The sequence below is a fragment of the Lemur catta genome, chromosome 11 (genome assembly GCF_020740605.2).
Source record: "Lemur catta isolate mLemCat1 chromosome 11, mLemCat1.pri, whole genome shotgun sequence".
NCBI classification, from domain to species: Eukaryota; Metazoa; Chordata; class Mammalia; order Primates; family Lemuridae; genus Lemur; species Lemur catta.
In genome coordinates this window covers 39,532,321-40,019,907 of record NC_059138.1, presented here as the reverse complement: position 1 = coordinate 40,019,907, position 487,587 = coordinate 39,532,321, and the positions used below count along the sequence as shown (strand labels likewise).

Genomic DNA, 487,587 nt, shown 5'->3' with positions numbered 1-487,587 from the left:
AAAGGGTCGTGCCCATGCTTTCCCCTTGCTCCTTCTGCCACCTGACCAACTTTGCTGCTCCTGTGTGGCCCTGAGTGGCGTGGCATAGCTTTCCTCTTGGGAGCTGTGAGTCACAGACTATCTTTTTTTTTTTTAAAAAAATGTGGGCTGTGTGTGTGTGTGTATGTGTGTATGCACACATACACCATGGACTATTACTCAGCCATAAAGAGAAATGAATTAATATCTTTTATCTTTTCAATGGCTATTGTCTCCTAACCTATTGGCCTCACCATAGCTGCATAATAATAAAACTTGCATTTTAAAACAAGGTTGCACCAATATAAATCTGCAGTGTATGAGAGTTCCTGTTAACAAATTAGAGTTCCTGTTTCCAACACCAATATGATCAGATTCTGATTTTTGCCACCCTGATTACATATGAAATCACTGTTGTTTAAAAAGATGTTTCCTTGATTGTGAATGAAGTTGAGCACCTTTAAATCTTTTGTTCTTCCAGTTTTCTCTTCTATGAATTTCCATTCTTATTCTTTACCCATTTTGAAAAAATTATATTATGTGCCTTCTATTTATTTGAATGAGTTCTTTGTATATTGTAGAGTCTATTCCTTTATTGATTATATATTGTGGTTTCATCTTCTCCCAGTCTGTGCCTTATTTTTTTAACTTTATGGTCTCTTATGTTATGCAGAAGTTTTAGAAATTAATCCATTCAAACTATAACTGATATTCCATCAGTTTTGCTTATGGTATGTGTGTTTTGTGTCATGTTTAAGTAATCCTTCCTTCCCGTGACCCCATTAAGATAATTTCTTCTAAAAGTTGTGAAGTTTTACTTCTGCCATTTATGTCTTTAATCCACCTGGAATTTATATTTGTGTAAAGGTATGTCCAGGGGTCTAGTTTTATTTTTTCATCTGAATTATAAACTTTCTTAGTATCATATATTAGCTAGTCCAGCCTTTTCTCACTTATTACAGATAAAGCGACCATGAGTACATGCTTTCATTTCTCTTAAGTAAATATTAATATCTGAGTGGACTAGCTGAATCGTGTAGTAGGTGTATATTTAGCTTTTTAAGAAACTACCAAACTGTTTTCCAAAATAGTTTGTATAATTTTACATTCTCATCAGAAGTGTAAGAAAGTTCTAATTCCTTTACATCTTTGCCAATACTTGGTATTTTTAGTCTCTTTAATTTTATCAGTTCTATTAGGTGTTTAGTAGTATCTCAATGTGGTTTTAGTTTACATTTTCCTCATGACTAACAATGTTAAGGATAATTTCATGTGCTTAGTTTCCTTCCATTTATCTTCTTTGGTGAAGCATCTGTTCAAATCTTTTGCCCATATTTTGTTTATTGGGTAATTTGCTTTCTTATTTTTAAGTTTTAAGAGTTCGTTATACATTATGGATATATGTTTTACAAATGTTTTCTCATAGTCTGTGGCTTATCTTTTAATTTTCTTGTGAAAAGTTTTTTTTTTTTTTTTTTTGAGACAAAGTCTCACTCTGTTGCCCAGGCTAGAGTGCTGTGGCATCAGCCTAGCTCACAGCAACCTCAAACTCCTGGGCTCAAGCGATCCTCCTGCCTCAGCCTCCCGAGGAGCTGGGACTACCGGCACACACCACAATGCCCGGCTAATTTTTTCTATATATATTTTTAGATGTCCAGCTAATTGGTTTCTTTTTTTTTTTTTTTTTTAGTAGAGATGGGGTCTCACTCTTGCTCAGGCTGGTCTCGAACTCCTGAGCTCAAACAGTCCACCCACCTCTGCCTCCCAGAGTGCTAGGATTACAGGCGTGAGCCACCACTCCTGGCCTCTTGTGAAAATTTTAATTTTGATGACATTTTAATTTGTTCCATAAAAGAAACAAATTATGTGTTTTTGGTATCATAGCTAAGATATCTTTGACCAACCCAAAGTCATCAGGCTTTCTGTTATGCTTTCTTGTAGATGTTTTACAGTTTTAGGTTATACATTTAGGTCTGTGATTCATTTTGAGTTAATTTTTGTATATGATGTAAGGTATAGGTGGAATTTCTTTCTTTTTTTTTTTTGGAATGTGAGTATCCAATTGTTCCAGCTCCATTTGTTAAAAAAAAAACAACAAATGATTCAATTCAGTTGAATCAACTGAATGATATGGAATGAACTTAATTCAGTTTCTCCAGTGAATTGCCTTTATACCTTTGAAAAATCAGTTGCCCACATATGTCTGTGTCTATTCTTGGACTCTTCATTCTGTTTCATTGATCTATTCCTCTATTTTGATAACAGTACCGCATTGTCTTGATTACTCTAGCTTTAAAATAGTAAGTTTTGAAAGAAAGCAGTGTTAGTCTTCTGATTTCCTTCTTTTTCAAAGTTGTTTTGGCTATTCTTGGTCTTTTGCATTTTCCTGTGAATTTTAGTATCAATTTGTCAACTTTTATAAATATGTCTGTGGAGATTTTGACTGAGATTGAATCTTTAGATCCATCTGGGGAGAGTTGATATCTTAACCATATTGAGACTTCTAACACATGAACGTTGTATATTTCTCTATTTATTTAGGTCTTTAATTTCTCTTAGTAACAATTTGTAGTTTTTAGTGTATAGGTCTTATGCAATTTTCCAGATTTATCTCTATTTCATATTTGTGATGCTATTATGAATTGTATTTAAAAAAATACCATCTCACTTATATGTGGAATCTAAAATAGTCAAACTCATAGAAGCAGAGAGTGGAGTGCTGATTGCCAGAGGCTCGGAGGGGGAAACAGATGCTGGTCACAGGGAACAAAATTTCAGTTATGCAAGATGAGTAAGTTGTAGAGATCTAATGGACAGCAATGTGACTATAGGTAATGATACTGTATTGTACACGTGAAATTTGCTTAAGAGATCTTAAGTTTTCTCATCACAAAAAAATAAAAGATTCTAGATGTTAATTAGCTTGATTGTAATTATTTCACAATGTACACCTATATCAAAAACGTCAAGTTGTATACCTTAAATGTGTACAATTTTTATTTGTCTATTATACCTCAATAAAGCTGAAAAAATTAAAAACTAACCAGTTTTCCAGCTGTAAAATATATGAAAATTATTGGTTTTTATTTAGTAATTTTGTGATCATCTACCTCAATGTATTATCTTATTTTTTGTAACAGTTCTCCAATTAATATCCTTGGATTTTGTTATAAAATCATATAGTCAGCAGATGATAATTTTTCTTCCTTTGCATTTTTGCCTTTATTATTGCTTGTCCTATTACATTCTCTCACATTTAACATAAGTTATTCTTTATGTTAAATCTTTAAGGGGAACTAAAAAACCATTTGTTAATTGCTGGTGTATAGAAATACAATTGATCTTTTAAAAATGTATTAATATTTTTGATTGATAAATCCTAATTGTATGCATTTATGGGGTACAATGTAATGTTTTGATACATGTATACAATGTGGCATGATTAAATCAAACTAATTAACATATCCATCACCTTACCTATCATTTTTTATGGCAATACATTTGAAATTTACATAGTTATTTAAAAATACATAATACATTCTTATTGATTATAGTCACTCTGCTGTACAACAGATCTCAAAACTTATTCCTCCTACCTGAAACTTTGTATCCTTGGATCAACAATTATTTATCCTCAACCCCTGCACCCTAGCCACTGGCAACCATTGCCCTCTACTTCTGAGTTCAACTTTATTAGATTTCACATGTAAGTGAGATCATAAGTGTTTGTCTTTCTGTACCTGGCTTATTTTTTCACTTAGCATAATGTCCTCCAGGTTCATCCATGTTGTTGCAAATGACAAGATTTCCCTCCTTTTTAAGTTTGAATAGTATTCAATTATGTATATATACCACATTTTCTTTATCCATTCATCCATTTATGGACATGTAGGTTGTTTTACCTTGGTTATTGTGAATAGTGCTGCAGTGAACATGGGAGTGTTGATATCCCTTTGATATGATTTTAGTTCCTTTTGATATATACCCAGAAGTGGGATTACTGGGTTGTATTGTAGTTCTATTTTCAGTTTTTTGTGGAATCTTCATACCATTTTTCACAATGGCTATACTAATTTACATTCCCATTAACAATGAGGAAATATGATTGGTCTTTGTATATTGATCTTGTATCTTGTAACCTTGCAAAACTCAATTATTAGTTCTAGTAGATTCTCATAGATTCTGTGGGATTTTCTATACACATGATCAGATTGTTTCCAAGTAAAGACATTTTATTTATTACTTTTGAATCTGGATGCCTTTTATTTCTTTTTCTAACCTTATTGCTCTGGCTAGAATCTTTAGTACAATGTTGAATAGAAATGGTGAGAGTAAACATTCCTGTTTTGTTCTTGAATTTAGGGGGAAAGCAGTAAGGTTTTTACCACTAAGTATGATTAAGGTTTCTCATAAACTATTCTCTTTCCTGTGCCCATTAGATCAAAAATGTACTTCTATATAGGCAGCACCTTTTTCATTATATTGTATGTATTAGATGGTATTTCTGAATTTCTGCCTACACTACAAATTGAGGAAGAGAACCATGTTTCATTTGTTATAGTTTCCCAAAGAATGTATCTTGGTATAGTAATAGATATTTAATAGGTGCTTATCAAAAGAATGTTTATTGCTTAATGAGGCATTTACACAGTTATAATTGTAAGTTTATTTGTGTGATTATTGGTAAATATGTTCCTCCTCCACTAAACTGTGAATTTCCTTAGGGCAGAGATAAAGTTTCCTTTTGTTCACCATTGCATCTCTAGTGCCCTTTCTCATTCGTGGCTCATGGTATTCCTTAATAGATATTCCATGAATGAATGCAAAAACAAAATGACTAACATGGGCCATGGTAGGAAATCCTCTGAAATCAAAGTTACTTCTCTTACATTTAACTGTTTAAAAAGGTACTATTCTCTAGTGGGTATATTCTTCCTTCAAAAGATTGCAGGTAGTAGGCCAGGCGAGGTGGCTCACGCCTGTAATCCTAGCACTCTGGGAGGCCGAGGCGGGTGGATTGCTTGAGCTCAGGAGTTCGAGACCAGCCTGAGCAACAGCGAGACCCCGTCTCTACTAAAAATAGAAAGAAATTATCTGGCCAACTAAAATATATATAGAAAAAATCAGCTGGGCATGGTGGCGCATGCCTGTAGTCCCAGCTACTCGGGAGGCTGAGGCAGTAGGATTGCTTAAGCCCAGGAGTTTGAGGTTGCTGTGAGCTAGGCTGACGCCATGGCACTCACTCTAGTCCGGGCAACAAAGCGAGACTTTATCTCAAAAAAAAAAAAAAAAAGATTGCAAGTATATTTAGGCTCAGCATTAGAGGTGTCAAAAAAGTATTGAGAAAGTTTGCCATTGCTGAAACCTCTAGATTTCAGATTTTTCCCTATTTTTTAATCCTTTTGAAAATCAATAAATTCAATAGTATCAACATAGTTTTTATTTTGTAGACATTAAAAGCAAGCAGGGAAAATGTCTCAGTCATCATTTTTATCCTCGACATTTAACACAGTGCCTGGCACATAGCAAGCACTCAAGAAATATTTGCTCAATGAACTCATGAGTACTTCTTATAAGCCAGGTTTTGGGTTAGCAGCTAACAAAATTCTCAGAAGTTAAGTCATTTTCAGAATTTTCTATTAACTTTTCTTAGTGTAGTTACAGAGTGATTAGTAGAAAAAGCTGAAAAATGACTAAATTGAAAGTGTGGCTTCATAATTGCTATTATCAATGATGAAACAAAAAACCAGTACATATATTTGACATTATCTTTTCAAAACCTGAACAGCTTATAAATCCTACATAAAATTTAATTAAAAATGAATGAAGACACAAACTTCAAATGGCTTTTGGACATAAGTTTTATTTAAGCATGGGCTTTTAGCTTGGTTCACCCTAGAGCGTAACCTTTCAGTTACACTAATAGAGAGTTCAGGGCTACAGGGCCATTATACTGTTGCTGGTGTTGGTACAACTTCTTTAGAAGGTATGAACATGACCCGCAGGAAAAAAATCCACGAAGAGAACACAATGAAAAAACATCCACTGTTTTACAAATCACTCTGTTACCACAAACACAAAATGGCAGTTACTGTTAGTAAATCAGCCACAGAACACTTAAAAAAAGTCTGTAGACAAGGAAATGGGAACTCCTGTGTGGGAGATAGGGTCTTCATCCACAATTTTAAGTAGAAAATATTTCAAGGTCAAGCATTTTTCTTATCCACAAAACAACGCTAAACCAACATACATTTTAAGGAGTATATTAAAGGAGATACAATATCTTTACAACTATCTTCTTGAATAGGTATTTCAATTAACTTTCTGCAGAATATAAGTAGCCCAAAATTCAGCAGCAAAATATTGCAACATAACAAGTAAATACAGTTTCAATGTGTTATATCATAGAAGAGAATACATAAAGGACAAACAATGATAATTTAATCATATAAAACATGATACATAGTTGAAATACAGTCCACTTAAATAGCTTTGTGACCAAGAGTGTTAAATACTGTGCTAAATGGCATTTTAAACATAAAATCTCTTAAATTTTTGTGCTTAAACTTTATTTTTTTGTTAAACTATCTCTTATTCTCAATACTGCCACTGTAACTGATATTACAACAGCATCACAATTTTCACTGACACATCAACATGAAGACATTTACTTATGAGCAAATAAGTCACTTGTCATTAGTTCACAGTGTGGGAAAGTGGTGTACACTTGGTCTTGAGAAGGGCTTTCAGTTAATCACCAAGTCCTTCACAGATATTTCCTGATATCAGATGCAGTGCGAGATTTAAAAGAATGGAGAGCAACACGTCATATGTTGGAAGAAAAAAATAAACTTTTTGACTCTTCATGGGTATCGCCTAAGTGACCTTCGTCTTCTGTTGTAGAAGTGCCTGAGCCCATGTTGTCGTGAAAAATTCATCATGTAATTTTGTTTTCGAGTGCTGTTAAAATCAAAAAGGATACAGGCAGGGAGGGAAAGGAGAAAGAGCATGTAAGTCCCATCATTGAACATGCAATCTATTGTAGGTCCTAAGTTACCCTGATAGTTATTTGAAAATTTTTGGGATTAATAGGTCATGCTGACACTACCACCCAGGGACAGAATAACTGAAGGCTGACACCTATACACACTGCCTTTGGCCTTGAAGAAATCCCTTTCTTTTCATGAGTGAGCTCTGAACCAGAAAAGATGGTAAATTCTCTTGATTCATAGAAAAAGTGGACTGAGACTGTTCTGGATTTTTAATTTTATTCTTGAACTTTTCATGAAAACATGTATCTGGATGGATTTCATTTTAATAGAAGTGTGCACTATACCCATTGCCTTATTTAAATACTTCTGTAACAGGTAGGAAGGATAATTTGGTTCCTTTAGCAAACATTCTCTTTTGCTTAAAAAGCAAAAATAAACAAAGAAAAAGCAAACTTGTTAGCTGAATCACTTTGACCTCCCTAGTTTATGCAGTCTCAGAGGCAAAACGAGGAAATAACTTTTTCTCAGAATGTTGGATTCCATTGTCTTCCTCAAATCGTAAGCATCTGGGGTCATATTCTATAAACATGGCCTTATGAAAGAGACTCTCCACTGAAAAGAGGTTAGAAAATACTAAGAAAGTGTAATTGAATATATACTTGTATGTATGTGTGTATATATTTTATACATACACACTACATGTGAAGCTGAAAAAAATACTGAAAATGGATTTTAGGAGTCTGTACAAAATTGCATAATAGTGGTAGTCATAGCTGCTAAAGTTTTGGCATGGCAAAGGATCATGATTTATAACATCACTGAAAAGAATCACATTCTCACACACTGACCCAAGTGACAATATATCTATATGTGGCATCAATATGTCATTTATGAGAATGAGCCTATCATTACTTTTCAGATTTATAAAGTCTCCTGAATATGGTCATGGTCCCAAAGCCTTTCCTCTTTAATTCCACGGAAACATAAAATGCATGAAGAGAGGGATAATGTCATGTGATGTGATTCCACCATAAAGGTCGATATGACATGAATTTGAGTTAGGGTAAAGGGGAGGAAAAGGGTAATTTTTCACTGAGCAGTGTGATCTTCTGGGTTATCAATCACCAATAGACTGGCAAGGTATAAAATGATGCTGTCTAGTATATTATACTAGGTATTATACAAGCCCTTGTAAAATATAGAAAACATTAAAAAAAGAAAACTTTATAGTTAAGTTTGGTCATTAGAAAACTTAAAATGTCTCAAAGGAAAATACATAAATTGAATTTCATCAGAGATGTATAATCAAAAAGTAATAGCATCTGGGCTTAAAACCTGATGAAAAGATAGACATCAATCAATATATATTTTATAAAATAAAGTGCTAATCCATTCTGGATTTCAGTAATATCAAAATGCTAGAAACTATAAGATGGAAATAAAGAATATACTATGAAGACATTCTAGAGAAAAAGATAAAAACAATCAGGTTTTGTCTTCTGGTAGCCTTACTATCCTTCTACCTCCATGTCACAACGTTACCTGTATCAATTGAGTTGATCAATTTCAGTTTCATAGTTGAAGTGTATGCATTATTTATTGGCTACTGTAAGTACTAATTGCTGCCTATGTAAAGTCTAGTTACAAAAAGGGACGATGACTTGATGTATTGGACTAATCAAGTATCAGAAGAAATGATCAGTTACTTCCTTATTCATAAAATCTTGGAACTGGCTCTTGCTGTCTTCCTGCCAACATGCTAAGTTACTTTATGGTCCTTTCCCTGAGCTATTATAATGGCCCCCTAAACTAGCTTCCTTAACTCAATTCTCTCCCCTTATGAAGAAAACTCCACTAAAAAGAAACCATGTAATGCTAAGAAAGTACAGCTGAATGCATAATTGTTTGAATGTGTGCGTATCTTCCTCTGCATACATAGAATTGTTTTTGCTCACCAGTTTCAGTAAACTTTCTCTCAAATATTGGCTTCACCTTGCTTAAAAACTAAGCACAATCCTCTTGCCTATGGAACAACACCTAAGCCAGCTTTACCAGAAATTTCAAGTCCTCCTCACGTTTAATCCTAGTCTGTCCTATCCTTTACTACTCTCCTGTATAGACTGCTCTGTTCAAACTTGCCTTGAGACTTTTCTACCTACTTCAATGGCTAATCCCAAACATCACTTCCTAAATTTCTACTTGTTCTAGTATCTATCACATTTTTTTTATTGCTCACCTCCTCCAGAAGAGATTTTTTTTCCTACTTTGAACTCTCATAGTGTAGTATCCTGCTTTAAATGGAGTTTATTTGTGTTCATATCTTGGCTTTGAATGGAGTTCATTTGTGTTCATATCTTGGCTCCCCATGACTAAACTTCCGTTGGTAAGGGGCCTGTCTCCCAACTCCCCCCACCCCGCCCCACCGCAGCACTGAGCCTCCTGCCTGACCTGTGGGTGGTCAAGGCATGTTTGTTGAACTTATGGTGACTTACTGATTGGATTCCTGTTGTAAATCATTACTCTTTAACTATAAGGAATAATTGCAAAGTTAAAGCAGTGAAAATTGTTCTGTTGAAAACACGTCTAAAGATAAAAGGTACTCAAAGAGAATTTAAAAGTTAAAATATTTTACATTAAAAAAGATAAACTTAGAACACTCAAGATATTTAGTTATCTCAATGCAACCTAGACTGATGTGACAGTTACCTTGATATATGAGAACAAAGGAACATTTACTTTTAACAAAGTTGATGTGCATGTTTAATGGCTTTAAGCAAATTCTCCACATAATTACTTTTTATGGAACTGATTTAAATGTGAGAAAATAAATATTAGCATGCTGCAGATCTTTAATACCCTAAAAATCAGTTCAAGGTGGAAGCTTACAACTAATTTAGGGGGCATTTTGATTCATTAGATGCTCTTTAATTTTGAATAAATTTATGTATCAGTATCATATCTTTGGATTCCTGAGAATGTTGGTATGCAGACTACTGTGCTCAATGTCTAATGTTTATATAGTCACATTAAAAATGGCCATACTTTCAAAGCACCCTTGAAACTAACTGGTAATTTGGTATGTGATACATACCAGTCAGTTAGGTTGGAATAAGTCTTTTAAAATCAAGCAATATGGGAAGCTATACCAAATGCTGTTTGCTTCTCACGTCGTTTAAGAATTGACATGGTTACTAAATAGTTATTATACCTTCTAAAATGTCTAACTTAACAGGATTGGGCATTAGGGGAATTTTTAACAAGTTTAAAGATCTTATATTTACTCATTTTTTGTGTGCAGCACATCTGTGAACCTGTTTTTGTTTTTGATACATGCAGATACATAGCTATAGATAAACTTTAACTGAAATAATAATAGGTACAATGGAATTAAGATTTATTTCTTCACTGTAATTTCAGGGGAGAGTAATTTTTATTTTAAGTTCAATAAAAGCAGGGTAATGTTCATCCTAAGGCACATCAACTATTCCACTTGACATATCAGTTTGCTTTGGCTGTGGATAGAACTAGGTCCATTTTAAAATTCTCCCATTATGAGTAAGTCATTGAAATGAGAAAGAATGAACATCAATGGCTTCTTGGAAATGCAGATATAAATTTCCATTATTGCTGAGGGAGTTTAGGGACTGACTTAGGTGGCATATGGAATTATAAAATGCTTTCCTGTTCCTGCATTGGAAGTATGGGTATTCCAAAGTCTTTGAAGAACTAGTGACTCTGTGCTCTATTGAACTGTTACTCTTCACTGGAGCCACAATCTTAGCTCATTTATTGTTATGAAAAATTCAATTGCCTTTTTTTTTTTTTTGAGACAGAGTCTCGCTTTGTTGCCCGGGCTAGAGTGCCGTGGCATCAAGCTTACAGCAACCTCAAACTCCTGGGCTTAAGCAATCCTTCTGCATCAGTCTCCCGAGTAGCTGGGACTACAGGCATGTGCCACCATGCCTGGCTAATTTTTTCTATATATATTTTTTTAGTTGTCCAGATCATTTCTTTCTATTTTTAGTAGAGATGGGGGGTCTCGCTCTTGCTGAGGCTGGTCTCGAACTCCTGACCTTGAGCGATTCTCCCGCCTTGGCCTCCCAGAGTGCTAGGATTACAGGCGTGAGCCACTACGCCCAGCCTCAATTGCTTTTTTAATGAATTCTAAAGGAAATGGAAGAGATAGAGAATTGGTAGAAGTACTTTAAGCTCATAGAAATTTAAGTATTTTTACTGATCAGTAATTTATAATCAAACGATATGGTACAGCCAATAATGATTTATAAGAATGTAGAAATAAGAATCTAGTGGAATCTCTTTTGGGGAAATATTGGCAAGTATAAGATGGAAGTTGCCATTCAAACTAATCAATGAAACTCCCCTGCATAAAGGATGCTACACAACTGACTTTCAAGGCCATGCATTCTCAGCATCCTCATGAATCTCCAGCACAGTAGGTCTTCTGAAAGACGTTACATTTAATCAGAGCCCCGAGATCTTTGCACACATTTCTATTTTCACTTTTTCCTCATAATGAAATGATAAACTGTGAGCACTTCAAGGGCACAGAATACAGTGCCAAGCACAAAGGAGAATCTAAGTGGAATCTATTGCCCAATGAGGGAATGCTGATTAGCAGTTTGGTCTATGCTGTTGTGACCAATATTGTGTATGTTAGAGACGTCTCAATTTGGCTGACTCTGAGTTTACATGGATATAGGTTTCAAATGTTCCAGTATATCCCAACGTCATTTATAACTGTTTTCATAGATTTTTTTTCAGTTGCAGAAGTCTTTACAAAAATTCTCAGTTAACTTTGGTGAAACTATGAATATTAGTAAACGGTTCCCCAGATTTAGTAAGAAGGACTTACCTTACTCTAGTGGAAAACCAATGACAGCAAATAATGAAATATAATACAAGTTAAAAAATGCCTTTCAATGCATGCAGCACTGTGATTAGTCATAAAAGTCTGATCAGGTTTAGACGCAATATAGGATTTTTCATCTCTTTTGAAAATAAAAATTAAAGAAGTTATTTCTTATTCTTCTATACCTAATATATACATATATTAAACTTTTCTATGTAATGCAACATGCAATATTTGCTCATAACCATATGTTAAGGTACATGTAGCTATAGTACTACATTTGGCATAAATGTTGTATATAATTATAAATATTAAATTAATAGTTTAATAACTACTATTTTATCATCTGATTTTTTGATTATTTACATTTTAGGAAATACTAATTCCTGAATATATTAAGGAATGGGCTTTTAAAAATGCAGAAGTCCTCTACATCAGATAACACAGTCAAATTTAATATGCTTTGCAACAAATGTAATACATTCATCACCATAAATCATTTGTGCCAAAAATGTGACAGTATCTTGATAATGAATAGCATGAAGGGATGGTCATGATGGAACTCATTACAATCTGATAAATGTGTTTAAGACCATAGTTAGCAACATATTGGTTTTCAGTTCTCAGTAAATATGGTAATGATTCACTTTTTAGTAAATCAATTCACAAAGGCTAACTTTTTACTGAGCAATTTGCTTTCAAGGTACACATGCAAAAATTGGCCCACTTCATTATACACATGACAAGTTGTGACTTAGACACATACACAGGAAATGTGATGTGTGAATGAAATATGCGTAGTTGGGTGAGGGAGATTCTTAGGATAGAAGTATCAGTGCCCAGCAAAAACGGTTAAGACAACAAATTCTCTTTTATCCTAAGAAGAACCCCACCAGCATGGATCTTGTGAGGGATCTGCCCAAATGTATTTATAAACATTTACTGAAAAGCAAATATTCTGCACTAGCAAATGAATTCAGAGAAATTAGGTTTCTGACACTTGATCGTCAATGATTGTATTATGGTATATTCTTCAGACTTTATGGCATGAGGACGTTTTGTAAGCTAGTGAGGCTGGAAAAATATGATCTGTCAATTTGGTTCATCTGTTAAATGGCAGATTAGCACAGGCTAATCATCATGAAGTGCTTTTCTTGTGCAGGTTTCATTGGAAAACATCATGAGAGTGAGAAGATTACACTCTCAAGCATAAGGGACTTTGCTTGTTAACTGCTAAAAGGGTGGTTTTTATCTTTATGGTGCAGGGCTAGTCATTCTGTATAGCCATATTTATGAAACTCAAATCCTTCCACATGCAGCATTTTAGAATTAAACCATTTAATTAAAAATATATTACCTACTCATCAATTTGTACCCTCTTAATATTTTGAAGTAAAAAAATATAGTCTGTATCTTGTTCATTTAGGATGTACTTCTAAACCTTGAAATATTTTCAAAAGTGCTAAATTTGTTCTCATCAAACTCATACGTCTCCTGGGTTAATATGGGCAGTACTGAGAGGTTAAACTCAATATAAGATACCATGCGTGACCACAGTTTTTCTTTCTAGGGGTTTTTAGCATGTGTCCTTGGTGCACATGCACAAAAGCAAACTATGGCAATAAAGTTAGATTAAGGCCAACCTTCACTTAAAAAACAAAATACATTTTGAAAATTCTTAAGTGAAATGTATGCCCCAACCATTAGTTGCAAAAACATATTAGGTGCCCTGTTTGCAGCATTCAATTAGGCGGGGCTTGCATCTCGTAGGATACCCGTCTCCGTCTGCTCCTCTCCCCTCCACGCTTGAGGAGTTCACATTACTAGTTTGTATAACGACATGTTCTGATACAAAAGTGTTTAATTAAGAGGATATTTTCAATTAATATGACTTTATGGGAGTATTCCACCTCTCTGTCTAAATATACATCCTACGTAGCAAGGCTATAATCAGCATTACTTGTGATTCATGACATGAACCTTGGCTAGCTTCTTTGTGCCTTATATAATTGAAAGACACTCTGGAAAATTATTTTTTATTTTTCTGAATTCTCTGAAACTTTCTATTTTTTGAAAGCTCATCAAATGAATGAATTGAAGTAATTATTTTGTAGAGTGCCAAATTAATGAATGCCTTAAAATTTTTTGTGACTCTTATGGAAAGGATCCTAAGACCAGAGCAAAACATCAAAATCATGGTTCTGAAAATGTAATTTCTTAGTATTGTATTTTTTAAACAACTCATTTACTGAACTCAGCTTTGTTAGGTATTTCTTCTCTTCAAAAAAGAAGGAAAATAAAATAATTCCTTTAAATTTTAACAAAGTTTTGAAATATCATTAAAGAGAATTTTCTTTTATGTATCTATGTTATACATATAATTTTAAAAGTATATGGTAGTATGTGTAAGGTTACAATTTTTAAAGTATTCACTGAAAGCTGACTTGGAATAAAACTCTTACCACTTAACACCATGCAGGTGTGGCAATGCTCTTTTCTTACCTAAAATGTTTTAGTGCCCTGAGAGTTTGAGACACTAATGCAAGGTAAAATCAGACAGGTGCCTGGTGAGTGATAAATTCTTCAAAGTATTAAAATTATGGAGACTGAATAAAGATAAAGTCTTTACAATACAGATTACAGCTCCAGAATACCAGAAACAATAGGTTTCTGGTATTTCACGTAATCTGAGCTTGATTCTTATAATAGTATCATGATGCTGGTAGTTGCTTATATACATGAACTCCAACACCAGGAATTCCAGGAGGTTGTCTTGGGGTCTGGGTGTGAGGCTTCCTGCTGGTGCTCCTGAGCCTCTGAGGCACCAGGGCAACAGGGAGTAGAAAATAAGAGTTCTGAGTTGTGAAGGGGCTACTTCCCATGGGTAGGGGAGTATATTTATACTTCTGACTCTACCTTCTCTTTTAGTCCAAGGGAGAAAATTATTAGTGATGATATGTCTCTGAAATCCAAAATAGATAACTGTAATTGCTTAACTGGGTGGGAGGCGAAGAGATACATACTCAAATGCATGGTATATTAGGAATTCTTGTCTACTCAAGGGCAGTATTAATATCCTGCCTTCTTTTGAGGACTATCAAGTTTTGAAAAGTTTCCATAGGAGTTGGTATGCTCTGTCAGGCACAGGAAGCCCCAGTAATGCAAATTGTCTTGGCAAGAGACATGAAAGCTAAGAAGTGGTTATTGACTCTAATTTGATTCTCAACCAGTTTATTAGAATCACCTGAGGTGCTTTTAAAAACGACTGATGCTCAGTTCCCATTGCAGATTAATTTAAATCCTCACCCAAAGGGATGGGCCCGGGGCACTGGGATATTTGTTGATGCTTTCAAAAGCCTCCCAAGTGATTCTGATATTCAATCAGACTGAGAAGCGCTGCTCTGAAAGGAAAGTAGCCAGGGCAAAATGGCTCTACCTATGGTTGGTTTTTGGTCTATGTGGACATCTCTCTATGGCCTTACCATACATGTATTCATTTTAGGGCCCAGGTTATTCTATTCTGTGGAATAATGTAGTCAGAGGAAATCAATATCTAAGTAAAACATCAGCCTCATATTTAGATTCAAATGAGTCTGGACTGTTGCTGTAAACTTCAACTTTGTCCTGTGGAGGCAGAGCCCAGCAAGTTGTCCAAAGCAGCAGAGCGCACGGGGGGCTAGTGTGGGGACCAGGTTGCTCTTGGATTTGGGGTTGATATGGATGCCATGCAAGCAGGTGCCTCAGTGAAAACTCAGACGAGGGCTAGCTCAAGACTGAAAAATTCAGCTCATGGCTATGATTGAAAGAAAACAAATCTGGTAGCTTTCCTACCAATAAATCATTTAAATTTGCTTTCAAAATGACCGAAATCAGCCACGGCACTGATTTCATTTTGGATTTGGTAAACAGAATGAACATTTGAACCTATCTACCGAGAAGATTCGCCTCTCCTTGCCAACCACTTGGAGCCATCAGTCCGAACCCGTCGAGACATAAGCATTCCAGTTCTACAGGAACTAGATCGTTAGAGAAAAAGCAAGTCATCTCTCTGTGAGGGAACAGTCAACCCGGCCAGGTGACAGCCTTACTATATAGGAGAAACCACGGGGGAAGACCTCTACCTTGTTAGGTGCTGGGATTGGTCAGGAGGAATCTAAAACCACGCATTCTTCATTCTAGTTGCAACCACATAGTTAAATGGAGAAGCCCTCAGGCATCTGGGGCTTAGACGGATGTTTGTAACTGGGCACATTAGCCACTGGCACTCTGGACACCACCCCGCACACATCCTTCCTCTTTAAGGACGTCATTCCATTTTATAAGGCAACCCAGATCTGGCATGAGACTTTGTTTCCCATTTGCCTGGAGACTTTTGTTTTATCCAATTTAACCAATATTGTCAATCCTTAAATAGATGTTTTACGTATTGAAGTTTTTCTAAGGTACATTAAATTACATTCGGGGCTTTGCTATTTTGCTGATGACTTGAGCTATAGCTTGCAGTTGCTGAAGAGTGTAAGACAAAGTGGTTCTGTGGGGGCTTCTCATCAAAAACAGCTCTTACTGAATTAAGGAGCATGCCATATCAAAGGAATTTCAAACCTTTTTGAAATGGACATGGGATGCTATGTATCAGATACTCACAGGACGACCTCCACATGGTCCAAAGCCCACTGATCATGACCTGTTCCATTGTGGCGTGGTTGCCACCAGCGCAATAAAACTCCTTTCATCCGTGCCTCCCTGGAGCACAGAAGGACAAAGCGATTATACACTAGGAAACAGAACTTTCTGGTATGGGACTTCTAGACTTCAAATATTATAATAAGCTGATCTAAATCAACAAAACTTTGGGCATAGAATTCAGATTTGCTTAGGTCATAGTTCTCATGTAAGCAGCATTAAATTTTATTGGCTACTCAAGAACTTGTAAAACTTCTCCATCTCTATTCCTCCTTCCCCTCACCCCAGTAGGGCCTGGAAGAGCACCATATTTGGTCACAAACATGAAGTGCTTTCTGTGTGACAGGCACTGTGCTAGAAGGTAGGCCTACATTGTGAAGCAAAACTGATATGACTGCTTATCCTCAGTCATTTTTCAAACTAGCATACCCAGCAGAAAATATACAATGTTTTCTTTTTCTTTTTGATACAGGGTCTCACTCTGTTGCCCTGGCTAGAGTGCCTTGGCGTCAGCGTAGCTCACAACAACCTCAAATTCCTGGGCACAAGCAATCCTGCCTCAGCCTCCCGAGTAGCTGAGACTACAGGTATGCGCCACCATGTCTGGCTAATTTTTCTGTTTTTTATAGAGACAGGGTCTTGCTCTTGCTGGTCTCAAACTCCTGATCTCAAGCAATCCTCCCCACCTCAGCCTCCCAAAGTGCTAGGATTACTGGCAGGAGCCACCATACCCGACCTAAAAAGGCTGTTTTCTAAAGGACTAGAAATACTGGTTAAAGGAAGGGACATATGCAAAGAGTGCTTTTCATTTTGTTGTTATTCTCCATTTCCTTTTTTCCGTATTCCTTGCTATAATATTTGCCTCTTGTCCTAATAGAAAACAGTAACACAACTTTGGAGATCTAGGTTAGTCTTTGTTTTGTGGTATTGGTCCAGTAACTTCACCCAACTTCTACCTCAAACTCTGTGATTCCCAGGGATTGTGCATGAGACCACGCCTTTCCAGTCAGGCCACTTACAGAGGGACATTATAAGACACTCTCTGAGCTTGTGTGAAGTCCTTTGGCTGGTGCTGAGCAATGACATGCCAGGTGATCCCGTTGTTGACGCTGTACTGCAGCAGCACGGCCTTGTCCACAGCATGGGGGCCACTCAGGTCACTGTTGCAGCTGTCCGTCTGGGCCGTGCTCCCAATTTGCAAAACAAACATGATTTTGCTGAAAAATACAGAGTAAGTCATCTTTCAGCAAAAGTCAGGAAGTATTAAAGGAGTTATACTTCCTTAATTTTTTCTTGTTCCTAAAGTCCACAATTTCCAAGTTCATCATATAGTAAAAATAGAAGCGAGTGTTACAGCTCTTTTAGAATTTATCTAGCATGTTTTCCAGTTTTCATCAGAAAATCTATAATCATAATAATAATGATAAACAAAAACCAGAAGCAACCAGCTTTATGGTTAAATCACATTAATAAATTTATATTATCGTTTACATTATACATATGAGAATAACATCAGAAGGCTGGTTTTTTACACAAAGAAAACAATTTTAACTTTCAAAGATGTGTCCTCTTTTCATGATGCTGGAAACCTTGTAAAGTATTTCATCTAAAACACCTTCTATTCTCTAAAAGGTAACATGGGCCAAACAGTTGAGGACATGAAGACAACAAGGAATACAGCCACAATATTTATGCTACATACTTTTTACAAATAGCTCTGAGCTGAATGCATCTGGACAAGGATAAATATCTATTTTAGAAAAGGCTGTCTGGAGATTGAGCTGAGGGGAAACTGAATTAGGACATGCAAGCCCTGGACCATGTCTGCTATTCACTTTGATATGCTCTCTTGCTTTTCACAGGCATCCTTGCCCTTAGGAGATACAGCTTTAGACAGAGGAAATATATCCTCATAAGATTCCTCGTGTTGACAGAGTGCCCCATTTAGAGTAGACAGTTGAATAAAGAACTGGACTTATAAATGCATAAATTAATTTAAAACAGTTACTTATACAACATGCTATGCAACTATTAACTAAGCACCTAGTTGAAGCTGTCAAGGACATTAGGTTGTCTCTAGATTAAGTATATGTTTTTGGTAGGGAAAAAATGGAGATGGGTAAATACTGCTTGTAGCATTCCATGGTTTCCATACAGGAATTAATTTTATTACATTTTCATTTTTTATCATATTAAGGGCCCCCAAAACTGCCTTTCTGCTTCTGAAAATATATTACTAATATTTTCCGCAGTGAAGAGCTTCCAGTAAACATCATATTCTCATTAGCCAAACATCTATTTCTCAAATGCCGTGAGAGCTACTGAACATTTTTCAGAATTCAGTGACTACTCTAGAATAGTACTTTGCAAGCTTTCTAAAGCCTTGTAATCTTTTCTTGACTTATGCAGAAAAAAAGCTGAGTTTGCTCTGGCTAAGGTGGCAGAGCTGGGAAGGGCAGGTGGGGAAGGAAATAAATCCTCCTTACGTTTCTCTGTCTCTTCCCTAGTCCATTTGCAGGGTCTCTGTCCACTCTACTCTGCATTACCCTCCACCTCCTGTAGCATGCGAATTTTTAAAGATTTTTATCCATTCATCCATCCATACTTCATTTCTATTATTGTATTTATTAATACATATGCTAAATACAGGCATATGGTTGCATTGCTATAAATCTACTTCACATACACATTCATATTTACATTCTTGCCTGTGGCCAATATTAAATTATCTATATGGATGATCCCTAGCCAATATTTTATATTTGGCCATTTTTCTGGGCTTATGCCTGTGTCATCACCACTCAGGCAGTGTGTGAAGAAATAGAAAGCAACTCTATAATAAATTTAAGCAAAGCATGATTCTGAGTTGTGAAAACACACAATGCTGCCTTGTACCAAATTCAAATGATGGTTATTTTTCCACTGCTTAGTGACATCTGTGCCGTGAGGTTCATGATCATATCCACAGATAGTGGACAATAACTGAGCTTGTGACCAATTCTACAACACAGAGGTTTGATTACCTTGCTCTAGTGAGATCCAGAGGCTTGGTAGCAGCTTGCCTGATCTGACAGCCGTTAAAATAGAGCGAGTCTCCATGGGCGTAGGGTGCCAGCTGCCCACAGCCGCTGCCTATTACTCCACCTTGAATGGTCTCCCAGTTTGCCTCAGTGACTCTTGCTGACTCAAAATTATCTTTAATATAACTAGGAAGATCATGATTGAAAACAGAACAATCATCGCCTAGAGGGAAAGAAATAATCACAGAAATTGAACTGGAACAAGCAGAATCATCAAAGATTAAGAACAGTATTCAAGTTCAGATTTTAGCCATTGTTATTACTGTAAGAGTGGCAAAATATCAAGCAGAGGTAGACTCCCAGAAATAAATGTTTCTCTTTTGTTTTGGCAATCATTGGCTGACATTGTTGAAAAAAATCCCATTATCTTTGAGTCAGTGTTTACTAAAATATGTAGGTGCTCATGTACTTATTGCTTGTGTAACTCTGTTGCTTAAATACCACAGCATCTGTCTGAGACTTGAATGTGTACCACTGATGGGTCTCAGTAAGGAGCTCTCACCCTGGCATGAGAGGCCACTCTAACTTGTGATTTCCTAGCATGATTTTTTAGTAGAAAATAAGATAAGTCATGTTCTTGTTCTTCTTCCAGCTCTACACTTGGTGATTGTTCAGAGCAGAGTCTATATCTTAATTCATTGTTGGATTTCAGCACCTAGCATGATAATTAGCATATATAAGATGTTCAGTACTGAAGCTGGGATAAATAAATGAATAATGAGTAGATTGGAAGTTTCTCTCAGAGACCACTGAGCTGCAATCCTGGCATTTAGGGAAGACACTCTATTAGCAAATGTGTATGTGCTTGCATTTCCCCTAGATTTAATCAGTACATCTTTTCTACATGTTCATAATAGTTTAAAATCAAAAGGCCATAGTTCTGTTGGATCAGGGGAGAGGGAAAATTCCAGGCATCTAGGATTCTTTGTGAGACATTTGATTTATTCATTTGCCTAAAGTTAAAATTCTCAAGCTGATATGCAGACAGACACAGCTGGTCTCAGTGGCAGTGATACCAGGGCAGAAAAGAGATGCTAAGTAATTTCTAATGCCAGAGATGTGCAGCAGTCTGCGTTAATCATATTCATTTCATTTGGAGGCAAGGAAATAGCATCAACTAAGAAGTCTGAATAGATCCCACTCCAGAATTCAAATATATGGACTCTTGAATTGTATACTTGGGGTAAGTTGTATAATTGTGTTCCTGTTTGGATAAAACTCTCAGCTATGAATGAGCCAAGCAAGGCTTCTTGGAAAGAACAACTTGAGTACTGGTCTTTCTGAAATTTACTATCTGTGTGACCTTAGGAAAGTCACTTAACCTCCCTGAATCTCAGTTTCTTTATCTGTAAAGTGGGAATGATTATATTAACCATAGATAAGTTATGGGGATATCATAAATACTAAAAGACTCTGAATTGAATGAATTGGTGTAAGTAGCAAAGCATAAGGCAATGTAAGGATTCATTCAAAGAAGATATAGTAGCATCGCTATATGCCAAGTATTAGGCTACGAGGATATAATGGTAATTATGTAAAGTGAACTTTGTAATGAAAGAGGCTGAAACCTGTTGGAAACATTGTATCAAAGAAAAGCAGGCCTGCAGGCCTTCTAACAGGCTGACAGAGCAATTTTCTATCATTTAAGGGGTTGAGTAGATACTGTCCCAAATATATACTGACACTCAAGCAGAAAGAGTATATTTTTTGAGTCATGAAGGTTGTCTTGTGTGTCAGAACCACCTGGGAAACAGAACATCTTTAGTAGTCTCAAGATATTCTGTGTCTTGGGAGAACAATGACAGTTACTGTTGGAAGAGGTGGAGGAAGGATGGATACTGGCAAAGTATTCAGGCATGGGCAGCTAGGTGAGGAGGGAGAGCACCCAGAAGCAGAAATAAGTGTTGGGGGTGTGGGTTGGGGCGGAGAGTTATATGGAAGATGCGGAATGTGAAGTACTATAGCATATCCTGAGTGGATTTATCTGGATTTATATTTACCTATAAATATAAATTTATATTAATAGAATATCCTGAATATATTTAAATCTGTGTTTTGTTTTGTTTTTTCCCTTTAAAGACAGGGCCCACTCTGTTGCCCAGGGTGGAGTGCAGTGGCACAATCACAGCTCACTGTAATGTGGAACTGGGCCCAGGTGATCCTCCTGCCTCATCCTCCCAAGTCGCTAAGACTATAGGTGCATACTACCACACCAGCTATTTTTTAAATTTTGTGTAGAGATGGGGACTTGCAATGTTGCCTAGGCTGGTCTCGACCTTCTGGCCTCCCTTAAGTGATCCTCTTGCCTTGGCCTCCCAAAGTGCTGAGATTAAAGGTGTGAGTCATTGCACCTGGTCTAAATCTGTTATTTTTAAAAATACTTTCAGGAACATAGCATTGAACTATGCTTTATAATTTGTTCCAGAGATAAATACGAAGTGATCAAGAAGTGTATTTTTCTCATAGCCCTCAGGGTGGAGTTTCTCTCCATCTCTGAGTGGACTTTTGTACACGTCTCCTGTATCAACACCAACAGCCAGGATTCAGACCTTGGAAACTCTCATCGCAGATGCAGATGGCGCCAGTGGTGCAGTATCCATGCCCACTGCAGAGCTTGGGGCAAGCTTCTCCGATGTACACGTGGTCAATTGCCCAGCTCTGCTTCTCAGTTTCTTCTCCCTTCTGGATCCAGCGGAACTGTGTTGCACTGAAAGCCCCACGGAGAGCAGAAGACATTCAGTAGGTTATTATTTCCTGCCTGCAGCCTCTGGGGATGGGGACTATTTCTGAGAAAAGGGCTTCCCAAACTTCTTCCTGAAGCACCCTGCTGGCAGAGGTTAGTGAACTTGTATCCTTCAGACTCTGGGAGTATAACCCAAAATGCCGATTTGGAAGCTTATATCGTCCCTGAAAATTTTATGTGGATTTTCTATTCTATTCCATAATAAATCTATGTCCATTCTTCCTATGGAGGTGTATCATTTTCCAAAGCTTTGAGTAAACTGGATGCTGCTCTAGGAAGATGGCTCTCCATTGTGTGAGCCCTGCTCACCACAGAGAGTATTTGTATCTGGATGAGAAGCGCAGCTGTTGGGAGAGCAGAACGCTGAGGGACAGCCAGTGCCAGCTCCAGGCTTTGGGTCTGTCTTTCAGGGCCTGTGACTGAGTTTGGCATATGCCATGGTATTTAGTCAAAAGAAAATCTGAGATCTATGAATTACTCACAGATAAACTCCTATTTCTTCTTGGGACATGCAATTACCATTTGGGGACATGGGTTGGTGAGAAGAGGGAGAGAAGGGAAGGGCACTCGGGCTGCATAAAGCTCTGGCTCACTTATCAGTGGTTTTCAGCTCACTGCACGAACTCTGGAGATACTGCCAGATAATCCCACAGTCGACCATAATGTGCAGCCTACCTGGAGGAGACATGGTCGGGCAGCTGGATGGTGATCCTCTTCCAGCTTGAGCTGTTGACAGCATTGTAGATGGTGGCTTCATGGAACTGGAAGGGGGAGCAGCCAATGCTGTTGGAGGAGGAAGGCAGGCACTGGGTCTGCACGAGCTGCCAGGAGTCGGACCTGCAGAAACCAAAAGGCTGTGCTGGACCAATCATACGCGGAACGTAGAGTCTTTCCAATGTCAAGGTAATGCCTTAGGGTTGGGTTAAATTAAGATCTTTTTATGGGAATTTCCTGTTTCCTATACATACTTATAATTATAGATTATAAAAGGAAAAATTAAAAATAATTTCTCATAAGACATATTTTGACTAAGCACACTGATATATTCACAGACAACAGAATAAAATAATGGCATGCATGGCGGTGAATTCCAGTGGCTTCCTCCTACTGAAATTGTTACTAGAAATATACCTGGAGTCAATTAACAAAATTGTCTGCCTACCCAAACTTAATATAATTAGTTTTTAAAAGTGGTGGTGGGAGATAGGGCTATCAAAACCCTAATAAGGTAACTGTACTTTGTCAGACTTCTAGCTAATAATGCTACTATGCTTTAGGAGATATGACTCTGGCTCAAGCATTATTCAGATCTTTCATTGATTACAATTTTTATTAGGGTTGGTTGAAAATAAGCAACATGAATAAAGAGAGTTCTACTTTGAGGACAAATGTGGTGCCTTATTTTAAAATACAAAGTTTCTTGGCTGCAGCCTTGTATGAAAATGGAATTTTCTTGGTTTGAAGGAAAAATTTGACAATATGACATATGTATAAATTTTACACAAATGAAATTTATCTAAAAATACACACAAACCTCCACTTCTAATATACAAAGTTACCTTTTGGATTGTGTGTTCAAGTTTGGAGAAAATGTAAAAAATTATTTCACGAACCTTGCATCCTTGGTGTATTCCAGCATTACGGAATGAAGGTCACCACAAGAAGTGGCTTCACAACCCACCACAATCTAGAAAAAACAAACAGTCAATACACAGGTAAGATAAAATGACATCTGATATCATTAGTTAGAAATCCTATCTCTTTCCATTATGACTCTGATTGGTAGTCAAGAAATATTTCGAGAAGTTTTTATAGAGCAGCCTGCTGGGACACTAAGAATGCATTGGTTTGAGTCCTGTGAAAGACATACAATTTTGCATGGAGATGAGAATTAAGGTTTTAAAAGGTACTATTTCTATTTACTCAATTAGTATAATATATTAATTCCAAATTTGGGTAAAACAAATTGGCCAAAGGAAAAAACAAGGTAATATGAGGAGAATTTATGGAAAGAAACTGAAAGTTGGCAGACCCTGAGCTGTAATCTGAGGTGTTTGTCCTTAATTTGGTAAGCAATGGAGAGCCATGAAAATTTAAGAGCAGTGGAAGTGTGAGCTCAGACTTGTACTTTGTAAAGATCAATCTGACTGTGATATCAAATTTTGGACAGACAGAAATGGGGAGAGACTAGGGTGAAAAGAGGAGTACTTAGTTGGCTATTGACTTAATTAGGGCCAGAATAGATGTGGTAATAACTGCAAACAGAAGATTCGATGGATACCAGGAACACTAGAAATTAGAATTAAAAGGGTACGATAATGTATTAGATGTAAAAAGTGAAAACTCAAAGACTAATTAAACATTTCCATCTAGTTACTAGGTGAAAGGTGGTGCCAGCCACAGAAATAGGAAAATCAGAAAGAGGCATTTGTTTGGAGAGGGAAGATACTAAGTTCACTGTTAGACCTATTGAGTTGAGGTGCCAGTGAACAAAGGTGTAGAAATGTGCAGAAGCTATTAACAATGCTGAATTAATTGTTAATGAGCCAGTCAAGGTTGGATTGCAGATTTGAGATTTGCTCTTCAAGGTATGACACTTGAAGTCAGAGAACTGGATAAAATGCCTGACGGTGAGAATGTCTACAGAAGGAAGAGAAAGTTGATATGTACTGAGAAATGCTGACACACAGAGAGTTGAGAGAAGAAAAGCCCCAAAAGAGAGATAGAAGTAGATATCAAAGAGGCAAGGGGAGAACCAGTGGAGAACCCAGAAGCCAAGGGGAAGAAGAATTTCACAGGCTGGAGAGGGCAAGGACAACAGCATCAAACGGTCCAGAGAGGAACCAAGTGATGAGCAATGGGCGGAAGCCACTGGGTGTGGTGTGTGGCAAGTCCATGGTGGCTTCCCAGAGCCCAGTTTTAGTGATACTTTAATTGGTAAATTTCTGAGGACAAACTTTTTTCTAAACAAATTGACGTGGTTAGAGAAGGAAATACCAGTTGCTTCAGATCTGGGTTGACAGAAGCAGCCAAAGAGAAGGCCCCAATCAACTCAATCAATCAAGTAGGATGCCTTTGATACAGGCCACAGTGTGGGCCTGGTAGAGGGAAAGAAAACTTTCACTCTTAAGGGACAGGGCATGGAAATAGGGGTGGAATAACAACACTGCACATGACCTTGTATGGCCTTCATGTCACTAAGTTAAGAATAGTCCCGAGGCAGTGGTAGCATTCGGGAGGAGCTTGCCTCACCCTCCAGTTTTGGAAGGAGAGTTTAACATACAGTCAAGGCAAAAAGCAAATTCATTTTTATTTCCGCTAATAAGGATTCTTACTATTAACCATCATTGTAGTACATTTTAAAAAACAAGGGCATTAGAATAAGTAATGTCTTTAAAATGACCTAGTAATAAACTGCATTTCTGTACGTAATGCCTTTTTTTAAAAAGTATATTTTGCAATAGAAAGATATCAGTTGACATGGCTTTATCTTCCTCTGAGTGTCTGACTGTTAATCACCTGTTATACCTTACCTTCCATCCTTCTATATGAATAAAATATACAGTTTAAAAGATTTGAGAGTCCCCTATAATTCTTTGAAGGTTTGGGAAATCCCAGCTGGGCTGATATACAGGTTTGTGAAGTTGAAGACAAAGGAAAAGAGAAAGATATACTGAAAAAGAACAGATGAAGAAGCAAATGGCTTGCTGCATGTAATAGGCTTAGAGTAAGAGACAGAGAAATAGGGGTAGGGTGGACAGACACAGAGAGAGATGGGGGGAAGGGAGAGAGAACTGTACAATATAAAAAAGGAGATAGAGTTACAGAGAGCTAGAAGTAGGCAGAGATTCCTAGTTGAGCTTTTAATTTACAGGGTTTGGGAAACCGAAATCAAGATTACAATATGAGATATAACAGTTACATTTCTTGCTATGTCCCAACATATTCAGAGATTTTTATCTATGCTCAAATATCGAATAAAGGCCTTTGCAAAAGATTACCTGTTTTATTCATAAGTCTCTTTTAATGAATGTAATCAATCATTTCCTTAGAGTTATTTCAATAAACATTCTCCCCCACCCTCCAAATGTAATGTCACATTCTGTTTTGAAGAGCCACTTCCCCTTACTTTAAACTGCATCATGTATCCTGGCTGTATGATGAGTTCTCGGGAGGACAGAGCATTGTGAGTCTTGTCCTTCTTTTTATTTGGCCAGTAGAGGTGGAAGGATGGATTGCCACAGAATCCTGCAGTCCTTACTGCATTAGGGTAAAAACTCCAGTTTTCTTCATGGGAAGTGCCTTCTGTTAAGATTAATTGGAAGCAATATGGCATGTTATTCTCTTGAACTGATTGGTTGAATTACTTAAATGTTTATGCTCTAGCTTTTTGCTTACTCTTTAGGATTGATTTTTATCTTATTTAACTGGTATAATGTATGCATCTAAGCTGAGAGATCAAATTTAGAAAAGATTATTAAATGCTAGTGTAATGATCACCCCACTTTTAAAATGTAATTGCTAGTCTGGGTAACTTACCATTACAAAGTGTACCATTTTGGCATACTTTGGAAGCCAGTGCATTGTGCATCTCTGTGACACAGAAATTACTAAGGAGACTAAAATTATTTTGGGGCATTCAAATTTCAAATTACATTTAAAGCTAGACATTTTGTCTTTAACAGGATTTATTCTCAGTTGACATTTTAACCAGCATCCAACTTTGAAGATTTATAAGCCACTGAACAAAATAATAGCTAACATGTGTTGAACAGGAGTATGTGCTGACACTCTTAAAAATGCTTTTGATATACTAACTCATCTGAAGACATAAGCAGACAAAAGGCTCACAGCAAAGAAAACTGTTCAATGTCTTGTTTCTTACCATCATCAAAAGTGTCCACCAATTGACTGGGATTGATTTCTGCTCCGCCAATCAAAATGTTGTCTAGTGCCCACTGAGCACGCTCCACCCCGGAGACGACAATTCCATTGCTGATCACAAAAGGCTGCCACCAGCGAAGTCGAGTTGTGTTGGTGAGGGCCTCCTCAGGAAGAAGTATGTAGTCGTGTCTAACAGAAATGTATTTCTGGTAATCCATTTCATGCAGCAAAGTCCAAGTAATTCCTAAAATAACAAACACAACAACACAGTAATATATCTGAGACAGCCCCTGCCCCAATAAACCACCAGTATACTGCAGATACTATAAGCTTCCCAAAGAAATTTACAGCCAGGAAATGAGAATGGATTTTGCTGACTTGACATTAGATATTCACCACTTACAAACAAGTTTCACTTTGAGGCTGATGCTATTTAGAAATACTTGGCCAAAATAAAAACACCAAAGTAAAAATGATATATTTTTTGCTTTTAAAATTTAGCTCTAGATTTTATATGCATAAATAATGAATACATCCATGTTTTGCATGTTTCTAGACAATAACTTCCAGTATTTAAAAAATATAGCTATTATAATTTTATGTAGTTTCTAATTAGTTGGACTAGTATGAGGGTTATCTCTTATTGTTTGATAATACTGCAGGTGGGATATTTAAATTACTTAAGAAAACATCTTCAAATACCTTAAAATACTTCAGGATCATCTATCTATCAACTAGTTATTAAGAATGATATCTATCTGCTAAAGCAGATATTCTAAAGACATCATGGCATTACGCGTCTGGTTTTTAGCTAGTCCAAAATAACAAAATAATTTTATTAAAGTACTCCATGACAGATTCATGAATTCAGATTATTTTCTTTCACAATTAATGAAATTTTTTATAGATTTTCTACAGCATTTATTAAATGCTTTCCCACACATAAGATTTTAAAAATGCTTTAAATGTTCTCAAAATGATCTTTTACTTGGAAAATCATACAAACTTTAATTCTTAATCATTCATAATCAAGCTTCAGTTAAACATAGAGGTTCTTTTCTTTTCTTTTTTTTTTAAGAGACAGAGTCTTGCTCTGTTGCCCAGGTAGGAGTAGTACAGTGGTGAAATCATAGCTCATTGTAACCTCCAACTCCTGGGCTCAAGTGATCCCCCGGCCGGCCACACCCTCCCAAAATGTTGGGATTACAGGTGTGAACTGCCATGCCCAGTCTATTTTCTTTAGTCACAAAGTCTGGAGTTTATTTCTTGTTCCCTTTTTAGGGTAGATTTTGCATAATGCAGAAGTCATATGTATGGAACATGTAATGCAAACACCATCTGTAGCTTTTTCTTTGTGACTTTTGTAATTCACATTACGAAGTCAGCAATGCTTTGCAGAATTTTCTGAGAGTGGGGGATGGAATTTGGGAATCTGCTCCCCAAGCATGGCTTTCACTCTTGCAACATGCCTCCATCAGTAGAATAGTCCAACAGCACGCCTTCCTTCCGGCAGATGGGACGATGGCAAGAGGTCATGTTGTTCTCACTACCGATGCGCCCCCAGTACTGCAGGAACCTGAACACAAGCACATATTATCCATTACAACAATTAATTGGAACAAATATTCTACTCTAGTCCTGGATAACTACTTCTTATACACATGTGTTCCTTGCTTTGGGGCCACTTTGCCACGTTGCAATAAAAATAACGAAAAATTGACTTACTTTGCACCTCTGAGATCCAAATCTTGAGTAATAGCTTGTCTCACCGTGGATCCCCCAAAATAGAGTGCAGTGTCCTCGGCAAGAATTCCACAGTCAGTGCAAGTACTTCCGCCTTCTAAGGACATCCATAAGTCAGGCTTGATTTCTTCACTGTCAAAGCGCTCCTTCAGGAAAGTCTGGAAAAAGTTAAGTGGGACGTGGTTGAAAATAACAATTTCAGATAACTGTGGAATATTTAAGGCAATATAGAGTTACATCTTGGACCTAAAAAAAATAGAGCTGATTTCAAATGCTTTCCCAAAGATGTTTAAAAAAAATATCAGGATATCTCCACAATATTCTTTTCCATCCTATATTGAAGATCATTTAAACTGCTAAAATAATGTTTAATAGTTGGAATTTAAAGTCTAGAGAAAAATCTTAAAAACAATTGTAAAGTCGAGCATAGTAACACTTCTATTTGTAAAAAGTTACTTAAGCATATACCCCCTAAATATGTATGTGTATATAGTATATAAAAGTACCATTGTAATTTATTATACTATGAAACATTCAGAAAAAATGAAAAGTTAAAGGAATAAGATAAAGTGTAAACAGATGATCGAGCACTTCCCCCCCCATCATTCCCCAGTGGATTGTCCTGGAGTGTGTGTCCCCAACTTTGGAGACTGCTTTAGGCAGCCAGGATCTTTCAGCTTCTAACACAAACACAAAGTGAACCTAGAACATCTGTATGGTTAGGCAGGGACATTTGAAACCAAAGATTTCTGTATAAAGACAAAATAAACCTTAGAAGGCAGTTTTAAGGACTTCACGTGTTCATCAGGGCCAAGTTGCAGGGTAGTGAAGAGAAGTACTCAAAGTCTGCAATAAAATATTTTCTGGGGTCTCCAGTTTATCCTTTTATTAATAACTAAGAATGATCAACAAATAGGAATAATCTATTTCCCAAAGAGAGTGGATAAAGTATTAAAGGTTTATGGCTACCTTTTATGTAAAATTAGCTTATCCTCTCATATAATAGTCAAGATCTTGATTTTTTTCTATTCATTCCGTTCATAGTACATTCATTTTGTTCATAATACAGTTTTGCATTGGGGAGAGATACAATGTTTTTTGTTTTTCTAATCAATGAAAATCTCTCATGAAAATAATTTGTTATAGTTGCAATTACAATAATTGTCTATAGAAAAACTATATTTTTTTCAGTTCTTTAGGACTGTTTTCTAGTTGTTATCTTATGGCGTAGTTGAAATGACTTAGACACTCTTTTTCTCAAACTTAGAGTATAATCAATTCTATGGTTAAAGATATGCAATTACATGTTAATCTTTCTTTACTTCACTAATGGTTAGCAAATGAATATAATTTTGTAAGTGAAGGTTTGTATATAAGAAAATAAGAGTCAGAAGAAATGTATGGTTAACCATGTAAACTCTTATTAGAAAGACTTGAATCAGACTTTATAAACTTGTACAATTCTTATCCAACTAAGGAAACCAGTAAAATTTGAATGTTCATGAAAGAAACTTGATTTTTTTTAGTTTATTAATTACCTCTGGCATATAAAGGTATATGTCTCATGTGATAACCTCGTTTGTTAACAACAGACTAACATCTTCAGATACAAGTGAGCACTGTTCCAATGTTATTTAAAATTTTTTCAATTCCAAAGTTGTTGAAGTATTGAAGAAAACAAAAATGACAGAACAGGTTTTGTTTATACTGTTTGCCTCTCATATGTTGGATATCAGTCACTTGTGCTTTTTTTTTTTTTTTAGCTCAGTCATTTTTCTGTTATAAAGATGAATGAATAGAATGCGTATATTGCAACTGTATTGGGCAACTGTATTTGCTTTGCATATTAAATAATGATGTAACAGCTAAAGCTTTCAAAAATAACCTCTCTATTAATACACAACCACATTTCAGCAGTCAACAAGTCAGAACACAGAATTTTCTGAACAAAAATTCAGGTACCGTTTAGGCCTTTTTGAAAATTTGGTCTTTGTGATAATGTATCTGTATTATTTGCTTTATTTCATAACAGCAGCAAGAGCAGTATTCTCCTTCAAATAGTGTTAATTGAAAGAGTGAAGTAAAAAAGGCTTAATATTGACTCTCAAGAATATTTTAATAGAAAAAGAGAAAACCAGTGTGTTTATAGTCTCTAGTCTATATAGCCTTAGCTTATTTTATGAATTGGATAAATTGTACTAATATGCTTGCATCTAAGAAACCTAAGACATACTTTTAAAATTTCTATTCAAAGGATTTATTTATTTCCCGGGGGACTTAAAGAGCACTGTTATAGATTATTAGTCTCACACATAAGTTGGTTCTTAAGCATGGCCTGCAACGTACTGCTTGTTTGGGGCTTTCACTTTACCTTCAGAGTGTGCGTCAAGTAGCAGTTTGGCCCGGAGTACCCTGGATCACAGATGCACTGCTCCTTTAAACAATCTCCATGGCCCCTGCAGTTGTCCAGGCATCCAGGGCCCAGGTAGAAATTATCGATTGCCCACTGCATATCCGAGTACTTCTGATAGAACCTGAACCTTACTGGACTATTGACAATGCAAAAGAAAAAATGTTAACTTTATTCAGGTCCATTTTCCTGCATGTGTATTCAGTATTCAGAGAAAAAACATTTAAGACACTCTTACTGGATGAACTGGGTTAATATTAAATAAAAAATGTTTTCTGACCACCATTATCTTCATATTTCTATTAATAGTAATGGAACTTTAAAGCTTTATATTTAAATTTTTATAATGTCTGAGCACACTTATACAACAAAATGAAAATCAGTGGAATCTTTGAGAAATAGAAATATTTTTAAATAAAAATCTGTAACTTTCATAAATCAAGTTTCGTAAGAACTAAAGTCTTGTGGTTGTGATGCAACTTAGATTCACTAATTGCATTTCTGAAATTGTACAGATGAGTGAAGCCTTTGGCAGAGCCTTGCGGGAACACACACAGCTCTCAGGTGGTTGGAAAACAGCAACTTCTGAGTTCCCTGAAGACAACCAATATTCTCAGAGTAACTATGCTAATGAGAAAACAATTTTGAAAGGATTATATTAAAGGCCAATTTTCCTGAGATCTTAATTTCATCATTGTTCTTCTCTGTCTCCTGGGGGAAAAAAGGCTCATAGTTAACCCTATATTAAAATATACCACACTATTTTGGTTTAAAGAGTTCAAAGTGTATGAAGGAACTTTCTGGACGGTGATATAAATGTTCTGTATCTTGTTATATGTGGCTGTTAACACGGGTTACACAATAATAAAAACTTATTGATCTGAATGATTAAGATATATACATTTTACTGAATGTAAATTATACCTCATTATTAAAAAAAAGAAAGAGAATGGCAGGGGGAAATAAGTCTATGACAGATGTTGTGATGGTTTTCCAGCATCCATTTTACCCCAGATAATTCATATGAAATAATCATTGTAATATAACTCCCCTAACTATTGAGTGGCTAACTTTTATCAATGGAATGAATGCATGAAGCTGCTTGTTCCGGTTCTCTTGGAAAGGAAAGGAACTCTCTTTCTCTCCCATTGGACATAGGTAAGGAAGCATTCTGCTCCACTTCTCTGGCTGCCATCTTATGTTCAATAATAGCAAAACCAGCCAGAGAGAGCTGAGGATGGTCCAGTGCTGTAGACAGCGCAGCAAAGAATAAGAGAGTAAGAAAGAACAGTGTTGTTGAAGACATCGTTGAACCTGCAAATCAACCAATCCTAGAGTCACTTATTTTTGGATTCTTTCATTATAGATATAATAAATTTTGAGCCAGTTTTAATTGAGTTTGCTATTACTGAGAGCATCCCGAGTTAGTTTTGTAGCATGTTTAGATTCATTCCAGAAAACTCTGAGTGGTCATATAGGAAATGATATCTACGGGACACTGGAAAAGCCACGTGTCAGTACCTTATTCAAAGGCTCTGTTATGTTCTAGTCATATATCAAATCTGTTTCATAAGAAGTTCTTCGTTTAGCCAGACTATATGATTAATACAGTAGAGATGCACCTGTCATTTAGACAGGTACATTCTTTAATGTATCTCTTTTCCTGATTTTACACTAGAAGAGAAATCTTTTGGAATTGCCTTACATTAGCATATCCATACACTTTCCAGAGCATGGTTTGATCACCTCTGCTCACCACTGCTCTAGGCTAATTACTTTTCACTGCAGGTACAAAACATAATTTTTTTTTTCAGACAGGGTCTCACTCTGTCACCTGGGCTACAGTGCAGTGGCATCATCATAGCTCACTGCAACCTCAAGCTCCTGGGCTCAAGTGATCCCCCTGCTGCAGCCTCCCAAGTAGCTGGGACTACAGGCACAAGCCACCACACCTGGGTAATTTTTCTATGTTTAGTAGGGATGAGGTATTGCTCTTGCTCAGGCTGTTCTTGAGCTCCTAACCTCAAGCAATCCTCCCTCCTCGGCCTCCCAAAGTGCTAGTATTACAGGTGTGAGCCACCGTGCCCGGCCCGTGCTTTGATAAGGGAAAAATGAACCCTACAAGCCACTCTTGTACAAATAGCATGAAGATTTAGGATTTGCTCCTGGCTCTGTCATGCACTGATAAAGAATGATGTGGAAAGTATGTGGTAGTCCACATCTACAAGGTTGATGAGGTCACATACACCTTTTCATCTGGCTCCAAGGCCATCACTATTAGGCTTTGTCCCTAACTGAAGACACTGAGGTGTGGAAAATGAAAGAGCCTGCCCAGGCCCACTTTGCCAAGTCTGAGGATTACTACTACTTGAGGTCTCCGGAAGTGAGCTCATCGTGGAAGTCATCATGGAAGTCACCAATTAGAGAACCTTTAGAATTAGGGAGGAAGAGAGCATTTTACATACAATTATACATAATTTCAGGCTTGACAATAGGGTCCCTAATCAACTTCTGCATGCCTGGAACTAGGCTTTATTTTAATTTTCCACTTACTTTCCCACTAAGCTTTCAGGAAGTGGGTAGGTGATCCTTTTCCACCCTTTAGTTGGAAAGAATACAGATGGCTGAGAAACACTTCCAGAGCATTTTGGGTCAGCAGGTAAGCACTGAGGGACCAGATAATTCCAGCTCACACCAAAGTCAGTAGAATACTGCACATGAATTTGATTCTGGGCGATTTTTTCAGATACTTTACATCCAACAGAGATCTAATAAACAGAAAAGCAAGATCATCAAGGTATTAAAATCACATTACATGTTTTTGCTGTAAGGACTTGGCAGCAAGAAAGCTGCTGATCACTTGCTATACACTGCACCACATTCGCCTTGTATTTCCAGATTCATTCTTTGTTCTGCTGATGGACAGGGGAAATCAACATGTTTGCCCCAGGTGACAAACTGTAGAAAGTGCCAAATAGATTGTACAGAGGGTTTGGAGAGAAGCTGAAACCTGTGCTTCTGCCATGCTGACTGATTGTCTTGGAAGGCCTGGGCCCACTCTTACAAATCGTTTGTTGTGTTAATGGTCTGGCACTTCTATCTGGCAGAACACTTAGCCAAGAAGAATTGCTAAAAGCTTTACCAATTATACTATTTTGTCCTACAATTTATGACTCTCAATAAATCACTTATAACTACAAGTAAGATGCAATGAAGTGGTAACAGAAGGTACTTTTAACAAAGTACAGCACCATTCATCGATTGAAGATAGCGATAATTGCGGCGTTTGTTGCTAATACAGTGGGATTTAGGTAGACAGAATAAATTGGGTGACAGAAAATTTTGGCCACAATATTGGGCAAAGTTGATGTTGGCACTAATGCTAATTATGCCTTTGTTTTCTATAATTCTCTTTCCCCAGAAACATCCAAATGCTCTTATGAAAAAAAAAAAAAAGTAGAAATGACCATTATAGCTTTAATCTTCTCTTAAAGAAACAATTTGCCTAAGTCATATGATGATTTAACTCTAGGAGCTGGAATCCATATCCTATGTTTTTATTATAAATATTTTGCTTTATTGGTTTTCTTTTTTTTTTTTCTTTTTTTTTTAGAGACAGGTTCTCACTCTACTGCCCAGGCTAGAGTGTACTGGCACAATCATAGCTCACTGTAACCTCAAACTTCTCAAGTGATCATCCTGCCTTAGGTACCTGAGTAGCTAGGACTACAGGTACGTACCACCATGCTCTGCTAATTTTTAAATTTTCTGTAGAGACAGGGTCTTGCTATGTTGCCCAGGCTGGTCTTGAACTCCTAGCCTCAAGTGATCCTCCCACCTCGGTCTCTGAAAGTGCTGGGATTACAGGCATGAACCACTGTGCCTGGCCTCTAACAGTGTTTAATTCTGAGCAGAAACACATTTACTCCTATAAAAGTTTCAGCTTGTAATAGTTCAGAAATAAAACAATTTTCACCATTAAGCAATATATAGTTGAGTTGTATATTACCTTAATGTTAAATTTTATTTTTCAAAGTATATACTAAGTTAATTAAATATTAGATGATCTTTGTCTCTACAATGTTTTTGATTTGTTATATTGCTAATGTTCAGTTATTTACAAAATCAAGACCGTAACATTTTCACCTTGAATTGCATAATCCAGCCCTCGGTGGGAGTCAGGTCATGGGTCACTGCATACACCTCTCGGCCATCATGACTGCCACAGATCATAACACCATCAGGGGAGTCACAGAATCTTTCTACTGTGCAATCGTCATGGAATAGCCAATGCTCATTCACTTAAAAAAAAAATCAAAAATCTTATGAAAATTTATGACAAAAATACCTGAAGCAAAGTTTCATTTTAAGCAAGAGCTTAGACTTATTTTAAGTAGAAATATCTCATAATATTTTATATACAATCCATAGACAAAACACTAATGTAAACATATTGTTTTAGGAACATGAGTCCTAGGAGAATTGAGATATACCTACTATCTGATATTAGTACATATGCAAATATAGATACTAGTCTACACTTACAAAAAAAGAGTGTGTTGTATGTATTGTAAGTGAAAATCAAAGGGAAATAGACATTTAATTTTTTTGACAGAGAGTTAACTTTTTAGGCAGCATCTAAAGGACAACGAATTATTAGTAACATGATGGGGGAAGAGAGAAAACGACTTCTACTCAAATTCTGGTGGTATTATCTGGGTAATGAATTTTTTATAGCTTTACCAAGGTATAATTGATATACAAAAATCACACACATTGTACAATGAACACTATTTGGATGATGGCACACTTACAGCCGTGACGCAGCATTACAGAAGCGATTTATGCAACCAAAAACATTTGTACCCCCTTAATACTTTGAAATAAAAAAATTCTAAAATAATAATATTTGACCTTGTATATTTTTAAAGTGAGGTATAATTATGCTGCAATGAACTGCACAAATCTTTGTTTCAATTAAGTTTTGAAAAAAATAAACATTTTCTGTCATCTGAGAAAAAAAGAAAGTAACATTAAGGGACAAAGAAAATATACCATTAATAATATCATAACAATAAAATTTAGATCAAACTTTCTGACAGTCAAAGCAACAGGAAAAACATAATGTTACTTGCATTATTTGATAGAAATATACCAGGTGTTTTTTGATGTGATTGTTCTTTCCAATAAAAACAAGCTTGTACTGACAAAAATAAAGAAATAAAAAATAATAAAATATACATCTTGATGAGTTTGGACATATTTATAACATCCATGATACCATCACCACAACCAAGGTAGATCCATCACCTCCCCAAATTTCCTTGTGTTCTTTTGTGTGTGGGTTTTTTTTTTTCGTTTGTTTTTTGGCAAGAATATCTACCATGAAACATATCTTCTTAACATATTTTAAAGTGCACAATACCATACTGTTAACTGTAGGTATGACATTGTACAGCAGATCTCTAGAACTTACTCATCTTGCATAACAGAAACTTTATACCCATTGAAAAATGATTCCCATTTTTCCATTTCCAGATCCTGGCAACCACCCTATTTAATTGATAAACTAATGATTTTTGAAGTTAAGAAATGACTCAAGAAAAATTAAGACTTTCCATTGTGCAATTTGTTATAAAGAATAGTTTTAAGCCCTGAAATGTGAAGCCATACTTAATTTGGCAAGAAGTAAAGTATCATAAAGAGATTACTTAAGAAAGTAGCCTTATCTCTAATATAATACTGTAATAAATTTATCTCAGTAATATTCTTAATATTTGATTATTTGGGTATGGATATTTAAATATTCTGGATGTATATTTCTTTTAATAAATCTTAACTCCTTTTCCAAACCAGATCAACAGTTATGCTTTGAGGTAGTGTACTCAATTAGCAAAAAATTACTGAAGGAATAGATTTGGAAGAATATAAAGAAAACTTAAGCAGCAAGACTAGGAATTGATTAGTGCAGAGAACATCCTATGTGTTGAGCCTCTCTCTGTTCCTCTATCACACCCGACCCCCGCCGCCCCACCACAATTCCTTTTCTCTTCTGGAAGAGGTGATTTTACATCATGATTTTATCCCAGAAAGGTCAGAAATTAAACATATTCATAATAGTTGTTGCTTCTAATTCATGATATAATTTGATTTTATATGTCTAACTTTTCTCCAAAAGTTTCCTGGTTAGCCCCAGTATGCATCTGGAGATGAACAGGTGCAATTGGAGGGTTGGGGCCAACGCACGAGCAGCGGAGTTGATGACCTTAGATGACCCAGAGAAGAGACCAAACAATTTAATTGTAATTCAGCCTTCACTTTTGATTTTGTCTGAGCATAACATGGGCCTGTAGAACAAGCAGCTTATCTCTGGGATTCAAATAGCTACTACAATACCATTATCTGTGTTTTCACTCTGAGGGATTTGGAGCCACATTTAATCCTACATCACAGATATAGGACTCAAGAGTCAAAGTGCACAGAAATTTGAATTCCAATAAGAATACTCTGAGTCATTTTATTCTGGGGTCCATATTTCATTTTATGTTAGAATGCTGCAATCCTGATGAAAGAGGGCTTACATTAATCAATTAACTCATCAGTCTCTTCTGCAATATCAAAAACTACTTCTGTAAGTAAGTGTTACAGTTTTTAGTCACACCATTTTTGCAGGACAGGAGCTAGAAAATTTGTTCCTTCAATTGTATATCACCAGTTAAGCCTAAAGTAAAAACCAGTATTTTAGTTACTTGAAAAACTAGTCTGTGTTTGCTTTTATTCTTATAGAAGCAATGTTTAAATTATTCTTTGACTGTAAACTCACTTATGTAAACCATTACACAGGGAAAAATAAATGAGTAATTTAGCAAAGTTCTGAATCAGATCTATGTAAGCAAAATTTTTTAAGAGAATAAGAGTACATAGTAGAGGTGAAGGACAGTTTAAGCTTTTTCTACTTACAAGGGTATTTTTTTTAAACAAGGGTGTTTTTTAATAAACATTTGCAGTTACACCACAGTGCCACATGATATACCAATAAGTTAATTAATGAAATTGACCTAAATATTCAGTAATATAAAATGTAAAATAAATTTTTATAGAATATTATATAGCCATTAAAATGTTATTTTCAAAGATACTTAATGACATGGGGGAATAAGAATTTAATTCTAAATGAAAAAAGCAGGCTACAAAAATATACAATTAAGGTTGTAATTTTGTTAAAAATATGTTTATGTAAATGCATACAGAAAAAGGGCTCTAAAAATATATGCCAAAATACTGACAATGGTTACCCTGAGTGATTTTTATTTTCATCTTTATGATTTTCTGTATTTTCTCCATTTCACACTTTGAACAAGTATTACTTTTACAACAAAAGCATTTTAAATTATTAAAATTCTTCAAATTTCAATTTTTTCCCCCTGGCACATGCCATTCCCCTGGAAGGTTTTTATCAGTCTTATTATTGTTAAATTATCCAGATTGTCTTTTCTGTGCAAGATGCTACAGCTGAGTTGGGTGCAACACATGGTCCTATTGTCTGAATCTATAGTGGTATAATATTATCTCTATTGGTCCTGTTCGGATACCATATTGGTATGAGATCCATAGTTGAATATCACTGTTTGATGTGAAGATACCATGTTTTATGTAGTATAATCAAGTATATGGCATAGCAAAGATACATACTAAATAAAAAACACCACTTTAAAAAAAAAAAGGTGACCAGAATAGTGTCACAAAATGAAATGACATTAACAATGAGAACAGTATAGAGAGGCTCCTTCCCAGTTCACCAGCATCGGTGAGTAGATACTAAAAGGAATGACCAGGAACGATGAGTAGATACTAAAAGGAATGACCAGGAAATATTGGCTTTCTACCCAAAGTACAAAACAAGATACACAGAAATGAAAGTTTTCTAAGAAAAGTGTCCTGTGAATAAAATTGTCGAATGCTATCTATGAAAACACACTAGTTGGCTTTAAAGAAAGACAAGACTTCGTTGTAAGGTCAACCAGGAAGGTTGCGAGGAACCAAAGGCTGATCCCCTTTCACGGTGTCTACACTATTTAAGCACCTGCAAAGGCTCCACGACTCACTCTTTTGAAAGGACTCCAGTCCAAACGAGTGCACGTCCACGGGATTTTTATTTGGCACGAGCCACGACTCACCTGCGGTCTTGTCCTCCATCAGCATGTCGAAAGCGATCCTCCCGACCGGGCCAGCATCCGCTGGGGAGCGCTCGTGCTGGGGCACCGGGGCGCTGCTGAACGTGTCCAGCATCACGGTCCTCTGGTCGGCAGAGCCCGAGATGAGGACGTTGTCGATGGCCCAGTCGTTCTGATCCAGGCCATCGTGTCTTGGCTGCCACCAGCGGAAGCGGGTAGCAATCTCTTTAGCATCAGGAGGGAGAAGGATATTCACGAATCTGTAAGAAAATGATGGGAGTCAGGGGTGGGGGAAAAAACCCTTGTCAAATATCTCACGTGAGGAAAAGATTTACAGCAATAAGATATTGTATGGCACGTGGTGGGGGAGGGGAGGATATTAGCTAAAATAATTTTTAAAAACCATGATTATCTGGCTTCATTTTATGAAATCTCAGTAGTCACTAAATTGGGGAAATGGAATGTGAACAAATTCAAGCATCCCGGAACTACCTACTTACTCTACCCGACCTTAGGTGGATCTTACAGGGACTCCATAGTTTTCTGGATACATGGGGTACTGGAAAGCCTAGGGTATATGCACTTTGGCAGACATCAGCCAATACTGACTTTTTTCCTGTCACCAGGGGTTGGTTTCATCTGTTCCCGGCCCCCACTCCCTGTCTCTGGATCTTGTTTTCACTCTAGTCCCATGAGTTCCAGGAATTGGCTTAGAATATGGACAGTGGATTGTAGCAAGATGTTTGGGCTCTCAGCCTGAGGATATCAGGTATGTTACCAATGTCTGTGGTGGGGACATTGACTTTGTTTATGTGCTTTGCTGAAAACATTATACTAAGAAATGCCAGCTGAGAACTATGGGCTCACAAGCCCAGCATGCTATCCCAGACTCAATCACCAAGGACAGACATGGAAAAAACATGGCTCCATGCTCCAACATGAACCCTAATAAACTAGAAATAATGTCTAAAATATTCCTTAATCACAATTATGCGTTAAAACTCCCAAATGTTATCAAGCCCTTTTGAATTTATATTCACAATTCAAAAAGCCTGTTGGAGAAAATAATTTTTTTACGTTTACTATCCTCTGCATAAAGTATCATCTTTTTTTTTTTTTTTAATCTATGCTACTCTACCTTCCTTTAATTTCAAGTCCTGCCTCTTAGTGTCTGTGCTCCAGGACGGGGCCAACAGTCAAAGTTCATCCCATGCAACCATGCAAAACCCTTAAACTGAGGGCTTCCATGACAGTGGCTTTAGTCACTATATTTCACATTAAAGAGGTTTCATTATGTTAGTTTTGTTTACATAGTATCTCCTTGTTGGTTTTACTTTTCCTTTCTCTTTTTTATGTCTTCCTTGACGTACGGTGGCCCAAATAGTGGGCAGTACTAAGTGGGCAGAGGGGGACTAACCAAGATTCATTCCAAGCTAGGATGCTTCTAGTTGGATTTCTAACATTTGGGTTTTAAATATAACACTTTTTTTGGCAATGCCCATCATTTTGTGCACCCTTTGGACCAAGATAGCATACTGGATCTTGGTTTAGGGAAGGAAAGTGTAGACTAGAACGTGTGAAGCCTAGACCCTCACCTGTGTGGCTATAGCAGCTAGGAGACCATCACCCTTTAGGCAGAGTCTTTTCCAAAGTTCATTTCCTCATGTATCTCAATTTTGAAGCTCAATGCACCTCCACCCTTTTTTTGTATGCTCACCTTGAGAGATCTTTGTAAAATTTACCTCCATTGATTTGGCATGTTTAACTAACATTTGAAAATGTATTACATAATATCAGAAATATACTAGTTTCTTGAGGGATGTACAATAACACTTCTTCACCCCATGCAATGATCTTTTATCTCTATTTTTTCTTTTTTCTTTCTAATTTAGCTTTTTTCTCTGATAAATCCTGGACCACATTTTAAAAACCTTTGGAGTGGAAATTTATCTAATGCTGCTTGAAAGTCTAAATAAATTATGACCACTGTTCCTACCTTAGTCAATTTGTTCTCCTTCAGAGAACTAAAGTAGAGAGTTCTGCTTTTACCCCACAGAGACACAACTCCCTTCTCCATGTATAACATGATGCTTAAGTGTTTAAGAACTTAAACCTGAGAGTCTCCCTCCGTAAAGACCAAGGAAACAGCTTACTTGGCTTGTCTGTTATCGCTTACTAATGGATGAGTACATTTTTTACACCAGAAACTGAGTACCACTTAGCTTCAAGATGGATTCCTTTAACAGTGTCCTGCATTTTAATGCAAGTGCAAGATTTAAAATTTTCGCTTGGGGCAGAGATGGCTGGTATTTCCTCCACTGTCATCTCCCTTACTTCCTTCATAACAGGAGCCCATCTTTTCTATCGAGGTGACTAGTTGCCCAGAATAAAGAAATGTCCAGCCTTCCTTGCATCTGGGTGTGGCTATGTGACCAGATGCTAGGTAATGGAATGTGAATGGAAGTATGTACAGCTGTCAGGAAGTGTCCTTAAGGAAAGACAGCACACCCTTCCTGGCCCATCCTCCTTCCTAATGCCAGAAATGGGGAGGGGCCAGCTGCCCTTTTGGACCTTGAGATGGAAGTCACATGCTGAGTGCAGCAGAACACTAAGTAGGAGGAAGCTGGGTCACTGGTGCTTGTGGAGCCACTGTGGCAGTGCTGGGCTACTTTTTTGAAGATCAATTTACATAAGAGAGAGAGAAAAACTTCTAAGTTATTTTGGGTTTTCTGTCATTTACAGTTGAACTTATTCTTAACTGAGATATTGAATGGAAATGATCATTTATCAGACTCTTTTTATTTGACTCAATTTTTAGCCTGCATCTGGCTAAGGGATTATCTGTGTTTCTTGATTGGGCTACATTTCTTTCCTCTTCTATTCTCTCCTCTTCTCTTCAGCCTCATATCCCTGCTGCCTCGCCTCCCCCTTTCTTTTCTCTTTGCTTTTCTTACCCTCCTCCCCCCTTCTCTTCCTTCTACTTTAATGAATATGCCCTTTTCCTTTTTTTAACAACCTCTTTGACATTTCCAGTTGGTCATATTAATTGCTTTTGGCCGTTCAAGAATATATATATTTTTAATGACTACATTTACTTTTAAAATAGTCTCTAGGCTTCTTAAGGATATTTACATTTCATTGTGTTTGTTTTTGACCCTAAAATTCTCTAAAATTGAGTGGATGCTGTATAAACAAATATTTATTTTTATTTCCGTTTTCCCAAAATGTTGTTGAAATTAACTATCATATAGTCATTAGTTTCTATGGATTTTTGCACTGGATTTATTCACTGTTAGCATTGTGGTAGCATATTTCATCTTATTTTGGCATATGAAAACTAGTTGTTAAAATAAAAATCCAAACCAGTTATTTACCCAGTTTAGAAAACTTTCTTCATGTCAGTCCCAGAAGAATCCTCTGCCAAGGAGTAATTTTAAGGTCTCCTTCAGTCCCCTATGACTGATTGCTAGCAGGCCTTACAAAGCATCTTTCCTTAACACACTAGCTATCAGAGATAAAATGGAATACAAACCCGGGTTTACTGTACTGGTCATAGAAAATTTCCATTAGCAAGTTCCAAGTAATGCCTCCATTGACAGAATATTCCAGGAGAACACCTTGATTACGGTTGTTTGGTGTAATCAGACATCCGTACATGAAGTAAAATTGGATAAACTCGGCATTAGTGAGGTTTAGATCCACAGTGACTAACAATCGACTACAACCCTAAGGAAAAGAAGCAGAATGAAAAAAAGAAACAGTGATAAGGAATCTTGCTTGCAGATTATAGATTTTTCTCTGGCTTCCATCCTTTTAAATTTCCTTTGTAATACAAGTCACACAGTATTGTAGCACTGATATCCTTAACATCCCCTTACTATGCTAGCTCCTAGCATGGTGCCCAATACACAGTAGTTACCTAGCAAATGTTTGCTGAACTTTGACATTTCAGTATTCAAGACTGACTTACAGTGGGCAATATATTCTAAGGACATTTTCTACTTTTTTTATAAGCAAGATGAGGGCTGGAATTAAAGTATCTGTTCTATGTTTTTATTTTATTTATTTATTTATTTTTTGAGACAGAGTCTCACTTTGTTGCCCAGGCTAGAGTGAGTGCCGTGGCGTCAGCCTAGCTCACAGCAACCTCAAACTCGTGGGCTCAAGCAATCCTCCTGCCTCAGCCTCCCCGAGTAGCTGGGACCACAGGTAGCTGGGACCACAGGCATGCACCACCATGCCCGGCTAATTTTTCTATATATATTTTTAGCTGTCCATATAATTTCTTTCTATTTTTAGTAGAGACGGGGTCTCACTCTTGCTCAGGCTGGTCTCAAACTCCTGACCTTGAGCGATCCTCCCGCTTTGGCCTCCCAGAGTGCTAGGATTATAGGCGTGAGCCACCTCGCCTAGCCTGTTCTATGTTTTTATTAAGCTATTTCTAGTTTTTCATAGGCATTTATTAGATTTTTTAAAAAGGCATCAACTATTAATAAAATAACATGCTGAAATGGCCATTTTAATATGAAATTTTAAAATGGCTCTATCCAAAAATTTCATATAATTTTATTATAATTAGAGATAATAGTTATAAGTTTTAAATTTAAACTCTTATGATAAATTTTAATGGCATCTATATTAACTTATTAATTAATGTCCATAGGTAGCTATTTCTTAGTTGAACACATGTGAAAAGCTAGGCTACTTATAGTTCTATCTAAGCTGGGAAGAGAATCCTGAACACTGGATTAGAGTTGATGATTATAAAAATCCTGTATGCTATATATCTACTTGTTGCTCTTAGACTAAAATACTTAATGTAAATAATACACTTCACTGGTACAAATGTAAACTCTAAGGTAGAGCATGCTAGGGAAATAAAGAGCTCCCAGTACATTGGTTATTTTAAAAAATTAATTTGCTTATCTAATCATGGCATCAGAGAAATTGTACTTTCAAACAAAGTCATCTTGGGCAGAAAAGTAGAGTAGCTATAAGAAAGTTTCCAACATTGCTCTTGTCATTTGCAAGATAATATGCTATAAATACAAGTATCTAGTAATTTCTGACAATTATTCTTTCTTGAATAATTTATAGAAAGGATTAATTGTTGTTAATACATTCAGGAATGCCTGAAGCTCATTTTCCAGATTTTTGGCTCCTTAAATCCCAAATCTGTTGCAGGCTCAAGAGTTTTCAATACAAGCTTCATTCAGATGGAAGACCTCACACATTGTGCAAGTACTGTCTTCCAGGATGGAAATTTGCTCAAGTCCTTTATAAATGTGAATTTAAATATGCCCTGTGCTGACACTACCGTGAATAATTAAGTTGTCTCAACTGATTTGTGGTAGAAAAATGCTGGAAACAATTAGTATTTTCTGATTTGTATAAAGTTGCAAGTTCAGATCAGGTTTGTGCATTTAGAGTAACTAACTCTGCATTTTGATTTGCCCATTAAACTTCCGAAAAGACTCGACTATTTGGGGAGAACTTAGAGGATGCAGAAATGAGTAACCGGTAGCCAAACCACTCACCCCACTGAAATGGAGAGCCATTCCCGAAGCCACAGCTCCACACACTGTACTCAATTTCCCTCCATTCACAGTCAGCCAGTTCTGGCTGGACGGAGCTCGATTGAAGTTGTCTTTGAGTTGCGTTGGAAGAGAGGTCTCAGGCTCATCGCAGTACAGGCCACCCCACTGCTCATCACAGCTGGGTGTAGAGCAAGAGAAAGGAAAAGTCAACATCAAACAAAGCCCATGTAAGTGTGTTCTCAAATTAGTGAAGCCAACTCTTTTTCCCAATCTAGGATGATGAAAAATTACTGATTTTCACAGAGCTGGCTATAATTCACCTGCTCTTAACAGTGCTTTAGATTAGAAATAAGCTGTGAATTAACTGCCCCTAGGATTTCCTAAAGTAGTGACTTAGGGTTATAGGTGGAGAGAAAGAAGCAACTTTAAAGAATTTACTAAAGCCCTGTCTCTACATGACACAGCTTTGAATGGCTGATAAACAGTTGCAGCTGCCAAAGTAAAGTGGTAGTTCCTCATAATTTATGAAATTGGTCTTTTTAATGGAGGCTTTGAGCCACTAAAGGATCCAAGAGGCCAAGTTCCAAACAGCAGAGAATACTTTGAATAGTAACTGTCATCTCTGATCAAAGGCTCAGGGGCTCAAGGGTCATCCTGAACATGGGCTAAAATCATTAATCAAAGGAAAGACTTCCCAGGTGTGTGAGATTAGTGGGAAGGGACTATGAATTCCCTAACAGCACCTTCATTCATACTACCCCATCAAACAGCATAAAAATAAAGCAGAGGTCTATAGTGCATGTTCATACACACACACTTTATTTAGATTTTTCCAAAGACACTAAGGTTCTCTAAAAGTAATATATTAATATTAGGCCTTTCCATCAAATAATCCTGGCAAATTGGCCAGACATTTACATACTTTCTTACACAAATAACACAGGAATAGCAACTAAACCACAACAAATGCATATCCTTACATATATTCAGACCTAAGTGAGAAAAATACGTATGATGCATTACTTTTGGTCAGAACATACTGAACTCTTGAACCTCTTCCAATGTCATTTTCAAGGCTCGAGTGTATCACAGACACACAGAAGGAAGTAAAATATAGTCAATTATAATTCAGCCTTCTCCTGACAAGACAGCTATTGTTCAGTTTCTAATCTCTAAGCAAGAATGAAGAGACAATATCCTTCAATTCCACAGTTAGCTCAATATAATATTTTAGGGAAAATGTATAACTTCAGGTAGCTTGGGAGTGATTCAAAAATCAGTTTCAGAAAAAAATCTCCTAGATGGAATATGAGTCAGGAGCTTTCAACAGAAGGAAGAAATCTACTTACACACAGTTTCCCTGGATGCACCTCCCATGGCCACTGCACATGTCTATGCAGCCATCCCCGATATAGACATTGTCTATTGCCCATGTCTGCTGCTTATCAAAAGGAGCTGGTTGATGCCAACGGAAACGAGTGGCTTGGGACCTTTGAAGAAGAAGAGAATTATAATGAAGGAGGCAGTAGAAAAAAGGATGTATTCTGGTCTGTTTGAACAAGTGTGTGGAGGAGAATAACAACAGCATGTACATTCCCACTCCTGTTCTGAAAAGAACATTCATTTTTGCAACACTCTATGCAAAACTTTGGTTAACAAACCAAACCAACCAAATTGCAATAGCTTGATCCTATATTTTGGCCCAGTGATGATCTTTCTGAGCCTTGTAAAAACAGACTAAATCAAAACCAAAAACTAATCCTGAAACTGGAAGCCTCAGGAGAACAGTGAGCCTTGAATTTCGTGTGGGAAGTTTTGTGGAGTGACACCAGAGCTGCAGCTAACTTCCATATGCAAATTAGGCAAAGAGGCCTGTCCTCCAACTGCTGCAACCCCTCTACATTCAGCTTGGAAACAGAATACAGGCTGGATTTCAGCTTCCCACTTAACTTCCTAAAGCCAGACACTTTTGTGCAGTGGGCACACTGGTCCACCTCACACAGCATTCCTGAGGCATTCCCCCAGGGAAAGCCTTAGAGCCAGTAAGGTGTAAAGCAGAGGGATCAATGAAACTCTAGATAACTAATCAGAGAAAAGCAAGAGCAAAATAAGACCAGACTTATTTTATGTTGATTTGGAAGTGATATAAGTAAAATCAAAACAGAGGTTCTCCTATTCTAGAAGCACAAATATATTTGCCTCATTCACACGGCTCTGGGGAGTGTCTTGTTCAGAAACACAAATACACATATGTTTTCAGAGGCACTAGATGGCAGTAAAATCCAAACAATGCCTGAGGCTCCAGTGAGTTGAACATTAAAAGACTGGGAGAGGAAATCATTTGTGTTTATTGATCCATATACATTTTATCATTGAGACACTGTTAATCATTTGACTGAGAAATATCTCTTTTAGGCAGGACAAAAGACCAAACAACGGCAAGGATTTTCCAATTGAAAGCATTTATATAAAGTTCAGAATATAGGAATGAAACAGATTAGAGCTAAAATCTTCACTCAAAGAGTTCCATCCAGTACACGTCTACTGAGCAGAATCTATGCACAAGCTGACTTCACCATCCTTCTCGCTCCCAAGTTCCCCCAGCAGAGTTATTTCTGCCTAACACCCTCCTATCACTTCCTGTTGCATTTAACTTGAACCTTAAGCCCTCTCTCCTTGGCCCACAAGGTTCTGCCTGAGCGGAGTGGCCCTCTCCTCTCCTGCTTCATCCCAGCCACTCACCTCCGGAGCACTTCTCTCAGTTCCCAAAGCACACCAAACTCTTCCCCACCTTTCTGCCTGCACACTCTCCTGTCTCTGTCTGGTAACTCCTGTGTATCCTTCAGGTCTCAGAGGAAAGATCCTCATAGAGCAATTTTCTTCCTGATCCCTTTTAAAATGATATTTCTTCTGTGTTCTTTTCCTTGTATAGCACTTGTCACAATTACAGTCAGACATTTATTTGCAAATGTATTTGATATGTGTCTGTCTCCTCTGAGGAACAGTAAGTTATAAGGGAGCAGGCAGGGCTGATCTGTTTATGCTCAACATTGTGCACCCCATGTACGGCACTTGGCGCTTAGTAGGGTGCTCTGTAGGTAAGGGGAGTCTGTGTCCAGGGGCCACCATTCTCACAGGGAGCAACGTGAAGCTGCCCCCTCTCCTGGAGTTGTGCAACTCAGTGGCTCTGCTGATGAGTTATTTTTAATGGCTAAATTTATTAACAGCTATATGTCTTTATGTGCAGTAACATCTTATAAATGACATAGTGGAACACCATATTTTCATAGCATATAATTACCTGGGTTCTGATAACTAGTCAACATTTATATATTTATTCTGCATTCCTTTTATATATTTATTCTGCATTTCTTTTAGACTATAAGCTTCTGAAGGGCAGGGAATATCTCTGTATCACTTCAGGGAATATTGTTTTGGATTCTCAGTGCTTATACATAGTAGATAAGTAATAAACTTTCCTTGTTCCCCTACTATCTTATATATACTTCACCAAAGCCCTGTCACCTTATATTAAAAGTGACTATTTATATGCAGCTTCCTCTGTTAGATTATTCTCCTTATTTACCATTTTAGTGTTGGTGGCATCTACAGATAGGGCTTCATAAACATTTGCTTAAAGAATATTAAGTTGATAGCAATAAAGGTGACCAGAGAGAGTCAAGTAAGAGATGTCTTGTAGGGTGGACGGGCAGTGACTGATGGCTGTTAAAGGGGGAGAGGTCCCAGCAGTTGAGAGGTGGCTGGGGCTGCCTCGCAGGTGGTGGCTTTCTGATCACAGGCTGTGTTTAATCACACTCTGGGCAACCACTTAGAGAGACTGCACAGATTTAAGAGCCAGATGCATTGTTGGGGTTGACAGCCTTTATGGGGACTTCCAACCCTGACATTTTCCATTTATACAACTCTCTGGCATTCCACAGAAAAGGACACAGTGGGACACCACGTGAAGAATGTACTATCCCTGAGTGGCCAACAGGAGTAAAGATAAGTGGGCACTCTCATTTGTACTCTGGCACTAGTAAGTTCTAAGTCCCTGGTGAGAAACTAAACATTAAAATGAGGGAGTTAAATGAGATGATTTCTAAGGCCTCTTCTCAAATGTGATGATTTTATATTCTTAGGAATAAGTGCACCTAGTAATTATGTGCCCATAAAACAAGGATGCATATACTAACCAATATTATTTTATAAGAAGAGGAAAAACTTTTACTAAGGGGAAGAACTGGAATATAAATTAAAAATGAGAGTCTGGAAGTTGAATTGCCGGGACTTCTTATTCCCAGCCCTGTCATAGCTTCACTATGTGAAGAGGCCAGATCACTTCTGTTTATGTGCTGACACGTCCCCGTCTGTAAAACTAGGGAAATGCTACATCCTGCCTCACAAGGGTGTTGTGAAAATTAATTAGGTCGTGTTTACCAAGACCTATGAGTGTCTTGGTGGAGTTCCTTGGCAGAGGGCCTCGTTTATCCTGAAGATTCCTTACACTGACGGCCACCACCAGCTGCTACTTCTTGGAGTTAGGGGAAAATGGCCTCAGAGCAGATCTTTCATTCTTCCATATCCTTGAAATCTTTCCCCTTGCTTCTTTTCTGCATTTATACCATTTCCTTCCCATCTACAGCACATAGTAAATGCGGCCTAAGTGTTGTGTAGTAGATATCCTTTGCTAAGTAGTTAAAATGCTATTGCCAGTGGTATGGTTCCTATCACTGGTACCTTTCCCCACACTGCCTCCACCCATTAATAGGTTCCAATACACTTTTCAGAGTCTTTATTTCTTCTCTTTTCTTCAGAATGACTCTATCTGCCTATGAAGTCCTCATTGTCACCATCATAATCATGAGAAAAAGCTCTTTGAAAGGAATCATGCATATTTTTTAACCTTTTCACTATTCCCTGACATTTCTTGTACTCCCCAAGAGATACATAAAATATGTTAGCCTAGAAAATCTACCCCAACCCTTCCACTCCACCAATGAAGAAGATGAGGCCCAGGGACCTAAGACACACACTGATTTACTAATAAAACCCAGACAAGTCACAGATCTCTGGTTCATTATTACTTTGTATTCCCATTAAGTAAATCTTCTAAAACTTGACCACAACTTCTACAAAATCATCCTACCCTTGCCATCACCCCTAAATATGAACAATTGTTTAGCTACAGAAGGCTGTGCGCATTGCTGCTGTATGTACACACAAGTCTATTAATCTTGACTTCTGTGTCAGTTTCATAGCTGAAGCCCTTGGCCCTCTGTGTTTGAGTAAGAGGCTCTGCAATGTCTGGCCCATTTGAAAATGTGTCCTGTACTTTCCTTGCTAGCCAAGACCTTTTCTTTATATTTGGCAGAAAATTTCCTCCCTTAGCCTATTTATTTTTATTAGACAAAAGTAGAAAATATTCCAAAGATATATAGATGGCCAATAAGCAAGCATACAATAAGATGCTTAACATCACCAGTCATTAGAGAGATGCAAATCAAAACCACAGTGAGATATAACCTCACATCCAAGAGGATAACTGTGGTCAAAAAGACAGACAATAACAAGTGTTGACAAGGATGTACATAAATTGGAACCCTTGTACATTGTTGGTAGGAATGTAAAGTGCTGCAACCACTGTGGAAAAAATTGTCAGTTTCTCAAACTGTTGATCATAGGTACCATATTACCCAGCAATTCCGCTTCTAGGTATATACCCCAAAGAAATGAAAACATAAGTTGACACAAAAACTTGCACACAAATGTTCATAGCAGCATAAAAGGCGGAAAGAACTTAAATGTCCATTAACTAATGAATGGATAAATAAAATGTAGCAAATCCATATGATGGAATATTATTCAGCCATAAGGAGGAATGAAGGACTGATACATGCTGCAACATAGATGACCCTCAATGCTAAGTGAAAGAAGCCATTCATAAAACAAACACAATTATACGATTCTATTCATAGGAAATGTTCAGAATAGGCAAATACGGAATGTAGGTCAGTGGTTGCCTGGGGCTGGGGTGAGGGATGGAGAGGGGGAGTGACTGCTAACAGGTACAGAATTTCTTTTATTTTTATTTTTATTTTTATTTCAGCTTATTATGGGGGTACAAAAGCTCAGGTTATATATATTGCCCATGTCCCGCCCATCCCCCTGAGTCAGAGCCTCAAGCATGTCCATTCCCCAGACAGTGCGCCTGGCACTCACCATGTAGTCATACCTCTATCCCCTCCCCCCACTCCCCACCTCCCCGAGTCAGCACCTTCAAACATGGCCATTCCAGAATTTCTTTTAAGGAGACAGAATGTTCTAAAATTAGATTGTGGTGCTGGTTTCACACTCTGTGGGTTTTTTAGTGGTGACTAAAAACCACTGAATTATACACTTTAAATGTGTGAATGGTATATGAATTATAGCTCAATAAAGCTTTTTTTTTTAAAGTGAAGAATTATTAGCTATAAGAGGCTATTGTTAAAAATGCAAGTTTTCCTTAGAAATCCTAATCACAAAAGCAGTTGGAATATTTACATAAATAAGTAGAAAAGGGATCTTCTGGGGCCATATTTGTTAGTGGAACTAAGTCCGGGTGAGCCTGCCCCTGTGCTGAGGGGCCTGAGAGGACCCAACTAGGAAGAAGAAACAGCCTCTGCGAAGCAATTGTCACAGGCTTGGCCTCACCTCTCACTGGCGTATGAGACAGTTAACATACCAAGGCAGTAATGGTACACTTTTATGTTCCAAAACCATGTTTTATTAAAGCAGAGTGCTCCTAGAATCCTGAGCATACTCTGTAACGGCTAAGGGATTAACAGCCTTTCCCAGGAACAGTCTTTCTAGTATAATATTCAGGGATACATTATAGAACTGTGTATTACTTCAAGGCTTATGGTATGTGATTATGAGAGAATCTGTATCACACAGAAAATATTTCCCTATAACTTTTATTTCGTACTCTCACATTTCCTGTTTGTATCAGTCCACAGTGGCTGTTAGAGATTCTGTTTCTGGTGTTCATGTTCTTAATCTCTAAGATGAGTCTTGGTGCTGCCAATAAGCAAATTGAGATGGTCTGGCCTGTGGCTCTTGGGGGAAAGGTCCTTTACCTTCCTCCAAGCAAGCTGTAGAGTCCCCAGCATTGGGAAAAAGCACATGTCAGCTCAACCGAACAGAGGGCCACGATCTGCAGACAACAACTAAAGTGAGCTCTAGGAGGCGCCAAGAACCAGGGTGCAAATGGATTACTCGTGGTGAAGGGCTCTAAAGGGGTGAGCCATCAGAGAGGGGGCACAAAGACCATGCCCTGGGGTAGACCCACATGGTCCTCTGAATTATGAACAATCACACTTGAGGGTGGAAATAAATGAAGGGGTAACTCTTAGCAAGTGTCTTGTTCAATTGGCTCATTTCACAGGTGTAGGGACTGCCAGCCAAGAAGGGGGACTTGTACAGCTTCTTAGCTTTAGAACTAAATCTAGAATCCACTATGTCCTGGCTTAGCATGTTATTGCTGGACTTGCTGTGTTGCTGGGAACCCTGGTTGTCATGGATGGCCAGCAAAGGCTGGAGGACCCTAAATCTGGCAGCTAGCCTTGGGAAGCTTAACCCGGGTATCCCAGATCTCAGGGTACAAAAATTCTCTCTTGGTGATTGTAATCAACACTATGAATTTGTAGGATGCTACAGGACTGAAATATTTTTGGATTTTTAGGTAGCATTAATCTGTCCACGAAAGAATGTATACTGCCACTTGATTTTCTTTTCTATTAAACTTTCTTATAACACATGGAGGTCTGAATACTTGTATGAGAGGAGAAGTGTTTGGCCTGTGGGTTCAGACTCCAAACAAATGGGGTAAAGCCCTCATAAGGTAACCCAGTATCTTCATGACGTCTCTCTGGAATTAGGGTGGAAAGCACATTACAAAGTCACAAATAAAAGAAATTAAATGAGCCACCACCCAGGGCCTTTCTTTATCCCTTGATAGAGAACAAATGGAGAACTTGGGAACAATCCTGGTCTAGCCACTGACTGTGTGACCCTTGGGAAAATCAAATAACCTCCCTGTGTCTCAGTCCCCATCTAAAAGAGGGAGGCAGAGGGACCTAGAGGTAAAAGGAGACCTAAGAGACTTTTTAACCAATTATATTGATTTGTATCCTGATTTAGAAAAAAACTATAACACATTTTGTGAGATAGGGAAATTTGAGTACTGAATGTTAAATATTGAATAAGAAATTATCATTAATTTTTAGGCATGATAATGATGTTGTAGATTTTTTATGTTTAAAAAATCCTTCTCTTTTAGTGATACATACTAAAATATTTACAGTTAAAACTATATGATGTCTGGGATTTGCTTCAAAATAATACGGGAGGGCAGGGGTGAGCAGGGCTATTGATGAAACAATGTTGGTCATGAATTGGTAATTGTCAAAGCTAGGTAATAAGTATATGAGGTTTAGTATACTATTCTCTTTAATTTTGTATATTTGGATTTCAAATAGATGAAAATATAAGCCCAAAATAATCTGTAGTCCCTTTAAAATCACAGTAAAATTTTTATTTGAGAATTACAAATGAAAGAGAATGGCTTTCCTTTTTAGGTAAAATAAGATTTTTACTGATATTTCTTGTTAGTAATGATAAAAACTACAGTGTTCTGAGTAAGCCCACTGAAGGCATAGAATACATTGGACCATCCTTCAAATACAAAGAATTTCCCATAATTTTAAAAATATCTTCTCAGTGGAGAATGACTTATACTTAACTGTTAAAACAATCCTAATTATCCATCTATACCAATATGTACAAAGTACAGCTAAATCTCACATTGTCTGATAAAACTTTGACAACACTGTTGGCAACTTATAAAGCATAGAGGGTATCTATCCTAAGTATGCACTTAAAAAAAAAGAAAAAAACAGAAAAAAAGAAAAAATAAAGCATAGAAGAATGCAGAATTTCTGGAAATAGTTTTAATTTCTGTTGTAGTGGAAATGGAAATAGATTTAATTTGTTTTAATGTAGCATCCAAAATATATTAGTATATTATGTAAATTCATATATTCAGTATGTGAAAATCAAGAGTGCCACACCACAGCTTGTATCAGACAAAATTATCTTATTATGTCTTGTAATCCCGAAAGACCAGCAAAAATTTGGTAAAGTAATAGCAATGATATTCAAAGTATCAAAATGATGCATGAGAAAATGGCTATGGTCCAACGCTGCTTTGGTTTGGTTGAAAAATTTTAACAAGATGTTCAGTAATGTGAATGTTCTCAAAAAGCCTTTCAAAGGATACTGTTACATTAGAAGTAATGGACAGAAATAGAGTACCAGAGGAAGTTTAAAGAATCTCTCCTTAAAAAAATGAACTTGTAACTCCTTTGAATATTGGAAGAACTCAGTAAATATTATGCCTGGTTATTTGGTTTTCTTAGAATAAGACCTTTTCTCTGCTTGAAGTGATAGTATGTGAGACTATCATTGAAAACCATGTCCCTCCCTAAATGTTTTTACCTTCAAAAAGCTATAGCCTCCTCTCCCTGTCCCATCACCCGTATCCTACAATCTTACTCTTTCTTGTGCTTAACCACCTTACCTTGGAACTTCCTGTAAACATTAAGTAGTTCCCATGCTGTGGCTAGAACCACCTGGCTTCCAAAGTGTTGTAGTTAATCTTTAAAGAAGATGGTATCAGCTAGGTCATAGGGCAAGTAGAAGGGAATGGATCATCTTCAAACTTAAAATAGCCAAGTCACACCTGAGCCTCCCAGTGGCCACTCCCTTCCTCCCTTTCTCAGTGGATTTGGGTTACCTGCCCTTCCATTGACTCACCTTGGGTCTCAGGTGACATTCAAGAACCCATGCCACTTGAGCCACCTCTTATTTTTAGGTCTGGAGTTAGTAACGAGGAGGAGGCAGGTTCAGAGTAGGACTATGCAATTGGTTTTGGCATCTTCCTATCTTCTTTTTCAGTCTCTCCCAAGAACCCCTGGCATTCCTCCCTTCCTATTTCTCCTATGGCCATATCTCTTAGGCAAGCAATAAAGATGTAGAACTAATAGAGTCGTTAAGCCCATCAGCTTTGGAGCCAAGACAAGCTGTATTTATTTCCAGTATCTTATTGAAACTGCTGTTTTGAAGGTCACTGATTATATCCTAATTGAAAAATCCAGCAAATTTGTTGTGAAACTTTTTTTCCCTACTCTCTGAAGCTTATGTCACTGATGGTCATCTCTTCCTGCACGATAATCTCTTCTCACTTGGCTTCTGGATACCATGTCATTTTGACTCTTCTACCTCCCTGACTGAATCCCCTCGATTCCTTTGCTAGCCATTTCCACTCATTCACTAATAAATTTAGGAATCCTTGATTTTCTTAACATTCTTTTATGGGGAGCAGAGGCAGTTTTACAGCTTTGCCTATCACCTCTATGCTCATGCCTCCAACGTTTATTATCTTCCCTTGGGCTCAGCTCTTCATGTCTCTGTCAAATGGATGTTTCTATTTGCATTTCCTGTCTTCACATTTAGTTCAGCATCATTTGACTATATTTTCCATATTTTCCCTCCTGGAATCAACTTCAGTTCTCTCCCTCCCTCTTCTCTCTACTCTCGCAAGCTTTAAACTTTAGAGTTATCTCTCAATGTCTGTAATGGAGAAGGAGAAGTTAGTGACTTGAGTTTTACCGGTTCTTTCTTTGAAATGTTCTGTAGTTATCTGCCTCATCCCCTCCATGTTAGCTTCAGCCCAGAGACTGCTTACTTCATTATAGGTTATTATCACAACACCTTTGCCACCTTCTCTCATTTGAGTCTCTCTGCTCTCCTCATTTTTCTCTTGGAAGAATATTCTCAGCTCAAAACCCACCACAGTTCGTTTTTTCTACAAGTCCAAACTCCTCTGTCTTGCTTCAATGCTTGCTACAAGTTAATCTAACTCTACTAACCAGCATCTTTCCACAGCTTCCAGATAGGGGCCCTCTGCTTTAATCAGCAACTCCTGTGCTTCTCCCAGGCTCATGTCCACATGTGTCCGCCCGGTTCATATTGTTCCCCTGATTTAGAATGTTCTCCCCCTTACCTGTCTAATTCCTAGCTATCAAGGCCAGGCCTCATCTCTTCCATGAAACTCTCTCTAACTCTGGTATTTAATACTATCTCCCAGTTCTCAACACCTAGGGCAATTCTAGCCCATTCCTCAGTGAAGCTCTAAATTATATACAACATGTATTATTTTTCAGTTGTTTCTTGGGTATACTTCTCATTTTCCTTAAATGGACTGTAATCTCTTCCAGGGCAAAAACTGAAGACACTGTCCTACCATTATCATGGGCTCACTTTGGCTAAGCTGCACTGTGCCTTAGGAATATTTCTTAGTCTGAAGTTGAAGTCTGATAATAAACTCGTGCTTTGGTTAATAAGTTATGTGGCTAACTCATAAAAGTAAAATAGTTTACATTTTTATAAACCTTTGCACTATTCCAAACACTTCCATGCACATTTATGAGATTTTCACGTGGTAAAAAGGATCTCCATTTTCTAGATGAAGAAACTGAAGTTTAGAGACAGGAAATGACTTGCTTAGAAGCTCCAAGAGATGAAGAGACAGAGCTCTCCATGATACTGCAATGCTTTTCATTTTCTTTCTTTCTTTTTTTTTTTTTTGTAGATCTTCTAACTTAACCAATGTGTACGGCAAGGAATAGAAACTATGAATCTACCCAATTATTTAGGTTTTAACACAGCAATGTCTGGAGCAGAGCGTGATGTACCTTGTGTTTAGTCTCAGCATTCCCTTCCCAGTGAGAAGCACCAGCATCCACTCAGTTTTGCAACTCAGAAACCAGGATTCATCTTCAGCACTGCCCTTTCCCTCAACCTCCCATATCCATTTCATCAGCAAGCTCGGTCAGTTTTGCTGCCTCCGTGTCTCTTGACTTTCTCCACTTCTCTTCATGTCTGCTCCAGCACCTGGTCCAACAACCTGCATTTCTGACCTCCTTAAGGGCCTCTTCATATCACCTCTTACCCTCTCCAGTGTGATTTCCAGCTAGAATAAGCATTTCTGAATACAAATCTGATCACGTCTCCCTATTCCTAAACACTTTAACAGGCTTTTAAGTGTCCCTATAATGAATTCCCAAATCCGCAATACAACTTACAGTGCTCTTCACAGTCCGACACCTTCTCTCACTGCTCTCTGCTCCTCTCTGATCTATACCTTCAGCATCCCAAATATCCCTGCTTCCTCATACTATAGACTATTTTCCTTGCCTGGAACACTCTTACCTGTATGTTTTACCTAGTTAGCTCCTATTCATCCTTCATATCTTACCTCAATTATCCTTTTTTCAAGAAAGCATTCCTTGGGCTTCTCAACCAAGTCAAAATTTCCCTATGACATATAATTTTAGAGCATCATGTACCTGTTCTCCGTCACTTATCACAGTTGAATTTTATATTTACTTCTGTGATTACTGGTGATTCTTTCTCCCACTGAACTGAAAGCTCCTTGAGGCAGGGATAAGTTCAGTTCCCACATAGACCCAGCACATAATTAAACAATTCAAAAATATTTGTTTAATGAATGACTGCATGAATGAATAATTGCTACTGATGACTACTGGCCATTTCAGTTTAGTGAATGGTTTGGTGTCTGTCTGTGGACAACCAGCCTCAGTTGTCTCATTTGCCAACAATACCGGGATCCAGGCCTTATGATCATATGATATGTGAGTAGAAGAAGCTGCAATTGTCACATGGTCATAGCCACTCCTAACCTCTACTTAGCACACATCTTTAAGTTATCAGCATCATGTTTGTTTACAGCAAAGAGCTAGAGACTGAAATCCTCAGTTCTGGCCTGGTGGACCATATAATCATTGACGTTTTGACACATTTCCAGACACTGAGGCAGTAAGTTCAACTTAAAACAAGGAAACATCATATGTACCAAGTAACTGGGTGTACAAGCAGACACAGTATAGATATGTTAACTCATGTTTGAGACAAAGTGCTCTGTGACTGGCATGTTGTGCTAATAATCTCTAGCATATGGCAGAGCACGGTAAGATGTGGGTCTGACTTGGGCTCCATCCAGGCACGTTTCCTTATGAATTACCCAGAGGGCCTTGTTATAAGGCAGTGTTGCCTTTTAGACCATTGCACATGAGCCTGGGGGGTAATAGAACAAACAAACCACATATTTTCAATATGGTAACAGGAGAAAAATAGAGGCTCATCAGATTTTTTCAAATATCATTTGAAAGGGTCAAAATTCTTGTGGGTATGTGCAAGAGACAATTAAAAGATAGATTAAAAGATGAGGAATAATTACTTTTCTTGAGCAAAAGACTCAAGGGCATAATGACTAACTGGAGTAAATCTTAGAATGTTGCTTATTTGCAAAATGCTACCAAGTAGCTGGGTAATAATTCATAGAATTCATAAAGACTTAAAAGACGGCTGCCTTAATGGAGTCTTTTCTATTTTACTTATTAAGATCGCCTTAATAATTCATGTGTGGCAACACCTTTAATGAGCAACAAAATCTCACGTATCTCATTTAAACTTGGCAACTCTGCTGACAGTTAATATAGTCTTGCACCTCTCAGCCAGCAACTGTAAAGGAGCCCTAGGCTGTTAGTAACTGAAACCATCCCATTTATGATAATCCCAAGAAAAGTTATGCCTTAGATGAATGGTTGAATTTTATGGTCATTTGCTAGGAAGATTTATTCATTCTTCACTTGTGGGGAGGTGGCAAAGCAATAATGAGCCCAGACTATAACTCCTGTTCTGCACCCTGCACTGGGTGCTTTGCTCCTTTCTTAATGGCAGCAACTGATCACCATTGTCTTGGAGGGAGTGCGAGCTTCTGTCAAGATTTCAAACTTTTCCTATAATCAGCACTGCCTTTAGATGGTGAAAGAAAGTCATATAACACTATTCCACTAGGCAAAGTTAATTTCTGCTTTACTCAAACAGGAGTGCAAATGCACAGATAGTTTAGATTTAACTTCTTGACACGCATTTACCAGGCAATTTTACTAAGCCACGATGGCCTCCCATAGGCACAATGAATGAAGCAGTTACAATTGTTTTTCACATAAAAGAATGCTTCAGGTGATAATTCTTAAGATACTCTTCAAAATAAAATTTCAAAATCAGATGCTAATTTTAATACACACTTATTTGCTACATTTATTTATATGACATCACTCACTTCTATATTTACAGCAATCTGACAGGCAGAAAATAGACTTTATTTAAATCTACTTCTTATCCAGTGGAGCTATTTTAAATGATTTGATCTTGGCAGCTCTGAATTAAGTTGGAAAAACCAGGGATGCAGCCACTGTTTTCTTGTGTAGGCCATTCTTTAAAAATATTAGTGTTAAAAGTCAGTAAAGGCCTGGATTTTAGGAAACCACAGAATAACGCCACCACAAAAACCGGTTTCTATTTTACCTATTAAGATAGCCTTAATATCATACATGGTAAGACCAAGAACAAGTAACAAAATCTCACATACTCATTTAAACATGCTGTGCTAAAATCTGACATGCTCAATTTTATCACATTTGGGTTCACTGCCTGCAGCAGCATCCATACCTGGTGTAAGGAGGGAGAGGCAGAGTGATTCTGGTCCACTTGTTGAAAGTATCTGACACCAGGATACGCTGCAGATGATAGCGACTGCATTCAACATTGGTAGGCAGACAGTCCCTTACCAATGGGTGCCATGACAATCCAAGATCTACTGAGTATTCCAATTCGATAGCTGAAACAGGAAGCAGTATTCTAGATAAAAACACATGTCTGCAGACCCAGAAACCATAATTACTTAGCATGTTTCTGTATATTTTAATTTCAAATGTCAATTTGATTTTTTCCTTATATTTATGTTTCCTACTTCGAAATGTTTCCTAGTTTTATTTTTCCCTCTGTATATTATTAGTTGTTATTTTTAAATTTTCATGTTGAAATAATTTTTCTTTTAAGGGGATATGGTCAAGTAAAATATTAAATTTTCCTGAATGACTTCTTATAATGAAAAACTTTCAAAATAATCATCATGGCAATATTATTGCTTCACATACAGTTATAGTATATGAATAACTATATATAACAGTTATAAATATAATTTACTGTAATGATGATTGTATATTACATAAGTGTATTATTTAAATGTTATATGATTTAATATAGTACAATAATTATAAATTAATGGATTATGCCCATTTAATGGTTAACATATAAATGGAGAACATATTAATTATATATTTAATAATTAGTTTTTAAATAGTTAAAAAAATTGAGCAGACTTCTCAAATTTTGACCATTCTATAGGAATCGGGACCAACTAATGTCAATTTTGTTCCTGGTATAGATGAAACTCCTTAAAAATTGTAAACTCTCTTTTGCTTATATACCCTGCTCTGCTGTGTTACGGGATATAGATGGAATATAGAGATCAGAGCGGTATAAGGAGATAGTTGGAGGCCATGGAATTTGTGCCAATGCCTGTAGTCACGTTGTGGGTCTATGGAAAGATACTTCTTTCTTTCCTTTTTCTTCTTCTGGAACATTCAACCTATACCCCCTGTCTTATACTTCTCTCTCCCTATTCACTTTATAAAATGCCTCAGCCCCCATCTCCCTCTGAAATTCCTTTCTTTGTGGCTGTGGTTCTCAGTCTTGGCTGTACACTGAAATCCCCTGGGTACCTTTAGAAACCACTGATGCCTGGGCCCCCCGACCAGGGGTTCTGATTGAACCCTTCTGGGGCAGGGCCAAGGTGTCAGGAGCTTTCAGGCTCCCCAGGTGACTCTCCTGAGCAGCCAGTGTGAGACCACGTACTGCTCTGAGGTTTCTAGGTAAATACAATGGCCTGGTTTCAGCCTTCATTTTACTTGTCCTCCTTACAACAGCACTGAACATTATTGATGACTCCCTGATTCCTGAAACTTTCTTTTATTTCGGGGACATTATTCTGAGTCTCTTGTCTCATTTGTATTCTCACTCCCTTGCTAACTTGCCCAGCTATGGGCGTTTTTCCAGACCTCGTTTCTGGCCATCTATTCTACAGGCACACTCGTAGGACTTCAACTGTTACCTCTGTGCCAGAATGTCCCAAACTCAAAATTGATTTTATTTATTCAACCAATGTTTACTGAGCCCAGCATTGTGCTGGATGCTGGGTGTATTGCGATGCACAGTGTAGACAAAGTTCCTGCTTTCCCTATTGTACATCCTCCTCACTAAAGGATATCATCACTTAGAATTACTTTCACCTGAACTAAGAAAAACTTATCATTTCCTGTCATAAACAAACATCTCTTCTTAACTACCAAATTTTATCAATGGCAACACTTTTACACTAGTTTTCTGGGTTCAAAATTTATAAGTTATTTGAGAAATTTTACTCTTCTCTCCCCTCTGTTCAACCTGTTACCTAGCCCTGAGATCTGCTGCGTCTTTACTTTTTGTTTGCATTGTCTCGTATCAATTTTATCCAGCCCAACTCTCTTCATGCCGCATAGTGCAGGTCTGCATCGCCTCCCACTGAGATGGCCACTGTGGCTTCTTTACTGGGATTCTTCTCTACCCACCTTCACCGGCTCCTGAGCTAATCTCCCTAAAACACACCACGCGCTTGTTCTGTGCTTGTTCTCTCCTGTTCATGACCTTGTCAAGCACAGATTCTGTGCCTGCCTTTTAAGGCCCTTCATAATTTGTTGCCAACTCCACTTAGCCACTTTCCTCTTTCATGTTATCTTTCATTTTAACTTCTCTTGGGAGGGTGCACCAGCCTATGGTAGAAAGTACACGTGGCTGGGCCCATGAGGGCAGAATGTCAGTCCTGGTGCTGCCGGAGGGCGACCACATGATAATTTACTTCTCTGGGCTCCCATCAACTTCCTGTGTTAATGGAGGAGTAAGAGTCTAGTCTGTTTTCAAAATCAACACACTCTGCTTTTCCCCATTAGATGTAAATATTGCCTGTTCAGGCTGATCTGCTCAGTCTCCCCCAAGCACCAGGAGAACCCCCACATCTACTTCTTTGCTTATGCTTCCAACCTAGTTTGGAGTGCCCTTTCTTCTCCATCCACTCTTAAAACCCACCACAACCCTGAAGGTCCACTTAAGACTTAGCTCCCTTGAGAAATGTTCCCTAACTCCACGGATTGGCCAACCATTGGCCATCTCTCCTGCCTTTAAGTTCTCATTACCTTTTGCGTCAGTACCACTCCATAGAGCACTTGACTGACTGGACCCCAACTGGACCCTCAACTAGTCTGTATCTTCTGAAGACACAGTGTGTCCCTTCTACTTTTCCATCTGCTCTCTTCAAAGTTCTACCCGTACTGACTACTCTGGTGTTCACTGATTGTGTCTGTGGTAGAAAGAGTACTTCTGGAATTCCTTCTGAGATATGTCCATTAAGTTCGAACTAATGGAAATATACAAAAATTTGGATCCTGTAGGACTTTGAAAGTAACCAAATTCCTCAAATTTCATCACCCGTCCCCCTGAATCTAAAACCAAACAAGGCCCTTGTGAACATCCTGGTTTGTATCCCTTGGAAGAAGAGTGGCATGGGATGCTGAAAGACTAGGAGACTCTAAGAATCCCGACAGGTCTGTAAGTTCAGGTGAAGGGTCCAAGAGTTCAATGATGTCAGTTTTAATTCCTTCTAAGATGGGTTTGTGTGTGTGTGTGTGTGTGTGTGTGTGCTGACACACATACCCAACCTTGGGGATGCAGATTGGTCACAGTGAGGGTGGCCCAGAATGTGTTATGACCCACGATGGCAAAAATATAAGGTAAAATGGGAACAGCAAAATTTCATCATTCCTGGGGATATGGAAAAGAGACAATAACTAGTCTAATCCAAAGCCCTGAGAATTAAAATCCATGAATATGCAAATATATGTATCAATCTTATTGCTTATTCCTGGCATTCTCTGTGTGAGAGAGTCCTGGAATGGAAAAACACCACAAGTGTATCCTTTATTCTACAAGTCTGATACAGAAAAAAATCTAGATTTACAAATTATTCTTATTTATTTACTTTATAAAATAAGTCTTCATGTACATATGCTTAAAAAATAAGCTCATATTCTATTGCCTTCAAAAATCAACTTTTAAAAGTCAATTTACATACAATATTTTCAAGAATACAGTATGGTTTGGCTCAAAGTGCACTTGTGTTTTCTTTCCAGACTTATCAGAGGTGCAAAATAGTCCTATGGTAGAGGCAGCCAAGGGTACGCACGCACAGATGTCTGTCCCTCTATCTAGAACATTCAACCATAGAGAGACTTACCATAACAAGAGTCTGTGACTGAGCAGGAGGCCGCGAAATCTATCTGTAGGCACGAATCCTCGTTCACGGCAATGTCTGTGGTGACGACGTAACGGGTGCTGGCCTTTTCGATGAAGACCAGGGCATCACCGGTAGAGCCACACACAGGCATCTTGGTGCCTCCTGGGTGAAGCAGCCATTTCCTACTATCCAGAGTTGTGAAATCATCTTCCAAGACTGTATTGCCAGAAATGTTTCCTCCAATAAGAATCTGAAACGTATTAAAAAAAAAAACAACCCAAATTTTCAATGTGGTTTTAAGATACGGGAAAGTTCAGTCTTTTTTGTTTGTTTGTTTTTATCTGTCAGCCTGCTCAGAACTGGCACCACACAGCTAGCATAATGTTAGGGGGCCTTTCAGAATGCTCTTGTTTATGTGGTCGCCTTGCCCATCTGGCAAGAAGCTACAGAAAACAAATCAAAGGATTGACAAAACCATTCACAGCCTTCATGGGCCAAATTGTGCCTTTGGAAACTACATGTACCCAAGCTAGCAAAGTAAAATTTGGCTTCTATGTAATTATTTTCCATGTAAAATTTCTATTTAAGGACAGTTGTATCCTAAGGCATTTCAGTTCCAATTCTTTGCATGAACTCCACAGTTCGTTAACAGGTTCTTTGAGTTCTATTTGATACACATTTTGTTACATATAAAGATCCTTTAGAGCAGTCTATAAGGATGTTGGGGAGATTTATTTATTTTTTTCTTCCAAGGCTAGGAAAGAGGATTTGGGAACTGCTGCATGTGGCACCAATGCTAATTTGCACATTTTCCTTTTCAGATAATTATAACCTTGTAGCACGCTTGATGAAGTCCCTCTATCCATGTGGCAGAATGCTCTATGAGCAGGACCCAGGCCTTCTGTTGTGCTGTTTATTTTTATAAGCTTAGGCAATCAAAGGACTAGAGAATGAAAGGACGCTAAATGCCGTATCTTACCTTGCTGTGTGCCCTTGGGTGAGTCATTCAACTGTCAGGCCTGGGTTTGTCTACTGAGCAAGGGGGTTGGACTGAATGCTTTCTACGGCTACATTCAGCTCAAGTAACAAAAATTAAAATAGTTAATCCTGAAGGGACTGACCTGGTCGATAACCCAGGGGCTGTAGAAGTGCCCATTCTCAGATGGTTGCCACCAGCGAAGACGAGTAGAACCAGAACGGGCTTTCAAAGGTATCTCCAGGGCAATGTACCTGCCCACGTTGCTGGAGTTGCTGAAGAGGAACTCCTGAAGAAGACTCCACGAGAGGCCACCATTGAGAGAGAACTGCAGAAGCACGGGCTGACTCCTGGGGTCTGGAACACCTTTCCCACAGCCCAGTCTCATGAAGAACTGCACAAATCTGACATCAGTAAATATTATGGTAGACTCTCACATCAAGGAGAAATCCACATTAAGAAAAGACAAGTAGATAGGACAATATAGGGGAATAAATGGCTTTAATGAATATGATGATTTAATGAATGTCCAAAGCAATCACTTCAAAGCCCGATTTTCTTTTTTAATGTGAAAGGGAGTTAATTAAATGTGAAGTCTGAAAAAAGGCAATTCTGTGCCCACATTTGTAGCTCACATCTCTCCCCAGGTGAGTCTGAGGGAAGTTAGCATTCATTGTGCCCTTCGGCTACTCTGTAAGAAGATGGGAGGGACCCAAAGGCTGTGCAGGTTTGGGAGTGTGTATTGTCATCCATTGAAGATAAATCTGAAGCCTTAGTGTTTGAAACTGGAAGAACATAATTAATGTAGTTTATGCCTCATCATTGGTAAAATCATCCATTCTCAGGTTCCACCAGGAGTTTTCCAGATGCCATATGATTGGTTTTGGGAGACACATTTAAATTCAGAGCTTGTAGCACCTCTTTGTGAAAGGCCAGGCATCTCTTGGAAGAGGTATGTCAAGCCTGGGCCTCTTTTCTCTCCTTTGTGCCAGGGGCAGGGGAGCAAGAGTGTGGGCTGGTGGTGGTGGAGGGCCGTGCCAGCTTCTGACTGTTGCTGGGGCTGGGGCTGGGTGATACTGGCCACTGAGAACAGTGGCAGCTAGCCAGGGGCAGCTTTCCCAGCTGGCAGGGAGGTGGACAGAGTGGCAGCGACCAGCTGGGGTGCCAATGAAAACCAGCTCACATGTTATGTTTGGCAGGCAAGCTGCTGGTGCCTGGTCTGGCCACTACGTTAGCTGGTAATGCAGAATAAATTTCACTGTAACCCAACACACATACCCAATACCATATGCATGCTAAACATAGGAAATATATTGGGACTTATAATAAAAATATTATCAGTACTATGTATAAAACCATTCATTCCTCATGAGATTTTCCCTCCCATTCACTTATCTCATGACCCTGAAAAAATTGGGATTTTACATGGAGCATTTTCAGGTCAATATATGCAAATCCTACACAGCATGATACTGAGATGAGTTAAATAATGGAGCTTTTAACATTGGATTAATGAAAACATACATGGTTAGTGCTTAGTGATGTTTACATTTATAAAAACAATAATCATTTACAGAGAAAAACTTATAGAATATTGTCTATTTGTACTGAGAAAATCTTTATATTAATTCGGGGATAGATAAACCATGTCAGAAGTACTTATTTGGGAAAACCTAATAATTCCTGAATTAGGTATCTCAGCTGTTAATAAAAATCTTAGATAAGCAACATCAAATTAGACTATATGCATTAAGATAAGATAAAGATAGTAAAATCTTATTTTACATAACTGTAAAATTATCTCACAGAACTGTATTTTCTATGATTGCATGGTCAAATTTATAATCGATAAATAAGGGATTTAGGACAAAGAGAGAATAAATATGTTAAGATATATTTTAAGATACTCTGAAGTATTTCAAAAAACAGAAACATGATTTCTTTCTTCACTTGCAAAAATAGGTCAAGGTTCCATTTTCCACATGTTAAACTGCCTTTCTTATTTTCCTTGTTAAATTTTTGGCTCATCAAATGATCAAGGGATACACATCATGACAGGATATAATCCTCTGAGCCAGTTTAAAATGTTTGTTTCTGAGTGACTGTGTTCAGTTTAGAAAATGACTGCTTAGAATGTGCGAGTGAATCATTGCAAAGATACTTTTAAAGAATAAGGCTGCACTTCACATGTTCTTAAATTGCTAACAGAGATAAAATTAATTGTGACTAATTTGAAGATGTATTTCGAGTAAACTTTCACTAAGCATGGTGTAATAAATGTAAATACTTTTGACATAGTCCAAGTGCTAATAAAAAGTGCTGTGTACAAGGTGGATAAAAAGAAGACACAATATTATTTTCTTAAAGTAAATTAAACATTGTTATCTTCTAGTCACAATCTTACAAAAAAAATACCAGATATTAACTTTTGTCTGTTTAGCTGTTTCCTTTCTGAAGTAGTTATTGAACAGATCTCTAATCTCTCTCAGTTTTAGAATGGAAATCGTATAAATTGCATCTTAATGGAGGCTTTGACAAGAGAAAAGTTCAGCATTTCTAATTGGGGGTCTTGTCTGGAGATCTCTCTGCTTTCTGATTTGATTATGTTCTACTATTGTATATTACAATGTGGTTTTTCAACAGCATCTAAAAATGATTACCTAGCATGTGACAAATCCAGGTCTCGTGTCATCAACATGCGCAAGCCATCTTCATTGAAAAAGAGGTTGTTTCCACTGGAAAGGATTCCACACTTGCGAGATGGTTTCCCGCCACTCATTAATAAGAATCTATCAGATTCTAGCTGACCTGAAAAAAGTGGAAAATGTGGTTTACCTAGGACCCCAAGTATAGTCAGTCATATGATATTTTTAAAATGAATATGGTAAATGCATTATATAGTTTTAAAACAAGAAGTCATAAATATTAAAGTCATATATTTTGGGATAAGACGCCTCTTCAACATTTTAGCTTGTTTGAATTGTTTATCCTTGGCTGGTATAATTAAAGGGTTCACATGACAGGGGAAGGGGGTCTTCTCTTGAGTATCTATGGTTCAGCCAGATGGGTCCCTGCTTTCTGCTCCTCCACACTGAAGAAAGGACACTTGTTAGTCAGAGAGTGGCGCGGGCCGAAAGTAAGGGCCTTTCCACCAGCCTCTTCACTGTGTCCTTTCTAATGTGAGGACAGTATCAGGCAGGTATAATATATTTTTAAAAAGGGAGAAACTTTAATGGGAGAAATTTTGGTAAAGGTTATTATTTCTTATTAAATAATGTCTTTTAAAACTAGCTCTCAAATCTGTGTAGATACTCAGATTTAGTTTTTGTTTTTTTTTTCATTGTGGAACAATATACATAACACAAGATTAACCATTTTAAAATGAACAATTCAGTGGCATTTAGCACATTCACAATGTGGTACAACTATCACTGATACCTAATTCCAGAACTTTCATCACCCCAAAAGGAAAACTCATACCCATTAAGCAGTCACTCCCTATACTCCCCTCCTTCAGCCCCTGGCAACCACTAATCTGCTTTCTGTCTGAATGGATTTGCCTGCTTTGAATATCTCATATAAATGGAGTCCCACGATATGTGGCCTTTTGTGTCTGGCTTCTTTCACTTAGCATAATGTTTTCAAGGTTCATCCATGTCATGGCATGTATCAGTATTTCATTCCTTTTTATGGCTGAATAATATTTCATTGTATGGCTATACCTAGATCTAGTTTTATTTTTTTATTTTTATTTTTTGGCACCCTAGATCTAGTTTTAAAAGGTATTATAAAATCATAACAATTTTGTAGGAAATCTGGCAAAAAGAAGATCTTTTAATCTTACTATCTTAATATAGCTATTATATTTAAGACTTTCTCTTATGAAGCTGTTTTTCTATAGTTTGATCATAGTGCATATACAAATTTTAAATGTTTTTCCAATTATTACATGACACATTTTTCTATGTTGTAACGTTATCTTTACACATAATGATGCTGGATTCTAGGTGTAACATAAAGTACACAAAGTGATGAAAGGCTGTTTAATGAGTTAGTGATAAAACAATGACAGGAACTTATATTTCTGGAAAATTCTTTCCTCCACATAAGATTAAACTTCTATAGACATTTTCTAAAACTATCACTAATTGTAAATTACATGTGGTAGAAAAACTGGTGAAAATAGCCTTAGTTTTTCTCAACAAGGTCTTGTTCTCTTTTACTGACCATCGTTTCAAAAATGGAACCCTATAAAATTCAAAATGAATTCTTGGGTATTCACAATTGTAATGATAATAATGAAATATTAGAGTGAACTTAATGATCACAATTTGTGTTTAACATATAAGCTCTTTCACAAAGCTACACAGAATTTAGGAGAAAAGATTACCTTCAAAATCATCCTTGAGAAAATCAGGATTTTTGGTGCTTATTTTACAGGTTGGACCTGAGTAGCCGGGATCGCATATACACTTGGTTGCATTGATACAGCTGCCATGTCCGTTACACATCTCCTCACACTGGGGACCAACGTAGACATTATCAATGGCCCATGTCACTGGCTGAGAGCCAGCAGGGTAAAATCCCTGGTACCATCTGAAACGCACAGATCTGGCAAAGAGATACAAGTCTTTCAAAAACCAATCAACAGGACAATATACCTTCAAAGTAAGCGCATCTGATCAATGAACAATGGACAGTTACTGCCTCGGTACCACACTCCAGAAGTAGAAAATATGACTCGCTATTTCAGGAACAGGCTTTTTAATTTTTCTCTTTCCCTCTCTTCCATAGTTTTGCTGGGATTTCCATTACTATAGTTACCACAGCTAGAGTTATTTAAAAGTGTGTCTATTCCCTCTCTTGGCCCTGAGTGCGTAGAGGTCAAGGTCTTTCTTTTTTGTACCTTTTTATGGTGGATGGCATGGAGTTTCACACACAGTAGATGCTCAGTAAATGTCTGTGGCATCTAATTTGTTGTGAAAGGCCTTATGAGCCAAACCGAGTTTTTTTTTGGATTTTATCTTACCAGAAACAGAAAGCCCCAGTGGATTACCTTTAAGAGAAAAGGTGACAAAATCAGATTTACTTTTAGTTACATGTCCCTTATTTCTTAATTTCTTTTTAAATTAAAGATAATTTTCCTTTTGTAAATGAATTGTCCTATCATATTGTTGATGATAAGTTAGCTCCTTGGCAATAATCTATATATTTAGGTCAGTCCAGAAACAGTTTAATGTATTATATCATGTATAAAACTCAGTTCAAGGAAGATGGATTTATTTTAGAGGAGCAAGCTATAGAGATGGCATATCCATTTATTTTTGTGCCCCGTGAATCTTCTCAATTTTCAATTGTCATAAAAACTAAATTCTGAATAGTTTTTTTAATAAGAGAAACAGAAATTAGAAGTCACACATTAGGGTTGGGGATGGATGGTGGGAGGGAAATGCATTTGTCAGGTTTCTAAAAGTCTAGTTGATAGGAAAGCTGGAGTCAAGTTCCCACATACGATTTTAAACCTAATTTCATTGTTTATATCAAGAATCCAACTACATCAAGCTGCCCCCAAAATGCCGGTTCATAATTAAACTTTATTTTCAAATACTTGTCAGAGTTTAGTTTTGGCAAGAAGGACTTTTTACCTTTTGAACTTTCAGACTGCTGAGCTGAGGGAAATGGCTGGAGTTTTCCTTTGAACAAAAGTCTACAAGGATTTTTTTTGAACTTCTTATTTATTCAAATGTTCTGAATACAAATGAACCACCTTGGGTGGATATTTATTATTGTTCACCTGCCTTGACACAGAAACTGCAAGCGCTGTGATAAATGGGCTTAAGGCTCTGGTCTCACTGTGGTTCCTTCCGCTGAAATCTTATTTTGAAAATTTCTCACTGTCACCCTCCTTGGCGAATGTCAGCATCTGTTCTCCTAAGCCAGTGGTATTCAAAAGGATCTGTTTTTTTAAACATAAATTTAAAATTTCAAGCACACAACACTGCTTTCATTAAATAGGGGTTTATGGTTGACTCGTTATGAAACTGCATAAAGCAAAAACAATTAGGAAGTTTTAAAGACAAAAAGACTCTATCTAGACTAAAAAAACACAAAGGTGATGTGAATAAAATTAGATGCAAGTTCAATACTTATGTTTTTGAATGTAAATTGACTATATGTAGAAGCAAAAAAAAAAAAGGCCATTTTGCACCTGAAAACATTTAATATACTTTTATTATGTATCTAGTGTCCAAAAAGTACACAGAAAAGGGCAATTTAAACATAGATTTTAAAGTTTTTTAGCATCTAGCACTTGTGCCATTATTATGTATCATGTTGACTACAAACCAAGGCATGATTCACTGAGTTGGAGAAAATTTAACTTTTGCCTTCCAGCAATTCACGCCTGCATGGGTTTTAAGAAGAGTGCTAATTCTTTTCCCCGAAACAAGGACTAGACAACACTATTAAGGCAAATTCTTCTCTTCACAGAAATGGTTGAAGGCAGTTTGAAAAGTATGTTTATACCATTCTGAGAATGGGCATGCCTTCTTAACACATTTACTTCCTTTTCATAGAAATAAAAATGACATGGAATACAAATAACATGACTGTCTAAGTTCTGTCCACTATTATAGGATTGTGTTTTATAAGTTGCTTTTCACCAGTGGGTGAAAATACGGACATATGCATTTCTCTTGTTCAAATTTCCAAATTATATTGTGGTGCCTTATATGTGAGCACAGCACACTGGACATCTCTAAATGTTAAGTGGGGTGGTCTCTAGGATGCTGGAGCACTCTCCTGGCATGGGCATCTCCACTCAGCGCCTCTCATGGCAGATCTTGTGACCTTATTTTATACTCCTTTAGATAGGGTTATTTTGATGTGGGAACTTGCTGAAGCAAGTCTCCATTGGACAAACAATCTAAAATCATGGCCTCCAACCTATCTTTAGGGTTGTTTTCTATTTAATCTAATTCTTAACTGGGCAATTGGAGGAAATTAGAGGTCCATTAAAGAGAAAACCTGGAGCTTCTCAGCAATACTATGATGGAGTTTGGTGGAATATTCTATTCATAACGTGACTGTCTTAGTCTGTTCAGGCTGCTATTACAAAATACTATAAACTGGGTAGCTTATAAACAACAGAAATTTATTTCTCACTGTTCTGGGCTGGGAAGTCAGAGATTAAGGAGCCAGCGCATTCAGTATCTGGTGGGGGCTCACTTTGTGGTTTACGGATGGGCACCTTCCTGCTGTGTCCTCACATGGTGGACTCGGCAAGGCAGCTCTATGGGGCCTCTTTTATAAGGGCACTAATGCTAATCATGAGGGCTCCACTCTCATGGCCTAATCACCCCCTAAAAGGCCCCACACCTCCCAATACCATCACCTTGGGGGGTAGAATTTCAACCTGAATTTTGGAAGGGACATGAACATTCAGAACACGAACACAGCAGGGCCTACTGGCTATCCAGGCCTTTTCCCCTGCCTGCCCCACCCACAGATAGGGTCTTCTCACAGCTGTGCTTCTGTTGGAACACCTGGCTTTCTGGCTATAGCTGAGAGGTTCCAATTTTCTTTGCTCAAAATTTAGAATTAAGAGGCCGGGCACGGTGGCTCACGCCTGTAATCCTAGCACTCTGGGAGGCCGAGGTGGGTGGATTGCTCGAGCAGGAGTTCGAGACCAGCCTGAGTGAGACCCCGTCTCTACTAAAAACAGAAATAAATTATCTGGACAACTAAAAATATATACAGAAAAAAAAAATTAGCTGGGCATGGTGGCGCTTGCCTGTAGTCCCAGCTACTCGGGAGGCTGAGGCAGGAGGATCGTTTAAGCCTGGGAGTTTGAGGTTGCTATGAGCTGGGCTGACGCCACGGCACTCACTCTAGCCCAGGCAACAAAGTGAGACTCTGTCTCAAAAAAAAAAAAAAAAAGAAAGAAATTTAGAATTAAGATTCCCAGAAAATAAAAGCTGTGGTTTGCTGAGTGATGTTAATGTCACCATGATAAAAACAACGATCACAAACTCCTATTGCTGAGGTCCTCACTCCTCCTGAGTGGAGTCCATGCAATTTCCCATTATCTTTCCAGTATATTCTTTCACTTTTCTTTTCTTTTTGAGACAGAGTCTCACTTTGTTGCCCGGGCTAGAGTGAGTGCCGTGGCATCAGCCTAGCTCACAGCAACCTCAGACTCCTGGGCTTAAGCGATCCTACTGCCTCAGCCTCCCGAGTAGCTGGGACTACAGGCATGAGCCACCATGCCCGGCTAATTTTTTTGTATATATATTTTTAGTTGGCCAGATAATTTCTTTCTATTTTTAGTAGAGACGGGGTCTCACTCTTGGTCAGGCTGGTCTCGAACTCCTGACCTCGAGCGATCCACCCGCCTCGGCCTCCCAGAGCTAGGATTACAGGCGTGAGCCACCGCGCCCGGCCTCTTTCACTTTTCTTTATAAGTCTCTTTATATTTCTTGTAACATATAATCTTAAAAGTGACTCTGGATACAAAGTTTTTCCTGAGCTATTTTCCCCTGCCCAATTATTCTACAGACAAACTCCCCTCAACCCATGGTAGCTTTCTGGCTGTGCTGGCTGAGGCATCAGCTCTGTGTGTTCCTAGGATCTCCAGATACTCTCCTCACCTCCTCTGGCTGTCGATTCTAAAGAACCTGGAGGGCGTTTTGCTTAGTAATGCTAATTTTTTGAAAGAGTTAGATTTCCTATTAGAATATTGTCCTGGTGTACTAGCAAGGATTAGGAAATGACACAGTTGACAACACAAAATATTAAAGCCCTTAGCAATCAAATTATAAAAATTATGCTGATGAGATAATGATGAGGGAATGGATTTAAGTTCAAAGAGAATGCAGACTTTTGAAAATCCACTTTCACCCTTTTGGAAAAGTACTAGGTATTAGCAGTTTTGCTTGAAGACCCAAGACCTCTAATTGTGCTTAGTTTCACATCAGGAATACAAATCTCTTTCCATCTTGAAAGTATGGTATTAGTACTTTCTTCTTTTTTTGACATACTCAGAAAGAACAAATTCTTTATTCTGAGACAAGGACAGAAATTCTGAGGCAGTCTGCTTTGTTGACTTTCTCTGTTTACTTATGAGTTTTATTTTTTGAAATATACTTTTTATTTCATTTCTATTAGGGTTGAAGTCCTTTATCTCCAAATTGCTTTTCAACAGAAGAGTCAAATATGTGTAACAAGAATGCTGAGAGAGGTTGAAAAAGTAGAAGTGCCTGTGGGAAATGTGCTAACAGTTTTTCTTATGAGATACCAGGAACATTCTGTGAGCTTCCATCCTTCCTACATGTCCTCTCCCTGAATAGGAGACATAGGTAGATGTTTGAAAGTCATAAAATTCTAACTGCATTTATATTGTGAGGTGGGGGTGAGCAGGAAGGGAGTCACAACCTGCGGGACAACTACATTTCTGCTGCTTCCTAATTGATCTAATAAGCACCCATGGGGACAGGAACCCCCCTACAGGGTACAGTCCACAGTGCGCTCTTAAAGTCTACCTTCACACTGTTAAGTTAGTAATTTTGTCACCTCAGCATCCTACATTTTAAATATCCATTGATCTGCATCACGTGAGAACTGAGGAAGAAACGTAAGGTGGAAATTTCCCACTGATAAAGTAGCAAGTCAACGATGACTTCAGGGACAACCTGTCAAATGAGAAACAAACATGGCGCCAAGCGGCAGGTCCTTACCCGCAAAGGTGCAGCTTCCCAAAGTGCACGACCTCCCTCCTCCAGCCCTGCGTGGTTCCCGCGTAGTAGGTGCTGCTCGGGTGGTGCTCGGTGGAGCACAGGGAGCTGACGTGGCTGCTGCTGTGGTAGCAGAGGGGGAGCAGCAGGTGCCAGGTGGCCCCAAAGTCCCTTGAAAATTCCAGTCTCACGGGATCTGCAGATGAGCTATCAGTCGAGCATCCAACATTGATCTCGGGGAAGAAGAAAGAAATGATACAAATTACCTCAGAGCAAGAAGCCTTGAAATGATTCACCACTTCATTATTTTCTAGAGCCCATTTTCCTGGGAACTGTCTTGCTGAAATATTTAACGATACAAAATTCTGTTTTGCCTAACAGGCTAATATTATACATTATCTTTAAATTATAATTTTTCATAAAGAACCTCAAAGGGCCTCATGAAAAATTTACTTCCCTCATTTTATAAAAAACCAGGAAATGTGTAAGGCAAAAGCTGGGACAATTCCAAATTTTACCTTTGACCCACTTTCCATAGCCAAGCAAATCATAATGAAAAGACTGTTTCCCTAATCCTATTAGCTTTTTTCCCAGTCTACTAGGTAGGGAATACCTTCTATTTTTCTTTTTTATGACACCTTCCAAATAATCCCAAAAGTTTTGCACATGAAGAATCTTCAACATGTATTCAATATCAAAACAGAATATAATCATTCTCATTACTTCCCTGGCACAGGGGAAGACCTTTTTTTTAAAAAAAGAAAACTGTATCTATTTAAGGTGTACAAATGCTGTTTTGATATAATATACATAGCGAAATAATTACTACAGCCAAGCAAAGTAACCTATCTATCACCTTCCATAGTCACGTGTGTGTGTGTGTGTGTGTGTGTTTGTGGGAGGGGGGGTAAGGAGCACCTAAAAATCTACTCTCTTAGCTAATTTTCAGCATGTACTACTATATTATTAACTATAGTCCTCATGCTTTACATTAGCTGTCTAGGCTTATTCATCCTACACAACTGCAGGTTTGTATCCTTTGACCCACTTTCCCCATTCCGCCGCCGCCCTCCCCCACCCGCCCCACCCCCCGCCCCTGGTAACCACTCTACCTGGTCTACTCTCTGTTTCTATGTAAGGATGTTTTTAACCATTAGGGAAACAACCACTCCATTCCTTTCCTCATGCTTTCAAGTGCATTAAACCAAAACTTCATTAAATAAATATATATGATTCTTTCTATGAAAAATTCCCCCCTTTGAATTGAGATTAACATTTTCTTACTATCATGCTATCATAGCATATAGTCATTGATATAAATCACTAAATATATATAATATCTATATAGTATACGTGTGTAAATTTACTTTTTACCTTCTGATAAGTAAATTATTGACATTTGATAAACTTTTCAACTATAGGCACTTGTTTCTAGCTTGATTATTTTGATAATAGAATTCTTTTTTTTTTTTTTAATTTCAGCTCTTCATGGGGGTACAAAAACTCAGGTTATATACATTGTCCGTGTCCCGCCCATCCCCCTGAGTCAGAGCCTCAAGCGTGTCCGTTCTCCAGACAGCGCACCTGGCACTCACCAGGTAGTCATACCTCCATCCCCTCCCCCCACCCCCCACCTCCCCAAGTCAGCACCTTCAAGCATGACCATTCCCCAGACGGTGCACAACGTACTCATCATGTAGGCATACACCCATCCTCTACCCCCACCCCCCCGTCTCAGGCTGATATCCAATTGGTATCCTTCCCTGATGTGCATTTAGGTGATGATCAGGGAAACCAATTTTCTGGTGAGTACATGTGGTGCTTGTTTTCCATTCTTTGGATACTTCACTTAATATAATGGGTTCCAACTCTCTCCAGGAGAACCAAAGAGATGTCGTATCACCGATTCTTTTTTTTTTTTTTTTGAGACAGAGTCTCACTTTGTTGCCCGGGCTAGAGTGAGTGCCGTGGCGTCAGCCCAGCTCACAGCGACCTCAAACTCCTGGGCTTAAGCGATTCTCCTGCCTCAGCCTCCCTAGTAGCTGGGACTACAGGCATGCGCCACCATGCCTGGCTAATTTTTTCTCTATATATTTTTAGTTGTCCAGATAATTTCTTTCCATTTTTAGTAGAGACGGGTCTCACTCAGGCTGGTCTCGAACTCCTGACCTTGAGTGATCCACCCGCCTCGGCTTCCCAGAGTGCTAGGATTACAGGCGTGAGCCACCTCGCCCGGCCTGCTAATAGAATTCTTAAAAGGCCCAAAGGCATTACCTTTTATTAGCATTTAAAGCATAAAATAAGATTAGAAAATAAAAGAGAAAGTTTAAAATAAATACAGAATAATTTCTCCACCAACGCATCATTTGGTCTCTGACTTTTGAGATCACTAGACAACTATAATTTAGACAACTGTAATTTAGGATGTAGACAATTAGTCAAAACCAAATATTCAAAATCGTGTTGATGCAATTAGGCACATTTCAAGTTGGTCTGCCAATTGGCTGGTATAGAACTCAGCTATGAAACAAGTACCTTTGAAAGTTAATACTCTTGAACACTGGCATGTTGCACCTTTGGTCCTGCTGATTCTACCTAAGTTTGTGAAATATGTAGAGGTTTTTACATTAATCATTAATTTGCTCTCTTGACAAATATAAGGAGGGTATGAATATTAATAAAATACATAGAGCAAATATATTTGAAATTATAAAAACAGTGTAGTATTGTTTTACCTGTAAAATTCATAACACCATAATAAATATTATATAAATGTGTGGCATGATACAGACTATAGTTACATTGAGATGGGTCTTAAAGAAATCTTAAGTTGAACATAAAATTGTGAAAATAATACTAGAATTGTATGATCCTTTTCATTCTTATAATGTTTAAAATAATTTATTGCAGTAACTTCCCATTGTAGTAGGTGGGGAAACTATGTCATAAATAAAGGACAAAAATTCAGAAATAAACCTAAGTATAACAATCAGTTCTGCTAATAAAAGTGAATTATGATGCCAAAACCTCTTCTGTCCTTGCACAAAAATGAAAGTCATAGTGCATGAAATTATCTGAGATTTTTTGCCTCTTTCCTAGGTTTTGTTCAAGATGAAAATTAAAGCATTTTTAATAGAACAAAGTCAGGTACCTCAAATTGTATGATGGTGTTCTCATTCACATCTAGGTCGCGGGTGGTAATGGAATGCTCACCGACTTCATTTGAAACAAACACCATAGCTGAATCTTCCTCACTGTTATGCAAGAAAACAAGGAATCCATTTAGGCACAAATTCATCATGATTTGTATAGAAGCAGTGGTTTTATTTTTAGCTTCTCAATTAAATACTTACGGTGCTCCTTTTGAAGAATATGGGCAATAAAGACCAATGTTACCACCAGGATAGAAAAACCAATTGTCTTCTCTGGGCCCAAAGTCAAAGGTATCCAGAAGCATCACAGGGTTGTTTAGATTATTTCCATCAATAATGAAGTCATCAACAATCCAGATTTCTTCTTTCTTACCTAAGGCATTTTTGGATAAAGCAAATTTTTCCAACAATGAAAATCAGATGGACATTTTTGCTCATTGAAAGAAAGTAAAGGACAAAAGGAACTCAGCAGCAACAGGTTAAACACATGCCTTCTAGGGAAAAAACACAAACCAAGTAACAGCATATTTACAGTGATTAAAGAGTGAAAAAATAAAGCTTGCAACCACATTAAATTGACATAGCATGGAACTGCCTCACTAATTTCAGAAAGCTGTGACAAACAGCTTGTGAAAGTATGCTGTCCTGCCCATCACAGTGGTGCTACGGACCCTGCACTGGCAAGAGGTGCACTAACTAGTCTACTCAGGGAGTGACTCATGACTTTTTTAGGGTCAACCCATGACTTCTCAGCACCATGCTTCAGTCAGACTGGAGGACTCTGGCCATTAAAACATTGCCCTGCCACATAACTGTATTTAATTGTTTTATTCATTTAACACAAAAGAAAAATATTTTGTGACATGCAATATTTCATTTTTTTCCTTAATGCTTTTCAAACCTTCTATGTTGATTTGAAGATATAGGGGAATACATAGAAAACTAGTGAAATCACTTCTTAGACTGGTATAGGATTTGATTCAGCAATTTAGGCTTGGTGTTTAAGGAAGATGTTATAGAGGTGATAAAAAGGGCCAAATCCAGGCTGCTTTTGCACAGCACTGTTTGGACTGAACTTGAAGCAAGATGATAAGAATATGCTAAGCAGGAATATCAAGATTCACCAAGGTCACATCTTCACTGATTTCTGCCTGTAGTACAATTCTTACAAAACATAAAGAAGGGTATATAAACAGCATCCTGTAGAAATAACCTGATGCTTTAAATGAAATCACATTTCTCTCTCCCCCTAATCCTATCAAACTGTTCTAGTAGCTTTCTTTCTTTTTTTAATTTCAGCATATTATGGGGGTACAAATGTTTAGGTTGCATGTATTGCCTCTGCCTCGCCCAAGTCAGAGCTTCAAGCATGTCCATTCCCCAGACGGTGTGCACCACACCCAGTAGGTGTGAATATCCCCATCCCTGCCTCCCTGGCGCCCAATGAATGTTACTACTATATGTGCATATGGTGAGTACACGTGGTGCTTGTTTTCCCATTCTTCTGATACTTCACTTAGTAGAAAATGGGCTCCAGCTCTATCCAGGATAAATCAAGAGGTGCTACATCACCATTGTTTTTTATGGCTGAGTAGAACTCCATGGTATACATATACCACATTTTATTAATCCACTCATGTATTGATGGGCACTTGGGTTGTTTCCACATCTTTGCAATTGTGAATTGTGCTGCTGTAAACATTCTAGTGCAGATGTCTTTTTTATAGAATGTCTAGTAGCTTTCTTTCCTCTTCTTGTTTAAAAGCAATTGGTGAAAACAATGAAAAAAATTAAGTAAGCATTCCAAACACAACATGGAGAGAACCTGGATTTAAATCCTCTGGACTGTAAAACTGGTTACAAGATATGTATATGCACAGACACATATATGTTATGTTCAAGCTAAGTCAAAATTTTTATTTTATTTTTACTTATTAGTTATAAAAGAAATAGGTTAAATCTTAGAGATGGAAGTACATTTTTCTTATCCATTTCTGTGTTACCTCTGTAAAGAACCTGGTTAATGTGGTATCTCTGTACTTGTTTAGTGATTAAATGCATGATTTGGTAAAGTCTGGTCCTTTATAGTCAACAGTTAACAGAAATAAAGGAAACAATAAAACATTACAAATTTATGGAATCATTTTCTGTAACCATTTAAAAATGCTATTAAATTATACATTCACTTTAACTTATCACTGAAGCAAGTGTATGTGATAAGAATATTTTATCTAAGGTACTATCTGTTTGGTTTAAGTCCCTCCCACTGTGTCATGGCATTTTGCTATAATGTTCTGTCTCACTAATGAAATGCCACACTCAGAAGAACTATGTATTCCCAAATAAATTCAACAAAAATGAACTTACAATTCATGAGTGCCTAATAGTAATGCTGGATTATTTTTTAAAAACCTTAGCTCTGTGACAGAATCCAGCTATCTTTACATCATCAAAAGAACTTACTAGTCAGGTATGAGGAGATGATAAAGATATATAAAGTTAAATATCTATTGAGACTTGCCAAAGTGAAGCATGTAAAATGTGTGTGCTATGGACAGCTAAACCACTCAGTTGACAAACATTTCCTCCACACTTTAGAAACAAATACATTAATATGCAGAAGAACACATGCATTTTTACCGTTGTTATAAGGTTGCCAGAGTCTGAATCTTGTCGCATTGGTTTGGGCAGTGTATGGCAAGGGAACATTAATGAAAAGTATACTGGTCGTTTGAGGGAAGTAAAATTCATCCATCAGGTGCCAAGTGATTCCTCCATTGACGGAGAATTGTAATAGAATAGAGTGAGACCTCTCTGGGGTGCCTAGGAAGAAGACAACACAAGCATAAAACATATTGTGATAAAATGGGGGAATGGTATGTTTTTAGCTGATTCTTTTGGTGGCAGTGCAAAAGCTGACTTATATTTACAAGAAGGCTTTACAGTCCAAATGCTTCAGAAGCAACTCAAGGTGAAGACAGGTTGGGTTTTCTGTATGAATATATCTCAAAACACACACCAAATCTTGGATTTGCACACAATATCTCCCTTTCTCTCTCAGATACACCTATACACCTTTCTGTATTTAGGAAACATTACATCAAAAAAATTTGATTCTACAGGCATCGCAATATTACAAAGGGTCAAACATTTAAATCTCAGGATACAAACAAAAAACCTACTTTAAAATTTATTGTATCCACAATAACATTTTCAAGAAAATTATTTAGTTGATATGAAAAGTCAGAATGATAAAGAGTAGGCTTTTTGTGAGTTCACATCTATAAAAATAGTCCAAATTTTTCATAAGTTAAAAATTTGTTAATTTAAAATTCTTATAGCTAGAAAGTAGTGGTACAGAGACTCAGGGACATAATGATAAATTTAGCTACCCCAGAACTGGCAGGATTACTAGAGCTGCATGAAATTATTTAAAATCAGTAGTTTTCTTATCCTTATATGAAGATAAACTCATATTAAAGAAAAACATTTGTGAACATTTATGTACACAAATCTATGTTAGCTCTTCCATATAACAAAGCTCAAGGGCCTTAAATCTGTTATTTTTGTGTGTGTGTGGAGGAGGAACTGTGCAGGGGAGAATTTTCTTGAGGGAAAATAGTGAATTCACACCCATAGAAATGGCTTACCTTTTGCTATAAATCTAAGTGAAAACTGGACATACATAGTATTGGTACAATCTAGATCTCTTGAAATAAGCATCCTTAGTCCTTCCTGAAAACAAAAACATCCATGTTAAGCAACCTTATTTCACTTGCAAAATTATATTCCTTTAATTCAATGCAATTAACTTGCACCAGCTAAATAATAGATACATGTAATGATCAAGAAGCAAATTTTGTCCAGTTTAAAAGGAAAAATGAAAGATCCTTGTTTCCTCTCTCTTAATGGCCTTCATTTCCTGTGCCTAAATAACACAATTGCATTGTCTCAACTCTAAGTCATACTTTGCTGTGACTTTTACAAAAAGCAGTGCACAAATGATAGCATTATATATCTACAGGCCTTTTTAAAACTAGCCTCCTTTGATCACAGCATGTTGAGAGAGGAGTAAGGAGGAAGCAGATGGAAAATGAGCCAAGTGCTCCTGCTGGAAGCCGGGGACTAATAGGTAACTTTTTCAGGGTTCCAAGGAGTCTTCCGAACTTACTACTCCTTTGCTCACTCTGACAGCCCCGGGAGCTCTCATTCAGGCTGACACAACACCCCCCAGTTGGTCAAGTTAAATAAGGCATAACGAAGGCAAGTCCCCATGCTTAGGCTGTAACCATTCATGCAGAGAAACCAACGAACGAGGAGAGAGATCACATTAGCTTTAGTAATTTTTTCTGCTAATTAACTATTTCTGGTTGCCTGGGATTGACAGCGCGAAAGGTTCGTTTCTTCATGTGTTCATATGATTGCAGTGACAGCCAGTAAAATACAATTTCACTGTGCAAATGTCCTCAGGTCCAAACAGGCCTTTAGTTTCTCAGCTGCAACTTCTGAATGAAGAGACCCTTGAGTGATGTATGGCTGTGTGATACTGAGTGGACATTGTCAACTGATTTCTTATCAAGTAACAATTGCCAAATGTAATTTTAGCTAGAAAGGGCAAAACCTTCCTCTTCTTAGCATTCATTATAGATCACATTCCTTAATAGCTGAAAAATTTTAAATAGAGCTAATTTCACAATAGCAACCATGCACTGGGTGCCTCCACACGCTGGGTCCTAAAATAGACACTTTGCTCATTTAAAGCACTAGCACTCCTAGAGAAAGACATTATTATTCTCATGATGCGGATAAGGAAACAGAAACTCAGAGAGGGCCTGGCTCAAGATTACATAGTTTATAATAAGTCATGGTAGGATTCAAATCCAGATATGTCAGATTCTGAATCTTATCCTCTATCCTTTATAAGATACTATTGTTTTGTTTATTAAACCATTTTGTTGGTCTGGGGAGAAAAAAAAATCCAGATAATGGTAAATTCAGAATTTGAGAATTATTTGATATTGTAGTGAAAAAGCAACTGCATTTATTCACATCTTGTAACTTCACAAAGCATAGCCTCATACTTCTAGGACAGAAGGTTGTCATGCAAAAGCTTCCCAGTCTTCATTTTTTTTTTATGCCTAACAATTTACTGCCCTGCTCAGTCCATGATACCTAATCAATGTGTCTTCTTCATGTCTCAACGTCTTTACCTTCTTTCTCTCTTAAACATTTACAAATATAAAGCCTTGGATTCTTTTATGACTTGGTGCTATGTGGAGGTTGAAGTTGAGAGGAAAGGTGGCTCCTCAGCTTGTAATTAAAAAGCTTTGAGGTGGATATTTGATAGATTCACCTAATAAATATCCCTTGCTAACATCAAGATAAAGGAATATGATTATTCTTGTCTTTTGATTATGGAATGCAAGTATAAAACTGTTCCCATGGGCAAATACAAGTCACCTGTAAAAGGATCCCTTGTACACTGCATTTTGATTAAAAAAAATTTTTTTTTTTTAGAGATAGGGTCTCACTACATTGCCCAGGCTAGTCTTGAACTCCTAGCTTCAAGCAATCCTCCCACCTCAGCCTCCCAAAGTACTAGGATTATAGGCGTGAGCCACTGTGCCCAGCCTTTTGTATTTTTAAAATTTCTCTTTTTTACACTGAATTTTGTAGGAGCAATTTTGTTGAAAGTGGGCATGATCTGTAATGTAAAAGTATCTTTCATATTTGCAATATTTGTTTATAGGTTAGCACATGATATTGATATTTATACAGAACTGTCAAGTCCTGTTGCCACATATATTCTAGTTCACACAGATATGTTTCTTTTCTCATCCTTTTTCCAGGTTCAGTGATACATTTGTGCTAAATGTGAGGAATTCTTTTGCAACCAACAAGCTATTTTAATAGCTGATAGTACTCCTGAATCTATAAACATTAAAAAGAGACTATCATTTCCTTTTTCACGAAAGAATGCCTTTCTAGGTCAAACTACAACCTATTGAATGGCACACGCTGAGCCCTCTCTACATCTTCCAGAGCTGATAGATACTATGTCTAACACATATAATGCTTGGCTGCTCTTGCATTTGGATGGCTAAAAGGAAAATATAAAAGACTATGCATCTTTCTCGTTTATACAATCTAAGGACCAGATTTTAATTCTACTGCTTAAAAATTCTACTGCTTTAAAAATTCTTTGAATCATGAAAAGTTACATGATTTCTGCCTTTTTGGTCTTGCCAACTGCTTCAAAACTATTAGAAGTGAGCTAGTGGTAATGAGAGCTAACATCTAAGACAAAACTAAAACAAAACACCAAAACAATAACAACAAAAAAACACATGAGTTTCCACTCTGAAAATTTTTACCTTAATTGATTTGGTCTCTTGAAACGCTCAGGGACTTGTAAATGTCTCAGGCCCTAATCATTTTTTTTTTCCTTTCTCATCCAAAACTTGAGAAGAATTTGGATTCAAACAAGGATGATAACTGGCATCTATTAACTATAACTAAAAAAGTTCCAGGGTATCTAATTTTCTAACTGTTAGGTATTAATCATTAAGGGTGTATAAAAACCCATGCAGATTTTTGTCACAGATTTCATTTGCACACCTAGATTAGTCAATTTCCCCATGCTGAGAGAGATGGGATGTAGCATGTATTCACATATGAAGATGTGCCAGCTTAGCACAGATTTTTTACATGCTTGCTTGACATTTCTCTAATCAGAAATCTAGGCTGAAATATAAAAATATACCAACAATGTTTGAGAATGCTATTTAACTTGACTTAAATTTTTGGTTTTCTTAAAGTCACCAAATGATTCTATTACCAGAAATTTTAAAAAAAGAACAAAAAAGTAAAGATCTTTCACAAAATCATTTAAAAATATTGCAAATTAAAAATTTAATAACATAAAATGCTAGCATCTAGAAATTGAGATTCTAAAAACATATGAATGTTTTTATATATAAATTTACATACATATAAATTTTTATACATATAAATTTGTATATAGATAATTCCAGCATAAAGTAAGGAAGGTCTGGTCACCAAAGCAGAGGAACAATTTATGCTCAAGTGATCATAAAAAGTGGTTTCACTGAATAGAAGAGGAAACATGATTTGGGCTAGACGTCAATAACTGTGTGTAAAGTAATACATCATCTAAACAGATTGAGAAAGGCATTTAGGTGGAACAGTGGGTGAAGAAGGGAGTGTTAAGAGTAATGTAGAGAAGTAGAATCTTATCTGACCCCTTTAAAAATGAGAGATGTTCCAGATTTGATGGTTTCACCATTCAGATTCCCTCTCTCTGCACCATACACTTCAGGCCAAAGGTCAGGATGTAAGTTGCTGTTGAAATCATCTTTAAGAATCGCGGGCAGAGGAACAACAGGAACACAGTAGGATCCACCAAAGCCCCGGTCACACCTAAGGAAAAGTATCAGTCAAGGCATTATTTGTCATGAGTTCAATAAGCCATTTTTATTTTTGCATTGTAAAGAAAGAAACTGCCAGTTTTATTAACTTACACACAGCGTCCAGCATCGCAAATCCCTCGTCCTGAGCACATCCAAGGGCACCCTGAGGCCAGTACAACATTATCAATAGCCCAGGAATCAGCTCCCACGGTGTAGTTGGCCTGAATCCATCTGAACCGGGTCCTGGGAGAACTAACCAAAGAAAACACACCATTGGTTTGACAAGCAACCTTGAAAGCATGAGGACATTTATTTTAATTCCCTTTTCCCTTTAAAGGAGTTTTCTCCAGAGCCCAGTTCCCTCTTCTTTGAGACACTTTATTTTCCTACTAAGTAATGGATGCTATTTTCTCTTGACCCATAAACAAGAGAGTAGAAAACATACTATTTAACTCTTTCACCATTTCTTTCATATAAGATTCTACAAACACATGTGTGAGATGGAAATCTTATTTTGAACTATAGATTTATTTTGTTTTTGAAATACAGGCAGAATTTCAATTTCAGGCTTTTACTGCTATATATTCAGTACTGGGAAAGATATATAAGATGATAAACATGAGGCAAAGTTAGAATCTTACAAAGTTCTGCTAGTGAGGTCCCTATTCTACTGTCCCTGAGTGGTTTCTGGGAGTACACGGAAGCCCTGCGATACCCCTGCCCTGTATTTTGGTTCTCGAGGGTCTGGCTCTCTAAGGCTGAGGACTAGAACGATGTGACACATTCCCGTATTTTCTACCATATTTGCAATCTGTTATTTGGAGTATACTGGGTCACAAGACTGCTTTACCCAGAAATAGAAGCAGCCTTACCAAACAACAAAAACAGCCCCTCATTAAGGAACAGATCGCATAGCAGAAGTCTGTTAGTTATTTGCAAAGTGGTACACGGTCTGCCTGAAGTAGAATTTCAGTAGTACCACTGCAAGTACTGCTGTTTCCCCTACACAAGTTCTCCTTCAAAGTAACACAGCTGTCAGCATGGTGGCTTTAAAACAGAAATCTAATCCCATCGCCGCTCTATTTAACACCCTTCAGTGGTTCCCTAATGTGCATGTACCGTCAAGGCCAAACTGCTTAAGATGACATACATGGCCCCTCCATCACCTGCCCTCTTCCCTGGCTCAAGCCTCTTTCCCTATTTCTTGCCTCATAATTATGTTCTGACAACACCGAATCCTTGAATTGCCCCATCAACTCATGCTTCTTCTGGCTTTTGGGATTTTGCTTTGGCTTACGACAGCACCGATGCTCTCTCACTCTCCTGTTCCCTCTGGTAAGCCCTCCTCACTTAGACTCAGCTGGGACATCAGCTCCTCCGGGGAGCTACCTCCAACTGCCCCAAACTGAGTTAGGGAGTATCCTCCTGTGTTTCAATGCTAGCCCTGAGTATTACCTCTGTTATTTTATATCATACGTAGCTGCTTAGAGATCTGCTGTCCTAAATGCAGTGATGTGCCACATAACGACACTTTGGCCTGCATATACGACAGCGGGCCCATAAGACTAAAATGGAACTTAAGAATTCTTGTCACCTAGTTACGTCTCCATGGTCCTGACCCTGTAGGTCAAGGCTAATGTGTGTTTTGGCACTTTAGTTTTTAATAAAGAAGTTTAAAAGGTAAAAAAAAAAAAAATAAAAAGCTTTATAAAAATTAAAAAAGCAAATAAAGATATAAAGAAAAAATTTTTTGTACAGCTATATAATGTGTTTGTGTTTTAAGCTGTGTTATCACAAAAAAGTTAAAAAAATTAAAAAGTTTATAAAGTAAAAAAGTTAAAGTCAGCTAAGGGTAATTTATTATTGAAGAGAGTTTCTTTTATAAATTTAGTGTCGCCTAAGTGTACAGTGTTTGTAAAGTCTATGGTAGTGTACAGTAACGTCCTAGCCTTCACACTCACTCACTGACTCACTTAGAGCACCTTACAGTCCTGCAAGCTCCATGCATGGCAAGTGCCCTATACAGGTGTGCCATTTTCAATCTTTTATACTGTATTTTTACTGTACCTTTTCTATGTTTAGATATATATATATAGATGCACAAATACTTGCCATGGTGTTACAATTGCCTACAGCATTCACTACAGTGACACACTGCACAGATTTGTAGCCTAGGAGCAACAGGCTGTACCCTACAGCCTAGGTGTGTAGTAGGCTGCACCATCCAGGTTTGTGAAAGTACACTCTGTGATGTTTGCATAACAACAAAATTGTCTAGTGACGCATTTCTCTGAATGTATCACCATCGTTAAGTGATGCATGACTTTAATATATTTGGATCCTGGCATCAGCTTATTCATTTAGTATCAGAGTGCTTACAATGCAATAGGTACTCAATAAATGTTTACTGAATAAGAAAAGGAATAAATGAGCTACAAACAAGCACTATGTAAAGCTCTGGCGGTCATAGGAAACTAGTTTAGCCTACATACTAAAACACTTTGGTTTTCTGCATTTTTTTCCCTGCCATTTGGTGTGCATCTCTGAATCAGAACTGAACCAGGAAAACAGAAACTACTATAAATATTTAACACAGAAAGGATTTAATGCAAGGGACTGGGTACGTAGTGCATAGTGGCAGAGCTGAGAAACCAATAGAGTCAGTGAGGAAACCTGAGCTTCACAGTCAGGAAGCCACTCACTACGAGTCCAAGGCTGGAGGGACACAGGAAGGAGGCACTGCTGCTGGTGTGTGGGGGCCAGGGCCCTCTGGGGGAGCTGGAGCCACAGAGGTCGGCCAAGCTGCACTTGAAGCAGAAAAGGAGGGAGAGGAATACCCTGGCTTATCCTTTATTTCCTCCCTCCAATCTCCTGCCAGTGTCCGGCACTGTCTAACCCTCTCAGGAAGCCAGCAGGTACAGGAGGCTGCGAAATGTAACCCCTAGAGGCCAATTTCCCCCGCATTTCCTGCCATTTAGAACAGAGCAAGGAGGGGAGAGGCAAGGATCTGCGGGGGAGAGGTCCCGGGCTGGCACCGTCTCTAATCAGTCATCATAGCACACGCTAGAAAGCGTCCTAGAGGGTCCTAGAAAGACCCTCAAATTGTCCAAATGCCTCCACCCCAACAGTGGGAGCCTCCTGTAGGTCAGCACAACTCCTGAATGTGATCTGAAATGCTGGGGAGGGGAAGGGGGGTGCAAAACGATTTGAACATGCCAAAGGAACCAACCTTTCATTCGCATTGTGGTATCGAGATGAAAAAACTAAGGGTGCTCTCCTGTATCCGGTAATCTCACATACTGCTTAACGTGAAGAAGTATCAGTCTGCTTTATGGGCAGAGACTTATTTTTACAACAGTGTAAAAACTGAATCTGGTGGGCAGCATTCGTGTTGCTAAAGAACATTAAAGTTCAGCCTTGTAAAACTTTTGGACCTCTCTAGCCTTATTTAAAAATTGCAACTCAAAGCACCTTGCACTTTTTTTTAATTCTTCCTGGCACATTCCTTGCATAATTATCATGAAGGAATAATAGAATCCCCAAGGGGAATCACAATTATTTTCAAATTAGGTGATAGAAACCCAACATTCTGACATGTAGTCAAATGACAATTCTCACATGGTGGAGAGTGGAAGGTAGACAGTGATCCGCTTCCAATTCTGGAATCTTTCCGAGGTGTAAATTGAACTTTCTGTGTAGTGCAGACAGCCTATGGTTGGAGGAACACACTCTTCGGTGACAAGATGCCAGTCCCTGCCATTGTTCAGAGAATACTGGAGCTGTACACTGTGGGAGGCGCTGAAGGGCTTGCTACAGCCCATGCTCATTTCAAACTGCAAGAAGGTAGACGCTGACACGTGAAAATCCCAGGTCTCAGCATAACGAGGTTTTCCTACAAAAGAAAGTGCAATGGTAGCATATAACTGTGCTCTTTCCTTCCTTGGCGTTTATGCTTATAACCAACACTTAGGATAACACACAAGAATCATGGCTTATCTGTCTCATATGTACTTTGACTTTTCTTCTCATATTTCCTGTTTTTATTTGGTTACCTACAGAACTCAGAAATATGGAAGGCTGCTAACTTGAAAAGCATTACCACATTGAAAACGGCTAATACAGAGTCTTTTTAAAACAGATATAGCACAGTTATACTATTTTTGAGGTACATGTGATATTTTGATACATGTATACATGTGTAATGATCACATCAGGGTAGTTACCACTTCAAACATTTATCTTTTCTTTAACAGAGTCTTAAGTCTGTAATTCTGCAAATTATAATATATATATATTTTTTGCTCTGCTTTTAAGAAATCTTATTCATATCATCCATATGTGAAAGACAGTTCCAACAAAAACCAAGTCACTGGGCTCACCAAGTTATACCAGGACAATACAATTGTTGTCCTGAGAGCCTCCCTCAGCACAGGTAGTTAGGCACATAGTTTTGCATTTGAAAATTTCCTCTTGAGTTTTAGTTAATTTAGTCCTATGCTTAATCAAATATTCTCCCTTTATCTGGTGATGATATATACCTATGTTTTCAGTAAATATCAGAGCAGTGTCCATAGAGAGACAGTCAATATCGACTTGACCTCCTTGGATTCGATACCAGTTGGCTTGTAAATCTATAGAGCCATCAAATTTGTCTTGAAACCCAGTTTGAGAGCTGTCATTCATTCCTATAAGAACATCATCCAAAGCCCACTGGGCCGAGTGCTTCCCTGCAATCAGATGAATAAAGGCAGTTAGAGAAGGTTCATTACATAGCAACGTGAGTAGCTTTATGACTGTGATTTTAAATCAAATTGTCTAGAAATTGACAGTAAATTAAGAAACACAGAATACAAGGTGAGTATGGACACTGCATGATCTCAAAGCTACCGGGATGTTGGAGTGAGCAACTCACCGTGTTGCGGTTGCCACCACCGAAATGCCGTTGCAGGTGTCTTTGCCTCCCGTGGCAGGTCAATGGAAATGATCTGTGGTTCCAGGAATGACATGAAGTCCAACTCTCGAAGCAAATGCCACAGTATTCCATTGTCATTTGAATACTGAACAACAAGCCCTGAGTTAAAAGACATAAATCCAGTCACTTGGACAGTTTCCTAGAGGCAAGGAACAGTATTTCTTACATGGTGAAACTGCAGCAACCTCAAATTGTGTCTCACAGAATGAGAGCACATTCGTCTAACTTTCAAGGAATGAATTAGTAGACTTGAAGGCTCATCAATTTCTTGACAGTTTCTAATGCACTGACTCCCAGGAAATGGAGAAAGAAAATACATAAGCTCTTTTAAAGACCACTCAGCTTTGAGTGATGAGTAGGTTGGTAAGGGGAACGTAAAAACCCACTCCAGATCATGTATTTGAATTTTAGATTCTGTCCTGAATGCTACAAAGTCTCATATCATTATTATATACTCAGAAGAAATATCTCAATCTCCCCCTGGCACAAAACTAAGTGGCTCTCTCTGCTGCCGAAGCACAAGGCAGTAAGCACTGCCCACAGTCTGAAATTCTGTTAAGCAGAAAGATCCTTTTACTAGCACTTCACACTTTGTCAGACCCTGGTCAGTGAAGCCTGAATGAAGCCCAATTATTAAATAGCAAACAGAAAAATTCACCCCTCTCCAGTGTTAGTTCGACCTTCCTTTCCCTATCATCCTTTCCCCCTTTACTTGCCCTGTCCACCCACACCCCTCCCCCGGCCACCAGGGCGGTAGGATCCAGGGACCTGCACACTACATGGTGGGGACCTGGTGTGGTACCAAGGGCACAGGGAAAGGGTCATGCTGAATGCAAAGGAACAAACTGCTAAGGATGAAACTGTGGGAATCAGTTTACATAGATATAATATATAACTGCGTATAAATCAGTGCCCATCTTAGGAACAAGACTGTGCCAGTCTTGGGAATAGTTATATATACAGTTACATATGTATAATTTTATTAATGTTATTATGAATATATATTTGTTCTGATGGGAGGGGGCAGAGGGATAGATGGCATTTATCTAACTGTCTATGCCATAATTATTCCTGAGACTGGCACTGTATATTCATAATTATGAATAGAGGGATACTGAGTTACTTTTTGAGTATTCATAGAAATTATGCTTGGTAAAGTTATATTTATTTGTTATTTTATTAATTTTCCTATTACTGGCTGACTGGAAGGTCTCAATCCCTTTATCATGTTGGATAACAAAGAGTTTACTAAAATAAAGTTTCAAGAAATATTACAATAAAATGTAGAGCTATAAGAAAGCTGTTCAAGGCTAATTAATAGCACATGGAATTACTGTCACCACATCTGACAAGGGACGATGCCAAGAACAAAAATGACAAATATGCTAAAAATTAGAAATCTTGGGAGAATTAAGCCTACCATATTTAAAGTTAAGGAACGCATTGAACTAATTGAGAGGATAAAAATAGTTCAAAGCACGGAACTCTCTGGGGAGACAGCAGGCTGCACACAGGTGTAGGGATGGGAGGTGGAGCCTCCGCTGACTGAGCTGAGACCCATGTGTTGGGAAAGGCACAGAGTCACACAGGAAAGCTCATGAGAAAAATTGAAGTGAGGCTGTTTCTAGTCTTTATTCTAGTCGAGGAGTGTCTGGCAAAAGCTGTATGTAGTCTCTAACCCCTGATGTTTGCTCAAAATATGTCCCATTGGCTTTTTAGTGTGATGTTGGACAGCTGAGGGTGCAGACGCTTCAAAATTTAGTTCTTGTAGCCATTAATTTGTGTTAATATGGTTTACACTTCATAAGATGAGAAAGAGGTAGAGAGAACTTATGTATATAGTTATTTGGGGGTGACCTATTCAGAAGGTAGATTATAGGACCAGAAATGAAGCATCATGAGAATATTAATAAAATTTCACCAGCTGGTCCTTTCTAGTGCCTTCCACTCAAAGTATGGTCCAAGACCAGCACCTATATCACCTTGGAACAGGTTTTTAAAAATACGTCCACAAATTCTTTGACACTCCTCCCTTTAAAAAGTGGAGTTTAATTCTCTTTCCTTTGAGTGTGGACAGTCTTAGTAACTTGCTTCCAATGAATAGAATATAATACAACGGATGGCGTGTGACTTCTGAGACCAGGTCATAAAAGGCATTGCCGTTTATTCCTTGCTGTCTCTCAGATCTCTTGCTCTGGGGAAAGCCCCCCACGTGTAGGAAGGATATTCAAGCAGCCTGTGGAATTAGAGGCTGAAGACCCTTGCCAACAGCCTGAGAAAAACTGAAGCCTTTTGCCAACAGCCATGTAAGTGAGCCGTCTTGGAAACACATCGCCCAGGCCTGGTTAAATCTTCTGATGACCATGTGCCTCCTGGCCTTTGTCTTGACTGCAACCTCATGAGAGATCCTAAGCTGGAACCATTCAGCTAAGTTGTTCCCAAATTCCTGATTCACAGAAACTGTGAGGTAACAAATATTTGCAGTTATAAGCCACTCAGTTTTGGGATAATCTGTTATGTAACATACCTCTCCAGTCCTACTGTATCTAAATGTGCATTTTAACAAGGCTCCCAAATGATTCAAGTGCACATTAAAATATGAGCAGCACAGCCCAGGAGGTGTGCACTTCACTTGGTTTCTGCTTCTTGCCCTTCTCCCTCATTAGCTTTTTTAGGAGTGTCACGTACACCTGCAGGCAGTAATGAGGTCTGCAGTGATGAGGGCTCCAATTCCAAAGAAAAATCCCAGGTAAGTATGAGAGAGTGGAGGAGTGCAAGAAAGGAAGACTGCAATGTACATATCTTATGTCAGTTGCTGAGCCTCATTAGCTGGGTTATCGAACATTGTACATCTGAATAAACCAAGCCCTTTAGCTCATCTACCGAGGGTTTAAGGCATGTATTAAAATAAAACATTTCTTTTTTTAAACTGCAATGCCATCTATGTTCTGTCCAGTCTTATTGAAAATAGCCTAATTTTGATTTTAATTCCAAATATGTAAATTGATGCTTCAGCTTGAGTAAGTAAAAAATCTTTACTTTCATCACTGGAAGAGATTTGTTCAAGGATTTAAGCAGATTTACATTTTAACAACCAGTTTTCAATAAAAGGCTGAGAAATGCCTGTGGGATGTGAATTACATGGCTAGCATTGAGTTTATAAAAGTGGCTCACGACTAGCTGAGAAAAAGTTTCTTGTTCCTAAAGGGATCCTAAGGGGCATTTGCCTCACAGGGCAGACAGCAGCCCTTGGAGTTGGAAGTTAAATATAGAGCAGAGACTCATATCTGTGATAAGCAGATGCTTCCTACTATACCATGCTCAGGGTTTTTTTCTTCTTCTTCTTTTTTTTTTTAGGTCATACACAAATAGGGGGGTATGGATTTGTCATTTTCAAAAGAGTTATGCACACAAATTTCCTTTATTTATTTTTTTTGAGACAGAGTCTTGTTCTTTTGCCCTGGCTAGAGTGAGTGCTGTGGTGTCAGCCTAGCTCACAGCAACCTCAAACTCCTGGGCTCAAGAGATCCTTCTGCCTCAGCCTCCCGAGTAGCTGGGACTATAGGCATGCACCACCATGCCTGGCTAATTTTTTCTATATATTTTTAGTTGTCCAGATAATTTGTTTCTATTTTTTAGTAGAGACGGGGTCTCGCTCTTGCTCAGGCTGGTCTCGAACTCCTGACCTCAAGGCATCCTCCCACTTCAGCCTCCCAAAGTGCTAGGATTACAGGCATGAGCCACTGTGCCCGGCCACAAATTTCCTTTAGATTTCGATTTATTAAATGTTACTTCCTCGGTGAGCCCCTACCCAGACTACTCTATCTAAATCAGCACCTTACTTTCCATCTCATCAGCGTATTTGTTTCTGTCCAGCCCTTATAGCCTAACATTTTCTGGCTTATTTATTTTCTTTATTGTTTATTATCTGACTCTTCTCACTAGAATGTAAATTCCCTTAAGGGCAGAGATCTACGCAGAAGGTGTTCATTAGTGCCACACTGGCTCCTCCCTCTCCAGCACATAGTATGTTTGTCCTTCTTATCCCCTTCACCAGGTTTCTCTTTGCCTCTGCCATATGGTTGGCAACATCCAGAATCTACCCGGCAGCTGCTTCATGATTCTGGGTGCTGGGATGAGGACCTCAGATGACCCATGAAGAAAATGTAGCACAAGAGAGAAATCCTTTTTATTTTAGCCCACTGATATTTAGAGGGTTCTTTGTTATTGCAGTACAACCTAGCTCATCATGACTGACACATCTGTCTTTTGGTCACATTGTCTCTGTAGCACCTAGAACAGTGTCTGGCTTAGAACAGATTCTTAATAAATATTTGTTGAAGAGGTTATGGAATGCAAAGTGGTCAATAAAAGCTTCTAGACTGCTGCTCCAATTAATGGATGATTTGGATAATCAGCCTAAAAGTACTGAGATATTCAGAAAAAAAATCATTAAAGCCTTCAGTTAGTGATGATATGGCCAAGGAAATGCAGAGCTGATGAACAGAGCCCGCCGCAGCTCCGATGACTAGTAGGCACTGTTTGAGCCAGTATGCTTTACACAGTCATATACAAGATAACAACAAACAGATAAGGTGCAAAACTCTTCACATGCTGCTCCAGAGACCAAGGTTTGGAGGATCCACCTGAGAAGCCCATGGATTTCGTGCTAGGACCCAACTCACATTCTGGGTTCCTTAATGAATCCCATCAGATCTGTAGCGCTCCCGGACCCTACCTATGCTTCAGGCCTTTTGCATTTCCTTCAGAACTGAATTATGTGAGGGAGAAGATGGTATGGGAGTCTGGGGCGGGTGGAGTTCTGGGCAAGGAGAGAGGCAGTATAGTCTGATGGCTAAGGCATAAATTCTGCTGCCAGCATGAGTGGTTCAATCTCCACTCATCACTTACTAACTGCATGATTGTGGGCAAGTTACTTGGCCTCTCTGTGCTCAGTTTCTGTAACTGTAAACTAGGACTAATACTAATACTTACAGCAAAGGGGTATGATGAAGATAAAATGAATTAACACTGATAAAACACTTGGAATAGCATCTTGCACATAGAAGGTCTCCCCAAAAGTTAACATTTATTATTAATATTACCAAGAACTGTTCCTCCTACACAAGGATTCTTGTCCACTCAGAATGTTTATGAGCAGGAGCAGAGTTTGATCTGCATTCAGTAATGCCCCATGCAAACAAGTTTCTAGCCCTCATGCTGATGTAAAAGTCTCTGCTATTGGGTTTTTTCCTCTTCCTGGCGAAAGAATAAAGAAATAGGGTTCCCTAAAACAAATGCCCCTGTGATCCTGTCTACGCCCATAGAAGACACAATTTTTCAGGCTTAAGGATCTGTATAGAACTCTTAGGGAACCTGGCTCCACACAGCCACCCAGTCTATGGAGGAGAAGAGAGTGATTCAGGGTAATGTATCAGTTTGCAGAATCCTGGCCAAACTTTGGGAGGAAAAAGGACTAATTTGCCAGTAGTAACTGTAATTTCTATGGAAGTATAGCAGCTTACCTTCATTTCTAGCTCTTGGTTTGATGCAAGTAATACCTGAAGTTTTGCTTCCAATTTGTATATAAAATTGAACAAGTCTGCGGAAAAAAAACTTCAGTTTACTTACAAATAGATGAGTTCAAAAGAGCATTAACCCTTTGTATTTTGATGCATTAGAAAAAACCCTCCAGTAATTATTAAGTACTACTTTGAAGCTCAGAAAGCATATGATAAGCAGAAACTATATACATTATAATAAATTAATTCTGTAACCATTTAGAAAAAGTTGATTAACAGGACCATTTATTTTATTCTGTAATAATGATCTAAACGAAAGCAAACAGTTTAACCCTAAGTCATTATCACAGTCTGATGTAATTTAATGGGATTACTAAAATGGAAATTCCTTAACTCCAGATAATACCATCCTTGGAAACTCAAGATGAGGAAAAATCTAACATTAAGAAGTCGAATACTATATTTGTTTAAGGCCAGACAATTACCTTTCTATTACTGATTTAGACTCAGTTGGCTAACTTTGTCTCAACTGACACCCAGTCAGTGTGATATAAATTATGCCCCAGTCCCCAGTAGCTGCCAGAGACTGCCCCCTTGACAAGCACATCTCTGAGAGAACAATGCAAGAGGAAAGGGAAAGAGACTGAAAGCAGAAAAAACATGACACAGAAACCAAAATTTTAGTGAGGAGAAGGTCTAAAAATTTCAAACATTTTTTATGTTTCCTTTCTTCCAATTCTCAAATAATTTAATTGATTAAAAAAAAAAGCACGGTTTCATTTTAGGTGTGCTACTATTTCATTTGACCTTAAAAACCAAACAGTTCTTTATTTTACCAGTAGGTGTCAGTGTAGGTATTTTAAATTTCTGGGGCAGTTTCAATAAGTGAACACAAAGTTAGGTAAATGAGGATGCATATTTTTGGACATAGAATTTAAAGTTAGAAAAATCTTTGATTCACATAGCATACGTCAAAAATAGTACCAAATAGTTTTCGTAGTAACATAAAACTTTAGAAAACGAAGCTGACATACACTAGACATGGAGGCCTTGGTGATGACTGTATACAGATTAAAGAATTTTGGTATGATTCTTGTAGAAACTACTTATTTTATTATAGAGCTAGAATCATCTTCATTTTTACACATCAGGGTCTATATGAGGGCTGGCCGGAAAGTATCAGCCATGTAACCACTCTCGCTATATCCACAATGGCTGGATACTTTCCGGACAGCCCTTGTATAGAAATTTTATTACATAAACTCTCTGTAACAGAACAGAATATTTTAGGCTAGACCACCTAGTGTGATAAATACTATGTTCGCAGAGAAGGGTACTAATTAACCGCTTACCTGATACTTCTGGTGTCCAGAGGAACAGTCCTCGCTTCCCTTTTCCCAGGGCCATTGAAGTAGAGAGATTTGCCATCGTTCAGTGTCCCACAGCCAGTTCCGACCTGGCCGCCAGTTATCTTGTACCACAGAGGGCTGAGCTTCCCCTCAAACCTATCGAACATCTCACTGTGATTAGGGACATTTGACACACAGGTTCCTTGTGCAGCTTCAGAAAAGAGAAACACACAGGAGAGATGCTTCATTGGAATCACTAAACATTAGAAGGTATATTCAACACAAGGAGCAAAGGGAGAATTTCCACAGGAATTAGGGGAAGGAAGCCACATGAAAATCTGTATCTCACAATTGTCTGCCTGGAAGACAGTCATCATTACCATAGTCAAAAACACTATTCTGTCTCTGTAGTTTCTTGTATTTGAATAAAGAGCCATTAGGACCCACGCACTTCCATAGTGCTTGCTACTGAAGATTTCTGTAAACTGAGAAATGGATTCTACACAAGAAAACTTGCTCATTTGTTGTTCTATTATAGGATCAATAAAGGGCGTCAGTCCCAGATTCAAAAAAAAAAAAAAACACCCTTGAAACTGTGAGTGACAGCACTCTCCACAGAAGCCTGCAACAGCATATGTTGGTCTTTGGTCACACGCCAAATGAAGGCCAGAGCGCTGAAAAGCTGTGAAGAAGCCTTTTGAAGTTGTCTCCAGGAAAAATCCAGAAAAAGATTTTGAAGCTTATAATATTTGCGCCAATTTTACCCTTTAATCTCAGCTCCCTTTTCATTTTTGCTTATAGCAACACTCTCCTTTGGCAGTCTTGGATTTATCGTTTCATAAGTTGCATTTTTCCTTTAAATGTATAAAGTTACATTTCTTATAAAAAGCAATGTAAAGAGTTCAGGGAGACCCTGCAGGCAAGTGGTTGAGAGCTTGAGTCTGGGTCCTGGAGAATGACCGCCAGGGTCTGACTCCCAGCTCCAGCGACGCCCAGCTGTGTGACCTTGGGAGAATTACTAAACCTCTGTGTGCCTCAGTTTCCTCAAATAGAAACAGGGTTTATAGTACTACCCCACAGGGTTATTGTTATAATTAAATGAGATGAAATAAAAAGCCTTACTTTAGTACCTGGCATGAAGTAGGGCCCCAAGCAATGTTAATTACTGTTGCTATTAATAATAAACAAATCCTGTTTAGGAAGTGAAATTTGTGTTATCATGGTTTCTCCCTTAGGTAGCTCAAAACTACAACATATCTTAGCACCTCATGTGCCTAGGTTGCAAATTCCTACAATTCTTAGAGAAAAACAAACTCTGAATCTATTTCTTTGGAAGGATAACATGAATTACAGTACTGGAGATGAATATTTTACAAATAAACCATGAGACACATGTATTAACATTCAGCTTACCGGTGTACCCCAGGTCACAGAAACACACTCCTGAAATGCAGTCCCCACGGCCACTGCAGTAACTGGGGCAAGGCTCGGATATGTACACTCCATCTAAACCAAACGGAGGCACGTTTTTCTGTGTGCTGCTCTCCTGGATCCATCGGAATCTGGTCTTGCTGTTGGGAAAAACAATACATCTGTTTCTTGCACCAAGATCTCTTACGAAGCACTAGAATATACAAAGGTTCAGAAAAACTCAAGGGAGATTTAGTATTTGTTTGCAAGTCATGCCTGCTTGATTGCATACCTAATCTTCATAAGGTGTCTGTCTCAGATCTTTCTCAAAATTTCTTGATTTCTTTTTCAGCATAAGTGTTTCAATGCTGGGAGGATATCAGGTACAGAACACTTTCGATGACCAGAATATATCATAGGTTTTACTTGCATATTTTCTTACCTTCTGTCCTTTTAGTAATAAATAAAACCCAGAAAGATATTCCTTTCCTTTACTCAATATTTCACCCTTCCATTGCACTAATTTTATGGATATTTTCAGAAGAGGCTACTTATGAATTTTTGAAGCCATCAAATAGAATGTTCTTTGTTAGGACATACAAGGGAACTCTGGCTATTTACCGTTGACCTGCTTTAGGTACAGAAGAATTAAGTGTGTACTGACAGCTCTATTCCCACCTGTGCCTTCCTTCCCTTCCTCTTCATCTTTCGTCTTCCAATTTCCAAGATGCTCATTCTATGAACTCTTAGCAACCAGCTAGGCTGCCAGTGAATACCCGTAACTGCCAGCGAACAAAAGAGGGACCTAGTTCCAGTACTTCAAAACCCTGGATCACCAGGGGCTGGGCGACTGCCCGGTCCTTCTTCCCCTAGAACAATAGTTCTGATGCCGCCAAACTAAAACTGTTCCCAATTGCTTTCCAATCTTTTCAACACATCTCTTTTCTTTTCAAACATATGAGCACATATGTACATCTATAATTTCATGTCAGGGAAATCCCTCTTCCTTCTTCTACTAAAATCAAAGGAGGAAGATGTATTAGTGTATCTAGATTCCAATATTTATAGACTTCTGAGTGAACCAGTTTCTTAGTAAACAAGGATAAAGAATCATAAAGATTAATGAAGACTGTTAAGGATAACTGCAGAGAAGGATGGCTACTTCTCCCTTCCATATTGTGAAAATAGCATGGCAGTATCAGAATGCATTTCTTTCTGGCTCTTCAGGGGACTTGGGACATTTGGCAACACCAAACCATAACCCTGGCTTGCTCTTCCCTTTCGTTATTTTGAGTTACCTATTCTTGGCAGATTTTCAAAATGTAACCAACGGTGTTGCTTGCTAGGTTTAAAAGTTTTTGGAGATTAATCATCTGTTAATGCAAGCCTCAGTTACGAGGAAGGTGAACATACAAAAGTATTTCCTTTGGAGCTAATTCAAAATATATTGGTCTTACAATGTGAATTAATCAAATCAGGGTAATGTTTAAGGCAAAAAAGAACTAAATTAAAGAAGATTATAAAAACAAAGCAAAAGCCAATATATAGATATAGATATACAGATATATATATAGCTGTCCTAGTGTCATGGACCTTGGGACGATTCCTTCCATTGGAGGTGTGACATTCTTCAGCCTGTGAAGGTATTTTACCTCTCAAAGGAAGTAAATGGAATTGATGAGTATCAGTATCTGCCAATAGCTCTTAAGGAAAATACTGAAAATGCTAAGGCCTCTTTGCTCCTACTAAGGGACAGACTGCATTATTTGTGATAAACAAGGGAAACATGCCAATTCCCTGAGACGAGTCCTCTTGGATTAGAAGTCATCCTTGTTGCTTCTTTTTCTGCTCTATAAAGAACCCAGAGAAACAGGGATCCGCAACTTCTGCCATATGGAAAGTAATAAAAGAGAAAGAACAACTTCTTTCCCCTACCCTACACTTTCCCACTTGGGCAAGGTGAGGGCATCTCTCCATCAACTGCTCCACTTCATGGAAGAAGCAGGCCGACTTGGGCCTAGAAGCATTCAGAGGGTTGAAGAATCCCACATTTTGGTAGAATCCTAGAAAAAGTTTTGGTGATTTGATAATGAATAAAGGACAGTGAAACACTTTAAACCTGTCTTTGTTTCTTGGAGTCTTGTGATTTTCATTGTAATATTAAAAGAACCAAGTTCTGGGCTGGTCAGAGAGAAGTGGCACCCTGTTTGCAGATCCTAAGGCTCCTACAGACCCAAGAAGCAAAATGCACTGTTAAATATTTGGAAAGGTAAAAGACCTTAGGAGTCCAGTATTAAGGAATCGATGCTTACATAAGGAGAAAAAAAGAAAAAAAAAGAAACAGAAGGACTAATTTTGGCTAATAGGGTGAGTCCAGGACAGTTGAGAGTCCTACATGGAAAACTGTATTTCAGTGAAAGGACAAGAAGAGATGGTTCCTCTTTTCTTTCTTTCAATCTCTGCTAGGTGGTTTTTAGTTGGAAGGTGCAAATCAAAGTAACAAAGGTCTCACTGGCCACGACCTAAGTTAAGTTTTGCTTCATTTCCATTTCTCCAGTCGTGCTTGGTCCCTGATGCCAGCTGCTACTCTGTTCTTTTCTCAGGGACCCAATCTTGGGATTGAACTCAAGAAATCTGGCAACCTTAGGGTTGCTGGAATAAGAAGAAAAACTGGTAAAGTTATAAAAACTAGTCAGATTATAAAGAAGAACTGGTGAAGTTATAAAAACCACTTAGTTATAAAAACTACTTTGTATATTTGTCCCCTCCAAATCTCATGTTGAAATTGATCCCCAGTGTTGGAGGTGGGGCCTGGTGAGAGGCGTCTGGGTCACGGGATGGATCCTTTATGAATGGCTTGGTGCCATCTTGCTGTAGTGAGTTTTCATTCTATTAGTTCTTGAGAGAACTGCTTGTTAAACAGAGCCAGGTACCTCCCTCCCTTTTCTCTTTTGTTTCCTTCCTCTTGCCATGCGGTGCCTGCTCCCTTTTCCCTTCCACCATGAGTGGAAGCAGTCGGAGACCCTCACCAGAAAAGTTGCTGGCTCCATGCTTCTTGTACAGCCTGGAGAACCATGAGCCAAATAAACCTCTTTTCTTTATAAATTACCCAGTGTCAGCTATTCTTTTATAGCAACACAAACTAAGACAGAGACCATTAGAAGAAGGAAGGAAATAAGCAGGCCAAAGTTAAGCTAATAAGTATGACTAGATTCCACACTTTTAAACTAGAGGAGACATAGCCTTGCAATTACTATTATTAATGTATTTGTGCACATATGCTATTCTTGCCTTTTCGAGGAAACAGTAGAATGCAGAACAATGATTTCTTGCTAAATAGCATTGAATTTATTTTGGAAAACACATGAAAAAGGAAGGTGTTTTCATTATGGTTAATAACCTTTTGCTGGCCTTTATTCCTTGTTCAACATCTCTTCATTCAACCAGCATTCAGCAGGCACCTGCAGCATGCCAGGACAGTGGTAGGTACTGCGGGGCGTGCTGCCGGGAGCAAAACCCAGACGTGGTTCCTGCCCTCACACAGTCCACAACTGAGTGAGGAGACACTTAATCAAGCACCCACACAAAGAAATGTACCTGTGCAACTCCAACAACCACCACTGAGAAGGACATGGAGCTAGGAGAGCATGCAATAGAGGTCTTTGACTTGATAGGGGGTCTAGGAAGGATTTGGAAGAAGAAATGATTGAGAAGAATGACAGAGTTTCATCTTATGTAATCTTACTAGAAATAAACCATAGTGTGGTCTGACTATTCAGATCATTCAACAAAACTGTCCCTTTTGTTTTGCATGTCCCAGATAAGGAAAAAAGGAGGAGAAGATAAGACTCTTTCTCTTTGTCCCTGTCCCCAACTTTCATCTTTGTTTAGAGGATGCCTGAGTGACCAGGAGAATTGGTTTCTACACCTTATACTTCTATCACCACACAATTTACAGAAATGTTGCATCTGCCTCTCAAACCAGGAAGTTCCTGCCCTGTGCAGAGAGGCACAGGTGATGGGTGGTGGTGGAGACATTCTGCAGAATACTAAGCAATTGTACTTCCAGCCTGCTTGGAGACACCCATTTTTTGCCCTCTGCACAGGGAACCTACAGCAGGCTGTGTGGTATGGTCTCTGGACAAGGATGCCTCTGGGAGTCGGGAGAGATGCAACAACATATAGTCACTGTCACTAATGTCTTTTCACTGTAGCTAAGAACCCAGTGAATTAATAAGAGCATAAACTGCTCCTTTGAGAAAACCAGCTTAGAGTTATTTCTGTAAGAGCAATGTTCTAGTAACTATTACAAGCATGTTGCCTTGTGGCAAAATAGCTCCAAATTTTAACGATTTTAACACTTAGAATTCTCAGCTTTCCAACATTGCATTTGGAGATATCTGAGTTTAACATATTGCAGAAGGAACAACAACAGCTCATTTACTTGGGGTAAAGTAGAAACATATTTACTACTCTTTAGTAGAGGGCTCTTCATCACAAACGCCATCCACCAGCAAGCTGGATGGTATCCAAATTAACCAGGAGGCTGAATTCTAATGGAGATTTCTTCTTCCAAAAGCTGAGGTCTAAGAAAATATTGATATATTAGGAGCCTCAAAATATTGGCTTACTTTGTGATGCTAAACACAACCTTCTCTTACTTCTAATATGTGGCTTTACCAATTTTGTTATTCCACCCAAATACCAAATGAACTGCAGTTTCAGAGTCAGCTGTGTATTACTGGGCTTTGAGGAAATCAAACCAGATTTGTGTTCCTTGGCTCCTGAACGTATTATTTACTTTTACAGTGATGTCTTCCAGCACCCCGATATTCTAATCATTTCAGCAAAGATGTACCACTTGATGTTCCCCAACTTCACGGCATGCTACACCTACCTATTTGGGAGAGCTGCGGTTGGGTCACAGTTTTGGAAAGTGTGTGTGGGGGGAAAGGCAGTGGTAGAGGTGAGGGGCACAAGGGCTGCACTGGTACATGCATAGCTCAAGGTGGGCAGGAAGCAGGATGAGACGGCTATTTAGCTGCAAACATAGACATGTTCTTATAGATAAGGAAAGATGTCTCAGGTCTAGCCTAGAGAGTAGGATCAAGAGCTGAGAAGAACAATGGATCAGGGGCTCACTCCCAGGGAATAGAACTGCCTTAATCCAGGAAACTTACTTGTCCTAGACATTGTTCTTGGAAGAGGGAGGAGGGAGCTTAGTAACAAGGCTCTTGCTGAATTTTAGAATTCCTGTGGGCCAGTGACTGCTGGGTGCTTTCCATCCCTTCCCTTTCTTGTTTCTTTTTTCTTTTGTCAACTCTTCCCCTTCCACATTAAATATCTAAAGCATTTGAGTCTCTCTTTGACAAACTACAGGGAACACTGACATGTGAAGACAACAAAATTACCTATAAATGGACCTGGATCTGCTGATTGACAAATTCTTTCTTGAAATAGCTGGTGTTTAAAGATTATGCTTCAAGGTTTAGCAGATTAGCACAGAAACTTGATTAATATCCTCAAACAAATAAGCTCCTTCTCTATCCAGGAAGTTTGCCTACCAAAGGCTGCGGTGTCATTATTAGACGTATGAACATCTAAGTGACAAGGGAAGCAGAGAACACAAGCAGCTTATCTAGCCAGACGATTGATTGATCACCAGTGAATTTGGTGATTAGGTGAAGTGTCAACACAGAATGGTCTCTAAGAACTTTATGAATAAGCCACTTCTATAGATTGCTAAGCTTTTACCATTATATATAAGTCAGAATGAGATGGGTTATGTTGTGGCTGACCCCCAATCTCAGTGGCTTAATGCAACAAGTTTATTTCTCGCATATTTATATGTCCAGTGTAGGTTGGCAAGGGAGTCTGCTTATTGTACTCGGGGACCCAGGTAGATGTCAATTCATCTCAATATGTGCTTCTGTGAAGCCGGGAACATGGTAATACGCACATGGGCTCTTAAAGTCACATGTTTCATTTCCATTCACCTTTCATTCAGCCATGCCAAACTTTAAAGGGTGACGGAATGTACAATCCTTCCGTGTTCTAGGCAGGAAGAAAGCTGAAAATATTGTTGAATGACACCAGTGAGTATCGCAACCATATGTAACACCATCAAGAAGCAGCGCAAATAGACTTCTTATGTCATTTCAGCTCTAAACAGAAATGCTTTGACTGGGTCACAATTAAGGGCATATTCTAGCATTCAATTAAGAAGTGAACTTTGCCGAGCGTGGGGGCTCACACCTGTAATCCTAGCACTTTGGGAGGCCAAGGTGGGAGGATTGCTTAAAACCAAGAGTTCAAGACCAGCCTGAGTAAGAATGAGACCTCGTCCTTACCAAAAATAGAAAAAAAATTAGCTGGGCATGGTGGCACACACCTGTAGTCCCAGCTACTCAGGAGGCTGAGGCTGAAGGATCGCTTGAACCCAGGAGTTCGAGGTTACAGTGAGCTATGAGTACCACTGTACTCTACCCGGGTGACAGAGCAAGACTCTGTCTCAAAGAAAAAAAAAAAAAGAACTTAAAACTTGAAAAAAGGCTCTTTATCTTTTGTGAAATGATATAGTTAGAAATACTGATCTCTGTGTTACCTACTCTATCTGGTCCAGGCATACATGCTATAAATTTACTCTAGAATAGCAAGCCTGGAAAAAAGTACATCTTTTTAAAAAATCAGAACATGTCTGCTTTCTTTCTTTTTACTCAGCAATGAGAATTAAATGATTCTATATTTTCCCCCTTTGTCTTAGCTGCCAAGATGCTAAGAGTTAAATTTGTTGCCCTATTATTGAAACTAATTCACTTCAAGTTCTTGGTCCACAGATTTCATTCCTCCATCAATTGATCTTTAATCTTTCTCTCTATTGTTTTATTAGTTATTTTAATAGGCATTGAAAGGAATCATTTATATTGCAAGGTACCTCAACTTGTCTATGTAAGGAGGCATTCAATCATTAAAAATCTACATATAGTGAAAGTCTGATACAACTAATGGACACGGTGAGCATTGCAGAGGGGAAGGGCATGCCTCTAAACCTTGCCTGGGTGAGGCAAAGACATAAAATGTAACCAAAAGATATTTGCACTTCTGTGTTTATTGCAGCATTATTCACAATGGCTAAAATGTGGAATCAGCTTAAGTGTTTATCAAGGAACAAATGGAAAAAGAAGACGTGGTATATGTACACAATGGAATATTATTTAGCCATGAAAAAGAAGGAAATTTTGTCATTTGCAGAAACATGGATAGATCTGGAGGACATTATTTTAAGTGAAATAAACCAGGAACAGAAAGACAAATATTGCATTTTCATACTCATATATGGGACCTAAAAAAATCAATCTCATGGAGATAGTGAATAGAATGGTGGCTACTAGAGGCTGGTAAGGGTGGTAGGAAGGGGTAATGAAGAGGTGTTGCTTAATGGGTAATACTGTTAAATAGAAAGAAAAAGTTCTAGTGTTCAATAGTGCAATACGGCAACTATAGTTAACAATAATTTATTATATTTCAAAATAGCTAGAAGTTTTCAAATGTTCCCAACATAAAGCAATGATGAATGTTTCAGGTGAATCATGTTCCAATTACCCTGATTTGATCATTATACGTGATACGCTTGTATCAAAATATAACATGTACTCCATGAATATGTACAATTATTATGTATCAATAAAAAATTAAAAAAATAATGCCTTATAACTCTTTTAGCTTTTAATACATTTTGTTTACTGCTATACCCAGTGCCCAGAACAGCAGCTTGCACAGGCAGAAGCTCAATAAATATTTGTTGAATATACTAAACATGTAAATTTATCTCACTCACAAGCTTTGTGTGTATTCATACATTTTTTTATGTGCATGCATACATTTTGGAAATTTTGTTCCAGGGCTCTTTTCCTCAAGAGTCTTTACTTGTATAAGTATAGCTAGACTGTATAAATTCTTATAGGTTATTGAGATAATTGAGAAAAATAAATGTTCTCAATAAATGGCAGCCATGGCACATAAGGATCTGGGCTGATTGCAGTCTCAAAAGACACAATCCTGAACACCATAATCCTGAATTTTGAAATCCCAAAAGATCAAAATCCCTAAAGTCTAAAATTTCTAATGTCTAAAATTCCCAAAATCACAATCCCCCTAAATTAAAACCCTAAATGTTGAAATCCTGAAAACTGAGTCCTAGGGAAGAGATTAGTGCATTTTTGGTTGGATGCAGGATAGTTGCATCATGTTAGTTGCATCACGTAGGGTAGAATTATTGTCATTATTTGGAAATTAAGTATGGTTTAAGGAGATGTGTATGGGTGCCAAGCTGACAAGAGGTGGACTTGTGGACTTAATTTTAGGTGTCAACTTGACTGGATTAAAGAATACCTAGAAACCTGGCAAAGCATTATTTTGGTGGTCTGTGAGGGTATTTCCACACAAGATTAGTGAGTGAGTCTGAGTGGACTAGATGGGGCAAGATCTGCCCGTAAGGTTGGAGGGCACCATGCAATCGGCTGGGGACCCAGAGAGAACAAACACAGAAGGCAAACTGGTCTCTGAGAGCTGGGACAGACTTTTCTTCTGCTGTCTCAGATATCAGAATTCTAGGTGTTCTGGCCTTTGGACTCCAGGACTTATACCAGTAGCCTTGTAGGTCCTGAGGCTTTCAGTTTTGGACTGAGAGTTATACCATCAGCTTCTGTGGTGTTGAGGCCTTCAGACTCGAACTGAGCCACGTTACTGGCATCCCAGGGTCTCCAGCGTGCAGACTGCCTGTCATGGGACTTCTCAGCCACCATAACTGTGTGAGCCAATTTCTCCTAATAAATCTCCTCTCATATGTCCATATACATATCCTATTGTTTCTATCGCTCTGGAGAACCCTGACTAATACAGATTTGGTATTGGGAAGACAAATAGCATTCCTTCTGACTGTATTGTATGCAACACAATAGAAGAAATCTATGGCACTGTTCCCTCGCAAGCAGTCTGTGATAAGTGTGTGAGGCTACTTAATGGTGAAAGAAAAAAGTTTAAAAGCTAATTATTATTTGTGCTGCAAAAGTAGAAAACTGCTTAATTGCAATGGCCAAGCACTGACCAGACTTTCAAATGGACAGTATACACTTACAAAATTTGTAGACCACAACCATTCTCTAAATATAAGTGCAGCAAGTATTTTGAAGATCATCAAAAAAGTAGAAATACAGGCAAAAAAAGATACAAGAAATCTCCCTTTCCAAATTACCCGGTCACATACAGCTTCTGCCCCTTCACAGAGAGCACCGATTTGCTATGCTATGTATTTCATCTTTGCATCATTTCCAAGACCAGAGGTATAAACCGTGTAAAAACTTTTAGAAAGTTCTAATTTGCTTTATGCATTTTTTTGCAAATCTGACTCTATGAAAGTGCATTATCACAATTTGACTGTGTGTTAAGCATCGTGCATGTATGTAAAAATGTCGAAAAACTTCCTCAATAAATGAAGAGATGTCCTTTTTTGCACATCTACATTTGTGAAAGATAAAATTTCTTGACATCTCTGTGCTTTGGGTGACTGCATATGTGGTGGTGACCCATCATGATTTTTGATCCGTGTCATCAAAGGACTTAGGTTGCCTGTCACGGTATTTGAGATGACCACAGTTATAAAGCTGGGTGCACACAATTATCAACCACAGTGATATGCACTTATGCATTGTGTTTTTTGACCCATTTCTTTATGAATGTGGTTTGTCTTCTCATAACTGGTATACCCACACAACTATTTTTAGTATATCTGAGTGTTTATGCTTGCAAAGATATGTATACTATTATTGCCTATTTCATTGTGTAAAGTGTCTTATGAAGTGTTCTGTCGTGTTTTTATGTGTTTCTCAAATAAACCCCCTTTTAAAAATGTAAACAAATGTCTTTTAAAGAATTTTTAAAATTACTTTTTCCAGAATTATATTTTTGGGATTTTGATCTTTCAGACTTTCAGCACTCAGGATTATGACATTTGGGATTGTGTTTTTCGATAGTATGGACCAAATTCAATGAGAATGATTACTTTACCTGGATGCAAGAGACCTTGGAATAACAATGGTGATTCTTGTCCATTCTTCAAAGTCCCCTGTGTGATATACGGTGGGCTCACTCAGTTCTCTGGAGTTCCCTTCACACCCTTTGCCTGCAGAAGCTGGGTAGCAGCCTTCTTTCACCAGAAACCAGGACATACCAGCATCATGAGAGTACTGAAGAAGAACTGGGGCAGTACTGCTGAACTGATTGGCACACGCTATGTTTAGCTGTTAAAAGGAAGCACAGAATTATACAAGGTTTTAGTTCCAAGTCATCATTCAACAAATGAGGTGCTATAGCAGCCAGGGTTCCTCCTAGCGAGTCTGCATTCAATCTACAATGGTAAGAACTGTGCAGCTCAATCCCAACCAAGACTCTTCCATAGATTCTAGAATTCTTTGTTTAGGCAAGCAATAGGTCTGTTTAAACAGAAAACTGGACCAGCTACTCATTTTGTGGATTTCTTGGGATTATAGAAGAGAAGAGAGAATCAGTATCTGTGGTTCCTGAGTCCCAGACAAAAGATAAGATGCCAAGAAACTACTTTCTTCTCCTTCCCCACAGGGTGTAAACAGAGGGGAGCAGAAGATGGAGGAACAGCAGTAGTCTTCAGACGAGGAAGGTTACCTGAAGAGAGGGCTGTCCTCTCTGCTTTCAGTGGAGTATCTTTATTCTGTTTTCTTGCCACAGCTTAGTAAGAAATCATTGTCAACTCAGATGAAAGAGGTAAGTTTTTGTCACAGCATCAAACAGGCAACATAATCCAGAAATAAAACTGTTACTGTTCTGTGCACTCATGTAGAAGACTGTCATCATAGTTTTAATAACATTTAAAAAGATTGTAAAAAAATGCAACCTAAACCCCATTGCCCTAGTATAACTTTTTATTTTTCTATGTTCTCTTCTGATCTTTATAGGGAAGTATATATTTTGGTCATCTAGTTAAAGTAATTATTATACTTCTAGAACTTTCCTCCTACTTCATATTTAACATCATATTTTATTATTATATGTAATATTCCAAGAAAATTTTTCCTCAGTTGATTTGTTATAACCAGATAAATTCCTAGGAGTAGGAATTACTGAGTCAAAATGTAGAAATACTCTAAATTTTCCAGTTATATGTGTTCATTTTGTAACAGTTGAGTCCAAATGAATCAGTTTTATCACAGTGCTGGGTATTATTACAGTTTAAGACAGTTTCTTTCTAAATTAATAAATATAGAAATGAATTTTATTACTGTTTTAGGTTACATTTCTTCATAATTGTAAATGTAAAACTTTTTTTATTATATATATTATAAATGATTTATTTAATTACATTCTGTCTTATATGAATGGTCTATTCATATCTTATTTCATTTGCTGGCTGGAGCCATTATACGATTTTGTTATATAAGACTTGATAAGCAAGAGTAGTCAAGTCAAATTTTATAGAAGGAAAATTGAAATAAGAATCAAAAGAGCATGATCATGACCAAGGAATAAAGGATGAAATAAAGGTAGAATCATAGGCTAGTAATATTGGGCCAGAGCTCAAGAGGTCAACCAGTGAATCCTTATGATTGCAAGGTAGCTTTGTCTAGTTTTTTATAAGACTAGTGCTCTAACTCCTGAGCTTTGGAGACCTTGCCTTAGTTTTTTAAAAGAAGATTTTATATCTTCCTTATTTCCACACTCAGAGCTAGTAAGTATCACTTAGAATGATTTACAATTTGGCTAGTAGAAATTATACTGTGACTCATTTATCCAAGTTTATATAGTAAAATATTAAGAATATAATTAAAGATTTGACCCTATCAGACATCTGATTAAACTCTTCTAACACAAATTGCTTTTACTATTGCGTTACTCATTAGTAAGGGTGGCCTTTGGCTGGCATGTGGTGAGGGCAGCCACACTGGGCACACATTTAGCTTTTCGTCTTAAATTTATCATGACTGCTGTTGTTTCTACAGCAGACAAGGTGTTGGAACTTTGAGTTCTTTGGCGAGTTTGTGCTTCAGAAATCAGGTAATGGGGTGGTATAGACATTCTCTCAGGTGTATTAAATATATAATTTATCCTTAACTTCCCATTTAAGATTTATTCATACCTCCAACAAATATTTACTTGGGTACCTTCTAAGCATCAGATACCTTTGATTAAGTTTGTCCTACCTTTAAAAAAAAAACAAAGGAAAATAAAAATTCTCCCTAGTTTTTGGTCTGCCTCTAACTATGCAGCTAACCATATTGAGAGGAAGGCCATATTCATTGGGTAGACTTCTTCATTCAACATTTGTTTAATCCATTGGGATCTGACTTTTGCTGCTACCACCCCAGTAAAATTGCCAGAGAAACCTCTAACTAAATCCAGTGGGAAAATTTAATCCTTATTTTACTCAATTCTTCTGTTGCTTCTAACATTATTAACAACTTCTCTTTTTTGGCCATCTAGGCTGCCTTTTAAGTGTTGGTGTTTCCTAGAATTAATTCTTGGCTTTCTCATCTTTTGACTGTATGCGTGCTCCCTAATCTCATTCACAATCATAACTTCAAGTTCCTTCTGAATACCTATGACTCCCAAACATGGCCTCTTTCTGCTCTCTGGACAAATGTACATCACCACTGCCTGTTCATTTCCACTTCAGCAGCCCATAGGCACCCCTGACTCCCACATGCCTAAGCAGTTCTTGTCATTCACCTCCCTAAAACAAATCCTCCTTTTCCTGTATTTCAGTGACTACAGCCAGAAATGTGAAAATCATTCTAGAATCCATTCTATTACCCAGTAGGTCATCAGAACCTGTAAACTGTATTTCTTTAACATCTCTCAGACCCATCAACTTATCTTTACAAGCCATGCTGTGGTTTTCCTGGGCCTTCTCATTTCTGACTTTGATTACAGTTCTAGCATCTTTACTTTACTCAAAATATATTTTAAAATCTGACCACTTCTCTGTGCCTCTCTGCTCTTATCATACACAGGTCCCACCATCTCATACTTGGGTCACTGCAACAGCTGCCCCACTGGTATCTCTGGTAGCTCTGTTTCTGCCTTTGACCTCGGTGGTCATCCCAACACAGTCACCACAGTGATTCTGTAAGAGCCCAGGCCAGAGCATGTCACCCCTCTGTTGGTCATTTTATTCAGAACAGAAGTCTCACCTTACTTTTTTCTACCTATTCGCTTTTTCACTTTCTCTGCTCTAGTCACAATGGCATCCTTGTGGTTTCTAAAACCTTTCCAAGAACACTCTCACCTCAAGATCTTGGTACTTTTTGTTGCTTGTGCCTGGGATAATCTCACCCAGACAGTTGCATGACTCACTCCTTCACTTTCTATATGTTGTGGCTTAAATGCTATTTTATTAGTGAGGCCAACCTGACAACCCATTATAAAATGGTAACCATCCTCCATCACCCTACTCCGTACACTCTATTTGTGTTTACTTTCATAGCCTAGAACAGTGCCTAAAGCATAGAGGCTTTATAAATATTTGCTGAATGAATGAAGGAATGTACTTGCTGATTCCAGTTACTTCTGTTAAGTCAACACCCATACTACTGCCAGAATGATACTTCTAAAACACAGGTCTGATTCTGACACTCAATGGATTAAAAACCTTCCATGACTCATTGCTCTTGGGATAACGACCAAGTTGATTTAACATAGAATATAATGCCAGTCAGGATAAGCCTTATATCTCACCTCTGCTGTGCATACTTGACACTCCTCAAAGTTAGAAACTTACACTTTCTCATTTGCACTTTTGTATATTTCCACGTGTTTTCTTATTTTGTTCCCTCTAATTGGAATTCCTCACCCTCCATTCTTCAGCTGGCTAAGTCTCTGTATTTCCAGAGACTTCCAATTTCAACTCATTCATTCATCCATCCATCCATCCATTCATTTATTCAACTAACATTTTTTGAGCACCTGCCCCATCAGGCACTATTGCAGGGTACTTTCATAGCACCTAAAACCTATTTCTACTACAGCATCCTGGGACTGCATTGTGAGTGTTCACTTTTTGGCCTCATTCAGTGGTTCCTGAACTCCTTGAGGGCCAGGGCCATATTTTTAATTTCTATATTCCTAGCACCTATGTTTGTCACACAGCAAGCAGTCACAAAAAATGTACCAGCACTGTGTATTTCTGTACATGTGATACCAACAATTCTTATACACAGATTTCAAATATACATTAATTATCAGTCCCTGAATGACCAATATTCCATACTTATTATGTAATAATAATAGAATTAAGAGAATAATAGAATTAATAATGAGAATTAAGGTTTTTTTCTTAAGTGTTATGCATTCTTGTTCACAGTTTAAGTACTTGAAGTATTTAACAATGTTTTCTTTATTTAGATTTTGTAGTCTTTGGAATACTACTTTGCAGACTTTAACACCTATGCTACCATGATTTTGTGACTAATTATATAGAAAAGGTGCCAGATGAGAAAAAGCATAGTGTTCTTAAAATATTTGCTATTAATATTTTTCACCATTTTAGGTGGTACCAACAAACTAATCTAGACTCATATACTGTTATTGATATGTTTTTCCATGGCAGTTTAGCATCAGAATCTAAACAAGGAAGGATAACATTTTTACTAATCATATTATTTATGACTAACTTTCTTGTTTACAGACCTGTGAAAATTATATTTGAAGAGCTGCCTACAAACATCTGATCTCTTTAATAATTCCATTTGTAAATTATTTAGCATCTGCATCCTGCCGTTACGTAAGGACCATGTAGTTGTGCTAGCTCATTAAAACTGCATTACTTTCGACCCCAGAATTCACCAATGGGATTTTATTATAAACACAATGAAATTTTGATTAGGGTTCTGAAACAAGAGCTTGTCAAAATAAATACTTGCTATACATGTTGATATGTTATCACAGAGCTGAAGAACAATATTCTAAGAGAACAATAATGATTAAAGGAAAAATGTATTGAATTTAAGGAAGAGAAATTGTTTGAAAATCCTACGGTAAAAGCATAAAATAACTTGTAAGTCCAAAACCCACTAGTAAGTTGAACAGAAGAATTTATCCATCATCATTCAGAAGCATGGGATTCAGTAAGTCGCAATAAAGTCAATTTTATTTTTAATTCTGGTAGAGTTCCACAAATACTTAAAGAAATACAATGCTATAACCACAACTTCTGGGATTCCTTAAAAATGAATAAGCTGTTTTTCTTTTGAGTAGAGCTGAAAAACTTTAAAATTATAAGATTATTGAACCTTCTTTCAACTAAGTCCCTTCTTACTTACTTAAGAATATGAAAATTTTGTGTTCTTTGTGAGTTTCACTTATAAATCTGGAAGACAGATTGCTCCTTGATCTGCTCTGGGAAGAAGTTTGTGCATAAATACCTTGAACTGTAGCACATATCCAGGTTTCAGAGTCAAATCCCGAGTTACTGCAAATCGATCTCCATCTGATTTTCCAAACACCATGGCGGAGGGTGTGGCAGCACAGAATGTTTCATTTGCAACCATTCCTTCATTAGCCAACATCAACCACACACTCATTTGATTCATAGGGTAATCAAAAGCTGGCTTCTCATAAAAGTTCTAATAGAAACAATACAAATAACACAGAAGGGCAATTTGATAGCTTTAAAAAACAAGAAAGGAATTTTCAACTCATGACATGCTGGGCCATGTACCACTTGCATTTCTAGGAAAATACAGAAGAATCCCTAAATTAACTGTTTTCCTTTACTGTCATTAACTTTTTCTCCTGCTGATTTAACAACTGAAAATGTTTTGCCACTGTGTATCTAATCATTTTATAAACACATTAACAATTTTGCTTGATGACTTAGACTTCAGTCTTTTTTTACATCTAAATAATCCATGAAATAGTAGCATAGAAAGGTATCAAAAAATTAAGTGCAAACACTTAAACTTACATTACATATTCAGTTTCAAGCACTAAATCCTTAAGAAAATGAATATTTATCCCATTTAATTTTACAATGCTCTGTCTTCTTGGAGTTCAGACATATGGGAAATACCTGGGGTAAAGTGGGGTTGATAACTGGGATGATCTGCTTCTGCTTTTCCGACAGAATGATGATGTCATCGACTGCCCACTGGTCATAGTCCTCCCCTGAGAACACAGGCTGCCACCAGCGGAACCTGGTACAAGGAGTCTTGGCAGCAGCTGGAAGCTCCAGATAGACAAATCTGCATAAAAGCAAATTATTTATGGTTGAGAAAGGAAAAGTCATATTTTTCGTAGCAGCTGTTAAAATAACATAGTAACAACAAGAGAAAGTTTAGTTTTGTTTCATCTCTTGATATTTTTGAAAAGTTGCTAAGTTTGGACAAATCAGACAAGAGGTTTAACCATGTAAGCAAGTTTAGGTGTGTTCATGTTTATTTCATTTGGAATTGTACCTTTTGGAGAAGGGGGGAAATGTTTTAACTGAGTTTGATTCATTGAATTATATCTTTTGACTACTATAAAAATGGTCATAACTTTTTAAAGAAATACCAAGAAAAAACTGTTTCTTTATATGCTATTATGTTAAAATAGCATTTAAAAAATTTTCAAAGCAATTCTTGCTTATTGTAGAAAAACATAAATATGCATTAAAAATGAAACATAATCACCCATAATATATTGCATGGGTTTGGCCTCTGTTAACATTTTAATCCATATCATCACAACTTGTTTTTTTTTATATAGATGAGGCATCACATGTATAATTAGTGTCCTACATTTTAAAACTTAACATTATATCGTAAGCACATTCTTATGTCAGTAAAATTACTTAAGGTCATCTTAATGTCTATATAATTTTTCATCACACAGACATGCTATAATTTATTCCAGCTTTCCCTATTATAAATAAATCTGTGATCAAAATCTGTATGCATAAAGCTTCATCTACACTTCAGTTTATTTTTTTTCTTTTTTTTGAGACAGAGTCTTGCTCCGTTGTCCCAGGTAGAGTGCAGTGGCGTCATCATAGCTCATTGCAACCTCAAACTTCTGGGCTCAAGCAATCCTCCTACCTCAGCCTCCCGAGTAGCTGGGACTACAGGCGCATGCCACCATGCCCAGCTAGTCTTTTATTTTTCTGTTTTAAGTAAAGATGGGGTCTTATTCTTGCTCAGGCTGGTCTTGAACTCCTGAGCTCAAGCCATCTTCCTGTTTCAGCCTACCAAAGTGCTAAGATTATAGGTGTGAGACACTGTGCTCGGCCTGTTTTTTTTAGGGAATATTCCTTAAAATGGAATTACTCAGTCAGATAAACTGGTCATGTTTAAGGCTCTTGATTTTTCCAAATTCCTCTCTGGAAGGGTCATAGCAATTTGCAGGATGATGTGAGAGCACCTGTCATGCTACTCCCATGTGGAGATAGCACTTGTTGTTGTCATTAAAAAATGATCATTTGTTTGAGAGGCCAAGGCAAGAAGATTGCTTGAGGCTGGGTGTTTGAGACCAGCCTAGGCAACACAGCATGATACTCTCTCTGCAAAAAAAAAAAAAAAAAAAAAAAGCAGCTGGGTATAGTGGTGAGCACCTATAGTCCCAACTACTTGGGAGGCTGAGGTGGAAGTATTGCTTGAGCCTAGAAGTTGGAGGCTGCAGTGAGCTATGATCTTACCACTGCACTCCAGCCTCGGTGATAGAGTGAGACCTATCTCAAAAAAAAAAAAATCATTTTGACTGATGAAAAATGGTATCTTTTTTATGCAACAGAGGTTGAATGTTATTCATGTTTTGTTAAACATCTGTGTTGCTTCTTTTGTAACATCTACTTATTCCTTTTACCTGTTTTTCGATTGGGATCTTAGTGCTTTTCTTGATAATTTGTGTAAGTTCTTTACAGAGACATTTGTCTTCTGTTTCTCATATTTGTTGCAAATATTTTTCTCAATTTATTTTCCTTCTTTTTCTTTGTTGTCTTTGACATACATGTGTTACATGTGTATGTAGTTTTATGTTTGCATGCAGTACTTTTCTATGCAAGCAGTCCTTTTCTTTGTGAATTCTTTTCAATATATTAAGGGGATACAAATGTTTCTGTTACATGGATGCTTTGTATAATGCTTAAGTCGGGACTCTTAGTGCATCTGTCGTCTGAATAAACCAATTTGCAAGCGGAAAAATGAGCTTGGAACATCCCTATGTTACAGAGTTTCTTTGAGTAAACAGTGGTCACTCAATTTGCTTTTTTTCTAGTCACAATTTTTTTCAAAATCTTTAAAGATTCAAACATGAATACAAATGCTTTCTGTCTAGTCACTTTATTCTTTTTTTTTTTTTTTTTGGTTTGGTTTTTTTTTTGAGACAGAAGTCTCACTCTGTTGCCAGGGCTAGAGTGCCGTGGCGTCAGCCTAGCTCACAGCAACCTCAAACTCCTGGGCTCAAGCAATCCTCCTGCCTCAGCCTCTGGGGTAGCTGGGACTACAGGCATGTGCCACCATGCCCGGCTAATTTTTTCTATATATATTTTTAGTTGGCCAGATAATTTCTTTCTATTTTTAGCAGAGACGGGGTCTGGCTCTTGCTCAGGCTGGTCTCGAACTCCTGACCTCAAGCGATCCACCCGCCTCGGCCTCCCAGAGTGCTAGGATTACAGGCGTGAGCCACCGCGCCCGGACTGTCTAGTCACTTTAAATGATTTTATATATTGGGCTTTCACATTAAATACTTATGAGTTTGTCTATTTTTGCCACAGTTAACATTTTAGAAACGCATCAACAGTTTAATCTTCCATAATAAGCTGAAATTAAAAAACCAAAAAACCAAAAAAACAAACAAAAAACCAAACAGTTTAATCTTTACCAGTCCTGGAAACCCACCAGGTGGGTGGTTACCTGGGTTTGCTGAAATCTGAGAAGTACATCTCTGCCAGCAGGTGCCACTGGATGCCCCCATTGTTGCTATACTGGAGGAGGACGCCCTCCTCTCTGCTGTCGGGCTTGTTGCATGCGGCACTCTCTCCTCCTATCTGGATGTAGAACTGGACAAAGTCCACCCAAGAAGTATCCAGATCCCAGCTCACCAATTGTCTTTTCCCAGCCTTTCAAAAAAAACAGAAGAATCACAGATTCAATCATCTGGAAGTTCTCTGGCATTTTGTTGTTTCAGTTTCAAATTCACACGAGCATGCTAGCACTATGTGGAGACGGTTTTGTTTCCATTTATTGTTGAGAGGAGCAAGTTATGCCATTTATCTGTCTCTACTCTGGCTATGGTAACTGTTCCTGGATACGTTTGCCAAATCTCCACATCACTGCTTCCCAGACTTGGTTATGAGACCCGTGGAAATTGCTAACTATACCAAAGAGTACTTGAAAGTTTTAAAAAAATAAAGCAAAATTAATTTTAATTAAAACTCTCCCAATCTTCACCTTGTAAATCTCCTCCAGGCAGAGTAATGGAGAAGAAAGACTATATACTTTGAAATCAGTTGGAGCTGGGTTTGAATCTCAGCCCATTATTCATACTGTTCACAGGTAGTGTGACCTTTCTGAGCTTTTATTTTCCTCAAAGGTACAATATGGACAATACTGCCTTCATCATAGGGTGTTAGGACAATTACATGAAATAACATGTTGCATGTAACTTGCCTGACACACCTCATGCCTTCCTGAGGGAACATCCTCTCCAGAGATATGCCCCTGACCCTAAAGGGAACCAGGCGAGACAGAAACTTTTCTTGACAAAAAGAGTACTTGAGGCCGGGCGCGGTGGCTCACGCCTATAATCCTAGCACTCTGGGAGGCCGAGGCGGGTGGATCGCTCGAGGTCAGGAGTTCGAGACCAGCCTGAGCAAGAGCGAGACCCCGTCTCTACTAAAAATAGAAAGAAATTATCTGGACAACTAAAAATATATATAGAAAAAATTATCTGGGCATGGTGGCGCATGCCTGTAGTCCCAGCTACTTGGGAGGCTGAGGCAGTAGGATCGCTTGAGCCCAGGAGTTTGAGGTTGCTGTGAGCTAGGCTGACGCCACAGCACTCACTCTAGCCCGGGCGACAGAGCGAGACTGTCTCAAAAAAAAAAAAAAAAAAGAGTACTTGAGTCTCTCAAGCTCCTAGTCTCTCTGTCTCAAATAGAGAGGTTGGGAAGAATCATTTAAATAAGTTTTTGCAACCACTAAACGGTCTCTTTGTGTCTTCAAAGTGTTAAAAATTTCCTCAAATCTAGTACCTTGCTTAGTATGTCCCCTGCAGGCCGCAGTCCTGTTGTGAGGTGTTAGATACAAAATACCCAAGGTTTGTCATTGCTCCTGTGGTGCCTACATGATTTCATGCCAATGGGACTAAAAAAGGGTTTATTTATGAGATTCTTCCACCCAAACAGCTTCTGCCAAAGCTAATCCATGGACTTCTCTGAGCTGGTCTTGGAGAGCTCCCAAGGAGTTCAATTAAAAATCAGGAACAAAAACTGAGATAGTATACACAGTATTAGAGAAAAACAGCCCTCACACTTATAATTTAAACTCTACTCTAATCCACTAAGTCAATTAAGAAAGGGTTTTAGTTATTAGAAGTCACAGGGGAAGTACTTGGAGCTAATTAAAAGAGTACACTGCTACTGATAGGTCTAAAGCCAATTAAGAGATTCCAATATAAATGAGGATGCTAGAAAAATGAGAACTGAAATTAATTCTGAGGCAGGAACTTAGATTCTTTGGAAATTTTAAGTATTTATTTGAGGACATCTTATAAGTAATATGCATTTTCAACTTGTTATATGTGCTTTTAGTTTTTCTTGTTGTTGATTTGAAATACTGTAAGTGAGAAACATCTCAGAGATCCTAGTATTTTCACGCCTCCAGATCATTACAGAAAGAATGATTTTTGGAAGAAAAACTACAAACCTAGCAGGTTAATTCCAATTCAGCAAACTGCTCTGAAAAACCTGGCATGTGGAAATGAGCCAGAAGGATAAAGCTCTAAGGTGAGAAGAATTATAAAAATCCAATTATCACAATTAGTTGGTTGGAATGATTTTCCTATTGTGAAATTCATAGAGTAGTGCTGTTTTTCCAGGAGACTATGGTGTTAGTCTACATAGGTTCTGAAAGATTGTTTGTGGGATTTTTGTAAATGGTCGGAAGTATCACACAAATGCTTAGTTTGGCATTGAAAGTGTTTTTTCCTAGAGAATAGCACGAATCATTTTCTTTTGTTCACTGACCTGAAATCCTGAACATGGTTTTAAAGAAAGAAAAAAAGAAAAGGGAAATGGCTCATGGCAAAGTTCTTATCAGAATTTAGAATTTAATGTAACATATGCTTCGAAGTTTTTCTATTACTTCAATGTGTTTGTGTGCGTATGTGTAGACATATATATACATGTAATGTGTGTATGTGTGTGTGTGTTGGAGTAATATGTTAAGCATGCTTTATTCCTGGAGTATGAAAAATACCCTCCGATTTTCCCCCAAAATTATAGGTTAAATGGTTCACTGCTTTGGGGGTACAGCTAAAATAAAACAAGTTTTAACAGGTAATACTTTCAGAATCTATAACCTTTATAACAAAACCCTTAAAATACTTCATGAATATTCACCTTTTGCTTTCTATTAAAGTCTTTTTAAATTAATCAAAATGCTACTAGAAAACAATTCTATTATATTTATTTGAAAATAACCATTTCTTTAGAATCTTTTTTAAAGATTGTTCTTTTCCAATTTTCTTTCTTAATTTCATTCACTCTTTCATTCCTTTCCTCAACAATTATACCAGGCACAACACCATGTGTTATAACCACAAACGTGGAAGGATTCACAGACTTGTGGCAGAGACAGTGACGCCAACTGAGGCCTGCAGACCAAGCCCGGATTCCTTGTGGAGCCCCATTTGGTCATATGATCACTTGTTCATTTTCCAATCTATACAGCTTCAGGAGTATTTATGGATTAGTAAATGCCTAGCACGTGGCATGCATTTCTGAGGTGAACACCTCATCTGGAGTTCATGGCAGCCAATGGGACTCTGCATTCTGCCAGGTACTGTGACGATAAAAATAAAAATATGAACTATTTATGTATAAATGAGAGAGGAAGTCTAAGAAAATGGAGACTAGTATAGTTTGCCATAGCTCCAGAAGCTTTACAGAAGCAGCAGGATTTGAACAGAACGCTGAAAGTTTTATGTGAATGCAGAGAAGACAGAAGGCACAATGGTAGGTAGTGGAGCCTGGGCCAAGGCAGGGAAATTGGCAAAACCTTGGATAGTGAGGAGAGCTTCTTGGCTGGACAGAAGACTCGTGCTTGGAAAATGAATGTAAGTTATGTAGTTAGGGCAGGAGTATTGGAGACCATCCTGAACATTTGTGACAAGAGAGGGAAAGGATGGAAAGACACATTTAGATAAATTAACCTACGATGATGTACAAATGGTCTAAGAAATCCTTCCTTTGGGTTACTGCCCCTTCTCCACTCCAATACACTTGCTGTACCATGAAAGAATATTTAAAAAAAAATAGATACCTACTAAACTGAACCCATCTGTCACAGACGAATATGTAAGATATTTCACAATACAATCTCTTACAATAAACCCATCAATGCTGGTGGGGCTGCCAAACCTTGCATCCCACCTGTCTGCCAAACCAATGAGTCCATGACTCTGGCTATGCCAATCATAGGGCACCATTTCCCCCGGGACACTGTGATTGGCCAGTCAGAAAACTTCCCAATTTTTTCTATGGAGCTGCTTGGAAAATTCTGTGGCTATCAGTAACAGCTGACCTGAAAATACAATCTACTCTTAAGTTCTGAGGGCATTTGAGTAACTGGCTCCAGATCTCTGAGCCCAGTTCCATCTAAGCCCTCCTTGTGTTTTCATCACATGAATCAAATTTCTCCCCCTTTTTTTTTGCTTAGGACAGTTTCTCCCATTTAGAATTCAAAACAGTTTTGATTGAATCAAGAGAAAAAAAGTAAAAAAATTAATCCTAGGAGAGTCTGCTAAAATTTTAAGGGGAAAGCTGGATTGTGCGGAAGAAAATAATTTTACTTTTGAAATGATGATTTTCAAGTTAGTAGGAGGGCATATATGTAGAAATATTCAATGATACCAATTTGAAATTTATTCTCCTAAATGTAAGTATGATAGCTAATACCTACTGAGCTCTATGTTCACAACACTACTCCTTATTCTTTATCCGCATTAGCTCACTTACACTCCTCGCAACATCCACGTAACAGTCAAGAAAATTGAGATATAGAGAGTTGTTATAACTTTGCAAAGAGAACCAATCAATGAGTTCTGGAGCCCAGATAGTCTGATTGCAGAGATCATCTTGAATTAAGTACAAGAAATACTGATATGTAACCCAACCCTTTATATATTTAAAATCTGTTCGTGTGTGTATGTGTGTGTCTGTATGTCCATGCACACACACGTTTACTGGGGTGTTTGATTCCATTTGGTGAAAGATTCATAATATTCTTTTAAAATTGATGCTTATCGGAAGCACAATCATCCCATTTCTGTACAATTATACAGTGTATCTAGATGTATGCAATGCATGTTGATCATGTATTCACTATATTATCTCTAATAATAGTCATCAGGGAACCTTCAGTGTCAATGGATAGGAAATATTGTTAAATGGACTCCATCCCTGATTTCTTATTATTCTCTACCTTGTTTACTTGCTGATTCTTTGTTCCGCACCTGCATTAAAACAAAACATGTACCTATTTTTGGATTTGCATAAATTAACTTGTCTTGGATTTCTGCCCAAACAGATTCTGCAACATATCAACACTATGGTATATCACCCACACCTGTCTACTTGTTATGGGACGTAAAGTGGGACACTTCCAATTGTTCCAGAATTGGTGGCTTTAGTCGCTGCTGGAAAGAAGTGGTATTAAGCACCCGACATTCTAAAGAGAGAGCTGCCAATAATTAGGGTTAGACATGTTGTTCAGGTTGGAGACTGGACCTTCTTCCCCCTTTAGTCCCTTTGAAGACTATATAAGGACATGAGTTGGAGGAGACAGAGAAAGAATATCCTGCCTAGACTGTGGCTAGGGAAGATTCTGGCTGGCACCTCAGTCCCTAGTTGGTATCCACCAATCTGCCTGCCTAATCTGGTGCTACCACTGGGGAACCTAAATATTGCAAGAAAAACATTTATGCAGAGTCCCACATCAGCAGATGCCACCAGGAGCCACCAAATTGAGCCAGAATGGAACCTGAGAGATGTCTGCTTACCACGGATGGCTGGTCAGCTCCCCCAGAACGGCTCTGTACACCCCTACCCCCACCTCCACCATCATCCCTCCTTCCTCCAATCATATTCCTGATATTAACAGATTGACAGATTTAATAAACACTTATGGAAGTGCTTTCTATACGTTAGGGACTGTTCTACATGATTTACAGATATTAACTGAATCTACGTAATAACCCTAATGAAGCAGATACTCTTTTCATCCCCACTTTACAGATGAGGAAGCTAAGTCACAAGGAGGTTAAGAAATATGCTCAAAGTCACCGGGCAAGGAAGTGGTAGGGTTGGATTGAAACAGGCAGTCTGGCCCCAGAGTCGCTGCCCTTAACCTCCAAGCTCCACCACTCCCACCCCTGCCCCCAGGCCTGCACACGACACACCCTCCAAAGGCCCGGCTGAGAGGAGACTGAGAAACTTCCCTGCTCAAAGACCCTCAAGACACAAGCCTGACTGGCACTGGAGGGAAGGAAAGCAATGGGATTTAGACCAGGTACAAGAAGGGTAGGAATTTTAACTTGACCTAACCTGGGTTTTTAGCAACCAAAACCAATCGTAAAACTCTAAGAGTTAAGGGATAGGAATTTGACAAAGCCCAGTCAAAAGTAGGGAACATGGAGAACAATAAAATCATTTCACATTTGTACCTTTGGGGTTCACACTGCCCCATAAACCGGTCCCATATTAAATTAGCCATTACCCTGATGACTTATCCCAGGTCTTGGTCATACCTTGCTGAAGTACAGAGAAGATCCAGAAGAGATAACACCACACCCTTGTTCTGGTTTTACAATTTCGCCCCCAATAACTTCTTGCCAGTCAGACTCCCAACCATTCTGGTTCTCGAAATCAGACATAATTGTGGAAGGAAGCGCAGCTTCTGGGTGGCATTCAGTGCCTTGGTATCCCTGGTCACACCTATGAGAGAGCAGGTAGAGAAGTCACAGGCCTACCTGCCAATGCAACGGCCATCTCACCTGAAACGTTTCCCATGTCTTACTTTTACTCAGGTCTTATTATTCATACTAGATTTTTCTTTGCAGTGTTACTCTGTATGCCAATCTGTGTATGTGGCAACTTTCAGTTTTGCACACTCCTCCCAAATGGATAGTCTTGTCCTTACTTTCTTTCTTCCTTTTTTTTTAGAGATGGAGTCTTGCTTGTTGCCCAGGCTGGAGTACAGTGGTGTGATGATAGCTTACTGTAGCCTCCAACTCCTAGGTTCACAATTATCCTCCCAGCTCAGCCTCCTGAGTAGCTGGGACTACAAGGCAGAATCCTTTCTTACAAGAAATAACATTACAAGGGTAGAATTTGGGCATCAAGTAGTAATGAAGGAGGACACGTGTGTGTGTGTGTGTGTGTGTGTGTGTGTGTGTGTGTGTTGGGGGACAAAGGAGAGTGTGATTTTCTGTAGCCTTAAAAAGCCACATATTAATGTCTGTCTGTTCAACCAACATGTAAGTCTGGCCATGTTTTATAGTTCCTCTTTCTAATTAAATTACATATCTTTTAGAGTCTAAGTATTCAAGTGTGTTCCTCTGCTCTCATTAGTGATAATCACCATCTCCTCATATACACAACCTTGAACTTCTGGAGAAGTGATGTGGGATAGTGTGCTGCAATGTTTGTTGCTTTAAGATAAGACTGTCAGGGGAAGAAAAGGGAAACAACAGTAAGGCTCTTTTAATAAACTCTGAAATTTAAACCCAGGAAGCCTTGTCTTGAGGTTAGATTTTGAAGTTTAGAATATATGGTATTATAATATTTTAAGGTAACAATGTCTTTTACATCTAAAATAAAAACAGAAAGGAGGATCGTTTTCTTTTGGCCACTTCATTATTTAATAGTCTATCCTTACAATTCTGATGACAACTGTTGTAGTCCCTTTACAGACACAAATCCTGAGAAGCAGGGAACTGACTGCACTTCTTGGTGCGGGTACCTGCACATGCCGTGGTCACAGGAGCCGTGCCCGCCGCACATGTTGGGACACTGCTGCCCGATGTAAATGCTGTCTAAAGCCCACTCATCTTGGGCCGTGTAATAGCTCTGACTCCAACGGAAGCGGGTGGCACTGGACCTAGAAACAAGGTTAGTGAAAAACAAAAAAGCAGTGTTTCAACCAATATGTGGTGGTATAAACAAAGAATGTCAGAGGCCAAAATCTTTCAGATAACTAACTTTCTGGGACTTGCATTTAGCTGCCCATCATTTTTCTTTAATTTCCACTCAATTCTAGTGCAATGCAACAATTCTATCAGGAAAGAAAGTTAAAAAGAAGTCTGTCTATTGAATACGTTTCACTCTTAATTTGAGACATTTTTTTAATTTTTAAAATTTGTTTATTTATTTTTTAATCAAACCCTGGTCTCCTGTGTGAGAGACATTTTAAAGGAAAACAAAATATCAAACTTTTTTTGGTAGTTGCACAGAGATCTGATGCTAGAAAAAGAAAAGTACCATGAAAGAATATTTAAAAAAAAATAGATACTAAACTGAACCCATCTGTCACAGACGAATATGTAAGATATTTCACAATACAATTTCTTACAATAAACACATCAATAGTTATTGGAAGACTTTCAGTTAGCTCTCAGTTTAAAACAAAAGTTTCATTTGGGGGTATTGTTTTGGGGTGGAAGGGACATACTATAATGTAGTCTTTTACAAATAAGAACATCTTTTACAAATAAGCTAAATTCTGCTTATTTCTGAAATACTAACTTGCTTGAGTTTCATGGACAAGCTGATCTTAAGTGGAGATGAAAAGTTAAACAGTCCATTACACAGAGAGAGACACTTGGGACCTTAATTCATTGAATCCAGACATAAAGTCTAAAGAAGCGGATATTTTGAGAGCAATGTCAACAATTCTTTTTAAAATTACAGCATATTTTTCACCTGTAGGAATTTTCAGGGGTCTTTTTGGCCTAAGGATTAAACAAAAACAAAAAAGACGTGCAGAATTATTGTGCATGCTCAGTTCCATTGCTTAAACCTTCCTCCCCAAGCACACTACTATATACAGATAGACTTGATCTTAATGGCTCTGAATGATCCATTAAAGTCTATTGCATCAATTACCCACATATTAAGTACTCCCTAAGTACATAACAGACTGTTAAAATTCAGACTAAGTCTTCATTGTTTATTTTATCAATGATCTGTGGCTAATAGGTTGCATTTTCATTCCTAGTAGGATAATTCCAGGACTCACTGAAGTGTATCCAGAAGACACAGGTTTGTTGCTTATTAACGCTCGTCAGGACATACAACGGGACCGATGCGCTGCCTCCTCTATGGTAACAGGTTTATATTTGTAATCAAATGGCCACTACAATTTTCAGAGTCCCATAGTAAGAAATGTTTTTTAGAAAAGCCTACTATAAAAGTAGATACATTGTCTTAGAGCATAGAGCCCGAAAGAATAGAAGTAAATAAGACTCATGTACCATTGTTACCAAGAAAAGCAGAGTTGATTTTATTCTTTTAAGATTGATTACAATATGAGTTAAGTTTAGGGCCACAGATGACAAGACTGTGAGCTCTTTGGGAAATGGGATATCTTTTGTCTCGATAGTTTGCACAGGAACAGAATAAAGTAGGTTCTTAAAAAAAGTTTGCTAAAAAATTAGTCAATGAGTAAATGAACAGGTGAAAGGGCAGCCTTGCTTCTAACTTGTGTAGGTAATGGAGTGAAGAATGTACTTGGATGTGGGGGACAAGACCCCCAGGACCCTGGTTATACAACTTATCAGCTGTGTGACCTTTAGTGGGAAATTTAAGCCTTCAAGGGCTTCTAGTTTTTCACCTCTCAAATAAAAGATTTGGGCAAACTGATCTCTAATATTCCTTCCAGATCTCAAATACGATGATTCTTCTGGTGTTGTGTTGACCAAGGTGACAATTTATTTTCTTTACAGTTGCATACCTATACAAAATCCATGGCCTACATTAATCTGACATTTTGTTACTTCAAACATTAAACTAGGGGTGGGGTGGATTCAGAAACCTGTCCTAGATTACCTAGTTTATTTATGCTTCTAAGCAGTCACATACAGGCACGTTCTAAATTCTTTTTTCTAAGTAAATTAGTCCTTACATGCATCTTAAGAACTTTTGGAAAAAAAATTTCCTTAAGATAAAAAGTTTAAAGTGAACTATTCCATTTACAACTACAACCCACAGTTTAATGTGCTGATGTTAATTAGGAGAAAAGGCAGGAAAAAGGTTGAATACTGGCTTCAGCTTTAGCGAGAAAAAAATTAGTCCTGTGAGCGATCTCCAGCTGGTCACACGTGAGAAGACAAGGTGTGATCTCGCTGATTTGCAGCTGCTTCACTGCTAAATACCGCCCTCAGTGCAAATATTTAATTTGCCTGTTCTCCTCCTTTCTCTCTTACAAATAAGTAATCTTGGGATGAAAATCTTGTACACTTTGGGCTGAGTCTGAAAGTGGGACTACTGCTGTGTGGGTCACGAAATGAAGTTGGCTTGTATTTAAAATCCAAACTCTATGGATTCCCAAAAGTAATGATGAAACTTGACTCTTTAATTCATTTTTTTTTTTGCCCATATAAAGTTGAAGACTAAAATGAAATAGCATTGAGTTCATCTCTTGATAGTTAGGTAACCTGAAGAATCAAGGTAAATGAAGGCTGACTAAATTGTATTTTCCACCTTCAGAGTTCCTGTAATTACATTTACCCAATTATTCTGAAACTCATTCAGTCATTAGGTGTTGATTTGTTTATGAAGTCAGCGACTGACAGCTGTTTGGGTCTCATTAGGACTTGTTCTTATGTAAATGTCTCCCATAAAAATGAAATTAATTTTCATTGGGTAACAAATGTTGGGTTCATATACAATATAATTTCTCTGAGCAGGTGTATACATTTGATATTCTCACTAGCACATTCCTATCTAGCACATTTTCCAAACTTCACAGATCTTTGATAATGCAGGAACCACATTTGCTTTTATGCATTCAATTTATATTATAGTTGCATATGTTTTAATCAAAAATGGAGTATAAAGGTTTGGCCAAAAAAGGAGTACTGCTTCAAACCAAAATGCACTCTCTTTCCCTAATGCTTGAGAAAAATATGCTATTCACAAAAGTTTGAGATACGCATAATAAATAAAGTTACCAAGAATGCCAAGAAGAGTGAATATACTTTATAGCAGAGTTTTCGAGCATTATAGATGCAACAACAATGACAATAACTAGTTGAATACTATTTTTTTTGAAATGTAGCAATAATGTTTTAGTTTATGTATTATTAGCCAGTCGGAATGCTAAAATAAATATCCTACTGGGTTGTTTTTAAAAAAATATTTTCACTTTCTTTTTCCAGGGCTTTGAAGGAAAGTTAGAAAAGCAGAATGAAATTATTTATCACATGTACTTAAAGACAAATTGTCAGGGGAATAACCTGGTGGAATTTTTCTGTTGTAAAAAGAGATACTTTATAATAAAACATCTCTTTAGTTCATTGAGGCACATCAAATTAAAATTCTATTTAATTCCCTAATATTTAATAAGTGCACCTACTATGTGGCAGGCACTGTGTTAGAACTAAAAAGTTTACGTGTCAATATATTTCCTTTCAGTGTCTAATTAACGCTGACGAGAGTTGGGGATGATACGAAAATTTTCAACTTGGTGGTGCTATCTTTTGAGCTAAGAAATAATAACGCAACATATTAATACAATTTGAGTGTAAAATAGCCTGCAAAGGTTTTTCTGACAAGGACAAAACTTTCTAGATGTTGCCTAAGCTACATTAAATAAGAATAATAGTTTACAATATCTCTGGGTATGAAAAGACATCTCTAAAACACTATCAATTTTATCTTTTCTTTTCTTTTCTTTTTTTTTTTGAGACAGAGTCTTACTCTGTTGCCCAGGCTGGAGTGCAGTGGGTCATCATAGCTAACTACAGCATCAAACTCCTGGGCTCAAGCGATCCTCCTGCCTCAGCCTCCTGAGTAGCTGGGACTACAGGCATGCACCACCATGCCCAGCTAATTTTTTCTATATATTTTTAATTGTCCAGCTAATTTCTTTATATTTTTAGTAGAGATGAGGTCTTGCTCTTGCTCAGGCTGGTCTTGAACTCCTGAGCTCAAACAATCCACCCACCTCAGCCTCCATATCAATTTTATCTTATCTAATTTTGAAATTGTACTTTACATGTCAAGGAAAAAAATTAACAATCTTCAAATAATGAGGGAATATACTTAATGGTGAAGTAATGGAAAAAATATAAACCTCAGTAGTTTTGTATCCAGTATGACAGTATTTCAATTGTTTGATGTGTTGTTTTGTATCAACTTGATATATATGCTTGGAATGTCATTGAAATTATATGAAAGTCTTGATTATATTCCCAGCAGTAGACATAAACAAGTAGAATGTTAGAGAAAGTAGCAACTTGTTATACAAAGCATTAATAGAGTATCCAGGAAATGGCTCACAGTTGGATATAAAAAGATCTGTGGAAATCAAATTTCAAGCATTTTATTCCAACTGACATAATAATGCATCCTTAAAAAATAATCAAGGAGGCATTTTTACATAATTCAGTAATTCAATTTTCAAATAAAGGTGGAAAAATAATTTTAGGTTGTTATCTAACCAGTTGTTTTTGTGTAGAGCCTGTTATATAAAATAATCTGAGAAGATTTATTTAGTTATTTTATCTTTAGAAAAGGGTTATGGGAAGGCATATACAACAGAAAACTAAAATAATACTTCTCTCTTTTATGTTTTTTCTTCTGCACAAATCACAGACTCTTAGGATTCCAGGACTGTGAAGGACCTTTAAGATGACCTAATTAAACCTTTTCATTATACTTATAAGAAACTGGCCTCGAGGAAGAGGTTGTGATAATGAAAAAAAATGAATACACATTTTGCTATTGAGCTTAACTTGTATTCATATTCAAGTCATGCTACTAGAGATAGCAAAAGTTAAAGCGACAGTCATGTTTAAAGATGTCATCTCTTACCAAGTTTTCTGGGGAAGAAGTACTATGACTCTTCTCCACTGTGTGAACTCACTGGCATGGTAAATACTTGCTGATGTAAATTCCTGACAACTCGGCATACTTGGAAGGCATTCCTAAAAGAGTCAGACAAAAAATCAAATATTTTCCCCAAAGGAAATATGTTTACTCACCCACCATATACAAAAAAGACCTTAGAGAAATGTAATTCATAACCTTAACTATTTGTGATATGGATACAATCCATGATTTTTCCTTCTGTGAAACTAAAACATTTTAAGAAATAATTTCAAATATGAGAAGCCATGATGAAATTGAATGTCTCTCAGTTCTCACATGTCCAAACAGAAATGGATTAGGAATCAATTTTTTTTTGCCTGTTATCATAACACTGGCATTTGGCAAAATTATTCTATTTGCTATGATGTTTACACATTTATTGCAATAGGAGATTATTGATATGTATATATAAAAAAGTAAATTTTATTACAAGATCTATATACTTCCTTTTTGTTTCTAAAGACAAGAGATACCACATTCTTAATATCATCTACCTGCAGGCAAAGGTACTTAGGAATGAAGTCAAATAACATGAAGACATGTTACAGGGAAAAAAGAAAGAGACACATTTATAAAGGAAGAGGGTTAGAGAAAATGATATTCAAAACACCACCTGAGAGTGTCCAGTTTTGAAGTTATTCACATTTCTTTTTTATTTCCAATTACCCTTTAGTATCTGACAGTGAAGAATGTGGGATCCCTGTAATTTCTTGCTGACTTTATGTCAATTCTAAGTTACAAATAACACGATTTCTTTTCAACCAAACCTAAGCTTCTAGAACTGTCATTTCTTTGCTTCCTATGTAAAAAGGAAAAGGTTACCTATCACAAGCTTTAGGGAAAATAGGCTTACTTCTTGGACAAGGTGCCAGGTAAGGCCGTGGTTGGTGGAGTACTCCAGCTTGACCTGGTTGTCCATGTGTGGAGTGTATTTCTGGCCACACCCCATTACCAAACTGAACTGAATCATGTAGGACGCTCCTATCTGCATCGATTGTGTTTCCACATAGCGCATACTTGAGGCGAGTTTAGAATCTCCTGTAAAACTAAAAGAGACAGAGATGGAAATCAGAAAATTCTAAAAGCAATATGTTAGAGAAAAATTAAGCTCTTCACTTCATAACATAGACCCAAACAGTTTCATTTTACTTAAGTCTTGCCAAGTTCTAGAATGGATTTCAATCTAATAAATGAGATTTAAAACAAGCTATCAAAGAAGCAACTTCTTTAAAAAAAGTTAATACCTTCAGTTGTCAAATGTATCTGAAATTGGTACTCACTCATATATTGCTCACAAGTATAAACCTTTTGACTCATTAATCTCACTTCTTTATAACTATCCTGAGGAAATAATTCTCAACTTAGAGACAATTTTATAAACTATGACAAATATTACAGGATTACTTATAGTAATTGGTAATAATCTCAATGTCAAACTATAGGAAAAACAGAAGCCTTAAATAAAATGGTATAGCTACTTGACAGATTATCCATATTTCAAGTATTTAGGAAGGTAATAGGTCACATTAAAATGTATATGATGAAATAAGTTCAAAAAATATCCACAAAATTATACATAAAGGAAATTCACCAGAATGTTTGTGGTAGCTATGTTTGGTGGTGGGAAATTTGTGATTTAAAAATTTTCATTTTATTTTTCTTATTTTTCAAACAGTCTTTAATGATCATTCATTAAATACTGAAAACATCATAATGGAGTTTTAGTTGCTGTGCCTCAGATCAGCAAAATTCACATTTTACTGGATCCCAGCTGAGTACTATGTAATTGTAAACTGTTTGAAGGCAAGCAAATTTTGTTTTTTGTAGAGAAAACTGCTCAGGAATTTGTAATCTATCAGAGAAGATTGAAATGTGGACATATTTTCACTGTAGTTACATAGGTCAGTGCAAACATCTCAGAGTCAACTGCACTAAAATTTGTCTATCACAGTACTTGTTTCTGCTATTCTGAAGCAGTTCCAGGATCACTTTTCAACGGTAACTCCTCTTAGTCAGACGGCTAATAGCTGATGTGGACCAAGGACCAAGGCACTCTGTGAAATCTTGGAGGCATTTAATATATTTTCTTAATTATCTTTTGCTGAATTGGCAGAATGAGTAATTATTCTGACTTGCTTCTTGCAGAAATTAAGATGTTATTTAACGATGGAACATTGTCTATATAGAGGATCACCATGAACTTAGACTAAGGTTATAAAATATAAGAAGCTTTTCTCAACAATGAGTAATTACCATTTAACAGTTTTTAAACCAAAGTTTTACACTTGGACAATGAATAGAGGAATAAAATGGAAAAGCCTTAATCCCTGCTTTAGTTGAACAGTTAATAAAAAGAAGGGAAAAGTCATATTCAGTACTGCTGGTCTTGCAAATATAATTAAAAAATAGAAAATGCCACAACTTATCATTATTAATACAGATGCCTATCATTTGTTGAGTCAAGGCCATGTACTAAGACTGTGCTAAGCACAATACTATCCACAATATCTTCTTTAGTTCCGTCTTTACAGTACCTCTGCATAGTAAGAACAATTATTTCTTTTTAACAGATGAGAAAATGGGTCTGGTAAACGGCAGAGACTCAGTGAGAAACCAGTTTTGCCTGACTCCAAAGCCTCTTAACCAAAACACTATTTCTCTGTCTTTCTATTACTCTAAGATTGGGAGAGAAAAACATTGCAATTTGGAATAAATTTTATAGTTAATTTACAAATCATTAACTCTCAGTTATTATGCAATGGTACTCTGATGTTAAAAATATAAAACCATGATTGCTGCTATGTGGTTGGGTATACACGATGCAATCTAGTAAATATAAAGCTGTAGAATATAATTTTTAGCAATATTGGAAAAATAAAAGAAATCAACACAGAACAAAAATAGTTGTCAGTCATATCGGCACAAAGTTGTCCATATTGCTTCCAGGGTCTTTCCAGTAGGCAAAAAAATAAAAAAATTCCAAATGCTTTTCCCCATGAGAAATAAGTGCTGCTTTTAGCTTCAAGGGCTCTTTCTAGTACCCTTTATGAGGAGGAAGGTAATTATAGGCAACCAAATAGGTTTCATTCAAATTGCTTGCTTTAAAGATACACCAGTCTCCTGGGCATCTGGAGAGAAACCCCATAGTGCATGTTAGCACATAGGCTGAAGGGTCTGCAAGTGACACAGAGCCACTAAAACTTTCTCACCTATGCCATGCATAGCATTTCCCCACCTGAGCATTGCTGGAATAACTTAAGATTATTTTCACAATCAGCTTCTTGTAAGTTTCTCCCTTGTGAGATGGTTTAATGCCCCCATAATTCTGTGCAGAAACAAAAGGAAATGCTGTGTTTTGCGAATATTGCCTACACCTAACCTTTGCACGATTACAAATGTAACTGTGAAATTGGCTGAAGAGAGGAAGCATTCAGACCTGAGCAGAGGTGCTTGCTCTGTGAGCTAGTCTGTGATAACAGATTTTAAAAGTACCAAGATACCAAGAAAGAAACAGGATAAAAATTATACAAAATAGGCTGGGCACAGTGGCTCACGCTTGCAAGCCTAGCACTTTGGGAGGCCAAGGCAGGAGGATCACTTGAAGCCAGCTGCTCGAGACCAGCCTCAGCAACATAGCGAGACCTCATTTCTACAGAAAATAGAAAAATTAGCTGGGAGTGGTGGTGTGTACTTGTAGTTCCAGCTACTCTGGAGCCTGAGGCAGGAGGATTGCTTGAGCCCAGGAGATTGAGGCTGCAGTGAGCTATGATGACGCCACTGCACTCTAGCCTGGGCGACACAGTGAGACCTTGTCTCAAAAAAAAGAAAATTATATAACAGATAAGCTAATAATAATACCAATACTAAGTAAAATGAAGGCAGTTAAACAATGATAACAAAATTCTTACTTAGCATCTATCTCTGCTCCACTGGTAGAATAGGAGCCCAGAGTGTATTTGGTGTTTCCTCTTGTGGGCAAATACTTTGGGGTGGGCTGATTCAGCTACTAGACATGGCCTCTTTTCTCTCTAGTCACCTTCCAGTGTTTGGTCCAGGGGTGGCCATGTGCACACCAATGAGTTCTCACCAATGAGGTGTCAGTGAAAGACGGTAGGTGGATTTACTCATTTGGCTTTCGTTGTAAGTTTTAAAAGGGACGGATGGAATTGGCTGCCATACTCGTCCACCTGTTGCTCCTATGGCTTTCCTTCCTCTCTAGAGGGCAACAACCGTCTTCTGACAATAATGGAACAGTAGGCAGATAGAAACCTTTCTGCTGAGATCGTGGAGAAGAGAGAGCCTGTATCCCCGACAGCCCTTGTTACGGTGCCTACCAGCCCGGGACTGCCTGCTCTAGGACTGCTTGTTACAATAGTAAGCCCCTTTACTTTTGTTTATGCCATGGCCAGTCTTCTCTTGTTGTTTGTGTTGTGACCTAGAGCTGAATGTATTTCTAAGTGACACATCTGTCATGCTTCGTGGTACTATGTGCCATCTATCCTAATGCCTTCATCTGAGGCAAAACAACACAAGGAAAGCACAGACATCTGTGTCTTAAATTCCAGACCATTCATAGTACAAGTTCACTTGATTGTTTCTGGTTTATTCAAGACTAGCTGAAACTCAATGATATTAAATCTGCTTTTTTTTTTTTCCCCCTGAATGTTCATACTCAGCTGGAGTTTTGGGGGCAGAGAATTTCACAGACTGTGATCCTTTAATTTACAAAACTGCTCCTCTTTGCTGCTTATCTAAGTCAAGATATGTTTATAAAGGCAGACATGAAGCAGAACTTCTTTTCTGTTACAATCATAGGAAAAGAAAAAATAGCCCACATCAGCATCACGGGGAGAAATTCTGGAGACAGAATGCACTGGGAATCGGGCGGCTTAGCTTTATTCATGTTGACTTGATAAAGTAACAATATAAAAAGTAACAATAAAAAAAGCTCCCACTTCTAATTATAAGATTTAATGAGAGAATGGGGATAACCCTTTCCACAAGGAAAATATTACCTCTCTGGTCCTCTTTATTTCTACCTCCAAGAAGGCTAGTAGGCTCCCTATTATGACAGTGGCCAAAGAGGTAACACCATAATGTAATCTGAGTCTCCAAAGTTCTATAATAAGTCCACAATACAGCCCCCTTCCCTCCCCCTCCCTTGCTTTATCTCACGTATTGCTGAGGATCTGTTTTTCTGACCAGGTTGGAAGCCTGTCCATAGGGAGAGATCATGTCTTACCCATCTCTGCAGCTCCTAAAGCACTCAGAACCTTGGCTGTACCTCAGAGAAGCACATTGTATCGGGCATCATAGTTTTCTAAAAGCTGGATTATTTTATCAGACCGTTGAGTCAAGACCATTTGGGAGACCATCAGGGATCCTTAACATCGTGTTATAGAGAAGGAAAACTGAGAGGCTGAGTTGCTGGCCCCAGGGGTCACAAAATTGCTAAAAAGCTAGAAACTAGGACTTCTGGTTGCTACTTTGAAGTCATTTCCACTATGCCATGCCTATTACAGGCTCTCAAAGAATGTCTGTTAAATAAAATGAGCACACGAGTGAGACTTTCAATTGGGGAGTAGGCAAGTTTTACACAACTATAGTTACTTAAATGCTGTAATGAACAGCAACAAGGTTTTGAGGTTATCTTGACTTAAATAAATCACTTTCTGCATTTCCCCAGAGACTATTTCCCTTTTACAGTAAAAAAAAAAAGAAAGCTTTTATATGAAAGGCAGATACACATAACCAAAGTAAGCGGAGAATACTTGAGCCACAAAGTTCCTGAAAAGCAAATTCATGTCAAACAGCTGAGTTAACTAGAGACTGAGCCATTTTTGACAACTGAGCCCATCTCTTTAAGAATAGTTTGGTCAGTCAGTCAAGATGGCCAAAATCTCACTATTAATGTGCCATAAGACATTGCGTCAATGTTTATATTTCTTAGAAGCCTAAGTAATATATTAACTTTAAGGGTTCCATAGAAAAGAACAGCTCTGCATAGCTAATTTCTAGAAAAACAGGAGAGCCACACAACGTTGTTTTTGTTTTGATACCATTCGGAAGTTATATGCATCTGTAGAAGGAGATGTGAATGAATTTAAACCTCTGTGATATCATCCTTTTTGGGGGTATGTTCTTGTAATCATCAAAGAAATGTTTATTAGATTTGACAGAAACACTTGTTGATATTGTGGGATTAAACGCAGCATTTTAAATCACTTGTTATTTCTACAATATATTTCAAAACAAAAATAACTGTATTATTTTAGTGGATTATATAAATTTTAAACTTACTGGAAAAAGCAATCTGATAACATAAAAGAAGCATTAAAAAAGGTAAAAATTTATAATTCTATTCTCTAGAGATGACTATTAACATTTTGGTATAAATACTTTCAGACTTTGGTTTCTAAGCTTACACACACACAAAAAAAAAAAACCACACACACACATACACATTATTTTTCTTTCTCTTTTAAAGAATTATGAAATAATAGTAAATCTGCTTTTTCTTTTTTACAAACTTTCATTGCCATCTTTCCATATTGGAAAAATATGGTGAGAAATTTTCATTTTTAGCAAATCAAATATGGAAATTTGGGGAGGTTGTTTCCATTTTTATTTATTTATTTATTATTTATTTATTTATTTATTTTATTTCAGCTCATCATGGGGGTACATAAGTTCAGGTTATATACAATGTCCATGTCCTGCCCATCTCCCCAAGTCAGAGCCTCAAGCGTGTCCATTCACCAGACAGTTCGCCTGGCACTCGCCATGTAGTCATACCTCCATCCCCTCCCTCCACCCGCCACCTCTCCGAATCTGCACAATTCTTCTATAATATGCATCCTTGTATATCTTTGTGCACTTGTCCAGGTATTTCGTGAGGATAAATTCCTAGAAGCAGAATTGCTTCATCAAAGCAAATGCACATTTCAAAAGTTGGCACTTACTGCCAAACTGCCCTCCAAAAAGATTGTACCAAGTTACACTTACCAAGAACATTAACAGTGACTGAGGTGCCAATTCTTACTATTTATCCATAGTGAACTTTGACAATATTTTTTATTTTAGCCCCTTTATGCCTATAGTCTCTTAATCTACATATTTTGATTACTAAAGTTTAAAATCTATTCATGTTTATTGGCTATTTATAATTTTTTTTGTGTAAGTAGTCTTTTCATGTGCTTTGCCATTTTAAAAGTGGGGTTTATCTTTTTCTTACTGACTTGTAAGAGTTCTTTACATATTGGGGATATATAGTTTGTTATATATGTTGGAAATATCCCCGTTTGTCTCCCTCAGTTCCTTTCTATTTCCTTGCACCTCATTTCCTTTCAGAAAGGAACACACTGATCCATGTAGTCAGGTCTGGCAGCCCTGGCTGGAAACATTTAGCATGGAAAGGAGAGAGAAAATACATATAAAATCTTTGTAATTCTCTCTTGCTTTCTCCTTTCAATTACATGCAACCATGTGCATTATTTAGAGCCTGTTTAAGCAGAGCCTTTGGTAGGACCTTGATACATTTAATTTTGGAAACTCCATCTCACATCATAGCAAGCATATTAAAATGCATTTATGCTCCACTTTAAATATAAATAGTTTTGGTTTCAAAAAATATTCAAATGGATTTTATAACTTTGCCTCTAAATTTTATTTGGCTAACTAGTAACGCATTTACTATACTTTTGGCTGTGATTTCTCAGCATATTCAGGAATCTGACCAAAAAATAATTTCCAATATCATGAAATTTTATGAATATTAAATTTAGCAATTAATGAAGTTAGTGTAGTGAGGTTTTTTTTGCAGATAATTAACATTTTATTAATTTCATTTTTGCAATTTTCTTGTATTTTTGAGACAATATACATTTTCTTAGCGTTGGACTTTTTCCAGTTCCCTGAAAAGCTTGGAGGCTCCAGCACTGTGCCCAAAATAAGTAATAAAAGAGCTTCCCAGGCAGTGGCAGAGCTAATGCAAAGGTGCTGGGAGAGGAAAGAGTGTGGCTTGTTGGATCAGAGAGAAGGAAGATCAGCATGGCTGGGATGGGCTGAGTAAAAGTCAGCAAGGCAGAAGAGGAAGACACAGAGGTGGACCCAGGATCTACCAAGAGGATTTTGTGAACCACTGTCCATAAAAAATAATTGTCTCAGACCACTGAATTTCCGTTTCAACAAACCAGACATACCCACAAATCTAGACCATCCAATGTAGATTTTTCTTGTTATTAATTGGCTTAGTGATTTGTTTCCTTACTTCTGAAACCTCACTTATCTACTTAGCCCAAAGGAAGATTTTTAGGGAAATATAACTTTGGAGAAATAAATAACTTAAAAATCAAGCCCCTGCACTTCAACAGGACATGAGTCTTAGAATATAGCCATTAAGCCCATTCTTTATGCGTCTTCAAGTGGCCCATTTCCCCACTGCCCCTGTTCCAAGCATATAACAGCACATGCAGATGATGCTATCAGCCTCCTTGCTGAGCTCCTGCTACTGCTTCTCCTATCACCCTCTCCACATAGCAACCACAATTATTATTATTATTATTTTTTTGAAACAGAGTCTCCCTCTGTTGCCTGGGCTACAGAGCCATGGTGTCAGCCTAGCTCACAGCAACCTCCAACTCCTGGGCTCAAGCGATCCTCCTGCCTCAGCCTCCCGAGTAGCTGGGACTACAGGTATGTGCCACCATGCCCGGCTAATTTTTTCTATATATTTTTAGTTGTCCAGATAATTTCTTTCTATTTTTAGTAGAGACGGAGTCTCGGTCTTGCTCAGGCTGGTCTCAAACTCCTGAGCTCAAATAATCCTCCCGCCTTGGCCTCCCAGAGTGCTAGGATTACAGGCGTGAGCCACCATGCCCGGCCCACAATTATTTTTTAAAACATAAGATCACATCACTCATCTGCTCCAAATTATTTACTGGATTCCCATAACACTTAGAATAAAACCCCAAATCTTTATATTGCTGTACAAGGCTCTAACACGATCCATTTCTTGCCTCCCTCAAGGCCTCTGCCCTTGCTGTTCTCTCTGCCTGCAAAGCTCTCACTCCACACCTTTACATCATTGTCTCTCTCATCATTCTGGACTTGACTCTAACGCCTCCCAGGAAGGCTTTCCTGATCCTCTGACCTAAAACAGCCCCACTCTCCACTTCTGCCACCTAAAACTCCATTTTCTTGCCTTCACAGCACTTACCACTGCCTGGAATATTTTATGAATTTGTTTACTTGTTCACTGTTGTTACTCCCCTCTAGAATATAAGCTCCACAAGCAAAGGGCTTTTGTATCTTTATCTCCAACACTAACTGCTATACTTCTAGTACAAATAATACCTGTAATGCAATCAATAAGCAGTTCAATATATAAATTAGTCTATCAATAAGTGAAAAACTTCATGTAATGTAATGCTCATAGTGAAAAAGCCTAATATATAGGCTCTATTTTAGAAAGTCACTTATAAATCTATTTAATCACATTAGCAATCTTATAGAGGCACTGAAAACTCTAGGTACTGGTAATACTCTTTTCACAGCTGTTGAGAATAATAGGAAGTGACTTTTCCATTTGTCACTCAATGTATTTACCTTATCTATCTGCTAAGCTTCCTAGAACAATCATTTACTGTGAAATGGTGGTTGAGGTGGCTCTTGGGAGCCATCTCACTTGGACTGACTTTCTTCAGCAGCACAATTTTAGCTGATTTACTGCTCTCTTTAATACTCTTTGCAAAAAAAAAAAAAAAAAATTCCAAGAATACTCTAAGCTAGCTAATAAACTATTTAAACTGACAGAAGTTCTATATAAGTTACAGGTTTACTTTTAATGAAAGAAAAATCAGAGTGCCTGGATAGCTTAGTCAGTAGAGCATGAAACTTTTAATGAAAGAAAACTCACTAAAAATTTACTTGGCTATTACTTTTATTCTATAGGTTGATTTGTTTTATAAAGGATTGTCAGTAATTTTTTTTTTTCTTATAACCCAAGGCATCACAGACGTCTAAAGTGTCAGCTGGGCACTAACCCAACTCCTCTTCTGCCCACGTGTACCAACGACACAATCCTTACATCAGTATCAGGCGACCTCCTTGCTTAGTCTCAGTATCAGGCTAAAGGAATAACAATCTGCGTGGAGTAAGGACTCTGACTGGTTCAAACCCCTTTAAACACATATTCCAATTTTTAAAAAATTAGCCAAAAGGTAGCAGAGAGATAGGTAGATTTCATTTAAAAATGTGTTGTCCAACGCTTGCTAACTGTGTGACAGATCCTCCTGTGGGCCTGAATGTCCCTACAGATGTATGCTTAGTGCAAACATGAGCTGTGACAGTGGGTCTCCAGGTCATTTTGGAAAACTTTTTGAGTTATCCATTACTACACATTATTGCTCATTACTGATGGTCCTTATAACCTAGAACTACCTTAACAACTACTTAATAGCCCCTCTTGTATATCTTAAAATTTCACCCATCATTCTGCTATATATTCTTTATAGAGCCATGGCACTATTTATCTAGCTCTTATGGCAAATGAACTGTATTTAATTTATATTATAAGATAAACAGGCTTTTAGAATCCTTTTTAGTCTGGGTTTTTTTCCTGGGGAACTCCTCCTTCTTATAAAATACACAACTTTTTCTTGTCTATGCTCATAGATATCCCATGAGATATGCACACATACTTTTTTTTTTTTTTTTTTTTTTGAGACAGAGTCTCACTTTGTTGCCCGGGCTAGAGTGAGTGCCGTGGCGTCAGCCTAGCTCACAGCAACCTCAGACTCCTGGGCTTAAGCGATCCTACTGCCTCAGCCTCCCGAGTAGCTGGGACTACAGGCATGAGCCACCATGCCCGGCTAATTTTTTTGTATATATATTTTTAGTTGGCCAGATAATTTCTTTCTATTTTTAGTAGAGACGGGGTCTCACTCTTGCTCAGGCTGGTCTTGAACTCCTGACCTCGAGCGATCCACCCGCCTCGGACTCCCAGAGTGCTAGGATTACAGGCGTGAGCCACCGCGCCCGGCCTCACACATACTTTTTAAATGTCCTAAACATGTCCTCATTTATCAATTCCCTCTGACTTGGGCCACCCACCCTGCAGCTGTTCTTTACATTTACACCTCTAGTTTCCTGCATCTAGGGCTGACCTTGCCACCTGGTGCTGGTGTGGAAAACTAGGCTTCAAAGATCCTCCCATCACTCATCACATACCACTCAATGTTACCTTTTTTTTTTCTCATGCCTTTTGTCATTCACAGTTAATTTCACTTCTTGCATGTTGCTCTTTTCTTTCTACTTTCACACTTACTTTAGGAAACTTCTCTTTCTAAAAAATGACCCACATATTACTAGTGCTAGTGATTTACTTATGTAAAGAAAAAAGAAGCTTTAATTAAAAAATAAAATAAAATTCTAGACAACAAGGAATAAATACCTTTTATCTTTAATGCCCATGAAAGTACTTAGTAGGCCCTTTTAACACTTCTGCAGGTCTCAGCTATCTCTAAATCTTCTTTTAATTAAATCTGCTTTCTCTCAAGTACCATTAATGATAAAAACTATAGCTTTTCTTAATCCATCTTAATTTTTGCTTTAATTATTAATAGGTCATAGTGCTTTTTTTCTACTTTTTATTGCAAATGAACTGTGTTTAAGTTATATTATGAGATAAACAGGCTTTTAGGATCCTTTATGGCTGAGATTTCCTAGTAACCTAACTACCCACTATTCACAAAATCTTTCCATGATAACATATTTAGTGTTGCTGGAATGTAATCCATCTGTATATAGATGATGATTGGTATTTAGATAGAACAATACTGACAAAAAGAAGTACGACTGCTATGAACATTCTCTTGCACAACTCTCCAAACTTTTCCCCCAACCAAATCTAGTTTATACAAGAAAAATTTTATTTAACATCTCTATTTTCATCTCTTTACATTTCAGAGACATGTTCTTCTGCATTACTGAAACAAAATAATGTTTATTACTCTCTAAAATTAAAAAAAGTTGCTCATACTGTGGACCTAAACCCAACCCTACAGATACCAATTTTCTTCCCTTCAACCAGTGAGGGGAATGGAAATGGCATACACATAGTAGGTACTTTGTATCTGTGATCTCACTTAATCTTTACAACAATCCTGGAACTATTGAGGTGTCATTGCTTCCATTTTACAGATGAAACACTCAGATTCAGAGAGGCTAAATAAGTTCCCCTGAATGCACAGCTTTTGATATGGGAACATGTTTGGGAATCTAAAAATGAAATCATTAAAGTGTCATCTTCTAGAAATTACAAGAGAATGCAAGACTGGTGTTCTCACTCTATGTCACTGCTGGCCCATTGTTAGGGGCTGGCAATGGAGTGAGGCTCAGATATAGGGCAGTGATTAGAGCTGGAACAAGGGTTAGAGATGGCACTAGGTCATGGATGGGATGAAAGACAAATATAGGGTGGGAGATCTGGGTGGAAGTGGAAGTTGTTTGTAACAAAACTCAGTTATTTCCTATTCTGATAGAGTTGCTTTGATGCAACCTTCATAAAACACTTACATCAAAGCACATTCCTCAAAATTGCTCATTAGTTAAAATTGTCCTGCTTTAAGTGGCAGTACTAGAACTTGAACTTGGGTCTCTGACCTCAAAGCTTATGTTTCTACCACACCATAATTACCAAAAACAATGGCCAATCCTAATATGCTATGACAACTATCTTTTTGCAGTTGTGTACATTTTAAAACCAAAATTCTACATAATATATGACAGCCATGTCCTTCCCATCTGTGGTGTCTAGTTAGGTTATTAGATAGGACAGAGGAATGTTAATGTCTTAATGTCCCTTGGTATTATCACTAATAGTATTAGTTAGATGCAATCTTTAATAAACCTCAATTAGAATTATTTCCTTAGTGATCCTAAAACATGTAAGAGGTTTTAAAGACTATTTTTAAAACCTAAAGCACGTAGAGGTTGTGATTTCAGATACTACGTATGGGAGAAAGAAAAGTATTACAAAGAATGAAAAGCAATCCATTTCTCCACTGAAAAAAAGTATTCTAAGATGACATACTGGAAAGTGATTTACAGCATATTGACTGTAGTTCTTCTAATGAAAAAGCAATTGTCCAAGTTTTCCCTGGAGAACACTCTCAGTAACAACAATCCATGCTCATGGAAAGTCATGAGTTAGAAAATGAGAACCAAATGAACTCACAGCTGGGAAAAACCAACAATAATTAATTTAACACCAGCCATTCGTACAGACCACGTATACATTTCAAAATTTCCCTTGAGAGAAACAAGGTCATTGAAGGGCAGAGGCCACATACTTAAATATATTTAAAGAATTTTTACTTAATAAGACAATATACTCCAAAAATTTTACCTTTAAAAAAATAGCTTGTTTTAGGAGTAGGAGGTTATAATAAATAGTTGGTCAGTATCATCACTTGAATTTCAATATTGAATAAATGTTTCTGAAAAACATCACTAAAGTGTTCACATTAAATCTTGGACAATATATTCCTCAACAGCAGCAGAGAGAAAACAGTGTCATTAAAGGGGTTTTATTCTGACTCACTGGCTAAGAAAATAGGAACAGTTTGAGATCTTCCATGTTGTTTCATTTTAATGAGCAGTGAGCATTTTTCATGTCCTTATTAAAGTGGTTAATGTGTTTCTGTAGTCTCATTATCACTGCCAGAGTATACTCTCTGTTGTTTCATAACCAGGACAACTCCTTTTCGTTTCAGAGAAGATCAGAAAGTCAAATCGATTGCTCACATGTGGTTGTTAATAAAACTCCTACGGTGCTGCTCAAGGTGCCCATGGGGATTGTACAATTATTTATATTTTCTTATGGTTTTTCTATAATTACTGTGATTGTACTTTCACAAAGTAAATGTATCTCCACCAATTAAAGCAGTGGTGGGTTAAGAATATTCATCAGACTTGTGTGAAAGGATATTGTTCTTAGGGTTTTGATCAAAGCACAGAAATTAAACTGCTGTTATCATGCATTCAACCCAAGTGTTAAATTAAAATGCTCAGCAACTTTGGAGTTTATTTGAGCAGATGTTAACTATTTATGAAAATAAACATGATACAGGACTTGCATTCGTGATATGACTCTTTGTTATATTAAGTGTTAGGGAAAAAAACCTACTACACAAACTTGAGGGATATAGTTTATGGTACATGACCAATTTGAATTACTGTTAATTCGGGGTCAATCTAAATTTTCAGAAGCATAAAATTCTAAAAAAATTCATGTTGGTTTATATCTTTATATCTTCTTAATGCTTTACCCCTTTATTTTCTTTGAAGGCTCCAGGACTAAGAACGAGCATCCATAGAAAGCAGCATCTGAGGCTATCAAATAGAAAACACACAACATAACCTTCCCTACTCTGTCGTATAGAAATTTCATTTTATCCAGTTTGACAGTGCTTGCTGCAAAAGTGACCAGCTGTACTTCCATTCCATTAGCTGTCATTTTGATGCTAGAATTTTAGCCTGCTGTGTGAGAGATGTGACCATACATGCACAGTTCCCATCAAAGGTAATTTTCTGTGCAATAGTGAGTAAAATTTACCTCTAATTATGATAAGGTCACTGATGGGTCATTTATGATATGCTCTCTGGAGGCAATGGCAGTGAATAGCTTTTGGCGAGATTCATCTGGAGGAATTAAATTGGTCTGACCATGTACCCAAGAGAAAATAAAAGTCTCTTAGAAAATTATTCCTCAATCATGTTTACTGTCCTAAAGGAACCTAGAGAGGGGCAGTATGCACCATGGTGAAGGGCTGTGGGTTTTGGAATCATGCATACCTAAGTTTTAATCCAGGATCTCTGGGCCTGGAAGACCCTACATGACCTGGCCTCTGCGCATCTCTTGGTTTGCATTCTTGACATTCCCTCCCTCACTACCTGGGTTCCAGAACTACTGGCCTCCTTCCTGGTCCTTGAACATGCCGTGGTCACTCTCACTTTGGGGTCTTTGCACCACAAACTTTCCAGTAGTTGGAATTCTCTTTCTCCACATCTTCATGTGGCTGGAACTTTCTTATTCTTCCACCTTCTAGTCAGCGAAATGTACTGTACCCACTGTCTGAACTGTCCAAAGGTAGCCTCTGAGAAGCCTCTTGGGAGTTCCCTGTGTAAAGCAACCACCTCCTGATCCCAGCTAATCACTGATGTATCATCCTGGTAGTGTTCATGAAATGCTAATCACAGTTAAAATTACTTATTGACTGTTTATCATATAATTAAATTCGTATATGACCACAGGGGGAAAATATCTAAAAATGAAGGGTACCTTAATTAGGCTATCCCACAACCTTGAAACCCCCACCAGCATTGACTATATGAAACATTGGTCCAATATAGCTGGATAAAATGGATCAAAAAGACCTTAGTTAAGAAATCAAGGCTGCCTGGGGATGGGTGTATACATACATAATGAGTGCGATGGGCACCGTCTAGGGGATGGACACGCCTGAAGCTCTGATTCGGGGGTGGGGGGGGAGGCAATATATGTAACCTAAACTTTTATACCCCCATAATATGCTGAAAAAAATAATAAAATAAAACAAATTTTTAAAATTAAAAAAAAAAGAAATCAAGGCTGATAAAACTTCTTGGATTTCACATAAGCATGAAAACAGAACTACTCATGAGAAATTTTATTAAAATAGTCACTAGAGTGATTTCATGCTTCATTTGGATTATCATGGGCGCCTAGGAAGGGAGCATGTGGTGGTCACTTTAATTATTAACACTTTTTGAAGGTTTTTATATGTAACTGTGGGAAATGAGAATCTGAGATTAATGAATATGGTGAAATTTTATGTTTATTTAAATCTATCCATATTTTGCTTTCAGTTCTCCTTCCCAAGACATCTTATTTGAAGATGTCATATTGACTTTTCAAGGGGTTCATGTTCAGTAAATACTTGTCAACAAATGGCCAAGCACTGAGTGGACTGGAAGATCATCCTCATGTTCCAATTCCTAAAGCAAATTGTAACAAAAACAATGATGAAATCCTTACCAAAGGGTCCAGTCGTGGCCACAGTATGGCTGAACATTTCCAAGGTAGAATCCCAGAGACTGAGTGACCTCCACAAGATTGGTAAAGTCAAGACTAATGCTGTTGAAAAGCACAGACGTCATGATAATCTCATCAATAGCCCATACGTCTTCTCCCTGGGATGAATGGTATGGTTGCCACCATCTGAACTGAATTCCAAACTGTCTTGCATCATCTGGTAATTCAACAGAGATTATTCTAAAGGAAAAAAATAAAAGGAAAATTCAAATTATTCTGGTATTGTAAAATACAAATATATTTGTGGGATAGTTTTTTTTTTCTAAAGTACAGGATTTAAAAATAAATAGTTCTCCCACGATTACATTCTTTTGAGATTTCCAATTTCCTGTCTGACTCCAACAAAGTCTTCTAAACATAACCAAAAATGTAATTATGTTTACACTCATTTCATCTGGAAAACGCTAACTCAATAAAACATAGTGGCAGCATTCACCATAGTTTGGTAAGGGATCTTAGGCAGTTTGTTATACATATCATGGTTTTGGGCTGGTTGGAACCATGGCACTTTCTCATTCCCATGAGTTCAGCATAGTGTGCGGCGAGGTCACTTGCTGTGTCATGGCAGCTATGACAGTAAACCTGTATCTGACAAATGGGGAAGAAAATTAAGAATAATATCTAACTTCCAGGAGCAATTATTGTACACAGCAGCAGGAACCATACATTAATTGCCAGGCAATGACATCTGCTTGAAAGCTCCATAAATCACAGTACCATGCTCCTCACATCCATATACGAGGTGAGATGTGAGGCAAATGGTAAATGGAACATTTGTCTCCATCAAGGTGCAATTAACCACCACAAGAGGTGCTTGCAGTAAATGCACACTGAAAGGACTGAATTTTTATTTTCCTAGTGAGCATAAAGAACTTTCTCAGCCGAGTGAGTAGCTAAATAACTTAGAAATAAATTATTTAAAAACTTCAATGTCTAAGGCTGGACTGCTGAGAAATTAGATGGATCATCATATCTTTATATCATATTATGTAAAGGAACATGTTAAACTACATCTTGGGAATGTGCTGCTTTACATAGTGCAAGTTATTCAGAAGTTATTTCCCCTCTACATAGTTTGTACATGGATATATGGGATAGAATAACATGACCATCACCACTGATGATACAAACAGTAAAAACTGGTAGGACTTTTTGCAATGTAAGGAAACATACCTTTTAAATAATGGAAAATCAACATGTGACTATAAAAATAAACACTTTTTAAAACTAAAAATAGCTATAATACATTTATGGTTTTTAAATACTTTTTCCATAATCTGCTGAATTTTTTACCAATGTGAATTTATTAGAAGAGTCAAGATTTTTACTTTACTTTTCCTAAATTTTTATGTTTATTAAATAAATACATATATTTATTTCTAGTAATATATAAACTAAATAACTGTATTAAAACTGGTTTAATAATAAAAACATCAGGCACTGATTTAATAATTTAATTAGCACTATGTTATTTGAAAATTAGTTTTTCTTTATGTTAATTTTAAAAGCAGTTAATATTGTTGATGAAAATAAATGCAACTTTTAAGGAAAATAGTGTATATGCATATGATAGCAGTAACTGAAGTGACCAATATTTTCACGGCAGAGATGTTAAGACTGCGGGTCTATAATTGGACTCTTGAGTTAGAGTTCCTGCTCTGACATCTAATGGTTAATGAGTTTGCAATCACAGAAAAAGTACTTAACTTCTACGTGCCTCAGCATCTTTATCTGTGAAACTGGAATGATGATATTCTTACAGCAAGGGTCAGAGACTTGTTTTTTATCTGTTGTTCACTACTGTGTCTTAGTATCTAGAACAGGACCTGGTATATAATAAGGACTCAACAAATTCTTTCTGAACAAAGCACATATTATCAGTATACCTATGACAGAGATGTGAATACAGAAGAACGAGGAGGTTAAATATTCTCTTTAGAGTTAAGCAGAGTCTACATGACAATGCCAGGATATGGACCCCGGCAGCTTGACTCTAGAACCTTGCTCTTAACCTCCACGCATATCTTTGGGTGTGGTGGGAGGAGCTGCTGATTTCACCACTCTTTGCATACTGTAGTGGCTAGTTAGAATAGCTATGCAACTGTCTGATAAAATTATTCCTAGAAGAGAACTCAGAGACTTAGGTCAACTTTCTGTTTCAGTCTTCCCTTTGTGGGTAGGTACTAAGCTCATGGATTTATTTTAAAAAATGTTTTATAACGATATGTACTATGGAATTGGGTGACGTGATAAGAAAGAAACAGGAGATCAAATACAATAATCAAGACATAAAAATAAACCAAGATTAGATTTCATAGTAATTTTGGAGCAAAAAACAAGCTCTATAATTAAGAGAAGAGCTAGGATAATTTTAGTCTCACAAGTGTATAAAATTTTACATTAATAAAAGTACCAATTAGTTCACAAGACATTCTAGTCAGTTTGAATTAAAAGACTAGCTTAGATATATTACCAGACTTTAAATTTTATAAATAACAAGCAGATAAGAGTTCTTTTATGTCTATGACTCATAGACAAGCAAATTATCTGAAATTGTCTAGGAGTAATAGTGGTTAGCCAACTAGCATATCTAATTTATGGCTCACACTTCATTTTTGAACAACCATGGCATAAAGGAACAATATGGAATTCACAGCAATTACAGGCGGCAATTTATACTGAAAGAAATACAGCAAATGGCTAAAGGCATCAAGATATATTTAACTCTCCTATGAAGAATTTGCACAGTTTGTATTATTTATCATATAAAATATAATTTAGTATCTAGAATATATCAAATTCCACTTCTGCCATGTCACCTTTTATTAATATTTGTAAGAGAGAGGGGAGTGAGGAAGCATCTCATGGACAGAGGTACATTTGGAGAAAATGAAAGCATTTTTGCTACCACTACAACATTCTGCTTTTTAAAAAATCTCCATTCTGATCTTAATCTTTCAAGCTATGCACATACTTAATACTGAAAAGCCATCTTGATTCTTAGAAGAAAAATGTTGCTGTCAAATGGCAGGCAAGATTAAACGCACCTTTGCAATAGCACATTAAATGTGTAATTATTTTTCATATCAACAAAGATTAATTAAATTTCATGATATAGATTGATTACTGAATTTTGCAGCTGTTCATCCTTGTTAGGAAAAATTGTGCTTTAGGCCAAGTTAACTTAGGATGGTGATATTTTCTTTATGCTTTTATCATTACCACTTGATTTTTGCTTAATTTTCTTTTAATGTTTACGATGGAAAGTCTATGAAACATTTCTTTCAGATTTACACGTCTCTGTTGAGTGAGGAAGTTGAGCTTGGCCTTACATTTTTACCTGTACAGGGAAAATATCCAAAACATCTGGTGCCCTTTAAAGTTTTATTATGTATAATATTTATACGTCATAATAGTTGTTAATCATGATCTCTGTTACATGCTACTTCATTCTGTATGAAAATAAAAGTTCTCCTCTATTTGCAAATACTTAAATGTAGGGATAGCTGTGGGCAAAACTGTAAAGTATACAAAGCTTATCATCAGTGTCCCTCTCTCCTACTTCCTGAACCCTGTTTTTTTCCAGGGTGCCAATGAGAACTTCATTGCCCAAAACCCTCTCTCTCATTACCACATGATTAAAATATACTTTCAGAAAGGGAAATGGTCTTAGTTCTTTATACATAACTGAATGTAAGCCACAGCGTCACCTCTAATGGGAAGTTTTAAGGTTTAACTTTAAACCTTAATTTTGAGATTTTTTCCAACCTCCTCCTCCTTGAATATTTTTAAAGGAATTTCAGTGAGTAGCTCAGTAAGTGTTCTAGAGGGCACACTTAAGCATTATAAAAGGTATCCATGTAAGAAAAACATTTGTAGCCCCTTAATATTTTGAAATAAAAAAATAATTGTTCTAGGAAGGGACAGGATCTTTTGGACACTTGCGAAGTTACACCACTTACGGTAGTTTTACTCTGCCACCTTTGAAGCACAGCCCAGCTTCAAGTAAAACTGAAGTCTAACAACTGTTATTATAGATGATGAAATCTACATGGTAAAGACAAATGGAAGTGGCCTGAAGAAAGGCCTTTAAATATACCCTTACGTTCCCCCTTTGCCAGGGATAATATACACGCTAGAAAAATTTCTTTGTACTCATTACTTAATTATATTACATGCAAAATTTTAAAATATATTGGTTGTCAGATTTTATGAGTTATTATGATAAAATTTATTATAACATTAAATATATTGCTAAGAAATATTTGTTAACAGCATTTATAATTTCATGCCACATTATTAATAAAATTCGATGTAATAGTTTACTTTCTAATTGAATATGGAAAACAGTGTAAACTATTTTTCTCTTTCCTAAGCATCAAAATATTTCACTTACATGCACATTTCAGAACATGATAATACATTTCTTCAAATTATCAGTGAGACAAATGGATTAGGAGAACATGGCTTGCTAGTTTTTCACGGCAAGATACATCAATCCTTGTCCTCTCTCTCAAAGGAAAAATATCTGGAATCTTATACCATTCAATTTATGATTTCCCCAGGAAGGAGATGTCACTCTAACCATTTTTCCAAATGCTTTCCAACATACCTGGGCTCATGATAGTTGAGATATGAATAGTGCTCCAGGAGTTTCCAAGTTATCCCATTATCATAAGAATAATGCAATAAAACTCCTTCGCCGGGCTGGTCAGGGGCTCTGCATGTGCTTAGAACAGATTTGCTCCCCAGTCTCAGTGTGAACTGGAGAAACCTAGACATAAATTGTCTATAATTAGTGTGTGTGTAAACATTTTTAACCATAATGTTCATTTTGGTCTTAAAGAATTTCAAACAAATTTAAATGAACTACCCCCAAACTGTATGTTTCTACTCATCTCTCTTTCATAAAATGTAAGTAATTTCACTGTGAGATGTATGAATTAAGTATAGAAGATGAGGTCAATGTGTGTATTTTATAAACAGATATAGCCATAAAAATATAACTGTACATTTATGCATATTTGTATACTATGTGCTTGTGTACATACACTTAAAATGCCAGTCACTCCTTTAATGCATTATTTATGAGGCACTGGGGGAAGGGAAGTTGTAGAGTAAATCTAATCAGCCTCTGCAAGCTGTCAAATAAATAAAACTACATAAATAATTAACTAGCCCCTGGCTTAAGAACACAGTTTTGATGCTAACACTTCATATTTTTAAAAATCTAGTCAGTTATAATATCTCAAAGTCATTGGTGAACCTTCTAATTTATTAAAAACTAGGGCAAATTAACCCTAAATAAACCATAAGCTCCCTCCCATCCTGGTTAAAAATTGGAAGAGGGGTGTGTGTGTGTGTGTGTGTGTGTGTATAAAAGAAAAAAGAAAAATTGAAAATATATCTAAATCCAACATTAGTACCTGGTTTCTGTGCGTATTCTATCCTGCCTTCACTCACCTGGATTGTGAGCTGTCAAGGAAGGATGTAATTAGCTGACGCCTCCCCTCTTTGTTGAAAACCAGGGCCTTACCGCTGGCCAAGACACCACAACCAAAGCTGACTTCAGCACCACGGATAGAGTAAAAGTTATGGTAAGAGGAGAGCCTGGAACTGCCAAAGCTTTCAGAAATAAACATTGGGAATGTCTGGGATGCCATCTCACAAGCTGGGCCAGAAAATCCAGGATCACACCTGAAAGAAATATGGTGAAATTAAATCTGAAACTGTCGGTCCTTTCAGAGATTCCTGAATCTACTTTGAGGAGGAGGAGGAAGTCCAGAGGCTAGGATTTGACTGAATGCTAAATGAGGCTCATTAGTCTTTAGAGAATACTAAATCTGAAGATTTGATAAAGGCTGATGGACTCTAAATATTCCAGATGAATACAGTCTTTGCACAGCCCTTCTGTAAAAATCTTATGATTAAAACAATATTTCGGGGCTCACCTTCAACCAATGCCAGCAGTTTATATAAAATGCATCTATGTTCATGCACATTTCCAACTTAAAATCTTTCTAAAAGGTATGTCATATGTACATAATTTTATTCATAATGATGTTCATTAACTATATAGAAGAAACAACACAAATAAAATACTTCTAACAAGATATCTAGAATAAATTTTCTCTAAGAACAAAAGTAAAAACACACATTATGTTTGTGATGGGATTTTAAATATTTGGAAACTACTGGAAAATAACTCTGTCTTTAACTATTTAAAACTTAGATTGGCATTATGAAGGGGATATGACACCCTTGACCTAGATAGAAGTCCTTAGCAGAACTGTGTTGCCTCTCAGTGGACTCCCGAATTAGTAGTGCTTCAAGAAAAATAAACCTACCCCCCTCCAACAACCTGCTTGCTCCCATGTGAGAATGTGCTGTATTTATGTTAGCTGACTAGAATATGTATGGAGCTCTCTGAGTCTTCTATCAGTGAGAAAATGCATTTTATCACAGATGAATCAATACTTGAAACTTCTTACATGTTAAGGAGTTTAATCAACAGGAATCAGTTTCAAATTCTTTGTTTTGACTGCACTATTTCTTTCTCACTACACTTACAATGTTGCCCATTATAAAATAAAATCGGTGTCTTATTGGGCAAGGATTCTCACATAAGCATTCAAAACTTGCCGAAGCCTAAAACAAGCCTTTTATAAAGCAAGTGTACCAATGAAGTGATGCTATGGCATGACTCAGAGGATATTTCTTTAGCAGCATTACCAAAACCCAGGTCTATGGAAGGTTGGCCTTATGGAAGGTCCAAGGAATGTATGAACATGTTGAAATCAAACGTCAAATTTTATATATATTGGATTTTCTGGAGGAGAAGGTCCATAGTTTTTATCATACTATCAAGGAAGTTGGACCCTGAAATGCTAAGAACTACTGTAGCGTGAAGTTTGAGGGTTGTCTTGGCATCTTAAACACCATCAGGGAAGGGGGAGGGAAAGAAAACCAATATTTACTGAATATGTTAATGAGCCTCAAACAGTTACCTTCTTTCACATGTTGTCTCATGGACTTAGACGGAATAGCCAAGTAGTTTCCAAAAAGGATAAAAAGATCAGCTAAATTGAACATATTTTAAAGTCAGGAAACTGTGGTTCACCATGGCCACAAATTGGAACTAGTGTTCCCCAACAAGACTATGCCAGAGTGCCTTTCAGGGCAAATGCATTTTTATGCATATTAAATGCATATTATTAGGACTAGTAATTGGGAGAAATTTGTGATCATTTAGATAGAGATGACTCACATTGGAGTCAGTTTCCATTTAGTGGTTTTGAAAGTCTACTTTTGATCAAAGTTTATTCAATGGGGATAGAATGCTAATAAGGAGTTTACTCATGTTTAAAAACAAGAAACAGCAAAAAAAAACCAAACCCTGTAGCCATTGTTTTCCAGCAAAACAGTAGGGTAGCACACACTGGTGATTTCAGGAATGCCATGAGGCTCTCTTGACTCCACGTATGTCCCTTACTGGTTCGTCTGCCCACCCTTAAATATATCATTACTGTTGGTCTGAATCTCAGGGAAACAGATTCCATTGTTCAGAAACATGGAGGACACTTGTGAAGGAAGCATTCTAACCCGCTCTCTCCTCCTCAGCATCTCTAACAGGGTTGGGCTTATCAGCTTAGAGACCCAGGCCTGGGACTGTGCATAGGCCAGGAAGTGTCAGGGAGCAGGAGAAGGTGCGATTCTGGCAGCAAATAGTGGTAGTAATGAGGGGAGCCAAGTGGAGAGAAAAACACAGAGCTGCAGACGTCCCAAATTCAAGGATCTGCTTAAAGGAAATAAGTGGTATTGAATATAAATTTCTTTTCCGCACAATTTCGCTCAAATTCAACAAGGCACATATTGCTGGAAAAGGAGGTAGTAGTCAAACTTTTAGCCCAGCTATATGTGAACAAATTCAATGAATATTGCACAAAACATTGTCAGAAATAGGGAAAAAACCCTAACGTTTCAAATTCGGGGAAATATTCTGTAAAAGCTCAGAAGGAGGAAAAGGCTATGACTATTTAGGATAATGTATGGTGTCAAAAGAGAACAATGTTCAAAAGCATAAGACTGCCATTTCGATTTCTGTTTGCACCCAGCATAGGTGACACAGATGGTTGCCTTAAAAAAAAAAACAACCACTTCCTGCTAAGAGGAATATTGTAATTGGCCTTGCAAAATGATCCCCTCCCCAAGTTATTTTTTTGTTCCCTCAGACTTTACCAGTCAAGCCTAACAACCAAACGTAACTAGCCTCCCCACAAGACCCACCATCCATAACCAACAGCTGATTCTTGAACCAGAGCACCTGAAGATCCTATGACTTCAAACCCCACAGCAACCCACTATAAAAGCCCTTGCCCTTGGCTGGTTGGGGAGATGGGTTTGACACTATTTCTCCCGACAGACGTCTTTCACATTAACATTCTTTTCTTCCTTGGCAATCCTTGTCGTCTCAATAGTTGGCTCATTGTGTGGTGAGTGATAGGACCTAGGCTGGACCCCTTTTTGGGTTCAGTAACAATACTGTACACATGAAATGAAGTACGAAGTATAACTATTGTAATTATAGATAAGTCTTTCAGAAATACCACCTTCTATTTTCTTTAATAAAAGAAGTTATTTTAGATAATTTGTTTTCAAAACTTTCAGGACAACTTCAGGAACTGTAAAAATGCCTGGCCTCCTCATGTTAATTTTATTTGAAACACCAAACAAAAGAATGGCCTGGTTATGGATAATGGATGAAGATAACAACTTGAGGAAAACATCAGCCAATGTTTCATAGATCTAATGAGTAAGTGTTTTGGGGCAGGAGTTGGTAGTTTTATTAAAAAGCACAGAGATACATATTCAATTTTGGAATAGACATAGAAACTTTTCATTTTTTAATTTACTTTATAAAATATTTTCATTGTGCAGATTTCTTTACTTGTTAACGAAATTCATTGAAATACAGTTAAAAAGTTAACTTGCCACTCTAATTTCAGTACCGACAAATCTTTGCCTCATGCATGTAATTTCTAAGTGATCAGGGTCAAAGACCTTTTATGAGTTCTCCATTCATTCATTAGCTAATTAATTGTTCTTTTTGTTGGGAGGACAAGAAGAGATTGACCAGATGATCAGCTATTGAAAGCTTATCAGTTGATATGGTTTGGATGTTTGATCCCTCCAAATCTCATGTTGAAATCTGATCCCCAATGTTGAATGTGGAGCCTGGTGGGAGGTGTTCAGGTCATGGGGGTGGATCCCTCATGAATGGCTTGGTGCCCTCCCGGTGATAATGAGTGAGTTCTCTCTTTATTAGTTGATGTGAGAGCTGGTTGTTTAAAAGAGCCTGGCATTTCTTCCTCCTGCTCTTGCTCCCCTTCTCTCCATGTGACACACCTGCTCCCCTTCACCGCTTTGACTGGAAGCTCCCCGAGGCCCTCGCCAGAAGCAGACGCTGGTGCCAGACTCCTTGTACAGTCTGCGGAACCACGAGCCAATAAGCCTGTTTTCTTTATAAACGACCCAGTCTCAGGTATCCTTTATAGCAGTGCAAACTGGACTAACATATCTGTATAACAAAGACTGCCCAGGGTTTCAGAAAATCCCAAGATATTTTATAATTAAATATTAACATGAGAATAACGTAATAAATGCGAATATCCATTTTTGGTATAAAACATAAAATAATTCACCAGTGGTGATTAGATATTACACTATTAATGTCTAATTTCAGATTTCATATTCAACATCATTGTTCTGTAAAATACTTTATAATCATTTTGAAGACCCAAATGATTTTCAAAAGTAAACAAGATTGTGAAGTTATATTTAAAGATGATAAATTTTCTTATCAAATCTGCTAAATTTGGCCCAGTCCAGTTTACTTTAGCATTGGGTCTATGGGTCATTACTGATTCTTATAATCATTTATGAAGCATGCCAGGAATGAAAATATGACTCACGGACACTAGAACAAGATTATGGAAAGGAATGTAATGACACATAGAGAGGGCAGCCATCAAGCTATGAGGAATTCAAATTTGTTCACAAATTACATGAGGAATGCTAATTTTATTCACAATTTAGCCTAACATAAAATTTATCAATTAACTTCCGCTTACAAAATACATTCAAATTACACTTGAATTGCATTAGGAGTATCCAATTTTTTTAATCTTAAAAAGACCTCAATTCCTTAAACAGGATATTTAAACAAAAGACTTGTGGCTTTAATATATAAAGTATTCCTCAGAAAGGAGAAGCATAAATATTATCTTAAAATGCTTACTTGCAACCATGTCGAGTGCACTGTCCTCTGCCAGAACAGAATTTGAGACATGAGGGACCAATATAAACTGCAGGGAAAAAGAGATCATGTAAAAGATGGTAACATAATTTAGAAACCAAGAACACCACCAGTAGAATTTTGTGAAGCAATACCCATGACATATGGCCCATTGTATGTGTGTTGCGTGCAGGAATCCAAGGTCACATAAGGTAAGTGTTTAGTTACACATCTGCTGGAACCGTTTTAACTTACGAAAATAACCCTTTCAAGATTTTAATATTTCATGTCAAAGAAGGTAGGATCATATGATTTGGAGTCCTTAACAGAGTCTCTTCTGCTAAGATGATTTTAGACAAAATGTTAGTGCTGCTGCCTTGAGTGTTTTACAAAGTTTATATTCTTTAGGTAGAACTAAAGAGTTTACAAAGGATTAATTTGATATATCACAAAGTGGAGAGGTCATAACTATAATTTTCATTCCTATGTTGGGAGTACCTATAACTCTGCACATGATTGTGTTCCAGGACTACCCTTCCTGGAAATGAGGAGTCAAGAATCTCTTGTTGAGCATAAAGTCTGCTTCATCATGTGGATTTTTTTCCCTCCATGCCAGGCTTGGCTGATAATGTGATGTTACAAACCTGAATTTTAATCTTCGGAATGCTGAGAAAAAGACTCATGATTGTTGAATGGTAGGTTCTAAAATACTCAGACTCCAAATACATTTAAAGGTATTATGTCTTTTGATAATCAGCACAATTATTAACATACCAAATGGTGTAAAAGTGGTACAAAACCAAGGAGAAGTTCAAGATGCAATGATTAGTAAGAACCTTATGTATTCAATTTTAGGCATAAACAAATTTACAATCCATTTTGTTTTCTTCTCTGTCTTGTAATCATGTCAAACTATTTAAATGATTTTATTATAAAATAAACTTTCCTGTAGCCCATGCTACTACGAACAAGCACTTAATCCTTGGAGCCAATTAAGAGTGTAGTAATTCAAACGCAATGCAAAACAGGTCAAGGAAAAAACTCTTGGTAAAGGACACTGCTGATTTGGGAAGAGATTACATAGCAGGCTGAATAGTTACAGGTATTGGTTTTAGGTGTCAGATAATCTTAAATTCAAATATTCTAGTTTCACCCAGGAAACTGTGGATAAGTGATTTACCCTGTCTAAGCCTCAGTGTTCCTAGTCTTTAAAATGGAACAATAATATTCCTTGGAGGGAAGAATAATTGAAACATGTCATGCTCAGTATGGTGCCTGGCACCGTATGGTCATAAACATCACCACCATACTGGGGTCAAATATTCCTCAACACTCTCCTGTCCTATTGCTTTGGTAGGCTCCACTGTGCACTGAGTGCTAAGGAAAAGAAAGGGCTGGCTCCATTCTTTTTCAGTCTGGAAAAGCATCTGGATTGTTTGCACACTTGATTCTATGGCTGCAGGAGATCTGCTCCAGGTCCTGTAAGTGGTCCACTGCCCTCTGCAGTGTCATTCTGGAAGCTGCTCGATCATGTACCCGTGTCATAGTTCAAAAAGCCTCCATTATAAAACAATTCAACATTAAGACATTCCAAATCAATGAAAAAAACTGCAATTACGAATTTTGTTGTCATCCTTCCTTACTAACTATGGAGTTACTAGGACTTACGTAGTATGAGTAAGTTTATAGGCTCTTTTTTCCTAAGGGCATGGAAAGGACAGATGAGACTTCTTCACTATTATCAGTAATGTAATCAAGTTAGAAAAATAAAAAAATGACAACAAACATACTTTGCTCTAGATTTTCCATTTTGCTAAGATTTTCAGGGTAATTTCCAACATACCTTCTTTACACACTGGCAGAAGCTGACTCTGCCATGAAGTAAGAGCATCCCTCACAGAATTATGACACTGACCTGGTTTTTTTTTTTTTTTTTTTTTCTGTGTTATTTTTCCCTCCTTGACATAATTCTGGAATTCCACAGTGAAATGGGAGAGAGTTCAGGGGTATTTTTGGGTAAGTTAACACACATTTCTCTTGGGAAGCTATGATTGTGTGTCCCCTTTTTTCCCTTGTAAAGAAGCCAAAAAGTGGGTCCTGTTTTTGTGAAAGCCTCACCTAGAATGATACAACGGAAGAGATTCTGCCCCAGGTTTTGCATTCAACTTACACTGTCAGCCATGTGCATTGTATATGTCTTTACCTTTTCCCATTCTATTGAAAGCATGATTGTAGGAACTCAGAGCATGTGTAGTAAACACTTCCTGAACTAAAACTGTGTTGTAATAACCGTCTTTAGGAAATTGAGATATTCTTTTCATAGGCTTCTATGTGCTTCATTGCACTCTTAATTTTCTCATATACTTTATTTCGTTATTGATTTATAAAATAATTTTATGATTATTGAAGTAAATAAAGGCCGTTATATGACCCTTAAAAAGTATGACAGCAATAAAAAGTCAAAAGTCACTCATATCCCACTATCTAGAGGCATATACATATTCTCTCAGGCCAATTAACAGGAGCAGTAATTAAAATGTTATGCACAATGTTCTGTTAATGGAGAAACTCCATTTCAACACTTCATCTTTAGATATTTTTGTAAATGTGCTATGTTTATGTCCATATAACTCACGAGGCCTTTGAAAGTGGGCCTTTTATTTGTCTTTTTTGAATATAGATTGCTTAAAGATTTCATATTGGTTTGCTGACAAATTATCCTGCCTAAAGTTATTCTCAAATTATAAGAATATATTTAATTAGTTGTGTTTCAATGTCTAAATTATTCAAAAATAACAAAAAGATGGTTAAGACATAGAAAATCAGTATTTAACAATGGTGTAGATCTTTCCCATTTTAAAAACTGACCACAAATCAAATTTAGCGGCTATGCTAAATCTACTTAATTATTGGCATTTTGTCCCTTCTCCTCTCTCTTCCTCCCTTTCTACTTCCTTGTAGTATAACCCTTTGATCAAATTTATATACTTTCCTGTGGCCTATACTTTTCCCTGAAAATAGGAAACCTATGAATCCACCTGTAGTTAAAATAAGAAACCAACAAAATGGAGTCAGCTGTTAATAACAAATATAAGAAATTTACAATCATGCAACCCAATAGCTTAAAATATCTTCTCTCACTGTTATAAGTGATAATGGCTTTAAATTAGTACAAAAATTTCAACAATTCGCTTAAAAATTAAAGATAGAAGACGTTTTCTGTATATCTAAATTTTCCTTTTATACTGTGTTTTGTAAAGGAGGTAGAAGTTTCACTAGTATTTTAGAGATGATGTTTCCTTCTGTGTGGTGTCTGCATCTAAAAGATAAGCCTTCCAGATGTTGTGGTAGTTACTAAGAGAAGAATGGATCTTATTTTAATACATGCAGTATGATAAGTATTTATGTTAATTTTGTGTAAAAAAATCAAAGAAAATGTTAGGATATCCCTTATCATCAACTGTGAATTTGAGTTTCAGGGTTTTATGCATTTTAAAATTATGTATGTTGAAACATTCTAGCATCTAATATTGCTGACTACACTGGCTTTTTTTTTTTTCTGATTGCTCATCCCTGGGCTTCTAACAGAATGCAAAGGAGAAAAAGAAGAAAGGGCGTTTAATGAATCACAAGACCATGACTTAGAAATGTGATTAAGTCTGTGCTGAGGAACAAAAGCACAGGAAGACTCTACATCAATGGCATGTGATTATGACAGGCATAAACACTAACCATTATCAATTGCCCACATGTTTCCAAGGATCGGTCCTGTTTGTCTCCAGCGAATCCTGGTGTTCCGGGTTAGTGCTGCGTTAGGAAGGGGAATCGTTATTCGGTTCCACCTGCAAGAAATTTAGCACAAAACCAACTTCACAACAATGTTCACATATTTTGAGTCTATTTTACATGCTTTTGATGTTCTAGGTTTCTGTGTGCTTGGAAAAGCACTAGAGTATGTCAATAAACTCTCCAAAACCTGTGGAGTTTGTTTATAGTTGTAAAGCAGACACATAACTTATAAAATCCATATCATGCTAAAGTAGTAGATTTGTTCTTAATAGAAAGCAATAATTATTTTGTTGTAAGACGTTCTTTTTAGAAAATTAAAAAAACTTTGACTTTCATTTTATTTTTTGTTTTCTTATGAATTTATTTATTATTTGTATAGATTCATGGGGTGCATATGCAGATTTGTTACATGAATATATTGTGTTGTGGTGAAGTCTGGGCTTTTGTGTAACCCTCACTTGATTAGTATCCATTAGGTAATTTCTCATCCCACTCCTCCTCCTACCCGCCTACTTTCGAGTCTCAAATGTATATTATTTCAGTAAGTGGACTCATTATGTGGCCACTTATAAATAAGAACACACAGTATTTGATTTCCTGTTTTTGAGTTATCTCACTTAAAAAACGGCCTTCAGTTCCATCCATGTTGCTGCAAAAGACATGATTTCAATCTTTTTTATGGCTGAGTAGTATTCCATATATACACCCACACCCCCACAAGAAATTTTTTCCATCAATACTCAGAACTTATATATCATCCTAGGGTAGGCATCTGAGCTGATTAGCATCAATTACTTTTTATTTTTTGCTATCCCCCAGCCCTTTGAACATTTAAAGAGAGGCTAAGAAAGAAAATAATTCCCAACTTAATTTTGCCATCTGTGGAAATATTTTTACTATTCACTTATTCTGTAAATGGCAAATACTTTACATAATCCTCTTTAATTGTCATAGTAGCCCCCAAAGGTGTGTACTATTCTTAATTATATGGGAAGAAGTGGAAAGTTAGAGAGAGTATATATCATTACACAGACAGTAGCAGGATTTGAATCCAGGTCCAATTCCAAAACTCAACTTTCCTCCACTTCTCTATACTGCATCTTCCTAAAAATGAGTAGTTTGGCAATAAGTCTTTTGGCAATAACCACAGGACCACCACATAGAACTTAAGTTCATGTAATCCCAAATATAAGTGAAATACATATAGAATGAGTCATCTTACAAATTGTAATCTTGCATCAGATTTGCCAAAGGCATCGCCTATTTTTTTTATAAGATTACTTTTAAAGAAAAGCCAGGTTCCTTACCCATTATGCCAAAAGTGCTAGCCTCAGGATTACTCAGTGATTGTCATTCTGCGACAGGGATTCAAGTCTTTCAGTATCTCAGGCAGAATTCACTCACCCGCTGTAGTTTTCCGAGGAGTAGATAGTGCTGTGGGGGAGGTGGGGGCCCGCACAGATCTCAGGTAGGCATTCCGTGTGGAGGAGGGACCAGGAACGCCCATGGTTGGTAGAGAACTCCAAGCTGACACTAATGACACCAGAACAAGCACAACAAAAAAGGGGCAAAGATAACAAACAAAATGAAGTTTTCATCTCTGGCTAAGCACATTAAATCTGGAGAACCAACGTAAAATTTTGTTAAGATGCTGTTTGCTAAATGATTGTTTTATCCTTCACTGAAGTCTGGCCAGCTCTCAAAGGGCAATCAGTTAAATTACTGCTATAAAAACAATGTTTTAAAGACAACAAATGGTAACCTGAGCTGTGCTCTGGAGTTTGATAGACGGAAAGGCAATTACCGTGTCTCACACTGTTACTTCATCCTGTGAATGTGAGACGACAGAACTCTTAGAAAGGGTAAGAGCAACACTTCGGCAAGTGAGACCAAGTGAAACCGAGAAGTCATAGCTCTTAAAGTGCTAATTGATTTCCGTGCTTATTATTAGGGGGTCACTAGCCAACATGAGGTCAAGCTTTTTTTCCCGTTATTTGTTTTTTTTCCTGCCTCAGCAATCTGTTGTAATGGAAGGCTGCCACAGCACGTGCAAACACCTCTGATACCTAAGCTCAAGCTCTTAGAATGACGGCATTCCCACTTACAATCTATCCAGTCATATTAAGTAAAGAACTTTTGGGAAAAGTGTGATTTCCTTAATGAATATTTGATTTAAAATCCAGCTAAAACCCTACTGAGAAACTGCCTCTGACTTAATAGCCAAGTCCGAGAGCTCTCTTTTAATTAGTTTAGTACACTTGCAAAACAAGGCTTCCTACCTGTTCCCAGGTTGATGCGTTCCACATCCCAGATTAATGGAAAACTGTATCATGTGCGACATTGTAGAAGGGAGAACAGGCAAGACGTGGAAAAAGTCTACAGCCCAGACGTTCCTATTATGTCCCTGATGGTTCTTTTGCCTGAGACAAAATTTGGTAGCAGGAGTCTGAAGTTCAGGATTGATGACCACAGAAACCAAAGATGGAACCTTTCAAATAAAGGAAACCAAAATCACTCATCATCCTTTGTATGTTAGTCCATGTAAATTCTTCTAGATTCTACTTAGTAATCACTAGGCACATAACTGCCTTTTATTAAGCACCAGGTAGAGTCCTTTGTGTTCCTATTTGTTGTTTCATGACAAAGATACTATCCTCAAGGAGCATTCGTTTTAGTGACTCAGAACTCCCCCTGTACAGACAGGTGGGGCTCTCTGGGTATGACTGATCAGGCTCTCTGCATGCAGATAAAAAGCTGTAAGGTCTTTTAAAGTTTTCAAAGCATGTGTATCCATTTTATCTAACTTAGCAAAAGACAAGGCAACTTGACATTTATACTTTATCATCAGCCCTCTTTTAAAGTGTATTTGTATAATACTAATGATTTTCCAAAGTAGTATTCTGAAAATAGGACTCTAAGCAGAAACAGCCAGAGCCAATGAGTTAACGCATGATAATTTACATAACTGATTGGATCTGAGGCCTGCAGAAGACCAGAGCAGGTGTAATCCTACCTTGCCACTGCTGGAAAAGTAGTCCATTATGAAATTCCAAAGGGTATAACTTGGATTACTCCTGCATGTGGAATGTGCTGGGCACTTATTCTGGTTGTTTTCCATTCTAACTTTGATTTTTATCTTGTCTTCCTAACTTAAACCCTGAGATGCTAGATGTTGGCTGTGCTTAAGCTCTTAAAAGTACCTAGGGTGCCATCAATGTGGAGAGAAGGCTAATGAATAATGAGTGTTTGGGTGTGGTTGTGGCATAAACAAATCTACCATTATAAAAAATAATTCTATACCTTATGACAGCATCTGACATAATTTTGAAGATGTGTGCAAATAACCAGAGGCAATACCTGTCTTACATCCAAAGTGCAAAGGAAAAAGGTAAACCTCAGTAGTTCTCATTAGCAAAGATAAAAACAAAGGTAATAATAATCTGTACTTTTACAATGTCCTCTACCTAGGAAAGCTCAAAATGCTAGATAAACACTCATTATGACTAATAGCAAGTCTGTGAGGCTGCATAATTACAGCTACTTTTAGGACTGTCTTGGGGACAAGAATCACTGTCAGTTATGAGTATGGGGTTCTGCCTTATTGTCTCTGATGGACTGTAATTCATTCTTCCTGGTAAAACTTCATTTTTCATTTGTATCAGAAAAAATTGAGTGAATGTTAAAATATCCATGTCACTCTTTAAGAAACCTGGCAACTTCCTGGGCTGCCAGAACAGAGATTTAGCCTCTGTATCTGGCATGGTCTTTGTGGGTTTGACCCTGGCTTGTCCAGGGAGGTCTGAGGTGGGCTGTGCGGGGATTGGCATGTGTACCTTATATGAGGAATAGGAAAGGGTGTCCAGTGCAATGTGCTCTTTCCTTCCTTCAAGCTTTGCATACAGGATGATATCATTTTCATGAGAATCTCCAGGGTCACAAATTCCTCCTGTACAAAACAAAAATTTTAAGTTGTTAGCACCAACTTGCATCCACAAACATATCAAATACATTGTTAAATTTCAGAATAAAAATAATTATAGTAACGAGATGTTGCTTGACAGTAACCCTAAACAAAGGCAACCAGACCCAAGGCAGTATTATTAATTTATTTAGTTCAGAGAGGCCATGCTAAAGATCAAAGACTTGATATTTGTAAGGCCAAAGTAACTATTTTCTTAATGAAATTACTCAAATAACAGTCTGCATTGAGCAGCAACTGCACATCATGTTATAACCCACATTAAAAAGATGTGTTCTGCTTTTTAATAAACCATTACTTCCTTATAGTTAAAGTTTTTATGACCAAAGTTCAGAACCTAATGATTATAGTTTTAAAGCAAGTGTAGTGACCCACTGCATCAAGGACTTCTGAAGTAGTGTTATTCAAACTATTGCATATCTTTAATATTTTAGCACATATATTTACATTTTAAATGTAGTTCATTTTTCATTTTTATATTTGGGACCTCATTTGATTATTGGAAGGTACACAGAGTAGTTCATTCCCTATCACTCTACTTTAGTCAGATGAAACACTATACCATTAAAACTGAAAGGTAATTAAGATCATCCTAATGATGAAACTGAATAACAGCAGGTACCTGAAGCCAAAGATCATTTAATTAACTGGTGGAAGAGCCAAGAGTAGATGCTACATCTTTTAACCTTTGACACTCTATTCTTTTCACTATTGCATTCTGTCAATAATTCTTGTTATTGCTGGTTTCTACCAATTGTGTAACCTGGGTTTCAAAGGATAACATGTCTAACTATTAACAAAAGCCTCTCCCTACTCACCACTATCCTTAATAACAGCACCACCCAGGACAGCAGGAGTGTGGGGATGTGCATGTATTTCACAGCAAATATTCTATCCCTAAGTTCCAAAATTTATAACACTAACTTTTTTATTTTATTATTATTTTCCTAAAAAATTCCTTCAGTTCTTAAATCAACCATCACCAATGTTAATTTTTATCTATAGCCAATTGCTGTTGCTGATATTCCATAGTGACAGTAATTGAAACCGCTGCCATTAAAATTACTGGGCAGTAGATATATCTGTTCTGATCCATAAACACTGACTATTCCTTCGTGTGTAGCAGTAAAATTTTCATAGCCTACTGATGAGAATTTTGCTTTGTACATAAGCCTCCTCTGAGCTTAGAGCATAAGCCAGTCCCCAAGATCCCAGACCTGGGGTGATTAAGAAAATAGTTTTTCTGAATCTATAAACTTGATATTTGCACAGTTGACTATAGTAGCCCCATTAAGGTCACCTAAGGGGCCAATTCTGATTGGCCAGCTGTCTCATTTATATCGCATTTCCATTTCATCTTCCTAAATGCAACAATTTGGCATATAATAAATATTTGCTGGATTAAGTAATTTGAACTGAGAATAGAGAACCAAGATATGGTTATAATGTAGTTCTCATCCTAATAGATATTTATGGTTCAAGGGCAATGACCTGTAGAGAAAAATCTTATATTTTTAACATCTATATCATACGATTTAGCATTATATTATGTACTTCAGTGTTATGATAAATATATTCTAAATGGTGGTCTGTAAGGGGAAAGATCCACATGAAAATTCAATTCCCTGTTTCCATACAAAGTGTATAATTATTTTTTCTAGACCCCGTATAGCAAAAGCAATCTTAAGCAATAAAAACAAAATGGGAGGTATTGATTTGCCAGACTTCAAACTATACTACAAAGCTGTGGTGCTTAAAACTGCTTGGTATTGGCACAAGGGCAGGGACACAGACCAGTGGAACAGAACAGAAAACCCAAATATAAAACCATCCTCATATAACCATCTAATCTTTGACAAAATAGACAAAAACATACTCTGGGGACAAGAATCCCCATTCAATAAATGGTGCTGGGAAAACTGGATAGCCACATGTAGAAGACTGAAACAGGACCCACAGATTTCACCTCTCACAAAAATCAAATCACGGTGGATAACAGATTTAAACCTTAAATGGGAAACGATTAGAATTCTAGAAGAAAATGTAGGAAAGACTCTCACAGACATTGGTCTAGGCAAAGAATTTATGAAGAAAACCCCTAAGGCAATCGCAGCAACAACAAAAATAAACGAATGGGACCTGATTAAATTAAAAAGCTTCTGCACAGCCAAAGAAACAGTCACGAAAATAAACAGACAGCCTACAGAATGGGAAAAAATTTTCGCATACTACACATCAGATAAAAGACTGATAACAAGAATCTATTTAGAACTCAGGAAAATCAGCAAGAAAAAATCAAACAATCCTATCAAAAAATGGGCAAAGGACATGAATAGAAATTTTTCAAAAGAAGACATAAGAATGGCCAAAAAACGTATCAAAAAATGCTCAACATCCCTAATCATCAGGGAAATGCAAATCAAAACCACAATGAGATACCACTTAACTCCGGTGAGAATGGCCTTTATCAAAAAATCCCAAAACAACACATGTTGGCGTGGATGCAGAGAGACAGGAACACTCATACACTGCTGGTGGGAATGCAAACTAGTGCAACCCCTATGGAAAGCAATATGGAGATACCTTAAACAGATTCAAGTAGACCTACCATTTGATCCAGCAATTCCATTATTGGGCATATACCCAGAAGAACAAAAGTCATTCTTTAACAAAGTAACCTGTACCCGAATGTTTATAGCAGCACAATTCACAATCGCAAAGATGTGGAAACAACCCAAGTGCCCATCAATCCACGAATGGATTAGTAAACTGTGGTATATGTATACCATGGAGTACTACTCAGCTATAAGAAATAACGATGATACGACATCTCTTTGGTTCTCCTGGAGAGAGCTGGAACCCATTATACTAAGTGAAGTATCCAAAGAATGGAAAAACAAGCATCACATGTACTCACCAGAAAACTGGTTTCCCTGATCATCACCTAAATGTACATCGGGGAAGGATACCAATTGGATATCAGACTGGGATGGGGGGTGGGGGGAGGGGATGGGTGTATGCCTACATGACGAGTGCGTTGCGCACCCTCTGGGGAATGGTCATGCTTGAAGGTGCAGACCCGGGGAGGTGGGGGGGGGGGAGGGGATGGAGGTATGACTACATGATGAGTGCCAGGCGCACTGTCTGGAGAATGAGAATGGACGCGCTTGGAACTCTGACTCGGGGGGATGGACGGGACATGGACAATGTATATGACCTGAACTTATGTACCCCCATGATGAGCTGAAATAAAAAAAAAAAGAAAATTCAATTCCCTTTTTTAAAATGCAACTTGTTTATTGCCCATTGAGCACATATTAAAGACTTACCAAAAAAGAACAAAAAAGGTGAAAGATCATAGGTAGGCTGTTTTAGTGCACCACACCTAATGACATAGGAATTGAACAATCAGCTCTCTGATTTTGTTAATTTGTTTCCTGTAACTCCTCTCTTGCTCTCTTGAGAACAGTTCGTGAACTGCATCTGCCCTTCTGAGAGAACTGAAACACACGTGGGAACCCAGCCCAGAATGGCAGAAGAAGAAAGTCCTCAAGGAGCCAAGACTTTACAAGATGACAGACTTTATCGGAAAGGTCCCTCTGGGGGCAATTTATCAGTTCTGTGAAGTTTCAGTGGCAGCAGCTCCTACAGGAAGATACGGATTCTTCTTCAGCTTCACAGCCTTTGATGCCTTGTGGAAAGTCATGACTCAGGGGCATCGTGTGGAGCAGCTAAGGTACAGAAGGATTTCAATAAAAACTAGGGGATGGTCAATTTAAAAATACTCTAAACATTGTTTTAAGTAGCTTTTAAGCTACTTATGTGTATCGGGAAAGTGATTTTGTTGATTTATTACTTGCAGGGCATTGGGCTAGAAGGGGAAATAAGCTCTGACCTCAAAAATTTTATAATTTGGTGAGAAAAGCAAGACTAATATATATTAAAGAATGATAATTAGCAGTAAACTGTTGTGCTGCCATAATTGCAGTAAACATTCAGAGAAAAAAGGCACAGTGTGAGCTAAAAGAGCTGGGCACAAAGCAGATGCCCAGTAAATATTTGTTGGAGTAATAATAAAGAAATGCACGAATGAATGATGTCAGGTTATTTTTGTCTTATTCACTGCATTCTGGCTCTAAGAACAGTGCTGGATGCTGGTACTCAATGAATGTATATTGGGTAAATGAATATATGAATTTAGGAAACAGACTTTGAACTGAACTTTGAAAGTTGAGCAAGTTTTCCAGAAATGTAGTCACATCAGATTGATATGAACCAATCATAGACAGGGCCTGAGAGGGAGCAAGTGTGATCTAGCCTTGTTTACAATCAGTCTGATTTTCCTAAGGCACCATATTTAGTGAGGGGCTACTTATAAACTGTCTCATCTTAAATCTCTTGACATGTTGCTTTCTTCCCCATCAGCTAACAAAGCTTTAAAGGCTTTTCCATAGGTCCAGTCCTATCTTACCCTATCCTATTCTATTCTATTCTATCCACCCTATCCTACTCTATCCATCTCATCCTATCCTATGTATCCTATCCTATCCATCCTACCCTATCCTATCCTAAAAACACCTTCTCTGACTGCTGTTGTATCCTTAAGATCCAGACCTATTTCTTTTCTCCTCTCTACTATAAAATTCTTGAAGCAGTCCTCTTTCAGACACACATTTTTTAAAATTATTATTATTATTTTAACCCCAAGTACTCTGGTTTTCCCAGCACCACATCATTGGGAATATTCTTTCTAAAGTCACTGGTGGCCTCTCTGCCCCTATCCTGGTTGACTCCTCTCTCTGTGCCATTCCCTACGCTGCTAATGTCATCCCATCCTGAACCACTCTCTTCCTTCCTCCTTTAGCGGCCAGTGACACCTTCCTTCCACCTCTCTTTATGCCCTTTCTCAGTCAGTCTCTTTTGTCTACTCTTTTCCCCTCTACCTACACTTAGATGAGCGTTCTCCCTGAGAATTTCTCGTCTCTGATGCTACCTTCTGCTTAGGAGAACACAGCAACTCCAGTTATCACCAGTATGCAGATCATTTTCAAATCTGATTCAAATCCTTCATATGGCATTCCACAAACCTTGATCTTAACATACCTAATATTAAAATCTTCTACTCCACACTTGCTCTTTTTAAAAATATATATTTCCTATTTTAGGAAATGGCACCACTCTTCCAACCACCTGGGAGAGAAATCTGTGTCCTCCCCAGTATTGTTCTCATAACCCCACAGTCAATTGGGTGCCAATTTCAGTTGGTTACATCTCTTCAGTTGTCCCATCTCTGCTCTCTCCTTACATTACAAATACACCTTGATACTTTTGTTGCATGGACGAGTGCAACAGCCTCTAAATTTAGGGTTGCCAGATAAAATACATTGCATGAAGAACATTTATACAAGAATATTTGTTGTTTATCTGAAATTCAAATTTAACTAGGCTATATTTTTTCTTCTTTTCTTATTTTGTCTTATTTTATTTTTTACTAAATCTGGCAACCCTACCCTAACTAGTCTTTTGTCCTTTAATTCGAGATTGTTTCAGTCTTTCCTTTACACTCCTGCTAGGATTATCTTTCTAAAACACAGGTGATAATGTATTACAGAATGACCTAACATGAATTCTCTGATGGCTCCACATTACCTCAAGAAAGAAAATCCAAACTCCTTTTTGAGAATCTATGTAGAACTCAGGAAAATCAGTAAGAAAAAAATCAAATAACTCCATTAAAAAGTGGGCAAAGGACATGAACAGAAACTTTTCAAAAGAAGACAGACTGACTAATGGCTAAGAAATACATGAAAAAATGCTCAACATCTCTAATCTTCAGAGAAATGCAAATCAAAACCACAATGAGATATCACTTTAACTTCAGTGAGAATGGCTTTTATCAAAAAGTCCCCAAACAACAAATGTTGGCATGGATACAGAGAGATAGGAACACTCATACACTGCTGGTGGGACTGCAAACTAGTACAGTTCTATGGAAAGTATTATGGAGATGCCTCAAAGAACTAAAAGTAGAATGAACTACCATTTGATCCAGCAATCCCACCACTCCTGGGTATGTACCCAAAGGAAAAAAAGTCATTCTATAATAAAGACATTTGCACACAAATGTTTATAGCAGCATAATTCACATTTGCAAAGATGTGGAAACAACCCAAGTGCCCATCAGTACATGAGCGGATTAACAAAATGTGGTATATGTATCATGGAGTTCTACTCAGCCACAAAAAACATTGATGAACTAACATCTCTTGTAAAATCCAAACTCCTTATTAGGGAACTAAAGAAAATCACTACTCTGGCTCCAAATTGCTTTTCCAGTTTTATCTTACTTGCTTCCATTCATCTATAGGGAAAATCACCCAGCTCCAAACATATCACATACCTTTATTCTTGTGCCTTTTTTCAAAAAAGCTTAGCTCGGAATTCTCTTCTTCCCTTAAATGTAAGTCTGCTCATCCTTCAGGGCCAAGTTCAAATGCCATTTCCTTCATGAAGCTTTACCCTAGTCCTTCCACTGCAATTACCCATAGCTTCCTCCACACTTTGACAGCATTTCCCTTCCATTACGGCATACTGCATTCTTTTATAGGTAGATGTTACTTGTGGGCAGGGACTCTAAGTAGTTGTTATATCCATAACAACAGAGATATATTGAGTCTAAATATTTATTCTGCACTTTTTTGAGTGCTTTACATGTATTAACTCATTTGACCAACAACTCTGTGATCTAGGTGCCATTATTCTCCCCAGCTGTATTCTCCATATATCCTAGCTCAGGGCTCTATATTCAATAGGCATTCCTTACTTTTCAAAATTGAATAAAGATGCTTTTATTTGGATAATGTACTTATTTGGGCTAATTCAAATGAATTTTTTCATCATAGTCAATTTTATTTTAATTCATTAATTAGTAATCTTTGAAAAAGAATTAAAGATGACTTAATCTCTTATATAAAGACAATTCCATAAAGGAACTTATGTAATGATGACTTAATCTCATATAAATGCACTGAGCATGGTTGATTTACTAAGAAAAAGATAAAAAAATCCAAACACATTATATAAAAATGGTAAAAAAGGAAAAAAACTTCAATTAGACTGACTGGTATGCTAAATGTTTATTGCAAATTTTCTTTGATTTAAAGTTTTCCAGGAATCATTTTTATTAAAATAAGAGCCAGTTTGAATTCTAATTATTTAAAGGAAATGAGCTCTGGGCCTTAAATATACAAACCATTTCAGAGTCAAGGTGAGGACACCCTTAAATATGAGATTAATTTGTTTTATTTTATATCCACAATTTCTCTGTTATCAAACACATCTTTATGGAAAGTGAGTTAGCATCACACAGGTAATATGTTTGAGAGCCTGATACAGTCAGGTTTACCATGCAACCTGAGCTGTGTGATTACCAGAGAGGTGAAGTGAGGAACATGAGAGAAATAAATAACCAGTGCTGATGCCTAGAGCGGGGAGATCTGTTTGTCCTGATGAACTGACATCTTTGCTAGTAAGTTCAAAGGTAAACAATGTTTATTTCCTGTTTTACTTCCAGATGTTGCCTGTGCTTTTCCAGTAACCCAACAAAGAAGGCATGTGACACCTACTCACATTTCTGGAATGACATCAGTAAAAGACTATGTAACAGTGGCTCTTGACTAAAAGGATAAATTTCAATCCCCTCATTCCTCTTTGGGTATTTTTCCAACTTTATGTATTTCCTCTACAACAATTAGAAGAAAAATACCTCTTATGAACACTTGTTTCTTAATGTGTTTGCAAACATTAGAAAATAGAGAGTACTCTGAAAAGTATTAATCTGTTTCTTTCTCAGCTTCCCACAACAACTGTTATGCAATGATGAGATACCAGTGAAAACAAATGACTCATCTTAATGATTGTGTTTTGGGGAAACCAGAGACTGTGGACAAAGGAGTTGCTTTGTTTTTAGCTTCTCTCCCACTGTCTTTTCAGCGGTAACCACGGGGGGGATAGGTGGGAGGGAGGTATTAGGGCTTTATGTCTTCAGGCCTTGTCATGGCCCAAGACCAGCTCTTTATAGGATGGTTCCAGCAGGGCTGGCCTGAAGCAGAGGTGAGCACCACAGGCTTTTGCTCTGCCTGCACAGCTCATATTTCATGAATTTTCATTTTATATGGTAGACAACAAACAACCTTACTTCCTCAGGAATAGGTGTTGGCCTAGGGTCTGCTCCAGGGTCAAGAAAGTTTGTTCAAAATGTACCTACCCATAACAAAGTAAAACCTCAGGTTCCCGTAACCGGTGGTGTCCATGTATGGAGTACATAATTTCCTCTCTCCATCTTTGAGGAAGACCATTGATAAACCTGATTCTACTGTTCCACATTCTGTACCAATGACAGCTCCCAAGATGTCCCATCTTAAAAAAACAATGAGAATCATTAATAAGAATTAGAATATTAAGTCAAAGCTTTATAAAGTACAACATTTTGTTTTTAATGAGGAACATTCACTTAGTAATGAATAATTCTGATAGAAAGATGTGGTACTACAGATTTTAGGTAATGAATAAACTTTAAATACATTCCATTCACACTGACAGTTTTCCTGTACAAAGACAAACTTAATCAATATCACGTATAGTGCATGTACTTCTGATCACAGCCGTGCTCCAGACTGAGATAGTCTTTAGTTTTAAAGTACTTACAGTTGAGTTGAGAAATCAAATTCAAACTAAGGAAACAGAGAACTAAAAAGACATTATCATAATATAAATACTTACATGGTATTTTACATATTAAAAATAATTATAGAATGAAAAGCCATAAGAGCTCGCAAAAGTCTAGCAAGTTTTCAAAAAGGAGATGAGATTTAAACTGGGTCTTGTCAAAGAGGTATTTGGATATATAAAAAAGAATAAAAATAGCTACGTTTCACTGAGTGCTGTGTGCCAGATCCTTTTCTAGGCCCTTTACACATTAAAGCCATTTAATTCTCATAGTAACTCTATGACATAGTCGCTATTACTATCCCAATTTTAGTTGAAGAATTTAAGATTCAGATAGGTTAGGAACAGCTAAGAAAGGATGGAGACAGTATTCAAATCTATGCTGCCTGACTCCAGAGCCTGCGCTCTTACTACGGTCATATACTATATTTGGGGTTGATGAATTCACATGCATATAGGCTGAGAAATTGGAATGACCATGAAACTATTAACAGTGCAGATATCAACAGACCTCAGTGGAGGGTATGTGTTGGGGAAGAGTAAAAAATACGTTTGAATAGTAAAGTGGGACCAATCCACGGAGAGTTTGGAAAGAGGGTTCAGATTCTATACAATAGACACTCAGAGTGATACTTTTCTTTCTTTCTTTTCTTTTTTTTTTTTTTTTTGAGACATGGTCTTGCTCTATCACCCAGGCTGGAGTACAGTGGCACAAACATAGCTCAGTGTAACCTCAAACTCTTCCTCAGATCTATCTTTAGTTCACTATACTAATTCTCTCTTCAGCTTTTTCTAAATTTTTTACCTTTATAGTAAATACTTCATTTCCAGGACTGTATTTTTCATTTTTGAAAGTTCTCTTTGGTGCTTTTAAACATGTGCTTGTTGTTTTCTCATAGAATCCTCTTTCAAAATGATTTAGAGTCCTTTACAACTATCTTTTAAATCATTAAATCATGTTTATTTCATCTCTCTCTCATGTTTCTCTTTTATCTCAGTTGGAATGCACTTATATCCGTGTTTGTCATATTTGCTGACTGTCCTTTTTAGTGAATCATAAAATCACATAGATCATAATTCTTGTTTTGAGCTCATCTTCAATGGACTTATTTCCAGTATGAACTCCACACACTTTGAATAGTAGAAATATTTTTACAGAGGGGTTTTGTATTTGTGTTTGTGAGCACCTTGGAGTTTCTCTGGTCCTGAATTCATTTTTATACTACTTTCTCAGTTTAGCATTTTCCCACTCAGGTGGAATGAATGTGAATTGTACATTTGTTTGGAGTTTCCATTCTCCTGGGAGATAGTTTTCCCCTTGAATCAATGAGAGGAGTTGTTATCCTACTTACTTCTTTATGGAGAAGGAGCTCTTCAGGGTCCCAAATTTACGCAAGAATATCAGTTCTAGCTGCCATCTGCCAAGAATCCTATGTGGGTATTTTCAACCTTAATCTTCAGCCTTAGATTATACATAAATCTGGTATACCATGAGCTATCTAAGTTTTAGCTAAAGGGCTTACAATCCAGGTTTTCAGTTTTCTTTTGCTTCTGGCATCTGCTCATTTCCTCCCCTATCGTAGGGCTATGCCTTAAAGAAAATTATCATACTTTATTCAACATTTCTATGGGTTTATAGAGGGGAAAGGATTGTATGAATTCAGACGGACTTGTCACAGCTTCAAATTTTCAGCTGGCTGGGCTGGTACTATTAACTATTAGGGAACTAAAAGAGATAAACTAATTAGTTCATTTCAGTCTCTCACGTAATTATGTCATCGGGGGTGTTAATATAACAAATAAAGGACTAAGTCATCTTTCCTGATCGAACTCTTCTTTTCAAGAAGGATCCAATATTTTTTTAATATTAAGCGATCAATTGTTAAACATAGAGTGGTTAATAACTTTTCTACTTGTCTTTAAGTATTCAAATTATATACTTTGTATCCTTGGTGACTTTATTATAAAAGAAGCAATTTTATACATAAAAAATTAACAATTGTTAGTTGCCAAATGAATACGAACAGTTTTCCTAAGGAATGGAGATACCTTGCCTCCCAAGAAAATAGATATAATGATCATTAGCCATAATTTCCCCATCCAAAGCTTATAAAATATTGAAAAGTGTGTCTAAACGATGTATTTAAGCCACAGGTTCAGTTCTCAACAGATGGACACTAGTTTCATTAAATTTCATTAAGCAGCCAAACTTGGCTGGATGATTAATGTATGTCAATAAAATTACAGTTATTTTAGGCAAGATGTTTAACATTCTAGTTTTAAAAAATGCTATATTTATCCTTCCCACAAAGTTTATTAACTATAGTTGACTACTTCATTGTACTTTTAAAGCAAAGATTATTCAGGGAAGTAATTTTTAGAAACACCAAATACTATACAACTACATATCACACACTTGACAACAGATATTGAAGGTGATATGTGAATTATTAAAAGATGTATTATATATAATAATGTATCTGTAACTTTATAATTTATAAAGTTTATGAGAGTTTAATATTTTAAATTTATGTTTAATATTTAAAATTTTAAATATTTAATATTTAAAAACTCTTATTTCTCCTTAGTATTTATTTCTGGTCATGTCTAATTTGGCCTTTGTTACTCACACAACTAACTTGCCTACATGTGGAGGAAACTGGGACACACAGAGGTGAGTGGCTTGCCTAAGGCCAACTGCCTATTTGGCTTTTAAAAAAATGAGACCTTCTGTTTCTCAGTTTGCTGTTATTTTGGTAGTTACAATTCTAAAGAGGGTACTATGCCAGGATGATTACCTAGAATCATCCCAGTTTATAATAGATTTGGGGACAAAGTCTTAGGACATACTTCTTTTTTTTTTTTTTTTGTATTTTAACAGGTTATATATCAATCATTCAAGGGGCACATGGAGTAATTTTTTGAAACAGTTCCTAATAGTATTGGATCATTCATAAATTAACCAGGAGCCTCTCTTGACATATACATGAAAATTTCACACTGGTTCATTGGTCTTTTACTTGCTCCATTTATCCCAATTAAACCACTCAGCCTACTGATCCACAAAGCAAGTTAAGGTTCTAAATGATGCAGATGATGACTCCTTTTAGACATCTATCTGCTTTAGAGCATTTTTAAAGTGAAAAATTAAATTGAAAAAGATAGAATTGTCATGGACTAGAAGAACCTCCTATTCAAGTGAGAAATGAGATTAGCAGACATTTTCTCTTAATTATTTGTTATAAATGAATAACTTTTCTAGATAATCTAGATTATTTTCATGATCTCTACCACACAGGAAGCTATGTGAGATGTGATTCAGACTTTATATTTATTTTTAATCTTTAAAGTCCAACATATCTCATTTTACTCTCAATTAGTCTTTATTCCTCCCAGTCTGTTGGAAGATAACAAAAGTGAAATTTTCTTTAGAAACCCAAATATTTATAATCAAGTGAAATGGAAAGTTTAGTCTACTTTGAAGAGAAAGAAGCAGAAGAAATCAGCTTTTCTTAATTTTTACAAAATTTGCCTTTTGTGAAAGTGTCATTGCTTTGAGTAAATTACCTTGCATTTATTAAAAATTCAGTAGTAGTCTATTATAGAACAAGTACGTTTTTTCGTAAATTTGTCCACACTGGCTCAAACGTGATTGGAGGCAAAGTTTCCTTAAGGAGATCTCGGAGCTCCACCAACTACTGGGGGGCTTCAGGGAGGGGTTTCTCAGACATCAGAGTCTCCATCTTTGAGGTTACAAAGTTGTGGTCATTCAAGTTACAAAAATGACAGTCCTTGACTCTCTACCAATGTAATAGGTAGAGGCAGTGAAATTATAACATAACCAAATCTTTGAGACCAATAGTGCTTATTTGTGCTCTATAGTTTTAGCAATATCTGGACGGCATGGCAATTCCCCTCAAAAGGACTGTTACTTCCCTGTGGTATAAATTATGCTCTCCCCAAGGAACTGCATTTGAAGGAATGTCCGCCTAAGGGAGAGGGCTCTCTACAACACAGCAATTTATATTCTTTTATGACTAATTCTAAAATACAAAAGTCCCTATCTTATTTATCATAAATACAGTGGTATTTATTATTTATTAGAAATAGAGTAAGGTGAAGTTGGAGCACAGAAAAGTTATCTAATCAATAAAATGCCTTTGGGCAACCTTGTTCCTTAGAGATAGCAGGGTCACAATAATATTTAATTGATGTTTTTTAAATAAGAATTATTTTGTCATAAAAGGAGCAATATTTTTGTAACCAAAAATAATTTAAAGAAATTTCTTAGCTGGAAAGCTGACAGTCTTCACTATTAGCTGTTCTGGAATGCTTTGTGAATAACATTAATTATGTTTTGATCAGCTCAAACTGCAATACTTTTAAGAATGACAAATTCTTTGAAGGGCAATTTAGCAGTAACTATCAAAACTGAAATTACATATATACATATATGTGTATATGTAAACATACATATCTGACTCTCTAATTTTCCTTTTTTCTTTGAGGAATTTATCTTTCAGAAATACTTTAACAAATACACAGGAATGTTTATTGTGGTATTTTTTGTCTATAAACAAGGGATCGGTTACACTGGTGCATTGTCTTTTTGAAATAATGAAGATCTATACTAACAAAAATGATGTTCATAATATGTTATGAAGTTAAAAAAATCAAGTTGAAGTATAATGTGTGAAATGTGATTCTAGGGTTTTTTTTTTGTATTGTCATAAAAATTTCTAAATGAATATATGCCAGGATACATGCCAACATTTTAACAGTGGGGAATGAGAATTAGCACGGGGTGACTTTTGACTTTTACTTTATACATTTGCATTGCAATAAGCAAATAATTTCCAGAAAAAAAAGGCATTCAGCTTATGCGTATTCCAATTCAGAATGGAAATTTAAATTATCTCATTATAGGTTGATGAAAACATTAAGAATATGAACATAGGAAACAGAGGTCTAATATTTTAATCAGATTTTCCCTACTAATATTGGCATAAAAGGCATTAAAGGTAATGGGATGCTTCATATTATCTATGAAATTCTTTTTATTATATTCTCCAGAAGATTTTAAACCACCTAAAGTTGGCAACTTTAGGTATGACCTAAGATATAGAATAAAACTTGGCTATAAAATCCTATATTTACCAAAGTCATAAGGTTTTTTTTTTTTTAAATCTCATATGAATTCTCTGAGGTTGAAGAAGTACATTATATTTATAAGGTCTCTATTTGGGATGTATTCTCTGATATTTAATAAGGGATGTGACATATGGAAAGACCCTTCCACATTCATTTATATTCATGAGGTTTATCTCCACTACGAGTACTCTGAAGTCTAGCAAGGTGTGTATTTTGACAGAAGGCTTCTCCACCTTCATTGCATTTATAGGTTTTTCCCTCTAGCGTGACAGCTTCAGGTGACGGTAAGGGATGAGCTTGACTGGAGGCTTCCCTGCATGCACTGCATTTGAAAGATTCTTCTCTTCAATTGGTTCGCCAGTATTTCACTCAAATTCAATTTTGTTTTAGGTTTTCATTACTTGAATCATGTTTATTTACACTCTTGTTGGAATAACACTAATAAAAAGATACTGGCTTCAGAATGGTTAAAAGGCACACAACTTTCTCATTGATAAGACAATAATATAACCTAGACAGGAGATTGTTTAAAGAAAATAATGTATTGCCTGGGGCATTACAGAGCCTCAATAGATGTTAGTTTCCTTTTCTCCCCCTATAAAATGTAGTGCTGTTTTTATTTTACAGTAAGTCAAAGTGGAAATTTGAATGAATTTCTAAATTATAATGAGTATTTTTATACTGGAATTAATTAAGCAACAATCTTAGATGAAGTTGCAGTACAGTATACAAAGTGTTATTGCTTAAACAATCCTCAAGCAAGGAGAAACTTAGCTGAAAGAAAACTGTGCTTCATCTAACCATGGGTCTTATGTACTGTTTAAGATTTTGGCTATCATCTATCTGGGCTCCTAAATTTATTATTTATGTTATTTAAATGGTCAAGTGAGTTTTTCTTTAAAAAAAGTCTGTTTAAAAAAACTCCATTTAATTTAATGTTAACTCAGACTCCCAATCTACCTTCAATTCACTTACCCTGAATTATAAATCTTAAATGAATGAAATCCATCTATAGCCTTACAAGCATTTTGTGAAAAGTATTCTAAAATCAGGAGTAACAATTCTTTTGGATAGAACAGAGGGAGTACTTTTTGAAAAATAACAAGAAGATGCTTAAACTGTTCTGAAAAATTTTAAATAATTTTAAAGCCTATTTTTAATCAAAGTATCAACTTACATTAAAGGGTCTATAATGGAGATTGTTCTTGTTTTATATATAAATTTGGATTTCACTGGTTATATGTAAGACTCATTGGTACTCATTCCCTGGAATAAGGACAGGGAGCCAGTTGCTGAACTCTGGATACTCACATGGAAGCTGATTTGGGCACGGGGAGCCTATTAACCAACTCAAGAATGGCAGTGCCAAGGGCAAAGACTGTGTGTGAATGTGCTATAAATTCAAGAAACGTTTAGAATTTCTATGAAGGAGTTCCAGAACAACTTTAGCATATAGAGGTTTTTTTTTTGTTATTTGAAAAATTATTGTTTTTATTTTAAAAGCATAAAAACAATTAGCTCAAAAAGAAAGCAATATTCGAACCTAGGTCAAAAGAAAATCAGAAATTAAAAAAAGAAAATCAGAACAAGGAAGAAGTAATATATACCTTTTAACAGCTTGCAATGACTTTACTCTGATCCATTTTAGCACTTGCATGGTTTTTAAACATATCCGATTATCACTTTAACTAATGTTTTTTCTTGATGACATATTTTACTTGTTTGTTTATAGAACAATTTTGGTTTCATTGGCCTGTTTAACTTTGTGTTTCTTTTCTATCTCATTAATTAATATTAGCATAATTTTCCTTGGAGTACCACTTTGGACATATCACATTACAAATAGTAATTATGGTTGGAATAACAACTAATTTTTAACTTGTTTAATTGCTTATTATGCACCATGCATCATGCAAAGTGCTCTACATATACTGATGCATGAAGTATCTCTTTGGCTCTTTTAATGCTTAAGCATAAATTCTATTTTATCTTATTTTTATACGTCTCCTTGATTCTTTTGTTGCATTTGCCTGGCCTATTATTTCCTCTTTGACTTTCAATTTCTTGTGTTATTCTAGGTTGAGTCTCTTATAAAGGGCAAATACACAGCCAATTTTTAAAAACTTACTGTGAGAATCTCATTTCACAAGTAAATATAACTCACTCAAATTTACTCACTCGGATAACTCAAACATATCATGTTACTGATGTGTTTAGATTGGCCCCTGACAAACTGTCTTCTGTTTTCTATTTACCCTGTTTTTTACTGTTTACTTTTAAAATTTTCCTGACATTTGCTGGATTGATTATGTCTTTGTTCTCTGTTAACCTAATACTTTAGAAGTTATGTTGCCTCTATCAGGCTTATCTAATTTTTTAACACACACATTTATATTTGTACTTAGAGTTTTCTATACACATTAAGATTTAACCTCTATACACTCATCCTAAGCAGGTTAAGAACTCTGGAAGTATTCTACTTTCTCATTCTGCTTCTCTTCTTGCCAACCACCTTCTATACTTGTCATGTTGAGGTCTTCTGAATTTTAACTTCAAATTTTTAGTAAGATTTTAAAATAATCAATGCTAAAAACCTATAGACTGAACTACAAGTTGTAATTTCTTACTTGTACACTACTCTTTTGTGATTATCTCATCTTCCTTTGGGATTAATTTCTAGGAATATATTAATATCTTATAGGAATTTTTTTCAGAGAGGGTTCAGGGGTAGTAAATTTTCTAAATCCTGTGTGTCTGAAAAGGTTTTTTATTTTTTCCCAATATTTGATGATACATGGCTGGAAAAAGAATTTTACACTCCATATAATTTTCTTGCAGAACTTTAAGATAACTATTTCCTTTTTTAAAAATTTAGCTTAATACTACCAAGGAAAGTACAATGAATCTCATGTAGAAGCTTTTAGAATTTCCTCTTTTATTGGTCTTCTGAAATATCTCCCTGACTGTCTAGAGTGGGTATTTTTCCATTCATCTTGCTAACATTTTCACTCATAGCAACTAGGTTGTTGTCGTCATCATCTTCTCCTTTTTAAATCTTGGGGACTTTTTCCAATTTTTTATTTGACTATTTCATTCCACATATTCTGAATTCTTCTGAAATTCTTATTATTTCTAAGGTTAGAAGTACCAATTTTCTCCCCATACCCAACATCTCTTTTTCTTATATCTAATGATACAAGATCTCAAGACCCAAATTTCTAGCTCACAAATTTGTTCTTTAGCTTTGTCTATACTGAAATCCAGGAAAAAAAAAATCCATTAAATTTTTTCACCAATCATATATTTTCATTTCTCACATCTCTAATTGTTTTTTCCTCATAAAATCTGTTCTAATTTCACAAATGCAGTATACTCTCGTATCCCCCTGAGGATATTAATTATACTTCTTGTACAATCTCCATTTGTTTATTCTGTTACTTTCATTTACTCAGTTCTTTAGTTTGATTTTTTTTTTTAAGTTGGAATTGGTTTTTCTCAGATTTGGTGATTCTAGATCATTTGCTGCAATCCGTGTCTGCTATTCTCTCTTAGTTTCAGTGTAAAAATGCCCACTGGACTAGGGGCAGATGTGCCCGTGGGTGAAGACTAGCGTGGGGCACATTGCCCTGCATCTTCATCCCAGTGTCCACATTCACTGTTTGCTCCTGGGGCAGAAGCCTCTGCTTGGGGATAAGGGTAGTGAGGGGCTCACCTGCTTAGCAGTCCGCCTAGCAGTAGCCTACAGCCCCATCCTGAGTCCTGCTTCCAGCATCCATGACCTGGGGCAATACTGAGACACCTTTTGTTATGTCTTCTTCAACATGCATTTTGGGTTCTCTCTCTCTCTCTCTCTCTCTGTGCAATCCTTCATAATTTATGGCCCAACTAGGGGACACTTTCTTATTTTATGGAGTCTTTATAGATTTCTTTGCTCATTTTCTGTCATTTCCAAGGATTTGGGGAAAGCAAGGAAGATTGGAGGATGCAGTCTTGATTCAATCTTTTTTTTTTTTTTTTTTTTTGAGACAGAGTCTCGCTGTGTTGCCCGGGCTAGAGTGAGTGCCGTGGCGTCAGCCTTGCTCACAGCAACCTCAAACTCCTGGGCTTAAGCGATCCTCCTGCCTCAGCCTCCCGAGTAGCTGGGACTACAGGCATGTGCCACCATGCCCGGCTAATTTTTTCTATATATATATTTTAGTTGGCCAGATAATTTGTTTCTATTTTTAGTAGAGACGGGGTCTCGCTCTTGCTGAGGCTGGTCTCGAACTCCTGACCTCGAGCAATCCACCCGCCTCGGCCTCCCAGAGTGCTAGGATTACAGGCGTGAGCCACCGCGCCTGGTCTTGATTCAATCTTTTAATATTAATCACATTTGTGGAGTTGCTCTTTAGCATGAATATTCTGGTAACAGCAATAAAACAGATTTTTAAAAAGGCACCTGAATAATAAAAACATGCGTGGTTTGCATTTGGGATGAAAGGCAAGTATACACATCCCATATTACAGCAATGTGCTGTTATACAAAGTCCCTTCCCACTTAAAGACAGCCTCAGCTAAGTGAGACATGGTAGTTGCTAATTAAATGATGTGTTTGTAAGGTTAAGCCAAAGTTCAGAAACATTTACATAAATTATCAGTGTATCTATTAAAGATTCTCCCTTGCTGAAGTAAAAGATGTGTTTTCTTTAGGAAAATAAAAAACCTTTAAAATATCACTTAAAAAACTAAACTTATTAACTTTGGATTTGGGACAGCTTAGTGATGTGAAAGGCAAACAGCTCTTACATCTTTGTGATCTAAGATCAAATACTTTGATTCAAATGGTAGGAAAATATGGATAATTGGGAAAATGGTTTCTAAAAAAAAAGCCATAATGGTTTAGTGGCTTTCTTTTCTTTCTTGCCTTTCCTATTAAGTATTTTGAAAAACATTAGAGAGAATGGCATATTCTTTTTTCTCTCTCATAATTCTTATGGGAGGAAAATATAGTTAAAGAGGATGAAAGTATTATATCCATATTAATAATTTATTTTTTAAAATTTAAAATGCCATTTGAAACTTTACTGTGAATGAAGTGAATTCAAAGCTGCAGAATTCAATGAATTCAGTTGGTCACTCTTGAACAAAGTGAGAGTTTACCATCTATGTTTTCTGTCTATTTTAGCAGATGAGCTTATAATGACAAATTGTTTGCATGGGTAGTGGTGGTTGAAGAGAAAAATGAGACAAATATTCAATAAACTGGGCAGAGAAAACAGAACACATCAAGAGTTTCACTACCAACTTCTTAATCTGTTTTTCTCTGTCAGCTCTTACCCCAGGTAAAAATGCTGTACATTTATTTGATTTGGTGACAGAATTTTTTTCCTCAACCTATGATTAAACATTGTTATATCAGCATTCTTTGATCAATAAAGAAACATTTGGGACTACGTGGGAATGGGGAAGACCCCCTCACTCCCCTGCCAAACAATATGGACTAAACCAGCATTTTTATCATCATCCAAAACACGAAAAATACTAAGCTTCTCATTATCCTCAAATACCTTGATAAAATAATGGCAACTTCATAACTGGGCCGCCAGACGACAGCATGAGGGACGTATTAATAATGCTGGTGGTGTGGCCTGGCATCCTGGGGCAAGAGTTACAAATAAACCTGAGGTGTGGTTGCTGGAATAATTATGCTATTTTTAGAGTTTAGAAGAGTTAATTGCAGAACAAGTTGAGTGGCACAGGTGCTTTTGCCAAGCACATTATCATCGGTATATGTTATTGGAACAGAAACCTGCTGACAGTGCCATGCCCTGAAAGGACCAGCTTCTTAACCGTGACCAGACCCTGGTAAATCTTCCGTCCTGAGAAATGTCCAGACAGCATAATTAAAGCCACCTGAGTCACTCAGGGAATGGCATTTCCTCTGATGTTCCTTGGTGTCTGTATTGACTTCAGCTCTTTTTTCAGGCATGAACGCTTTTAGTTCTTTTTTTGTTTTGGGGGATGACTGATTTGATTATAGCCCAAAATTCTCTTATATTGTTAGTGCTCTGTGGAAAAATAATGCCTGATCTGTTAATGGGAATATATATTTTTTGCCAGCTACAAATCTGGACTAGCACATTAATTTTCTAAAACATGTTTGGTTTCTTCTAAATATCAAGTCAATTCCTTTCTAAGCTTAATTCATGGAGGGGTTTTCCATGCTTTTCTACCAAGTCTCCACAAACGTTACTAACAGAGAGCTGGATGGACTGACTATTCGTCCTTCTATGAAAGCGTTTCTGTGTGCTTTTATAGACAACAAACAAAAAAGAGGCGGGCAATCTGGGAGAGGGAATATCTGGGTATGAAGGTCAAGGGTAAAAGTAAATTTTATCTTTCTCCAAAATAGTAAGAGTAAGTGACATTTAAAATGTCAAGTTTTACCGGAGGATGGAGGGAGAGAGAGGGAGAGAGATATTGGGATGTATATGGGTATCAGAATGGTACTCCTGGAGATGAAATTTGTCTTTTTAGCTCTGCTTTAGTGGGCTGGGGGATGGCGGCACGGGGGAGTCATCTGAGCGCTCAGGCCACATGGGACTCCCTGACGAGGATGACGCATCACTGATACATGGACGGTGTTAGCTTGGAGAGATGAAGGAGGAGGGCAAATGAGTCTCTTGTGCCTCAACATTTTGGATCCCCTCACAGGAGGTCAAGCTCCATAACCAGGAAAGGCAGGTGGATTGGTCTTTGTTTCAGGGGTTAGGAAGAAAGAACTGACATGCTGGTGATGTATCTTTTATCTCCAGAAGGTAGGTTAAAAGCCTTCTGTGCATTGTCAAAGGTCTGGAGTCCATCAAAGCTCTTTGATCTTGTGAGTGGCATGAGCCCTTATGGGGTCCCAAGGTTACAGAGGAGAACAGCCTGAGACTCGGGGAGATTACAGAGTCTAAAAAGAGGAACAGTGGTTGCTGGTCACTCAAGGAGACACTAGAGCTGCACTGGACATGGAGCCTAAAGAGTGACAGGAGTCTCAGAAGAGAAGGGCCGTGTGGATGAAGGGTCTGAGCATTGGTGCTGGGCCTGGAGAGGGCAATGGCAGGCCCTGGGAGGATGGAGTCACTCAGCGTCAGCCTCCTTCAGAGGCTCACCTGGCAGACCTGAGCTACTTCCTTGAGGCAAGGAGGAGCAGGGCTGGGTCTGGCACAGTAGAAACTCAGCATTCAACAGTGAGAAACCCCAGTGTGGCAGCAAAACGTCACAGCAGCAGTGGTGGCTCAGGCTGCTGGTCAGATTTCCCTGTCATTGGGTCTGACAGAGGTTCTTGGGCACTGCGCAGGAAGCAGGAGCCCAAATGAGCAATACTGGCCTTCTTGCCACTCCGGCACTTAGAAGTTTAATCAGTTGTATTTAATCTGTTGAGATCAGAGTGACATGACTATACTTTCAATGTTATAATCTGGAAAAGTTTCTCACAGTTAACAGTTAAATTATTGCTCTTTCATATTAATTCTGAAATTACATTTTATGTTAATTTCATTCATCCTTATCATAGTGTTAGAAAACATACCTTTGCCTCCAACTCACGCTACCGTATGGATTTTGATTCCCTGAACCTATTCATTTTATGCAATTTGGACTTCTGAAAGTGCTGCTCAATTAGTAAGAGATATCTTGGGGACCTAGGACCCAGAAAAACACACACAGCACAGCAAGAAAATGCTACCACCAAACCAGCCTCACTGCTTCAGGTCTCCTTTAGTTCAACCCCAGTCTCAAATTCCTCCTTTATAAATCTCTCAAAGATAAATTTCATCCCCTAAACAATTTTTATAGATCAAAACCACATTCCAATGAAGATCAGGTAGCAGCATCCATAAATCTCAGACCCCAGGAAGAAAAATGAACATTTCAATATAATAGTAGTGGAAGGATTTTGTGTTCTATAAACATTGAAAAAAACTCTCTGCCACTAAAAGCTGAATAAACTGAAATATAAGTGATTCAAGTGAATTTTAAAGGTATTTGCAATCAGAAAATTTTTAATATGCATAAAAATAGTTGATTAGTTAATAAAGATTCTTTAGGGTAAGTGTACCCCTTTTGGCTTGTCTATGATAAGAATCATCAGTGTTGATGCTTTTGCTATTTAAAACCTGTCCAGTGGAATAAAACTAAGTGCTGTACACAGCATGGGGGATAGCAATTACTTACCCTGTAGGCTGGCTCTCAAATTCTTCTGACCACTGCTCTTGAATATCTTCTGTGGAAAGATCTACGTCCCGGGTGGTGGCAAAATTGAACTCGCTGCCTTCATTTCCATGGAAATAAATGGAGTTCCCATCTGACTGACAGCTATGCTGTAGATAAAAAGAGAGCATGGGGTGGCTGTTGAATTGGTTTTGTGACTGTATCTGTCTTACTCATGTATAATTAGAGTTTTTAGAAAAGTCATTATATTATTCTCTCTACAGTGGACTCTCAAAAGAGCTTGTTACCTCCTTTTTCCGCCTTGTTTAATTCAATTACAATTTCTTTCTAACTTATTAAGCTATCACAAAAAAGGAGTCAAGAGGGCATTTGAGCTTTGCCATCTCAGCCTTCAGTACGAAATGAGAATATTTTAATTGGAATAATTTCCCATCTTTACCACAGTCCTTGTTGTGAGAATTAAGTCTGATAATGACTTGTCGCATATTTTGAATTCTGTGGTTATGGGCTAAATCGCACTGACCTTTTCAATATTCCATATATTTCTGACTTGCCATTCAAGTCTTTCACAATTTGTCTGTAAATGGGATATGAGTAGAATAGCCAGCTAATCAAAACATGGAATACAGAAAAGGTCAAAGTAAGCCCAGATATGATCATATATTCCCAGTCAGCTTTTGTGTAAAAGTTTCTGACCAGACCTAAGAAGTTGCACGATATCCCCACTGAAGAGCTGGGAAATCACAAGCTTTGTAATTCCCCAAAAGAACACTTAAAAAGAAGAAATAAAAATAATTTCTGGGATACTTTTTTTAACCTATAGTTTTTCACTTAAAGTGAATAGTCAAAGGCAAGCTCAAACTCTGGAACTGAGTAAACAGTATTTACTTTTAAAAATTATAAGTTTACATTAATATTTTTGGTAATAAGTCATATATAGAGAAGTGCTAATAAATGAAAGAGCAAACATTCTTTTAAGTTTTATATGCTCTTAAAAGGAAATAGAAATGAAGAAAAACAATTGGACAAGAAATATCAGTTAGGCCCAGTGACTGTGAGTTTAACAGGGCAAGGATCATGTCCCTTTTGTTCCCTGCTATATTCCAGGTCTTGGCACAGTGCCTGCATACAGTAGGCACAACACATTACTCATGTGTTTGTGGTGATGCTACTGTAAGCAAACCTACTGCTCTGCCAGACGTATAGAAGTACAGTGCATGTAATTATGAACAGTAATACTCGGTAATGATAAATGACTCTTACTGGTTTATGTATTTACTATACTATACTTGTTATCATTATTTTAGAGTATACTCCTACTTTTCAAAAAATAGTTAACTGTACAACAGCTTTAGGTGAGTTCTTCAGGAGGTATTCCAGAAGAAGGCACTGTTATCTTAGGAGATGACAGCTCCATGCCTGTTACTGCTCCTGAAATCCTTCCAATAGGACAAGATGTGGAGGTGGGAGACAGTATATTGATGATTCTGATCCTGGCCCTGTGAAGGCCTAGGCTAATGTGTGTGTGGTGTCTTAGTTTTTAACAAAAAAGCTTAAAAGGTAAAAAAAAAAAAAAAAAATTTAAATAGAAAATACCTTATAGATAAGGATATAAAGAAAGAATATTTTTTTACAGCTGTATACTGCATTTGTGTTTTAAGCTAAATGATAGCACCAAAGAGTCAAAAAGTTAAAAAAAAATTAAAAAGTTTATAAAGTAAAAAAGTTACAGTAAGCTAAAGTTAACTTATTTTTGAATAAAGAAAGAAAAACATTTTAAATAAATTTAGCATAGCCTAAGTGTACAGTGTTTATAAAGTCTACAGTAGTGTGCAGTAATGTCCTAGGCCCTCACACTCACTAACTCACTTAGAGCAACTTCCAGTCTGGGAAGCTCCATTCATAATAAGTGCCCTATACGTTATTTTATCTTTTATACCATGTTTTTACCTTTTCTTTGTTTAGACATTTAGATACACAAACACTTACCAGTGTGTTACAACTGCCTATGGTATTCAGCACAGTGACATGCCATGCAGGTTTGTATCCCAGGAGCAACAGTCTATACCATATAGCCTAGATGTGTAGGGGGCTGGACTGTTCAGGTACGTGTAAATACACTCTATGACATTCGCACGACAAAATCACCTAACGACCCATTTCTCAGGCTGTATCCCCATCATTAAGTGAGGCATGATGATATACAGCAAAATGGTTACTGTAGTGAAACAAATTAACATAACCACCATCTCACACAGTTACCCATTTTTCCTCCCTTGATAATAGCAGCTATGATCTATTCATTTAGCAAAAATCCTGAATACAATACACTATTATTAACTATAATCATGCTATACTCATTATGTAGAAGCCATTGAGTAAGGTACTGAGAGGGAGGTGTTTATAATGAAGTAAAACAATACAGAATCTTTGCTCTCAAAAACCCCTGTCTAGCTGAGACATATTAAAGACAAGGCCCAATGCCAGACAGCACGTGGTAGGTGCCAATGAGAGAGAGCAGGAATCGCTGTGTCCGGGACTGGTCTACACCAGCAGTCTTCATACATGAACAGGTCTTTAACTGACATTAGAAAGAAAGGACAGAAATCCAAATTGGATGACAAATGTGAATGAATTACAAAGGTGATAAACAGGCACAGTTTAGAATTAGCCTGGAGCCTGACTGTAAAGGATCTTAGATGGCAGTGTGAGGGATCTCTACACCGTCCTGTTGGTGGTGTTCCAGAACAGGGCAGGGATGTGTGCAAAGAAATGTTTTATGACAGTTAAACTGGTTATGACAGGTAAACTGGTAAAATCAGTTGGGGAGGAATCAGACTCTACTAGACTAGAAGAATGCAGAGTGTGTAAGTTTCCAGAAGTTTGAGAGAGTAGGAGCGTATGCTCTTGAGGGGGTCCTTTGACAGCACTGAGACGTAAGTCACATCCACTGGACCCTGTCTTCCTTTTAGATAACACTGTAGAACGTATCATGCATCAGCTGCTTGGGAATCTTCTTCACAGAATAATGAATACAGGTTATTCATAGACGTGAAACTGAACTCACTATACGCAATCCTTAACCCCCACACACCAATCAAAAGCTAGGATTTCATTTATTTAACAGTAAACAGAAACTGTCCAGTGATGACAAACCCAGTGCATGTTTGTCATCATCTCCTACTGTGCATGCTGTAAAGACAGCGAATACTAACTGGAATAACAAAGGTTCCTTTCCTAACAATAAATCCATTGAGCTCTAGATAGTGGGGTCTTCGCTGTTATCTTTCCATTCTGGAATCCTGATCAACTGTGGCCTCTGTTTATCTGGAATTAATATAAGGATGTAGACATCAGTGCAAATGACAATGTCCAAGGAAGTACCATACATGAAAATAACTATTCATGTGAAAAGAGAATAATTTTTATTAGAATTTAAATGATACATTTTCATAATGAAAAGAACAACTCACCTAACATGAAACTTTGGTCATTTTTGGCTAAACATCAATTTAATTATTTCAGTTTTGGTTCCATTTACCTCAGAATTGTTTGTGAATATTTTAAAACTCTGTTATACATAATTTTTGCTACCCTTCCAAGATTTATATTTTTATATTATTAAAAATTAATTATAAATAGTTTTATTAATATAAATTATATTTGAAGAGTATTTTAAATTTAGTTGAGAAAAAATTTATGTAAAAAATCCATTCATTATAAAACTGGGCAGCATATTGTTAAACTAGTTTCACAAAATTAACGTATTGATGTAGGAGAAAAGTGAAAGCATATTTTAAAGAAACTTTTCAGCCAGGAGCAGCTTATGCCTATAAATAATCCTAGCACTTTGGGAGGCCAAGGTGGGAGGACTGCTTGAGGCCAGGAGTTTGAGAGCAGCCTGAGCAACACAGAGAGACCCTATCTCTACAAAAAAAAAAAAAAAAAAATTAGCCAGGTGTGGTGGTAGCTACTTGAAAGGCTGAGCCCAGGAGTTTGAAGTTGCATTAAGCTATGATGACGCCATTACACTCTAGCCTGGGCAATAGAGTGACAGCTTGTATCAAAAAATCTTTTCATTTTTCATTAGCTATTTTGCTATTACCAAACACATTTGGCAGTTGAACAGACCATTTGCAACTGTACAACTATTGAAAATTAGTTATCACATATACATTTTTGTCCCTACAACCACAACAGTGCTAGCATATGAAAAACAAGTAATATTTACCATAACAAGTGTAAAGAAAGCAACGTGAAAAAAATTAACACTCACTTTAATTGAGTGTTAACCAATTTTCATATTAGTAGGATCTAAAAACTCGTGGGATCTGCCTTGACAAGTTTCCATGAAAGTGAGAATGGTATAGTTTTTGCCATAGTTTTGTAAGCTCTATGGAGCTGTTCTTTACCAATTTATAGTAAATGAACAATACTCAATACCAAAACTAAATCCAAACAAACAGGGCACTGGTTTATAACAGTCAGTTGTAGCCTTTGCACTGAAAACATCCTAATCCTGTCTGTCGAGTTTAAGGAGAGGGTCAGAGTTAGCTCTATTCATCCCTTACACGTAAGCCCAATGTCCTTTTGGGTGTAGAGGCAGGCTTTACATCGCCAAGGAAATGCTGTAACACACGCTAAGTAAGCAGCCACCACTCAGCGAGAGGAGAGTCAATGTTCCCTAATTCTTAGCATGATGGGGCTGTCACTGTCTGGGTGGCAGGACCTGGAGATGCACAGAACACACACACAGCTACGATGGCTTGCCCTGCTTCCCACCACGCTAAGGGATCAAGATATGATTTCTGCCTCTGCCATTCTGAGTAAAACCCGATGTTTTCAAGGTTTGGAGTGATGATAAGACACTCTTTTAAAGACATACAAGCCAGCAGTGTAATACTGGGCCTATAAAATCAGGGATAGTTTATGTGAAACCAGCAAATTCCCGAGCTATTTGAGAGCAATGGGCATACTGAGTCCCCCTTTCTAAGAAGTTGATTTTATACAGGCTTTGAACTTAGGTGAGTGCTAGGCAGGGTAGGGAGCCAGTTTAGGATTCTCATTCTGAGGAGCCCTAAATCGATTACAAGGCAAGTCAGAGTTTCATATTAATTCTATTTTAGGGTTGGTCACAGGGTGCTCAGTGTTTTAGAATTAGCCTGGTTTCCTAGATGCTCTCCAAACTAAGAATTTGTGCCTGGATGCCTTCAGATTGAGATAGAGTCCCTGGGCCTCTGCTTGTTTTTGATCTGCATCTCTGTCTCTGAATGGGAATCCATGACCTGCTTGGTTAGGTGTTGCTTGAACTTCCTCCTAAACTCTAATTAATTCAGCGCTTACATAAATTGAAGCAATTCAGGTTGGAAGAGAATGAAAATTGGAAACCAAAAACAATCAAGATGATAAGGACTGAAAATTCAGTTACTACCCATCCCTAGAGGGGTTTGGGGGTTAGAATCAGAAGACATGTTCAAATGTATTTTCTCTACTTAAAGGCTATGGATTTGCACAAGTCATTTAACCCCTCTAGGCCTTAGTTTCTTGGGTTGTAGAATGGAACCAATAATATCTATTCCCTAGAAATATTGTTAGAAGCACAAATAATACATAAGGAAGTATTTTATTCAAACTTCCAAGTGCTACAACATAATCATTATTTCTGAATATATACTTTTTCCAAAAATTTTTATATAATATATTCCATACCATTAGCAGTAGTTGACAGAAAAATAGAAGAGTATTTAAATCTATTTTTAACTGCTTCTCATCAGAATAATCATTAGAATTCATCAGATCAACTTAAAACCTTTAGCAAAATGCACAAGAGTGTGCCCCACAATACAATATGGTAAAAGTATTGAAAACATTCATTTATTTTCAGGGCAGATATAACTATCAATTAGAACTTCAAAAGACTTCTTTCAAATTTTGGCAGATTACCAAATAGTCTCCCAAAACAGGAAAACTTAATGCAAGATGCCTGATACCATTTTTCTTACAGATGAACTTGCATTGTATAACATTGCTCTACTGTGTTAAAAATCCACATGAAATGTGCATTGAAAGTATAAAAAGAATTTCAGGAAATTGCTCTCAATTTTAAAACCCAGCTATTTTTGTTCAGCATCTATTCAAGCTTATATCATTTATATGCAATAACAACTGAAATCTAAACAACTTCAAAAACAAATGTGTAACTTTGTGAGATGCATGAGCTCTTAATATGATAAAAACAAGAATATTTTTGAATTCAGGACTATTTTACTGTGAGCATCATGAAAATCCACCAGATATTCTTGAGCAAATGATTATAAATTACATGTGACTTCCTGAGTTATAGCTTCTGATTGACTTTTGGTAAGTATGTATCAGGTAACTAAGCATTTATTTTGGGTAAAATAAAGGTATAAATTCTGCACATGACTCTAAATTTACCTTTATATTTATAGCCCTCCTATCATAGATTATTAGCTTAATTATAATTTGTACTTGTTTCATTATTTTAGTACTGATCAATGACATACACTTTAGCCTTTGAAGTACTAGCAGAATTCCAATTTTTTAAATCCCTTAAGTATAATCCTTATGTTTTTCTCTTTGTCAATCAAAAATATTTTCCTAGTTTTCTGCTAAATGTATTTCCTTTATTTGACAAGCAGAACACAGTGTAACTAAGTGACAAGAATTTGTCATTCAGAAAATCATCAACAGGAAACATCAGTGCAAATTCCTCAATATAACAAGTCCTTGGCCACAATTCAGGATAGCGTTTTTCTAAGGTTGCTCCCTCTACTCTGCTGAAAATGTTAATGACTTCACCTCTGTACTTGTAAAAGTACTTACAATTGCCTCCACCATTGTTTTATTAGGTTTTCATCAGAGATGAACATTGAGGCACCTCTTTATATTATCTCCCTGGGGTCTAATGGCCCTGATGATTCTTTCAGGCATCTGTAGCCTTACAATTTACTTTTTGACGATATCCTTTTTTGTTGGAATGAGTATATGGGGCATTTGGGCAATGCCAGCTTGCAGAGAGCTGGTGGCAGATGGAATGAAATCTGCCTGGTATGCCTTCCCCTCCACACGAGCAGAGAGCCATCCATTTCCTCCATTAAGGAGTTGTCACTCAGCCCACCCAGCTGGAAGACCATTTTTGATAGCCAAGCTGGCTGGTGGCAGACAATTCAGATACAAAGTGCGCTTTAAAAGAAAGCTAAAACATCATTTGTAGGAAAATTGAAAATGCGTGGTTTCCACCACAGCCAATTTTTTAATGACTGTAATATTTTAAGTGATTATTTTTGCCACTTCAGATTGCTCCTTAGAGAGGAGAGGTTTTTTAATTAAAATCTAGGCAATGCAAACAGATGAGATATGAGGAACAGAGGAAAAAGAAATAAGATGAATAAAATTAATTAAAATGGCATTGTTGGCAGAGCCATAAATTAGCCACTGTCTGGCTGGAAACAAAATATATTGGGATAGGAATTTCTGGATTAAAGTGAGATGTGTGCTGTGTAGTTGGAAATGGACTTACAACCTACATATCATTGTGTCTCTTAAGTCTTTTACCGTGCTACAGAAATTACCATGTAGAAATATATATTACCTACATCCTGGGTCAATGGTCTTTAAAGGTATAAACTTTTATGTTGTTAAAAAAGAAAAATTAAAATAGGAAGAGAATAATTTCTCTCATGAGGCAAAATGAATTTTTATCATTTTGCACACATTCAATTTCCAGGTAATTTAATGCCAGTTAAAAAAATGGAAAATTTGGCTATGAACACAGTCCAGGTGCAGGAGGGCTAAAGTGCATTTTCTCTAGTCAACACAATAGATTCAACCATGGCAAGTGAATTTTTGGGGGCTTAAAGAATGTTTTTTCTCATTATTTTCTGGATCCATTAAGCATTCACATTTGAATCACTTTGTACTAAGATTTATAAAGATTCAATTTATGGTATATTTTGTGACAAGTGTATAATTACTTGGCAAAGGTTATGACAACTCTAAAATGGCAATACTGACAGATTTGAATTGGAGTAATGAGAGGAAGAATAACAATGTAAAATTCCATAGGGCAGTTGTTAACCTTGTCTTTGGGGATCAACTTGACTTTCACAGTGTCTGAGGTTTTCAGACTTGCCTCCTCAAATTAAGGCCAAAGATGCCAGATGTGGGAGCCTGCAAGATAACGTGGAGTGAAGGGGCTGGGTTTTATAGTACAACAGATTTGGCTTTGAAACTCAAAGCTGTTTGATCTTGGGAAAGCCATTTGGCAACTCTGAGCCTCTGTTTCTTTGTCTGTGAAATGGGGATAATTGCGAGGCTTAGATGAAATATTGTAGGGAACATGCCTACCCTAGGCACTGCTGAATCTTAAGAAATCTGTAAATGCTATTTCCATCCCCATTTTTTTGCCCCCAATCTTCATTTGTTCATTTAACAAACCTTACTTTAATGAACGTCACTATGCAAGTTATTGTGCTAGGTGCTGTGGTAGGTACAAAGAAGACAGAAAATGTTACTATGTTTTAAATGTTCATATGGAATAAAATAAAGTTCACCTACTGCATGTTGTATTAACCCCAATTGGTGATTAAATGTGGCAGCTTCAGACCAACAAAACAAAACAAAACAAAAGGTGCATTAATTAGGCAGGGAGGCTGTGGGTATTTGTTTAAATGATTATTTTCTGCATAATTTATCAAAATTAGTTGTTTCTGTGTTATTGCCACTCTTGTCAGGGTGATCTGGCTCATTTCCATGTTTCACTAATGCTATTCAACATTAATTACTGTACAAATAGGCCTCATTGGGGGAAATTGTGAAAAGCACACTACTTACATTTAACCCTTCATCCCCAAATTACTCTTATTAGCTTAACAAATTATATTCTGGCTCATTCTACAATATCATGTACCCACCTCTGGGGGAAACATGACAATAAGTGCAACACAATCTAAAGTGAAGAACACCCCAAGCAAAGGGAATTTAGGTAGACAGCATGCAATTAACCAAGCTGGAATCTGGCCAGGAAATCATAGTTAACGTTCCGATTCTTAATGGAAAAAGACATGGGAACATGGACTAGCCACAAGTCTGACTGAGCTCAGGTTTATCCTCATTAGAAAGCCAATACTCAAATCCATCCCTCAAGTTACAGACTATAGTTTCCAGTACAGTGATCTGTAAAGCACTTTTCTGGAAAGCAAATCTGATTTTCTCTTATTTGTCCTTTACTCTGAGGAAATAAAATCATCAAATGAATTGTTGAAACCCTTTTCTGAGGTGCCTAATGGAACACTGCATGGAAGACAAATTGAGCATTCTGGTAGGCAGGTATTGTTCTGCCAGGCGGTTATATTCCCAAAAAGTAGGTTTAAAAATGAGTGCGATCTTCTCTTTCACCATTTATCTTAGATTCTTTTTCATTAGCCTTAACTTGTGTTAAGACTTTAAAATTTTCAGACAAATTAATTTATATTTTTTCATTATTTGAACATAGTGACCTTTTTCTCCATTGATGATTCAGCAATCTGTGATAGTGATAATACTATTACTAATATTACTATTAGTAATAATAACACTAATTATTATTACTAATGTGGTAATAGTATTAGGTGTGACAGCAAAAGCCCAGAATGAAAGCTTCAATTCTTATTCAGGACTGAAGACTTGCCTAGTGTCTACTGGGACAAGAATATGGCAAATGCATTAATGTGCAAGAGCAATAAGAAAATTAATAGATTCCTGTTCTGACTTAATGCTTCTGCTTAGTGGGTTGTTGATTTACCAAATGGCTGTTGTCTTCATAGGGCCTTTTGGTGTTTGTTAAAGTAGTAAAATTGTCTTTATTATTGGATATTTATCAATAGTACATGTGGTAAAGGGGAAGCAGTCGAACTCAAAGTAGTAGTAGAGAAAAGATTAAGATATGATCCTTCTAAATTCTATAACTTAGTTACTCCAAATCCTTGGCATAAATTTGCAAAATTCAATAAATTACTTTTAAGGAAAGTTCTTTTAAATGCATGTGATCAAATCACAGCCTATTCTAAAGGACAAACCTTCATAACAGAATCTGTGACATTTAGCACTGATTTACTTCTCAACACAAGTTGATATAAATGTGTAGAAGAGGTAATCTGGGATTTTTTGCTATCCTCACAACAAACCAGGGCAATAAATAGAGAAAGATTAGCAGGTGCAGGCACAGCAATCAGAGTAGGAAGATTTCTTAAAAATAAAAAATATGTGGAGCAGGACCTATCTCACAGTGATCTGCATTTAATCTGTGGGTCAATTCCAGAGTTGACAGAAGCCAGTGATTTATGCCTTTGCAAGCTGAAGGTAACCAGCCTAGCTGGGCAGATATAAACATTTATTAATGGTGAGTGATCAAAGCTCACTCTCTCTCTCCTCTCTCTCTCTCATTTGCACACACTCATGCACACACAGAGATATCAAGTGGTCATGGATGATTCACGCTTTCAAAATAAAAATTTTGGCTGCCACCGAAGATGAGCATAAACAAGCAAGCAAAATGAATCAGCTGCCTGACAATATTCACCTCCATGGCATATTGATCCATTCAGAAAGTCTGTTTCACTACTAAAGGATGAGGAAAACAAAAAGTAACAACAAAAACCCCCGCCTCCCAGCTCTTTCCAAATCAATTTTCCCTGGGTTCTCCTGGAAGTGCTTCATTGACCTTTGCAGGGCTTCTCTTTGATGGTGGCTTGTGGAAAGCAGGCAGCTGCAGCAGCTCCAGGCTGACTCCCTGAAAACTTACATTTAATGTTTTTCTTCGAACTGGAAATTAAGAATATTCTCAGATTGCAGGACGCGTGTTTGAGAAGTTGGAAAGAGATGACTTTGATGGACTTGCCAGATGCTTCAAGAGTGACTAAGGAAAATTGAATACTGGGAACCCAGGGTTTTGCAGATACTCCATGTTCATTTACAATGGATATTATACAAAACCTGATGGCAAAGCCTTCCTTGTAATGCTGGCACCTACAAAGCATTCATGAAATACTATCAACACTAGTACTATCACTATTGTTATTGCTATTATTCATCACAACTGTGGTTAGTACTAATTATTCTTATTATCCAGTATCTATGCAGTGTTCATGCTACTGTAAATATCATTCCCGGATATGAGAATTCTACCCAAGGGGACATGCTACATCTTGATTCTTAAATGGAAGGAGCCAAAACCAAAGAATCAGTTCATATCATGTAATCCTTGATGGGAAAACCAAGACCATTCTCACAGAGTTGGTGCACCAGAAGTTTCTTAAGATTAATCATTCCCACACTTCAGGTAGGAAGAATGTGGCTCACACTATTTTTTTTTTTTTTTGAGATAGAGTCTTGCTCTGCCCCCCAGGCTGGAGTTCAGTGGCACACTCATAACTCACTGCAGCCCTAAACTCCTGGGTTAAGTGATCCTTCTGCCTCAGTCTCCCAAGTAGCTAGGACTACAGGCTATCTCTTTTTTTTATTATGTTTATTTTATTGTAGAGAGGGTATCTCACTATGGTGCCCAGGCTGGTCCTGAACTCCTGGCCACAAGCAGACCTCCTATCTCAGCCTCCCAACGTGCTGGGATCACAGGCATGAGCCGCCACACCTAGCCACTCTCACTCTTAAATGTGGTGCAAAAACACCCACCTGGTAGAGGCACTGCAGTGGCACCAACAGCTATTCTAGCAGCTGCAGAAGATGAACTGACACGCTACACCCCATATTTTGAGAATAAGAGCAACTAAAAAAATAATTATGTAGAAATCATACACAAAAGTACAAAAAAAGATACAATATTCTGTAAAAGGTGGCAAAATCATCATAACCAATAATTAAGACAGGTGATTTAATACTGAGTGAGTTTCAGGTTCCTTGCCTTGCTGCGTGCATGATCTGCTTACTCTGGGAGATTAGTAATGAGGGTGGTGCCCTGGGGAGCTTCTGGGCTTGCAGCACTATATTTATTGACATTTAAAGCCCCACCTACTTGGTGGTGAACAAATGGCTGCTTAGGGATTTGTGGGAAATAAAAAATTATGATAGTAACTAGAAGCACAATAAGAATATGGTGCACCTTTTCTTCCACATGGGCAAGGTCTCTGGAAAAAAACCTCAAAAGATGAATCATGTAAGGCCATGAACTTGGAAAGAGAAAGGAAGAGAAACAGAGATGGCTATACAGAAAGAATATGTTCATTCTGTGATCACATACTGTCTTCCTCAGCTTACCAACCGCAAATCAAAAAGCACAAGTAGTATAAGGCCAGGTTCCACATTAAAGGCTGAGCATGTGATACATCTATTTCATATTAATTACTAAGACGGCAACAGATGGTAATGGCCTTCTATCAACCCAGGGCAGATTTAAACTGGTGACCTATAATTGCAATTCTCCAGATCATATAAACTCCTTATGCTAATTACTGTATTTGGTCTTGTATCATTCTGCCCTGCTTGAGATAAAGAATAGGCTCAGGTGAAATGGATTAATATTCCCAACAAAATGGAAAGAAATATCTAAAGACAAGAGAAATATGTACTATGAATAACAATGATTCATTTTTATCATTCTTATTTGACCTACCACCCTCAAACATTATTTTCAAGATCAGCAGCTGGAAAGTTTACATAGTCACTACTCTATATTCCCTTGTTTTATTAAGAGTAACATTTAAAAAACCACTTGCAGGTAATAACAAAAACTACCAATAATATTACATGAATGGCACTGAAGCTTAATTCTAATGAAAAGTGTTTATTTTGATTGCCCATGGGTGATATTTGTATCCAACCTAATCAATTAATGCATTTCATTTTGATATTATTTTAATGACAAATAATGATAACATTATTTGTGAAGCCCATATTTTCCCTTCCTATTACTTTCCCCCTCTTCATAATTGGAGGTGTCAGCTCAATTCTCTGCCTTCTATTCATTTTCCTCTATATTTACTTCCTTGTGGAGTTTATTCTCAGTTTTCAATGAACAGGATACACATTTATTGAGCCTTTTCTATGTGCCAGGCACTGTTCTAAAGGTTTCACTTTAATTTTCTTATTTAATCATGACAACAAGAGGTGTATACTATCATTATTCCTGTTATAGGTGAAGACATTGAAAGGTTAAATAAATGTAAAGGCAAGATTTGAACCCAGGCAGTTTTAATAGCTGTGCTATATCCAGTCCCATTCACAACATTTTCAGTGCCTTTAAGTCATCACTGAATAGAAAATTCATCTTCTTTCCTTACAAACTAGATCTTCTTGATATTTTTCCAACTTTTCCTTCATTTAATTAACATGTATAACAATTTACCATGAGTTAAATACTTGGGATTCAAAAATGGTTGAAATAGTCCCTAAGATTAAGAAGCTAACATTCTAATCAGGGAGACAAAAACATAAATAACTATAAAGCATTTTATTATTTCTGCATATTACAGGGGTACAAATGTTTAGGTTACATATATTGCCTTTGCCCCGCCTGAGTCAGAGCTTCAAGTGTGTCCATCCCCCAGACGGTGTGCATTGTTGTAAATGCTGTCATAAAGGTATATGACCAGTACAGTAGAATGCTGAAATGGAACTAGTTTAGCCACGGTTTTGGTTAAGGACCCAAGGAAATAGATGGCAACTACTCTACCTCACTCCACAAGTGAGGTAGTAGACCATAAGGACCTAGCAAAAAAGGTGGTAAAATGGCTTAATCACTCACTCCCAATGAGGGTGTACAAGCTTGAAGTTGAAGTGGGAAGGAATTGGACGGCAGAAAGAAGATTTATTTTGAAAGTTTTTGGTGACCTATGAGGCCCACCTATGCTCATGTGAACAGGGAGGGCACCTCTCAAGCCCAGTGCTAGGGTTTGATTTGTTAAGCAAGAAGTTATTTGTGTCAGGATAGTTCCTGTATTGAGGGTTTGCCAAGTCATTTGCAATCTTTTTTCTGGTACTCAAATTATGAAAAGGAGTGAGCATTCTGGATTTTTATATTCTACTTGATACTCTTGCTGTGATCTCATCCCTATCCAGTCCAGGATGTTTTTCATATATAAAAAAATTCTTCAAGCTGTGTTTGTATTTTATTTACATATATTGGAAACTTGAGAGGGTCTGCCTGAGGGCCTAATAGCATTTTTTGTATTCCCTAACTGCAATTTCTTATTCTATGCGCTCCCTGGGCAGGCAAGACCATAATTTCAATTACCATTCATAAGGCTGATAATTGCCAAATTTGGCCCCTCCTCTGAGCTTCTGACCCATACGTCTAACTTCCCACCAAACAGTACTTGCTTGTCCCCAAGATCATCAAGGTCGGTATGTCCAAAGTGAATTCCCCAACTTCCTGAGTGCATGCTCCTCCTCCTAGGTTTCCTTTTTCAATGAATGGCACCACTGTCCACCTAGCTGACCAAAGCTTCATCTCCCTTCATCTTCCTTCATCTTCTCAAATAGTCCCCAACCTTCTCCATTACCTCTCCTAAAAATCTCTAAGTATATCCACAATTTCCCATACTTTTTCCCCTAATTCTGGCCAACATGATCTCCATTGAACTCCTCTGACTGGCCTCCTATTTGGTCTCTCTGCATGCCCTCTTTCTTCCTTCCATTTGGTCCTCTATCCTCAAAGGGATATTTCAAATCAAATGTGACTGGATCTTATTTAAAGCACTTCAGTGACTTTCTATCACCTTGCAGGATAAAGTCTGAACTCTACAGAAGCTTGCAAGACCTTTAAGGTCTTGTCACTGGCCATTTCTTCAGACTTTTCTATCACAAGTCACAACTTAAAACGTATTAGACAACTATTTCGAACTTTGTCCAAGACTTTTGCTTTGTGCTCTCACCTTCCAGCCTGTCTTAGTTTGTACTGCTATAATGGAATACCATAGACTAGGTGGCTTAAACAACAAACATTTATTTCTTGTAGTTCTGAAGGCTGGGAAGACCAAGAGTAAAGCGCTGGAAGAGTCAGTATCTGGTAAGGGCCCACTTACTTGTTCTTAATGTGCTCTGTGGGTCTCTTTTATAAGGGCACTAATCCCATTCATGAGGACACTACCCTTACCACTTAATTACCTCCCAAGGGCCCCACCTCCTGATACCATTTTATTGGGGTTAGTGTTTCCACATATTAATTTGGGGTGAGAGAACACAAACATTCAGCCCATAAAACAGCCTTAATATATGTGATTTCTAATTCTAGAAACATTATTCCTCCTACCTGGTCAACTCCAAATCACCCTTCAGTCTCTGCCTGGATTCCCTGTTCTCCTAGGTTGCCTTCCTGACCCCCCAAGTCTGTAATGGTGCTATTTATTATACTTCCTCAGCACTCTAAACTTTCCCAGCAAATCATAACAATTAGGCTGTTTTGTATTTGCATGTTGACCTGTCTAACTGTCCCCACTAAACTGACGTCCACATGATACAGCCCAGTGCAGCCCAGTACATGGCACAGTGGGTCTTCAAAAATATTTGTTAAATGAATGAATAAATGAATGTTTTTATACTAATGATTTTCCATCTTTAAAAGGTAGGGTAACGTGAACAAGAATATTATCTATTCCCTTAATGGTGGTTTTGGTAAAATAGTTACTTTTATATAATTTAGTTTATTAAGCTTTAGGTTTTAGAAGGGAGAAGGAACAAGAGAGAGTTCAAACCTTCACTGTAGCTCCTGGGAAGAAAAGCCAGTTGCCCGTGTCCACTGGGTCAAGACTATCCTCTAAAATGACTTGTCTGTGAGCTGAATTGATGACCAGAATGTTATCTAAGGCCCAGCAGGCTTCATACACTTCTCCTACAAGAAGATTCTCCTGCTTCCACCGAAACTGGACGTTCTCCCCTTTGGCGTCTTCAGGAAGGTAGAGGATGTGGATGATCGTGCTGACGTTGGAAGGGGCTCTGGAACACATGGTGAGATGGGGAGTTCAACAATGTCAATTTTTTCTTTCTTATAGAGGAATTTTGTTTTCTTAAGATTGTAGTTTCATGAACTAAAAAAAGTTATACTTATTATAGTTTAATAGTTACAATCCCATAGCCCTTAAGTCTTTTAATATCTGCTGATCAATAAGATTTTCATATTGAATGATGACAGTTTAAATACTGAACGCCTTCAAGAGGTTTATGTGTAACAAAAGGCAGGGGCTAAGTACATTGAAGTAAGCCAGTAAAGGAAAAATTGAAGATAAAATGGCATGCACTACCATGGCTTGTACAAAAAATCAAAGTTTATCCAGCACAGTTTTTGCATATGGTAGACATGCAATCAAAGAGAGTTCAGTTTACTTGATAATAAGGAAAAAAAGAGGAAAACTATAAAATTGTGATTTTGATTCTTACTTTGAAATTATGCACCCATTGGAGGCCACTCCAATATGTGTGCAATATGTTTAATTATCAGCCTTTATGCAATAATTATTTTATTTCTAGTAACCGGATATGTTTTTCGTATGTTTAGTCTATACGAAATATGAGATTTGCCATGAGAATGGAATGTTCTCATTTATAATTCTTTATAATTTCATGCAGATCAATCTTTAAAAACATGATATAATTTGACATGATTTTTATATTACATCTGTTAGAATCTAGGCCCTTCTGTTATATAATATTTTTATTAAACATTTTCTTCCACCAAAGCAGAAACTGCTATAGTAAAAATGAGTGCCTTTGCCAAGATTAAAAGGGTATTAAAATGCAAACTACTAGTACCCTAGGCTTGCTATAAATCAGTTTTGAAAGGACTAGAGAAAAGCCATATTTTTCACTCGCCAATGAAGTACATATATATCCGTAAAATTGTCAGTATAGGTTATAGATGGTGTACCTTACCTTTGGGGATAATCAATTCTCCTTTCTTTTAAAATATTTCATGATGACTATGCTTTTAGTTTCAAAAGAAATTTAAACTGATGAAAAGAATACATTTTGGTTTTAGGTAGTAATTGGAAACACTTTCGCTCTGGTCACCAATGGTAAGGGAAATTTGTATTAATGAGTATGATGGTTTGGTACATGCTCTAAAATTGAAAGCCCCATTTAGTGAAAAAATAAATGGAATCAACTGAACACGATCTTTATATATTATAATTAAATGTGTAGTTTCATTATTTATCATATCAAAAGCATGTAGTTGTTTTCTAGCAAGAAATATACACCATGATTTAAACTATGACATATAGCATACTAGAAAGGGAAAACAATGGAGATGTGGGTAAATTTTCTAATATTTATGCTGTATTGCTTAAAGTCATTTATATAAATATTTAATATTAATGCATTCTTATAACTACTAGAAATGAGAAAGAATAGCAAAATGTTCTGTTATAAAATTGGCACAGCATGTGAGAACTCAGCTTGTATCAGATGTCCATATATTATATTTTGTTCTGCCACAGAGGGAGATAATCCATTAAAATCCATGAGTTAGAAACACTTTTTTCAGTTTTTGGTTAGACTAGTGAGTGAGCTTCAGCTTATGAAGTTTTTATTTCTTTTTTTTTTTAAATACTACTACTGTAGAAACTTTGGACAAATTGGTTTAATATTATACAGAGCCTAATATTTATCCTGCTACCCTAAATAAATCACAGCTCTTTTAATGTAGAAATATAATAAGGAAAACAGATTGTGGAAGAAAAGAAAACTGTGACAAAACTGACAGAAAACATTTTACTTAAGTTATGCTAATTTAAGAACTAACCCAATCATAGTAATCACTTGATAAAAGTTCAAGGTATTTTTTCCTTTAAATATCTTACACTTGAAATTAAGCATCCAATTTGAATTTTCTTTTATAATTTAAACTCTGCAGAAGTGGTAAACATAATTTGAGTTTTGGGAATTTAACGAAATATTTTTAACATGAGTGAGTTTCTTCTTCCTCAAGCATACTACCTTATTTTCTTATTGAGCAATTTTTTTTTAATAAAGAAAATGTAATATAAGATTAAAAGTCATATTGCAATTATGATAATAGAATTTTAGAACTGGCCTTAAGGAAGTTAGAGGAGAAGTGAACTAGAGATTGGATGTCAAAGACTCAGTAGCTGTTAACTCAGTATTATCACAGATCGGAAGGGATTGAGCTGGTCATCGGATATATTCCCAGGCCTATAAACCAGGCCAGAGTCAGGTCATTTAGAGCAACATGTGGCAATGTTACTTTGTGGAAGATGGTATCATAAAGGTTATGATCCCAATGTGCTTTTACTAAAATAGTTTGTTATAAGTACCACTGACAATGGGAAGTTCTGAACAGAAAATGACACTTTTAACAGTATCTTCTTTAAGTAGGTAGGTCATAATATGTGTATGCATGTAATTCAACGTCGTTAACAACCAGAGTGCTTTTAACCATAAAGAAAAAGTCAGTGGTAGAATAAAGGAAAATGGAGAAGTAGAAATCCATCTATGACAGAACTTATGAAAATACTTTAAATTAACAACAAACCTAATTTTCTCGAGCCGAATCCAGTCTGCAGAATTATTCTTGGCATATGACACGATGATGCTGGGGTCTGAATAACTGAAGCGACATGAACCTGACCCTGTAAATGGCAATAACAATAAATTTCAAAGTTAAGAAGCAGATAATAATATATATTATCTTTCCAGATAAATATTTTAGATAATTTTAAACTATTTGGATATTTATCTGGTCATTTTCCCATTCTTCTAACTATGCTGAAATCTCCTGTGATCTGTTCTAACAAATAGCATTTGATAAATAATCTCAGGAATCAGAAAAAAAAGGTTAAAAAAGGTAAACCACAGATTCCTTTGGAGATATATTTAATTTACAACTACTAACTTAAACTGTAAAATAAACAGTTCTATGCCAAAAATACCAAGGTATTATAGAATGACTAATAATGCCATTATGGTTCTTGCAAGTTAATACCAATCATTAGTGATTACATTAAATGGTACATAAGTCATTAAATTGACGAATAAAAATACCATTCTTTTTCTGTGTATTATCTAAATGGTGAAACAGTATATGAGGAACTAAAATATTGTAACGAAAATTCAAGTACTAAATGAATGAGAACTGTTATGGATGTGATAGATACTACTCTACTATAGCCCAACATTAGAGTTTAAAATAGATATTATGCCCCATTGTGAATATTTGGTGATTATTTCTAGTTATCATTTTTAATATTGAAAATATGAACACCAAAGAAAGTTTAAAAATTGATAGGACTTTGTTTGTATATGTTCCATGAATTCATATAATAAAGTATAGTATGACTATAATTTCAAAGATCTTAGAATACCCAAAACAGCTAGGAAACACTTGCCAGAAGTTTACTGTAACTGATGTAGCAGTATTTTTTATACTACATTAAAAGCAAATGAACCAAAAGAAAGGAATAGTGCAATTTATGTTTAACTTCCACCCATCTGCTAGAGGAGCCTCAGTTTCAGCAAATGGCATCTGTTGATGGTTTTACATTTGTAGTGCTCAGGGGTTCCAAGCTTTAATCAGACTCATTTATTTCTGTGGTGTTTAGTACAAAACCAGTTAGTTTGCAATTGCCAAAGCTGGCAATGTACTAAAAGGCCAAATAGCAGTTTTCCTAGATTTATTCTCACAGCCAAAATGTAGGTGAAAAAGCATGAAAGAAAGAAGTATTCAAAGGAAAGCTACCCAGCAACCCTGAACTCAAATGGAAACCCACCTTATGCATTTAATCATTGCTAAATTCTACCTTTCAAGAGCAGCTGCTTAAAAGAAATATCACACTGTGTGGCTGGAAACGGAGATAGGCAGGATTATGTGGGACAAACTTCAACACAAACTGGAATGAGGTCTGGCAAAGAATCTGTTATTTCAAGGGAAAGTTGAAATTAGCCTAAAGAATTTAAATGTTATTTATGTGCTTCCTTTAGGTCTTATACACCCTAAGTACTTAAAAGCAAATGAAAAGGCATAGAACAAATGATAACCAAAATTGTTCCTTATAGGATGCAATTTCTTGCAAATTATTTACAAGTTGAGATGAGAGAAGGAAAAACGATACACAGCAAAATAAAAATGTGCCCAAATACAGCCTTGATGACAAATATGACTCCTATTTTCTTATGCCACCATCTCAATGTGATGAGATTAAATTTTTTATGCACCTATAAAATAAAAAGACACTTGGCAGGTGACTCTCTGTTCCTCAGCTGCCCAGCCATTAAGTTTCCTCACATCTAAAATATTAATATTTTTTTAATCCATCTCCTCCTCACCATTGCTAAGGGACCCTCCTCAGCTCTTGTCAGGTCTCTGCAATAGTGACTGGTTGGTCCCCCTGTCCCAGCCTCACTGTCCTCATCCAGCTACACTATTGTCAGTTCTCTTTCTGCAAGTGAATTGAATTGTGTTACCTCCCCGCATATAATCCTTCAACAATTCCTCAGTCCCTTTAGGAAAAAGCTGCAGTTCCACCCTCAGTGTGGGAAATGGGCACAGTTCCTAGAGATCAAATGGGTACCCTGAAAAACCACTAGGCAAGACACTGTGCTGGAGTCATCACCTCCCTCAAGGCACCTCTTATGGAACGAGGAGTTAGCAGGCACTACCTGTAACAAGCATCTCATCTCCCCTCTTAAATCAAAGATATTTAATTGCCAAAGCCAAAATATAAAACCAGAAAGGAAAGACAATCCCAAATGTCAAATGTAAAATATCCTCTCATTTGCCCATCCATTTTCCCTTCTTCAGAACACTTCCAATGTAATCCTTCACTCTGAGGTAGCAATTTTGCAAGGATTTAGAGTTGCTGAGGAAGGGAAGATAATTGAGAACCACGGTTATCAAAGTGTGGTCTGAGAGACCAGTTTAAGTCTAAAAATTCAAGCACTTTCTTTGGTTCCCACAGGCAAATGAGGAAAGTCTATATACTTCCATTTTTAACCTACAATAAGGGTACCAAGTGATTAAGGGTTTCTATAGTCATAAATAAAATTGGTGAACTTCTAGAATTTACTGAGCCTTCACACCATATAAGAAATTTGACTCCCATGTAGGTCTGCACACAGATTACTGCCATGCCCACAGTTTGAGGGAAGACAGGATATTCTGCGTGAAGAATCCCTCATCAGTGTTGTTTCCAGTTGGTCTTGGTTGTCAATTCTTGATTTTAAATCGACAAATAAATTTATAAATGATAAAGATAAGCCTCCATTCATTTAGAGCAACTGTCATTTACACTACAGGGTGCCCCAAAAGTTGCCATACATAGGGAAAATGGGAAATTCTAGCTAAGTAAGGTTGTTTGGTCAACCCCATAGTACATAATGATGAGTATTTTTATCTACAACATTTCTGTCCTATTATTGTCTTATAGTTTGCCCTACGGTTTAGGACATACATGCACTGCAATATTAATATTAGCCATTTCTACTCCTCTGCTAAAGCAAATGTCTACATAATGCCCTGAAATTATCTTGCAACAAAACACTTCATTTTTCACTGATGATGTCCTGATTTTGTGCTACTGGTTTTGTACTTACGAATTTGTGCTATTTTAATAACTTGCTTTGCAAGTATAAAAACACTAGGTTATTTAAAAATTTCTCAGCCTTTTAATGTAAAATCAGATGTGTAAGTTCATTCTTATTAGGTTAATAATGCAATGCATATAATTCAGAAAAATAGAAACAGTCAGATTATAATGCCCTCATCTATTCACCCACAAATCTACACGTACCATGTTCTCCATCCACTTGTGCCAGTGTTTTCTGCCCTCCTCCTGCTATGGTAGATGAAGTGTTTCCGTTTTAATCAAAAGTTAACCTCTTTGTCTGGTCAAGATCCCATCTCCCCTCGCTTAAGATTTCTCCTCTCTTTTTCCTGGATCATCAATTTCTCTCAACCAATTTCCTGGACAACTATCATTATACGAACATCATACAACTACACAAAGCATCTCCCATTTTAAACTAAACTTTCTTGGTGTCACACCCCCACCTTCTGCTCCCTCCCTTTCTATTTTTGCTCCCCTTTACAACAGGCCTGCTTGTCCAGTGATTGCCTCCACTTCCTCCCATCCTAGTCTCTTTCCCCTGTTCCATCCAGACTCCCACTCTCAAGCAGTCCATCAGAACTGCTCTTGGCTGGTCCCCAGGCTGCTGGGGAGTCCATGTTGCCAAATCAGAGGATCACTTTCCCACATTTGGGTTACTTGAGCTCTCAGCAGTTGTCCCAGCTGATCTGGTATTTTTTAGATTTTTTCTTCTCTTGACTTCCACCACCTTGCTGGTTATTCTCCTGCTTCACTGGCCACTGCTTGTCAGTCTCCTTTGTTGCCCTCTTCCTCTTGATCTCAAATTGTTTTTAATTAATTTTAATTGACAAATAATCGCATAGATTTATGGAGTACAAAGAAATGTGATGATATATGTATGGACTGTGGAATGATTAAATCAGGCTAATTAACATATCCATCACCTCACACACTTATTTCTTTGTGGTTAGGACATTTAAAATCTACTCTTTTAGCAATTTTGAGATATACAATTCATTATTATTAACTACAGTCACCATGCTGTGCAATAGATCACTAGAACTTATTCCTCCTAAGTGGACCTTTGTACCCCTTGACCAACATCCCCCCTTTTCCCATCCATCATTTCCCAGCCCCAGCCTCTGGTAACCACCATTCTACTCTCTCCTGGACTCAAATTGTTTTAATACCATTCTCATTTCTTACATACATTGCCCCCTTTGGTGATCTTACCCACTTTCAAGGCTTTCAATAACGTCTATGATGGATAATACTCAGGTTTATATCTCTTATGAGATTCACACTTAACAGATCCAACTGCTACTGACCATCTCTAATGAACAACCCAACCCTAATAAGTCAAAATGAGAAGTACTGGTTTTCCACCAACCAAATATTCTGCTGTGTCTTTTCATCTCAAATGATACCACCCCAAGTGCAAATAAACAAACAAAAAAACCCTAAGACACCTTTATGTTTAAGAAGAAACCTAATATAATTGTAACTTTATAGAAAAACTTGTCTAATTTTTAATGTTATGGATTAATGAGAAAATCTTTGATGGTATATGCATCTTATAATGTATCATATATCCTTAAACAGATCATATTTAATTTATTAGGGAAGTTTGTATGATAATGAAGTCAATGCTTCTTAGCAATACTGATAACTGAATGTAATTTTTTACTTTACTTTTTAAAGTGAAATTCCCTCTGATATAAGATATCTTGCAGAGAGAAAGTATGAACAGAGGTTAGGAAAGTGGACAGAGGAGACAGGCTGCCAGGGTTGCAATCTGAGCTTTGAAACTTCTTAGCTGTGTGACCCTGGACACTTTCTCTTTCTGTGTCCCAGTTTCCACAATTGTAAAATGTGAATAATAACAGCAACTACTTCATAGAACTGTTGAGAAGATTAAGGATTTAACACCTGAAAAGGGCCTAGAAAAATGTTCTCGATGTTCATGGGCTAAATATTAAATCAAATTACTGCTTCTCAAAGAACTTAATTACATCTTTTTCCCTACAGTTTCTTTTACTTTGGGCTATTGCCCTACGCTTCAGTGGAAATGCTATAAATTCAATAAGAAAATGAAAACTGAGACCCAAATGAGTAACCCACCTGTTTGGTAGCACCATTGGTAAACGTGGGGAAGGAGATGAGTCTCCTTGTAAAAAAAGATGCTCTGAGAGTAGGATAGAAAGACAAGTCAGGATAAAGAGACACCTTCCATAAGGTTTATACAATTGCCAGAGTGGAGTTAAAAATTTGATTGTACAGTTTCTAGCATCCAAAGAAAACAGAAAATCTGACTAATTAGAATTTTAATAGCACCCATCAAGAAGAAAGATTCTGGTAATGCAAGAGAACAATCACAGGTGTTATGAACAGGAAGGTATTACTGTATGCATTTCCACTTTACAAGTAAGGAAACTGAGGAAAAGAGGTTAACAAATTTATTCCAGGCCACACCTACGGACAGTGGGATTCAGAATTGGGCAGATCAGAACCTGTGCTTTTGACTACTTCATTATACTGCTTCTGGTGTACAAAGTACCCTTTCTTCTTTTTTTGCTTCTTCTTCTTTTTTAATAGTGCTGCATTTTTGTATGATCAGAACACATTGGGAAAGGTTTCTGTGCTGCTGCATCTACTTAGGCTCATGACTTAAGGCCATAATGGCCTTGTTCTTGACAAAGGGAGAAAAGCCTAAAGGACTGAACATCCTTTAAACACTCTGCTGGTCACCATCTCAGCTCTCTCAGATTTCACCATAGGAGAAGATCACGTACAACTGTACCAAGAAGAAATACCATGTTTACTTGGGCATCACTTTCTCTGCATGCTCCCCGCCCATTCCTCCCCCTTCCCTGCCCCTACAGTCACACGAACCTGTGAACTCTCCTTCTGCATATTTATTAAATCTACCTTTCCTTTACCTACTTTCACCCAGATCAATGTGATAACGTCCTAACTGGGCTCTCAAAAAAAAACACACAGAGGTCAACCTTCTAAAGAATTTATTAGTCATTTACTTTAAAAAAAAAAAAAAATCCATGGAGAGGCATTTTAAAGAGATTTTAAAAAAACAGTTGTATTCCAAAAAAGCAATATCCAGATATTTCACAACTCAGACAATTTTAATTATGTGAAAAGTGTTAACTGATATAATATTGCAATCATGATTAAGTTTAAGATACCAGTCTAATCCACATTGATATCCTAAATGACAAATTCCATAATGGCTTGCAAATCTATTCTTTTTAATTTGGCCTCCCACATAAGCAAAAAAAAAAAAAATCTATTTCTAAAATAACCATTTTACCATAAAGAAGCAATTAATATTTACAAGTGTAAAACAGTATCCAGTACTCGTTATTTAAAAATGAAGAAATTAAAAGATGGCAAAGATTATTTCTATATGGTCGCTCCTTTTACTGTTAGGGAGAATTATTACTATAATTCTAACAAATATTTTATTGCAAGCTTGGTCTGATCTGTGAACAATTTTACTCAATTTAAAATTACAACTCAAAAAGGTATCAACTTTTACCCCTGGTTCTGTTTAAATAGTACGGTCTCTAGTATAATTTGGAAAAAATAGGCAAGTACCTCTCCACTTTTGTCATGGTAAGCCAGGCCAAGATGATGAAACAACTAATCAGTTAATCAGTGTCAACCAACCATTAAAAGTATCTTATGTCAGAGGTGCATGTGAACTCAAAAGCCTAGTTACTTTCTTGTGATTCAGTCTCACATCTCTTGAGGTTGGTTGTCATTCAGAAAAAAACAGGTAACAGACCCTCTGAACAGCCCTTCTCACTAAAGAAGTAAAACATCTGTTAGTACTGACACTTGTGGCAACCCAAACATCCGTCTGTATGGCTCTTATGCCGGCTATTCCTTCTTGGGGGCTAACTCTTTTACACAATTCAGGCCTCTGTGCAAGAGTTACACCGTCAGAGGCCTTACCCTGGCCACCTTTAATAAAATGTTATTCTCTGATGCCTGATTTATTTTTTTCATTGCATTTATTACTCCCTGACATATTCATTTGTTTGATGGTTGCCTCCTCCCACCGGAATGTCAGCTCCACCAGAGCAAAGATTTTGTTTCTCAAATGCTGTATGTCCTAAGTGCCTTGAGAGCTGCTTCACATACAAGAGGAGCTCAATGAATACTTGTTGAATGAATGAATGCGATAAAGCCTTTCCTAGACTTAGCTAAACTCTAGGAAGAGAGCCTTTGGAAATACAATAATACTATTATTATTACTACTGGCTTTTTTGTAGCACCTCTTTTCAGCAGGATAGGGAGATGCGGGGATTTATAACTTCTGTTCAATAGCTTGGAGACTGACACTCTTCTAGGAAGAGCCAGAGGAACAGCATGTTCCCATCTCTCGGGCTGGCACCTAGGACTGTCTGGGTAACAACATCACACGGTTCTGCCAACGCTGCATTTATGTTCCTCTGTTTAATATCTTTCCGTGGTGACAAAATAAGCTACAAGTATAAATGAAATATAATTGGTTAAATAAGAAATGGCAACTACTTTGATATTTCTTGTGGGGGTTGCCTTAGCTAAAACAGATGACATAGTAACCATGTTTTCAAACAAAGTATTAACACATTTCTGGTTAGCTCATGTTTCCTTCTTGTCACCCAGTTCTAGGACCTAGCACCACAGTGGTAAGACATTTAAGAGATCATGGAGATGAACACACTGTATAAACGAGTTGCTAGGGGTGCAGATAGGCTTCACCACTTACCCAAGGTGATGTGCGGAATTCAATTGTCAGAGAAGGGACTATATGGCCCAACTCCCAACTCAGTGCTCTTTTCCCTGTGCCTACTTATACCTACAGTAAAAGTTGTTTATCAGTATATATGAGTCATGAAGTCATGTACACATGCTGTAGAAAACTCTTAACGTAAAAAAAAAAATACATGGCTTAAAATACCTATATTGAATACAAATATTATTTTGCATTAATGATTATTACTTATTGGGAATCAGAACACTAGCTGCAGCAGTATATAGAAATATCCATGGTTCCTATACAGGACAAGGCAAAAGCAATAGAACATTGAATCAAGAGAGGGTGACAGGATGTAATTGGAATTTGAAAGGGAAAGTTGAGGCAACCTGCAGGAGGATGTGAAAGAAGTAGGGAAGTGACACAAGTTTATTATCAGAATGGAAACATATATGTATCAATGCAACATATGTAAATGTAATGCTCAATTCTAATGCTGGTACAGACAGAAAAGGATTCACCATGATGCTGACGAAGCTTAAAAGCTTCATGGACCTCACTTGGATGTGCACTTTGAAGGCCCTGGGAGGACCTCGGGTAATGCTTCCATGGGACCATGGTTCATAACACTTGCAACTGGTTAAGATCCTGTCTCCATTTTTACTGCAACCCTCATTAAGTTCCCCCTACGTCAGGTGGTGCTGGGGTGGCCATGGCTGCTGTTTGGATTCAGCTCAGGAGAAGCTGAGTTGGAAATACATTCATTTTGGGTTAGTGTGATATGGTTACATAGTTCACTTCTGTTTTACAGTTTAGTCATTCTCAACATAAAAAGAGCTTCCGGAAACTCCTACCGCCCACTGTGCTGACTCATTCAGCATCATGACTCAAGGACAACGATGGCACTGTTCAGTGAGTGACGTCAATTCAAAGAGTAGTTAAGATTAGTCACTGCACAAAGAAAGTTAAAATGCCCTGAAATATAAATAAGATAGATGTTTTTCCAATTGTATAATGATCCTAAAAATCTAAATGACATTATCAATAAGAAGTTGTGAAGGTAAAATATTAAACATAAAAACAAACTCTGATCCACCAAACTAGAGGCAGAATTATCTTTCTATTCTCTCTAGAAAATGTTACAAAATTGTTGTCATATGAAGAGGACTTTAAGCATATACAGCCAAAAAAAAGATAAGGAAAAAGTATTATAGGACATTTTAGGCAGTTAAAAATGTTGTATTTCTTGATTTGGTGATGTCTGTGGTGTGTCAGCTTCTAAAAATTTGTAATTTGTTGTGGTTTCTTTTCTCATTCTAAATAAAAATTCACTTTTGTACCTAATTTTGAATGTGTAACTTTTTAATTTTTTCCTCAGGTCTCAACCCTCATGCCAATTGTATAAGCTTCAAAGGGGAATCCACAAAACCTGGGCCCTGTACAGAGCATGTGCTGCATATGTGCTCCTGCACCTCACTAATGCCTTAAATCACAGGTCCCAGAGCACAGGAATCCAGGCTACAAAGTTCATTTTCCACCTTGCTTATTAGCATGGCACAATCAAGCAATAATGTATTTTAATGACAGGAAAACAATAAAGAAAGAGAATTTATGATTTTTGAAATTCTTTTCTTCTCTATTACTTAAGGCAGGTTTAACTCAATTAAACTATTCATATAAGAAAATGAAGGCCGGGCATGGTGGCTCACGCCTGTAATCCTAGCACTCTGGGAGGCCGAGGCGGGCGGATTGTTTGAGCTCAGGAGTTCGAGACCAGCCTGAGCAAGAGCAAGACCCCGTCTCTACTAAAAATAGAAAGAAATTATATAGACAGCTAAAAAAAAAAAAAATATATATATATATATATATATATATATAAATTAGCCGGGCATGGTGGAGCATGCCTGTAGTCCCAGCTGCTCGGGAGGCTGAGGCAGTAGGATTCCTTGAGCCCAGGAGTTTGAGGTTGCTGTGAGCTAGGCTGATGCCATGGCTCTCTAGCCAGGGTGACAGAGCAGGACTCTGCCTCAAAAAAAAAAAAGAAAAAAAAAAGAAAACTAATCACATTGCAACTCAATTAGGATTGATGAAATGACTTTCAGGTAACTGTTTACACAAGAAACATGCCATTCATTTTTGACTGTGTTGGAAATGAACCTGAATGAAGTCAATTTGACTCTCATGAACCTTGAGGGATCGATAAAAGCTGGAAAGGACCTGTAACTTCCAGGACTTGCTGTGCCATGCCAGCTGGGAGAATCCTAAAGAGCTGTTAGCATTTATAATCTCAAGAATATACAAGCACATGCACAAGTAGCAATTATGTGCTAATCAAGTGAAATCCATATTAAGTACATCAAAAACCTGTTTACTGTGCAATAGACTGTTTACCATAACATACATGCACAGAGGAGATTGCAAATACACTCTTGATCCAGGAAGTTTCCATGATTCACAAATAAACTTCATCCTATCTTCCCAGCCCTCTTGGGTAGTTGGCATAAAAAAAAAACAGCTTAAAGAATAGCCCAATTTAACATCAAGGCTACTTAAAAATAGAAATATTAGTAACTTCTATTGAAAATTAAAGAGTTGCTTCCTTCCTTTGAATAATAGCCATACAGGTTCATAATCCTTTGAGGTTAGATGAATTCTAAAACTCAAATAACTTAATTAATTTATAGATTTCAAAAAGATAATATGTGTACATACCATATATTATGCACCATCCCTAGCAAAGTCTTGGCAGAACTCTATCATCAAACCTATTAATATTTCTGCAGTGAAAGGCATGAAGATTCATATAAGTAACAGAAATAAAGATTATAAATAGCTTTACATCATTTCAAGTCAGGTCTTACTGCCAAATGAATTCAGGTCATGTGAGGCTTTGCCACCACATAAATTTTCTTAAAAGTTGGTTTGTGGTTTCTTCCAAGTTTTTTTGTAAAATGAAATTACAGATTAGGGATTGTGAGCCTGTATCTCCAAGAGTCCCCTTTATTTCTCTTTAGTTTTATAGAAGAAAAAAAATCAATCAATCCGTGTTTAGTCCCTTGAGGCCTGGATAGTTATTTTATTTGGTTATGCCATTCTCTACCCATCCCAGGACTTTTCAAAGTAAATCAGAGTAGAACACAATAGAAGGAGCTACTGTCCTCTTGGGGACTGGCAGTGGTTGCTGAGAGCAGCCTCTTTCCCCAAAGCTCTGCTTTAAAAACGAGCTGCCTTTTCAAATGCAGCACAGGGCCACAGGAGGAGGAGAGAATTGCTCTCACAGAATTTATAGATGGGGAAATCACTGCCAGAAATCATGCCTCTAGATAGCACAGTGGGGCCCATAAATACTGAAGGCTAGAGGACTGTCTGGACGGAAACCTGTTCAGGATTCTTGCAGCACGAGTGCTGCCGCTGCCATTACTCAAAACTCAGACCTCAGAGACAAGCAGGGCTCCAGCAGCTGCATGTAAACAACAGCATTTGATATAGAAAGATCATAAAGTTATGGAGTGGATGCAATCTGGCTACTTAGAACACTCCGCTACAAACTGGAACAAATCTTCACAGGATCAACGTATCTCCTTTCATCTTTTCCAGATAGATGAACGGAGGACAGAACCATTAACTCAAGGTTGTAGTGAGTGGAAAGAGAGAAAGAGACGAATGGGGAACTCTTAGGGAGCTTTTAAAAGCCTAGACACTGTCACTCCCAAGGGATATTACACGTTACTCCAGGCCAGGGCCTTTGAGAAAGACACTTGTCTCATTCTACATTGAAATGTGAAAACTGTGATCACAAACATGAAGATACTGGTATAATAAACAGTTCTGGCAATTACTTTTCCTTTTTTTTTTTTTTTTAAAGCTTAAAGTGTTTTTTGAGGCCAACACTATTCACTGGGAAAAAAATATTCTTACTCTACCCCAAAGCATCAAGAAACATGGTAAAAACCTATTTGCTACTTTGCAATTCTTCTTCCTCAAAATAATTCTGCCCCAAACAAGACTGTTCTTATCCAGATTATAAATAGTTTGATAGTTCTACAAACTTCTGTTCAAATATTTCATTGGAGGCAGCTGTTCATGTTTATTCTTCCAGTAACAATGATGTAGAACAATGATTATATCACACTTAGCTTTTTATTTCCTTCTTTACTGTCAGGAAAATCCTAAAAGCATTAGCTCTCTTGGCCCATGGCATCAAAATAACTTACTGTAAGTACAACAACATCTTGATAATATGGCAAGTCTAAAAGTACGAACTCATGAACACTACCTAAAATATGACTACTAGTTTTAAGCATATAAATGCTGTCATTTCCAGGATGGATGGTTTAATGTGTTTCTTAGTTTTCATGCTGTTTTATTCTTCTCCTAGGATAAAAACCTACACATTATAGATTTTATGTATCTGGGCATTTTGCTTTATAAAGTGACATATCTATATAAACTTGTCCCATTAATTTGTAAAATTCTTTAAAAACCTAATTAACTTTGTTCTTTGGTAGTGAGCTAGCTTCTTGCCTGATATTGTTCACAGCAAATTGTTTCTATTACTATTATTACCTTACTGGACGTCAATTATCCACAGAGTACTTTGAAATGGAGATTCAAGGCAAGGGGGAAAAAATCTACCTTGGAAGAGAAGAATTTGGTCTTACATGTGCTATTTTAGCAATGCTCAGATCACAGGTAAAATGTGTGAGGAATAGCCACACAGGGAATGCTGTTGAGCCAACAGTCTCTCTCAGCCCTGGTAGGCGAACTCTTAGCTGTCATCCTCACATCTGACAGTGTGTACACATCCTAGCATGCAGGGCAGCTTCTGGCTCCCATGAAACACAGGCTTGATTTGCCCGTCCTGTGCCTGCATAGAGAGATGGTGGCTCATGCCTTGTTGAAGTCCAGGAGCCTTAGCCTAAGGGGCAGCAGTTTGATTCATGAGTAAAAAGCAGGGCAGGAAAAAATGGTTACTGTATCAGATAATGTTTTGTGGCAGCCCAGGCGGGAAGTGTCCTGGGGCTTCTCGGTCCCGAATGACAGGGATTGGAATTGTGACAGAATGGGGCCCACAGATATTACTTTAATTAAGAACAGTTCCATTCTGCACACGAGAAAATCCTCAAATTACTCTTGGGTCTGTCAAGAGCAAATGAATTCAATTTCGGTAAAATATGATGACCGAAGTTGAGATAGATCAATAGAAACTGTCAATTTAAAGAGATGAAGAGGTCCAAAATCTTTGGTCAGCCTGATTTATCAATTAAACAATTATTTGAATATGGAAATCTAGAGTTTATATCTATAACTCTGTTTTGCCCACCAAAAAATACCCCTGGGGAAATTTAGTATATTTTTAACTGATGAAACATATTTCAAGGACAGTGTCGTAGGAAGGAAAACTATACGGAACCAAAATTTCCATTTTAAGCATCTACTAAAAACTGATATATTAATGATTGAGAGGTCAAATAAAGTAGAATGAAAATCAATAAAAATTTTCAAAAATATCCTGTACTTGCACTCAAAACATGCTTCCTTTAAAAATGATAGACTTTTTCCATAAAATATAGAACCAAGTTTTAAAAGCAACTGTTCTCCACCTGTGTATTTGTTTATTTTTAAAATGAGGCTACTCGTAATAATTTCTGTTTTGACTGACTTTATTTGTGAACAGGCTATTGGACTTGCTAACCTTCCTTTCTGGAGAAATGTGACATTATGTGATTTATTGTACTTAATATTTTGTCCCTTAGTCACTTCCCTGGCTGAAATTCCCAAACCTCATTAGGGGACTTATTCAGTTCGTGGCAGATGGACAGTGACCACAGGATATAAAATGAACAGCTGTCCTCCTCCCCGTCTGTGCCTTCTCCCTTCCAGTCTCATCCCCATTCCCTCACTTCCAAAATATTCGTCTTTCTTCATTGTAACTGTCACTCCTATCATAAGGGAGAGAGGGATTGATACTCTCCCAATTTATGAATGCCATGGCAACTTCCAACCACATCCAGGTACCCATCCTTTGCAAGTTTTCTCCCAAACCCAGATTAGAGAACTTTCAGCTGAGCCTGTGTTGGGGAAAACACAAGGAAGAGAAATGCAAGATGTGCCAGGCTTTGCCAGGTTCCCTGCCAGGCAGTCCTCCTTTCCCCAGGGCCCACATAACCCACGCCTGAGTGCTCGCGCCTGGCCGATTTTCTAGGAGGACTAATCCCCACCTTGGGCAGCAAGTGTTAAGTACCTCCCCTCCTCCACCCACAGCAATCTGGAGGCTCAGCATTACTATCCTTGTTGCTGTCTGGCTCTGACCTTGGTCTCCAGTTCTCCGTAAGGCCTCCCTGCCTTGTTCTCCCTGCAGGGGGCCATCCCCTCAACTTCACTGTGACACTGATCCTCTGGACCCTCTGGGGTGGTACCAGCCCTGCTCTAAGTCAGTCTCCCTCCCAAATGATACAGTCCTGCCTCTGGACCTCCCTCTTTCCTGGATTCTCCAACAAGTTGCACTGTCACTCTCCTCTGTGGTCTGCATCCCAGAATTAGCAACCCAAGTGTACTGTCTTACTCATTTTCTTCTTACACATAAACTTCTCCCCACCTCCCTCCTATTTGATAATAAAATTCTTGAAGGCTGACGCAGTGTCTTAGGCTCTGCTTTGCCCACAGTGGATGTAGGCACATCGTGATATATGTAATACACGTCCTAAAGATCTTTCTGACAGAAGAGTCCTTGATTAATTGATAAGAAAGTAGAAACTGCAGGCTCAGATTAAATTTTAATATTGTCTGTGGATTTCATTCAGCATACTCCCTTGCTTCAGAAGCCAAGAATGGTATAGTATTGAGCACCAATGTGGAACAGCACTAAATCCTAATCTAACCTATGAATTCGATTTAGTTAACTTTTTGTTTTTTTAGTTCTAGTTGTGAGTGAAATTCTGTCCTAAGTATAGAAAGGGATCCTTATACATTCCTTAGCCCTCAAGGAATATCTAGGCTATAAAGGGTGAAAGTGAAATGGCCAGTGTATAAATCACAGCAGAATGAAGTTGGTATCATAAAATAAATTCAGAGGGAAGTAGGGGTTCAGAGATATCAGGCTGGGGCAATGGGATGAGTTTTCATGGAGGAATGGTGTTTGTTTGAGAGAGACTATTTGGTCTATAACAATGATCAATTTCTTCTCATCCTGTAGTTCACTGCTGTATCCCTTCTCCTAAAGCAACCCCGATAAATACTAACAGAACATTTTTATGAATGAATTACTGACATTTATTTTTTAGGCCTCATCAGATGAGTGACAAATTGAATATTTCAAAAAAGAGAGGGTGGAGTATCTATCTTCAAACTGTATATTTCAATTCACATAAAGTAATAGTTTATGTAGTTGTCAGTTCCATTCAAAAATACTTATAATTAATCTCAACAATTTTTGCCAGAAGTTTATGCTTAGTAGAATTTTATAGCATTTCAGAATATTTTCTTTTATTACTTAAAATAGGACTTCAGAGTTTAGAGTAAGGTGGATTTGAAATATACATATTGTTCATTTAAACTAGTTTCTTTAAATATACATTCCCTGAAAAGGAATAAGTCAACTTGGGGATGATGAAGCAGGATACCCTGAATCATCATCAGTTTACACTTTTAAAAATTAAGTTTACATAACATTGAAGTGTTCCATACATACTTCATTTTTTGAAGTTAATATAGATCTTTGAAGATCTGAAAATGAATTCTTAAACAAATCTTAGTTTAATATATTTTATATCCAAGAATCTTACATTCAGTATTTAACCTTATAAAGCATATGTATTAAGTTAATTTTGCTATTAACATTTTCTAAATGTCTGTTTTTGATTTATTTTTGTTTTGAGCTCAGGTCACTAGAGATTTTGTTAGTCTCATACTTACAGACTTCCATGATTCAGAAGAAGTTTTCACTATTTTATAATAAATTCCCCAAAGTCTTAAGCACTTACCAAGGAGAATTACTCTTGAAAAAAAAATGAGAATCTAATTTGAAATATATTTCAGGAAGTTCATGGTGGAAATGAGCAATAATTCACACCAAGGTATGAAGAGCTCAATTTCTCCTCCTCCTGAATTACCCATTCTAAAAGAGCTGAGAGAGAGAGTTTCTCTACTAAATCAAATTCTGTGTAATTAAGATGTTTATGAATTAGGCTCAAGGGAAAAACTGTTTCTCTTACACTGAATGAAATATAATACATCTTATGAGTGACTTTTTTTCCTTATATCTATTGAAGACAAAATAATAGATCTCTTTTCTTTTACAAAGTAATATTCCAATTCATCTATGAGTACATCTAACTTTTGTAATTTTCTAATTTTTATTTTTCAGAATACACTCCTATAAACTGAGTGGCTCTCATATGTCGCAGAGACTCCATAGCATGTAGAGTACAGGCCTAAGAACATGTTCATGTCTTAATATACAAATATAAAGCATTTATGATTTAATAACTTTACTCTGTCTTGAAATGATAAAAACAAAAAAGGAGGAAAAATATAAAACCCAAAATCTTTAGGATATCCGTAAGTAAAATGAAAGAAAAAAGGTACTAATCCTATAAATTATGAACAAATAATAGATTCTTGTTAGCTCCGTAATTACATACTGATAAACACATGGGTATATATTTCTGTCTACTTGCTTCACTAAAAATATAGTTTATTGGTGATTCTTAGCTTCTTTCTGGGTCATCTTTTCCATTGATTGAGGTTCTCAGATCACCTCCTTTAAATCCCCTCTTGGCATGAAATGTCTGCATGGCACCAATTTAGCACTTCGTTACATACTATTACAGATGTCTCTATAATGGCTACTTGTCACTCAGGCAAGAAATATTTATGAGCATTTACTTACTGTGAGTCCCTAGGCTAGGGGCTGAGGATATCATGATGGACAAGGCAGATTTGCCTCCCAAACCAACTATTTGTGCTTCATGGCCTTTCTAAAAACGCTTTACCTTTATTCCTCATTTGGCTAATGAATCCTATTAATCTGAAGAAAGAGCTGGGCTACACTGAACAAGCATATTACTTGGTAAATTCTTGTAGAATGACTCAATGCAGGTTTATATCAAGGAAGTGACGAGTCTATGCTTAACACAACTACCCAAATAATTTTTCTTAAGAATTAATTTCATTATATTTCTTTATTGCTCAAGAGATAGACTCTTTTGCAGACCTTTATTAAATAAGTCAAATAAACAAAATTACTTCAATTTAAATATGTTAAATGAGTTAAAACCCTTCATTTAATCCCCTATTAAATAAGTTAAAACCCCAAGCTGATATAGATCAGCTCTTCAGATAGACACGATTTTATCTGACATCGCTCACCTGGGCCAGTCCTTGTGCTCCAGGAGGGCACTCGTGTCTCCTCTGCCACAATACCTTGCTTGTGTTTACTCCGGTATCTTCCCGGAAACCCTTTCTCTGTCCTTTCAAGTGACTCACCTTATTTGCTTTCAGGGATTGTCCTTTCTAAGAAGGCTCCCTGAAGGACCTAGTTAGGCCCTGCCACCACGGGCACCTGTATACAGATCCACCCCTGTCTGTGCCTATCTGGCATTTTCTAGAGGTTTCATATTTGGTATGTATCTGGTGCCCTCTTCTACACCATTAAGTGCTATAAAAATGTTCTGCCTTCTCACTTTTTTGTCTTCATATGAAAGTTAGCTCAAGACAAAGCTGGGCACACAGCAACTATTTTGTTAATGGATGATGGATACAAAGTACTACCGGCATTTCCTTTGGACCCACAACCCTGCCTGGGAAAGCAGAGTTTGGAGATATCTGTAAGATAATGGTTTACAAGGGCCTCATTTCAAATTTTTCTTCCTATCCCAGAGGAAATCTGAAGGAAATGCATAAATACCTGTAAGGCTGCAACCATAAATTCCACAAGTTGAATCTAATGAATCAAGTGAGGATTGTAGCAAATCGATGCCTCAGCACAGAAATGGATACGAGATCTTTCATTGGAATGAAAAAATGAAAAGTTCTTCTACCAATATTTTAGGACACTTTTCAAGATGATTTAGCTGTTGATAACCTGATAAATTTCAGCTTGCAGAACTGCATTTTCAGGATGCTTTAACTTTAAAAATCATCTGGCTAAGATAGCCAAAGATACGTATATCTACTCATTATATATAATTATATATACACATTTATATATTTGTACATTATATATGTGTATATACATAATGTACATATTATCTACATACATAGAAGTGTATATATATGGGAGAGCATTGCTGCTAAACATTGGCATGATAGAGTTTATTTGAGACACCCCTAGTAATTCAAGCAATTTCTGTATAAGGTACTTGGAACTCTTGAATAACATCTGTCATGTAACCGAAAATGTTTACAAGAGCAATATGAAAATATCAATATAATAATTTCCCCAACTGTGGTATAGATGCCTAATTATGAATATAATTTACCACTGAGGCCATAAATAATGATAGAAAACTACCTGAATCACTGTGCTACCCAATGAACATTTAACATCCTAAAGGACTTCCTAAGGAGTGACACTAAAACTGTACATATTTAACCACAATATTAGCATAGATTTGGAGAATTCTACAATACCCAAAGAAACATAAATGTTGAAAAGTCAACTTATAGTTTATTTATAACACACTTGATATAATTTTTGAACTGAGTACAGATGAGATGGCTACTAAATTGCAGTTGCTATTTTGGTATGCGGTTATTATAGGCTTGTAAAGCCCAGGATGAATAGACACAATAATGACATCTCTAGAATTTGTGTGTACCTCAGTCTGGCCTTCACAACATCCATAGAAACAGATTGATGTTTCACCCTCATACCTCACAAACATCCATATAAACAAACGATAATGAGAGGCACAGAATCATTTCTGGAAAGTTCTGCCCACTATACCATATTCACCATGCAACACCATGCACCATACAACAAATGATTTTCCACTATATTGTTTCTCTGTCACCCCCCAAAGTTTTACTCTCAAAAAGAAGTAAATTACCCAATGAGGTTTCTAAACAATAAATTATAATTTCTTTTACTAAATATGTTGTTTCATTCCTAACGAATGTTAAAAATTTCACTTTTGATTCTAAAACTGTCACCCAAAAAGAAGATTTCTGAAACTATTTTTTAGTTATAAATGAGATTTCTCCCTCCCTCCTCCTCCTTTCCTTCCTTTCCTCCTTGCCATCTATCCATCTAATCTAATCTATCTATCTATCTATGTATCTATCATCTATCGGATCTTTCTAACTCCCCAGTTCTGTTACTCTTCCAGTCTTCTAACCCAGGACTCAAATCCATGGTTTAAATAACACAGACTGGCCTGGGGGCTGCAGCCTCTGGCTTATGGGGAATCAAGGGCTCTTGCTAAGTCACGTGTTTGGGTCTAGTTCCAAGACCCTTGGCCTGGTACTTGTTCTGGGTTTTGAGTCTCAGGTACTAACCCCTACATTCTCTGATTAACTCCTCTTACTGGTTCTTTTTCATCAGCTGTATTGCAACTGACATTGTAATTGGTGCAACTGAAGGGCAAGGAAATAAAGAATCTCTGCCAGATTAGCACTACTCTTACTATTCACAAAAAGACTTTTTTCCCCCTTTAATGAAGGATAATTTAATTGGTGCTGGATCTCTCCTCCCTTGAATGAAGTGCAAATACTAAGTAGTACTGTGACATACATATTTTAAAGTGGATTATCTTATGTTCCTTAATTGCTTAAAGATAATATCTGAAATTAATGATCAATGCTCTAACAAAAAGCAAGAATAAACACTCAGAATACTGATAAATTGGTAACCATTGAGCATTCTTTGAGCATTCTAAACCATTTTTTAGCTTACTTTTATATATTAATAATATAATATGTAGAACCTCTAAGTTACCTGTCATGCTACAATTTTAAAAATTTGTTTCTTTAGAACCACAACTTTAAGAAAATGAATTTAATTTTTTTCTGATTATAAAAGCATTACAGGCTCATTATACACGCTTGAAGCTCTAACTCGAGGGGATGGGCGGGACACAGGCAATATATAGAACCTGAACTTTTGTACCCCCATAATAAGCTGAAATAAAAAAAAAAGTTAGGATACACCTGCTAATAAATCAAAGAAAATTCATTAAAAAAACCCATTCTTTTTGTTTTTGCTAACACTTCTTATGACCACATATGGACTTATGAATTGTCTGTACATTGTTGTCAGTAATACTGTGAATTTGAGAAGAAAATAACCCAAAACATAACTGTGTGATTTCACATAATTCCTCCTACACAGACTGGAATGAGTCACACTGATGAAAAAGTGACAAAAGTATGACTTGGAGAAAACTGCTCTTCAGCACAACCAACCACAGTGGGCTCCTAGCTGTAGAATGATGATACGCAATTTAGAACAGAAAAGGCTACTAGGGACGCAATCCTTTCGCTGATGGTGGATCTCCTAAGAGGTGAAGGAGGCTGGTGGATGCTGTCCCAGGCACGGGTGCCAGACGCCAGCAACTCTCACACCACAGGGAGAGGCCAGAAAGAGGTTTCCCTGTTATGTGACCAATATCAATATACGTAGACCTCATCTAGAAGACAGAATCTTTCTTCCCAAAACATTTTCTTTATGAATTTTTACAAGTTATTTATAAATATATACCTTCGAAAATTAAGAGTAATAGAATAGACAGCAAAACTGCAAACAATCAAAAGGGACCTTATTATATTGAATGCTTTGGGTAGGGACTTTTGGCTCTAATACAAAAACACACAAAAGAAATAGTGCCGGATACAGTCAGTTTTTCATTATCTGTGTCTGAATTAAACATAGATTATTTATGTCAAACACGAAGACTTAATTGGTTTCTTTTAGCCACCAATAATTATCTCTCTTCACTACCAGTTAGTCTCAAAGCTCAGGATATTGAACAGATTTCAATCTTAATCTGAGAAAAACATAACTAGTAAGATAATTCCACTGTAACAGAATAACTCAATGCATTCAAAATCCATATGTAAATCATTTTAAGATGTTTTGGGTTATCTGTAGCATTTTTAATACCACTCACTGCTGGGGAGAAGTGAGAACAGATGTAACTTTTAAAAATATTTATTTCACTTTAAAAATGTTTTACATTATTTACTGCAAAGTTAAGACTTACTCTTCCTAAATCTAAAAGCATTTGGCATTGTAATCCTGATTGTACACTATGGTTAAAACAAACATTTCCAAGTTAAATTGCTATAATTGCTAAAAACACTTACCAATGGAAAATTGGAGGACAGAGGCTGTTGTTGTATTGAGGCCTGTGGTAATCTAGAACAAAAATATATACAAAAATAAGACAAGATAGAAAGAGAGGACGAGAAAAAAGGGAAAGAAAGGATCCATTAACAGAGGTTCTATTTATCCAGTTGTTAGTTCATTTTTATCAATGTGTCTGAACACAGATATATTAATATTTCCTGTTCCTCTATGAGGGACAAAGTGGTGAGATGTTGACTTAGGCATGGATAGTAAATTTCTCAGGGTCCTGTTGAAAACTGCTTCCAGTGGAAGGTCATCTTGTGAAGGCATTTAACATATGTCCTCTCCACCACCTCCCCTCCATCCTACCACGTCAACAGATCTGGGGCCCAAAGGGAATGTCATAAAAAAGCTATCAAACAAAAACTGGGAGGTAAACTAAAAGCAAATGAATAGAATAAGATTATTCTGAAAAGGAAATAGAACTACAACATCTAAAGGGTACAGGATTTCTTTGAGGGGGGTGTGATAAAATGGTTTAAAATTGGTTATAATAATGGTTATGTAACTTGATGAATAAACCAAAAACCCTGAACTGTGTACTTTAAATGAATGAATGTAGAATTTGTGGATTATTTCTTAATAAAATATCTCCCTCCCCCAAAAAGGAAAAACAGAATTATGGACATAGAAATAACCTTCCAACACAGTTCTGCTACTTTTCTTTAGTTTCATGAAGAAGTGTACTTAAACACATTTTTCCCCTTCCGAAAGAGAATGGTACCTTATTTATTTTATTTTTAAAATTTTATTTATTTATTCTTTGGATCAGTGGCTTTGACCCATAGCGGCTCAAATGAGAATTAAGGTTCTCATTTTGTTGGGTTCCCGAACCCTGTCTGCTAAAGCATGGGATGTTTCACATGACTCCACTGTATAAAATAGGAAGTGTATAACTGTGTTTCCACTGTGGCAGAAGAAGTGGGCTGTCTTACTTTTGCTTTTTCTAGGTCTTAATAACATCTTTAGACATATCCCTACACTTTGCAGGCCCCATGTGATAGAGTCCACAGCTGCAGAAAGGTCAAGTGCTAGACAGTTCATGAATAGCCTTAGGGAATGAGGGAGCAAGCCTCTTGCTCTCCCAGAATTCAGGTGAGATATAAATATCAAAAGATGGGATGTGTGTGAATATCAAAAGATCTACATCACGATTTGCAAAGATGACTGAACATGTGCTTTAACTAGATGACTTTAAAATTCAATGAGGAAGCAAGAAAGGTAATAGAGGGGAGGGCAAGAAAGACATCTTATAAAATGTCCAGCAAAAAGTATCAGTGTCAGCTTCTGATTTATTTTAACAAAAGCAAAAATCATTGGTGTCAGAATGATGGAGGAAATTCTCGCTGTATTTAATTTGAATCCCTCATTATTACTGATTATGATCTAAAAGACCACTGGCCCACCATGCCCATAACTCTGTTCCCCGTTTTCTTCCCCCACCAGAGTCCTCAGACAAAAATACACCAATAAAATTCCCTTTAAAAGAAATCTGTTTTCTTCAGAGCTTTTAATTGTCCTCATGGGTTTCCACCTGGAGAATTGGAACTTAAAATCCAAAGAGGCACAGCACCAATAGAGAAGTTTTTTAAAATTTGCACATAAATTGAATGAACATTCTTTTCCCCTCCAATTTTATGTAACTGTATGGATTCCCAGGTGAATTATGAAACACTTCTGGATATAGGTTATTTAAAACAATAGTATCTTGTAAGTTAAAAGCACTATGGTTATGTTTACTGCAGGTGCACTAAATATACTAAAGAGTCTTAGATTATTTATCCTGGTGGTGTAATACACTCAATGATGCTTGTATCACCTGTGCGATTAGCCATGACCTCTGCTAGTGAACAGCAAGTTGCATGAAATATTGTCAAATTTCAAATTATATGTGCTAACTGAGGGTGACCCTAGACGTTGATTAGTCATTGATTTTACTGTTTTTTTTTTTTTTGCTAGGGAGCCTAAGGACTGGTAGAATGGTTGACACTCATTTTTTCACCTTTACCCATTTATTTTATCAGTAAAATTGTCAGCTATATGAGAAAGACTGGAAAAGATGGAGAGAGAGAAAGAGAGAGAGAAAGAGAAAGAGAAAGAGAGAATCATTGCCTTTAAAATCTATTCACCTATATTTATAATTGGATATTATAAATTATTTATTAATCTTGAGTTCAAATATGTAATTTTAGTCTGTAAAGCTATTAAGCCTTTATATCTGACATTCTGAAAACAAAAGGGCTTCTTAAAGAGCCTTTGATAAATAATATAGCAGCTATGAATGCCTGATAGAGAACTTTTTCCTACCAAATCTCAGTGCTCTTAAATTATCAAATACACTCCAAACTATAGAAAATCTGAAGAATTCACTGTAGGTGGAGCTGTTCATTCTGCACTTCTTCTCTGCAAATTTTTACTGGGTTTGATACTATTTTATCCCAAACCCATCCTTGTAATTAAAATGCATTTCCAAATATGGGAAAATAATTTAGTAAATAATTTATTTTAAAAAGTGGAGGGTAACATAACTCATTTTATTTTAAATTCTGAGAGCACATTTTCCCTTAAAGGAGTGGGTAAATGAACTTCTTCTCTTTACCTTCATTTTACAGTAGCAAAATGAATAAAGTTCGGGGTCACCACTTGAAATATAGACTTCACTGGTTTAAATAAAATGTGTGAGGGCTGCATAGCACAGTAGCAGTAGAAATAGAGACTTGTGGTATGTTCAGGTGACAACACATGCCACCTCTTACTGACTTTGACTTCTATTGAAATGAAATGGTTATTTTACTAAATTCACAAAATGGAGATGCTCTTTTTGGCATTTTAAAAGATAAAGTCTTAGCCTAGTAAAGTTCTTTGTCTGAGGTTCTTTGTCTCACAACTTCAATAAAAATTGGATTTATGAAAAATAAAAAGGCATATTGTTTAAAAAGTGATGTTTGGGGGCTGATAACTTTCATCAGTTCTCATACATAACAATTTTGACTGGTTCAGTTTTGAAGTATCATGCAAACGTCTGGATTTTAGTAAATATAATGTTAACTGACAACTGAATTCCTCACTTTTCATTAGACTGATCTGTCTTCTATAAACACAACTTGGGTACATACATATATATATATATATATATATATATATATATTTGCTCTGGGACATTAACACAGTATAAAAATTATTGAATACTAGAGGTTGGTAGTGTAAAATGTGGACATCATCCCATCACTCTATCTCATTCTATTCCCTTTGGATCTATAATATGAATTACTCTTAGGGAAATACTTATGAGGGAAATATAAAACTGTACACTTTTTTATTTCTCAGATGAAGATAATTATTTTGAATATTTTCCTTTTTAGTTGAAAGGCTAATCTCACATTAATTATATAATACAATCCAAACTTAGCCCACTAGATGTATCAACTCTAATGCTAAATAAACTGGGATTTAGTAAAACAATCAGGATTAAATATACATGGGATCAAATAAACTAGATACTTCAGTTTTATGCTATGGAAATATAAATTTTGGCATTATATTCTTAGACATTATTATTTCCTATTAACCAGTATAAACAAAAAGAATTTGCCAAGCATTTCCAGAAATATTACTGAATGGGGGCACCTTCTAAAACAGGCATTTATTCTGAGCTCAATTAACTACGGTAAAAATTTAATTTTGTTTTAAGGTTTATAGATAATTAATTCAGTCACGGTACATTATTTAAAATGTGCTAGCAAACCTATTTTTTCAAGACAAACTTTACTACCAGAGTCACACTTGTCTGCAAGAATATTATAACACTTTGTGAGACTTGAATTATGAGCACCTATTATTTTAATTTGCATCCAATTAATTCTGTTTGTGTTCTAATTTCAACCCAAATCCCCTCAATTCATCAATGTTCTGAAGCTTGTATCTTTAATAAATTAAATGTATCTATTGCCATGAAAGGGGTATTGAAGCAGCATAAAGTAAGAACCATGTTACAAAAATTAATTGGCTTTCACATTTTGATAACTAAATCTTCTTTTAATTGCCTACCTAGGTCTTTTTCTCTCTTTACTTTGGAAGCTAGTCTTTTGGCAACTTTTAAAGTTAATGATTTTGAAATACAATGTGTGACACAGGGTGAAAAATACAACCTGTTTCTAAAAGCCCCCTGAAAAGGAAGATGGGTGAGAAAAAAGGAGAAGCAGCATCGAAGCCTAAGTTGAAAAGCAGAAAAGCAAAGCATAAGAGACGTTGTAAGAAGAGCATTAGGAGCACAGGACTTGAGCCAGGATATTTATATCCTTTTTCAAGAAGGGAAAATGAATGTAGTCTTCATGCCAGAAAGAAGTACCAAGTAACAACAAAAGGCTCATTAGCCACATGTTGGTGGCTAGTGGTTTCATTGCTTTCAATTTAGAATGCTCATGTAAAATGAAAATTTTACATGTGATTTGGCAAGCAAAGGCTAATAATCGGTCTAAATGAAAGGAAAATAACTTGCTCCTAAGTAATTTGGCATGAACCAAAATTTTTTAAAAACTGGTTTATTCAGTGTGCTCTTTCTTTCACTTAAAAAATCCCTCAAAGTTCTACTATTGTCAGGAACCAAAATTTAAAAGTAATGTGATAAAATTGAGCATCTAACATTTTTTTACTTGAAAGGAGAAAATAAGGACAATTTGAAGAGCATGGCTTTATACAAGAACTTAGAAAGTAAAAAATTATTTATTACAGATATTATATAAAATACCCATATTTTTAAAAAGCCATCAAATAATAGTGATGCACCCATGTTTAATGAGACCCACTGATGCTGCCAATTTTATTACTGCATTATTTATTTTTACCTCTGAAAATAGACCATAAAATCACCTCTCCCAATTTTGAGGTATTTGTGATAGGACTCATAATATAAACAATACTTCGAATTTTCTTCTGAACTATAAGAGTATAAAAGAAACTTCCGTACGAAAAAGCTCAGTAAACACTAGAAAGATGTACATAAATAGCATATATTTACCAGTTCTCGTGGACCATATGGCTCGCAGAAGGTGACAGCATTGCCATGCATAATTGCACCACACTGTTCCCCGGTCTCACAGTTGTTACATTCAACCCTGCGGGAACACAGAACACATTCCCAGTCTGAGAACTAAGCAGCACAAGGTGGTTCACTGCTCAGGTAAGAAAAGATGTAATAGTTATTGTTATTTAGTTCAAATCACCACTTTGAGGAAGGTAATAGTACTTTGCATTATGGCAGGGTTAAAGAGACCTGAAACCAGAAAGACTTAAATATAAATCCCAATTCCTTCAGTTACTCACTGTGGTAGGCAAGTTACTTAACCTCCCAAAGTTTCAGTTTCCTCACCTATAAAATGAGGATAATGATACCGACCTAAGTATCACTTAGTTATTGTGAGGATGAAATGAGAGACTGTATGTAAAACACAGAATACAGAACCAATCTCATACTGGGCAGTTAATAATGCAAGATGGTATTATTATCAATAATTACATATATGTATGACTGATACGAGGATGTTTGCAGGTATTAAAAATAAGCAAAGTAATATCCACTTACATAATGCACTAAAAACATATATCTCTGAAATCAAAAGATGTTTAACAAATTTTAAATCTTTTTCTTTTGAGCTATGGTCAGTGTAAATGTTTAAAATAACTGTCCTCAAACAAATTTCTATGTATACATTCCACCATGCTAAAAATAATAAGACTACATTATCCTAAGTGAAGTATCTAAAGAATGGAAAAACAAAAACTACCTGTATTTGCTATTAAATTGGAACTAAAAGATGAGCACACATGTGCACAGAGGGCAGTAAAACTCAGAGGAAATCAAGCAGGGGGCGGGGAGAGGAGGAATGGGCGAAAACCTACCTAATGGGTACAGTGAACACTATCCGGGTGATGGGCACACTTATAACCCTGACTCAAGCATAACAAAATTGATACATGTAACCAAAAACATTTGTACCCCGTAATATTTTGAAATAAAAAAAGAAAAAAAATAATCAAATACTTTAAAAAGTTTAATTATATGATAATAAAGTAAAAAACTTCAATGAAATGTATGATTTTTGATATTAGCATAATGCAATAATTAAGAAAACTATTCACCCTTTCCACCAAAGAAGGCAAATCCATTTTTAGTGATTTGCAAATTTGTTCAAACTTTTAACCACATGCTACTATCTGCTCATGTCATAGACAAAAAAGTGATAATCTGCCTAATTTGTTCGGTGAGAAAAATAGGATTACTTTTAAAAACGACTAAATGTATCTACAAATAAATAATGCTAATAGTAAAAAAAGGACTACTTTAATCTACATATTAGTATGAAATATATATACATTCTAATTCAAGCAAATTTTGGACACTGAGTTACTATGTTAACCTTGCAAATAATGTAAGGCTGCTGTCTTTACTACTATAAAATGAAGTGGTTAATAAAACCTTAGGACAGGATCTAAAAAATACATTTATGCATGTCTTTATCTAGTAGAAGATATGCATGGTCTGGATTTGACCTTGTATATTTCCAGTTACATTTACAATGCTCTGTGCTGTGACATTTCAACCTACAATCATTACATGCCCAACATGTAGAAAGAAAGAGCTATGTTTCCCCTGTCTGAACCTCAAACCACATGAGGGCTGTATTTCATGCAGAAAGAACATTTTCAAAGACTTCCACATTCCAGGTGCCAAACATTGTGGAAAGGGCACTATGCCCTTTGTTTCAGAGATTATTGTATTATGCTCTTTCAGCTGTTTGTTAATTTCAGAGAGGAGTAGGAACCCCCATCCAAGTAGGAAGATTACAAAAGTGTGAAAGGAGCCCATAAAGCCAAGAGGCAGAAGCACAATAAGTGAGTGAAAACTTGGCAAATAAATGTAAGTACTTCCTATGTTGAATGCATGGAGTAAATGATTGGTATTATTCTAATCTTTTGAGCTATGTTTCCACATGAGGAGATCAACAATGTTAAGGAACTTTAATTTTTTTTTACAGAAAAAACAAAAAAGAATTTTTGATATAGAATTTGAAATGTTAGTATCTAACAGCATCACAAATCTTAGTGGGAAATTTAACCCTTGATTACCGTGGAGCAAGATTATAATAAAAAGTCCTTGCCATTAGACGACAGACATAGTAGTAGCTTCATAAGGACAACAAACCTGTCTGTTGTTCACCATTTATGGCATGTTCCTTTATGGCACATTGTATTCCACAAGTATTTGTTGAATGAATAAATGAATATAAGGCAACTTCATAAATACAACTATTTTTAATGTCTGAAGTCTAAAGAACTTAGTGCCTGGTAGTATATAGTAAGCATGATGTGTTAGCTATTATTATTATTATTAATTTATCATGGATTTCTACCACTTTCATATACTCCAGAACTGGAATATTAGGTTTTTTCCCCCACAGAGAACCTACTGTTTCATGAGCAACTTGCTACTATTTTTCTATTAATAATTCTTTAAATTGATTTCGATTGTGATAAAAGTACAGAGAAGTAGCACAAAAATTATAGTGGGCTCCATTAGTGATAGATGAGGATTATTTGGCTTCCAAGTCATTATGAAATGGCTTGAGAGAAACATCAACTTTGACAAAGAAAGAAGTAAAGGAATGTACAAATATCACAATGGCTCTCTGTCAGTGACTCTAAATTAATAAAGTGTCACTGTTTATGTGAAATTTGGGGCCTGCTTTTTAAATTTCTATAGCCATCATTCTATCTATAAATATTGATCAGCAGTTTCCAAGTCAACCATATATCAAAAAATGTATATATAATGTATGTATTACAGGCCCCTTTTTCCATAGTTTTGATTAAACAGCATTCAGGTAGAACCTGTATAAGTGTATATTGTTTAAAGGTGATGGCCTACAGTCTGGAATTAGACAACCACTGAATAGATACAAAAGATTCTTGATGTGTTTGGAGAATCACTTCTATTTTGTAGAATAACAAACATTAAATGAATAATGAACAAGAAAAGAGCAAACATATACAGCTATTCTTCCCATTCAACTCAACAACTCCTCCAGATCTTTCTCTTCTTCATTGTGCTTCACCCAGAAATTTAAAATAAAATTTAAAAAGGCATTGGTACCCTATTGAAGAAACTAAAAGATTTGTAATTATCAGATATTATCCACTGGGGTTGTTGCTATTTGGAAAAACAATGGCTTCACCAAGGACTGATGGGACAAATCTGTCAGATCCCTGCCAAGGTCTTTTAAACGTCCTTTGCTCAAATTTCTCACAGTCTGGGTTTGTCAACATAATTTATTTTAATTTACCCTGAATGCCCATCCCTCTAGGTGGTCAAATCCAGTCCTCTCTTAGCTGCCAGTGGTGCCATTTATTCATTCATCATTTATTAATTCATTCTTGCATTTAGTAAACTTATGTTGAGAATTTGCAGGCCCTGTGCTAAGTTTTAGTGCAACAAAGACCAATAAAACACTGACATTTTCTTCCAGGAGCTTACACTCCAAATGGAAAGGCAGAGAAGCAGTAAACAAACAATTACAATAGAGGATGTCAATGCAATGTTAACTATTAATTGCATTCTATTATGTGCCAGATCCCGTAGGGGTGGGGAACCTGCAGCCTCAAGACCACATGTGGCCCTCTGGATCCTGGAATGCCGCCTCTCGACCAAATTAAAAGGATTTGTTCTGTAAAATTTGGATTCGGTCAAAAGGCCATACTCAAAGATCCAGAAGGCCACACGTGGCTCCAAGGCTGCAGATTCCCCACCCCTGGAACTTGAGCCTAGAGTTTGCAATTTGGACCTAGAGCTTGCTAACTCCAACACTCGCGCCACTTTTCATTGCTCCTTACTCCTTATAACAGGAGTATACACTGGTTGTGATGGTACCTAATCTAGACTGGGAAGAAAGGAAAAGCTTCCAAAGGAAGTGGCCCCAAAACTGGTCCTGAATGAGAAATAGGAGTTACTCAAACAAGAAAAAAAGGTGAGCGTGTGACAGGGCACAGGGAATGCAGAAATCATGACACACAAGCTGAACTGTTAGTTCAGTGGGTCAATATGGCTGGAATCACACTGTACATGTAAAAGGATCACAAAGGATGTGGCTAGAAAATAGAGACCAGTTCATGGAAGGCTTCACACACCATTTGCCAAGCAACAGGTACTGATAGGAGCTCCACAAACAATACCTCAATTAATTCATATAAAACCCTCTCCCTCTATTTTTTATCCTCAGTTAGTAAATTGCAGAACTGGGATTCAAATTTCCATTGTTTCCAAGGTCATGATGCAAATCCAACTTTTAGGAAAATTAGTAATACTATAGAAAATAATGGATTGGAGGTGGAAAAGACTGGGACTACAGATGTAACCCAAGTAAGATATACAATGCTTTGAAATAAGGTGGGGATGGAGCAAAGTGAAAAAGCCATTTCAAGTGTTCCACAGCCATATGTGGCTGGCACCTACAACATTAATATTATTCAGCATGACTCCACAGAATCACAGGACTGGGAAACTGCCTGCTTTCTGGTTCTGCTGACAGTTGGAGATGACCAGCCGAACTTTCACAACTTCAGTGAAAGGAGATTGGGACCAACATGACAGGTTAAGATATGGTTGAAATCATGGAAGTATATATTTTTAAGGGTTTGGGGAGAGGGGAGGGTATACAAAGTAAGAAGAAAAGAATGGATCCCTGGGAAGCAATCAGATTGCTCTTGGTCTGGTCTGGAAAACTCTAACCACCATCATGACCCCTCAGTGTGCATCAATCCAAGCCTATCTCCATTTACTCTTCCGTGATTATCAGCATGGAGGTTCACTTCTATACATGTTCCTAATCAACCTGTGCTGCCCATCAAAGTGAGCTTTCCAATATTTTTTCTATCATTAAAGTTAAGCATTGAACAACTACACATAGGGATGCCATTATCATAAAGGGAAAGATAAATCATGTGTTTATGATAAACACAATGATCCCAATGGAGACCAGACAAGACAATATAGACAGCAACTGGTGGTCATGGCTTCCCAGAAGAAAACAGTGATCCATGTCAGAAAAACAAGGTTAATGTTAAAAACCTACAGATGTAAGTAAACATCTAAATTCCAAGAAAAGTAATTCCCGGCTCACCCCAAAATTTGAAACAATACTTAAATGCCCAAGTGCTCTATCAGTCCTATCCTTCTCACTTTCTCAGAATGCATCTATGTCTAACAATTTAACTGGGTTGAGTAGAATTAGATATTTAACCCCAAAGGATGGTCTCTATGAAGACCATATGAATGGTCTGAAATTCTACTCTTCCATTTCAGAAAAGTTCTTTGAGTTCCTAAGAACTAGGGATTACTTTGCTGGATGATGAGTGATTCAATTTTCTTTAGGCTCAGAGCAAAAAAACAAAATGCTGATGTTTGTTGCTGGCATTTAAACCCATGGCCTCACACTGAATTCTTCCTGCTTTCTCATTCTCTCAGGAAAATGATGGGCTTTACGAAACTAGGTAACATATTCTTTCAAGATTTGTGGGAAGAAGGATGTTTTCAATAATCCCAGTTAAACAGACTTTTGTTTTTCAATTTTAAAAGGAATGTGACCTCCCAGGCTAAGGATTAGAAATAAATTGCTTCTCTGCCTAATAGTAAAAGTAATACTGAATGTTTCTCTAATCTAAGAAACATTTTCCCCTTTCTTTCTATTTCCCAATATGAAAAACAGAACATAAGAATCTAACAAATACGATGGCACACCATATGAATTGCCCACCTCAAAATATATTCTGCCATGAACAATATGATTAAAAGACATTTAAAGGGAAACGGTAGCAATCTTCAAAGACCACTGAAAACCTGAATTTATTAACCGCTCTCTGAACCTATTCATCACCTGCTTAGGTTCCACTTGAAGCTTATCTAGTACTCGAGTTCACAGATCATTTAGTTAGAGGGGACCTGAAATATCACTGCATCTCATCACCCCCTCATTTTACAAATGATGAAACAAGGCTAGAGTTCAGGTTCCCTGATTCTTTGTCTAATATTCTTCCCACTCCACCCTAATGCTTTAGTAAGAGAAAAAAATTCTAACTTTATAAAAACAATGTGCATTTCAAAGAATGTTTGTCATTTTTACTGTCAAAGTTTATTTTGGAAATTTACAGTGACTTCTTTTAAAAATTGTTTTTTTCATTTATAAGATAAAAGAATTTTGTTTTGCTAATGAAAATGTACAAAAATAAGAGAAATGACATAGACTTCACAGAAAACATAAAGAGTGAATTCACTGGAATGAAGTACATAATAATCAAATTCAGTACCCCTTTGGCTATACATGTCTCTAGATAATTCATCACAATCTATTTTAAATGTACACGATAGGTTTTTTTTTTTCTTTTTTACTAACAAAAACATAAAAGAATCAATAAATATAAAGGCTGGTACTTTGCTGACCAACAAAATTAGGATCAAACCATAAAAATAAAAGAAAAAGAAATGCTTTGAACCAGGGTTTTGTTTTTCACCATAACAAGCTCCTTGGCAGTTTGCAAGCTTGTTATTTTAGTGTTAGTTCTCTATTTTTTGTTTTTTATTATTCAGGTGGTTGTTCTTGTCTTGGGACAAAGAAGTATATGTGATGTGCATTTGAGCAGTAGAGAGCATGCTTCTGAAGGTATAATTGTGCTTTTTATTCTGACTTTACAATTATTAGACGTGAGAAAATATGTCCAACCAGCAGGCACTCTGAGGTGAAATGTGCCCGGAGTCTGGGGTCCCCACATACTGCAGTGACTAAGAAGGGCTTTCAGGATGCAGAAAAGAGGAGGAGGATTAATGAGAAAATTAAGCTCCTTTGCACAACTGGAGATTTATGAATGGTTGTTGCTAACATCATCCCAATAACAATAAATAAATAATCGAAATATTATTTTCTCAAGAGCAGTCTAATGACATGACTCATTCTTCTTTTTGGATCAGAGTGAAATCAGTCAGGCGTTAGGCACTCTGCTGAAACAAGTTAATCACCTAGAGACTCACAATCAGTTATCATCAAATTCTCATTTGAGATATATGCCATTTGTTCCCAAGACCGAGGACATCGTATTATCTATCCATAATTTATTGCCTTTGAAGGCAATAAATGCCTTTGAAAGCCTTTGAAGGCACTCAGCCCCACAAGAAGCAGTATGGCGTTCTATGAACCCACATTTCTGAGCCACATTCACCAGCATTTCTGAATGGAGCTATTAAAATAATTTAAAGAATGTTTGTTCTGATTATTAAAAAGTTCATTTGAACTACAAAAAGAAAAAGAAAAGAAAAATATCTTATAATTTCCTGACCCAAGGGTAACATGTCTCTGCCCCCGGGGTAACAGATCACACTGCCTGTGCTGACAAAATTCTGGCATGTGAGCTTGCAAAGTGAGGCCAGATCAGGGACTGGTGAATCCACCAGAGAAAATCGGACCTCGCAGGCCATTTGGTAGCTGGGCCGTCAGCTGACATCTTAGGAGACACCAGAGCTCCTTCTACCTTCCATTCAAACCTCAACAACCAATATACTCAACTTTTGACCATATTTTATAAGGGACACTGTTTTATAATTAAAAAGGTGTGACTATTTACTTGTAAGCTATTTACGTGACCATTTTCAAGAAGTGAAAGATCAAGCTTTAAAAAAATGTAAATTTCAGAATATCCTATTCTCTTTGTAAACGTGGAATATCTTTAGAAAACCAAGAAGGAAAAGTTCACTCTATAATACTGAGAATAATATTACCTTCAACTGTGTCATGCCTTTTTTTTTTTAAGGAGCTAACACCTGCTTTAAAAGTGAAAATGACAAACTCCATTTATAGCTCATTCTTTCTCATTACTTCTCACTGAGGAAGGTAAGAGAACTCTTCTTATTTCACTAGGGAGTTTAAAAATTTGATCTCTTCTTCGTTAACAGGTACAATGACAAATGTTATTTGGGTTAAAAATAACCCATCTAAAATCCTACTACTGCACACGATATTCTGACCTCCTACTATGGTGAATTCCATTACATGCTGCTTGAAGATATATTTTCTTACTTGTTTCATATGTACTTGACATTTAATTCCATTGAGTGAGCTCTTGTTTTTGTCATCTAAAACAGAAATTAAACAAGGCAGTAATAAGCTTCCAGCTTCACTCCTTATTTTTTTAGTAGGACACCTCCCGGTTAATCTTTCTATTGTAGATGAAGCTTTTCCCCAGAGCAATTACATCATGGCAGGAACAGAGGAGGAAGGAGGGGGATGAAGCTAGAGAGGAAAGTTAGAGGAGAGTTTTGTAAGAAGAGAAAAAGTTATTAACAAAAGAGAGTGAGAGAGAGTGGAAAGAGGTAAAGAAATCAAGAGGGAGGAAGAGAAAACCTAGAGAAAGATCCACAGACTGTTGAACTATTACACTCTCCAAATCAAATTATAATTCCACAACCTGAAAATACACTGATACATTAGAGGTTCTGGCAAGGGTAGGTCATCAGACAAAATATTTACTTTGCCTGATTTTTCATCTTTTCTGAATCTCCTGTAGTCACTTGCTCTTGGAAAAAATGTAGGGTTCATGCTCCTCTCCTACCAGCATGGTCTTCCAGGCTTACTGCCCTCAGGGACATTGAGCAAAGTGGAGATACTTTTATCCAATTTCTTTCTCAGTTGTCTGTCCATCAGTCTTACTTCTTCCTGATTACCTAGGCACTCCACTTACACTGTGGTTCTCACACTTGGCTACTAAATGGAGGCGTCCTCTTTGTTTTTGTTATTTATGGAGTGTGGGGGAGGCCAAGAAACTAATGAACTACAAAGTGGTTTTACTGCTTGCTTGGCTTCTTTTCCTTTATGGGATAAGCTGTCATTAAAAAAAGCTCCAGCCAGAATAACTCACCCCTCATCCTAAAATCTCAGTATTTTTTATATTCTTTGTTCAGACAATTATTTTTCTAAAAGGAAATGAATGTCAGTAAGCCAAATCACCAATCTTTTTGCTCCATTTCATGTTAGTTGTTCTAATAAATTAGTATTTCCAAGAGAATGCCAGATGCAGCAGTCTGTGGTCTCTATTTCCCTGGTCCTGTAATTTGACTGTTTAACACACAGAAAAATGGAAATGTTCTAGTCTTTTCTTGATTCTAGCAAGCCTATGCTATGCCAACCACAGCTTTAGCTTCCTTAGCTGTAAACTGTGAGGCTTTCTGTATCATATAACCCTATCGATGGAGGTCTTCGTGTACCAGAGGAGCCGAGACAACTTCATTTGTATCTTTCTTCTTGATGTCTGATATCCCCATTAGCATCATAACTCGCTCATCTAATATATTCTTTCTGAGGAGCAACTCCTGTTCTTTCCTCATCTCTGCTATTATTATTGTTCTATCATTGTGCTGGAGGGGAAACATCTGTTGTCATCTAGTTGCCATTTATCGTTGTGTTTTTTAATAGTTCGTTTCCAACTAGCACATCAGAGCCTAGTGTATTACAGCTCCGGATGCCTTCTGTGATCTTCAGCAAACAAGCATTAAAGGGATAATTTAAGCAAAACAAAGGGTAAAGACACTTTTTAAGAAGCCATTTACATTTTAGTTCCTTTAGCTCTTGTTCTCTCTTCAAGTTATGAATCAGAAATATCTCCTATTTCTTATTTTTCCTCATTGCTTTTCCTATTACTTTCTTATTGCTGAAATTTTTTGAGGTAGATTTATATGTAGATCTCAAAGTTTGCAAATGCACACATCTATGTAACCTCCCCTCCAGATATATAACATAATCATCACCCCAGAAAGGTGCTATGTGCCCTTTTCCAGTCAATCCTCTATCCCTGAAAAAATTACTGATCTAATTTATATCATTTTAGATAATTTTGCCTAAGTCTGGATTTCATGTAAGTGGAATGAATTCTTTTGGGTCTGGCTCCCTTCATACAACATTTTTGAGATTCATCCATGTTGCAACTATCAATAACTTGTTCCTTTTTATTGCCAAGTACTATCTGTTGTGTGAATGTATCACTGTTTATCCATCCTTCTGTTGATGAACACCTGAGATGGTTCCAGTTTTGGCTCTTAAGTATATTTCTCTTTTGAAAAACTCAAGATTTTTCTCCATTCACATGAAATATTGACAGTGTTAAAATAGTTCAATTCATAAAAAGGAACCATGAAAGTATAGTTGATGTATTAGCAGTAGCTGCTTAAAAAAAAGTTAATGAGGTAAAACATATTTGTGGTTCCTTACGTTCTTCTAAATTTAGTTACATGTTTTTCTTCCCATTTGGGGGGGAGTAGGTTAGAGGGTTGTTGCTATATGACTAAGACACCACTGACTACTCCATCCTCAGTGGCACATTCGTATTGGACATACCTGCCAATGGAGAATAAATCAGTGGTGTTCCATCTGCACTTGTTCTCATGCCTTTGGGTTCAATGGCATATTGGAATGAATGAGGTTAGTGTGTGTGGTCCAACATTACAGCAAAGGCAACGTGGAGAAACCTCACTCTCATCATACCTGAACTGCCACTATACTCACATGAAGGGGTGTTATTCTTCTCTTCACTTGTAACTTTACTTCTCATCTCTTATTTAAACAAGGCAAAAAGAAGCAGCTGGGTGAGTGGGGCAATAAAGGACCACTTCCCTAGCAGAGCCCTAGAGAGATCTGGGGGGCAAAGTGTAGAAGGAATCTACTGTCTGCATCTCAGGGAGGCAGAAGGACCCGAGTTGCACGATGACACACGAGTGGACAGCATCGCAAAGATGCCTATGGCTCAAACCCAGGACCAGCAGAACATTTTCTATGCCCTCAAGCCAGGTTCAAAACAGAGCTACTGTCCTGAAGGAGTGCTTAGGAAAGGGACAAAGGCTGTCTCTGTGGACTAGTCACCAAGGACCAGATGAGATAATGGAGGACTCAGTGAGCATCTGCAGGAACAGATTACTGGAGACCAGAGATGCATCCTCACCCTACCCTTGTTTTTGCACATATAAGCCCCCTGAAACTTAGCTAAACAATAAGAAAAATAGAAGAGGGCAAGCCAGAGTTGACCACAATTAAGTTTCCACTAACCTGGTAGAAGGGGAACAATAAAAAGAAATTAAGTTGTGTTATGAAGGAATAAAGAAAGTTTTATTTTTCTGATACCCAAGTTTATGGACAGAATTCTTTACTACCACACTTGCGTAAGCAGAAACAATTTCCAGAAGGACTCACAAAAACTGTTACCCCAGTTGTTGCTTCTGGAGAAAGAGAATAAAAGTCCAATGTGGGATGAAGGCTTATTTTTACTGTTCATAATTTTTGATGACTTGAACTTTTCACCAAGTAAATTTCTTAATTTTTAAATCAATTCAAATACTTAACTGAGTAGATAATACATTCAATACTGAGTTGATGTAAAAAAGTTTCTTGTTTCTATTCCAACAGCCACCAAACACTTGGAATTGTGACTTAGCTGATACCTTCATTCATAATAACAGTAATATTGTTTTATGTTCCTTGTTTTTTATGTACAGTCATTTGTACATGAGATAACAATCCTGGATATTAAAGAATTACATGCAATAGAAAAGAAAAGTCGATTTCACTGGTGAAGTTAATGGAAGCAAATAAGTCTTGAGTGATTTCACTTTTAAACTTATCTACTTCCCCAACATTGCACAGACATAACTTCAGTTTCTTAATTTCTCCTTTTGCTTATCCATAAAAATTACGAATTAAATAACGCATATGAAGCTTTTAGAACCCTCTGGGAGAAACATGCTCATATAAGTAACACATTTTTCTCCTGAGGCAAATTATCTGGTGATGTCTTGAGCCCTGAGAATTTGGCCCAAAGCAGCACACCCAGGTGCTTTGCTTCTATCTGGCAGTATGTGGCAGTGGGTAGAGACAGAGTTGGCAGCGAGGATTCTCTCTTCTACACTGCCACAAAGCTGCAGTGGGTTTCTGATTTTCCTCTAGGGTAAAGAGAATCAAAGACAATAGTATAAGGGACGGAACTCATGTGACAAAATGTGTACCAAGAAAGTAGAGACTTCAGGAGGGTGAAAACTGCCTATAAGTTTCCAGAACAAAGTGGAGCTTCGTTACTTTACTGAAAATATTTCGCTGGGCTATCTGATTTTACTGGGTGTTGGTTTCTGGCTTTAGGAAGCTTATGTTTATTTCTAAGGGGTTCAAGGTATCTAATATCCTCTTTATTTCCTCTTCTGTGATTCTGCTACAATGCTAGTTTCATTAATATGTGTTCCATAGGTTATATAATACATACCTATTTAATTTGGTATTTATTTATCACTCAAATAAATGCAATGAAGGAAAACTTAGGAACTCAGTTAAATAAATTAGCTTAAGACTATTTTAATATTAATGACTTTTAAAATCATATTTGGGCATAGAAGAGACAAACGGTCCAATGTATAATATATCACAGGAAAGAAGTAACTTGCATTGAGCACTTACAATACACCAGGCATAGTACCAGATCCTTTCATACTCATCAAACGTTGAAACAATGCTGTAAGGACAGTATTTGCTTCACTTTTATGGGAAGGAAATGGAGCTCAGAGAAGTGAAGCAGTTTTTTGCTTTTCTCTAGGTACTCAGTTGGCAAATGGCTTGCTCAAGAGTCAAACTGGACTGCCTGATCTCAGAGCCTCTGCCACCTCTTGTTCAACAAAGGAACAAGAGATGTCTCAAGTAATGACAGCTTCATAGAGTTTTTTTTTTTCTTTTCTCTCTCTCTCAATCTTAAAGCGGCTAAGTGAAGGAGATTGTGGGCAATAAGGGAGAAAGTAAAATTACACTGACATGTATTTGATAGAAGACAGAAGTACTTGACTTTTTAAGATAAAAAAGGATTTTTTTTTTAAAAGTAGGAAAACCCATAGCTTAAGTAAAAGGGACACAAAATCCATAACTTTGGTCAAGAAAGCACATACCAGATCAGTCATGAAAATGGGTGAAGCAAAATCAATCACATTTTATTGATTTTAAAAACAACAGAATTTGAACCACATAAAAGTCACATTTTATATTTGTCAAGAAAACTCACTGAAGGAAATGAATTAGCTTGACAGAAATGAACTCGCCTTGAAAGAAACAAATCATCTGATAACATCTACATTAATGGAATATAAAAATGCCAAATGTCAGGAGAAGTAGAAAATTTTTCCTGGGTAAAAGTAGTGCTTAGAAAGGTTTTTATTTGCCTTTTCCTAATAAAGATTTTCAATTTATTTTAGGAAATGTATATTTAGGACATATTCGTAAAGAAGTAGAGTTCTGTTGATAAATTCTTTCTTTAAATGGTATATAATTTATGAAACTTTATGACTAGACTTTCTGTCTAGTCTGATAATATCTTTTTCTATATTTGTAATATAGATATATATTTCCTTCTAGAAAAGATATAAAACTTCCTTGCCTAATATTAAAGCCCAACACTCTCTCCATCTCTATGTTATCTTCAGCTCCCAGGTCAAAGGCTGCTGTCTCCAAGAAACTCCCACTAGTGTCGTCTCTCCTTTTTGGAACTCCTACAGTACATGTTATTTGTTCCCCTCTAATCACATATAAAGATTTCTACCCTGGATTACAAGCTTTTAGAAAGTGTGTTTTTAGTGTCTCCTCTACTAAACTATGAGCTACTTATGAGAATCATATCTCTTTTTAATTTACATGGTGAGTGCCAGGCGCACTGTCTGGTGAATGGACACGCTTGAGGCTCTGACTCGGGGGGATGGGCAGGACATGGACATTGTATATAACCTGAACTTATGTACCCCCATGATGAGCTGAAATAAAAAAAAATTTACTATATAAATAAAAATAATTATTGCTAAATATTTGTTAAAACAGTGAAAATGAACAGAACAGGGACGAATATCATACACTGACATTCAAGGATGAAATAGTTATTCTCCTATTTAGTCTTGAGTATTGCTGTGATTTCAGTTATAACTTGAAAGTTTACATCCGAGTGTCTAATTTATCTTGAACTCTTCACTGTCCATGAAAAGGTTTAGTATCACAGAAAATCCAAATTGAGATATGGTTCCAAATTATGCAGACTGTACTGGGTCTGGGTCATCAGACTTATTCCTTCAAAGTCAGCAAAAATATAACAAATTGCCAACAAATTCGGCATCCATTTATGTATTCAACAAGTTTTTAATGAGTTATGGTTCATTATTTATTTGCCCTCGAAAATCCCATGCACTTAGCCTTTGAAGGAGAGACTAGAATATAAATAATGAGGTGACCCAATAACTTAGCAATTATTTGGAAGTCTGACTCAAATCAATTGTCATTTCAGATAAACCATTTCCCTTCTATCACTTGACATAAATGGAATTATTAGACACATGATAGCATAATGTTTTCTATGTAAAGATCTTGTAAAACTGGAAAAAGAATCCAACCACACCCATAGCTTTAGGGAGCACCTAGATTCAGTTCTTAAAGAAGTCAAGTAATAGTATTATGTGTAGTCTACATTAAGCCCAGTTCCATAGTTTAACAACTCTCACTGATACCTTAGCACTAAAGAGCAATTTAATTTTAAGTAACTGGTCCTTAAGGGAGCAGTCAGCATTATTCCTTGCATTAAACAAACCAAAGTGAGGCGTATTCCTGTAACTTACCATATATTTGGATTTAATTCCAGTTGGTGATAGGAGTCAAAGTCATCTCGTAGGATGATGCTGTCACTATGTATTTCAGCTAAAAGAAAAAGAAGGCATTTAGGAAGGAATTATATACTACAATAGTAAATTTAGCTAAACAAAAGTCTCAGCACGCTGCATTTATGAAGAATCACAGTATTTTAAACTAAAACTGAATTTTAAATGAGCAGTTGATTATATTTGTTTTGTCCCTAGACTACTAAGGGACAAGAGTAAAGGCTCTGCTGTCTAGATACCTAGAAGTGCAAAAACTAGAGCCTCTGAAGAGAGGCCTGCCGAACTGTCACCAGGCAGGAGAGGCAGGAAGGCCAAGGTCGGCACCAACCTACAAGTAGAGTCCACACAGGGCTTGTCCCTCACATTTCAGCACAGACTCATCCATGGCTTCCAACAGACCACCCAGATTCAGTGTCTAACTCCCTTTAAGTCATGGAAGTGTATAGAACATTTTGGCTATTTATTATTAGCTAAAATTGCTGTAATTTACTGATCCATTTTTTCTTCTCTTTCCTCCCATCCCTCTTGCCCTGGCTTGCTTTCTCTCATTCCCTGTATTCACTCATTTTTCATTTAATGTGTTTCAAATTGTTAACTTTTTTTTCTCTCAAAAGCACATAAAAGAAATTATATGAGTAACTAAAATTGCCAAATAAAGTCAATTTAGAAGTCAGGAGGAATGCCAGGGAACCATACATGGTTTTAAATATATTATCAATACACTTGAGATTATATGAAATACCTATTTTTAAGCACTAAAGGAACTTTGGGCATGTCAAGAGCAAAGAATATTTTCATAAACTGTATAGGACATATTTCCACTGAATAGAGGGTGAACAAGTAAAAACAATTTCATTGCAGCTCCAATGTGTGTGTGCTCATTTCTAAGGTTGTGTGAGAAATGGTAATTATTTCTACTCAAGTTGTAAAAGTTAATTTAGTACTTTGTGAACAACCCTCTAATCTTATTCCTGTAGTTTTCTTAGGAAGTTTGTTTCAGCTAATATAAATTCTTTGGACCTTTACAATTTTGTTTGAACTAGCTAACAGATGCCTTTTGGAAAAATTAAGATCATATTATCTGATTAACAACCAAAAAAAAAGCCAGAATGTTTTTTTAAAGGTGATATTTCATGTTTTGGGGGCTCACTGAAATATATTAATAATTCTCTGAACTCACTGGGCAATTAAAATCACTTCCAAATACGAGGAAGCATACTTTCAAATTCTCTTTGGTGACATCCTCACCTATGGCAGTCCTTGCCCCCTTTACACCAGGTATGCCAGCAGGCAGGCACATAATGAATCATGGAAACCAGTGAATCAGCATGTATTGAGGGGACTGGATGCTCAGACTCGAAGCCTGAGGCACGAGAACAGGGAGAATATGAATATACACTGGAGAGAACACTGTGATGTATTCTGTGCATGAGAGTGGTTTAATGATTCCTCTGAGCGATTAGACGCAGTGCCTGCAATGCCTACAGGGTATAGCTCTCTCGGTTACCCAATCTGGCTGAGACTTGGCCGGGCCACTGCGGGTCACCAGCCTGCCTTGGCTGCCAGAAGGCATGCTTCGAAGCACTTACATTCGTCTGCCAAATAAGAGGAGCCCCAAGCTGTAGCATTACATAAAAGTAGAGCTTCTCAAGGCAGATTTTCCAAAGAGAAAAATAAATTAATTGGGTTTATAGGCTGAAAGAAAAAGCCCAAGAGACAAATAGCTGACCTATCTGGAAGTCCCACAGCGAGAGACATGTGAAAAGACTGCAACCAGCTAGGATGGTTTCTTTTCAATCTCATTAAATAGTATAATGTAGAAAACTGCTTTCAAAATAGGTCTTCACTGACACAAATGAGAAACAACTCTTAGAGATCACTTGTTTTCTAGAGACTTTTTTTCTTAACAAAGGCACTGGGTAAGCCTCACTGGTTATTTGTTCATGTGTTTATTTCTTTCCAAAGACCACTGTATCATTTACTACACACTTTACAAATGCAAGTTCCTTTAATCCTCATATCAACCCTATGAGGTAGGTACTACTATTAATTCTATTTTACAAATGAGGAAACTGAGGCAGAGAGAGGTTAAGTAACTTGCTCAGTGTCATATAACTAGCAAGTGGTGAAGGTAAGATAAACCCAGGCAGTTTGGCTCCAGAATCTGTGCTCTTAACCACTACACAACCCTGTCTTAAGAACTGTGGACCACTAAGTACCTGACACTACGAAAAAATCATGGTGCCATTTTAAAAAGCAGATTTAAACAGTCTCATTCCAAGTTTTAAAGAGATAACCAAATTGTTTCTCTTTTTACAACTGAGTAATAATTTGAGCAGAAAATTCAAATCTGAAGTGACCACGGTTCTTCCACATTCATAGCTCCTTATCCAGTGCCTCTATGCACTAGTATTTATGATAGGTAGGAGCTCTGGGGAAAATTCAGCATTAGAACACAAAAGGTCCCACTCAACAGGATCCCAGGGATGAGGGTCCCAACAGGTGCAAAAGTCCCTGCATGGGCCCCCAGCTGGGCAGCATGATTACTCCCTCGGGAGGTTCTGTGTTCAAGCATAATCTGTGCCTTAATCTAATTTCAGTGAATGATCAACAAATCAGAGAGGACAGAGACTTTTCTCACCTCTATCACATCTGCTCACATAGCCAGAAGAGTGAAACAGGAGATCAAGTACTAAGGTTAATGATATCAGAGTCTTAAACACTTACCTAGATGTGGGTGCGTAGTGGCCTCTGTCGGAGCTGAACCAAGAGAGGAAAGGGGAAAGATGACTGATTAGTAACAAAAGCAAAGTCCAGTAATAAACAATCACAAATATAGTTACAAAACTTATGTCACACTAAACAAATAAAATGGCTAGAGATTTTTTTAGTCTTTCTAGGAGTAAGAAAAGAATGCTAATAAACATCCTAAAATACGACAGCCAACTTTCTATTTATTTAAAAGTAATGGATTTCTCCTAGGATGAAGAGTAGAACCACTTACACATGGGACAGCTATTTACTATACAACTTTAGTGACATATCCCTCGAAGCACATAATATAAATGTGATGAGATAGTTGATGGATATGCCAAAACCCTTTCTGAGCATCTATTACATGCCAGGGACTGAGCCTGGCATTAGGGAAATAGACAAAAAGCATGGTCCATGCTCTCGAGGAGCCGGTGCAGACAATTACAATATGGGGTAGTAAGTGTTATGATCATGTTCAGAGGGTGCTGGGGTGAGCTGAGGGCAAAGGAGGGATGCTAAATCCAGGTAGTCTGGAGGTGTCAAGAGAAGTTTCCAGAGAAGATGATTTCTTTGCTGAATTTTGAAAGAACAGTAGGAGGAAAACGGGTGGAGGTGGGGGAGGGGAGAGAGGCTTCTTTCTGGAGTAAAAGTGGAATGGCCTTTTGGGAGAGCCACAAGTTCAGCATGACTGGATGAAAGTTTAAGAGGAAATAGTAGAAAGAGTGAAGTTGAATATATAAGGAGGAGTTGAAATTGAACGCTAAGGCATTTGGACATTACCATAAAAGCATGATGATCTCCTGAACATGTATGAGCAAAGGAGTGGCATGTTCAAATATGCATTTTTTTTTTTTTTTTTTTTTTGAGACAGAGTCTCACTTTGTTGCCCGGGCTAGAGTGAGTGCCGTGGCATCAGCCTAGCTCACAGCAACCTCAAACTCCTGGGCTTAAGCAATCCTACTGCCTCAGCCTCCCAAGTAGCTGGGACTACAGGCATGCACCACCATGCCCGGCTAATTTTTTTTTCTATGTATATTTTTAGTTGTCCAAATAATTTATTTCTATTTTTAGTAGAGACGGGGTCTCGCCCAGGCTGGTCTCGAACTCCCGATCTCGAGCGATCTGCCCGCCTTGGCCTCCCAGAGGGCTGGGATTACAGGCGTGAGTCACTGCGCCCGGCCCAAATATGCATTTTTTTAAAGGGCACTCTGGAAGAGTATGGAGATCAGGGACACTGCCCAATTAAGACTGGTTAGGTTTTTTCCCCCAAAGGATTTCTAAATCTATGAAGAAATATCAACTCAATATCTAAAAACCAGAATTCAATACATATTTTAAGGCTTTTATATCTTTCAAAGAAGAATTTCAGCTAGATATGAAAAAAAATAGTTCTATCACAATGGGCAGTGCTTCAGCGATGTTAGATTAAAAATCTAGACTTAGCATTTTAAAAAAAGACTGATATTTGTCATTATTTCATATCAACATATTACACATTAAAATAGTTGTACACAGCTTTTTGAAGCTGACTCTATGGAACGTGTCATAGATACAGTGTGAAAATCTTTTAGTATGTGCACACAAATGCTCTGAATCATAATCAGTTTAAGGAACTCTTGAAAAAATAGAAGACAACAAATTAAATAATTTTATATTTTGTGCCAATGCTTATTGGTTAAATCATAGAAGAGTTTTACAAAGATTCACTGAACTGTTAACTCTAATTACAGATTTTCTTGACATAAAAGAAATACTTGCCAACTATCCAATAATAAATGACAAAAACCTGGTATGATGATGTATGTCCTCACACCAGTATCACAATGCATATGAATAAGCTAAATTTTAAGCATCAAGGAAAGCAAGAGTTTATTTGCAAACTAGCTGGAAAAGTAAGAGAATTTATGTTGAAATTAACACTTGCAAAACACAAATTAATAATGATTTTATACAATTTCCTAACATGACTCAATGTCCAGGAGATTTTAACTGTAATTCCCAACATTTTATAAATTGCAAAAAAACTACAAGAAAAATTTGAAGAATATCTTTTTGATATTAATATAATAATTTTAGAGTTGCTTTTCAATTTGTGCAATATTTTGAATTCCATGTTAATATTAATAATACTAGGTTGAAACAAGAATAACACTTGGACAGATATAGTTTGAAACTGGTATGTGTTGAATCAAAGTAAATCAGTTCTTCTAAATGAAATGGACAAATTCTGTCAAAGAGGACAGAGAATTAAGAGGAATGAACAAAGCCTACAAGAAATATTGGATTATGTAAAACAGCCAAATATAACCATAGGCATCCCTGAGAGTGAAAAAGAAAATGCACAAGGGCTGGAAAATCTATTTGAGGGAATAGTTCAGGAAAACTTCCTTGGTCTTCCTAGAGATTTAGACATCCAGGTACAAGAAGCTCAAAGAACACCAGGGAGATTCATCTCAAAGAGGCAATCACCAAGACACGTGTCATCAGACTGGCCAAAGTCAACAGGAAGGAGGAATTCCTGCAAACCATGAGACAAAAACATCAAGTAACTTACAAAAGAAAACCAATCAGGCTAACTACAGACTTCTCAACTGAGATTTTACAAGCCAAAGGGATTCAGGCCCCATCACCAGTCTTCTTAAACAGAACAACTGCCAGCCTAGAATTTTCTACGCTGAAAAACTAAGTTTCATATATGAAGGAGAAATAAAGACTTTTCCAGACAAGCAAACACTGAGGTAATTTCTCAAGATCAGACCTGCTCTGCAAGAAATATTCAGAGCTGCATTATACATGGATCAGCATAATAAACACACACCAGTGTAAATCCACCCACAATCAAAAGCTCAGAGCTCATATAAAACAACAGCACAAGAGGTAAAACAAAGCAGTAAGGTACTACCCAACAGGGTAAACAGAATGGCATCCCACATATCAATTCTATCAATCAACATGAACAGTTTAAATGTTCCACTCAAGAGACATAGGCTGGCCGAATGGATGAAAAAATATAAACCAAGTACCTGCTGTCTCCAGGAAACACATCTGATCCAAAAGGAAAACAGTATGGAGATTCCTCAAAGAACTAAAAGTAGACCTACGATTTAATCCAGCAACCCCACTACGGGGTATTTACTCAAAGGAAGTCATTTTATCAAAAAGACACCTGCACTCGAATATTTATTGCAACACAATTCACAATTGCAAAGATGTGGAATCAACCCAAGTGCCCATCAATTCATGAGTGGATTGTCAAAATGTGGTACATGGAATACTACTCAGCCATGAAGAAGGATGAATTAAGGCTTTTTGCAACAATTTGAATGGAACTGGAGACCATTATCCTAAGTAAAGTACCTAAATAATGGAAAAACACCATATGTACTCATTATTAAATGGGAACTAACCAATGAACACACATGTGCACAGAGGGAAGTAAAACTCAGTGGAAATCAAGCAGGGGGCAGGGGAAGGAGGGGATGGGTGAAAGCCTAGCTAACAGGTACAATGAACACTATCTGGGTGATGGGCATACTTATAACCCTGACTCAAGCATAACAAAAGTGATCCATGTAACCTAAAACATTTGTACCCCCATAATATTTTGAAATAATAAAAAAAAGTAAAAGCAAGCCAACAGAATGTAGGAATTATGATAGAATCTCACAAAAGCTATCATCTTTTTCAAAAGCCTGCTTCCAGCAAAAGTTTAAGAATAAAAGCATTTTCATCCCCTTCATATTTTCATATAAAAAATTAAAAAGAAATAATGAGAGCATGGCATACTTTGACTTCATTTTAGTTGAAAAAGCCAAACTCATTTACAACTTTAAAGCTATCAATACAAATTGGTAGCAATTTTTACTAGGAAAGTATTGATAAATGAAAATCTACTTAATTTCATTAGTCAAATCTCTCCTGAGAGCAGTTAAGTGAGAAAAAAATGGAAATTTAAAATTTCAAGCATAATTCTATTTCTTAATATTACACAGGTAAATAAATGTTCTTATGAATGTCTAAATTGTTCATAAATGTGTAACTTATTTGTTTTTCCAGACTCCTTTTAATGTTCATGGCAGTGTATCTTAAAAATTATTTGTCCTCAAAATTTTCTCTCCAGTGGGACCTACCCAGATTATTTGTTTTGGCAGAATACAGAGATTTAGATCAGTAATGAAATGCTTTAGTGACCTTCTAAGTCTTTTCTTAGCTGGGCATTTTCCTAGATGCTGGAGTACTATTAAGTAACCTGAAGATTAAGTATATGTTTTACTAAGATTTCATAGACTATGGAAAGAGGACAGGAATAGATTTTTAAAATTAATAAGCTAATATGTTGAGAATAAAAGAAACCTGAAATAGTGTTTTTAGAAGGTACTTTAAAATTTGTTTGAAAAAATATATTGCTTGTAGAACTTTCTTTCTATTCAGCTGTGCTATTCTTGAAATGATTTATTAATCACCGTCAACTAGCATGAACAAGAAACCAGAACTGCCTTGAACGAATACAAGAACTTTGTACTAATGTAGATTTGGTAAAGACAATTATGCAAAAAAATACTGGAGGTGAATGATTATTATATGAAATAGTCATGAAAAGACCCAATTCATATCATGACAAGCAATTCACATCACAAGGACTGAGCGGGCCTAACATGACAATTCAGTAAATTCAGTACCAAAAGTTTCAAAGGAATAACATGCTTCTTGGTCTCTTTAAACAAGATTACTATTTATTTGTTTAAAATCAAAGTAGAAAAAGTGCATAACAGCACATTTTTGAGTAAATGATGAAAAGGACTTAGCCCATATATGTTAACACATCTGTGTGCTGATGATGGTTCTAGCGTCACAGAGTAGGAGGTCTTTTCCTAAAAAAAAGTTTATTTTGTGGGATGGGATGGAAATTTTTCTTTAAAAGCTCACTATTTTCCACTCAGTGTGAATTAACCTGACCTTCCTTGTAATGTAAGAACCACTTATCGCTCCCTTCCCAAACTTTTAAGCATAACTAATGTACTGCTTGTCATTATATAGAGTTACTTTGTGAATATAACATTTCATTTACTAAATATATTTTCTTCATTATCTCCAATTATTTAGAGCATCTCATAGATTATAATGAGTAATTTATCCTTATGACACTGGCATTAGGCAAGAGAGCACTGGCTGAGCTCTGCAGATAGAAATGGAAGTTAGAACGTCTCTGTAAACTGAAATAGGAAGCAAACACCTCCAATTCCATATTAGCTTCTATGATTTCATTTGTATCTTGGTGCTCAGAGTCATAATTTTCTTAATCACATTTTAATAGCTTAAACTATTGAGCTTTTTAAAATAAATATTATAAACAGGGATCATTATATGGAATCTCAATATTAAATGGAAGCCTAAATCCTTCCCATCATCAATTTAATTTTTCCAGGAGACAAATTACATGCTAAGAATAAAGAAAAGCTTCATTTTTTAAAAAGCATTTCTGTGTTTATGCTCTTTCAAAAGTTGAGTCCACCAGAATCTCATAGATCACAGCAGCCTGGAATAGGCACATTAGAAAGAATGAGGTCGCGTTTAATTCCCCCAAAGGTTATTCTCTTGACAAATGTGTTTTTTCTTTCAACTGACTTATTTTGGAAAGAACCTTTTAAGTAATTATGTGACTTGAAAATATAGTACTACTAATACATTTCAGTCAACTTGTTGAACAAATTACTCAGTGTAAAGGATAGAGATTTCAATATTCAGGGCAGAAAAAGGAAAGGGTGTCTAAAAATGAATTGAAGGGATAGTAAATTAGCTTTGTGTTAATATTATTGATTGCTTTAAACAAGAAAAGGCTTTGAATCCATATATATAATAGTATCACTATATGTATATATATAGTGATAGTCAATTCTTACAAATACAAGTATTATGTTCCAGGAACTATATCTCCTGAATCATTTTGAAATTCAAAGGCTCTAGGTAGTTTTGCCTCAGGTATCTCTTTGCCTAATTTGAAATTCAAATGTATTAAACTTCCAAAGCTAAATATGACAAATTAGACATGGTCTGTGAAGTTAGCATTTAATGAGCTATGAACCTAGACTTTCATCTCCCCAGGAATAATTTCTTTATTACTTTTTGTATTTTATTGCAATAAAACACGATTTGACCTTCAAGTATGATAATTAAGCTTCCAAAAATGTTATAAATTTGGAGTGAAAATAGTTCTCCCTGTGTTCAGGAATATACTTATGATCAGTATAAAAAATTACTTAATATTTAAACACAGCTAAATTATACACTGAACCAGCAATATCAAGAATTATTTTTCTCTTCCCTCTCTCTCTCATTTTCCACCTCGATTTGTGTCTCATAACAACTTATCTTCTTTCATATTTTAAAATACATGGAAAAGGAGCAAAGTGAAAATATATCTTTATAACCTATGACTGGGGGACAGATACCTCTTTCAGATAAGATTTATTCTACCATGTGCTGTCAATTACGGGACATTAAACACTAGAACTTATGACTCATCATCTTACCATGCCCATGTCCTCACCTCTTCTGGAGGTGAGGTATCCATACATTTTCCAAAACTTTGCCTACGATATGAATAAAACTTTTAAGTGAAAAATCAGAATACAAAACAATACCGTGTGAATTGGTGAATTCCTAGACCTTTGAGAACTTAAAGAGATGAAGTTCATGAAGGAAGCCAATGAGAGGAAATACATGAAACCTGAGCACACATGGCTTCTAAATAACAGTCAGAGGTCAGAAGGAAAATCATTAGGCTCAAAAGAAAGAGGAGGAGGAAGAGGAGGAGGAGGAGGAGGAGGAAGAAAAAAACCTTTTTGCCCAAATTCCTAGAGATTTACCAATGTCTGCTCTCCCCTTCTTTATTTTAACTGAACTTGTAGCTCCCAGTTTGAGGTCTATTTCTCAGCTGCCCTTGCAGCTCCCTGTGACAAAGGAATTAAGTCCTGCCCATAGGAGGTGAACAGAGGTGACCTGGATCACATTGAGGGCTGTGTCATGCCCTAAAGGAACGGGCATGCCTCCCTGGCCCCTCCCTGCTGCTAGGAGATGGTGAGTGCTGGAGCAGCCGGCAGGGCCTGCCGTATGGAAGCTCTGTGCAGTGCACAGCAGACACCTACCAGCCCTGGACCACCTACTGCCACACTGGTTTATGACTAAGAAATAAACTTCTAGCCATTTAAGCCACCCATAGTTTGAGGTACTCTGCTTAGTACCTCAAGTACATAGAAGCTTAGTCAATCCTCTAACTAAATGAGTTAATTTCCCATGGGCGGGGAAAGGATCTCTTTCAGAGAAAGGTAGCCTGCCTTTATCTCAGTCGCAATCTTAAAAGCCAGAGTAGAAATCAGAGCTGATCAGATACGGAGTTCCTATGAGACTCTATCTTGTCTATCTCTGCACCCCTAAGGCCAAACACAGTGCTTGGCACTAAGTAGCTACAAAAATATTAGTTGAATGGATATTGATAACATCAAGGCATTACTGCTAAAACCACTGTTGTTATTAATAGAAAATTCTAACCATCTCCTCTGTTCTCTCCCTTCCTAGTCACTTGTACATATGTCATCTTCCTATCACTTTCCTTCATATTTCTTTTCACTTTCCTTTACATACCTAAGGATGAATCATACAATTTGCCTTGCTCTAAAATAGATTTAAGGCAGCTTACAAAAAAGGGCAGACAACTGAACAAGACAATAAAGTGGTGAAATCAAAGATGATGACAAATGAGGGTAGAAAAATAATACATCCCATGGTGAGAGTACAAGATGCATGCCCCCAGGTCTTCAGTTTGTTTCTCACGCCATAAAAGTTACAGAATTAAAAAGTTTGTAACAGATATTTCAGATACAAAGACTTGATAGAAGTTTCTCCTGTGGGTTCTTATAAAAAGGACACAGCGATGTAGCGAACATCATCTCAAATAACACCCATCCAGCTGTGCGTTTCCAGGGCTGCTCCTAATAAAGCCCGTCAATGGAGGAGGAGTGCATGATGCCCAAACACAGATGGAAAAACATTTCTGGGAGCGTGGGAGGTACAGACTGGCTGGCAATTAAAGAAAGAATAGTAATTAGACAATTTTGAAAAGGTATACGTGCTTTATAGGATCCATTCATTTCCTTAACTAATATTTGAGTGCCCGCTAAGTGTCAGGCACTATGCCAGGTTCTGGGAATACAAAAACAATCCAGTCTCTGCTGGACCACGGAGCCCAAAGTGCAGTAGAAGTCAATGCATTACAATGCAATTCGGAGAACTACATTCAGTTAGCAAGTATAAAGTGGAAGAGTGATAAAAAAATAATGATGACGGAGGAGGACAGGCTTGAGCTGGATCTTTAAGGAATAGCACAATTTCATCATTTAGACAGAGGAAGAAGTAATGAGGAGGATGTTCCAGGGAGAGGAATTGGCATATACCAGCCACAGTGATGGGAGTCAGGGTGGCATATTTGATGAAGGAAGTGCTTATTGCAGCTGAAATGGAGAGTTTGGTGTTAGGTGAGGGTGGGGAGTTTGCAGACAGCCTAAATGCAGAGATGAGGTTGAAGAGAGAGGTGAGGACAGATCAGAGAGGGCCTTGAAAACCAAGCTAAACTGAGCAAATGTGGGGGGACAGTTACAAGGTTTGAGGCTGGGAGTAACGAAACTAGATTTGTGTCTAGGAGCATTTTGATAGAAGTGTGGAAGGCCTGAATGAAAAAATCTTGCAGTAGGCCTGGAAAGGAAAGAGTTGGTTTAAGAGATATTAGGAAGACCGAGTAAACTGGTCTTAGACACAGTGGGTACAGGTACAGATGACAGAAAGGAATGAGCAAAGAAATATGTTACCTAGGTCTCTGTTTAGTGTCTGGATTGATTATGAACTCACTGACCAGAACTGCAGTAAAGGAATGCAGATACCAGAGAAAGTAAAGTTCAGTTTAGAATACATTGAGTTCAAGGTACCCAATGACATCCAATGTAGTGTCCAGTAACAGTAATGATAGTGTTTATAGAGTGCTTATGTGCTACATGCTTCATTATGGCATTTAATCCTCACAACTTCATTATGTTCCTTCTGGGCACAGAATATTGTGCCAGGCTCTTGGGAATGGTATGAGATGGCCCGAAAGGTCAGCACCAACATATTCCCTATTTTACAGACGAGGAAATTGGGACTCAGAAAGATTACATAGCTACAGAGTGTCAGGGCAGAAATTCAAACCCAGGGGTACATAGCTCCAAACTTCATGCTCTCAACCACTCTGCCTTATTGACTCTCTAAGCACCAAGAAAACGGAGAGTTACGATGAAAATCATAGGTGTGAGTCAGATCACCAGTGACAGTGTAAAAATATGAAAAGAAGCCCAAGGACAGAATCACTGCCAACCCCAGAATGTACAACGTGGGAAGAGGAGGAGCTCATTAAGGAAACTGAGAAAGGGCAGGGCAGTCACACAGGGTGAGGACGGAGCCCTTTAGATTGGTTGGCACCTTGGTAGTTAACTGGTGACTTCGAGGATGATGGTGGTTGGCGGTAGAGGCCAGATGCAGGGTTAGGAGGGAAGCCCTGGAGCACGCACTGCTCTTTCAGGAAGCTGGAGCACGAGGGATTATCATGGTCAGAGGGGTCACAGTCAAAGTAGTAGTGGCTTCGGCAGGTTTAAGCACCGAGGAAGAAGTGGCCACTGACAAGGAAGATGTTGAAAACTATGAGAAAATGAGAGCAAAATTGTTGGAACAAGGCCTCAGAGGAGATGGGAGGAATGCCATTCCACTGAGTTTATGTTTTTCTATAAATCTCTTTTTTCTCTTCTGGGTTTGTACTAGTATACCTACATAATATGCTCTTTAAGAACAGGATATGAGACTGCTGTATATTGCTACACACCTCTCATGGGTCCTGTACAATGTTTTATATATGTCCACTGGGGACACAGCACAATATGTGTTAATTAATATTAATGGCTTCCAACTCTTACAAACTCAATTGTGAAAATCTATATTAATTATTATATGAAACAACTGAATTTTCACATGTACATTAAAAATAAGGTCGGATTAGTAAATTGGATGAAGTAATATTTCACAAGCCAAAATAAAGTTGTGAGTTATGTATGTTTATGACAGCTTTGCTCCCCTTCCCCAAGTAATTATGTAGGTCCAAGTGCTCTGTCCTTCAAAATGTGGAGGAATCAAGCAGATTATATAGCAGCATGAGTAGAAAGAGTACTCATATGGGCATCCAAAAGAACTCAATGTAAAATTCTTCTCAGGCATAAATCTTGGTGTTTTGACTTTGGACTAGATAAAGCTGTCAGGTGGGAATGTATATAGCCCTCAGAACTGAAAAGAAGGCTGTTTAAATCTATGTTCAATCACCTTGGAATAAATAGCACCAGTCCAAAACACCATTCTTTAGGAAATTAAAAGAGTAATCAGACTCACCCAGAGCCAGGAGCAAGAAATTTTACCACGGCCATGTGAGTCAGCTCTTTGTCATTCCCCTAAATCTGTCTGTCTTCAGGACCACTTAGGGACACTTTTTGCCTGCCCTAGCCCCAGGAGGGCTTTAGTTCCTTCCTCTGTTCGGTAGTTTTCGAGACCTTGAAGCAAGTCTGGGGGTTCCTGGATGGTTTTCCCTGAGCCTCTTAATTCAGTTCTCTTTGTTTATAAGTTACAAAGCCTGAGGATGTCATGAACAGGAGTTGTTAACAGCTAAACTGAAATTGAAGCTACAAAATAGCCATGGGGAACACAGATGTCTTTGACTAGCAAATGTTTAACACTGGGCAAATTCAAGTGAAGCACATAATTATTTATTTTTCTTTTCAACAATTAAAGTAGGTATGGTAAAACCCAATTTTGACTATTAAGGGTATTCGAAAGACATTTAGTAATATAAGCTATTGAATAACCAAGAGAATAGCCAAGAGAAGATTTTGTTATGTCTGATCTACAGTTTCTATAATATTTGGGTATAAAAGTTACCCTTAAAGTGCCAGAAAACAACTAAGGAGGTTAAACACCCCATTCACTTTATGGCTTTGCTTATTAAACTTTCCCTTGCACTGCGCTCCATCTCAGACATTAAGAAAACTTTCACCAATCCTTAATATCAATGATTTAAAAATTTCAGAGTTTGGGGTCTGAATGAAGTCTATGCACTGCCTACCACCATGATCCAGCAGCTCTCAGAGAACATACCCACCCTTTCCACCACGGACTGCTCTGAGGGAGACGAACAGCAGAAAAACGGCTGCGTCTGGCAGAAAGCGGCCAAGGTTTTCTGCACCAGCTGTAAGCCTGACCTCTTTCCTCCTGACATGAAACATTTGCCTTTGGTCATAGCCACTTCCATCAACCCAACAACAGAGAATTCCAGGGTGGTTTCTAAATGGCATGCACCCTTTGGGGGCACTACAGGGCACGACTGCTGTTGGGCCAGGCCGCTAAGCCTGCCATCTGGCCTTGCTAAATAATCAATGTGTGTGTTTGAAGAAGGGATGCCAAGAAGCCCACAGGCCAGTGTGTATACACACACACACCTTTATTCTCCCTGCCCTTCCTCGGCCGTGGTTTGTGCACACTGCCAGACCCGCAGCTGCCACGCTAACACGCTCACATCACTTTTGCCTTAATCGTGTGGATTTATGAGGGTTCCAAAGAGACTGCATTCTCTCCTGGTCTTTTGGGGAACTTAGGCAGTAGTGATGACCTTGTTTATTGAGGTTGTGGTTCCTGAGGATTTTTAATGTTTAATTTTTTAATTTAAGAATCTACTGGGCATAAGGGAATCAACACCGGGCTATGAGTCCAGAGATTTGGATTCTAGGCCTGCAACTTGTGAGTAGTGTATGTTGCATCAAGTTAACTTTCTTGGCTTCTTCGCTAATCCATGGATAAGAAACCCACAGAATCATGATTATAGCATAAATTCAAATATTATTTCTTATTCTCAGTCTATATATGCCACACTCATATTAATATTTTCAGCAGTAATTTCTCTGTGATTCAGAGAAATATATATTAGGTGTGCAGCTCTCTTTAGATTGTTCAATAATAATTTCTCCAAAAAACTGACTTCTCCTAGTTCCTTTCAAGTTTCTAGTCTATCCTGAAATTGCCTCTATTAAAGAATAAAGAATCTCTAACAGTACCTCACCAAACACTATACCATGCTTAACCTTAAAATCACTTAGTGACATTTTGGACAATCTCCCAGATAGTTACTTAGCTAACTCCTTTACCAGACTCTTGATCTCTGCTCTGATGTCACCTTGTCAGTGAGGTCTACCTGACAGACCTGCCACCCCATTTAAACTTGCCATCTGCCTCTTCCCCCTCCACCCAACTGCATGCTCTTACCCAAGAGGTTTTTTTTTCCCCCATAACACTTGCCACCTGCCACCCTCTAAGGTGATACCACATTTACTCATTTATTATGTCTCGTATTTTTTGTCTGTCTTCTCTCCACTGGAATGTGGGCTCCATGACAGCAGGGATCTTTGCTCTGTTCATTGACATATCCCAAGACCTAGCCTAGAACAGAACCTGGCCCGTGATAGGCACTCAATAATCCCTGTTGAGTACTAACTGTTGAATAATTTCAGTTCTTTATTTCTTACTGCTAATGAATGAACCTAAGCATCTTCCACTTCAAGACAATTGAGAATATACAGCCTGGCACTCCTTCCCACCCCCTAGCCCTGGATCAGAGATGAAAAAACTCTGGCTCCTTGTCTGCCTTGTGACATGTCGGCAGAACTCATCTGGAGAGAAGTTTACACTTGCTTAGAACCCCAGAATTCAAGGTAGAGATGTAAAAATCCCTAAACCTGGTCTGTGTGTTCCAAGAGCATTAAGGGGACTCACTAGAGTTCAAATGGAAATCCATGAACAATTTTCACGTTTTTAATATGATGGTACATACATTTTGCAATGTACGTGAGGACACAGCATTCCCCCTCTTGGAAGCTGAAAGCAGCCCTCAACAGACAACCCAATCTGCCAGCACCTTGATCTTGAACTTCCCAGCCTCCAGGACAGTGAGAAAACAAATTTCTGTTCTTTATAAATTACTCAGTCTGCGGTAATCTGTTACAGCAGCACAAATAAGAGAATCCATTTCTCTGTGCTTTCAAGGCCCTTGTAAAGTCTAACATCCAAAAGTAAATCACTGCCCACCGGCATTCTTTCCTCAGCCTCAATTAAGAGAAAATTTGCCTCTGACATCCAGGAGCCGGCCTGGCAATCCCAGCTGGGCCTTGGTGTTGTCCTGTTGAACATAAACAATATCACAGAACACCACCCTCGACAAGGCTACTCTGTGATGGTGATAGATCAAGCTAAAAACACATCTATTTCTTAACCGTGTCTGAACACAGATGCAACTTTAACACTGGCCAAGTCACAAATGTTCCCCTCTCCTGGCTAGTAGGAGTGACTGCTGCTTCTTTACCAAAGCCTCACTCTAGTCCTTCCTACAGATGGATTTGAGATATAACCATAGAGCTGCCTGATTGTATCCAATCTGGAGCAAAGCCCTACTTCCGTAAACCTGAGCTCAAATTGCCAAATACAGCCCAAATCTTAGAGTAATTCCTTGTGTTACATCCTCTTATTGAGATGCCCATGGCTTTTCATGGTGTGCCTTCTCCTACACTGGAACAGGCACCAAACCCAACCTGTTCAACTATAGGTGTGTTCCTAGTGGTGTTGGGCTGCAAGGCATTGGACGCCTATGCTCTGAGAGAGAGAGAGAGAGAGAGAACCCATCCTTCCCCTGAGCCTGCTTTCCCCTCTGGTTGCCCTCTCTCTCTCCTTCCCTTTAATCCTAGATTTTTTCAAAGCCTCAACTTTAAACTCTGCCTCACATTTACTTCTCATCTCACAATCATCTGTCTTCCCTTGACTCCAAAGCTTGAGCAAGAAGCCTTCCCCACTGCAAGGCTGCCTCAGGTGGTCCGGCCTCTCTGAAAACCACCCTCATTTATAGCCAAATTGCCAACACCCTTCTAACTGCAAAATTCCAAGGCCCGTCTCCACATTTCATCCGCTCCATTCTCTTGGAAGCAGCTGTTCCTATTGAACTCCTCTACTGTGGCGACAGTTCTTCCCTGAGCTCCCCCCCCACTCTGAAGCTGCCTCTTCTCCAGAGTCCCCTCGTCTTCCCTTCCTGCTCAACCACTCTCTGGGCGAACACATGGCCTCCCCAGCACCAACATGCCGGGGGCTCTCAAATCGCCCTCACCACCCCCGTCTGTGGAGAGCCTCTTCCAAACACCTCTAACATTTCTTCATTTCTTCAAATGAATGAATGCATGCTCAAGTTACTCTCTCTGTTCTTGGCATCACCATCTGCTGGGTCACCCGGGGCAGAAACCAGAGTTGCCCTGGATCCCCTCCCTGCCCTCACTCCCCCTCCCCCTTCTTAGGTCTCTCTAACATACCTTTCTTTCCAGCCTCCAACCTACTGTAGGACCCCCTTAGCTTCCTAACCCCTGCAATGAATTCCACCCCCAAACCCCATTACATTTTCTTTCTCAAACATAAATTGTTCCCATCACTCACCTGTCTCCCACTGCCTACAGAATGATGTTTAAGTCCCTGAGCGTGTAACAGGGGCTTTATGATCTGCTCCACTTACCCTTCTGGGCCTCATGGCTTAGCTGTAATAAATTTCTGGGTAGCTTTCTCTTTGGCACCTCTATCAGACCATTGTATACTTCAACTGTTCACTTATTCATTCAATAAACACTGGTGCATACTGTGCTCCAGATATTGTGAGACGCTTTAGAGATTCTGCAGTAAGAAGCACTATCCCTACCCTCAACGAGCTTGTAACTAACAGCAGGCAAGGCATTGTGATAATGTTCTTATTATAATATGCGATAAATATTAACAGTTGTTGAATGAATGAATGCTCAAGTTACTCTCACTGTGCCTTTGTTTCCTCATCTTTAAAATGTAGATAATAATGTTTTTTTATTCCCAGAGTGTTGCTATAAAGATTAAATGAGTTAATGTTTGTAAAGTGCTTAGAGTGGTTTCTGGCAATGTAATAGTTGAGAGTTCCCATTTATATTATTACTGTGCCTTGAGCATTGTGTATGGAGAGTTATGTACGAGAGTTGCCTGACCAGCTTGCGGGGGAGGCAGAGGGGATCAGAGATGTTTTTTTCCTGGAGGAAGTAATACCCAAGCAGGATCTGAGAGTCTGAGTTAGAACCAAAAGATGTAAAAGGGTAGTCTAGGCAAAGAAAACTGGGTGCAGAGAACACTGGGGAGTCAGAGTGATATGCATTCAGGGAATTTGAAGGTGAAAATGAGAGGATGGCAAGAATTGAGGTGGGGGAGGCAGACTGAAGGCAGACTGCAAAGGATTTTCCTTGTATGTTGTGATAAACAGTATGGATTTTACTCTGAAGATAAACTTTTGCTTCCAATTGAGATACTGAAGGGTTTTAAGGAGGGAAATGATAGAATCATATTTCCATTTTAGAAAGCTCATTATTGCAGCTCTGTATAGGCACCATGAAAATGAGAGCAGAGAAACTACAAAGCAGGCTATTAAGCAATTCCCACAGGAGGTGATGGTGCCTGATCTAAGATGGGTCAGTGGGAATGGGAAGGAGATAGATGGAATCTCCTCTCCAGCTCCCTGAAATGCCCTTCCTAACACCCCCAGGCAAACTTAGCTACCTCTGTGATCCACTGATCTGTCACTTACATCCTAGCCTGTGAGTTCCTCAAGAACAGGAAATGGGTCCTTTCCACTTTCATATCAGTATTTAGCACAGTGAGCTAGCAGGGAGGTCTCCCAGGTGGTGGATACATGTTTGCAGAATAAAGTCTTGCAATGAATGTTTTGTAAGGAAAGGGATCAAGATCACAGACTAAGACATAATTAGTATATTTTCTAATCCTTTTACTTTTTCAATATGTTTCGCCAGCAATAGTCTTATGATAATAGCTGTTCCCAAACTCCACAAACAAAATTTTCTTTGTTTGAATTGTTTAATTTAATTAAAATCAACAAACCTATTGAATATGTTATAATTGAGGCACTGTGCTGTGATAGTGATTTAATTTTTTTCCTCTACTAAATATGTTAGATATTCCTCATCCAATACATAAAAACATTACATGTTAAAATTATTTTATTTGAGGAGATAATTAATGTTTTAATTAAAAGTAGAAAGGTACAAAATAAATATATAGTTTATAGCACCAATTATTTTCCTTATTATTTCCTAACAGCAGTAAGCCATCACTTTTGTTTGTATTCTTTTTCACCTTATCTTTGATGGACTGATACAATTTCAATGAATTAGGTACTGTTGAAAAGCTCATTGTTTTTCTTCTGGTCCTGGGCTGTACAGCATTTTTAATAACATCCACACCTACCATCATGTAAATCATATTCGCATGCAATACTACTACAGAAGGCATTTTTTTTTTCCACTGGTTGAAAATTTTTTCCCCACTGGTTTCTCTTGGCTTTTGCTTTTCATTTTAAATGAACTCAATGAGAATAATTCATTTAGAATAGAAAGACTCAAAAATTCAAGGCTTAAAAGAAATCAGTTTTTAGACAATTGGTAAACATTAATAAAATTAGACATATCTTTTTCTGACACTGTGCATTTTTCAGGATATTAATAGTCACTGATATATGGTGTTCTCCATTTTCAATAATATGAACGTTTTCATAGTCTGAGAAAAGATTTATATTATGATAGAATTTTCAAGCCTACCTACAAAGGCACGTTTTAATATTTGCATTCTCAAAAGCCACGGAATAAAAATCTGTTTAACCCAATAATACTGATAATATGTTTGAAATTATAATTAGAATGGAGTTTTCTGATTTAAGAATTATGTATGTAATCAATCAGAAGTTTGCCACTAATAATCATTAAACATCACATTAAAGCAATATTGTGATGTATATAATAATAAATGACACTTTCCTAGGCCTTTCAAAAACCAATATAATTTTTCCTATTTCTTTCTCTTAATCCCACTAGATTTTCATTAGCAAAGAGATAATTAGTATAAATTTCCTTTAAATAATGCAATTCTTAAGCTAACAAATTCCCCCAAAATATCATTCTAAACAAAAATTAATGATATGCCTATGATGACCACTGAAAATGGCACGACATTTACAAAGATTAACATCAAATGTTTTTTGTCAAGATGCTCAAATCAAGGAATGTATGCATGGGCAGGACAAACCTGTATTTCATCTACCAACATTTTTGGAAGGCTGTTATATACCAGGCGCTATGCCAGCTTCTGGGGAACCAAAGATCCTTAAGGCATAGTCCCTATACTTGAGCAGCTCAGTCTCTCAAGGGTAGCATCTACCATGCAGATACAAATTTGGGTGGAAATTCAAGGGGTAGGAGAAACAAATTTGCATGGGAGAAAGGATCCCGGTTTTTACCTTTTCGCTGTGGTGTGTTTATGTGTGCATGTGTGAGTGAGAGTCTGGTATGGATGAGTCTGGGTATGAATGTGGTAGCCAAAAACCAGAAATCACTTCAAGTTTCTTAAGACCCCATAATATATATCTATTATTGTGTAAAATTTAATCTAAACTGATACAATTTCTATCCAGAAGTCTGAAATTAATAGTGCACATAGTTGAAACGTGACCATAGACACTACGCAAATGATCGTGTAAAACATGATCAAATATTAAAAGCAATAATCAGAAACATTTTCAACAAAGTTGATGAAAAATTTAAGTGGTAAATTAAGCAGATGAATTTTTGTAGAATTTTAAAATCACTACTAAAATTTGTATTTCTAGGATAACTAAAGGTAATTTGCTAGAAAAAAATTATGAAAATAAGATAAATTCTTTTGGTTTGGTTTGCTCACAGTATTTTGAGAAGTCTATAGACCTTTATCAATAATTGCTAAATAAATAATTATTAAGATTATGAAGGGGTCAATATTTCAATTTTTAAACCATCATGAGCAAGTGACTATAATGAAATGCTTACTTTCTACATAGAACATAGGATCTACCATAAATAATTTGGACATACTCAACATGAACAAATCCAATATGACTCTTACCTCCTTGTTCACACAACTGCTGGGCTAAAGCATCCTTGAAAATAACCTGGCCCCTGTGTGTTGCTGTAGCCCTGGAAATAAATAGCAAGATGTTAATTCAAATCTTATAATATCTTTGGTGATAATGTACTTGTTAAACTTTTTTTTAAAAAAACCTTATTCTTAAACTTTATTGTATGGATATGATTTTTAAAAATGAGTACATCTGAACAGTGATATAAATGGACAATAGAGCAAAGGCTCAAGGCGCCTGGGTTGAGAATTGTCTTCTGGTTTTACTTTTTAAAGATACTGTAGTATTTGTGGGCTTATTCAGAAAATAGCAGATATGAATAAAGCCTGGATAGAAGAAAAAGTATGGAAAGGATGCTTATTAAAATTTCTTCCTCAGGAGACCTTGATATAAAATTTTTTGTGAAGCAATATTGATATTAGTACTAGAGAAAGATGCACTCAAGGTACTTTCCTCTGAAATCAATAGTCACCCATAACACACAGAGGGTTGAGACAGAGAGTTGTATTTTTAAAAAGTATTTTCAAGAAAAGAGGGCTATTCAAAGCTTTCATAATAACAAAATCTGTCATAATAAAATACATCCATCTGAAGGCAATTCAACATTTAAAGGAGATGTGCATCTTTTACCTCTTCTAATCAGAGCTGCGCACATGGATGGGAGAAAAAAATAACATTCTTGCAGCAGATGTGTTCGTCAATGGCTATAATAGGAAATGTTTTATTAAAGGAAGAATTATTTATGCTTTATACATGAAGTGTTCTCCCTTAAAAAGAATTTTTCTGGCACAAAATGTATTATTTAAACAAATTTAAAGCAGAAAATCATGTCTCTTTAAGAAACTTGATTTTAGAAAGTAAGCCATACAAAATCTTTTTAATAAAAAAAATTAATGTTAAATCTTGACTTGAGTTTTAGCCAAAACCACCCTAGGGCAGAAATAATTTGACTCAGCCATCATCTGCTGAAGACGGATGATGTACAAGGCACTGTGCTAGCTCACGAGAGGCCTCTGAATTTCCCCTCGATGTGTGCACCCTTCAGTCCACATCTTTTCCTTTGCCAGGCCCAGTAGGGCTTCCTGGCTCCCAGCATTCCTTGCTCTGGCCCCCATGTGGATGAACCTTCCCTCTCCCTGCTGCAGACCATCCTGAATTCCGTCCTGACGGAATTGTTACTACCCCCTAGTGACAGTCCCCCAGGACCCAATTCTTCGAAAGTAAACAGATAAACCAATCCATGCCAAAGTGTTAATGGATGATGCTGCTCCAAGCTAACATATTTTAGCAGTGAAACTGTGAAAGTATTATGCCTGAAAACACACACACACAATGGCACAATAGTGAGAGTTTTGAATAGTGGAAGGGAGTATATAATTGGAGAGAAAGATCATTGGGTGGCCTTCAACTCACACCATATGTGAAACCTATAAGGGAAGTCAGCTCTTGTTGCATGTGAATCGTTATCGGAATAACATATAACCAGATGCCAGCATTCTCTCTATATATTCACATATGTTTATAGATTTTCCTTGGCTTTCAGCAAGCCGAAAATGAGAAGGACTAAACACAGGGCCAGTCCAAGCCACAAGCGTGGCCTACAGAGTCACTAATCAGTGCAGGTTTCATGTCCCCAGGGAACACAGTAACAAATACATTGTTCAAATCAATCAAGCCAAGAGTGTCTGAGTTCACAGAAACTTCTAATAACAACACAGCAATCATAAATGTAGAATTTTAATCTGACATCTGCTTTGGAAGGGACATATTTTCTGAAATCACTAACCACCAAGAAAAGTCCTACAACATACAGTGTTTAAATAATTGTTCGGTTTGGTTGTCTTCTGGCGGTAAGTATGTAATATATTTTTGGTGGCCCACAAGCGTTGTTATCATTTTGCCAGCCTATACTCCCATGAACATGATGAGTCAAATTGTCAAACTAAGATTCATGTAACAGAGGTTCCCCCTTTTCTCTGGATATTAGAGATACTGAAATGCTTGGGCACTCCACAGTGCCTTGTGAATACCCACACTGTTTTTCCCTATCACTCAGATTCCTCATACTTAGTATTTGTTGCTGTCATTCATATTCTTACTTCTGCTACTTTGGTGCAATAAAGAAATTCTGTAAATTTCTGAGGAACAGTAGACTAACTGAAACCGATGATCTAGTCACAATGTCTTTAGCAGTGGTACTCATTCTTCAAACAAATATGAAATTCCAATATATAAAACAGAGGATCCCTGGCTTTTGAAGTTGTGGGGTTCCTTCTCCTCATCCAGCACGCTCCTCATCACCCCTTCTCCAAATTTGCCTGGTGCACTTCTCTGGAATTCCTAGGCTTGGAGGGAGCAGAGTTAGAAAACCACTGAACAATTATTAGTACTAGTCTAACTCTTACAGTATACAGATCAAGAACCTGAGGGCCCAGGGAGGATACTAAACAGGTGAAGGTCACACAGCCTGTAAGTGGCAGATAGGACCCCATTCCAGGTCTTTGATTCTGGGTCTTGGATCCTTTCCATTGCATCAGTAGTTTTCCAAATGTGCTCCACAGTGGTGGCCTAGGGATTTCCCCGGGAGTCAAGAGAGGAAGAGGACAGGGAGTGCTTCAGGCACCAATCAGTTCTACCAGAGCACCTGGGCTTTTTATGTTCTAATTCTTTAATTTTGTTTGAAGAAAGAGCTCAGCAACTAAAAGCTGGCTTGAGCAGCACTGCGCACCACATGCTCAATGCCATTGCCTGAAGTCCTCTGCTTAGGAAAATTAGGAAGAATGATGATAATGTGGCTGGTATATGTGATTATTATTATTATTATACCTGTCATGAATTGAAATTAACCCCTTGTTAGGCACTGTTGTAGGGTTATAAAACCTACATTGACTCAATTCATCCTGACAACAGCCCTATGAGGTAGGCACTATTTTCTCTATTTTCCTGGGACACACAGCTATTGCATGATTTACAAATGTCACCCAACTAGTGGTAAAGCCAGGATTCAAACCCAGGTAGTCTGAGTATAGAATCCTTGCTTTTAAGCATTACAGCAAAATTTCATTAGCCTAGTGCAAAGATAGGAGGGTAGCTTTCAATCTCTTTTCAGAGGGAGACCTGCTTTCAGGGCCTGATCTTTAAAGCCGTGTCTTCTCTGGCTTCTGCTCTCTACTCCAACCCTTCAGGCTACAGCTAAGCCCTTTTATTTAACCTCCTCTTGGACAAACAAACTTCTGTTTCTGCTGGAACCTTGGTCACTTGGCCAGCAATTCCTTGGGATCTGTCTCTTAAAATACCATTTTTCCAGACCCCTTCTCCCATGGAGCTCTGTGAGTCCCTCGACTTCTATCAGCTCACTGTAGTTCCATTTCAACTCTTTGTCACATTTGCTCCAAGAGCCCAGGAACCCTCACATCTCTCCTGTCCTCTACCAGACACGAGAGCACTGGAAGCCCTCCTTAGCCACACTGCTGCCCGGACCTTGTGCAATACCCAGGATCTAGAAACCTGTCAACAGACAATCAGCATGTGCACCATTTTCCTTCCTAACCTTTAAAACCCTCAGATAACATTTTAATATAAAAATGTCCCACCCTATAGTAGACGCATAGTTAGTAGTTTTAAAGTCTGCATACTGGCATCTTATTTTGGGGAGAAGAAAGAGCAGAAAGAAGCCCAAGTAACCAGCAAGAGCTTAGGCTTCATTGCATCATCCCATGAGACATCTGCTCTACTCTCCTTAGCATGTGGCTGATGTCAATAACCACAAGCCTCCTTTGAACATATTTAGAGCTATGAAATACTTCATGGTGGCTTACCTATAGAATCACAGCATTTATTTAAAATCTTTTATGGAAGTATATATTTCATTATAGGATATAAATATTATATATATAATTGCTAAAAGCACAGTAATAAAATTAAAAGACTCTGGAGGTCAGATCCTCCAATTTTTTTTAATTTTGTTTTTTTACATTGACAGATAAAATTGCATGTAATGCTGTGTATAAGATGATGTTTTGAAGTATATCTGCATTGTAGAGTAACTAAATCTGGCTAATTAACATGTGCATTACCTCACATAGTTATTGTTGTGGTGAAAACACTTTACATCTACTCTCTTAACACTTTCAAAGAATACAACATATTACTAACTATAGTTGCCATGTTGTACAATAGATCTCATGACTTCATTCCTCCTGTCTAACTGAGATTTTGTGTCTGTGGACCAACATCTCCTCACCCACCCCAGTCCCTGGTAACCATTATTCTACTTTCCACTTCTATGAGATCAACTTTCTTAGATTCCACCAAGTCCTCTAATTTGGTAACTCACAATGTATTTTTATAAGAACATACAGCTATGGTATATGGTGACAGGCCTTATTCATTTTCATAACCATTATTTTTTGTAATTTATAGCTCTCTTTTTGGGGAGGTCCATCAAATTTATGGTGCTAATAACTATGTCAGTACTATTTGCACTTAATTTCCTATAATTAGCAATAATTTTTCAGAAGAGTTCAGAAAATATCCTCATTGTTCACTGTTCTGGGGAGTAGACCAAATTTCTTAAACAAGTTTCTAATGAGTACTTATCATCTTCTGGGAGATGCACAGATCTCGAAAGCATGCTTGCCAACAAGAGACCCTATTAACTAAGTAATTCTAAAATTCTTTGGGCTGTTATAACCTATCATTTGAAAAGCTCTATAGTTTCTCCCAAATGAAGAAAGTTCATTACAATCTCCATAATTCAATGCTTGAATAGCCTTTGTTGTTACGATTTTAAAAGACCATATGATATTTTCATCTTAACTGAACATGCAGAGCAACTGTCTGCCCAAGGCATTTAAGAATTAAGTGTGCATCGTGCTGTAGCACAGTGCTGAAGTTCACAGTCTCTGCAATCAGAAAGACCAGCGCTAGGACGCAGTGAGGTGCCACTTACGAGTTATATGCCTTTGGACAAATTCTTTAATCACTCTAGGCCTTAGATTCCCTACCAGAGGGTAGGAATAACTTGAAATAATAACTATTACTTAAAGATATCAATATTCACTCTTAAGATACTTACAGTCTCTCAACCTAAATAGATTTCAGGCTCCTGGAATAGTAGGAATCATTAATTAAAAAGAAATTATCCCCCATAAGGCACCTGTCATAATGACTTGAACAAAACTGTTTATATTTTTCAGTTCATAATTTGCTTCCAGCGTGCAATATTGCCATCCAGTTTCCAAAGAACACAAAGGGCGTTAATATAGTCGTTACAAAGCATAAATTCTCAAGAGCATTCCTTATTGATTTCATGAATCAATTTGTTCACAGATTAACATAAAGAATCATATCTACTGTTTCATTTTTAAACCTAGGAGAATATATGCTTTACCCCTAGTGCTGGGTGACTTTTCTCATCTCTCTTTACTGCTTTACCAGTTAGGCCTGGTATGCTACAGTGTCTTGTCCATTCACATCTGGAAGGGCATTCATTAACCAGCAATCTGAAGTTAATCTAGTGTAATGCCAGCGTACCTGCGCCAAGCTGCCCTCCAGGAAATGTAATTAAATATATGGAACATGGGAAAAGAGAGACTTGGTCTGACTTTGGTAAATATGGTCTTCAAAGGAATCAATTCACTTGCAAGATTCTTGCCCCTTCCACAAGCAAATTACAGTATTTACTAATTTAGGAATACATATTGACATTTATTAAAACAAGAAAAAAACCCAAACGCTTCAAAACATATAAAAAGGAATAATGAATAACTTCAGGGAAAAATTATTTTTATGTTACACTCTCAACTTCAGCTATCTCAAGGCCATTGCAGAATGGGTAAAAGTTTGTGTATGTTCTCACAATGCTTTTGCTTTTCAAAGCTTTACTGCTCTCATCATTTTATAATTACATCTTTTATTCCTAAGCCATAGCATTTTTCCTTCTGTCCAATGTGCACACATTTTTCTCTTCTTGAAAGCAACAAATTTCAACATTGATATTCATTATTTACTAATCACGAAGTCTACATGTCCTTAAAGGTCACCAAATATATGGTTTAACCCTGTTTTCTGATCAAAGTATAATTTTTATTAGTAAGAGAGAACATATAGATAAAATAATTTAAGTAGGGCAATTAAATTAATGGTTAATAGTAACTTAACTTCCTTCCAAGCAATTTGGCAAAGTTAACTACTGAAATTGAGAGGCAGGGTTTATGTATATCTGATGGCATATATGTATCCAGTGTATTTTATGCATTCAGCCACAAGTAGTTGGAACTCTGACTTTCATTTAAAGTGTTTTCAGTAACATAACTAGGTGATGCTGTATTGAAATAAAGAGTAATAATTTTGGTGAAAAAGCACTTGATAGTTGCAAGATATATAACACTAAAGAGAAGCAAACATTTATCACTGGCAGAGTTTTATCCTTTGTAAACCAACAACAAAGTGGATCAAGGGAGGGAAGATACCCATGAGGAGATAATACCATATTTCATGTTGTCCATGTGCAAAAGGATGGATTTTCCTAGTAAAAGGAATCAGAAATGCCACATTTCTCAGGATTATCACAAAATGTTAAAGTAAGGGAAATAGATAGGACAGATTCATGAAGGACTAAGAATCAAGAAGGATCATCACTAAGGGGTCAAACACCTGTCAAAAGCTCTCAACTCACACCTAGGAGAAACTTTAATTACCAGGAATATATAATTTCTTTAAGGAAAACAAAGTCATGCGTTAAGCCAAGTGAGAATTGCAGATTAATAAACCACTCAGCTGCCCTCACCTACATCAGCAGTAGGTGTAGGTACAGGGCAGGCCATGTCGTCAGCCCTAGAGCAACCCAGCTAACCCAGCAACCCAGCTAACCCAGCGTCTGTCCCAGGCATGTGGAGTGCTGACTACCAAGAAGGAATGACTTTGCACTGTCTAAATTCTAAGTGGCTTTATATGGCTTTTATCAGGAATTTTTCTGGATTAGCAAACCATAGTAGCAGATCCTTGATTATGAACAACAGCAAGAAAGATACACAATTTTTGTTAATAAAAAGATGATATTCTCTCTGCCTCCACTAAATAATTATTCAACAGACCATAAAGGATTATGAATCTAATGGGGTTCTAAGTTATTAGTCTGCTATAGGGGCTCACATTTCTTAGTCTGGCCCTGTTGGCGTATGATTGGTTCTCAGCAAATATTTTTTGAATTAATTTGAATTCTGTCTTCTATACTAGGCTATGTGTACCCTAGGCACAGGGATTCTGTCTATTTCTTTTTTTATATTTTACCTGATGATTGACATATAGTAGCCATGCAGTAAATGTATGTGGAATAGGTGTTACACTTAATATAGAATGTTAAGTGCTTTAATAAATAACCAGCAAATACTGCATAAGAAACACTATGAAAAAGATGATTAGATGATAATAATAGATGGTTAAGATAAACATTGTTATATAAGTAGGATTTATCTTGGAAATCAGTTGACAGTAAGAACAATAAAAGTAATTAAGCTGATGTATTTGCTTTACTATTGCAACATGCTTTCATCATTTAATATCTTCAGAGTATTCCTAAACAAATTGCATTCCAGAAATGTTTTCCAAAACTTCAGAATAAAAATGCTTTTCATACCATCTTTTAAAATAATTAAAATTCATCAAAAAAAACTATCTGAGTGACTCTGCTGTTTTAAATGCCTTTTAACTAAGTAAATCTATGTCAGCTTGCCTCAGAGGCATCCTTAGGCAAGGCAAGGAAAAAACAGGTAAAATGGCATGTCCATTTCAAAGGAAACCTCATAAAAAATGATGTCATCCCCTGGACAGTGAATTAAGGAGTCTGTGTATTTGTCCAAACACCCATGCAAAATATTTAGGTCTCACCACTGAGTGGAGTAAAAGACTACTAGTTTCTGAGACGGAAGATTGAAGGTTTTGCTCTGAGTCCAGCATGCATCACCTCCATGATTTAGGCTGTGTCATTTAACTTCCATGCATCTCATTTTCTTCCTCTATAAAATAAACTGATTGGACTGGATAATTCCTTGACCAAATAGCAGATCTAGAATTAGAAGATGTGGGTTTGCACCATGGCTCACTGATTTATGTTGACCTTAGATGAGTATTTGTTTTTTGAGACAGGACTAGAAAACTTGGGCTACATATGTTCATTCAGGGCTGTGGTTAAAAATCTAATGAGATCAAGTCTGTGAAAACATAAAAAATGTAAGGAATTATGATGACAATGTTGTAGCTGGTCATTTCAGAAAGTATTGATGCAAAATTGAAAGGGAATTAGAGGAGCATATTCTATGGGATTTAAAGTCAAAAGCTACTTTTGAACTCAAAAGGGGAAAAAAAGGGAAGACTGTATACCCTAAAATGTTTTATGACTGTGCCAAAGCTGATGAAAGTTCCAATAAAGGGCAGGATTTCTAACCCAGTTAATCATAACAAATTAGGACAATATTGGTATATTCTTGCAAAAAAATCCTGCCAAAATACATACAACTGTCACTTTGGAGGAAATAAGTTATAAAGCAAACTTCTACTATAGAATATAATATTTAATATTTTTGTTACAAAAATAACTTATATTATAAAAACTTAAAATATAGAAAAGTATTAATGAGAAACTAAAAGTACTTATATTCATACCAAGGAGAGATAATCACTATTAACATATTAGTAAACTATATACACTTGTAGTTTTAAAAAATTAATCCATAAAGTTGTTCAGAAAATCCCTTGCCTAAGGTATTTTCTAAGTTTTCTACTCCTTTATATTTTGTATTAATTATAAATAGTTCCTATATCATTAAATATTTTAGAACAAGATTTTTAAAGGCTAATACATGACCAGCTATATCACAGTTTCTTTGACTATTCTAATATTGTTGGAATTTTAATTGTTTACAATATTTTACACAATGAAGTCTATAAATTTTGACCATATCTGTTGCATTTTAAAATGGATTTCCAGGACTGGGGTAACTGAATTAAGGGTACAGCCATTTAAAGCTTTTGTTACGGACTGAATGCTTGTGTCCCCTCCAAATTCATATATTGAATACTTAACCCCAAAATGTGATGGTATTTGGAAGTGGGGTCTTTGGGAAGTAATAAGGTTCAGATGAGGTCATGAGGGTGGAACCCCTGAAATAAGATTAGTGTCCTTATAAGAAGAGGAAGAGACACTAGAGCTCTTCCCAACCCCCGCCCCATATACACACAAAGAAGAGGTTGTGTGAGCAAAATGGTGATATGGCAGCTGTTTGCAAGCCAGGAAGAAGACCCTCACTAGGAACTGAACCTCACACTTTCTAGGCTCCAGAAATGGAGAAATACATTATTATTGTTTAAGCCTCTAAGTCTATAGTATTTTGTCATAGCAGCCTAAGCAGACTAAGACAGCTTTCATCCATAATTCCAAACAGCATTTTGGGAAAGGCATGCCAATTTCCCACTCTCTATCAGCATACTAGTATGCTCCTGGGGGCACCAAGCATTATCAGCCTATCAGTTTTCTTCCCAAGGGTGCTGTGTTACTTTTCATTTTCATCCCACTGATTATTAGTGGGGATATTTTGCATGTTTATTGTTTATTGGTTACATTTTTTAGCTTTGAGAGCTATCTATTCCTGTCCCTGACAATTTTGCTGTGGATCTTAATGTTTTTCTAATTGATTATAAGGACTCTTTAAATGTTAAGGCTATTTAACTCCCTGCTATACTTGAGGTCAATATTTTTAATGCAGTTTATAAGTGGTCTTATATTATCCTTATTGGTTCTTTATTTTAAAAAGTTCTAAATGTTCATATAATCACGTCTTTTACTCTATTCCCTTTTAATTTTTTTTTTTCAGGGCTTTCATGCTTAGAAGCTCTTTCCCATTCTAAACTCAACTAAATAGATATTTGTATGCATTTTCTTTTGGGAATTTTTTTCTATCCATCTGGAATTTATTTTGGTTTATAGGCACTCAGTGGGGATTTAAATATATTTTTCCCATTTATTAAGAAATGTTGTAGTATATTTTATTGAATAATCTTTTATTGACTTACTTATTATGGAACCTTTTCTATATTATATTTTAAATATCTATCAGAGTTATTTTCTGAAATATATATATAGTTCCATTGATGTGAAAGCCTTTGACAAATTTCCATACTAAAATTAATTATATGAACAGAGTGATTGTGGAATTGAGAATGTTTTCTCATGATTTCTAACTTGAAAGGAAATAAACAGTGCTTATGTTAGCCATAATTAAATTATAATCATGAAGTGAAAACACAGATGGAAACTATCAAATCTGGCATGGAAAGTGGGGCTGCCACACACTTCCTATTCTGTATACACATTCTCAAGAAATTGAAAACCAACAAGGATAAAGAGAAGATCCTGAAATTTTCCAGTAAAAAAAAAATAAAACAACTTTTAAATTAAAGAAAATGCCATAAGTCTTTCCAATTATAACACCTGATGCCTTGAAAATTTTCAGAGAATATTATTTTTAACATGGAATTCTCTCTAGCCAATCTACTATTTGAATGTACGGAATCAAACATTTTACTTGCCATGTACACTTTCTCAGGAAGTAATCAAGAAAGGGCCCTAAGAAAAATGAAGGTACAAATTAAAAAAAAAAAAGAAGCAATCATTAACTCCAGAAAAAATAAAAAGTTGTTCAAGAAATAAAAACAATACACTATTTGGTTCTGCAGTGAAAAATATTTATATAATTATTAATTGAAACACTGATGATTGGTTTTATAAAAATTTTGATATAATTATATTGGAAGGATATGGGGGTTGAAGTTATGGTACTAAGAGGGAGGAATGGTGTGAGTGAGGTATATCTTCTTCTACCTCAATATAAAGTAACTGATTTAAGCATATAATGTTTAAATGGAAATCAATACTAGAAGCAGCAGCTGACAGTGGACAGTGGCTTACTCTGGGAATGTTCCTGGGTGGGTGGAGAAGGAATGTTTTCCTTTTTATTATAAGCCTTTTTCTATTTTAGGATTTAAAAATTTTTTTGACGAAAATAAAAGTAATTTAAAAAGAAATGAATGCCAAAGCAAGCAAAGGGAAGGAGATAATAAAGATCGGAGAAGAAATGAATGAGATAGAGAATAAAAAACAGTAGAGAAAGTCAATGAAACAGAAGGTTGGTTCTTTAAAAGAACAAAATTGACCAACCTCTAGCTAAACTAACCAAGAAGAAAAAAGAGAGAGAGAGAGAGAAAGAGAGGGAGAAGATCAATTTACTAAAATCAGGAATGAAAGGAGGAACATTATTACTGACTTTACAGGAATAAAAAGGTTTATAAGTAAATACTATGAACAGCTATATGTCAACAAATTATATAGCCAAGATAAAATGGACAAATTCCCAGGGAGACATGAAGTACTGAAACTGACTTAAAAAGAAATTAAAAATCTCAATAGGCCTATAAGAGATTGAATGAATAACAAAAAAGCTTCCCACACAGAAAATCCCAGACTTAGATGTCTTCATTGGTCAATTCCACAAAATGTTTGAAGAAGAATTAATCCTTCACAATTAAGGACACCAACTGTTTATAAGCTTCCAGAAACAGAGGGGGAAGAGCACTTTCTAATGCATTCTATGAGGCCAGTATACAAAAACAAGACAAAAGCAGCAAAAGAAAACTATACAAATATTCTCTATGTATAGAGACATAAAAGTCATTAACAGAATATTAGCAAATTGAATCCAGTAGCAACATACCAAAAGGATCATATACTATGACCAAGTGGGATTCATCCCAGGAATGCAAAGTTGGCTCAATATACAAAAATTTATCAATGTAATACACCATGTTTATAGAATAAGGTCAAAAACATATGAGCATTTCACAATCCCTATCAAAATACCACCATCATTCTTTACAGATCTAGAAAAAATAATTCTACCCTTCATATGGAACCAGAGAAGACCCTGTATAGCCAATGCAATCTTAAGCAAAAAGAACAAATTGGGAGGCATCAGTCTACCAGACTTCAAGCTTTACTACAAGGCTATAGTGACCAAAACAGCATGGTACTGGCATAAGAACAGAGACACAGACCCAGAACAGGACTGAGAACCCAGATATAAAACCATCCTCATATAGCTATCTAATCTTTGACAAAGTAGACAAAAACATACACTGGGAAAAGAATCCTTATTCAATAAATGGTACTGAGAAAATTGTATAGCCACATGTAGAAGACGGAAACAGGATCTGCGCCTTTCACCTCTCACAAAAATCAACCCATGGTGGATAACAGACTTAAACCTAAGGCATGAAACTATAAGAATTATAGAAGAAAATGTTGAAAAAACTCTTATAAACATTGCTCTAGGCAAAGAATTTATGAACAAGGCCCCAAACACAATCACAGCAACAACAAAAATAAATAAATAGGACCTGATCAAATTACAAAGCTTCTGCACAGGCAAGGAAACTATCATTAGAGCGCATAGACAACCTACAGAATGGGAGAAAATATTTGCATGCTACACATCTGATAAAGGGCTAATAACAGGAATCTATACAGAACTTAAGAAAATTAATAAGAAAAAACCAAATAAGCCCATCAAAAAGTGGGCAAAGGACATGAACTGAAACTTTTCAAAAGAAGATAGAATATTGGCCAGCAAACATATAAAAAAGTGCTCAACATCTCTAATCATTAGGGAAATGCAAATCAAAACCACAATGAGATATCACCTAACTCCAGTGAGAATGGCTTATATCAAAAAGTCCCAAAACAACAAATACTGCCATGGATGTGGAGAGATAGGAACACTCTTACATTGCTGGTGGGACTGAAAATTAGTACAACCCCTCTGGAAAGTAATTTGGAGATATTTCAAAGAGCTAAAAATAGAAATACCATTTGATTCAGCAATCCCACTACTGGGCATCTACCCAAAGGAAAAAAAGACATTCTATAATAAAGACATCTGCACTCTAATGTTTATGGCAGCACAATTCACAATTGCAAAGATGTGGAAATAACCCAAGTGCCCATCAATACATGAGTGGATTAATAAAATGTGGTATATGTGTACCAGAGAATATTACTCAACTACAAAAACAATGGTGAACCAGCACCTCTTATGTTATCCTGGGTAGAGCTTGAGCCCATCCTTCAAAGTGAAGTATCACAAGAATGGAAAAACAAGCACCAAAAGCACTTGCCATCAAGTTGGTACTAACTGCTCACATGGAAGTAATATTCACTGGTTGGCAGTCAGGTGGGAGGGCAGTGGTGGGAGTGGGTAAACTCACAACTAATGGATGCAGTGCACACTGTATGGGGGAAGGGCAAGCTTGTAGCCCTGGCTTGGGCAAGGCAAAGGCATTATATGTAACCAAAATGTTTGTACCCCCATAATATTCTGAAATTAAAAAAAAGAAAAAAAGAAAAACATATGAGCATTTCAACAGATGCAGTTCAAGCATTTGACAACTTCCAATGCCCTTTCATAATAGAATCACTAAACAAACTAGGAATAAAAGTAAACATCTTCAACCTCATAAATACCATCTATTAATACCAAAAAAAAAAAAAAGATAACTAACATCACACTTACTGGTGACAGACTAAAATCTTTCCCTCTAAGATCATGGACAAGACAAGGATTCTGTTTTGCCACTTTTGTTCAACATTTTTTTGGATACAGCCAGGGTGGTCAGGCAAGAAAAGGAAATACAAGGCATCTAGATTGAAAAAGAGGAAGTAATAGTACATCTATTTGCAGATTGTATGACCTTGAATATTAAAAACATTAATGAATCCACAAGAAAATTATTAGAATTTATAAATAAGTCCAGCAACGCTGTAGAATACAAGATCAATATACAAGAATAAGTTGTTTTTCTACACACAATCGATGAATAACCCAGAAACAGAATTATGAAAACAATTATATTTACTATATAATAGCATCAAAAAGAGTAAAATACTTAGGAATAAATTTGCCAAAAGACATACAAACTTGTATATAACAAACTACAAAACACCGTTGAAAAAGATGAAAGATCTAAATAAATGGAAAAACATCTCATGTTCATGAATCAGAAGACTTAATATTGTTAAGATGGCAATACTACCCAAATGGATCTATAGATTCAGCACAATGCTTCTCAAAATCCCAGCTCAGCATTTTCCAGAAATTGAAAAGCTAATTCTGAAAGATAAATGGAAATGTAAGGGACTCAGAAAAGTCAAATTAATCTTGATATAGAAGAAAATTGGAGGACTTGCATTTCTTGATTTCAAAACTTACTATAAAGTTACAGTAATCAAAACAATGTGATATTGATCTGTAGACCAATGGAATAGAATTGAGAGTCCAGAAATAAACTTTTACATTTATGGTCAATTAATTTTTGACAAGGGAGCCAGGACAATTCCATGAGGAAAGAGGTCTTTTCAACAAATGGTGTTCAGTCAACTGGATATCCACGTGCAAAAGAACGAAGTTGGACTCCTACCTCACATCATATACAAAAATTAACTCAAAATAATCATAGATTTAAATGTAATAACTAAAACTATAAAACTCTCAAAAGAAAACATAGGGGTAAATATTCATGACCTGTGATTTGGCAATTGCTTCATAAATACAACATGAAAAACACAAGAAAATAAGAAAAGATAGATAGATAAACAGGCCTTTATCAAAATTAAAAACTTCTGTGCAACAAAAGTTTACTTTATAAGAAAGTAAAGAGATGATCAACAGAATGGGAAAAAATATTTGCAAATCATATATCTGATAAAGGACTTGTATACAGTATATATGAAGAACTTTTTACAACTGAATAAAAGACAAATAACACAACTTAAAAATGGGCAAAGAATCTGAATATCCACTTATCCCCCTTAAAAAATACAAATGGCCAATAAGCACACGAAGAGATGCACAATATCATTAGTCCTTAGGGAAATGCAAATTGAAACCACAATGAAATACCATTCCACCCCTACAAGGTGAAATAAAAAAGATAGACAATATTAAGTGTTGGTAAGGATGTGGAGAAACTGGAATCCTCATATATTGCTGGTAGGGTGTAAAACGGTAGAGCTACTTTGGAAAACCATTGGCAATGCCTCAAAATATTAAACACTGAGTTACTTTAGGACCCCCCAATTCTACTCAAGAAAATTGAAAAAATATGTATTCAAATGTTCTTAGGAGCATTATTCATAATACACAAAAGTGGAAACAACCGAAATGTTCATCAACCGATCAATGGCTAAATAAAATGTGGTATATCCATACAGTAGACTATTATTCAACTGTAAATAGGAATGCAATACTGTTCCTGTTATAACATGGATGAACCTTGAGAACATGCTAAGTGAAAAAAACCAGTCAGAAAAGGCTACAAATTGTATGATTCCATTTATAAGAAATGTCCAAAATAGGTAAATCCATAGAGGCAGAAAGTAGACTAGTGGTTTCCAGGGGATTAGGGGTATGGGGAAATGGAAAGTGACTGCTAATGGGGGCAAGGTGTGTTTTTAGGATGATAAAAATGTTCTGAAATTTTTTATAATAATTGCATAACTCTGTGTATATACTAAAAACCATTCAATTGTATATTTCAAAGGGGTAAATTTTAAGGTACATGAATTATATCTCAATAAAGCTGTTATTAAAAAATAAAAATTGAATTATATTCTGAAAGGCTGTATATAAGCTAATATAGATTATAATTAGCTTTATGCATAATATTACTAAGAACAGGCAGGTATGTTTTGAGGACATCTCCATTTCCTTGAGGCTGATGTTATAATGAACAAAAGAAGTGTTTTTGTTGCTTGAAACAACCAGAAAATGAAACTAAATTAGTATTTTTTTAATGCTGCCATCCTTCAATGCTTCATTAAAAAGAATGCAGTAGGTGGCCCAAGGAAACTATAAAGCCTCAAATTGCAACCAAATTTCAATTAAACCAAAGTTTAATTTCTACATATTATATGCAACTTTGAGCCCAGGGAGAGAATAATTTTTCTTTTGCAATGTATAAGTAGTTCTTCTTTTACCTGCCTCAGGACACATTTAGATGAAAGAAAACACATTAAATTATTGATGTAATGATTAATTGAAAGTACCCTTAAATTATCTAGCATATTTATAGCAAAACCCTTTGGCCCTGCTTAAGCAAAACTACAACTCTAACAAGTACATTCAATGGCAGTCATATTTACTATTTTTTGATAAATTACAGAATTAAAGTAACTAAAATGAGTGCTTAGAATATTGTCTGGATAAAGGCTGATTTTTTTTTCTGTATCCTCCTCACCTAAAAATATACACCCTTAGGTCTATACAGAACCAGAATTGGACTGAATTTCCTTAGTGTGTCATGCAAATTCCAGTGTTGCCATGTTGCTAAGTGTCCCGGTAGAATTCCTGGTGATATCACCAGTTCTGTCACTAGTCAGCCCAATTTTGTTAAGAGTACACATTCCATCACAAGCCTAATAACTGTCTAGTAGCCTAGTGAAAAACAGACAGTGGCCCCAGTGGGAAATATAAAATTCCTCTATGTGTAATGCTCAGGCCGGTGCATTTTCAGGGAAAGCAAAAGGAAAAGGAGATGGGAAGGGACAGTCACAGTGGCAGTGGTCATCAAGGGTAGGACAAGGACAAGTGAACATTTTGCTAGACAGAATAACTTTTTTCACAGATGGTATTTTTTATTTTAAATGAGTGTTTAAAGGGGTGACTCTAAACTATCAATACTAGTGATTCTAGAAATAGGACACTCTAAAAATACACACACACTGCCAGGCCCCATCCTTGGCCAATTAATTCAGAATCTCTGGGCTTGGGGCTCAGGCACATGTGATTCTAATTGTAGCCAGGCTTGAAAACTATTGGTCTGAAGAGGTAAACTGCTATACATTTTTCCCTATGAGTAGGAAATACTCCATGCTCCGTCTTAGTAACATCTTCCATTCTTGTAACAACCATCACTATCAGTAGGTTGTTTAATTCCTTCTTTCCCCAACCAAAGATCATTTAGTAAAGATTAAAATATCCTGTTGGCCATGGCAGGGGATTGCTCCCTATTCCCCTTTGATTTTTCACTTTCCTTGGTAGATGCAAATCACATGTATATCTAACTCACAACAACAGCCAATAAGCATAGTTTTTCAGTGAAATAGGATTCTCCTATGAGTCAAAAAGGACACTGTATCAAATGATACATTTGATACAGTATTGTCTCTGGTTAAGTCATTTACAAGCTGGTGTATAAGCAGGGTTTCTCAACCTCAGCTCTACTGGACATTTAAATGTATAATTCTTTGCTGTAGGGGGCTGTCCTGTGCCTTGTGGAATGTTTAGTGGTCTCTAACTACTAGATACTAGGAATGATAACAAAAAGTCTCCAGATACTGCCAAATGTCCCCTGAGAGCATAGGCAAAATCACACTTGGTTAAGAATTATTAGTGTATAGGTTTGTAAGAACTCAGCCCATATCAAAATTACAATATTTACAAGGATCCTACTGTTTACTACATTGAATACCATGCATTTTGACATTTATACTATGAGAAATATTTCAAATTTGGCTCATGTCTATGAGATTAATTATATATAATATCCCCTAATGCCTACTAGCATTTTTTATTGAAGTCAATCTGCATTGCTTTATGCAAAAGAGAAAAGTAAGATTTGACACACACACTCTACAGTAGACACCTGTGTAATGGTCTTCCCAGGCTCAAGCTAAGTATCAGCTTTAGAAAGTTGCCTTGCCTGACTCATTTTCTGTAAGTTCACTCTTTGACTAACACGACATTTAGGTTTGGGAAAGTCGAAGTGTGTAGTGTTTTGTTGAAAAGGCTTTTCCTGGAAGTTGATGTAAGTATAAGGTATAAATGTCAAAGATCAAAGTCAGGATCATAACACAAAAGCCCGGGATCCTAACAGAGAAAAAGAGATTGAGTCAATTAATCAGAAAATTAGGTATCTTAGAGTTCAATTATATCCTTCATGATTTTTTTCCCTCTGTTTGCTGGGAAGACATGAACAAATTATCCAATTTCAGAAACTTCTCTCCTTAGCCAAAAGAAAGCCTTTATTGCAAACAAGGGCAGGTTAAAGGTATAGTTAAAAGTGAAAAGTCATGGGAAATGAGTATTTTAAATTCCTTTGGAATTACAAAGCACAGCCCCTTACTAATAGCAGGAAAATGGTGGCCCATCATTATAATTTTGCCCCAGTAAACATACACTATTTGAATTACAATCTGGGTAAAGTAGCAACAAGGGAGATCATTTAGACACAGCTTGGGTTCTTATAATGTCATTCCTTGCCTTTCTGTAAATATTCTATTTTTGTATAATGCTAAAGAAATCACATTTTCATTTTTCTGTAGTTCATTATGGCTCATTGCTGTAGCAACTGCCAAACCAGTCAATTTGTATAAATAATAGAACAAGCTTCAATTGTCTCTTATCTGACACAGTGCCAACTAGTTGGTCTACCTATTTCAATAGGGAAATCATGTTTTTAAGCTCTTTACATAATTTTAATATTCCTAGAGTTATACACAGTAAATTCTTTTGGAACACTGAACTGAGTGTATGTACTCAAGCACTTAGCCCTTTAAATTAGGTCATATGAAGAATACTGATTTCCACGCTACCATCCGATAAAGAAGAAACCCTAAGTGAACATTTGAAAGCCCAAATGAGTTTCTTATTCTTCTGATATCAATATTTTAAGATAGTAGAAATTCAGTGACCTTGGTTCTTCTTCTAAATTACTCATCTCCCAGCAAATCAATTAATGTTCAGATTTCTGGAATCAATCACCCCTCCCTGAAGAGGAAACAACATTTGTAATTCTTGTTTTCCAATTTTAATTTGCAGTTTAGTTTTTGGCTTTCAGCATCATTTATTGTAGCGAGAAGAATAGATAACAATCTTCCTACCCTGGCTACAATTCATAGCATGCAAAATTTATGAAAGAAACAGTCACTGGTTAATTAAACTAAAGGGCTGTAGAAAGTAAATAGGTACATCGCTACAGAAACATCGTTACATATTTATGTGGTATGACATGCATGCCTGAAATTTCTTATTCTTTTGAATATTAATTGATCTCTCTATAAATTCCCTCTTACTACTTTAAACGTTTTATTTTGCAATGACTTTAGATTTATGGAAAAGTTGCCAAGATAGTACAAGAAAGTTCCCATGTACCTTTTACCCAACTTCCCCTAATATTAAATTTTTATATATCCATGGTTCATTTAATACTAAGAAATTAACATTTAGATGTTATCAGTTTTTCTGATAACGTCCTTTATCCCCCCCAGTATGCAATCCAAGATACCACATCACATTTAGCAAGATCTCTTTTGTAAATACAAAAATTTCCAGGCCATGCAATTTATTAAATTACCAGCCAACCCTATTATGAACTCGTTTATTACATCAATTTTCTTCTGGAAGGGAAAGATAAGGGCAGCATGAAAATCCTGGGCACGTGAGGGTATATAAAGGAATTGTGAAGGGAAGGAAATGCTGCCAAGAAAGGAGGTAACAAATCAAAGCCAAAAGACATTCAATTTTGCCTGGGGCAGGCCCTATGCAGCTATGTGTAATTAGCTTCCTCAATTACTATATCTGACAAACTAATTTTCATTTGAGAGAAAACAACAAATCATTAATTACGGTAATAAGTCAGGGATTAAAATCTTTGTAATGTGGATGCTACATGCACTGTGACTTCTGCCCTTGGTCAGCTATCATTTTGCTTCTTCAGCCTTTCCCAGCTCCTCACTCCTGGGAGTTGGTTCTGTGTGGAGACATCTGTGATTGCCCAGCCCCGGACAGCACTACTCACCGCCTTTGCAGAACACATTCTGAAGCAATTCTGTTATTGAGTGTGCCCTCCTTCTGAGCCCTTACTAGCTTTAGTCTTGTTCTGATAACAACATGAAGGCAAAGGTGTATTTTAAGAAGCAGTGAAGTATTGTGATTAAGAACATGAGCTCCGTAATCAAATCTGGGTTCAGATCTTAGCGGTAGCACTTCAGAATATTGAGATCTTGGGCCAATTATAATAAGTAATGTCCCTAAGCCTCAGTTTATTCATCTTTAAAATGGGGGTAATAATAGGACCCAACTGTTATTGCTGGGGGGACTAAATGAGCTGATCCCCTGAATATGTGCTTGGCACATATTCATCTCTGCTACTCAAAAGGTCAGTCTAAATCAATTCTCAAGGGAAAAAGGAAAAAAATAGTGCTTTAGTCCTGTCGTCCAATAAGGTTTAGAATTTATCTGCCTCTTCAGATGTAGGATCTTGGGGACTAGTCACAATTCCTGAAAGCCTGTGTTATTTTCTATGTATCTCCTTCTCTGCCAGGCAGATCCAGGACCTTTTCCCACAAGGACTTCCCTAGGACACTCCTTTTCCTCTTTCCATGCCATCTCAGTGCTTAGGGCCTCTACCTAGGCATCTGCTCCTAAGACCTCCTGGTTATGATGTCAGGCACTGTTCTAGGCACTGGGGATAAAGCAATGAATAGAAGATGTTCTGTGCTCTCAAGAGAAGTACACACCATGGTCACCCACAGCTAGAGCTTCAGGTGCAAAGCACCCTTCCTCTAGGTTCCCAGTGTTGTCTACTGGCATTTCTTGTTACAAGGTGCCAACCATGGGAAACTCCAACATCAGTGTCCCTTAGTCTGTGCAGTCCTCTGTCTGTCCCAGGGCCTCTAGCCATTCTCTGCAGTAGCATCAGTTTCCCAAGCGTTGGCATCACACTTATCCCTTCCTTTCTTCCTGCTTCCCACCTGCCACATGTTGCTATGAACACTATGCCTAGTAACAAAGATGCAATTTACAACAGCAATAAAAATATTCATGGACTTGCAACTTTGCTACTAATAATACATTGAAATGGTGCCAGAATTATCTACATTAAGTAGCTGGTTGATAGATTCAAGTACTTTGTACTTCAGGTCTCTTCAACCTTGAGTGGGAAACACTTAAGACATCACACAGCTATGTCATATCTAGTTTCAAATCATGCATTATCTACCAGTAGTTTGCATGTTTATATGAACATATCTGTTTACATAGGATGCTACTGTAATTAGAACATGGCAAAGTTGTATCGTTCAACAAATTGTGGCTCTGTAGGAAGAGACCAGTACTCCTGTAGTGCATGCTCCTTCTATTTGTCAGTATTCCTGCATCACCTGTCCCATGCACAGCCCAATGTGTGCTTTCAGTTCCTCCAACCACCTACCCATCTCCTGCCTCAGGACATTTGCATGTGCTGTGCAATTACATTTGGGGAAATCCTCTTCCCTGGCCAACTCCTAGTCATCCCTGGGGTCTCACCTTAAATGTTTTCTTCAGAGAGGCCTTCATTACCTCTCAGACTAAATCAAATCCCTTATTATAGCTACTTAGGGTACGTTTGACTCCTCCTTCATGGCATTTGTCACAATTATAATTAAATATTCTATTTGTGTAAAGTACAGTAGAGTGGTCAAGAGCATAGCCCTGGAATCTCAGTCTGAATCTGATTTTAGTACTTGTTGAGGTAAACCATGTGAATAAATGACTTAATTTTTCTGTGCCTCACCAACTATAGTATCCACCTCATGGGGTTATGGTAAAGATTTAAAGAAATTACCCACATAAAACACTTAGCCTGGCATATAGTAAGCTCCAAGTAAATGTTAGACATAATAATAATTATGATTTAACATAATGATAGTAGTATTAGTACTGATACAAGTTCTATAAGGGCAGAGGCTACTCCTATTTGTTTACTGGATACACTGCTGCATATTTCTAGGGCTTGGCATAATCTATGGCACATACTGAATAGTCAATTAATATTTCCTGAATTACTGAATGAATAAGAAACAAAATAAATACAAATCAGGTTCTTTCTTGGTCAGTGTCTACTCTTTAGATGGGGAAGGGAGTTGGTTTGTGCAGGAAAATAAGAAAACAAAAGAAAGAGCAACATGAAATATCAGTAAGTTTCACAAACTCAGGAGAAAAAAATAAACAATTTTATAATATTCAAAATTTAGTCACAGGTTTTTGAAAAACCCTTTGGAGAGAACAAAGAAAAATAATCAAAATTGATATTTGCTTCATATGATGCAATGCATATGTTCCTGAAAGGGTATATTAGGGCATTCAAATACTAAGCGCACAAGGGGAGATTGCTAGTTAAAAGGATTGCTACGTGGAAAACAAATCACAATCCTCTAACTGGCATTTTTCTGTGTACCTGGATTTTCACATATTGGATTTACTCTTAGACCAAGGTTTACCAAAATTTAAATTAATTTAAGTATAAAAGTACTGTAGAAGTCACATAAGTTCAAGATACCCAAATGTAAAATTTTGAGAAGCATTTTGTTTAGTAGCAAAGGATAATATTAGCACTGTGCATTAAATCCCTAAGAAAATAAACTAAACTTCTAACTACCAATATAATTGCAAGTCTCCTTATGAAATCACAGTACCAGTTTCATTTAAAGACTCAGATTGACTTCAGGGATAGGAATATAACTACATCTGAAATATCCAAGCAGGGATTTAAAAAGTGTACCCATCATATAAAATGCAGATACAAGAATTCCTGCAATGCTTGTTTTACCAACTGAAAAAACAAACAGAGCCTCCTAAGTAACCATGGTCACACTATAAAACTACATTAACAATGCTGCCATTCTTTAACAGGAAGTAAACCAACAATATTTGTTTCACAAAGTAATGTATTCTGTAATGTGTTATTTTCACATTTCCAATCCATACCTAGGATGCACATTCCCAGGCCCCTCTTCTAAGTGAATTTAAATTTGGGTCAAAATAGAATCACCCACACAGATACATGAAACCAGAGTGTTGAGTTTGCCTCATGGGCCAAAAATAAGCTCACTTTTCCCTAAAACTCTTTCCAGCTAGTGATTGCAACACTAGTACTCCATTCTTCATTCTCAAACTCACACTTTATAAAGGCATTTACAATGAATGGCTGCTTCTTCACCTGCCATTTCACTAAAGATATTTCTCTTTTGTTCATCCTATTGTACTCATCATGATGATGATTAAAGCATCTTAATATATCTAGTGCTTTTAAATATATTTTAACTCGTTACTTGCTTATTTAATTCACTGACTTCACTTACTGCTTCTTCATATGCTAGATGTCTTTAATATACTTAATATTCTTTCCTTACATGATAAACTCTTAAAGATCGAGATTCGTAATTAACACAGTATTAGACAAAAGACACCTGACTGGAGTGATGATAATTGAAAATTATGACACTAACTCTATGACTTTGCGTAGTGCTCCAATGGTTGATTCAATTAATACTCTTTGGCACCTTGTTAAGTATAAGGCTTTATGCTATTATGCTCTGTGGGGTGTAGACACTCAAACCTTGTTATCAAGTTGCTTAAAGATTGCAGTTAGAGGCCAGGCACGGTGGCTCACACCTGTAATCCTAGCACTTGGGAGGCCGAGGCGGGTGGATCGCTCGAGGTCAGGAGTTCAAGACCAGCCTGAGCAACAGTGAGACCCCGTCTCTACTAAAAATAGAAAGAAATTATTTGGCCAACTAAAATATATATAGAAAAAATTAGCCGGGCATGGTGGCGCATGCCTGTAGTCCCAGCTGCTCGGGAGGCTGAGGCAGTAGGATCGCTTAAGCCCAGGAGTTTGAGGTTGCTGTGAGCTAGGCTGATGACACGGCACTCACTCTAGCTGGGCAACAAAGCGACACTCTGTTTCAAAAAAAAAAAAAAAAAAAAGATTGCAGTTAGATATTCAGCTTCCAAGGCTGGAAGAAACTTAGAGACTTAAAAATTTTTTCCAGGGACTCCTGCAAATCATAATGAGCTAAGATCATTGTGAGACTTGATGACAACCTTGACTACTACACTTCCAGGACAACAGTGAATGGCAAGGTTATAGATCCTCGGATGCTGTCATTTTTCCTTCTGCTCCTCTCCTAGCAACAGATGCAGTTACAGGAAATGCTTTAGAAACTGGGGTTCACTCGATATTTTAAAAGATGGAAATTTTTATAAAGGGTGAAAAATGCACCCCAAAATATCTCAAGGCTATAAAACCACTAAGAATCTTTGAGTTCTGTGTTTTAAGATCTTCAAATGATGTGTCTTTGGAAAGGAGATCTCCATCGTGTAATTAGCTTCACCTTCACGACTTCTGAGAGAGACAGAGTCTTTATCACATCCATTCATTTCCTTGTCATGCAGGAGAAAAAAATTCCTACCATTGGTATATTTCTGAAGTATTTATATCTTTATATTTGAGACTTGTATTTGTTTATTGAAAATTTCACAAAAGTTGATTCAGTTTGGGGTTAAACCAAAGGTTATTTCAAATACATATAAGAATTTTTTTCTAAATTACGTTTAACTTACCTGCATGATTGATAACAAGCCAAAATATTAAGGAGGAGAAACCTCAAATTTTATCTGAAGTTGTCGGAAATTTTCAAATTTCAAATAGAATGGCACTAAATAGTGGTCTGAAAAGAAACCCATCATTTATGCTCTGGATGTCTGACAAATTAGGAATAATGCCTGTTTTACTATGCAGGTCATAGCCTGTCAGGTAAGCATTTCTTATTGTGTGGCAGCGACAATGCATATATTAGCTATGTAAATGTGAAATCTACACACAGCTTCTAGGTTAGAATATGTTTAAGGAACTATGGTCATAAATAATGTGTAGTAACACTTAATCTGATTTTACAGTGTCTGGGTATCCACAAATTATTTATAAGAAATAAGAAGCAAGATCTTTTAGACAGATCTAATAAACTAATGTATGTTATCACTAACAAATAAAGTAGAAAACAGTAATAGGTTATTTCTTCATAACAAATTAAACTCCTAAATCTTAAATATTAGCTGCAAAAATAAGTTAGAAAACAGTTTGCCCATGTTATTCAGTGCTTTTCATGATGTATTTTCTCTCCATTCATTGCTAAAAATCACATCCAGCCAAGATATTTTTAATGTGGGAAAGTGAACAAATTATCTTGAATGAATGATGAGCAATTGTTGCTGACTAGGAGGTATAGTAGGGACTTACCTTTCAGGAAAGAATTTATACCTAATCAGGCATCTAATACATATATAAATAAAAATATAAAACATATATGTGTAATATATATATATATATATATATATATACACACACACACACACACACACACACATAGAAACATCTTATATATAACCAGGTATCTAATATATATTCTAACAGGTTGGGTAAAAAATAGTCCCAGTTCTAAGAAGCAGTTCAAAAGAACTGCTTCAAGATTCTATTCTTGGTTTTGCCACTAAACATCTGGATTAGTAAACTTGGGCAAATAGTATAACCTATGCACCAGATTCTTCAACTGAAATATGGGAACAATAGCTGGCCTGCCAGTCTCACAGGTTGCTACTATGAGTATCAAATAAGTCAATAGATATGAAAGTGCTTTGTAAACAGTAAAAGATTCAAAAGATATGTGTTGCCAACTTTCAGATTTGTAAAACTGTCATCAACATTTGAACTTTGACCCTATTTTCAATGTTCTAGTACTTTAGCCTAAATATTTAAAACAATGTACTAGAAGAGTATGGAAAGAGAAAGGTGTGGGTTCACCCCAAAATCCTCCTGAATATTCCAGCCAACTTCTAGTTATTTGGATTTTATCTGAAGAGTTCTTGGCCAGGTGTGGTGGCTCACGCCTATAATCCTAGCACTCTGGGAGCCCAAGGCAGGAGGATCACTTGAACTCAGGAGTTCAAGACCAGCCTGAGCAAGAGTGAGACCCTGTCACTACTAAAAAAAAAAAAAAAAAAAAAAAATTAGCCAGACAACTAAAAATAGAAAAAATTAGCCAGGCATGGTGGTGCATGCCTGTATTCCCAGCTACTCTAGAAGCTGAGGCAGGAGGATCACTTGAGCCCGAGTCTGAGGTTGCTGGAGTTCTTTGCTTAGCCATTGGTCTGGTGCTCACTTAATCTTGGAGGTGTAGAGGATCATTCACATCTTCCTGGGTTACAGGCTCTTTTAACTTATCAAACTGTGCTATAATTGGTCACTTAGTCATTTTTAAAATGAAGTACAAGCCCAGTTGGTTGGCTTTTACATAAGGGACATGTAAAATATGGTCACAGAGTTAGCTAGAAAAATGCTGGATTAGGAAAGAGGGGCTAGAAGGGACACAGGATGGGGTTAAACCAGTGGTCTCCAACCTCTTTGGCACCAGGAGCTGGTTTCATGGAAGACAATTTTTTCCATGGACTGAAGGGCGGGGTAGGGATGGTTTGGGGATGATTCAAGTACATTATATTTATTGTGCAGTCGAACCTCTCTGCTAATGATAACCTGTATTTGCAACTCCTCCCCAGACTAGCATCACCACCTCAGCTCCACCTCAGATCATTAGGCATTAGATTCCCATAAGGAGCACACAACCTAGATCCCTCCCATACACAGTTTACAGTAAGGTTTGCGCTCCTATGAATCTAATGCCTCTGCTGATCTGACAGGAGGTGGAGCTTATGCAGTGATGTGAGCGATAAGGAGTGGCTGTAAATACAGACAAAGCTTTGAAGCTCACCCGCTGCTCATCTCCTGCTCTGCAGCCCAGTTCTTACCAGGCCATGGACAGGTACCAGTCTGTGGCCTGGGGGTTGGGGACCACAGGGTTAAATGAAAGGGCCTTTCTTCCTAGATATTCTATGGGGATGAACAATGTTCATTTTGACCCATGGTTTACAGAATGTTGTTTTTAGCTCAAAAGAGAAAATATGTGGACGGGAACATGTGGATTTTGAGTTGCTAAGTAAGGAGAAATCAAAGTTTCACAACTGTGGGGAGTTTTTATTCATCTTGGGAAAAAGTACTCTAAGGGTTGTTAAGGAAAATATAGTATGCATTCTTAGGGAAGTCTATATAAAGTCATGCTTAAATTTTCAGATGAGAAGGACATATTACCACAAAATATATTGAAGAAGAGAGAAAGAGGCAAACATTTCACTAACTTCTGAGGTAAGTGCCAGGTAACTGCTGTATATCTGTTTAGAATGATTGGGCAAAGGGAATTTCAGTCTAGTCCACTGGTTAAAGTAATTATTGTATTTGGCACTGAGGGAGAACAGAGCTCCCTGTAGGCATTTGCGTACAGAAAATCATAAAATATAATTTATCTCCCTCACATTCTCAAAAAGAAGGAAAACAGTGAACTGAGTAACCATTAAGAAAATCTGAAAAATGAATTGTAATCTCTTAAAAAATCAATTTACCTTCTTCTTGGCCTTAAAAATCAAGTACTACCGCAACTAAATCCATTGGAGTCAGTATAATCTTTTCAGGATAGATTAAGCAGAGAAAGTATCTTTTCCTTAGTATCCTAATATCCATACTTAATCATTCAACAAGTACTTCCTGGCACCTAGTGTGTTACAGGCTCCACAAAAGCACAAGAGAGGAAAAGACATAATACACAGCTTTTCAGTCAATGACTTTACAGACTAATGCAGAAAGAACACGAAATGACAATTATAATGGAATGTGATAAGTGCAATGGCTGCATGAAAAAACATTCCTAATCTGAATGGGGAGACTGAGAGGAGGTATCTGAGCTGAGAGTTTACCAGGGTTTAAAGATGTTGGATTTTATGCAAACATTAACTTCCACTCCCTCCTGAAACCTCACTACAATACAGAGTTTTTTCAAAGCAATAAACCAGTAAAAGCCAGTAAGAGAGGAGAGATGACAACAACATCAAAATTGGGGAAACTAGAAAGCAGATGAATTGCAACTAACTTAGCATACGCCAAACACTGAATCCTAAGCCCCAGTGGGGTAAGCTGAAAGAGACTCAGAAATTGGTGGCACTAGATATCTTCTGAAGTTAGGATGGAGATGAGACTGAAACAGAGACTATTTGTTGACAGTCTGTTTATGAAGCATTTTTAAAGAGCTATTCTCTGCAATTCTATGCAGCGCAGTAACAGACCTTCATCAAACCAGCAGGAGACACCGGGCATAATTAAGGGTGAGGCACCATTCTGAAAATAAGGATAAGTGAAAGTTTACATACTGAATGAGATCTCCAGCTTTCTTCCTCCTCTTGGATCTTTTAAGGCTGGAAACTAGGTGTACATCCTCCTCCAAGAAATTGGAAAGTCTGTTTTGGAGACTCTGACTGGCCTAAAGGAAAAACCTAAAGACACTATTATAAAATATGAGACTCTCCAGGGAATCAGCCAAGCCAGATCAGCCTATAATGAAGACAACCATCAACACCCACTTTCATCAAGCCCTGCACTCCCTGTCATAGAACTGCCAGGTGGTTTTGTCATGTTCTACAGCCAAGGATCATTATGACTTTTGAGAAAACTCTCTATTATGAAAGAAAGACCAATACAAACAGCAAGATAGAAAGTACAACCTAAAGAAAATAGAGGATACACAGAAAAATATTTTATAGAAATTAAATATTTATGTAAAAATAGGAATACTCAGAAAGAAAAAAGTCTATTGGAAATTTGAACTATTATAGCAGAGCTGAAAGACCAATAGAGGATTTGGAAAATACAGCTGAGGAAATGACTCAGAAAGTATATTAAAAAACAAAGATAGAAATAGAAGCAAAAGAAAACTAGAGGATCTGTCCAAAATGTCTAAGGTCATTCCAGAAAAACAGAAAATGGGGACAAAAATGCAGTAAATACTCAATGACATAACTCGATAAAACGTCCTGGTCCTGAAGAATGCGGGTTTGCAGATGGAGAGGCCCACTGAGTTTCTAGCACAGTGGATAAAAACAGAACCACAACAATGCACATCATTAGGGAATTCCAGGTTTCTGAGACCAAAGAGAAGGTCCTACACACTGGGAAAGAACAAATGTTTTCCTAGGAAGGGCCATAGGCCCTGGGATTCCAGGATGCTTTGATTTTTGTTTGTAAAAATACTGAGTCATGAGATCCACAATATCTAGATAGAGGCTTTGTCTACTTATGATTTCTAAATTGACCAGCTTTGAGGAGAATATGTCTAATCCACCTTATTAACTTGTTTGTAATCAATTGGAACTTTGAGACTGTTAGGTTGCTACCATAGCTGAACATAGCAGATCAGCTGATTTTCAATATTATGCTTTTAATTACATGGCATTACCAAGAAAACATGTTAATATTTCTGTTTTTGGAATGGGCAAAGCATTAACTCTATTGTAGGTCTCTGAAATCTCTTTGGTGAATGTGTTATAAACAAAATCACTATTGCAAAAATAATCAGGACAGCCTTTGTTTTCTCAAGATACAGTGGGAGCTAGAAGGCAGCAGAGCACTGCCTTCCAATTCCAACTTAGAATTCTATACACAGTCAACCTCTCCTTCAAGAGGGTAGAACTAAGACTTTTTTAGATGAACAAGGTCTTAAAACATTTTTTGTCTACTCAGGAAGGTACTAGAGGATGTTCTCCACATAACAATGATGACAAAAGCGGGGTGAGGGTGCAGGGTGCCTAGCAAGGAGGAAAAATATGTAAAACAAATGAGGATCTGAAGCAGGGGAGAGGGAGAGGGTGGAGGAGATCCCAGGGGACCATCTGGTGCCACAGGCCTAGAGAGCAGCCAGTTCACACTGGAACCAGCAAGAAGCCTCCAGGGAAGATTTCCTCAAGAGGTTTAAGCTGATGGAAACCCTAAAGGCTTTGAATGGGTTGGCAGAAAATTTACACAATTAGGGAAGGAACAAATAATTAGAAAACAAAGCAAGTGAAAAAGTAAGCCAATTATTAATTCCAGGGAAAACAAAAACTTGGGCTGGAAAGGAAAAGAAATTATAATGGAGTGTATGGCTCAGCTGTGAATGGTATTTATGTATTCGACATTGTGCACCGTTAATATTGGTCCAACTAAAATGATAAAATGGCAAGCTAACCGTCCATTGTGGAAAGCCAACAGATAATGCCTAAACCAGAAAAACCAAGACTTGGCCAAAAAAAAAAAATAATAATTATAATAATAATACACATGTTATTTAGTGATACAGAGGAAAATTCTGAAACAATCAGCTAAAAGGAGAGCCCTGTGGCAATCATGAGTGGCTTTTGCAACTTTAATGACTTCTCAAATGAACAAAAAGAGACTCAGGTTTTTTTTTTTTTTTTTTGGACTACTAAAAGTCAAATTTTCTTGTGTGTAATGGAACCTATTCCTATGATACAAATTCCAGGAAGTAGATTTTCTGGTTGATATGGTTTACAGAAATTCTCTACTTTTAATAAATTCCCTACTTATAATTAATCTCACATTCATACCAAAAGGAACTACTTCAGTTATGCTGCTGTTACCACTGCCATTCTGTAGTAATTTTTCCCCTCCAAGGCACCCTGTTCGCCAGTTCTTGTGTGCTTCCTCTCTGCCTTCTCCTGACATGCCTGGGGCATCCTCTGCACTCACACGTGCATTTACTCTGCCCCTTGCCCCAAGCGTTATGAAATCAATTACTTATTAAGCTACTAAGTAATGTCATTTCCTCTCATCCTTTTGTCACTGGGGCCTTGAAAGCAATAGCTCATCCATCTTCTTTTCAGTGCAAGGCCCAAATAACTGGGTCTTACAATCATCGCGACCTAAAGCTAGGTCTAATCAACTGGAACCAGAGGAAGGAGGAGAAGACATTTGTGTCAATTTCTTGCATATGCTGGAGTTATTTTCTTTGGCAGGAACATGTCACATTCTTTCTTTGTGACAGTCAGCAGAGCCGATCACAGGGCTACACAGCGGGCCAGTGACAAGGCACGACAACCCAGCAATCTTGCTATTATCTAAGCGCCCCTGGTCGCTGCACTGCTGGAGGCAGATTACCCTTCCTTCCAGGAAAAAAAAAAAAAAAACCTCACCTCTTCTGCATGGATTACAGTGCACTTGCACAGTGCTTGCTTCAAAGAATAAATACTGGTCATTGTAGCAATGATAACAATGCCAGAAAAATTCTCTTGATGCTAGAAGAGTTTATTTTTTTCTCTGCCTTTTTTAGGAAACTGGCATATGAATATATCTTCATTTCTTTTTCTGTATAGTTGTTTGCTTCCAAACAAGCAAAGAACTAACTTTCCTTGTTGCATATTAAGCTGTAATATTTTCCTTTTTTTTTTGACTGGACAAACAAGGAAAGATAACCAGGTCTGTTCTCCCATAGTTACTTAAGCACTTTAAAAGTTACTACTGAAAAGAAATTTTAAGGCTTAAAATAAAAATTATTTTGACTCAGCATTAATGTTCAATTACTCAATTTTTAAAAATCTTATGCAAAAAGTATTTTCCAAAATAGTCATTACTGATTCTTATTTAACTACTTAAAGAATAGATGAGAATTACAAATTTAACATAATTGTTCTTTCGTTATAGCTCTCTCAGGGTTACTTTCCAAAACACACCCCACTTGTGGGGCAAACTAGAAGCCAATCACATGTAAATAAAAATAAATTGCATGAATCTGAAAAATGGCATAGTGTAGAGAAACCTATTATTTTCATCTGGTGCATAAAGTCACACGGAAGGGCGTGGGTTTAATCACAAGAGCTACTGTAAAACACATTTGTGACATCCCCAACCTAACTCACGCCTACATGAGAGATTGGTACATCTTATGAATTAAACATAACTCCTGATTTATGTTCGGTTATCCCTCATATCAAAAACTACAGTAGCTGAGCTGTGTCACTGTGAATTCATTTAATGATATTGATGAGACAGCCTGCACAGAGACTGCAAAGTAACCGCCCGTGCGTAGCGGGGCCCTATAAATCACTTCTGCAGAGTGGCTAAGCAATAAATAACAAGTCATTAATTCACTGTAAGTTATGCTAAGAAGCTCAAACTACATATGTACCAGATTGGAAATAAATACCTGTGGTACAATATTAGAAACAGGCAATGTTTGGCATTAAAATAATTTTATAAGGGCAAAAATTCATTGAGCAGAATTAACTCATTATGAATTTCCCTTGGCAGCCATAAACCAATACAAGATTTTTTAAATCAACCCCCAAAACTTCTTTTCATCCAGAGGGAAACACATGTCAGGTATTGAGTCCAATGCAACTTTTTTTAGTGCCAAAATTATGAATCTATCCAGTGAGTGATATACTGGTCCTGACATAAAGCCCTTGGATAAGCTAATAGCATTTATGTGAGGAATAAGCTGCTGAGAATGAAGCTAGTTATTCATGTGGTTTTGCTTTGTTGCATCCATAGGACCTGTAGAAAATACGTGACTGGCCACAGTCATTTTGTTTTCTTATCTGAATCAGAAAACATTAATCACCTTCAGGTGATTCTCACTAACCTCCTCCTCCCTAATCACTTTCCTTCCAGTCCTGACTCTCCCAGGCACCCTTTCTCCCCAGGCCCTCAACTACGCTGCCCACGACTACACCATCCAGCCCGACCTAGCCCTTCTGACCTTGTGCAGCGTCCGTGCCACACACTCGGCTGTCCTGCCCCTCGACCCAGAGTCCTGCTTTCTGCCGCATGGCTGCTAACATTTTTCAAACAAATTCATTTCTCATTCTTATTCCCAGGTGATCAATGGGCAATTGAACGGGAATGTTGGAAAGGCAACCTAACTGAAAGTGGTGACTCTGAAGAACCTTGTGCTCTTCAGACAGGGAAGGTAGATATTTTGAGGGAAAGAGGCTTCTGCTATAGCTTGTAGCTGGCTAGCACTGGATCTCCCCGGGCTGTAGGGGTACTCGCACACATATGACTAAGACCAATCTTTTCCTTACTACTTTGGTTTATTTAGATTTATGTCTTCTCTGAATTAATCTGTAATCAAAAATGAGCTCTCATCGCAAAGAGTGCTTATCTGATCCTTTATGCAGAATCTGAATACAAGAGTCCTAAATACAGTAGCATTTTAACTATACTACATTTTGAACTTATATCTAATTTTCTGCTTAATATCACCTTAGGCCTCTTTTATTAATATTGCATTCTAATTCTAGCTTATCTAAAATCATTATTATTTAAAATTGCTCCTCTATATATATACATTTGCTTGGATTTTTAAGCTTAATTGTTTTTTGCTATTTCCAGTCTCTAACAATCTTTAGGGACCCCTTTGAATTTCATCTTATTCCTCATTGGTATTTTGTATCAAACACCTCTCCATTTAGCATCATCTCAGAATTTAATTAACTTGCTCTTTTCCCTCTGTTTCAGGTTAATGATGAGGATGTTAATGTAGCTGTGACATTAGTTTCCCTGGAAAATCACTGGAAACCCTTTCTCTTTCTACATACATGGCTCATTTTCTTTTATGATCCTCTGGCCAGTTTTTCCCCCCTGTGATGTGGTAATACCCACATTCTTGTCAATTTGAACTTTCTCAGTAAATGCATGGAAATAGAGAAAAGATATAGCCAAGTGATAATACTTTGTATCTTTATAATTCCTAACACCCAGGAGTAACAAGGTGGCATACACTTCAGCAATTCTTCTGGATTTTCTCTGAAATAAATTAGAAAAATGCCAAAGAAAAGTAACTTTATCTTCAGATGGAGAAACTGAGTAAGAAAAATCAATCAAGGCCGGGCGTGGTGGCTCACGCCTGTAATCCTAGCACTCTGGGAGGCCGAGGCAGGTGGATCGCTCGAGGTCAGGAGTTCGAGACCAGCCTGAGCAAGAGTGAGACCCTGTCTCTACCAAAAATAGAAAGAAATGATTTGGACAGCTAAAAATCTATATAGAAAAAATTAGCCGGGCATGGTGGCGCATGCCTGTAGTCCCAGCTACTCGGGAGGCTGAGGCAGTAGGATCGCTTCAGCCCAGGAGTCTGAGGTTGCTGTGAGCTAGGCTGACGCCACGGCACTCACTCTAGCCCAGGCAAAAAAGCGAGACTCTGTCTCAAAAAAAAAAAAAAAAAAAAAAAGAAAAATCAATCACATCAGAATTTTAACAAGTCAATATGGATACTTTTGCCTTATACTTATTTTAAGGGGATAATAATAAATAATAAATATACTTATATTTATTAATTCAGAGAGTATGTGTGTATATATATGTATATATGTATAATAATGCTCCATTTTTTGGACATAGCTGGAAAACTGGATTTTCCACATAAGCAAAATTTCCAGATGAGTCCAGAAAATGGGATCTTATGCCATGAGCACAGCAAGAAAATCTTAAACATGGGGTATAAGTAATATTGTATCAGGAAGAGGGTCTTTGAGAAAAGGAGGAAGGCTTGAAGATCTTTTTCTGTATTTTTGTCTTCTGTTTCTCTATTTTTCTAATGTAACATGCCATTTTTTTTTTTTTTTTGAGACAGAGTCTCGCTGTGTTGCCCGGGCTAGAATGAGTGCCGTGGCGTCAGCCTAGCTCACAGCAACCTCAAACTCCTGGGCTTAAGCGATCCTCCTGCCTCAGCCTCCCGAGCAGCTGGGACTACAGGCATGCGCCACCATGCCCGGCTCATTTTTTCTATATATATTTAGTTGTCCATATAATTTCTTTCTATTTTTAGTAGAGACGGGGTCTTGCTCTTGCTCAGGCTGGTCTCGAACTCCTGAGCTCAAACGATCCACCCGCCTCGGCCTCCCATGCGCTAGGATTACAAACGCGCCCTGCCTAACAAGACATTTTGACTCCTTCAATGGAACATAAGAGCATGTCTTCTTTCTCTTTTTAAAAAATTTTTCTTTTCTCAGATATCTGCACCCCTACGTTTATTGCAGCATTATTCACAATAGCCAAGATTTGGAATCAACCTAAGTGTCCACCAGCGGATGAATGGATAAAGAAATTGTGGTACATAAATGCATGATGGAATATTATTCACCGAAAAAGGAATGAAATATTGTTACTTGCAACAACATGGATGAAACTGGAGAACATTATGTTAAGTGAAATAAGCCAAGCACAGAAAGATAAATCTCACAAATTCTCACTCATATGTGGGAGCTAAATATTAAAACAATTGATTTCATGGAGACAGAGAGTAGAATGATAGTTACCAGAGGCTGGGAAGGGTAGTGGGGAGGTGGGGATAGAGTGAAATCATTAATGGGTACAAAAATATAGTTAGACAGAATGAACAATATTTGATAGCACAACAAAGTGACTACAGTCAGCAATAAGTTATGGTATACTTTAAAATAACTAAATGAGTGGAATTGAAATGTCCCTAACACAAAGAAATGACAAATGATTGAGGTGATGGATATCCCAATTACCCTGATTTGATTAATATACATTGTATGTCTGTATCAAAACATCACAGGTACCCTATATACAACTATAATGTATCCATAAAAACTAAAAATTAAATACATTTTTAAAAATAAAATACAAATTTTTCTTTTCTTTTTTTCTCCCAGTGGTTTTAACTCTCAGATACATACTTTATTAATCAATTTATTAACCATTTCCGTATATGTGGTCCCCACACCACAGTATTTTTAAGTAAGAGTTTCTTTTATTTTCTTGTTTTCTTTTTCTACCTTTATATATACTAACAATCAACTTTGGTCATTGGAAGAGTGTTGGTTAAGGGCTCAAATTGACCCAGGCTAAACCTGAGCTGCATCTTACTAGCTATGTAAACTAGCTGTGTGATGAGAAAGCCTTGTGAGCACTCCAAGCCTCTGATTCTCATCTGTAAAATGTGGATAGTAATACTGCTCATTTGATAGGATGGTTGTGAAGACTAAATGAGAAGAGAGCCTGGCACAAGTGGATGGCATGCAGAGAGAAGACATTTAGAAAGTCACATACGCTCATACAAAAATAAAGATGGATAACCTGACAGAAGATTTATTCTGATTTGGAAGTTTATTCCTATTCAGTTATAAATTAACAAATATTAAATTCTATTTATTTCTATATACTTAACAGATGACCATATTGGAAAGAATACAGTTACCTGAAATTGAGCCTGTTCCAGAAAACCCAGAATACAAAGTCATGGTTTATACAGATCAATAAATCCAAGTGAAACATCTCCGTTTTCATCAGTAATCACGGATCAGTTCAGTGTGATGCTTCACTGACTGCCATGTTGCTAATACGGGAAGGAAAGATGGAGGGCAGGAGGGAGCTCAGCCTGCAGTCCCCTCTGAGGGCCCCGGGAGTGAAGGAGCTGAAGGGCCAGTGCGGTGTGGGGAACAGGGAAGTGGAAGCCTCAGGTTCCACCGCAGGCTGTCACCCTTGCAGCTCTGTGACGCTGAGCTCACTTCTCTGGGCCTCCATTTCCTCATCTTTAAAATGAGAGTTTAGGTCCTTCTAGCTACCACTGTAACCTGAAGTTATGCCAGGCCAAGAGAACTTTGCTCTCATCAGCACACCTATTTAGCAATGTTTCCAAAAAGACAACATTATCCAAGTTAATTTATACGTCTTTAACTGTCCAGAGGAATGGACAGTAACAAAGTCAATTAGGGACAGAAGAAGGTACAAAAAGAAATATGGGCAATCTTTAAGATAATACAGACATATGATGGCATCTGTGCTGTGTGATTTTCCACTGTCAACTTTCAGCTGTCCATCACTCAAGCAACTTTATATACTGAAAATATTCATTCATGAAAGTGACTGAATTTGTAGAAAGGCAGATAAGTATTATAAGCTATTGTAGAACTATTTCTTGAGTTAATTTGGCTATGGAATTGTTTTCCATTTTCAAATATTTATTTAAGAAATTCAGCTCTCAGCCATATAATCATATGTTGGTCAATATTTGACTTTGTAAAGTTTTACACATAATGATTTATAAAAGCTTTATTCTTTCTAGGCAAATAAAATAAATCCTTACCCATGTGTTGAAGTTTCTAAGATAGACAGCTGGGTGGCTGTCTTTAAGATGTAATTTTCCTCAGATTTAATGTAAAGACATAAGTTTAACTTGATACATCAAGCAAAAGTTAATTTATCTATGAAAATTTAAATCTATGAGTATCATTACTATAATTATTAAAATATTATAATTTTATTAATTTAAAAATTTGATTTGCCAGTGATTCATACTCTTCAGCCAAATACTATTATTGGACACTGTGACAATGTCACACTTAAAGCTTCTACTTGTGGATTAGCATTATGAGTTATGGAAAGTCATTCTTGTTTACTGGCAGTGGTGTGCTAAAGTGCTATAATGATGGCTTTGGTGGTCTCTTTGTAACGCAAATGTTTACCCAGAAAGACCTTTTGAAATTGGCATACCAGGTAGGAGCGGTGGCTCACGCCTGTAATCCTAGCACTCTGGGAGGCTGAGGTGGGTGGATTGTTTGAACTCAGGAGTTCGAGACCAGCCTGAGCAAGAGCGAGACCCCATCTCTACTAAAAATAGAAAGAAATTATCTGGACAGCTAAAAATATGTATAGAAAAAATTAGCTGGGCATGGTGGCTCATGCTTGTAGTCACAGCTACTTGGGAGGCTGAGCCAGGAGGATCACTTAAGCCCAGGAGTCTAAGGTTGCTGTGAGCTAGGCTGATGCCACAGCACTCTAGCCGAGGCAACAGAGTGAGACTTTGTCTCAAAAAAAAAAAAAAAAAAGATTATTTATTGTGATCAAGTGGGATTCATCCCAGGGATGCAACGGTGGTTCAACATATGCAAATCTATCAATGTATACATCATATCAACAGAACAAATGAACAAAAACCACATGATCATTTTAATTGATGCTGGAAAAGCACTTGATAAAATTCAACATCCCCTTCATGATAAAAACTCTCAAAACCTGGGTACAGAAGGAACTTATGTCAACATCATAAAAGCCATATATGACTGACCCACAGTTAGTATCATACTGAAGGGGAAAAACTGAAAGCCTTTTCTCTAAGATCTGGAACAAGACAAGGACACCCACTTTCACCATGGTTATTCAACATAGAACTAGAAGTTCTAGGTAAAGCAATCAGATAAGAAAAAGAAATAAAAAGCATCCAAATTGGAAAGGAATAAGTCAAATTACCCTTGTTTGTAGATGATATGACCTTACGTTTAGAGAAACACAGACTCCACAACAAAACTATCAGAACTGATAAACAAATTCAGTACAGTTGCAAGACACAGAATCAATATACAAAAATCAGTAGCATTTCTATATGCCAACAGTAAACAATCTGAAAAAGAAACCAAGAAACAAATCCCATTTAAATAGCTACAAATAAAATAAAATACCTAGGAATAAACTTATCCAAAGAAGTGAAAGATCTCTATAATGAAAACTATAGAACAATGATGAAACAAGTTGAAGAGGACAGAAAAAAGTGGAAAGATATTCCATGCTCATGGATTAGAAGAATCAATATTATTGAAATGTCCATACTACCCAAAGCAATCTACAGATTCAATGCAATTTCCATCAAAATACCAATGACATTCTTCACAGAAAGAGAAAGGATCCTGAGCAAAAAGAAAAAAACTGGAAGAATCACATTACCTGTCTTCAAATTATACTACAGAGCTGTAGTAACCAAAACAGCATGGTACTGGCATAAAAACAGACACATGGACCAATGGAACTGACTAGAGAACCCAGAAATAAATCCATACATCTATGGTGAACTTATCTTTGAGAAAGGTGCCAAGAACATTCAGTGTGGGAAAGGATAATCTCTTCAATAAATGGTGCTGGGAAAACTGGATATCCATATGCAGAAGAATGAAACTAAACCCCTCTCTCCCAACATATACAAAAATCAAATCAAAATGGATTAAAGACTTAAATCTAAAACCCAAAGCTATGAAACTATTAAAAGAAAGCATTGGGGAAATGCTTCAGGACATTGTTCTGGGCAAGGACTTCTAGCGTAATACCCCAAAAGCACAGGCAACCAAAGCAAAATTGGACAAATTGGATCACATCAAACTAAAAAGCTTCTGCAAAGCAAAGGAAACAATTAACAAAGTGAAGAGACAACTCACAGAATGGCAAAAAATATTTGCAAACTACTCATCTGACAAGGAATTAATAACTAGAATTTATAAGGAGCTCCAACAACTCAATAGGAAAAAAAATCAGATAATCTGATTTAAAAATAGGCAAACAATCTACATAGACATTTCTCAAAAGAAGACATACAAATGGCCAACAGGTATGTAAAAAAATGCTTGACATCAAGTCATCAGAGAAATGCACATCAAAACTACAATGAGATATCACCTCACCCCAGTCAAAATGGCTTTTATCAAAAAGACAGGCAAAAAAGAATGCTGGTGAGAATGTGGATTAAGAGGAAACCTCGTCCACTGTTGGTGGGAATGTAAATTAGTGCAACCACTATGGAGCACAGTATGGAGGTTCCTCAAAAAATACAAAATAGAACTACTATATGACCCAGCAATCCCACTTACAGGTATATATCCAAAGGAGGGCAATTCAGTATATTGAAAAGACATCTGCACTCCCATGTTTATTGTACCACCATTCCCAATAACCAGGATCTGGAGTCAATCTTAGCATCCACCAATGGATGAGTGGATAAAGAAATTGTAGTATGAATACACATACTATGTGACTATTATGTAGCCACAAAAAGAATGAAATTCTGCCATTTGCAACAACATGGATGGAACTGGAGAACATTATGTTAAGTGAAATAAGCCAAGCATAGAAAGACAAATCTTGCATGTTCTCACTCGTATGTGGGAGCTAAATACTAAAATCAATTGTTCTCATGGAGACAGAAAGTAGAATGACGGTTACCAGAGGCTGGGAAAGGGTAGAGGGGAGTGGAGGATAAAGTGGGGATGGTAGGCATTAACCATATCCACTATACTGAAATTCAACAATGGAACAGAAAATATTGCAAAATGAAAGCTAATGCTTTCTTAATTAAAGTGATATCTAGGCAATTAGAATAGCAATAAGGAAACTGGCATTTATTTTAACCTATGAATAATTATCAGATATTATTATACAGAACTATTACTGTTAAAAGTTGAAAAGTTAACTACTATTACTCTTTGTGATGCTGTCCTCAGTACAAAAATGGTTTTATGCATATGTCTTAGCATTTCATTTTATCAGGCTGACCTCATAGTTAATTCTAATATCAAAATAATACACTTTCATAATTAGGAGTGTCCAAAGAGCATTAGCTCAAGGTTTTTCTAATCATAAAATTGTTTAACAGTGAACACTGGAAACAAACAAAATGTCCATAAACAAAAGATTGATTAAATACATTCTAGTACATCCACATAATAGAATATTAGATGATGTTATAGATGTATATTTATTTGGAAAACATTCATAATATAATTCTAGGTTTAAAAAAGCTACATACGAAAATAGAATGTATAGCAGAGCCCCAATTTTGTAAAAACTAAAATTGAACACATATACGTCTAGAGAAATATACCCCAAAATACTTACTGTTCTTATTTCTGGGATAATATAAATATGAATGTGTATGCATGCATGTGTCAGTGTGAAAGTGTGTATCTGTACATATACAGGATATTTTCTTAGCTACATTTTTAATATATAAGCATTGCTTTCATAATCAGAAAGTAAAATGATTTTAAAACTCATTTAAAAAGAAGTATTATTTACTGTCAAGTTTCAATATGAAAAAGTTTGTTTGAAGTATATATTGGTTTACTGTCATTCTTTAAAGTTATAATTCTAAATTTAGGCATTTTGCATTCTGACTCAAAGGTGAAATACAGAAACAAACAAAAAAATTAACTTGACACTTTCACACACACACACACACACACACACACACACACACACAAAAGTTAGAAAGACACAATGTCTGAAACAAACAGTTGGTAGGGGGGAAAAGTATATATTTCAGATACAACCCTTAAATTACAAGCATAATTTTAAAAAACTTGATTGGGAGTTACCAAAGTGCAATACAATGTTGAAATTACAGAATAAATACTCTGAGAGAAAATTCCAGTTCCCTTTGATCTTCAAAGAGGTCATCTCTTCATGCTCCAAATGAGCCATTCAGAAATCTTCCCTGGCTATTTACTTGTACAGAATATCTAATTGTACATCTGAGATCCATTGTATGAAATAAAGAAACCTGTGTTTTAAAGCAAAATATAAAATTTAAATATCAAGAATTGTTTTCCCTTCACTTAAAGACTTAGTGCAGTTAGTTATGTTCTTAGTTTCTTTTAATAAGTTTCTGTTTTTCTTTAAGTACATCAACATTGCTTTAACACCTAATATCCAAGATCCTTAAGCAGAAATGAACTCTAAACTCCTTCTCTTACTTATAAGTTCTGGTGTTATATTGATAATATCGATTTAACTGTCTATTTACAAGATACACAATACAAAAATCTGTAAAATTATCCATTTCAACATATTTTCAAAAAATTTCTCCAGCGTGGCATTTATTATAAATGAAAATGTTTAAGAAATGTCACATTTTTCATTTTAATGCTTTAGAGTTAAATACTACCATTTAAAATTCCCTAAGATATATTTATTTAGATTTCTTTGTCAAAGTATAAAAATGGTAATGGCAGTTCATTTTAACACCAGAAAAAAATGAATGCCATAGTTGGTATGATACTTAAAAGACTTCATATTTTCACCTAGTATGATTGTAGGTACACTTTTCTGTTCCATCTTTCCCTCCCACACATGAAATCATTCCATGGCAAATCCCTTAAATTCCTCTTTTGAAGTTAAAAATTAATTTCCATGGTTACTCTTCTATAATCCTCCATCTTTTAAAAATGCAAAATATGCTTATACTTTCTGAGAAATCAGATGAAATCCTAAATACCCTATGTATGTGCAATGTTTTTAAAAAGAAAAAAAAACACTCATTCTTTTAAAAAAAATCAAGGAGTCTGATTCTATAATTAATAAAAACAAGGTAACAATTTGCTTTTAAGTGTCCATTCATAATGTTAAATCAGTGTTAAATTATAAAGAATTTCCATGGAAATACACAAGACATCCACACTGATTCTAAATGAAATTCATTATGAGCAGCTCTATTATACTGAATGGCAAATGAATTCTTAATAATGAGGCACTTGATGTGTTATCCAGAATTGGGGTTGACAAGAAACCACTTAGCTTCACTTTCTAATAAAATTATAGCAAGTAACTGATAAAGCACATATATTTTTCAACTTGAAAGGAAAACTTTAAAGAAAAGAATGTTTAACAAACCTTTTTTATTATTATTAATTTTTTCTTAGAAATTAAAGTGGTTTTTTTTGTTTGTAAAAAAACTGCATCAAGAGTAGTTTGGACAATGCCAAACATTTTTAATATAGTATGTTTCCTGTAGAGATTTGTCTAAGGTTTTGCTCTTTTGTAAGCTCATCTTGCCCTTACCATCAGAAGTCTATTACAACAGATGCTAGAATAATTAAAAACCTATCACTATACACTCTTCCATCACACCACAGACTAGGAAATGAAGGTGGTTTACGGGTGTCCTTGTCTCACTTTATCCACCTCTTCGTTGTTGACGTGTAGGCTTTAATGTGCATCCTTGCACCTCTCCTTCGGCAGGAAGCCTGTCTCCGGGGATCACTTGCAGAAAATAGGACATTGAGTCCATAATTAAAGTAATCTCTTTCCAGGCAGATGCTGCAGTTGGCTCTGTTATCACATATTACAAAAGGCATCTTGAGGGTTATAAAATGTGCAGCAAATAGCTTTGGAGATGAGAAACAGCAATTTTTCATCTAATTTTGATCCATAGACATGTAAGTACTGTATTGCTACTTTTTGGTTCTAAGCCAAATAACTATTATGGTACCAAGATGAGCCAGGCAGTAACCAAAATTAAAGAATACTTTAGCTTTTATCCTCAAAGTGAGGAAAGCTCTTCTGTAACCATCTTTGCACTTAGCAAATAAGGATGCCATCTCAAATCTGAGCATTAATGCCTGCAGGCAGATTTAGAAGAAAGGCTTATGTAGCTTAGCTTTACAGCCATACTTTCAATATATTTGCTTAAGTTAAAACCAGGGGTTGATTAAGGGACCTAGCATCTTAGCTCCTTTGCAACTACAGTGTACATTTCTAATTAGAAGTCTTTTCACTGTTTATCTTTCCTGTAAAATTTAGGACATTGCTCTTTGAAATATATGTCATCCCAGATAACTGAAATGCTCGTGTTATTCATAATCTCTTCTATAAATACTAATAGTGGAAATAAATGGAGGAGATTTAACTAACACATTCTTGTTTCCGGCTTAGGACTTGTCAATGTGGGTAACCAAAATCTGACTTTAATAATGTGAGGTGCTAAAATGGAAATGGAAATAATTAATTTTGTTTATTTCTCAGTGCTAAAAAAGATGATTTATCAATATGTGCTGATTTAATTTTAAAGAGATTATCTTATAATTCCAGAAATATGTGGTTTCAATTTTTTTATTTCCTCAAATTTTTAAAACACTTTCTAACAATAAAGTCGGCCAATCGACTTGGCTTTTCAATTTAAAAATATTGTTAATAATATTTACCTTTAAATTTCATGTTGGTATAAATAGCATTCAAAACCAGGAAAATCTAAGTTAACAAACAATAGAAATATTTACATTCTAGCATATTTAAGCCTTCAGAGTTAATATTGAAGAGAAATTTATATAATGTTGCTTGAACTATTAGGGAAAAACTAACTGCAAATCAAAATTTTTAATTATTGATAAAGTTTTGGTAAATGACCAAATTGGTATTTCTAGAGCACCTAAGATATTAAAATATAAAGCCAGTGCTTGCCTGAGGTATAAATAGCAGAGTATAAACTCTAATGCTCTAACATAATCTTCTGGCATATACATGTATTCATGCATTTTTTTCATTGATGTATGTATTCATTCATCTATTCAACAAATAACTCTAAAAGAATGTCTTTGTCTAAACAATTTTATAATACTACCTGCAATTGAAATATTAATATTAGAAATAATACTCAGTATTCTGCCACTTCAAAGGCAGTTTTCAATTATACATGTTTCTTTCAGCTTTGTCTATATGCAAGTTATTTTGTTCTTAGGTAATTATAATTTTAACCTTAATATGATTAAGTTTTACTTATTTTGTCTGATATTAACATAGTGACACCAACTTACTTTTGGTTAGCACTTGCCTGGTATGTCTTTTCCCATCTGCTTACTTTCAACATTTTTATGCCATTATGTTTAAGTTTGTCTCTTGGAAGCAGTATATTTCTGGATTTTTGAAACTGCATTCTAAAAGTCAGTGTTTAAACTAGTGAATTTAATCTGTTTACATTTATTATAATCACTGATTTATTTAGATTACTAGTATTAATTTTATATTTCTATGATTTTAAAATTTGCTTTTTTCCTTTCTTCAGAGGGATTAATTTAATGTTCTTTAATCCTTTCCTCATCCCCTCCATAATTTGGAAGTTTTAATGTTATTTCTGTTCTTTACATTTATGTCTTTACCAATCATCCTTAACTAAGCTTACAACCTTCTTGCAAAAGAATTTGAAGACATTAGAAAACCTTAATACTGATTCTTCCTTCCCCCAACTTATATACAAATGTTCCTTAGAATTTTACTTATACAGTGCCTTTAAATTCTATCCTAAAATAGTTATTGGTGTATATTTTATATGTAAATTAATTTGCATATTCAATGCTTAGAGTTGCTAAGATACTAATTTCTTTGCTCACCATTAATTATTGCATGACACCATAATTTCTTGTATCCTACAACTTTTACCTTTCTTCTCAGTTTTTCTTTTTACTGAAGCACATCCTTTAAACATTTGCTTTAACATGGTCTGCATGCATTTTCATTTTGGTAAAAATATCAAACTTAATTTTTAAAAAAAATTTTTGTTTTCACACTTTGAGACGTGCTTTGGCCAAGGCAGCCAACAAGCAGCACTAAGCCCTCGGCACTGTAAGAGATGGTAACCAGAGGTATTTCTCACCTGTCATACTTAGCTTACCACTGCCCATAAAGTTAAAGACCATAGAAACTGCTGTAGTGGCAAATAAAACTAAAGCGAACAACGAGGTAACCAGCTCTTTACATAAAACTGTCTTACTTGTTGAGGTTGGAAGTTATGATTGTTCAAGTTCACATGATAATTTCAAAACCTTATTCTTGCTTTACTTTTTCTTTATGTCCTTTGAAGTACATGGTTACTTTCTGTAAATGTCAAGGTAACATTAGAAGAAAAGATAATTCAACAGATTCTTTAAATCCATGCTATATAACAAAACTTTCGGTAAGGATGGAAATGTTCTACATTTGTGCTGTCCAATATAATAGTCATTAGTCTTATATGACTATTGAGAACTTGAAATGTGGCTGGTACAACTGAGGGTCTGAATATTTATTTTATTTAATTTTAATTAATTTAAACATCAATAGCCACACATGGCTTGTAGCTACCATGTTAGAAAGAACAACCCTAAACAAATTTTATAATATATGAATATGTGTGTGTGTTTGTGTATGTGTCTGTGTATGCATATTTGTGTGCTGTGGTTTGAATGTGTCAAAGTTCATGTGTTGGAAACTTAATCCTCAGTGCAGCAGTGTTTAGAGATGGGACCTTTAAGAGGTGATTAGGTCATGAGGACTCTGCCCTCAAGAATGGATTAATGCCATTATTGCGCGAATGGGTTGGGTAACTTGGCAGTGGGTTCCTGAAAAGAGGATGAGTTTGGTCCCCTTCTACTCTTGGGCATGCATGTTCTGCCATATGATGTCTTCTGCCATGTTATAACACAATAAGAAGGCCCTCACTAGATGTGGCCCCTTGATCTTGGACTGCCCAGTCTCCAGAACCATGAGACAAATGAACTTCTATTGTTTATAAATTATCCAGTCTCAAGTATTTGGTAATAGCAGCACAAAAGGGACTAAGACAATGTGTATGTGTGTATATATGTATATACATACATGAGTGTGTGTGTGTATATATGTGTATACATATTATACGTATATCCAAATAAGTCATAGAGGACAAAATAAAGTTCCTTAAAAAATTCTTATCTGGAAGAAACAATCATGGAAGAAAATTTTATTTCATGCTTGTAATAATGCCTTAATATTCAAAGATTTACTAAAATCAGACCTTTATAATATGCTGCTGTTAGTATATATTATCCAAGTGACTATACTGGCAAACCATGGAGTTGTTGCTGCCATGGGAAAAACTTATTCACCTATTTCTCAGACATCTTTGTCATCACTATTTAACTGTGTGGGCAGTTTGGAAAAATGAAATTTCACACTTACAGCTTCTAAAAGTGGTTTAATCAATTCTAGTAATAGAAAAATAACCCAAATCTCTGCTCACACCTCACTTAGAAAATTTTGGTTGGATTTAGAGAACTTCTAATAATTGTAACACATAAAGCTTTTAAATTTATTGACTTTGGTCTTTTTGCTCTCACAAATGTTCCGTGTGGTTTTTCAAGTAAGAAGTGCCAAGTACAGTAGTAATCCCACCTAGACCACAAGGTCTTGTAATAATGAGCAAACTTCAGTCCATTTACTTGAGTGCCCTCCTCAAGTTCTCACACCATTACATGAAAGGAAAAGAAGAAGGTAAGAGGAGGTTTTGCCATAGGACTTTTTTTTTTCCTTCTAGAGTCAACATTAGGAAAAAACTAACATTTCTGTCTAAAAAGAAAAAAAAAAGCAGAGATTTAAAAAAAGAACAAATTCGCTAGCACAACTATTTGCTATTGGATAGAATTCCAGAGAAGCAGGTCCATCCTGGGAACCTGGTTAAAAATATTTTATTACTGTAATAGAAAATTTTTCCACCATGAAGCAGTTCAACTTCTCTGATGGCCTTATCATTTTGGTGCAAAGAAACCTCCTAGTGGAGACTCCAGCAGATTGCCCTAATATAACCGGTGCTGTTTACACTGTGACTTCCTAAAAGGAGGAGACACGGGAAGGGAGAAAAGAGAGAAGGAGAAATGAAGGGAGTAGTTTTGCCTTTTGAATATCTGTTAAATTAAAATATATATGTTGTTTAATAAAAATAATTTATTCAAGCCTTCTTGGAGATTTATGGACATATTATCTCAACCACACTCCCTAAAATTAAAAATAAATTCCCAGGAACCATTCTGACCTCATTTGCCAAAGTGTTGATATATAAGAACACACATTAGTCCCTGACCTTACACTGCCTCCTTGTCCAAGCCTAATTGGTTATTTAACTTTGATGAAAAGCAGGGACCTAAGAGGAAGTGACAACTATCAGTTAGGCTCCTAGCTATTTACCTTTAAGGATAGATAATATTTTTTGTCCTTTCATTCAGAGGTACATTTTTTAGCAGCCCTGAAATAATTGTCTCAAGTTGGGAAATGTTTGTGGAAAAAAAAAAAGGGACCATCAGAAAAAAAATAACAGACTTATTATTGAAGAGATAGATGAAATTCCACTTTTGGAAAATAGCACAACTGGTTTTACCTACCAGTACGGACACAATCATTTCAGGCTTATATGAGAAGTAATTTATTTTTGTAGTAAACTACATATAATCCAGAAAGTAAAATAACATTTGCATGTATCAGTTGTTAGCATCCTTACCTATAGGTGTGAATGCACCCCCAATAAACACACCCATGGGTGAGTCCCCAGTTTTACTTCACATATTGAAGTAAGGAGACAAATACCTCTGTGATGTTTCCTTCTGACAGACAGAAATAAGTGGGCAACCACGCTATCTTTTCCGAAGAATTCCCCAGATAGACTGGAATGGCTCTCATCAAAAATTAAAGGCATCTGAGATACACTCAACACAGCACTTCAAATCTCTGGCTCTGTATCATTTTGAGACTGAAGGTGTTCAGAAACTGCTTGTGTCTTCAATTTTTAAAATGATTTTTTCTTCTTCTTGTTTAGTGTACTTCAAGAAAACGATCCCTCTAGGAGACACTTCCTTTAAAACATCAAATGTTCAAACACAGTCCTCCTGTGTTCCTCTTTGCTAACCTGAGTTCATTCTTTGTCAATGCTCCCTATCTTAAATAGAATACTGCTTGGTTCATTCTGTTTGCAGTTTTGAGGAAATTCACATAAGGTTAAATAATCACTAATTTAGGCACAAATCTGATCCTCTTTAATGTTCCATTTTTACTCTAATATTATGACAGCATCTCTGTCCAGTTAAACCTAAATCTAACTGTGACGAATTTTGCCTCTAATTCACACATTCCCTATAGGAAGTACCCTTTATGACAAGGCATAGCATACAATCAGCATCCAAAGAATGGACCTACATCATACATATCAGGATCGAACTCATGTTTGACACATTAGTCCAGTGTGTTCTCCACATTTCAGAATTTTACACTGGTGCCTTTCAATATTCAAATCAATTAGACAGTATTATTATATCCCACATAGAGACAGATTTCAAAATGTAGACAGAAAACACATGTTGGCCACTTGAAAAAGTAGACAGATTCTTATACTACCCTGCAAATTCTATTTAATTTTCATTGTATCAATATTACGTGTATTTTACCACAACAAAATAGACAAGTCATCATTTTAAGGGAAACTGTAGTGAAGTGGCAAAAATCACCTGCTTTGAAACCAGACTGTGTTACTCACTAGGTAAGTTACCTTAAGCAAGTTATTTAATATCTCTGTCCTTCAATTCCCCATTTGTAAACTGAGATAATAACAGTACCTACTTTACAGAATCACTGTGAGAATTAAATAGATTAAAAGAGGTAAACTATTTAGAACAGTGGCTGGAGCAATGTAAATTTTCAAAAACATTGTTAATATTGTAGTTGCTACTTTACAACTCCCTTTCCCTGGTAGTTTTTCACTTTTAGAGTTAGATGGCTTAGAGAATTCCTTCCTTCTTTCGATCCTTCCTTCCTGTATTCCCTCCTTCACTCCTTCTTCCTTCCTTCCCCCTGTTCCTACCTTTGCCCCTCTCTCTTTCTTTTTCCCTCTCCCTCCCTTCCTTGGGATTTTTTAGGAGAAGGGGATTTATGTCCAAGAAGTTTGGATAATTAAGTACCTTTTTTAACTTGAGGTTTACTAGTCACTGAAGACTTAAATATAAGAGCAAAGACAAACTGTATTTCCATAAGATCTGGATACTAAGCAAATCTTAAAGCAAAATTATAACTTAAAATGTAAAAGTTACCAACAGGTGTCATAAAAATAATGATAAAAATAACTCTAGCCCATTTTCTACATCTGTACCAGAACAGCCAGCATTTTATCCTCATGGCATCCTCTCCTCTATGTCTCACACTTGATTATTTTTAACAAGGAAGTCAGTAAACAGACAGCCAAAATGACTATGTGGTTAAGTGGTTTACCAATAACACACGGTTTATTCAGACAGCATGCCACTTACTCTTCACTGGGAAAGGCACACACAACATATATATAATTGTCTTGAATTTCAGTTCAAATATGCCATAATTCTTGGTATAGGATATTTTTTTAAAAAGGAATTTTAAATAGGTAACTGGGTTCTAGAATCAGAGTTTGCATCATACGTTAACTTACTAACACGAGATTGTGTAATAGAATTGGGTGTAGCATCAATTCTATGGCCAGCTTTAGAAAGACCATGTACATGGGTAAATGACAAATGTTAGTTGCTTGATTTTTTTCAAATACAACACACCATCAACTGTAAGATACTAAGAAGTAAAGCAAATGCTGCCAATTATAATAACTGTAGTATGATATCAAATGTAAAATGTAACCCTACTTCTGAGGTCCCATAATGTAAAAAAGAAAATCTGCATCTTAGAATCAATGAAGTATATCATCATTAGCTATTAAAAATATTTACTGAGAGCCTTTTATTGTCTATATAGTTCAATGTTAGGAGCTGTTAGGTATATAAAAATACTACACACAGTCTCGGACCTTGGGGGATTTAAAATCCAATTAGAAAAAGAAAACAAGTATGTTAAAAATTCAGTAACAATATGAATTAACTAATGACACAAAAAAGTTATACAGAATATATCACAAAACCATATAAGCATGGCTGAAGTTTAATTTCTAAGAAATAATCCCTCCCCCCTTAAAAAGTGAACAAGTTAACTTAAGAGGTTAATAAGAAAAGAGAATCATGGTATATTTACCTTCAAATGCCATAGGTTTTTGTGTGATTTTGTTTTTCTTTAATACTTAAAATTAATGTTAAATATTAGCAATCCCCTTTAAATATTGCCGGGCACTTACTCAATACAAATACTAACTCTTAATGTAACTCTACTCAACACATAAAAAGTACTGAGTAGGAAAAAAGGTAGGAAATTGCAAGATTTTAATTGAGAATGTTTCAAATAAATTGTTTCAGTGGTCCACATTCAATCCTCACTTTTCCTGTACTTTCTCACAAACTGATTAGGAAAAGAGATCAACAAAAGCATTTTGCCCATGTAGGAAGCAGTTTAACATTCAACATTGTCATGGCTTACAATAAATAGACTTAAACCTATTTGTCAAGAATGTTAAAAAGTGCAAATTGTATCAGCAATATTTTACTGGGAAATACAAGTGAGGGTGTATAAACTTCTCTGCAGTCAGGAAAAATTACTTTTGACCAAACTGCATTTTTTCTGACCAACTGCTAAGAAAACTCTAGAGTTAAGACTTAAAATACCCAAGTTATTCCTGAGAAAAAAGAGTTTCATATCCCAGAAACAGTGAGATCATAAGCCATCAAATATCATTTTTAAACAGATTTAACTAAATACCTATCTCTATTTGGAAGGAGGCAATTCTATATTGCTGACATAGATTTAGTTCGTGCTTTATCTTTCAAAAAAGTCATTCTTATTTTAAATTAAGAAGTCATGTAGGGCAAGAATTTAAATTATCTTTGCAAGTGCCAACATGAGTAAAAGAAAACATGCCAAAAGAGTTGGGATCACTATTAAACAAAAGGAATGACAACACTGAACACCATATAATTCAGGGGACATTTTTCCTGATACCTATATATGAGACACTGTACCAAATATGGGAAATTCAAAAAGAAATAAGAATTTGTCCCTGTCTAATCTAACCTAATTGCAAAGGCCAGAAATTGACTCAAGTATATAGTAAAATACAATCAGCACGATAATAGAGTAACAAGCAAAATGTGACAATACACATCCCTTCTGCTGTTGATATCACGGCAGATTTTACAGAAGAGTTGGTATTTTAAACAGGTATTGAAGAATAGGTAAGACTTTAACAATTGGGATTGACATAAAAAAGCATTCCAGGCCAAGGGGAATGCATAGAGACAGAAAGTCGGTCACAGAATGTTTAGGGAACTGTGGGAAGTCCTGCAGTTTGTGCTTTATCAGGAGGTGTATGCCACAGGGGATAAGAGAGATGACAAACAGCAATATTGGGAAGGGCCTTCAAACCCATGCCAAAGGTCTGGTCTTCAAAAGGGAGTTTTAGGCTTAGCCAAATTTTGAGAATTTTCTGTACCTTCAGAAGATTAACTGGACAATAAATACATAAGATGGACTAGAGGAAACATAGGCTGGAGGCGAGCACATCAGTTAGAAAGCTACCGCAATCATCTTAGCAGGAGATATTGGGGGAAAAAAGATATAAAAAACTTTCTGAGGGAGAAAATGATGGGATTAAATGTCAACTAGCTATGTGGGATGAGTCTGATGTTGGCAGTCCGGGTAACCCAGAGGATGGGCAGAAAGAATATATAATCAGTGATGTGAGAGCCATAAAAATCTCTGGCACTGAACTGTGTGTTATCCAAAGGAAAGAAAAGGCAGTGGTAGATTTTGGAGTACACAGGCTATATAGGATTTTGTTGCCTGAGCAGGAGGTTGGAAGAGAAAATCATTCAGGATGTCTTCCAGCTCTATCTTGCTTGACTGCCCATAGAACAGTTGTTTCTGAACTGCCTTAGACATTCTACCATTGGCCTACCCATCCACTGAATGAATATTTAGTAAGTGCTTACTGTGTGCCAGGGACTGTTCTAGACAGTTGAAGCAAATCCGTGACAAAACAGAAAAAAGTCTTGACTTCAAGGAGCTTGCATTTTAATGAGAAGAGACAAATGATTAATGATGCATGTAATTAAATAAGTGAAGGATATCATGTGTTAAAAGTAAAAAAAAACATTATGAAAAAAGCTGAATAAGAAGGATGAGGAGTGGTGACTCTGGGGCAGGAGTAGGGTATAGTCTATATTGAGAGATGTCACAAGTCACAGTGATTGTCACAAGTCACTGCAGCCACAGTGCAGTGTTTCTCTAAGGATGCCGTTGGGGGCATCGCTCACTACATCCCCCAGTTTCCTTTTAATGAAGCACATGAGGCAGTCATTAGGTTTCCACCGAGCACCTGACTTCTGTATCTGCACCATTAATCTCTTAACCAATCACACTTCCCAGTTGGCACTAATGGCCGGAATGCTCAAAACTAAATTTGTGGCCTTCTTTCAAAAAGTGGATGGAGTCTTACAGCATTTTTTGTACCTGCTTTCATCTTATTTTCTGAACACTCATTTTCCAATTGCTCTGAATTATTTGTATCTTTTAAAATTGACAAATAATAATTATAGATATACATTTATGGAGTACAATGGGATGTTCTGATGTATGTTTACTTTGTGGAATGATTAAAACAAGAAAATTAACATATCCATCACTTCACATACTTACCATTTTTTTGTGATGAGAATGTTTAAATTTTGAAAAATATAATACATTATTATTAACTGTAGTTACCATGCTGTGTAATAGCTCTCCAAACTTCTCTCTCCTAACTGCAACTTGGCACCCTTTGAACAACTTCCCTCCATTCTCCACACCTACCCCCCCCCCCAATTCACTTACTTTTATCTTATGTTTTTGTCAACTAAAATCCAATTCAGAACTTTGGAGGTATAAATAAATATGCAAAAACAAGTTACTTTAAAAAAAAACAGTTTTGACCTTTTTTGACACCAAACTGAGTGGCTTTAATTAAGGTCAAACCTGTCAAAATAATACATTTAAGCAGTTACTCTATATGTAACCCATGAGAGGTTGTATTTGCCTTCTGTATGTGTCACAGCGGCCTGGGTACTTACATGAAATTCACACAGCCTGTGCCCGCAGGGGGAGCAATCCAGACGAAGCTGAGGTTGGTTGTGGGCAGGTGACTCACGTGAGAGGCCACCACGCTGCACATAAACTGGTTACCAAACTGGTGGTCTGACATGATCCCTGAGAGACAGAAAGGAAGGGAAATTGTTAGCAAGACAACAAAACAAAGTCCTTTCTATCATGGCATCACAATATTTTCTGGACATTTTTCTTTTGTGAGAAGATTCATTATGCTATTTGGCTTCCTCGTAAGTTATGTGATTTTTTTACTGTTTATTGCTAGAGGTAAATTAATCATTTACAACATTACTGTTAAGGAGTGACCTACTAAAATCATTTCCATAGTATTTGTTTTGCTTTGATTTTGTTGATTGATCTTTGCCCATCACCAAAGACCACCAGGACCAACCTGCAGTTAACCAAAGTTAGGTTTATTGGAACTGTCTGCAACAAGGGAGACCAAACGCCATGGGGTACTGGGAGGCAGATCACTAAGAGGGCATTGGGAGGGGCTGGTTAAAATATATAGGCTTATGTTATGTTATTTCAGAGAGCAGGGTAATCAGGTTTTCCCAGGAATTTCCCAATGTTAGTACTGACAGCTCTGCATTCTGGGAAACCCCCCACTACTGTTTGGGAGGTTTCAGAAAAAGGTGGCTTTGCTTCTGGATTTATCCAGGAGGCATTAGGAATGGAGCGACGCTAAATCTGCAATTGGTAAAAAAGCAACAGCAGTCATGTTTGCATGGAGAGGGGATGTCGGTCATTTTTGTAGTTTGTACCATGTTCTTGCTTTTGTCTGTGTTTAAGGATGATTACAGAGTAGGTTGTTTTTGCCTCATATCATTTCAGTCATAGAGTGGCCTTGTCTAATGTTCATGTTTGGTAAAATTGCTTATGTTCAATGTGAGAATACCAAGGCCCAGCTGCGAGCAGGTCAGCTCCCAGCTTCGCTATCAAGGGATGCTTTTTTCCTTTTCTAATAAGGTGATCCTCTTAGGTTTACCTCAGATATAAAATATGAACAAATAATTCAACAATAAGAAAACAAACAACCCAATTAAAAAATGGGCAAAACACCTGAACACACACCTCACAAAAAAAGATAAAACAGATGGCAAATAAGCATATGAAAAGATGTTTAGCACCGTATATCATCAGGGAATTGCAAATTAAAACAGTGAGATATCACTTAAATCTATTAATGACTGAAAACCAAAACACTGACAATACCAAATACTGGTAAGGATGTGCAAAAACAGGAACTTTCATTCACCGCTGGTGGGAATGCAAAATGGTATAGCCTCTTTGGAAGACAGTGTGGCAGTGGCAGTTTTTTACAAAACTAAACATAATCTAACTCTGCAGTCCCCAACTCCTGGGCCATGGTCTGGAACCAGTCTGTGGCCTGTTAGGAATTGGACCACAGAGCTCTACCTTCCCCCCATCCAGCTCCGCCTTCTCCCCTGCCCCTATCCATGGAAAAATTGTCTTCCATGAAACTTGGAGAGAAGTGGGAGGTACACAGCAGGAGGTGAGCGGTGAGCAAGGGAAGCTTCATCTGTATTTACAGCCACTCCCCATTGCTCACATCACTGCCTGAGCTCCACCTCTCCCTCCCACCCCACCATCAGTAGAAAAATTATCTTCCATGAAACCGGTCCTTGGTGCCTAAAAGGTTGGGGACCACTGCTCTAACATACGAATCCAGCAGTTGCACTCCTTGGTATTTACCCAAATGAACTGAAAACTTGCATCCACACAAAAACCTGCCCATGGACATTCATAGCAGCTTTGTTCATAATTGCCAAAACTTGGAATTAACCAAGATGTTCTTCAGTAGGTGAATGGATAAATAAGCTGTGGTATATCTAGACAATGGAATGCTATTCAGCACTAAAAATAAATGAACTATTTAATATCAAGCCATGAAAAGACACGAAGCAAACTTAAATATGCACATTACTTAGTGAAAGAAGCCAATCTGAAAGGCTACATATGATATGATTCCAACTATATGACATTCTGGAAAAGGCAAAACTATGGAGACAGTAAAAAGACGAGTCTTTTCCAGGGTGTGGGGGTGGGGAGGGATGAATAGGCAGAGCACAGAGGATTTTCAGGGCAGTGAAACTAACTATTCTGTATAATACTATTAATGATGTGGATACACGTCATTATACACATTTTTTAAACCCATAGAATTTACAGCACTAAGAGTAAACTTTGGGTGATAATGATATGTCACTGCAGGTTCATTGAATGTAACAAATGTGCCATGGTGGGACAGGATATTGAGAATAGGGGAGATTTTTCATGTGTGGGGACACAGGGCATATGGGAACTCTGTGTACTTTTCACTCAATTTTGCTGGGAACCTAAAAATTCCCTAAAAAATAAAATTTATTAATAAAAATGTACTAAAAACATTGCCAGGAATAGGAAGTTAAATTTAAAAATTCTCTCATTTACTGGCTTTGTGACCTTAGACAAATAACTTATTCTTTCTGAGTTTTCTTGTCTGTAAAATGGAAATACCATGTCCCCTATATCTTAAAGTTGTGAGAATTAAGTGACTCAATACATATGACAGCACCTAGTACAGTATCTAAAGCAGTGGGCTCTCGATAAATCTTGATTTTCTTCCTGCCTTTCTAAAATATGATTCTATTTATACTATTTCCCCACAAGGAAATTCACAATGACCTCATATTGTCTGCAGTTTCAATGTCCAATATGGTAGCCACTAGCCACAGTGGCTATTTAAATTTAATTAATATTAGATACAAATTAAAAATTCAGCTGTTCAGTTGTACTAGGTAGATTTCACATGCGCAATAGTGGCTGCCATATTGGACAGCACAGAACAGAGCATTTCCACCATCACAGAAAGCTCTACTGGATGACACTGGTCTATACGATAAAAGGATCCTTTGTATCTGCCTCTCATCTCCATCTTCAACCTCAACTTCAGCACTTCCTGCCCCTATGTCTTGCTCATCCCCTTGCACTTTACACACCAAAAATTCCAAATGAACCCTCTTCTGCCTTCGCACGAGCTGTGCCCTCTATCTAAAATGTTCTCTCTCTCCCCAAATGCTTCAACAAGCTGACAGATCCTACATCAAGATTTAGCTCATTTTCTGCCTTGCCAAGCCTCTCCTGTCTACTTCCAAGCAAACCCTGGCATTTCCTCCCTTAGGTTCCAGCTGAATCATTTCCTTAACTCCAACATAGCTCTTAGCCCAAGGCATTTGGAATATTTTGTTTCCTTATCTTTCTCTATATCTTAGGCTCTTAAAAGACAAATCAGGTCTACTAATCCACATTTCTCTAGCACCTATCCAAGTATGCACAAATACTTATTTTTGTTATATTTAGGTCTTTGATCTCATGCTTAAAAAGGTCTTCTCAAGTTCATGACTAGCCTGGGCAAAATATCAAGATCCCACCTCTACAAAAATTGTTTAAAAAAATTAGTTGGGCACCCATAGTCCCAGCTGCTAGGGAGGCTGAGGCAGGAGGATCTTTGGAGCCCAGGAGTTTGAGGCTGAAGGTAAGCTATAGTTGAGCCTCTGCACTCCAGCCTGGTGACAGAGTGAGATATTGTCTCAAAAAACAAAAAAACAAAAAAAAAAAAAAAGAAAAGAAATTTTTCTCAATCCCCAAGATATAAAAAAACAATTCTCCTATATTTCTCTCTACTGTTTTATTTTTACATTGACATCTTTAATGCTTCTAAATTTTATTTTGTTGTGCGGTACAAGGCAAGCATTTGAGTTTTTTTTTTTTTCCTAAATGGTTCTAGGTTCCTAGCATTCTTCCCCTGGGATGTCATGATCACTCCTTACAGGTTTCTCTGCCCCTCTCTCATTCCCCATCCTACCAAAACGATTTTTCTGAAAGGCATATATGATCCTATCAATTCCCTGCTAAATCCCCTCAAATGGCACCCCATCAGATTCCAGAGAAATGCAAACTCCTTAGCATCAGTTATAAAGTCCGGCACAATCTGACCCCTACCCTCTCTCTCTGCACTCCCTCGCCACCTCTGTGAACCAGCTCTGCAGTCATTCTCAAGCACTGGTGGTTGAGCCACCCTCACCCACGCCTCTAAGCATATGCTCTCCTTTACACACAGCCAGCCCCAGACTTCTGCTCTCCTCCCACCCATCCTTCTTCCCTGGGAGGCTAACTTCTATGTGCTTTCAAGGCAAGGCAAGGCTCAATGTAGCCTGTGTTTAACACCAAACATTAACAGAATTCACTTACTCTTCTGGGACTAATGATACAAAGACACATCACATATGGCCTGACCACATCTCAAAGACCTCCCTCTCCACTCACTGCCCCTGCCCCATGTTTGGATAGGTGTGCTCTCTACATGTCATCACAGCAGTTCACACATCCCTCCATCATAGCACTTGGTTCTTTCCCCAAGTAGTTTATGAGGGACTCTGTCTTTAAACTTCATATCCCAAGCACCTGTCACAATGTCTGACACATCACAGATGGTATTTTTCCAAATAAATACAAGAATAACTTTAAAAATATTTAATAAAAGACAACAGAAGTTATAACACATATATTGCATTAACTAGTGAAATTAAATCTTCTGCAATGGAAAGTGTTCAGCATAAATCATAACAGGTCTAAACAATAGAAAAACAAGTCTATATTTTGACATCCAAATGATTCTCTTTTTCTCGTTCATGACAAAATTCATCAAGCCAGAGAAACCACAAGGTTAGGGAGGATAGGAGGCTCCCGGGGAAATTACAGAGTGCCAAAGGACACTCAACAGCCATGACTCAGGCATTGCCACTTTCCTCTGGTCAGGCATAAAGCAGGGATCCAGTGTGCAGAAAATGACAAGTCTGCAGAAGTCTGCCTGGCCAAAAGGGAAAACACAGTAACAGCCAGGGTCTTGTGGGAAGGGAAACAAATCAAACAAAACAACATTTCAGTATTACAGAGCCTTGGTAACAGGATTCACAGGCAAACATCTCCCCATTCCTCAAAACCCCTCCTAGAAAGTGAGTCAATGTCTGGGCCACACATTACTAGACAGAATTTTATAAGGGAAGTAGCTCACGCCCTAGCCTGGGTGAACATGCCATAGAACAACATTCTTGCAATCCAACAGTCTAGCATAGTAATTCTCCAACTTGGCGACACAGAGGCACCACCAGAAGAGATATAATCTGTGGTACTCAGAGATTCTGAGTTAACTGGTCTGGAGGAGAGCGTGGGTATTGAGATTTTAAAAATTTCACCAAGCAATTCTTATGTGTAGCCAAGAGCTTGCATTAACATGTGCCTTAGTAAAATGTTGTCTAGAATCCAGAGGTTAGAGTAATACTATTCACATTACTGAAGTCTCAATAAAGACTTTGAAGGTATTCAACAATCTTTTATACAATGGCCTTGGTAGTAACACAAAATATCCTATTCTCTTACTCACTACTCCTAAAACCATCCTAAACATGTATTCTCTGGACCTTTTCAAACACTGAGTGTACATGGTCTTTGCTTTTCTAACACAGAGCACTGGCATATTAATTATACTGCTACCACATTGTAATTGGCTTTTCTTTGAGAACATCTAAAAGTCAGCCAGAGTTGTAACTATTAAAAATCTATTTATCTAAATATCAACCAGCAGGGAAAAAAAACCTCAGTATCCCTATTTTGCATCAAATATTGGGTAAGACCCTATGGAGGTATATAAAAGAAATATAGAAAATTTGCCCTGAAATGACTGGAGCTGGGAAGAGAAAATGGAAATAAACTAACATTCTAAACAAAGCAGCTAGGAAACAAGTAAGTGCTGAGTGATATTGATGAAAAATACAAAATAGGAGTGAAAAAGTAATTAATATGGACAATTATATTAATGACAACTATTGCTTACTGAACACTTACTATGACCTGGCATTATTCTAAGTGCTTCATCAATACTAACTTACTTAAGGCCCTTAACACTGTGAGGTAGGAGTAGTTACATGCTCTCCACTTCACTGATTAGGACGCTGAGAAAATGCAGACAAAAGAACTTGCTTGTGGCCACATGGCAAGGGGGCAGGGTAGCCCGGGTTGCTACACAGTCAGAAATGGCTCTGTTGGAGTCTGAAACCGGAACTGAGTACTGAAGGGAAAGCTAAGATTTCCCATATTTGTTTTCATTTACATGAAGCAGCAGGGCATCATCCAGAGACGGTCCCCTCTGCCACTCACTGCTGCGTGACTTCGTCAGGACGCTCCCCTCCAGCTTCGTTATGACATCTATAAAATGCCAAGACCCCTTTCAGCTCCATAGCTGAGTACAACATAAATGAATAGAAGAAAGATGGGAGGACATTCCACAAACATGGACATAATGAGCAGGGCTGCACATATAAAACGAGAACCAGGAGAATGAGAGAGTCAGAATCGGCTTCCAATGTTCTATGAGACACAATTTCCTGTATCCACCATGATGATCTTTTTAATGCCTTTGGTGTCCTGAAAGACATATGCCATCTAATTAATACCTATGATTTGGAAACCTATTCTTGGGATAACTGAAATTTGAATTTGATAATGAATTTAAGTTGATGTAGCTTTCCTTGCTGCACATTGGGTAATAGGATACATACTGAGTTTTATTAATATATATGTGTATAATGTAGTTATAATATTTTATTTTCATTGTTATAGTTATGCATAAACTGTCATACAAAAAATTTTTCACATGGAACTTCTTCCCCAAAGAGGCTATACTTTTCCAAAAGAATTGGGCTATGAGAGAAAGTAAAAACTTCAAATGTAGCTCTCCTGATACAGCTTCAAGCAAAGAAAGTAGAGTTTATCCTTCAAACCCTGAAGTTCTACAAAACCAGTAACTGTTTTGATTTTAGCAAGACTTAAAAGCATCTATGTTATGAAAACATTTTCCTTTTGAATATTGTGTACACACATCTGAAAAACAAAATATTCATAACCTTGCTGTAATTTCTATATTAACAGCCACCATAACTCCTTAAAGCCACTATTCCTTTGACAAAGTATGGGGTTTAAAATCCATTGTCATACAAATGGATATCTAATTTACAAATAGCCAATATTTGCCTTCTTTATCAAAGTATGGTTGAAAGATTGGAATAAACAGCAGAGTTTCCTTTATCCACATTCTACTTCAGCAAGATTCAACTCACAATGTCTTTAATTATTCTAAAGTTGCCTCCACACTCCCTTTTAAGACAGTGACACACATTTCTGTGCCTTCCGGGATGTCATTTTCCTTGACAAGTCTTCAGTTATTTTAAGTTTGTGACTAAACCTTGTGTGAACCCCATTTTCCCCCAGGAATACCTTTCTATGCTTTTAATGTGTGTACTTTGGGTCTTCAGAACTGTAACTAGAAGTTCTGTGATCCCCCATCTCTAAAACAAAATCTTCACACTCTCATAAAAAGGTAGGCTATTCACTTCTAAGAAACACACTGAAGATTGTGTTACCCAAAATAACCAACCTCGTGACAAAAATCAGATTTTTGTTATGTGAAAAATGTAACCTCCATACATAAAAATGTTACTCCATATATAAAACTGATGAAATCTTAAATGAAATATTATTTTATTATTTCAAATACTTTCATAAAGCTTGGTAGAATGTATTGTCAGGAAATCTAGTAAAACTATTACCTTATGCCTACACAAGAAGTGTTAAGATCAAAATGGCACAAATATTTAAGATAATTTCTACTTCCTTTTATTTTCATCATTTCTTCTTCCTTTAAAAGGAATATCTAAAGGCTCCCATCAGTTAATACAAAACAAGCTATTCTGAAAGTCTAGTTTGGAAAGTTAGTGTTAGATTGTAAATGAAAAAGAGAATGAATGATAGAGTTCCTTTTTGTCAGTCTTTAATCTGTTCATTTTGTCAGTCTATAACCTCTTAACTCAAATATGAATAACTGTCTACTTACAGAATTTGGCTTGTCTATTATTTGCCTTCTTTGCCAGGTCAATGTACTCAAACATTTCAACAAAGCCAAACATGATTTCATACTCTGAAAAGTAATCACAGAATTTCTGAAAACAGCCTTATTGCAGCTTATCTGTCAAGTACCAGCCTACTGAAAATGGGTATGAAAAGAATAGCTCTCAAGTAGTGCTACAAGATACTGAATAGTATGTGCACACACACTCACACATATACACAGTGTGTGCTTATTTTTTAAAGCATTGATTTGGAGGCATTTGGTTTCACACTTAAATCTAAGAAACCCAAAAGTACTAAAACCTTTTAAAAATCATTCTGGAATTATACACCTATGGACGTATAAGTTAGAAATGTATGAGGGCCTATGCTATTTCCATACTTCTCATCAGTTCTATAAACAGAGCCTATTCTAAGTCGCTCTGATTCCTTCCTCACTCATTGCATGAGAGTCCTCTTCATTCCTCTCCCAGCACCACCACTTAGCAAATGCCTTCTCTGTACCAGGCATCAGAGAGGCGGTAGAGCGCGAAGGTGGGAAGCACAGACTCTGGAGGCAGCCTGCCTGTTCAGACTCTTGCTCCCCTACCAAGGAGGTATGGAATCTTGCGCAGCTTATTCAATCACTCTGTTCCTCAATCAAAATTTTCCAGGAAAATGAGGATGATAATAATTGTGTGGCTGTGAAGATTAAATGAGTGCATGTCACATAATGTTATATGTGTTAGTTTTTATCACCATTCCCATTTTAGAGACAAAGGAACCAAGACTCAGTAAATTTAAGCGACTTGCCAAGGGTGTCAGAGCTAGTAAATGGCATTTGGACCAGATTCATGTATCTCACACTGTCTGCTGGCTTCCGCCCTATATAAATCGTAGTACCTCAGTTCTGGGATAGACACCTCTCCTGATCCAATAGAAATCTTATCTAAATCCAGCGATGGAGTGCAAACCATTTGAGAGTGAGCAGAGAGACAGCTAACCCTTCCTCTAAAGCACAAGCTCAGGTCTTCTTTTTCTTTAAATGCTTCAATTTTCATAAGTTATTGGATGCCCCTTGTCCTCTTGGCAGACACATCTCTGAATCAGATACAGACATGAATGAGACATCTTTAAGTCAACAGTTGTTCCTCTAAACGGCAAAGTCATCCAGTTACACTTGGGTCTATGTGGCCACTGCGTTTGACAGCGCAGCAGCCTTTCCAAAGAGCTATACAAAGTCTGCCCTGCCTGTCTAACTGAACCTTTCTGATCTGCTGTCCAAAGCTTATCTCTGCTGCCTTCTCTCCTAATCCTGCATACTGTCCCTCCCCCCTTAACAGCTGCTTGGTGGTAGATAATCACGACACATTGCCTTCCCCCAGCCTTTCCTGAAACTCACTGTACTATGCTGGCTGCCTGTCCAGAACTATATTCTGCCTCACCACCTGGTGTGTGCCCCTGTGACCTGCTCCAGTGTGTATTGAATTCACATCCCAACTTCCAGTTTAGGAATCAGATTTTACACATATGCTGGGCAGAGAAACTCAAAGGATAGGACTTTAGAGATATAAATCCAAGTCATGTGGGAGACGAAAGAGCCTCAGCAAGGCTTCCATTAAAACAAAAAAACAAAACAAAACAAAACCTGGATACTGTTGCCTTATTGGAATAACTCCAGGTCCTAAAAGCCAACTCCAACATGCTCAAGCCTGTCTCTTCTCCTCCCTTATCACTGTCAAAGAAATGCCCACTTGACCTCTCTGAGAAGTTTACTGCAATAAACTTACTATTGAGTATCCTGATTCAGACCTCTGCCTATCCTAATGTACTTATTTTAGAGGCAGAGTCTCACTCTGTGACCCAGGCTGGTGTGCAGTGAGTGATGTGATCATAGCTTGCTATAACCTCAAACTCCTGGGCTCAAGCAGTCCTCGTGTCTCAGCCTCCCAAGTAGCTAGGACTACATACAGGTGCAGGTCACTGCATCTGGCTAGTTTTTTCAAAAAAAAAAAAAAAATTTGTAGACATAGGGCCTTGCTATGTTGCCCAGGTTGGTCTTGAACCCCTGGCCTCAAGAAATCTTTCTGCCTGGGCCTCCCAAAGTTCTATGATTACAGGCATGAGCCACTGTGCCCAGCTGCCTATCTTAGTTTAAGAGAGAGACAGACAGACAGAGATATATGCTGGACAAAATAATAACACCCAACATTTGATGGGTTTTAATGATGCAGGCAAAGTTTTGAGTGTTTTACAAAGATTAACTCGCTTATTCATTAAAAACCTTGAGAAGTATTATTATTAAATATTATTCCAATTTTATAGAAGCTTAACAAGGTTAAGTTCCCCAAGTCACTAGTCACTTGAGTGACCATTAGTCACTTGGGATCCAGCCCTGTCACTTTTTAGTGGTGTGATCTTGAACAAGTACGTAAACTCTCCAAGTCTTAGGATCATTATTACATAATATATGGGTAATAATCTACTCAATAGAACTCTGAAAATGATTAAGTGAAATAATTCATGGCATGAAGATTAAATGCTAAATTGCATGTACAGTGACTAGGATAGTGTTCATTAAATGTTGCAATTTTATTTGCAGAATTAAAGAACAGATCTCAGTCCTTGTCTGTTTTTACTACACTTAAACAAAACTCCCCTTTAAATAGGTAACTGAATTGGAGATCACCTAGGCTGAGCATGAAGCCCAGGCCAGAGCAACAGGAGGCATGGTAACTCCTATCTAACTCCAGAAAGCCTCTCCATGTAAAAATGGGATTTGCGTATCTTAACTGTATCCAGATTGGCTGACCTAAAAGAATTATCCCTAGCAAGGTTATCTCTAAATAGCCTGTGACTGCTGCCTATAGAAACAGCTCCAGGTAAAACCGTTTTATCAAATACTCTTGTTTTATCAAATATTCTTGTTAAAATGAATAGTCCCATGGTCTTCAATCCCAGCATCTTAAGGGCACAGTGACTTCTCCGTTATCCCTGCCTTGACCATTAGAGACCACACTGCTGCTGTCATCTGTGAATTGACCTGTTGCCCATTTATTCTGTGACAGTATTTCTCAACCTTTTTTTTTCATTATTGTCCCTCTAAAAAGCCTTTGTAGACATTTTGTCTAACTGTTCCCATGAAGTTTTCTATAAGATATAATATTATGTAATTGAAGCCCTGGATATATCTATTGACACTTACAGTTGCAAACCACAGAATGCAATCTAACTAATTGAAGGGACTTTTAGAGATATTATCTAGCTTCTCGGGTAGGGCTAGAGAAGTAAACTTGAATGCTATGCAGCAAAGAGTGATGTCCACCACACCACGGGACTGGACCAACATAAACACAACAGCTGCCACTGCCCACTCCTTGACACCACCCATAGTTAAGCTGAAATAACAGGACCTTCATTTCAGCTATTCTCCCAAAATAAGAACCTTGCACTACTTTGCTTGATAGAATATTGACCTCTAAGAACCTTCCACTCCTGCATTTGATAGAACACTGACCTCCCCATACTGGGTGCCCAGCTCTTACTGCACTCTTCTACATACCAGTCTCATGAGAATGGGTCTGATAGGTGGAAAGTAGGTTACATGCCTTCACTCTAGAAAGGAAGGAAGTGTGGAAATTCTATTTTGAGAAAGCTGTACTCATAATGTGGGAAACTACATAAAAATATTGGGCAATAATGGATGGTATATGCTCATGACAGAGGGCAAGTTAAAAGTCTATAAAATTCTGGACTTCTTGATCCAAAAGTAGCTAAAATAACTGATGGTTTTAAAAGGCTATGGCCTTTTGGACTATTTTCATGAACCTATTTGAGTTCCTTACCCCTTACCTTGAATGAACATTCTGCCACAGGAAAGGTACTGCTCATCACAGTCAATCTACTTCAACAGTAGCAAAGTCTCCCCATACCCTTCCTGGACAGCCTAACAGACTTCCCGAGGAGTCACATCAGGTCAGAGGATGTGCCTATGCTCACACCCCAGACGGTGTGCTTCTGGAATAAATGGCAGAGGTCCTTTTAAAATCAGAGTTCCTGCTAAAGAATGAATGTTAATTAGTTAGAACAATATTTATAATCTCAGACAAAGCAATGCTATCTTGTCTGGGAGTCATTATTGACCACTTTCCCCACTCCAGTCAATCAGTCATCAAGCATTCCTGATATCACCCACAGATTTTTTCCACAGTGCCCCTCTTGCCTGCCTTTCCCACTACTGCCTTATTCTAGGCTTTCATTATCTCCATTATCTCTACAGCCCACAGCTCCCTAATTGGTCTAAGTCCAGTTTTGCCTCCTCAGGAAAATTCTCAACACTGTTGTCTTTCTAAAATGTAAATGTGATTATAGCACTTATTTAAATCCCTCACCAGCAACCCATACTTATAGAATTAGGTCTAAGTTCCTCAACGTGACATACTGTCCCCTAATTCTCTGGACTCATTTGTCATGACACTTCGTCAAACTTTATACTCCATCAAGACCACAGTATATGGTCATATGTCCACATCTCTGTTTTTGTTCTTGTTCTCTCTGCCTAGACCAGAGGTCAGCAAACCATGACTCACAGGTCAAATATGGACCACGACCTATATCTTACAACCCTTGAACCACATTTTGAAAAGTTGTAAAACACAAAGAAGAATATGCAACAGAGACCTACTATATATAACCTGAAAGGCCTTAAATATTTACAACCTGGCCATTTACAGGAAAAGTTTGTTGACCCCTGCCTGGCCCCAACTGTCCTTTCTCCTTCTGGCTGGGCTAAACCCGTACTTATCACTTAATATACATATGAGATCATAAATCACCCCCTCTAAGAAACTTTCCTACACAACTCCTTCTTGTACTCAAGATTAATGTTAGGCACATCTCCATGCTATTCACTAATACCTAGTGAATAGTTCTGTCATTGAACCTACTTACCCAATGCATTATAGAGAGTTGTCTTTCCATTTAGACTGTCAGGCATTTGTTATGGATTTTTCTATCCACAAAATCTATCATAGGCACATAACCTATGTTTATGGAATAAATTACTATTTTTAAAGGCATTACAATTTACATCACATGCTATCAAGCAAGTTAAATGACAGGAGCTCTCCATGGTACTGAAGAGTTCCTGCCATAGCTCCAGCTCCTTCCTGTGGGATGCCCAGAACCTTGTTTTGCATTCCTCAACTACATTCACCAACCTCCTTCAAGACTTTTTCTGCCACTCTTCAGTCAACTTCCTGTAGAATCCTAGCTAACTCTTGCCCAATCCCCTGCTCCAATTGGTAATACATATCTTTTGGTCAAGGCATTTATTGCTCACGAAATAGCCATATGCTCCCACACATTTTCTGGCCCCTTTGCAGTTCAAGTAGGCCATAAATCCATAGTATATGAGCAGAAATGAAGTATACTATTTCATAGTTGAAGCACATAATAGAGGATGGGAGTTCTCTATGTTCCTTTACTCGCTTCCCTTGATGATAATGGAGGCCACATGCTGAGATGGCATAGCCACAATATGATAATAACCTATACTGCTGAACATCATTTTTTTCCTTTGGGTAGATGCCCAGTAATGGGATTGCTGGATCAAATGGTAGATCTACTTGTATCTCTTTAAGATATCTCCATATTACTTTCCAAAGAGGTTGTACTAGTTTGCAGTCCCACCAGCAGTGTATGAGTGTTCCTATCTCTCTGCATCCATGCCAACATTTATTGCTTTGGGACTTTTTGAAAAAAGCCATTCTCACTGGAGTTAAGTGATATCTCATTGTGGCTTTGATTTGCATTTCCCTGATGATTAGAGATGTTGAGCATTTTTTCATATGTTTCTTGGCCATTAGTCTCTCTTCTTTTGAAAAGTTTCTGTTCATGTCCTTAGCCCACTTTTTAATGGGGTTGTTTGAAACAGGATCTGCACCTCTCACAAAAATCAGTTCATGGTGGATAAACATAAGGCATGAAACTATAAGAATTCTAGAAGAAAATGTTGGAAAAACTCTATAGACATTGGCCCAGGGGAAGAATTTATGAAAAAGACCCCAAAGGCAATCACAGGAAACAAAAATAAAAAAAAAATGGGACTTGATCAAATTAAAAAGCTTCTGCACAGCCTAGGAAACTAGCAAGAGAGCAAACAGACAATGTATAGAATGGGAGAACATATTTGCATGGTACACATCCCCTAAAGGGCTGATAACTAGAATCTATACAGAACTCAGGAAAATCAGCGAGAGAAACAAATTTAAATTTGGAATTATTCTGCCTACAGTTTCTAACTGAAAAGGCTATCACCCAAATATTTTTAAAAAACAATTTATTTGTATACCTCTATTTATAGCTGGGAATAAAATATTATAATGTTTATATTTTAATGTCAAATTTATATGTCCCTTAATATATAAAGTATGTTAGAACAGTAGTATGTTATATAATTTGTAAATTAAAAGTAAATAGACAAATATATAATTATAAATGCATGATAAAAAATTTTACTAATAGAGAAGCCCAATAAATAGTTTGGCTACTAGATACAAAGTTACAGCTAGATAGGAGGAATAACTATTCTGTAGCACTGTAGGGTGAATATGGTTAAAAATAATTTAGTGTATATTTTCAAAAAGCTAGATGATTTTGAATGTTCACAAAGAAATGATAAATCTTCAAGGCAATTGATATGCTAATTACCCTGATTTGATCATTCTACATTTCGTACATGTATCAAAATTATCACTCTGTATCCCATAAATGTGCACATTATGTGTCAACCAAAAAGAAAAGAAAAAAATCATTATTTGTGAAAGTTAATGCTCATGTAGATTCACCAACCTGTTTGCTATTGTTGAGTCATCCACCATATTCCTTGCTGAAACACATATTTTAGAGGTTGTTTTAGTCTTGGTCTGAAAATGCCTTTACTCGCCCTCATTCATTAGTAATAGTTCTGTTAGGTAAAGGACTCTAAGTTGATATTTATTTTCCCTGATATTTCAAAGTCATTATTGAATTATATTCTAGACTTTTTTTGTTTCTGACCAAAAGTGGGTTGCTAATCTAGCTGTCATCTCTTTGTAGTTAGTTTTTCTTTTTTTTTTCTAATTGCTTTTTAAAGAAAGTATTTTTATTGAGGTATGATATGCATATAATGAAGTGCACAAAATCTTGGGGAAAAAAGTTTGGCTACAATTCATTTAGAGACTTCACCAGGTCATGGATAAATTAGCGGATTGAGAGATTTAGTGTGAAAAATCATCTCCCTTGTGACTTTCTGAGATGAGGGAATCATCAGATTCTTTACTTATCCTCGCATGGTCAGAAAGGAGATATCAAATATAATAGTGATGGGAATAAGAAGAGAAAAGGCTTTGATTTGAGTCCACTGCTGTACCCTTCAAGGGAATGAAGGGGAACATGCCAGGAGGAACACCTCAGAAGCCTGAAATCAGCAGTGTACTTCTGGTTGGTCTGCTGTGGAATCATGATCTAGCCTGAGGATGCGTGAATTCTGGCAACAAGAGCCTTGAGGACTTAATACAATGAAGAACCAGTGTATAAATATTGATAATGCAAAGCAAATTACTATAAGTATCATAAAAGGAGTATAAATTATTTTGTGAGCCCAAAGAGAGAGAGCAATTGCATCTAGTTAAGAAAAAGAAATCAATAAACTATTATAGCAGCATCTGAGACAGGTCATGAAAGAGTAAAATTCTCTCAAGGGGGTATGTTGCAAAAGGAACGCTTGCTTGAGGTGGAAAAGTGCTGGTCACATCCAGAGAACTAAGAAGAAGTGTGATGTGGCTGAAATGCAGTGGTGTACAAAGGAGGCACAGTGTGGAAAAGGGCTGGAAAGGCAAGTGAGGCCAGAATGGGAGACCATCAAAAAGGTGTCTGTAAACAATGTATGCTGCTGCAGACACAATGGGGGAGGGGTGATCACTGGAAATTCGTGTTCACAGGAGAAAAATAACAAAATAGCAACAGTGTGTAAAATGGATGGGTGCAGACCAAAAGAGCATCAAGAGCCGTGCCTGGAATGTTACCACAAGAGACCAGGCAAGGCAAAAAGAAGGGTCAGAATTCTAGAGTTAGGAAGGGAGACAGAAAGGTTTTTGATCTGAATCCATTGCTTTATGCCTTGTATTAGTTTGCCATAATAAAATATCACAAAGTGGGTGGCTTAAAGCAACAGCAATTTATTGTCTTACAGTTCCAGAGACTAGAAGTCCAAAATCAAGGTGTCAACAGGGTTAGTTCCTTCTGACAGCTCTGAGGGAGAATCTGTTCCTCGCTTTCCTCCCAGCCCCCTGGTAGTCCCAGGCATTCCTTGGCTGAGAGGTACATCCCTCCTCTCCTCCATCTTCACGTGGCATTTTCCCTGGGTCTCTGCACCCAATATGCCGAGATGACACCAGTCATATCAGATGAGGAGCCCACACTACTCCAGTATGACCTCCTCTTCACTTACCTCTAATTATATCTGCAATGACCCTATATTCAAATAATTTTTCATTCTGAGATACTTGGGGTTAGGACTTCAACATATCCTTTTTTAGGGGGGACACAATTCAACCTACAAGGGAATAAAGAGGAGCACAAGGAGCTGCAGCCTTCACTCAAAAAAATATGTTTTCAGTAACGAAAGTCTGGATGCTGTTCTGTCAATCAGAGTTAGGTGGAAGGGCTACTCTTTATTAAGAAGCTATCAAATAAGAATAACTCACTTTCTAAATGTTGTTTCAATTGTAAAATACAAGGTATAGTAGAATTTAATCCCACATAAAATGGGGGATGGGGAGGCTAGTTAGAAGGATGAACAGCAGGAGGGAAATTTACATCAAAAAGGAAATATATTGACAAAATGTCTAGAGAAAATTCTAACTTTGCAACTGGAAATTGTACACATGAGTCAGCAAGACCTTTTGAAATTAATATGTTCCCTTAAAGAGAGACAACCCATTGTTACCCATAGTTTTTTTTTTTATATTGAAAATCACTAGCTAATGTAAATTGTGAAAGAACACATAAACATTCACGGTATGATGATCATTAAATTTGTCACTTAAAGACTTTTAAATAAGAGGAAGTAATATTACCTAGCAAAAGTTATTAATAAAAACTATCCAAGTTGGTTACTTTCCAACTCAATTAACTACACCTCCCAACCCCATACAACACGTTGTTGTCTGATGATATTGTCTTTTTATATGCCAAGCAGAATTAAGGCTTACATTATAATAATATGGATCCTTATAAAGATGTCACAGAAGATGATATGAAGATCTCTTTCTCAAGACTGACTACATAGTTAGGAGAGACCGTTATTTATGCTATCATAGAATGTAGATTTTATGAATTCTTTTAAGAAATAAAGAGCACTCCATTGAAAGATTGTAATTGCAATTACATTCCATGAAAGGCTGTGGTTGCAAAGAGCTCAACCATACTGTCCAGTTTTTAGAGAAAGTTAAATTGGCCTCTTTTAAACAGATTGTCTTTTCTTCCCCATCCCTCATACAGGGGTGTAATACAACCTCACCTGGGTGTATAGGGATTTGTGAACACAATTCCAATTACAAGGAACAGGATTTGCACACGTAAGGGCCTGCCCAGAGAGCTGCGAATTCACCTCCTAATTGGCAGTGTTGCCCCCAGAGGCTGAGCGTGATTCTGCTCGCATATGGCGAGTGTGTGGATGCTCATGCCCAGTGCAGCAGGTGGGAGGTACAGAGCTCACAGTCAGGGAGGCTGAGCAGATGATTTACAGCTGACGTCTAAGCACTCCTTAGAGAACTGCCAGGCACTGCACTAAACGCCGCCAATCAGGCAAATCCAGTCGTGGTAAACAGGCTTGGCATGAACAACAGAAATAAAATATGCTAATCAGTTGTTCTACTCCAGGAAAACAAGTCACCAGGGAAGGGGTTGGGGGAAAAAAGCCACATCCCTAAGGCTTTGCGAGGTTTTTGGTTAATTTTTTATATTTATCTCTAGCTATGTTGTCCCTGATATTTTTATCCCACTTACAATGTAATAATGTTTCATACAACCGCACTCTTCAGTAGTCTTTTTAGAAATCTTCAAATCCCTTTCTGTGCCACCTGAAGTTAACTATGGCATTTAAAAATATGTAGATCATGTCCAGCTTGTTTTCAGCATTCTCCATAGGATGCAGTACAGTGTAATGGGCGAGCACAACAGGGCCGGCACTAGGTAGCCTGGGCTCAAATCCTACCTCTGCCACTTAAGAGCTGTGTGGCCTTGGCCTAGTTACACTCTATACTCTCTAGGTTTCCACTATCTCAGCTACAAAATGGGATTATAATTGCATTATATATTAGTATTGTTGGCAGGATTAAATAAGATAAGCAAAACTCTCAAAATAGTACCTGGCACATAGTAAGTGCTCAGTAAATGTTAGCAGCTATAATTCAGTGTACTGTCTGTTCACCTTTGACATGGTAGTTGTATTCCTAATAAATATAACATTATAAAATTTGAGTAATTGAGCCAAATACTTTGATGGCTTGTAATAGGGGCTAGGAGTTAGAAATATTCAGAAATAAGATAATTTGCATGGATGTATTAGAGGGTTTGCTTGTTTTACTGCAGTTGTAAGTATATAATTACAAATCTTAAACATCACTGAAAAAATATAGTGTATGTTTATGTTACTTAGCTTATTCACATGAGCCTCTCTGACCCACACCAAGCCTGTCATTAGTCCCTACTATACCATTACTATACCTCCTTATTTCATTGCCTTGATCACTCATGCTTGAATACAAAAGACACTCCTACAATGTCGTCATGGTGCTCCATAGCTTGTATTGTTACAACAAACATTGACAATTGTTTGTTACAACAAACATTGACAACATGATGCAAATTTTATTTACTAATTAATTGATCCTATTATATCTAGCTGGCCTTAGGAATGAATGCTACACCTACAGAAAAAAATCCCTATACATTTTATTACCCATAATGATGATAAAAGCATGGCTTGCCTAGAGGACAGAGAAAGTAGAAGACTCAAGGTAAAAAACCTCAATTCCATATTTTCAACTCTTCATGACTATGGGCAGTCATTGGAGAATGTAGCAAATACTTGTTCCTTTTAGCTTTAAAACTGAAGGAGTAAAAATAAACTAGTCAGGTAAGTGAGGAGAAAGAAGTAGAGAAGATTACAGAAATTATCAAATTTGCTTTAATGGGAAAACAATGCATGTTTTGTGCACATTTCAAGCATGTGCATGACTCTGACATTAATACCACTCAAAGAATTACCACTTCAGTTTCACCATAATAATGTTTAGTACATTTGGTATCTTTAAAGGTTTCATGTTAATCTTACACGTTAGATTAAATACAATGTAAATAAAATATTAATTGGATTTTTAACAACATGGCATAAGGTGTATCCAATATCATTTCATTCCCCATGGTGAAATAATTTTATGGCATTTGAGCTTTTCTTCATAAGACCTAGAGATCTATGCCTAGCTTTGTTTTTGTATCAAATCTTTAGCAAGTTTCTAAAAACGTGAATAAATGGAGCACATAACATAGTGACAGGGGTTTTGGGATTTGTCTGATTGGCCATTACTGAGAAAGATTATACAGAGAAGAGAAGATATCCAATGTAAGACACCAACACTGCTTCAATTTTTTTAAATGTGCACAATGACAACAATTAACATTCCTCAAATCTTCATGCACAAAATGTCAATTCTATGTAAGTAAACCATTAAGCCCTATCCTCTAAAGGCATTAGTACAATTACTTGTTTTATTGGCTTTAACCATGCAGGCCTACCCACAATAAACCGAATCAGACATACGTTGTTCATTATATCATAACTATAAATGGAAATTTTTAATATTCCCCAGCTGTTTCTATCAATAGCAGTTGGTAATTAATGATGACAAGACTGAAAAAAAACCTTCCAAAATAACTTTATACTCAATTCTCAAAACACTTAATATTCATCATATCATGAATTCTGTGAGGCAAACACATTAACACTTCTTTACTATATTCCCTGAGGGATCAAGGTATTAAGTTTTTATTTTAATTATAATGTGTAGCAAGCCAATTATTACATGGAGTAAGGCAGTAAATGGGATCACATTGCTTTACGGGTCCTTTGATAGTACTGAAACACTGAATGGTTAGATGCAGGAAAACACATAATGAGGAAGAACTTGTTGAAGAACTCTCCCAAATGAGGAAGGAGTTTCATTAGGATAAAAATAATAATAAAAACAGTAAGATATACCATTTATCAATGCTTACTCTATAACATGAACTTCTCAAAAAATCTTCACTACACACTTGTGAACTAGCAGCAGTGGTACGGCAGACCAGGCTTATATTGGCTAGAGAAAGCTGATTGTACTCATCCCTTCCCAACTCTGAATTCAGTGGCACCACATTGGTAGCTTAAAATTGGCCATGGTGAGAGTATTTAACCACAGAAATTGGAAGACACTACAAATCAGGCCTCATTTTCCCCTGGAGAGCTGATTCTTAAACATTCACCAGCACAGTACTAGAAACAGTCTTGAGTATTCCCATGTTACGGAGAAGGCAACTCACACATAGCAAGATTAAGTGATTTGATCAAGACCACAAAATGCAAGGCTAAGATCTGCTTCGAAACAATCCAGTAGAGGAAGGGAAAGTGAGTGAGGATGCAGATAAAACAAAGTTGGCTCTGAGTTGATGACTGTCGAAATTAGGTGATGGACACAAGGGCTCCTTGCTATCATGTCACAATTCATGTGATTAAATTTTTCATGATAAGTTTAAATACACATACACACATTATTAACACTTGGACAAACAAATTGATTCAACATAATAATGTTGAATAAAAGATCCACTGAATCAGAAGTTGAGGAAGTAGGGGTCAGGAATCTGTCTTAATGTTAAAAGTTGATAACTAGTGCTTTACAGCAATATTTATTTACAGGAAAAAAAAACTTTAAAAAGCTAGAAACAACCCAAAAGAAAATTAATACAGCATTGGTGAATAAATGTAGTACACACCATGAAGTACTATGCAGCTGCAAAAAAGGAATGAGGAATATCTATATACATTATTATTGATCAGTTTCCTACCAATATTAAAGAACAAATACTGAATTAAATTTAACAGCTATGACATACCAGGAAGAGCAAGTAGAAAAAAAGGCTAACGGGCAATATATGGGAGGTATATATACAAAATCAAAATTTCTTTCCTTCATATTTCTTTTCTCTTTTTAAATAGCTCTATTGAAATATAATTTACATGCCATAAAATTTATCCATTTTAAGCATACAATTCTTAATAATTTTACAGAGTCATGCAACCATCACCACGACCCAATCTAAAAATATATCCATCACCCCCAAAAGTTCCCTCCTGCCCATCTTTCCTCTAATTTCTAAGCAAATTCCTTTCAAAAGTGAAAATGTAGAAAGTACCAACACTAGGCCTTGCCTCTTATATTGGTATCTATATTTTATTAAAAAACCTAAAATGTAGTGGTTATTTTAATTATTATTATTATTGGAAAGATAAACGGTTTATGACTTCTTGTCAACTTCTTCAAAGGAACCAACAGCATGACTTTGATATGAAAATTTCATAACACCCAAAGATAATTCTATTATGTGTTTAGCATTGTAAAAGACAATATCGAGAATACAGACATAAAATGTAAAGCTCATGATAAGAAAGATCTTATATCCTAATTGAGGAGACTTACAAATATTAAAGCATAAGACAGAAGATAAGGGCTAACTTACAAATGCTAAAGTAATGTAAGAGTACAAGATATTGTCTTCTCCTTTTACATAAAGTGAGGAGAGACTTCCTAAACAATAGTATATTTTTTCTGATGTACACATTTATGATGGAAGGTGCTATAAAGTTCCTACAAGTTGGTGTTAAAATATGCTTTCAGTTATCTGGGAACTCTTTCATCTCAAGCAACTGCAAATATTATCCAAGTTAAAAAAAAATTGTCTCAAATCCCTGGTCTGCTGACAGGCTTTTGGGGTTCACATTTCGGAAAGAATGCAACAAATTACAAATTACTGAATTATTTCCAGTCCAGGGATGGGGAGGGAAGGGATGAGACTTTAACAGAACTGGAGGGTGACAGAACCAGTGCCAAGAAACACAATATTTGGAAATAGATTATGTTTCAGATGTCTCAGCAACAGATATTTTTTAGTGAGTGGCACTCTGACTATATTTTAGGTAACATATAGTTGCTGTAGTAAGACTGACCATGTAGAATCACAGAAACTCCTACTCACCAACAGGAAAAACTTGTTTATGTTCCCAAGCAAAAAGCCCAGTTCCACATATAGAAAGTGGCCAACAGTGTCAAAAACTGCTAAGAGACCAGGAAAGATGAGGATTTAAAAACAGGTCATAGATTTGGCTAATAGAATGTCACTGCTGACTTTTATGAAAGTAAAATCAATAGTGCAGTGGGCAAAAGAAAGCTTTATATAATGTATTAAGTACTGAATTAGTAAAGAAGTAGAATTAGTAAGTGCAGTATTTTTACATGAAGTTTGGCAATAAAGGAAAGCTGGGAGGTATGATGATAGTTTGTGGGTGAGGTAAGATCAAGCACGGGGTTTATGTTTTGGTTTTAAATTTTTGAGCATGTTTATAAGCTGAAAAGAAACTGAGAAGAGGAAGAGATTAAAAATAAAAATACGGAGGTATGCAAAAATAAAGTTTAGACTCAGGAATTAATTCAGTGGCTGCCCATCAACTACAGCTCACTCTGGCCATAACTCCAGTCTCTCTTGGATAAGGTCAAGATGTAGGAAATCCAAAAAGCAGAGTGAAATAAAACAGCATAAATTTTCTAACTAAAGGAGGAAAAAGCTAAGATTATTTGGGTTGTACAGAATGGCTGACCTTTTGGCATATGGATCTGAAAGTGCTTGGTCTGTCAGTGAATTTGAAATATTGCAGCCTTATCTGAGTATTTGTATGTGATTGCAGTAGATACATGTTCATAGTCTTCAGGTATATAAAAGGCAGTGATAGCTGGAAATTAATTTTTTAGTTTGATATTGGCCATCCTCTTGTTGGTACTGGTCTCGTCCATTTGTTCCTTTATTCATCCATCTATCCATCTTCTGAGTATCTCTCCATGTCTGCCCCCAACCCCCATCTCTCTGTTCCCTTCACTCTCATGACTCTTTCTCTTATTTTCTCCCCTTTCCTCTTTAGTGTTTCTACCTTTCAAGATTCTCTAACTTATGGCACATTTTCATCCTCAGGGCATGCACATGTTGGGTCCTCACTACATGTCTACTGAAATAAAGAATTTAAATTTTACTCCACAAATTCTTCATCTAAAGTCAAACATAAGTTGAACATAAGTGATGAGAGTGGGCAAAAGAAATATATATTTTTTTAAAAAGTCAAACATATGTGATGATTCCTAAAAAAGAGTCTAAGGGTGAAAGGATCGGGCTGAAAGGCAGAAGAGGGCAGGAGCACTGAAACAGAAAAGGAAGAACAAACAGCAATCTAAACCTTGCACGTGCATCAGCAGCCAGGATGTTGTCTTCCAGCTGTGGGATATAGGAACAAATGGTTTAAAGGATGGTAAAAACACTCAATTTGTTCCAAAATAGGTAGGAAATCAGAGAATGGGCATGGCTTTTCTCCCAATAGGGGAATATAAGGATTTACTTAGGTAGAGTCACACATTCAAGAATGAACATCTCTTCCAGTTCATATCAATAGTTACTGGAGGTCGGAATGTCCAATAGGCTAGGCAGCTGGAGAGCTGAGATCAGGCCAAACACTCGGAGGGTACAAAGAAGGAAAGATTTAAGAACATAGTCATCTATTCAAATAATAAATCCCAGCAAAAGAGGCTGAAAAGTATGAATCCGAGAGGAAAAAACACAAAGCATCAAAGCAAAAGGAACAATTATGATCATTAGAATATCTACCCCAAAGACAATTTTGACACATGCACCAGATGAAAAAACCATAGAATGTTAGAGCTATAGAAGGGGCCCCTGGATGCATCTGACTTAATTTCCTCCTGTTATAGGTGAGAAAACCTGGACCCAGAAAGGTGAAGTGATGTGTTCAAAGGCACAGAAATCATTAGTGGGAGAGAGTGGGAACTGGAACCGAGGTCTCCAAGGCCCAGGCTGCTCTTCCAAAAATCCTGCTTCCTTGCAATGGGACTTCTTTCAATGGCCTCATATCACTGTTCTTAGTCACATCTTCATGGGCCACTAACCCTTGGGGTTTCGAGGAAGAGTTTTATTTTAAAAAGCTATGGAATGGGGCTTAAAGTAGGGGCATCCAGAGGACCCCAGTCACACTGTGGGAATACAGAGGGTGGCATTGACTTTGCCCAGTGGAATTAGACTAAATAGACCATTCAATACTTATATCCTATTATTTGTACAGTGATTTTTTTCAAGGTGCTGTCCTGTACATTCCTTCACTTGAATCTCCTCTGAGATTGGTGAAATGGACATTATGAGCCCCATTCTACAGATCAGAAAGTTTTACTCCAAGACTGTATGGCAGAATCACATCTTAAATCTCACATAAGGTAAAATCACTTGTAATCAGTATTTTTCTTTTAAAAATCCTTTAGGTTTCTCAGCGCTGGAAGAAATCACTGTTTTGTTGGCTGAGCACCAAATGAGGTAGCTGGCTTGCAGGAAGGTAACATGTTGTACAAAATATATGGATCTTTAAACAATAAACTTCCACTCATTGTAGGGGGGATGTTCACACTATTGGAGCCACCCAAGAACTCAGGGAAACTGAAGGAAAAGTAGATTCACCTCTTGATTTTTAAAACTTCACTCAGAGGTGTGTGCTCTTTGGATGGGAATGTGGGTGGAATCACTCATATCATTTACTTTTTATTCTTCTTTTCATGTAATATGAAAAATTATGAAAATTATTACTTTCTGGACAGCCCTTGTATATAGTACAATTCTAAGTGACTAGCCCAAGGTCACAAAGCTAGTGTCATCTCAGGCCCATATGTATGTGGTATCATGAAAAAGCTAATAAAAAGTGTCTTTTTTTATTGTGGTAAGAACATTTAACATGAGATTTACAGTCTTAAAGTTTTAAGGAATGGGGAATATAGTTAACTACAGGATGTACAATTCTGTATAGCAGAACTCTAGAACTTACTCATCTTGCATAACTGAAACTTTATATGCATTGAATAGCAACTCCCCTCTTTCCCTTTGTCCCCAGTCCCTGGCAACCACCATTCGATTCTCTGCTTCTATGAACGTGACTTTTTTAGATGCCTCATGTAAGTGGAATCATGCCGTATTTGTCTTTCTGTGACTGGCTTATTTCATTCAGCAACATGTCCTCCAGGTTCACCCCTGTCATCGCATATGATGGAATTTCTTTAAATAAACAACTTAACTTTGCACCTTAAGGAACTAGAAAAAGAAGGAACTCAGTCCAAAGTTAGCAGAAGGTAAGAAATAACAAAGATTAGAGCAGAAGTAGAGAATAAACAATAGGAAAAAAAAATCAACAAAAGAGTTTTGCTTTTTAAAAAATAAGTAAAATTGACAAACCCTTAGCTTGAAAAATAAGACTTAAATTACAAATGAAATAAAAGACATTACAACTGATGCCACAGAAATAAACAGGATAAGAGATTTTTACAAGCAATTATGCACCAACAAATTGGATAATCCACAAGAAATAAATTCCTAGAAACCTACAAGCTACCAAGAGTGAATCATGAGGAAATAGAAGACTTGAACAGACCAATAATTAATAAGGAAATTAAACCAGTAATCAAAAATCTCACAACAAAGAAAAGCCCAGGGCTGACCATATGGCTTCACTGTGAATTCTACCAGACATTTAAAAGAACTAATACCAATCCTTAAACTCTTCCCAAAAATTGAAGAAGAGGGAATACTTCCAGACTTATTTTATGAGGCCAGCATAACTCTGATACCAAAGCCAGTCAAAGGCACTACACTAATAGAAAACTACAGGCCAATATTTGTAATGAACACAGATGCAACAATTCTCAAGCAAAAACTAGCAAATGAAATGCAACTGCACATTAAAAGGATCATATACCTTGACCAAGTGGGATTTCTTCCCAGAATACAAGGATGGTTCAACAGACACAAATCAATTAATGTGATATACCACATTAACAGAAAGAAGGATAAAAATCATATGATCATTGCAATAGATTCAGAAAATATGCATATGAAAAAATTCAGCACTCTTTCATGATAAAAACTCTCAACAAACTAAGCATAGAAGCAATAAAGGCAATATATGAAAAGCCTACAGTTAACAACATCATACTCAACAATAAAAAACTGAAAGCTTTTCTTCTAAGATCAGGAACAAGGCACTGATACCCATTCTCACCACTTCTATTCAACATAGTACTGAGAAGTGTTTATTTTGAAAGGCAAAGTGTGGAAAACTCTGAACTCAGAGTCAAGACACTCTGATTTAGCACCTACATCTAATGTGTGAAAGCCATGGAACCTTGGTCAATGTAGCCAATTACTTGATTTCAGTGTCTTTACTTGCAAAATGAGGTTAGTATTACTAATCTTTTATTAACAGTATGTTATATGGATCAAATGGGATAACTCCAGTTAAAATATTTTGTAAACTAAAAACTCATAACAAATACAAGAATTATTATTTAAAAATATCAGTTTCCATCTTGGCGTTTGCCCTGGAAATGTGATTAACTCCTTAGCCTATTACTAGAAGCAAGCAATGAGTATTATTTCACCATATACAAAAAAGCACTATAGCTTTAAAACAACAACAAAAACCCAGATTAAAGTTAAGAAAAACATATCCAAACAGATTTGCTTTGCCTTTGTGATTGCTTTGCCAAAGCAAGTTCAAGTGCAGTTTTAGGACTTGCTTTAGGGCATGTTTGACAGCAAGTGTGAGCTGGCTTCTCTTTAGGGATGGAGATAGCTTTACTAACCCAATTTATTAATTATACAATTCTTTACATTTTTTACAAACTAGACATTTGTGATTGTACCCCTGAAATCAGTTAGACTCCAGTAAATCACTTAGGTAACCAAAATAAATAATTTACAAAGTAGTTATTTTTCTCTTATTTTCATAACTTAAGCCAAAAGGATAGGTGTTGTAACGAAGATCACCAATCAGGCATCCCTATCAGCAAAATATTTTTAAAACATGTACCCCAGTGTGTGTGTCTTTATTTTATAAAACAATGTACTCACTCCTGTGAGTGCATGTTGTAAAATATGGTCCAAATTAGAAATCATAAAAGGATAAAATAATGATAAAACTAACAACATATAAGTTGAAGTTCTAATATTTTCCTTACATTGTCCAGTGGATCATCTTGTCTGCCCTCCGTGATGTCTGCACAGCCTCCTCTACTCCTGACATACACACACGTTAGAGACACAGAACTAGATGGTGCTTTATTCATTCATTCATTCTTTCGAGAAAGAATCATTAGCTAAATATCTATTTACTGCCCTATATGGCTCACGTATTAAACAAAACCAGGAGATAAGTAAAATACAGTTGTATAGTTCAAAATTAAGCAACCCTAACCAAAAGTATAACTGGCAAGACTGAAATTAGATTGCTTCTAACCCACAACCATAACTGAATAGATGTTATGCAAGTTCTGCAACAGCTGAATAAATGACATTTAACGTTTACCTGAAGCAATGTAGCTAAACATTTTTGTGTAGATCTTGTTACAAAATAAAAATTATTTATGTACTCTATGCTGCACACAGTGCATTCAAACCAAGAGACAATACTTTCAATTAAAAAGAGAAACTCCATAAACTAGACAATTTATACTTCCCAGTTTGATAATAGTCCCCCAAAATATCTAACTTTAAGATAAAGATTAGTTCATTATATCACCTTACTAAAAAAATAAAAATACACACAGGTTTGTCATGTGACTTTTGGGCATAAAAATATTATGTGAAAGAAGATTCTGTGATACTTTTTATTTTGCAATATATATTAAAAACTATTTAAAATGTGCTAGATCAAAGTCACTAATCTCCTTATGTAACTACTAAACTTAAATAAGGATAAAAATTTAACTGGGAGTATCTGGAAATATTTTCTAAAAGAAAAATCAGTATTTCTTTAACTGAAGTATCTAATTTAATATTTGGGTCAGAATTCTTACCTTTGAATATGCTATTTAAAATATCGCTGGTGCTGGTCCTGATTTGGCTCATTTTCCTCTGTGCCATCCTGAAATTTAATCTCTCCTTGACTGCAGGAGGTTATAATGTTTAGTAATCATACAAGTGGATATACTCTTTATTTCATTTTACAGAATAGCAAGAGAGGAAAAAAACCTACCAATTTTCTTTTTGTGATAAAACAATGTGTACCAATCACAAACCGTCTAATTCATATTCCAAACCAGAGTAGACCCCAGGCAACGCTGTGAAGTCAGCCAAATCCGTCCACTCTGTCCTCCCACCTCGCTTTTCAAAGCCTTTCTTCCTCCTGGCGCCAAGTGCCCTCCTGCTCTGTCCAAGTGCTTGACAAAATTCAAAGCTCTATTTTGAGAAAAAATTTGGCCCTACCCAAAGGCACCCCTAAGGCCACCTCCATGCATAAGTGGGATGGTGCTCCACATGGACACAAACAGAGAGAGTGTGTCTGCATTTTTATCACGAAATGCCACCTGCATCTCTGTAACCTAGAACACATGGAGTTCTTTTCAGTCAGTAAAATAGGATATCAGGAACCAATTTGAAAATTCAGCCTCAAACTCACCAAGTTAAATGTTTGGTTGAACCATTGGATAGCGAAAGAAAGCTTCTAAGGGCCATGTTAAATATTTTTAGGCTTCCCAAACTCTATTTCTGTGTTGAGATAAATAGGCTTGCTTAAAAGGCAAAATAATGTTTTGAAAACCTACCTCCATATATAAATGAATTAAGTATATTTTGTTAAATTTTATTTTATAGAAAATGTAAAATAAGAAATTCCATTTCAAGATTTCTACATCATTTCAGAATCTTAATCTACTAAGAAATTTTCCTTTGCCATAAATGCCTCCCAGAATTTAGCGCTAGAGAAAGTCTATCCATCCAGATCACTCTTTACTAATCAGACAGAACTAAATAACAATAAAATTATGTTTATGTTTCTTTTTTTGCCTGGTATGCTATGGAACTCAGAGATAAATTTAAAATCTCCAGCTATGATTTTGGCTTTGTCTATTTCTCCCTAGTTCTTTCAGGTTTTACTTCATGAATTTTGAGACTGTTAAACGGCACATATATATGTTATTTAGGGTCATTGTAACTTCTTATTGAATTACACCTTTTATATTCAATAAATATTCCTCTTTATCTTTCATAATAATCTTTGTCTTGATATTTTGTCTCATATTAACATAACCACACCCACTTTTTATACATACTGTTTTCAATGGTATTATCTTTTTTCAACCTTTTACTTTCAACCTATTTGTATTTTTCTGTTTAAACTGCACTTCCTATGACAAGATTTTGTGGATCTTGATTTTTATATCCAGTCTGATAATAAATGCTTTTTTAGCTGGAGTGTTTAATGTCCTTATATTTAATGTAATTATTGATATGGTTGGATTTAAGCTCACCCCTTTTAAATTGTCCCTTCTGTGCTGAGGTTTGGGGGCAAGTATTAATAGTAACTTTAGAAATTTTGTGAAGTATAAAATTGTAAAGTAAGAAGCTGGAAGTGTGAAGAAGGATGTGTAAAGGGTCAGGTGTGAAGTGGTACAATAGATGGGCATTTTAAACCTCACATTTTAATGTCATTGTTTTTCCTTCTTTCTTTTCTTTTAGGAAATTGCAAGAAGAAAAAACCCACCATACTTTATATTCACCCCCTTTTACACAATTTTCAGTGCTCTTCTTTACTACATACACGTAGATCCAGGATTCTTCCTCCTCCTGTTTCCCTTTAACAGGAATAATGTCTTTTAGTAAAAGGCAAAAGATTTATACTACATGATCCGAAGAGAAACCAGAGTACAGGAATAATGTCTTTTAGAATCTCCTACAGTACAGATCTAGTGACAATGAATTTCTTCAGCTTTCATTTATCTGAAAATATCTTTTTAAATTTTATTTTGAGGATATTTTTGCTGGATATAGAATTCTGGGCTTACAGATTTTTTTTTTTCTTTCAGCAATTTAATGATGCCATTCAAGGCATCACTAATGTAATTCAACTTGTTATACATTGTTTCTGACAAGACATAAGCAGTCACTTTTACTTATGCAGAAGGTGTCTTTTTTCCTCTGTCTCCTTTAAATATTTTCTTTTTAGCTTTGATTTCTAGCTGACTACAGTGTACCTAGTTACAAATTTGTATTCATACTGTTTGAGATTTACTAAACTTCTTGAATCTGTAAATTAATGTATTTCATCAAATTTGGGGAATTTGGGGCCATTATTTTTTCAAATATTTTTCAAATATTGTTCACTCTCTTCTCCTTCTGGAAATCTGATTTTTCATATTTTAGACCATCTCATATTGTCCCACAGGAACCTGAAGTTTTTCTTCAAACTTTGTCCTATTTGGTCTGCATATTGGATAATTCCTATTGGTTTGTCTTCAACTTTACTGATTCTTCTGCCATCTCTAATATGTGCTCAAGCTTATCCAACGAATTGCCCATTTCAGTTATTATACTTTTCAGTTCTAGAATTTCAGATTGGTTCTTTTATTATTGTGTCTATTCTCTCAACGTTCTGTCTATATATGCTAAACTTACAAAGACCATGTTTTCATTTCATGCTTTGAACATATTTTGCTTTAGTTCTTAGTACATTTTTTAAATAGCTGCTTTAAAGTCTTTGTTAAATCCAGCATCTGGGCCATCTCAGGACTGGTTTCTACTGAATTCTTTTTTTCCCCTCCTTGATCATGGGTCCTGTTTTCCTTTTTATTTCCATATATACATTGTTGATGATGCAATGTAGAGAATCTGGTTTCTGTTATTTTCCTCTGAAGAGTTTTTTTAATTTCAAAATATTAAGGAGGTACAAATGTTTTTATTACATGGCTTGAGTCATAGCTATAAATGTGCCCATCACTCAAATAGTGTTCACTGTACCCGTTAGGAGGGTTTTTGCGCCTCCCCTCCTTCCTCTCTTTCCCACTGCTTGATTTCCAATGACTTTTACTTCCCTCTGTGTATTGTGTGCCCATCAGTTAGTTCCAATTTATTAGAGAGTACATGTGACTATTTTCTGGCAGGCAATTCAACTACCTGGCTGACCATCTTAAACCTGTGTAAACCTTGCTATATTAAAGCATTTCCAGGACAGATCTGTAGAATGCCTGGTGAATTTCCCAACTCCCTTTAACTTGGTAAGATTCAGTATCGAAATTCAGTCATTCTTGAGGATCTGTGTCAAGGATTGAGTGGTTTTACAGAAGGTCTTACTCTTGGTCATGTCCTTATTCCTAAGGCTTGACCTTTCTGGTCTGTTTGGTATCCCAGATGGGTGCTTAGACTGTTTTCAAGGTGTTGATGTGATCTCTTCACTCTGGCAAGGCCAGACCTTCAATATCCTCCAGCCCTGCTCACCCTCTAGTATCTCTATTCTCTTTGCAACCCTGTAGGAGCCACAGTCTGGAAACATCATGTGGTCTCTTCCTACGTGTGTACAGCTTAGCCCTCAACCAAACACTCATGAGAAATTTCCATAAAGACTTCTGCAGTCCTCCCTCTGAACAGCTCCCTCCTGGCTCCCCATCCCACAGACGGCCAGTGCACCTGGCTCAAACACTGGTCTCTGCCTCCTCATCTCAGCAGGACCACTGTGCTCTTCCTGGACCCCAGCTCACTTCTCTGCGGTTAGGAAACTGCCCCCAGGCAGAAAACTGGGGCATTCCTGAAGCTCGCCTTCCCTATTACACTGCCTGTAGTACAGCAAGTAAAAACAACAACCACGTGTATTTTGTCCAGTTTTAAGATTGATTATGGTGAGTTACCTAGTCAAGTGCCAGTACTCCCTTATGGCTAAAGTGGCAATGCCTCAGAGTTAAATTTAGTACTCAACTAAAGTAATTAACTTAAGTTGCACCTCTAGCTCTCTTTGTATTTTCTAAGTGGTTTCTTCTCATTCTTTAGTTTGTGAGTCCCCTTTTTAAATGATGTTAACATTGTAAGTAGTCTCAAATTGTTTTCATAAGCAAGGAGTTATAAATTACAAATAATAACCACTAAATATATCTTTTACTACTTAGCACACCAACTATTTTTAGTGATATACAGAACACATGCTCCACACAATCTTTAACCACCGAGAACTTATTTCCAAAGCAAAAGGCTCTACTTGTCACATTAATGTAGAATAATCATAGATATTTAGATCTATGGCTTTGGAGCAGTTTGTCTCAGTGACGTGCTTTGTTTATTGGCCCTCCAGAGACCGCAGAGGGAAGGAGAGGAGAGGTGGCAGGAAATGAGTTGGCCCATCAAGCTGACAACAGCAAAGGGTCACAAAGAACTCCTGTGGGAAATATTTTTATTTTATGCATCAAGTCTAAAGTAAGAATAGACTAGAACTGAGAGGAAGAGAAAAGAAGAGCAAAACCAGGTTTTAGCAACCAGTGTTTCACTAACATGGTATCATTTCATCTTTGAAAGAGAGGACAATCCCTGATCTGTAGTTTGATTTATTGATATGGTTCACCTTTCTGTATTTCTGGAGAGCTACCAGAGGCTTTAAATACTATTAATAGAGTTCATATTAGAAATACTGTATCCATTTTACTATTATTAGAAATTAAACCAATGAGATATAATGCTAATTATTCATATATTCATTTATTATTTACATCCTGACCACAGTGAATGAACATAATTTTGAGTTGAAAATTCCAAATTCCAGTTCTTAGCAGACCACATCTTGCAATATTTGTTCAAACAGTAAATATAGATTTTTACTATACTTAATAGAGAATTAATGCATTATCACCCCAAAAAGATGCTAGATATTAATCGCAATCTAAACAAACTTAAAATACCTCGTTAAAACTACAAAGTGGATGTAAACCTATGACTTACTTCTTAAATGACCACAGCAAAGGAAAATATATCCAAGACTTAGGAGTGTTTTCTCAGGCATAGTCTGGAAATGTCAAAGATTGCAACTAGTTAAAACTCAAAACCCTGGATCTCTCTTTCATAATTGATGAATGGAAATCACCTCGGGAACTGCTAAATGAAATTTCCTTTGAGTAAGATGATTCTGAAAAGATTCAAGAGAATGAAATTTCCTTGGAGTGAGATGACTCTGAAGAGATGCAAGAGACTCAGGGCATAATTCATATTTTAAGTACCTGTGAGAGACAACCCCCAAGAGTCAGTACAACATCACATAAAAGCCACTTTCCTGCAAGCATTCTTGAAGAAGCAATCTAAAGACAACATAACAACATGAATTCCCACAGTAGCCATAAATGTTCTTGTTGCAGGATCGCTATTTCTTTGTTTGATTATGTACTCCTAAAGGACTACTGATTCTAGTCTCTGTCTTTCACTTTCTCCAACAATTGGTCATTACTGATACTTTTTTTAGGATTAACTTGTACAACATATGGAATGAAAGGCATTTCATTAAGGGATTCAGTTAAGATGAAATGTCAGAATACATCGTTTGTATTCCCCCCGAATATATGTTTGCTTCATCCTCAGAATACATATGTCTGTAAAAGGTCGTACACAAGGGCAAGCTCACATAAGATAAAGATATGGAACATTAATTTTGGGATTTACTATATTGTTGAAAGCACTGAACAAAAAGAATGTAAATTATCTTTTTTCTTTAATCACAGTTACCTCGTGTCCCTCTGAGAGTACTTATTGGTCTATAAGCTTTTATTCATGCTTATATAGAGAGAAGTACAAACAAAATACCATCAAATATAAGCTATTAATATCATTTAGCTTTTATTGCTCTTGTACCTTCTATTGACATTAATAATACTTTACATTATAATTACAGTGAACATTAACGGGATAAAGCCTGATGAATGGTTGATTTCATCTTCACTGTATGAATATGTGACTTGCTAATCTCCATCTAAAAAGCTTAATAATGAGAGCTCTTTTCAGAAATCATCATGTGATGCTTAATGCTAACTGAAAAAGAAATTCTGATTCAAAATATGAAAAAATTATCAAATCACATGACAAAACTTCTGCTATTAAAAAAGAAAGACCTAGCTGGGTGCAGTGGCTCACGCCTGTAATCCCAACACTTTGGGAGGTTGGGCCGGGAGGACTGCTTGAGGCCAGGAGTTCAAGACCATCTTGGGCAACATAGTAAGACCCTGTCTCTACAAAAAATTTTTTAAACAATTAGCTGGACAGGGCAGCATGCACCTGTAGTCCCAGCTACTCAGGAGGCTGAGGCAGGAGGATTGCTTGGAGTTTGAAGCTGCAGTGAGCTATGATCTCTGCACTCTAGTCTGGGTGACAGAGCAAAACTCTGTCTCTTAAAAAAACAAAACAAAACAAAAAAACCACCTAGGTTAAAAACCACTACTTCATGCTTTAAAATAAATATCCAGATAGTGTTAGTTACTTTCACTTACTGCTTTCTAGATATAGAATATCTAATTCACGGTCACCAACAAACTCTATGCTGCTAAACCCTATGGACACTTTTCAGGCTTTACTTCACTTGATCTCTCCACACAGCTTTGACCTGCTGACTTCCTCACCCTTCTGGAAATGCTCTCTTCCTTGGCCTCTGGGACAGCCTCTCCTCAGGGTCTCCTGCCTCTTACCCGTCTCTTCTCAGAATCATTTGCAAATTCCTCTTCTGTCCCTCCTGCAAATACTGGTACACCTCAGGGTTTAATGCACACCTCTCTTCTCCCTTTCCCCTGCAGAGTGAGCTCATCTACTCCTGCGGATTCAGCTGTCATCTATGGAAAGCTACAAAGGTTCCCTGAGCTCCTTATTGTTGCATACTTGACACTTCCATTTGAATATCCCAACATGTCAGGCTCAATTTATTGCTCTTAAAGTGTTCTTTGTCAGAGTGAAGACGATCACTTTATACTCAGATCAGAAACCCGAGCAATCTTCGACCCACCACCTTCCCTCAACTCCAGCTTCCAAACTTGTAGATTTTATTTCTCCAATACTTCTGAAATATATGTGCTTCTCTCCGTTCCCTCCATCACCACCTTGCTCAGCACTTATTATTTTCCCCCTCGGACTACTGCCAAGAGTCTCCCTCCTCCATTCCCAACCTTCTCAATTCAATTCTCCATACCCTGTGCCCTGAGTGATCTTCCTAAAAGGCAAATTGGTCATGTGACTTCCCTGCTGCAATATCCTCAAGTCCCAACTCCCTGGTATGGTCCCTAAGACCCTTCAAAGTCTGACTCCAGCTTCCTTCTCAGGATCTCATCTTCCATCTCCTCTCCAGCCACACTAACCATCTTCCAGTGATTCAAAACTGCAGTGTCCTCTCCTGTCCTCCAGGCCTTGCCGCATGCTGGTGCCTCTTTCTGGAACACCTCTCTCTTTCCTGACCTCTCAATTTCATACCCACAATTAAGCATCTGTCGTGTCTTATTTAAGAAGAAACTTTGCCCCTCTTACATGCTCCCTTAGCGTCTGTTCTTACTCTGATCTTTGCAGTTTACCCTCAGTCTAGGTCTGTGACTGATTCAACATTGTATCTTTGGTGTCTACTTTGGTAAATACTTAACAACTTGTTAGATATTTACCAGTTGTTGGTGCTTATCCTCTTTTCGCAACTTCCAGGTACATATATCTCAGAACTGTTCCTGAAAAATGACTCATCCAGTAAAGCGACAGAGGAGTCACTGTCTACTCCAAAAGCAAGAGTGGGTGGAGTCCACTGGAGACTCCCGCCTGAGGCGCTGACTAGAGGCGTGTGAACGGGTCTCCTCCAACTGCAGGCTCTGGCGCTGATGGAAATGCAGGACAAAATGTCCTGCTTCAAAAATTGGAGCTCTAACAGGTATATCAAAATTACACAATGATTTGTGCCCAGGATGGGGGTATGATATTAAAACACTAAAATTCAGTAGAGAAATAGTATTGAATTTATTTTCCTGTCTCCAAGAAAAGTAGATGTCCAAGGTCCTTTTAAAAATATCTGTCCCAGTGTTTGTCTCCAGCAGAATCTATGCTTCTGACTGCAGACCAAACACAGATCAATTTTCTGTAAGTTACATCTTTCCTGACAGGCAGGTAGATGATCAGAGGTTGACTTTACTCTTGGTCAATTTTCAAACACTAACCCTGGAGTCAAGTCATAACTCGGGCTCTTACTAACACACTGAACCTTGGGCTGAGGCCCTAGTGTTCATCAAGGCAAGGACAATAGATGTGATTTGCAAAATACTATTAATCACATCCTCTTCAGATGTACAGAGGAGTGTAACTTCATAGTTAAGAGGTTGAGCTCTGCAGTTAGAGAGATCCAGATTCTAATCTCAGTTTGTCACCTATATGATTTTGGGTAAGTAACTCAAGCTTTCCTACTTTGAATTTCCACATGAATGATGACTCTTTCAAAGTATTTTAAATAGGATAAGTAACATGCACACAAATTCCTTAACACAATGTGTGAAACAAATAAGTATTAGCTACCTTAATTATATTGCTACTCTTCCTTCCCTCTTATGTTTTACAAGTCAGGCAAAGATCATTGGAGTTAGCACCGGTATAGAGAATATTTCGCAATTTTTTATGCTCTGATGTTTGTATTAAGTGCCACAGGCTTGCCCACCACAGTGAGGGAACCAAACCACACTTCCATATTCCACTGGAGGGAATATGCAGGCTTCCTGATGCCAAAACATTTGTTTCATTTTGGTTCAAAGAGAAGAGAATGACCTGCCAAAACACCAACAACTAGGCTTCCCACAACCCATGAATTTATCTGACAGGTGTCTCCATTCCCAACACTGACCAGGCCAGCAGTAGTTCTAACAGATGGCCCAGTTGGCAACATATGCATGATCCTCATTTTGCAGTTTCTCACAGGTGCTGGGAGTGGGTGGGATAACTCAGTGTTTTCTAATGTTTTGATAACCTTGACTGCTGTCTTTCCCACAGGCCAATTTTATTTTGGACATATTTCTATTTTTTAATATTTGACAACTGAAGACACCAGTAGGAAAAATAAAATCATTTTTCTAAAAACTGATCTTGTACACACATAATCATACAGCTGGCTTCTTCCCAGCCATCATTAATTTCCTTTCCCTTGAGCCATTTTTCTCACCTACATATCATTGCAGTGTTTATCAAAATATCACAAAAACTGCTTGTAAGCATTTTTCACAAGCTGGGTTTAATACCATAGTGTGTTTAAAAATAAGACATTTCCCCTTTTCTTAAATGAAAAACTCTCCATTCCCAACAGTAACCAAGGCTGAGCCCACTTGCTCTTCGTCTGTGTTGCTTCCAGACTAAAACAGATGGCTGATGTAAGACGCAGGTCATTTTAACATCCACCATCACAAGCAGAAAGGCGGCATACCACGTTTCAGGAGGAAAGCTTACACATGCTAGGCGTAATTTATTAGTAACTTTTACTTAGAACTTGAAAAAGGTTTAAAACACAGAATAGAATTTTATACACACAAAATACTTCACATCTTTTGAAAGATATTTTTAGCTAGTCCTTTATTTTTAGCTCATCTGTGATGCAGCTCATGAACCGTTACCATTATAAAGCTGCTCTTTCAAATGTGAGAAAACTGAGGCACCAGTAATTACAGGTTGTATATACCTAAGGTTCATTTCATTAGTCGGAATTCAGTGTAAGAGCCCCTCCCTTATCATCGTCATTACCACCCTGTACAGAGGTTAAGAGCACGAACTATGGTAAGTGGGATGTAGGTTCAAATTCCTCCTCCTTCCCTTCCTAGCTCTATGACCTGGAACAAACTGCTTAACTTCTCTGAGCTGCCATTTCTTCATCCAGGAATCTAACAAGCACTCCATAAATGTATTTATTATTTATCATTTGCATTTAACATAATATAAAAGTATGCCAAAGTCTTTCCCATCTTAAACAAACTAACTCTCTCCAGCCTCATCTAACTACTGTTTTCTTTTTCCTCCCTTCCATTTCCTCACTTCCTATTAAGTCCTCAATCCATTGTAGTCTGGTTTCTGCTTCTACTAAAACTGGTCTTACCAAAGCCGCCAACCACCATTTCTCATTGCTGAATCTAGTGGATACATCTCACTCCTCATCTTTCTTTCCCTCACTAGCACATTTGACCCTCTTGGTCATGTTGTCCTTCTTAAAACTCTCTTCTCCTATAATTTCTGTGATAACCCTTTCTCCTAATTTTCTTTCCCACCTTATTATGCCTGCTCCATCTCATTTCTATTTCCTACTACATATTTCCTCTTAAGTATGTCCCCCTCTGTTACCTCAAAGTGAACTTTTTACAAACCTCTACACCAGGGCCCTATTTGATCATTCTGGCTATATTACTATCATTGTTCATTCTTGAAATCTCAGTCATCTTTGACTTCTCCCCTTATCTCCCCACAAAGTTATCCTACCTTATTATTAGTACCCACCAATTTGGCTTGGTAAATTTTTTTGGTCATTCATGTCTTCCTTTAAACTCGTCCTGCCCCCATCCTAGTTTTGACTCTCATTACCCCATTTCTGTATTACTCTAATAGCTTTCCAAATGTCTTATAATTTTCAAATGCTTTACAATTAAAATGCTGTATTAAGAGTCTTACAGTTACATTTCCAAGTCATGATGTGTCCAACCTGAAGCTTTTTTATAGATGAAACATTTAAATTCAGGCTAAGTAGATCTTTTAAAAAAACAAGAAGAAGAAATGATGATTATTTCAATTGCCATATTCTCTTCCAAAAACAAATTACATTATTTGTAAGGGTGAAAGTAAATAGATTTTAAAAACAATTCCTGTGAAGCAACTAAATATTACAGCCTATTATTTAATGAGTTTTATTCATGAGCAGTGCCATAAGAATAGGTGATAGATGATGGCTGCAGTAAGCAAGCCATTTAAATTTGTTTTTATTATCCTTAAAGCCAAAATGAAGCAGGCAAAAGGAAAGGGAAAAAAAAAGTTGGAATCCCATCTCTTTTGTATACATGAGTTCAACCTCTGTTAATAGGATAGGGAATTCATTATTCATATCAAGAGGAAATGGACAAACATTTTATGCCTGATAAGATTTTTTCTTTATGCATCAAATTCTTTAAAGGATATCCAACTGAAAGATAGTCTTCATCATGGGAAGTTTGGAGCAGGGATTTATCCATATGCTAAATCTATCAAAGCTATTTCATGATTCTGTACTAACTGAAGCTAACCCCAATTAGCCTTTCTTCAATCAAGGGATTATCTTTCATGTACAAATTAATGCACATCTTGATTTTAAGCAATGGTGAATTATTTGTTTTGTGAGAACATGAAAGTCATCTTGATATTCAGAACAGGAAAAAAAAGTCATTCTAATTAAGTAAATCCCATAATGTTATAATCTTATCTAGGAAACAGCTATGAGATAAAAATAGCTGTATGTGAACTAACAATTGAGATAACAGTTAAGGTCACCTAAACTTATCAATCCCTAATAAAATGTCATATTTTTCAGTCATTGTAAGAATGTATCTCATCACCAATAATAATTGCTATCAAAAATGTACCTGTCTTCATAATAGATGCTATGAAGTATATACTTTTAGGGAGCTGCCATCCTTGAATTCATTTACTAGCAATCTAGTAGAGATATTAAGTGGACAAGAGGAAATTAAGAACAGGAACAAATGAATACATGTAGCACGATGACATACAAATAAAGACAAAACAATAAAAAAGACAATATGGGAACCAGTGCAAGGTGATTTTCTGCTTCACGCAAATGTTTATATCCAGATTACTAGTGGGAGGTCTTTATTAATTAACAGAATAGTTACTCCAAACCTCTGCTTGTTCCCATCCCTGAGTCAAAATTTTGGCAATTTAATTGCCAAAGACAGAGCATGTCTACCTTGACACAAGGTAGCTGCCAAAAAGCTGAAATGGAGTTTGGGGGAATTTAGAATCCACTTCTTCCAAAATCAATTATTTCGCACTCCACACAGCCTCATAATTTACACCAATCTTGGTGGTGGCTGATTAACAGTTACTCAGAACTGAGAATTAGTTGAATACTCTATGATGGATCTCAAGTGGGGCTAGGTTAACAGAAGAAAGTTGCCTAGCCATTGCACCTGACTGGGTGCAGAATGAAGATGCCTGCTCCTGGTACAGTAAACAAGACCAAAGCAAAAGATGAGTTGCAGGAGAGGAAAGCTTGAATGAATGGAAGGATACTAACTCAAATTTTGGCAACTGAAAGGGAAATTATGTAAGGGGCATCCAAAGTCCTGAGAGAGGACTAGGTCTTCTGTATAACAAAAAGTCAAAAAGAAAATGAATGGAGGGTGTAACATGATCATGCTTTGTGGTCAACTCTGGCTGTGGTGGATGGGATGGGAAGAAGGGATGGAGAGCTGAGAATTAGATGTTATATGAGTAAGAGGCTTCTGTGGTCAGACATGAGAACAACATAAGTCTAGACAAGAAGGGCATTCAAGGAATATCACATGGAGAGGTACTCTGTTTTTGCTCTAATTAAATTGTTTTGGTGTGTTCATGGGTGTCATTGGTAAAAAGAAAGAAGGACGGCTGGATTTAACAAAGAAGCACCGGAATTGGGAAAGTTCTTCCATTTCCTTACCTTTGCATTTGACATTTTCAGAGGCGTTCTAGGAAGAATATGCTCATCTCTCATTACACATAGACATAAAATGCCAACATAACCAGGACTGAACTAGCCCAGAGGGTTCAGGGGAAAACTCCAGTAACATGGATAAACTGTGCTTCTTTTGTGCCAGAAGTAAGTGAAAAAACAATAACTACCCTCAGACTGCCAGCATTTTCATTGCCTTATCCTACCCCATAGAGGTTCTCTATCGCTTTCAGACATCCCAGGACATCATGAGAGTTCTAACTTCATCTTCCAGTCTGTCCCAAAATCTTATACAAATCTTCTTGCCCCTAAATAAAATCCCCTGGCCTCCCAAACTGACATTTGGACCTGAGCTCTCCTATACTAGCTCTTTTAAGAAAAGATATAAAACCTGAGAATCTGGAATCCAGTAACTATTTTTGGGGTAAATGTATGAGTGTTGCTCTCCCCACCTCACCAAATATCTTCATTCGCTTCTTCCCTCAGATGGGGCTTGAACCAAGAATGTGAGATTGGCCACTGAAAGCCATAGAAAATCCCAAAAGCTGAATCAGAAACTGCTTTAGTGTTTATATTTCCCTGATGTTAGTATACTTATAACAGTATTTGCCAGTGTCTAATCCCATCTAATCATTTAACAAGTTTTCGAAGGACCATTTATTTAGCATCTTGCTAAAAAGATGGCCTCAAAGTATATACAGTAAAGAAGTCCCCCTGGCAGAGCATCTGTAGAAAGTAGAGAGATACCCCCTTCTCCATGGATGAAGCCACGTGATGCCACAGCTTGGTAATCCCGGCAGGCACAACATGAGCCAGATTTCAGCCCCCCTTGCCAAGAGGCTTTGCATAAAGCACTAACTGCACAACACTGCCCAACATCAGCTCTGGATGACTCCTACTGACCCTACCTTATCAGTCTGCTTTCTGGTTCTCAGGTCCCAGGAGTGTCTCTGCTGGCCACTGACCCCCAACCCATGACCTCAAGCATGCTGAGGACTGATGAGCTGCAGCTTCTTATTCTGACCTCTTGTCACCCAGTTCTGTTTCTGACAAAAGAGAATATACAGAGGCCAAAATAGCCAATTATGCAAACTTATACTTATCAAAGCTGATAGTGTCAGGAGCAGAGACACAGTTTACACCAACTTTTAACTGTTCCAAGCTCTGAGATCCCAGACGGCTTTAGAATGTGAAAACAATCTATACTTCATGTCATGTAAGTAAAACACTCTTGCTTTTCTGATGTCACACTTTTTAGGAGGTGATGAGGTTTGCTGGCAGCTCTTGAGCTCCACGGGAATGCTGGTAGCAAGAAAACAGCCAATTCCACCCATCAAGAGTGCTAACAACCGAGGACTGAAGGTCAGAACCCTCATTTCTCTTTTGAGAATGCTACCAAGCACTTAACGTGTAACTTACGAGCTAAAGCGCACAACTCATAGAAAGTGTGAAAAGCCATATAAAATTTTATACTTTTGAGAGTCAAGAGGGTTTAGTGAGCCTAGCCTAAGGCTGCTGAAGGACATCCTTTCACTTTTCAGTCACTGTTGATAGCACCAGGCTTAGATGGGGTTAGAGCCTCCTCTAAAAGACACTACATCCCTTCAGGGATTATCTTATTCCTGCCACCTGACAGAGACAGATTTTGAGAGAGAGAGAGGGAGAGGAGGAAAGGGAAAGAGAGAGAGAGAGAGAGAGAGAGAGAGAGGGCAGGTACACTGAAAAGACAAAGGGGAATGACGCTGTAAAGATCGGGAAACTTTCTGTCAAACAGTAAGTTTTCTGTAGTTATATACAAAGACTCAAATACTTCCTTACCGGAGAGAAATAAGAAGCACCAACCCTGAAATCCTTGTTTAAGACTAGGCTCTACAAACATTTTCCCAGCCTCGTCCAAGCAGGTAGCACAACACAGAATTTCTGCCAGCCAAAAGCATGACCTTTCCAATACTGATGTAGCTGGCACTTTTATGTGGACTTCTCTGGGCTCTGGCCAAATAGTTACCACCAATTCAATTCTTTTCTCGGTCCAGTGACCTTTTTGTTCATGTGCTCCTCTCTTCTCTCATGTTTCCTTGGCTTCATTCTGGCCCTTCCCATGGCACCCCTGGCAATAGATTTTGCAGTCTGCCTCTGGTTTCCTTCTATATTGTTTATGTCTTCACCATTGATATTGCAGCTATACTTATGCTTTGGATCTGCACAGGCACTCAGAACTTTTTTAAAAGAATTTTCCTTGTAGTTAAGCGAGACTGTCATTTTTTCCCATTGGAGCTATGGCATAATGTGTCCATCAAATGGTGGAAGATTTGTACTTGGCATTCACACTGTGACACTCTACTATGGGGAACACCAAGGCTTTTTGGCATTTGAGCAATCACACTTCCTACATAGAGAATTAAGCACTGCAGGACATGATGTGACCCTAGATATACAAGTAAGGAAACAAATCCTATTGTGTTAAGCCACTGAAATTTTGCACACATATATGACAGCATCTACTTATTTCCTAATAAATTTAAAGGGTGAAAGGGCAGATGAAATCATTTATTGAGAACACATGTTATATATTGGTAGTTTTTTTTCTTTGTGATTTCATCCAATTCTCACCACAGCCATAGGAAGATATATCTAGTTTCCGATGTGCATGAGGGAATTTGGGTAACTTTTTATAAGATCACAACCAATTCTGCTCAGGTTTGTTTTGGGGTCTTTAGTTTCAGAATTATATAGAAATGTAGAAATATTACATTTGTAATATTTTGTACTTTGGGATTACATATCACAAATATTTGAAAGAAAAATTATAAATGGGGGCACAAAAATCTAATACAATAACTTAAAATATAGTTTATAATGTACTTCTATAGCATAATTTTGATTTTAAAAATACAATATACTTTTATAGTACAATTTTTATTTTAAAATATAGTTTAAAATTTCTTTTTCCTACATGGTGACCAATAGCCTGAGGAGGCCTTACAATTGTAGTCTTTCACCCGGGGCTGCCACTTCTCTGGACACTTCCCAACATGCCTTTGTAAGTTCGCTCTGCTCCCCACATGCCATAAACATAGGCCTGCTCTCCTCAAGTATGTGAAATACACGAGGAACCCAAAGACTGTCACTCTGGACACTCCAGGTGAGCACACGCTGCTTCCATGGGGAAGGGAGGAGGGGACAAGAGCAGAAAGTGAGCAGAAGCCAGCAGAAAGGATGCTGAAGGGAGGGGGGAGAAGCGAGGGCAGGAGAAACAGAGAAGCGGAATAAAGGATTAAAGGAAGGGTAAAAAGGAACAGAGAATTGTAAGAAATGAGTATCCGAGGGAGAGAAAATAAGTAAAAGCAATCAAAAGGGACTTAAAAGAAAAGGAGTTTAAAAAGGAAGAGAGAAAAGTAAAGAAGTAGGAGAGGGCAGAAATGTGAAATGGAAGAAAAGAAGGAAATAAAAGGAAAAGTAAGAAGTCCAAAGACAAGACATCATCCCTCTCACAAGCCTGGTGTGATCCTTCCCCTGGCAGCTAAACACCCCCCCACCTTCCACGTGGCCAGGGCACCTCCCACACCTGTCCCTCCTGCCGACCGGCTCCCCTTCTCTTGCCTAGGAATCGGTTCCATGCCGAAGCCCTGGGGGGAAATGTCAACATATCCATCTCAGGGATAAGTCCTTTTTCCTACCCGATAAAGATACACAACTATTATATACCCATAATAATTAAAAATGAAAAAAATGTAAAACACTGTATGAGAGTATGTGTTTTGATTATTTACAAGGTAATTTAAGATTTGAATTTTTTAAATTCCTAGGACTACACCATTCTTTAAAAATTTAGGTTAGATAACATTTTCTTTTCACAAAAATGCCCTTTAGAAATTAACATATTCAGTTTTTTAAAAATGATTTCAGTTCGACAACTCAGTGTAGTCCTTTAAGACTATAATTCATTTCACTTATTTTTTTTCATACCCTAGCATATAAACTGAGTAGCGTCTAGTTTAAAACTAAAATTACTAGGTCTTCCCAGCATAATACTGCCTTTTCTAGTACAGAGTCATACTATTATTCTGAAACAGGGATCACTTTAGGAAATTCCTGTATGCCTGTAGGAATACCGTATCTCAGAATATACCTGTGATTAGTCATTATCATATGTTTAGATATATAACAGGAAAGCTGAGGGCTTAGCCAAAGGCGTCTTTAGCTCTGAGCCCAACATAGAAATTTTGAAATAGAAGAGAGTGGGCCTGGGATAGGTTTCTGTGGTTGACCATGTAGAAAGAGTCTTGAAGGGAGGCCAAAAGGAGCTCTCTGTATAGCCCAAGACCATGGGCAGAGGAGAAAAAGGCGTTGCACAGGGAGAAGAGAAAGAAATTAAGGTTTCTCTTTCCTGTTCCCAAAAGCTGTGTTCACAGGTTACTTTACGGGAGGATGGAATATAGGGATGCCAACACTCAGCTAGAGAGAGCCAGAACCCCCAGAAATTCCTACAGGGTACAGAGCCCTCAAGTGGGGCCCACAGGTTAGAAGCCCAGGAACATGAGTATCCAGGTTAAGACTCTTCTGTTTCCTTTCATATCCATCTCCAGTTTTAACAGTTGACCTTTTTAAGGTAATTTTCGTAAAGAAATAAAGTTCTTCTCACTTTCTTATTGCATGAGAACAATTAGAGAAACACAAAACTGCATTGAAATAGGAATACTGAGAGGACATTCACTAAGTCTTGAAACGTGCATCGTTCCAATCTGCACTTTAGCCAAATAGCAAGTTAGTATATGACCTTGTTCTTTGAAGAGGCTTACTAGTCATTGTAATTAAACGCTAATTCTTACATGCCAAAGATCCGATGTATATAGATATCTGAATGTAAATGCACACACACTTAAGCAACCACACAGTGTCGGAAAGACCTCTTAAGGCGGTGAGTGCTTGTCATACTTCTTTTTAATACCACAGTCCAGAGCAGAGAATATACTTTTTACTTTGCAACCAAGAACACACAAAAACTTTGCCACAATGTGCTTAAACATTAACTACAAATATTACGTAGCTCCCAAAGGCTGAAGATCAAGACAGAAGAACGTGTATGATGAATCAGTAAATTGGTTGATTCCTCATCATCAGAAGAGCAGACTAGTAAAATGAATTAAAACAATCACACAGCTCTGGTTCTCCTTTCTTTGTTCTTGGAAGAGAAACTACTCTCAGGTATAGCTGAGGACTGAATATAAGAGAATAAATTATAACGTATTAAAATTCCTACTTCAATAACTCTTCCAAAACTTTCAGTGTGTTAAATGTAAGTGTACATACAATTAAAATGTTCCTGCTACAAATTTGTCCTTAGGCATTTTATCTTATTTCAAGAGAAATTAGCAAAAATATTCTTCATTGCAACAATCTATGAAACCATAGTTTATCTGCCACCTTCCTATTTTTTGAACAATTCAGCATATTATTTATAAAACTTCTAAATTCTACAAGATTTTTTTTACCTACAGTATAATCTTTACTGCAGTAAAGATTTTTAAAAAAAGTTTTAATAAATAAAGTATGCATTCATAAAGAAATAATTGAAGTTTTAGTTTTTGCCCATGATTAAAAGACTCCCCAAATGCCATTTTAAAACACTTAAATCTTCAAGCAGTGTGTGTACTAAGTACTTGACAGTATCCACTCCCTCATTAGTCTAAATTTAAAAATTAAAAATGATTTAAAAGCATGCTATTCTTTAATAAAAATGTTAACTTTTAAAAATGGCTAATGTATGTGTTTTCTAATACTTTTGACGAATGACATAATGGTAACTTCTGCATGGGCAGTCAAGATCTTATTTTCTTCTTTGTGAATCTCCAGCTACCCATTTCATGCACTCTAGCCCTAACTCTAATAAGCAGAAAAACAAATGAGGCTGTGGCCCAATCTCATGAGAAAAATTTTAAGCCTAGGAAAGCCCACGCAATTATTAGGATCAAGAGGAAAGCAAATTAATAAAGCCTCAAATTTTGTGTGTAAGCAGCAGAGTAGCAACCAGCAGTTGGTGTGTTTAATACTTAGAGCAAAAGAAACACCATTTCTTTAATGTAATGACCTGACCCTCTGCTTCAAGCACTGTAATGCTAAGCCAAAAATCACACACGCTTACCCCACCCATGCTCTGCTCTGGCTCAACAATGTAATCTTTACATAGTGTGTACACTTATTTATTTATTTATTTGACAGAAGAACTTCATCTGTAAACTTTCTTGACTAACATCAACTTGGCACCAATTCATCAGTTAATTAACTGTTAACAGATTCTTCTAGATATGACTGCTACACAGATATTTTATCTTCCTGTTAATTAGTAATTATGCACTGGCAAGAAAAACAGTGTTTCTTTCCAATTATCCCAGAACTCAGTGATTATTTAAACTTGACTAATTAGCATTAGAGGGCTGTACATCTTCTGGGCAAATTGTGTTTGATAATCCTTATTAAAATATACATGGTGGTTGTTGACTTGTAACAGGGAAAAAAAAAGTGGTAGTTCAAAGGGTATTAGATATAGCACAAGGCAAATGGGGGCCCATTAAAATTTCCCCAACTGCTCTAATGAGAATGCCGAGGGTCATTTCTGCCTAGTTTACCATCTGTTTGGTTTCTGGCATGTGGCTCTGGTGAGAAGGGAGTGTCCCAAAGCCCATTTGGCTTATCACAGTGTAATGCAGGGGTCTGAAGCAATTTCGGTCATTAATAAAGTGGCACATTAAAGTCAGAAGCTTACACACGTGAATGAAAAACTTTTCAGTGTAAAAATGATGCTACAGGATGAAAAGCATCCTGATTTGGCAAGCAATGCTTAAAAAGAAACTTTTAGAAACATTGTGTATCCAATCCTATATCTGCTTTCCAATCACCCAAAGATTTTGATGATTTTGTGATGATTAAAAAATAGCTACTTTTCAATAGTTAGGCTCCATCACCCAGAGCACATGTTAAAAAAAAAAATTTGCATTGAATCAGGCTATGGCTTGCTAGACAGAACACAAGAAGCAATAGCCATAAAAGAGAAAAACTGATAAATCAGAATGTATCTAGTCATCATATGATATCATTGAGAAAAAAGAATAGGCAAGCCATGAATGGGAAAATATATTCACAAAACATATAACTGATAAAGGACTGGTAGCCAAGTCCTTTCATACAACTCAATGAAAATACAACTCAATTTTTTAAAATGGGCATAAGATTTGAACAGACCTTGACAAAAGTGGCCGATAAGCACATTATTAATGGTTCTGTTCATGTCTGTCAAATTGCTTTCCAGATAACCAATATACACTCAATATCAACAATACATACCAATATACACCCAATATCAACAATACATACCTATTTTCTCTCAATGGTACCAGTATTGAATATGTATAATTCTAAACATCTTTATCAAATTAAAAAAATGTATCTCATTCTGTTGTAATTATGTATGTTTATTAGTAAGTTGAATATTTTGCTCACGTATATTGAACATTTGTCTTACTTCTTTTGTAAATGGTCTGCATTTTTTTTTTTTTTATTTTTGAGACAGAGTCTCGCTTTGTTGCCCAGGCTAGAGTGAGTGCCATGGCGTCAGCCTAGCTCACAGCAACCTCAAACTCCTGGGCTTAAGTGATCCTACTGCCTCAGCCTCCTGAGTAGCAGGGACTACAGGCATGCGCCACCATGCCTAGCTAATTTTTTCTATATATATTTTAGTTGGCCAGCTAATTTGTTTCTTTTTTAGTAGAGATGGGGTCTCGCTCTTGCTCAGGCTGGTCTTGAACTCCTGACCTCGAGCGATCCACCCACCTCGGCCTCCCAGAGTGCTAGGATTACAGGCGTGAGCCACCGCTCCTGGCCTGGTCTGCATTTTTTATACTTTTGTATTAGGACATTGATTAGTCTTTTGTATCTAGAGCAAAATATTTGTTCATTTTTTAAATTTTTTAAAATTAGCATTTTTAAGTTATACAAGCAGTTCTTCTTCACTGTCAGAAAATTTTTTAAAAGAGAAGAAAAAGTATTAGATGTCCTAATATTAAGCCATCCTTACAGTCCAGAGATTTAAAAAATCAATTTAGTCATGATATATTATCTTTAAAACAGCACTTCCCAAACTGTCCCACACAAAACTAGTTCTGCAAGATGTAAACAGATGTTCTTTGGGGGAATTAAAAAGAACTTTATGCTAAACATAAATTTTTGAAAGAATGCTCATTATAGGCTATTCTTAAAAATTCATAATGTGCAAAGGTATATTGAACTTACAACTCAACAATAAAAAGACTGATAACCCAATTAAAAAATTGGAAAAGGACTTGAATAGGCATTTCTCCAGAGAAGATAGATAAATGGCCAAAAAGCACATGAAAAGATGTTCAGTGTCATTAGTCATTAGGGAAATGAAAATCAAACCACAATGAGATACCACTCCACATCTAACAAGATGACTATAATAAAACAAAATAAGAAACAGATCAATTAAACAGAAAATAACAAGTGCTGGCAAGGATGCAGAGAAATTGGAACTCTCATATATTTCTAGTGAGCATGTGAAATGGTGCAGCTGCTATGGAAAACAGTTTGGCAGCTCCTCAAAAAGTTAAGAAGAATTATCACATGACTTAGCAATTCTACTCCTAGGTACACACCCGAGAAATTTCAAACATATGTTCATACAAAAGACTGGTATGAAGATTCATAGGAACATTATTTACAATAGTCCACAGTGGAAACAACCCAAATGTCCATCAACATATTGGACAGATAAGTAAAATATGGAATATCCATATAATGGAATATTATTAAGCCATAAATAAGAATGAAGTACTAATACACGTTGCAATATGGATGGACCTTGAAAACATGTAAGTGAAAGAAGCCAGTCACAAAAGGCCACATTTTGTACGATTCCATTTCCTCATATGAAATGTCCAGAAGAGGCAGACTCAGAGACAGAAAGCAGATGAGTGGTTGCCAGGGGATGAGAGGCAGGGGGGAATTTGAAACACTAATAGGTAACAGGGTTTCTTTCTGGGGTAATGAACATGTTTTCAAAATTAGTGGTGATGGTTGCATAACAGTGAATGTACTAAGAACCACTGAATTGTACACAAAATGCTGACATTTATATTGCATGAATTGTGTCTGAAGAGAAAAACATATCAAAAAATCTAAGAAATACTGTTTAGCTTTGTTTAACCAGAATATTCCAAGCTTTTTTTAATACTGCAATACCCTTTTTCCATGTAATATTCATTAATATATCATGAGACACTAATGTTGGTTAGAGTGAAGTCTGGGATAAGCTGCTATTAACATGACACTTTAATATTCACTCCAAAATGTGGCTGATATGAGCTCCTTTCTAAAAAGGGGACAAGAATAAGAATGAAAGGAAAGCTAGGGATAAACTTCATCGGCCTCATAGTTATTCTAGAGCTGGCCATTTGTTCTATTCTCTAGAAACAGAAAGCCAAACCCCAATTGAGTTCTTCTCTTATTAGTAACAGATTTTTCTCCATTTTTGTTATTGTGTTAGAAATGCTATCAGATCATATAGGTTAAAAGTCAGGTTAAAAAGGGATCTTCTCATAATACAAATAATTATTTTTAAAAGAGAACCATTAAAGGATAAACAAAATATATTCCCAGACTATGATCTCTGAGAGCTACATTTATTGTGCTCTTAATTTGCTATTTACTAGAGTTCAAGTGGAGAGGAACTTTTCTGAAAGAGAACCAGAAATAACATAATTAACTAGATAATAACAACAATATGGTTCTGATGTATGAAAACATGCAGGAAGAAAAACAGGAGGGGAGCTCAATCCGAACTTTTACCAAAATATTAACAATTTTTGCTATTCTGTTTTCCAAAATGGCAACTCCCACACTAACAAGTATCTTTCCATTCAGACATTCAGAGTCCTGAAAACAGTAATTTAGTTGTATGCTTGCCTCAGAGAGCAGCCTACACGTCTATTAGGCTAAATGCAAAACTCTGCTTCAGAGGGCTGAATACAAACTACAAAACAGAAGACAAGAGTGGAAACAAAACCAGCATTTGGTGAAGTGCCTTTATTGGACTCCTACATCTACTTTCAAATTCATATGTTACATGCAGAACTATTTTCTAGGAGATGCCAAGAATTTACTTTCACTACTTTCACAATAATATCAGAATTATATCTAGGAAGCAATAACATTATAAAATTATTTTAAGTTTTTCTTAGATTTAACTGCCAGGAAAGAAGTCAACTTTATCCAAGAGTATTTATAAATCATTTACTGTGAACATGGAAGATAAACTCATTTGTCATTATCTAGAAACCAACAAAAGGACTGGAAAGCATCAAGAGTCAACCACGCTACAAGTAAAATGACTGCTAGGTCAGAGTCACCCTTTCAAGTTTATTCCCTGAAGCATATACTTCGATCCCATCTCCGGTTAAAATGAACAGTCTGGCGCATTCAGAGATGGGTCACTCTCCCCAAGAACAGACAGCAAAGACCCACCATTCCTAGATGCTTTTAAAAATTATTATTTAAGAAAGAGAGAGAAAAGTGTTCCTGATTCTGTTTTTATCTAGTGAAGGCTAGATAAGGTTTCATTTACAGAAACTTACTTTCCACAATTATTCTTAAAAATTTTGGCCCATGAGAAAGTACCCCATGTAATGACCTCCTGCTCTGTTCCTGTTTGGTCTCTGCTCAGTTATCAGGGCAAATGTCTTCTTTAATCACAGAAATAAGGTTACACTCTGCCAAGACAGTAGAAGCTCTTCACAAATTTTTAACACCAAACTGGCAAAATAACAAAATATTTTCAAAAATCATAACTTATAAAGCTTAGTGGCAACCTCTATCAGAACCTGCTCTAACATTTCTAACATTTCCTAATATTCTTATTTCAGTTTTCCACATAATTTTATATAATATATACATATCAGTTTTCTGTGTTTGTATGTTTATATAGGTTTTTTATATGATTTTTATGTATACATATATCAGTTTTCTACATGATTCTGAGCATATTCATTTGAACAGGAATAAGGAAGAGAAAGGAGCTAAAAGAATTGCTCTTCCTTAGGGATACATTTTTAAAGCATCTATAGTGGTTTCCGGGTACATATCTTATCAGGACTAAATTCCTCTATCTACAATCTGTAGAGTGTCCAGAGAAAACTGACAAGCAGATTACTAAGGAGCTAGGAAATAGATGAGTCTTATGTGAAGTGTGTGTTTTTGGTTTTTTTGTTTCCATAAAGGAAAGAAAACAAGTGACAATTACTGTTTAACAAACACTATTTTCAGTTATATGAAAAATTATATCAGAAAAGTGCTGAAGTTAAAGCAAGGAATTACACCTTTATACAAGGAAATCTTCCTTAATCATCTCACTTGACATAATCTTAGATTCTGTCCTAGGAAACTGCAGAGTTGTCATTTCTGGAAAGATATAAGAGATGAAATAAGAACTATGATGTATCATTAAGACACTAATCTGCCCTAAGATATGAGGCTGGACTGGACAATCTCTTGAAGTTCTTTCTATCTTCTTAATTCTATAGAAAACACTTAATCAATCACTCTCCTATCTGAGAGCATTGGTGCCCATCACCTCCAGGAAAGAAAGGGACAAAGTGGTAGCCAGAATGATCAAATTTCCCCAGGATGTCTGATAATAAGATTTACATATGTTTGTATAGTTTTAAATGCATGTATTGATGTAATATTCCCACACACACCCAGTCCATAACCATACACTTGCACATATACATGCATTCACTAAGGGCAGCTCTTGTAGTGAAATACCCTATGAATCCTCAAAGATTTTGTTTATTCATTCAGTATATATTTATTCAGCACTTGTTATGTGTCATGGGAGTGAAGATGATTAGATTATCTCCTTGTTCTCAAAAAGGTTAAAAGATATTTAAACGAGTAAATTCAATAGATTGTTAGAGGCGACTGGTGGAGGTCAGAGAAGAGAGTGAAGAAGAGAAGGGGGCAGAGAGTTCCATGGACGCAGGGCTCAGGGAAGGGCAGAGAGGAAGGGAGTCAGGAAGGAGGCCCTAAAAGACGGCAGGGTATTCGCCCAGCAGACAGAGCCAGAAGGAATTCCAAGGGCAGTAGAGGTTTTAAAGCAGCTGGGATTTTGGAACAATGCTTGGGTTATTTTGAATGGTGCGCGGGTATATATGTGTGTATGTGGTGGCAGTAGATGCCTGGAAAGGAGTGGGAGGAGGCTGGGAAGAGGTGGGGCTTAGGGACAGACAGGGCGAGATGGAGCAGAGAGGGCCTTTTCTTAGTCAAGGTTCTTTTGGTTGTAATAGAAACCAACTCAAGCTGGCTTGGGCTGCAAGGGAAGCTTAATGAGAGGCTATAAAGCCTGATTTGAATTATGGTTTTGCAACTCCCTAAGCAAGCATGACCTTAGGCAAGTTATTTACCCTCTCTGTGCCTTGGGCTCTTTATCTACAAAATAAGGGGAATTATAGTACAAATTTGTTTTTTAGGAGCAAAAGAGTTAATACTTGCAACACACCTGGCTTATAGCAAGTGCTTGATAATATTAGCTATGTTTATCATTTCTTAGAACCCAAAAATATCTGAGCCTGATGGAAAGCAATCCTAAAATAGGAGTCTGGAAATCTCTGGTATCTCAGTATTCTGTCTCTCTCTCCTTTCCCTGCCCAAGATTCCTCTGAGCCATCGTGGAGGATGGCTGCCCATAACTCCTAAATGTCTTCATGTTCCTTGGGTCCCCCTCATGAAGAGGTGGACTGGGATTGCTGAGTCTCGATTCCAAATTCCTGTGCTAGTAAATCTGATTGACTTAGCTTGGCAAGGGTTAGGGTAAAATGGCAGAACAGGAAGGCAGAGAAGAAATCTGTCTTGATTTCCAAGTTTGACAATTCTCGGGTCTGAGCCATAGAACAGGCTAAGCAATTTTAATCTTTAGAGGTTTTGAGCCACTGATGAGTATTTAAGGAATTTGGTGATCCTATTGCTTAGCATCTCCCTTAAACTGTTTTTTTTTCCCCCAATTTGCACAGCCCTAACTCCTTTAAAGAATCTGGTAACTGCCAAATATCCATTCACTAAACAAAGTGAGGTCTATCCATACAGTGGAAATTTTATTCAGCTGTAAAAAGGAATGATGTAGTGATAGATGCTATACCATGATAAATCTTGAAGACATTGTGATAAGTTAAAGAAAGGCCAGGCACAAAGGCTACAAGTTATGATTCCATTTATATGAAATGTCAAGAATAAGCAAATTCACAGAGACAGGGTAGATCAGTGGTTGCCTAGGGACTGAGGGGAGGAAAGAATGGAGAGTAACTGCTAATGAGTACCAGGTTTCTTTCGGAGGTGATGAAAACATCGTGGAATTAGACAGTCTTGTGAATATACAGGAAACCATGGAAATGTATCCTTTAAAATGGTCAATTTTATAGTATGTGAATTATATTTTTTAAAAATTATCTGAGAACTGGATATGATGCCAGAACACCTGGTTTTAGTCCTGACACTTACACCAGCTCACGTAATAGTCACCACTCACCTTCCCAAGTCTTGCTTCCTTACCTTGCATTGGGGGCAGGGGCTGAGCCAGGCTCTACTGAAGGTCCGGTTCCAGCTCTAAATTCTATGGGTTAGAAACTGAGTGCATCCCTCTCAAAGTAGAGTCAAACTCTCTTTTTAAACTTTCTGCCACTTGAACAATCCTCTCATTCTATTGCCCTTCTCAAATAAAGAGTTCTTGCTTCTTTCTGAGTCTTTAAACAATACCTATTTCGAGCATATAACATACTAGGCACTGGAATGGTAATTTCATTTAATCCATCCAATAATTCTGTCTACTGGACACCACTGTTATCCTCATTTTACAAATGCAGACACTAAGGCTTGCTTAGGCTGGCCTTGAACTCCTGGCCTCAAGCAATCCTCTTGCCTCAGCCTCCCAGAGTGCTAGGATTACAGGTGTGAACCACTGTGTCCGGCCAACCCTGTATTTTTATTTTTAGTTGCCCAAGTTAGCAAGAAGCAGGGCCGGGCGTGGAACCTGAACTGCCCAACTCCAGGGGTCACGTGATGAACCATTTGCAGTGAGCTACCCTTTTCTACCAATTCCTCCACCTTGGCCCAAATCTCATGGCCCTGAATATTAGCTTTAACAATTTGTTGATTGATTAACTGAACAGCTTTCTATGGATCATGCCCACTATTCTAGTAAGTGATTCAAGTTAGTTATTTAGAAGTTGGGAAATATCCCTAAATTCTTTGTCATATGTCAAATATAAACTAGATAAAACTATTTCTTAATGAAGGTAATGCTGGCATACCCAAATAGAATGAAGAAAGACCACATTTAGGTTAATACTCTGTAAACAGAAAAAATTAATGGCAATTTCACCTCTTGTCAGCTCTGCTCCTTTGACCACTGACCAGAGTAATTTGTTTAATTAATCGAGTCTTCTTGTTAATTATAGATCATTTACTATACCTAAAAAAAGGTCATGCCTTTGAGTCCCTTAAATATGTTTAAATTTCATTTATTTTTGTATTTCTTTGTAAAGAGACAGACAAGATAAATTTAGCCAGATGATTCTGAGTATAGTATTAGCTTAATTTAGGCTGGTAAATACTACCACTACTGTACAGGACCCTATTTAATGAAGTTGCTAGTGGCTGCCCCTCTTTACAGATATTAAGCGCTTAGTATGTTCACATATTCTTAACGTCTGTCTCATAGTCATACAAACAAGACACTTAAGATTGAATGGTAGCTAATGCCCCAGGGAGTAGGAGTCCTAATGATAATTAGCAAAGTTGTAAAAGATTCGACCTAGTCTTAATGTAATAGCCAAAAGTTAGCTTAAACAGACTCTGTATTTGTTTGTTTATTTTGTTTTTGAAACAGTCTTGCTCTGTTTCCCAGGCTAAAGGGCAGTGACATGATCATAGTTCACTGAAACCTTGAACTCCTGGGCTCAAGTGATCCGCCTGCCTCAGCCTCCCAAGTAGCTGGGACTATAGGCACATGCCACCACATCCCACTAATTTTTTCTATTTTTAGTAGAGACAGGGTCTCACTCTTGCTCAGGCTGGCCTTGAACTCCTGGCCTCAAGCAATCCTCTTGCCTCAGCCTCCCAGAGTGCTAGGATTACAGGTGTGAACCACTGTGTCCGGCCAACCCTGTATTTTTATTTTTAGTGAAAATAAAACAAAGTAGTAAAAGCTTGCATTCTGGCAATGAACCATAAACATACCATCTAAATCTACTCGTGAAGTACACATTGTTATTAACTAGTGAACAACATAATATTTACTAAAATTTGAAGTCTTTCTTAAAATATTTAACCTTTAATAATTTGTTGTATAAATATACCCATATCCACCTCAATTTAGAGTATAAAAATCACATTGAAAAAAATCAGATCATTAAGTTAAAAATTGTAATACTATTAATATGTTTTAAAGATAATGCTGAAAATTCTAATGTTTATGTTAATTGCTTAATCCCTATTAAAAATATAACATGAATATTTAAGAGAGAAAATTGAAAAAACCCTAGACCTGTTAACCACATCACCATACCTAAACTTGGATTCCATCAAGTCTTGCCATTTTAAGAATTTTTTAACTTAAATGATTGGATCTAGAATGCCTAATTATTATAAAATAAAGATATGAAATGTAGGAAATTACAAGAGTTTAAGTGAAAAATTGCTAAAATGGCTGATGTGTTAGCTGAGCAAGATTATCTAGGAATTGCAAAGGCCTTAATTTATGCAAGGTCTGACAATTGTGACTGCAAACCTGATTTTCAGGTTTTAGAGCCAGAATATAAAAAATTGAGTAAAATTTCTAGCGTTTAAAGCCAGAATACTAAATATTGAGTAAAATGCATTTCAGCCCTGGAAAAAGAACAATTTTGTATGAAAGGATATTCAAATAGCCCTTCATAGAGCCACCACAATGAGCCTTGAAGATTTACATGATTGAGCTGGAATTCAAAGCCAAAGACAAGAGAGAAGCATTTTTTTTTCTGGGATGCACAAAGAGATATCCATAATTAAACATCACACTTCCCTAGGGCAGCATGTTTTCTTATATTGACAAGCAAAATGAGGTATTTCAAATCAGGCATTGCTGGCTTACAGTCATCTTTTGCATAGCTATTGTTTTAATGTATTTCTGGCTATTAGGCATTTGTCTATTTTTGGTCAGTGAGGCATGCATTTTAAAGAATTCTGGTTTTGCATAAAAAGCTGTAGTTATGTTAGTGCAATTACATTTCTACAACAGTATCTTAAGAATAATTATGGACTTATTTTGGCTGGTCATATACACATTTTATATTCAAAGGAGAGTGGCTGTAACTTTAGTGTAATTAGTACAATTAAAACAACTCTAGGAAAAACTTTCAGAAGTATCCATTTAGACACAACTGTATGCTTTATTTTGCCTTATTTGTCACAGCTGGTTAAACATACCACACTGATCCTATGATATGTTGGGAAAATGCCAAGCAAACTTAACATTCCATCAAAAAAAGTCAGAGACTAATGATAGATTACGTATTCAATAACTCTTTTGTTCTAGGTCAAAGAATGCCACATTACTTCAGCTTGATCCTAACATAAATATTAAACTACCAAAAAGCCACCAATTCTTTTAAATTTTACCTTCTATAAGTTTCCTCTACTTTTCTACCTGTACCCTAACCAAATTAAATCTTTTTTATTTTGTTCTTATATTCTAAAGAATATGTTAAACTTAAATCACATACCAAAAAACTACATGGTTTTTTTTTCCAAAAGTGACCATTTTATCTAAAAAGACTTTTTACTTCCTGCTTTCCATTCTAAACATTATTTATGAAGATTAGCTCTATTATATAATATTCAGGCATGTAATTAAATTTCATTTTTAAAATTTACTGCTATCATATAAATACACATAAAATTATTAGGATATTACTGGAATTAAAAAAGATCTCACCTACCTATCCATCTATATAAAAATCATGTCCTATAAAAATGCAAAGTGTCCAGTGCAAGACCTGAACATTTGGCTATGGAAGTCAAACTATCATCCATGGACTCTGCCCACATCCAGAAGCCTCTTTGGACCATTAAACCAATGACAGAGGGTTGATAGTGATGGGAAGGCTAAGTGCAATATTAGCTAATCAAAATACATTCTAATTCAAGTAAAAATTGAGTTTTTACAGCTTTCAAAGTCACGGTAGGAAATGTCTTGATGTCTGGGTTTCTTAAATAATTTTTAACAATTTTATTATTAGCGTTTTGTTTGTCAGAGGCAATATAATACGTACATTTTACATGTTCCTTCAAAATGTGCTTACAACACACTTCTGAATGATCTTTAATGACTTTCCTTATTTAAAGATCCTAAATTAACAAATGATAGTTACTTAATTACTTAGTTACTTAATTCTGCCAAGTCCTCTCAAATTATCTCGACCTACATGGTCCAGATAAATTACACTTCAGAACTATGTTCTGCATCCACTCTTGGGCTCTACAGTTTGTTCTGAATACTGACCCCAGAGTGATCTCTTCAAAAGGAAAGGCTGGTCAAGTCACTCCTCACTGGCCTTCCTTTCTCTTGAGACAAAGATCCAAATCCTACAACATCCAGAAACGAATCTGTTCCTGGTCTCCTGTCAGCCATAAATTATCACTTTCCCTTTGGATTCTGGGTCCAGCCACGCCAATGTTTTCTTTCCATTTCTAGGACATGGCCAGCCTCTTCCCACTCTGAGGCCTCTGCACTGCCATTCCTTCCTTTGTGCATGCTGTGCCCCACTTTCCACAGGCCTTCAGCTGTGATTCCTACTCCTTCACATCTCCACTGAGATACCATTTCCTCAGGAAACACTTTCCAAAGTACACCCCACTTTACCCAAGACTAGACCAAGTTTCTCTGTCATAACCTTTCCCAGCACTCAGTATATTTCTTTGCCAGTCCCACTTACATGATCACTTAATCAATATCTGTCTTTCTACTAGACTAGAGTTACTTGCACATTAGCATGCAGTAGCATCACCTGGAGTATTCATTAAATGACCACTAGGTCCCACCCCCGGAGTTTCTGATTCACTATGTTGGCAGTGAAGCCTGGAACTCTGCAGTTACAACTTCCCAGGTGATGGTGATGCTGCTGGACTGGGAATGATCCAGTACAGTGGTTCTCCACCCTGGATAAATATTAGACAATCACCTGGAGAGCTTCAACAATTACCATTGCCCAGGCCCCACCCCAGAGGTTTTGATTTAATTGGGCTAGGGTGGAGTCCAGGAGGTCTTATTCCAAATATCTCATACTTATACCAAAAAAATTGTTTATCTAAAATTCAAATTTATTTTTATTTGCTAAATGTGACAACCCTACTTATGGGTCCTTCTATAACAAAACAGATAGTATGTAATATACTTCTGCACTTATACAGATGATGGTAAATCTGACCCTTCATCTCTGGAGAGTACAAAAAGGGTGGGTCTGAATAAGTGGAATTTTTAGACATAAGAGAAATTTTTTTTCTGAGGCTTAAACCTTAGAAGTCATTACCAACAAATTATAAAATCTTATCTATGACCTTTTTAAAATAGGACACATTCTCAAAGTCAAATAATTTAACATGATGACTGAATGACTTTGAGGTTCCTTTAAGCCCTGAGGCTATGGACCTCATTTGGGGCAAGCACAGTGACATTATTGTTCTGCCATCAGCCAGTGAGTCACCTGGGGCAGAGCTACTGCTGGGACTCTGTACAGAGGAGGTGCCCTTTCGTATATCAAAAATGGGTAAAAACTATTTATTTAATAAATATCACAGAAAAAATAAAACATTGAACATATGGCTACCTTTGATAATGCACTCCTATCCTTCTCACTCCTACGGAGGAAGTCCTGTGTAGTTTTCCAGTTTGACAGTAAGATAAGTAATTTCATGTCTTACATAAACTGATATATTACATTTGCATTTCTGATGCTGTAAAAGGTCTACTTAATCCCAGCTTGGCATGTTTATAGCATTATGGGTAAACCAGAGATTTCCAAACTGAGAATCATCTGGGATTAATGGCTACCATGTGGCCTTCTGCCTCTCCACGTAAGTAACCTGACAGGTCTCTGATTTAAAGACAAAGGTGCCAAATAAATGTCTTAAATATTAAATGGCATTCTTTTATGAATACTCCTAGAATTCAATCATTGATAAATATTGCTGTTTTCTGTTTTATACAATGATTATTTGCCAAACTTAACACATTTTCCACTTACCACAGGATTTTAAGAACTGTATATGAGAAGAGGTTACTGAATGATGGCATGGGCATCAGAGCAACTTCCAGCAGCCTAAGTGACACAACACGGAAACTTACATGAACCCCACAGGACCAAGTGTAACAGTGGCAGAAGGTGGAGAGAGAGAAAGATCATCACACCAAGATCAAAGCCGGCTGCACATTTACACGACCGACTTCAATCCACCCAACTTCAAGCAAACACACACAAATCACTTCAGATTATTTTCTCTGAAGTAATAAATCTCTATTACTTTTAAAAGAGATAATTTTAAAAAATAAGACCTATAACTGTATAAAATATCCACAATTACTGGTTTCTTTTGTCAGGACAGCTTACCAAATCCAAAGGCACTGGAACCTCCAATGCTCTGTGAAGCCTGAACACTTGTAGATGTGTACAGTCCTGTCACCAGCAAGCCGTCAAAGAAGGTGCTTGTTGAAATTGTCACTGAAATATAAAGAAAAAAAGAAACTTCAATTAACACAGTCAGAATAATACAATATATTTCTGAAATGTTAGACATTGTCAAAACAATCTTTACTCATTAACAAATTATTTTTATACTATCCGTACTGAGAATTTTTTAATATTAGAAATTACAGAGGAGCAAAAAGAAGCTCAGAACTCCAGGATCTGTAATTGCTGGTCCTAAATTTAGTACATCAGTCCTACCTTTCTGCATTCATTTACACATTTCCCGGGGAGGTGGAAAATCATCTGAAAATAATACAGTATTGAATAGACAGTTTCCCCACTTCCCTTACCACCCCTGAAGGCAGTCAAAGGCATCGCTGGAGTTTTGGCATTGTGATGAAACACTTTTTTTTTTTTTTTTAAGCATTCTATACTGTGGGAAACAATCTTACACTGGCTGAAAGGAGAACAGTAAGATGCACTGCATTTCTTATTGTGAGTCTCCATTTCATAGATAAGTTCCCTGAAGTTTTTCAACAAAAACAGACTAATTTGCATGAAGACAGCCCTTATCCTCTTGTGAACAAGAAAGGAATGCCACTGCATGCTTTAAGTCTTAGAACAAAGTCTACAAGAGGAGTCCAAATGGTTTCATAACCAAAAAATCAGGATGTTTCTGGGAAGAAAAGGGTCAAATTAAATATATCTGTATGCTACTCAGGCTTGGCTTCTTAAAATTTTTCTTGCTCACTATCTTAAAAATTGATCATAATTTCCTGCTTGACATAAGAAGATATTCTCCAGCATAGGTTTTGTTTGTTTGTTTGTTTTCCATTGAGACATACTCTCACTCCATTGCCCTGGGTAGAGTGCAGTGGCGTCATCATAGCTCACTATAACGTCAAACTCCTGGGCTCAAGCGATCCTCTGGTCTCAGCCTCCCAAGTAGCTGGGACTACAGGTGTGAGGCACAATGCCCAGCTAGCTTTTCTAGTTCTAGTAGAGACAGGGTCTCGCTCTTGCTGGTCTTAAACTCCTGAGCTCAACAGATCCTCTTGCCTGGGGCTCCCAGAGTGCTAGGAATACAAGCACTCCTGCATAGGTTTTGTAAGACTGAGATGATGCCATTTGTAGGAAGTAATGACATCATTTTGGTAGTGCACAGTACAAGGCTATCATCATGCTTAGTGGCTGTATGGAGAATGGCCAGAGTCACATTAACTTTGATAAGAATGTTTAAACTCCAGGAAATCCAGTGAGTAGAGCTGAAAGGTCTGAAGCATCCATGTTATAAACCATAAAACAGGACATGAGTATCAATAGAATAGCCTGATAACATGCTACCCCCAAAATGGCATTTGATGTTGGAACAAATTACCTTCCCATTCTTTAATAAGAAATAATAGCTAATATTTTTGAGTACTGGCATGAAATCCACATGTAAACCACTCAGCTGGGCACTGAGCTAAGTAGTTTACGTGTATCATCTCCTCTAACTGTCAAAACGTAGCAGGGGTACTATTATTACTTCTAGCACACAAATGAGGAATTTATAGCACAGAGCCATTAAGAACCTTGCCCAGCACCATCCAATATCACCTAAAAATTTTTTGCTGCTGTTTACATGGATTCTCTCCTGTTTCTTCCTCTGCTCCCTCCAGATCCCAAAGTGGCAAAGTGGCCATGGCCAAACCCTTGCTTAATAGCTCCTTTCCCAGATTATTCAAGTGCAGGAAGAATATTTAAAGAAAAAGAAAGGGAAAGCCTCAGGAGTTGATATCACTGTTATTAGAAGGAGAGGAAAGGCTGCGGGGAGTTGTCCCTTGGGCGTGGCAGATGAGCCCTAGGGTAGGCAGGGATGATATCCACCCCAGGGTGTTCTTGGGAAAACAACCTCATCTCTCTCAGTCTAGATTTCCACATGTACAGAATAATTCTCTAATCATCAGTCCCCCACCCCTTTTTGCTGGACCCAGATTCCCACAATTGGTTCTGCTGATGTTTCCCTTCGAGTCGTGAGTTCAAGTTAACTAAGATTATTAAGTGTTTCAATTGCTTTTGTGCCTCCGGTGGAGTTTAGAATTAATTTCATTCCTATTACATCGACCATAGTGACCATCAGACTTTAATGTGTCGCAGATCATCCTTCCCAGCAAATCACACCCGATCTGCAGAGCCTCACTGGGACGCACGAGGCCCTGCCTTCCCCACTTCCCCTCTGCCCACACCACTCCAACCCAGGGAAACGGCAGCAATGCTGTACTGGGGCACAGCCAAGCGCCCTGGGGGCCCCTCTCTGTTCCTTTATGCTTCTGCTTTGGCTTCTATTTCCCAGATAAATGAAAACAAGTAAGAGTTTTGTGGGTCCAGAAGTGGGGCAGACCTGAATTTGAATCTCACCTATTTCTCCACCTCTGATCACTATGACCTTGGGGGAGTCTCAGATTCTTCATTCACAGAAGGGAATAATACTGTTGGGTTTACCATAAGAATTAATCTCTCTCTCTCCTCCCCACCCTCTCTTTCTCCTTCTCTCTCTCTCTCCCTCTTTCCCTGCCCTCTCTCAGACCCTGAAGTCCTATCTTGTCCTTCCCTTCCTGAGAGCAGGAGTCCTACACAAACCCCCTGGCATCCCCCTGGCAGGGCCTCGGCACGTCAGATCACTGCACTGCCCACGTCTGAGTCCTGCAGCCTGGCAGGGTTTGGCATCTGCCCTCTCCCCCCGCTGCTGCTCCTCCGATCACGGTCCCCACCGAGTCTGAGCTGTGATCTCAGTGTGCCCAAAACAAGTACCTCCAGCTTGTTATTAGTTTGCTTTCTCTTCCAAAAGACATTCTTTAAGTAACTGCTCAGGGTTTGTTTAAAACAGAAGCCCAACACTGTTCGAGAAAGGGCTGAGAATGAGAAGAATCAAGGTGGCAGCTCTCAGCCTTTCCTCTCCTGCCCTCAGAAATTCAGCTCCGGTTCCAAATGGATACGCTCCACCCAGCAAAACAAAACCCCTGCCAGGTCTAGCGTGACAACTGACAAATTCAATTCATAGGTAGCCTGTACACATCCAGTGATGGTTGAATCTCCTAAAGATGTGCATCTAGGAAGCTGCCTCTGGAAGGCCGGTGACTCATTTGGGTACTGAGATGACCCAGGTCACCTGTGCCCCTTACACATCCAGCCAGGCTGTTAACCCCTCGCCAGACCTCTCTCTCACCTGCCACCTAGTCTCTCTCTTGCCCCAGAGCAAATTCTAATTTTTACTCCACCACATTCCAAAATGCCTGTTTCAGATCAGTTCTTTTCTGTACATAGATTCTTCAGTGCTAAAGCAGCAAGGTCTAGTGAAAACAGCCCAGAAGTAAGAGGACTAGATTTTATTCCCAACATAAATATTAATTTGCCATGTTAGATTGGGCAAATATTTCTGTTTCGTTCTATTCCTAGTAGTGATGCAAATACCTATTATACTGTAAGCTCACTACTAGGTGTATTTAAATATGGGGGAAATAATTTCTAAACATTGAATGTCTTACAATACAAAATAGAAATACTATGAAAAACACTTATTACTCTTAGAGTCTCCCGGCTTTAAATACCATCCGTAAGCTGACTACTCCCAAATTTCCATCTCTAGTCCAAACCTCTTTCCAAGCTCCAGATATATGTCAAGCTGCCATTCAACACCCCCACTTAGATGTCCAAGAGACGTCTCAACCTCGACATGACCAATACTGAACACCCATCCCACCCCCACCCCAAAACCTGCTTCTCCTGCAGCCTTCCTGTTGCTCAGGCAAAAACCTCTGAGCCAACCGTGGAGTCACCTTTCTCCCCAGGCCCCAGGGAATCCTGCTGGCTCTGCCTTCAGGGCATACCCAGAATATGGCCACTTGCCTAGTCTGAGGTACTATCCTCCCTCCCACACGGATTATCTATTTCCTTAGACATCAATCTGGTCTTCCCGGTCCTACCCTCACCTCTCTACAATCTATTTTCAGTATGAGTCAGAGGAATTCTTTTAAAACACATCCGATCGATCATGTCACTCCTCTCCTTACAACTTTCAAATGGCTCCTCATTTTGCTCAAAGACAGAGTCTTCACTGTGGCCTACGAGGTCCTGCATGACCTGCCTCCACTCCCTCTCTGTTCTTGCCTCCTCCTGGCTCACTCCACTGCAGCACACTGGTCTCCTTGCCATGGTGCAGATGTATCAGGCCTTTGCACCAGCCATTTCCTCTGCCTTAGACTCTCTTCCTCCGGATACTGAAGGGCCAAGTCCCTCACCTCCTTCAAGTCTCACCTCATATGTCACCCCCTCCATGACATCTGCCTTGACCACACCATTTAAAATTGCAGACAGCCCCCTGCCCACCTGCTCCCACTGCCCCTACATTCCCAGTTCCCCTTGACTCTACTCCCTCCCCCTTTTTAGAAGTGATTATCACCTTCTAACACATTATGGTGACATATCTACTTATGATGTTTTTGTTTGTTACATTTGTTGTCAGTCTCATCCTGTAGAATGTAATCTCCATAAAGGCAGGTATCTTGAGTATTTTGTTCAGTGATATATCTCCAATGTCTAGAAAAATTCCTGATACCTTTAAGTGCTCAATAAATATTTAGCAAATTATTAATAACTCATTCATACAAAAATAGTGCCAGGTTGTCTAATCTTCAGCTTGTTTCCAAAGAAGTGTGTTATGAATCCTAGACTTACACATCAGATGAATTCCAATTGGAAAAGCCACAAGGAATAAAAGGAAGACAGAGAAAACTTGGCTATTTAAATATGCAAAATGTTTTCCAGAGCACAAGACAGATCAATGCAGAGAGAAACTGATTAAAGGACCAGCCAAAGACACTTATAAAAAAAGGCATGAGTACACATAAGTTCTCACATGCCATACGTTTACACAAGTCATATAAAGAAAAATTTTCTCATTTGAAACAAAGTGATTATAGTCTATTTCTCTGCTTGCTAGAGTTGGAAATTTACAGTATTTTTTAGGAAGAGAATATTTGCCTTTGGAAAAATGCTACTCTTTTGACACTGTGGAATAAGCATGCCTTTTCCTCCTTTAAACAGATGTAATGAATAATCAATATGCTAACTGGTAACTGGTCTCTTTATTTGAGAAAGAGGAAATGCTGTCCAGACTCTTACGGGACTTAAGACATATCTTTCTGATTACCAGGCTCTCTTTTATTCAAGAAGATAATGAGTCTAATTTCTGTATTTCAAAAACATCAGACACAGTTTCCATTCCCTGTTGCTAGGTAGGAAATTTCAGAGTGTCTGCAGTCCCCATGTTTTTACTGACTAGAGCCCTGGTAGTGAACATATGAGCAGTCCACACAAGCATGCTGAAAACTTTACACCAGGGCACTTTGACTTTGAAACTTCATCAGGAACACCCTTCTCTCTGCCCCCTTCTTTCCCTTTCACTCAAATGCTTCCTTTTGTCTCTACTTGCAGCCCTTGGTTAATCTGTCAGAGTAAACAAGCACGGAAACTAACAGTTGTGTCGGGCATCATGCTCTGGCTACTGGACTCCTACCACCATAGCTGTTCGTACCTGCATAGTTCTGGGTCTTCAGCCTCTGCAGGTTTCAGTTTCACATGGGGCCTCTCCCCTCATCTTGCCCTCTCATGTCTTCTCGGCTCCTTTCTATCAAAATGCATCTGACTCCCACACGCATGGGTTCCTGTTCTTCCTAAGTGCCCTGACTTGACTTTTTTTCCTCTAATTTCACTGGATTCACCCTTCAAGCCCTATTTTATTAAATAGCTTCTCTAGTCTTAGCTCATGGCTTACACCCCCAACCTGCTGCCCTCTAGGCAATTGGAATAATCTTGAAAGCAGAAGAGTGATTTATGATAAATTAAAGGAAAAGCTTACTATATGTAATACTAACAAGCCTCATGATTAAAAAATTGAGGTTCACATTTGTGAATGTTAAATTATTTTAATATGTATATGAACTAAAAGGAAAACTTCCAACTTTCATGGTTTCTACAATATTTGGCCCACTGATGAAGCTGATTAACTAATGACAGATAACTGTTGTATGCTATTTAAAATAAATGAACTATCCATGAATCATAGGATTATATCTGTGTATAGATCTAGATATACTCATTTGCAGAATGTAAAATACACAGTCCTAATTCCCACTATAGATATGTTTGTAATTTTCTGATACTCTGATTCAGAATGTTATATAGTCCCGAACTGCAGTTTAAATTTTTCCATAGCTACTGTCATTTTAAAATGTTTCCTTTAAAAATACTTGTTTATGAAATATCTTTGCATAAGTTGAAGTTACAGTTAAAAGATATAAATTTGGGTACATTAGGATAGGGAAAATTTTCACAAAATGTTTATATTTGAACTACCTTTAAGATAAATGTTGGGCTGCATGTGTCTAGCTGATATCTAACTAAGCCCAGTTAATAAGCAAACCCTTCATGTTTTTTCCATGATATGAGCCAAATGCTCTAATTAATGTTAAGATAGGGAGCAAATAATATTTACCAAGTGTCAATTCAATTTTAAAGGAGTTTATTAAATAATTATTATATGAACGATTGCCAAGTTTAGGTAATAGGTATACAGACATTTGTGGTACTAGTCTTTTAACTTTCATTTTAGAAGACTTTTATATTAAAAAGTTGGGTAGAAAGAAACTTATTATAAATGCACTTAAGATAAGCAAACTAGCCCAAACAGTAAAACACACCAGAAGGCACATAACACATTCAGACTTCAAGAACTAAGCAAGCTACATGATTGATAGACAACTAAATACCTTCTATGAGCCAGAGAACCATGTAAGCACTGTAATTTGGGTTTTATTAACTAGAAAGTTAAAAAGAGACATTTATAATTAGTTCCCACTTGACAAAAATATTTATAAACTCTGACATCCTATCAATTCTAGCTATTTTATACAAATTAAAATATATCACTACTATAGGGTAGGACTCACAAGTTATCCATTTCAGATACCAAAGGTTTATATAAAATCATTAAATAATAATCTGATGACTTTAAATAGGTAAACAATTAAACAATCCATTCTCCCACATGATCTTTTTCTCTTCATGGCTTTACAAACTTTCATGGTAAAATTTATAAAATTCTTTCTCAGGGTACTTTTCTCCTCTTGGAGTCAAGTTTTATATCTTTCATAGTTTTGCATTAAGATGTTATAAATAGAACTAACTACTTTAATTATACAGGGAAAATATCAATATTATAGATTGCAAATAGAATTTTGAATTTGCCAGTACATTTTAGGGGGAAAATAAAACATGTATATTATTACCTATAATCAGAAAGCAAATGTGTCTTATCAGATCACATCATTCCCTTGTTCAATAAACATCTCTACCTTCCTGCCGTCCACAGATTAAAACCCTAAAGCTTCAAGGAGGTTTCAAAGACTTTCAGGTTGAGGCCATAACCCATTTCACTAGTCAAATTTCTCCACTTCAGCTGAAAACATCCTTTGATCCAGCTAAATCAGAACACGTTCTGTACTTCCCTGCCTCCCTGGCTTTCTTCAGAGGGTGCTCTCACCCAGAATGACTTCCTCTGGTTGGTTGCCTTTTGTTAAAAATCCCAACGTTCTTTAGGCACAGGCTCAAATGCCATCTCTCTCCTGAAGTCTGTTCTGACCTCCGGGGAAAGCCGCCTCTCCTGCCTTAGCGACCCCAGAGCTCTGGGAACCACAGGGCACTTGATCACACCCCACTTTCCCCAGGGCTTGGCTCAAAGGAGGAGCTCGATCAACCTTTGTTGAATTCAACCATATAGAAATATTTGCTCCCATGTAAAATAACATATAAGGATAACACAAAATATCACTGAGAATCTATCGTAGCCAATGTAACTAAAATTGTAAAATCTAACTTCTCTTCAACAGAAAAAAAGGACCAGAGTATGTTATTCATAGATTATGAAAAATGAGTTCCCCCTGAAAACAAAAAATGAAAAATAATGCAGTATTTTATTATAGTATTCAAAAATCAGAAATGTCTAAGAAAATTTTGGTTGAATTTTACATTTAACTATAATAGTGTTTTGCATAACTGTATCTTGTATGTAAATATGTACATATTTTATGTACAAACCAAATTAATCTTCCGATAATTTTTGTCACTAAGATACCTTATACCATTATCCTCATTCTAAAGTTACTCTGCCATTTCTTCAAATAAAAATAAGGGATCAAAAGGCTGAGGAGGTTATACATATCTCTTCCACATCTGTGTTAAATTGGCAATGAGCTTAGCACCAGGAGACTATGCATATGGATTGCTAGCTTGTGACAGAAGAATGAAAACACAGTGTAGCAACACAATTCAATTCTTATCAGTGGCTCAAAGAATACCTCTGTAGAAATGACTAATTGCAGAGTCAGTTATTATCTATTATAGCTTCTATTAAATGATCCCAACAAGATTCTAATACCATTCTTGCAGAAAATCACTGTAAGATGAAAGTCTGGAAGAAAATAAATTTAGACATTTAATGCTGTTTGCATTTCATCCTAAAGCTTCTGGTCTACGAATGCTCTATGGTCCATTAAATTTTGATCACTTAAAGCATATTTGTTACTACTTTATGCAAAAGACCTTTACTATGTGCAGAAAACAAACATACTGAACAATATTTAAATGTTTCCATATTTTTTCAAGATGACAACCATCAGAGGACTGCAAATTGCAAAAATGTTAAAGTTAGTACTTAAGTATTAGTGATGATGCACCAATTGCAAAGAGTTTCCATTTTTAATTTCATATATTTTGAAGATGAAAAATACCAGTAGAATCTAATATTGTCAATATTTTGAAAATCATCACTGCATTTTGCCTTATGAACAAGAACTCATTTGCTTTTTGAATACAGAACAGATTAAATAGCCTAAGGAACAAACATATTTCTCTGAAACTGAAATAAACTGAGTTTATTTGCTGTAAAATTTCATCAACACTGTGCGTTCAACTACTGATTCTTCTTTAAAGAGCCACTAGCTCTGAGTACCAAATAGAGATCATCAAAAAATGCATTACAATTTCCATTCTGAACCTCTATCAGAACATGACCCCTGAACTAGTAATACTTCCCATTACATGTATTAATTCCATTTTGACATAGTTTTATGTGGTTTTCAAATATTAAGTCAGGCATTTCAATAATAACATTCCCAAACCAAGAGCATTGAAAAAGTAACCATCCCAGTAAATACATGAAAGAAATGACTGGAGGTCATGATTCACTGCGGGAGGACATGAATCCATAGTAGTGAACAGAGATCTTAAATAATTAGATCAGGAACAAATGGACTCTGATCAGCCTTTTGTGAGGGGTAGAGAGAGACAGCTTCTGCTTTACCTATTTATTCCAAAAACTAAAAAGGGGCATGATGAGGAAGGATCTGGCTGTCCACTTGTCCACCTCTAGAGAAGCACTGCTAAACGTACCATACACACCCTTTCCTACTCCCTAAGGCTTTATTAGATGGCTGACCTACATCATCTCTAAGAGCTCTTCGCCCTCAGACTTAATAGACCTCCTTAATAATAACAACAGCTAAATAATATTTGAGCGCTCTATGCCAGGTACTGTTCTAAGTCTTTTATAGGTATTACTTAATCTCCCTTTGAGATTTTGCCATGAGAAAGCTGAAATGAAATGGGGGAGGGCCAAGTAATGTGCCATAACTGGCATGTAAAAGGTGGCTCTAAGAAATGGAAGCTGTGTTCCCCATCCTGAACGGATTGCATTAAATACAGCAGCCTCTATCTCCTGGGATGCCTGAGGGGGTGGCAGGGGCTTGGTTTTCTCTTGGAAGGCAGTGGTATGGTGGTGCTCCCAAGCTCCAGATACATGGGCATAGTCTCCTGGGAGTACGCCCAGCAGGCTGCTCCGTAAAACGCACTTAACCTGATGCCTGCTACACCAATTATTATCACAGCCATTTATTATTATTATTATTACTTCTCTTTTTCATTTTGTACAGATCTGTTCTATTCTGTGGGGGACAAAGGAAGGAGAAGGAATGGCCTCCAGGGAGGACTAAATGCAGTGTGATAAAGGACTAAGCTGAAGATCAAAACAAGGGCAAAGAGCCCTGGATCAGCCCACTTGTAAAAGCAGGAGAGAATGGCCTGGAAAACACCCTCCACTTTTGTCTCCACCTAAAAAGGAAAGGACAAACCGAACATGACCCAGGAATTATGGCAAGTGCCAAAGACCCATCGTATGCAAAATTTAATGATCTATTAAAACACTTTCTAGAGTCTGGAAAATACTCTTTGCTGGCTGGAAGAGGGATCCAGCATCTTCGTGGAACCCTATTATACCTACTATAGATTCAGAGATTCAGATGAACCACACGTAGTCTCTAAGTCTTCTGGTGCCACCAGTAATAAAAGGAGATTCACTGAGATTTTTCTCTCCTTAAAGTTCTTCTTAGGAGATAAAACAGGTTCAGTCAAATGTATTTGTGAATTATTATTTTAAAATTAAGCCCTTCAGAAGTAAGTTTAAATGACAGCATTTGGGGAATATAAATCTTCCTGTTTCCTCATCCCTCCACATTGCCATTTTCTCTTGTTTATGTCTCTCTCTCTCTCTCTCTCTCTCTCTCTCACACACACACACACTCTCAGCATCTCTGAAAACATTAACCTTGGGGTAAATCTCACATAACTTATTCAGGTGAAATCCTCTCCCTAGAGGCCTATGCCAGAAGAAAGTACCTGTAATGAGGTCCTCAACAATATTTTTGAAATCTCCTGAAGATTGCCCAATCTACCCTAAATACAAATTCCCTAACTAGTGATCTTGACTATAAAGAAGAGAAATATAATTTTACAATGCTCTACCCTATTTCTAGTCCTGATTGCACTTAGAGCAGGAATAATTTCATTTTTATCATCCACTTTCAGCTTTAATTCTGAATTTTTAAAAATTCCTACGAACAATGATAATATTGTTTAGTTCCTAGAACCCCAAATTTTTTTCTGCATAAATGACATTTCATTACTATAATTTAGAGAATTATAGCCAAGAGTTACTGATATTTTTGATTTATCTCTGGCCTTGTTTTTCCTGTATCACTTTTATATGAGGCTGGATAATACTCATACATGAAAATTTCATATTGTTGGTCCTGTACTCGATAAATTATTAAAGTGATGTGAATAGGAATGTGGTGTTCAGGTTTTCAGCAATTTTTATCCTTCTTTTCTTTCTTTTTTAAAGGAAAGACTATCTTGTCTATCACTCATTATAACTTTGTAAAATTTAAGCAAAGATTAGACTTAAAAGAAATCATTTGGGAAGATATATTACCCCCAACCTTCTGCAAGAAGTTCTAAGAATGTTATTCTTTTGAGGCATGGATGTTAATTTTTTCTAGGTTGAGAAAATTAAGTCTAGTAATTCTCATAAGCACATATATGGGTAAATATGTTACAATAAAATGCACAGATGCTTAGATGATAAATACATGTTTGATATTTTCCAAATACAATCAACTATTTAAAGCTTTTATACAATCAAAAAGGCTTCTAATTGTTCTCTATTATGCTTCTTGTTTAGTTTTTTTTTTTTTAAACCGGAAGTGACTCCTCCATTCCTCCAAAATACAGTTTTGACTGAACGTAACTAAAAAAAAAATGATAACTCATGTAACAACTCACAGGGTAACTTCTAATAGTACCCCAAATTGTTCAAAACATAAATATATGCTTTTAATTCTAGTTCAACATATTTTAAAATATTTTCATATTTGCAACAATTGTGTGCTTCTTCAAGAAAATGCTGAGGGTGACATTACTGGCACTCTTGTATATGTCATGTGTTTCTGTTAAGTTTGTAAAATGATTAAATCAATGTTAAAAATTAATAATTGAGAGAATTCCTAATAGACATAGCTAAAGTGAATGTAGCTGTAAAAATACTACAAGTTTTTAAAAAGAGTTTTCCATAGTATTTTCTTTTGGTACTTCCATATGTTCATTTCAATATACTGAAACCAATTATAAGCAACTGTCCTAATATCAAAGAATGTATTTAAATATATAGTGAATATATTACACATGAGTAATACATATGATTAAACCATAAAACTCTATATAAATTTAAAAATTTTCATATACTTTATGATCAGACTGTATTGCTCAACATATTCACTTATTAAACAAATATTTATAAAATACTATGCTTGCTACTGAGGATATAATGATGCATATTTACAAAAATAACATTAGAATAATTGTTCCTGGCCCTCTTCAGAAGAATCCCTATTCCATGGTTCAAAATTCAATTCATAAAACCCAAAATTGCCATTGTTGACAATGAAATTTCACAAAATAATGTTAAGTAAATGATGTGATGCAGAAATTTTCAAGTTCTAGCACCAGTTGCCCTTTTAATTGCTACAACTGAATGGTTTTCTAAAATTTTTAGAGTAAAATCATCATTAAGAATGTAATTTAAATGACATTTACATTGATAGATGGCATCTGATAGTTATTTGGTAAATTATACAAGAAGAAATAAATGGACAGCTAATTTGTATAACATTAAATTGTAACTGTAAATAGTGTTTCTCCTATAGGTAAAATGGAAAATGCTGCACTTTTTATTTTGCAAAATGGCACTTAGTACAATGAGCCTTAAAATCATTCTTAAAAATAACAAAATCTCTTTGCAGGTAGGTGTAAATTTGCATTTTCAACATAGCCATAAGACAATTTTTCCAAGGATAAGGATAAAGAAAAACCCAGGTGTGAATAACCATCAGGAAATGTCTTGAGGCCCAGAAGTATAGGCAAAAGTTAAGTGATTAGTTGAAAGGATTTTGCAGAGGACTAAGTATGTTTTGCAGCTGTGGTGTTCCTCATTTTCTGGTATAGGATTTCTAAGAAAATCTGAATCTAGCTTTCGTACAGATTTGGTTTTGATTTGTTGATTTTTTTTAGAAAATTGATCTAAGTTCTCAAGGTAAAGACATGGCATAGAAAACTAAAGTTGGATAAAAGGCAAACTAACGTATAGATACATTTTTACAAACGTATTTCTTGCTTGCAATTATCTGTATATAGAAATGCTTACTTAAGATATAGTTCTAAACAGAATTTAAAATATCAATTAAAATATCTATTCAACATAGACAGACTCATATTCTATAAGTGTCAAATAATGAGTATTTCGTAAAACAACTAAATTCTCCAAAGGATTATTTTACTTTTGTAAGTAAAACTTCCAATCACCTGAGAAGCTTTTTAAAATTCAGATTCCCAGTTCCCCCAGGGGTTCTGATTCTGTATTACTGGGGTAAAGCCCAGGAATCAGCATGTTTAACAATGTCCATCTCAGAAAATTTTGTATAAGTGGTCTTGGGGTAGACCAATTGCAGTGATATGAAAAGCTCCAGATTCACAGCTCCTGGGAAACAGAATCTCCAATGAAGGCCATCCACGGGACTAAAAATTATAATTGAATTGAATCGAGACTACATTAAGAATTCAACTACAGTAAAAAGCCACTTTACCTTTTATTATACCACAGTTTCCTCCTAGTGCAAATGATGTTTAACAAGATGAGGATGTAATGGGACACCTGTTCTTAGGAGACCTCACGTGTGCCAGCGAGTTTTCTCTGACTGATGAGGACTGAAACAAATCCAGGAGGAGGATAAGCAGCCAAGGATGCAGGAGATTTGGGGTGAGCACTACAGAGCAATGTCAGAGTCCTGACTGTGAAGTAACAGCAAAAGTAGCTAAATATTTCCTGAATTTGGCAGGTGTACATTTACAGACATTTAGCCAATGTTATATAGTTATTATAATTTCAATCCAAAAATAAATTGGAGGTGACATGAAGTTAAATTAGCATATCTTGTTGTGGGGAATCCTTGTTGGATCCCAGGGTGCAATCCTCTCTTTCCTGATTGCTATCAGGTCATCAGAATTTCTTGAATTTACTAATGAACCAACATCAAGTTAAATGGCCTATGGTTGTTGCTGGAATCTTTACTGTAATACTTATCCGTGAAACAGGGAAATAGTGACCACGTGTACATTTTTCAATACCATGGCTGAACACTGAGCTCACTTCCAGTGTCTAGCCTCTCACTACCTCTCTGACTACCTTGAGTTTCAATTCTTGTCTAACGGTACTTGAGTTCTACATTTTTCATTTGGAATAAGCTTATTGGTAGAGAAGGTGAAAACAGAATTTGAATAGGTAGACTTTCCCACCACTCTGCAACATGATACAATAGATTCCCATTATTCGTGGTAGTTATGCTCTATAAAGTCACGTCAAACATTGAATTAGAAAATATCGAACCACAGCTCCTGGAGGACATACAGAGTTAGGTTCCTGTGGACCTGTAGTCACAACATTTTCATCAACTGATCAATACATAACCTTTTGTTACACGTGTTTCTGTTTAAAGACAACCTTATTTAATATATGTTGTTGACTCATTAACATTGAACTCATGGCCAACAGCACCACAACTCATGCCTGAAGGAAGCTTCTCTAACTCCCATATTTTCTCTCTAAGGCACATTACAGCCTTCAGCACCTTCAGTGCTACACCTGCAGGCCATTTTAAAAGTGAAATCACCAAAAAAGGAAAAAAATTCAAAAAATGCACTATAGACTATGAAAAGGACACTTGTTTACAGTACGAAAGCTGAAACAAAAAGACAGAGCACTTGACTTTAGCTGGGAAAATGAGTGTCTGGCAATTTAAATTTTCCATTGCTACATGCATGACTGCAAATGACCATGAAAGTGATACAAGTATTGATTTGGGGGTTACAAAGAAATTTTAGCCAATAGGTGAACTCATAAACAAGGAAGCTGCAAATAATGAGGATCAACTGTATTGTCTGCCCCAAGGTGAAGACCCCAGTCATCGCTCACCTCATGCCAAGTCATCAGTTTGCTAGGGTTGCCATGACAACATACCATAGATGGAGCGGCTTAAACAACAGAAATTTATTTTTTTCTGGTGTTCTGGAGGCTAGAAGTCTGAGGCCAAGGTGTCCACAGGTTTGGTTTCTTCTGAAGCCTCCCTCCTGAGTTTGCATCGACCTCCCTCCTGAGCTTGCATCGATCGCCTTCTTGCTGTGTCTTCACATGGCCTTTCCTCTATGCTCACACACGTCTGTATCCAAATTCCCTCTTCTTACAATGACACCAGTCATACTGAATTAGGGCCACCCTAATGACCTCATTTTAACTTAATTACCCCTTTAAAGATCTTATCTCCAAATACAGTCATATTGTGACGTGCTGGGGGTTAGGGCTTCAACTTATAAATTTGAGGAAGCAGCATAATTCAGCCCCTAACACCAAGCAATGCCTTTCTGTCACACACTGCTTTTCTCCAAGTTACGCCTCTTGGTTGTGTGTCTTTTTAAATGCCTTTTGAAATCGAAGCTGATCAGAACTCTCTCCCCTTTGTAACTCCTCATTTTAACAAGTTACAATATATAATTAGGATTGAGTATGTAGAGACTACTGTCCCTCTTGAGTCTTAAAAATCCCCATTTGGAGCCTTAGCATGGCTAGGAAATCAGACCCCTTATATAGTTTCTCTACATCCTAAGTACTTATTATATTAGACAGGTTCCAAGAATCCCCCAGAATTCCACCCAAGCCTCCACAGCCTGCGTCTAATTTGCCTTCGCAGGCTTTCCTCTGATTCCATGCTCCTGCATATCTCTCTGTGTCCAAGATGTGAATACAAGGCATGTTTTCTCGGTTTTGGGCCTTTGTTCTCACCATCATCCTGCCCAAATTCTTTTCCTCTCCATCTCTCCCTGTTGAAGTCCTTCCAACTCACCAAGGCCTCATCAAGTGTCAGCTATTCCAGGACGCTCCTCCTCCATTCAAACCTTCTTTCTCCCCCAAGAGCTACAGTTGCTCTCAGCTCTGTGAAGATCACCCATTCTACCTCAAAATATTTGTGTGTGTATCTGATACCCCCCGGTAGGTAATAAGTACCTTAGAACCAGTAGCAGTGGCTTATTCATCATGGCATCCCCACACCACTGAACAGAGTCCCTAATAGGTTATTAGCAAATGTTTTTAAAGCAGATATGCATTGCTTTTAGTAGAATTTGAATTTAAATTAGGTAAATACAGTTAAAATCCCTCATGACTACCCAATCTTGCTTTCCTGCCAATTTTGTGACGGCTATTAGAAAATCATCATCCATGGCTGCCATCTGGCTGCATGGTTTATTGTCAGTTCTCACAGGATATCCCTTAATCCTACCCCAAAGTTCTCCAATATGCTTCCACCATCCGTATAGCACTTCTCTCCTCCTTTTATACAACTCACTCAGAGACAGACCTTGGGGCAAGGCAGGGGGACACCAGGACAGAAGCAAAAGAAGTGATCCAGGGAAAGGAGGGCAGTCAATAAAAAGTACAATGTGAAATGCCATGGTGGGCAACTGAAACTTAATCTTGTGGTTAAGAAGTTGGGAAATGGTGTAACACTTGCTTGAAATTATTCCACTCGAAGGTCAAGGTGAGGGCTGCTCCTGGAGGCAGTTCATTCCTACCAGCAGTGCATATTGGGAGTAAAGTGACCTTCCAGAGAAATCCTCTGGCACAGAGATGCAGACATTGTCAGAGAGAAGCATACAGGAGCTTCTGGGCTGGAGCACGATAAAGGAAATGACAAGGTTCAAGGGATATGGACAGAGGTGTGCTGGTACAGTTGCAACCACCACCTCTTTGGGGTAAAAGGCTCTGGTTTGTGGTATTTTATAAAGACTACAAACTCCCACCATGGCAGATTCCAAGTTTCCAGCTGCTCACTCATTGGAACAAGATGCACAGCACCATGCTATTATCCCACCAGAGTGTTTTCACCATACAGATATAGGAGACATAAATAATAGGAAAATGTAGTCAACCAATTAGGAAGGGATGAGTTTTGAGTATGTATTACCTTTGCTTTTAATATTATTTATTTAATTTTAATTTTGCATAATTTTTTTTGAGACAGGTTCTCATTCTGTTGCCCAGACTAGAGTACAGTGGTGTCATCATAGCTCACTGCAGCCTCCAATTCTGGGGCTCAGGCTATCCTCCTGCCTCAGCCTCCTGAGTAGCTGGGACTACAGGCACACCCCACCATGCCCAGCTGATTTTTCTATTTCCTGTAGAGGAGGGGTCTCACTATGTTGTTCAGGCTGGCCTTGAACTCCCGGGCTCAAGTGATCCTCCCACCTTGGTCTCCCAAAATGCTAGGATTACAAGCATGAGTCACTGTACCCAGTCCATAATTTAATTTTTAATAATCACTGTTTAACAACCATCTTGAAAAATTCCTGCAAGCTTAAACAATGGCATTCATGAGCTCATTGAATATGAGAGAGCACTAAAGTATCTGCTACAGTACCTGTTCTTTTTGAATAAAATCCACACTTTCTGTGCTGTATTCCAACCATGTATTCTATCCTACCTGTGGGGCAACAAGCAGAATTGTCCACAAGCCCAGGTTGCCTGAAAGCTAACTGGGGATGGGTCTTTCATTTTGCAAAAGAAGAGGGCAGCACCAAAGTCCAGCTTCCCATAGAATGGGGGCTACCTCCCCCCATGGGCACTGTAACACTCCATGGGCCCCAAGGTTTCCAGAGGCTGGGCTGACTTTCCAGACAACTCTGGTTTCTGACTATCTGGCCCCACACAGATGAATTATTCCCCCACTGACCAGACTGGTTTTTTTTTCCCACTTTCTCTGTGAGAAGGGAGCACCATGAGGGTGGGGAGGGTTCCTTCGCTGAAACACAGACCCAAACCAAGTGCTCGGTGGCACCCTGGTCCTGCCCACCTCCCCATGGGATGATGAGAAATAGCAAAAACCTATCTTTGTTGCTCCCTGTTCTTTAAGTGTTCCTAATAATGGCTATTCGTTCTTCCATACTGTGACAGTGTGGAATCCCAATCCCTTTCAGGACAGTTGCTGACCACAAAGGGACCTTTTGCATGACACTTCCAAATCTCAGTAATAGCTAGGAGATAAATTATTGTCTTGTATTAAAATTTGAAATTCACTCTGTGTATTTTTTCCATGGTGGTTCTTTCTACTTCACACCTGGTGTCCTCTGTAAAATCTATTTTTTGTTTTTCAGATTATCTAGGTATTTGTCTCCCACTTTGTCATATTCAGTGAGAATCGCACGCTTGCCAGGCACATTATTTTTTGTTTCATGAGATATACTTTATCCTTTGCCAGGAGTCCATTATTCTTGTAGCTTAAGCCATCGCCAGAAACCCAAATCCTGTTTTTCAATACTTATCTATGTAGCCAGATGATCATATCCTATATGCCTCTTTCTCTTGCAAATTCAGCTTCCAAAGACAGTCTGACTTCCAAGCCTCAGAAGCACAACTTCCAAAGGTGACGTGGAGGGTTCATATGTAATCACCGTGTTCGTCAAGCACCTTGGGCTAGAATATATTGTGCTCACACACTGAGGGACAATAGCATCTCCTCCTGTTGCTAGGCAACCACACTGTCTGGCAGCATACGCTCCTGTTATTCCACCTGGTGGTGGAGGCAGCACCTATTCACTGCTCTGGAGTCAGAATGGGCAGCAGCAGCAGAAGAGGGCACTTCACCCACTTGGGGCTCCCTCCCAATTTAGAGGCATAAAGGGATTCCAGGATAGAAATGAGAGGAATGTTTACCTCACCTGCTCTAAGTCAGAATCACAATCTTTAAAGAAGCAACCATCCTGGAAGGGATCCCACATAGAACAGCATTTCAACCTATATTCTTACCCAATCCTTTAAATATAACAACGAGCAGCTGAAGTGCACAGCTACAGACATCTCTGATCACAGTGGCTACACACGAAAAGAAAAGCCATCACCATGATGCATTTCTCTAGCCCAGGACATGGCACACCAAAAATGTTTGGTGAACATGTGAATGAAATTTCTCTGCATCCCAAGCATTTGTGTGAAAGTACATCCCAGCTTCCTGAATTTTCTGGGTTTTCAGTTGGTCTTTAACTGTATTATATTAGCAATCAAGTATGTTTCTTCCTTCACCACCCCTTCACTCTTCAATCAAGTACAATCTAGCTTCCACCTCAAACACTACACTAGAACAGCTCTCCCCAAAGTCACTAACAACTTCTTTGTTGCTAAATTCAGTGGCACTGTTAGTCCTCATCTTACTTAACACCTCTGTATCATTCTATTCTCTCTTCCCTTAGCTTCTGTGAGCCTAATATTTTGTTTTTCTTCTACGTAACTGAAAATGCCTTCTCGTCCTTTTTGGCCACCCCCTTCCCAATCTTTAAAGGCTAGCATTCTTTAAAACTCTGTCTGTGGCCCTTCTTATTCTATTCCTACCCCCAGGTAGTCTGGGCTCAGATGCCACCTACATGTCAGTGGATCTCAAGTCTCTCTCCTCCCAGCTCCAGCTGAGTCCCCGTAAGTCCAGACATCCACTTGACATCAGCACTTGAATGTCTCAATGACATTCAAACTCAAACCTGTCTAAACCTGAATGCATAATTCATTTATGTAGCCAACATTTATTGAGTACCTACTGTGTGCCAGGCACTGTCTTGGGGCTCAAAGACATCCATGAATAAGACTGTACACCTGACCTTATGGAGCATAATAACTGTCTATTCCCCCACCCCCAATTTGACCATTTCTGTTTCCCACCTCACCGAATTGCACAGCCATCCAACCAAGTGCAAAATCCAAGGATTGAAATCATCGTTAACATCTCTTTCTCTCTCTCTTTCTCACTGTCCCCTCCCCCAGCCACATTCATTCCTAATACTGCCATTTTATCTCTTAAATATTTTTGATGTCTGTCCATATCTCAAGTCTGTTCATTTCCTCTATTACCTCCCTATTCCAAGCCTCTATCTTGCATGAACTGCTTCAATGCCTTCTTAACTGGTCTTTCAGCACTCACTCTAGTCTGCCTCTTCACACAGCAGTCAGAGTGGTCTTTTCAAAAGGAAGATCTGATCATAGGACCCTCCCTTCCCTACTCATGCCCCCAGGTTAAAATCTCTCCTTAGCATCTCTTTATTCTTTGGATACAGGACAAAATCCTAAGCAATGGCCTACAAACTATTCTTACTGTTCAGCCTCATCTTGAACAATATATGCCCTCACTGTCTGTTCCAGCCACATTTACCTTCTCTCTACCCCATCACAGAACCTATGTACCTGCTATTTCCTTTACTGAGAATGTTCTTACATACACACACACACTTGCGTACACACTCTCACCTCTGCCTGGTAAAATTCTAACTCTTCTGCCACCGTAGCAGCTAAACCTTCCCTAACTTTCCATATCTTCTTTCAGTTTACAACTATATTCTTGCTTTGAACTATTTCCAAGGATATCTGTTAAGCAATTAATGTCAGCAAAAGTCAGCATAAGACCATAAGATACTTCTAGACAATCTTACATTTCATTTGTTCTCCTTTTTTTTTTTTTTAATTTGGCTGCCATGTTCCATCCCAGGCTTCTTCTCCAACTGTATCCCTTTTTGCCCTATGGTCTTAAATATCTTTTTCCATCTTTATTTTATCCTCCCTGTGGATATGTTAATGCGTGTGTTTATTGTCCTTAGCCTCAAATCTGCTTTTGTAAGTAGATGACATGTGTATAATAAATATATGAAAATATCTGATGGAAGTGGGCACTCAATAGATATTAATTATTTGGAAGTCAGAACAACCTGGTCTCTAATCCCTGCTCACATTAACTTTACTAGGAATATTAATTTATTTATAAAATAAGAAGACTACAGAGACTGAAATTTGGAAGTCTACAGGCCAAATGTGGCCCATGGACAGGACATGTTTTGTTAGGACAGCATAGTACGCGAATAAACTTTTGAACTCGATGCCTTTAGGTGAGATTTATCCTGTCTAGTTTGTGTAGTCACCATCACTTCCTACTATCTTACCCCTGGTAACTTCACATAGGTATTGTTTGTCCTAGAGGGAATTTGGATTTGAAGATCTGAAGGACTGTATGATCTCGAAGGTATCTTCCAAATGTAAAAATAATCTATGCCTTTATTATACAGGATGTAGTTATTTATGAAATGATGGGGGGAAACTGGATTTAGTTGACATACAATTGTAGAGCAAAGAATCACAACAGGTAAAGCTCAACATTAGTATCCAGGTACTCTAGAGTATATAAAATATTCTGGCAAATGTATTTATAAAAGAGGAAAGAATGGCTTAATGCTTATAACATCTGGAGATCAGAATTCTGACATAGAGATTAAAACACACATGTTAAAATGGCCTCATCCTAATAGGCTCAGAACTGCAGGTTATCTGTGTGCATTACATAAGACACAGCACAATCTGCCAGTTCTGGCAGCCTCTTCCCAGTAACGAGGCTCAGGCTAGAACCAGAGGCAAATGAAGGTACACAGAGCAACAGACCCCCACCCCATTCCCACTAACCCTCACTTCTGTGAGTGAATTCTTTGTTTTACTAAATTTTCACTCTCTTCATGCAAATGTTACTTTAGAAAAACCCTAGCTCCTGAAATTATTAAAACTTCCTATATTTTATGTCTCCCAGATATGCTTTTAAAAAGTGAATATACCTTTAAAGTCTGAAAAACAACCTTAATATCAAAACTTTTTTATGCACTAAATAGTCAACTATAAAGCCTTTGATACATATCATTTTAATTCTATTTACAATCATCCTTAAATTTCACATTTGTATGTCTCAAAAGGTAAAAAAAGGATCTAAAACCTAGTCCAATCTTTTTCTAAAAACAGGGATTATAAATAGGAATGTGACAGTTTCTAATCATAATCAAATTATCTATTAATAAATATGCTGTGTTTTATTCAAATACATATTGTCTTCCAGTATAATTTTTTTCCCATATAAGAACAGAAGTCTGAGACTCTTGAAGAACTGAGTTACCACGTTAAGACCACAGTCATCTGTAAGGCAACAGCGTATAAAATGGCTTATAAGAAAACATGTCAATTAAGACTCACCTGTTTGGGAGTAGACACATATTTTTCTCTAAAATAGTTCTATGGATGTTTTGAAAAGGTGATTATGAAAGGAACACTTATTCAATTACTTTCTCAACACTTTATGAGCTACAAAAGACATTTTCCTACTTTTTTTTTTTTTTTTTGAGACAAGGTCTCACTCAGTCAACCCAGCTAGAGTGCAATGGCATCATCATAGCTCACTGTAACCTCAAACTCCTGGGCTGAAGCAATCCTCCTGCCTCAGCCTCCTAGGTAGCTAGGAGGTGCATGCCACGTGCATGCCACCATGCCCAGCTAATTTTTCTATTTTTTCATAGAGATGGGGTCTCGCTCGTGCTCAGGCTGGTCTCAAACACCTGGCCTCACGCAATCCCACCTCAGCCTCTCTCCTAAAGTTTCATAAGCTTTTATCTCCCAAAGAAACTAAGAATAAGTAAGGAGTAATTTTGTGTTTATATATTAATTTCTATATAAAAGATACAGAGAAATGCAGTATCATGTCCAATAAACATATGAAAACATATTAACCTCACTAATAAAACCCAAACAACCATCAGATATCAATTCCTATCAAAAAGTTAAAGATAAACAGACACACACACCATATACACATGAAGAGAGGATCCAGTACTGGAATAGGAGCATTCATGAACACTGGTGGATTGGTATAACCATTCTGTGGGGTAATTTGCCTACACATATCAAAAGCTTTAAAATATTCATGCTCTTTGATCTAGTAATTACACTTCTAGAACTGTATCCTAAGGAAATAATCAAAGATGCAGCCAGAGATTTATGTTCAATATTATAAATTACAATACTCTTTACAATAATGAAAAACTAGAACAGCCTAAATGTTCAATATTCAAAGAATGGTTAAGTAAATTATTGATACCCACTTGAGGATCTATCATGCAGCCATTAAAAAGCTTGTTGTTTTGAAGAATGTGTATTAACGTTAGAAATGTTTGACAATAAAATGTTAAGTGGAAAAAGTAGGAGGGTAAACTCTATGTAACAGAAGGATTCAAGTCTGTTTAAAAGTATATTAATAAATGTTGCTTTATAAATGTTGACCCTTGTTGATCTGGGTGAAGGTTATACAGATCTGTTCAGTTTGTGGAAAAACAAAACAAAACAAAAACAAGCTATATACTTATGCTAGTTGCTATTTTTCTATATCCATGACATACATCAATAAAGCATTTGTTAAAGGTTGATTTATAATGTTTCATACATATACCCAGCTCTCCCAAAAAGGAAGGAAATATCAACAAAATAAATTCGAATCTCCCCAGCACATGCCTTGGTAATTTATTAGTATTAGGGTTGGAGGAAGGCCTATTGAAAGCAAAGACCTAGCTTCACTAAGTGTTTAGACTACCTTGGGCTACATGACCTCTTTGAGTTTCACTCTTATCTGTAAAACGGGACTGCCGTGATTTAGGAATTAAATTAGATGATTTATATACAATTTTTAGAATACTTTCTGGTACATGTGTTCAAACTGTTAGATTTATTATTAAAATTACCATTGAACAGGATTTAAATTCTTACTGAGAATGAGGGTATTGCAAGAAATCACTAAAAACACAAATTTGGAGAGAATACTGTGCTATGGTTCTCAACCCCCCAGGCCCCACAACTGTCTCTGCTGACCAGCAGCTGCCATCATTTCCACACCTGTACCTCTCATTCCTCATACCACCCCCGAGTTCCTGGGCTAGCCTTGGGAGCACCCGGAGACATAAACCTCTCATATGATCCCTGATAAGATAACCAAATCTGAAACCTTAAAGATAGCCAATTGCCTTACTTTGCCTCCAGAATCAATGAAATCACTTCATTTGATGGTAGATAGCTGGGTGATTGATTAGATAATAGATTCATAGAAGAGATATCTGAAACCAAAAATTTCCACAGTTGATTTTGTTAATGAAGTAATTTCATAGGATATCAGCGATGGGTACCATTTCCTTCCTTTGCTAAGCTTTTGCCTATTATCTAACACTTTGAAGGACATTTTGGATTCAATTTGAGCCTGGAAACGTCATTGCTAAATTAATAATAACTTCTACTTCCAAAGGTCAAGAATGCATTGAAGTTAGCTTCTGCTCAATCAACATTGAAGGTCCAAATCTTCCTCCCTCGATGGTATTACCTGCCTTGGTCACCTCTCCTTCCCTTCCTGCTCCCACATCACCAGGCCAAAACTAGACTGGTACAATTTCTTTAAGATATACTATCCCCTCAGAAGAGATCGGACTTCCATTACTATCGCCTTGGGAGAGTTTTCATGCAGCTGAAAAAGAGGAAGATGGACTGAAGTTTCTACTACATTTACTCTGACCATAAATCCCAGACCTTCCTGTATTTCCTCTAAGTGGGAGGTAAAACATTTTTAGACAAACTGGAATTTACTAAGACAAAGGGGTTGTCAAGATTGTCCAAAGGGCATGGAAGAATTCAAGCTGTTTCTTTCCTTTTAAAGGAGACTGACTTTTTCCCGGCTTTAGTCAAACTCACAAGTAACAACCCCCAGCTAGAGCTGATTTCTCTTTTTTACCTAGAATGTCTATTTTATTTTTATTTGATTTTATTGGTTATTTTTAGTCTCTATCTCCAACCATAGCTAGCCAGATGAAAATTATTTTTCACTTATTAAAATTAAATTACATTTTTCTAATTATAAATATAATGCCTACTCATGCTAACATTTTGAAAAAAAATTTAAATGTTTTAGAAAAAAGATAAAATCACTTGAAACACTACTATCCAGAAATCACTACTGTCATCATTTTATTCCAGACATATATATAAAATCATAACATTTAACAAAAGGACATTTGTCCACTACTTCTCTGGTAATCAAAGACCTTGTGACTTTTCTAAAACTATGAAATTACAAATAGGGCTATGAGTCTACTAGTGACATCATCAGATTGTCTCAGGGATCCGCAGAACATTGGGCCACTAGAACAAAGAGAGAAAACTTGCCAGGCAGCAGTATCTCTTTAAATAAAGCTGATGTGTGGACATAATAATTTTAAAATATTGTATTATCATTATATTATTTATTATGTAATAAATTATATATAACTATTAATATTGAAGTATTTTACTTAAATAGCATGCATAGTTAAGGCTTAATATACAATTTGATTTACTATATTTAACTTACACAAATATTTTAAGTATACATCTATTCTAATAGGCAAAAACTAAATTTGCACCTACTACACTAAATTAAGGGACACATTTCTTTTTTTTAATAACATATCCATCACTTCACACACATCATTTTTTTGGTGTGGTGAGAACATGTAAGATCTACTCTCTTTGTAATTTTCAAGTATGCAATACATTATTGTTAACTACAGTCACCATGCTGTACAATCTCCAGGATTCATTTCTCCCATCTAACTGGAACTTTGTACCCTTTAACCAACATTTCCCACTCCTCTTTCCCCACCCAGCCCCTGGAAACCACCATTCTACTCTCTGTTTCTAGAATTCTACTCTTTTAGAGTCCACATATAAATGAGACCATACAGTATTTGTCTTTGTGTGCCAGTTTATGTCACTTAGTCCAATGAGACACACATTTCTTAACCCAGTGATTCTCAAAGTGTGGTTGACAGAATACAACCTGTGTAGAAATCACCTAGGGGACTTAGTAGCAATGTAGATTTTTCAACCCTTACCAAAAATCTCAGAAAACAGAATTTCCAGGCAGGATATAGGAGTGGCAGGAAGGAAAACCTAGCGAATCTGCATGTTTAATGGGTATTCCAAATAATTCTTAAAAGCACTAAAGTTGCAGTACCACTGCTTTGTCTCTTAATTAATAGAAATGGCAACTGGGATCATTTCAAGAATCAAAACTCAAAGAAACATATTTACATTTTTTGGTGTCGCTGTACAGACTTGGTCAGTAATAACTGTCCACTTAACATGACTTATTGATGACAATGACTTTCTCCCAAATTGAATACAATATATAATATGAGACGGGATAAGAAGAACTACATCATTGCAATCCTAGTTTTCCTTCTCAAGGGAGAAAAGCTACTCTCTTGCTAGAAAGAAGGTAGGGTTAGCCTTGGTCATAATGGATGGAAGAGGGGTGGGATAACAGGTTGTAGATAAGACAGGACACAATTTTGATTAAAATAGTGACAGCTGCCCTGAGCCAGGAACACATTTCCATCCTGACCATCAGCCTGTTAGAATAGCCATGTAAAGCTTTGTGCATGAGATTTAATGAAAGGGAAGTCGCAGAGATGGTTAATGGCATAACAATGGAAATTTAATGAGAACTTCTTGAGGCTACACGCAAGTTAGATGTGCAAATTCTGGGAGAATATATGCCCGAGAACTAACTCCACCAACCAACCAGAGAACTAACTACACTGCATGAGTTCACAAAAATTGAGGAAGTCAACTATGACAAACTGTGATTAAATTAATGATTTTTCTCCTCTTGGACACTTTCCAACAGCTAATCCTAATGTCTAAAGAAAACCAGTTCTCATCTGTGATATTAGTTTGGACTTCAAACAGATTCAGTGCCCTCCCACCAAAGACAGATGGTCCCCTCTGCAGAGGATGCTCTTCCAGCCCCTCCTCTGGCCAACAGTCACTCTTCCTATGAGCCACATCATAACTGCTTTTCCTCAAGAAAGCTTTCCCTCATTCCCCTGATCAGGTTACAAACTCCATTAAATATTCCCACAAAATCTTACACTTTTCCTGCTTAACACTTACTGTACTGTAATTAAATAATTATTTGAGTAGTTATGTGCCATACAATGATGTTGTGGTCAATGACAGACTGCATATATGATAGGTGACATAAGATTATAATACTATATTTTTACTGTACCTTTTCTATGTTTGATATGCAAATACCATTGTATTATAATTACCTATGGTATTCAGTATAGATAACATGCCATACAGGTTTGTAGCCTGGGAGCAATAGGCTACACCATATAGCCTATGTGTGCAGTAGGCTGTACCATCTAGGTTTGTGTAAGTACACTACACTCTGTGATGTTCACACAATGATGAAATTGCCTAATAACACATTTCTTAGAACACACCCCCATCATTAAGTGATGCATGACTGTAATTACTTGTCCAATCTCTAAATCCCTCAATAGACCACAAGCTTCATGAAGCACTGTGTCTGCTTGTTCACTGCTACTGTTTTCCCAGTGTTGAGCAAATGATGGGTGCTGAATAATATCTACTGAATGATAATAGACCACCTTAAAATTAAAATCAATGTAAAGTTATCACAAAGGCCCTTTCACTTTATTAAGACAATGCAAATTTAACCTCAACTATTACTTTCAAAGACAATTATGGTTCAAAATGTTTAACAGATATGGTTAAGCTTTAATTTTTCATTCTGCTCTAGCTTATGAAACAGTGAACAAAAAATGTGAGAAATTCAAAATTGTATTTACCTTAAGTAAAATGAATCATTTTGTAAACTGAGCCTGTAATTAAAAATGGTAACTAAACAGTTCTATGGTGACCATGGGTTCAGTTAAATAATATCCAATCAAGGCAAGATATGAGTATTAAACATTCATGAGCTGCTCAGAATATTATGAATTAATCAGCACTTCCTCATTTAAATGTTTAATATTTAATGCTAGTGCTTCTACAGTCTCTTGAAATTATTACACTTTACTATATCTCTTACAACTGAATAACAATAGAGTTAATATATACTTTCTTAGAATTCTGTTTATGGAATCCACAGTGATCTGTACATTAGAGGAAAACATGATTGTAATGCATTAAGCTTTTGATAAAATTCTCAACACACTTATCTCAGATGCAATGAGATAATAACAAAAAAAACACTCATGATAAGCAAAAGTAAGTGCCTGTGTGATGTGATTGCCTTTCATGATGAATTATTTGTAGAAGCTTACTAAAAATCTGGCTTTCATGAACTCCCCCCAGACAAATGTAAGTGGTATGCTAAAGGCATTTTAGGTAATACAAAGTATTAGTGCTTGCATGTTGGTCTAGTAAATCTTCTAAACACTAGCTGTGGAAATAGAATAATATCGCCCCAAATAAATTCAACCATTCCAGCCCTCTCAGGCATTTTAAAACTAATGCTGACATTTAAAAATTAAATAGTAGCCATAACAATTTATTCTTTCATTTCTTTTTAATATCAGAATATTGCAGGGGTACAAATGTTTTTGTTACATGGATTGCTTTTGTACTGCTTGAGTCAAAATTATAAGTGTTCCCATCACTGAGATAGTGTACATTGCACATGATAGTTATGATTTCACCCAACTTCTCTCCCCCCTGCATGATTTGCATTGAGTTTTACTTCCATCTGTGCACAGGAGTGCTAATTGGTTAGTTCCAATTCAATAGTTAGTATATGTGGTGTTTGTTTTTCCATTCTTGCAACACTTCGCTTAGGAGAATGGTTTCTAGTTCCATCCAGATTGTTACAAAAGGTATTAATTCATTTTTTTATACCCGAGTAGTACGCCGTGGTATACATATACCACATTTTATTCATCCACTCATGAACTGATGGGCACTTGGGTTGATTCCACATCTTTGTAATTGTGAATTGTGCTGCTATAAGCATTTGAGTACAAATGTCTTTTTGATAAAATGACTTTTTTTTCTTTGGGTACAAACCCAGTAGTGGGATTTCGGGATCAAATGGTAGATCTACTTTTAGTTCTTTGAGGAATCTCCATACTGCTTTCCATAGAGGTTGCACTACTTTGCAGTCCCACCAACACTGTGTAAGTGTTCCTTTCTCTCCATATTCACGTCAGCATATATTGTTTTGGGACTTTTTGATAAAAGCCATTCTCACTGGGGTTAGGTGATATCTCATTGTGGTTTTGATTTGCATTTCTCTGATGATTACTGATATTGAGCATTTTTTCATATATTTATTGGTCATTAGTCTGTCTTCTTTTGAAAAGCTTCTGTTTATGTCTTTTGCCCACTTTTCAATGGGGTTGTTTGATTTTTTTCTTGCTGATTTGCTTGAGTTCTTTGTAGGTTCTGATTATTAGCCCTTTGTCAGAGGTATAGCATGAGAATATTTTCTCCCATTCGGTAGGTTGTCTATTCACTCTATTGATTGTTTCCTTGGCTATGCAGAAGTTTTTGGAAGAGAAGGTCAAACTATCACTCTTTGCTGGCAAAATGATCTCATATCTAGAAAACCCCAAAGATTCCACCAAGAGACTCTTGGAATTGATAAATAAATTCAGCAAAGTCTCAGGTTACAAAATCAATCCACACAAATCAGTAGCATATACACCAACAACAGTCAAGATGAGAATCAAATCAAAGACTCAACACCTTTCACCTTTGTATCTTTCATAATAGCTACAAAGAAAATAAAATACCTGGGAATATATTTAACTAAGGAGGTGAAACATCTCTCTGCAAAGAAAACTACAAATCACTGAGGAAGGAAATTGCAGATGACGTAAACAAATGGAAAAACATATCATACTCATGGATCAGTAGAATCAACACTGTTCAAATGTCCATACTACTCAAACCGATTTACAGATTCAATGCAATCTCCATCAAAATACCAACATTTTTCACAGATGTGGAAAAAATAATTCTACTCTTTGTTTGGAACCAGGAAAGCGTCTGCACAGCCAAAGCAGCCCTAAGCAAAAGGAACAAACTTGGAGGCATCACTTGACCAGACTTTAAGCTATATTACAAGGCTATAGTAACAAAACAGCATGGTACTGGCACAAAAATAGAGACATAGACCAATGGAACAAGACAGAGAACCCAGACATAAAACCATCCACATACTGCCAACTGATCTTTGACAAAGTAGACAGTAATATACACAGAGGAAAAGAATCCCTATTCAATAAATGATGCTAGGAAAATTGGATAGCCACATGTGGAAGACTGAAACAGGATCCATCTCTCTCATTACTCACAAAAATTAATTCAAGATGTATAACAGACTTGAATTTAAGACATGAAACCATAAGAATTCTAAAAGAAAATGTTGGAAAAACTCTTCTCAATATCAGCCTAGGAAAAGAATTTATGACAAAGACCCCAAGGGCAATCACAGAAACAACAAAAATAAATAAATGGGACTTGATTAAATCATAACACTATTCTTACATATACTCTATCATTTAGAAATCTCAAGGAAATTAACTGTGATTCATTATAGCTTACAACATACTCAGTCCCTTTAACTGTAGCAAGGAAGTACCTTTGTGTATCATATACGAAACAATGGTAACTATTATGGGTTGAATTATGGGCCCTCCCCCAAAATTCATGTGTTGAAGCCCTAAATCCCCAATATTTAAGAATGTGACGTTATCTGGAGATAGGGTCTTTACAGAGGTAATAAAGTTAAAGTGAGTTAATTATGGTAGGCCCTAATTCAGTAAGAATGGTATCCTCATAAAAAGGGAAAATTTGAACATAGAGGCAGACGTGCATATGAAGAAACACATGAACAAGATAGCCATCTACCACCCAAGGAGAGAGGCTTGGAATAGATCATTCCTTCACAGCCCTCAGGAAGAATCAAACCTGCCCTGGGGATTTTGGACTTCTAGCCTCCGGAAGTGTGAGACAATACATTTCTGTTATTTAAGTCATCCAGTTTGTAGTACTTTGTTAGAGCAATCCTAGCAAGTGAATACAGTGACATAGTAAAATATTGTGTGTTACAACAGAAATATTCCATTCATAACTTAAAAATTTTACTTTTCCAGGACAGCTGCAAGTTGACTCTGTTGCATATAGTACATTAACATGAGAAATTATCATATATAACTTGTTATGTCTTACAATGTCAATGATAGTTTGGAGAGTAATAGTTGCTATGGCACTTGTTTCTCTGAAATTTCCAACCTTTTCACATTGATAAAGATGTTTAGCAAGAAATGACCTTTTTCCTTTTTCAAAATAAACTAATTTCTGTCCATGTATATAACAAAACTACAACAAAGTATAAAATACGATCATTTTCATCAGATGACACTACTTTTTCTTCAGTAAAGCAAATTGAGAACAGATACACAAAGACATAAACAAGTATATCTTCAAGTACATTAGAGACTCGGCCACAAAGCTCTGCTATACTACCCCTCCCCCCCCAAATTCATGGAAAAATTTTCTTCCGCGAAACTTAGGAACAAGGAGGGAGGCACACAGCAGGTGGTGAGTGGTGGACAGTGAGTGAGCAAAGCTTCATCTGTATTTATAGCTCAGCTCCACCTCACCACCCCCATCTGTGCAAAAGTTGTCTTCTGTGAAACTGGACCCTGGTGACAAAAGGTTGGGGACCACAGCTTTAAGGAGTCTTCTATGTAAAGGAATGTTTGATGAATACACAAACACATCACACAAATTTATATTTCTTTCTATAATCAGTATACATGTGTGTGTCTATTTTTTTAACTTCCTTCATCCTATTTCAATTGATTTTTTAAAATAATTTGGGCATTTTGTGGTTTGTATAAGTTAAAATAAACATTCATTTTTTAGTTAGTTTAATAAACTTCAATTCTCAAAATAGCTATGTGTAAAAAATCCAGAATGGAGAATATTATTTATAATAAATAACTTTCACTGAGAGAAAAGTTATTTCTCCAAAATCTTATCAAGTTCAAAGGCCAAGTGTGAACCAGCTTGTTTCTATTGACTAAATGTTTTTGCCCCCCCAAAATTCAGATGTTGAAATATAATCCCCAGTGTGATGGTATTTGGAGATAGGGCCTTAGGGAGGTAATTAGGTCATGAGGGTGGAGCCCCTGTGAATGAGATTAGTGCCCTCATAAGAAGAGACACAAGAGAGCTTCCTTTCTCTCTCTCTTTCTTACCCCACCCCCCATTCACCAGACGCTAGATCTGCTGGCACCTTGATCTTGGACTTCCCAGCATCCAAAACTGTGAGAAATAAATTGAAGTTTAAACCACCTAGTCTATAGTCATTTGTTACAGAAGCCTGAACTAAGATACCTGTTCACACGCAAGGAAGGCAAATAATGAGATGATATCCTCAATTACAACCCTTCCTTTTGTAATTAGTGGACAAATTAACTAGTATGATATTTTAAGAATATAAATTTAAAAAGAACATTTTCTTTCCTACTCCATACCTCTCACACACTCTGTACCCAACATTTAGCTACAAGATGCACAGGTAATGCCCAGAGAAGTTCAGTGGACTGAATTTATACTTCTGTGTCAAAATACAAAACAAAGCAGCTTATATCAAGCTTTTAGAATATATGTCTTAAAGGAAACCATGTTTTCTTAGTCTATTCAGGTTACTGTAACAAAATACTATAAACAGGGTAGCTTATAAACAACAAAAAATATATTTCTCACAGTTCTGGAAGCTGAGAAGTTCAAGATCAAGGCTCTGGTAGATTCAGTGTCCAGAGGAGACCTGTTTTCTGGTTCACAGACTAGGCCTTCTTGCTGTGTCCTCACATGGCAGAAAGGTTAGCTAGCTCTCTGGAGTCTCTTTCATAAGGACACTTATCTCATTCATGAGGGATCCACCATTACGACCTAATCACATCCCAAAAGCCCCACCTCCTAATATAATCACCTTAGGGATCAGGATTTCAACATATGAATTTTGGAGGAATATAAACATTCAGATCACAGAACACATTTTCCAGAATGGTCAAATTTATAATAATTAACATTATAATTTAATGAGATTCTATAAAATATACTATACACTAAAATAAAATTTTAAGGACTATATTCATAGATACATAAATATAAAAGAAAAGCTACTAATAAATTAATTCATGATAAATAATTCATAATAACCTAAGACTATGAGAAAATTCAGCAGTATGAATTTAGTTATCCAAAAAAAGGCATATTAAACACTAAATCTAGATATGCTTTTTTAAAGTGGCTCCAGAGAGTTTGCCCATATTTATGCAAACATATAAGTTTCTAAGATAAATTCCAAACATTTCAGGCATCAAATATTACTAAGTGATTTTAACATCCACTTTATCTAGTTATCTAAATATATTTCCTAGTGCCATTGACTATCACAAGAAAATTCTGAATCTTTCCTATTTTTTTTAAGACTTTTTATACATAATTTTGGCTCTTAAAGGACAATTTTCATGAAGACATTTCCTTTCCTACACTGGATACTGCCATGATGATCTATTCCCCTTTCTGTATTAAAGAAGCTACTGAACCACTACTAAAAACAGAATTTGTGTAAATAGTATTGAAATGCCATTCAGCAAAAAAGATCTGCAATGCTTTATCACTATACTTGTTTTTTGTTGCTTTTTATTTTAAATCAGTGTATTTCTCAGTCCTCTCTCAAGTTTACCAGAAATCAAATCTAATTGAAATCTGACACTACTTGCAGCAACTAGTTTATCGTTTACCAACTGTTAATAGTCAAGTACATTTAAACTATAAGCAAATAACATATGTATCAATATATTACCTTTGAATTATAGTTAAACAAAATAGGAGGAGAATAATATTCTAGAGAGTAAGCATGATATTTAAAAAGGGAAATAAATACTATATTCTTTAAGTCTTGTAATAGTCTATCATGTAATGACTACTTTAGATATTGCACATATCACCAAATCACAGTCCTCATAGAACACACTTAGCTGGGTGGGAATTATACTCATCTCAGTTTTTTCTACACATGCCTGATTTAAGGAGATCTTCCTTTTGCTCTAGTGTTCCACCACTCAGTGCAGTTGAGTTAGCCTGAACTTTTTTTATCAAATCCTCCAACACCCCTTGCCATGAAAACATCTTCATATGTCCTTTGTGTTTATATGATTTAGCTCTCATAATCATCTATATCTGGGCCTTCTTTGATTTTTGAGCCCCTAAATTTAAAAGACTAATGAAGCCAGGAACAGTGGCTCACACCTATAATCCCAGCACTTTGAGAGGCCAAAGCAGGAGGACCCCTGGAGGTCATAAGTTCAAGACCAGCCTGGGCAACATAGTAAGACTTCGCCTCTGTAAAAATAAAAAAATTAGCCCAGCGTGGTAGCATGTACCTGTAGTCTTAGCTACTGGGGAGGCTGAGGCAGAAGGATCATTTGAGCCCAGGAGTTTAAGGGCTATGATCACACCACTGCACTCCAGCCTGGGTGACAGAGGGAGACCCTGTCTCTAAAAGAAAAATAAAGTAAAATAAAATAAAAGTCTAATGGACTTATAGTCACATAGTCAGATATCAGTACTTAGTTGAGGAGTCAAACATCTTTTCATTATGACATTTGCAAAGTTAGTCCTCAAAAAATAATTTAGGTTGGATGCAATTGGTATGTATTGCTTTTTAGGGTTTGTTTAAAACCAGTGGTTTTGTTATTGCTCCATTTTGTTTTGATTGTTAATTATTTGGTGAACTTTAAAGCAAGAAAGGGGTGAGCACAGGAATCGGTGAGAAACTTAAGTCTGATTCTTCATCTCATCCTTCATTCTACCAAGTCAGGAAACAGGAAAATGATAGTATGTCAGCTACACACAACTCCCTACAATTCTTGACTTTGCAGATATACTGTACAATACTCATTTTTAAATTTATTTAAAATGTTTATTTTTTGTATTTATTTTAAAATGTTACATTTTGGTACTTAACTATGAGTTTACAACTTTCATTTTCAGTTTCCAACTAAAATGTATATTTTTCCTGATGCATTTTTATAAACCTTGCTTTAAAAATTAAACTCTCTCTCTGTAAATGTGACACTGTAACAAAGTCTCTGGGGTCTTGAAATATGTCACTGGAAATGACCCCAAATGTATAAATCCATATTAAGTAAATGGAAGCATGAAGTAGTCTCTTTCCCATATAAAGCATTATGGAAACGTACACTAAAAAACCATATATGGTACCTGTTTATATTCAAAAGGTCAGGAAATTCTTTTTTAAATCATTGTATTGTTTAAACATGAGGATGCTGAACAATACTCTAAGTGTCTCTAATACTCACACAAGGATAAAAAATATTCTGATAAAATGCCCTTTGCTTTTTGTTTTTAATTCCATCTTTACTCATAGGGAAAATGGTATTTTAAAATGGAAATGGGCTCTGGCCTTATTAAAAGGTGCTTCCCTGACTATGCCCTTGTTAGATGATATCATACTCATCTATAATGTCACAGCTGCCACTGCATTCACCTACCAATGTGCCTTCGGGTGGGGACTAACCACCAACGCCTGGTTCCTCCCTTTCTTTTTCTCTTGCTGTGTGTTGACTCGAGCTGACTCCTGCTGACTTCAAAGGGATATCTGCTCCAAGATCAGCATCATAGGGGAAAAAATCAGGGCAAGAAAAGGCTTTCCAAGGAAGACAAGCTCTTAAAAGTATCCCAAATTCATATTTATTGCAGTTTATTGAAAAAGTTAAAATATTGCCCTACCTAAAACTCACAATAACAAGTAGAAGGTTGTCATTTCACATTTGGTTTTGAAGCACATGCATAGCTTATTGTACCACAGAACATCAAAAGGACTGAGGGCAACTTAGAAAATATGATTCAATTGCAGCAACATTCAGTTTTCTCCACAGCTTCACTAAAAACAGATCTAACAAGCTCTTGACAAACCACATTTTGGCAGTGCTGATATTTTTTAGGCACTGTTAGGGGAAATGTGTGTGTGTGTGTGTGTGTGTGTGTGTGTGTGTGTATCACACACACAAAGAGAATTTTATATAAAGAATATTAAATATGCCAATTTAACTACCAACTGGGAATGTAATCTGCTAGTAGTTATAGTAAATTTGTTTTGGTAAAAATAAATGATAAAACTCACCAGCCTTATATAACTCATATCTTGCTTCTATCTCTTCTAATTGTTAAGTGCAGTTGCCAAGTATGCTATGGGGATAGGCAGCTAACCAAACACTCTGGAAGAGAATGGTGTGAAAGAGAGTATGTGTGTGAATGAAGGTATACGTCTGAGCGTGTATGTATATGCATGTGCATACATGCATGCATGCATGAGTTATTTATTTCCATTTTTCTTTTTGGGAAAAGACTTCAATATCTTTTCTTCATACATCCTTTCTGGTCATTCACTGGCAATCATTTCCCAATTGTAGGCCATTTGAATTAAGGTTTTACCAACAGTGGTATAGAACAAAATACGCGTGAGATACTAGAATTCCCAAATACCCTTGAGACCAAGTTCTGGCATGGACTCTATAAAATGCACATTTAGACATAAAATTAATATACCATAAACAAATGTTATCATTAGATTATCAAAGGGTTTAAATTTGGATGGGCAAAATCTGATTTTTATGTTCCAGTAAGCTAAAATAGAAATGATGAGGAGTTATTAATGTGGATACAAGCTAAATCTTCAATACTTCAAAGCACACAGACAGAAGTAAATGTTGCCATGTATCTTTTAAGCTGATTTTTAAAAGTACAGTAATTTTTAAGATTTTTTAGAGATGGGATCTCACTCTGTCACCCAGGCTGGGATACAGTAGCATGATCGTCACTCACTGCAGCCTTGACCTCCTGGGCTCAAGGGACCCTCCTGCCTCAATCACCTAAATAGTGGGACTACAGACGCATGCCACCACACTGGGCAAATTTTTTTATTTTTTGTAGAGACAGGGTCTCACTGTGTTGCCCAGGCTGGTCTTGAACTCCTTGCCTCAACCACTGGCTACAAGTGATCCTTCTGCCTAGGCCTCCCAAAGTGCTGGGATTACAGGCATAAGCCACTGTACCCGGCCAAAGCCAAAGAATAATAATTTAAAGAGCCTCACAAAACACAATTAGCAAATTTTTTTTAAAAATAAAGCTTTTTTTTTTTTTTTTAAGCTGAGGAGAAAGCCAAGGGCCATCCTTTACAAAACAAGTTTTAGCTAATGCCAGATCATTTGTTCACTAACAACAGAAAAGGATACCAAGCCAACAGCTCAAGTCTGGTGTTCAGACCTCAAAGGTAGATACAACAGGAATCAACTACTTATATTTTTCAAAGAGCACATTTTTTAATTCAATCTTAAACAAACAACTATTAATCAGGAAGCCTGGGTTCCGGTCTTATCTATGCCTAGCTATGAGACCTTGAGTAATACAACTAGTTTTTCTGGACCTCAGTTTAATAAACTACAACACAGAAGTAGATTCCATAACATACAACATGTTTCTCAGCTCAAAATCTCTTATGACCTTATGGCATTCCTAAGAGATGTTTTAATATATTTGCATGAACGGTTATTGAATTCCTTCCTACGGAAATTAAAAATGAGTAAAAAATAAAATCTTTTCCTATTAGAACTTATGGTTACTTTTTCCCCCAGTGGCAGAAGAATGGATGTGACTTGGTAATTCACTGTGATTCTATACCATCTGAATTAATCCTACTCAATGGTATGTTCAATCCTAGGACTTAAAACTTTCTCAAATTCTAGAAAATTCTCTGCTATTATCCCTTTAAGTGTTGTATCTGCCTTCTTTGCTGAACCCTGCAACTCCTATTAGATGTAGCATAGTGTTGCTATTTGTTATGATCTTGGCTCAGGTTTCTGACAGTAAGCTGTACACATGAAAGCTCCTACCTACATGTAACACACTCTGGATTCTGTATCTCTCCAATGACCTTCTAACCTGCCCAAGAACCAGGACAAAAGGCCTACTTCCATGTCACATGGCAAGTTTGATGGACAGAGATTTTCTGATACTCATGAAGGACAGGAAAACCTCATCCCAGCTGCAGACCTTGTGCTGAGTGCTCAGATCCATTTTTCTTTCATGCATAGGGGCCTGAAGCCTTGACTCAGTGTTAAAAATCTCAGCTGTTAAGGCATACATTAGATCCAGATGCCACTGTGGGCTACTGTAGCTTCCATTCTTTCTATTATGTCTTTGGGTTCCTCTTCTTCCCTGGCATCTAAAGATTTAGATTTCCCTTAATTTGTTGTGAGCTCAACTATGCACTTTTTTATAAAATTTCTGTCATATCTTACCTAGCATCTAATGTGTTTGGAGCAGTACTAGGGTTTTCCCATATTAGTTCACCTTCTATCTACTGCTGTATCTACATTCCTCATAGACCATAAAGTGCCACACCCCAGGTGATCACTTGGGCACATCTGAAGATCCAGATGCAAAGCCAGCTCTACTTACTATGCTTATAGCAGTCATGAGAGTCCCCTTCTTTCTAGAAAAGCCACTACCTGAAATGAATAGCTTCCCTGAAAGACGTACAACTATAGTAAAACTTATTTTAATGTTAAGTGTTCAATAAAGAAACAAAGTAACAACATTGCTGAATTAATCTCCTATAAAGGAAAGAAAAGGCCAGGACAAAGCCAAACAGAATTTAAGAAACATGACAAAACATATGAGTTCTAATCAGCACAAGAGAAAAGTATATCCTTACAGCATGATTTATGGGCATAATAAAAAATAGTCTTATGAGAAAATCTCTCCTTTGGGCTAGTTTTCAAAATTTTTAATTAGGAATCATACTGATATACTATAATCTTTGGATAGAAGCTTGGCTAACAAGGAGAAGATGTAAAAATTTGTCAGACTGAAAAAAAAAACAAAAAAAAAACCATGTTTCTATCTTCTCCCAAAAGGAGTTATTAGCAAGGATTTAAGAAGGCTTAGAAGTTCTAAAATTTCCATGTAGACTTGAAAAGGAGGAAGATCTTCTAAGGATGAAGCTGTAGATGGCAAATACTGTTGTGCTGGACAAAAAATAAAGAATGGAATCACTGGAGTGTTAAAAGAGAACCGTCCTGGCAACTTTACAACTTGTGCTTAGAAATGACAGTCAAAGAGGACCATGAAAAAGAAAAACGCAGGGGAGGGATGAATGGATGTTTTTGGTGTCTTGGGATTCTCTAAGCCAAAGAGAAGATTAACACTTCATATTTGGAATTGAAAGCATAAACACAGGTAACAAGAGACTAAGAATCTTGCCATAAAGCAGAAAAGAAAAACTGGCAGTCTACAGGGCAGGAAAAATGACTCGTGTTGCAGAGAAAGAATTGGAGGGCACTGGGTGTTTGCCTTGGCTTCATCAAGCCATTCTCATTGGAAATATTTCTGGAACTCAGTTCCCTTGAGTTAAAAAATAAATAAATAAAAGAGAGAGCAAGCGAGTACTACACTGAAGTCTGTCTCAAGTGAAAAAAGACTTTTTCAACTTGTCTCAGCACTCCAGAAGAAAATATAATATATGAAGGAAAACAAGTTATTCTTTTTGTACAGAGTCTGCTGAACAAAAATAAGTACAGTTGCAATAATTACCTCAGGGACTGAAATTAGAAAAATAAGTGCCCTGGTTTTTAACTACAATAAAAAGTTATCTAAGGGGTCTGACTCAATCATAATAGCAGTCCTTTAACGTATGTGGAACACTTTATAAAACACTGCCACATGTCTACTTTAACCTTATGCAATCCTGTAATACAGAGAAAACAGAGATGTGTTAGTTTTACATGTATGAATAGTTTCAGATTGGGCTTTTGAGATTTCTCAGTCATTCCTGGATTGTTGGCTACATAATGCTCACGTTTGTGAGATAGAGAGGAAACACATTAAATCTGCAGAAAATCCTCATGAAGGCAAAATATGAACCTTAATACCGGATTTGAAAAAGCATTAGTAATAGTCTGAAGGATAATAACATATTGCCCAGTTATCTCCTGAGTGTTGGAAATGCTAGAACAGCACACACCAGAGAAACGTATAGCTACAGACTCAGACCCCTTCACACGCCCCTAGGCGGACTCCACCTCCCCTACATTTGGCTCTCCTGACCTGCACACAATGTGTGTTATGGAGCAAACACGAGTTCTGGGGTGCTGGAGAGCTGTTTGACGCCTAACTCCTAACTCTACCAACCCTGCTGATATAACCTAAGGCAAGGAATTTAAGTCACTGCACCTCAGTCCTGGACTATGTGTGGGCAGAATAGAATCTACCTCTCAGTGTTCACGCAAGGACCAAAGCAGGATAACACACATGAATTGTGCAGAAGTGCCCATGTGGATTTAATACTCAATGAATATTCACCTCCTCTAAGAATAAGTCACCCTTCACTAGCAAGTTAGGGATTGCATTAGCTCTTCTGTCACAGACAGGACCTAGTGCCAGTCACTGTCCTGAAACTAAAAATTTTGTGAAGGTTTGGTACATGGCTCCCTATGTCAAGGAAGGATTGTAAGATCCAAGGACTGAGATTCCTGAAATAGAGGAGTTCAGGTCTGATTTATGACCAATTTCCAGCAAGTCTGAGGAAAATCCACATGTACCACAGACTGCTTCTGGTCCAACATGAATGAAGCAGCCTCACAGGTAGTTTCCTGCCACTCACTGTTCTCGGCCACCCAACCATCTCCCCCTCCCACCAAAGAGCACGGAGTGGAAAAGTCTCCTCTGCCGTAAGGTCTACATACAGAGTGTGTGTGTGTGTGTGTGTGTGTGTGTGTGTGTGTGTGTGTGTGTGTGTACTTTGATCAGAACCCATGTTTGAACAAAAGAAAGAAGAGGGCTAGTAATAGTATCTGTCATTATTCATACACCAAAAAATCATTTAACAATGGCTCTCAGAAATAATCTTACTGAACTGAGATTATTTTAGCGTCTCCATTGCCAAACTGAAAGCTGCAAAAGAAGAAATCAGAAACATTAGATTTTGTATTTTAGAAATGACCAGAGCCCTGGAGGCCACCAGGTCCCAGAAAGGGATGTCTGAGGCTTTTTACTTCCCCGCTCTACAGACAAGAAAATTAAGGCTAAAAACAGAGATTTGTTCAAGGTCACACAAATCTACAAACACCCAGTCCAGTAATTTTTTCATAATCACATGCTGCTCTTTCCTTCTGCATTAATTAGTGAATTTGCATGGACTTCTTCCTTCTTCTAGCCACACTCACTCCCTTCGGTACCATTTAGATGCAGGTGACACCTATATTGATATCCCAGTGAAGATCTCTCCCCAGAATTCCAGACTTTTCATCCAACTGCCAGCCAGAAATCCTCACATGTGTGTCCAACAGTTCCTTCAAACTTAACATGCCCCAAACTGAGCTCCTGTCTGATAGTCTGCCCAAACCTCTCTCCTTGCAGTTTTCCCCATTGCAATAAACAACACCATTCCCCAAGTTGCTCAAGCTGGAACTCTTGAAGCCAGCCTGACTCCCCTCTGTCTCTCTCACCCACCCCTCATCTTCAACAAATTCACACATGATACCACCCTGGTCCAAGTCATCACTTGCCAGCCATGTTGTTACAAAAGCCTCCTAACTGGTCTCTCTGCTTCCGTCCCTGCCCCACCCTTTCCCTGCGGTTCATTCCCAATGCAGCAACCACAATGATCTTTCTGAAAAGAGGAAATTAGACGATGTCACTCCTCAGCTCAAAATCCTTCAAAAGGGTTCCCTTTCACTCAAGTCCGTACGAAGGTGCATGAGACTCTACATTATTGGCTCTGTCCTTCCCTGCCCTCCTCACCTTCCTCCACTGCCCCTCCAGACACACTGCCCACCCCTACTGTGACTCAAATACAGAGGCAGTTTCCTCTGTGCTCACTGTTGCTTCTGCCTAGAAAGCTCCAGATAGCTGCAGAGCCCTCTCCCTCATCTCTTTCAGATCTTTACTCAAATATCACCTTTGCAGGGGGGCTTCCTCCCCACCTCCCTACTTCAGACACTCCCTAGCCACCTTCCCTGCTTTTATGCTCCTTAGCTTTATTTATTTAACATGGTATATATTTTATTTATTTTTCTTATTATTTTCTGACTCCCCCATCTTAGTTACAACATAAGGACAGAAAGTATCTGGCATATCTAATGACTGAATGAATAAATCAATGAATGGATAGCAAAATGCTCTCTAAATAAGACTGTTTACCAAAGCAGGACTGAGTGACTGCTAAGGAGAAAAAGTTTATATTAAGTGTTCCTACATATATTCAGTTATTTATTCCTGCCTGTGTATATGCATGCCTGTGTGTACACGTGCGTGTTTGCTGTGAAGATGTCTATGAATTTGCAAAGTTAATATGCTCTGGTCTGGCCCTCGGGATCCTTCCTTATATATGGAAAAAAGTACTTCAAAACTGTTTTCCAAAGATTAGAAATGGCAAAGTCAATGTAACTAACATAGAGCACTGTTTTAAGGTCCTTTCCTCACATATGAGCTAATTTTCATCTTCAGAAATCACTAACAAGCTTGGGCAAGCTCTTATGGATAGTTAGTGTCATCTGGAGGTGTGTGTGCACAAGAGGGATATGTGAATTTTTAGAGCAGATATATTTCTTAAAACAGGACTACGGACTATGTGTTTGGTCAGCAAAGTGCTAATGAACAGGGGGATTTAAAATGTTGCTTCTGCAAGAAATACAATAGAAGATGTACCTGTTATAGGCTCCTGTGTCTTGGCTAACTAAGGTAAATGATGACAATTGTGAGAGAAAACAGATTTTAAAAGATATTCTACAACTGTTCTTCCAGGTCTTAAGGAAAAAAACATCCATTTTTTCCCAAGCTGTATCTTTTTTGTATACTCTAAATTTAAAAAAAATCAAAACTAAATTTTGAAAAGCTATGGTTGGCAATAAACTATGTGAAAAATATTTTGATATATTTTTTTTCAATCTGAATCCTAGGACATATTTTATCTTTGCTTTACTTAATGCAGCAACTAAACTGAGGCTCAAAAACCAACAGACTGATGAATTTAGCCCCCCCCTCCTTTTAAATCATTTATATTTTTGTGGCAATGAATTAAAAATAAAATGGACAATACCAAAAAAGAAATGAAAAGAATTGGGTAATTCACTCCCCAGGTAATTTCCTCGTGCATGATGGAGAAATGACATAGCCTTACAAACGCAAGAGCAAAGCAAACACAAACAAGGTGCCGCCACTGAACTGATTTTTTTGTTTTGCAGGTTTTTTTGTTTGTTTGTTTTGCTTTAAGCAACAAAGACATCAAAGGTAACTCAGAACTGTGAGTCCAGGCTCTAGAAACCATAGTTGTGAGTTTAAATTCTGCTCTGCCACTTATTAGCTCTATGCCTTGGGAAAGTCACTTAATTCTCTTCATACCTCATTCTCTCACCTGTATAACAGTATCATTTCAAAGAGTTCTTGTGAGAATTAAATGATATAATGTACATAAAATACTTAAGAATGTCTAGAAGCAGAAAGCATGAAGTAAATATTACCTACCTTTTAGTAATAGTGGTGTTTAAACTGTCTCCCAAACACCACTGGAAGGGCCTTTCTGTCTTTATCACCACCACAAAATAAAAATAAGCTCGTTTTAAAACTTTTGGGAGTGGGGGTGTCTTCTCAAATTTCTCTTTCTTCTTTCTGAAAGATGGTTTCTTTTCTTTTCTTTCTTTTTTTTGGGGGGGGGGGAGAGTCTTCCTTTTTTGTTTCCGGATTATTTTATTTAACCCCTATTACTGTCAACTACCTACAGCTGGTTATAGAAAGCAATATTTAACACCTGTAACAAAACACACTTCTCTACTCCCCGTACTGAATTCACATGCTCTTCACGGCTCACCACCTTTACCTAAAGTACTATGCAGCACCCTCACTCCCTGCACGCCTCAAACTGATCTTGTTCCTTGAACTCCCTCCCTCAACACATTCCTCTCCACACCACACCCATGAGCACTCACACACACACACACACACACACACACACACACACACACACCCCTTCAGAACTTGCTCTCCCTTTCTTTCTCTTGTCAAAGTATGGCTCCCACCTTTCTCTGCTGCTTACCTTTCTTTGTTCTTTATGCTCTTTGATTGCCTTTCAACCACCACCCAGGTGAATGAGTGAGGGGCATCTATCCACACAAACAGCTGCCACAAATAGGTCATCGCTGCCCTGATGCACCTCACGGGTAGACTTCAGCTCACTGAAATACAAAGGAGAAAAGAGGGCACCTCCCAAAAGAAGAAAGCCGAAAGGTATTTCAGAGCAGACTTCTTTGGATTTTCCATTCAAAAGTTATCTGTGTGTGTAAGTGATATATATATATATGTGTGTGTGTGTGTGTATATATATATATATATATATATATATAAAATGGACAAATGAATTCAGGAGTCTGCCATTATCAAAACATAGCATAACGAGTAAGAATTCCTCTGAATGTCATATAATATGTTTTGAATTGACAATCTAACCAGAAGAGTTAAAAAAGCAAATTAAAGTAAAAACTTCTGACTTCATTTTTGTAATAAAACTATTTTGATAACTTTAGCTGATAGAAAATAAGTTGCGTGTGCTGTAAAAATAGGGTAAAACCAACAAAAATATAAACATTTCCTTTACACTAAGGACACGGTACCCTAAGCCAGGAAAGACACCGGGATAAGATTGAGAAAAAGTCCAGTTTTGCTAAGTGATCTAGAGACAGAAACACCGAGAACACAAAACAGAAGTAAGCCAGTAATAGGAACAATAAGACAATGTGAAGAGACTCAGAGCTAAGCTGCCTTACACAGGATAGTCTTCTCTCTCTCTCTCTCACCCTTCTCCCCTTCTCTCCCTCTCTCCCCACTTCCTCTGTCTTTGCTTTGTATTTTCTTCCTACCCCAGACTTCTCTAGGCAACCAGTTGCAATCACAAGACAGACCGTAAACCCATATATTAATATTATCTTACATTTCTATGCATTTCTGTATCACTTTACAGATTACAAGGCATTTTTAAATATGTGATTTCATGTCACCCTCTGAGGTAATTGAACAAACTATTTTAATACCCAATGTATAAACAGATAAACAAAAACTTAATGAAGTTCACTTCAGGTGTTCTAGGTAGGAGTCTTCATAGACATCTCTTTTTTTTAATCAAAATAAACTTGTGGCTATAAGCTCACTTCAGGATTCCAGCTATCCCCAGGCAGATTTGGGGGGTTGTGGGTGGGAGCAGCACTAGGTTGGGGAACAAAGGCACTTCTAACTATATCTCTCTTTTATTTCTTCTAAAGATCTGAGAAACTATGGTAAATATTAACATTTCTTACATTGGGTGGCGATGCACAGACGTTAAATCAGTCTTTCGTTTTCTCTCTGTTTGAAATATTTCATAATAAATATAAAGGAAAGAAAAAATAACCCTGTCAAGTGGGTATTAATATTTCCCTTTTCAGATGAGGAAAACTAGTGTACGGGCAGGTTAAGTGATTTGTCATGCAAAGTCACAGTAATCACAAGTTGTAGATACAGGACTCAAACTTTGACTATTAATCACTAAGAAAGATCTAAATATTAATTCCTTAGTCTGGATATTGTGGTAGACTTCTTTATTATGCTACTCACAAAAAAAGAAGCAAAAGAGATTGAAGTAAATCTCTTCTTCTGTGATCAATGTCAATCTAAACATATTAATGATTAATTTCCCAAATAGTGGTCTGAAAATGACAAGATGAATTACACCCAATTTGAAGATCAATCTGGGTCTTTCTTCTAGACCAGAGCTTGCAGAAAGAGGATCTTTCCAGCATCAACCACCCCCACGTGAGGATATATCACCTGGAGCAATAATATCTCACCCATCCAGATGGCTCCCTTAGGGCAAAATCTCCAATTACCACAATTTTCACTCCTGGGAGTCCATTAAATAAATTATTTAAATGGTTGCACCTAAATTTTGGTCTGTGTAAAAGCATTAGACACTTTCAATTTACTTTCCCCTTTTTGTGATCCAAAGTAAAATCAGGCACTTCTGCCATTTCATTCATCTTTATACGTAGGTGCCACTTTACAGTCCCCAAGTCATTCTCAAATACTTTAGTTTACTTAATCCTCCATAGACTGGGACAACTGGAAGAGTGCTGGTATGTGAGGCCAGTATGGTATGTGTGTGGGCACACAGATACGGTCAGGGACTCGAAGCTAGAAATCGGGGCATGCATGCCAGCTCCCCCAGTGACAGCTGAATAAGAATTTGGACAAGTCACCTGCTCTTTCTGAACTTCTGTTTTGTGATCTCTATTTTTTTTTTTTTTTTTTTTTTTTAGACCGAGTCTCACTTTGTTGCCCGGGCTAGAGTGAGTGCTGTGGCGTCAGCCTAGCTCACAGCAACCTCAGACTCCTGGGCTCCAGCGATCCTCCTGCCTCAGCCTCCCGAGTAGCTGGGACTACAGGCATGCGCCACCATGCCCGGCTAATTTTTTCTATATATAGTTTTAGTTGTCCAGATAATTTTTATCTCTATTCTTAGTAGAGACGGGGTCTTGCTCAGGCTGGTCTCGAATTCCTGACCTCAAGCGATCCACCCGCCTCAGCCTCCCAGAGGGCTAGGATTACAGGTGTGAGCCAACGTGCCCGGCCTGTGATCTCTATTTTTTTTTAAGTCAAGTGCAGCCAAGTGCAGTAGAGAGGAGGGGGGAAAGCAGTAGAACAAGGAGTTCAATCCGTAACTTACTGTGAACAACTGTGATCTCTAAAATAAGGACGATAACACTACCTCACAAATTTATTGTGAGGAACAAATAAAATAATTTATATGAAGCAATACTGAAAACTGCAAAGCATTATAAAAAAAAGTAAAGTATTATTATCCATAAAAATGTCCTTAAAAATACACTTTCATGTAAACTCACTGTGCTTTTTAAACTTGTGGCCAGAGAACCTTTATTTCTTTCATAGACCTTGGGGCCAAGATTTTTCAAACTTGTTGCCTTATGACATCTATTTTTAAATCAAAATGATAGGAATTTTTAAAATGTTGCTTGTAAACATATTCATAGGCTACCTAGTACAAAGTGCATCAAATAAATGTAACAAATTAATATATCACAAAAAAATGTGAAAAAAAACCTCAGAACTCAAAATCAATGAAGTGCCCACAAGAAGAAAATGATTGCCCCAAGCAATTTTATCAACATACTTGGTAGAAAATACACTATAGAGTGGCCTTTTGAAATGACAGTTTAAATAAAGAAAACTGAATATTATAGCATCATATTCATGAAATCATGTCTTTGAATGGAAACAACATAATGAAACCATCATTTTTATATATATTTTAAGGAGCCTGCCACATATTTTGGTTCTTGGTCTCTTTATATCTTAGAGGCTAGGACTCAATTCCAAATAATCCATTTGATCTTAGAAAATTTCTCTTGACACTAATGGCAATGATTACACATTTATTTGCATAAACAAATGGCATGTCAAAATGGCTGAAGGCAAGGAGAATGTCTTAAAATTCTGTCTAATGTGAACTCAGAAACAAAAGAACTGGAAGAAGAGTATATTAGATTATCTCAGAGATGGTGCTTGGAACACTGAGTGCCCTTTCATCAGTTGGTTTGACGTCCAGGTCTGCAGGCACCAGCAGTTGCTGTGGAGGACCAGCTGGAGGCCCATAAGAAATAACTGAGGAGAACCAGAGGAACCCATTGTGTGACAGCAATGAGCGGCTGGCCCCACTCTCAGATACTCCAGCAGAGAACCAGTGTGGGCAGAGCTGCCAAAAACACTTTCCTTGCACAACTAAACAAAGCCCTTCAAGATGAGATGGAACCATTGCCATAGGATGGTTTGGACAGAGTCTCTACGGCTATAGTGTTTTCATCAATAATGTGATTAATTCAAAGTTGTACATTTCATTAAGTTGGAAAACAAGGAAAAGTTGAAGAATCATCTTTAAAATAAATATATAATGAAGAAAAAAAAGGGAAACTAAAAGTATGACAAAAACGTTAAAAGGTAAGTAAATGTAAAAAAAGAAATGAAATCTCACTGAAAGATGCAACAAGGCAAAGGCTATTACTGCTTCCTTATTCAAATCTAATCTAACCATCTAGCAATTCTCGTCACTAAGCTACTCCTATAATCCATTTGCAAATAAAGATAAGAGGCACTTGACTATAATATTAAGAACCAGCTAGAGAAGATAGAAATGAAACCCATAAGATGTCTTTTTTAAATGATCGTCCAAAATGCTCAAGGATGTCAAATTTTTACATTCTGCCTAACAATAACCAAAAAAATTATGGATAAAAATTTATAACATTTAAAAGAATTTGATATGGGCTGGGCACAGTGGCTCACACCTATAATCCTAGCACTTTGGGAGACCGAAGGTGGGAGGATCACTTTGAGGCCAGGAGTTCAAGATCAGCCTGGGCAATATAATGAGACCCCATCTCTAAAAAAAAAGAAAAAAATTAGCCAGGCATGGTGGCACAGGCTTGTAGTCCCAGCAACTCAGGAGGCTGAGGCAGTAGGATTGCTTGAGATCAGGAGTTCAAGGTTGCAGAAAGCTATGATCTCACCACTGCACTCCAGCCTGAGTGACAGAGACCCTGATTCCAAAAAACAAAAACAAACAAAAACAAAAAACTGGGACTAATACTAGTACCTCCCTCACAAGTTTCTCCTGAGAATGAGTTAATTCCACAAAGGGTTTGGAGGTTAAGAGAAAGGGCCAGCACATGGTGAGAGCTCAATTAATTGAGTTATTCTTATGGTATCACATCTGTTGTGAGTATTCCTATTGCTTTCATAAAATGGAGGGGTTTGCATTCACAAAAGATAAGCTTTTAAAATTAATAAAGTGTGTTTTTAAATTTTTAATTTTTTTATTTTTTTGTAGAGATGTGGCCTCATTATGTTGCCCAAGCTAGTTTTAAACTCCTAGGCTCAAGTGATCCTCCTGCCTCAGAACTCCCAAAGTACTGGGATCACAGGAGCGAGCGACCACACCCAGCCTAAGCTGGGGTTTTTAAACTTCTCCAATTAAGCTATTCCAAAATGTCATGCCCTAATGGAAACAAATTTTATTCAACAAATGTAAAATTAAGTTGTTGTGGCCCCTTTCTAGTTTGTATACAATCTGCCTTTTTCCTCCATCCTGCCCTATTCACTTTGAGTGCCTTAAAAATACTTCTTAAAAATAAAGAAAATTAACCTGCAAAATTATTTTTAAAAGCATTCAGAGTTAAATAAGATGTGTAGATATTAATACAAAATATATAAAAATCAATAGCATTCCTATATACTAGAATGGCCAATTAGAAGATATAATCAAAAAGATCACTTGTACTATAGAATAGAATACTTAGGAATTATGGGAGAAAAATGTTCTATTCAATAAATGATACTGGGAAAACTGGCAGAAAATATAGGAAAAATTAAATCAGTATCACTCTTCTTAGACATAAATAAATTTCAAATGAATTTGAGGGTTAAGTGCAAAAACCAAACATTATAAAAGTACTAGGAGAAAAGGATATGAGAATGCTTTTGTAATCTGAGGGTTCAGGAAGCTTTTCTACGCATAATACTGAAGGCAGAAACCATACAACAACAATAGCAGCTAATATTCACCAGCTTACCATATACCAAGCATACATTATCGCATTTATTGTCATGTCACTATGATGTAAGTCTTCATTTTACACATAAAGGAGACTTAAAGAGGGTAAGTACCTTTATAGAAAGGAGACTCAGGTTAAGTAACTTTCATATCAGTGCATACAGTCCATCCTCATTATTTGCAGATTCCTTATTTGTGAATTTATTTGTAACTCCAATATTTGCAGTCATTTGCAAACATATGCATGCAGAGTGGCAAAAAATTTGAGTCATCCAATATGCAACATTCCCAGCTGAGGTAAAACAAGGCTGCTTTCTTTTTTCAGCTTTCATACTGTAGTGTCCTTTTCACTATCTACTTAGTGCCACATTTTTGCATTCTTGGTGACTTCACTGTTTACTAATGGCTCCCAAGCATAGTGCTGAAGTGCTGTCTAGAGTCCTAAGTACAAGAAGGTTGTGATGGGCTTTACACTGTATCAGAGGATTTTACTGGATCTCAGAACTTCTAAATCTTCCCAACAACTTCTATGGTATTTCTCAGAATGACAGAGCAAACAGGTATGGCACTGGCACTGTCCCACTGAGAAGCACTGACAAGGCTGTATTCAGCCGAGGTATGGGCAGATCCCATATCACAATTGTCATCGGTCACCTGGTCTCTGTTTGGAATAGACGGTCATCCATTCAGGATTCCTGAAGTTTGACATTACTAGATTTAGGAAAAGATACAGCACCACTGTCAGACAGACGCTTACAAGAAAAAAATGAGATGAGAGCTCAGAGCAGCAGGAATAGTTTAAGAGCTAAATTAGAAAGAATAAGAAACCAACCCAGTTTACATTTCATATGTGTTCCCTTTCTGGCTTATTAATATTTTCTTTGATAAAGAGATAGATGCTTTGTACACAGCTGATGTGTGTGGGCATAAGATTATGTAAAAGGGCTGTCCAGAAAGTAACCAGCCATGGATACAATGAATACAATGGCTGGATACTTTTCGGACAGCATGTCTGTGTGTGTGTGTGTGTGTGTGTGTGTGTGTGTGTACGTGTGCTACAAGATTAAATTGAAATGCTTTTATGATTGACACCAGAAAAGAGTAACCAATCAGCAAAAGACTGCATTCATGATGTCAGCAGTTACTCTGAACCAGTTGGGTTTCACAGTTGAAAATATTAGAATCCCAAAAAGAATTCTGTGCAGGAGAGTGAACCTGTTGAAAGAGGCAAAGGTCTCCTGAAAGCTTAAGTAAAGGCATCTGGCAACCACAGCAATCAGTAGCAATAATCCAATCCATATGGTGCATGAAACAGCTGTTTCAGTAGCATTTCTAACAGTGGCTAAGACAAAGCAGGGAATGGCAGAGGTTACTGGAACAATAGAGTGCTGTGTGGTCCTAGGAGAACCCCTGGCTCCACAAGAAAAGAAACATAAACAAATGAGATCAGCCCACCAAAAACGCACTGGAGTTATTATAATCCACAATTTAAAATATAGTAAGATAGGGAAAATATTTATGTGAATATTTACCTAGGATCTGATTCAGAAAAGACGCTAAGCACAAAAGCAATTATGACAGAACAAAAGAAACAAAGATATGTCTGTTCATAAAGTTATTAACATGATATGCATATAAAAATTCAGGATGAAAATAAAAATAAAACCACAACTTGGGGAAAGAATTTTGCCAAACTTTGAAAGACATTCAAAGATATTCATCATAATGTTTATGAATGAAAACACCTAAGATGTCATTTATAAATTTTTAAATTATGCCACAGCCATACAATAGAATATTATTCAGCCACTAAATTTGTATTTTTGAAAATTGTCAATATCACAAACATATAATGTTAGGAGAAAAAAGATTATAAATCCTGTGATTGTAAATAGAGATCTATTTACTCACAGGAAAATATACCAAAATATATGTAATGATAATGACAATATTTGACATTATTTTCTGTGCCAGGACTTGCATTGCACTTTATATGAAATATCTCATTGAAGGTTCAAAACAACCTCATGTGATAGGTACTATCATCACTCCTATTTTTCACAAGAGAAAGCTGAGCCACAGAGAGGTGAGGTCACTTGTCCAAGGCCACATAGCTTAAAAGTGCAAAGCCTGGAAATGAACTCAGCCAGGCTGTTTCCTGAGCTTGTGTGCTATCCACCACCACAACTCCCTAAGAGTTAAGTTTCCTCTGGTTTAAAGGCTCATAAATTAAAGTATCCAAATTCCTTATGAATAGAATGAGATTTTTTTTCTATCTTATTCATAAGAGTTGAGCAATTCTCACTAACAACTCCTGAAAACATTCGTGTTGATATCCGCAAGTTTGGTGCCTCTAATACTGTCATTCCATTTTTGTGTGTTTTCTGTAAGGTTATTACGTATCTGTTGAACATGGAGCCAAGCTATTTTGGTCTCTGTCCTTCCCATTACTTATTCCCATTCAGATGAAAATTTAAATACAAACTAGCTACCCATTCATCAAGATGGCTTCAAATTTATTTATGGTGCAGCACAGATAAGCTCCTGGGAATAAGTACTTAAAATCTATTATAGTTTCTATTAATAATTGTAGTCACTAATTGCTATGAGAACTTTTTTAGATATGCTAACATATAGTTAAAGTAAAGCCAATCCAACAAACTACTATAAATAGCTTTGCATAGCCTCACAGAAGACATGAGAATTTTGTAAATTTGAAGAATGGGGAAAGTAAAAACATGGTTTTCAGAATTTTTTTAAAACATTATCATCGATCCAAAAAGCCAAAATTCAGAAATTGTACTAACAAATCCATCTTTATAAATGATCTTCTTGTTTAAATTATTTTGGAATTACCACTTTTAGACACCAATTTTAGCTATAACTGATATTAGACAGGAATCCCAATGCTATTTTTGCTCACTGATTCATTAAATAAAAATGTCTAAGTGTCTTCCTTCTGTGTGCCAGGCACTGCCAGCAAACAAAACAGACAAAAATGCCTGCCTTGGTGGGGTTTTAAGGCATTTATACTGATGGCACACAGAAAGGGAACAAGGTAAATAGCAAAATACAGACACGATGATGACAGCAATGAGGAAAAATAAAGCGGTCAAGGGAGACATGGGTCCTGGGAGAAGAGGATCGCAGCTTTAAATAGTGTGGTCAGGGAAGGCCTCGCTGAGGGTCACTGATGTTCAGCCAAGGACCTGCATCAGGAAGAGAACAGCATGAGGCTATCTAGGGAAAGGCACACTGGACAGGGCAAGAGCGAGTACAAAGGCCTGCTGTGTTTGAAGAACAACAAAAAACAGCACTTACGCTTTCAATGGAGGAATAGAGGAAAGCAGTAAAATAGTAGGTCAGAAAAGTAACTGAGGAGCCAGGTGCTCCAGGGCCTTACAGGCCACAGGGAGGACTTTACCTTTTTCTCAAACAGAGAAGGGGAGCAACTAAAGTATTGATAGAATGACCACATACTTTATTATTTCAAATTCTGGCATTTTTGTTGGTAAAAATGCTAAACTGGATGGGACATTGGGAACACAGAGGAAGACCAGGGCTGTTCCAGGTAAACTAGTGGAATGTACGCATGGAGCAGAGGGGTGACATAATTTTGGTTTCAACTAGATCACTCAGACTGCTAAGCAGTTGTAGGACTAGCATGAAGGTAACCAAGGGTTAAGCAAGGAAAGTGATTAGAAGCCTGCTGCAACATGCAGGTGAGAGGTGGTTATGGCAGTGGCAGATTCCAGGTGTTTTTTTAATGCAAAATCAGCAGGACTTAGGGATGGAGCTGATGCACAGCATTAGAGAAAAAAGATTTGGGGACTAAACAATTGTAGGGACTGAGTTGGCACTAACAGAGTTGGGAAGATTCCACAAGGAGCTGGTGTAGGGGTGTCAGGGTGAGAGGAGACAAGAAGCTCCAACAGACATTCAAGCGGCAATAATGAGTGGCAGTAAGACACAGTAGGCATAAGACAGAGAGTCATTTGGGAGTCACCAGTGTGTAGATGGCACTTAAAGCATTAGAATGGATGACATCTCTAGGGAGAGGGAGCAGATGAAAAAGAAGAAAGAAGAAAGGACAGAGTCTTTGGGTGCCCTAACACTACAGAGACGGAGGAGAGGAAGAAAGAGCAAACGAAGCTGAGAAGCAGAAGCCAGGAACGTAGGAAGAAACCAGGAGAGTGTGAAATCCCAAAGCCAGATGATAAAAGCATGTCAGAGAAAAGGGAGTGATCAACTGTGACAAGTGCTGTTTTGGTCCTGGTAAGCTGAGGACTGAGAAAAGTTTTCTGATATCTTCCTAGTGAGTAAAGGGATGGTTTTTCTATAGCAGTAAGTGAAGGCAGAGGCATGTACTCATTCATTTACCTTTGACATTCCCCTGCAGGGTGTGAAGTGTAAGATCCCTGGCAGTTTGAAGCGAAGAGGAGCAGACACAATCCCAGAGAATCTGAGCTTCTTTTACATGGATAGGCAATCTGTACTGCACCGTGCAACTTTCAGAAAAGGAGACATTTCCATAAAAGTACAAGAACATAATGAATCACTTTTAGGCTACATCTATATGTACAATAAGAGGACAATCCTGCCATACCCCACGCTAGGCCAATGAGACTCGTGGTCCCAGGAATCTGTATCTAGAATTCAATGGAACAAGAAAGAAGCTGGAGAGGATGTATCCCACCAGTGAGGCCAGAGAAGCCTGTCTGTCCACAGGTTCCTACCACCAAGATTCCTTTAGCAGTTGTCCACTCCCTCCTCCTTGAGATACCATCATCATTTCTAAGTCTAATGTTTGGACTTTCCTTCCAAACATTAACCCTAACCCACCTCCTTCTAATAAAGTCCCTTAGTCCAAGTTAATCAGAGCTGGTTTCTGTTGCTGGCACCCAGAGTACCCTGGCATACCTGCCACTCTCCAAGCTGATAGCTAATAAAACTCATAATTTTCCAAGCTGGGTGAATTTTCCAAGTTAAGTAAAAATAAAGATTTAGAGGCCATGATCACATTGGCAAAATAAAAGCTTAATACTCCAATCACCATCTTTAAATTCTGATTGTAAATGTTTATTTCACTGATAAAATTTTCAAGGAGAAACACTCTTTTTTATTCAAATAAAAAACATTTGTTTTAAACTAATGAACATCTTTTTTATTTAAGATTTTTTAAAAATTTATAATAAGAATACAATACATAGTTATTAAGTATAGTAACCATGTTATACAATAGATCTCTTGAATTTATTCCTCTTATCTAACTGAAATTTTGTATCTTTTGACCAATACTTCCCCAGCCACCAGTAACCACAATTCTACTTTCTATTTCTATGAGTTCAACATTTTTAGATTCCACATATGAGTGAAATCATGTAGTATTTGTCTTTCTGTGCCTGGCTTATTTCATTAACATAGTGTCCTCCAAGTTCATCCATGTTGTCACAAATGACAAGATTTCTTTCTTTTTAAAGGCTGAATAATATTCCATTAATAGCTGTTTCTACAGGATGGCAACCAAGCCTGCACTCATTGAAAGTTTCCTATTTTATATGTTTGTGGGGCTTCCGTGTTGTGTATTATGTTGCAGAAACACTTGGGAATGCCTGGTAAGCTAGAACAGGACAAACTTGTTTCAATAAGCAAAAATCATTGAGCAATGCAAGTCAAACCAATGAGCATTATTTTAACAATTGCGAAGAGTCTGATCTCTACAGCATCTGCACTTTATTTCAATGAATACAGATGGCTATCCCTTGGATACTCATTAGTGATACCAATTTTGAATCTTCACTTATTATCCTTTTCTATATGTTTAAAATATTTCAAGATTTATTTGGAATTGAAGTGTCTGCTTCAGTTTCTGTTGACAGTCCAGCATAAACCATTTATATTTGATAGAAATATTCTAAAAATGTTCATACCTGCATCAGGTCAGATCACCAGGTAAGCAGTCTCATGGCTTCCTACCCCACCCACCCTTGAGGCTCACAGATTTTCCCATTAGAGCTTCGACTTAGCACCACGGCCCATCAGAGAATGCCAAAGGGAGAAATGTTCAGGTTTATCAGGCCTGAGAAAAGAAAACATCTATCTGTGGAACTTCCATACCTTTTTTTTGGCTACTTTTTTATAACGGCTACCGTCCTTTGAGTTGTTAAAGTCCAATGAGGCACATTTTTCTCTTCTAGTGAAACATGAGCTTACCTTCAGGCCCTCTGAGAACCTCTGTGGGTTCCGAACAAGCTCTCAGGCAGGCTGTCTTCCACCCTCTGATTCAACTTCTACCACCGGTCAGTGGATCTTTGTTCAGATCTGATAGCAAACTTTGGAATAAACTATAACAGTGACAAATTGGGAAACTTTCCTATACCTACAGAGTGCAAGACAAGGGCAGTCCCCGCTTCTCCTCACTTGGTACTGACAGCTCTCCCACATTGCTTCCCTCCTCACCTGGTTGCCATGAAGTCTAGAACTTGGTTCTGTCCTCTATGCAAGAGCTGAACTATTTGGAGGCAAGGGGAGGGAGGATGCTGACCAGTTGCTCTTTTTCTCTCATTCAAATGCTCTTTTTCTCTCATTCAAATCAATAAAATGTGATTTTTAAAGATCTGATCCACATATGAAAAACAACTCCACAAAGGCAAGTGCACAGCAAACGTTATCCCATTGGTTTTGATATCACTGTAAGAGCAGAACTTTGAGTGGTGAGCAGGCCAGACCGCAGAAAGCTCTGGGTTATTACTAAGGACTTTCATCGTGTGCCACGTCACTCGCTTTCGCAGGCGTACCTGCACACTGATAACACCTAAAGGAACTTCCTAATGAAAGGAATATATAACAAATAGATGAATTTCTACAATTATCTTTTACAATGCCCCTCTCCACCGAAATTCTTAATTCTCCTTTTGTATTCAGGTCCTACTTGGTTCTATTAGTTAGTCAGAAAACAAATTTCTTATTTACTTTGAAATCTTAATAAAAATTATATTACCAAAATGTTAAAAATAAATTTGAATGAAATTTGTAAATCACTTTTTTGTATTTTTATTTGTCACCATATTTTGAAAGCATGTTAACTCTTTCAGGCCAGTAGTATACCAGATGATATCTTTGTTTGTGCTTTATCTGGAAGACAATGTCTAGACAAAGAACTATGGATTTAGGATTATGAAATCCCAGCCTTGTTGCCATGGATATAAGCTTTCTGGTTTTATTTTGCAATCTATATTTTAAATAACAAAATTAGCTTTTACTTTTCCTTGTTTTCTCTTTCTTGAAATGACTTTTATTACTTAATATTTTTCCTTTCCTGACATAATCATTTATAAAAATAAATGCATGGTTAAAAGTATTGATTCTGGAGCAAGACTGACAGAAGTCCTGCACTGCAGCCTTGGCATTCTGAGCAAAGCACTTAACCTTCCTGTGACTCGATTTTTGTATCCATAAAAGTGGGATAACAGTATCTTCCTTATGCATTTTTGTGGAATTACATGAATTAATATACGTAAAGCATTTAGATCAGTGCCTAGCACATATTAAGTCAGGCTTTAGAGTTTGCTACTGTTATGGTTGTTGTAATTAATTTACTCAAAAGTCCTTGCATTGCCTTTTTTTTCAGGTAGTATCAGTGCTTAGAATGGGAAGGGGAACCCATTTTTTCTAAGAGCCTAGAACCAACTAATTTCCTTGTAGTTCTCCATCACAAACACTGGACACATAACACTTTTTGCAGGATGAGAATGCAGGAAGTGTTTATGCAAGAAAAGGAAGTGTGAAAAAAATTGGAGCTATGACCATGGGATATCTCAACATTCATAACAAAGGTGGCGTAAACTAAAAGATTACATGTTCCTGAAGGTAAGATTGAGATGTCTGTTTCCTCTGTCAATATGTAACAAGCAAAAGAAATGACAAGCTTGGATTTGGTCCTAGAGGCTGAGCCAGACATAACAAACAAGGTTAAGGTTGGAGCAGGGCTCACACTCACAACCAGGGCACACATCTAGGTATTTTAAATGTCAACAGGAATTACATATGGTGACACTGCATTTTAGAGAGATAGGAGAGTCAGGAAATGAAGTTCAGTGAGGGAAACTAACAACCATAAATTGTCAGTATGTAAGAAACTCCAGAAATTGGAGGTCGGGCACAGGGTACTTTCTCAAAGCATTACTAGAAAAGTTAACATAAAATTCACTATCTTCACCACCTGAAAAAGTAGCACACCTTAAGGGATAATTTTGAAAATATATTGTTAAAAGTGTCTTAGGAAACATCAAGTTTACCAAAAGCAATTCAATGAGAGGACCAGAACAATTCAGAGTTTGATACAAGAACCATGACTGACCTAAAAGTGAATGTTAACTGGGTCATCTGTGTGTTCAGATGAAACACGTATCAATTAGGATCACATTCAACTACAAGTAACAGAAACATGACTTAACAGGAGTAATTTTTCTTACAATACAAGAAGTCTGCACATTATTCCAGGGCTAGTATTGCTGCCTAAGGAAATAAATAAGAATCTAGGCTCCCTCTAAACTTCTAATCCACCGTCCTTAGCACGTGGCCATTATCTTCAAGGTCACAAGGTGACTGTATCACCTCCTAGCTAGAAAAAACAGGAAAGGGTAGAGAAAAAAAGCAAATGCCTGCCCAGTCGTTTGTTGAATCCCCTGTATCAATTTTATCAAGAAACTTCCTGAAGACCCCAACTAATAGACTTCCACTTCATATCGCTGAAGTACACAGAGCTGCAAGGGGGCCATGGAGGTGCATGTTTTTAATGAGACACACAGTCGATCTGAACAAAATCAGTAAGGAAGGGAGTTCTAGTAATGACTGGTTAGACAACAATCAATATATGACACAAAATGAGGCATTATGGACTCTAGAAACAGGGCAATCTTCCTCCAATATTGTCCAGGGAAGAGGATTCCAACCAGACCAGCTGACATGAGTTGGATGGAGAAACTTCCATAAATTCTGGAATCTGCCATTGAGATCATCTAAGTCCATGTTTCCAAACAATCTACTAATAGTCATTTGACTACTCATATAAACTTTGCTAAGGTGGACAGACAGAATGCATTGGCCAGCCAATGCCTTGCCCTGAAAAGCATAATTTTCACTGTAAATGAACCAGCTTTTCAGTTCATCACCTAACCACCACTTGTGAACTTACATCTCTCCAGTCAGTCCCTGAGGGCCTGGCAAACTCTGGATCTACTATCAAAATCCATCTCTCTCAATTCTAATTTGGCTGAAATAGTTTTATATTTTAAAATTATTTTGCATATGGTTGTATACATACATATTATAGAATTTGACAACATATATTAAACTGTCTATTTTTACTTATCCTGAGATCTTTCCTAGACTACCACCTAAACTCACAGAACTTTGGTTTTTATCATGACCATCAACCAAGGAAAAATACTCAATTTAGGAACAGGAAGGTTTGACTTAGAAATTGGCTAAATCAACAAAAATTTTGGTTGGATTGGAGGCATAGCAATTAACTCAATTATGCCTGTAGGCAAGTCATACATTTATTTTGACTGGAAAGTACTTTCTGATCATACATATTTGGTAACGCATTGATTTTTTTCCTACCTTTGTGATCCTATTCAATATATTCAATCTGAAATTTCCCTTGAAATGTGCCATATATTGACAAGGTACAAAATGAACAGGCATGGATGAACAGCTCTTATCTCTATCTGCCATCCTTATCTCACGTTGGGTGACTGTATCAGATGATAATAACTAGTATTTAGTAACCATCTACTGTGTGTCAGGTAATCTATATGCTTATCTTGTTTAATAATTGCAACTCTGAAATATGGAATGAGGAAATTGAGGCTCAGAGAGGACAGGTAACTTGCTGGAGGCATCTGGCTAACAAGCGGCAGAGCAAGACATGCACACCAGTCTACCTGCTGCAAAAGCTTGAACTCTTCCCACCACATCACTGTGCCTCTCCGGACTTCTCTTTTCAGTGTAAGTCTGAGCAGCTAGCCATGGAATCTTTGAATTTTTGAGCTGGAATAGGCATTAGAGGTCACATGATACAAAACAATTAAACAGATTCTGTTCAGGAAAGGCTATAGGACTTACCCCAAACAACACACTTGTTTTCTTGCCTCCCGATCTAGTGTTCTTTGCCTTATACCACAATGATCCCCTTTTTGGTCTTTCTGTTGAGTGCCAGCTACCTAAAAAGGTGGAATCACTATCTTGGTAGTTATACACCTATAAATATGAGCTTTGCCAATGAGACCAGCATGTCAAGAAGATAACTTGAGGTGACTGAGGTGATGATGAAGACAGGTCTTTATCAATTTACTACAAGGATCCAGAAGCACTCAGGCATTCAAGATATTTCCCAATTTGAGTTGCTTTTTAGATTCAAACTAATTCCTGTGCAGTTTTCAAATTTCTAAAGCACTGCCACCTGGTATATATGTGTGTTTCTGTGCTCAAACTTCAGATTCTGCAGTTTGACCACATAACTGACAGTGGGGAAAGCAGCTAACTCAGAATTAAACAACCATAGGCTTCAAAGTTCTAAGAGATTTTGTAGTGTAGGAGGAGGCAACCACCTTTCTATTAGAAATAATTGACCCACAATTTTGTTTTTTTTAAAAAAAGGGCAAATGCATGAGATGTCATGAAAAGATAAAACCATCTTTTTTTAAGATAGCAATATACACGCCTACCTACCCACTTCTATTATCACAAATAGCCAATGAATATAATGGTTTATATAAATGTACTGATATTTTTCACATCATAGTCAGAGGAGAAAAGAGGAGAGGTGATAATAACGGGAAACCTGAAGGAAAGAAAGAAAAAGAGAAAGAATAAAAAGAGAAAATGAACAGAGCTGTGAAGCAAAAAGAGAAAGGCAGAGGAGAGGAAAAGCAAGGACCTGTTGGTTACCTGGAGTGGAAGGGAGCAAAGCAGGAAAGACAAAGAAAATTTAGGAGGAGGAGGCAGAAGGCAGGTGAGAGGGACAGAGATAAAGCAAAGAGGCAATTCTGAGGTGAGTGCAGCAATTATTGGTAAACTATTATCATTCTTTCTCAGGTCACTTGGTTTGTGGGCACCAATATATATCAGTAATCAGTGCTATTTGAAACGTTTGTCACCTTTCCTATCATTTAAAAGAATCCTTTAAATCAACACAATTTTTTTTTTTTTTAAAAAAAGGTCTCACTATGTTGCCCAGGCTGGTCTCCCACTCCTGGACTCAAGCGATCCTCCTGCCTCAGCCTTTTGAGGAGCTGGAATTTACAGGGATGCAGGCACCACCACATCCAGCTATAATAAAATTTTATTTTGTTTCCAACATAAAAGTTTTATTTTTTTAAGGGAAGCTGATTCAGCATTAAAAGATAACCTGGGTTTTAACGTTTACTTTGGAAACTCAGAGTTCCAAAAACTATCTCTTTGTGCAATTCTATGCTATTTAATTACCTTAGCTTTGTGTTGTTGTTGTTGTTGTTGTTGTTTTGGAGTGGCTTAGGGCTTTCTCATACCACAAACCGATATTTGTACATTTGTACTGATCCACCCCCACCCCCACACACACACCCTCAAATCCATTTGCTATAGTTGGGTCCTACAGGGGATAGAATGAAAAAGAAAAAATACATATGTATAGTTTCAGAGAAGCACATATTTTTTAAATAATTGGTTAACCCATAGGCACAGCATTCAACCCTTCAGAAGCTCTGCCTTCAATGAGATGGGCATGGCAGGTGATCGTGGTGAAAATTACTCTCTGAGCCACATAATTGACACCAAAGTGAGATTCCCTCATGCTGAATGTCCTGAGAGCCAAGAATTTTTTTTAATACACCATTCCTGTGCTTGAATGCTCATTGTGGGATCGTCATATTTGAAAATTCAATTCCAGTTTTTGAAATTGTACTTTTAAAACTTTTTTGCTTAATGTTAATGAGATTGAAATAATACACTTTGGTTATTTTTTTAATGACTCTAAAATCACATGGAGGGGGTGGATTATTCACCCCAGTGTTTTCTGAAACCAAAATATTTAGAGGAATCAATTTCCCTTTTTATGTCTTAAGTCATTACCCAGACACAGCCTAAATCATTTCTCTCTGTTCATAGTGAACTTACCCACTCCAACCACTTTGCCTTCCTTCTTATTCATTTTTTCTATTTCTACACAACATGAAGAACCTTATATTTTTGTGTAAGTATATACAGAAGTCTTTTAAAATGCAAATGTTCAAAAAGTGTGGTCACTCTATTTATGCTTTTCAAATGTAAAAGCTACTTGAAATAAAGGTGTCATTGCATCAGCAACTATTTGTGAAGATTAAAGACATAATAAGTTTCAAGTAACATTTGAAATAATCAGAAAAACAATTATGGCTTAAATGCAACCTATCCTAAGTAATTGATGATGTGAGGCTCCCAGTTCATTCTATAAAGTTGAACAGTTCCCAAGAAGTAAAAAGAAAAAAACAAAGACAGATTTCAGATATTTTCTTTTGAACAAAACTAATATATAAAAAATTCAGAAGTCAGTAATATTGACTTTAAGATCTTATTAAAATATCTATCCCTCTCTTTTTAAAGATGAAAAGAAAAATTTATTGGAATAAGACGTTTCTATAAAAATATGATTACAATGATACAACTTTCCCATTTTATTCTTAAGCATATTTAATGAAAATAAAAACAATAATTTAAAATAAAGATTCACAAAAATTGGAAGGAAATATTCTAATTAAATAATATCTAGTAATGTACTGCTATGAATAAGAATTTCTTCCTAAAAGAAATGTTTTGAATTATAAAGACCTGATTTTTTAGTTTAAAATTGGAATTGGAATTCATACAGGGAATACCAATTACATGAAGCAAGATTTATATGACTTAAGAAACAATCTGAACCACATCAGTAAAATATGTTTGAAATAAATTGTAGAGAGTAAGATGAAATATGTGACAAGTAGAGCAAAATGCTTTAAAATGCCCAATTTTCATAGTCATGTATAAGCAGGACACAGCTGCAGTTCACTTATGAATTGCATTTGACGAATAATTCTGAGAGTTTAAATACACTGACTCCAGAGTCTGAGACGTATAAAGGATAAATAAACACACACCTGATCAACAACAGTTACTTTAGCAACAGCAAATTACTTTAGATCAAATGATGAAATCACTTCTTTGAAAGGAATTATATCCAGAATATATTTCCAAAAAATTTTTCTGACATAGATATCTTTCTTGAATGTAAAGGTCATCACCTTGTACTTCCTTTGAATAGTGATTTTTCAATTGCAACTAGCTGGTTTCAGAACACATGTGCTATTACAATCCTACTGGTGATGGTTAAAACAAAGTGCCCTCAGTACTTTATCCTGATTATACCTTTTTTAAGGCAAATGTTTAGTTTTAGCAGTAGGAAATTGATTTTCCTACCTACCCCATGATATGATTGAAAAAACAATGGAGTGGAAATGTAGCACGAAGAAACTACCAATAGTGATACTGGATTTACAAAATACAACAAAATTTCCCTTTGAAAGCATCACGACAGGATGTATCACCAATTCAGTCTACCAAAGACATAATTTTTTTCCCTCAGTCGATATTTCATAGTATATCTCTCACTGTGAAAGGAATATTTCCCCCACTTTATGCCACCATAATAACAGGGATTCTAGTCCATTTAGAAATTCAGGTATATTGTCTCGCCAAAGCTCAAGTATTTGGGGCAGACTCATTTACTCATGCTGGCTTTCATTTACAATGGTTTTTTGCTTTTTTCTAATAGCTGACCTCTCTGATGGTGACTGAATAAAGCCACTCTTGTGAGTGGGCAGGTCCTTGTTTACATGATTTCCTGGGTATCTCAAAGTCTTTCTATCCCAAAATATATTTTCTGCCTGCTCAGTGATGCCAAAGTCATTTTAAGCAAAAAATGGAAAACATCTTTCTCCAGTTTTAAGTAAAATTGTGGAGGAATTTAATAAAGACAAGTCACATCCACTATAAATGTGATTGAGGCACAGGCAGAGGAGTTGCAAACAAAAATGGTAGATGGATATCTATGGGAGGGCAGTAAGGAAGAGGAATTATCATGAAAGAACAAAAGTGCAGACTTCAACTCAACTGTTACGTGATTCACAATACTGTCCTGGTATCTAGGAGGAGCAGTGAATTGCCAGGTATGGTCCAAAATGAGAAATGGCCACCTGACTGGACCATGTAGGTTCCTGTTTCCCATCATTTGCCAACTTCTACCAAAAAAAGTTGGGGTTTGGAGCTGAAAAACCACACTGGAGAAACTGACCATATCTTAAGATTTGTGGAAATAAAAAAGGAAATTCTAGAAAAAAAATGTTCTGACCCTGAGACCTTTCTATTAATAATTCAACATGATGTATATGAGACCTCTATTTGCTGAGCTTCTATACTGTGTGTACTCATGGAAAGGGATCCTGGTTCATTGTGACTAACAATGCCATCTCAATAGAGTCATAGACAACATAGCTTAAAAGATATAGAAGATGAGAACAAAGATACCAAATGACAACATTTAACTGAGAGATAAGAACCCATTAGATATAACCATGCATCATTTATAGTTGCCAATACTGAAAATAGGTGGATATACTACTTAAGTATCTGTGACAATTCTGTTAGACCCACAAGCTTCAAATTCTTTAGTACTATGTTTTTGTCTTTATTTTTGTCAAAGAGTTTTTCTATAGGAATCTTTAAATATGACACATACAAGGACCCATCATTTTGAAGCACTTTTATTCTAGACGGACATTTGCCTCCCATGTCACACTGCAAGCTGTGTCATACAGCCCAAGTCTCAGAGGGCAGCTGACAGATCTGCAGTAATGCTGTATGTTAGGTGTTGTACACACCACCTTTAACTCAATGCATTTTTTCAGGTAAAAAAAAAAAATCACAACCATCAGCTCTGCACCCAAACACCATTCATCCAAATGCTGAGTCAATGTTAACTGCAGATAAGACTGGTTTGTTTTGACACAGCTGCTACATTTTAAAGACTTAGAAAGCTAGAAATAAAGTCTCAAGCTAACATTTTACAGATTTCTTAGCTTAAGTAGACTTTTTGGCAGAATGACCTTCCATTTGATCACATAGCAAAACGAGCCAACCACAAGAGTCTATTAGGTTAAGTTTTCCTATGAGCAGTTCAATTTTTACAGATGCTATAGAATTAATTTTTAAAATTCATTTTCAAAAGTCTAAAAGGAAAAGAGACATAAATAAGAATGATTTCATTTTTAAACATTTCTTCTACCTGTAGAACATTTTACAAGAAATCTCTTACTGAAGGCCTGTAGCTACAACTAGTTCCAAAATCTAAATGTTTGATAAAACAGGTAACAGGAATTTAAAATCTGTCACTGTTTTCAAAGTTTTTATAATAATTTGACCTTTCATAACTTAATTAAAGAAATTAAAATTTCTCTACTTTTTCTGGTGGCAGAAAAGAGGTGGAAATTGAGACTCCCCACCCCCCAACCCCCGCAATGTCCAACTTGAAGTATTACACTTTTCTCTTACTGTCATCCATTCCCTTTCAAACTTAAAGATGTGATTATGGTCAGTCTTAGGTTGACTTAGATTTGCTAACTTTATAGCAAAAGTGAAGAGTATATTGTATTTTGTTGTTTTTATTTAAATTTTCTATGCTAGCACCTCACAAAGGATGTAGAAAACAGAGGGGTAAAAATAAGGCTTTGTGTCATCACTTGGTCTTCCACCACAACCTAACAATCATACCTTTCAGACCCGCCTGGGCTCACTTACCACTCTCAGAGCTAGTAACCTTTGCTAAGGGGCACACTAAGCTTTGGGCTCAATCAATCAATCAGTCTTTGGGCTGGGTCTGGGTTGCCATCGTATTGGCTGGTCCTTCTGCCTAAGGATTCTGATGACCTCAGAAAAGCACCAGATGGTTCTCGGGAAGAGAGTGCAGTAAGCATTTTTATTAAATAAGGGACTAGTTATAGAAAATTAATTTTCAAAAATTAATCTAAAATTCCACCAAATTAAACTCCTGCTTTACAGACAAGGTGGCCACCATGCCACAAGAAAGTTGTAAAAGCAGTTTAAAACCTCTAGGAAACATGTATTTAGGCTAAAGATTTTAGAGCAGATGTGAAGCATTTTTTTTAAATAGAAAACTCCTAAGGATTCTTATAGTTTTTATATGCTTGTCTATCTTACATGTGAGTACCCCACAGATTATCTCCTGCATGTTAGCCTACTAGAGATAGAAACTATAACCTGAGCTTTCTGGGTGACACTATTTGGTTAAATATAAATATTTTTGTGTTGAAATTCTAATTAAATAGTATCTGTCACTGCTTGAAAGCTCCATACAAGTGAAATGTTCAGAAGTCCTGGCAGAAATACAGAAAATAGACAATATTTTTATTTTTCTGCAAATCCAATTTACTAGCTTAAAATATCAAAAACATGCACTGCATAAAATTATATTTCGTGGAGCTAAATTTTACTTCTTCAATAACGTTTAATTGTGATGAAGGACTGCATAATGATTCCTTTTTAAAAAGTACCTTTAAATTATAAGGGGCTTGCAGCCTCTACCTGGCAATTAAAGCTGTGCAGATAAAAGACAAAGTCATTAACAAACATCACAAAGATAATTCTAACAACAAGCACCTTGTTAAAAGTAAGAGAGGAAACAGAAAAATCATCAATTACTGACATTTTAAATGACACTTTAAAAAGAATGGAGAGCTGGAAGCAGCCGCTCCATTTCAAGAGGGCTGTGTGACCCTGAATGAAACGAGAGGGACTCCTGGCTGGCGAGCAGCGGGAACTTTGCGGCCGGCGGGCAGCGCAGGGCAGGGCAGCCACCGACCCGGGCGCTTTCATCTGTCACCAGCCTGTCCGCAAAGCCCAGGGATAGCCCCAGCGCCACCCGGGGATCCATGCGGGGACCGGGAGCAGGACAAAGGTCTGAAATCGAAGTACTGGGGTTAGGGAAACAAGAAGCGCAGGTTCATTCAGCGTCCCAGCTGCAGGAGCAGGGAGCGAGTGGGGGAAGATGCCGACCCCCAAGAATTCTCAGGCGTTTAGCACAAGCACCGGCTCATTACGCAGAGATGCGTTAGGGGAGGTGGGGTGGAGAATAAACCCCAATTCACGACTCCATTCTCCACTAACTTTGTTCTCTCTCCCTCAAGAGAGCGCAACGCTGGGGTAAGGGTTGTCATGGTTTTTGCTTAAATGGCCCCTTGGAAGACGGAAAGGGATAAAAAGCTGCGCTCGCGGGCGCACCGGGGCGGCGGCGAGCGCGGAGATGCTGTGGTACCTACCATGGTATTCTTGTCCCGGAACGTAGTAGGTGGGGTTGCCCGCAATGTGCAGGGAAATAAGCACCTCGCCCTGCTCCCCATCCCCTTCCAGCTCCCCGTGGTGGGTGCACAGGAAAAAGAAGGGCGAGAAGCGGGGGTAATAGCCCACCGCCGCGCGCGCCCTCAGCGTCGCCCCCAGCAACAGCGCCAGGACCAAAGTCCGCGGGGCCCAGCAACTGCGCTCCATGCCGCCGCCGCCGCCGCCGCGCGCCCCGCGCGCCGCTCGCGCATTCAGTTTTGGAGACGCCGGGACGGAGGAGCAGCGCGGAGGGAAGGCGAGGAGGCGGCGGACGGGGGCAGAGCGCGCTCGGGAGCGGAGCCCCTCCGGGAAGTTCCGCGGGAGACGGCGGCTCCCAAAGTTACTTTGGGCCGCGGGAGCCGAGAGCGCGTCGTCCAACGCCTCCGTGCGCCGCCGCCGCCTCTGCGCGACGCCCCTCGGCCAGGCCTGGGAAAGCGCCCGCCCCCCTCCACACCTTCTTAAAGCCCCGGGCGCCGAGTCCCCCCCGCCGCCGCCACACGTGTCCCGGCCGCTCCCCCGCCCCGCGCGCCGCCCCGCGCGCCCCCGCCCGTCCCCCGCCCTCTCGGGCTGGCTTGGCGGCAGCTCGCGCCGCGCGGGGGCCCGGGGCCCGCACCCCGTGCGCACGCGGGAGGGCAGGGAGGGGCGCGAGTCGGGAGCGGGGCGGGGGCCGCCGTCAAGGGACTGGGAGCCCGCGAATCTACTACAGTGGGGGACGTACGCGCCCGGAGGGAGGGCGCCTCCCGCCCCGCTGTCCGAAGGGGAAGGCCAGCCCCTTTGGCCCTCGGATTTCCCTCTTTTTCCTGGGAGGATGCGCGAGGCGAGGAGAGGGGCGGCGGGGACGGGCGCGGGCGCCGGCTTCTTTGTCTGCGCCGGCTGCGCCCCGCGCCCCTCGGGGCTCGCCTCCTCGCAGCCCCGGCGGCCCGCACTGGTGCCGGGGGTTCGCCCGCAGCCCCGAACCGCAAGGGGCCCCTGCGCTCCCCTCCCCTCCGGGCCGCGGGCCCCTCCCGCTGCCCCCGCCCGGCTTCGTGCAGCAGCGACAGAGCCTCTTGTGTAGCCGGATTTAAAATGAGATTAAGCGAAAGTGGAATTGGCAGCCTCGAGTGGTGCCTGGAAATGGTGATTTGTGCTGCTCGCTTGTGGGGAATTGTGAGGCAGGAGGGCTGGCGCGCGCTCTCCGCTGGACTGTTCTGTTATTCATTGCTGCTGGGTTCTTCGGGCGGAGATGGGTGTAGTAATTTTTTAAAGCAGTGTTTATTTCCCTTAAATGTCAGTTATGACCAATGTCCCTGAGATGGGGAAGGGAAAAACGTTCAGGGGAGACGCTGGCAGCGGTGATTGAAGCGGGTGGTAACGAGCCGCTGCACAGGAGACTGCGGGGAAGTGAAATAATCCGTGAGCACGTTTTAACCGAGGACGGCTGGCAGGAGCCCGCGGCATCCGGAGATGGGGGCGCGGGGTTGCCAGGTTTTAATGCGTCTCCACACCCACTCTGGGCTTGCCACCAAGCCCGGATCAACCTGCACGTACAGAGATGAGTAGATTATAAAATTGGAAGGGATGGGGTCTTTGCCTGCATTTGGGGAAGGAGTGTGAAAATCAGGGTCCAAGGGGAGACCTCTGTAGCTACCTGGTTGCAAAAGGAAGAGATTGTTTTTCTTTCTGTTCCCTAAGCCAAGTTTAGACAGGTAGAAAGAAACCACTTCTAGCTTCCTTCTCATTTCCCTTACTTCAAAATCCCGAGGGCTCAACTGTGAGATATATGGATATCTCGATCGTTATATAGCAATTGTTATTGATACATAATATATAAGATATATCAATTGTTATTACATTATATATATTATTACACTGTATCCCTATGCTGGGTGCAGGCTACAGGCGGTAGGTACTTTACCTCATTTAATCCTACACCACCTGGAGAGGCAAAAATTATTCCCAATTCACAAGGGAGGAAAGAGAAATGTTAACGTGCCCAAAGTCAGTGACAAAGGCTGCATACAAGGCAGCCTGGCTGGCTCCAAAGGATCTCAGGCAGGCAATGTTTCCCCAAACACAAGCAACTAGGAGGTACTCCCCACAGCTAGCAAGACTTACAAGTCTTCCTGTCCAGTTATGTGAATATAGCCAAAGTAAATCACTTCTAGAAAGAATCCAAAACTATTGAATGTTTTCAGTTAACACTTTTAAAATGTTTATTATGTGCTGAGCATTGTCCTAAGTATTTTACATATATTAACTCATTTAATCCTCATAACACTCTGGGGAAAGTACTATTAATATCTTCATTTTACATATGATGAAATAAGCACAGAGAAGTTAAGTAACTTGTCCAAGGTCACAAAGCTGATAAGTGAGAACTGTGACTGGAACCCAAGTAGTTTGATCACAGAGTTCCAGCACTTAACCACTGCAAATCACCTCTGAAGAATGCATTCTGGTGGTGTTAGAGATAGGAGGATAGCTAGTCTTTATCAGATTACCTCATTTAATCCTTACATTCACCTGCAAAGTAGGTATAATTATCCTCATTTTTTAGAGGAGAAAGGTAAGATTCATAGAAATTAAGTAACTTGTCTAAGAGCACTCAGTAAGAAGAGGAGCCTGGAATCAAGTCCTGCCGTGCTTGATCCTAAGGTCACTGCTTTAAATAAGCTGTCTTTGTTGAACCTTGCCCAGGTTTGTAAGAAAAAAATAAAACAATAAAAACCCCGTCTTTGGTAAAGCACTGACACTTGGTCCCGGACATAATTGGCACTTAAATCCCAGGAGGTCCCCTTGTTTCCATTGTGTAGCACATTCTATAAGAAGTATTCTTTCTGCTACCTCTCACCATGGCTTTCTTAACATTCGATATATGTGACCATGCTTATTTTCCAAATTTTCCCCTTTTTTGCTCTTCCTTGACTTTTTATATTACTTTGATATTGCATTTGGATGACTATTATACTCATGGCTGTGAAGCAGGCTTGCATTTCTGGCTATAACCACGCGGTTGTTCATTAATAGGCACAAAGACTGCTTAAGTAATGTACTGCCAGTCAAGAGAGAGGTAGATGTTGGTACTTTCCACCTTACTGTCCTTTGGACTAACATGAGTACCTGTGCCCTTATAGTTCACACATCTCTGAGACTTTCCTGGTTGAGTCCAGTTCAATTATTATTAAAACTTTTTAATAATCTTTTACAAATATCAGGAAAATACACCAGACACATATAAAATCATGTTGAACTGAGAGTAGCATCCTCTTAGTGGGCAATTTACTTGAAATCACACAGTAAGGTGGCAAACCAGGTTAGAAATCAATACTTCCAGTTTCCCAATCGGTGTGATAACCCTTGGACCTCACTTCTATTTAGTGAGCTATAATAAATATCTTCAAGAATATTTGTCTGGTTTACAAAATCTACAAACCTTCTGAACTAATAGAAAAATAGAGAAGTGCTTTTCAAGAAAAAGTGGTTTACATCAAAAACCATCTGCAAAAAATAAAAGGTAATGTCAAGGGTGAAAAATGAAGAAACTTGTGAAAAAAGGACTTTAAAATGGGATGAGATTTATTTTTAATTTAAAGAGCTTTGAAGTGGTAATTACGCTACCAAAAGAATTACACTAAGCATTCTTAGAAGATAAATCCATTTCTTCCTGATAAATAGAAATTATTGCCCATTACTTGAATAATCATAACACAGTGGGAATTAAATGTTGCTATATCAGATACATAACTTTCAAATTATTGGGAGGTGATGAATCTAAATGAAATACAAAAATGACATTAAATTACATTTAAAAGTTGCAAGAGTTCACTCACTGTCTGCCTCCCATTGATTTTTTTCAGCAAAAGTATTGAACATTTTGGTATATATGGGAAAAGAATCACTACTCTCATTTGCTATGTAAAAGTCAAACAGAAAGTCTATAAAATCAAAAAATATGTAAATATAAATATGGGGAGGGTGAACAAACTGAAGTCAGTTGACACTTTAGGCTTCAAAATGGTAACAAAATGCCAAATAAGAACAAACCCCTTCCTTTCGTAACAGCCAGTAAAACTTATAAAACCCATTACCTATAAGATGTGGTCCAGGATGGTGACATTGAGGCTCTCAAGCAAAAAAAGTTTAGCTAAGTCTTTAGTGAATGAAATTTCACTGGGAAAGGTCGGATATTTGAGGATTGGCTCTGATACACATGTTCTGATAGAACATGTTACTTAATGCCACCCCAAATTAACATACTGAGATGAGATAAACCATGGGTCAACAAAAGTCATTATATCATAAAATTTCTGAAAGAGAAACCAAATCTGCAACACTAAAAACCCCTTTTTTTAAGCTTCTGTGCTTCCGGGGATTTGCACTTGCTCTTACCTCTCTCTGGAATGCCCTCCCCGTTTCTTGTGCCCTAACTGTGTGCCCTCAGCACTTCCCTCCGTCACCTCACTCTTCATTGGCTGGTACCAATTCTTGTGCCAAGTCTCCACTCAAACGTTTCTGCCTCTCAGAGACCTTTCCTGATCCTCCATCCTAAATTAGGTTCTCTAGAGTGGCACTGTACAATATGGTAGTCCTAGCCCTAGCCCTAGCCCTAAATTAAATTTAAATTTAATTTAATTAAAATTTAAGTTACTCTTGTCACATGAGCCCCATTTCAAGTATCCAGTAGCTGTATGTGGCTAGTAGCTACTATATAGGTTAGTGCAGACTTAGAGATTATTTCCATCACTGCAGAAAGTTCTATTGGACAGCACTGTTCTACATTGAAAAAGTGAATGAATGCTCAGTCACTAACACATTTATTCAATCATTCAATCAATATTTACTGAACACCTTCTATGTGCCAAAGTGCTAGAGGCAGTGTATACAGTGAATAAAGCTAATGCAGTGCCTGCCCTCTTAGAGTTTACAATCTAGCATTGGGGACAGACAGTAAATGCTTACAACAAACAAGATCATTTCTGACGCTGGTAAACACTATGAAGAACTAAAACAGGATGATGTGGTAGCAAGTGTCAAGGGCAGGAAGGTTACTTTAGGGAGTCAGGAAAAGCTTCTCTGAAAGAGTGAAAGTGGAGCTGAAACTTCATTAATTTAAAAGAGCTCACCGTGTTAGCATGCGGGGGAAGAGCAGTCCCGCTAGAGAGAACAGATGGTACAAAGGCCTGGAAGCAAGACTGTGCTCTGGATGTTCAAGGCTCAGGAAGGGCAGCAAGAAAAGGGAAGAGTGGAATGGAATGAGGCCAGAGAAGCAGGCAGAGGCTAGATCACCTAAATGTGATGGGGAGATTTGGGTCAGGGAGTGACATGATCAGAATGAATTAATTAAAGGACAGAATGTTGAGGAATGCCAAAAAAAAAATTGAGGAAAAAATTTCCAATAAGTTTTCTCAAGGGTTTAAATACATATCCAAGATAAGATTTTAATGTAATTGTCCACAGCACAGTTTCTATTGTAGTATAACCAAGTACAGTCACTTATTCATTTACTTGACAAATATTAATTGAATGACTATTACAAGCAAAGCCCTGTCTTAGGCACTGTGAAAATGCAGTTCCTGTTCCACAGAGTTTACATTGCAGTGGGAGAGACAGACATCAACATCAATTACTACAGTCAGTCATAGAGTTATAAAAGTGATGTGTGCTCTAAAGGGAAATAAAGAGTGACAAGAACAAAAGGACAATGGAGGCTTACCTGAGAAAGAGGTTGAAGCTAAGATCTACAAGGAGTGAGTTTAGTAAAAGTGGCGGGGAGAAAGAGGAAAATATATTTCAGGCCAAAACACCTTTGTGTAAGAAGAATCCCAGATAGAAAGAAAGTGGTGGATTCAAGACCTACAGGAAGGTCAGTGCAGGTGGAGTAAAGAGCACAAGGGAAACTGTCCTAGATGAGCAACTAGCATGGGCAGTGGCCAGACTGGGCAGGGCCTTGTCTGCCGTGGTGAGGATTTGGGGGGTTTGTTCCTGAAAACAGTGGTGATCATGGAAGGGATTTTACACAGGGACATGTCATCATATTTGCACATTTGGGAGATCATCTTGGTTACAGAGAGGAGGATGGATTGGAGAGCAGCGAAAGCAGATGCAGGGAGAGGATTAGGATGCAAGTAGCTCAGGTGAGAGATGGTGGCCTGGAGAGGAGAAGTAGAGAAGAGGATGGAACTGAGATATGTTCAGGAGCCAGAACTACAGGACTGGGGAATAGACTGGGTGACTGGCAAGACATATGGATAAAGGGAGAGAGATGTTGTTGAAGATGATATGCACAACTTTTAGGCTTTTGCAGCTTGGTAATTTGTACTGTTAGATAAAATATTTTTTAAAATACTTTCCAATTAAGTAAACTTTTTAATGAAGTATAGTATATGCACAAAAGTGAGCAAATCCTAAGTGTCGTGTGCAATGCATTGTCACAAATGGAACACCCCTTGTAAGCAGCATCCAGAGACCATTAGGCAGAAGTCCCCAGGGCCCCTTTGAACAATCGTTATCCCCAAAGTATGGAGATTTCATGCAAAGACATAACATATCTTCAGGATGGTTATTTTTGCCTGTTTTCAAACCTTATATAAACGGAATTATACAGTATATCTGATTTTATATCTGGCTTCTTTGGCTCAAAAAACATGGTTGTGAGAATCATTCATGTTGCTGCAGGTAGCAAGAATTTGTTTATTTGTATTCCTATATACTATATAGTATATGGGGAAAATCCCAATTTATTTATCTATTCATGGAAATTTGGGCTATTTTCACTTTGGGGCAACTATGAATATGCAGTTAAAAATACTCTTATACATGTCTTTTGGTAAACATCTGAATACATTTCAGTTAGGAAGGGAGTATGGAATCATGGGGAAACCTCTTTTAACACATTGTTGAACTAGTAAGAAATAAATAGAAATCCTTAGAGGTCAAAATGAAGTGACAGCAGGAATCCAGAGATAAACAATGAGTACCCAACCCACCCAGCACTCTGAGACATCTGCCCACTTCAGTAGTCCTTGAATTTCCGTTTTGATGGCCATGCAGGGTGTGGTAACAGGAGATAAAGCTGGCCCAGCCCGGGAAGAATGATAGGAGGGAGCTACTCAAAGTGTGGTCTGCAGATCAATCTACAAACTGCTGCCAGTCCACATTGAGATATGCACGAAATTTGAGATTAAGTGTTTAGAAACTTTTATAGTAGTTTCATGTTGCAGTAACATCCAAGCAGCATTCCATTTTTCCAGTAATTCATTTTGATTGTATTTTACAGAAGAATCTATAAATGGATTGCAAACAGATAGTTTGCAAAGCACTGTGATAGGCAATCCATGTGCAGAGCTATGACCCATCCCCAAATACCCAGGCCCTCGATGGAGAGGTGAACTAGAAAAGACATCTCTCATTTGGCTCAATCTTGACGTAGGGAAGTGACGACAAGGGAATTCTCTCACCAAAATTTGAAACCACAATCTGGCTCTTACGCGTTTGTGACTTAAATTCACACTTCTGTTTGATTTGAAAAACCTCAAACCAGGAATTAATTTTAAAGTGGTCCTGAGTGAAACTGTTCCCAGGCACCTGGCAGAACCAAATTCAAATCATCTCTAGGATGAACAAAAAACAAAACCAAAAATAATTTCTTTAAGTCAGGCTTCAAAGAATTACAACAGATGAAGATTCTTAGAACATATGTTAACAACCAAAAATCCCTAATACTATGAGAAAGCAGAACCCAGTGAATTAACAGAAATGGTAGATAACCAGAATCAGACCCACAAAGACTACAGATGTGGCAATTATTAGCTCCACAATATAAGATGTGCATATTTAATAAATTCAGAAAAGTAAAATATTTCAAAAGTATGACTAAAAATAAGGGACCATCAAGAATGACAAGCCATTCTCAAAATGGAAAATATAACTAAAATGTAAAACTCCAAAGACAAAGATATGAGCTTCTGACAGTACGGAATATTAGATACACTGAGAGGCCTTCTTCCTGTAAAACAACAAGATCCAGAATAAAACACAATTTTCTTGTGTTATCAGACTTATAGAAAGTAAAGGAAATCACTAGAAGATGAGGAAATTCTAAAAAGGAAGCAACCATGAAAGAAATCCAGAATAGTGAGTATGTGCAGTGAGTACATATGAATGTGTGTTCCCAGTTATATGGAAACTCAATACATAACAGCTGGCACTGCAGATCAGAAGAGGAAAACACAGACTTTTTGATAAATGTGATGAGACAATTGGTTATCCATATGGAAAATAACAAATTGGACCTCCACTTCCCAAGTAGGGCCACAGGTTTAATCAGTACAGAGCCTGTCACTTGCATGAGTCTTTTCCAAGGTCCTGAGGGGTGGCTCAGGTTCCCAGGGTCATATGTTTTTGTGAAATGTGAAAAGTAAGATATCTTCAACACATTAGCTGAGATCACTATCCTTCTCTATTCTAACTACTCCCGCATCACATTTCTGTCTGTGTAAACTGTCTCTGGAGAGGCTGTGAGCATTTTTTTTGATATGACTAAAGAAAAGTCAATTTGGAGATTCACTGCATTTGAGTTTATTTGGATATTTTTATGTGGTTGGCAGTTACTTTGTGTTTACTTACGTTATTGAAAGAATGACCTCCAGAAAACTTCTCTTGGCTCTGTGCTGACCTACCTGGAGTCATGATATGTGCTTGTAGATTTGAGGTTACAGCTTAAAACGTGTCTCATGGGTCCTGGCTCCAGAAATATGGAGAGGGGTAATAAGGCATGAAATGTGTGAAGTCAGAAGCTAGTCTGTGGAAAGTTCTTCCAATCCTGAGATATTTCAAAATGTAAGTTCTCTTCTGTCAGAAAAACATGAAAGAATGTAGTATTTACAATTATATTTTACAGCTGTAATATAATTTACTTATATTTTGTTTATCATTTATTATATTTTATATACCTAAAATATAATAGTTTATTAAAATATAACTATAAATATTTAGTTATAGTTGACAGTTATATTACATTTTTCCTTCTTTGATAGGATCCCCTGAAATGTAATTTAACTTAACCAGAATTCCTATATTTAAAGGACACACACCTGTAGAACCACTACAAACAGCAAATACATCTGTAAGTGAAGTCTTGTTTCATGATTCCCAATCAATTGAATCCCATATTTAGTGTAGCTGATGCACTTTGTTTTGACAAGCTGCTGGTTCCAGACAAAACAACAAGTTGCCACCAATGCAGTGAAAGGGCCTGAATAAACAAGTGTTCCAGTGTCAAATCTCCCAAACATATTCTTCAGCAGAACCACATATATAGTATCAGTATAAGTAATTTGATTATACTGCATTTGATTGCTCTTGGGATGCCTTAAATTCAGATTAATTTCATGGCTTTTCATAATTGTTGATTATACCAAAATTCAAATAGTATAATGAAGAAGTGGTCTAAGGAATGACAAAAATGTAAACTGGCCAGGCACAGTGGCTCACACCTGTAATCCTAGCACTCTGGGAGGCCAAGGCTGGAGGATTGCTTGAGCTCAGGAGTTCGAGACCAGCCTGACCAAGAGTGAGACCCTCGTCTCTACTACAAATGGAAAAAAATTAGCTGAACAACTAAAAACATATGTAAAAAATTAGCCAGGCATGGTGGCGCATGCCTGTAGTCCCAGCTACTCGAGAGGCTGAGGCAGAAGGATCGCTTGAGCCCAGGAGTTTGAGGTTGCTGTGAGCTAGGCTGATACCACAGCACTCTAGCCCCTGCAACAGAGTGAGACTCTGTCTCAAAAAAAAAAAAAAAAAAGTAAACCTAAATGAAGATGAGGAAAAGCTTTGAGATTTCAAAAACTAGTTTATTGTATAACAATGGAAACCAAAAATTCTGATGGTCAGTATCATAATGACAAAGAAATTAATTAAAATAGCCAAGAAAATATAGATGATAAAAATAACAATAGAAGATATAAAGAAAATTGTGTGAATTAGTACCCTTCCAAGCAAGAAATAAAGATGAAAAGAAAGATGAACATAATAATAAAGAAAAACACATGTACTTAATCAATAGAACAAACATGAATGCCTGAAGCAGCTTCAATTTGTTAAATGTGTTGACTTGGATAAGCACCAGGGTCTTTCATTTTGTCCTGTTAAGATATCTATAATTTCACTCAACACAATTTAATGAGAGAGTTATGTAAAAAAATAAAAGTTTCAAAATTTTGATCCCATTAAGATTTATAGAGAATCAAAGAAATCATATAATAGACAAAAGAACTTCCCAAAAAGATATTTTGAAAATCAAGTTTTTAGATGGACAAACCACTTATCGATCCTGCCTGGGCTGTTATGAGAGTAAAGGATGCTTTTATTGTTTTGTTTGTTATCTCTATTAACAAGACATCAAACAAGTTTACTCATATCAGATGAGTGTCAGACTGAAGGAATTTATTAAGAGTGCTCAAAATTTATAAAGACTTTTCAAGACACAAGAAGCCTATGACATATGAAACAGTGCATTGAAGATTATGCAGCCAAAAATGTAGGAAAAGAAGTATTTTTGAATGGATCAGGCAGCTAATTCATAAAAATATTATAATATTTTTCTGGATTTTGTGATGTTTGTAGTGTTTGTTTTTATTTTTTTTTTCTTTGTTGTAATTTTTTCTCATTCTTAAAATATTCTCAGCCAGCACTTTGGGAAGCTGAGGAGGGAAGATCACTTGAGGCCAGAAATTCAAGACCAGCCTGGGCAACATAGTGAGACCCTGTCTTTACAAAAAATTTAAAAAATTAGCCTGGTTTTGGTGGCATATGCCTGTCATCCTAGCTAATCCGAGGGCTGAGGGAGGAGGATTGCCTGAGCCCAGGAGTCCAAGGATGCAGTGAGCTATGATCATGTCACTGCACACCAGCCTGGGTAGCAGAGTGAGACCCTGACTCAAAAATAAATAAATAAATAACACAAAACACAAAATAAAAAAATATTCTCTTTTATATGTAATTTATTATTTTTCTTCAAGAGGACCTCCAGATTATATATAAGTCTCATGTCCCACAAGGCCTGCAGCCACCTCTGCTGAGATGTAATAGTCAGCCAGTGTGCACAGGTGTGGGCTCACTTGATGTTAACACGCAGCAGCAATTCTGACTAGTGGAGCTTCGTTCCCAATTGATTGTGCCTTTGCTGTATCAGTTTTTATGCATTTTGAATATTAAACTCTACTTGTACCAGAGGCAAAAAATCAATTGCTGGATTAAAGTTTTAAATGTGAAAAGCAAAACTTCAAAACTTTTAGAAGAAAATAGTGAACCAAAATATCTTTCCCTCTCCTCCCCTGATCTACTCTCCACTTTTCTCCACCCTGAACTACACTTAAGATGCTGACCTATGAGGATGACACCAAAAGAGAACCTGTGGCCTCTGTTTCCTGTCCAAGTTTGGCCAATAGAGAGACCTGCAGTAGATCAAAGGGAGGAGGAGATTGAGGTCAGGTCTGGGATTAGGGTGGGGTGGGTGAGGCATTGCTCTTTGAAGTTTGCCTTTCTATATTCTATCTACTCTCACCTTCTAGAACTCTATTCAGATGTAAACTACACTTGCTCACTCACTTTTCCATATCTTTTAACCTCTCTGTTATATTTTCTGTATGTTCATCCCTCTGTGCCGCATTTGAGAGAATTTCTTCAGATCTGTCTTCCAATTCATTAATTTTCTTTCCACTGTGTCTAAGGTGCCATTTAACCTATCTATTAGGTTTTTATTTTTAATTTTTATTATATAGTATTTTATATACATTGAAGAAAAGTCTGAGACACAAGAAATTGGGAGCAACATAATTGTAATAATGATTGATAATAGCAATGAATAAATGTTAAATATATCAGAAATAAAAAAGTTGTGGGATACATACTTACCTATATTTCACTGCAGAAGACTGCCCACTGAGGGGCAGGAGTGGCAGATGAAATCAACCTGTGCTCCACCTGCCAATCTCAGAGAAGGTAATAGGAGAATGGAAAATTATGGGCCAATCTCAATCACTTATGTACAAAGATTCGCAAATCCTAGAAAAATCTATTAGTAAACTGAATCCAGCAAAAGGTAAAAAAGACAATACAGGATGACAATGTTAGGTTCATTGCATGACTAAAGAAGTAATTTAACATTAGAAAAGTTTTATGATTCACTGTATTAACAATCAAAGGAGAAAAAAATTCAAATCATTTCAACAGATACAGGAATTCAGTACAAGTGATCCTCCTGCCTCAGCCTCCCGAGTATCTGGGACTACAGGCATGTACCATCATGCCTGGCTTTATCTATTTTGGTAGAGATGGGGTCTTGTTATGTTGCCCAGGCCTGGTCTTGAACTCTTGGCCTCAAGCGATTCTCCCACCTCAGCCTCCCAAAGTTCTAGAATTACAGGTGTGAACCCCCACACTATTTTAAGATCTCTGTATCAACCATAGCATAATATGGAAATATTTGTAATTTCTATTTGTGACAAAGTTACATATTACTATAGTTGATTGCCTACTTTAAAGAAAATGCTAAATTTCAGTTAAAGTTAATAGTGAAAATCCTATATCATAAATTTCCCTCACCCCTGCCAAGATCTCAACCTAAGAACTTCAAGTAGAATATTATACCTGTAGTGAAAGTGAATGAAGAAGAGCTGCTCATTTCAACATGAATGAATCTCACAAACATAATGTTTAACTTAAAAAGCAAGCTGGAAAATAAGATATATACTATTATATCACTTATATAAAGCTTAGATACAAGCTAAATAACACTATCTGTTGTTTACGCATTTGGACATATATAGCAAAGTATGAAGAAATGCATGGGAATGATAAACAGCAAATTCAGGATAGTAATTACCTCTAGAAGGGAGAGAGAGGTATTTGTCTACAGAGGGATTCTTTACTTGAAATGATATATTTTTTAAACAGACTGGTAGGTTCTCAGGTATTTGTTATATTGTTATGTTATTTAATACATGTTTATGTTTTATTTTTATATATGTGAAATATTGCATAATAAATTTTTAAAAGAATGAATTAACCCTTTAAAAGCATGTAATTGAAGAAAAATTATAGCCTCTACTTAAAAATCAATTATAATATTCAAAATATTGATGCCCCAAATATGACTAAAATGGTATACTGTACTCAAAATCATAGAATTAAAAAATGAAAAGTGAAAATATCGCAACCTCTTTTCAGTTGAGTTGAATTATTTCCAAGGCAATTTGTGTAATTTTTGCAGCTACCTTCAAAATGCTTTTAAAGATATTTAAATATTTATTCTCTTTATAATTTCTTTTACTTTGCTATTATTTGAACTCTTTGGACTTTTCTCAGACATCTTTTCCAGGTAATTTTTAATTTCACCACAGTATTATTTGTAGATTGGAGTTGACAGAACTTCTTGGTTGTAACCGACGGAGACCTCAACTCAAATTAGTTTAATCAAAACAAATTATTTGTTGATTAGAATAACTGAAAAGTCCAGAGGAATTTCTAGTTTTAGGCCCAGCTCAAATGTCCTGGAAGAGAGTAGCCAGGACTCTCTTCCTCTCTTGGCACTGCTCTTTGCTGCAGTGACGTCACTGTCAGGCAGGCCGTGTCAGCATGCTAGACCTCGGCAGGCCCAGGCATATTTAATTATTAGAGGACTGAGTCTCACTGGACGTGCTGAGAGCCAGATGCCAATCCTTGCACCAGTCACAGTGATGGAAATGCTGATTGGCCCAGTCTGGGGCATGTCTCCTAGAGCCAAGGGTAAGCGCGGAGTCAGGCCCACCAAAACCACATGGACTGTGTGGGTCGCCAAAAGAAAATGTACCCAAAGAAGGGAAAGTGAATGCTGAGCAGAACAAACAACACATTTCCACTGTATCAACTGAGGATTCAAATGTTATTCCATTGCCTAAAAGTGGAGGTTCAGTCCTGTGTCATACTGTTCTCTAGTAACTGCAGGATGTCTGACAATATATCTGAATGCACTCTTCTGTTTAATAATGAGTGCTGATCAGGACTGATACTACTTTGTCAGAAGTAGTATTCATGGTAAGGTGAATTTTAACTTCATCAAGACAAACCTAGACCAACGTGAAATAGGGACCAGGACTCCCACATTCTATAAAACTTAGTATTAATGGTGTTTCCTACTTGGTCCTCAGCTTGCTACTTTCATGATAAAGTCCTACATGAATAATGTATACTTCTGTAAAGCTTTCCAGTAAAGTTAAATAAACAAGAAGGATTTGTTTAATATTGTTGGATTCAATGCTGTGTACTGACATAATGGGAAAATTATTCAGGAACATTTTATTCTTAAGAAAATACTGCCCACATTATCAATGCCTTGGCATACTTGGGCTTATAAAAACTACAATCCATACGCTTTGAGCACATGACCTTGTCAGTGACTTTTCACCACCGAAAAAATTTATCTGGAAATTCAATTGCTATTAGCAGTGCTCAGAAAGTAAGTTTTCTGTAATAGACAAGGATAAAATTGTAAGTATCTACCCACTTTGTTATCACAATATTCAAAGAAATTTTCCGAGAAGGTTCTCTACTTACGAACATCCCTCCAATTGAATCAGGTAGCCAGAATTTTGCTTATAAGGGGTTAGACTAAGGGAGATTAATAAATATTGATTCATTACATATTATTCACCTATTGTATGCCAAGTACCATGCTAGGCCCTGGGGATATAAAAGTGAAGAGAGATGGTCTATGCTCTCAAGGAGTTTATAATTTAATGGAAGCAACATACAAATAGGTAATTACAATATAGTGTGGTAAATACCTTGATAAAATATATAATATGCATTGTGGTACTTAGAATTGAGGGTGGGCAAGAAAAATAATGGAATGGGTGGCAGAGGTGTTGGGAAATGTTTCACTGGGGAATAAATGTCTTATAGGAGACTTGGGCTAAGTCTTAAGGACAAGTAGAAATTATCCAGGTACCAGGGGGTGAGGTCAGAATGGAAAGGGCAACCCAGGTAGAGTAAACAGAGAAGTGAGCAATCCTAGTGTGTTCAGCTGACTAAAAATAGGCTTAAATGAAGGGCTTAAGTAGCTGAAGATGCAGGTCCTTCCTGGTAGGCCTGGAGAAAGGTACCTACTAAAAAATATCTGTCACATATCCACTGAGATTTTATTCATGTAATTGTAATTAATTCTGTCTTAAAAGCATTTTAATAGGTTAATGTTCTTGGGGATGGTCCTGAAAGAGGTTAGTCATCCACATGTTGGTGTCCAGTAGTTTAATCAGTTTGCTACCCTAACATTTGGTCTAGATTGGGGGTCAGCAAACTTTTCCTATAAAAGGCCAGTTGTAAATATTTTTGGCTCTGCAAGCTGTCTTAGGCCATTTTGCACTACTGTAATAGAATACCTGAGACTGAGTAATTTATAAAGAACAGAAATTTATTTCTGCCTTTTCTTGGGGCTGGGAAGTCCAAGAACAAGGCATCGGCATCTGATATCTGCTGAGGGCCCAGTTTCCCCTTCCAAGATGGCACCTTGAACACTACACTCTCCAGAGGGGAGGAACGCTTTTCCTCACATGGCAGAAGAGCAGAAGAGAGGAAATTCACTCTTGCAAGCCCTTTTTATCCTGCAAGTATCATTCTATTCATGAGGGCAGAACCCTCATTAATGATCTAAACACCTCCCATTAGGCTTCACCCTCCAACATTGTTGCATTGGGGATTTAACTTCCAAAACATGAATTTGGAGGGGACAAACACATTCAAACCATAGCACAAGCCACACAATTTTTGTTGCAACTACTGAACTCAACAGGTACATCATGAAAGCAGCCATAGACAATATGTAAGTGAGTGGGTGTGGCTGTGTTCCGATATAACTTGAATTATTAAAACAGGAGACTTCTTCAAGGTCTCTACTAAGATGTATAGCTGTTAATTAAATCCAAGTCTTTGGATTCCTAAAATAGTGCCCCTTCCTAGCCATGCTGACCCCAAGAACAAACCCCCAACTTTGAATATCTGCCTGGGCAGCCCTTTCCCTAATTTTCCCCCTGAGGCCAGATAAGAAGCTCTTCTTCCCTTTGGAAAAAGGTGCTGAAGAGAGGAGGGAAACCCTGCCCATCCCTACTTGATTCATCCCCTGCCCTGGAGAGGCAGGAGGTAGGAATCCTAAACAGCTAAGCAGTCTTTCTTGTTTCAGAAGTAAGCCTCCCTTTCAAGTTTACATTGTAAAGCATCAGACTCCTCCTCACTGGCCTGGCCTGTGCATGGCACACAGGTGTGCATGAAAGTAATTTTGGTGATGTGCAGGTCACAGGGGACCCCACATTCCAATTCTGAATTTATTTCCCTCCTCTCCCAGCCACCTCCAGATATGGTAAATCACAGTTAGGATTTAAGCCTAGAAATAAAGTCCTATTTAACACATTGCACAGCTGAAATACAGCACTATCCCACTGCTAAAAGTTCTCTCATGTTTAGTAAATGTATGAGTCTTGGACCATGAAATTCACTCTGAAAGGAGATAAAAATATTCAAGAACTAGGAATCCCAAGACTTTGGGAGGCAAAAAATGATAAAACTGGCTACCTTTAATAATTTATTTCTCCCATTCTTTATCCTTACTTGAATTCAAGAAAGTCTTCAAGGCTTAGAGGGAACTTGTTCATTCCATACACTGTATCTCTATGAATTCCCTTTTTGTGCGCTCCCCATGTCAGAGACACACAATAATGCAACCATTACTTGCCAGTTGCGTGAACTTTGATCTCAAATGGGTCATGGGCCAGTTACAAACAAAGCACTAAATGTGAAATGATAAGCAACTTCCATGCCTATGATATTACGAGATTTTATTTTTCGCATGGTAGACACAATAGCATATTTTTGTCTTTATTTTTCAATTAATGACAATGATGTAGACAAGGATGTCCCTGAAGTCAGGGACAAGTCTAATAATTCTGTTAAAGACATAAACTTTTCAGCATTACACTTTGAATATAATATCTTTTCTTCCTAATATTTTAATGAAAACTTCCTTGTTCATTAATTGTAAAGGATTTCATAAGAGAAAGGCCATGGCAAAATTTGTCTTATAATTGAAAAATCTAACACTTTAAAGTTATAAAACTGGTCACTGCTAAGACATAGTTACACACATTTGCTGCTGATGCAACAGGTACTGATGCAGAAAGTCATAATAATAATTTTAGAACCGTCAACTTAGCCAAATTCTCTATCATTTATATAATTCATGCAGGAAGTGCTAAATATCACAAGTTTTACTTTAAAATGCTAGAAAAGGTGTTCATAATAAGACCAGTACTATAGCTTCAATATTAAGATATGTAAATGAATCTAGACCCATGACTAAAAGTATTCAAATCCAGCTGGACATTAGATTTTTGTATTGTAACCAACTATCTCTAATAAAACCCCCAGTCCTTTTACAATGCACTGCTAACCCTCAGTGGTTCTGATTATTCTAAAGAGACTGTGAGTTTTGTTTTATGAGTACCCACAAATATAGAATCAAATAATATAGTCCTGACCCAATTTATAAGTTTAATGACTGTAAGTTATATGCGTACTTTTCACAAATGGTAGTTATAATTATTTTTAAAATATAATTTTATGAATTATATAAATGATACAAATTATAGTGTGGATAAATTGAGGGCTTTAAAATTATTACCAATACCATTATTTTGCACTACTATGTGCAGCATAAGTAGCAAATGCATGCAACTGTGTCTTTAGGGTGACCAGTTTTATAAGTCTTAAAGAGTTAGATTTTTCAAACATAAAGCAGATTTTGTTAATGGCTTTTTAAAATTAAATTCTTTTTAGTTTGTGACCAGACTAAGCAAAAGCGAGACCCCTGTCTCTATTAATGGTAGAAAAATTAGCTGGGCATGGTGGCACACACCTGCAGTCCTAGCTACTTTCAGGAGGCTGAGGCAGGAGGATTGCTTGAGCCCAGGAGTTTGAGCCTGCAGTGAGCTGTGATGATGCCACTGCACTCTACCCAGGGCAACAGTGCAAGAATCTGTCTCAAAAAAATAAAATAAAATAAAATAAAATTCTTTTTAATAAGACTCACAAAATTATTTACGGCATTGCTCCTCTGTTCAGACAAAATTGCTAGTTTAGTTCACAAAACTACTTCCCCCAAGGTAAGTTCACAATTTTTAAATTTTACTTATAAATGTTTATTCTTGATAGACTTTATCTGAAGTGTTTTTCAAACACTGATGATCATAAAAATCTCCTCCTTCCATATTACAACAATTTATAACTTACTTTAAGGTACAAAAAATAATATAAACTGTTAACTACTTGCCTTTTCAATAAAGGCAAAAATCAAATCAAAGGTATTTATAATTGTATTCTCCATTAAGTATGATTAATTTCACACCTTTGGGGTGTCCTAGGCTGAGAAAACTGACAAAGAGGCTACATTTTATTCTCTTATAATATATGGCTTTCACATATTACACCAAAATACTCCCAGAATTAAATAGCCATACATTTGAGATTGATCATCAAATGTGATATATGTAATATAACAGTTGATTTCCAACTCTCCTTTCATGAAAATACCGTCTAGCCACTCTGCTTCATTTTGCAGAAGCCCCTGCAGTGGGAGAGCCATGTTTCTTCCAAGAGCCATTTGAAGTGCCGGAGAAAAAATAAAATAAAGTGCCTGGGAGAGGGTTTTCTCCAAGAATAGGGCAGCTCAGAGGCTCCACAGGAGGAGAGGCGAGAATCCTTCCCAGTCAGAAGGCCCAGGGTGAGGATGCCACGCCCCTCCGTCTGAGGGACCCACGCTCTCCGACCTGGGTGGATGAGCTGACCCACACCCAGGGGTGACAGAAGCTGGTGAGTGATGTGAGGTCAAGAGCCTTGCTTGCTGATGCTAAAACCCTAAACTTCGTAAGTCAATAAGCAGCACTTTCTGGGAATTCAGTTGTGGGCTTCTGCTAACGCCCTTTTCTCTGATTCTGTTAATCATTGAGCTCTCTTTTTCCGAATCTGAGAATGAGTCATGGCTTTAACTCTAGGGAGGCCTGATAAAGGTCCGGCATCAATGGCCTGCCCTGTGATTTCCAGGTCAAAGGAAAAGAAAAAAAGAGGGGAAAATGACAACAACTGCCAATTTAAGAGAGGCCTGTGAAGAGTGTTACTATTGAAAAATAATGTTGGCCTCAAAATGACCTTCAGTGCAACAATGTTCCTGCTCAAGGACAAACTGAGCCTAGGCTAAGGTCTAACATGTTAAAAGTAAGATGGGGCTTCTTTTATCTACCACATTTTGAGTTTTATTAATATTTTATATAAATGGCTAATTTTGATTGTCCTGATCTACATATAAACTGGTGCACTGAAGTTTAAAGTGAACATGTCTGAATGATTCTCTAAGAGAGAAAATCAAATATAAATCCTCAAAGATTTTGAAGGCTCTGGTTTAGTGATTGCATCACCCAATACTTATTGATATAACAGGGCATGATTTCTTGACTTGGAGCTATGTATTTTGTTACAGTCCTTGTAGGCATCTAATTGCTAGTATTCTTTGGATAGCTTGAAGCCAAATCGCTGAGTTTTCTTCTTGGGCAAATTAGATACAAACAGGGAAATCTGAACTTAGGGAAGAAGAAAGTCACATTTCAAAGATTCAATAACCATAATGATCTTCCTTATTATCCAGCAGATGAAATTTTCAGAGCTCAAATGAGAATGGAATATGTTAAATTAGGTCAATGTGTGGTTTTTATGGTCAGATATGTTGTTTGATTTAATTACTAAATAAAAGTTAAAGTTCAGGGGCTGAAGAAGCCCTGCGTTCACAGGAAAATCCTATATGCTGCCCCCAGTCCCGAATGAGCAGTCCATTACTGCTGAAATTTATCTGATGAATCACTTATTATTGAATGATAAACTATTAAACAAGGGTCAGGGAAAAAAAAACACAAAAACTATTTAGTAGATGACTTAGCAGTCCAACAGTCTAATTTTAGTACAGGTTCAGGACATAAATTTTACATTTTCACAGCATTGTGTAACTGAGAAAGCATCTGCATGCATCAGCACTCATTTTATTTAATCCTCACAATAAAGTCCTGGCACTGTTATTATCATTTCATTCTATAGATGCAGATGGCGGAGGCTCGGTGAGTTTTAGAGCACTCAATAGAGATTCATTCATTTAAATAATTATTGGTTGAGTGCGCACAATGTGCCAGGGACAGCTACTAAATAGCCAAAACTTGAACCCAAATCTAATAACTAAATCTATTGTCAAAAATATGGTTTCAGTATCTGTCTCATCAGAGAGAGGCAGGTCACAGCTTCCCGTCTATTAGGGTTGCCACATCAGTTGAAATCTCTTTGCCACCCCAGCACTGTGCCAAGCTGCCTTTGACGATCTGACAGCTAGGAAGCAATGACTTTGTCTAACCTGTGAAGCACCAATTATAGATGAAACTGCGAGAGTGAGCTGAGAGGCATCTGTCCTCTCCCCTCTCTGCAGATTGTTTCCCTCTGCCTCTGTCTCACCTTTTTGCTTTTTCACTTCAATTAACTCCTTTCTGAAAAGCATTCTGAAACAAAAGCAGGTTCTTTGAAAAAAAAAAAAAAAAAGATAAAGCCGGATTAAGAAAAGAGAAAGAAAGTGAAATATACATGTTTTAAAAAGAGAGATTTAACTAAAGAGACAGGAGAGATTATAGAAATTGTCGAGAAAATATGTGCAATTCTGTGGAAATAAAATTGAAAATATAGAGGGAAATGGTAATTTTTTCCACAAAATATAAATTACCAAAATTAGCCTAAGAAAAAAATGAAAACCTAAACAGACAAATAATCCTAGAATATAACTAAAGATATACCTTTAAGAAAAGCTATAGGCCCAGGTTTTACAGATATATCTAGTCTTAAAAAACTGATCATTCATGTTACTTAATGTACTCTAGTTTATAGAAAATACATTAATCTCCATGTTATGCAGCCAGCAATACCTTAGTAATTAAATCTAATAGGTTGTACAAACAAGAAACTTATAAATCTGTTTGCTTATAGACATAGATGCAAAATTTTAAATAAAATATCATCAATCTAATCCAGCAGCAAGTGAACTCAAATAAACAGTTTGAGTTTATCCTAAATATGCAAGGATAGTTTAATGTTAAAGAGTCTTTCAAGATAATTCATTATACCAACAAATTGAGTATGAAAATCAATATGGTTATGACTGTAACAAGAGTATATAAAATGGGATTTATAAAAAGATCATTATTCATTTCTAATTTTAAAAAACCTCCAAATAAAATAGAAGTGGAGGGAAAATATGATAGAGACTATTTGCCACAAACCAAATTAAGAGCCAACATCAAACTAAACAGTAAAATGCTGAAGTCATTTCTATTAAAATCCAGAACAAGGCAGAAGGCCCACATCATTATCATTGAATATCATTTTAGAGTTAATGCACTATACAAGAAAATGAAATAATTCATAAAAATATTCAAAATTTTGGAAAATAATAAACAAAATTATTCTTCTTTTTAGGATGTGATTATAGACATAGAAACCCCAAGAGACTAGTTTAATAAATTCATGGTATAAAAAAATGAATGGATTTTAAGTAATAAATAAAAATATTTAGTGTTTTGTTTTTTTTTCTGAAACAAGGTTTCACATGTGGCCCAGGCTAGAGTGCAGTGACGCAATCATAGCTCACTGCAACTTCCAACTCCTGGCTCCAAGTGATCCTTCCACCTCGGCCTCCCAACGTGCTAGGATAACAGGTGTGAACCACCATGCCCCACGTAATTTCTCTCTGTACTAGCACCAACTAATAGAATAGAATAGCATAGCATATTAATAACCAATAGAAATAGAAGTGTCATTCATAATAGCAATAGGTATGACAAAATATACATGAAAAAAAATATAATATAGTACTAAAGAACATAAATCAGGACTTGAACAAATTGAGTGATATGCTCTGATCCTGAATGAGGAGCTTTAACATCATAAAATCTTACCCTTCCAAAATTAATATGTAAATTTAATTCAATTCACATATACATATTTTGGAGCTGAGTAACATTTAAAGGTCAATGGAAAGCTTTTGAGAATAACCAAGAAGACTAAAATAAAAATCTTGATATGGGACTAGCCTTACCAGATACTAAGCCTATGACAATGCTACCATAATAAAAACAAAAATAGTAGGAATAGACAACAAAACGGTGGAAGAAAATAGACAGTGAAAGAAAAACCAAGTATATATGGGAATGTCATAAATAACGGGAAAGTGGGTTTTATTTAATATATTATAATGCAAATATAGTAGGTTAGTCATGTAGAAAAAACCCAAAGTCCATTCCCTACCTCACTACTTGTACAGAAATAAATTATATATGGACTTAAATTTGCTTTTTTCTTTTGAGACAGGGTTTCACCCTGTCACCCGTACTAGAGTGCAGTGGCATCATCATAGCTCACTGCAACCTCAAACTCCTGGGCTCAAGCGATCCACCTGCATCAGCCTCCCAAGTAGCTGGGACTACAGGTGTCCACCATCACACCTGGCTAATTTTTGCATTTTTTGTAGAGATGGGAGTCTCAGTGTCATGCAGGTTGGTCTCAAACTGCTGATCTCAAGCAGTCCTCCTGCCTTGGCCTCTGAAGGTGCTAGGATTACAGGCATGAGCCACCACGCCCGGCCTGGACTTAAATTTAAAAGAAACAAAAAGTTATTACTTTGCATAATCATGGGACAGAAGAAATCTTTATAAGCAATTCAGGAAAACTCAGGAGCCATTAGATAAACTAATAAACATAGATTCTACGTAACAATTTAAAAGGCTTTTACAGAAAAATATATTATAGAAATAATACTAGCAAACAAAAAAATATTGGATTTCTCTGTATCAGATGCTATTCTACATGTTTTCCATTTATTGATTCATTTAATCCTCATCCCATTCTATGCACTAGGTAGTATTTTTATCCTTATATTTCAGATGATAAATCTATATCTTTAAGTCACACATCAATAAATAATAAACCTGGAATTTGAACCTAGACCGTCTAGCTCCAGAAACTGAGCACTACACTAAGTTGCCTCTCACATCATTCATTGACAAGGAAAATATATTTGCAACATATATGGCCACCAATTATAACCACCAATATACAATGAACTCTACAAATGTATAATAATGAAAGACAAACAACCAATAGAAACATTGATAAAGGATATGAATGGTTAATTCACAAAAGAGGAAATTCAACTGTCCAATAATCATTAAAAAAAGTTCCCCCTACTGGGCAAATACAAATAAAAGCAGTAGGCAAATTACAAAGAATGACAATATCCAGTGCTGTCAAGAATGTGGGGAAATAGTCACTCTCAGACATTGCTGGTAGAAATTTGAGGATGAATGGCCACTCTTAAAATCTGGCCATATTGCTGAAAATGCAATATACATAGAGCCTTTTACTTAGAAATCTCACTTTTGGGAATCCATCTTATTGAAGTAAAAACAGGATAATGTAAGACTACAGTATAAGGATATTTATTACCACATTTTAATAAATATTACATTGTTGTAGTGGCAATTAGTAATGGTGTATCCATTCTAAGGAGTATTATGTAGCAGTTAAAAAGAGTAAGATTTATATCTTTTTTTTTTTTTTGAGAGACAGGGTCTTGTTCTGTCTCCCAGGCTGGGGTGCAGTGGCACAATCATAGTTCACTGAAGCCTCCAACTCCTGGGCTCAAGTGAGCCTCCCGTCTCAGCCTCCCGAGTAGCTTGGACTACAGGCACGCACCACCACATCCAGTTAATGTTTTTTGTAGAGACATATCTCGTTATGTTGCCCTGGCTGATCTGGAACTCCTAACCTCAAACAATCCTCCACCCTTGGCCTCCCAAAGGAATGGGATTACAGGAGTGAGCCACTGAACCTGGCCAATGTCTGTTTTTTTCTGAGGGACTCCATGTATTATTATTTAGCAAGAAGACAATTACCAAATGATGTGTAGTATATCCTCCCAATTTTAAAAATCAGACAAATATATTATTTGTTTTTTATTGGAGCATTGAGAAATGCTATTAATATCATTCATATTGGTTTTTCCTGGTAATAAAAAAGAAGAGTATACAGGAAAACACTATTATTCTTTCCCAGCTAGGTAGATGTTGATTTATAGGTAGATAGACAGATGGTAGATAGATATAGATTATCCAACTTGAAAAAAATAATCTGAAAGTAAATGTTTGCATATACAAAGAAAATTACTGGAAGATACACAAGAATGGAGTGTAATTTGAGTATGGTTAAGCAAATTAAACTTTTTCTCTTTATTTTATTTTATATTGTGTGAATTTGTGTTTTCAACAAGGAAAATGTATTCATTTTTTTAAATCTGGTAAACTAATCCCAATGATTGAAAGTAACTTAATGTCACCCTTCAAGGACTATTTAAATTTTAATGAATGACTCTGAACTTTTTATCTGGGAAGAAGGAGCCTGTTTCAAATAGATCATCAGGGCCAGTTAGAAAGGAACTCCTCAAAACATAACCATACAGACCCATTAACTTGGTCTCCTACTCAAAACTGTTTTCAAATATTTCCTGTCTCACATATACAGCTTCAGTTCTTAAACTTAAAAGTTTTGCTGTCAGGATTTCATGTAAAATGGGAAGGACACACTTGGTATTGGGATAATAACCCATGAAATCTGGAGGAAAGAGGTTGGTAAACATATCATATAGGTCTATTAACACTGTTCATACCACCTCACTACATGTCCTTTTTTGTATCAGGCTGATTCACAGATCAGAAAGAACCACAAACCTTGATTTGTCAAAATTACTTGCTGTGTACCAGTCTCAGGGAAACTTAAAGTTGGTGATTGCCTTATACAAGGATACCATGAAAAGCCATTTATAGCTGTCTAGCTGTATGTTGCCAACAGAAGGTAGACCTTGATCACATAAGCAACAGATGGTAATATTGAGAGAATAAATATTCTGCCATTATGCCTATAGGCAAGTCCAGCAGGTAGAAATTATGATAATTAATAAAAGAAATCATTTACTTACATAAGTCAAGGCTATAATATCTGAACTGGTTGGATGTGGGGGAGCACAAAGAAACACCTAAAAGTTATTTATTATTTAGCGGTTCTGAAGTTCCGTTTTTCCTTTTACATTGTCTTAATAAATCACACATCAAATAATACAGTTGGAGGAAAAAATTAAATGAAATGACAGTTGAATGTCAGGTTGAGTAGAGAATTTTAATTGGAGAGTAATCATCCTTATGGATATGGATGAAGCTTGTAAGTGAAATTATCACTTCCTTTTTCTCTCCCATCTCAACTCCTAACATGAAGTGATAATTGCTTTAAAAGCGAAATAGTTCTGGATACACTGATAAGTATTTTTTTCCCAAGGACTATAAGTAGCAAACTTCAACACCTGATGAATCCTGTTATTTCTCATCTCACTTAACAAATTATAATAGGCAGCAAAAAGTCTCCTACAGGGTATTCATTTATCTCAGTACAAAATGTTTGAGGTTGAAATCTGGCCTAGAAAATGGAGGAGAAAGATCAGGAAATGGAAATGATATAACTGTCATCATGAATAATATTCTGTTCTTCTGAACCTGAATCATAGCATTTTCACCCTAAATGCCTATATTTCCTTCTCAAGAAAAAGAAATCATCAAAAAACTTAGAAATATAAATTAAAAATAGACAAATACTTAGCCTCCTAAATGAACTCATTGTGAGAAGAGTTTTTTAAAAAAAAAGCACAAAAAATATACTACATCAGGGCTTTTTACAGAAATGGAATAAACACTTGCAACATTCATAGAATGGACAGAAGATAATTGTGGCCAATTATACTATACTCCTACTCCTGAGAAAATATCTCACAGTCCAGGAAATGAGTTCTGAGATCCTTCCTGTATGTGGTAATATGTCCCAGGGAGCTTTATTGTCTATTAAATTCCCCACTTTCACACAGTCTAACAGTGGACATGTATTTTTATTGATTTTTCTGTACCACACCTTCTGTTCTAAAATGGATTTAAGGTAGCTTAAAAAGACACATAAAGTGCAATCAAACTCATAAATTAAAAGTGTGAGCACAGAAAAGGAAAAATGTGGATAGGAACATAAATGGATCCAAGAGTAAGGCCAAAAAAGATACATTATAATAACCCCACTCTTGGTATTGGTGGGCCAGATTTGGTGCTAAGCTTCGTAGCAGTGACAGAGAAAAGGTAGACACCAATCTCTATTCTTGTAAAAGAAGAAGATCTCAATGAACCTGGAATGTTGGATTAAATTACTCTATTTGTAATAGAAGTAAAAATACAGTAGTAGAGTAGATCTAACTAACACAGTGCTTACTATAATTCCAGGTATTTTTCTGAATATGTTACATATATTAAATAATTTAATCCTCACAAAATCTAATTAAATAGATAATACTATTACCTCCTTTTGATGGATTAGGAAACTGGGGAACAAAAAGGTATGTAACTTGCCCAAGATCGTGTACCTAGTAAGAGATAAAGCTGAGGTGTTATTTAATGTGAGGTTAGATAAACAAGGCATAAACTCTTATGTGCTTATAGCTTTTATATATTCACCTGTATGAAACGAATTTGACTAAATACAAACAAAGCTACAGAAACAAGCCAAGATAATTTTATATGATAAATGTTTGAAACTAATTCCTGTTTGCAACCTCAGTATGGAACTGAGTACTAAGATGAAAGTTCATTTGAGTTTGGCATGCTGCAATTTGATGACTCAATTCTCCCTCCATTTTTCTCTAATTAGACTACTGAGACGCCTAGTTCATACAGCCTGTTGAGATACCGTTTGGCCTTCCTTTGGTGAGAAGACATCCTCAATGTATCAAGCCCACCAGTGCTCTGTCCTCATTACCTGGCAACAATTCAAGCAGTATCACTTGGCATCAACTCTATTAGAAGCATATACATGAACTCAGGCAGTGGAACTGTGGGCCAGTTTTAATTATAAGATGCAAATGTTCCAAAATACACTTGTATTAATTCATTTTCTAGAATGTCATTTAAATAAAAACACAAAATTTAAGTATTCTTGCAAATAATTGTCTAGTCTCCTTTTGAGGGAAAGAAACACTTTCTTTGGAGAAACATACCTCACAATGTTCTTCATTTTAGAAATAAATAAGTTGCTTAAGTATTACTAATCTTCATACTAGGTGACAGTTATTTCTCATGGGAAGGGACAATATAAAGAGAACAGTGCAGAATTATTAATAAATTAATGATGGCTTGGGCAACTCTCCTATGAAAAAAGACAGCCATTTAAAATGTAATGATGACATCACACCAACAGGCAGTTCAGTAAAAATAACTCTGATGATTCAGTTTTATTTGAGGTTATATTTTTAATTTTTAATTATTATGGGTATGTAATAGTTGTATATAGTTATAGGGTACATGTGATATTTTGATACAGACATACAATGGGTTATAATCAAATCATGATAACTGGGGTATCCATCACCTCAGGCATTTATCATTTCTTTGTGTTAGGAACACTCTAATTCCACTCTTAGAGTTATTTTATTGTGTATCATAACTTATTGCTGATTATAGTTACTTTGTTGTGCTATAAAGTATTGCTCATTCTATTTGACTATATTTTTGCACCCATTAACCATCCCTACATTATATCCCCCCTCCCCGCTACTCTTCCCAGCCTCTGGAACCTCCACACTGTTGTCCATAGTGGTTGCACTTGATGATATATTTTTAAACGGGGGAAACAAAGCTTTTGGGAAAGAAGTTTGTGACAATGAATTCAGAGATGTCAAATACTTGAATTCAGCAATTGTATGTTGGCTTCCTAGTTTCCACGTGGCCTTCAACATCAAGAACCTCTTTTATAGGAATCTAAAGAGCCTAAAAAGAACTTGGACCTGAATAGACATGTTCCATTTTCACTCACAGATGGGCTGACAGAATATTCTTAGGAAGTGTGCCATCCAAGATTGTATACTTGTAATAATGTTCTAAAGCTTAGAAATCAACAAAATTGTAAAGATTCATTATTATTTCCATTTGTCTCCATTTTAAGTAGTTTTACCAGTTACAATGCTTTAAAGTTTACTTAAGCGCTAATAAAATATATCATCTCATATAATAAAAAGTCCAGCACGGCTTCTGGGTTGGCTGATTTAGCAGCTCAACGAAGCCCAGGCCCCGTATCTTTCTATCTCACTGCTTTGCCTTCCACAGTGTGCACTTCCCACAACCGGTTTTCCCAGCGGTCAGGATCACGGTTGCCAGTAGTGACAAGGTATGTGATTTCTTGTTTAAATCCAGCAGACAACAAATGAGTTCTTCCCCCCAATTATGCAATAAAATTCCTTTCTTTTAGTCTTATTGGCTAAACATATAGGTCCCATTGCCATGAACTGATTGCTTAAACCAGGCTACCTAACCAATCCAGGCAGGAGACGTGACATCATTATGATTGCCATAGACTAGTCAGAGCCTACCAATAGACTGGGGCTGGGGTCACCTTCCCCTAAGGCACATGGGCTGCACTTTGTGGATGCCTGCATAAAATTAGAGTTCCACTCTGAAGGGGAAAGTGGAGGTAGGATGCTGGGTAGACAATCCACAGATCTGCTGGCAATAAAAGCTTTTCCTGAGAATGTTACAAAAAACATTTTCTACCGTGCCCTGATATATCTTGGATGGGCTACAGGGGGCAGTAATGGTTCAGCACTTAGTGAAATTCTGCCTTGTTGTGAGGGCCACTTCTCTGGGGCAATAGTTATTTTTTTAAGGGTCAAATATCATTTTTTATCAATAAATCCTAAGAAGTATTTTCATCAATTAAAACCACTGCTGCTTCGCATCGAGTGCAGAGAAATGACTTGTTCTTTTATCAGTATCTCATTATAGGGTCTTTCTGTGTCTGTTACTTTATTCACAGAATGGTTTGAGTTAGCAAGAACAGATTATGCATTTGATTAACATATTTTCCTTACCATTCAATTGCCAGCTATATGATATGGAATGGGTGAACAGGCACGAGATATTCTATGTATTTATTCCACATTTTGGGAATGCATTCCGTACAAAGCAACATGGTTAATATTAAAATCAGTAGAACTATAATGAACTATATAAGCTAATAAACATGCCACAGCTGATTTAATCAGAAAGAGCTCTTGGATGAGTTAGACTCTGAGCTGGAGATGAATGGGAGGGCAAGAGAGAGGGGGAAGGTATTCCAGACAAGCAGTCTCCCGTGAACAAAGAAGGCAAGGCAGTGATTCTCTGGGAAGACAGTGGTGGATGGGAGGATTGAAAAGAAGACCATGGACTGGTTCACTGATAATTTAAGTTGGAATCTGACTTAGTAGATAATGAGAAACCTAATGAAAGATATAGGAACAAAACTAACATTTGTTGGTTCTGTGCCAGACATTGTGTTGGGTGCTTTATGTATTTATCTTACTTAATCCTAGCAACCTAGGAACCTAGCAAAGTAAGTATTATCGTCCTCTTTCTATGGGTGAGGATCAAAAATGTTAAACTGTCCATGATCACACAACTAGTAACCGGCAGAAGAATTTTAATCCAAGTCTGTTTACTCCAAATCTTGGTCTCTTCCCTTTGCCTGATACTGTCTCCTGCTGGAGGAGAGGATGCTAGAACAAGAATCGTAGCATGCAGAATTGACCACAGTCTATTGCAGGAGGACCTGAAAGAAGGTACTGCCGTAATCTAAAAGCGGAGGAAGTGGCATATGGGATTGTATGAACTGCCGACTATGGAAATGGAGATGAGATAATCTATAATTACAACTAATGAAATAAGTGGGGCAAAGGATTCCAAACTAACTCCAGGGTCTATGCTAGGTTAATTGATGAAATGACTCTGCTTCCAACTAAAATATAGAAGCAAAAACATCAGAAGTTGATGGTCCTTGCTACCAAGGATAGTGATTAGACCAAGTAACATTTGAAAGATATTTTTAGATATAGCCCTGTTGGTAATATTCTATAGGCCTGTCATTTAAGAACAGCCAAATTTCAAGTTGTCTTAAGATGTACTTAGGACTTAACGCACTCAGAATCTGTTCTAATTTAGAAAAGAATTGAGTTAAATTTTCCTTTTAGAAATTGATGATACAAGAAACATTTTAAATGATATTTTAAAGAATATAAATTATCTTATTCTAAAGTTTAGAGTCTAAACAAAGCCAGTATTGTTTAAGGTCAACTGACAAAGAATACAAACTAGACGGTGACTGTTCACATAAAAATATAATTCACAATAGCACTCCATGAAATAGCAAGTTCTCCTGGTCAACTTTAAATACCTATTCAGCACACATCTTTTTTTGATTGCATCTGTTACAATTGAGATTGGTTTATAGGTCTCAATACAGAATTTCAGGGCAAAGATCCTATTACCTCTTAAGAAAACTTGTTTAGTGATCTAATTTAAGAGGGGTATGGTAAATGCTTGCCAAATGGCAGCATGTTTCTTAAAAGCAAATTTAACATTTTATATTAATACCATTGGAAAGGAAAGAGCTCCTTGCTCCTCTACTTTTTTGCTGCATAATTTCAAGAAGTTTTTTAACATTCCGAGTGTTATCAATGATGCCTTCTGCACAGCATTGCTGTGAGGCTAAAACATAGTAATAAATGCAAAAGTACCATATAAATATTATTTATTTTATTAAATAAATTAAATTACAACTGTGCAAATATTTTAGCTAGAATGCTGTTAAGCACCTTAGCCATGTCGACAAGGCAAACCTTGATCATTTACTGTGAGTATTTGATATGAAGTAAACAACCTTCTTTCCTAACATATTCTATTAATATAATCCAACTGTCTTGTAAATTCAGACTGGCAATCCTCAAAATATTCTTTCTTTCCACGGAAATGAAATTTAATAATAATGAAAAATACCAAAAAAAAAAAAAAAAGGCAGAGAAACTAATACATGCTTTCTAGACTTTCAGGTTCCCCTCTCCTTTTTCCTCAGTTGTTGACATTCCCTTGAGCACAAAAAGATATATCTTAAGATTTTTACAGCACATCCACTCTGTACAACTCAAGTTAATGATCATATAACTCCCAAATGACTTAAGCAAGTTTTGGACTAAAAACAAATATTGATGATAAGAGTATAAGATCTCAGTAAAGAACTCCACTGGGGGAAGAGCTGGAGGACACACACACACACACACACACACAGGAAGGAAAGATGGGGATAGATAACAACTATGGTTTCCATCTCAGCTTGGAAATTTGAGGGTAGGAAGGAACAACAACAACAACAACAACAAAAATCAGAAAAAGCTGCAATTTTAGAGCATCCAGCAACAGCCCTTACAATGAATCCTAAAAACGTGATTCCCTCAGATACAGACGCTCCCTCAAACCTCCACTCTTCTCAGTGTAATGAAGAAAAAGCATTTTTCACATATTGTCTACAGGAGCTACTATGGTGCTGGAGAACAAAGAATAAGCATAGAATTCTCTCAAAGGTCAACCTTGTTTTCATATAGCTCTAGGCCACCTACAAAATCCCTCCCCAGGACCTTGCCCTGAATCCTGACAAATGGAGGCAGCAAAAAAGAAAAAAGAGAGGAGGAGAAATCAGAAACTTTGGCTGCCGTGGTCCTGAAAAGTGGCAGCTTTCCCACCATTCTCAAATGAAGTGGACAACAAATTAAACTAGACATTATAATAATCAAGTTTAAAATGTAAGTGAGATTTTAAACAAAATCTAGAGATTTGATTACATATTAGAATGGTTCTCTGAAGACTATCACTGGGCTTTAAAGGCTTCACTGAGGGGCTGCCCCTTCTGTCTTCCCCTACCCCAGGGCGGTAACTCTACTTCTCAGTCCTTTGGGTAAGGAACAGGGCATCTCTCTAGAGCTCAAGTCCTGGAATCCAGCAATCATAGAATTGAATGCAAGTGCAATTGCTTACTAGCTGGGTGGTGCTTTGGAAGTTACTCTATCTCACCATGCCTTAGTTTCCTCATCATAAATAGATACAACAGTACCTGTCTCAGAATTGTTGGGAGAGTTGCTGAACTACTGAGTAGTTGACATGTAAAGCTTCAATAAATGTGACCCATTAATATTAAACACGTTCTCTGTTAACAGAGTAGGCAATCAAGGGGCTGCTAACTTAGATTAAGGGAAAATGCCTTTCCTTGAAATGATACACCAGCATCTTGGGCACGAAGGAAAGTTGTATGGTGGGCTCCTGTTAGGAGTTACTGGATGGATTAAATCTGTTATTGGAAGTGAATGTAGAAAGTGACAGTCCCCTCATTTCGCAGGAAGGGCAGAGAGGATGCAGTCTGCCCACAGCTGCACTTGAATGGATATTTGTGTGAGCAACAGATTAAGCTTAAGGTTTTCACTTTTAATTTTAAAGCTCTTGAAGGAAAGCTTCCAAATGAGTTTTAGGAACTCTGAGCCAGCTCTTGCCTTCAGGGGGTTTGAGGAAATGGAGCTTTGGACTTTGGGGCTTAGTTGAACATTAAAGGGATTGTACATCTTTCCATACACAGCCCCCAGGCAGGGAGGATCATCTCTCATTTTAAAAACCTTTCATTTTTTAGGGACCCTGGGCACCTCAGATTCATTTTATATCTGAGTTTATAGCTGTTTGTTTTTTTGTTTTTGTTTTTGTCTACATTTATCTTTTTTATGTTTTTCTTTTGGTTTCTCTTTTCAGGTATTTTTTTTTTTAGGAATGTACTTTGAGTTTAGAACCCAACTAATAGGCACTAATGACAAAAATGTCCACTGTGAATTTTTGAAATTGATGGATAATAGATCAGTATACTACTTTTAAAAGTCTTTTAAAAGGCTATTTTTAAAAGTTAAGGATACTCCTTTGCAACATGTACTTCAGCCATTTATTTTAACATATGTAATTTAAGAAATGGCAACATGTGGGATATTTTTAAAGCCTTTTATCTGAGGCTCTCTGAATAAGCTTTTATTGTGGTGAGCCCATGGGTCCAATTTATAATGTGGAAAACTGAGGTTCCAAGAAGCTGACAGAATCACTCAAGGTCTTTAGTAAATTGGAGCCAATCCAGACATGGAGTCCAGGGCCCTCAACCAGCTCAGGATCCTGTATGTGTATCAGAATGACTGAGAAGCTTTTTAAACGTGGAAGTTTTCCCATCCCCATGCTGCTAAAGTCCACTTCAAGAGTGTGGGAAGGGATCCAGGAATATCCATTTTTACACATATTCATACGTATCTTTTTATTAATAATAATCCTGAGGCTGGTGGTCCAAGGACCACACTTTGAAAACCACATCTTTAAATTCAGTTCAGAGCTCTAAGACAGTGAATCTCAAACTGTTTGGTTTTAGGAATCAGTTAAACTTTTTAAAATTATCTAGGATCCCAAAAAGCTTTTGTTTTGTAGGTCCTGTCTATCAATATGTATTGTACTAGAAATTTAAATTGAGATGTTTTAAAAATATTTACTTATGCATTCATTTAGGAAATAATAAAACTATTAAATATTAATATAAATAACATATTGTGAAAAAATAACTATATTTTCCAAAATAAAAATAATGTTGTGGCATAGTTTTATATTTTTCTAAATGTCTTCAGTGTCTGGCATAATAGAAGACAGTTGGATTCACATATCTGCTTCTGCATTCAATCTCTTGCAATATGATGATTTGGATTAAAGTATGTAAAGAAAATCTGGCCTCACACAGACATTTAGTTAGAAAAAGAAGTGCTATTTTAGTAATATTTTTATATAATTGTGGATATTCTGTGATACTACAGAAAAACTCGACAGGTGAAAGGTTCTTAAAGGTTGGTTACAATGTAGAATCTGAAACCATATCAATAAATTTTTCATACTCTGTCACATTAAAATTCATTGCTTTGCTTCTATTTGGAATGATCTTTTGCCCATTCCTGGTTTTGTAACTTCATACATTAGTCATTTGGAAAATAACATTTTACTAAGTTTTGCAGATCTTCCAAATTTTGGCATTTTTCACTTCATAATATTATAAAAATCACATTCATTAGTGTTACTAGAAAAAGCTTTAAGTATTGAGAAGCTGTCAAGCTCATAGTGGCAAATATAAGCTCTCCAAAATTCTAATTTTCTCTTGAAAGCTCAAATTTTATCATTGGCAACAAATATCTATAGTTTTTTATCCTTATATCAGGCTTATTTGGTTCATTTTTAAAAGGTTAAGAAGGCATATTTTATATGTTATTTGTGCTTTCAAATGAAAAGTGTTCCATGAGAAAAAAACTGGATCGTTCAGTCTGCACCTTAAACAACTGCACTGTTGCTTTACCTTGAGACAACCACTGGACTCTGCATCATAGCGCTTCCCACTCCTCACACAGATTAAAATGACATTTCAAACATCAAGATTTCATAAAAGTAATAATTTGTACTGCTTCACCAGGACATTCTTAAGCGAAACTGGATTTTGTTTGTTTGTTTGTTTAACCACAAATGTATAATGGTGAAGAATGCAGGAACTACTAGTGCAATTTGGTGCCACTACCTTGATTTGTGCTAAAGTGCCAGCAGTTTGCTTTTGCACTAACAAGGCAAACGTCCACACTCAGGAAAGGGCAAATAACATATTAGTATTTTTATGAAATTCGTTTTGATCCTGCAGTCCTTCTGAAAATGTCTCCAGGACCCTCAAGGTCTGTGGACCACACTCTGAAAACCACTGCTTTAAAAAAAAAAAAAACAGGCTTGCTATTATTTTAATACAATCCAGGCTGGAAAACAAAAACACAAATTTAGCAGGATGTCCTCATTGTTATTGGTTCCTCCTCCCCAAAAGAGGTGACAGAATGAATAAAATTAATTATCCCATCATTCTTTTTTAAACCATCATTTGTTTAAAAATCATTTGTTTTTGTAGAGCTGGCAAGCTGGGAAGTATGCAATATGAGATGCAAACTAAACTCATCACCATTTATTGAGTGGATGATAATCCAAGTGTCAAATGATGATTGCACTGTTTGGAGGGTCCACATCTTATTATTTTACTCTTGGCCCAATACAAAATCAGGGTATAAAAAGAGGTTAAGGGGAAGTTTAGGTGACAGTGGCTCTTAAGGCTCTTCCATTACAAAGCAAACATATTCTTTAGGGAGCATAGTTTGTATACCATAAGCCATACAGAAAAAAGCCCTCCACCCATGGGCATAAGTGTTGTGAATGTTGAGAGCTGAGGGAATTACCATTGAACAAATAACAATGTGATGGGGGAGATAAAAATGAATTTCCTTTTGCCCCTTAGGCATTCATCTGCCAATGACTGGATGTTACCTTTGTATGTCTTTCTCCCTTCAGGCACAAAGATGGAGTGGTGCTTAGAACTCAGAGTGAAATTTGAATAGGCTAGACGTCTGCCTTCTGGCTATAACTTTCTACACAGCTAACGCAGGGAAGAGCCTTAGAGCCTTTCCATCTGACACAGTTTACCATAACCAGGAAACTTTCATGTATATTTTAGAAATTGAGAGATCCTTAATGACTTTGCAATTAGTTTTCGGTTATTGCCTTAAGTCTGTTGGTCACAGGTTTGGAGAGCCAGCGAGAGCCTGTGCTGCCAGTGTTTTCTCATCTCCTCATTAACTAGCTGTGTGACCTTGAGCAGCCCTCCAGCTCCCATCTCCTATGCATAATGAGCAAACCTAGACTCCAGAATGCACAAAATCCTGGTGTTGGAAGGATTCTGGAGGATATTATTTAATTCAATCTCCTCTCTATTAGTGCAAAAATAGCCATTACTAATTTGCCACTTACTACAGCCAAGTGTTATCAAAGTCTTTAGTATAAATAAACTCAATCATTAGCCTAATGAGGGAGAGAGTTATTGATAGTACTGTCAGTTCTGCTATGACATAACATACTGATGAGCCAAGACTCAAGACCACTCCAAAGCTCAACTCACTCTAAAGCTCAAACTCTGAAGACCATTCTGCTTATAAAATAGTTTGTAAATTTAAATGAACAATTCAAATATCAGCACTATTTTTAAGGTGAACATAGCATAAACCTCAGCAAAAAGGGAATGGAAAGATAGAAGAGAAAAGATAGCAAGCAAGGATGCATTTTGTTGCTTTGAATGCATCCAAATTTTCTAGTTCTATAATAAAACATATATCCTAATGCATGGGAAGAATCTGTGTATATTACTATATGTGACTTTTGTGACACCATGGAGAAGAAAAAAGGAGCCAGAAAGCTGGAGAAAAACAAATGCTTCAGTTTTAAAGGAGAGAAAAAAAAGTATATTGTAAACTGAATAATAACAGCTAACATTTATTGAGTGCTTCCTCTATGCTTGGGATTGTTCCAACAATTCTATAAGGTAGAATTATTATTGTCTGCATTTTATAGATGAAATTCTGAACCCATGGGGTTTCTAAAAGGATTAAATAAGTGGTTAAATAAGTAAGGTATTTAAAAATTCCTGGCACATAGTCAAACTCCACACAAATGTAGGTTATTCTTGTTATGGAGTAATCAAAGTTCTCCTCACTATGCCTGCAGTATGCCATCTTTTTACAGACAATTTAACTCACAATTTATAGCTGTCATTTACTTTTCTAATTATTTTTTATTAGCAATGCTTTATAGCAATATTGTGTATAACAAGAGAGTACAATATTACTAGTTGAATTTTCAGGGAAAGAAACAATCAAGTAGATTAAGCAATTGATGTGAGATTCGACAATTTGGTTAGTAGTTGAAGCAGGGTTAGCACCACTAATAGTGAAACACAAGGGAACTCAAAGCTCATCTTTCTGACTCACTAGTGTCATTGACACCTGAATTCAGCCTCTTCAGCAGTCTGGGTCTGAGAGCCGAATTCCTCAGCTGAGCTTAAATTGCTGATCTGTTATTTACTGAGCTCATCTTTTTTTCCCTCTCTTTGTGTTTCTGGCTTTTGTCTTCAAGTAGTCATAAAAGTTTCATGTAATGACAGGTACGGGACTGGGAAAACATGCAGGCATATGAAATCTGACACTTGAAAGATGTATTTGTCCTGCAGTATGCTCCAAAGAAAGCATATTTCTGGGCATTAAAATAATAACAATGAAAAAACCCTAGCTCCTTCCAATGCTAAATTATTTTGGCACAAGAGTCATTTTGCCCCATAAATGACCCCTTCTTTTCATATAAAACTAGATACAAGTTTGGTTCTTAGGCACACTTGAATCTCTGGAATGTCTGAATAGATTTTGCAAGTTCTCAAGTGTGAAAGAGGTGGATTTTTTCCTTCCTTCCTTCCTTCCTTCCTTCCTTCCTTCCTTCCTTCCTTCCTTCCTTCCTTCCTTCCTTCCGGGAGGAATTTAGACCTCTGTAATTGTGGGTCTTATTGGTGCACAATTGCCACTAGATGGATGCAGGAAATCTCTGGAGATTTATTCTATTAGGAGGGGTGCACCATACCAGATTCATGAACCCCTAGCATTCTTGGTTTCCCTGGGATATTTATCAAGTAAAATTGGCATTTACATATTTTTATAAAACTATTGAATATTTTTCCTTTTTCTATTGGTAAAAATATTAATTCTGAATTCAATTTATTTCCTTTCCTCTAAGTTGTTTTTATTTATTTATTTACTCATCACTATACTAACAGGGACCTTTCTTTAATCTGATATTGTACTCTTCTTCACACCAAATATATTTATTTACTGATGTAAGCGAGAATTGCCTTATAAAGCAACTTGTACAACTGATCCTCCCAATATGTGAAAATTGTGTGTGGAGGGAGAAGGGTTATCATGAAGAGGTGTTAGAATTTGTCAAATACTTTTTGTGTTTCTGTTAGGATGATCATGTGGTTTTTGCTCATTAGTCTATAATATAGTATGTTATATTAATTGATTTTTATATGTTGAACTAACTTGCATTACTGGGACAAATCCAATCCTGCTTAGTCATGTTGTATAGTCTTTTTATATAGATTTTGTTTGCTAGTATTTTGTTGAAAATTTTTAGATCTATATCCAAAGAGGTTTTTGTCTATAGTTTCATGTGATGTTTGTCTGGTTTTGCTATCAGGATAATAGGATAAGTTAGGGAGTATACCCTCTTCTACTTCTTGGCAGAGTTTGTGAAGAACTGATGTTAATTTTTCTTTAAAGGTTTGATAGAATTGATCAGTGAAGCCATCTGGGCCTGGGATTTTCCCTGTGGGAAGTTTTAAAATTATTAATTCAATGGCTTGTTATATATGTTTTCAGATTTTCTATTTTTTATCAAGTCAGTTTCAATAATTTGTGTCTTTCTAAGAATTTGTCTATTTCATTTAGATTATCTAACTTATTGGCATACAATTGTTAACTTCATTCATACTTGACTCCATGCAGATACTGATTTCTTGGGGTGACATTATTTTAGCCAAAGAGAGCATTTAAGATCACAGTATGAAGGTGGCTATCTTCTTGATTATAAAGTTTTTCTTTTTTTACTCATTTATTCAACAAATATTTATTGGATGTTTTCTTTAAGCCACGCACAGTTCCAGGCTTCAGGAATAAGGGAGAGCAGAAGAGATACTACCTTGCTCTCTGGAGCTTACATCCTCATAATAAAGATAGACAAGAAGTAAAAAATAAAACATATAATACACAATATAATATCTAGAAAGGTCTTGATTATTGAGCACAGTTTAATAGATGACAGTATATCAACCTGTTGACATTATAGTCCAATCATACTAAGTTAATAAATGAACATAACATAGGTAGGATGCTAGGCTAGTGGCCTCTATCAATGGTAAATAGGAATAAAGGTAATGGACCAGTTGGCCATTTGGTCCTTTGTTAAAATTATATCATTAGAAGACAAACTTATTAATAAGGGAATTCTCATAGGTATTTCATTTAAAAAATTAAAGTGTGTCCAAAAAGATATTACTTTGTCAATTAGGATAATTCATTGGTGCAGGTACAAATTAAGTCAAAGCAGCTATTTATGTAAGCAGCTAAGTGTTTTGATGGCACTTAAACCCATGATAAAACTTATGTGAAGCAGTTTGTCAGTGGTCCCACTTCAATACAGTCAAAATAATGGTGCATTCTCTCTTTCTCTCTCTCTCTGTATATATAAACACACACACACATATCCTGAATTAATGGAAGGCCATCTACTTGATAGAGTGTACATATTGTGCAACTCTGTGCAAGCTGTTTGTACTGTCTGGATTGTGTCATATGGTCTATGATTCAGAGCTCACCTCAGAACCACGGACAGCACCTGCTTAAGTTCACTCATATTAGCACATGCACAAATAATATTAATTTTATGAAATTATGCTAAATTCTTCGTGAACACCATTTCATTATTCATCACAATGACACTGTTAAATATATAATATTATTTTCCTCTCTTTATAGATGAAGAAACTGAAGCTCAGAGACACAAAGTTACATAGCTAGGAGGTAGCTGAGATGGAATTTAAACCCAGGAAATTTTATTCCAAATCAGTATGTTCAGCCACTTATTCTCCTGCTTCCCTAAGAAACAGATTATATCTGTAAAAAGTCTTTAACTTTGTCAGTTATGTGTGGCTAACCTCCCCTCCCTTAGTCTGACTCTATTCTCATTAATGATAAATCTGCTATGTAATTTATGAAGAAATTAAGTTACTGTCCACAAATCTAATAATTGGTTAATTTAAGACAATTAATTTGTGAGGTGGGAAACCAAGTCAAAACAGCTGTATTCTACCTACACCCTTTCTTCCTAAATAGTTTCACATCCTTGTACCCATCCTCAAGGGTAGCATCATTTTCATGGACTTCCTGAGAGGACCATTATGCTAGAACTTGTGATGAACTAGGATAACCTTGAAAGTAATGAGCAAAGTTCAAAGGCATTAGCAGCGCCTAGACCTGCAGATAATCTATATGAATTTAATGGTACCTTAAACTTCAACTGCCAAAGTATACAATCATGAGTCTTTCTTTATTAAAAATTTAATAAAAATTCAAAATACTGTATTTAACTACCTATAACACATATAAAATGGAATAAAAGTTGTTTAAGCTTTGTGGTTATGAAATATGCACATACAGAGTCATCCCTGAGCATCTGTGGGGATTGGTTCCAGGATATCCCCTGCAAATACCAAAATCCGTAGGTGCTCAATTCCCTTATATAAAATGGCATACTATTTACATATAGCCTATACACATCCTCCTATATACTTTCAATCATCTCTAGATTACTTATAATATCTAATACAATGCCTACACATCACTTCATTTGCATGGATTCAACATGGTACTCAGCACATGGCAAATTCAAGTTTTGTTTTTTGTGGAATTTTGTGGATTTTTTTCCTGAAGATTTTCAATCCATGGTTGGTTGAATCCAGGAATGCAGACCCACAGATATGAAGGGCCAACTGTACATAAGAACAGTTAGCATCTTGGATCCCTTCAAGTTTCTTAGACTATAAGGATAGGAACAGCTAGAGTATTTCTAAAACAATTCAAAGAATAATTAAAAGAATAGTCCTGGGCTATACCATATTCACAAGACAGTCCTGTAAGGAAGATCTCTCAGTAGAAATTATGATTCTGGGGACAAGATAGCTAACCAGAGACACCAGCTGCCAGATGGTCTCAGAAAGAAGGAAAAGTTTTAGATGAAAAAGAAAAAACTAACAATCATAGATCAGGTGTAATTCCAAGGAAAAAGTGCCAGAACCTACAAGAGATTCCATGGGAAGAAGAACAAAACAAGAAGGAGCAAGATATCTGCAGAAGTCAACCCCCGAGAGGCTTGGAGTCCACTGAAAAGGGTAGGTGGAGCG

At 37.1% G+C, this 487,587-nt stretch overlaps 1 protein-coding gene and 1 non-coding gene across 3 annotated transcripts; one reads left to right on the top strand and one right to left on the bottom strand.

Annotated features, from left to right (window-relative positions):
* Positions 1-5,861: 5,861 nt before the first annotated feature.
* Positions 5,862-447,073, bottom strand: RELN (reelin). 2 transcript variants are annotated; one of them, XM_045564269.1, is made up of 65 exons: positions 446,586-447,073; positions 379,658-379,768; positions 319,099-319,234; positions 265,942-266,012; positions 247,807-247,839; positions 245,041-245,119; positions 230,350-230,446; positions 225,290-225,341; positions 204,177-204,273; positions 201,382-201,622; positions 185,678-185,823; positions 171,867-172,018; positions 163,455-163,567; positions 161,901-162,109; positions 161,026-161,154; positions 159,565-159,674; positions 155,836-155,902; positions 151,002-151,235; positions 150,151-150,312; positions 145,482-145,718; positions 130,257-130,449; positions 129,347-129,459; positions 124,275-124,412; positions 123,061-123,247; positions 116,946-117,151; positions 114,128-114,299; positions 113,481-113,681; positions 108,097-108,329; positions 98,035-98,192; positions 96,625-96,832; positions 95,276-95,352; positions 89,691-89,849; positions 89,317-89,505; positions 88,397-88,670; positions 84,890-85,030; positions 84,611-84,788; positions 80,999-81,083; positions 79,989-80,171; positions 77,550-77,721; positions 77,348-77,450; positions 74,200-74,429; positions 68,856-69,076; positions 67,126-67,273; positions 64,611-64,869; positions 63,490-63,739; positions 59,772-59,940; positions 46,484-46,624; positions 45,135-45,312; positions 43,130-43,323; positions 39,601-39,857; positions 35,570-35,724; positions 33,977-34,191; positions 31,385-31,562; positions 28,996-29,171; positions 28,740-28,846; positions 27,272-27,514; positions 26,516-26,691; positions 24,000-24,073; positions 23,062-23,223; positions 22,193-22,350; positions 19,587-19,806; positions 17,583-17,780; positions 16,525-16,623; positions 11,884-11,889; positions 5,862-6,978 (listed from the first exon to the last, which is right to left on the bottom strand). In XM_045564269.1, the coding sequence occupies exons 1-65, from the start codon at positions 446,809-446,811 to the stop codon at positions 6,882-6,884; spliced, it is 10,383 nt and encodes a 3,460-aa protein (XP_045420225.1). In that variant the 5' UTR covers positions 446,812-447,073; the 3' UTR covers positions 5,862-6,881. The 2 variants fall into 2 exon arrangements, with proteins under 2 accessions (XP_045420225.1, XP_045420226.1); XM_045564270.1 differs by lacking the exon at positions 11,884-11,889.
* Positions 17,909-17,970, top strand: LOC123647866. Its single transcript, XR_006738397.1, has one exon. It is a non-coding gene; the product is annotated as a U7 small nuclear RNA (small nuclear RNA).
* Positions 447,074-487,587: the final 40,514 nt, after the last annotated feature.

Excerpts from the sequence above, each read along its gene's own strand:
- RELN (XM_045564269.1), bottom strand. The coding sequence starts at position 446,811 with ATGGAGCGCAGTTGCTGGGCCCCGCGGACTTTGGTCCTGGCGCTGTTG. Across the intron at positions 379,769-446,585 it reads TCCGGGACAAGAATACCATG|TGACAATTTCAACAAGCACC; the intron begins GTAGGTACCACA and ends TTTATATTTCAG. Across the intron at positions 24,074-26,515 it reads GATACATGATGCAGTTTAAA|ATTGTGGTGGGTTGTGAAGC; the intron begins GTAAGGGGAAGT and ends TGTTTTTTCTAG.